General features: G+C 43.1%; 6 protein-coding genes and 2 pseudogenes across 22 annotated transcripts; 4 read left to right on the top strand and 4 right to left on the bottom strand.

Moving 5' to 3' along the window:
- Positions 1-14,296: 14,296 nt before the first annotated feature.
- Positions 14,297-103,573, bottom strand: IFT43 (intraflagellar transport 43). The gene is made up of 9 exons (XM_022576491.2): positions 102,753-103,573; positions 99,942-100,034; positions 69,978-70,042; positions 38,398-38,430; positions 37,700-37,746; positions 15,606-15,678; positions 15,280-15,355; positions 14,700-14,762; positions 14,297-14,568 (listed from the first exon to the last, which is right to left on the bottom strand). Exons 1-9 carry the CDS (start codon positions 102,804-102,806, stop codon positions 14,446-14,448), a joined length of 627 nt encoding a protein of 208 aa, XP_022432199.1. The 5' UTR covers positions 102,807-103,573; the 3' UTR covers positions 14,297-14,445.
- A 3,334-nt stretch (positions 103,574-106,907) lies between these two features.
- Positions 106,908-128,096, top strand: TGFB3 (transforming growth factor beta 3). Its single transcript, XM_022576510.2, has 7 exons — positions 106,908-108,386; positions 115,787-115,950; positions 116,243-116,372; positions 121,482-121,589; positions 123,344-123,512; positions 125,708-125,861; positions 126,790-128,096. Exons 1-7 carry the CDS (start codon positions 107,900-107,902, stop codon positions 126,946-126,948), a joined length of 1,371 nt encoding a protein of 456 aa, XP_022432218.1. The 5' UTR covers positions 106,908-107,899; the 3' UTR covers positions 126,949-128,096.
- A 3,277-nt stretch (positions 128,097-131,373) lies between these two features.
- Positions 131,374-436,882, bottom strand: TTLL5 (tubulin tyrosine ligase like 5). Of its 15 annotated transcripts, none has more exons than XM_022576495.3 (34): positions 436,694-436,882; positions 434,931-435,099; positions 428,412-428,518; positions 416,477-416,559; positions 414,663-414,769; positions 402,963-403,093; positions 395,619-395,701; positions 388,762-388,831; positions 388,240-388,324; positions 378,855-378,956; positions 376,948-377,039; positions 376,071-376,178; positions 364,404-364,485; positions 362,737-362,798; positions 361,474-361,568; positions 358,679-358,720; positions 350,692-350,805; positions 350,325-350,416; positions 338,296-338,358; positions 333,086-333,124; positions 325,703-325,860; positions 324,472-324,778; positions 319,843-319,963; positions 317,036-317,182; positions 315,822-315,925; positions 314,171-314,298; positions 311,580-311,663; positions 310,609-311,007; positions 303,667-303,854; positions 278,437-278,591; positions 229,141-229,336; positions 211,339-211,556; positions 188,643-188,725; positions 131,374-131,487 (listed from the first exon to the last, which is right to left on the bottom strand). In XM_022576495.3, exons 2-34 carry the CDS (start codon positions 435,002-435,004, stop codon positions 131,465-131,467), a joined length of 3,942 nt encoding a protein of 1,313 aa, XP_022432203.1. In that variant the 5' UTR covers positions 435,005-435,099; positions 436,694-436,882; the 3' UTR covers positions 131,374-131,464. The 15 variants fall into 15 exon arrangements, with proteins under 15 accessions (XP_022432203.1, XP_022432201.1, XP_022432202.1 ...); XM_022576493.3 differs by lacking the exon at positions 436,694-436,882 and adding an exon at positions 436,406-436,539; XM_022576494.3 differs by lacking the exon at positions 436,694-436,882 and adding an exon at positions 436,091-436,388.
- LOC149750329 (small ribosomal subunit protein uS5 pseudogene) lies at positions 254,932-262,583 on the top strand (annotated as a pseudogene).
- On the top strand, positions 436,624-445,843 carry ERG28 (ergosterol biosynthesis 28 homolog). 3 transcript variants are annotated; one of them, XM_022576514.3, is made up of 5 exons: positions 436,624-437,017; positions 439,365-439,527; positions 441,824-441,914; positions 442,404-442,560; positions 443,266-444,404. In XM_022576514.3, the coding sequence occupies exons 2-5, from the start codon at positions 439,395-439,397 to the stop codon at positions 443,281-443,283; spliced, it is 399 nt and encodes a 132-aa protein (XP_022432222.1). In that variant the 5' UTR covers positions 436,624-437,017; positions 439,365-439,394; the 3' UTR covers positions 443,284-444,404. The 3 variants fall into 3 exon arrangements, with proteins under 3 accessions (XP_022432222.1, XP_022432221.1, XP_022432220.1); XM_022576512.3 differs by lacking the exons at positions 442,404-442,560; positions 443,266-444,404 and adding exons at positions 444,414-444,532; positions 444,644-444,829 and having other exon boundaries at positions 436,764-437,017; XM_022576513.3 differs by lacking the exons at positions 442,404-442,560; positions 443,266-444,404 and adding an exon at positions 444,644-445,843 and having other exon boundaries at positions 436,761-437,017.
- Positions 445,844-448,730: 2,887 nt separating this feature from the next.
- Positions 448,731-510,026, bottom strand: FLVCR2 (FLVCR choline and putative heme transporter 2). The gene is made up of 10 exons (XM_022576507.3): positions 508,935-510,026; positions 479,346-479,487; positions 476,710-476,850; positions 466,916-466,983; positions 465,614-465,717; positions 454,991-455,101; positions 454,079-454,184; positions 453,817-453,928; positions 453,177-453,232; positions 448,731-448,974 (listed from the first exon to the last, which is right to left on the bottom strand). The coding sequence occupies exons 1-10, from the start codon at positions 509,601-509,603 to the stop codon at positions 448,906-448,908; spliced, it is 1,578 nt and encodes a 525-aa protein (XP_022432215.1). The 5' UTR covers positions 509,604-510,026; the 3' UTR covers positions 448,731-448,905.
- On the top strand, positions 455,906-457,413 carry LOC115802908 (ras-related protein Rab-15 pseudogene; annotated as a pseudogene).
- A 19,510-nt stretch (positions 510,027-529,536) lies between the features above and the next one.
- On the bottom strand, positions 529,537-557,113 carry BATF (basic leucine zipper ATF-like transcription factor). The gene is made up of 3 exons (XM_022576515.3): positions 556,855-557,113; positions 554,454-554,558; positions 529,537-536,470 (listed from the first exon to the last, which is right to left on the bottom strand). The coding sequence occupies exons 1-3, from the start codon at positions 556,915-556,917 to the stop codon at positions 536,261-536,263; spliced, it is 378 nt and encodes a 125-aa protein (XP_022432223.1). The 5' UTR covers positions 556,918-557,113; the 3' UTR covers positions 529,537-536,260.
- Positions 557,114-576,716: the final 19,603 nt, after the last annotated feature.

The raw sequence follows: 576,716 nt of genomic DNA, 5'->3' as shown, positions 1-576,716 counted from the left end.
AGTATTGATCTCCATTGCCCCGGAGCTACCTGACTGAATTAAACAGAATAAATAGAAGGAGGAGGACTGAAAGGGCTCAGAAGCAACTGCAGAGAGGCAAAAATCTAATGGCTCCACAGTCATTTTCTGCAATTAAAAAACAAAACCATTTAGAGAGTCTGTTAACACCTTGAAGTCAGAAAACTCTCGCTTCAAAAAAAACCCAAAAAGGCTCCAAACAGCTGCCAGGCAAAACATTTTAATTGCTCTATATTCTTCCATCTTTGGCGGGCACTTGGGTGTCTATGCGTTTCCCTGTGACACCCAGGCACGTGCACGGCTCTGTCCCCTGGCGCCCCGCCCCCCCTGCCACATCAGTCCCCCAGTTCCCTGGTTGTTTGCACTGTGCAACCCCCAGCCCCAGACGCACACTCAGGCTTCAGGAGCTGGCTCTCTCCCTCACTAGCAAGTGACTGTGCCTCTCTCCACCCGTTTCCTCATCTGTAAAAGAGGGACAGTAATACACATTTTATGGGGTAGTTGCAAGGATACTAAAGTCATACATTAAAGGACTTTGTGCAACGCCTGGAAAGGGTAGATGCACCATCAGTGGTGCCTTAAAAAACTAAAGGTCCATCCGCAGACATTGTCCGGTTGTCCTGAACGTGGTGACTTCGTATAAATACTGGCCATGGTACCCTCCCCTGTGTCTTACTGGCAACTTCTCTGAGGTATTAACCCATTGTGTTTTCCTAGTTGGGCCTTTTCCCTCATAAGACTCTAATTGTGACTCAGGCCCTATGACTTCTCATTTAGTCTCAGTGGCGTCAGAAGTGGATGTTCCAGTCACCTAAGAGACCTGTAGAGTGACCGGCAGGCCGCCAAGGTGATGGTCGTTCTGTCTGGCTATGGAGCTACTATGGGAATCTGGCCAGGGCCGGCTTTGTGGCATGTGGTCGTGTAGTTGCACAGAGCCCTGCACTTTAGAAAGGCCCCACGCTTGGGCTAATGCGCGGTTCTCCCCATCTTGAGATTCTTAATCATTTTTGAACAGTGGGCCTTGCATTTTCATTTTTCACTACGCCCTGCAAGCTCGGTAGCTTGTCTTGACCTCAGCGTATCCCTACTCCGCCCCCATGCGTTTCCTTTGTACTTATTTCTGTCAAGCGCCACTGTGCTGTCAGTTACTCAAAACCACGGAGGTGTCTTCCCTTTCTCTCCTTCACTGCTCCTACTGTCACTGAGACCCGCTTGCCTCTCTAGAGCAGGTACTGAATCCATATCCATCCCTTCCCTTTCAGTCCGAGCTTCCCTTGGCTCTGGCCCTCACCAACATCGGGGAATTGAAATAATTCCCCCCTGCTCAAGTCTCTTCCTCTTCAATCCATTCCAATTGAGGCACACTTGGGCCTGGCCACTGTGCGTCACTAAGCTGAGGTCAGCCTGCGGATGTGGGGCTACTCCAGGCGTGGTCCTCACACCAGCAGCATCAGCACCAGCTGGGAACTTACTAGGATTCCACATTCGTGGCTGCCTCCGAATCAGAATTCCTGATGGGGCGCAGGGATCTGCGTTTCAACAGGCCCTCCCCGTGATTCTGAGGCTCAGGTTTGAGAAGCATTGCTTTTCGATGGGTACTGGTCATCAACCAGCCCTACCTCCCCAGCCCTCCAGACCCGATGTGGCCCTGCCTGGGACTCATGTCCCTGCCCTCAGGCCCCTCTGGGGAGGTGGAATGTCCAGGCCACAGAGCCCATCACTCCTCTGCCTATCAGGAGAACCGCTCACGCCCGTCTCCACGTGGGCAGTAGTGGGCTGGCCAATGTGGCTTAATTAAATGGGGGAAAAGATCAGGTTAATGCCAGATAAGCAGGCAGGATTAAAACAGACAGAAAGAATGGACAAGGGGGGAGCTGTCAGCACCCCGGCCTGTCTAGAATGATTATTAATAATGATAAGCAGGAGAACAAGAATAATAAAGGAATAATGAACTGGTTCTGAAAGTGACAGGAGATGGAATCTGATAGAGGGCCGAGCCCTGGGGGCCTGCTGCCCTGGGGGTGGGGTGCAGGCTGTGTTTGTGCTGGAGGCTCAGGGCTGAGGAAAGGGCTGTCTTCCTTCAAGGAGGCCAAAGACCCAAGAGGCCGATCTGACCCAGGGCCCAGTTAAACCTACAATCACTCTCCTCCCTCTAGATGACTACAGGTGTTAAAGCCTTAAGGTGCACCAAAATCACCTGGGGCACCACAATTAAAATGCAGATTCTCAGGTCCCACCCCAGAGATTCTGATTCCCCAGGTCTAGGGTGGTGGCCAGGCCTCCGCATTTTGTAAGCCTTCCCTGGAGGGTCCACACACATGGTCTGTGAACTATGCTTTTAGAAACACTGATTTCTACACCAGGTACAGTACTCAACCTGGAGCAGGGGGCACATTTCATGTTTGGATCATTTCCGAAAACACATCTGGCAGCAGCTGCCAAAGGACGGAGAGCAGAGGGCTGAGGAGGGGTGAACCGACGCCGTCCACATAAGCTCTGCAAAGCAGGGCAAAGGTGGGCCTACATACAGGGAGGAAGCTGCACCAGAACTGGCCTTGCTTGTTAAGCTCTGGTACCTGGTGTTGGCACTGACAGACACAAGTATTGCCATCTCCTTTGCCCAGGGGTCACAAACTCAAAATGTCCATGGAAGCCAGAGGAAAGAAGCAGGGCCTGGGGGCGCTGGGGGCCCCAAGCCCTCTCCTGTCCCCTCCAGGTAGTGTGGTGAGGGAAAGCGGGCTTGGCACTGCCGGATCTTTCCAAGAAGCAGAGGTCTGTTCGTTTTTCCCGTGATACTCCTGATTTTTAAATATTGACCGTTAATGTAAAAATGTCGAGAAAACTGTTTTAGCCAGTATACTGTGAGTGCAGACTTCAGCCTGTGAGCCGGCAGTTTGCAAGGTTCTCGAATAGGGTTGGGGGTTTGGGAAGGTGCTTGTTTAAAATGCACATCTCAGGTGTCTCCTGCCTGGACTCTAATCCAGCGGGTCGGGGCTCAGGAACCTGCGTGTTTGGTAAGCTCTGTAGGGCCCTCAGATGCAGGTGGTCCGTGTCAGGTGGCCACCTCTGAGAAACCCTGGCTTTCAAGTGTTGTCGTTGTGCCTCTAGACTCTAGGATAATACCTTAAACAGCCCACTGAAGGGAGGGCACAGGGCAAACCTGATGTCCTTGTCACCCTATGCCCAGTGCTCCTGTCATGCTGGGTGGATGGCAGAGCTTCAAGGGTCTGGCATCGCTGTGGCACATCTACTGCCCCTCACTGAGGGGACCCCGGTGTGGGTTCAGAACCTCGCTGTGGCCCCAGTCCAGAGGAGGAACCAACAGAACACTGAATATACACAAAACAGGAATGAACACTGCCCACCTCATCTAGTGCTTCATGAGGATGAAACGAGAAAGGCCTGGGTTTAAGCCTTACTTTCTCTTTCCTCTAAAATGCGCACGACTGCAGTACTCACCTCGTGGAGTTGAGAAGACTGAGTAAGATAATGTACAGAAAGCATTGCATACGTTGCCTGAAGCCTGGTAAGGGCTTCATAAATGACAGCGACTACTATTACTATTACTGGAGATAAACAAGAACTAGGACACATGCTAACAGGGACACAGCAGGGACTTAGCTCTTAGTCTTAACCAGGGACAAAGCTATCTCAGGGAATAGCGCCTGACACCGTGCCTGGCCACAGAGGATTCACCAGTGTGTCAGACACGTGATCAAGAGGCCGGCAGCGGATTCCCACTCTGATTTTTCCCTCTGGGACTGAACAGAACACGCCCAGCCCCACCTTCCCCCTCCACACAGACTGGCCTAACTTTTCAGGCCAGGCCTCCCCTGTCTCCACCACGGGCACCCGGGTCTTCTCCCTGTGGCCTCACACCCGCTCTCCTCAGTCCCCTTTGCCCTGGACTAGCCACCCCAGGGGACTGGTGCTCCCTCTGCCATTTTTTACCCAATGGGTGGTTGGAACGAGTAGAAGAGCTGTCTGTCTTCCCAGGGGCTTGACGGGAGGCTGGCAGAAGGAATTGAGAGGTGAGCCAGCGCTGGGGGGGCAGCAGGGTCCTTCAGAGCAGTCAGGGTGGAAGGAAGTGGGCTCAGTCTGCATGACCATTGCATGGAAGGGCTGATGAGGGGATGGAACTGTGGCGCAGCGAAACCTACGGAATAATGTCCACCATTGAAAAGAATGAGGAAGAGCGGTACCAAGAGGAAGGTTCCACAGGAGGTGTTGTGAAGTGGAAGAAGCAAAACGTGGGCCATGCCTGCAGAATGGTCACTACTACATAAATAAAACCAAGCTCTGGGTCTCTATTTGTACGTCCATGTGTATGCAGGTGCACAGAAACCTCTGGAAGGACATCATGGTCACCTCTGGGGAGGGTGGTGAAATGAGACGGGGCAGGGCAGGGTAATAGGGATATTCACTATATTTAGATATATAGTTTTTAGTTTAGTGATTACGTATATATGTATATGCATAATTTGGTGAATATGTTAGTAAAGATCATAGTTTTTAAATGGGATTTGTAAGCTTTTAAAGAGAGAAACTTTTTTTTTTAAAGATCTGGCATCAGATGTTCCTACGTCTCTGCTCATCCCCCAGGTCAAAAGATTTCTTGCAATGCAAAACATGGCACAGCCTGCTCTCTCTAGGGTCACATCTATTTTAAAAGGTCTTGGGTCTTCAAGGTTCCTTGTGTCCTTCCTTGCTCTGTGTTCAACGGACCTGCGTTCCCATTAGAAAGTCAAAAATGATTCCCAAATGCCTGTATTTTACTTCAAATTGGACTACAAATTGCCTACCTAGTCAAACTTGCTGTATTTCCCTTTCATAGAAAATCATGGAAAATTAAACTGCAGATAAAATTTTAAAGCTAGCTCCGGAGTCTGAGCAGACCCCTAGTCTGAGGGGCAGGGGCGGAGGTGGCACTGCAGGGCCTCTCTGCTTCCCGACCCAGTTCTCAGGGACGGCCAAGCTGCCGGGCACCATGGCACAGGGGATGTTGCAAAAATTGGTACGATGCTGTGGGACAAACAGAAACTCGGCCAGCTCGGCTACCTGAGGTGATGAGGGAGTGATGGGGAGAATCTTTTTAAAGTCGTGCTTATTGAGGTACAATTTACATACAATAAAAAACACCCTTTTTTAAGTGGATAGTTTGATGAGTTTTATAAACAGACATGTAAACATCTCCACAATCAAATTATGGAACATTTCCATTACCCTAAAAGGTTCCCTCCTACCCCTATGTAGCATCCCCGCCCCGCTCTGCCCTGCCCTGCCTTACCCAGGTTTCGGTTTTATTCTTGTTTTTTCTGTTCTCTAGTTAAAGAGCTAAACTGACTTCTTCTCTTTGCTTAGCTTCCCCTACCAAGTGCTATCTCCTCCAGCTACACCCTGGGAGGTGGCTTCCTTGTTCAGTCTTGGTTGCAGTGTCTTTGTCCTTAAAACTGCACGAGCACCTTGGAGGGCGTTGTGCCTTAGCTACAGTGTAGTGCTGCCCACTGGGCTTCAGTCAGAATGAGCCTGGCCCTTCACAAAGCCCGAGGCAGCCTCCCCTCTGCCGGCGGACAGCATGCCGCCCCGACCGCTGTGTGGCATGGGGGGCTCGGCTACCAGGTCCCTGCTCCTGGAGAGATCTCGGCACAGTCGCCTAAACACCATCTCTTCCCCCACCTTCAGCAGTGACGCCTCCAGACCATGATGGGTAACATGTGGCCCTCTGGAGGGCACACCCTGTCTCCTGGTAGGCCTGGTAACCGTGACCCGCCCTGTTCTCTGCCCATAAAGCCACCAACAGAGGCTCTTCGTGCCCGACCCCAGCAAAGAAAGGGAGCTGTCTTCTTCTCCTGCTGAGAGGACACCAGATTCTTTTGCCAAATGTCCACTGTGGGATTTCAGTTTCTCCTTCTCAGGCCTCCTCAGCTGGACTGGGTTCTAAGTCGGCACTTCCATGAGTGAGAGAGGGATCGAGCTCTGGTCAACCCCCGGCCAACCCTCTCCAAACCCAGCCCACACCCCAGCCATGCCACTGGGGTTTGGGAGGCATATGGATTTGGGGGAGAAGCCACTACCCACACCCCTAACCAGCTGTCTCCTCTCAGCCCTGCCTGGGAATCTTTCCTCACCAAGTCTAGCTGGACCACCCCAGGCCCACTGTTTGGGTCCTGTGAGAAGCAGACACCAGGACAGAAAGATAAAGGGGAGAGGAAGCAGGAGGTAACAGGGAGAGGCTTCAGGTGGTGACGAAGGTCTGACAGCTGTGAAGAGAGAGGGGAGGAAGGAGGGTTGGATAGCAAGGGTCTCAGACCGCTGTGCAGCTCTGAGAAAGCCCTGGTCAGACCCAGGGGAGCTCTGGCGCAAAGACTGTCGCAGAGGAGTCCTGTGCTGGCCAGGATCGGTGAGCCCTGCACCGCCGCCACGTTCAGCAACTGGCTGGCTGCTGCCTGGGAAGCTCATGGCCTCGGCCTGCAGGCTGACCCTGAAGGCACATCGCTCCTTGTGCAAGTTCTCCTGAAGGGCGAGCTGAGTGGCGCAGCCAGGGCTGTCCCTCCTCCTGAGCTCGGCATGGGGACCCTGCTGGCCGGCGGATAGGGTGTGCTCTCCTGTCCCTGAAGCCTGAAAGCCAGACACATTCCCTGCAGCCTCAGCTGCTCCCTTCTCCGTCACACCTCAGTCGCATGGCTGACGCACTGGTGGCAGCCACAGAAAGAAGGCAAACCTGCTAACTTTGACTGCTGAGCTGGACCCTCATCCCGAGCGAATGCCGTCAGCTCCAGGGCAGAGTTTAAACAATTCAGTGGAGGGCAAATGGCTGAGGGTCCAGTTATTGGCCCTGGAAATATCCCAGGACTCTGCTCAAACTCTTGTCAGACCCATGATGGAAACAGGGTTAAGCTTCCTGATCAGAGGGGGATGACTCCAGGGTAGGGAAACTGGATCTTCTCCAGGGCTCGTGTGGTTTTAGCTTATCCATCAGGCGGGGGGTCCTGGTTACTGACAAAAGACATTGGCCAGCCTGCAAGTCAGGACTCGAGTTCCAGTATCCATGACCTTGGGTGAGTGCCCCTGGCGAACAGGACCCTTACAGGCAAAATGAGGAGGTGGGGCAGGTGTCTCAAAGTCAGTGCCTGCAGTGTCCAGGCAGAAATGTATGTGAGGGTGAGGGTGAGAGTGGGGTGGCGCGTGCTGACCTGCCCTTACCCAGGGGAGCTCTGGCCTCTCCGCGCATGTCAGTCACTGCCCTAGTGACTGTGGCCCCAAGGTGGACAGATCTCCCAATTTCCTAAGAGAGGCTGGAAATCTGGGTTTAATGTGAAACCTTTCCATTTTAAATGTTGGTAATTAACCAAATAATTAAACAGTCGTGTGTTGGGATGCAACTAGAGATTATCATACTAAGTGAAGTAAGTCAGAAAGAGAAAAGACAAATACCATATGATGTCACTTATATGTGGAATCTAAACTATGGCACAAATGAACCTATCTACAAAACAGAAACAGACTCATAGACACAGAACAGACTTGTGGTTGCCAAGGATGGGGGGGGTGGCGGGAAGGAGAGGGATGGACTGGGACTTTGGGGTTGGTACATGTAGACTATTACATTTAGAATGGATCAACAGCAAGGTCCTACTTTATTGCACAGGGAACTATATTCAATACCCTGTGATAAACCATAATGGAAAAGAATATTAAAAAAGAATGTATATGGGGCTTCCCTGGTGGCGCAGTGGTTGGGGGTCCGTCTGCCGATGAGGGGGACGCGGGTTCGTGCCCCGGTCCGGGAAGATCCCACGTGCCGCGGAGCGGCTGGGCCCATGAGCCATGGCCGCTGAGCCTGCGCGTCCGGAGCCTGTGCTCCGCAACGGGAGAGGCCGCAGCAGTGAGAGGCCCGCGTACCGCAAAAAAAAAAAAAAAAAAAAAAAAAAAGAATGTATATATGTATAAAACTGAGTCACTTTGCTGTACAGTAGAGATTGGCACAACACTGTAAATCAACTATACTTCAATTAAAAAAAACAAACTTATGTGTTGGCCAAATCAATCATGTCCTGTGGGTCGAAGTCAGTCCGTGGGCCTCCAGCCCACGACCTTGGGTTAGATGCCCACATAGGAGCTGTCAGCGCCTAATGCCCGTGGCTTGCCATCAGGGGGAATGTTGCCTGTCCACCCAGCGCGATCAGAACTAATCACCATCGAGTGCTTGCTTCGCGCCGGACACTTGACGTACAGTATGTGGTTTAATCACCGTAGTTCTACAACAAAGACAGGAATTGTTTTCTACTCACTCCATACGTAAGAAAACGGACGCACGGGGAGGCACGCAGCTGTGACCTGGAAGCACAGGGGCCTGAACGTGGCATTGTCTGCATTCTTAGCCTCCGTGCCCTCTTACCTTGCCCCCTCTGGGTTGACCTCTGATTCCTGAGGGACACTTTAGCACCGAGCAGCCCAAATAGTATCCGGGCGGTTTCTGAGACTGGCACTTAGGAGGGCGTCCCAACCCTGTGCGTTCTTTCCATCCAGGGCTGTGGCTCCCCTGCCCCTGCCCCTCTCAGTGCCGTCCTGTGCATCACCTCCAGTCTGCTGGCAGGACGCGCGTCTGGCGGGTCGAATCCACTGCAGCCCGAGACCTGGAAGAGACAGCCTTTTGCAGGACTCTTTCTGGTCTTCGTCCAGCCCCTTCACAGCAGGTGTTCTCTCGTGGGGAGCACTCCCCCCCCCCCACAGCACTGTTTACTGCAGCTGTGGCAGGTGCTGCTAGGAGAGCTGGACAGCCATCATTCTGTGGGAGCCAAAAGCCTCCGTGGCCCGGGAATTCTGGGCTAATGCTCGGTGCTGGCACGGTCCCCTCTCTCGCTGACCCCTCCGGTCCAGGTCACCACGACAGATGCTGGGAACATATGCCGGGAATTAATTCACTCCGCCTTGGCCACAAGAGGGGCAGCCTCTTTCTCTCGCTGCTCCCGACACCCTTACTTTCTGATTTCTACTTCACCAAAGGAAAAATTGGGCTTTTCTCCCTCCCTTGCTCCTAACCCCCTTCCACTGGGCTTTCTCATCATTATTCTGAGCCTGCCGCCCAAGGTATTTGATTCCGAGAGACCCCCCTCACCCCACATCTCAAACAGGATCAGAGGCCAAGGAGCCCAGTCACCCTTTCCAGCTTTCTGTCTCCAGATGGATTCTGTCCCAACTTTGCTGCAAGTGATAAGTGGTTTTTGTTTGTTTTTTCCTTTTCTTAAGGGAAATTTGTGTCTCTCTTTTAGGAGCCAGAATCTTCCCACCCTTCCAGTCTTTCCTTACGTCTAACTCCAATCACTCCTACTGCGATTGCATTTCTGAACAGCAACAAGCAGCTGAACTTTGGGAGTCTGCGGCTGTTATTTCTCACCTTCATTCTTTCGTCTAAGGAGGAATTGGCAAACTTTTTCTGTAAAGGGCCAGAGAGTAAATAATTCAGGCTTTGCAGGCCACATGGTCTCTGTCACAACTCAGTTCTGCTACTGCAGCCCCAAAGCAGCCATAGACAGTATGTAAATTAAGGAGCATGGCCGTGTTCCAGTAAAAGTTAACAAGAACAGGTGGCGGGCTGGATTTGGTCCACAGGCTGTAGTACGCTGACCCCTGCTTTAAGCAAACCAACCCACCTCTGTATTTCTTAGTGGAAAAACCAAGCTCCCTTTCTCTCTCTTCACCTGCACTTTGCAGTGGATCATTTGGGTTCCTCCACTCATTCGGAAAGCCTCTGTTTTTCAAAACCAATGCTTTGAGAACACAGAGGAATCTTGTCTATTTCTCTACTAGCTTGTAAGCTCCTTGGGGTCAGGACCATGTCTTATTTGACTTTGAACTCCTGGAATATGCAAAGGCCTTGACAGAAACTCAAAGAACACCCAGCCTTACCCTGAAGAAGCTTACAGGCTGGTGGGGAGAGCAGACCGATGAGCTCTGTGCTCTCAACAGAGATAAGCTCAATGACAGAAAGAAGTCAGGGAGGGAGGAATCAGGAGGCTGTGCCTCCTATAAACTTAGCAGTGACCTTTGAAACACGTACGGAAAGGAGACAAGAAAAAGAATCTTAATTTTTACTGAATTAATCCTGATACTCTAAAGCACTGAAAAACAAACAAACAAACAAACAAACAAAACCAATGCCCTGGAAAACAGTTTCGGCAGTTTCTTAAAAGTTAAACATAAATACACCATCCGATCCAGCAATTTCCCTCTTAGGAATCTACCTTAGAGAAATGAAGACATCTGTCCACACAAAGACATGGCCATGAAGGTTCACAGGGGCTTTATTCTTAAGCCCAAACTAGAAACAACCCAAATGTCCATCAACTGAGGAATAAACAAAATGTGGTACATGTCCATACAACAGAGTAACATTCAGCATTCCAAAGGATGAACCGCTGGCACATGCTACGACACGCATGGACCTTGAAAATACACTAAGTGCACGCAGCCAGACTCAAAAGACCACATGTTATATGAGTCCATTTATATGAAATTTCCAGAAACAACCAATCAAGAGTCAGCAGGCAGGTCAGTGGTTGCCTGGGGCTGGGAGTGGGAGTAGGGATTAGCTGTAAACAGACACAAGGGAGCCCTATAGGACGATGAAAATGTTCCGGAAACAGAATTATGGTTATGGTTGCACAGCTCCATAAATTTACTAAAATCACTGAATTGTATACTTTCAGGGGGTAAATTTTAAGGCATGCAAATTAAACCTCAATAAAGTTGTTATAAAAACAAAACAAAAAACCCTGGTACCAAACCATTCTCTATCCATGGCTGAAAGATGAGGCAGGAGGGAAGCGGAGGTGGGAGCTCCTTGAGAGACGCAGATGTTTGTCGTTGCAATAAAATATCCAATGTGACGTTCCCGAGGTTCACTTTTCCACCCCATCAGTTCCAAAATCGAATGGCAGTCAGATTTTACCAGGCATTACAATCCTACGATTATCCCCATTTTATAGATGAGAAAAAACAGGATCAGAAGGGGAAAGCAGGGGCTTCCCTGGTGGCGCAGTGGTTAAGAATCCGCCTGCCAATGCAGGGGACATGGGTTCGAGCCCTGGTCCGGGAAGATCCCACATGCCGCGGAGCAACTAAGCCCATGCGCCACAACTACTGAGCCTGTGCTCTAGAGCCCGCGTACCTCAACTACTTAAGTCCGCACACCTAGAGCCCGTGCTCCACAACAGGAGAAGCCACTGCAATGAGAAGCTCGCGCACCGCAACGAAGAGTAGCCCCCACTCACCACAACTAGAGAAAGCCCCTGCGCAGCAACAAAGACCCAATTCAGCCATAAATAAACAAACAAATAAATTCATATATTAAAAAAAAAGAAAAGAAGGGGAAAGCAGCTTGCTCAAGGACCCACAGCGACTAAGTGAAGAGATGAGACTGGACCCCAGGCCCGCCTGATTCCAGAATCTGTGTTGTTTGACACTGCTCCTTACTCCACCCACTCATGCCCTTCCCCACTGACTCTTTGGCCTCTGGGAGAAAAGCATAGCACTGCTTGGGCAAGCAGAGCAAGGATGCTAAGCTTTCTTATCTTGCTGTGGCAAATCCTACCTTTCATTCCAGCACCAATGCTCCCAGGAGCCGCCCTCACCACTAAGCAAGAAAGGCCTTGATCTCTGTGAGCAGTACTCTGTGGTCCAGCAACACTGGGCCAGCACTGGAGTCCATTTCCGTCTGGAGCATGTAGCTCCAGAAGCCTGTCTGGGGGTGTCCTGGGGTTTAGCAAAGACGAGCCAACCACCAGGGATAGAGATGGCCTCAGGTTCAGCCACAGGCCGGTCTGCCCACATGAATTTCTTGCTTGAGCTTCTCATCAGAACTACAAGTTTCCAGGGAGCGTGGCACTCAGGGGCCTCACGGTACTGCCTTCTGCCCCACACATGGCACGCCCCTGCCTGCGGGAGCTGGCAGCAGCCGCCTGGCCTCAGTTCTGTGGCAGAAGAGCTCACGGTTCCCCTCTCCCTCGATGAGGCATCAACCCTTCTTCCCAGGCCGAGGCATGGAGGGGCCGTGCAGGCCTCTGAGGAAAGTTTTCCAAAGGCGGCCTGACGAGCCCACGGAGCCTGAGGGTGCGCGTGTCACTGGGGAGAGCGGACCCTACATGCACAGAGGCCTCTTTTGTGGTGGGCCCAGGGCTGGGCCCAGCAAGACACAGCGTCTCCTCTCCCCTGGTCCCCTCCCGCCAGTCAACCGCCTTCTGCCGCTACTCAAAGAAGCCAGGCCTATGCCCCCCTCTTGGCTTTTGCAAATACTCTTCTCTCTCCTTGGAATGCTCTTCCCCAGGGAACAGTCCCGCTCCTTCCTTCACCTTCTTCAGGTCTTTGCTCAAATGTCACCTCAGTGAGACCTTCCCTAACCGCCCGCCTAACACTGCACCCCGAGCCCAGCACTCCCTTCCCCGTCCTGCTGGATTTTTCTCCATAGCACCGATTACCATCTGACGCCCTCTCTATCTTACTTATTGCTCCATCTCCCCCACCAGAACGGAAGCGCTTTGAGAGAAGGGAGTTTTGCTTGGAGTGTCTGTAACAGCACCTGGTGCGTCCTACGTGGTAGTCAGAATCTCATGAAGGAACCGACTTTCCCACCAGGGCCCGGCCTATGAACAGCAGCTCTGCAGCTACCACCCCATGCCAAAGACACCACGGGAGATTTTGCCAGAGACCAGCTGGGGCTTCTCAGACACGAGCCAGTCTGGGAGAAACTGGTAAACACCCAGTCAATCCGCCACATGCAGGAGGCCCACTCCACACCTCCTCCCCGCTGCCCCCCCCCCCCCCCGCCGGTGTCTGTAGTAAACCACGTTGAGGTACCTGTCGAAGCTCAACCATTCTATCATCCCTCTTGGGTCATCTTCTTGGGAGGCCCTCTGAAGTCTCGGGTGGGCGACAACGCTGGTTGGAACATAAAGGTGTCTGAGAAGTAAAGGGAGGAAGGAAGTCAACCCCCAGGCCCTGCTCGAGTTGGCTGAAGACCCTCAAGGTTATCAGGGTCCTGAGGCAGTTGAACTTGCCGGTGATTAAGGTACTCGAAATACAGCAATTCCTCCTTTGGGTTTCAGAGTCTTGCAGGCTCAAGAAAAACCAGCCTGGACGGAAACTTCTCAGTGACCATGGGAATTATTCCAAAGAGGGGCTGTCTGGGCTAAAAGTGTGACTCTGGAAAAGGAGGAAACGAGACCCCAAAGCCACTAAATCCCTGAGTTTATAATTAACAGACAAGTATTCTCTTTGCCTGCCCCGGAGCCGGTGGCTCACCGGGGAAGGGCACTGTAGTCAGAAAAAAATAACCCCCAGTGTGTTTCTGAAGTGTTGAGCCTCTTTGTTTTTCTGAATTTTAATGAAGGGCTTTCCAGGCAGGGTGAGAGCAGCATTCAGCACTCAGCACTCCCCACGGCCGGGAGCGGGGCTTGGTTAGTTGCCGCCAGACTGCGCGGGCCTGACCCAGAGTGGCATCTAGGAGAGGTGGGCGGGGAGACGTCCTGTCCTCAGATGAGATGTCTTGGGGAGTTAAGAGAAAAACAAAAACAAAAGATGTCTCTGTTTAGAAAAAGGACTGGGCTCTGCTCCAGGTCTTGGCACATTTTGGAAACTGGCAGTGATGATGCTTGGGGGGAGCAACGGAGACAAACAGCTACACCTCTGAAAGGTCAGCGGAGGCCCAGGCTCCCTGAGAGAGTGTTTCTGTGGACGTCTCAGGGCTGCTGAGCTGGCCCCTGCTAATAAGAACCAGAAACAAGGCCCTGGGAACCTGTGGCAGAAAGGAAACCTGTGCTTTGGAAGCCCCAGGCATGGGTTGCAGGAAGAGCGGGGAAAGGGGCGTGCCGTTAGAAGAGCCACCAAACCCTGGCGTGGGCAATGGGTCATCTGATCACGCCCACTGAGAGCTCGAAGGAGACAGTGCAACTTCACCAACATAACTGACCGTCCAAAGTGAGAAAGGCATGTGGCCAGGCCCTCCCCAGGACCCCAGCAGGCAGCCGCATGCCACCTCCCGTATCGCTGCGTCCAGGTGCTCACAGGTAGATGCTCCGGGGAGCTGCTGTGGCTTCTGTGAACCAAACGGCTTCCAGGAGCACCACCGCTTCTCCCCCTGAATCTAGCTTTCCCTCCCAAGCTTCAGCGATGGGGAGAGATGCCCTCCTTCACTCTTGACGAATCTTTCCAAGGGAGTGCTGGAAAGAAACGGAAGAGAGGGCTACAGAAAAAAGCAATTTCTTACAGTCGAACGATCCAATGCGGTCTACTGAAAATAGAAATTTTTATTACAAAATAGTCCACATAAAACTCCTGAGCTGCTTGCAAGCTTCTTTAGTTTTAGGTTTATGGCCTGTGTCTCGAATCCAAAGCAGAGGTGACCGCGTGCAGGGAGAGCGACCCCCGGGCTCAGGTGTGCGAGGGCTGCTGTCCCACGGGGTCCTCCTTGTCCGTCTGCAGCGCGTCCCACTCGCTGAGGAGCTCTGAGGACACCTCAGTGTACAGACGGTCCCAGTCCCAGCTGACGTCATCCTGCCGAGACAGGCATCGCGGGGTGAGCTGGGGGACGCCGTCCCCTCGGTCACAGCCAGCCTCCTGCCGAGGCCAGCTTCGGAGCCAGCTGTTTCCGGGAACGAGGGGCAGGCACTGCCGCCGCTACGTACCTCTCGAACCTCATGCTCCGGCGCCAGGACTTTGGTGAGGAGCTTCAGGTCGATCTCTCCATCCTGTGAATGGGCAGAGAAAAAAAAAGAAAAAAAAGGCAGGCTGTGCACCTCGGAGGCCTTCGGACAACGACCTCTGGCAAAGAGAGGGGGGCCAGGTTGAGTGTGGTGGAACTTCCCAAATCCAGAATGCCTTGCGAAATTGCAAATGCCTTGTGAAAGAGCAAAACTGTGGGTGGACCCCAATGCCACTGAGAACTGAGGGAACACCATGATGTCCTACAGGTTGGGCACTCCTTGGGGGAAGGTCAATACCAGGATGGCAGGCATGACAGCAGCATATCTACTGATGCCACGGGGGCAGCCAGGGAAGCAGGAGGGAGACTGGCCCTGGGAACACTGGAATATGTTGGGTCCAGGGATGCTGTAATACCCGAGGATGATGTCTCTGGCAAAGGGACTGTTGCCCGGCAGCCACAGAGACCCACGGAGGAGAGGCTGTAAGGCTTTGGAGAAACTGAGAACTCCCTATGGATGCTGCCTGGAGCCTGCTCCTCTACACAGAAGCTGCCTCACTCACCAAGGTCTGAAAGGCTGCGTACTTCATGAGGTCATTATCCAGGTCACGGTAGGTCATCACCCGGTTGACCTGGATGCTGCAGGAAAGACGGAATGTGAGGAGGAACCACAGGCAGAACCAGTGCCAGGAGTGCTGCCGGGCCACCAACCCAGAGCCTCGTAGGCAGCTGGGAAGGACCAAAATGGGGAGAAAACGTCTAATAAAATGGGAACCCTGGGATGCAGCCCATCCAGAGACATCTGGATCTCCCCTGGGGGGCAGCACCACTGGAGATGGTGTGTGGCATGGTCCCTGCCTCCTGCCAACTTCATATTAATTTAACATACCTGGGAGGGGCCGCCACCTGCAAAACAAAGTCTTCCTCCTGTACTTCTTCCAGGTCCGGAATAACAGGAATATCTGCAATGAGAGGAGAAGCCAAAAATGTCAGCAGCACGAATGGGCGATCTTGCCTGCTTCTCCACTGGCTACTTATCACCTTCAACGTGCCGGCCACAGTTAGCGCTACAGGCTTTGGGTAGAATGGACACAATGGTCTCTGGCCTCTAGGACCCCAGTCTAGGGCTGTGGAACTGAAGTAGAGGTGCACATGGGAATCAAAGGTAGAACTTCAACAATTCCCAAATCTCAGGCTTTACCCCAGAACCTGCTGGGTTAGAATCTCCTAGTGGGGTGGGGCTCAGGTGTCTGTATTTTTCCCTAAGATTTCCTGGGTGATCCTGACATTTGCTCCAGGTTAGAAGCCACTGGCGTGGCTCTCTAAGGAGAAATGTAAAGAAATGAGAAGAAAGTCCCAGACAGCACTTGGGGAAGTGTTTTTATTAGAGGAGAGAAAAGAAAAGAGGAGCTGAATGAACCTGGCGTGGTCAGAGACAGAGGAAGTGGGAAAGCGTAGTGTCACGAGGTGGATGTCACCATGAGTGCACCTCCTCATGACCAAGGTTCACACCTGCATCAGCTCGTCCTAGTCTTTGCAAGGCCTGAGCCTGTATCTGAAGGTCACTTTACGCCTAATGATGTGACCTGGCTTCCCAGCAGTGTGTCCAGGATCAGAGTCTCCATTTACCGGGTCTAATATAATAAACAACACTGACTCTAAAGACGACACTTCCCTTGCTGTCTCTTGGAGATTCTCCTCCTCTGAACTCTCCACATGAGACAGACATACAAACATAGGAAGAGACATGAGGCCATTCCCTTTGTCAATCTAACAAAGTCATGCAAGTGGAGAAACAGAGACACAGCACATCACTTAATTGTGGAAACTTGCTTATTATAGCAGAAAAATCGTCCATCTTCTCCTGGGGATAACCTAACACCTTAAAGAAGTACTACCTTCTCTCAGTGAGTATCACTGACTGGTAGAGGGGCTTTCTTTGTTTTAACCAGTCTGCATAGAGAAAAAAAGAGATGGGGCAGAAAAAAAGGCCAAGCAGGGAGAGACAGTCCTGGAATTCCCAAACCAACTGCAAATATTAAAAGGAGGAAAAATTCCAGAGAGGAGAGAGCAGTGAAGACACCCTTCGTTTTTTTTTGTTTTGTTTTGTTTTTTTGTTTTGTTTGCAGTACGCGGGCCTCTCACTGCTGTGGCCTCTCCAGTTGCGGAGCACAGGCTCCGGACGCGTAGGCTCAGCGGCCACGGCTCACGGGCCCAGCCGCTCCGCGGCATGTGGGATCTTCCCGGACCGAGGCACAAACCCGTGTCCCCTGCATCGGCAGGCGGACTCTCAGCCACTGCGCCACCAGGGAAGCCCCCACCCTTCGTTTTTGCTTCCATGGACTAAATTTAAAAAAAAAAAAAAATTTTTTTTTTTTTTAAGAGACGCAGAATCATTCCAAGAACAGCTGGGAAGACCCTTGCCACTTTCAGGCTATTCATTATTTAGACTTTGCGATGGTTCCAGTCAAGCTAAGCCCGGGTATATAAATGTCAGTTCCCAGCCTGGCATCTTTATCATTGCTTCCAATGGAGGGGTTACAGATGCCGTACCTGGAAAGAGAGACAGAAAGCATGCAAGGGAGAGACGGAGACAGAGAAAATAAGACAGAGAGAAAGAGACAGGCAGGGAAAGAGAGTGATTAAAGGGATGAAAATAAAAAGAAAATGCTGATAGGGAAATACAGAAGACACATACACCAGCCCCGAAATAATGAATGACATTCAGCAAGTCCTCTATCTAGAAAGACGCAGTTCAGAGCTTAGATTCTAGCTCTCTACCCTGCTAGAGAATTAGAGATGGAATTCTCTAATGTTCTATTTCTTATGCTAACAGAAATTCAGCTTGCTCGTCCCTGTTCACTCCGAGTGAAGAATACAGTCCATGTGAGGGCTGCTGATGGCACCGTCCCTGAGTCCAGGCCGAGAGGGCTCCTAGGCTGGCAGGACTGCACGGGCCCTGCAGTGGGGCAGGGCGGAAGCTGGCCGTGCCATGCGCCATCAGCAGTGTGACAGGTCCGGCGTGAGGCAGTTAGCTGCTCCTGGCTCTCCTCGGTGTGAGGCCCAGCCTGAGATGAATATTCAGAAGTTGGTAAGAAAATGCTCCCTGCTGTGCTCAGGGCTCAGGACGGGGTCTTCCCCAAGTCCCCTCTTGCTCTGCAATGTCAGCATTTGGGTCCTGTCAACTCTGCCCAGCTTCTCCCAGCTCTGAGGAGCTGCACTTCTGCCCACTATCCACTCTGAGTCCCCGTGGCTTCCCTGTTTGTCCCCAACCCCCTCCTCCAAATGCGCACGAAGGAGCGTGGGGCTGGCCCATCTGTGACAGAGCGGAGGTCAGCTCAGGCCTTGGCAAAGGGGCCGCTCAGAGCGGCACTGGCGGGGCTGGCCACACAGTGGGACTTCTCTCTAATTGGAAGCCTGGTGTCCAACAGAAACCGGTGAACTGCCTGAGCGGGACCAAGCCAGCGATGACAGCCAGGCCAAGGCAGGCTGGAGCGTTTCGGTGCAGTGACAGCTTGAGCCATCGCCGCAGAGCCTGGCCATCCAACTGCCGGCCCCAGTGGAACAGGTGGCCGTGGAGCAGGTTTTGGGCAAACTTCAAAGAACTTCCTAATTTTACAGTTTCTGATTTACAATCACAGACAAGTGCTTGCTTATGGATATATATAACATGTTCCCAGGAGTTTCTGTCCTCTTTCTCTCTTCCCTTCCGCCCACCCCTCTCTCTCATACACACACATGCAGGATGACCCAACCTAGAAAAAGAAAACGGGCTTGAGAAATCAATCCGCTTCTTCACAAAATTACCTGCATGGAATGATCCGGCCCTGCCTGCAATCAGTGACGGCTACTTGACCTGCAAGCCTGAACCAGTGACCTAGTGTCTGATTCAGGGTGTCAAGCTTAACATTCAAAAGCAACAATTTTAATAGAGACAGCAAGAGGAACAAAGAAGTATGCTCTAGGACTATTGAAAAGCAGCCACTATTTAAAAAAATTCAATAATTATGTTAACTTTAGTTTCATTTTCTTCGATGCTGCTGATAATAAGAACATTAACAGAAACAATGGGTTACTTAAGCATATGGGTAAGACTCCTGTCCAGTGGCTAAGAGTGCAGGCACTGGAAGCATTTGAAGCCTGGCTCCCCCGTGTACTAGCTGTGAGGCTTCATCCTCTCTGTGCCTCAGTTTCTTCAGCTGTAAAACGGGGAACATAACTACACCCACCTCACAGGGTTGCTGTATTACATGCGATCATCTAAAATATCAAGCACTATGCTTAGTAAGTAATAAATATTCTATATTATTCTTATTCGTTTAACAGATAAAACACTGAGCATGGAGAGAAACTATGTGGCTCTACCCTCATTTTCTCATTTAATCCTGCCCAGTTGTCACCATCTTCCAGATGAGAATACTGAGGCTCTCAGCAAGATGAAGTAGCTTGCGTGAAGTGAGTCATTAAGAATGGACAGAGCAGGCTTCCAGCTCCAGTTCAACTGCACCCCTCCCCAAAAGGCTGTCCCCACCCCTGCCCAGAGGCTTTCTTTGCAAAGGTCCAGTGACTTCAAAGACGCCTCTACTAGTGGAGAGGTGAGACAACCGCCTATAGTTGGGACACCTTTCGTTTTGCCTGCGACCGAGTGTCCTCTGTTCTCGGGTGTTTCTGTCTCCCAATAACCATAACTAAGGGAAGTCTCTCCCTCACCATATGGCCGACTGGCTACTTCCCTACAACAAGGCCAAATGGTGCAGAGAGAAAAATGGACCGACACTGGAGACCCGGTGGCTCCATCCCCCGCCGTCCGTGTCGCACTAAACCAGCTGCGTGGAGAAGGAGGGGAACGGACGCCTCGAACGGCCCCAGGAAAAGGGCCGGCGAGGCAAAAGGGCTGGCGAGGCAAAAGGGCTGAGACGTCAGTGCCGCAGCAGCGGGTGCCCTCATCCTTCGTTTCAGCTCCCCCAGACAGCGCCCCCTGCTGACCAGTTACCCGCTGCTCTCTCCCAGCTCAGACTCCTTAACAAAACGGGCCTTCCCTGCTCTCTGCATTTGCTCCCAGCCTCTCATGTCAGCCATCTCACTTGCCTTTCACCTGCTTGTATCCCACGTGTTGCCCAATTAGCCACACTGTGGGGGAAACTGCATTTGTTCACTTGTTCATTCGTTTATCCATTCATCCTTGAAGGGATGAATGGAGCAGCCCCTCTGTGAAAGGCACTGTGCTAGGAGGTGCCAGTAACAACAGCAGATAAACCCGACATGGGCCCTGCCTTCCTGCAGCACCAGTGTAGTGGGAGATAGCAATAAACACAAATAAATGTGCTGCCTGTAAATGAAAACACACGCTGTGAAGGGAGCTAACTGGACTCCGAGACCAAAATAACAGGGAGACCTAATGTTTTATTTTTAATGGCAAAAGTAATATAATATGTGGTAATAAATTCAAATGCTGTAGACAAGTTTAAGATGAAAAATGTCCTTTCCTTATATGAATCCCAGCCATCTCCCTAGAGGTGATCACTATTAACCATTTCTCATATATGTTTACTGAAAAGAATTTCTGCATACACAGCACATATGTCCTTTTAAAATGTTTGCAAATGGCATCATGTTACGTATCCATTGTTTTACAACTTTTTTTTTTTTTTTTGCGGTACACGGGTCTCTCACTGTTGTGGCCTCTCCCGTTGCGGAGCACAGGCCCCGGACGTGCAGGCTCAGTGGCCATGGCTCACGGGCCCAGCCGCTCCGCAGCATGTGGGATCCTCCCGAACCGGGTCACGAACCTGTGTCCCCTGCATCGGCAGGCGGACTCTCAACCAGTGTGCCACCAGGGAAGCCCCAACTTTTCTTTTTTTTTAAATTATTTTTTGGCTGTGCCATGCGGCATGCAGGATTTTAGTTCCCCGACCAGGGATTGAACCCACGCCCCCTGCAGCGGAAGCATGGAGTCTTAACCACTGGACCTCCAGGGAAGTCCTGCGACTTACTTTTATCTGTCCTTTTCAATGTACACGTGCATCTTATTCTTTTAAATGACCATCTAGTTTTCTATCGAATGGATGCTGCATAATGCCCTTAATTCAGTCCAGAGAGGATCTAATTCAGGATTTTGAGGGGGTGGAGTGTCGAGTTAGGGAAGGTCTCTGAACTAGGACAGGGCCACTGAAGGATAAACAGGACTAAGCCAGGCAGGGGACAACGTGCACAAAGGCGCTAGGAGGTGAGGAGGAACTCGCTAAAAGGGTGGCGTGGCTGGCGTGCAGGGCCCAGGAGAGAGCAGCTCGGGGCGAAGCAGGAGAGAGGGCGTCAGGTGCCAGGTGACGAAGGACCTGCATCAACCGGCCAGGAGACGCCTGGGTGCCTGCTATAGGCAAGACCTCTTTGGAGGCATATTAGGGGCAAACCAAGATGGACCCAGCATGGAAAAGTTGCAAAGGGAGGGTCTATACATTAAAAAAATGATGATAAATGAGCAGAATAAGGAAAATGCACATCCCTTACTTTGTGAATCATCTTGGAACCCAACACGCAGAATTCAGAGCTTCCTACTCTACCTTTCCACAATGCTTTATATTCAAGGACACAGGATGGACCTGATTACTTTGCTGTAGGTAGAGCAAATGAAATTTGCCCTCGGCCTGCCTCCTAGATGCTGAACTAGTGGAGGGTGAAGACCACGTCCCAGTCACTTCTGCATTCCCAAAGATGGGCAAACTAAAGGACAACTGAACGGAGCTGGATCAATAAATGCCCCTCAAATCTGCAAGTCACACACATGGATGGGCCATGTCCATCTTCTCTATATCATTCTAGTTATAGTATAAGTGTTACTGAGTCCCAAAGTTGCCTAGGCAGGATTCATTTCGCAAGAACAACCAAGAGCAATCCTTAGATACATCCTGGATTTGATGACATCACAACAGAGGCTTTGCCTCACTTGAGAGCTGCAAGGCCTCCTGGGAAGGACCTGTGCATATACAAGAAACAATGGAGGAGTGGGGACAAAGTTACAGAGGAAGAGTCATCCAAATTGGGTCCATATGGACTGCTGGGCTTCCATCCTGAGGCTGGGTCACACTGCTCTTCACCCTGGGCTTCCTCTTGATCTCTAGCGTGCCCCACTCCATCATGCCACCTTCTGGGAGCCCCCAGTAAAGGCTTGTTAATGAACAGCAGCAGCAGTAAGAGCTAATTCCAAAGACAGAGGTTGCCAAATGGAAAACTCATCAAGATACCAGCATACTAGCCTGCCAACAGATCTACCAACAAACCAACTACCAGATGAAACCACAGAAATAAATGAGGGGTGCTTAAATAAGTAATAGAAATAAATAATAGAAACATGTGGGAACACCAGTAGGATCAATTACAACTGGTTTCAAAGATGCGAGAAGCTGCCACTTGCCCTGAAATACACACGTTGCCCGTAATACCATCACACCCGCACACTAAAATGCTAAGTACCCGGGGAAGTCCCAGAGGGATCCCCTTCTGCCCCTGTGGCTCAACAGCAAGAAGCCTGCCTGCCTCCTGCAAAGACCCTGGCCCCAGATCTCTGCAACGTATTTCATGATAGCCTGCCTTCACATCTAGCTGTTGTTGGCTCGTTTTGGTACAAGAGCAGAAAGTGATTCCTTAGATCAGGCTCCGCTTGTAATGAGTACGCCCTGAGCATTACTCAGGCTCTTCCCCGGCGCGTACATCTTCCTGCAGAGGAAGGAGAGAACGAAGGAGGCACCCTGATCCGGCCCTCGGTCCCACCCAGGCAAAGATGGCTCAGGCAGGGAGCCCCTCCTCTCTGTGTCCCTTTTAGGTTCTACTCTTTGCTGATTTTCTTGGTTGGGGATTTCTGAATGGAATTTTCTGGTCGTGGCCAGAAGGGTTTCTAGAGAGCTACATAAAGTCTCTTCTAACTCCAGCACTTTCTGACCTTGACCCCTTAGTAAACGATACCAGGGGCTGGCCTACCTTGTCAGGTTCCTCCGGGTGCTGAATGATGACATCTGCCCCTCTCGCTTCACCCACTAACTGCGCCCCCCACGGCAGAGGCCCCATGCGGTCCCACACCATCTCTTCCCAGAGCTGTTCCCCCGCCCAGTGCCCTGGCCACAACAGAGCACTCGTGGGCTGCTGAGGGCTCACGTCCATCCTGCATAATTCACAGCCACATTCAATAACCCACCTGAAAGGGGCCTGGACACGCTGTGGAGGGACACCCCAAGAAGAGCAGTCCAGACAACCCCCAATGTTGCGCTCAAAGTCAACAGACTCTCAGCAGAGCTCGTGAGCGAAAGGAAAGAATGTCCACGTTTCCAGGAGATTGCAACTTTACACCTGAGATCATTATAATTTTTCTCTGCAGCTGCAAAACTTTGTTTTACTGAATGCTGTTACCTTCTGCATCACGTATGGGGAATTTTAAACAGGCAAATGGAAGAAGGTCTGATTGAAGATGAAGTTAAATGAAAGAAATTGGTCTCATTTAGCACATGACAGGATTCATCTGTGTTCCCAAGTCCACTGAGGTGGCATCATGGGCGTTTCATATTCATGAGCTGCTGCGACACTGTGTCCCCTCATTTACAAAGAGCCGTGTTCAGCAAATTCTGTCCCTGTGGACACTCCATGCATTTCATGGTCTTGTCAGAGAGACATCAAACACTCCAGTAACCAAATACCAGAAAATGGCTTTAATTAGTGGATCTCAATCGTATAAATCATTTTTTTTTCTAAGTGAAAAAATGGAGAATTTTTTTAAAGGGAGAAGAAAAGGGGAAAGAGGTAGGCAACAGGCTTCCAACACCCGAAGGAACAAGCGAAAGGGACGGTCTCAGAGGAGCTCCTGGGCCCCTGCACTCCCCGGACGCACTGGGGTTCTGGGGCAAAAATGCGTCTGCAGGTCCCTGGCGGGTCTGCTTTATGAGGACCGATCCCCGGTGATTTCACCTGATCCGGCCGGGTCACTGGGAGGGGAGGAGAGAGGCAGCCATGGGAGAAGAGTCTGAAAACTGTGACGCTGCTGGCCAGAAGGTCCACTGCAGGGACTGAGAAACAGGACTGATCACGAGCAAAAGGTGCCCAAGCAGGTCCCTGAGGAAGCGAATGACAGGGGCAGGAAGATGTCCGTCCTGAGGCGCTGGTTTGGGTGGGGGGCGGTTTATCTATGTCCCATACGTTGAGATGTCTCCATGCTCCTGCCGAACCCACCCCCTCCTCCTGCTGCTGGGGAAAGAGATCCCCGACCTCAGGAAGAACATCGAAAGAGCCGGTTGTTCCTCCCAGCCGCCCACGCCGTGGCCACTCTCCTGGCTGACGATGGGCTGGACGGGAGGGCTTGGACTGAGTCCATTTCTGAGACAAGCCGGGCCTCAGGGGGTGTGGTGCCGGCTGGGTGGTGGGCAGACAGGAGGCTGTGCTGAGTGGTGACTTAGCTCGCGGTCTACTGTGGGTGTGCAGGCCCGGCCTCAGCGTATTACCCACAGAGGGGTGGTGGCACTCTCTGGAAGGAGCATGAATGCAATACCCTAGAATGCGATTTGCCCCATCACCCCACGCAGTCCACCAGGGGCTGTGGAAGAGTCAGTATTGACCGCGCAAAGGGTCGTCAGCCAGGACTGACCCTTTGGAGCAATTCAAAGGCAGTGCTCATGGGAGGCAAGCACGGCCCAACAAGCGTTCTCCATAGGGAAGGGTCCTGTTCAGCCCAGGAGCCTGACACTGGGAGGACCCTGGTGTCACGCACTGGAGTGGTCTCTAGGGAACAATCGCACAGTGGTTACCAACAGTTGAAGGAAAAGAAGAACAATGAACAGGGACGCTCCCTGCCACCCCAAGAGCTCTCTGGGAGCTTCGTGGCAGTTCCAGCTTTGATCCGTAGAGATGTGTTAAGGACGAGCGGGGGTAAGCGACTTCAAAGGTGACGAGGAATGAAGTGGCTGGAAGGAATGGAAAGTGAGGAACTCTCCACTCTCTTCAATAAGGCCCAAGATCAGTGATATGGTATTAATGTGACACAGAGCACCTTCTCAGAGCCACCAGATATGCCTGGTTTCTGTGTTAGAAACCAGGCATATCTGATTCTATTTCATCCTCCCCGTGTTACGCTGAAAAAAACAAGACAAACTACCCTGCTTTTATTCTAAATCCTTAGGTTTTGTATTTTTTCCTTATATATATTTATTACAAAAATGCTCCTTTGATCAGTGCCAGCCGTGACTCCGCCACATACAGAATGCTTCTGAGCGGTTCCCTCCTCGCAAGGCCACTGCCGGTGACAGCCAGCTGGTTTTGATCACAGCCATTCCCAATCTGATTTTCATAAGATAGGTGAGGAGTCTTACTGCTGCTCTCTCTCTCATCAGATGAGAAACAGAGGGGGAGGGGGGGACGGGTCCTGAGGGAACGGGGCAACAATCCAGGGCTGCCGGGTTCTTTCTCTGTCCCTCCGCTGCAGCAATTTTCAAAGGCATTTGCCTCGGGCACTTTTAAATGATGGTGTCTCAATTCTGTAATCATCTTTCAAGAGCTTCCTCTTAAAGGGTCTTTTAGGTAAACCCAGTCCGTCAACCACACTTATGCACTCAGGAATCACATTCCCAGTATGTGTCCCCTCGCGTGTGTGTATATATATAGGCGAGTACACACATGCACACACCAAACATCTGGGCATTTTTAGAAAGCTGGGAGGACCTGAAGCTGGAAAGGAAGACCTACCAGTTGGCCATATCAAGTTCGTCTCTCGCTAGGGTAAGAGGGTCCCCTATCACCGCTCCCCTGGATTTCTGCTGTACCTAGGCTTTGTTATCTCGGGTTCTTCTTTAGAAACTAATCCCCATGTGTTGGAAGGAAAGGCTTCAATTGAGGTCTAAGTGATGTGCTGAGTCCAACCTCACACGAATAATCATGCCTGTCCCTTCCTGTCTCACCTAAGCACTATCTGACCGTCAGACTTCAAGATGAGTGAGGCCTCATGGCCATTTGCTTGGAGAGCACAGTCCCCAGGCCACAGCTTGCTGTGGTTTGGGTTACAAAGACTATTTGGAGCAACTCTACAAATCCACCTGTCTTTTTTTGTGTGTGGCAGAGAACGCTATGCCTCTTCTCTATACAGTCCCCACCACTTGAAAGAGATATCCTAAAGCACTGAGCCTCTCCTTCTAGTCACATAAAAATCTGAGTCTAAGATGTCCCTGGGCAATGGTTCCCATCAATATGGCCTCATCTCTCTGCCCTCATCCACCACTCCTTTCACAGCTGTGCGGAGAAGTACCCGTGCCTCTCCCCAAAGCTGGACCACGGCTCACCGTCACATCTAGGACCATCTCACGAAACTAAACGGGATTGGCTTTGTCCTACCCTGATCCTGTCTTCCATATTCAACAGGGACAGAATCCAAGGAGTTACAGGATAAATACCCAGATCTCTACAACTGTTTCAGGGAGACTCAACTCTCTTCTACTTTTGTCAGTGCTTAATGTGGGATGATTTACTATTAACCACATTCCTCCAAACCGACTACAGCACGATGGAATGCTGACAGAGCTTTCTCTGTGTTCCTGGAGGAAGGTTAATACAACCTGCTTCCTTTACGATGCGCGTGCATGCGTGGTGCAGGATGTCTGTGTCATGCTCCTCACTCTTCCTCTTCAGAGGGGGACATCCCAGTAAGCTGCTCACGTGAACAAAGAAAATGGAGTCCCAGAGAGGTCGCTGTCAACCACGTTTCGGGCAGAGCTGTTTGTGACGGAAAGCTTGAAAGGCTGGTGTGACCCAGAGATTGTAGGGGCCCACTAGGGGCCTAGAGCACTCTGTTCCAGCTCTGCCAGCAGAGCAGGAGGTCTGGTCAATGCTCTGGGCTGTGCTTTGCAGCTGGACCAGGGCGAGGTACGGAACAACTGAGGTGACAAAGCAGAACAACCAAAATGTGCTCCAAGCTTAACTCCATTTGCAGAAGCTCCCCTGACTCTCTGTCTCTTCAAGAGGCAAGAAGAGCACAGCCAAACCAGTCTCTACTATGTGTGCTGAGCTAAGTCATTCCATCCCATCAGCTCTTAGATACCTACTCCATGATGGTATATGCTTATCCCACGGAAGGGGCATGGGACCCTGAATTACCTCCTGCAAAAAACAACAGCAAGTCAAAACAACTTTTCTTGCTTCATTAAAGAAACTTCTGGCAAGTCCCCTGTAACTCCTCTGGCATCTCAGTCACTCTGGGGCCAAACCCACACTGGGGAGTAAAGAAGTTGCCCTTGGGGCCCCAAGAGTCTACATCTACTAGAGTTCATTTTTCTTTTGCTGCCAGGAATGTGGCCTTAACTATCTATCAAGGAAGAACTGAACCCAGATTCCTGGTCCACAGAGCTGTACTAGAGGGTCCACCTGATTAGGAGTAGGAAACCTGGGTCCCAGATCTGTCCCTGATTTGCTGACCATGTGCAGTTACTTGTCAACTCTTGTCCCAAGTTTCCTCATCACCAAAATGAGGTGCCTTCTATCTCTACGACATCCTTATTTCTAGGCTCTCCATTCCCATATACCTAGTGATAAAAAAAAGCCCCAAAACACCTGACTGTCATATTTGCCTATGGAAGTCTTTCCAAATGTCCTAGCCACAGACATGGCCTACAGGTAAAGCGCACCAAGTCTTTTGTTTAGAGAATCACTTTACACAAAGTTTATTTTCTATACTAAAATGAACCTGCACAGAGTCCACCTGTGGCCCATGATGATCTCAGCTCACTATTGGCACCATGATCCAACACCCCTGGCTGGGGCTCTTTGATGCTCCATGCAGTCTTTTGAGTGTCCCAAGTCTCTGTGATGTCAGTTTGTTCCCTCAGCTGTGTCTCAAAGCATTGCGCTGGTGGGAGAGCTCCAGCCATAGCCCACCACGGCCCTGGGAGTGCCCTGCGGGGTCTCTGTTCTTCCAGACCTCCCATACTCCCCGCTACTCACCCTGCCACCTGCACAAGCCCAGTGACACTCCTTCCTCTCCCCTTAAAATAGGCTCTCCTCTCCAAAGGACCCAGAAGAGAATTCATTATCTAAAAGCAATCCCAATGGATTTGATAGAAAAGAAAGCATAACATGAAGGAGGGGAGTGGTCCAACCTGAAGATTCTGCTTCGTGTTACAGAGCCCTAAAGACCTGGTCTCTCTGGCTTTTCTCTGCTCAGCCTGGATGTTGCTGCCAAGACTTCACAGGGAAAGGATCAGCAGAGCTGAGGACAGGGGCCAGTGGGTTAATCTGAGAATCAGGAAAGGATAACAAATCTGCAACAGGGCAGTGGGAATATGAGTGGAGGCAAGCTTCCTGGATAAGCAGGCTTGAGAAACGAACCTAACACTTTGAGAGCAAAGACGAAAGTGGTGAGGACAGGTAATCATGAGTCACAAAGGCCATGTCCCAACTCCAGCTCCATCACTTACTAGCAGTGATGTCCTGGAGCAGCTCATGCTGGCTAAAAATCTTAGGAATTTCGCGTGCAGGTTGTTAAACATAAGCATTATTAAAGATTAAATTATACATCCTTATAATTAAATAAATTATATTAAAAACAAAGGTAATACTCAAAACTCACCACTTCCTAAATTTTACTACATTTTACTTTGCCTATGCTCTTGAAATTATTTACATCCAATGTACCTGTATGATGGAAACATACTGGTGTGCTACTGTCCATCTCTTCCCAGTTCTGTGGTCACTGATGTCATGCTGGGAGCTTGAAAACAGCCCTCGTGGGAGCATTTACACCACAGAAATCGCCAAACTCTACCAATGAGGACTTTTTCTCCCCCAGAGAGCTGGTTGTTAAATATTTCCCAGCACATCATTGCTTACTAGCCATGTCACCTCTGTGAGCTACTAAACATCACAAAACTTCAATTTCTTCTTCTGTAAAAGGGTGATGATCACAGTGTCTCTTCATAGAAATGTTGCGAGGATTAACTGAAATATTGCAGGTAAAGCAGCACAGGGCCTGGCTCTTGGTAAACACTTACAAACATTAATTATCAATACCATTTCCTATAAGAAGGACTTCTTTTTCAAATTTCATACCCAGTATCCTATAAACAGAATGAAGCTTAACAAGGCACAGAGAGGGAGGCAAAGGAACTAGGTTTGGGTACTACCTAATAAGTCCAGTGTGCTGCAGTAAGCTTAAGGAAGGGAATGCCAACATAACGGAACATTCGTACTAAGCAAGAGAAAAGAATTGAGATATCAGGGTTCCAATTTATCTGCACTTAAAGAATTCTTTTCACTTTCTCTTTCTCCACGTTAAAACTGCTTGGGCCAATAGTGACTGCTGCTTGCAGGAGAACGGATGAAGGATAGGGTGGAAGGATTAAGCAGGCAATGAGAAAGAGCCCAAAAGAGAGTTAGAAAGCCCGGAGACAGAGATGAACGGGGAGAGGGGCGACAGAGCGATATCCCACTACATATAGCATTTTTCTAATTCCACTGACAGTCCAGCATCTCACATCTCATCCAGCCTCATTGCTTGGCTGTGTTCAGCCACTTTTACCTATTTTCCCTGTTGACATGGATAGAAAATTGAGCAATTACCCTTAAATTTGGAGCTCTCAGATCATCCAGATTGCTACACTTGCAGAATTAAGTCTCCAATTGCCCCTGGCTAGAAGTGGCTCAACTCAGCCTGTCCTTTAGGAATTTCACACTTTTGGGTTGGCCATAGGATTTATCACTCCTAAGGTTTTAAGGTATTCGATTCTGTCACACCTGGACCCCAGGATGCAAAGGGCACAGCCCTCTCCAGTGGGGAGGCGGCATGCCCCAGAGGCACTGGGAGACGCCAGGAAGAGGGAGTTATAATTCCACCCGCAGTCCTGGGTTACACCAAGATGCGATGGTTATAGGCAAGAAAGAGCTAATCCTTTTTTTTTTAAGCTCCTGTTTTCAGAGACTTTCCACTTTTTTAAAGCCATTATTTGGGGGGCTCACAAGTTCTATCTTAACTTGACTTTACCTCAGAGATAAACTTTTTGAAAGTTGAGTCCACATCTAATTGTGTTTTAAGAGATGATCTCAATCTGAATACTGTTTACCTTTTTTAAAGACAAAGAATTTCTTTTCTCCCATTTGTCTGCCTCTCAGTGCCCCTTTTGAAGTTTCACTTTCCATCCAGAGTTCACTTTCTGAGAGCTGGATTTTAGAGCCGGAAGAGACCAAACAGGCCTGGAAACACTTCTGGCGTCAGAGAGATGACAGGACTTTGTGCCTCCTGTCTCCTCTACCAGGGTCCTCCCAACCCGCAGCCTCCACACTCCTTTCGCTGGCAAGCAATTATTTATTTATTTTTGGCCATGCCGCGTGGCACGCGGGGTCTTAGTTCCCCGACCAGGGATCAAACCTGTTGCCCCTGCATTGGGAGCACGGAGTCTTAACCCCTGGACCGCCAGGGAAGTCCCTGCTGGCAACTTCTACTCTTCCTTCAAGTCGAAGTTTGAAAGTCACTTCTTCAGGGTGGCCCTCCCTCAGTCCCCAACCCCAAACAGGTCTCCACGTTATTCTCCCTCATGGCACTCCAGACTCTTCCCTCAGTGGACTCAATTGCAATTTGTCCTCACTTATTTAGTGTGTGACTATTTGATTAGTCCCCATATCCCCGACTAGACTGTAAGCTGTATGAGGGCAAGGACTAAGAATGGTTTGTACACCATCATGTTCCCAGTGCCCAGCTCCAAGCATCACACATAGCAGGTATTCAACAAATGGTGGTTAAAGGAATGAGTGAATGAATGACTTGCCCAATGTCGCCTGTAGAGACTGGGTTCACTCCTATTCCAGATCCAATGTTCTTTCTCTAACATACAACCTTCCATGACAGAAGAAGTCTGAAGGCCTACGGCAAACTAGAAACTTGATTCCAAAATAGGAATGGATAATTAAGCCACTAAAGGAAAGATCCGTTTTGCCATCCTACAATTTTGGGACCCTGAGGTCATTCGGGGGCTCTGGCTGTCCATTATTCTTAGCTGTTCTCCAGAACCACGAATCCCAGCTTCCCCGAAGCACGGTGTCAGCTCTAGCTGTGAGCAAGTCTACCTAGAATCAGCAAATTAGATGATTGGCAATCTTTAACCTTCATGAAAGGCAGTTTATGTGGGGATGTTGACTATCTGTAGTTGAGAATGGACCAGAATCAGGGCTTAACTCTGCAGAAGCAGCTTCCCTCCTGGTTATGGTGAATGAACCCCTTATTCATCCTCAACGTGGAGTTGCTCCTCATGCCAGGCAACTTATCTTGGAAGGCTGTGCACCTGTTTCTCTGCCTAACCTAATCCTATCCAGCCTTTAGGACCCAGGCAAGTTCTTCCTTCTTCCTGAAGGGCCCTCAGCCTACAGGGATCACTTCCTCTTCTGACCTCACAGCCCTTAATAACATACATCACCAATACAGCAACAACTACTTGCTACCTTTGTCACTCAGTACACTGCTGTCTAAGCTATTTAACCCTTGTAATGCTTTCCATCTTTCATGTTTTGTCTCCCCAACAAAGTCCTGTGTCCCCCTAGAGGAGAGCTCTCCAAGGTCTTAGGAAGGATTTGCAAATCCCTTCCCAAAGGCCTAATCCAACTTGCAGATGCATTTTGTCCTGTTCATAAAGTGATATTTTAAAATTCTGTCATTTTTTGAAATCTGAATTTGAAAACTTTCAGGTCATGCCAGCTCCCCTCCAAGCTCACCACAGGCCCCACCATTCTTTATAGTTGAACACTTCTGCTGTTTCAAGTGTTTATATTACCTGCCTGGCCCCTAAAAACATTTGAGCTCAGCATGCCTTGGTCTTGCAAACAGTCCCGCTGCCAATACATTCCGGTTAACCAACAGATCCCCCAAACCACCCCTACACGGCACTTACTCTTCACTTCTCGTTCAAAAAACACACCCGATCTCAACAGCTCCTTCCTTCTTCTGTTTTTCTGTTCTCTTCCCTCGGAAGCCTGAGGGGTCAATGGATGGGAGGAAGTGCTTCTCTTCTCTCCCTCGGCTTCTTCCCCAGGGAAGAAGAAGCACCATGTATCAAGAGTGATCCAGGGAGGCTGAATGCTGAGAAATATATCTCGAGAGACATGGCTTCTCAAAGTCTTCTATAAAAGAAGAGGAGGAAAGATGGGCTTCCCTGGTGGCGCAGTGGTTGAGAGTCTGCCTGCCGATGCAGGCGACGCGGGTTCGTGCCCCGATCTGGGAAGATCCCACATGCCGTGGAGCGGCTGGGCCCGTGAGCCATGGCCGCTGAGCCTGCGCGTCTGGAGCCTGTGCTCCGCAACGGGAGAGGCCACAACAGTGAGAGGCCCACGTACCGCAAATAAAACAAAACAAAACCAAAACAAAAACAGAAGAGGAGGAAAGAAGAGTGGGCATTTCTCACTAGGTCAGAGAATCCTGGAGGGCAGGGGCTGTCTCACTCATCACCATCGGCATGGGAGCAGCACGAGCCGCAGGAGGCACTGCATGAAGACCCCCTGGCTCTCCTCAGTGGAACTCACCTCCAAGGCGCTGGGAGGAGGCCCTGGACCGTGGCTTCTCATCTCTGTTCCTGGAGATTCATCTTCTCCTTTGAGATGACTCGTCAATTGCCCACCCCCACCAAGTACCAGAAGACGAGCAGTCTCTTCCCAGGTGAGCATACTCCTCACTGATGACCTCAAGGAACCTGGATGTGATTTATTAAGGGAACCAGCAGGTTCCCTCACAGGTGCCCAGAGATCTGTTTAATGTCACTGCTGAATGAGCGTCCATGGATGGTTCAGGGCAATCATTTCGTGGAGTCTCCCCACCCACTGGTTATTCTAAGTTCAAAGGAGCAGCCTTAACTAGCCAACCAAGTAATTCCCTGAGCAAAGATAATTCTAGAAACTAGTTATATGTAACATATGATTCCTATTGCATAATGGATTCTAAACATTCACATACAGTGAAATGGACTAAGTCGAGTGTGAAGTGGAACATATGAACTGATTTTCCACTACAGGACTCAGGCATAACTGCATGGAAAACAGATTTATGCCAGGGAAGAGGCATACCTCCTAGAAGGTAACATCAAGTGCACTCTGACAAGAAAGGGTTTTATGCGTCAAACCTCTGGAGCCAAAATAAAGGCCAATTCACAAATTTCACATTCCAAGTTTGTGAAGGGGAAAAGAATAGTAGGGGTATTCTCTGAAAACAGTATCTTTCTTCTCCCCTTCCTTAATGAAATTGTATTAAGCATCCCGCCAGTAATGCCAGCACTCTACCTTACACACCTGGGAACTGACACTGACACAACCAACCTGTGCAAGGAGATGCCCGCACAGCGGAGGGTCGTACCATTTGTTACAGCTCAGAGGCCGAGAGCAAGGACTCTGGAGCCAAGACCTGCATTCAAAGCCTGGTGCTGAGCTATGCTGCGTTAGCAACAGAGTGGTGGGCACAGCTGCCTTCCAAATCCTGATGCTGTCATTTACTAGCTGTGTGACTTTTGGCAAGGTTACCTTTCTTTGCCTTAGTCTGCTCATCTTTAAAATGGGGATAACGAACAACTGAAATGTCCTTTAACAGGTGACTAGATAACCAAAATGTGCTATGTCCATATATTAGCAAGAAAAATGAACAGGGTAATGATACATGCAACCAGCTGGATGCATCTCAAAATCATTCCAGTGAGCGGAAAAAGCCAAACACAGAAGCATACATACATATGATTCAATGTATATAAAATTCTAGAAACTACAAACCACTCTATCTTGACAAAAAAACAGATCATAGCCGCCTGGAGGGGCAGAGGAAGGGTGGACTGGCAAGTAGCATGAGAAACTTCTGGGGGTGATGGAAATGTTTTGTATATTGATGGTGGTGGAGATTTAACTCGGTATATACATGTATAAAAATTCACACTGTGTACTTTGAATGGGTGCAGTCTACTGTATGCAAACTAGAACTCAATAAAACTGATTTAAAGGAACTTTCCCATAGATTTGTTTTGTGAATTAAATGAGAAAAAAGAAGTACTACACAATGCGGTATATGTTTGGTAATACTGGTGATGGCAGTGATGCTGGTGGACACCACAGTATGACAGCAGAGTGTTTGTTCCCTTGAGAGTCAGAAGATCAGAGCTTCCCTTTGAGTCCTGAGATTCTGTATAATAATCTGTAAAGCTCAATCTCTTAACACGTCAAATGGCAGGTTTGGACAGGGTGGCCTATAGAGTTGCTTAAAACTGCATCAATTTGGGACTTCCCTGGTGGCGCAGTGGTTAAGAATCCTCCTGACAATGCAAGGGACACGGGTTTGATCCCTGGTCTGGGAAGATCCCACATGCCGCAGAGCAACTAAGCCCGTGCGCCACAACTACGGAGCCTGCGCTCTAGAGCCCGCAAGGCACAACTACCGAGCACGTGTGCTGCAACTACTGAAGTCCGCGCACCTAGAGCCTGTGCTCCGCAACAAGAGAAGCCACCGCAATGAGAAGCCCGCGCGCCACAACGAAGAGCAGCCGCTGCTCGCCACAACTAGAGAAAGCCCATGCGTAGCAATGAAGACCCAACACAGCCAAAAATAAACAAATAAATAAATAAATTTACAAAAAAAAACCCTGTAACAATTTGATTCTAACGTGATGATGTCACAATGGCGGCCAGCGCAACCTTCTAATAATGCATTTGTGATGTGTGTAAACTTCAGTATTCAGAGGGTTTTGCTGTAATATTTAACAGGTACTCCTTGAAATGGAGCATGTTCACACACTGAAAATAAATGGAGAAGGTGGGATTTCAGAGGTCCTTTGAGGGGAGCTGGAAAGAGGTCCAAGGTGGGGTGGGGAGAGGTGTGGAGAAGAGTCCCAGTTGAATAAACCTTCTGTAGACCATGAATTGAACGAGCACCTCAGATTCATCAGCATCACAATTTCCAAGCACACTGCGCCCTAACCACCAGACAGCTCTGTTCACGTCTGCCAGGGACCTGCCTCCTTGAGTCCAGGGAACATCCTCCTGGGTGGTTGCCCTGCTGCCCTATGCAACCAATGGCTGAAGCAACAGAGCGTTTGTGAGGACAGGCCAACCCAAAGGGTGGCAGTAGCCACCAATCACTGAGCATCACAGCTGCCAGTGTAGCACTGGCAGAGGACATCCTAGGAACACGTCTGGGAAAGCAGACTCTGGTAAAAGAAGTGCAGGATACCTTGTTGAACAGGGCCGTTGGGAATTATTAGTGGGTGGAGAAGTTTGGCAGCTGAGAGGAATTTAGCGAGCAGAGCTAAGGAGGAATATCTGGCAAAAAGAAATGAGCTTGTCAATAAGAGATAATGGAAAAGCGAAGTGCTGAAGAACGATGGGAGCAGCGGGCCCAGGAGCTCTTACTAACTCCTAGAGTGCAGGCTGAATTCCTGACCTCCAGAGACTCCCTTTCTACCTTCAAACCCCTTTGGAAGGAGATGAGGCAGAAGTACTCTTGCACACAACTCCCCCTCTAGTCTTCAATTCCGGCTTTGGAGGCACTACAGCAGGGTTGTCAAACTTCAATGTGTGAAATATTTATCCAGGGAGCTTACTTAAATTAATGCAGATCCCTGGGCCCCAACTCCAGCTTCTGTTTTGTGGGTGGCCTGGGAATCTGTATTTTAACCGCCATCCCAGAATATTTCACGATTGTCCTATATGACCCTCGCCCTAATCCTGTGAGGTAGCTAAGGCACAGAGAATCATCCATGTCCTACAGATTTAATTCTCTCCTCCACTTTGTAGTTGCAAGCAAAGGTTATTTAATAGAAGGCTTTGGGACTCCACTTCTAGCCATGAGAGAATAACTGTTACCAGACTTGCCTTCCGGCTATAAACAATTAGAAAACTGGAAAAAATACAAGATACAACTGTTTTCACACAGTGGACAAGAGGTAGCACAGAACTGTGATCCCCAAGGGAAGGGAAACAAATGAAGTGGGCCCTGCAGTCACCCTGGCTTCTGCCTGAGATGCTTCCTGGACACTGGCACAGGGGTGGGGAACCCCAAGTGGAGCATGGGGAGGGAGGTCTGGCTGAGCTGAGGAGACAGAGGTCAAAGTTTAGGGGGCTAAGGCGGCTGGAATTTGAGAAGCCACCTAGGTGTTCATCAGTAGATGAATGGATAAGAAAGATATGGTATATATATATATATATATATATATATATATATATATATATATATATATACACAGTGGAATATTACTCAGCCATTAAAAAAGGAAATCTTGCCGTTTGTGAAAACATGGATGGACCCAGAGGGTATTATGCTAAGTGAAATAAGTCAGACAGAGGAAGACAAATACCATATGATCTCACTTATGTGCAGAATCTAAACACCAAAACAAACACAAAACAAAAACTGACTCGCAGATACAGAGAATAAACAGGTGATTGCCAGAGCAGGGGTGGGTGAGGTGAAATAGGGAAAGAGGATTAAGAGGTACAAACTTCCAGTTATAAAATAAATAAGCCACAGGGAAGTAATATACAGACAGCATAAGGAATATGGTCAATAAAACTGTAATAACTTGTATGGGGACAGATAGATTTATCATGAAGATCATTTCATTAATGTATGCAAATGTCAAATCAGTACATAGTACACCTGATCCAGCATAATATTGTACATCAACTATATTTCAATTTAAAAAAAAGAAAAGAAACAATGGCTACAATTATCTGTATCTGATGAAAACCATAAATGCACAGACTCAAGAAGTTCAAGTAGGATAAACACAAAGTAAACCACAACAAGGCACATCGTAACCAAATTGCTGAAAATAACAAATAAGGAGAAATAAGTCTTAAAAGCAGGAGAAAAAGATATACTGCATACAGGGGAACAAACATAAGGAGGACCACTGAGCTCTCCTCAGACACAGTGCAAGCTAGAGGACAATGAACTAAGTATCTAAAATGCTCAAAGGAAAAACAGAGTTGCCAGCCCAGACTTCTGTATCTGGTGAAAAGTAAAGACATTTTCAGACAAACAAGGCTGAGACGATTTGTTGCCAGAGGACCTGCTCTACAAAAAAGATGTTAAATGAAGCGCTTCAGGCACAAGGAAAATGATACAAGACGGAAACTGAATTCTGCACAAAGGAATAGTTTGGAAATGGTAAATATGTGGGTTAAAAAAGAGGCTTTGATCATTTAGGTCTTGAAGATAACCTCCACTCTAGTAGGTTTCTTGTAAAAGTACACACAGACTTTACCTTTTCTCTTGAGTTTCTGAACACAGGTTTCAGCTGTGACATGGCTGCTGGACATGTAAGTGCTGTTTCTCCCTCATTTACAATGTCAGCCTTTAACTGGCTACTGTGTGTCGTGCATGAGAGATGCAAAGATAAATAAGACACAGTGTCCACTATCAAGGAGCTTAGAGCCTGGTTGGAAGAACAATCAAGCCAATAAAGAATTAAAGTGCGATAATCACTTAGCTCTGTGACCATGGGCAACTTAACTTCTCTGTACTTTAGTCTCCTTAACTATAAAATGGGGATAATAATAGTACTGCCTCATAGGGTTGTTGTGAAATGAAACGCTTTAACATCTATAAAGTGGTGGGACAGTGCCTGAGATATAATAAACACCTGATAAGTATCAGCTATTATTGCCATGGTGATGTGTTACAATGGAAGTTTGCCCAGGAGGTTGCCGGCGCAGAGAAAGAACATCAGACTCAGAGAAAGGCTGGGATGGAAGGGAAGACATTTCAGAGGAGGTGATGCTTCCAGCTGAGTTTTGAAGGACAAAGAGGATTAGTGGATAAAGAAGAAGGTGGGGTATTCTAGGCAGGGGCAGTAGCACTTAGCAAGGCGCAGAGATGCAAAACAAAAGGCTAGCACGAGGCCACAGGGGATGTTTCCAGTAAGCCTGCAGCAAATGGCGCCTTAATTGTAGCTCAGGAAATGCTCTGGGACGTCTCTGGAAGCCCTTCTGACTTCCCCAAGGACATCTTACCTCCTCCATCATCTGATCCATCCAGGCTCTGCTGTCTGAGGCGGTGACTGCCCCCAAAAAGAAGGAAAGGAAAGCAGAAAGTGAAAACCCTATATGGTTATTGCTTCCATTCTTTCTCCTAGATGAAAATGCTTCTGGACCCACTCCCCTCCACCAACTTGGTCAGACTTGATTTGGCAGCTGGTCTGCCATGTACGGCCACACGAACCATGGGGTGCTACATCCCACAGGCAGCGTCACACCGACCGTGACAGGATGCTCCACCCACCCCGCAGCTATGAGATCCATGGCCCTACCTTCACATTCCATCTTTACCCAGAAACCTTCCTTCTTTCTTTTTGATATAAGTCTTAGGAGAAGGGGCTAGGTTTAGAAGGCTGGAGTTGCTTCTGCCCATCTGCATCAGTAAAGCAGAACCCATGGGTCAGTACGCTTGATACCTGAACATACAATTCTAAAAACCACGCAGTGGGAGATACGACACGGGCATCAATGCCAGAGTCCAGCCCTTCAGCTGAGGAAGCCGCATTAACCGAACCCTTGACTAGTGTTCCTAACTCCAGCCCCAGCCCATGGCCAACTTCCTGCTGTCTGTCTTTGAATGCTGTGTTCAATAAAGGCTGAACAGATGAGGACCACCCAGACTGCACTGTTGACTATGGTCACCACAGGATGTTGTAAGAATACTGGAAACATACTCTTCTATTTCTTCAGAAGCCCTCCTTCCTGACCTGAAAAAAAGAGAGACAAGGTTTAATGAGAACCCTCTAGTCTCCTGCGCTGACATGGCCTGCTGGAGGGGGTTTCAAAAGTGGGAGCAAATTAGCAGAACCCAAGTGCTTTATTTGTCTGGATTCCTCTTTAAAGACCAAGGCCCACAACCAGTGTAAGAAAATTACAGTAATGACTTCCTATGGCCTTATTTCAGCATGACTCCAAATTAAGTTGTTGAGCTTAAGTGCAAGTTGAGTGAGAAGCTCAAAACGCAAAAGGGTATAGATGACACGGTGCCTTCCTTTCAACAGTTAACTGACCAATTTACAGAGCACTTCCTTAGGACTGAGGCCTTGGGTCTTATCTGAAGCTGCTGTGCTAACATGTGTATCTTCCCATGAGCAAAAGGGGACGAACTAGCTGCTCAGTTCAGGCCTGACTTTCTGTCTCCTCCACGTGAAGGACTGGAAGGCCCTGTGAGTGATGGTGGGCAAGTAAGACATTCCACGAGCAGGAAGTCTGTTTGCACAGTCGCTATGTGAGGTCCTGGTTCCCCAAGCTGAACGTGTGTAAGAACCATCTGGGAAGCTTGTCAGACGTGGAGATTGCTGGACCCAGCAACGAGAGATTTCTGGACCAGTTGGTCTTGGCGGGGGAGCCCAGGGATATGCATCTTAAACAAATTCCCAGTAATTCTAATCCAAGAGGGTCACTACTGATACTCTGAGAAACACTGATCTTAAGTCTTCTAAATGAGATCGGCTAAACGCTGAAGATTTTTAAAGTTGGGTGTGGGTTACACGGAGATAACTTTCCCGTATGTGTGAAAATTTCTGTGATAACAGAGTATTTGTTTTCTATGAATTCTTTTAAGTCAGAAATCAATCACCATGATGATTGAGGGCAAAGGGTGGTGGCAGCGTCATAATGGCCAGCAGGCCGAGAAGGCCTCCCAGTAAGAGCTGCATGGGGGCCAACCAGCACCTTCCGCAAAAGGCAAATAATCCCCAAAGAGTAGAATCATAAACCTAAGTCTAAATAGACTACTTCCCATGGAAGTTAGACTAAAACTGCGCTGTTAAGAAAGAAAAAGAGTGAAAGAAGGGAAGGAGGGAGGGAGGGAAGGAAGGAAGGAGGGAGGAAAGGAGGGAAGGAAGGTGGGAAGGAGGGAAGGAAGGTGGGAAGGCTAGAAGGAGGGAAGGAAGGTGGGAAGGAGGGAAGGAAGGAAGGAGGGAGGGAAGGAGGGAGGGAAGGCGGGAAGGAGGGAAGGAAGGAAGGAGGGAAAGGAAGGAAGGAGGGAAGGAAGGAAGGAAGGAGGGTAGAAAGGATTAATTTTGGCTGAAGTCAGGGAGGGGGAAGTGAGTAGGTAGGTAAAGTTGGAAGAACAGTATGGAACAACTCTGAGGGGACCTCCTAGGCTGCAGTTTTCGACTCTTAAAGGGCCAATTGAAGAGACGGAACAACTAGGGGTAGGGGGGCGAGTGGGACCTTCAGGGCAGCAGGTGGGGCACAAAGGTAAACTGCATCGGGTACCCAGGGCATCCCCACCGTGGTGATGGCAGATGACCCAGGTTTATGACCTGTTCTAAGTCAAAGTCAAAGGAATCCTGAATGCAGCACCCGCCCTGGCCCCTGCCGCCAGCACGGCTGCCTTCTGCCTGTGTGGAGGGGAGGCTCTGCTCCCGGCTTGAGTTCCCAGGGACCACTGCCTCTAACTGTCCTGGTGAGGCTGAACTCCGAACCCACTGTCCGAAGGAGCCAGTCCTACGTCACTAGCGGCAGAAGAGCTTGGATGGAAACGGGGGTCACAGAAGAATAACGGGATTCAAGAGGCTGGGCAGCCTAGGCCGGCGCCTTCCTGTTGTGCAGAAGGGGCAGCTCCCTCTCTGACCACCCTCGGCAGGTAGGACAGAATCCTTCCTTCCTAAGCCACGTGCCGGGGCAAAAGGAGCGGTGATTCTGTCTGAAGGAAACAATAATGACAACACTACTCTTCCGGAGGAAGGCTGATTAACTGCCATTTATCCACTCATCACCCGGACAGGGGCTGAGGTCCATCTTCAGTATAATTGCCGCTGAGCCCACAGCCTGCTCCCTGTCACCCTGGGGGGGCCCAGAGTCATCCCGCAGCAGGGAAGGAGCAAGAACAAGAGACAGCCCTCAAGGATGGAGGGCACGGATACCCCACGGGGCGTTCTGTCTGTCTGCCTGTCCGTCTGTCTCTCAATCTCTCTGCTAGAAAGAGCAGGTTCTGGGAGAGCCTTCTGCTTGGGAGATGGAAAGCCTAGTGGGAACTTGGGCGGGGCCCTAGAGAAACATCAGGAAACACTGCCTTCGAAACAGCTGGCCACTTCTGGGCTGTCCCTAGCTTGCAGGTAAGTTCGGGCGGCACCACACCGCTGCTTATTTTGGTTTGGTTTAATTTTTTTTCTGTTTTAACATTAATTTGTTGTCCAGATTGGGAGATTTTGTACAAAAAAGTCCGGATTTCTGAATTCTTCAAATACAAACCCTAGCCACACTGGGCCTGCATTCCCACAAGGAAAAACTCAGGGAAGCTGGGCTGTGCCCCACCCACTCCAAGCCTGAGCTCCCACCCTCCCTGGCACCTGGGGGTCCCTACTAGCTCTTTACCGCTGAACCTGCACTGCTGCTTTTCTTACAGAAGTTAAGAGGCTAGTGAAGTATTTCCTGTAGCTCTGCCGCTACCAAAAGTGAGAAAGCAAAAGGAAGTGGGAAGCATGCTTTAGGAGAAGAGGCAGAGAGTACATTTCTTTATAGAACTGTGAATATGCAAATAACTTGTCTATGTATCTCAGTGATATAATTTAACGTGCTATTTTGAAATAATCCCCCACTCCACACATTTATACTTTACCTGTCTAGTCCCCAAACGCACCTCAGACCATGCAGTGACATGGAACCTAGCATAAGGATTTTCAAACCACAGGTCATGAACAATTAGTGAGCCATGAAATCAATTTAGAGGATCACCACCAGCCTTTATTTTTTGTCTTTTTTTTTTTTCCAATAGCAAAGAACAGTGAAGAGAGTGTACTGCAAATAGTAAGGATAAATGTTACATAAAATTTTTTTCAGTTTTATATACAGAAATACCCAGTCACGATGCAGAGCGCATTTTTAAATTGCTGGTGACAGGTTAAAAAATAATGAAAACCTGGTGGTCTATCATTGCCCAGCAGGGTAGGTAACCCAAGAAGGATGTGGGCTAAAGCCCCACCTCCCACAGACTGTGTAGGTCGGTGGAGGCTGAGGGAGAGGACTGCAGGTTCTGGGTCATCACACACTTCCAGGGAAACGGTGTGAGCTGGCCCAGACCTATGGCAGGAGGACTGCCAGCTCTACCCTGGGCTTCTGGTCTCTTACTGCCCCCCGTGGCCCACGTGACTGTTTCCCCAGAAGTGGCCGTTAGAGGGTTTGGGAACCTGACAATTATAATACTGGCGAGACCAATGTACAGAGATAGAGCACTTTTGGGGAGCCTGCAGAGACTTTCATGTCTATCAACATTAGCTCTGGAAAAGAGGCAAAGCAGGCTTCAGGAGCACCGTTTTATATATACCGATAGATTGGGACAGTGGGCACCAACCCACCAAAGCTCTGTGTGCTTTGTCCACATCACAGAGCTGGTTAGTGACGATGCTGAAACGAGAATCCTTATCTCCCAAACCCACTGCCCCAAGCCCTTTCAAAAGCAGATACCCGCTGATTTTTAGATGTCCTCCGGGCACCCCGACATCTGGTTGGATTTACTGTGCTCACAGGTTTTCCATACTTACAGGAGGCAACAGATAGCTAATTGAAAGCTGGAGAGAATCCTTTACACCAGGAGTTCTTAACCAGTGGTGCACAAGAGAATCACACCTGGGAAGCTTCTGCAGCACCCGTGTGCTAGGCTGCATCACAGGCCCCCTGAGGTAGTAATTTCTAGAAATGAAGCCCAGTCACGTATGTGAGAACCACTGCCCAAAACCTCATCTCAGAGAGTAGACTGAGCTCTGTCGCTAAGCAGCAGAATGTAAGCCTTGCTGCCTTGTCCTTCCGAGTTGCCTACTTTCTTCTTACAGAAGCATTCACGAACTCTGACTTGACCTACAGGCTGAGGGGAGGAAGGAAACGGCCTCACAGACTGAAGGCTCCATTCCCGAGTGACTCTGAGTTGGCCCTCCTGAACCTCAGGATTCTGTGTTGCTCGTAAAAGCTCAGCAGGTGCCGTCCACCGGGGGAGGCCCAGAAGCAATTCAGATCTGATTAGAGATGCTTGTTCAATATTCAAAATGTAAAACATAGAGGTTGCTGAACCAGCACTTTGAAAAGTTAATTAAATGCCAGGTTTCTTTTCAAGAGCTACTCCATCACTTGCTGATTACTTTGGACATTCTGAAGAACAAAGCTTTAACTTCGGACACTGAGAGTAAGCATCCTCCCTCACCTCCCACCTTGTGGACACGGGGTGTTAGGAGTAAGGGCATCCTGGCCTCCTGCTTCGCAGCAAGGGATGCGCCGGACCTGGTCAGTGACTTGGCAAGAGGGGAAGCACGGCCCTCTCTGTGTGGTGCTTTCCAAGTCGCTATGATCTCTCAGCCTCACGTGAAGCCGTCTGTTCTTTAAACAGGTGGAGACTTCAAGGGTAAGGGCATTGTCTCATCCTCACCTTCCTTTAAAGCCCAGTCCTTCAGTTCTGCACTCAACCAGTCCCCTCCTGGTGTTCGCCCCGCTTCTCTACAATCCACACTAGGTGGCTCGGCCTGGGCCCCACACATCCACCCTCGATTCTCAGGGGAGAGTCCATTCCCAGGCCCCCGCCCCCATGGCTTGTCACAGGAGGACTGATGACTGATGGTAACAGTTAACACTTACTGAGTTTGCTGGGTGCCAAGCATTGTTATTACATTATCTTATTTATATGTTACTATTATATAACACTACTATATATAGTATTATATGTTACCTTATTTAATTACCACATTATCTTATTTAAACGTGCTCCCTTCTACAGATGAGGTGACTGGGGCTCAGAGAAGTAAAGTAACTTGCCCAAGGTCACCCACCTAGAAAGGGGTCGGGGCCAGTATACAAGGCCCACTTCTTAAACCCTACATGATACAGGCACGCAGGCAGTTCTACACCGGGGGAAAGGCTCATTTTACAGACTCTGCTTCAAATTCAATTAACAATTTCCATGATGAGATGACATACTTTCAACTTACAGCAGCACTGTAGCTTTGTCAGCCTGACCATGTGGTAGTTAACGTTGGTTAATTTACAACACGACAGCTCGCGTCATGGGAGAAAGGAGAACCCACCTAGCCAGGTCACCCTTTCCTCCAGGCACTCGCTTTTTCTAACTTCTTTTGCTCAGATGCACTTCCTTTCCTTTGACATTTAGAGACCACGGTGACGTGCGCTGGGCATGATTTGGTCAGTGGAGGACAAGCTTGATGGCGCTGGCACATCCCGCGCCTGCAGCCACGCAGAACCACTGCCCAATCCCGGATCCTCGGTTTTACTCTGGGGCTCAGTGGCAGAGAAAGACCGTAATGTAAGGACCCTCCCCGCCTGCAGAGCCAGTCTCCTCTGCCCGCCCTGCTGCATCAGACAGAAGGCCTCAGCTGCTGCCTACACGGGTCACGTGCTGAAGGGTGAAAGGCGGCCCTAATGTAGACATCATCTTGGTTAAAATGTTGCTCTCGAGTTTAATGGAATACTGCAGAGATCTAAATGGAGATAAAGTACCATGGCTCAAAGAACAGCCAGGATGCTATCTTTATGCAGCATGACAATGTTCAGTGGTTAATTAGATACCGTTAACCTATTTTAGCAGGGGACATAACTGGGATAAATGGGGGGAAGTGTCCTTGAAGTCTCTTAATATCCACAGCACATATTGGGCCCTAGACTCACCTGCCTGCTGCAAGACAGCACAGGCTTAAAATAGAGCAAAGTGCTGGGCATCCAGAGCCCTGATGTCCTAGTGGAAGGCCCCCTGCTGGACCATCCTGCCTGGGCCACGGCCTCTAACCAGAGAGTGATGTGAAGGGTTTGGACAAATGGTTACTAGCGCAACTTGTTGCCCATGAGGGAAGAGCTAAAGCCACAGTAAGGAGCTTACAGGGCTCCCATGACAGAAAGAAGAAACTCTGCAGCCAGGGGCCAAATTCATAAACACTTAGCAAGGGGAAGTGCAGAAATGAGAGAGCAGCTAAAGTGAAGCCAAAGCTACCTTATATTTTCAAAATATATCACTCCTGTGGAAGAAAAACAGTCAAAATACCATTTTCTTGAGACGTCTTCTACCCTCATAATTCTTACATGTCCAATAAAAATCTCACAAGTGCATCCAAACCTCATTGAGGTCAGTTTTACAGAGGCCTGGGAGAGGGGAGGTCATTTGTCCCAGATCATATAACACATCACTAGCACCGCATCTAGCACCAAGGCTCTACTTTATAAATTGTGTGACCCACCAAATGAGCCTTCACAGCGGAAACCCAAATCTGAGCAGAGGAGAAATCTGCCATTGTAATCATGGCTACAAGGTTCATTCAGCACCAGGCAGTGGACTGCTTAACTGGGGACCCCCTGCTCTACGATGTTCCCCACCTATAATACTGATTAAAAACCAGATATTTTTCATAAACTGACGTTTTCTTTGGCCAATAGATTTCTCCTCATTGAAATCTCTCCTGAGAGCTGAAGTCCCCACTCTTTTCCCCCTCAGTTCCTAATTCTTGCCATTCATGTTTAGCGTCCAGATGTATTTGCAGGTATTGTACCTTCTCCCTTCTTTTAAAGACAAACAAGAACTCCCCAGCACCCCAATTTTGGCACTTTGGGGTTTTAGGTCATATTAGAGCACATTTAGCTCCTGCTGGCATTATCAACAAACAAGGTGTCTAGTAGAAAGATGAAAACCAACTTCCAAATCCTATCTGTAGACTCCCAAGCCCTATCAAATTGAAGCGATAGTGATTTACATGGCAATTCCTGGGTGAAGTTTGCCCCCTGCTGGTCAGATTCAAAATAACATCTCTGTTCCAATTCAAACTCTAAAGAAGCATTTATCAGGAGGAAAAAGGGTCGAAATGTATAGAAACAGTTTTAGTAGCTAAAAATAATTATGGGAACATATAATAATGTATGTATATTTCTGCTATGAATAAACTAAAAAGTGGTAAAGTTTAGATCTCTAGATGTTAGGTATCTCAAATGAACATTATTTTATTCAGAAACCTTATTGGGTAACTAATTACCTATTAGGCACAAACGGGAGGTGTTGGGATTTGGGACCTTTTGCTCAGGATTTTACAATCTGGCTGGAGAAAGGAACACTGTAGAGATAACAGTAATGCCTCAAGAAGACTCACATACTGCAGTGACTGAGAGACTACTGCCACCATCCCCCCTGTGCATCTTCCAGGTGAGGAAACAGAGACGAAGAGGTGCTGAAGCGACCTCACTACAGCCCCAAAGCTAGCTGGACACAGAGCTGGAACTAGAAACCAACAATCCCTCATCTATTGCTGGTTCTATTATGCCCTACTCTTAACAAGACAAGAGAGGTTATAGCAAAATATCATGGTAGCACTAAAGAGAGAACCGACCCGGACTTCCCTGGTGGCGCAGTGGTTGAGGATCTGCCTGCCAATGCAGGGGACATGGGTTCGAGTCCTGGTCTGGGAAGATCCCACATGCCGCAGAGCAATTAGGCCCGTGAGTCACAACTACTGAGCCTGCGCGTCTGGAGCCTGGGCTCCGCAACAAGAGAGGCCGCGACAGTGAGAGGCCCGTGCACCGCGACGAAGAGTGGCCCCCGCTCGCCGCAACTAGAGAAAGCCCTCGCACAGAAATGAAGACCCAACACAGCCAAAAATAAATAAATAAATAAATTAATTAATTAATTTTTAAAAATTACAAAAAAAAAAAAAAGAGAGAGAGAACGGACCCTTCCGGTTGGGGGAATCTGGGGAGACTTCCTAGAAGACGCGCCAACTGAAAGACTGAGCAGGCTTGCAACTGGCAGAAAAGTTACAGGAAGGATGTCCAGCTGGAGAAAACAACCTGAATAAAGATGGGAGGCAAGAAAGGGCCAGGTGTGCTGTGTGTGGCTGAAATACAGATGAGGTGGTGGCTGAAAATGAGAAGGGAATTGGAGCTGGCTGGGTGCGCAGCCAGACTGGAACAAGATGCTCTTACACATTGGTATCAACTCCAAAAACACAGACGCTGACATTGGTCTGGGACCAGGAGGGAACTATGGGGCTAGAAATTTTCACTGGGTTCCTTTTTTTCCCTTCAAGTTACTACGGCATTTAGAGAGGACGCAATGAACGATAGGTAACTCACCGCATATCCTGTGATATAAAAGCCAGCACGGAGGGTTAAGTGGAAGAAGTTCTGTTATCCCTCGTGCTGGTGAAGGATGGGGAGGAAAAGCCTCTGGGAAGAAGTGCTATCAGACAGTGTTTCCCAAACGTCTGCGATTTGCAAACTCTACCTTCATGAATTTTGCTGTAGCTGTGTACTTTCTGCATCTACTTTATATTTTCTTTAAGTTGATTATATTTCTTTAAGGTGATTCCTTACTTTTACTGTAATAAATTTATTTAAAAGAAAACTTTATATTCTCAGTGGAAATTTAGCATCACCAGCCATATAGAAGGTAATTATAAAAAACAATAGAATTTAAATAAAACACAAAATTTATTTTATTATAGCCACATATTGCTATTTGCCAGAAGTCTGAGCATATTCTCTCTTTGTTAAAAAGGTAGATTAGCAAGGTTACAAAGGTGTTAAGGAAAGACTAGGTGCAAACTGGGACTTTCCCATTGACATGATCCGAGGGGCTGAAAGCTGATGGGAGAGACAGTAACTTTGTGACTCACGGCCGGTCTCTGGGAAATGCGGCCATAAGGATGGAGAGTGAAATGACGTAGGATGTGGTGACCAAAACAAGCGAAATCATGGCTCCAAAAGTCAGGGGGCAAATTTTTATCAGCGTTTCTGAAAACCTTATTTCAGTCCATTTAAAAAAAACTGAAGTATAGTGGATTTACACTGGATGGGTTGGGTCTTTTACTTCTCCTGGAGAGAATTTTCTTCACTGTAATAAAGGAAACTGTAAAGATTTCTCTCCAGTCACTAACCCATTGTTTTCTCTGCCTTTTACAGCCTGTGGTCCATTGTTTTCTCTGCCTTTTACAGCCTGTGGTCCCCCAAAAGCCCACGATTACACTGAGACTGACCCAAGTAATAAGCTGCTCAAAGGGAAGGTGATGCCTGCCGTTAGAGGGGCCCCCCTCCAGCTGCCGGAGAGCGAGGCCCCCAGGGCCGGGCAGGGCATCATGTGGGGCAGCCTCCTGGGGACTCCCCGGTATGGATGAACCAAGGACACCCTGGCACTGCTAAACATGGTCTCTTGTGCAATGACCACTGTGAAACCAGGAGAAACCTGCACAGCCCCCGGTAACCAGCCGTGGGGATGGTAGATGGGACAAAAAGTAAAATCACCGGCAGCCCCACGAGACCAGAAAAAACCTAGATTTTATGAGTGGGGCTCTATCTCCTGTGCATATTTATACCCACGTCCGCCCGGGCTGCGGCCTCTACAATTAAAACTGCTTTCAGTTACTTCTCAGTAAAGGGCTAAAAAGAAAAGGGAAGAGGAAGGTATGATGTTCACAGATGCATTTTATTTTTGAGAGACTGAATCCATCAAAGGAAGAACAAGGAGATCGTTTATGTCGGGAGAATTTTCACCGATGGCTGGCTGGCGTCCCTACTCACTCCCTGCTGGCTCTTAGCCGCTCACTCTGCGAAGCCGCGTGTCCCCCTCAGCAGACTGGCCGCTCGGGGGACACAACTTTCCCTGAAAGTTTTTTTGTTCACTGAGATTGCTTCATATGATCAACATCTCATTTCTGCGAGAGTCCCAGAGGATTGCAGTAAAGAGAGTTTTATTCTCACAGACTCGCTGTTGCACAAATAGTGCAGTGCACGGCCTTTTCATGAACTTCAGATAAATGCGTGCAGCTCTCAAGGTTTCAGGATGGCATGGCAGCAGAAAGAGAGGCACATTCTATTACACTAATTAGCTGTATGACCTTGGGTGGGGGGGGCAAGGTGACATCTGAGGGCTTTTCTACTCTTACGATTCTATACCTGAGCCACTCAACGGCCCACCCCTCATCTTCTCCACCTCTAAACCGAAGGGGCCACGCTCCATGGCCTCTCAGGTCCCTCCCCAGCTCTGGGAATGACACTGACCCTGCCTCTCCCGATCCTGGCCCCCATCCTCATCTGTTCCTATTAATACCATTTCCTATTCTGATACTTCCCAAGCCACCCCTTTTCCCACAGCTGGTTTATCCAGCCCTAACATTTCAATCCCTGTAATGTGCTGGTTTGGAGATCCAGCATGGCGGGGGAGACACACCAAAGAGGAAAGGGGAGGAAGGAAGGAGGAGGGAAAGGAAGGGGGCAAAAACCCTTTTCCCTATTCAGTCATTTCTAGAGACAACAAAGTTAACGCAAACTCTCTTCCTACTAAAGAATTTAAGACATTTTCCTCCTTGGTCCTCCCTTCTCTTTTCTTAGGTGCTGTCAAAACGGACCACCACTCTCCCAGCTTCATGGAGAACCTCTACCTCCCCTTCACTCTCCTTCCTAGACAGTTCACCCACTCATAACCTCCCCAGCTGCTTCCTTCCTCCTTACTATGACTCCTTTCTACTTCCTTTCCCTCTAAGCAGCTGCAAAGAGGGTATCTGTTCAGACCTGCTGAGCCTGCAAACCTCCCAAGAGGGCACCTGAGAACTCAGCCCTCTCTTCTCCAGGTCCAGGAGGACTTAAGGTCTGGGCTCAGCTGGCTCTGCCTACGGGCTCTGGAGTCAAAGGGCTCAGATCAGAGGGTCACTGTTTACTGGCTCTGTGCCCTGGGGCAAGTCACTTAAACTCCGCAAAGCTGGCGATGATACATTTTGCTTCACAGGTTGTTGTTAGAATCAAATAAGTTATTTCACACAAGCACAGCACTTGGCACACAGGACGTGTGAACAGTCACTGCTGCTGCCATCATTATTATTATTCTCTCTCCAGTCTCTACCCCCTGTGCCGCTAATCCTTGCTCAAGATGCTGTCTTTCTTCTCCTCAGTCCTGTAACTGAACCCCTGCCCAGAGGTGGGTGCTGGCCAGGTGTGCCCAGCCAGTGCTTCCTACTTTTTGCCTCTAGACCCCTGACGTTCCCCTGCTTCCCACATTCTTGCTGCCTCTGGCTGAACCTGTCTGGACCCCTCAGCCAACATGCCCGGCAGCCTACCCTGGAGACGTACCCTCCCAACCTGGCCGCCCATCTACACACCCCTTCCCCAAATAAGAACTATTTGGGCCGACTCACAGAGCCTCTGCGGCAGCTGTCCACAGTCTTCCACGACAACATTAACTTAGCCTCCAGGCTTACCTCCCAGCTCTCTCATTGTGCACCCCTCTTGTGCTATCCATCTCCTGCTTTTCCTTTATCTGCCTCCTGGTTCCCTTCGTTCACTTCAGCCACTTTTGTTTATCCCTGTCTAAAAAGCAACTTTTTCTGGCTTTCAAGTCCTTTCCAAAGGATTCCTCACATCTGAGAAGCTTCCAGATTTAGGTGAGACTGTTTTTTATGTTCCTTAGCACACCTGACCCTCTACATCACACGACGGTCTCAGCAGGACAGTCTCGTCCAGTGATTTCTGCAGCTCAGCCTGATGGGGTCAACCACAGAAAAAGCAACGTGGTACCTACCCAGAGGTCATGTCCCCTTCCTCTCGATTCAAACCCTGATTTTGCTTGGGACGGCAATGAGCCCAGCTAAAAATATTCCATTCCCTAGCCTCTTTCTTACTGAGGGGTGAGCATGCACCATATTTCTGATCAGTGAGAAAGATGCAGCAGTCCCTGGAAAGCATATCCTGGCCCCTCGCCTCCAAAAGACAAATTCTTGCTAAGAAAGAGCCCTTCACCTTCACCTCCATGTCATCCTCCATTCTTCCTGCCTGGAAAACAGAAGTGAGGCCTGGAGGTACAGCAGCCATCATACAACCACGAGACATGAGCGTCATGACAAAGGCCCACATGCTAAGTAAGGATGGTGGGCAGGAAGATGGAAAGAGTTCTGTCCCTGCTGTCAAGGTGGAGCTGCCACACTAGCCCTGGACCACAGAGCGCTAGACCTTCTTTTTTCTGAGACAACCCTCTTTCCATTTAGGTCTCTGTTAATGGGGTTCTCTGCTGCTTGCAGGTGAATACTGCCTCACTAATACAGCACAACTAGTGGCAAATGAGAAGTCATTCTAGTCAAGAAGGAACACATATCCTATGGAAAAACCAACCTCATGTAATCATAATTAGGTAACCTTAATATACAGTCTCATAAGAGAAAGCAATGATTTGAAATGGATACAAGAGGAGAACAATTCCCAGGCAACAACGGATGAGTGACATCACCAAAATCTGCCAGAAGAAAAGGTGTCAAACTCAGGGGAAAAGCTGAGCAGGCCCCTCTACAACTCCATCCAGCCTAGAAAGACAAGAGCTCACTCACTATACAGAGTGGAGCTGAGACAACACTTAAGAGGAGGCCTCTACACTGAGAGAAATGGATGTCGTTTTGTATCTGCAAATACCCCAAGATCGTGCCACATCAAAAAGGCGTGCAGAAGAGGTGTGATCATGTGTCCCTTGCACCACTGGTCACACACCTGTCAACATGTCAGTGGGTCCTCGTTCCCAACTGTAAAGCACACGCTTGGAATTCAAGGCCCTGCATGCAGGCCCTTCTCTACCTTGTCCATCTACTTCCTTTACTTCTCCAGGCGAACCCCAGGACTCAGTCCCCTGCTCTGCGCACTCCAAACACACCAGGGCACATCCATGCCTCCTCCACTGGCCCCTGTGCCTGGGAGGTCTGCCTCGCCTCAGGGTTTGTCAACTGTTTCATTTCAAGGCCATGATTCATGGACCAAAATGAATAATTTCAAGTGGCCATCTAGAAAGCCCAGTTCAGAAGGGCAAACACTCTTTCTGAGTTGTGCGGGGCCTTTGAGACCACTCAGTTCTAACGCTGAAGAGACAGAGCCCAAGGCTGCTGAGCTGGTGGCCCCAGGTGACACTGGACCTCCCCTCCTCTCTCTCCCAGTCAGCGCTCAGTGGAAAGAAATCCTGGGTACACAGGGCTTGAACATCTGGGATTTACCAGAATCGTGACATCCTACGGCTGAAAGGGAATTTTGAGATCATCTAGTTCAAACCCCTCGGGAACCTCAACCCAAAGAGTTCACATGACCTGTACCAAGGTCATAGGGCGGGTGGGTGGCAGGGGGACTAGCACACAGGCAGATATCCCAACTCCTAACACGTGCATGGGGAAGGGGGGGCCCTAAAGAAGGAGGGTGAGTGGAGACGGGTTCAGGAATGGCCTCCAGGGCAGACGCCCGCCCGCATTCCACGTACACTTGGAGCTCCCGGATCTGGGCTGAGAGCCTCCCGGACAACTCTGCCCTCGGCCTTGGAAGGAATCATGGCCTAAACCCGTAACGAGAACTGGTCCCCGAGCTGGCTGCCTGGGAATGGGTCCAGTTCTTGGAGGGCACGGCAGGCTTAGAAGCAACAGTCATTTCCAATGCCTAATTGAACTTAATGATGAGCCTAATTAGGCCTTTTAACGGCGGGACTGCCATGGCTTTGGCTCGCGTCCCGACAGGCAGGCTGCGTCCTTTACGCTCACCTTCCCCTCTGGCCAGGAGGCTGGCTGCCCGGAGCCAGCTCTGCAGGCAGCTGGCTGGGGAGGCTGAGAGGCCGAGGCCAGGCATTAACCCCCTGCTGCGCTGCCCACAAGGGAACGAGACGGCCCTCGGGAACACCCGCCGAGGCTCCACCCAGTGCAAAGGCCCTCTGCCAGGGCTCCAGGGCACAAAACAGAAGGTGGCGAGGCACAAAGTACAGGAACATGACCCCGCGGTCAGACTCACCTGGGTTCAAATCCTGCTGGCTACTTACTAGCTGTGTAAGCATGAGCAGGTGAGTTAGCCTTTCTGAACTTGCTTCCTCATCTTCTAGTGGGAATAATACCACCACCTGCCTCATGGGGGTGTTCTGAGGATAAAGTAAGACAACTGTGCTTAGCACAGCACGCAGCACAAAAGCCACATTGAATGGTGTGTGTGTGTGTGTGTGTGTGTGTGTGTGTGTGTGTGTGTGTGTGTGTGTGTTTTCCCATCCATACAACAAGAGGGCTGGGCAAGACATGTGGGCTGTCCATACGTGGTTCTGCAGTGTGGCCCCAGAAGATGGAATCTGGATCAGAGGATGGAGCTGCAAATTTCCTAAAGATGAACTGTTTAAGAAACATCGCAGAGCGGGGAGGTTGTGTGTATGTATATATGTATATATGGGTACACACATATAAATACACACACATATAATCCTCCCTCCATATCCATGGGTTCTGTATCTGTAGATTCAACCAACCACAGATTGAAAATATTTGAAAAAAAAATTCTCAAAAAGCTAACCTTTAATTTGCTACACTCCGGCAACTCTTTATATAGCATTTACAATGTATTTACAACTATTCACATTTAAGTTGTATTAAGTATCATAAGTAATCCAGAGATGATTTAAAGTATACGGGAGGATGTGTGTAGGTTATATGCAAATACCACACCATTTTGAGCATTGACGATTTTTGTATCCAGGGGTGTCCTGGAACCAATCCCCCTTGGATACTGAGGGACAACTACATATATATATTTCTGTAAGTATATCTATCGTGTAAAAATATGTTATATATCTACTGTTGGTAAAAGATACCAATGAGGGACGTCCCTGGTGGCGCAGTGGTTAAGAATCCGCCTGCCAATGCAGGGGACACGGGTTCGAGCCCTGGTCTGGGAAGATCCCACATGCCGCGGAGCAACTAAGTCCGTGCGCCACAACTACTGAGCCTGCACTCTACAACCAGCGAGCCACAACTACTGAGCCCACCTGCCACAACCACTGAAGCCTGTGCACCTAGAGCCCATGCTCCGCAACAAGAGAAGCCACCACAATGAGAAGCCTGTGCACCACAACGAAGAGTAGCCCCCGCTCACTGCAACTAGAGAAAGCCCATGTGCAGCAACAAAGACCCAAAGCAGCCAAAAATAATAAGTAAATAAATTTATAAAAAAAAAATACTAATGAACTGTTATGAGTAGTTACTTCTAGAGAGATGACTAGGATTGGAGGAGATGGTAGTTTCAGACAAATCTAGCCTCATATCTTGTTTGAATTTTTATATCATTAAAGTGTCTTTGGTTTGCTTGTACAACTAAAACAGACTTTATAAAAAATATAAATGTTTCCATTGAATTCCCCAGCAATAGAGGGGGTTCAGGCAGACCCCAGACCAGCACTTGTAGAGACACCAGAATTTGACAGGAGATTAGACAGAAACTTCTAGTTTCAAGACCTCTGCACTAAGTGATAATCCAGAGAGACAAAGGAATATTCCATAGGACGCTGTGCTTTTTGGCTGGTGACATTTAAAGGATACTTCTGTGGGCCTGTCAGTTCCTTCCTGACCCTCCTCCTTTACAATCCTACCCCTGGTTCCCAGAAAGAGCCAGCTCCAGGCATAGGAAAATTTGCACCTCTGCCAAACTAGAAACTATAAAGGGCTAAAAGTCAAAGCCTTCACAGGACACACTAAGAACCCATTCTAGAACCACTCCTGGTTTTCAATCACAAAAATAAAACTCAAGCTAGTCAAGGAAAGCTGAAGGCCTGCAGGGGAGCTGGGAGCAGGCTCTGGATGAGGTGGGGATCGGAGCCCGTACTTTGCAGTCTTTGGCAGCCCTTGTGACAGGTCTCCCCTCAGGCAACTTGGGAGCAGTACTGCTGACTTCGGTCCTAGAAACACAGCTCCTGTGTGCTGTGTAGTCTTGGGCCTCAGCTGTCCTCTCCCTGGTGCACAAGCATAGGCAACAAGTTCATCTCAAGTCACTGCATGTGCCCCTCCCCATCTCCCTGGGCTTCCGGTGCTCACCTCTGCTCCAGGGAGGGACTGACCAGGGCCACTTGTCTGGAAGACTGCTCCACTTTTCAGAGTGGGAAGGGAAGTATCCAAATGCTACCCCAAATGGGGCTTACGGGAAAAGACTGCTATCGCCTTCAATTGGGAGGCACTTGACAGAATTCCAAGATTCCAATTATTTCATATTTAGTCATTTGCATAAGTAAATTGGTTCTGTGACACTAGACTAGCCATCCAGGGCCCTAAACTGCAATGAATATAATGTAGAACATCACTTTTATCAATCCAAATGTAAATGCATGAAAATGCCCCTTCCCCAATCCTCAGTGGAAAAAAGGTTGATGCATGCTTCCTATCTCTTCCCTAGCCTATGGAATCCATATGTACCATATCTGAAGCCTTTATGATACTTTCCAAAGAGTCATGTTATGGTTATCACATGAATAAATACTGTAAGTCTCCTTTTACAGCCTGGGAAAATATCAATATCATACCTTTCATCCGCTCATAATTACTTTCATTGAGATAGGAAATTCTGGAGTACAATGCAGCCCTTAAAAATGAGGCCATTCTTTCCATATGACCCAGCAATCCCACTACTGGGCATATACCCAGAGAGAACCATAATTCAAAAAGACACATGCACCCCAATGTTCACTGCAGCACTATTTACAATGGCCAGGTCATGGAAGCAACTTAAATGCCCATCGACAGATGAATGGATAAAGAAGATGTGGTACATATATACAATGGGATATTACTCAGCCATAAAAAGGAACGGAATTGGGTCATTTGTAGAGACGTGGATGGACCTAGAGACTGTCATACAGAATGAAGTAAGTCACAAAGAGAAAAACAAATATCATATATTAATGCATATATGTGGAATCTAGAAAAATGGTACAGATGAACCAGTTTGCAAGGCAGAAATAGAGACACAGATGTAGAGAACAAACGTATGGACACCAAGGGGGAAAGCGGTGGTGGTGGGATGAATTGGGAGATTGGGATTGACATATATACATTAATATGTATAAAATAGATAACTAATAAGAATCTGCTGTATAAAAAATAAATAAAATAAAATTCAAAAATAAATAAATAAATGAGGCAGTTCTACTCTGTATTGAGATTCTGAAAGATCACCAAGAAATACTGTAATATGATAAAAGAAAAATGCAGAATAGATATGCTACCATTTACGCTGGGGGGGGGGGTAGTAAAAGAATACATTAACTTATATTTTCTGTAAAGGCATAGAGTATCTTTGGGAGGAACTCAAAAAAACTGGTGAACAGTGGCTGCCTCCAAGAATCTGGGTGCCTGGGAGGAAGAAGAAAGGGAGAGAGAAACTTCCATTTTATATCCCAGCCTTTTTTGTGTTTTGAATTCTACACTATGATTTTTAAAAATTTGTTTAAAATAAATAAAAGTAAAAATTCACTAAGAGTTTTAATGTCTCAAAAGATGACATGAAGTCATACAATGTCTAAAATGTAAGGATTTGTATTGCCTCTGCATCCTACTCTTTCTCACAATCCTCTTCAGGAAATGATTCACCTTTCTCAACTTAGTTACGTTTGAGCTTTAAGGTCAAATAGACCTTACTCCATAAAAAGGCAGAATACCGTCATTCCAAAAAGGGGTTCTGTCTGCCAAAGATAGACCTGGGGGCACGTGCTAGTCAAGGGGCAGTGCTCTGTCCACATGTCCGCAGAATCAACAAATGCTCACCTTCACCTCTGCCCGTGCAGGGTGACTTGCAGTAAATACCTTACGGCTGAGGACACTTTGGGGCTGAGTAGGAAAGGACAGCTCAGCTGAGTCCTGCCATCATCTGACCCTTATTCTCATTCCTCCCTACCTAATAGCTACCAACAAAAGTGTCTGAAGACAGGAAGGGTGTAAGGATCGAATGAGCTTGACAAATCACACGCTTTCCCTGTTCCGTGGGGTCAATTATTTTTCACTAGTTATTTCAATTGTACACAGTTTTGGTATTATTTATTTTGTCCTCAGATCCTACTGAATGTAAATGACTTACAGTGATAAACAACACAATTAAATTCCAATTTTCTAAAAAAGAAAACCCAAACAAACAAACCAAAAACAACCCTGTGAATTCTCTAAGTTCACTAAAGTAAAAACTTCTCTAGCTCTTTCTCTACCATCTTTCCATCTAGGCTCTGAACATAACTTGAGAGCAAAGCAAGAAATTCCTCTTTGGGGAGCCAACACAGAACAAACAAATGTAAGATGTACATTAAAAAGATATGCTGTTAGATGACATGATACTATACATAGAAAATCCTAAAGATGCCACCAGAAAACTACTAGAGCTAATCAATGAATTTGGTAAAGTAGCAGGATACAAAATTAATGCACAGAAATCTCTTGCATTCCTATACACTAACAACGAAAAATCAGAAAGAGAAATTAAGGAAACATTCCCATTTACCGCTGCAACAAAAAGAATAAAATGCCTAGGAATAAACCCACCTAAGGAGACAAAAGACCTGTATGCAGAAAACTATAAGACACTGATGAAAGAAATTAAAGATGATACAAACAGATCAAGAGATACACCATGTTCTTGGATTGGAAGAATCAACACTGTGAAAATGACTATACTACCCAAAGCAGTCTACAGATTCAATGCAATCCCTATCAAATTACCAATGGCATTTTTCACAGAATTAGAACAAGAAATTTCACAATTTTTATGGAAACACAAAAGACCCCAAATAGCCAAAGCAATCTTGAGAAAGAAAAATGGAGCTGGAGGAATCAGGCTCCCTGACTTCAGACTATACTACAAAGCTAGAGTAATCAAGGCAGTATGGTACTGGCACAAAAAGAGAAATATAGATCAATGGGACAGGATAGAAAGCCCAGAGATAAACCCACACACGTATGGTCACCTTATCTTTGACAGAGGAGGCAAGAATATACAGTGGAGAAAAGACAGCCTCTTCAATAAATGGTGCTGGGAAAACTGGACAGCTACATGTAAAAGAATGAAATCAGAACAATTCCTAACACCATACACAAAAGTAAACTCAAAATGGATTAAAGACCTAAATGTAGGGCCAGACACTATAAAACTCTTGGAGGAAAACATAGGCAGAACACTATGACATAAATCACAGCAAGATCCTTCTTGACCCACCTCTTAGAGTAATGGAAATAAAAACAAAAATAAACAAATGGGACCTAATGAAACTTAGCCTTTGCACAGCAAAGGAAACCATAAACAAGACCAAAAGACAACCCTCAGAATGGGAGAAGATATTTGCAAATGAAGCAACTGACAAAGGATTAATCTCCAAAATATACAAGCAGCTCATGCAGTTCAATATCAAAAAACAAACAACCCAATCCAAAAATGGGCAGAAGACCTAAATAGATATTTCTCCAAAGAAGACATACAGGTTGCCAACAAACACATGAAAAGATGTTCAACGTCGCTAATCATTAGAGAAATGCAAATCAAAACTACAATGAGGTATCACCTCACAACGGTCAGAATGGCCACCACCAAAAAATCTAGAAATGATAAATGCTGGAGAGGGTGTGGAGAAAAGGGAACCCTCCTGCACTGTTGGTGGGGATGTAAATTGATACAACCACTATAGAGAACAGTATGGAGGTTCCCTAAAAAACTAAAAATAGAACTACCATATGACCCAGCAATCCCACTACTGGGCATATACCCTGAAAAAACCATAATTCAAAAAGATATATGTACCACAATGTTCATTGCAGCACTATTTACAATAGCCAGGACATGGAAGCAACCTAAATGTCCATCAACAGATGAATGGATAAAGAAGATGTGGTACATATATATACAATGGCATATTACTCAGCCAAAAAAAACCCGAAACTGAGTTATTTGTAGTGAGGTGGATGGACCTAGAGTCTGTCATACAGAGTGAAGTAAGTCAGAAAGAGAAAAACAAATGCCACATGCTGATGCACAAATATAGAATCTAAAAAAATGGTAGTGATGAACCTAGTGGCAGGGCAAAAATAAAGACGCAGACGTAGAGAACAGACTTGAGGACACGGGCGGGGGAAGGGGAAGCTGGGACGAAGTGAGAGAGTGGCACTGACATATGTACACCACCAAATGTAAAACAGCTAGCTAGTGGGAAGCAGCCGCATAGCACAGGAGATCAGCTCGGTCCTTTGTGACCACCTAGAGGGGTGGGATAGGGAGGGTGGGAGGGAGGCTCAAGAAGGAGGGGGTATGGGAATGTATGTATACATGTAGCTGTTTCATTTTGTTGTACAGCAGAGACTAACACAACATTGTAAAGCAATTATACGCCAATAAAAAAGATATGTTGTTGCTTGGCCCTGAAGCCACCTTTTCTGAATCTGTTTTGTCTCGGAAGCCACGTGGAGGAAAAGCACATATGCAGGAGGGAGCAATGATGATAAAGTTGAGACAGAGATTCAAGCAGGGGGCTCTCATGGGCATCTCCAAAAGCCACAGAAACAGGGACATGGTGCCCAAGCCCTGGGCACATTTGTTGGAAATGGATGCACAATAAACTACCTAAGACCTTCCCTGCTCAACCATCTCACATGCAACCGCCTCATCTGATTTCATCCAATACTGGACACTCATCTCTGATGCCTGACCAACCTCGCTGAGAACTAAATAACTGCTCACCCATGATGCCCAGGACCCCTGCCATGTCATACCAATTCTGGGATCTTTGTGGCTCAGGGCAGCATGTGGAAAATAAATTCTCAATACTTCAACAAAATCATACATACTGATGAAATTCTGAAGGTCAAGGACTCAGGGACACCCGGTCCCTTTTTAATTACTGGAGCTCTGTAAGAAATGTCCAAAAGTCACTCAATCATCAAATATGTACTGAACACCTATATGTGTCAAGTACTACAGACCGAGAAGCAAACGGTATAGACAAAAATCTCTTGCAAAGTAACTATTTGCTGTTAAGTAATGGAAATGCAAAGGTAGCTACAGCTCTCAAACAGTTCAGTAAAAAGTAAAAACAAAAAAACAGAGAATGAGCCACATGCAGTGAAACATTGTCAGAAGGATGTTTTGTTGTATTATTCTCAAACTTTTCCATAGGTTTGAAAATTTTCAAAATAAAAAGACTGGAGCGGGCAGAAGGCAGGATTATAGGTATAATAAGTTGTATTTCAGGCAACTAAATAGTTGATGAGAGAAAGTTCCTTATGAAAGAATTTCTGTTAATAAGTGAGAATTAGAAAATCACCACTTGGGCTTCCCTGGTGGCACAGTGGTTGAGAATCCGCCTGCGGATGCAGGGGACACGGGTTCGAGCCCTGGTCCGGGAAGATGCCACATGCCTCAGAGCAACTAAGCCCGTGCGCCACAACTACTGAGGCTGTGCTTTAGAGCCCGCGTGCCACAACTACTGAAGTCAGCGCACCGAGAGCCCCTGCTGCACACCAAGAGAATCCACCGCAATGAGAAGCACGCGCACCGCAACGAAGAGTAGCCCCCACTTGCGGCAACTAGAGAAAGCCTTTGCGCAGCAACGAAGACCCTGCACGGCCCCAAAATAAATAAATTAGTTCTCAAAAAAAATCTTTTTTTTAAAAAAAAGAAAATCACCACTTGACACCCTTTAATGAAATCATGGCTCTAGGCAACATTCATCAATGGATGCTTCAACCAGCAGGCAGGAGTGTGGTAGGGAACTAACATGGTGGCCACACCCCTGACCCCAAGGATCAATCACAGCCTCACTTAACGTGGAACCCCGGACACCTGTGCCTATGGATGCGCTACAGTGGGATGTACACAGCACCGCCTCCAAAGTACTCCTGCCAAGATTGCGAGCCTGCGTCTAACCCCCAGCTGATCGAGATGTAACCCCCAGCTTCACAGGGAACATGAGCACCAAAGGAACAAGTTAGAAACCTTAACTAGGAAGCAATAGGCCAAATCCAGAATGTGGGACACTCTACAGGACAAGTTTCTCAAAAAAACCAATGACATGGGAGAAAAAAGAGGTGGGTGTGGGGTAGGGAAGGCTGCAGAATGAAAGAGACGAAAGATGACAATACAGGTGCAGACCTTGATTTGCTCTTTTTATAATCAACTATAAAAACACATCTTTGAGACAATGGAAGTACTTGAATATGATCTGGCCATCAGATGACATTAAGGAATCATTATTAATTTTGATAGGCATGATAATGGAATGATGGTTAATAAACAAAAACAGTCCCTATCAGTTAACAAAAATTATCTTCAGCAGGAAAGGAAGGAGGGAGGAGGGCAATGACATTTTAATACGTTGCCAAGCTCCTCTATTCATCCTTGGCCTCATAAAGGATAAAGGATTTTACACACCCATAGGTACACCTTCTTAAGATGAAATAACTATATACCCTTATATATATCTAACCCAGCACTTCCCCATCTTTTTCAAGACTTGGGGCACTTAAAAATAACAGCTGTATGGAAAACTGGGGTGCACGGATGAGACTGCTGGTGGCTACTGGTGACAGCCTGGAGGCCTTGGCAGCTCTAAGCCTGGCCCAAAAGGTCCAAGGACAGAGCACCCACATCCTGGTACACCTGCACTCACAGTGCAGCACACAGCACATCAGTGGGCAAGCTCTGGTTAACCTTCCCTCTGTGACATCTTTCTAAGAAACTGACTTCTAAGGAGATGGACAGCCTATAACAGAGCTGCTTTAAAGAGGACAAAACATGTGTCTGCAACTGTGCTTACAGATCTAGGAGCCTGGCAGCTCTGAATTTTTGCCTTTTACACTTTTGTAGCCTAATAAGAATTAACTACTCGTGGCTAATAAGAAGGTAAAGAGACTCTGGTATGACAATGACACAGAGGGAGAGGGCAGAAGCCCTTTAGTATTCTTGGAACATCTATGCCATTAAAAAAAAAAAAAAAAAAAAAAAGCAAGAGGGAAAGAGAGAAGGAGGAGGGAAGGGGGCAACCTCAGGACCAGCACACGGCTGTTCTACCGCCATCTTGATGTCCTTGACACGTGCAGATGGTGTGGAAGTGGCTGGCACCAGAACAGCCCATGAGAAGGAATGAGCGGCCTATGGAGATTTATGTGAGGAGAGTGAGATGGACAAGGTAAAATTGTCAGGAGGAGTTGTTAGAAAGTAAAATATATTGTGACAATTCCACTCCTGCCGTTCATCAATAAACTGACAGATCATTTAGTGTCAATTAGGAGTGATAGATGGACAAGTCCCCATGATCCTGGGCCAAAATTAATGGCTGGGAGAGAGAGGGTGATTGAAAATGACGGCTGACATTGAGAGCAAAGTCCTGAAAGTCCCCGAGGGGCCATTACCTACCTCATTCCCTTGCAGATCAATGCAGGGACAAACCCCAAAACAGACACTTTGAGACAAAACTTAATCAGACTACCTTTCCTTCCTCCCTTTCCCAAGTCTGGTTGACTCTCATTCAGCTCTATTCCCCACCGACTACAAGTGCCCCACCTCAGACAACTTTGGAGCCAAGGCCAGCCTGGCTCCAAGATGGAATCTTTGGCATAGCTATGACTGTGGTGCCAAGAGAGGGGACAGGATCCCAGGTCCCAGGCCATTCCTGAATACAGCCGTTTCCTGTGGCTCGGGGTGAGTATTTGGGTTCCAGCAGTCAACGGCTCTAGCCAGTGAGGTGGGTGACACATGTCCTGCTCTCCATCTTGGGCAGTGTTATGCAAACAAAACAAAGGCATCCCAGAAACTCACATCCCTGGTTGAGGGCTCCTCAGGCAGATCTGTAAACAGCCCGCCTACTTCCCACTGGTGACAATGTAGACCTCGGTGAGCCTCACTTTCCTCCTCCCTCCCTTGTAGAGGGGTACCTACCTTAGAAACTAAAACCTACCCAATAGGGTTGGTGTATTGCACATATAAGGTGCAGCTATGGACTGAATGTGTGTGGCTCCCCAAATTCATATGCTGAAACCTTAACCTCCAATGCGATGGTGTTTGAAGGTGGGGACTTTGGGAACAAATTATGGTTAGATGAGGTCATGCGGGTGGAACCCCCATGATGGGATTAGTGCCCTCATAAAATAAGGAAGAGACAGAAGATCTCTCTGTGTGTGCACACACCAAGGAAGGCCACGTGAACCCAGCCTCTAGATTTCTAGCCTCCAGAACTGCGAGAAATAAATGCTTGTTGTTTAAACCGTCCTTTCTATGATATTGTTATAGCAGCCTGAACTGGCTGAGACAGGTATCTAGTACAGTACCACTGTTATCATCCCAAAAGAATTTAAGGTGAGAACAATATTTTTAGTGTGAATTCTCTGCTCTAACCAGACTGACAGTGCGGTTACTGCTCCCCACCCCCCAACACTTATGCCTACACCAATCCTTGAACCAAAATGCTCTCCTCACAGTGCTCTTTGCCCATCAGAATCCCTCCAGCTTGACCCCCATCTCCTCCGCAAGGGGCTCGCTGACCACTGCGATTACTCTCCTCTGACGTCACAATACCAGGGTTGGCCACTCCGTTAGTTTCTCACTTATGATGCGATCCTGACTTTTGTGAATGAAAATGCCTCATCTCCCTAATTGGAATCAAAGCTCTTGCAGGGCAGGAAGCACAGAGCTCCCCTGGGGCACCTGCAAATAGCAGGAGCTCACGTTCTCCAGCCTTCACGGGGCAGACCCTCAATCCAGCCCAACAATCACCTCTCTGACCGCTAGTTGGCCCCCTTTCCTCTTCGTTTCAAATGTGTTCTACTTGCCTCCAGATGCCAGCTCTCCTTTGCTCCAATAAGCTCAACACTGTTTGCCTTCCCACTTTGAAAAAAGAAGAAGACGAAAAAAAACGCAGGCCAATTCAAAATGGCCTCTTCCCCCAATTCCCTACTCCCCTCAGCCTTTTTTGATAACTTACCAGCCTTTCCAAGCTCCCTCCTGTCCTGGAGGCAGAATGTCCCTGCCTCTTCCTGTCCAAGGTTAATTAGTCTCTCTCGGAAGGTCTTATCCTATGTCTCCAGGATCTTACTCCTTCACAACCCCCCTATTTCATCTGTAATCACTCTTTCCCCAGGTTTATCACACACACGAATCTCAACACAGACTCCCCCTTCCAAATACCGCCCCACCTCTTTCCTTTCCCTCTCAGAGTAGGAGCCTGTACCACTGTCCCCATTTCCTCACTTCCACCTTCCTCTTCAACCCACTGTAATCGGCTTTTGTCCCAACACAAATCACTGTGATCACTTCCTCAAAGGCCCCTAGTAACCTCCAAACAGCCAAATCCAAGGTTCTGTCCTTGTCTTCTATTTGTACATATGGCTCAAACTGTAACTGCTTTTTGACCTTTCTTCTGGACTCCCACACCATGGAGACGATCTGCATGGACCACCACCGCCCCCACGTCAGGTCTCTCCTCCTGCCTTCTCCATCTGACGGCACCACTACCCAACCAGTCACCGAAGCCAGGCACCTTGCAGTGGACCGTCAACTCCACCCTCTGCCCTGCATCCAACTAATGGCACTTCTATTAAGTCTACCCCCAAGATGTCTCCAAATCTCTCCTGTCCATGCTCACACACATTGCCCCAGTTCAGGCTCTTATCACCCTTCACACAGAGCATCATCTCCCCAACAGGTCTCCCAGCCGTCCAGAGCTCCATGTGCCACACCGACACAGTAAGTGACCAACCAAACTACTGATCTCATCATTCATGTGTTCAATAAATAGTCACTGAGTGCTCATCATGGACTGGCACTGTTTGAGGCACTGGGGGTATGTGAACAAGGGTGTGTCTCCTCTCACGGAGCTTACAGGAGAGTAGAGAGAAAAAGACAATACGTGCACGTGTGTGTGTGTATGGGTATATGTAAGGTGGTGAAACCTACAGCAGGAGATGGGGAACACGGACTGATGAGGGGTGCTATTCTGTATAAAGTGAGGTCAGGTGGAGCCTGGGAAGCCATGGTAAAGACTGGGGGGTTTACTTTGGGGTGGGGGTGGGGGATGCCCCTGGAGGGTTCTGAGCAGACAAACGTGAAATGACCTCACCTATGTTATAAAGAGGTCACTCTGGCTCTTGCAGATAAGACTAAGGGAGGCAAAGGTGAAGGGGGAGGCCAGTCAGGAGAGCCTGGCCTGAGTCAGCACCAGGAACGACACTGGCTGTAGCACTGGCCGCGCAGACGACAGGTGTGTTTCAACTGTGACTGAACAGGTTTGCTGACAGACTGAACCTGAGTGGACATGGAGGAGTCCAGGACGACCCCAAAGTTCTGCGTCTGAGTGACAGGGAAGGTGGAGCCCATTTATGGAGACCTGAGGGGCCTTGGGGAGGTGCAGATTGGGAGACGGGGTGGAAATGAAGAGGACCGATTTGGACGTGTTAGGATTGAGTTGCACATTCAGGTGGAAAGGTCATGTGGACAGCTAGATGCTCAGGGGAAGGACTGGGCTGGAGATACAAACTCTGGGGTTATCAGTATACAGGTGACAGGAAAACGCCCGAGAAGGGATGGAGAGCATGCCGAGAGCGAGCGTCGACAGAGGAGAGGTGGCTGGAGGACGAGCCCTGGGCATGCCGACAGACACTGAGGGGTCAGGACCAGGCGGCAGACCGAGGAGCCAAGCAAGGGGATCCCTTGAAAAGTAACACCAGAAATGGAAGAGCACTCCCTCCCAGGGAAAATGGATCTGATCTGGAAAAATCTTTAATATATTCATCGAGGAATTAACACTTGAGATTCTCTTTCTTTTTCTCTAAGAAGCAGATATAGGATTTGACTCATTTCCATATTTCAAAATAAATTCCAGATAATATAAACACTAGAATCCCCTAATAACTTAGAAAAGTAGGGCTCCTCAATTAGCCTCTCACTAGCATACTTCAAAGTCACCTTCTTCTTCTTAGTTAACACGAAAAAGCAGTGTTATGTTCACCAAAGGAACAGTGTGGCGCTTAAATGGCATATGGCATATATGGCATATAAATAGACAGGAAGACCACCAGAACAGAGTAACGAGTCCAAAAGCAGACCCAAGTACATACAAAGATACAGACTATGGCAAAGGTGGCTTCTAAATTCACTGGAGAAAGATGGGTTTTCAAATAAATGGTGCTGGGACAATAGTCATTTAGAAAAAAGATAAAACTAGATCTGCACCTCATACTGTACACTGGAATTAATTCCACATGGATCAGAGATCTAAATTTTAAAATGTACCTTTATGTACCAATGTTTCCTTAGGTCTTTCTCCCAAGGCAATAGAATTAAAAACGAAAATAAACAAATGGGACCTAATCAAACTTACAAGCTTTTGCACAGCAGAGGAAACCATAAACAAAACGAAAAGACAACCTATAGAATGGGAGAAAATATTTGCAAACGACGCAACCAACAGGGCTTAATCTCCAAAATATACAAACAGCTCATACAACTTGACAACAAAAAAAACAAACAACCCAATCGAAAAATGGGCAGAAGACCTAAAGAGACATTTCTCCAAAGAAGAAATACAGATGGCCAATAGGTACATGAAAAGATGCTCAACATCGCTAATTATTAGAGAAATGCAAATCAGAACTACCATGAGGTATCACCTCACACTGGTCAGAATGACCATCATTAAAAAGTCTACAAATCACAAATGCTGGAGAGGGTGTGGAGAAAAGGGGACCCTCCTACACTGCTGGTGCGAATGTAAGTTGGTGCAGCTACTGTGTAAAACAGTGTGGAGGTTCCTCAGAAAACTAAAAATAGAACTACCATATGATCCAGCAATCCCACTCCTGGGTATATATCCAGACAAAACTCTAAATCAAAAAGATACAGGCACCCCTATGTTCCTAGCAGCACTATGCACAATAGCCATGACATGGAAACAATCTAAATGTCCATCAACAGATGAATGGATAAAGATAATGGATAAATGCCATTTGCAGCAACATGGATGTAACTAGAGATTATCATACTAAGCAAAGCCAGAAAGAGAAGGACAAACACCATATGATATCACTTATATGTGGAATCTAAAATATGACACAAATGAAGCTATCTAGGAAACAGAAGCAGAATCAGAGCCATAGAGAACAGACTGGTGGTTGCCAAGGGGGAGGGGGTTGGGGAGGGGAGGACTGTGAGTGTGGGATTAGCAGATGCCAGCTGGTATATATAGGATGGATAAACAACAAGGTCCTACTGCATAGCACAGGGAACTGTGTTCAATATCCTGTGATAAACCATAATGGAAAAGAATTTGAAAAAGATGCATGTATGTATAACTGAGTCACTTTGCTGTACAGAAGTAATTAACACAACATTGTAAATCAACTCTACTTCAAAAACAACTATAAAAATAAATAAATAAAATGCAGACTTAGCGTGTGGTTGTGTTCCAATAAAACATGATATATAAAAACAGGTGGTTGTGCACTTACAGTCACCTGATCAATGACAAAGGAGGCAAGAGTATACAATGGAGAAAAGACAATCTCTTCAACAAGTGGTGCTGGGAGAGCTGGACAGCTACATGTAAAAGAATGAAATTACAACATTCTCTAATACCATACACAAAAATAAACTCAAAATGAATTAAAGACCTAAATGTGAGACCAGATACTATAAAACAACTTGAGGAAAACAAAGGCAGAACACTCTTTGACATAAACTGCAGCAATATTTTTTTTGGATCCTCTCCTAAAGTAAAGGAAATAAAAGCAAAAATAAATAAATGGGACCTAATTAAATTTAAAAGCTTTTTCACAGCAAAGGAAACCATCGACAAAATGAAAAGACAACCTTCTGAATGGGAGAAAATATTTGCAAATGATATGACCAATAAGGGGTTAATATCCAACATATATAAACAGCTCACACAACTCAACATCAAAAAAACCCAAACAACTTGATTAAAAAATGGGTGGAAGAACTGAATAGACATTTTTCCAAAGAGGAAATGCAGAGAGCCACCAGGCACATGAAAAGACGCTCAGCATCGCTAACCATCAGGGAAATGCAAATCAAAACCACAAGGAGATATCACCTTACACCTGTCTGAATGGCTATCATCAAAAAGAATACAAATAACAACTGTTAGCAAGGATGTGGAGAAAGGGACCCCTTATACAGTGTTGGTGGGAATATAAATTGGTGCAGCCACTGTGGAAAACAGTATGGAGGTTTCTCAGGAAACTAAAAATAGAACTACCATACGACCCAGGAATGACACTCCCGGGTATATATCCAAAACAAACAAAACAAAACAAAAACACTAATTTGAAAAGATACAAGTACCCCAATTTTTTTAGCAGCATTATTTACAATTGCTAAGATATGGAAGCAACCTAAATGTCCATCAACAGGTGAATGGATTAAGAAGTGGTGTATAGAGATACAAGGGAATAGTACTCAGCCATTAAAAAAATGAACAAAACTTTGCTGTTTGTAGCAACATAGATAGACTTGGAGGGCATTAGGCTAAGTGAAATAAGTCAGACAGAGAAAGACAAATACTGTATGATATCACTTCTATGTGGAATCTAAAAAATACAAGAAACTAGTAAATATAACAAAAAAGAAGCAGACTCACAGAGAACAAACTAGTGGTTACCAGTGGGGAATGAGGGTGGGGAGGGGCAATATAGGGTGGGGGAGTGCGAGGTAAAACTGCTGGGTGTAAGACAGGCTCAAGGATGTATTGTACAACAAGAAGGGGAATATAGCCAATATTCTGTAATAACTATAAATGGAAAGTAACCTTTAAAAATTGTATAAAAGCAGGTGGCTGGCCTGTGGGCCACAGTTTGCTGAATCTTAACATATAGAAACAAATAGGGATACATTTTAAATTTATATATACCTGCTTATTTTTTGCAAAAAGAAGTACAGGAAGGATAAAACAGAAACTAATAAAGAAGTTACCCATGGGAGATGGATGGGAATGAGGTAGAAAGAATAAGGATGGGAGTGAGATATCTCTGAGTATATCTTTCTATACCATTCTGATACAATAAAAAGTACACAATATCACCTGTTCTTGCCAAAAACATTTAACTTGAATCTGATCATGAGGAATCAATCAAAGAAATCTAGAATGTGAGACGCTCTACAAGACAACTGGCCTGGATTCCTCAAAAAAGTCAATACACTGGGTGGAGGTGTAGTAGGGCGAAGGGGAGCTGGAATTATTTTAGAGACTAAAAGAGCCTAAAAAGAGACAGAACTACCAACATAATGTGTGAATTCTGATTGGATCCTGGAACTACAGAAGAGATTTTGGGGACAATTGGGGAAATTTAAATATAGACTATATTTTAAATATTATTAAATCTTTATGAAATTTCTTAGATGTGATCATTATATGTGATTATTTAGAGAATGTCCTTAATCTTCAGAGGTGCATGTTGGAATATTAAGAGGTAAAATATCATGATGACTGCAGCTTATTTTCAGATGATTCAGGGGAGAAAAAAAGGGTGTGTGCACGTGTGTGTGTGTGTGTGTGTGTGTGTGTGTTTAGAGGTGGGGAGTGGAAGGGAGGAGGAAGGGGGGAAAACTGGAAAAAAATATTTTCGATAGTGCTATTTTGAAGGTAACAACTGCTGAAGGAAATTCTGAACGAAAGTAATGTCTCTTCTTTGAGAAAAGGAAATTCCTTCCCTGAGTTTATCGTTGGCCATCCCACTGGTGTAGTCAACGTGTATACATACATACATGTATATTGGTTTACCTTTCGTCTGAGACTTACTACAAGGGATTAAAGACCAAAATGATTTGTAATCCAGCAGTAACTAACAGGCAAGTCCATTCTGTTTAGAAAGTAACTTTAAGAGCTTCCCTGGTGGCACAGTGGTTGAGAGTCCGCCTGCTGATGCAGGGGACACGGGTTCGTGCCCCGGTCTGGGAAGATCCCACATGCCGCGGAGCGGCTGGGCCCGTGAACCATGGCCGCTGAGCCTGCACGTCCGGAGCCCGCGCTCCGCAACGGGAGAGGCCACAACAGTGAGAGGCCCGCGTACCGAAAAAAAAAAAAAAAAAAGTAACTTTAAGAAAAACACAGAATGTTAGAATACGGAGGAACTTTGAAAACATGCCAAGTGAAAGAAGCCAGTCATAAAGGACCACGTAACATATGATTCCATTTACATGAAATGTCCAGAATAGGCAAATCAGAGAGACAGAAAACAGGTTGGTGGTTGCCTAGGGCTGGGGAGGTTGCAGGGGGACACAGGCAGTGACTACTAATAGGTATGGCGTTTCTTTAGGGGGTAATAAAAATGTTCTAAAAGTGATTGTGGTGATGACACTACAGCTCTGAAAATACTAAGAACAGCTGAATTGTACCTTTCAAAGGGGTGAATTGTAAGGTATATGAATTACATCTCAGTAAAGCGCTTATAAAAAATAAAAGAACAACACAGGAGCACAGTGTCCCCTGCCCGCCCCCCGCCCCCGCCCCCCGCCCCCCACCCCGTGACCTGCCAGCACTCACTTGGAAGCCTTCATGGAGTCATCTGCCCAGCCTCCTTGCCGGCGTGGTGGCTTGGGAGGGGGAGCCTGCAAGGGAAGAGAAGTCAACAAAACAGTCACTCAAGACCAGCGTTCAAGCAAACAGGCGCTGAGGTTAAGGAACCTAAACCAACCTTCTGAAACCTTCAAATGCAAATACTATGAAGCCTGGGTGCTTTCATATCCTTCTGGAGGACAATCTGGCAACGTCTACTGAAAGTCTTAGAAATGCTCACACTTTTTGAGCCAGCAATTCTAACCCCAGGAATTTATCCCAAGGAAATAATCAGAGAGAAACATAATGTCACTTTTGAATATAATGAATAACTGGACGTCAATAAGGAATTTAAGTAAATCACGGAATACACATGTGAAAATACTATGCAATAATAAAAAACTGTATTAAAAAAGAATTAATGATATGAGAAAGTTCAACATGTGTTAACTTTTTAAAACATGTTCAAAATAGTAGGTATATGCTTCTAATTTTGTGAAAAGATCACTAATACAGAACATTAGTGTAACCAGCCAGAACATCTGTAACCAGCCACCTGCTTTTATACAATTTTTAAAGGGATCCAATGAAAGGATTATGGCAATTTCTTTTTCCTTCTTTATGCTGTTGTGCATTTTCCAATTATTTTTTACCGTCAATTTATATCACTTTTATAAAAAGAAAAGTAATAAAATAAAAATATAAGAGAGAGGCTTGCTTCAAAGACACAAACTCAAGTGGTGGGTCAAAAAGCTACTCAAGTTATTTGGGCAGGAAGCATTCACCTGCAATAGATACATCCACAAACCCAAGTGCAGGAATTCTTGTAACTATTTTTGATTTTGTGGGCCGCACAGTCTCTGCTGCAGCTACTCAACTCTGAAGCTGCAGGGCAATCAAACCACAGACAAGAAGTAAACACCTGGGTGTAATGTGTTCCAATAAAACTTCACAGAAACAAGCAGTGGGCCAAATTTGGTGGGAAGTATTCTGCAGACTCCTGGGCTAAAATCACTGTAATGTCCTTTCAATCTGTTGCTTAAAACCTAGCTTGCAGTTTTTTAAGAAAACATTCCCTCAATATGGTAAAATACCTTTTAACTTTTGATATTTTTATTTTACACCAAGATGTGTTTCCTTTCCTGCTTCTCTGGTAGCACCCCAGCCTGCCAAGGACATGTTCCATCTAGAGACGGAGCCTTTCTGCGGGATGAGGCAGAACCTATTGGAAAGGCCTGATGGAGGAGAAGGCAAGTCCTGGAAAGCCTGCATCCAACTTAGCTCCTGGGAAACCTAAGTAGCACTTTAGAGAAAACAAACTTGAGTAATGAGGTTCTGGACTCTCAGAAACAACAAAAATGTAGAAGTAGAAAACGCACTATTGCTTGTCTCTCTCAGGGGGGAACCCAACAAAGATGAACGAAGAGATCCCCACCATTAATTCCCAGTCCATGCATCCTTTTTTAGTATCCCTGCCACACACAATCACCGGTCCCCAGGCTGGATGGAGAAGCCTTCCATCCCAGGACCCCTCTTCCCTTAGACACAGGTGACTGAACCAGGGCTGCACCAGTCAGAGCCAGTCACAACCAATCACGTTCTCTGTCCCAGGAATCTGGAACTGAAGCTCAGAGGTTAGGCTGCTCAGACAGCACTGAGTGTTGGAACTATAAGGACCAGCTGGAATCAGAATAAGCCCAAACTACCACAAGCCAAAGTTGTGTATAAGCAGAGATCAAGAACGTTGTCTTGTTCAGCTCTTACCATGTGGAAGGCATTGCAAATGTTAAAGAGATTGGAACTGAACCATATCAGGCCCCTACAGGAGGTTTTAAACCAATCTGGCCCACAGCTTTCTTCCCTATGCTTTTGCAGATAACATCCCACTTTCCTTTACCCAAGGGTAGGACCATCTTGTGACAATGTGCATTCCTGAATTTGGAGGTCACAAACTAGGAACTGCATATTTGGTTTGGCCATACAGTGGTTTTTGTCTGTTTTTAAATTTAAACTACCATTTTAAAAATTGTAAGATTTCCACACAAAACAGGACTCTCCGGCTTCTCTCGGAAAACTGGAAACTCTAGCAATGCTGGGGCTGAGAAGCAGCCGCCCTATGGTGACTGGACACGTGCATTCTAGCTCGCCACGGCCCCCACACGCTCTGTCTCTCTCCTTCCTGCTGAAGTCAAGTGCCAGTTGACATCTATTATGATGGCGGTTGTGCTGTTGTTTCTCTTCCAGTACAGAATTCTCTCTCGCTTCCTAGGCCTACTGGAAGTGGGAAAATGAAAGCTATGTCAGGTGTTTTGACAAAAATGGGAACAAGCATATTTCTTGGGTGGAAGTGAGATCTTTTCTTACCACGTCAGTGTGCCCACTGCAGGTATGCCTGTGTCTAACCCCCAGTCCCACTTCACTCACCCAGGTGCCCTGCCTAGCCCCTGTGGCATCTGGGTGTGTGGCCCTGGAACTAGCTTCTCAGAGCTGGGATCCCCTGTTGTCTCCTCTTTGCTCTGGGTGTTGGACAGAATAAACCCATGTGAAATCCGTGGTGCCATGGTGTCAGGAGGCCCAGGCCTATATGGCACTTTTCCACTGATAGTCTACAAGAAGAAGGGAAGGGGTCTGGTGGCCTTGGCAAGGTTCCTCAACCTGTGTGTCCTGACCCCACCTCTGCTTTCTGCCATGGGGTGTAGGTGACAAGGGGGACAGGAAGGGACTTCCCTGGTGGCGCGGTGGTTAAGAATCCGCCTGCCAATGCGGGGGACATGGGTTCAATCCTTGGTCCAGGAAGATCCCACATGACGCAGAGCAACTAAGCCCGTGCGCCACAACTACTGAGCCTGCGCTCTAGAGCCCATGAGCCACAACTCCTGAAGCCCGCGCGCCTAGAGCCCGTGCTCCGCAACAAGAGAAACCACCGCAATGAGAAGCCAGCGCACCACATCGAAGAGTAGCTCCTGCTTGCCGCAACTAGAGAAAGCCTGCACACAGCAACAAAGACCCAACGCAGCAAAAAAAAAAAAAGGTGGTGGTGGACAAGAGGAGCAGGGACTGAACTGGGGAGGGATTGTGAAAGATTAGGCATCTGGAAAAGGAGCATAAGTGACATAAATTTAGGTCAAAACTCACTCCTTTGAGTAACCACTGAGCTGCTGAGGGATTAAATTAGTGACTATATGGTAAATGCTTAGAGCAGTGCCTGGCACATAATAAGTACTATATCTTTACTGTTAGCAGCAGCAGCATCACTAATGTCAATATTTGAAAGGTTAGGCCACGTGTAATAACATATACTGTACCATTTGGAAAAGAGGGGGAATAAGGACTCCTCTGAGCCTGGCCTGAGCTGTCATTTTGACTACTGATGCATCATATGGTTAATAAAGTTCCCTAAGATTCCAAACCCCCAAATGATCTGCTTTCTCTTCTTTAACCACAAACCCCAGAAAGTCACAGCTATTGGAAGGATGAGTGAGAATCCCTTCTGCCTAGATGTAACACAAAGACACTTCTTTTCTCATCTTCTTTCCACTCCTAAACAGTGCCAGCTGCTAAATTAGGACAGCAGCTTCGAAACAGAAAGACCACCACACAAGAGTCACTCCTCCGCAGCCGAAGAATTTAACAACTAGTCCCCAAATCAAAGGGGCTTTTGCACTAATAACTGAAGACTTCCGGAGTTGACATAATGTTGTAAAAACAGTATTGGCTGCTTTTCCTTGAGATCACCTGGGAGAGGAAGAGTTACAAAGTACTTCTCTGCACCAAATGGGGCAGGGTTATAGTGGCCTTCCCTGCTCCCCACTGGGAGTCCTGGCCAACCTCAGAGAGAGCACTGAGGTGGCCGGGAGATGGGGGGCGGGCAGAACTCAGCTCTCTGCAAGGTAGGGTTTGGGTGTTTACCGGGAGATGTCTCTCCTGATGGGGAATCCTTATGGTCATGATTTAGTACTCTGAGTCCTAGGATAAGAAATTCTTCGTTTTGTTTTTTTTAATAAATACTCCCTACTATGAGTCTTGTTACGGCCACACACAAATACCCTGTCTCCGGGCTTCCCTGGTGGCGCAGTGGTTGAGAGTCCGCCTGCCGATGCAGGGGACACGGGTTCATGCCCTGGTCTGGTAAGATCCCACATGCCGCGGAGCGGCTGGGCCCGTGAGCCATGGCTGCTGAGCCTGCACGTCTGGAGCCTGTGCTCCGCAACGGAAGAGGCTACAGCGGTGAGAGGCCCGCGTACCGCAAAAAAAACAAAACAAAAAACACAAATACCCTGTCTCCATGAGACAGACGTAATTAACCACTATTACCAAGTGACAAAGGCTTCTCCCCAGAATTCAACTTTGTTCCTATGTGGGGAGCTGAGCACTGTCCTATACGCATCAGGTGAGTTAGAAAAAGCAGAAGACGTCATCCCTGTCCTCAAATGATACCCCGGGTCCAATGAGGCTGGAAAGAGGCAGAATTCAAGGTGTATCAGGTCTGTATGAAATCTATGTGATGGACATTGGGCTTAATCTGAAAACGCCAAGGCCACACTGGAGTGGGGAGGTAGGTATCAGGGATGGAGGAACTGACAGTCCTTCCAGCGAGAGGCTGCATCAGGGTCCAAAGGTGAAGCTGAGGAGGAACCCCTCAGCCCTGGGGCAGTTCCACTAAACTCTGCAGTTTTCTCGTCACCTTTGGTGGTTTTTATTGGGCCACACTCTCCTGGGGCATCATTCAGACAGCGCTCTGACAAGCGTGCATACGTTTGCAAGGCCTGACTGAAGGCTACACAGAATCGTACCAGTGTGGGAAGTGCTGAGGACGACGAGGCTGACGGAAGCTTTATGGAATAAGTGGGGCTGGCCCTGGATTGGAAAGATAAGCAGAAATGTAAAGGAAAAGCATTCCAGAAGCAACCAGATGCAAGGTGCAGTGACACCAGGATAGCACATAACACTCAGGCTGTAGCAAATGCTGTTCACTGATCACTGGTCAGGGTCCGAGGTCCTCAGCACCTATCCCTGTACAACGCAGGCTGGAAGCGAAAGCTGATGCAACTTGATCACAATGGAGTAGTTTAAAATTAGGTGCAAATGATCTTTGAAACGTAAGCGGGTGACTGGTTTTTCACAATACAATTTCAAAGGTCTGGTGGGTTCTTTTGCATGGACAGTCCAGCCCCTGAATATCTGGCTGCTCTCCCTAAGAGCTATGACGACGTCATCGAGACACCTGTTAGCACAGTTTCAGAAAGAGCGCTGCGGCCCTCTCCCCACGACGACGTGAAACACAGGACACACTCTAGACCAAGACCCTGCTGTTGCTCCTTTTAGAATAGCTGCCAGAATTGCTGTGTTCCCCCTGCCTGTGGTGACAGATCAGATGCTGGGCGGCTCTGGGAGCCTGAATGCCCTCCCCAGCTCACTGTCAGAGCCCAGTCCTCACAGAAAGTGCTGAGAAGTTGTCACCCTTCATTACGGACCCCACCATTTGTGCCAGGGGTCCTTCCCTCTCCTGCCCACCAGGTCTGGGTAGGACAATAGGAGACATGAATGTGTGATTTATTATTTCTCAAATCTTGTGCGTCTGGGTTCTCTGTGTAATGACCCGGGCATTTAGAGAAAAAGGAATTTACTCTTGCTCCATCCTTGAAACTAGAAACTTAGTCTAAGACAGCTGTGGCTTTTTTTTTCCACCGAGCCCACCAACTCCACAATCCTCCTTGACCAAGCACCTGGGAAGACATTACCCATCTGTATGAGGTATGACTCTAGAAGAAATCTGTTTCCTATCCCTGTGTTAGGAAGGAGGGAAAAACAAACAAACAAACAAACAAACAAACCCGGATGGGTGAGAGAGAGTAGAGCTCAAATGATCTTAAAAGCCAGGAAGAAGAGAGGACCTAGACCTAGAATTCAAAAGTCCTGGCTTATCCTTTAAATAAGGCATGGCCCCAAGACATCTGCTGGGAAAACGATTTCCAATTTTGGCAGATTTACCGCCAGGTAACATTACCCAAACTTGTTTTTAAAAAAGAAAGAGTCTTAAAATGTGCAACCCCAGGAGGGACAGAAATAGGAGCGGGTGACGGTAGCCCTTAAGCAGTGCATCCCTCGTGTTCTCTCTTAAAAGCTGGAGTCACGTCTCCGAGTGTGGGAAAGCAGCACAGCCTGCCGGGGCTGCCGCCTGATGGACGGAGGGGGCAGGACCCCGCATAGCTCCTGGAGAGAAGCAAAAATGTGCTCTCTCCAAAAATAAACAGGGGCAGAAATGACTGCGAGTAAAGGGGTGGAAGCACGTGACTGGTGGTTGCGGTCCTGAAATACCAGCTTTCTACAAAAAGGAGACGATGAGAGGCAGAGAGCAGGAAATTCAGGAAACGGCCACTTTATATGGTCTCATCCGAATGGGCCAGGATTCAACTAACTGGAATTACCAAGTCACAGGGAGCCTTTAGGGCTAGACTTGTTTCTGATCTTTATATGGTTCCCCCAGATTCTTAAGATGCCGAAATAGAAAAGATACTGCAGTGCCAAAAAAGGAGCCTTTCGAGTTTAGAAACTTCTCACACACTCTTAGAAGTCCTGGAGAAACCCCACAATGTGAATCAGTCCAAAATCCAAACGGCAGCCTGTTTCAAAAAGCCAGGCCAAACACACGCATGAATTCCCAAAAGAAAAGGCATTCAGTTAAGCAAGATCCACTGCACACCTCCCACCTCCCACCTCCCATGTCCAACCCTTGATTTCTGGCTAAAAACAAACTTCCTTTCCTTTCTCCAGCAACCTGACGGAAGATCCAGGAAAGCTGCTCTTATGTGCTTGAGGAGAGAGAAGACTAACATTTATTAATATGTGTGCACACTGCAGGGGCTGCATTTATTCCTCAAATCTGTCCACCAGGCACAGTTCCATCTCTGCCAATTTCTTCCTCCAGCCTCAACCTGGGTCTGACAACTAATTCATCACAGACCTGAGTTTTCCCCTCACGGGTTTAAGGTCATGGCAGGTAATGGAGCATGCAAGCTTATAACTGAACCCTTATGAGTAAATGTAGCTCTTTCAAGCTGAAATGGACATAGCAAACTGTGAACTCTATTTTAAGTATAAGACAGAAACCTGATCACCAATAGATGCTAAAGCCATTAGGTGAAAGACTGATTGACAGGGAACTGGACATTCTCTTGATGCCAAAGAATCACCCCACACATTACGTGCCAGGTGCGAGGGAGAAAATATTCCTTGACAACAGAGATATCTGTCAGCACCCTAACTCGGTGATCACACTTAGCACGTCAACAATGGGGACGTGATGTGCTACCACCTGAGGCATACAGTGCCACCCAGGAAAAGATACTGCCCCAAGCATTCAGCTGGAATGTAAGCAAGCCTTCCAATCTGACTTCCTGCTTACTGCAGATCAGGTGAAAGAGGAGGAAGTTCAGTGACACTAGGAAGAAAGAATCAGAAAAAGCCAGCACAAGGGAAACTCTGAGAATAACTGGCCCAAACTCTTCAAAAAGTTAATACCATTAAAAAGGGGGCTGGGGTGGAGACTATTCCAAATTTTTTAAAAGAGACTTAAGAGAGAGAAACATAGTAGAGTGGTTCTTGATTGGATCCTGGTTTGAAAACAGTCAGCTATAAAAGATATTCTGGAGACAACTGGGGGAAATGAATATGGCCTGGGTAATAGATGGTATTAGGGAATTGCTAATACTGTTAGGTGTGGAGTCGTGGATTTCTAGGAAAATGTCCCTATTTCTCAGAGATATATGCTGAAGAATTTAAGTGACATTTCATGATGTTTGCTTTGAAATAACTCAGCAAAAAGTTATATATAAAACATGTAAATACATATTTTAAAATATTTTAAAAATTATCATTCAAGCAAATACAGCAAAATGTTGAAAACAATTGAACCTAGGTGGTGGGTGTATGTTGTTCATTGTACTATTGTTTCTACTTTCCTGGATGTTTCAAATTTCAATGAAAAGCTAAAGCTAAAAAAAAAAACTAGATGCATGAAGTTTAGATTAACAAAAGAGAAAAAAGACAGGGGTGGGGAAGAGGAGAGCACCAGTACGAGGGTTGTTTGTAGGTGTATCTGCTCAATGAAGACCTGTGCTGAAGAGGAACAGAGACCTTCTCCACTCTGTGGCTGGGAACTCCGAACACCAGTACCCTGAGGGCCAGAAAACAACTCTACACCCAAAAGGTAAGGTCAGATCCCTGCCAGGACTAGACATGACGGGAGAATGAGTTTCTAAATAAAAGTGCCTCCCCGCACCTCTCACCCCACCCCCAATTTGCTGTGGATTGTGTTTTAATTGTGCATATATGCATATGTGAAATTTGGGTAAGGAAAAAATTGCGGTAGAAAGAACACTAGACCAGACTGCTTCTAGTCTGGGCTCTAGTCCTGACTCTGCCACTAACTAGTTTCATGATCCTGGATTTTAACTCATAGTAGAAGTGATTCCTCCCAATTCTACAATTCTGTGATTCTTTGAGTCTATGAATTGTATTTTTCAATTCAGGGAGAGGGTATCCAGGCGAAAAGATGTAAACGATGACATGAAATGTTTATATTCAATCTGAACTTGTATGAAGCGGGTGGGGACAAAAAACAGAGAAGAAAAGGTTACAGGGAGAAACGAGAATACGTAAACACACAGATTTGATCAGTGGTGAATAAGCCAACCTAGCCAATGAGAAAGAATACATTAACTAATTGATAGCTCATAATTATAATAAGAGCCAGCATCTACTGAGGGTTTACTCTATGCCAAAGCTTCAGAAGGATTACTTTGCAGAATCCCCGAGACCCTGTGAACTGTCCACTACTGTGTAACAAGTTTACCCACGAGGAAGTTGAAGCTGAGAGATTAATTTAAAATCATCCTAGCAGTAAGAAATGAAGCAAGGATTCAAATCCAATTTGGTTTCTGACACCAAAGCTTGGCACTGAACCAGATGATACAAGATTTCCCAGACGTTAGGTTCATGCCAGCTAGAACAGGAGTGAAAGGACACAGCGGCTACAGAAAAGAATCTGTCTGGACTGGAACAAAGTGCCCAAGAACAAGAGAGACTAGATCAATGACAAGGTTAAGACCTGGGAAGACCAAACCAAAAGGACCACCTCCTTCATGTATCTTCTGGGCACAAAGTACAGTTGACCCTTGAACTACACAGGTTTGAACTATGCGGGTCCACTGATATGCAGATTTTATTCAGGAAATACAGTACAACACGATCCGTGGTTGGTGGAATCCATGAGGAACCATGGATATGGAGGGTGGACTGTGGGACCTGACATCCACCAATTTTGATATCCATGGCGGGGAGTCAGAGGAGGTGTCCTGGAACCAAATCTATATGTGCTGATAATATAAATATGTTCAGTAAGACAGGAGGAACAGCAAGAGGCTTGGTCTAACCCTTACCTCTTTAGTGAGGCAAGATGAGGGAAGGGTTAAGGGTAAAGTCAGGATTAAAAAGTGATGCCAAAAATAAACCTTAACAGCTTGAGCACTATGCCAAACTGTGTTAGGCTGAATTTAATATAAATCTCTGTACTTAGAAAGTAGCTGTCTCTTTACTGCATGTCACAGATAACTCTCCACATACCAACAGCGCAGTAGCTTTGAAGAATGAGTGACTGGGGGGCAGGGGGAGGGAGTTTGCCAGAAAGAAGTAAAGAGGGAAAGCTATGGTTTTCAAGTTATAGTTTAAGGGGGAGGGGAGGGAGGAGAGGGACAGGAGGGAAAGGAGGGATGGTCCTGGGCTCAGATTCTAGAATCCTCACTTTCTAAGCTAGGTAGCCTTGGGCTAGTCACACCTTCACTAAGCCTCTTTTCCTCCGGCACAAAATGAGAGTGATCACGAGTCTCTTACAGACCCACTGTAAACACGGGAGACAATCTTGGGCACAGAGCAGACACTTAATAAGTGCTGGTGACAGTGGCTACTATATTATTTATAAGAAATGATAAAAGTAATGAAATGCAGCCTTTGGAGGAAAAAAATCCTTAATGCCCCGGGTTGAGACAACGGGAAGATTAGCAGGGCCTTTTATTTGGGACTGCCTTGCACAAGTTTCATTCCAGGGGTCCAGCTCTTACCTAGACCAGCTTCCCTGAACAGAGGGAAATTCTTTCAAGTTGCCTGAACCAAGAGGAGGAAGTCACAGTCCCTCTGCTCACTGAGAAATAAATGTGATGTTCAGGCAACCACAGTATCTGGCGATTACTCTCGTGGTGTCACACTTCCCCCAATATTCCCACATACCCTATCATAAGAAGACCCAAATCCCATATCTCAATACAGTCATCAGACTGCCCACTTCAAATGACTCATGGGATAGGGCTGCCAGCCATTTGTTAAAGAGGCTGATCCAAAGAGAACAGATTTCAGCCCCCAAAATCATTCTTAAAATTCATCCTGGATGTTCTTACTTTGGGTGGCATCCTCTTAATCTCAATTACATCCCTCTGGGTCATCCGAAATCAGCTTTCTTGGGTCTATACCTTCCACACACTTATAAAGAAACACCCTGTTCCCCCACACTTTCTTCGGTTCAGCCAAAATAAACATTCCTTTCAACTTTCATCATAAATCAAAACCTATAGTTTTTGTCATTCTCGTAACTCCTTTCAGTTTGTTAAAACCCATGTGCATGTGTGTAACCGGAAGGACGCACAGTGTGGAGGATGAGTTCCCAGCACTCCAGGAAGCGAGCCCTCCCGGCACCTGTGACTTCGGATAAGCAGAGCCTAGACTTGCTACCTCAACCCAATCCAGACTGGAATAACCTGGAACAAAAGGAGAGCAGAGGAGAAAGCTGTAACCTCGCTGCTTTAGGAAACCTGATCTCTCACAACCCCTCAAGGGCACTAATGGAAAAGAAGTGGAGGGAGCGTGGAAGACTATTAACCCGTGCGTCATTTGAAGTGGGCAGTTTGAGGACTGTGTATTGAAATATGGGATTTGGGTCTCTTTATGATAGGGTACGTGGGAACATTTGGGAATATTCCCCATCCTGTGGGATGCAGAGAGGAATGCCCGTCCAAATCCCTACTCTGTTCACCGCTGTGAGACCACGGACAACACAGGCCTCGCACTGCAGTTCTCTACCCTGCGGTGGCCCTGGAGGCGAGGGAAGGTGCTCTGGGCGAGACCAAGTCATGGCTGGCAAATTAGCACACACCTCACTACCTCCCCTCACAAGATTTCAAGGGAGCCCAGCAACCCTAAAAAATTGTTTTAACCTTCTAGAACTGTGTTTCCTAGACTTCTAGATTTCATGGACAGCCAATATTTCGAAAAACAGACTTTGTTTGTGGGGGTGGGGGTGGGATGTGGTTGGCAGTATTGAGTTCACAGCTTTTAATTTTGTTAAGAATCTTTAAAAAAAAACAACACTATTTCCTCTCACCACAATTTCATTAAAGAAGGGATCTGTTCAAGCTCCCCAAATTAGGAAGGACACAAACCAGAATAAAGAATGGTCCTTGACGGTGAATAAATTTAGTTTATGAAAAACGTGCTACATTGTTCTTGGTTCTCTCATTTTGGAAAAAAACATCCTCCTAGACCAGTGTTAAGACGTGCTATGCTCTCTCTCTTCTTCAGCTTTTCAGTCCAAGCCCAAGGTTGATTTCTCAGGCTCTCTTCCCACCCTTTCTCAAACAAGAAAGGCGTAAGGCCATCCGCTCGACTGCTCCCAGGTGACAATGGCCTGGTGCAAAAGGCATGGCCTGGGTACACGTAACCCGTAAATCTTCCTACTCAGCTGACGTACAGCACTGTATAAGTTGAAGGGGTATAGCATAATGATCTGACGTACACACATCATGAAGTTATTATTACAGTACGTTTAATGAATATCTATCATCTCATGTAGATGCAGAATTAAAGAGATAGAAAAAAGATTTTCTCTTGTGATGAGACCTCTTAGGATTTACTTTCTTAACAACCTTCATATATATCATACAGCAGGGTTCACTGTATTTATCATGTTGTACATTAAACCCCTAGAACTTATTTATCTTATAACTGGAAGTTTATATCTTCTGACTGCCTTTGTCCAACTCCCCCTCCCCCCACTCCCACGCCCACTCCCACCTCTGGTAATCACAAACCTCATCTCTTTTTCCATGAGTCTGCTTGTTTTTGAAGTATAATTGACCTATGTTAGTTCCTGTTACACAACACAGTGATTCGATATTTCTATACTTTTCCAAATGATGACCACGATGAGTCTTGTCACCATACAAAGATATTACATAGTTACTGACTATATCCCCCCACACTGTACATTTCACCCCTGTGACTCATTTATTCTGCAGCTGGAAGTTGGTACCTTTTAATCTCCCTCACCTATTTATTTCCTCCCCCGCCCCCTCCCCTCAGGCAAACACCTGTTTGTTCTCTGTATCTATAACTTCAGAGTTCTTTCTCGACTACCTTTACAGAGTGTTCAGCACAGCACCTGCAAGGATTAGCTCTTACATCATGGGGACTGAATCCCACATCTCTGGGCCTCTTTCATACCCATGTTTCTGATCATTACTCCCAAATCACCTGGGATGTTAGAACACTTCCTGTCTCAATAGCTAAGGCACCTGAATGCCCGTCAGTTATTCCAAGAGAAAGTGTTTGTTGTTTCTGCACCAACCACTCTCATTTGTTTCTTGCCAACAGTACCACTTGAAAAAAACCACAGTGTACTCTGAAACAATCCAAAAGCAACTGACAGCTTCTGGATCCAGTAATGGGGGAGCAGTTTGTATTCAACTCACCTTCACACAGATACCAAGTATAAACTCTGGACAAAATACAGAAAACAACTATCTGAAGGCACTAGTGGGCAAACAAAAGCAGTAGGGAAACTGGAGGAGATCTGATCCTTCAAAGACAAGAACTGCACTGGGTAAAAATCCATGTTTAAATGGATTTTCCCTTTGAGTACACTCTCCAGCCTGGGCAGCAACTGAGCAGCTAGAATTCAAGCAGGAAGCTGCAGTTTTATTGGTTTGAGGACAAATTTGGGGCTGCCAGAGCCACTAAAGATAGACAGGGAGAAATCCTGGGAAGGAGTGAGCCCCAAATCTGCATATAAACTCCCCTAAAATCCTTTGGTCATGGAGGAGACTCCAAGAAACTCAGTGAAAAGCAATTGCTGAAGGGCTAAAAATAAAAAAGAGTGGAGGTAAAATTTCAGCTGCTGCCCACTGCAGGCAAGACACAGATTGGAATATGAGTTCCAAGTTAAAGGTACTTGATACACACCTTGGATTTTCCATGAAATCCCAGAAAAACCACACCTTAGGAGTAAAGACCATGTCCTGGGTCTATGGGATTTGCTCTGGGACTAAAGGCAAAACCAAAACAGACCTGACCTAGCAAAACCTAAAACCAAGTCTTCACAAATTCAAGGTGATCTGAAAATAATTCAACTGCCTGCTAAAACAAAAATCAACACTTTTCAAAGAAAGGTAACATAATCCAGAGTTTCTACAATGTATTATCCAAAATGTCCGGCATATCAACAAAAATTACTAGACATGTGAAGAAACATGAAAACATGACCTATAGTCAAAAGTAAAAACAATAAAAACTGACCCCAACATGACCCAGATATTGGAATTAACAGACAAGGGTTTTAAAGCAGCTATTATAAATATATGTTCAAGGATTTCAAAGATGGCCATAATGAATGAACAAATGGGGAATCTAATAGAGAAATAGAAGCTATGTAAAAAAAAGAAATGGAACTTTAGAATTTAAATGTTCAGTATCTGAAATGAAAAGTTCAGTTTGAAGACAGCAGAGGAAATAATCAGTGAACTTGAAGACAGATCAACAGAAAATATCCAATCTGAAGAACAAAAAGATAAAGGAAAGGGGAAAATTAACAATGCTTCAGGGACAAAAAAAAAAACACACAGGACAAACCGATGGGACAATATCAAGCAGTTTAACATACAGGCAATTGGAGTCCCAGGAACAAGGAGAGACAAAACAGAGCAGAAAACATATTAGAAGTAATAATGGCCTAAAATTCTCCAATTTCGTGAGACATATTGACTTACTGACCTAAGAACCTCGGCAAATCCCAAGCAGAACAAATACAAAGCAAATCAGCTAGGCACATCACAGTCAAACTGCTGAAATCCAAAGATAAAAAGGAAGCTTTAAAGCAATCAGAGGAAGGAGAAAAGACTTACATAACGGAGAACAATCGTCAGAAACAATGAAGGCCAGAAGACAAAGAAATGACAATCTTTAAAGTGCTGAAAGAAAAAAATGTTCAGTTCAGAATTCTATATAGATAGAAAAGATCCTTCAAAAATGAGGGTGAGGGCTTCCCTGATGGCGCAGTGGTTGGGAGTCCGCCTGCCAATGCAGGGGACATGGGTTCGTGCCCCAGTCCGGGGGGATCCCACGTGCCGCGGAGTGGCTGGGCCCGTGGGCTGTGGCTGCTGCGCCCGCGCATCCGGAGCCTGTGCTCCACAACGGGAGAGGCCACAGCAGTGAGAGGCCCACGTACCGCAAAAAAAAAAAAAAAAAAAATGAGGGTGAGATAAAAATATTTTTAGATAGAGCAAATAGAGAAGTTGTTCTTGGCAAATCTGTACTGCAAGAAATGCTAAGGGAAGTTCTTTGGGATAAGGAGAAATGACACTAGATGGAAATTTGGATCTACAGAAGGAGATAAAGAACAATTATAATGGTAAGCATATGGGTGATAAAAGACTATCTTTGCCAAAGCAATCGTGAGAGAAAAAAACGGAGCTGGAGGAATCAGACTCCCTGACTTCAGACTATACTACAAAGCTACAGTAATCAAGACAATATGCTACTGGTACAAATACAGAAATGTAGATCAATGGAACAGGATAGAAAGCCCAGAGGTAAACCCAAGCACCTATGGTCAACTAAGCTATGGCAAAGGAGGCAACAATATACAATGGAGAAAAGACAGTCTCTTCAATAAGTGGTGCTGGGAAAACTGGACAGCTACATGTAGACGAATGAAATTAGAACATTCCCTAACACCATACACAAAAATAAACTCAAAATGGATTAAAGACCTAAATGTAAGACGGGACACTATCAAACTCTTAGAGGAAAACACAGGAAGAACACTCTTTGACATAAATCACAGCAAGATCTTTTTGGACCCACCTCCTAAAGTAATGGAAATAAAAACAAAAATAAACAAATAGGACCTAATGAAACTTAAAAGCTTTTGCTCAGCAATGGAAACTATAAACGAGACAAAAAGACAACCCACAGAATGGGAGAAAATATTTGCAAATGAGTCAACGGACAAAGGATTAATCTCCAAAATATATAAACAGCTGATGCAGCTCAATATTTAAAAAAAACCAACCCAATTAAAAAAGGGGTGGAAGACCTAAATAGGCATTTCTCCAAAGAAGACACAGGGATGGCCAAGAGGCACATGAAAAGCTACTCAACATCACTAATTATCAGAGAAATGCAAATCAAAACTACAATGAGGTGTCACCTCACACTGGTTAGAATGGGCATCATCAGAAAATCTACAAACAGCAAATGCTGGAGAGGGTGCGGAGAAAAGGAAACCCTCTTGCACTGTTGGTGGGAATGTAAATTGATACAGCCACTATGGAGAACGGTATGGAGGTTCCTTAAAATCTAAAAATAGAATTACCATATGACCCAGCAATCCCACTACTGGGCACACACCGAGAGAAAACCATAATTCAAAAAGACACATGCACCCCAATGTTCACTGAAGCACTATTTACAATAGCCAGGTCATGGAAGCAACCTAAATGTCCATTGACAGACTAATGGATAAAGAAGATATGGTACATATATACAATGGAATATTACTCAGCCATAAAAAGGAACGAAACTGGGTCATTTGTAGAGACGTGGATGGACATAAAGTCTGTCATACAGAGTGAAGTAAGTCAGAAAGAGAAAGGGCAAATATCGTATATTAACGCATATATGTGGATGGAATCTAGAAAAATGGTACGGATGAACCGGTCTGCAAGGCAGAAATAGACACAGATGTAGAGAACAAATGTATGGACACCAAGGGGGGAAAGCGGTGGTGGTGGGATGAATTGGGAGACTGGGGTTGACATATATACACTAATATGTATAAAATAGATAACTAATAAGAACCTGAGGTATAAAAAATAAATAAATAGCATTCCAAAAAAAAGGCTATCTTTTTTCTTAATTTCTCCAAGTGACAACTGTTTAAAGTGAAATGACAATTGTATTGTGGGTTTTATAAAGTATGTAGTTTTAAAGTACATGACATTACTAGCACAAACGATAAAAGGGGACAAATGGATTTATACTGTCACAAGGGTCTCACATTTTATGTGAAGTGATATAATACTAACACTAGCTAGCCAGTGGTAAGTTAAGGATGCATATTCTAATCCCTAGAGCAACCACTAAAAAAATAGTATAAAAAGCTATACCTAAAAAGCCAACAGAGGGATTAAAATGGAATATAAAAGCAATCGGCCAAACACGGTGACATAATTCTCTATCATGCTGGGTAAAGGCATGTGACCAGAAAAGTTTCAATCTATCACCAATCACATTCAACATTAGTCTGAACCCTTTTCCTGTAACGTATCATTATTAAGAGAATATTTTACTATCATTCCGCTCCTTCTCAGTAATTACTGACATGCCACATAATGAGAAGAAATCTAGCCTAGCTAATGATGTCAATGAGGCTTTCTGCCCACAATCCTATGGTTCCCAAGCAGATTAGACATTCTCTATTCACAGCCCACTCTTTCCATCTCCTTGCCTCTCTTAAATCCTGGCTTTCCCCCATGGACTTCGTTTCTCCTGCAGCTCTTTCAAGTAGAGCCTGCTCATTCTTTATTTTTATTTATTTATTTTTTTAAACATCTTTATTGGGGTATAATTTCTTTACAATGGTGTGTTAGTTTCTGCTTTATAACAAAGTGAATTAGTTATACATATACATATGTTCCCATATGTCTTCCCTCTTGCGTCTCCCTCCCTCCCACTCTCCCTATCCCACCCCTCCACCTGCTCATTCTTTAAAACCCCACGAACAAGGGTCCCAAGGTAACCCTCCTGTCTCGCTCCCCAAAGTTCCTCTAGACCATTACTCTTTCAAATTATTATGGAACATTTTTCTGAAACTCATATTGTTCAGCTACATTGCATCTCTTACCTTCTTCATCCCTGTCACAAATAATTGCCTGAGCACACATTGAGCAAAAACGTGGGCATTCCTGCTCCAACACTAGTGCCATCATTCTAAGTCAAGGCAAGGTTCACATGAACAGTTCACCTAATGCTTAGCCTCATAGTTCCCTGATCCTTTAAATGCCAATGACCTTGCTACTTTTTCGAACTCATACGCTGGAGCTGCTCCAATCTGAAATACCTAGTCCCTTCCTCCCCTCCTGATCTAAGAACTTCCTTCTTGGTTTCTCTTCCTTCCCTATCAACCCAGCTCACTTCCATGGTCCTGATGGCATCCATGTCCTACATTTCCCCTAGAGCTCCGCCGAACCTGGATCAAGCCAATCCTATGCCTTCACTGCGTCAATACCTAGCCTGCTGAGGGGTGTTGGAGAAAACTGCACAACCATGCAAATTAAGGCTTCACAAGCTCATGTTTTGCCTTCTCTCAGCTGGGTCCTACCTGGGCTCCCTGCTTCCAGTCTCACCTTCCTCCAGTCTATACTCCACCCCTGCCTGCACGGGACCCTAGGAGTTACAGAGAGTTCTAGACAGGAGTTACAGAGTTCTAGATAGGGAGGAGAAACTAGCTCTCCATCAGGAGGCGTGTCCATGCAAGCATTTCTAACAAGAACTCCAAGAAAGAAACCTGAATGTCCAAGGCCTAGTAACTTGGCTGTGATTTCTTTTCTCATTACAACTATTTACTTTCATATCCATTTTGAATTTTTTTTCTTAAAGAAGGTCTCTAAATTGTATAAATTTCAGGACCCACGAAACCTGGATCCATCCCTGACCAATTACTGTCAACGTGCTCTTTCTAAAATGCAAATCTCTCTCTCTTCTCTGCTTAAAATCCTCATACATTTGCACCTGGAAATAATGAAGGGTCTATGTGCCACACAAAGGAATCAGAAGTTCTTCCCGTATGTTCCTCTTAGAGACCCCAGATTATATGATATATGCTGGTAACTCCCACATCTGTTAACACTCGTTTCCAACTTTCTCTCTTAAGCTCCAGACCAAATTTGCCACTGTTTACTCAACAGATCTCTTTGAAAATCCTGAAGGCAACTCACATTCAACATGCCCAAAATTGAAACAATCATCTCTTCTTGGTCCCCGCACTGCTGCGACTCTTTAAGTTCTCAGTCTCAGAATATCATTATCCATTCAGCCTTTTCGGCTACAAATGGAGTCAACTCCAGACATTCCTTCTCTCCTACTTCCAACAGTCCATCTGTTACTACCTCTTACCCATCTTCCCTGAAAAATGTCTCTGGGCACTGCCCTCTCCTCTTCACCTCTCTGCCAGGCTTTATTTATCGTTTCCCAAAGTAAGGTACGCACGCCACTGGTGTAAGCAAGGTGACTGGAGGTGGTACATGGATGTGCCTCTTAAAAATAGCCATATGTGTACTTTAATGTGTACTGGGAAAAACATAACTATCAAAAACTGTAGTTTCTTTTCAAAAATAAACGCATTTAAGTATAAAAAGGGAGGTGATTTAAAGAAAATCATTAACACTAATGCGAGTGGTATGTGGATACCCGAAACTGTAAAAACGGTCTGGGAATGCCTGAAGTTTGGGAACACTGCCTGGTTCATGGCTCATCATCTCAGGAGGAGATGCTCCAACCGCCTCCCACTGGTCTCCCTGCCAACAAGTTCTCGCCCTCTAGACTATCCTCCACAGAGCTGCCAGATTCACTTTCCTAGAAAACAAAGTCAATAACATTTTCCCTGCTTTAAAATCTTTGTGGAATCCCTACGACATATAAAATAAATCCAAACTCCTCCACTTGGAATGCAAGGCCTTCATTCCTAAGACACTAAGTTGTTCATTGTGCCCTGGAAACACCAGCCCCCTTAACGACGCATGCCTTAGAACAGGCTTTTCCGCTGCCCTTCCCTCTTACTGGCAAATCCCTCCTCATTCACTGCAACCCACCTCAAGGGTCACCTCCTTCGGGATGCCATCCCTAAGTCCCAGGCACGGTTGGTTGCTCCTTCTGTGCTCCCACTCTCTGATGCCACTTAAATATTATAATTTTTTGGTCTAAGTGTGTGGGTCGATATAACTAGAATACCAAGTTATCTTATTCATTTTTGCATTGGAAAGTGTATATTATATTAAATATAGGATAAATAAGTGAATAAATAAATGAAGGAATAAAATTCTACTTTTAAATACATCAATAAAAATATATAGGAATGGATGGGCAAAAAGGAGTATGGGGGATGGAGTCCTCTGTTATCGCTGGTGAAGAATAAAAAACAGGAAGAGATACGGGAAAAAGAGAAAGAGGAGGGAAAAAAGGAGAAACAGAGGAAGGCTCAAGAACAGAGGAAAAGGAAGAAAGAGACCTGGGAAGGCGACAGGGAGGCCCTTTACATTTGGTGGTGAGTACACGAGCATCGTAACCTATCCACTGAATTCCTTCAGCAAATATTTACTGACAGCCTGCCTGCTGTGTGGTCCTGTGCCAGGTGCACATGGCCCCTTCTCTGACTGCTCCCCTGTGAATACAGAGACCCCTAGTTGCTCAATCAGACAGACCCTGCTCCAGAGGGAAGGTCTCGCCTTCCTGGACCCTCCTGACCCCTGAGTCCCTGACACTGTCCCTTACCTGCGCTCTGGACAGCACAGGGGCCTGGTGATGCCCTCTCCCCTCCGGCCACTCCTCCTCCTTCCTTGGCCGTGTGTCCCTTAAACATGGGGGTTCCTCGGATTCTGGCTGAGAGCCTCTCCTCTTCTCTCTCTACAAACTCTCCCTTCCAGAGCTGGGCTCTCATTTACCACCTCGATACGAATGGCTCCCAAACCCTTAGCTCCAGCTCAGAGCCCAGTCCAAAGCATGAGTCCCACACATCAAAGCCTCCCGGACATCTCCAGATGGTGGTCCCACAGGCCCCTCAAGCTAATCTGCCCCTGAGCTGAACACAGCATGCTCCACACCTGGTTCTCATTCACTGAGGACCTACAAAGTGCCAGGCTCAGGGGAGCAAACAGGAGCTTCTGGAGTGTGCAATTAGTGAGGGAGATGGACCCAAATAATTACACAGACATACAGTTACAAACCGCGGTTGGGGTGACAGGAAAAAAAGTAAAAAAGAAAAAGAAAACACTACCACCAACAAAAAAACACTACCAGAGTACAATGTGGGGAGCTAAGTTAAATGAGAAGGTAATATTCTCATTAAATAGAAGAAGGGATATTCAAGCTGAACCCAAAGAAGAAGTTGGAGTCAGCCCAGCAAAGAGCATGGGTAAGTATTCCAGGGAATATTCTATTCTGTTCTATTCTATTCTATTCTATCCTGTGGAATTACAGTACTCTAAGGAACCAGAATAGGGAACTGTACAAGCAAAGTAACGACTCCCTGTGACTGCCACAAGGTAGCCGCTGTGAATGAGGCTGGAGACATACATAGGAAGGCCCAAATCACAAAGGGGCAAAGTAAGCATTTGGGATTTTTTGTTTTAAGGGCAATGGGTGTCCTTTAAAGGGTTTTGAGTGTGAAATGAATGATGCGTATTTTATAAAACCACTAGAGCTGACTGCAGGAGGGCAATAATACAAAAGGAGAGACCAGTTATGAGGCAACTGACTCAGTCCAGGAGAGTTTATAGTGGTTTAAGCCATTTCTCTAATTCTCAATTTATTTTTTTCCTAACAAAATACTATTTACAGCCAAAGATTCTGAGAAGTCTTTGCTCTGGGAACCTTGCCTGAATATAAGTCAATTTTCATTGCAACAAAAGTATCATTACCATGAAAATTTTCACATGCCAAAAAAAAAAATTTCTAAATATAAGCCAGTAGTCTACTTACCCCCAAAGAAGTCAAACCAAATTCCAATACTATGATTCCATATCTGACCCATACCAAATGGGTCAGGTATGACCTACGGCTGTTAATGATGTGTATGCAAATTAGGAACACTGAGAAGACTACAACAGGTATTCCCATCTTTCTTGAGGCAACGCAGTAGTAATAGATCACAGGCACTAACTGGGCTTGTATCATTGATCCATTTACACATACTTATATTAAGCATCTAGCATACACTTGTAATTACTAGAATCTGGGTGACAATCTCTTATTTTGTGAAATCAAAAGACATTTTCTAAATCCTATCAGATCATGACTAATTCAAAATTACTTCCATGATTTCTCTCCTAGAGTTACCAGGATCTAATACACACACACACACACACACAATCTATCCTTAGAGGAACCGAGGAATTTTTAGGACATAAATTAAGTGTGAACACTGCAAACTACTGATCTACTAAGCCCCTCCTTAAGAAGGATGAGCCGGAAGAGTTCCAAGCCATCAATACTATACTCAAGCACTTCTCAGAGGTTTCCTGACCAGAAAACATAAATGCATAGAGAGAGAAGTGTAATGGTTGCACTGAAGATGCATCAATGAAAGACAATGCTAGAAAAATATTGAAAGGTCACAGTCTAAACTTCATAATATTACCAATTATTTCAGTGTCATATAAGAAATGTTGGTCTCACATGGTTCATTTGTCAAAAAAGGCAAGGGGGCTGGTTTTTGAATATTTGAAAAACATCACACTGCTTGCAAAAGTCACTGAGGACCACTATTCCATCGCCTGTATGGTCAACTGTTCCACTAACAAATCCCACGTGCCATGCTCTCTCCTTGGCCTCCAAAACTTGGCATATGCTCATCCCTCTACTTGGAATATTCTCCCCTCCTTGGCCCATCCTGGCCCCTTCCCTTGGCTAACTTCTAGTCATCCTTCAAGTCTCAACTCAAACATGATTTTTTCCTAGAAAACCTTTCCAGATTTCCCCAAAAGTAAAAGGGCTCGATGAAGGCATTCGCATACCTTTCTGTGTTCACCCCCACCTGGCACTTAATTCTCTGCAGCCCCCAGATCGAGGTTCAGAGAGGACAGGGAGCATGTCTGGTTTGTCACTGTACTGCCAGTGCCAAGCACAATGCCTGGCACACAGAAAGCTCTCAATCAAGTTTCATAAGCAAATGAATGAAGAAATGAATGGATGTTACCTTCTACTCCAAGGTCACTGAGGTCACCAAGGTCACTCCTTGCCCTCCTCATTTTTCTACCCATATGCCCCAGAACAACAAAATGATGTTAAGTCAGCAATTAAGGATCACTCTTTGGAAAGACTGCCCATCTCTAGACAGAGGGTTAGGTTTTGAAAAGAAGATGAAAAGGTATTAGCAAACAACTGGTCAAGGAGACATACAAAACGGGTCTTAAGCGGCACAAAGAATTCTCACCAAAAGGATTTCTCATCCAAATGTTTCTTTGCCCTAAGAGCCAGTTAGTTCGATGAAATAAGAATATCTCTGTATCTTGAACAGAACTGCAATTGAAGATAAACTGAAAATACCTTCTAATTCTCATGTGACACAGATAATGACAATAATAGTTAGCATTCGGCGGGCACTGTCCTAAGAGCTTTGTACATTCTCTTATTTAATCCTCCAGCCACACTAGGAGATAGCTACTACTATTATTCGATTCAGCAGATGAGCAACAGGCTCAGAGTGGTTAAGTAACTTGCCTAGAATATACACCGAGGAATTGGCAGAGCTGGGATGAAAGACAAAATGATCGTTTCTACTTCTTAGGTTGTGTAGATAATAACAGAGGCTAACTTAAGGGAGCACTGAGCTAAATAAACTCTTACATGTAGTTCTGACTTAACCCTCCCCACAGGTGAGGGAGAGAATTTTAAGTGATCTTCAAGCACCACATTTCTGGTAGGAAGCCAGCTTTTCACGTAATACATAGTAGAAGGAGGCACGAGGCATCGTACTGGAGTGCTGAGAGACCGAGTAAGCGCTGGAGGAGAATCTTGAGATGCTATTTCCAATCGCATGATCTATCCCGGGGATGACGTTCCCGCCCACATAGTGGCCAGCCCCAGGGATGGGTCGGGAATGCACATCTGCCCACCCCGAGGGAGAGTTCAAAAGTGAAGCATACAGGGCATGACCTAAAGATGAAGTGTGGAAAACGCATTCCTCGTCAACGGGTTCCACGTCGGATTCCCCGCATCCCTCTCCTACGACGTTATCAGAAGCATCATTCAATCCAGCCCATTGGAGAGGGACTACGAAAAAGGCTGAAAAATGTGACTAATCTAGGAAAGTTATTTTTGTGAGAAAGAAGAAAAATGTCACCAAAAAGGGTCAGCAGATAACCCTAGCTGGGCTGAAAATAACTGCCCGTTGGCAGACCAGTCAGGAACAGGCGGAGGGCAAGAGACGTAATGCAACGTGCCAGGGAAGCTCCAGCTGAGTAGAGCTGCTGGGGGATGAGGAAACTGGCCTAATTTGGGAACATGAGCCCAGCAGCATTTCTCAGATTCCTGCAAGAGAATCTGGCTGAGTGTCAGTTCTGCGTCCTAGGAGGAGCACCAAAGAGATGGGGGGCGGAGGAGGAAGAGAAAGAGAACAGCTGTGTCTCAAACACTTTTCCAGACAAGTGGACGAATAAGGATAATCAAGTGAGAACTTACTCCCTCACCAAAAGGATTCCAAGAGGAAAACCCAAAAGTCTCTCAGCTCCCGCCAAAAGCCTTTCTCTACTGGGAGGTCTGTGCATCTAACTACCCAGCAGGTAGGAAAAGTTAGGTGGTGTTTAAGAGTCTGTCTGGAGTTTCAGGGAGTACAGCCAGACGTCAGCTGAATGACTGTGGACAAGTCACTCGACTCCCTGAAGTCTCAGTGTCGTCATAGCTAAAATGAGACGATAAGTACAGTAACTACTTTAAGAGTTACCACGGGGCTTAAAGAGGCTAGTGTGTGTAATTGACAGAGAGGTAGGAACTGTCCCAATGTCAGCTATAATTATTACAAGGACAATCTGCAAAATGGAAGTTAAGCTACAAACTGCTTTAGACCCAAGTGAGAAATGCTCATCCAAAAGACAGGCCAGGGAATTCCCTGGTGGTCCAGTGGTCAGGACTCTGCTCTCTCACTGCCGAGGACCTGGGTTCAATCCCTGGTCAGGGAACTAAAATCCCACAAGCCACGTGCGGCAGCCCCAAAAATAAAAACAAAAAACAGGCCAGTCCTGAGAGGTTTTGCCCCGAGATTCCTTTTTCCCAACTTCAGCGTAGGGTAGTGTAATTTGATGGTAGAAAGCGTCCAGGTCTTTTCTTGAGGTTGTGTAGGAGAAGCATCATTTGAATGACAGAAGGTGAAAGCTCAGGCATAGAAGTCCAGTTTAATTCTCAGAGCTGCTCTGCCCAGAAAAAGTTATTCACTGCAGATGTGAAGATGCTCATCATGGCACCAAAGTCTCCGTAATTGTAATGCCAACCTGAACTGCTAACTGAACTATGCATCTAGGGATCCAAGCCTGATTTGTAACAGGTGGTAAAAAAAAAAAAAAACACAAAAAAGCAGAGGGGTGCAGTCATAAACTTTCTTAGTAGTTACCATTTCTTGAAAGGTGCCTGTGTGCTGGCACCTTTATGTGCATTACCTAATTTGACCTTCACAACAGCCTGAAAGAAGCAGGCATGACGCTAATCAACTCTGAGCTAGTGAAACTACAGGAAGAGTCCATCTTTCTGGTTAATCAGTATGATTAGGCAGGTAAATTCTTTGAAATTATTTGAAAATTTACAGATTGACCAAGCAATAAAGAGACCTCTCCTCTTCTTCCAGAGAGGGAGGAAGAGTCTAATTACCTGGGCTGAGCCACAGGTATCCTCCAGGCAGAAAGCCCCGAGGGGTTACTGAGAAAACAGGAAGAAGGACAAGATCGAGGCAAGATTTGACACAGGCAACTGCATCAGATGTCTTGGAACTTGAGGGCACACAAATTTTCACTGAACTCTACACAACCCCAAATTAGAAAACGGGAGAGGAATGTGGATTTTTTATTTTTATTTTTTTTGCTACTAAAAATAATTCTTTCCTTTTATACCCAAGCCTATAAGAAAAAAAACAACAAAAAACAAACTCTGTATAAATTCTTTTTTTTTTTTTTTAAATTGATATGTCAGTCGCAAACTGCCTACTCAACAGTCATTCCTCTTCTCCTTAACCCCAAAACCCCAATGTGATGGGTGTGGCAACGTGCCCAGCTGAGAAAGCCCTTGAAATTTAGGTGGCTTTAAGACCCAGTTCTGACCGATGACATGTAACTAGAAGTCTACTTGGTGAGGTCTCTGGCTATCATTTTCCTGATAAGAAGGGACATACTTTGTTGGCATGAACCCTGAAGTCTTCCACTCTTCCCCATCTCCTCACCTAAAATACAGATTGGATCCCTGGGGAACAACCAGCCATCATGTCAGCAACCATGAGAACAAGTTAACAAGTTCCAGATGGCAGAGCAGGTGTCTAGACGGGGTGAGGGTAACGCAGGACCTTCTCCAGTGACCGCAGCCACCCTGCCCTCCACTGGACTTCTTGCTGTGAGAAAAATCACTCCTGCCTGCTCCAAACCCTGGGGCTGAGTTTCTGATGCATAGAGCCAAATTCGATAAGGATACCTGAAAATCAATCCATCCTAAAAGAGCAGGAGTTTTAACTTGAATGGAAACAGGAGCCAGGTAGATCAGATGTGAGTAAATCTGACCAGGTGTATTCAAGTAAGAAATGGTGAGCTGGACAGGGCAGGCCAAGCGTGCGCAAGCACCATTCTCAGCTGCAGCCAACTGCTGTCATGTGGGGATGCCAGCCCAGCATTCCCGCTGTGCCAGAACTTCCGGTTTCAAAGAGGAGCCCCAAATCTGGACTTCCACGTAAATTTTCCTAATTTAGAAATGATAACAACCAAGCTTTAAAAAATGTTTAATTTTGTACAGATCAAAGAAGACACGGTTGTAGGCGAAATTCAGCCTGAAGGCCACCAGTTTTTAACCGTAGAGAGGGTTAAGGCACAATAACAGAACACCCGAGCTCTGGAGAGACAATAATGGTGAGCAATTATATACTGAGCACTTATGGGTCAGACTGGGTTAAGGGCTTTCTTTATACCTGTTACCTTGTTTTTTCTTTCTGGCCACCCTATCAAGTACGTGATACTAACCCTGTTTTATCAATGAGGAAACTGAGGCTTGAAGAGGTTAAGTAACTTGCTGAGCCATAGAGCTAACATGTGGCAGGGCCAGGATTTCAGCCCAGGGCTGTCTAACCGCAAGGCCTGTGCTCTTATCCACCCTTCAGGAGGAATGCCCGCTGCATCTGGAAGCACAAAACCTGCTTCAGATCACTACTAGTCAGCCTGTGGAGAAATGAGTAGCAACCCTTGGAGAGATTTCCAAATCGCTTCTAGAAGAGACTCAGGCTCACATCCTCCTTCTGTGCGGCCCTTTAATAACAAGAGCAAAGCTCCATCCAAATACTCTCTTATTCACTACTTACTGAATGAATGAACATTTGTACAGTGCCTTTCAGTTTACTAAGGTGCTTTTAAATACGTATCTCACTTAATCCTCACATCAACTTGGTAGAATTGTTACCACTGTTTGACAGATAATGAAATGGAGGATTAGAGAGATTAGTGGAGTTGTTCAAGACCCAGGCAATTAGCAGAGCCCACGCTCAAGCCCTGGTTTTCAGATGCCAAGCCCGCCTTCCCGCTATTCCAGCACACCTGGAAGCTGCTCCGCTTCCTCCACGGAGCTCCCCATCCCGCCAGCTTGCTTTAAAATCATCATTTGTTTTAACTAATTCCTATACAACTCTAAAGTAACTCCAGTATGTCTGACAGCCCCCAGGTACCATATTTACGTTTTCATGAATAGCTTCATCCTAGAATATAGTCAGTGAAAGGACAAAAATAAATATATCAAGTAATACATTCAGAACTGGAATGTAAATGGGCGCACACACACAAGTCTTAGAATCTAATCTTAGAAAGAAACAGCCAAAAAGGCCCACACAGCACAAGGTGCATCTGGCCCCAGGGGAGGCTGCCCACGCTGCTTTAAACCTCAATTCAGGGAGAGAAGGAATCCTGGAATTCTGACTGGCATTTTGCTGTCAGAGGCACCAGCTGGGTGAAGAACAGAATGACTTTTCTTTTTTCTTTCAAAAAATAAATTTATTTGTTTTTGGCTGCGTTGGGTCTTCACTGCTGCACGCGGGCTTTCTCTAGTTGCAAGAGCGGGGGCTACTCTTCGCTGCGGTACGTGGGCTTCTCATGGTGGTGGCTTCTCTTGTTGCGGAGCACGGGCTCTAGGCACGTGGGCTCAGTAGTTGTGGCTCGCGGGCTCTAGAGCGCAGGCTCAGTAGTTGTGGCGCACGGGCTTAGTTGCTCCGTGGCATGTGGGATCTTCCCGGAGGGCTCGAACCTGTGTCCCCTGCACTGGCAGGTGGATTCTTAACCACTGTGCCACCAGGGTAGTCCCCAGAATGACTTTTCGTCATCTCCCAGAAAAAATACTAAGGACCAGATGGGGCCAAAAAAAAAAAGGTACATGCCTCTGCAGAAATAAGTAGGTATTCTAGAAAGGCTGAAAGCCTGACAGGTTCATCACAGTCTGCGACTTTGGAGTTAGGTGCTCACAGTACTGACTCTCCCTTGAGCCGAGGGGAAGGGGACAGGTAGGTGAACCAGGCCTACGACCCCAGCTTGGTAGCTGATTTGGTGTGGGTGCCACAGAGGCTTCAAGGCCATCAGGACATCCCGGGCCATCTCAGACTCACTCACCTCACCACCAAGGTGGCTATAACCTCCTTCACAATTGGGTAGGCTTGTAATTAGCCTTTGTGACTGCCAGTGATCACGAGAATATAAGTTCCATCACGGCAGCGGATTTGGCTCTTGTTCACTGAAATATGCCAACCCCCTAAAATGGTGCCTGACACACAGTAAGCTTCAGTAAATACCTGTTAAATAAATGAATTAATGATCTGGTGTTGGGACGGATCCTCCAAAGGCCAAGAGTAGACTTCCACTGATCCAGTCATTGGCTTGCCCATCCATTGCAGTTCAAGCTCCTTGAGATCCAGGGTTGGGTCTAGTATATCGTCTTTCACTATCTCACTCCATTATACCCCCTTAACTGTGTCTCCAGTGTGCCACAGTCTGCCACCCCTGACCCTGTGACGCTCTTATTCAGCTTCTAAGAGCCCCTCATCACACACTATGTACTTCACCCCCTCACCCTTTGCAGTGTCAATGGCACGCCTGCTCTGTGCCAGGCACTGCGATAAACAAAGGCGGACAAAGGTGAAACACAACCGTCGCCTTCCAAAAGCTCACACCTTCTGAGGGAGTCAGGCACATCAATAATTAGAATACAATGTAGTAAGCTCTACAATGGAGGTGCTATGGTCAAAGTCATAAACTGACAACCCTCAGGCCTAATCTAGCCCATATGGTAATTTAAATTTTATAATTAGTCGCTAACCTCTAAAAACGTGTTGCTTTCACATAAAATTTTAGACTGCCATCTTCTGGAAAAATCAGAAGAGCTGGCAGTACTGGACCTATATTCCCCACAGCATCAGCTGGCTGTGGCTAGACAGTGGTTACCCTTTGGAGGGTACATGTGGCCTCTGGTTTTTCCACAATCCCCCCACAGTCTCTCCCTACCGTCTTCAGGCAATGAGGCCAAGGTTGTCGCCAGCTTTTCTGTGTTGGCATGGCTGTTATCTGAGAGGAGGAATGATTCTCTGTACCCATATTTCTACAATCAGTGAGAAAATGAAAGATAAACTAAAGGTCCATGTGGAACACTTAAAGACATGGTAGATATCTTATTTCTGATGAAAGTGAAGGATATTCCTACCTATGTGATATGTAAGTCAAATGTGTCTGTATCTTGTCCCCAGCATGCTGTACTCGGGCACCTGCATGGCCCATAAGGCCTCCCAGCAGAGATGCCCTCATCTGTTATAAACCTACTGTAGGCCAATGAGCTGGGCAACTGAGAAGCCAGGTTGCCTGTTGCCCAGAAACTCACTGTCTAGTGGGCCAGGCACATAGAAAGAAAATTAGTGCATAATGTGAGATGTTCTATAACAGGTACTATGGGAACTGAGAAGTAGCAGCCCTAAGTCGGCCTGGAGAAGTTAGGAAGAGCTGGCAGCGAGGATTACCCTGAAGCCAGCTCTTGAAAAGGGCAGAGTTTTTTCAAATGGGCAGAGGAGGGTGAAAAGAAGTTCTGAGTAAACCGCTGAAAATAGTGCCCTGGCATTAAAAGCAATGCTCATCAAGATTACCCACCCTCTGCAAAGAGGTTGGATAAATTCCCACGATTCCAGGCCACTTGGAAAAGTTTCCAGGAAAGTAAGGCCAGTACGGATCCCCTTCCTGCCTGAAAACTGTAGAAAGCGCAGGTCACCACCAAGAGCAAATGTCCAGTTGTGTAATCCAACTTTACGTCACCAGCATGCCTCCCTGGCGTTTATCTGGCAGGAATAAAAACCCGGATTTTGGCTGGATTTTGAAACCTCCCAGTCCCCTGCTTCAGTTAACGTACAAAACTTCTTCACTGGGAATATAAAGCAATGCACAGAAACTACTCTGGCATCAAAAGAAAAAAGTTCCTCTTTCACTTCTTGCTAATAGGACAAATGCCGAGGAAGGGAATTCCCAAATCAAGATAGGAGGAAGGCTGACATTAAAGAGAAGGAGGAGAAAAAAATATGAAATACCAAATCCTTGCTCACTGAGTAACTGCTAAGTCTTAGAGTGCATTTCTTCAGAATTTTTTAACACTCACCTCTGCAGTCAGAGTCGAAGAGGAATTCTTGCCAGTGAGATGATTCTCGGCTTGAGCTGACTCCTGTTGAGCTCGGCGCCCCATCTTGGCTCCCTGTAAGGAGAGATGAGGGGCATTGCTGACCCAAACGTCTTTGAGCCACTATGAGGAAGACAATCCTGCCAAGGTAAGCAAGGACTGGATTTATGATGACATGGTGGAGGATGGGATTTGAGCAACTTGAGTATATACTTAGAAAAGGCTCCAAACCCTTAAAACAAAGTGCCCATGGTCAGTTCTATACAGTAGAGCAGGAAATTCATGTACTGATCACAGTGTTTTCTTTTAATGGCCATAGACCTTTTCTACCCAAAGAAATGCAGCTAGAAATTCCTCTAGAGGGGGCAGGGACCTCACGCCATAGCCCAGGAAGAGTGTGGTCAAGGCTCCCATGTTCCTATGCGGGATTTTATGAAGGCCTAATTTCAAAGCTGTAGCTTGGCACGAAAATAGTTATCCAAAAGGCATTTGGGGGGGAAAGAAATTCCATGGTAACTGAAACCAGCGAAATACAGATAGCATTTGCTTTGACGTGTACACTACTTGGATTTGCACTTACAGTCATTAAAGGAAAGATCTTACAAGAATCTTGAGACATTAGCTTTGGACATCAGACCACTTCAAATTCTGAGTCATCAAATGAACCATCTGCACGTGTTTCCCAAAGCCCTGCTGGGGTGGAGGCTCTGTGTCTCAAACACCTCCCAGCACGTACACAAAACATTCTTTAGGCAGACTGGTGGGTGGTGAAATGTTTACATTTTTCTCAAAAAACAAAAAAAACCCCAGCATTAATGTAAGCACTTTTAGATCTCATTTGACGTAGCTTCATTTGATTTCACAGTAACAGTGACTGGGATTCAGGCCATTTTACAAATAAGGAAACTGAGACCCAGGAAAGCAATTAAGTGGCAGATAAATCTAAGAGCTAAATCTTCTTCTGCCTTCAAATCCTGAGTTCCTTCCACTATTTCCTGCTGGAATTTCTTTAAGATGTTCTAAGACCTGACTGCACCAGTAAACCGAGAGCGGTTACATGATACCTACATAAAAACCCTTATGTAGTATTTACATGTCAAATTCTAATCAATCATTTAGGTTTCAGGGATGACAGAAACAGTCTTTCTGACAATAAGCAGCTCGTTTTCTTCCCAAGACAGACAACTGCACTCCTTTACCTATGGCTGCCCTTTTCCATTTATCATAACGTTGGGTTTCTGAATACGGCATACTACATGCAGTGACTTGTGCTCAAACAAAAATTCAAGGATCTTGTCTTTAAATGCTGTTTGTAGACGGTTTCTCCAATAATTGTCAAGTATTTTACGGTTTTAAACTTTTTGAAGACCCTGTATAAATCCACAGGAATGACTGGCAGAAAACCTACTTTACTACCTGGTTTTATATGTTTTAAATCTATAGTCTGTTTATTGTTCATCTTCTGCCACTGAAATGTAAGCCCCATGAGGGCAGGGACTTAGTTTTTTTCACTGGTATATCCTGAGCACCTAGGACAATCAATGCCTAACAGACAGAAGGGGCTCAATAAATATTTGCTGAAAGAATGAATGAATAACTACATTCACATCCCCTGGTACTAAAAAAGCTCACATATCAGAAAGGCTTGGTGACATAATATTCTCCTTGGTCAGTCAAGCAACCTGCTTCTTCGTAGAACAATTTGCTCCCAATGCTCATATCTCCTCTCCAATTACTTAGAGGATCTCCGATATTACTAGGGCACTTCAAAACATGTGGAGATTCCACAGCAGAAACTAAAGACCTGCCCTGTGGGCCAATCTTTTAGTGACTGTCATCTTTGATAATTTTAAAGGTAAAAAGGCTTGAGGAGGCTGTGTTGGAGTTAAAACACACACACACACACACACACACACACACACACTGAACTTGGGTCTTGAATCTAGCTCAGCTTATTTATATATAAGCTTGGGTAAATCACAGCCTCAGAAGCAACAGTCGCTAACCTCTTCTAATAACTTAGCACATGCCAGCCACTGTGTTAAATGCTCTCCACGCACGCCTCATTTCATCTTCACTGCAACTCCTTGAAGTAGACATTAACATCTCCATTCTAGACATAAGGAAATCGAGGTTCCTGGAGGTTGACTTTTTTTAACCCATGCAACAGCTTTATACGCCCTCTGACCTCTAGGTCCCCCGAGCACCTAGCCACTCCCCTGCGTTATAAATCTTTATTTCCTTAACTATAAAACTGAGGTAACGCCCACCTCCCCATGGGGATTAGTGGCAAGAAAGGACCTCCCTGTCTAACGCCTTCCTTCCTTCCATGCATAAAACAGTACGGTTTTTACATCAACTTCTGCCATGAGATGTCCCAAGGGAAAAGCACTAGGATGAGTGCAAGCGTGACTCTGGCCAGGGCCCCTCCAGTCACCCTCAGATCTGTCCATTCTAGGGGAGTTGGCACTTGGGAGCTCCAGAAAGCGGAGAGAAGCTGGGAAATTTCCCACCGGTCCCAGAGGCCGGCGGGGGCAGGATCTGTTTTCCACTCTTTGAGGATTTTAAAGAAAGCAAACCCTAGGCCAGCAGCCTAGGAGCTCACCGCTGCCTCAGGGGCGGGGCGAGGGAGGCCGCCTCCTCCCCGGCCTCACCCCCGCAAGGCTCAGAGCCGGCCCGCTCAGGCCGCCAGGGACAGGCCGGGCCGTGGGGGCTCAGGGAAGCCGGGGCCGGCGGGGTCGCTCCTCCCCACCCACTAATTCCTGGCCCCAAGCCCCCCGAGTCGGTCCTCACGGAGGTGGCCGAGCCGCGACGCCGCTCCTCGCCTAGGTCCAGCACGTCCTCCATCTCTGCGGCCGCCTGACGTCACTTCCTGGAAACCCAGAGGCCCAGTCGCGTCCCTGACGACGGCTCCGCCCTTCCATCCCAATACTTAAAGGGTCCGCCGCATCGTTCCTGGAGTCTATGTGCCAACCTCCAATTTAAACCAAACCTATCCTAAACCTGCCTTTTTTGACATCTGGAAAAAATCTCCAGATATTAAATCCTGATAAGGGTGCTCCTGTGGGACAGTGAACAATTTTAGTCTTTAGAAACTGCCTACATCTGTAGCTCTGTTCAAATACATAAGTTGTCAAGTGCAAAGCACTGCTAGTAATAGTAGTAATTTTTCTGATGCCTTCCATTTGTAAAGGTCTTTGCAATGTACAGAGGACCTTCACAGTTATTAGCTCATGGGAAGGGCATAACAACCTTGTGTGGGAAGCAAGATAAGTTGTATTGTCTCCAATGGACAGATGAAAAAACAGGCACACAGGGGGTCAGGTGCCAATAAATGGTTTATAATGAAAAGTGCAATATACATAATCTCTGCCTTCAAGAATACAGAGCCGCTGAAGCAAGACATCAAAAACCTGTGTATTAATAACTTTCAAAAGTACAAATAATTCCTCCAAGACCCCATGAAGTGAGCAGGAGCAGTATCTCTATTCAACAACTGAAGACACTCAGGTGCAGAGCAATGCCTTGAGGAAAATCACCTGAGTGTTAAGCAGCAGAGCCGGGTGCTTTCTAACACCAGATCTTACTGAAGAATTTTTCTCTGGCGCATGTTACTGGGTGCCAGCCAGTCTCCTGGGCCAGCAGAGGAAGGCGGCCCCCAAATTCCCAGCCTAATGGGACAAGCGAGTTGAGTCTTCATTGACTCTCCATGTAAGATCCCCACGTCAATGCCACTGACCAGTCCCTAGTACTGAGGACCCCCAGCCGGGACCCCAGAAAATGGGCTCATGACCCTGAAAGTGAACAATGTCCCCAACATCATGCCTGGGGTAAGGCTTAGATGGCTACCTCTTAAAAGCGAGGACTTGGAAGTGGGATTAATGACTCTAAAACAGGAATGCAGGATTTCTTAAATGCCTAGTAAATTATTCAGTTCAACCATTTATCCATACATGTTTACTGGGTAGGGCTACGCGCTAGCATGCCTGTGACAACAACAGTACTGCCTGGATGTCAGAAGAGTTGAAGCCTCATCCTAGCTCTGCTGCTAACTACCTGTGTAGCCAGGCAGAGCCCTCTCTGGACCTCCGCTTCCTCCCTTGTAGTGGCTCTTAGAGATTACCCCTAAAATCTTTCACTCACGATCTCTGATTCTCAGTGAGAAAAATACCCTGTTAGATTTTAACCTGAAGAAACATTCACTATCAAAAACCCAAGATGGATGAAATATAGGCTCCAGTGAAGCCCTTGTTCTCTTCTTCCTTGGCACCAGATGAGGAAGAAGGGATTAATCTTTGGATTATTCCATTTCTTGTGATCTCTGTTGAACAATAATCAATATCGAGGCTGCAAAGAATAAAGAGCTTCATTGGGGGGGGGTCTTAAGAATTGCAATTCAGGAGACACAGATTCTGGTAAAGTCAAAAGAGTGTTCCAGGGAAGAGAAAGGGTCAGGGGCTTACAAAGGCAAAAGCCACAAGGCTGTACTCTGACACGAGAAAGGAAATATTTGTCATTAAGGAATCATGAGTTATTTTAGAGTAAGGGTCTGATCAGTAGATAGGCTGTCACGAGTTATTATAAGGTAGGGGTCTGATAACCATCTTGAGTTTCTGGCAGATCTTCTGAATGCCTTCATTAGGACAGTAAGTGGTCAAAAGGTCAGATTTTATCCAGGCTGAGACTCACATAATTCACACTTCCTCAAAGGCCCCTGGTTCCATTTTAGAGAGCTCTTAGCAATACCAACTCCATTTCTATTTTCCTTCCACTGCTCATAGCCACACCACCACCACTTTAGAGCTAATTTCCAAGCCTCCGCTCCCACTTCTTCCCCAAAATCCTGAAAGCAAAGGGTGCACATTCTGGGCAGAAAGAAGCCCTGGAGTAGGGCTTTCCAAACCTTGCTGGGCACCTGAATCGCCAGGTCTTACTGAAGTATTTTTCTCTGGTGCATGTTACTGGCACCCAGGAACATGAAGTTTGTTAAAAATACATGTGTCAGTGCCCCGTCCCTGTAGACTCTGATTTGGTACAGGTGGGGTGCAGAAGGACATCACTTTAATAATTTTCCCTCTCATTTTACAAGTATTTACTTGAAGGTCTCAGTAGGGCCTTCTCTGATTTTAAATTGCAACTCCCCCCAGCCTAGGCACTCTGTCTCCTCTTTCCCTGCTTCATTTTCCACCATGGCACTTACCTTTGATCATACTACATTATTTACATATTTAGCTCATTTATTGCATTTCCCACGGCCCTACTTCCACTTCTAGATGTGAAGTCCATAAGAGAATGGTTTTGTTTGCTTCGTTCACTGTTGCATCTACAGAGCCTAGAACAGTGCCTGGCATATAGTAGACGTCAAAAATATTTCTCAAATGATAGCTGAATTCCAGAGTCAGTAGAGCACAGTAGTTAAATGCATAGACTCTGGCAATAGATGTCCTGGGTCCAAATCTCAGTGTTGACACCCACTGACTCTATGACCTAAAAGTAATTCAAAAGCAAGTTACCTTAAGCTTTCTACACTTAGGATTCCTCATGTTTTATGCAAATAAAAATAATGTCTTCCAAACCAGAGAGCCCTTTTTAAATATCACCTCCACCACTCACAAGCAGTGTAGCCTCTTAAATGGGTCTATGCCTCACTGTCCTCAACTTAAACTGATCAACCAGGGCCCTGGAAATGCAGAAAATCTCCCTTCAGTTAGTGGCCTATGAGCCAGGGGCAGGAACCAGACCTCGCAGGAAGGGTCTGGAAGGCTAGGGCGAGGTGGGATGGGGTGGCAGGGAGCAGCGCTGAGTCCCAGGAAAGTGATCAATTCAGAGGCAATCCTGGGGACGGGCTCGGGCATGGTGGCTTGCCCTCCCTAAGCTTTTGATGGGAAAAGACCTAGAAGCTTAGTTTGAGAAAAGGAACGAAAGAGAAGAGAAAACCTCCCCTCACCCATCTGGGAAATGGGCTCGGGCCAACTGCTGACTCTGCGCTGGTTGGCGCAGCTCCCCGCGGAACCCTCGGCGGGGAGGAAGGCCGAGAACATCTGGAGGACATTTCTGTGAGAGGGGCTGCAGAGTGGGACTCCGGGAAGGGAGAAGTGCACTTGTACGCACGTCGGGCCGAGAGGGAGGCTGTTCCCCAGGGCACTCGGTCTTGTTTTCCTCGTCCTCTGTCGCGGCCCCTTCTCCCCAGGCCCCCAGCCTCACCCCCCAACCCCCACCCCCGGCCCTCCCGGCCTTCCCGGCTCCGACCCGCGGAACCTCCTTCACTGGCGGCCTCGCCTCGCCAGAGGGCACCCTTGATCTGCCGGAAAACGCCACCATTTTTCAATGCCCCTGGAGCATCTCCAAGCTTCCGCGAGCCACCCGACTCCAATCTTGTCAATGAAGAATCGGGGCCAGGATCGCCGCGGGGCCGAACCCAGTTCCAACCCTGCTCCCAGGCCGGGCGTCAGCCGCACCGAGGGTGGGCACGGCCGCCCCTGCCCAGGCCCCGCGCGCTCGCCGGCCCCTGCCCAGTGTCCCGCCAGGCCCGGGGGGCGGCCTGGGCGGGGGGCCTGGGAGGGAGCAGAGACGCGCCGAGGAGAGGACGGACTGACAGCTGGCGAGAGGGCGAAGGAGTTGGGGTAGAAGGAGGGAGGGGATTCATCGGAGTAACTTTCCAGAAAAACAGTCAACGTGTAGCAGGAGTGACTCCAAGAGGGTAAAAAAAGTTCAGTTACCACGTCGATCGAGAGGACTCGCGAAGTATTTTTCAAATGGGCTCGGCTTTTCCTGTGCCTGTTTAAAACATTAAAATCGTGCCGCAAAAGAGGCTGCGTGCGCTGGTCCCTCCCCCCACCCCTCCCCCCACCTCACCCCCACCTCCCCTCGCCCCCTTCCACCACACCCCCCCCCCGCCCCGGGCCAGAAACGTCATGGGAGGGAGGTATAAAATTTCAGCGGAGAGAAATAGAGAAAGCAGTGTGTGTGCATGTGAGTGTGTGAGAGAGAGGGAGAGGAGCTAGAGGGAGAGGGAGAGGGAGAGAGAGGGAAGCTGGAGGGAGAGAAAGGGAGGGAACCAGAAAGCCAAGTCCAAGGGAATGAGCAAGAGAGGCGAGAGATAGGGGAAGAAGCATGAGAAAGGAGGAATAACAGCTTTCCGGAGGAGGCATGCAGTGAACTGGCTTCTATTTTCTTTTTCTTTTCTTTTGTATCTTTTAAAGAGAAGCAGGGAACAGAAGCAATGGCCGAGGCAGAAGACAAGCCGAGGTGCTGGTGACCTGGGCGACCAAGTGGATTATTGGGGCTGCTCTCCAGGGGCTGTCCCCCCTGCCTTCCAATTGCACATAAGCCCACATCCCAGCCAATGAAGATGAGAGACAGCGTGAACAGAGTCATTTAGAAAGCCCCCGGGGAAGTGTAAACAAAAGAGAAAGCATGAATGGTGTGCCCGAGAGACAAGTGTGTCCTGTGCTACCCCCATCTTTAGCTGGGCCAGCAGCGGCCTAGCCCTGCCTCTCCCCACCTACTCACTGGTGATCTTTTTTTTTTTTTTTTTTTTAAATTTTTTTTTCTTTTCTTTTCCATCCTCTTTTCTTATTCTCCTTCAGGGCAAGGCAAGGATTTTGATTTTGGGACCCAGCCATGGTCCTTCTGCTCCTTCTTTAAAATACCCACTTTCTCCCCATCGCCAAGCGGCCGTTTGGCAATATCAGATATCTGCTCTATTTATTTTTACCTAAGGAAAAACTCCAGCTCCCTTCCCACTCCCAGCTGCCTTGCCACCCCTCCCAGCCCTCTGCTTGCCCTCCACCTGGCCTGCTGGGAGTCAGAGCCCAGCAGAACCTGTTTAGACAAATGGAGAAGAAACCCAGAGCTTCAAGGCACACAGTCGGCTTCTTCGTGCTCAGGGTTGCCAGCGCTTCCTGGAAGTCCTGAAGCTCTCGCAGTGCAGTGAGTTCATGCACCTTCTTGCCAAGCCTCAGTCTTCGGGATCTAGGGAGGCCGCCTGGTTTTCCTCCCTCCTTCTGCACGTCTGCTGGGGTCTCCTCCTCACCAGGCCTCGCAGCCCCCGGGCCTCTCTCCCCTGCTCACGCATGAAGATGCACTTGCAAAGGGCTCTGGTGGTCCTGGCCCTGCTGAACTTTGCCACGGTCAGTCTCTCCATGTCCACTTGCACCACCTTGGACTTCGACCACATCAAGAGGAAGCGGGTGGAAGCCATTAGGGGACAGATCTTGAGCAAACTCAGGCTCACCAGTCCCCCCGATCCATCGGTGTTGGCCAACATCCCCACCCAGGTCCTGGACCTTTACAACAGCACCCGAGAGCTGCTGGAAGAGGTGCACGGGGAGAGGGGAGACGACTGCACTCAGGAAAACACTGAGTCGGAGTACTATGCCAAAGAAATCTATAAATTCGACATGATCCACGGGCTGGAGGAGCACAGTAAGTCCAAATTCCCTCTGGGGTGTCTGCTCTGGAGGGTCTGACCTGGAGTGGGGAGCTCCACAGAGGGGGGCCTAGCGGTAGCCACACAGCAGGGTGCCCCGGGTTCACCCGCACCCGGCTGGGGAGGTGCGATGCGCAGCTGGGGCTGGGTAGGTGGGTGGGGAGGGAGACAGAGGCATTCTGGTAAGAGACGAGTGCTGCTGGGAGGCCGGGGAGCCCCGGAGTTGAGCAGCTTGCTGAACTCACATCGTTGACCGACCTGAATTTGGAGTGACATTGCGCTGTCCCGTTAGCACGCGTGCTGTGGCACGTGTGGTCAGATAGGTGCATGTGGGTGCCATAAAGGGGCAGGGCTGGCTCTCTCATAAGAGAGGCCGTGCGGTTCCACGAGCTGGAGACCTCGGTCTTCTCCCTGCTTTTCACACCTCATTGTGACACGTCTCATGTTCTGTTTTTCCAGTTCTGGGGAAGAAGAGTATACCTGCCCCAAATTATTGTCTGTCCAGCTTTTTGAGGCCCAGGCAAGGGACAGCTTCTCGCTGCCTAGGCCCTTCAGTCCACACCATGCCTGTGACCCATGTGAGCTGTGTGCGTGAGGGAAGGGGATGTGCCTATGTTCACGTGGCTGTGTGCTTTAAAGCGATGTGTAGTCTGGCTTCGTACGGTACACAGATTCATGGGTGCAAAATGGGCGTCTTCCGGGCCCGTGGACACGGGGAAAGCGGGGATGTGGCTCTGGATGTGTAGATGACGGCCGGCAGCCCTTTTGTGTCTGCGTGTCAGGGGAAGAGTGGGTGGGAGGTGTGGCTGTGGATACAGAGGGGACGTGTGTCTGGGAGTGTGTCTTCCCAGGAAGCTCCTGTCTGTGCCGAGAAGCTGGGAGGCTTCTGGGCGAGACGTCTGTGTGTGTTTGTACACGTGTGGAAGTCATGTGTGTTTACTGAACGGGGATTTAAAAAACCTCAATACAACAGAGAGAGATTTGGCAGATGCTGAGAAACTGACAGCCCAGGAAGGAGGAATGTGAGCCACTCACAGGCCAGGGACTCTGGGAATCGCTCTGTTTGCTTTTCCTACCAGCAGGTGTCCTCGACGCCCAGGCTACCTCAGCCTTGGCTCACCTGAGAGGTGGGCAGTGCCCAGAGTGGGGGTGGGAGAATGGGATGGAACAGGCAAGGTGAGGGTGGTCAGCGGGGGTACTGCAGGGGCTGAAAGGAACCTGGCTAGAGAGAAGGAGGAGTGGGCAGCGGATGGATGGACCGGCTCTGGCAGAAGGTGCCAGAGGCCTCACCGGGAGCTGGCCCGTGCCAGGCCCAGGAGCCTGCGGTTGCTGGCGAGGGGCTCCCACTCCGGCTTCCTGTGGCTGCCTTAGGAGGTGGCTCCCGTGTGGGGTGGTGGCCGGAGAGTGAAGCACAGCTAGTGTTCCCTGGCCAGGGTTCTCTAGGTGAGGCTGACTCAGGGTCCTCAGGGGCCTATGGTTCCCAGAGGCACCAGCAGCTGAATGGCTGAACCCCCAACCCCCTGGGCACCCACAAAGGCAGGACATAGTGGCCAAACATCGGAGAAGGGTGGAAAGCTGACGCCTGCGGGAGAGGTGTGAGGAGAGTCCAGGGCAAGAGGAACAGACTCCGGGCCTTAAGGATCCGGGCCAGGAGGAGGAGTCCCGGGAAGAGGGATCTACGTCACCGGGGCCCACGCCGCCTGGAATCCCAAGCTGAGAACAAATGAGCCAGAGAGATGTAAGGGCACCCAGGTGTCAGTGGACATGTGTGCAGAGACTCAGAGTACAATTAGTGGACAGCCCTGGGGACAGCCAGGACAGGGCTGCACAGATGCTGGGCAGCCCTGGGCTGCAGCACCAGGACCTTCCTTGAAACTGCAGTAGGTGAGGGTGGCCCTGGGGCCACAGAGCCATGATCAGGCCAGGAAGAAACCTGGCACAGTGGGCAGGATGTGACTTGAGATATCATGAAGGGTCCGGGGCCCTGTGGGACACGGGTGATGCCAGTGAGCCTTGCAGGTGCAAACAGGAAGCAGGCCCAGGCTCTGCAGCTGTTGGAGGTGACACAGAGGCTGTGCAGACGCAGTCCTGGCCTGCCCTCCGGCTGGTCAGGTGTTGAGCCAGCCCCAGAGAGACAGATGCACGAGGCACACTAATTATAAAGAGGCAGTGGGCAGATGCAAACGTCTAACAGATGCTGAAAGGGAGCAGAGAGCCACCCTCCAAGGTCAGGGCGAGGGAAGCCTAGTGTCTAGAACTCCTGAGGGTGGGCCGGGGTCTGTGGGTGGGGCACTGGTAGGATCTGAGTGCCAGAGCTCCTGCTGCCGAGGTGATGAGATCACATTCCCTTCCACATTTCATCACTCCCAGCCCCTTCCGGTACCCGGTGGACAGGCTCTCAGAGGGAAGTGACAGCAGGAGCTGGGGCAAGGAGACAAGGGTGCCTGGAGTGCGAAGTGCAAGAAGGACTAACTTCCAGTGGTGTAGGAGAAAGGGCATCAAGGTGAGAGCAAAGAGGATAAGACCGTTCTCTGGCTCTGCCCTGTCAGATGGGTACCCTGATTTCCCTACTTTCCAGATAAGGAGACTGCAACATGCATCAATTAAGTGATTTGCCCCAAAAGAACCAGGGCTGTAACCTAGACATTCTCCCTAGAGAATGCATGCTGTTAAACAATAATGCAAAACATAAAATATGCATTGTAAGTCCCACCTTTAACCTTTGGGCTCCAAGAGAACTTTGGTTTATGATATGAATGAATCACACGTTGGACCAAGCAGGTGGGCATAGGAGCTATTATTGTATGTTAGTAACCCTGGTGGCAGATTGCTTAGGGATCACTGGGTGTGCTCTTTCTTAGCTCTGCCTATTTTTATGGCCTGCAGATTCATACTGCCACAAACGTTCTCCCAAATTCAACAAAAGTGTTTTCATTACCTGCTTAAGACTCCCAAGCAGGTTAAGCAACTATACCATGTGGAATTGAGCTAGTCACACCTCTGACCCTCAGTTTCCTCACCTGTAAAGTTAGAGATAATCTCTAAGCTCCCTTCCAGCTGAGACAATTCTTTGTATACATCTGGGATGATTCAACAGATCTCTGCTGGGGAGTGAAGGCAAGACTCATGTATATCTTATTCCTATATAATTCTCCAGGATTTTGCTATGGGAAGTGGGTAGAGGCTTTTGCTATGGGAAGTGGTGGGGAAGCACACAGCTTTTTCAGTGCTTTTGTCATCCTTGTTATCAAGATATCACCAGTGTAGGTGCTGTCTTAACTTCTGGCTTGTAATTATCTGTGTCTGGCAGGAGACTCTTGTTTTCATCCGAGGTCTGACGCTAAGACAACCAGCGAACCCAGAGTTCACGAGCAAAGAGAAAACGATATTTTAGCGTTTCTTTTCTGGATGCTACTTTTAGATCTTGTTCATTCTGAAAATTAAAAGGGGTTTCTTATTGAAAGAACTCATTTGATCTAAGTGCCAATGCTCTCTGCACGCTAGGTCAGTGTTTCTCCAAGTGTGGACTAGAGACTAGGTCAATGTGAAAAATGTGAATTCCCAGGCCCTAGCCTACCCTTACAGAATCAGAATCTCTGGGGGTGTCGTCTTGAAGTATCTGTATTTTTAACAAGCTCCGTATTGGTTTTTAAGTTCACTGACGCTTAAGACTCAGTGAGCGAGGGCAAAACCTTTCCTTAGAAGGCCTGCAAACACAAGAGCCCACAGAGCCCAGGCCGCTGATGCAAATGATCTAAAGGAAAGGCTGCAGCACAGGGACCATGACAAACTGCACAGGACACTTGGCTTCGGGGTCATGGAGAGAATAAGGTATATGGGGAGACTGGTGGCGGGGGGACTTGGAACTGCCCATGTCCCATTAAAGGAGGGCACCCACCACTCAGCTCCTGCCAATTTTTGCATTGGAGAATGTGGGTCCAGCATGACTAGATCTTAACTGCTTCCCAGAAGAGCAGAAAATCTTTCTGTGAAATTTCCCAACTTTTAACCTGGGCTTAAAATGTTTGTGGGCTTCTAATTCAAAATCTTACAAAACAATGCATTGGCCAAACAATATTTTAACGGGTTAACATTTAAAGGTTAACCTATTTAAAGGTTGAATCCTTAAAGCTGTGGTTTATCAGAACATCTGGATGCCATGGTACCCTTTGCAGAGCACTATAAACTGTGGTTCTCAATCCTGGCTACACATTAGAATCATCTGGAGATCTTAAAAAAAAAAAAAAAAAGCTCTGGACCCACCCGTACTCCAGTGAGGTAGTCAGAATCTCTGGGGATTAGGTCCAGGCATCATCTGTTTTTAAAGCTCTCCAGGTGATTCTAAGGAACAGCTAGGGTAGAGGAGCACTGCCACACTGATATATGTAGTCCCATCATTGGAACCAGAAGTAATTTTACTAGCAGAAATGATGAGCACAAGCAGAAGTACATCTAGGAGCCCAGGTGTCTGAAAGCATTAAAAAATGCCCGGTCTAAACATGGTCAGCTGTTTCCAGATTTTTCCATGAATACCCTGCATGAATATTCTTTGCTTAGTTTTCTCTCCCTATAGTAAAAAGGAGAAAATGGCACCCATTAATATATATACTTTGTGTGAAATAGAAAAAGTTGGTCATAATTTAACTTGTAAAGGTGGACCTCCTAGGCCAGCTCTCAATAATACTAGTGTTCTGCAGAAGCATGGCTTAATCACAAAACTGGGAAGTGGTTTTTGTCTGAGGCATAAGTTGGCACTCTAGCCCCATTTCATGGAATCCTGCTACAGTTTGTTGGTGAAATCACCCCTCCACTAAATGATCTCTGAGGTCCCCTCCAACTTCCAGAGTCTTTGCTTCAGTAAATGAGGTCAGAAGACCTGGGTTCAAATCCCACCTCTGCCACCTACTATGTGAGTGATCTCGGAAGAGTGATTTAACTTTCCTGATACTTACTTTTCTCATTTGTAAAATGATAAATTTTACTTATTCTCATTCTCCTCAAGGATTGTTAGAGGGTCAGATGAGTTAATAGAAGTTCTATGAAATGTAAGAGAGTGTTATTACATTTTGTTTACTTATTTATACTCTGGCTCATTCCACAAATTATTTAAAGCGTGGATTTAATTGTCAGGAAGATTATGTTTACATTTTACTTTCTCTCCTATACAGTTCTTTTAAAATCACTAATGATTGTGTCTGAGCTTTGCTTGCTAGTGTCAGTTTGCTTGTGTCAACTAATTCATGTGTGACCCTGGCCAAGACCCCTCTGGGCATGAATTTATCTGAACTGGGTTGCACTAGATGACCCCTAATGTCCCTTCTGAGTCTGTTAGAAATCTGTAGATCCCAGGGATAAAATATGACCTTTCCCATCCCCTTGAAATCTCCTTGAAATTCCCACCAAGAGGAGTCTAGCTTGGGGAACAGATATCTGATTGATGGGCTGGAAGAAACAAGGAGGAAGGGTGACGAGGCTGTCCTGAAGACCCTCTTGGCTCGTCATCCCCCGTCCCCTGGCTCCCCAGTGTCTTGCCCCCCAGTCTGACTCTCCTCGCTGGCACGGGCCATTTTCTGTTCCCCTTTTCTTTTTTATAGCAACGCACACACCGTGCTGACATATCTTTTATTCCCTCTTTCAACAGTTACTGGAGGTACTAGTCTAACTGAAGCCATATTGATGACAGCTCCTCTGAGACCCAAGTATGTCAGTACTTGAGAAGGTTTCCCTTCCAAGGAGCTCACCCATGTCCAGAGGGTTACAGACTTGCAAACTCAAAAATTAAACGGCCATCATGATCCCTCTTTCTGGTTTCATCCGAAATGGTTTAAGGAATAGTTGGCAGTATTCATTCTTTCAAAGCCAGTTATTAATCAGGGCTTCATTAGCTAGCATTCACACATTTGTTCTCCCAACATCTGTTCCATTAATTTTCTAAGAACCAGTGTCAGACCCACCAGATGGCAATTTCCAGAAACACTCACTCATCCTTTCCTACAGCTCAGTAGCGCATGTGCCTGTGTCCAGGCCTCTGATCTCCCGCCCTGTCCATGACTTCCTAAACCCCCCCTGGGGTGATTATGGGCTTGTTCCAGCCGTGTTCATTATGTGTGGAATCTGGGTCTCTGGGCTTGAGTTTCAAGTTCTGGCTATTGTTACCACTTGTGTAGAAAGTTTTTCTCTGGGTGTTAATGCTGCTCAGACCTTGAGGTTGTAAAGAAATGACAGGATCTTCCTGTCTCCTTTATCTGGCTCTGAGGGGGTGGGAAAGAGCACGTGCAGCCTTCTGTCTTGTGGATGGAGGTTCAGAGGACAGCAGGGTGACAGAGGCTGGCATAGCGTGTGCTGTCAGGGAAAGTAACCCTTAGAGAGACAGGAGCCAATGGTGATAGACCGGCTTAGTCTGAAGAAACATCTGGGGGGTCTGCCAGGCTCCAGACGTGTGGGCTCCTTGTCACACCAGTGCTGTCTCATTAGATCCAGAGTGTCACTTTCTGTGACTGCCTACTGTTAATAATATAAAATCCAGCCCCTCGGTCTGACGTTTCAGCCTCCCCACAGGTGGACCCCAATCTACTGTCTTGACCTTGTCTCACGGGCTCCAGCCTGGCTGCTTCAGGTCCCTCTTACTCACGTGCGTTTGCTCCCCTCCCTGCCTGTGCTTCCAGCAGTCCTTTCCTGTAAAATTCTTTCCTCTGCATCCTTAGACCCTTTCCTCCTGCAGGACCCAGATCAAATAATCACCCAGATTAAATAATCACCACTTCCACGAAGTGCTCTCAACCCTCTCCCTCCTCTGACCTGTTTGCAGCGACTCCTAGGCTTCTCCAAAGGCCCTTAGCACTTTCCCTCTGGTCCTGTTGTTTGGTCCATGTACTAACAGCCTCCCCTGGATATTAATCTCCTTGAAGGCAGGGGCCCTGTCTCTTCCTTTTCGCTTCCCAGTGTTAGCCTGTGCTTGGCACACAGTATTTGTTCACTGCATGTCTGATGAATGAATGAATGCCTGAATGAACAAACGCATGAATGAGTCAACTAGCTAACAATGATTAAACTGCTAGAGGAAATTGCTGATATCACTGGAGAATCTGTATTTTCTAAAAGAGTAGGAAAGCAGGTTGGAGAGCCTGCCAGAGTGGGGATGGCGAGGTGAGGGGTTGGAGGGGCCAGTTGTTAGTGCCATGTCCTGGGACACCATGTCCTGCTTCACCATGAGGCCTGTGTGTGGTTCCAGGGCCACCCCGGATCTTCCTTGGGTTGCCACCTTTAGGTCCGAGGCCTCAAGCTTCTAGAGAGGTCACAGGTGGAACCCTGGCCCCTTGGTGAGTGTCCGCTGGCGGCACACTGTCCCTGTGGGTCTCGCTCATGCTGTGCCTCCCCCCACTGCTCTGCCTCCTAGATGACCTGGCCGTCTGTCCCAAAGGAATCACGTCCAAGATTTTCCGCTTCAACGTGTCCTCAGTGGAGAAAAATGAAACCAACCTGTTCCGAGCGGAATTCCGGGTCTTGCGGATGCCCAACCCCAGCTCCAAGCGCAGCGAGCAGAGGATTGAGCTCTTCCAGGTGAGCCCCCTCCCAGGACAGACACCACTCAGGCGGGAAAGCTGGTTCCTTGGCCAGATCGGGCCTCCACGCTGCTCAGAGTTCAGCAGACCTGGGTGTGAATCCTAGCTCCTCTGAGCCTTAGTTTCTGTATCTGTGTCTGTCGTTAAGAGGATTAAGACTTAACCGAGGAACTCAAAGGAACATTTAAGAAGTCTTAGTTTGCTGTTGCTGCCCCTCTCCGTCCTCCTACATCATGACACGTGGGTGCCCTGTCCTGGCCTCGGGACTTATTCCTTCCTCTGCCCTGTAGATCCTCCAGCCGGATGAGCACATAGCCAAGCAGCGCTATCTTGATGGCAAGAATCTGCCCACGCGGGGCACTGCTGAGTGGCTGTCTTTCGACGTTACAGACACTGTGCGTGAATGGCTCTTACGAAGAGGTAGGTGGACTCAGGATGAGCATTTTAGAAGGAACCTCAGGTCTCTTGGTCCTTCATGACACAGAGGGAAGAGGCCAGAACTAGGGGAGACACAGATCTGGGTTCAAAGCCTAGCTTTGCCAATGACCTGTTGTGTGTCCTTTATTCGTTCACTCAACTGATATTGACTAAATGCTCACTCTGAGCCAGGCCCTGGGGATTCAGCAGTGAACCAGGCAGGTGAGGTCCCAGATCTCTTGGGGCTTTCGGTGGGAGAGACACGTAGTAAACAAGTAAACATATTGATGAATAAGACTTTTATATATATTATAGTGATAAGTACCAGGAAAAACAGAAAGAGGGCAAAGTGATAATGACTGGTGGAGTCCAACATCAGATGTTCAAGGAGTCTCTATGAAGAAGGAATTTGTGCACTGAGATATGAGGGACAAGAAAGACCCAGTCTGTGAAGGTCAGGGTAAAGGATGTGCTAAGCAAAACCAGCGAGAAGCAGCAGGAGCCTGACTGGTGTGGCTGCAGCAGAGTGAGCTGGGGGGGTCAGAGAGGAGCCGGAGCCATATGATGTAGGACCTGTAAGGCCACGGTCAGGTGTCAGGACTTATTCCAAGTGTGATGATGAGATGTCCTGGGCGGGTTATAGCAGGGCTGGGGATGTGGGGGTGAGGTGATTTGGTTTACATCTTTCAAAGACCCTCTGGTTGTCATGAGGTCAAGGGAAGAAGTTAGGGGCCGTTGTAGCAGCTCATGTGACAGCAACATGGGCTTCGTCCGGGGCGGTAGCCGTGTGTATGGAGATGATATGGATTTGTTCTGTATTTTGGAGGTGGAGCCAATAGGACTGACTGGTGATTAGATACGGGGTGAGAGGACACAAGAGGAGTCTAGATGACTGAAGATTTTGGGCTGAACACCCATGTGGTAACGCATTGAAATAGGGAGGCTGGGAGAAGAGCAGGTTTGGGGGCAGGTTCCATTCTGGCCGATTAAGTTTGAAAGGCCTGGCAGTCATCCAGGTAGAGCTGTCCAATAGGCATATCCAACTTCACATGTCCCAAATCTCTCACCCACTCGCTCTGCTTCCTCACCTGGAAAACAGGTAATGGTGTCTTCCCTTCATGCCTCACAGAGCTATTTTAAGGATCCACTGTAGTTAAGGGAACTTCCAAGTTTTCGGCCTGTTATGGGAGAGTAAGCTTTTATTAGGTCAGACGAGGAAATGGAGGCCCAGAGAAGTTAAGTGGCTTGACCAGAGTCATCCAGCCTGGATTAGAACTTGAGTCTCCTGATGGACAGTCATGGTGCCTCATGGCATCACGCTCTGCTATTTCTTCCCTCCTTTGCTTGGTGGTACTGCCTGGTCCGGTGCTCAGCGGGTTGAGGGTATCTAAGGCGGTCCTGTCTGTTCCTCGTATCCCCCTTGTGAAGAATTTTCTATTCTCATCAGTTGCTGGGGAGCCACAGTCCATCCATCCACATACTGATACCCAGAGTCCCTTGGGCAGGTGGGTCCTTCCTTGTCCTCAGTGTTTTAGGAAATTAGGGGTTGAAGCTCTAAGGCAGAGATCACAAACTGGTTGGCCTACCAATATTGTTTTAATTTAACTAGTGGTCGGCAGTTTTTGTTTTAAAGTCAGGAGATTTCACATAAAACCTAGACTTCTGGCTTTTCTTGACAAATGGGAAGATTTCCTGGTAACAATCCAGCAGAGGTGAGTAGGCCCACCTCTTGAGGCAGGGCATGCATTCTTCATGTCACCACAGGCCCTGCCATTCCCCAGTGTTTCCCAAGAGTGCGGCTGGCAGTCCAACTCAGCGTGACACACTGGCTCGCTTTGCTCACTTACATAACCTGCCGGGCTCTGTAGGCATCTGAGCGTGCAGGTCCCCATCTGAGGGGCAATAACCTGGTGGCTGAGTTGGCAGATAGGGGGCTGGAGGTCCTGCCTCAGCTCCAAGGGTACTGGGATTTCCCTCCTATCTCCCTGACTGAGCATGAAGGCAAAAACCTGGGAGAACCCATGTGCACCAGCTGACAGCAGCACTGTGGGAATTCTGACTCAACTCCGCCTAGAGCCCGACATGGCTACAGAGAGGAGAGGCTGGGGAAATGAATCTCTCAGCTTCCCTGTCTGATTTTGATCAGCTCCACCTGGATTTCTTTGAAGCCCTGGGCACTTGAAGGAGTTATTATTTTCACAGCTGCAGAACTCAATGAGAAGTTTGCACTGAGAATGATTTCCATCCTCCTTGAGACATCAAAAAGATAATTTCGTAATAAAACCTATGGGTTCCCCACCCACCGTCCCCACCGCTGCCAATTCTGAGGTTAGCTCTTCACTGGAACCTTCAGTTCCCGCTCTGGCCGACGCTGCCCACCCCTCGCACGGGGGAGTCATACACAGACCTTTACTTCTGCAGAGCTCCTGAGTCTCTTGAGGGTTCTTGGCCCCAAACAAGGCAGTAAATGGACTCCAAATGGAGCAGTTGGCGGTGTGGACTGTGAGGAAACTGAGTCACATATACGGTCTTGTATTAGTTCAGCAAACATCTAAGAGCCTACTGTGCACCGGTTCCCAGGCTGCTTTCTGGGCCCAGAGCCGGCTGGAGCCCTCTCCAGGGCTGTGGGCCCAGGTCTTCACACCCCTGTGCTATTGTTCCACACAATCTGTGGCTCCCCTGTGTGCAGAGCCTGGCCTCCCCAAGCAGGCCGGGCAGGGAACACGCCCAGCGCCATGGCTCAGGACAGGGGGCACACTGGGAATACACAGGCGTTTTGTATCTCAGTGACTGTGTGGGCATCTACCTTGATGGTCCCGGCTGGGCTCTCTTTGGTCCCTCTTTGTCTCTAACAATTAGGAGCGTGGCTCTGATATCAGGCTGCCCGTGTTTGAATCTTGGTTCTACCACTTACTGGTTGGATACCTCGGTCAAGCCATTTAATTTCCCTAAGTCTCAGTGTCCTCATCTGTATAATGCGGGGAGGGGGTAATAATAGCTCCTGCTTTGTAGGATTAGTATGGAGATTACGTAAATGACTTAATGCACACATAGTCTTAGAGCGGTGCGTGACATGTAGCAACACTCAACAAATGTTGGTGGTTATCGTCATCATTCTCTGAGCCCTCTACCTAGACAGAGCCTGCTGGCCAAGCCAGGCACCATCACACACACACTACCTGCACCCTAACCCTAACTCTCCCCAACACATCTGTCTGCGTCTTGACTTTCTAACTCACAGACTCATAGGACTTGTCCACTCTAGGTCTCTCCCGGACTACTTAAACCTTTCTGGGTAATAGGAAGTGTACTATGTTTTATGTAGCCTGTTTCAGCTACTCTAGCTCCTTCTTTCAGCCACCTTAAACCAGAAAGAGGACACTCCTTATACATCCCTCTCTATTCACTTCTTGTTCTCCCTCTGGGGCTCAGCTTCCTTGTTATATTGGCCCCTCCCCAGCCCACCAAAGCTAACCTGGGACAGAAATCTTCAAGCTCAGCAGGTGTCAGTGTGTCCCAGAGGCTGCCCTGACTGGGGGAGAACAAACAAAGCTGGGATCTAGAGTTTATGGGAGAAGGGATTGGGCTGGTTTTTAACTAGTAGAACTGGGACATCCAGGTCTGCCTTTTGCTGACTGGAATCTCTGGGCTTGGGCCATTCTGCGCATGAGAAGGGTGCTGAGGAGGCCTGGACTCTGGGGTTTTCCCTGCTGACATCAGATTTCTGGAAGACCCCAGGTTGGCCCCAAGGCTGGATGCTCACACAGAACTAGGGTGACCTCCAAGAGCAGGGCATCAATCAGATCCCTGAGGCGCTGACCCTGACTTCAGAGGTCATACCCCCACGACCTCTCCCATACCTGACCATAGCTGGCTGCTGCCCCGGATCAAGAGAGCTTCCCCGATTGAGTCTTACCCACCAGGACGGACATGATACCAGACTACCTGGTTTCCCTGCACAAAACTACTGGATTCAGTTCAAATTTTTCATTCCTTATTCCTCCTTTTTTTCCTTCCACTTTATGCAACCCCTTTAACTAGTTTCCTTGCTTTCCCAATTTTAGTTACCAAAATACCCGATCCCACAGCCAATAGGAGAAAGGGCCAGAGCTGGCCTTTTTGCCCCCACAACATCAGCCACCAAACCCTTGTGCCTCCAGGCTTCCTCACACTTGTTTTCTCCGAGCTCATGCCATCTGGGCCCTCGGCCATGGCCCTCTGCCTTCTCTTCCTGCCTGTTCTCTAATTTCACAACCGTCTTCCTGAGCCAGTGGCTGTCCTCAGTGAGCCATCCACAGCCCCGCTGGATACATTTACAACTCCCCCGTTAAGGTGAACAAGGATTGCCAAAGAAGAAACTCTAAGTAATCTTGACCTCATCATGTCCTTGTTCCTGAAGGAAAATATAGCCAAGCATAACTGAGATTTGCATCTTATCTCCTCTGGAATCTACCTCTCTCTGTCTGTCTACAGTTGTAGCCCTGGTAGAAATGGTGGCCTCTTCCACCTTACCGATTCTGCTGCTTGCTTGCTGGAGACCTTGCTCTAGCCTTGCTTTCTGAATTTTAATCCTAGAGCTCAGCCTGTGCCCCTTCCTCCCATCTTGTGGCCTTTTGAATCACAGCCTCTCTACCCCACAGTTCTTTAGTTTTCCCCTTTCCCTGGTCTCTTCCAGGCACTCTGCCTCTCTCCTCCGTCCTTTCACAGCTAGAATATCTCCTCTCTCAACCGACATGTATGGGGTGTGACTGGTTTTCTCCTTTCCTGTACCCTCATCCTTTTGCCCCCTAGTAGGCTGGTGACATTTTTTTTTTTCCTAAACCATTCTTTGAAAATAGATGACTATGAAAATTCTCCTTCATGGTGCCCACTAGTTTATGCCTCCATTTGGTTGTTTGTAACATGACAGAAATTTGTGGAATGTGGCAGCATGAGCGTGAAAGTCTGCTATCGCCTTGGAAGCACTTTCTGTCACCTGTGAGCCTCAGTCTAACTCAGTTCCTATGACTGCCTGTGGCGGCAGAAGCCCTGGCTCTTCTGTGTGTGACTGGTGGGTACCCTTCTTCATCACACAAACTGCTTTTCTCACCATTGCTGTGTCTTATTTTGCAGAATCCAACTTAGGTCTGGAAATCAGCATTCATTGTCCATGTCACACCTTTCAGCCCAATGGGGATATCCTGGAAAACATTCAAGAGGTGATGGAAATCAAGTTCAAAGGTAACAAAATGGATGTGTATATGGTAGAATGGGTGGGGGAGTTCATGAAGCAAGACAGAACAGGAAACCCCTACCAGACCCCAAGGAAAGGAACCAAGTGAGCTCCCGCACGGAGATGGCCAACTGTTTTGCACTTGAGGGATTCTGCTTTGTCCCAAAAGCAGGAACTCTCTATTCTATAGAGAAATACATTAGCATCTGGAAGACAGTGTTATGCTAGTAAGAGCCGTGAAATCATGTAGGCAAGCTGGTCCACTTCTCTGAGCTCAGTCAGCAAACTGGGGATGACAGTACCTCTTTCACCAGGTTGTCATGAAATCAAATGCGATAACGAATGTAAAATAGAGTGCATGGATGCTCAGCAAATGATAGTTGTCTTTGCTTTCCCTAAAAGAAATGAACTTTGGTGGCTGTGAATACGAGCACTCTGACTATTGGGCTTTGCAGATGTCGCAGAGCCCACGCGATCTGACATCCGGGTTTGAACGACTGCTTTGGGCCTCAGGGTATTTGCATTGAGGGCAAAATAGTTGAGAGTCATTTCTGGTTTTCCAGTCTGTTTCCAAGGCACTCAGCCTAGACAGTCTCTGGATTCCAGGGAAGTACTATTTTCCTTTCTAAGCTCTGTTGTGGGTGACTGAGGCACACCTGAGGCCAGGAGGTTTGTCAAGGTCAAACCAACCAATTCAAAGCCTGAGGTCAGAGGCGTGTCTGGAAAAAGGTACAGGCCTCTCTTGACTCCCAGCCCTGAGCAGTCCTTTGACCCTTCATGGGCCTTATTTCAGAGCCTAATTTTTTTAAAAGCACATCATTTGACATCCTAATCACAGAAACTCAGAGCTCAAAAGACCTTGGAGTCCCTACCTGCAGCCCGGGTTGGGTTGAAATCCTCCCACTTCACTAATCGTTATCTTGTTCATAAAGATTTTCAGAAAAAGAAGTTTGAGGTCCAGCTTCCCATTTATCTTCCAGTCCCAGTGCCCCTGCGTGAGGTCCAAGTCCCTCCTGTCACCATGCAAATTCATCTCCTCACGTTCCTATCCCTGGTAGAGATGGACCACAGCCAGCAGCTGGCCGTCGCAAAGTAGATCTTCTTTTACTTGAGACTCTAATTCAGTTTTCAGTCTTTGCAGATGAAATGGCAAGTTTCCTTTCCAGTTTGTCTGCTAAGCTGTTCACCATACACTTCATGATCTTATCTGAGTTTTATAGAGAAAACACTTTTGAAACTATAAGTGCAATGCGAATATTAACAATTATTCATTCTTGTTCTTCTGGCTCCCATTCAAACTGTCTTAAATTGTGACACCTGAAATCATAGGTAGGACTTCTGTGCTATTTTTGACCAATTCAGATTATAAGAGGAAACTCATATCCCAAGCTCTAAGTCTCAGAATCTAAACTGACAGCTCAAAAAAATGTGTTAGAGCTGCCTAGTGACAAGGATGCTTCATGAATCCCTGTGGATTCCCCAGGAAGCATCTCGGGAAGGGCTCTCTGCCCTCTGAAGGACGTATGCACAGGAGTCACGAGGGGGTCTGACCGGGGGCATCTTGTGCGTCCCTAGATACCGGTTCCTCCACCCAGTCTTCCCCTTCCTGCAGCTGGACGTTAGCATGAAGCTGCATCTCACCCACCCCTTCCTTGTAGACCCCACTGTCCCTCCTCCTGAACAGTGGGGGGATGGGATGAGAAAGCAGCAGCCACCCTGCCTTCCCTAGACAGGAGACCATCATCTTCCTTCCCTTCCACAGGTGTGGACAGTGAGGATGATCCAGGCAGAGGAGATCTGGGGCGACTGAAGAAGAAAAAGGAACACAGCCCTCATTTAATCCTCATGATGATTCCCCCAGACCGGCTGGACAACCCAGGCCAGGGAGGTCAGAGGAAGAAGCGGGCCCTGGACACCAATTACTGCTTCCGGTAAGCCTGGGCTCACGCAGGACCCACAGACTCCTGAGACAACATTGATTGCACGCCTTCTATGTGTCAGGCCCAAGGCCTAAGCCACCCCCAACTGAGGGTCCCTGATGCTCTTCACAAACATCTCCCAGGAATGGAGATTTAGAACCTCTTATAAATCTTTTTCTGGGAGCCCCACTGTTTTCCCACAGCCCAGCCCTGTAAGGGCCTGGACAAAGTAAAGGAGGAGGAGAGAGTTGCTAAAACGGTTTGGATTAGAGGCTTGGCCTCTCCATGGTTTTCATGCTTTAGAATACTTGTAGGGTATGTTTGTGTGGCAGGGAGATTAATGCAGAGATTTCCATTAAAGAAGCGCTCAGTTCCCTGTGAAGGGTCCAAGGATGCTACTGGATGAGGGAAAACAGGACAGTCTCCATTTGCAGTGGGGAATGTGAGCTAGGGAAATTATGAACTAATTTGGAAATAGTTGGGTAGCCATTGTAAAGAGATTAAAAAATAGCATCTTATTTAGGAATACTTTAGTTTCTCATTTATAAGGGAGGGGGATTAAGAAAGCACACACAGCAATTACTGAAAGGTAGAAAAAGACCACATCCATGAGAAGGTCTGAAAGATAAAGTGCTTTAAGGAATTTGGAACAAGGACCTCATCTATGGATGCAGGAAAGGCTTCTGAAGGGTGTGGAATTTGAGCCGAGTCTTCAAGGCTGAGTGAGGCTTGAGCATGTAGGGATATGGGAGGAGGAAGCACTTTGGGTAGAGGAAGGCGCACGAATGGGTCAGCTTGGCTGGAGAGGAGGATGCCCGAATGGAGCTGGGGAGGATGAAGTGGGAAATCTTTAGATCTAAAGCCATGTCTTCTGAGGAACAATGGAATGAACCGGGGATGTTGAGCTTGCGGAACAGAAGGTATAGGAAAGGCAGCGTGGTTGCCTCCGACTGAAGGCTGGCATGTAGATTTGTTCTGTGTGGCTCTCAGTCAGTTAGGAATGGATGTTCTTGGCTGCAAGTGACAGGGGCTTAAACCACAGGGGATTTCCTCTTCATAAGAAGCGTGTAGCAGCAGGCCCAAGGTTGGTCTGGATGCTTACTTATGCCACTGAGGACACAGGCTTTCTCTCTCTCCAGTCTGCCACGCTCAGTATGTTGGCTTTTCATCCCCTTGTTTATGGTCACATAGCAAGACTGCTAGAGCTCCAGGTATCCTGTCCATGCTCAAGACAAGAGGAGGGAAGGAGGTAACCAGCAGCCTTCCTCTTCCATCTGTGACTTATAAAGAATCAAATACCTGTGCCAGAATTTGCCCTCGCCCACTGCATACTTCTGCTTATGTCTGATCGGTCGTTGCTGGGTTACATGACCATCCCTACCTGCAAGGGAGGCCAGGAAAACAAGTATCTGGTGTTCCAGACTGTAATGGGCGGTGGCAAGAGAGAAGGCAGGGTAAGAATGGCTCTTGAGTAGAAAAGTGAGAATGTCTGCCACGGTTTACCCTCGGAACCCACAAGAAGCCAGATTTTGGCCAATAGTTGCCTTTGGAAGTAGCAAGTTCTAGGTCTCAGCAGGTACTGAAGGACAGGCCAGATGCCCACTTGGCAAGGGGTATTGCCAAACGGATTTCTGCAGGCAACGGAATTGAAGTGGCCTGATAATCACATTTGGGGTAATCTAGGAATCATGAATCTAATAGAAGGATATGTCTTGTTTGGATTCAGTAGCCTCTAGACTTAGACCAAGCAGTCATTTACTATAGTACATAAGTGCATAAGCTTAGAGTTTATTTCTGGTTGGGTGCACATTAGGCAGGTAACAATAAAACCAACCTCAACAAAGTCGGGTTTGCTAGTAACATTCAGTGCTTGGTTTTATGTGGAACACTTCAAGTCTTTGTTTTGATTCACGCTGTAAAAGGGGCATGGCCACTTCTGCCTTTTTTCTCTTCTTCATACGTTATCTATGTATGTGTATGTGCACGCCTACTATGTCCTTGGGATTCTGGTCTTCAACAGAGGAAAACGCTTTTATAGTTAGCACAGCTCAGTGCACTCGAACCTGGGAGTCCACTGATTAGAGCCACCTCTTATGATGACCAGGAAGGACTCCAAGTGCAAATATGAGGGCTATTTGTGAAGTTTTTTATGTTGGTGATTTCCTTTTAGGTTGATTTTTAAATAATTTCCGTTGTCGTTGTTGTAGCAATCTGGAGGAGAACTGCTGTGTGCGCCCTCTCTACATTGACTTCCGACAGGATCTGGGCTGGAAATGGGTCCATGAACCTAAGGGCTACTACGCCAACTTCTGCTCAGGCCCGTGCCCATACCTCCGCAGCGCAGACACTACCCACAGCTCAGTATGGAACAGGGTCATGCCGCGTGGGGGGTGGGGCTAAGCCAAGTACGCGGATGCGCGAAGGGCTGCGTGTTGAACGAGCCGATGACGACCTGGGGTGTAAAATCCCTTTGGTGACGGTTCCGATCTTGGCACCCTGGTCCAACTCTAGTGGGCCACATCCTACCCTTTAAAATTCCTTCCCTAGTTTCACCCAGACTTTTGAGTTGCTTTGTCTATTTGCTTTTGTAATATGGAAATTAATTACTGTCACATGCCACCCCCTATGTCAGAGATGCACATGGCTGGCAAGGAATATTGGGGCCGAAAGGCCTCTACTGTTGGATAAAGAACTCTAATAATTCTGGCCTCTTGAATGTAGAAAAGTTATTTTAAAAGACAATGTAAAGCACACAGAAGAAGACTATATGAAACAAAGGGAAAGAGAGGGAAGTCCACGACCGAACCTAGCTTGTCTTTCCCTCAAGAGGAATCCAAGATAGGGCAGTAACTTGTGAAGCGTATTTCCTCATAGCTCCTTGTTTCTGCATCCTGTCTGGGGCTCTGTACTCTGGCACTGAGTAAATGGCTCAAGGCAGTGTTTAGTGAGAATGGTTCTCAACAAAGTGACCAGTTACGGCTAGGAGGAACCAATACAGGGGGGTTTCTTCACAGCCAAGAGAATTTCATGATCAATTCCAAGTCCCCCAGTTATGGGGGTTATGCTTAAACCGATAACGCTCAGACAAACGCCACGTGCTGCATCCCGTGTGGATGAACAGTAACCTGCCACTCACCCGAACTGGGTTCCGCCAGTTCCTCTGAAGTAGCATCAGTGGCCCATTTACCACGCGCTCAGTCTCTGGAGCAGCCCCTAGACCTTGTAGAGTCCCTGGGCCCCTGGCCTGAGGTTCGGCTTTCCAACCTCTCAATGATGCCTCCCTCCCCAGGTGCTGGGACTGTACAACACCCTGAACCCTGAAGCCTCGGCCTCCCCTTGCTGCGTACCCCAGGACTTGGAGCCCCTGACCATCCTGTACTATGTCGGGAGGACCGCCAAGGTGGAGCAGCTCTCTAACATGGTGGTGAAGTCCTGCAAGTGCAGCTGAGGCCCGCCTGCTACAGAGAGAGAGGAGGGATTGCCACTGCCTGCCTGCCTGCTCCTCGGGAAACACAAAAGCGATGGACCTCACCTTGAGGCCTGGCCCACAACCTTCAGCTCCAGGCAGATGGCTGAGATGGGGGTTCCCTTTTGGAACATTTCTCTTTCTTGCTGGTTCTGAGAATCACTGTAGTAAAGAAAGTGTGGATTTGATTAGGGGAAGGTTGAACTCTACAGAACACATGGATTTTCTGTGTCATAGACAGAGGTGGTGGGGACAGAGGAAGAGGGATGGCAAGTCGACACGTCGCAGGGCCATGGGATTTGGGATACCCTAGGGAGGAGGAAGGGCAGAGAATGGCCGGGGGGCCAGACTGGAAGACACTTGGAGCTGAGGTCAGATTGCTCATCCATCACTGCCCCACGTCTGCTCGAGGGGACCTGGATTACGTCATACAAGGCAAGTGTTTTTCTTCAGGCAGGTTCCCAAGACAAAGTCCCAGAATTGTATCTCACTACTTACCTGGGATTATGGACAAATCTGTTAGTTTTGCAAATTGTCCCCTGGACGTCAATCAGCATCAAGGGTCATTACGGGGTTGGGGGGGGAGGGCGGAATCCAGGTAATGCAGTTCCTGGGCCCTGTGGATATGCTGAACTCAGAAGCAGAGGGTGGGAATTAACCCTCTCTGGTCTGCCCCCTGGGTTCCTCCTCTCGCCTTCTTCCTAGATCGTATTTCTCCTTGGACATTTGGCTAGACACCTTCCAGGTCAGGGTGCACATATCTGGATTTTGGGTCTCTGCAGCCTTTGGGCATTATGGGTTTCCCCTCCTGACCCCCCGAGACCTTGTGCTCATCTGGTGTTCCTGGAAGCAGGTGCTACAACGTGTGAGGCGTGCGGGGAAGTTGCACAAGTGCCACACAATGACTTGGCCCCAGACGCATAGACTGAGGTATAAAGACAAATACAAATATTACTCTCAAAATCTTTGTATAAATAAATATTTTTGGGGAATCTTGGATCATTTCATTTTCTGGAAGATTGTTTCTAAACAATAAAAGCCTTATTCTAAGGTGTAAGTCTGACTCAATGTGTCCTTAATTACCCTCTTCTTAATTCCATGTTCACATCTAATGATCAGAGGTAACTGGAATCGGGGGCTGAAAATCTCAAACATGGAAACATTGCTGACCGTGAATTCCCCTGACAGTGACACGCTGCACTGCCTTCTGCCATCTGAGAGGGCTGCACTACTGTTTGTGTTCCCTTTCGTCTTGGATACATTATCCTCAGACACACAGAGGCAGTGGCTCAGATGTGCAGAAAGCATATGAATTTGACCTCCATTTATTTGTGGGCAAAGTCACTTGGGGTGATTTCACATATGGAAATGTGCTGGTTTGTACATTCACTATAAATTCAGTTGAGAATTAGAGAAACTGTCTGTGGCAAATGGCCTAAGAATATGAGGCTAATTCTGTTACCAGGTTGAGCCTAAAAGAGCTCACCAGGGACTCCTTTTCAGAGGATGGGCCTCTTGTCAGGGATTTGGGAACGGGGGAGGGCAAGAAAAGCGCAATCCCATAGTTCTCTTATGAGGTCATGGATGCCAGAGCAATGCAGCATTCTATTGTGGCTTCATGTCCACCTGAAGCAACCATCTGCAATAAGTGAGGAACCATCTAGCAGCTCCTGAAAAACACGTTCCTCTAGAAATTACTTTACCACTGGTCAAAAAGAAGTCTATCTGAAGCTAACATTTTGAAGGTGGAAGGATGTGTACAATATGCTCGTGTCTGGAGTCGTCCCAAATTAAACTCCTGAATTTGGTCACTGAGACTCTTTTCCTGCTTCACCTATGCTCAGGCAGTTCTAAGTGCTCCTCTCTCAGACTTCATCCTAGCGGCACCCATTTACTTCCACTCTATTTCAGGAACTATGTCCCTGCTGTAAAATCATATCTGGTGGCACTGTGCTCTATCTTACCCAAGGGAGCCAGTGGGTATGAAGAGGGGATGCAGCATGCCTAGCTCTTCAGCCATGGCCATAGCCAGCCCAAATTTCAGTCTATTCATTGATGGCAGTCCTTCTCAAATTTCAATGGGCAGAAGAATCACTCAGGTGCTTATTTAAAATGTACAATTTCAGGCTGCAGCTTTAGAGGTGACTTTAGAACTGGGGTAGGTCCAGCCTACCTAAAAACTGTATTTTGAGAAGCAGTGCCTTATACCTGACATCGTTGGTCCTTGAGGCTTAAATGAGGAAGAGGGAAATAATCTTACAGGGCCTAGAATAAACATTTTTTTTTCTTTTTGGCCGCACTGCGGCATGTGGGATCTTAGTTCCCCGACCAAGTATCAAACCCGAGCCCCCAGCAGTGGAAGCGCAGCGTCTGAACCACTGCACTGCCAGGTAAGTCCCAAACCCTCCTTTTTATCCAACCCCATCAGACATCATTAGAACGTTGGCCTGAGGGTTCATCCTAATGAACCAAGGCAATGAGCAGTGTTTCCTGAAGTATCCCAAAGGAAACAGACCCACTGTGATCCCAAATCTTCTTTTTATGTTAGACTCTATTCTTATCTTAGCTGATACAAATATGGGCAGGGGTCTTCAGCCTTTTCTAGAAACTCAGAGTCAGCATTATTAGTATTCCCAGCCTCCCCATTCGACATGTCACTTACAGGCACTATAGAAACTTAAACCATTTGTCTGTCCATCTGTAAAAATACGTGCCTGTTTTGGGGAAGGGTAAGGAGGGACACTACTGTTGGAGGGAGGATCATATGATTTGCCTGGTTTGTTACCAAGAGAAGTCCAATACCAATAATAATGACACTAAAGTACTTGGGTAAATGAAGGAAGAGATCTGGAGTCTGGTCTTACACCTGATCAGCACATGGTGAATGCAGTAAGAAATTCAGCCTGAGGATTCAATTCTGATGGTTACCTAGGGCAATTCCAAACACTCTAGTTGGTCTAAAAGTTCTTTTACTGGACATATACCCTCTTATGCTTTTTTACAAGAACCGTATGGTGAGTCTCCCCAAACACCTTTTTTCCCAATTCTACACATCAGCAGGGGACTATGAAGGAATTCTAATTTGTCTACTAACCAATTCATAACCAAATTAGCAAAACAGTTAAGATGGTCCTCAAACTACTAACCAGAAGTCACAGGAACACCTGGAATGCTCTCTTTTCTCCCGCAACTGACAGACTTCATCCCTCACAAGCAAACAGAATGCTTCAATGGGCTCAAACCTGTTTTCATTCACCAGGAAGGCAATAGAGCCCTTCTTCTCTTTGCCTTTTTGGGGGTCCTTTTTCTTTTAGGATTTCAATGCTGAATCTATAGGACTTTGTTGTGGAAACCCCAGATGCTGGATTCTCCCCCAATAACTCCTTGTGGCAGCTAAGTCAACCTTCAATGGGCTCTGCAGTCACCTTTCAACCTTTTCTCCAGTGGAGGCCAGAGAGAGGACCTAGGACAGATGAGGAAGCAGGAAAGCAGAGGTAAAGCAGAGGGAAAGCAGAAAGCAACCAGGGAGCTGAGCTGCATCGTTCTGATGAGCTGTTTAGGTAAACACTGTGCAACTGGATACAGATTCACGTGCCACTGGAGGACCCGTCTGCTGGGGTCTGATAATGGAGACATTTGCACGCCCCAGCCTCCCAGGTGCTGGAGCTGCCCCTGGGGAAGAGCCTGGACCCACCATCTGTTGAAACCAAATATAAGAATAAAACATCTCTTTATAGCTCACATTTCTTACCTGAAGTTTAAAAAATTGCCCAGCAATGAAATAAAATGAGAAGTTGGGCCTATTTCAGTCTCGTCTGTGAATACTGATTGTTTGGAACTTAGTAAATGGAAAAAAAAGAAAATAAAAATAGACTTACTTTATTCATTTTAGAAATCAGTAATTCCAAAGGGTGCCTTTACCATGGCTCATGTGGTCAGCAGCACACGGACTTTTTTTCACTCTCCGGGAAACTTGTGATATAAACTCCCCCTTTCCCCCAAACCCTCTTGCAAGGGAAGAACAACTTTGGTACATAATGTTGTTGGGATTTTAGGCTTTTGGGAGGTAAAGCTTAATACTGCAATCTGGAAAAGAAGAGGAAGCAAAATGCAAATAGCCAAAGAGCCTCTTTTATATCATCTCTGTGTGGTAGCAGAAGAGGGACAGAGAAGACCTAAGCAGGTGGGAGAAGGGGTGAAAGGGGTAAAAGATACACGTGTGCTCTGATGGGGTATATATCGCTTCCGCTGAATGTCCCCACTGCCAAGTTCCACTGAAACCGAGCTGACATGTTTTCCTGTCGTCTCAGGAAAAGTCTGGATTGGCTGATAGGTAACAATCTACTGCCACTTCTGCTGGTAGGCACTGGGGACTGAAACAGCAAAAAAAAAAAAAAAATACTCTGGACCCCTTGCAGCACTGGCGGATGCTTCACTGGAGTCACGCACCCAGGAGTAGTGGAGTAGTGGATAGGCTCCTCCTCCGCGTGTCTGTGCTTCATCTTTTAGTGTGAGCGGGATCTGAAAAAGAGGAAGTCAACCAACCACTGAGTATCTGAAATGAGCACGTGGGGTTTTACTAATTTACAGGAATGTTTGGATTAGTTAGCATTACTGAAGAATAAAGTAGCTGTGGCCCAAATACATGAAGATCACTTTGAAGTAAAAAGCTATTAATTTTAACTACTTTTGTTGGAAACGGTTCTAAAACACTCCCATCCTGCTGCTGCTTCTTTGTTGTGTCGTTTTCTTAGTTTCTCCCGACCCCCCATAAGAACATTTTATCCCTTCTGCTTCTTAAATAAAAGATGCTAAGTAAGTTAGCCTCTTCTAGAAACTCAGAGTCAGCATTATTAGCATTCAATATTGAACCACATGGAAGAATTGCTCTATGTACGCTCTAGAGTTTGTCTAAATCTTCCCTCCGTGCTGGGTTATCAGATAACGCTCTGCCTTGTACCCCCTGCCTCCACCCCCAAAATACACATCTACATTTCTCCATCCAGTTTAAGAAAAGGAACATTACTATTACCCTAAATCCCCTGTGAGACCCTCCCAATTCTTTCTCATTTCCACTATCTTGAATTTTGGGTTTATCTTCCCCTTGTTTGCTTTTAAAAAACAGGTCTATTTACTACGTATACTTATATCCCTACACATTTTATTTTAGTTTTATGTGGTTTTGAATTTTATAGTGCTATTTTATTATGTGACTCTTCTTGTATGTGATCTCAGTACACAACTGGAAGAATTTCTTTAGATAGATACTTAGGAGTGGAATTGTTGGGTCATAAATACTTGCATCTTCAACCCTCTAAAAATAATGCCAGCTTATTTTCCAAAGCAATTGTACCAATTCATACCCCCTCTGCCGGTGGATGAGCTTCCCCCCCAACCTCAACCTCCTCTACATGTGGAGAAGCGGTATTGCCTGAATTTAAAATTTTTGCGAATCAAGTGAGGATATGGTGGTACCCTACTGTGGTTTTAGTTAGCAGCAGACTGATTAGGAATGAGGCTGAGCATCTTCTCAAGTATCTAGTATCACACACACATGTTTTGTCTTCTGCAAAATGCCTTTTGCTTATTTTCCTATCGAGTTGTTGCTTCTTGATGTTTTTAAACAGCTCGGTTGAGATATAATTCCACACCATTCAATTTACCCATTCAATGTGTAAAATTCAGTGACTTTTAGTATATTCAGAGTGCATCCATCACCACTATCAAGTCTAGAACATATTCATCGAAAGGAAATGGAAACCCACATCTCAGCCATCACCCCCATACATCTCATCCCCCCAGACCTAGGCAACCATTAATCTACTTTCTGTCTCTATAGATTTGCCTATTCTGGACATTGCATATTAAGTGGAATCATATAATATGTGGTCCTTTGTGTCTGGCTTCTTTCACTTACCATAATGTTTTCAAGGGTCATCCACATTGTAGCATGCATCAGTATGCTATCCCTTTTAATGGCTGAATAATACTCTATTGTGTATATATACTATATTTATTTATTCACTCATAAGTTGATGGGTATTTGGGCTGTTTCTACACCTTGGATATTATTAATAATGCTGCTGAAAACATTCAAGTGGAAGTTTTTGTTTGGACATATGTCTTCATTTCTGTTGGGTTATATACATATTGCTGGGTTATAATGGTAACTCTATGTTTAATGGTTTGGGGACCTGCCAAACTGTTTCCCAAAGCAGTTGCACCATTTTGCATTTCCACAAGCAGAGTATGAAGCTTCCAATTTCTCCACATCCTCAACACTTGTTATTGTCTTTTTTTGAATACTGCCATCCTGGTGGGTATGAAGTGGTATTCTGCTATGCTTTTGATTTGCATTTCCCTAGTAGCTAATGCCATTGAGAATGTTTTCATATGCTAATTGGCACTGTATATCTTCTGTGCAGAAATGCCTTGTTCAGATCCATTGCCCATTTAAAAAATTGAGTTGTCTTTTTAATCATTGAGTTTTAAGACTTCTCTACATATTCTAGATACAAGTCCCTTATTACATACATAATTTGCAAATATTTTCTCCCATTCTGTGGGTTGTCATTTCGACGGTGTCCTCTGAAGCAAAAAATTTAAAAATTTTGATGATGTCCAGTTTGTCTATTTTTTCTTTTGTTGCTTATGCTTTTGATGTCATATCTAAGAAACTATTTATTGATTTTTAAAGTTCTTTGCTTAATACCTGGATACTAATTTTTTGAGGGTGTGTGGCAAACACCGTCACCAAGTTTGTGACTTGTTTCTTCAATCTCTTTAGGGTATCTTTTTTTTTTAAAGAGGTTGTTTCATGATTTATTAATTTATAAGGAAAGTCCTGTTCAGAGATAAAAATTAGATTGCATTTAGATATACACTTAACAAGTGACCTTTTCAGAAAATGATTTTGTTTTAAATGTTAAAACTTGCAGAAAATCCAGGGCAGTCACCATAAAAATGGATGGTTTCTTTAAAAAACTTTTTAAAATAAAAAATTTCAAACATACACACAAACTAGAATAGTATGACACCTTCCTGTTCTCATCCTCTAGCTTCGATAATTATCAACGTCCTACCATTTTTGTTCCATCTCTCTCCCCATGTTTTTTCTCCTGGAATACTTCAAAGAAAACCCAAGATAACGCATCATTTCACTCATAAATACTTTAGCATGTATTTCTAATAGAGAAGAACTTAAGGATAAAAGGAACACAAAACAAAAACCCCACAACATCTTTATGGTGTCTTAGAACAGAAGTTCCTAATTTGAACAAAGTCAAATTGATCAGTTTTCACCTTTCTAGTCTGCACTTTCTGGGTCTAATTTAAGAAATCTTTCCCTTACATTATGGTCATAATGTATTGTCCTATAACGTCTTACAAAAATACTGACACTTTTGCCTTTTGTATTTAAGCTTTTAATTCAAACTAAAATTGTGTAGGGTATGAAGAACAGATCTACTTTCATTTTTTTCCCACACAAGGAAGTCTCCCTTGATAATAATCTTGATAATAATTTTTGGTATCTAGTAAGACAAGTCACACATGGCTCCCTATCTCTCATTTCCATTATTTAAGAGTATAAGGGTTAGGCTTGACCCTTTTCTCTTTCATGTAAATTTCAGAATCAACTTAAGTTAAAAAAAAAAAAAAAAAAAAGAACAATTAATATCCTGGCCAATCTATAGATAAATTTTGGGATGAACTGACATCTTACCAAACTGACTTTTAATCTATGAACATGTTTCTCTCTCCATTAATTTTTTTTAAGTGACTCTCCATAGGGTTTTATAATTTTTTAAAATTGGAATATAATTGCTTTACAATGTTGTGTTAGTTTCTGCTGTACAATGAAGTGAATCAGCTATATGTATACATGTATCCCCTCCCTCTTAGACCTCCCTCCCACCCCCACCCCCCCATCCCACCCATCTAGGTCGTCACAGAGCACCGAGCTGAGCTTCCTGTGCTCTATAGCATGTTCCCACTAGCTATCTATTTTACGCATGGTAGTGTATATATGTCAATCCTAATCTCCCAATTCGTCCCCCACTCTCCTCACCTGCCCCATGTCCACATGCCCGTTCCCTACATCTACGTCTCTATTCCTGCCCTGCAAATAGATTTATCTGTACCATTTTTCTAGATTCCACATGTATGTGTTAATATACGATATTTCTTTTCCTCTTTCTGGCTTACTTCACTCTGTATGACAGACTCTAGGTCCATCCATGTCTCTACAAATGACCCAATTTCGTTCCTTTTTATGGCTAATATTCCATTTTATATATGTACCACAGCTTCCTTAGCCATTCATCTGTCGTTGGACATTTAGGTTGTTTCCATGTCCTGGCTATTGTAAACAGTGCTGCAATGAACATTGGGGTCCATGTGTCCTTTTGAATTATGGTTTTCTCAGGGTATATGCCCGGTAGTGGGATTGCTGGGTCATATGGTAGTTCTACTTTTAGTTTTTTAAGGAACCTCCATACTGTTCTCCATAGTGGCTGTATCAATTTACGTTCCCACCAACAGTGCAAGAGGGTTCCCTTTTCCTCACACCCTCTCCAGCATTTATTGTTTGTAGATTTTTTGATGACTACTATTCTGACTGGTGTGAGGTGATAACCTCATTGTAGTTTTGATTTGCATTTCTCCAATAATTAGTCATGTTGAGCATCTTTTCATGTGCCTCTTGGCCATCTGTATGTCTTCTTTGGTGAAATGTCTATTTAGGTCTTCTGCCCATTTTTTAATTGGGTTGTTTGTTTTTCTGATATTGAGCTGCATTAGCTGTTTGTATATTTTGGAGATTACTCCTTTGTCAGTGGCTTCGTTTGTAAATATTTTCTCCCATTCTGAGGGCTGTCTTGTTTATGGTTTCCTTTGCTGTGCAAAAGCTTTTAAGTTTCATTAGGTCCCATTTGTTTATTTTTGTTTTTATTTTCATTACTCTAGGAGGTGGGTCAACAAAGATCTTGCTGTGGTTTACGTCAGAGTGTTTTTCCTATGTTTTCCTTTAAGAGTTTTATACTGTCCGGTCTTACATTTGGGTCTTTAATCCATTTTGAGTTTATTATGTTTGTGTATGGTGTTAGGGAGTGTTCTAATTTCATTCTTTTACATGTAGCTACCCAGTTTTCCCAGCAGCACTTATTGAAGAGGCTGTCTTTTCTCCATTGTATATTCTTGCCTGATTTGTCATAAATTAGGTGACCATAGGTACGTGGGTTTATCTCTGGGCTTTCTATCCTGTTCCATTGATGTATATTTCTGTTTTTGTGCCAGTACCATACTGTCTTGATTATTGTACCTTTGTAGTATAGTTTGAAGTTGGGGAGCCTGATTCCTCCTGCTCTGTTTTTCTTTCTCAAGATTGCTTTGGCTATTCAGGGTCTTTTGTGTTTCCACACAAATTGTAAACTTTTTTGTTCTAATTCTGTGAAGAATGCCATTGGTAGTTTGATAGGGATTGCACTGAATCTGTAGATTGCTTTGGGTAGTATAGTCATTTTCACAATATTGATTCTTCCAATCCAAGAACATGGTATATTTCTCCATCTGTTTATGTCATCTTTGATCTCTTTCATCAGTGTTTTATAGTTTTCTGAGTACCAGTCTTTTGCCTCCTTAGGGAGGTTTATTCCTAGGTATTTTATTCTTTTTGTTGCAATGGTAAGTGGGGTTATTTCCTTAATTTCTCTTTCTGATATTTTGTTGTTAGTGTATAGGAATGCAAAAGATTTCTGTGCATCAATTTTTAAAAAATTTATTTATTTTATTTTTGGCTGTGTTGGGTCTTTGTTGCTGCATGCAGGCTTTCTCTAGTTGTAGCGAGTGGGGGCTATTCTTCATTGCGGTGCATGGGCTTCTCATTGTGGTGGCTTCTTCTGTTGTGCAGCACAGGCTCTAGGTGCATGGGCTTCAGTAGTTGTGGCACACGGGCTCAGTAGTTGTGGCTCGTAGGCTCTAGAGTGCAGGCTTAGTAGTTGTGGTACATGGGCTTAGTTGCTCCGCAGCATGTGGGATCTTCCCAGACCAGGGCTCGAACCCGTGTCCCCTGCATTGGCAGGTGGATTCTTAACCACTGTGCCACCAAGGACTCCCTGTGCATCAATTTTGCATCCTGCAACCTTACCAAATTCATTGCTTAGTTCTAGTAGTTTTCTGGTGGCATCTTTAGGATTTTCTATGTATAGTATCATGCCATCTGCAAGCAGTGACAGTTTGACTTCTTCTTTTCCAATTTGTATTCCTTTTATTTCTTTTTCTTCTCTGACTGCCGTGGCTAGGGCTTCCAAAACTATGTTGAAGAAGAGTGATGAGAGTGGACATCCTTGTCCTTTTCCTGATCTTAGTGTAAATGCTTTCAGTTTCTCACCATTGAGAATGATATTTGCTGTGGTTCTGTCATATATGGCCTTTATTATAGTGAGGTAGGTTCCCTCTATGCCCATTTTCTAGAGAGTTTTTATCATAAATGGGTGTTGAATTTTGTCAAAAGCTTTTTCTGCATCTATTGAGATGATCATATGGTTTTATTCCTTAATTTGTTAATATGGTGTATCACATTGACTGATTTGCATATACTGAACCAACATCTTACCAAACTGACTTTTAATCTATGTACACGTTTCTCTCTCCATTAATTTTTTTTTAAAGTGACTCTCCATAGGGTTTTGTAATTTTTTAAATACTAGGTCTTACATATCTTTTGTTAGATTTTTCCCTAGGTACCTTATATGTTTTGATGATTATAACTTTGATACAAAGGGTATCTTTTGTATAATCACACACTCTACCTGTTTGTTGCTGATGTACAGAAATGTAATTGATTTTGGAAAACTCCTATAGAGCTAATAATTTTTTTTTAACATCTTTATTGGAGTATAATTGCTTTACAATGGTGTGTTAATTTCTGCTTTATAACAAAGTGAATCAGCTACAGAGCTAACAATTTACTTGAACATTCGTTTTGGGTTTCCAATCAGACAAATACGTTATGTAAGAATAATGGCAGATTTGCTTCTTCCTTTATGATTCTTAGGTCATTTATTTTCCTTGTTCTACTTTACTGACTAGGACTTTCAGTACAACACTCGATAGAAGTGATGGGTTCCCTCGTCTTGCTCTGCATCTTAAAGGGAATATTTTCAAGGTTTCCCAACTAATAGCATGATAGTTACTGTTGCTTTTTTGTAGAGATACTCTATCATTAGGTTCCCTTCTTCTTACTTAGGTAGGAATTTTTTTAAAGTCATGAGGGTATTGAATTTATCAAATGCTCATTCTGTATCCATTGAGAGGAGCATATGACTTTTTTCCCCTTTAATCTGTTACTGCAGAAAATTACATTAGTCGATTTTTAAATATTACACAATCTTGAATCTCTGGGATGGACCTAACTTGATCATGAGGTCTTTTTTAACATTGCTGGACTCAGTTTGCTAATGTTCTATTCAGGCTTTTTCACATTTATACCCACAATTAAGATCTTATAATTTTAGAACTTTTGGGGGGTGGGGGACTGTCTTTGTTAGGGTTTGATATTAAGATGATAATAAGAGTTAGGAAGTGTTCCCTCTTTTCCGCTACTCTGGAACAGTTTGTGGAAGATTGGTATATCTGATCCTTGGATGGCCAGTAAAACCATAAAAGCCTAGTGTTGAATTTGCGGTAAGACCTGTTCTTGATTCAATTTCCTAATAATTAAAAGAATATTTGGGCTTTATATTTCTTCTTGAGTAAATTTTTATAAGCTAAATACTAAAATTGTATCCATCTCACCAAAGTTTAAAAAATGTATCAAAGTAAGGTTATCCATAGTATCTTCCTACCATCTGTTTAATCTCTGAAGGATGTATAATAATGTCCCTATTTGTTCCTCACAACTGTGAGTTCATTTTCTATTTTATTAATTTCCTCTTTTGTCTTTATTATCTTTGAATTTATGTTGTTGTTCTTTTTTTTAACTTCTTAAGTCAGATACTTAGCACCTTAACTTTCAGCCTCTCCTCTTTCCCTAGTACTGTATAAATTTTCCTCTAATATTACTTTTTAATATCCCTCAGGTTTTGATAAATAGTATTTTCTAATTATGATTTTTCTGATGAGTTAACTCTTTCTTAATCTCTAAACACATGAGGATTTTCCAGTTACCTTTTTGTTATGGCATTGTGATCAGGGAATATGGTCTTTGAAATGTGATTTAAGGCCTATTACATAGTTTCCACAAATACTCCACAGACACTTGCAAAGAATGTGTATTACGCACTTACTTAGTGTGATGTTCTATACATATCTATTATATCAAGCCTGTTAACTGTGTGGTTCAAATTTCCTAAAATGTTTTCAAGATTTTAAGACTGCTTTATCTACCAATTACTGAGTTACATTAAAACATTCCATTATGAAGATGGATCTGTCTATCTCTCTTTGCGGTTCTCTTCATTTCTGCCCAATATATTTTTCATAAGTATGCATTGTATTTAATTTTAAAAGTCAGTAAATATACTAGTTAAAATAAGTCAACAAGAAAAAGTTAAATACTTTCCTGGTGAATCTTTAGAACTTTTAGCCATAATGTAGTGATCCTCTTTATTTCTTTTTTTTTTTTTTGCGGCACGCGGGCCTCTCACTGCTGTGGCCTCTCCCGTTTGGAGCACAGGCTCCGGATGCGCAGGCTCAGCGGCCATGGCTCACGGGCCCAGCCACTGCACGGCATGTGGGATCTTCCCGGACCGGGGCACGAACCCATGTCCCCTGCATCGGCAGGCGGACTCTCAACCACTGCGCCACCAGGGAAGCCCCCTCTTTATTTCTTGACATGCTTTTTGCCTTAAAATCGATTTGTTTAGTTTTTGATGATGGCCATTCTGACTGGTGTGAGGTGGTGCCTCATCGTAGTTTTGATTTGCATTTCTCTGATGATTAGTGATGTTGAGCATCCTTCCATGTGTTTGTTGGCAATCTGTGTATCTTCTTTGGAGAAATGTCTATTTAGGTCTTCTGCCCATTTTTGGATTGGGTTGTTTGGTTTTTTTGATGGTTCTGAAAAACCTAGGGGCAGGACAGGAATAAAGATGCAGATGTAGAGAATGGACTTGAGGACACAGGGAGGGGGAAGGGTAAGTTGGGACGAAGTGGGAGAGTGGCATGGACATATATACACTACCAAATGTAAAACAGATAGCTCGTGGGAAGCAGCCGCATAGCACAGGGAGATCAGCTCGGTGCTCTGTGACCACCTAGAGGGGTGGGATGGAGATGCAAGAGGGAGGAGATATGTGGATATATGTATGTGTATAGCTGATTCACTTTGTTATAAAGCAGAAACTAACACACCATTGTAAAGCAATTATACTCCAATAAAGATGTTCAAAAAATATTACTCATATTAAAAAAAATCTATTTGTCTGATGACTATAGCTACATGCCCCTGGTATATCGTTTTCCAGCCTTTTCCTTTCATCCTTTTTATATACTTATATTTGAGATGTGTCTCTTTTAACCAGCTTTGGTTCGTGGGGTCCTTCATAGTCTGGCCCCTCGTCATCTCTTGAGGCCCATCTGTGCCCACTCTCTCCTTCGCTCCCCACACTGCAGCCCCGCTGGTGTGCTTGTCTTTCCCAAATACAGCAGCCATGATCTCCTTCAAGGCATGTGCTCATGCTGTTCCCTCTGCCTGGAATTCCCTTCCCTTCATGACCACCAGCTCATTCCCTCGCCTCCTTCAGGGCTTCACTCAAATGACACTCTTCTTGACTACTCTGTTTAGAATAGTGCCTCTCCTATTCTCTATCTCCTTTCATGGCTTTTCTTTTTCTCTAAGAACACTCACCACTACCTAATGTACTATTTGTGTTACATTTGGTTTGTTGTCTATCTCTCCCATTAGGGATTTTTGGTTGTTTTGTTCACTGATCTGTGCTGTGTGCCTAGTGCTGACAGTAATGTGTAGCACATAGTAGATGCTCAGTAAATATCTGTCCAATGAATCAGTCTTTGACTTTCACTGGAACATTTAGTCCACTCATATTTTTGTAATTACTATTATTTTTATTTATTTCTACAATCTTAAGTGTGTTTTCTATTTGTTCTACCTTTTCTGTGTTTTCTTTTCATCCTTATGGATTTATTATTTTTCTCATTTCATTTCCTCTTGACTATTTTGGAAGTTTCACATTTCTAATCTTTTAGTAGTTACTCTATTCATTTTTGCATTTGTATAAACTATGTAAAGCTGAAGTTAATCAATACCTTCACCTTTTTATTGTACAATGTCAGGTTAGACTACTTTAACTCTGATCATACCCTCTCTCTTGATTTGTATGATATTGATGTTGGATATTTTCATTCCCTCTCTCTCTTTTAACCACACAAGAACGTAATTATCACTTCACTGGTTATTATGTTTACATTTGCCCATATTTTTACACATTCTTTGCTCATAATTCCTCCTTGCATCTCAGACCTTTTTCTGGTATCATCTTTTTCTATTTGAAATACGTTCTTTAGATTCTTTCCTTTTGTGGAGGTTTGGTAGGGACAAATTCTTTGGGGCTTTATGCATTGAAAAGTGTCTTTATTTCATCTTTATCCTTGAAAGGTATTTTTGCTTTAAGTACATTTCTGGTTTGGTAATTGTTTCTTGTCATCAATGGCAAGATTAAACTGTGTTTTGGGTTCCACTCTTGCTGTTGAGCAGTATGCTCTCAACCAAATTGGCATTCCTTTGGTAAGGCTTCTTTTCTCTCTAGCTGCTTTTAACATCTTTTCTTTGTCTTTGGTATTCTAAAGTTTTAGTATGGTGTGTCTAGGTGTGGATTTCTTGTGATTCACTGCAATTTGTGTATCTTTCATTAGCAATTTGTGTATCTTTCATTAGCTTTGGAAAATTTCTAGCTGTGAGCTCTTCAAAAATTGTCCCTGCCCCATTTTTCTTCCAGAACTCCAGTTAGATGTCTATTAGGGCGTCTCACTTGGGTTTTCCACCACTTTTTCTTTCTGTGCTACATTCCAGGTAATTGCTTTAAATACATCTTCAGCTCATTAAATCTCCCATCAGCTGGATCTAGTCTGCAGCTAAGCCCATTCGTTGAATTTTAAACTTTAACTACTATATTTTTTCAATTCTGAAAGTGCTACTTAGTTCTTTTTCAAATCTGCTTGGTCATAAGTTTAACCTCTTGGTTTTACTCATACTTTTATTCCCCCCTTTAATTTCTCTAAACATATGAGAATTTTTTGTTTTAAATTGCATGTCTGGTAATTTCAATATCTTAGTCTTTGCAGGTCTGATATTGTTATCTGTTATTTTTGCTGATTTTTGCTTATGGCGCTGTGTTTTCTTTTTTGTTTTGTAATTTTAAACTGTGATACCACAGTTCTCAGAATGTTACCTGTGGGAATTATTTGAGATTTGAGTTGAAGGAGGATTTCTCCAGAAAAAATATGTATTTAATGCTACTGGATGCCTGGGGCCACCACTAGCTTAGGACCACCTTAAACAAAATTCTCAGTTTGAAGTTTTTTGGAGCACCTAGGGAATATGATTCATGCCCAAGCTTACATGAGAGCCAGTGTGTGGTTATAAATGATAAGGGGGAGTCCTCTACTCCATCTCACTCACCACCAAGGTTCAAGACAGGCAATTTCTTTCAGTGCCTAAGTGGGTGGAGCACAGGTGGGAGGGGAGGTTTATTTCTGGTTAACCTTCACATGGAGAATACAGCCCTTTGGGGTCCCATCTTTATGTGAAAGGTCTCCAGTTAGACTCTCACCTTGAGATTTGCCAGTTGTCCCTTACATCTGCCATAATTCTAGTCTGGAGCTGCTTTAATCCCTGCTCCTGCCTGGTGACCCAGTGCTGGGGTAATTAGGGCAGGAAGGATATATAGAATAATAATGTTATTGCATTTCCCCCCTCACTGCCTCTGTGGCCATGATCAGAAGCCAGCTCTTTTTTGTAGGACTTTAAAAAAACAGCCATTGAAGTTATCCCATCTTCTTTTTTGCTTTGATGTCCTAGTGTGGAACTTCTTTCTTGTTTTTTTGTCAAATGTCTATACATCATACTGCCTATTTACACACTCACTTGGCATTTATCAAATAAACAGTTACATCTTATTAGGTTAGTTCTAAAGTCAATAAGCAACATAAACATAAAATCAGAATTACTTTTGACAATCTTAAAGCACCTGTGAAATACATTATACTGGTTTGGCAACTATCAGAGTCCAACAAACCCAATTTTTCTCCCAGCCTAGCACCAGACTAAAGTAACTGCCTTGTGTTACACAGTGAATAAAAATATTTTTAAACATGTATTGACATTCTGCCAAGGTAAAATACACCGTGAGAGGCACCTAGGAGTGGAGAAGGCACAGCAGATTCACACTCCATGCTCACTTTAAGGTGTACGTTCCCCGAGCAGAATGGTGGACAGACTTTTCCTAAATTACCTAAAACATTGTTTCTTAAACTTTTGGGGGTAGCGGGGGGGAGGGGACTTTGTCTTGCACGTGTCCCTCATTTCCCCTGCTACCCTCTTTTCAGGGCAGAGACCGTGTCTTACAAATCTTTACAAGGCCCAAGCTCATAGCATTTTGCCATGTAAATATTTACAGGGGGACTGGTTGGTAAATATTCCATTGACTGCTGTGGAAATGAGCAGAAGCACAGCAGCGTTCCTGATGGGAAGTAAAAGACTTCCAACTAACAATACAAACTATGCTTCTGCAAATAGCAAAAGACCCGTGTGATAAGCAGCAATCCACACCCAGACCAGTGCTCTACCACCCATCAGCTGTCTGAAGGAAAGGGAGGCAAATTTCCCATGACATCATCTGATCATGGCTTTTCTAGTTTAGAAAAGACAGAAATTCATCATGACTTCCATTCTAATAAAGAAGGCCCAGATCTCAAACAACATGAACATAAAACTGGAGTTATTTTTCTCCTTCCAAGGTCTGAAATGATTAGGAGAAATAAAATTAAATTCATTTTTAAAATTACCTAAATGCAAAGAATTTTTAAATTGTGCCTTAGATTTGTCCCTAAGGCCTTTCCAATGGATCTGAGTGGCTCTGGTAGTACACTCTGGCAGCATTCTGGTTTGGTAAGAAAGACAGTGAATGAATCACTTTATTTATATCCTGAGTGACATTAGGAGAAAGGGACAGCTGGGGAGTGAGGGCCAACCTGCTGGCCCTTCACCTTCCTGGGCACAGCTCTAGTATGCAGGAATGAACAACACAGGCACAAGAACATCAGATCCATTTCATGAAACCCTGCCTGGGTGACACAAAGGCACTGCGCACAGCTGCAAGGGGTTTGTGTAGAGCAAAGGCAGCCCCTGAGTGACGCTGAAATGCAGTCACGTGGGAGAGGGAGCTGCTGACCACAGCAGCACCGTCAAGCGCTCATGCCCTCCCAGAAATGCTTCTGAATTCTCATGAAGAATACAAGCACCTGGTGTAACTCTTTGACGCCAAAACCAACATGGGCTCAAGTGTCCATCCATGGGGGAGATTTACTTCCTACTAGCAAATGAATATTGAATAGTTTTAATAAAATGCCGTTTTAAGGAATTCTACTATAAAGAACTAAAGTCATGTAGACAGTAAGCCTAATTCTTCTAAGAAAATTAAACGCAACTGATTTCTGAAAGTATATTTAATTCTTACAAACCTGTAAAAAACCGTATTACCCTTATTCTGGTTCACTTTCTTATTACAGCAAACCCTAAGATGAGCATGATAAAGTTACAGCACGGAATAGAAAGATATACATCTATTTGGATGACTTTCAGACATCACTCAGTGAAAAGTGTTTCTTTTTTTTAACTACATTCAGATAACGTATCTTAAGGGCAGACCATTTAACACATTTACATAGAGCTTTTTTTGGCATAAGAGTATTTAATAACTTCCCTTTTTTGAAAATTTAAGAATTGCAAGGCTGATCTAAATCAAAGTCCTTGGGATCTAATTCTGTGATCTATCTACATCTATTTAGTTTTGAAGCATAATCCACTTAAGCATATCTGAGATATATATTTATATATTTGTTTACATATTTTTATATGTTTATATATAATGTCTCTATATAAAATGTTTATATGTAATATACCTGTAAATAATCTGGATTTATAAGATAAATCACTAAATCATTAAAAGGGAAATGATTTATTTCACCAAAAGTTTCTTTACTTTCTTAAAAAGAACTAATTTCTTATGCAAATCAAAACTACAATGAGGTACCATCTAATGTTGCTCAGAATGGCTATCATTTAAAAAACCTACAAATAATAAATGCTGGAGAGGGTATGGAGAAAAGGGAACTCTCTTGCACTGTTGGCAGGAATGTAAATTGGTGCAGCCACTATGGAGAACAGTATGGAGGTTCCTCAAAAAACTAAAAACAGAATTGCCATATGATCCAACAATCCCACTCCTGTGCGTATACTCAGACAAAACTATAATTCGAAAAGATACAGGCACCCCTATGTTCATAGCAGCACTATTTATAAAGAAGATGTGATATATCTATATAATGGAATACTACTCAGCCATAAAAAGAATGAAATAATGCCATCTGCAACAACATGGATGGACCTAGAGATTATCATACTAAGCGAAGTAAATCAGAAAGAGAAAGACAAATACCATGATATCACTTATATGTGGAATCTAAAATATGGCACAAATGAACACATCTACGAAACAGAAATAGACTCGCAGACATCAGAGAACAGACTTGTGGTTGCCAAGGAGGAGGGGGGAGTTGTGGGGGAAAGGATTGGGATTTGGGGATTAGTAGATGCCAACTAGTATATATAAGATGGACAAACAACAAGGTTCTACTGCAGAGCACAGGGAACTATATTCAATATCCTGTGATAAACCATAACAGAAAAGAATATGAAAAGGAATATATATAACTGAATCACTTTGTTGTACAGCAGAAATTAACAGAACATTGTACATCACTATACTTCAGTAAAATTAATAAAAAATACAGTAACAATATAAAGTTTAAAAAAGATTTAATTTCTTTATAGAGAGTTCTAGAAATGAAGAGGGAGAGAGTAACACAATACTATGAACTTTAACCTGATTTCTTCTATTCACCAGCCTTCTAATCTTTGGAATTTAATAATGATTACTGTTTTCTGACTATAGGATAAATTCATGCTCACTGTAGGAAAACTTTGGTGAGGTTTAAGAACAAATTTTTATATAGCTTTGAGTTCAAAAGAACTGATGTACAGAGGGACCTTTCCTATTCTAGAACAATTATTTTGAGCCTGATAAAAATTCAGTCTCATTCCTCCTATAGTAGATGCATCATTAATTCAAAAAGGGCGCTGGATACCAGTTCTTTGCCTAAGGGTCAGGAGAACAGTAGACGTTCAACTACCTGAGGAAAGTAAATGAAGGGACCCTAAACCGCTGACTTTCAAACTTTCTGTTTTTTTTTTTTTTACTGCAATGCATAGATGTAAAAAATACATCTCATATGAACACTCAAATAAATAGCTTTATGACTTAAAGTCTCACAGAACAATTCTTACTTTTATGATAGATGGACCTGGTATTTTCCTTTCTATTCCATTCTGTTCCACTGTGGGGGGAGGGAGGAAGAATTGATGGTTATGACCAGTGGTATGCTAGTAATTGTTTAACAACTGGCCCTCTGTGGTAAAATAAGCAAACAAAAGCCCTGACTTTGTCTTGTTGGCTGATTTCCACTACAGCCGAGTTCAAGTAAGCAATGTGAAGTTATTGAAGGCAGGGTTGAGAAGAGGCATGCACCGCGGTCTCTCGTGAGCCTGGTTGTGACCCACTAAATTGATTTGATGACCCACTCGTAGGTCATGACCCACAGTTTAAAAACCACTGCTCTAGAGTCTAGACAATCAAATTCCTTAGCAGTTCACAGGAAGCTGAGAGAGACCAGTAGATACTGTTCCCAGGAGGCACTGAATGAGAGCACATGTGCTGGGATGACAAGCTGCCTGGGCACCAGAGGGGAACAACCAGCCCCTCGCGCCTCCTCAGACTCGGGCATCTCTGAACTAGTGCCTTCAGCTTCCCAAAGACTGATCATCTGGGGAAAGTGAGAGATGCCAGGAGAAACCTTAGGAAAATCACAGTCTCTCTGAGCTTCCTTTTCTTTCTCGTATAGGAATAATAACTTGCGTACTCCACTGGATTGTTGGAAGATAATTCACATGAAAACATTCTGAAAATCGTAAAGGAATCTACAGGGCAGTATTCGTATGAAAATGACTACATTTAACAAAATCTTACTCACAGGCAACTAAATATCATCTATCTTAGCATCTGAGTTCATCAATCATTCCCACCCTTTTGATCTCTCCTATGTGGTCCTCTGAGATTCTGAAACACCCAGGTGTCTCCTCTCAACGCTGGTTCCTTGGACTCCTCCACTGCCTCCTTTTCTCTTTTGCACTTTGTTGCTCTTTCTTACATCCTTTCCTTCAGAGAATTTATCCACTGACAGTTTTAACAGGTAGCTATACAAGGACGATTGCTGAACTCTACATCCAGCTCTGACTTCTCCCTGGCTTTTGAGAAGACTTTTCTGAATTTAACGTTCAGCCATCATCTCAAATTTGACTTCTAAAATACTATCCAGGAAGCACAGAGACTCCCAAACAGGATCAACCCAAAGGAGATCACACCAAGACACACTGTAATTAAAATGGCAAAAATTAAAGATAGAGAATGTTAAAAGCTGCAAGGGAAAAGCAACAAGTTACATACAAAGGAACTCCCATAACACTGTCAGCTGACTTTGCAGCAGAAACTTTGCAGAGGCCAGAAGGGATGGCGTGATGTACCTACAGCCAAGAGCACTCTACCGGACAAGGCTTTCGTTTAGATACGATAGAGAGATCCAAAGTTTTACAAGCAAGCCCCACCAGAGAGTTCAGCGCCACCAAGCCAGCTTTATAAGAAATGTCAAAGGGACTTCTCTAAGGGAAAAAGAAAAGGCCACTACTAGAAACATGAAAATTATGAACGGAAAAATCTCATTGGTAAAGACAAATATACAGTAAAGGTAGTAAAGCAGCCATGTATAAAGCTAGTAGGAAGGATAAAAGACAAATGTATATAGTAAAATCATCTATAGCCACAAGAAGTTGTTAAGGGATACACAAAACAAAAGGATGTATGATATGATGTAAAAAACAGTAAATGTGAGGGGAGGGGCAGTAAAAATGCAGAGTTGTTAAAACGTGTTTGAACTTAAGAGACCAGCAAATTAATCATTCATATATACATATATGGCTATGTACAGTGTGGGGAATAAAGTAAATAACCATGTAATACCTTTGTATGGTGACATAACTAGACTTATCATGGTGGTCATTTTGAAATGTAAAGAAATACCAAATCACATAGAAAAAGAGGTCAGATTTGTGGTTACCAGAGGCAGGGAGGGGGAATTAGATGAAGGTGGTCAAAAGGTACACACTTCCAGTTACAAGATACATAAGTACTAAGGATGTAATGTACAACTTGATAATACAATGAACACTGCTGTGTGCTACATATGAAAGACGTTAGGAGAGTAAATCCTAAGAGTTCTCATCACAAAGAATTTTTAAAAAATATTTCTTTAATTTTGTATCTATATGAGATGATAAATATTCCCTACACATATTGCGATAACCGTTTCCTGATGTAAGTAATTCAGCAATTCTACATCTTGGTATATACCCAAAAGAACTGAAAGCAGGGTCTTGAGCGATATTTGTACATCCATGTTCACAGGAGCATTATTCACATAGCCGAAAGGTGAAAGTAACCCAAGTATCCATCGATGGATGACTGGATAAACAAAATGTGGTATACACATAACAATGGAATATTATTCAGCCTTTACAAAGGAAGGAACTCTGACACATGCTACAACACAAAAGATCCTTGAGGACATTATGCTGAGTTAAACAAGCCAGTCACAAAATGACATATACTGTATGATTCCACTTACATGCAGTCTCTAGAGTAGACAAATTCATAGAGACAGAAAGCAGAATGGTGGTTGCCAGGGAGTGGGGGAGGGGAAACAGAGTTAGCGTTCAATGGGTACAGAGTTTCAATTGTGCAAGGTAAAAAAAAGTTCTAAAACGGATGGTGGCGATGGTTGTACAATGATGTGAATGTCCTTAATCCACTGAACTGTACGCTTAAAAATGGTTAAAATGCTAAATTTTGTGTTATGTGTATTTTGTCACAATTAAAAAGGAGATATTGAATAATAATATATATTGATCTATCTCTTATTCTGTTTCAGGTACTATATGAAGTATTGATATTTACTGCACACATTGTCTTATGTAACCCTATATCTGTATAGATGCTAGGAAGGGTGGAAAGCAGGGGGAAATCTATTGTTTTTGTCTGCCTAGCATCCCTTCCCATCTGCTTATGGTTTTAGTTCCTTTCACTTCCTCTGGGAAAACTATAACCCTACCTCCTCTATTCCAATCAGGTGATTACGGCCAGACTACAGATGTTCCTCCTATACCCTTTCCATCCCAAAAGCTGGCAGATGACCCAGAACTGGCCAAAGTCCCATCCCCTTACCCGCAGCAATTGCTTTAAGAGGTGGTCATGTCATCCAAGCCAAGCCAATCACAGCCCTTCCTTAGGATGTATATATACTAACATAGAAGAGTCCTTTTTACCCTGTGGTCATTAAACTGCAAAGAATAAGGCTGGAGCTGCTGCTCAAATTACCCTCCATCTCACCTTGCTACATGGAAGAAACCATTTAAAGAAGAAAGGGGGAGGTTAATGAAGCTGTGAAGAGACATGAAGAGAGATGAAAAAAGATGGAGAGAAAGAAGAGGCAGAGAGGGACGGAGAGAAAGAAAGATCTGACCACACTTAAAAAACTGTTCCTATTTGTATTTTTAAAAAGTAATCTGGGGGACTTCCCTGGTGGCACAGTGGTTAAGACTCTAGGCTCCCAATGCAGTGGGCCCGGGTTCCATCCCTGGCCAGGGAACTATATCCCACAGGCATGCCACAACTAAGAGTTCGCATGCCACAGCTAAGGAGCCGGCAAGCCGCAACTAAGGGGCCCGCCTGCTGCAACTAAGACCTGGCGCAACCAAAAAAAAGAAGTAATCTCTGCACAAATTAAAAAAAAAGAAAATCAAACAATACAGACGGGTGTAGAGTTAAAAGTGTCTCTTCTACCCTAGACCCTTTGCTATGTTACTGCTGTGTGTATCTGTATCCGTCTCAGAATAGTCTTTGCACATACAAGCAAACATACGATAAACATATATTCCTTCTCCCCTTTCTACACGGATGGGAGCATAATCTACAGTGGAATTAAAAAAAAAATCTTCCACTTGACAATATATTTCAAAAATTGTTCCATACCAACATAAACATTTACTTCAGGGGAACTCTTTCGGTAATCCATAAAAATATTATTCAAATTCCAAGACACCTTTTTAGCGTGGGTCATCTTGTGAGATCCTCCCGTGTCTCACCCTCTAATTCCACACCTTTTTGTAAGGAAAACTGAAATGGACCCTAGAACCTGTCTGTCATCTTGTTATCGTGCAACCAGGAGATAACAGGAAACAGCTTCTTCCTCTCTTAAAACAAAGGGCCACCCAAGGGGGAGTTCCAGCAAAGCAGGAGCCAAGTTATTGGAGCTTAATATTTGGAGATGTTATTACAAGTGATAGCTCTTAGAGTGCTCTGAAAGGGAGAGTTTAACCTCACGTTAGCATCATTTTAGAGACCAAAAAGAGGGCTGTAGGTGAAAAGAAGTTTGACCTTAGGTGGGAATAACGACAGCTTTGCCACATAGACTCTGATGGTTAGACAAACATGAGACAATCAAGCTGACAACGCTACCAAATTTAGAGGCTAAAGCTATTGGAAGCTCAGTGTACTTTCTGAGGAATCAGATGTCAATTCACTATCACCACAAAGCAGATGTCCTCTGGATCCTTTGAAATAAAGCTTGAGTTTAACTCTATCATCTATCCTTCTCTTGTAAAGATCTTCCTATTAGTTCTCGAAAGGCTCCTGAATATGTCTGTTACTTTACATTTATCTTCTAAACGAATCCATACGGCCCACTAATCATTTTTATTACTTTTCACTGGATTTTCTAAAGTGTATCATCTCTCTGGGTATTATGGTTCATTGCACGCCCATTTCTAAGCTACCCTCTTGTATCCCTCTTTTTGTCTATTAACAATAAAAGAATGATGAGTAGTTTCTCGACATTTTATGACTTATGCTCCATCAGCCAGATGGAGATTTTGTTCCATTTTACTTTCTGCAGTTTGATTTATGAAAGCTGTAAATTTCTCAACACTCTCCATACATAATTATATTACACTTTGACTATGCTTTTTTTTAAGCTTATGGTAACTCCCCTCCTCTTTTCCCTCTTGGTATGCACCGCTGGTTGAGAATCACTGTATTAGACATAGACTTAAGGCTCCATTGTGCCAGTTCTCTTCAATCTAGTCCATAAAATGCTGTTTTTCACTCCCAGAAAAACTTGTCCTAAGTGTCAAAAATTTCTATCTGCCAGATCAGAACCTTAGCTTCACAGGATAGTAGTATGGCCTACAGATTATATCAGTCAGAGTGCTCATGTATTTGATGAAGTTGAACCTGCTTTACCATTAGTATGGCCTACAGATTATATCAGTCAGAGTGCTCATGTATTTGATGAAGTTGAACCTACTTTACCATGTAAAAACTGCCAATGCGCCCATCTCTTAATTTTTTATTTTTACTTTATTGAAAAAAAAAACTAGTGTGGTAGGCAGCCTTTAAGATGGTCTGTGATTCCTGCCTCCTGATACTCATGCCCTTATGTAATCTCCCCACCCTGAGTATAGACCAGACTTACTGACTCTTTTCTTACAAAGAGAATACAGCAAAAGTTATGGGATGTCACTTCCAAGGTTAAATTGTACAAAGACTGTGGCTTCTGCCTTGGGTGCTCTCTCATTCTCTCACGTATTGCTTGTTCAGGGGAGGCCAGCTGCCACGTTGTGAGTCAGCTGTATTAGTTTGCCCAGGCTGCATAAGAAAATACCACAGAATGGTTGGCTTAAACAACAGAAATTTATTTTCTCACAGTTCAGGAGGCTGGAAGTCCAAGATCAAAGTGTAGGCAGGTTTGGTTTCTTCTGAGGCCCCTCCCCTTGGCTTGCAGATGCCCATCTTCTTCTTGTGTCCTCACAGGGTCTTTCCTCTGAGTGAATCCCTGACGCCTCTCTGCGTGTCCAAATTTCCTCTTCTTCTAAGGACACCAGTCAGACTGGATTAGGGCTCACCCTAACAGCCTCCTTTTAACGTAATCACCCCTTTAAAGGTCCTATCTCCAAATATAGTCACATTCTGAAGTACTGGGGGGTTAAAATTTCACATATGAACATGTGGTAGGGGGCATATCTCAGTTGATACAGAGGCCATTTGGAGAGGACTGAGTGGAAAGAGGCCTGCCAATAACCATATGAGTGAGCTTGGAAGCAGATCCCCCAGTTGGGCCTTCAGATGAGATCACAGCTCCCAGCTGACAGCCTGATACAACCTCATGAGAGACCTTAAGCCAGAGGTCCCCAGCTAAGCTAGAATGCCTGACTCATAGAAATTGTGAGATAATAAATGTTTGTTGTTTGAAGCCATAATTTTTGAGTAAAATTTGTTATGCAGCAATAGATAACGAATATAACCAATAACCTCATGTACCAACAAAGAAAAACCTGTCTTAGCTGGAATGCTTGGGCAAAGGATATTGAGGCTACTTGAACTTCTTTGTTAATTGGGGTTAAGGCCCGATTTTTCTTTGCTTCATACCTTGCTGCAAATGAATCAGTGTACTTTTCTGCCCCAAATTATGTCTTTGATGACTGAAGATTGAAACTGTTCTAGGTGTTGCTTGATAGAAAAACCACCACCACCACCACCACCAACAACAACATTTTCACATGCAATATCTCATCTAGTTTTCACAGCAACTCCGTGAAGAAGACACAGCAGCTACAGTATTTTAATTCAGGTGCCAAGCAAAGCACCTGACACATAGTAGGCATTAAAAAAATACTTCTAAATGAATGTGTTTTCATTTTACAGATGACTATACTGAGCCTGCAGAAGTCAACTAACTTGTTCAAGACTGCACAGTTCCTAAGTGGCAAGTATGGTAATAGAATCCAAGTCCAGGATTTTTTCCTATTGTACCATGTCACCTGATATGTTTGCTATTTGCATCTTTCTTCCTTGAAGTTATGGGTAAAAACAATTTTTAAAAAATAATAAAAATTACAGTTAACTGATACTTTACTTTACATTTTTTCCCCCTTTAGGGGCTGTGATAGGTGAATGAAAAGTAATTATAAGCAAATAGCTACATTCTGAAAATGATCAATTCATAAGGTATGGGCACATACACCCTAGTAGTTTGCTACTGAGTCAATTCTGGAAGATTTGTATTTACATCTCCTTATCTTTTTAAAGTCAGCAAGTAGTGGATTTAACATCTTAAGCTTATTAAAGATAGGTACTCTATTATATGCCTCTTCTTTTCCCCACATGGGTTTCTGGGTGAATCAAAGAACACAGCCCTTGAACACCAGGAAGAAGCTGATTACAAAAATGGCATGAAGTTTCATGAAGTTTCTTCTCTTCCTCTCAGAAGTCCAAGGAAGAGAAAGCAGCATAGACATAGTTATTAAAATAGCCCAACTTTACAGGATGTGAACACTGCACAGTTAATCTAACATTGTCCAGAGACTTATTTAGTGAATGTTAAATCTTATAACAGCAATAGAAACTGATCTTTTATCCCACATTCACTTACTGAATACCTATTAAATGCCCAGCACTATGAAAAGCACTGGTGATATAGAGGGGAATGACATAATTCCTAATCCTTCTGGGAGTTTATAACCTGGTGGTAGAGGTCAACAAGTGAAATATAATAATGTATTTTAGAAAATTCTGTTACAGAGGAAGGCAAAGGGTATTACAGGAGTTAATGGTAAGAGGGGGAAGTGGGTACTGTGGTTGGTGAAGGACTTTGGAAGAGACGACAAGATCTGGAAATGGAAGCATGGCCGGAGTTAGCCAAGGGGAGGTGGGACTTCTACAAAGAGGAAACATCTTGTGCAACGGCACGGAAGTGTGAGGTAGTGTAGCAAGTAGTTTAGAATGACTGGAATTTAAAGGTACGTGTTGGGGGAGTAGTGGAAAATGTGGGTAGAGAAGGGAGTAGGCCATGAAGGGCTCTGGTTACCCACTGAAGAATTTGCACTTTAAAGAAAGCTTTTGAAAACTTTTTAGTGGGGAAGTATCATAATTATAACTGTTTCTAAAAGACCACTACTAGCAGTGTGGAGGATAAAATCAGAATGAGGCCGAGGGCAAAAAGATCTGTATGGAAAACACTATAGTAATTCAAACAAAAAGTGGTATGTGTCTGAATTAAGTCAGAGGAAATGAGTGAGATTAGACATAAGATCTGAGAAGTGTTTAAAGGGAAAAATATAATAATTGATAACCAATGGGATATGTGGGGTGAGGGGAGTAGCTAGAATGATTCTTAGGTTTCTGGCTTTACTTTATTGAAGGTGAACAGGGAGGGACCATAAGGGGAGTGTGTCTGAGAGGATGACGAGCACAGTTTTGGACGTGCTGGGTTTGACGTGACTGTGAGAGATTCAGGAGAGATGTCTAGAGGTGGCTCCAGGGAGAAGTTTGGGCAGAGAAGGGCTGCTACGTACCTGTTTTATGTATATGTTATTTCCAGAATTGTGCAGTGCACAACCAATCTGTGAAGCCATACACGACAGCCCTGGCTGGAGGTACAGGTTTGGAACTGTCAAATATGGAGGTCAGTTGAAACTACTGGAAAGAACTAGGGCCCCCACCCAGGTGGGGGATGGTAACTTCAGGCTGAGCACAAGATTCCTGGAGCACCGCCCTCCTACCTCACTACCAACCAATCAGAAGAAAGTCACACACCCTGCAGTTCTCACCCCAAATTTTGCCTATAAAAACTTTTCCCCAAAAACTGTTAGGGGTTTTGAGCATGAGCCACCCATTCTCCTTGCTTGGCCCTGCAATAAACCTTTCTCAAAGGCAGGATTCTAGAGAAGGAAAATTCACAAGTAAGCAGAGGATGAAGAGCTTTAAAAGAGTGACTAAGAAGGATTTTTCAGAGAGGTGAGAAAGAGGAAAGGTAACTTTACCAAAAACTCAATATTATTAAAGGTTAACACTTTAAAGATGTGGATTTTTCTCCAAACTGAGTGATTAAGTAAACCATCCTTATTCACTCCTTACAAGGTTTATTATTAGCCATACTTTTTAATGATGTTAGTATTGTCCAGCTATGGTTGATCTTAGTCAGAACTTAATTTCAGCCTCAGGTGAATAATTTTATACCAGGTGAAGTCACTACTTTTTCATGTTACTAAAACTACTGCCTTTGCTGGATCCTATTTTCTCATTTTTTCCCCCCATATGACCCTTGATCCAGTTGTTCCTTGAATTGTGTGTTTTATTTACATTGCTGCCTTAATACACCTAATCTACCAAACATCATAGCTTAGCCCAGCCTACCTTAAACATGCTCAGAACACTTACACTAGCCTGCAGTTGGGCAAAATCAACGAATACAAAGCCTGTTTTATAATAAAGTGTTGAATATCTCATGTAATTTGTTGACTACTTTACTGACAGTGAAAAACAGACTGGTTGTCTGGGTAGAGAATGGTTGGAAGTGTATTGCTTGTTGACCCCTATGGTCATGTGGCTGACTGGGGGCTGTGTTCTCTGCCCAGCATCATGAGCGAGGATTGTAATGCAAATCACTAGGCCAGGAAAGGAGCACGATTCAAAATTCAGAGTATGGTTTCTACTGAATGCATATTGCTTTCACACCATCATAAAGGCAAAAAACTATAAGCTGAACCATTGTAAGCTGGGGACCATCTGCATATACTAACATTTGTCAAAATATGAATTTGTCTTTTGCTTCACTCTGAAATTCTGTTTTTCCTTGTATATATGTTTATTCTCTGAATTAAGGTTGGGGATCTCGTGTTTCACTTAGTTTGTTATTCCTTATGTGCACCTAATAGTGTGTGGAACATAATTATTCATAGAAAATTCCTACCATACACTCAAAGGCCACATGAGAATGCTAAACATCTCAAAGATGGAAACAGAAAACAGAAGTTCCAGAAAACTTTTAAAAAACTCTAGTTACAAGCCTGTGTTTGTTTGAATAATTGCTTTGGTTGGCCCTTAAGTTCAGGTTTTAAAACTAGAAGTCACCTTGCCACATATGAAGTTATTTTTCATTTTCCCATGAATAAGATTTGAAAGTTGAAAAGTTACTTTAAACTGAGGTTGATAAACATAACATGTAACAGATTACAGATTTGTATCATTTTCAAGTTGAACTTCATTTCTCAAAGTGCCAAAGATGTTAATTTCACAGATGAGGGCTTTGAGCCTGAAGAGGTTTGGTGACTTGCCCGAGATCACACAAATAGTAGCCAATGGGAGATGAGAGCCAGTTCCTTTGATTTTTAAATTGGGTCCTCTTTCCATTATACCACACTGCTGGGTTTAGGTTTTACCCTAAACCCTTCATGGAGAGCAGAGAACAAAATTGATATCACTGACACACAGAAATTCTGACTTCCAAGGCTCCTCCTAGAGCAATGACAGGATGATTTCTCGGGGAGTCTGTCAGCTGCTCTGTGGCCATGAAATAAACTGTGGGGGCAGGGAGCATGCCCCGGGAGGAGGAGCTCCCTGGGATGCTTCAGGATGCTTGAAAGAAAAGTGGATTTATGCCGAGGATAATTCCTGGAACAGATGTGAAACCAAATACTTCATATCACAATCCTGCCCCCACCCTTTCTGAAAGGGAAATGAAATAGCAGGATTAACCTGCTCTTCATCAGATCATGCTTTGTTTCTTTCAAAAAAGTCCCATGACCAGGGCAGATTCCATTTCCTGCTACTCCCCTCCTATAGCAATGAGGGGAGAGTCCAGTAGGGGAGAAGCTTTTCTTATGCTCTGCAGGCACCAGGAGCATGAGCGTGGTGGTTAGAGAGGCAGGCAGGACAGTTACAGCAGGCTAAGGGCCAACATGAGCTTTTACCCCCCAAACCCAGCTGGATTTCTCCATCCACATGCCACCAGGAAGCATTCTTTTGTAAATGTAATGAGCTTTTTAGGATACTGATAAATTCATCAATTTGGGGGGAGAGAGAAATTAGAATTAGTTTAAGTCTAGGGCTCTGTGAAAAAAGTACACATAGACTGAAAAGTGGCTCACTTTTTTTTTTTTCCTTTTGGCCATAAAACTCAAGGTTTGTGAAAGAGATAGACAAATTTTAAAATAAACTATAACGCCTTGACCAGGGAATGATACAGCAAAGCAGAAATACAGCGTATAACACACACAAACACACACACACACACACACACACACACACACACACGTATAAAATCATCACTAAGCTAGTTGTCCCATGCTTTAAAGCGATTTGATAACTCAAGTGCCAGAGCATAAACCCTTCTGTAAGAACCAAAAGAGACTGGCGGCTTCTCACTGTTTGCCCTTAGCCCTGAAATGCTGCTCCCTCTAGTGACCCTGGCAGCGAGGCCGGGATCTCAGGGGAGTCAGCAGCAGCTACCTTGAAAGTGTTATTAGCCCACAGGAGATCTCTGGTGCCCCATGGTAATGAACATCAAGAGCATCCCCACAAGCCAGGGACTGGGTCACTTGAGGTGTCTCTAAGAATCACCTTTCAAAGCCAAAACCACTTGTTCAGTCATATCACAAGTGGGCAACAGGACAGTGTGAAGGGAGGGGTGCCTGCGGACGGCAGAATTAAAGGGATTAACAATGGGAGAGAAGCAATTGGTGGCACAGCTAGCTCCATTCTCAGCTGCTCTGTCTTGGATTTGGAGCATGAGGTGAAGCTTAAGGCTCTGAAACTATAGTCAAGGTCCTCCTTGCTCTGTGCTGACTAAGGCATCAGAAATACCCGACACCTTTCCAAACGGGGGAAAATGCAAGTGAGGCCAGGCACAGAGACAGCTGCTGTCCCCCAGGCGTACCACCTTACTTGGAAGCCTAAAGAAGTAGAGGCAAAGCTGAGGCGAGGCATCTTTCTACCTAGCACCTGACAGCACACCTAGCACAAAAAAGGCAGTCAATTATTTGTTGAATTAATGAATAGGAATAAGTAACTATTTACTGTATTTATAAGTATTTATTAAAGAATTTGGCTACCTAAGAAGTAAATACAATTTGACTGCTTACACACTGAAGGCTTTTTGTTCTGTTTTTTTTTTTTCTAACTTTTCAGATATCAACTATCAACTTTTTAAGGTTTGAGATATATTTCACACACTAATAAAATTCACCCATTTAAAGTGTATATGTCAGTGGTCTTTAGTGTAACCATCACCACAATCTACTTCTAGAACATTTTCTTTACTCCAAAAAGAAACCCTATGACTACTGGCAGTCACTCCTCCTTCCTCCTCCCCCCAGCTCTAGTCCGGGGGACCCACTGATCTCCTTCCTGTCTCTATGGACTTGTCTATTCTGGACATTGCACATAAACAGAATCTACAATATATAGTCCTTTACTCACTTAGCATGACATTTTCAAGGTTCATCCATGTTGTCAGCATGTACCAGTACTTCCTTCATTTTTATGGCTGAATAATATTCTATTGTATGTACACATCACATTCTGCTTACCATTCTTTTTTTCTTTTTAAATATATTTATTTATTTATTTTTGGCTGTGTTGGGTCTTTGTTGCTGTGCGCTGGCTTTCTCTAGTTGCGGCGAGCAGAGGCTACTCTTCGTTGAGGTGTGCGGGCTTCTCATTGCGGTGGCTTCTCTTGTTGAGGAGCACAAGCACTAGGCACACGGGCTCAGTAGTTGTGGCCTGCGGGCTCTCGAGCGCAGGCTCAGTAGTTGTGGCGCATGGGCTTAGCTGCTCCGCAGCATGTGGGATCTTCCCAGACCAGGGCTCAAACCCGTGTCCCTGCATTGGCAGGCGGATTCTTAACCACTGTGCCACCAGGGAAGCCCCTGCTTATCCATTCATGATCTGATAGACATTTAGGTTGTTTCTACATTTTGGCTACTGAGTAATGCTGCTATGAACATTCACGTACAGCTTTTCTATAGACATGTTCTTGTTTCTCCTGGATTTATACTTAGGAGAACTGCTGGGTCATTTGGTAACTTTGTTTACCTGTTTGAGAAATTGCCAAATTTCTCAAAATTCTCTGCATCCTCACCAACACTTGTTATTACCTGTCTTTTGATTGGGTGTGAAGTGGTATCTTTTCACGGTTTTGATTTGCATTTCTCTAATGACTAATGATGCATCTTTTCATGCGCTTATTGGCCATTTGTAAGTCTTCTTTGGAGAAATATCTATTCAAATTCATTGTTCATTTAAAAAACTGGGTTATCTGTCTTTCTATTGTTGAGCTGTAAGAGATCCATACATATTCTGAATATAGGACCCCTGCCAGATACATGATTTGCAAATATTTTCTGCCATTCTGTGGGCTCTTTTCACTTTCTTGATGGTGACTTTTGAAGCACATATTTTTTTTTTCCACTTTGTATAGGCCTTCATTCAATTCTTTTTTTAAAAACTGAAGTATAGTTGATTTATAATATTATATTTGTTTCAGGTGTATAGCACAGTGATTCAGTATTTTTATATATTATACTCTATTAAAAGTTATTACAAAATAATGGCTATAATTCCCTGTGCTGAACAATATATATATTTATAAATAAATATATATATATACAAATATATTTATATATGTGAATAAATACACACACCACAACTTCTTTATCCTTTCATCTGTTGATGAAACCTTTGGTTGTTTCCATATCTTGACTATTGTAAATAGTGCTGCTATGAATGCTGGGCTGCCTGTATCTTTTCACATTAGTGTTTTTGTTTTTTATGGATATATACCCAGGAGTGGAATTGCTGGATCATACAGTATTTCTATTTTTAGATTTCTGAGGAGCCTCCATTCTGTTTTCCACAGTGGGTGCACCAATTTACATTCCCAAGAACAGTATACAAGGGTTCCCTTTTCTCCACATCCTTGCCAACATTCGTTACTTTTTTTTTTTTTTTTTTTTTTTGTGGTACGCAGGCCTCTCACTGTTGTGGCCTCTCCCGTTGCGGAGCACAGGCTCTGGATGCGCAGGCTCAGCAGCATGGCTCACGGGCCCAGCCGCTCCGCGGCATGTGGGATCTTCCTGGACCGGGGCACGAACTCGTGTCCCCTGCATCGGCAGGTGGACTCTCAACCACTGCGCCACCAGGGAAGCCCCGTTACTTTTTGATGATAGCCATTTTGACAGGTGTGAGGTGACATCTCTTTGTTATTTTGATTTGTATTTCTCTAATAATTAGCGGTGTTTAGCATCTTTTCATGTGCCTGTTGACCATCTATATGTATTCTTTGGAAAAATATCTATTTAGGTCTTCTGCCCATTTTTCCACTGGGTTTTTTTTTTTTTTTTTCATGTTGAGTTGTATGAACTGATTATATATTTTGGATATTAACCCCTTGTTGGTCATAAGATTTGCAAATATTTTCTCCTATTCAGTAGGTTGTCTTTCTGTTTGGTCAATGATTTCTTTTGCTGTGCAAAAAGTTTTTACGTTTAATTAGGTCCCACTTGTTTATTTTTGCATTTATTTCTTTAACCTTAGGGACAGATCCGAAAAATATTACTATGATTTACGTCAAAGAGTACTCTGCCTATGTTCTCTTCTAGGAGTTTTACGGTTTCTAGTCTTACATTTAGGTCTTTAATTTTGAGTTTATTTTTGTATATGGTGTGAGGAAATGTAATCTCATTGTTTTACATGTAGCTGTCCAGTGTTCCCAGCGCCACTTATTGAACAGACTGTGTTTTCTCCACTGTATATTCTTGCCTCCATTGTTGTAGATTAATTGACCATGGTGTGTGGGTTTATTTCTGGGCTCTCTATGCTGTTCCATCGATCTGTGTGTCTGTTTTTGTGCCAGTACCATGTTGTTTTGATTATTGTAGCTTTATAGTATAGTCTGAAGTCCGGGAGCATGATACCTCCAACTTTGTTCTTTTTTCTCAAGATTGCTTCAGCAATTCAGGGTCTTTTATGGTTCAATATAAATTTTAGGATTATTTAATTCATTAGTTCTGTGAAAAATGTCATGGGTATTTTGATAGTGATTGCATTAAATCTGTAGGTTGCTTTGGGTAGTATGGCCATTTTAACAATATTAATTCTTCCAAGCCAAGAGCACTGGATATCTTTCCATCTCTTTGTATCATCTTCAATTTCCTTCAACAGTGTTTTATAGTGTTCAGAGTATAGGTCTTTCACATCCTTGGTTAAGTTTATTCCGATTCTTTTTGATGCAATTTTATTTTATTTTATTTATTTTTTTAAATTGCTCTGAACATGAACAATTTCCTCATTTACTTATTTATTTATGGCTACGTTGGGTCTTCGTTGCTGCCTGTGGGCTTTCTCTAGTTGTGGTGGGTGGGGGCTACTCTTTGTTGTGGTGTGCAGCCTTCTCATTGCGGTGGTTTCTCTTGTTGCAGAGCATGGGCTCTAGGTGTGTGGGCTTCAGTAGTTGTGGCACATGTGCTCAGTAGTTGTGGCTCACAGGTTCTAGAGCACAGGCTCAGTGGTTGTGGTGCACGGGCTTAGTTGCTCTGTGGCACGTGGGATCTTCCCGGACCAGGGATTGAACCTGTGTCCCGTGCAAATGGCAGGAGGATTCTTAACCACTGTGCCACAAGTGAAGGCCCATTCCCTTCTAAATTTGGATGCCTTTTATTTTTCTTGTCTGACTGCTGTGGCCAGGACTTTTTTTTTTTTCCTATTAGTCATCCATTTTATACACATTAGGGTACACAAGTCAATCACAATCGCCTGATTCATCACACCACCACCCCAACTCCCCGCCACTTTCCCCGCTTGGTGTCCATATGTTTGTTCTCTACATCTGTGTCTCTATTTCTGCTCTGCAAACTGGTTCACCTATACCATTTTCTAGGTTCCACATATATGTGTTAATATACGATATTTGTTTCTCTCTTTCTGACTTACTTCACTCTGTATGATAGTCTCTAGATGCATCCACGTCTCTACAAATGACCCAAATTTGTTCCTTTTTATGGCTGAGTAATATTCCATTGTATATATGTACCACATCTTCTTTATCCATTCATCTGTCGATGGGCATTTAGGTTGCTTCCATGACCTGGCTATTGTAAATAGTGCTTCAATGAACATTGGGGTGCAAGTGTCTTTCTGAATTATGGTTTTCTCTGGGTATATGCCCAGTAGTGGGATTGCTCGGTCATATGGTAATTCTATTTTTAGTTTTTTAAGGAACCTCCATACTGTTCTCCATAGTGGCTGTATCAATTTACATTCCCACCAACAGTGCAAGAGGGTTCCCTTTTCTCCACACCCTCTCCAGCATTTGTTGTTTGTAGATTTTCTGATGATGCCCATTCTAACTGGTGTGAGGTGATACCTCATTGTAGTTTTGATTTGCATTTCTCTAATAATTAGTGATGTTGAGCATCTTTTCATCTGCCCCTTGGCCATCTGTATGTCTTCTTTGGTGAAATGTCTATTTAGGTCTTCTGCCCATTTTTGGATTGGGTTGTTTGTTTTTATAATATTGAGCTGCACAAGCTGTTTATATATTTTGGAGATTAATCCTTTGTCCGATGATTCATTTGCAAACAGTCTCTCCCATTCTGAGGGTTGTCTTTTCGTCTTGCTTATGGTTTCCTTTGCTGTGAAAAAGCTTTTAAGTTTCATTAGGTCCCATTTGTTTATTTTTGTTTTTATTTCCATTACTCTAGGAGGTGGATCAAAAAAGATCTTGCTGTGATTTATGTCAAAGAGTGTTCTTCCTGTGTTTTCCTCTAGGAGGTGTATAGTGCCCGGTCTTACATCTAGGTCTCTAATCCATTTTGAGTTTATTTTTGTGTATGGTGTTAGGGAGTGTTCTAATTTCATTCTTTTACATGTAGCTGTCCAGTTTTCCCAGCACCACTTATTGAAGAGACTGTCTTTTCTCCATTGTATATCCTTGCCTCCTTTGTCATAGATTAGTTGACCATAAGTGCATGGGTTTATCTCTGGGATTTGTATCCTGTTCCATTGATCTATATTTCTGTTTTTGTGCCAGTAGCATATTGTCTTGATTACTGTAGCTCTGTCATATAGTCTGAAGTCAGGGAGTCTGATTCCTCCAGCTCCGTTTTTTCCCCTCAAGACTGCTTTGGCTATTCGGGGTCTTTTGTGTCTCCATACAAATTTTAAGATTTTTTGTTCTAGTTCTGTAAAAAATGCCATTGGTAATTTGAAAGGGATTGCATTGAATCTGTAGATTGCTTTGGGTAGTAGAGTCATTTTCACAATATTGATTCTTCCAATCCAAGAACATGGTATATCTTGGCATCTGTTATCATCTTTAATTTCTTTCACCAGGGTTTTATAGTTTTCTGCATACAGGTCTTTTGTCTCCCTAGGTAGATTTATTCCTAGGTATTTTATTCTCTTTCTTGCAATGGTAAATGCGAGTGTTTCCTTAACTTCTCTTTCAGTGTGTATAGGAATGCAAGAGATTTCTGGGCATTAATTTTGTATCATGCAACTTTACCAAATTCATTGGTTAGCTCTAGTAGTTTTCTGGTGGCATCTTTAGGATTCTCTATGTATAGCATCATGTCATCTGCAAACAGTGACAGATTTACTTCTTCTTTTCCAATTTGTATTCCTTTTATTTCTTTTTCTTCCCTGATTGCTGTGGCTAGGACTTCCAAAACTATGTTGAATAATAGTGGTGAGAGTGGACATCCTTGTCTTGTTCCTGATCTTAGAGGAAATGCTTTCAGTTTTTCACCATTGAGAATGATGTTTGCTGTGGGTTTGTCGTATATGGCCCTTATTATGTTGAGGTAGGTTCCTTCTATGCCCACTTTCTGGAGAGTTTTGATCATAAATGGGTGTTGAATTTTGTCAAAAGCTTTTCTGCATCTACTGAGATGATCATATGGTTTTTATTCTTCAGTTTGTTAATATGGTGTATCACATTGATTGATTTGCGTTTATTGAAGAATCCTTGCATCCCTGGGATAAATCTCACTTGATCATGGTGTATGAGCCTTTTAATGTGTTGTTGGATTCTGTTTGCAAGTATGTTGTTGAGGATTTTTGCATCTATACTCATCAGTGATATTGGTCTGCAATTTTCTTTTTTTGTAGTATCTCTGTCTGGTTTTGGTATCAGGGTGATGGTGGCCTCATAGAATGAGTTGGGGAGTTTTCCTTCGTCTGCAATTTTCTGGAAGAGTTTGAGAAGGACAGGTGTTAGCCCTTCTCTAAATGTTTGATAGAATTCACCTGTGAAGCCATCTGGTCCTGGACTTCTGTTTGTTGGAAGATTTTTAATCACAGTTTCAATTTCATTACTTGTGATTGGTCTGTTCATATTTTCTAGTTCTTCCTGGTTCAGTCTTGGAACGTTATACCTTTCTAAGAATTTGTCCATTTCTTCCAGGTTGTCCATTTTATTGGCATAGAGTTGCTTGTAGTAGCCTCTTAGAATGCTTTGTATTTCTGCGGTGTCTGTTGTAACTTCTCCTTTTTCATTTGTAATTTTATTGATTTGAGTCCTCTCCCTGTTTTTCTTGATGAGTCTGGCTAATGGTTTATCAGTTTTGTTCATTTTCTCAAAGAACCAGCTTTTACTTTTATTGATCTTTGCTATTGTTTCTATTTCATTTATTTCTGCTCTGATCTTTATGATTTCTTTCTTTCTGCTAACTTTGGGTTTTGTTTGTTCTTCTTTCTCTAGTTCCTTTAGGTGTAACGTTAGATTGTTTATTTGAGATTTTTCTTGTTTCTTGAGGTAGGCTTGTATAGCTATAAACGTCCCTCTTAGAACTGCTTTTGCTGCATCCCATAGGTTTTGGATCGCCGTGTTTTCATTGTCATTTGTCTCTAGGTATTTTTTGATTTCCTCTTTGATTTCTTCAGTGATCTCTTGGCTATTTAGTAACGTACTGGTTAGCCTCCATGTGTTTGTGTTTTTTACGTTTTTTCCCCTGTAATTGATTTCTAATCTCATAGCGTTGTGGTCAGAAAAGATGCTTGATATGATTTCAATTTTCTTAAATTTACTGAGGCTTGATTTGTGACCCAAGGTGTGATCTATCCTGAAGAATGTTCCGTGTGCACTTGAGAAGAAAGTGTAATCTGCTGTTTCTGGATGGAATGTCCTATAAATATCAATCTATCTGGTCTATTGTGTCATTTAAAGCTTGTGTTTCCTTACTAATTTTCTGTTTGGATGATCTGGCCATTGGTGTCAGTGAGGTGTTAAAGTCCCCCACTATTACTGTGTTACTGTCGATTTCCTCTTTTAGAGCTGTTAGCAGTTGCCTTATGTATTGAGGTTCTCCTATGTTGGGTGCATATATATTTATAATTGTTAGATCTTCTTGGATTGATCCCTTGATCACTATGTAGTGTCCTTCCTTGTCTCTTGGAACATTCTTTATTTTCAAGTCTATTTTATCTGATATGAGTATTGCTACTCCAGCTTTCTTTTGATTTCCATTTGCATGCAATATCTTTTTCCATCCCCTCACTTTCAGTCTGTATGTGTCTCTCGGTCTGAAGTGGGTCTCTTGTAGACAGCATATATATGGGTCTTGTTTTTGTATCCATTCAGCGAGCCTGTGTCTTTGGTTGGAGCATTTAATCCATCCACGTTTAAGGTAATTATTGATATGTATGTTCTTATTATCATTTTCTTAAATGTTTTGGGTTTGCTTTTGTAGGTCCTTTTCTTCTCTTGTGTTTCCCACTTAGAGTAGTTCCTTTAGCATTTGCTGTAGAGCTGGTTTGGTGGTGGTGAATTCTCTTAGGTTTTGCTTGTCTGTAAAGCTTTTGATTCCTCCGTCGAATCTGAATGAGATCCTTGCTGCGTAGAGTAATCTTGGTTGTTGGTTGTGAAAGCTTCTTCCCTTTCATCCCTTTAAGTATATCATGCCACTCCCTTCTGGCTTGTAGAGTTTCTGCTGAGAAATCAGCTGTTAACCTGATGGGAGTTCCCTTGTATGTTATTTGTCATTTTTCCCTTGCTGCTTTCAATAATTTTTCTGTGTCTTTAATTTTTACCAATTTGATTACTATGTGTCTCGGCGTGTTTCTCCTTGGGTTTATCCTGTATGGGACTCTCTGCGCTTCCTGGACTTGGGTGTCTATTTCCTTTCCCATGTTAGGGAAGTTTTCTACTATAATCTCTTTAAATATTTTCTCGGGTCCTTTCTCTCTCTCTTCTCCTTCTGGAACCCCTATAATGAGTATGTGGTTGTGTTTAATGTTGTCCCAGAGGTCTCTTAGGCTGTCTTCATTTCTTTTCATTCTTTTTTCTTTATTCTGTTCCGCAGCAGTGAATTCCACCATTCTGTCTTCCAGATCACTTATCCGTTCTTCTGCCTCAGTTATTCTGCTATTGATTCCTTCTAGTGTATTTTTCATTTCAGTTATGGTATTGTTCATCTCTGTTTGTTTGTTCTTTAATTCTTCTAGATCTTTGTTAAACATTTCTTGCATCTTCTTCATCTTTGCCTCCATTCTTTTTCCGAGGTCCTGGATCATCTTCACTATCATTATTCTGAATTATTTTTCTGGAAGATTGCCTATCTCCCCTTCATTTAGTTGTTTTTCTGGGGTTTTGTCTGCTTCCTTCATCTGGTACATAGCCCTCTGCCTTTTCATCTTGTCTATCTTTCTGTGAATGTGGTTTTTGTTCCACAGACTGCAGGAGTGTAGTTCTTTTCACTTCTGCTCTCTGCCCTCTCACCAGGACTTTTGATACCATGTTGAACAGGATTGGAAAGAGTTGTATCACATTGACTGATTTGCAAATGTTGAACCATCCTTATGTCCCTGAAACAAACCAACTTGATCATGTTGTATGATCATTTTTATATATTGTTGGATTTGATTTGTTAATATTTTGCTGAGGATTTTTGCATCTATATTCATCAAAGATATTGACCTATAATTTTCTTTTTTGGTAATGTCTTTGCCTAGCTTTGGTATCAGGGTAATGGTGGCCTAGTAGGATGAATCTGGGAGTGTTCCATCCTTTTCAATTTTTTGGAATAGTTTGAGAAGAATGGGTATTAGCTCTTTATGTATTTTGTAGCATTCTCCTGCGAAGCTGTCCAGTTCTGGACTTCTGTTTGCTGGGAGTTTTTTTTTTTCTTTTTTTTTTTTGCAGTACGCGGGCCTCTCACGGTTGTGGCCTCTCCCGTTGCAGAGCACAGGCTCTGGACGCGCAGGCTCAGCGGCCATGGCTCACGGGCCCAGCCACTCTGCGGCATGTGGGATCTTCCCGGACCGGGGCACGAACCCGTGTCCTCTGCATCGGCAGGTGGACTCTCAACCACTGCACCACCAGGGAAGCCCTGGGAGTTTTTTTTTTTTAATTACAAATTCAATATCAGTACTAGTAACTGGTCTGTTCAAATTGTCTATTTCTTCTTGATTCAGTCTTGACAGGTTCCTTTTTTTCTAGGAACTTGTCCATTTCTTCTAGGTTGTCCAAATTGTTGGCATATAACTGTTCATAGAATTATCTTATGATTTTCTGTATCTCTGTGGTATCAGTTATTTCTCCTTTTTCATTTCTTAATTTGAGTATTTGGATACTCTTTTCTTCTTTGTGAACCTGGGTAAAGGTTTATCAATTTTGTTAGCCTTAAAAAAAAACAACAGTTCTTGGTTTCACTGATCTTTTCTATTTGTTTTTTTTGTCTCTATTTTACTTATTTCCTCTCTGATCTTTATTATTTCCTTCCTTCTGCTGACTTTGGGCCTTGTTTGTTCTTCTTTTGCTAATTCCTTTAGGTGGTAGGTTAGGTTGTTTACTTGAGATTTTTCTTGTTTCTTGAGGAAGGCCTGTATCACTATAAACATCCCCTTAGAACTGCTTTTGCTGCATCCATAAATTCTGGAGTGCAGTGTTTCCATTTTCATTTGTCTTGAGGTATTTTCTGATTTCCTCTTTGATTTCTTCATTGACCCATTGGTTTTATAGTAGCATGTTGTTTAGTCTCTACATATTTGTTCTTTTCCCTTTTTTTTTCTGCAACTGATTTCTTGTTTCATACCACTGTGGTCAGAAAAAATGCTTAAGATAATGTCTATCCTCTTAAATTTGCTGAGACTTGCTTTGTGGCCTAGCATGTGATCTATCCTGGAGCATGTTCCACGTGCACTTGAAAAGAATGTGTATTCTGCTGTTTTTGATATAATGTCCAATAGATATTTATTAAGTCCAACCGGTCTGTTGTGTCGTTTAAGACCACTATTGCCTTATTGATTTTCTGTCTGGATAATCTGTCCATTGATAATAAGTGGGATGATTAAAGTCCCCTAACACTTTATTTTTGTCAATTTCTCCCTTTATGTCTATTAGTATTTGCTTTACATATTTAGGTGCTCCAGTATTGGGTGCATATATGTTAATGAGTGTAATATCCTCTTGAAGCACATAAGCTTTTCTTTAAATGAAACAGGGGCCATTAACAACCTCTCTCAGTTTATAAAGCAGCTATACTGTGAGCAAAATTTTAGGAAGACAACATACATGAATAGAATTTAGCACTGTAATAAAATTAAACTTATAGCAACTTAATATGCATAATTTGAGTATACCCAGTCATTCTTTTGCAGAATAACCAGGAGCAAATAGTAAATGATTCATGCAAATGGTGTGGTATATCATAAATTTATATTATACTTACAGGAAATTTATCATTTTAATAAACATATTTATAGAATTCTTTTTTTTTTCTCTATGCCTCATTTCTTCCATCTTCCATGAAGATGGGGACTCTTATGTGTTCCTGAAACCTTCAGGTACAGTCACCCCTTCCAACTCCATGGGGTAAGAGCTAGGTCTGGGGCAACTAGGGTCAAGTAATGGCATTTCTATTTGCAGCAGTCAAGAAGCTGGTGGAGAGGGGCTGTAGAAAGAGGATGATTTCTATCCAGCAGAGGAGGAGGCTCTGGAAAGAAAACGTGTTATGACAGAAACTGGTAGATGTTTCTCAACACCATTCTTCCTTCTTCTTCAATAAGAGAACCTCAATTGCTTGGGGAAGCCACGTGTCCAGTTAAGAGACTACCTCTCAAGACTCCTTTGTTGCTAGGGAGAAACAAGCATGGGACCCAGAGCTGGTCAATGACATATTAGTTGGAACTGCTAGGAAAGAAAGCCATTTTTTTCAAATGGACAGATTTAATAGGCATCTGTCTTTTGCCCACTTCCCACCCTTTTCTTCCCTGGAACATGGAAACAATGCCAGTAGGAATAGGAACCACCTTATGACAAAAAAGAAAAAAAAAAAAAAAAAAAAAAAAAAAGAGAAAAGGAAAAAGCCAATGCTTTAGAGTTAGTCAAGCCAAAGACAGGAGTCTGGTTCCTCCATTATGTCTCTGAGGAGCTGCAGTACCCCTGGATTTCCTGTCTCTGAACTTCTTGACATGTAAGAAAGCCACTTATGTAAGCCACTGATTTTCTGAGTTTCTGTTACCTGCAGGGAATGCTCTCCTAACTAATCCAGGGGTGATTCCCAAGCCACCCCTCCTTCCTCCCCAACCCTCCCACCTCCCACCTTCAGCTCCACCCTCTGCTGTGGAGGTCCCAGGCTCCTTGCCAATCAGTAATGCTGCCCCTTCAGAGGTGCTTCTGGGGCATGGGAAAGATTATCGCCACCTCTTGCTCCCTCTACCCCATCCTTGGGAGCGGAGGCAGAAGGTCCACGTTGATCCTTATCCTCCCCCTTCACAGGTCTGGCTCCATCCAAATGAGGGAAAGTTAAATGGCTGGATTAAAGGCGGGCCAGCCTCACCCACAGATGTCCCCACACTGCCAGGAATCCCCTGCTGAGCAACTGGAGATAACCACCAGGCACTTCAGGGAGGTCTAGGCCACAGGGCCTGGTCACCAGCCACTTAGCTGCATTAGGAAAGGAAGTTGGGAAAATGAAATCAGCTAGAGGGGCCTAGAGTTTTGATATGATGAGGCAGTTCAGCAGGTTCTAGAATAAAGCTGCCTTGGTTTGAATTTCAGCTCCACTGCTGACTGTGTGACTTGGACACGTTACTTTTCTCAGCCTTAGTCTCCTCATATGCAGGACAGAGATAACAAAGCCACATACTTTTATAGGGCTGAAGAAGATATAATGTGATAAACACACAATGCTTAGCATAGTCCCTGGCATATAACAAGTGCAGAATAAAATGATGACTGTTTTTTAACTGCTGTTGTGATTACAGTGGTTAAGAGCAAGGGATTGGAAGTCAAATCTAGGTTTAAAACCCAGCTTCACCACCTGTCAGTTATGTGAACTTGGGCTGTTTCCTAGTCTCTACACCGTAATTTTCTCTGTTAAGTGAGGACAAAATTGCTAACTTACTCGGTCATAAACACCTATGGCAGGCCTGCTCTACAGGTTCTCTGCTCAACCCTGGGCATGTGAAGGTGAATAACACAAACAGTCTCTGTCCCCATGGAACTCAGAGTCCAGTGAGAGAGACACACACTAATGGAAAATCACAAGGAACTGTAACAAATGCTGCAAAGGAGAGCTACACGGGTCTCTGTAGAAGGGGGACATGCCCTAACCAGAGAGGCCAGAGAAAGGAAATGCACTTGAGAGTAGGGGAACAACATTCCAGGTAGAGCAGCCATCTGCAAAGGCTCTGTGGACTGAGGAACTGTAGGGAGTTCAGAGAAGGCCAGGATGGTTAGTGTGGAGAAAGCATGGAGGAAGGGTGGTGTGGGGTAAGAATGGAAGGTAGGCAGGCCATGTAAGACCTTTTATCCAGTTTTATCTTGACCCTAAAAACAATGGTAAGCTTTTCTGAAGGGCTTCAGGTGGTGTGTGTATGTATTTGTCAGAAACAGTTTGCATTTTGAAATGCTCATTCCACAGTGATGTGAGAATGGAACGGAGGTAGAAGAGAGATGGTAAGGGTTGATGCACTAAGAAACTAGTAGAGTAGATCCAAGTGAGAGTGTTTGGTAACTTGAGCTTGAATCCTTGCAAGTAGGGAAATATAACCCACGTTTCAAACTAGGAAGGTAAGTCAATGATTATGAGTTTTTGGGTCACTCTGTGAATCCTCTCCAAAAAGACACAGATGCAGCACACCTGATGTTCTGTATACAATTTCAGGGGATTCATAGATCAATGAAGCTACAACCATGGGCCACAGCTCTTAGGTCATACTCCCCAAATTAGATAAGAAGGCTTCATAAACTCTTTGAATGTATCATGACCCCTTTGTTTTACCAGTACTTCTTTACTGAAGGATATACTCTGTCAGCTCTCCTTTCCCTGTTCTCTTATCTCCCTACCCCTACATCATATGTCCCAAGAGCATTACAAGAGATGAGTCACTTTTCCTAGTCCTGGGAATAGGACTGATGACTCTTATTTTGTCAAACAAGAAAATGGTCTTTGTTCCTTTCATCCATTAGATCCCTGAGTAAGTAATGGCCTTAGGACTACCTTATACCTGGAAGCTGTGATGCTGATGGTATAAGTAGTCCTAGATTCAGGCCAGGCTTTAAGAGAACTATGGATTGCCCAAGAACAGCAAAGATCAGATCTCTAGATTGAAGAATAACATTCATTTAATCCAATATATCGCCAATGTCAATTTAGAACACCAACAATGTTTTATAAGAATCCTGTAACTCAGGATTATTTAGAGTAGAGTCCTAGATTGGTACCAGTTTTGAGAACTCTTTGTTATTAGACTACATGAGACAAGTTTAGAGATTGAAAGTAGGCAGTTAAAACCTTTATAGCAAATTGTCACAGCAATTTTATGTCTGTTGAATCTAATAATAATAAATTTGAGCTTGTCTGTAAGATGTCTTCTTATTTAATTGATCCAGTAACTTATTTTTTGTGTATTTTATAAAAGTATCAGTCCATGAAGGACTGGAAAGGAAAATAACTAGTTCTTAACCACCAATGGTTTGAAAAGCATTGCTGTAGTCAGTTGAAAGTTCCCTAATTATTTCTTTAATGACGTGAATGATAACATGGAAATTTTACTCATGAATACAGAGGACTGGAAATGAGCCTGAATGGACTAGGAGGCACTGAAACCTGAGTTTTACTTCTAAATTTTTGTTGTAGTAATGCACATTCCCTTCTCTCCTCCCTTCAGAAATGAAAGACATTCCCCATCTCCACTGCTGCCCTCAGCTCTCTCTGGAAACTGCCCCATTACCCAAGGGCATGTCCTTCTTCCCAGGCAGCCCATATCCAAGGACAGATAAACACAGATTAAGTATAAAAGCTGTATCCCAGCCCCCTCACCACAACTCACAAAGCTGAAAGGCCATTTCAGTTTTATAGTGTCCTGTGGGGCCAAATTCGGTGTCCTTTGTCACTGCATCACAGGGCAACTTCTCCCATTGTCCAATCCCGTTTCCTTCCATTCCCTTTCCTTCTAAAGGTGCTGATCCCAAGAGGACTCCTTAATAAACTTCCTGCAAGCTAATCTACATCTTAGAGTTTGTTTTCTAGGGCACCTAACTTTTTAAATAATATTTAACAACAATATGACCTCAAGGATCATAATGGGAACTAATGAAGCCATGGGCATTGAATGGTGACACCACAGTAGAACTACCATTTATTGAGTACCTATCATGTGCCAAACACTGTACTAGGTGCATTACATACAGAATCTACAGTTTTTTAGTGTGTGGTAAAATACACGTAACATAAAATGAGATTGAATCAATAATCAAAAACCTCTCGACAAACAAAAGTCCAGGACCAGGTGGCTACACTGGTGAATTTTACTGAACACTTAAAGAAGAATTAATACCAATCCTTCTCAAACTCTTCCAAAAAATAGAAGAGGAAGGAACACTTCCAAACTCATTTTATGAGGCCAGCATTACCCTGATACCAAAAACAGACAAGGATGCCATAGAAAACAAAAATTGCAGGCCCGATGAACAGAGGTGCAAAAATCCTCCTCAACAAAATATTAGCAAACTGAATCCAACAATATATAAAAAGGATCATACACCATGGTCAAGTGGAATTTACTGCAGGAGTGCAAGGATGGTTTCACATCCACAGATCAACATGATACACCACATTAAAAAAATGAAGGATAAAAATTATATCACTGCAATTGATGCAGAAAAAACATTTGGCAAAACTAGCATCCATTTATGATACAAACTCTCAACAAAGTGGGTATAGAGGGAACATACCTCAACATAATAAAGGCTATATATGACAAGTCCACAGTTAACATGCTCAACCGTGAAAAGTTGATAGCTTTTCCTCTAAGATCAGGAACAAGACAAGGATGCCCACTTTTATTTGACATAGTACTGGTCTAGCCAGAGCAGTCAGACAAGAAAAAGAAACAAAAGACATCCAAATCAAAAAGCAAGAATAAAACCATCACAATTTGCAGATGGCATATTGTATACAGAGAACCCTAAAGACTCCACCAAAAACTATTAGAACTAATAAATGAATCCAGTAAAGTTTAAGGATACAAAATCAACATACAAAAATCGTTGAATTTCTATACACTAACAATGAACTATCAGAAAGAGAAGTTAAGAAAACAATCCCATTTACAACTGCATCAAAAAGAATGAAATACCTAGGAATAAATTTAACCAAAAAGGTGAAAGACCTGTACAATGAAAACTATAACATTTTGATGAAAGAAATTGAAGAAGACATAAATAAATGGAGAGATATTCTGTGCTCAGAATATCTGATTAGAAGAATTCTGGATTAGAAGAATTCATATTGTTAAAATGTCCATACTACCCAAAGCAACCTACAGATTCAATGCAACCCCTATCACAATTCCAATGGCATTTTTCACAGAAATAGAACAAACAATCCTAAAATTTGTATGGAGCTGCAGAAGACCCTGAAGAGCCAGAGCAATCCTGAGAAAGAACTAAGCTGGAGGCATCATGCTATCTGATTTGAAACTATACTACACAGCTACAGTAATCAAAACAGTATGGTTCTGGCATAAAAACAGACACATAGATCAATGGAACAGAACAGAAAGCCCAGAAATGAACCTATGCATATATGACCAATTAATTTAGGACAAAGGAGCCAAGAATATACAATGGGGGAAGGATAATCTCTTCAATAAATGGTGTTAAGAAAACTGGACAGCCACATGCAAAAGAATGATGCTGGACCAACTATCTTATACCATACACAAGAATTAATTCAAAATGGACTACAGACTTGAACATTAGACTTGAAACTGTAAAACTCCTAGAAGAAAACATAGGAAGTAATAAGCTCCTTGACATCAGTCTTGGTGATGATTTTTTGGATTGGACACCAAAAGCAAAGGCAACAAAAGGAAAAATAAACGAGACTACATCAAACTAAAAAGCTTCTGCACAGCAAAGGAAACTATCAACAAAATGAAGGCAACCTATGGAATGCGAGAAAATATTTACAAATCATATATCTGATAAGGGATTAATATCCAAAACATAAAAAACCTCATGCTACTCAATAACAATAAAACCAAACAATCCAATTTAAAAACGGGCAGAGACTCTGAATAGACACTTTTCCAAAGGAGACATACAAATGGACAACAGGTATATGAAAAGGTGCTCAACATCACTAATCACCTGGGAAATGAAAATCAAAACCACAATGAGATATCACCTAATACCTGTGAGAAAGGCTAATACCAAAATGACAAGAATAACAAGTGTTGGCGAGGGTGTGGAGAAAAGGGAACTCTTGTACACTGCTGATGGGAATGTAAATTGGCATAGCTACTGTGGAAAACAGTATGGAGGTTCCTCAAAAAAATCAAAAATAGAGCTACCACATAATCCAGCAATTCCACTTCTGGGTATTTATCTGAAGAAAACGGAAACAGTAACTGGACAAGATATATTCAACCCATGTTCACTGCAACATTGTTTACAATAGCTAAGATATGAAAACAACCAAAATGTCTATTGGTGGGTGAAATGGATAAAGAAAATGTGGTAGGTATACACAACAAAATATTACTCAGCCATAAAAAAGAACGAAATCTTGCCATTTGTGACAACATGGATGGACCTTGAAGGCATTAAGCTAAGTGAAATAAATCAGACAGAGAAAAACAAATACTTGTATGATCTCACTTATACGTGAAATCTGAAAAAAAAACAACAACAACAAAAACAAAAAACCAAGTTCACAGATACAGAGAACAGATTGGTGGTTGTCAGAAGTGAGGGGAGGGGGAAAATTTATCATCTTAAACGTTTATTTTTAAGGGAACAGTTTGGTGGCATTAAGTACAGTCACATGTTTGTGCAATCATCACCACCATCTACCTCCAGAACCCTTTTCATCTTAAAAAACTGAAACTCTGGACTTCCCTGGTGGTGCAGTGGTTAAGAATCCACCTGCCAATGCAGGGGACATGGGTTCGAGCCCTGGTCCGGGAAGTTCCCATATGTCACAGAGCAACTAAGCTCGTGCGCCACAACTACTGAGCCTGCGCTCTAGAGCCCGTGCACCACAACTACTGAAGCCTGCGCGCCTAGAGCCCGTGCTCTGCAACAAGAGAAGCCACCACAATGAGAAGCATGCACACCGCAACGAAGAGCAGCCCCCGCTCACTGCAACTAGAGAAAGCCCGCGTGCAGCAGCAAAGACCCAGTGCAGCCTAAATAAATAAATAATATTAAAAAACCCTGAAACTCGGTACCCATTAAAAAATAACTTCCATTCTATCCTCCCTCCAGCTGCTGGCAACCATCATTCTGCTTTCTGTCTCTATGTATTTGACTACTCTAGGTCCCACACATAAGTGGAAATGATACAGTATTTGTCATTTTGCGACTGGCTTATTTAACTCAGCATAATGTCCTCAAGGTTCATCCATGTTGCAGCATGTGTAAGAAATTCTTTCTTTCTTAAGGTTGAATAATATTCCATTGTATGTGTATAACCACATTTTGTTTATCCATTCATCTATTGATGGATACTTGGGTTGTTTCTACCTTTCAGCTATTGTGAATGCTGCTGCTATGAGTATGGGCGTACAAATATCTGTTCAAGACCTTGCTTTCAGTTCTTTTGAGTACATACACATAAGTAAAATTGCTGAATTGCATGGTAATTCTGTTTAAAAATTTTTTTAGGAACCACCATAATAGGCTGTACCATTTTACCCTCTCACCAATGGTACACACAAGAGTTCCATTTCTCCATATCCTTGCCAAAACTAGTTATTTTCTGCTTTTTTCTTTAAATCTTTTTTTTTTTTAATATAAATTCATTTTATTTATTTATTTGGCTGTGTTGGGTCTTCGTTTCTGTGTGAGGGCTTTCTCTGGCTTTCTCTGGTTGAGTGAGCAGGGGCCACTCTTCATCGCGGTGCGCGGGCCTCTCACTGTCGCGGCCTCTCCTGTTGTGGAGCACAGGCTCCAGATGCGCAGGCTCAGTAGTTGTGGCTCATGGGCCCAGTTGCTCCGCAGCATATGGGATCTTCCCAGATCAGGGCTCGAACCCGTGTCCCCTGCATTGGCAGGCAGATTCTCAACCACTGCGCCACCCGGGAAGCCCTCTGCTTTTTTTTTTAAATAGTAGCCACCCTAATGAGCATAAGGTGTTATCTCATTATGATTTTGATTTGTACTTCTTTTATGGTTAGTGATGTTGAGCATCTTTCCACGTGCTTATTGACCATTTGTATATCTTTGGAGAAATGTCTATTCCAGTCCTTTGCCCATTTTTAAATCAGGTTGATTGGTTTTTGTTGTTGAGGCAATCTATAATCTTTACATCAGTCCTGCAAGATTGATGTTTTTATGCTTATTGTACAGATGAGAAAACTGACACTCAAAGAGGTTATGTGATTAGCCCATGGTTGCCAACTAGGAAGTGGTGGAGCCCAGACAGGTCACGCTAACTTCAGAGTTATGCTCTTCCTAGTTTACACTGGAATTCTTACAAAAGTTAGGTATTGTAACCGACGATGACAGTGATACTACCATATGGCACTGAACTTGAAGGAAGAGGAAGGAAGGAAGGTGAAAGGTAATAAGGGTTGAGAGAACTTTAGTTTTGTTTTCGAGAACATAGTACAAACAAATAAAAAGTGTAACATATGACTCCAGAACCATAATGATAAATTTTAAACTATAATCAATACTAGGCAGAGCTCTAATATTAGGGTACAGTGTTCAGTTTCAGGTACTGTACAATTTAAGAGGAGCCTGAAGAATTCATGGAGAGCTCGGGAGAGAATAAAAAAGACAGTTCAGTTTTGAAAAGCAAAACCTAATCTGTGTGATAAAGTTAAAGTGCCCCAATTAGTTGGTATAGAGAAAAAAAAAAGCTGAAGGATAATGTTTTTCAAAAACTAAACCTCATTTTAACTTTGTTCCCTTATAATGAGATCCTTGGATGTGGTCTAAAATAGAACATCTTTATCCTGAATTCTTCACTGTAACAGAATATAGCAAGGTTATGAATGTGTATGAGGTTGTTATCTGAAGGGTAATGACCAGTCATTCTTTATTTTATAGGAAGTAGTTTTAAAATATTGCCAGAAGTAGGTTAGAAATACTAGGTAATTTATAAGGTAGGTGTGATTCTAATTTTGAAGATTATTTAATAATAGAATGCATTATTTGTGAAATTTTCATTGAAAGATTTCATCTTCTGAGGTTAAGCATTTTACTTGAAGCCAGAAGAATAGAGGGAATAAACTATTTTCCAGAAAAATTTTATGTGTGTTATGTATTCTTTTCTTAAGGGCGGGTATTACAAAGTAATGAAGTATTTTAGATGTTGCTAGGAATTTAAGAAATTTACAGAACGTAATCCTGCCTTCAAGGAGTTTCTGGTCACACTGAAGAGACAGTTCACCCTAGAAGTTAAGTAGTGATAAAAGATGACAAAATACAGCGAACTGTTGAACGTTGTGATATAAAATGTAAGTGGTCTAGGGATTTAAAAAATGGCAAGATACATGGAATTATGTGAGTAAGGATTATTGGAGGGGACAAAACTTAACTGGATCCTTAAAGGATAAGAAGCATTTGCATATGTGGATAGGTATTCCAGATATGGCCAAAGAGAATACACAAAGACAGAAATATGAAAATCCACTCATTCATCTATTCGATCTGAATTTCTTAAGTCCCTGCTATGGGCTGGGCACTATGCTAAGCCTTGGGGTTTCAGAGTCAAATCACAGCTGACCCTTGCCTTCCAGGGAATTACAGTCTAATGGAGGAAACAGTCAAGTAATCCCTAAGGATACTAGAGTGCTGTAAGTGTCACAGTAGAGGTAATCAGAATTTCATTGGAGCACAGTCAGAAAGTGTCTCTATCAGACTGGGCATGCGAATGGGCAAGAGGAGGCAATGGTGTGCAGGCACAGGAAACTCTACATACAAATAAAGGCACAGAGAAGAAATATGCCGTACGATTGGGGTGAGACTATCGCTTAGCTTCCACAGTTTTCACAAGATGTTACCTGTGTCACCTGCTTTCCAAAGCATATAGATGCATCTTCAACCAGTAAAGTAGAAGACTAGGTGTCTGGGCTTTTGCCTGAGAGCACACCGAGCTCTTACTAAGCAATCAATTGAGAGAAGTCATATTTTCGGGTTGTCTAAGGCACATGCAATCCATCCAGTCCTCTAAATAACCAATAATCTTACCCTTGGATTATGCTGGGCCACAAAGAAACTAAGGATACGTTAGTTTTGTCCTTCACAAAACCGTCTTCATTGATTTGCACTGAAATATTTTGCCTTCATGTTGGTCATGCCAAGAAAGACGGCCTACTTCTGTTATGTTAGGTTGCTGAGAGCACTATTACTTCATCCAGTGTCCTCTACCTAAAGTATGAAAATACTTCTTTTGGAGTAAGAGCTAGTAAAAAGCTTAATTTTCCCCCAGAGTATTTCTCCCTCCTTTATAATGAGAACTATATACTTTTATTTATCACACTTCCCTTTTTGTCCTGGTTGTTAGGAAATTCAGAACCAAATTTAACCTCAATTATAGTAATTTTCTTTGGTCTCATATTTGGAGATTTTGAAATATCTTTTTTCGGCCTTGATTTTCCCTTTATATTTTATTATTCTATTGCACATGGTTTTATATTTTAAGACTCTGCTAGAGATGAAAAGTCTATGCTGTACCTGCCTAGCTACAGTCTCACCTGAAGAAAACTGCCAGAAATGCATACGTTGGCAGCTTCTCATCACATAATCGTGCTAACAGTAGAAGCAGCCTGGCATCTGGAAGGCAGCAGCCGCCTACGTTTTGTTCTGCACACCAGTGACACTTTGCTGGTTGCTGGATGAATGAATGGAACATATTTTGATTCTGTCTTTTAAAGCTGAATGCAGAAAGTGGGGAGAGAAAGAATCTCACAGAGAGAGGTCGAGCCATGAGTATGGCAGAGCTGTTAACCTGGGAACAACGGAAGCCAGTTGCCGAGGAACTGGTCATAGGATGGACGAACAGACTCGCTGTTTAGCCACTATAGCCGCTAACTGTCCCAGGTAATGTTGCAGGTTTTCATGAGGTCTGGTTCTTGAGACCGTTTCTTCCCTGTGCTTATGTAACTTTCGGTAACAGAGGTAAACTGAGGGTATCTCTCGTCTCAACAATCAAAAGGCTATTGTAGACAACCCAAATCCTCTGCATAAAAAGAGGAGGGTAAGAATATGTACCATGCATGATGGTGACTTACACTGGAGAACAGCAGAAGGGAGGAGTAAATATAAAGCAGAAGGCCTGAGAGAAGTCACATTTCTAAACACTGCACATTACAATGGCTGGTGAGTAACCATAAACAAATCATTATCTAATAAAATTTGCAGCTCAGCCATGAAGAAATTAAAAAATAGCTCGTCAAATTCCAAAATATCTTCATTTTGGACTTGTCACATGTCTTAATTTCCCTGGGAAGCAAATTAGAAGTGAATGGCGGCGGGGGGGGGGGGAACCTCAAAGTCATTTTTCAGTCCAGCTGATATAAAAAAAAGAGTGATTCGTCTACCCAATAACAAAAAACAACCAACAAACAAGTAACACTAAAACAGCAACTTCTAACCAGCTGACTTTTCTCTTCACGCCCTCTTACAACCAGGTTGGCTTTCCCAGGTATATCCCCATTTTATACCAGGGATACGTGCTATGTTTTATTGATGTAGCTAAAGGGACATTCCACACATTCAAGCTGCTCCTCTCTGGTATCACATAACTAGTTATCCTGGGTTTAAATTTCAAGAGAAGAGGGCTCCTTGATACTTACAGAAGCCCTAAATGGACATACTTGCATGTCCAAAAGGCAAGAACAAAGAACTACAGGAGACTGTTGTTTTACTAGTGATGCTCTTCATTCTGGGGGCTTAAGAGAATCTGAGTCTTTTGCCTTATAATCATAACTTGAAAGGATACAGAATAAATACCAATGCCAATCATGCCGACAGGGCAATATACTGCAAGTCACCTTTCTCCACGCCCTGCATTACCTACCTACACTCTTTGCGACCCAGTTCAAATTCTACAGATCAGGCAAGCAGAGCTGTAAATATTTCCATGGGCAAAACTTGTTTTTTTCCAAAGACAGGCATGGCTTAGCATGCTGTTTTCTTTCTTTAGAACTTTTAGGGGCAGTTATGTCCTACGGATAAAAGGATGGTAAAGCAAAGGTATGTCCCTATAACAAGCATCTCATTGCAGCTAGAAGCACGATGTGTGGGTTCATGGGATGAATAACCACAGGGTATAGATTGATAACTTGTAGTGATAAGTATAAAGACTCCCAAAGTAAGGCAACGTTATACTGGTTACTTGCCCAATTCAGAACTACAAGAACAAACAGGATCTTTTCCCACTCAAAGTGAATGGATATTATACAGGACAGCACAAATCTGCTACAAGATGCAGTGGTAGGTACAACTCGAACAATGCACAGTGCCAGGCATTTTTTCCAGGAGGCATGTGTGCTTCTGTAACGTAAATGTAAGCTGAGAAAGGAGCCAATGCACTTCCCTTGTCTCTTAGTAACAAAGTAGTAATTGTTAACAATTGAAGAATCATCACTCCTCTTTTGGGGCTTTGCCAGCTCAGCAAGAGACAATATCAGTTTTCAGATGTTATCTCAGTAGTCCATTTCTTAATCTGTTTCAGAAATAGAGTTCCCTGGTTTTCTTTAAGGCAAATGAACTCCCTTTGGGTGGGTTCTTAGAAGTACCCACCTTTTTCCCCCACAAACTGAAATCCAGGCTGTTTCCTCCCCCATTTCCAGCCAGGTTGTTCAGCTATGTTTGAGTTTTGTTGCTGAATGTAGAAAGAGTTACTAAATGAAATGAAAGAGGCCTCAGGACAGGAAAGCATGAAATTTCAATGGCTGGCAGCCAGGCGATCTTGCCATGTAGAGGGATCCACATCCTTCTTGTGTGGCTGCAGCCAGACTGAGACTAGCAAAACACATACTGTTAAAACATCCCTTGTGCAATACAGCCTACAATGAAGTAAGTACTGTGACCAGTTGCTTAGAACTGGGTGATACAAACCTAATTGATTCAGATTTTTTCCTGGTTCCTTGTACTACAAATCAAAGTTATTCTTCCTGCTGATGTCTGTTCTAAGAATGTACATGTCGGGTATGGTATGCAACGGTCCATACGGCCAAGGAGGATGTAAGAACAAGGCCTGGCAGGAGGAAGTTGATTTTACTTGCAGGTCCCAGAGAGGGGGTCACTGCACACCACGCAGGGTCACAGGGGCAAACACCAGCGTGTTCAGGAGACAGAAGACAGGAGTGAGGGGAAAGTCTAGGCCAGAGCCTTATTTGGGGTTTCCTTGGGAAAGGCTAGGCAGGGCAGGGTAAACAGCTTAAGACTGGCTAGTTTAAATAGTTCGGCCGGGCTTTGGGCTATAGGGGTGGTCTCTAGTTGCCTGGCTCCTGGCCCTGGAGTGATTTAGGGCAAGGGAAATTTTGACTTGCCATGTGAGAGTTAGATAAGGAGGTGGTCGGGGATATAAATGTAGGATTGGCTGGTTTGTGTGTGAAAGGCATGCTCGTGGGCAAGTTGTTATTATCTTTAGGAATTAGCTCGCCTGGCAGGGGCAGTCTGTAAGGTCCCCAAATGCCAAAGCATCAAGAATACAGAAAATATAGTTAAGATAATTGACTCTGTGATGAATGGATGTCAAATTGACAATAAAGAATCCAAGAAGGCACAGAATAATGCATATATTTAAATATGACACTTGCCTGGGGCAGCATATTGGGGGTCTTAAATAGTCTTGAGTCCCCAATATCCTTCAGCACCTCTCATTCTTTGATAAGAACAACTGATGCTTTGTCAGTCTTATATATAACATGCTAGGCAAACACATGTCAAATCCTTGAATTTAACCCGACTGCCTCTCTAAACCCATATATGAAGAGGTTCTAGGACTGTCACAGCTGGTGGTGACATTCATTCATGACTGTGGATGGGATGAAGGGGTCTCTGCCCAAGCAGTGATTCTGTCTACACTGCATTTAAACAAAAATAAAGCATGCATCTGGGTGATGGGCTGTGGACTCTGGGGTTCTGCCTCTTCACTTTGTAAATTACCTAACTCCCCTGATCAAGAAGAGGCAGCCCACGGCCATCTGCCATCTGCCAGGCCTGCCCCTGGAGTCTCCCAGCAGTATGCTGCACCCACTGTCTCTGGGTTCACACACATTTGGCATGTGGTCTCACCACCTCAATACAGCATCCCCCATCTTTACGTCCAGCTCAGGCTCAGTGGGGCTGTGTTTGCAACACAGATTTAAGTGTTGAGAGATGGGCTCTTTCCCAAGGCTTTTTTGCTGATGATCCTATTTTGCCATGTAATGTTCTGGGTGGATTGTAAGGGATACTAGTGAAATAGGTTCAAGGAAAGTGATATTACAACTGAGGCAAGTCCAAGTCTCTCAGTCCTGGAAACGGATGGACATTAGTACTTCTTGGCAGGCTGCTGGTTTGGTTTGGAGCTTGATGTCATATTCATTCTTCTGGCTGCCAGTCTCCTGAAGGAAGTATTGACCTTCTTGCTTTAGCTTTCTATAATACATGTTATTAGTGATGAACACATCACCGGATAGCTGCTTAGTATCAGGATTAAAGGACCATTGGTTAAGTATTACCAATGCAACTCTGGTTGTTTTCAGTTTCTCTGGTACATTTTGGTAGGTAGATGACCAAGCCATGGATTTGGTGTTCCCTTCTCTCTTCTCATTCCTTTTTGGAAAGAGTTTAGATGGGCTGGGGAAAGATATTTGAAGCTTTCTGATCCAATGTAAATGAATCCTGTGGTGGGTAAATAATTTTCCTCCCTCCTTTGCTCTCCTGGGGTAGTTTGATGAATAATGCTTCTCAAATAAGTTTATAAATATTCCCCTAGAGGTAAGAAGAGTATTAAGCTCATAGCAGGTGTGCCATTAATGCTTTAGTGTGTAGGGTAGAGCAAAGAGGAAAGAAATCATCAAAACTTTGCAGTTTCATTGAATTTTCTGGAAAGTTTTGAAGGCGATAGCTGGGAACAAAATACTGGGGGTAGCACTGATGAAGTGTGGGTACAGCCTCACATGATCAAAGTCAGGCCATTTCTTTAATGTAGGAGCTTTTTTTTGGATAAGTGGTAGGATGGGGTTTATAGTTTGTTTTGTTGCCAATTATAGTATATGCTTATATTAAGTAACTCAGAAAGAAGCGTAATCAATCTCACAAAAAAATTAAAAAAAAATATGTTCCCTGCCTGTCTCCCATTGGCTGAAAATCCAGTTCACAAACTATCCAACGGTAGTCTAAAAGCCTTCTTTAATAATAAATATCTTTAATAAAAAATATTCATTCTCTTTAGATGCTATTGTAATTTGATCTTCAAATGTCATGCTTTTCAGTATAGTCTGTTACATTTTACCTGTGAATAACTCAATTTTGGCTTTAGTTTCTTTCTCTGATTGGCCTGAATGTCCCCATACTTTTCATCAAATGCCTCCATAATAGTAAGGAAATTTCTTACTGCCACAGTGCCACCTACTGGTAGGTCAACATAGAAGCAAGCTAGCAGTAGTTTGACCCACAGATTTGGAGAGTCCTTCTGAGCTTTGGTTTTATAAAATGCCAATTTCCTTGTCATTTTGAGAAAATATCACTTCTCTTGACAGCTATTAAGTCTCTTGCTGTGGCGTAAAGTCAGCAAGTTATAATTTAAAAAATGCTCTTATTTCTTACTGTTACCTTAAATTGGCCCTGACTTCACCGACTTTGATTTTCTCTGTCCTATAACTGTAGCAAGGGCTCCAGATTGTGTGGGCAAGGGTTTGGATCTGGCAAAAATAACTTGGGGAGCGTCCAAAGATCCTGAAAAATGTAAAAAAAAATCCCCACTTAACACTTTATTTAATCTTGGCTGAAAGGACAAGAGGTCAAATCTAAAATTAGACTTTAGGGGATCATCATTCTCCCCGATGCTGGCGCGCCATTTCCAGCCAAACATCAAATCCATCCTCTCTCTCTTGCTTTCTAACAGCATTAAAAGTGGGTAGTAGACCCAAATTCTTGTCCCTTTGACTCTGGGGAGAGAAGAACGTTTTGGGAGCAATAAAGGGTATAAGACACTAGGGCAAGCATCTCAAGAGTTTATTTTTATTATTAATTTATTATCCTCCAAATCCACCCGGGATCTCCAACAACTATACAACGCATGTGAAACGGACAAGAATCTGATAGTGAAAATAGGTCACTCTGCTGAGAGCTGCCAGGCGAATAATTTCATTTGAAAGTCAAAGTGATTTCTAGATCCTTAGGGTTTGGGCTCCACTGGGTTTACTTTATATTAAAATAAGTTCCTTTCTCTTGTTGTCTCACTTAGAGACAACGAAGTGGGCAGGCAGAGGCACACTGATGTGCTGCTGCCTTGTCCCCACGCAAACAGCATAAAGCTACCCTGAATTTTACCAGGGTCCGAAATGATAAATGCTTAACGCGGGACACTGCTTCTCACTCCTTGTAAATGTAATCCAGCATTAGTGTTCAAAAGGTGGTATGGTCCCTTCCTCCAACTATAGATCTACAAGAGCTTAAAAAAAAAAAAAAAGTTGGGCGGAGTGCATATAGAGGCTGGGCTCCAGGACAGGAAAAGCTTAGGCATAAGCTAAGCGGCTGGGATGAGGGCAGCTGGTATGGCTTCGGGCCCTACAACAATGGTAGTTTACACCATCAAATCAGCATGAGAGAAATGCCAGTTATCTAATCTGTTGCTCTCTGCTATTTTAGTTCACCATCACCACTTCAGACCTCAAGAAGAACACCATGGTTATAAAGAAGGAAGGCCAATGGCTTTGGCTTTGAGCCAAAGGCCCTCACTCCAGCTTCCTTCTCAAATTTCCAAATTTGCTGACTCTACACCTTCCCCTTCTATAGCAAACACAGAATATATAGCCTGAGGTAGGGAAGTCAAGGAAAGTTAACACTCATGGAGCATTCCAGGCACTCTGCTAAGAGCTTTCCCATTCACTACCTCATTTAATGTTCATAGTAACAAGAATGCCACTAGACCACCATCAGCGGGAAAGGACTGACTTGCCTTTCAACAGCGCCCTGGGGTGAACCACTATCTATCTCATTCAGACTATCTGACGAACAAGGTCGCACAGCTTGAAGGCCTGGTTGGGCTAGACTTAAAGAAGGGTCAAGGGGTCAGGAAGCAGACTTTTGCTATATTCACGGACTCAATAACTGAGTCAACCAGACCAGACAGGGGCTAAATACCTTTCATAGTCAGTTTAGTGATTCCTATACACGCAAAACTTCCCAGCTCTCAGAGAGATGTGTAAATGTTTTGACTTATTAGGGGTTGTTCTTCCTTCTTGTGGGTTTAAAGAAAAATGTTTTTAATAGCAACCTAACCTTCTCCCTCTTAAAGGACATGCTTCTAAACCCCTAGAATAACACCTTTAAATCTATGTGTAATAAAGAAAAACATAATTTGTAGGTGAAACACTGAAGTGCCAGGTAGTTATTTACTAGCTCTATAAATGACTCTAACAGGGTTAGTTATTATTATGTTGCTAAGGTAAAACATTTATTGGGAAGTATGGAAAATGCCTGAACCTTGCTACGTCACGTTCATCAGCATTTCTTTAAATATCAGGAACACCAGGAAAGTCATAGAAGAGGAACAAATTCAAAGGACTTTAGAGGCCCAGAGTCATTTGGAGACAACAGCAGTAAACAGCAGGCTACCTAAACAAGGTGAGAAGAATAATGCACTTACCTTAAGGTAGAAGCAGGGAGAAAAGATAGATATTAGAAGCCAGGGAGAAGTACAACTCCTCCTTGCTCTGTGGTTTTATACTGATACCAAATTCAGTACAACTGTTACAAAAACTTCTAAGTACCGTCAACAGTCGGTAAACACTAATTCATGATCAAGATGCTGAAAGTATGACCCACCTGTCCCTCAAATTTCCAACTTGCTCACCCAGAGTGCATGCAAAGAGTTCAATTCCATACTTAATGTATCAATTAGACACACAAATGAAATACGCAGGTTTCCTGGATCTCCTAAGCTTTGTAAGCCTCTCCAGCCCCAGCAAATTTGAAGAGCTACAGAGGCTCTAAAAGCTGTCTCTCATGGAAACCCTGCCAACTAGTCCATGGTTCTCTTAGCCACTCACTTCTCAGGCCATAAGAGTTCCAAGGTGGAAATTTCACTTCCTTAAAAATAACTACCATCTTCTAGTAATTCTTTTTTTGGGGAAAGGGGGGTTTATATTCCCATCAAATATTTCTGGAATTCAGGTTCAAAGAGTTTAAGTGGAAAACAAAATCTTTATACTCTTTTCATATTATTACCTGACTTGGGTGCAGTTATAGAGCCTTTCTCTGTATGCTGCTTCCTTTAAACCTCACAGTAAGCCTATGAGGTATATGGAATTATCCCCATAATATACAGTCAAACTAACCAGGCTCCTTAGCAATCTTGTAATCAAGATTGTGTCACACACACACACACACACACACACACACACACACACACACACACACACCCTTGCACCCTGCCCTTAAGCTCCTGGATAGCTCCCTACTGCTCTCAAGAACAAGTTCCCTCCCCGGCTCATAGGCTGGCCCTGCTACCTCTACAGCCTATTCTCTTGCCACTCCCAGCTCAGATCCCAGTCCTCAGTATGAGGGCTCCCCGAACACAGCACCTTTTCACCACCCGCCCCCTTCCCTCAACTGGCCTTTGCCCACATTGTTCTCTCTTCCTGGAACTCCTTCCACCCCACACCTCCCCTCTCCTGGCTGACCTGTCTACAGTCAAACCCCAGCTTAGATGCTTCTTCCTCTAGGAAGTCCTCCCCAATCCCTAAAGAGTCGGGGTCAGGTTGGCCCTTGGGTTCAAATACTGCTCCACCATTCACTAGCTGTGAGATTTGAGATAACGTTTCATAATCTGTCTGTGCCTTTATTTCTTCAGCCGTAAAACGAGGACTACAGCTCCTATGTTATATGCATGTTTTGTGAACAAATGTTAAGCATTCAGAAGTGTGCCTGACACACAGCGATGCTCAGCCAAGGCTGTCTATTGTTATCCTCTGCATCCCCAGTGCCAGATATCCCTCCCCACCCCACACAGCAGGCTCCCGCTGACCTCCCTCTCTCCGAGGCTCTAGGTTCCCTGCCAGCAGGGACTGTCTAGTTCACCCTTTACGCACCCCAGTGCCCAGCATGTTACTTTCTCCACAGGAGGTGCTCAAAAACAAAACACTTGTTGAGTTGAATCCAAGTAGATTTGCTTTCAATCTTCTGATTACCTATTAGTGTATTTTTATGAATTATTCCTCACAGAAAACTATCCCTGGACCAATGATGCCTGACTCCTATGTTGAGAGGCTTGAGGTCCTCAGCAACTACCCGGCAACAGACTATGACGTTAGCATGACAGGACGCAGATTAGATCACAGCTCCAGCTCTGCACGCATGGACCGTCTCCCACAGGCCCCTTGACTTTCTGAGCTTCTGTTTCCTCACGCGGAGGTGACAAAGCTATACCTCACACGGTTGTGGTGAGGATTTAGTGTGAGATACTACATGTGGAAATACCATAGAAACACTGAAACACCAGTCAAATACAGGCTTTTTACTGAATGCTGCAAATCTGATAACATTCTACCAGACGGGGAAATTTTGCCTACCCCAAACTAGTTCTGGAAAACCATTTCATCCTAAAAGGTCGCTGTCATTTGGAAGAAGAGAGTAACAAAATGCCCACTTGCCAGTGCTCCAGAGGCCTGGATGCTTCGTTCTCTGAGCTGGAGCTCTCTTCAGAGGCAGGAGAGAACTTGCTGGCCCAGACCCTGCCCGCTGTCCCACCTGGAACTGACCTGTGGAGCTGGTGATGGGCACAAAGGCTGCAGAGTTAAGGCTGCTCTGGAGTCCGTCCAGCTGCCCTTCTGTGGAGGACGCTCTGAAACACAAGCAGCTTGGTTAGACCTGCAGACAGAAAGGTGAGGTCAACTACAGCCCTGCAATGGCTCTGCCTCTTGCTTTTGGTGTTGCCACTCATTCCCTTTCTTCTTTCAAGTCAAATGTCGTCTTATCAGAAAGAACTTCTAAGACCAACCTATCCCCTACTTTTGAAATGTTACATATTTTAAAATTTATTGTCCATCTCTCCCCATTGGAACACAGCTTCAAGAAAGCACGGGCTTTGATCACTACTGTGTCCCCAGTGCCTAAGCATTCAACAGATACTTACTGAATGAATAAATTAAGTTCCTGGTATTGACTTGGATAAATCATAAGTAAAGACATTAAAAAAAAAAAGTTTCAGGTAGAGCAGTGATTCTCAACTGGGGGAGGGAGGGGGGGCAGATTTTGCTTCCTCCACCCACCCTCTCACAGGGGACACTTGGTGATGTTGAGATATCTGTGGTTGTCACAACTGCGGGGCCTATGGCATCCAGTGGGTAGAGGCCAGGAATGGTGCTAAGCCTTTCCTACGGTGCACTAGAAAGTGCCCCAAAACAAAGAATATTCTGGTCCAAGATGTCAACTGTGCCGAGGTTGAGAAGCCATATACAGAGGCACCTCCCCTCGTGCCACCGTTGACAAGAGATAGGACAGAGTATATTAGATTCTTTGGGCACAGTTTCCCCAGCCACTTGTCTTAGAAGTACTATGACTGGCCTGATGCCCTACAGACCATGCCAGGTCTCCCTGTTATAGGCTCTTACAGCTTTGTCATTCTTTCATTGCATTTACCAAAATTATAGAACCGTGTAACTGGTTGCTTAACAGCTGTCATCCTTGCTAGAATGTGCATTCCATGAAGACAGAGACTGCTTCAGTCTCATTCAGTGTTGTATCCATAGCTCCTAATACTGCATTTTGCACATACTAGGTACTTAATAAATATTTTTTGAAGTAATCTCACCCACTGCCCCATTAATACACTTATTTGTTGGGCCCATCTCCCTTGACTTTAGCTGACATGTAACAATTTTACCTGGGAGATTCAAGTTCTCATACTCAGTTCTTTATTTGTTGAGCAGCATCCAACCCAACCTGTAGTACCTTCGCCCAACGCTACTTTTCCATTTACTCACTCAAGCAAAAAATACTTATTAAGCATTCCTGCGCTTGGTGCTAGTGAGGAGGTAGGCATTTGGCAAATCCATAAGATACAAACTGTGTGATAAATGCTACGGAGAAAAAGCACAAGGTGTTATGAGAGAATGAAACAGGGAACTTGATTTAGATGGTGAAGAGAAAGGGATTTCCCTGGTGGCCTAGTGGTTAGGATTCAGGCTTTTACTGCCGTGGCCCAGGATCAACCCCTCCCTGGTCAGGGAACAGAGATCCCCCAAGTCACGCTGCGTGGCCAAAGGAAAAAACCGCTTCAAAAAATAAATAAATAGGGCTTCCCTGGTGGCGCAGTGGTTAAGAATCCATCTGCCAACGCAAGGGCGGGTTTGAGCCCTGGTCCAGGAAGATCCCACGTGCCGCAGAGCAACTAAGCCTGTGCGGCACAACTACTGAGCCTGCACTCTAGAGCTCCCATGCCACAACTACTGAGCCCGTGTGCCACAACTACTGAAGCCCGCGTGCCTAGAGCCCATGCTCCGCAACAAGAGAAGCCACTGCAATGAGAAGCCCGCACACCGCAACGAAGAGTAGCCCCCGCTCGCCACAACTAGAGAAAGCCTGCGCACAGCCAAAAATAAATAAATAAATGAATGAAAAATTTAAAATAAATAAATAAATGAAATTTTAACTAACTAAATAAAAACCATCAGTTGTGTACATGGTGAGGAGAGTGGTCAAGGATGGCCTTTCTGAGGAAATCGTGCTTCAGGCACGTCCTGAAGTCAGGAGAAGCAGGCATTTAGCCAAGAGCAGGGAACAGGAAAGAGCCTTTCATGGAGAAGAAATGTCCATATAATGATTCTGAGGCAGAAAGGGGCTTAGAATGTCCTGGGAGACTTTAAAGACCATCAAAGTGTGCGCGTGGGTGGTGGTTAGTCAGGCAGTGTTTGCCACACATCCCTGACGGGAATCACCTGGGCTCGCTTGTCAATCACACAGCTTTCCAGGCCCTTCACTCGGAGATTCTGATTCAGTGGTCTGGGATAGGCCTTGAGAACTCAGGCTTTTTTTTAAGCTCCCCAGGTGCCCAGGTGATTCATATCACCAGAGAAGTCAGGGAAACACTGACTGGTGAGTAGAGGAAGGTGGGATGGGAAACGCTGGGAGAGGCTTTGGTGCCCAGGTGGTCCCTACACCCCTGATGGAGATGTGCCACTTGAGAACACACCCCAGCAGCGATGCAAGGATCACACTGTCTTACAGCCCTTCCCCTCTAGCGAGCCTCGATCTGGGCGCTGCCCACTCCTTTCCACCTTCGCTTTGAGGACAGGGGAACCACAGAGGCAAAAAGAAGAGAAAGGAGCAGAGGGCTTTTTCCCTTTTCCCAAGCCTCAGCCTTGGAGAGCTACATCTGGAATGCTTATGCAATTTATTTAAGCCCCTTATGGACCCAAAAAAACCATCCAAATCATCTGTAGGCCGATATTTGTGCTTCCAGGTCCAAGTGAAAAAGACAAAGTTCTGGAGGGCCTAGGAGGGGCCCTTTCCTTTATAAAAGTTAAAAAACCCAAAGGCCCATTCACGTGTGTTAGAAGCAGCTAAGTCAAGAAAACTTACGGGGCTGATCTCAGTGTCCTGGAGGAAGCCCTAGTGTTAGCAGTAAAAAGGGAAGCAGGCAGGTGACATTTTGGAGGCACTAGAATACGGGCAGGGAACAGAAAGCTTCCGGAGGCATGAGAAGAGTCCCTGGGGGTTTAGAGCTAGTGACTTCTTTCTCCTCTCCTCTCTGGAATTCCTCTCCCACCCTTCACCTTTATAGGCTTCCTCCTCTTCCTCACCCAAGATCTCCTGCCCCTGTGTCCCTTTGTACCCAGTTCTGCTCACTCTTCCATCCTCCTCCCTCCAGCAACTCCCACCACAGGCCTCAGAAGCCATTGCTGATTCCGACTTTGAACATTTGGAACGGTCCTACTGTTTCTCGCACGAGTTCCCCTTCTCCCCAGTGGAGGAGAAATGTGTCCACAGACGTCCAAGGGGAAACTCAGAGTAAATTTTTCCATAGAGACACTGGTACACAAAATGGTTTGGGTTTATGTTATTACAACTTTAGGCACATCATGGGTAAATATGCTTTTGCTGTGATAACATCATTTCCTTGGGAAAATATGTTCCAACTTCTGGACAAACCACTCTGAAATGAGAACTTTTAAAACATCGCTTGTCTAGAGCCTGTATGTTAATTTGCACTTGCTGATCTGCTTCTGCAATGATTCTTTGCTGCTTTCCTGAAAGTACTTGTGTTTTAGGAAGTATTTACATAGAAAGGTATGTATATGTCCCCTTGGTTGTTTCTTTTCTTTTAAAAAAATAAATTTATTTATTTATTTATTTTTGGCTGTGTTGGGTCTGTTGCTGTGTGCTGGCTTTCTCTAGTTGTGGCGAGTGGCGGCCACTCTTCCTTGTGGTGTTTGGGCTTCTCATTGCGGTGGCTTCTCTTGTTGCGGAGCACGGGCTCTAGGCACGCGGGCTTCAGTAGTTGTGGCACGTGGGCTCAGTAGTTGTGGTGCACGGCCTTAGTTGCTCCGCTGCATGTGGGATCTTCCAGGACCAGGGATTGATCCCGTGTCCCCTGCATTGGCAGGCAGATTCTTAACCACTGTGCCACCAGGGAAGTCCCCCCCTTGGTTGTTTCTAAGTCTGTTACTGGGCTTTGACATTAAGGTAACAGGACCTACGTAATAGGGTTGTTGAGGATTAAATAAGATGGTGGATGTAAAGCACATCCTAGTACAGTGTTGGGTTTTACATTAAGGGCTAAATAAACATTAACTATTACTAGTATTGTTATTGTTACTTAGGAATATTGACAATCTTTGCATTCACTATAAGCCTATCTACATAAAAAATATTAAGTTGGATGACTCATTGATTCTAATTCAGTATGGATGATTGGTGCTAAACTGTAGAAGAATGACCACAGATATTCAGAACTTGCAACTTAACAGTGATTTGCTATTGAAGTCAAAAGGTAATTATTGGCAACCTACCAGTCAGAAATCAAAATCAGTCAAAATTACTCTTAAACTCCCTTTGGAAGAGAGGTCTCATTTGAGGTTGACAACCTGTCTCTTAATAAAGCTAATACACATCTTTTTTCCCTGCCAGCATCAGAATTAATCACTGTTTCTTCAACTGTGCACCAAATGAAGTAGCTGGCTTGTCATATAGAATATGCGTCTTTCAGCATGAGAATTACACATAGTACAGTGGGATGCTCTTCCTATAAGAGAAGCATGCATCTCCTGTCTTGTCCTGAGGGGAATATCAAGTAGAATCAGCCACTATCGAAACTGTACTTTCTCTTTCTCTCTGAATAGCTGAATGTGCAAAGTTAAATGTGTGTTGGATGCAGCTACATTACCTGTGGTGTTCTGATCACAGTACAAATGGAATACAAAGAGGTGGCTAAAGATGAATTCAGAAAAATGAGTTATAAAAGTATGCAGGGACTTCCCTGGTGATCCAGTGGGTAAGACTCCCTGCTCCCAATGCATGGGGCCTGGGTTCGATCCCTGGTCAGGGAACTAGATCCCGCACGCATGCCACAACTAAGAGTCCCCATGTCACAACTAAGAGCCTGCAAGCCACAACTAGGACCTGGAGCAGCCAAAATAAATTAAAAAAAAAAAAAGTTCAAGAGTTTTGCGGTGAGAAATACTGAAAAGATGGGACGAGAAAGGTGCCGTTAACGTTATATCACACAAAAGTTAGAGTTCAAACCAAGAAGAGTGCTAGGTATGACTATCTGATCCTGTAGTTTTCCTTCATTGTTATTCTCGGAAATGGTGCAAGTTCTAGGAGACGGAAAGGAGATATAGTCAAAGGTTGAGTGTTAGAGGCTGACTACAATCTCAGCTGTGGTAACGGGCTTAGTTCAGACCCTTCTCTGCAGGTGAACCGTCTCTAATCATCAAAAGCTGCTGAAGGACAGGATTCCTGATTGACGGAGCCACTTAAAAACTGAAATAAGATATGTGGCCATATATAGTGGCAATGAAGAATTAGAAGACCTCCATTAACAGTGACATCTCCATGAAGGCAGGAACTTTCCTTGGGACGTGTTCATAGCTAGTACCTAAAGAGTTTCCTTAAAAATTAAATATGTACTTCCTAACCCAGAATTCAATTCACTTGCTCCATTTCTCTCTACTCCTCTTGCCTCTTCCATGTTCCTGCAGCCCAAGAAAGATCCTGATGTGGGCATTGAGGGGAAACAGCTCTTCTGGGCCTTTCGAAGATGTTGTTCAATGGTACGTTACAAACAAATCATATCTCTGTAAGTGGAAATATTGTCTTTAATAAATACTGCATTTATTATTTTGAAAGACTTCTTGTAGTGCAAGTCTCTACTTAGGGAATACAAGCTGATCAAATGGCTGGCTAGCAGTTCCACTGGCATCAAGACCACACCATACAGCAGGCCTATATAACATGCCATCACCAAGGAGGGTTATAATGAGTAAAACCCCCATTATCCATTTTGCTGGTAAGGGTGATGTGTCTTTTCATGGGTCTGTATTTCCTTTATTTGTGGTTTCCTCCCCACACCCCATCCCAGGCCATTATTTTAATCAGTGGAAGCTTTCCTGAAAGTGATATTCTTTCTTTAAGATCTGTTTTGTTCATTACTTCGCAAGGTTGACTGTGGTTTGGTGCTATATTTCAAGGCTTTCCACATCTCTAACACAGAGGTACTAGTTTTCTATTTCACTGGTTTAGTGAAAGTCTATCTTGGATTCATGTCACCACATCAGGGACGACCCTTCTGTAGAAGGAAGGACATACAAAAGGAAAATGCTCAAGATTCTACAGAAAGAGTAGAGCAAGAAATGCTGATCTTGTCAGGGTGTGGCAAGTGGCCACGGTGGCATCTGTGAAGGTCCTGAAAAGAAAAACCCTCAAACTTGATCATTTTTATAAAATACCGGTGACAATCAACCACTTTTCAATTCTCAAAGGACAGAGGAAATCCTAAGATGCAAGTTAGGTTAAAGAACTGAATTCCAAAAAAAAGACTCTGACTTTTCTTAGTGAACATTTACTCACAGATTAAATGTCTTATAATTTTCCTTACAACATACCTACGTGCACACAAGTGTTTGTGTAATCCTGTCCAGGGGTTACATATGCATTTCACAAACAGAAGCTAACATGTTACTCCTTAGCAAATAACAAACAACAAATAACAAGCAAAGAACATTGTTAATGTGGGTCTGGTTCCAAAACCAATTCAAGAAACACTTAGTGGGCTTCCCTGGTAGCGCAGTGGTTGAGAGTCCACCTGCCAATGCAGGGGACACGGGTTCGTGCCCCGGTCCGGGAAGATCCCACATGCCGCGGAGCGGCTAGGCCCGTGAGCCATGGCCGCTAAGCCTGCGCGAGAGGCCTGCGTACAGCAAAAAAAAAAAAAAAAGAAAAAAAGAAACACTTAGTGAAGTCAACTTGTGTGTAGTAGTGGTGCACAGGACTCATTTTATAAACATACTACACATTATCTAATCCATCATATTTCTTGGTACATTCCTTTTCATCCCTAATATTATTTATGTGGGACATTCTCTTTTTCTTATTTATTAGTCATTGCAGAGGTAAGCCTCGCTATTGTTTGCTGTCAATTTCATTCATTCCTGCACCAAGTATTTAATGAACACCTAACGTGCCAGACACTGACTGAGGCACTGTTCTCTCATGTTCTCCCATGTGCCAGGCTCTTCTAAGTGATTTCTATATTTTTATTATTTTATTTTTATTAATTTACTCTGTTGTTTCTTTTATAGCGTTTCAAGTTAAATGATTAACTCACTGATTTTCAATCCTTCCTGTCTTTGTAATAAATGTATCTAAGATTACAAATTTACTTTCGAGTAGTTTTGGCTATCCCACAAATTTGATATGTCATACTTTCATAGCCATTCAGTTCTAAATGTTTTATGATTTTCCTTATGACTACCTCTTTAACAACTGAGTATTATTACCCTATTTTAAAAAAATTTCAAACACATAGGCCTTAAAAAAAACTATCTTATTATTTCTAAATTAAGTATATTTATTATAGCTATAGAGTGTGATATTAATGTTTTGAAATGGGTGGAGCCTTCATTTGTGACACAGTATGTGCTGAAGTTTTATAAATATTCCACGTATACTTTAAAAGAATGTATATTATCCCTTTTGGGCCCAGGAGTCTGTGCATGGCTATTAATGTTTTCCTGTGAGTTGTGACTCATAAGGGGGTTGTAAAATCAATTTAGGAGACACAATCAGCATTTTAAAAAGGATAGGAGCCCGTATCCGTAGCCCTCCCTCCCTCCCTCCCTCCGGCCTGAGTGAGCCAGAGGCCCCTAATCAGCGGCTCCTTTAACCCCATCCTGTCTGAGCGAAGAACAGACGCCCTCAGGCGACCTACACGCAGAGGTGGGGCCAAATCCAAAGCTGAACCCCGGGAGCTGTGAGAACAAAGGACAGAAAGGGAAATCTCTCCCAGCAGCCTCAGGAGCAGCGGATTAAAGCTCCACAATCAACTTGATGTACCCTGCATCTGTGGAAAACCTAAACAGACAACGAATCATCCCAAAATTGAGGAGGTGGACTTTGAGAGCAAGATTTATGATTTTTTCCCCTTTTCCTTTTTTTGTGAGTGTGTATGTGTAAGCTTCTGTGTGAGATTTTGTCTGTATAGCTTTGCTTTCACCATTTGTCCTAGGGTTCTGTCCGTCCGTTTTTTTTACTTAAAAATTTTTTTCTTAATAATTATTTAACATTTTAATAACTTTATTTTATTTTACGTTGCTTTATTTTATCCTCTTTCTTTCTTTATTTCTATTTTGTCTCCCTTTTATTCTGAGGTATGTGGATGCAAGGTTCTCAGTGCTCCAGCCAGGAGTCAGTGCTGTGCCTCTGAGGTGGGAGAGCCAACTTCAGGACACTGGTCCACAAGAGACCACCCAGCTCCACGTAATATCAAACGGTGAAATCTCCCAGAGATCTCCATCTCAATGCCAAGACCCAGCTTCACTCAATGACCAGCAAGCTACAGTGCTGGACACCCTATGCCAAACAACTAGCAAGACAGGAACACAGCCCCATCCACTACCACAGAGGCTGCCTAAAGTCATAATAAGGCCACAGACACCCCAAAACACACCACCAGACGAGGACCTGCCCACCAGAAAGACAAGATCCAGCCTCATCCACCAGAACACAGGAACTAGTCAACTCCACCAGGAAGCCTACACAACCCACTGAACCAACCGTAGCCACTGGGGACAGACACCAAAAACAATGGGAACTACGAACCTGCAGCCTGCGAAAGGGAGACCCCAAACACAGTAAGATAAGCAAAATGAGAAGACAGAAAAACACACAGCAGATGAAGGAGCAAGGTAAAAACCCACCAGACCTAATAAATGAAGAGGAAATAGGCAGTCTACCTGAAAAAGAATTCAGAATAATGATAGTAAAGATGATCCAAAATCTTGGAAATAGAATGGAGAAAATACAAGAAACGTTTAACAAGGACCTAGAAGAAGTAAAGAGCAAACAATGATGAACAACACAATAAATGAAATTAAAAGTTCTCTAGAAGGGATCAATAGCAGAATAACTGAGGCAGAAGAACAGATAAGTGACCTGGAAGATAAAATAGTGGAAATAACTACTGCAGAGCAGAATAAAGAAAAAAGAATGAATGGATAAAGAAGATGTGGCACATATATACAATGGAATATTACTCAGCCATAAAAAGGAACGAAATTGAGTTATTTGCATTGAGGTGGATGGACCTAGATTCTGTCATACAGAGTGAAGTAGGTCAGAAAGAGTAAAACAAATACCATATGCTAACACATATATATGGAATCTAAGAAAAAAAAAAAGGTCATGAAGAACCTAGGGGTAAGACGGGAATAAAGACACAGACCTACTAGAGAATGGACTTGAGGATATGGGGAGGGGGAAGGGTAAGCTGTGACAAAGTGAGAGAGTGGCATGGACATATATACACTACCAAATGTAAAAGAGCTAGTGGGAAGCAGCCGCATAGCACAGGGAGATCAGCTAGGTGGTTTGTGACCACCTAGAGGGGTGGGATAGGGATGGTGGGAGGGAGGGAGATGCAAGAGGGAAGAAAGAGATATGGGAACATATGTATATGTATAGTTGATTCACTTTGTTATAAAGCAGAAACTAACACACCATTGTAAAGCAATTATACTCCAATAAAGATGTTAAAAAAAAAAAAGTCATTTCTAAAACACAAGTCTTTGGATTAGAGCAGACATCACAGTCTTTCTTTAAACCCAGTACCGTTTCTTTCGCGAGGCTGTTCGCAAGATCTAGCTTCTCAAGTCTTAGAAATAACACCTTGAGACTGAAATATCAAACTCTCCAATAAAGAAGGAGCCAGCACTTAATACTATCTCACTTGAGATCCAGTCAGGAAGATTTGGGTAAGCCTGAATGAACATGAACAATTACTACGGCTCTTCTCCCTTGGGTGTTATGACCATGGGTCAGTTGGTGTGAACTGTTCTGGCGTCCATGGCTTCACCTGTTCTATGAAGTTTATAGTTCCAAAGTGTCATATCCTAGGGAGAGTTTAAAATCCCAGTGAGAGAAATAGGATCATCACCAACTTTACGGACTAGGTACACTCTCTCAAGTGTTTTCATGTGTAATTATGCTGCAGTGCATAATGTCTGTGAAAACAAAATAATAATTAATAAATTAAAAGGATAGGAAGTAGTATTTCGTGAAACTTTTATTTCATATACATAGAGATATTTTTACTGGGTTGCATATAAAATGTATTTTTAAATTATTAGTGGCGGTCAAAAAAGATTAAAAGCCACTTACTAAAGCAAACTGTTAATTCTCCATTTCAAATATTCAAAATCTTCAGAAATTTTTGTTTGAGTTACCTGTCAGTTAATGATAGAAGTATATTTAAATAAATTACTCACCATGATAATTTGTGAATTTCTCTTAAATAATTTGTTAGCTTTTGATTTATATATTTTGAAGTTATGTTAAATGCATACAAGTGCTTTTCTTTATCCCTATCAATGACGTTTGCTTAATTTTATCTATGGATATACTAGTTTTCCTTCTAATTAGTATTGCATGGTTTACCTTTTTCCAATCTTCGACTTTTCTGCAAGATTTTACTTTAGGTATGTCTCTTTTAAGCAGCTTATAAATGAGCATTTTAAAAAATGGAATTTGGTAATCTATCTTTTAATAGAAGAGTATAATCTGTTAACATTTATTGTGATTACACATGTGTTTTACTTTATCTTAGTTTAAATTTTCCATCTTTTTCCTTTGCTTTTTTTTCCCTTCATTTCCTGCCTCCCACTGGATTCATAGAGTTTCTACATTCCCTTCTCTCCCCCTTGTTGGTTTGAAAGCAATAGACTGTATATTAATTATTTAGCTATTATTTTCTAAGAAAGTATAAAGCCATTCAGTATTCTGTCCTGTCCTTAAACTTGACACAGATCTGTTATACATTTACTATCCACTGACTACTCTTGTCCCTGAATCCTCTTGTTGTCTTAAATGTGTTTTATCTTCTTAAAGAAGACCAACAATTATTTTTATAGTCACTAACATTTATAGACATTTTATAAAATTTTTGCACTTCACTGTTTCATGTTATTCTGTGTTCACTTTTATCTTTGCTATTTCTTTCAGTGAAGGCCATGGGTGGTATACTCTTAGACCTTGACTATCTCAAATTATTTATTTACTTATTTATTTTGTGGTACGCGGGCCTCTCACTGCTGTGGCCTCTCCCGTTGCAGAGCACAGGCTCCGGACACGCAGGTTCAGCGGCCATGGCTCACGGGCCCAGCTGCTCCGCGGCATGTGGGATCCATGTGATTTTTTTTTTTTTAGCTGAGGACTCGTATCTTTCTCCAGTTCCAGAAAATTCTCAGCTATTTTTTATTTTTTTTTACATCTTTATTGGAGTATAATCGCTTTACAATGGTGTGTTAGTTTCTGCTTTATAACAAAGTGAATCAGCTATACATATACATATGTTCCCATATCTCTTCCCTCTTGCATCTCCCTCCCTCCCACCCTCCCTATCCCACCCCTCTAGGTGGTCACAGAGCACCAAGCTGATCTCCCTGTGCTATGTGGCTGCTTCCCACTAGCTATCTATTTTACGTTTGGTAGTGTATATATGTCCATGCCATTCTCTTGCTTTGTCACAGCTTACCCTTCCCCCTCCCCATATTCTCAAGTCCATTCTCTAGTAGGTCTGTGTCTTTATTCCTGTCTTACCCCTAGGTTCTTCATGACATTTTTTCTTTCTTAAATTCCATATATATGTGTTAGCATACGGTATTTGTCTCTCTCTTTCTGACTTACTTCACTCTGTATGACAGACTCTAGGTCTATCCACCTCATTACAAATAGCTCAATTTCGTTTCTTTTTATGGCTGAGTAATATTCCATTGTATATATGTGCCACATCTTCTTTATCCATTCATCCGATGATGGACCCTTAGGTTGTTTCCATCTCTGGGCTATTGTAAATAGAGCTGCAATAAACATTGTGGTACATGACTGTTTTTGAATTATTGTTTTCTCAGGGTATATGCCCAGTAGTGGGATTGCTGGGTCATATGGTAGTTCTATTTGTAGTTTTTTAAGGAACCTCCATACTGTTCTCCATAGTGGCTGTACCAATTCACATTCCCACAAGCAGTGCAAGAGTGTTCCCTTTTCTCCACACCCTCTCCAGCATTTACTGTTTCTAGATTTTTTGATGATGGCCATTCTGACCGGTGTGAGATGATACCTCATTGTAGTTTTGATTTGCATTTTTCTAATGATTAATGATGTTATCTTTTAAAGTATTGCTTGTTCATCTATCCTTCAGCTCTCTCTTCTGATATTCCTATCAGAGTTACATGTCATGTTCCACAAGATACTGTTAGATACATGATCTAATATGTCTGACCATTCAAAAATATTAATTTCATCTGCAAGGAATTCATGGCCCAGTTGCTGATTCTGCTGGCAATCCTTCTTAATATTAGATTTATTCATGCGTTTTAGAATTTTGGTTTGCAGGCTCATTTTGAATAGAAATCACTTCCCCCCTTTGTCTCCCTACTTGCTCACCCCTCCCTGTCTGAAGATTTTACAGTTGCCTCTACCCAGTCCCCCTGACCCCAGTCCAGAACCAGACTTTACAGTGGTATTCTGGTGCCCCTGCCTCAGAGATAAATAGAAATCCAGGTGAGTTCTGAGACATGAACAGTTGCAAGGGTATTTCATTATCTTTCTAACTCTGTAGGCCCATAGCCTTATATAAAGATGGAGCCTCAGCCAGTGGGTCCATGTCAGCTTTGTCAGTCTCCCTGTAGAAGAGCCCAGTGCATTCTTTAGCTCAGGATTTTTCAACCTTGGTACTACTGACATTTTGGACTGGGTAATTCTTCACTGTGGGGAACTGTCCTGTGCTTTGCAGGACGTTTAGTAGCATCCCTAGACTCTATTCATTAGATGCCAGTAGGAACACCCCTCCCCCCGCTCAATTATGACAACCAATGACTCCAGACATTGTCAAATGTCCTCTGGGGGGCAACATCATCTCCAGTTGAAAAAAATCACTGTTTTATTTTCTAGTAATGAGTCTCTCCTCTCGGGTAGGGTACTCTCAGGCCCCAATATGCCACAGGAGCTGAGCTCCAGGCCGCCCCTGCCTGCTTCCACAGCAGGGCTCAGAAAACTTGTTGCTTCAGCCTCATTCACTGATTGCTATTCATTTCTGTACACTTTGGGGCCAAGGAGATGCTTCCCTTGTTTCTTTTTTCTTCTTTAAGCTTTTTATCTATCACTGCTATTTGAAGCAGAGGCGGAATACTAAGTGAGAACTTACGGAGCCAACTTGACTGGAAGTCAGTAAGTCCAAATCTAATCTTTTGTTTTGTTTGAAACTAAGCCTTTGCCTTCAGTAGTCATTAGAGTTATTAGTGTTCAGGAAATCAGAATGTGTGTGAATTTCCATAGCCTTGCTAGCTAGAGCCAAATCATACTTATGAATATCAGTTTACTAACAACAAAAGTGAGATTTCTTTTAACAGGGAACAATATCGGCAGCAGGAATTACAAACTACACCAACCGGCATGCAATGGACACTTAATATATGTCAGGGAAACCCACGATCTCCTTTAATCCTAAGAACAGCTCCACGACGTAGGTAATATTTTGCAGATAACAAAACAGAAGCTTAGAGGTATCCCTAAATAACAGTCAATTAAGTAAAGGAGCCAGGATTCAAGTCTAATTCGAAATCTTGGGATATTAGCAGTTGTACTCTACTGCCTCCCATACACTACTCTACATGGTCTAAATAACTAACGAAGAGATAATTGTTATTTAGTGATCCTTGATGCATTCACCTTGATGCAAAATACTATGGTGCCACCATCTCTATCTTCACCACCACCTCCTTCACTACCATTTCCTGAGAACTTATCATGAATATAAGCCATATCAGGGGCTGAACTTCTCTCTTGTCTCTCAAAAACAACCTTCATGAAAAGAGGGCTCATGTCTGTCTCGTCCACTGGTGTCATCACCAATATTTAGAGCGATGCACAGCAGTGCACATTCAATATATATATGATAAAAGGATGAAGACAAGATATCTGTCCCTAATAGACTTAACGAAAAGCAGAACACATATGAAAAGGAAAAATAAGACAAGGAGGCAGATGGAAGAGTCAGCTGAGGAGCTGAGAATGGGGCATCTGGTCAAGCTGTGTCAAGATGATAAATTAGAACCTGATCTTGAATAAAAGGCAGGACTTAGATTCAAGATAGTTAAGGGCATTCTGTGCAGGGGGCACATGACATGAGCAGGTAGGAACAATGAATGGAGCCATGTGTGAAGCAGACTGGAGACAGGACGGAGGACAAACTGCAGAGGGCTTCAATGTCCAGAGTGAGGACTCTCAACTTTACTTTGCAGGCAGCTGGAAGCCTCCAAATATTTCAGGAAAAAGGTTCAAAGAACTACTTTAAAGACGATATTTTAAAATTGCTTCCTAGGCCTACGTGTGTACCCTATTTCTTTAAGAACCCATTTGGATAGTTTAAAAACTTCTACCTTGTTCTACTTGGTTTTTTTTTTTATTCAAGAACCAATTTTGATAGTTCATATTTTTCAAAATATTATCTTTCATCCAGTTTAAAAAATTTAGTAGCATACGATTGTGTGCAGTGTCCTCATAATTTTTCAATCTCCCCTATATCTACTTTTAAAAACTTCTATCTTTAATTCTCTTATTTTTCTGGCAGAACTGTGTTTATTTTTCTCCTTCCCTGTCCCCCTACCCAGAACTAAACAAGGTTTTGGATTTAACTAATTTTGCTGCTTGCTTTTCAGTTTATATTGCTTTCTTCTTGATTTCCTTTGATCTGTTTTTCTTAGCTTTGTTTTATTGACCCTTTTTTAACTTCTAGAGATGGAAGCTTAGTTCAGGTATGACAAATATGTGGCGTGCATATTCACTACGCTCAACATCAGACATTACTAATCTATCACAGCACTCTGTTTTGCTGAGCTCACAGAAGTCCTCATAATTCTTTTTAACCTGACACTCTTTTGTAATCAGCTGAAACCACTATATTGGTTGAAGCTAATTTGCCATTTGTATCTTGGTTAATTTCTCTACAATCTTTCCATATTTAACACTGAAAATAATTATGAATTTACCTTTGAGTGCATCTTTGCCTAAATTTCAAATATAAGTTTTGATACATATAATTCTTTTTCTTGTTTTTAAAAATTATTTCAGCTTTATTGACTTGACATATAAAATTACAAGATATTCAAAGTACATCGTGGTGATTTGACATACATATGCATTGTGGAAGGATTCCCCTATCTAGTTATTTACCTCACATACTTACCTTTTTCTTTCTTCTCCTTCTCCTTGGTGAGAACATTTAAGTTCTACTCTCTTAGCAAATTTCTTTTTTTTTTTTTTTTTTTTTGCAGTATGCGGGTGTCTCACTGTTGTGGCCTCTCCCGTTGCGGAGCACAGGCTCCGGATGCACAGGCTCAGCGGCCATGGCTCACGGGCTCAGCCGCTCCACGGCATGTGGGATCTTCCCGGACTGGGGCACGAACCTGTGTCCCCTGCATTGGCAGGCAGACTCTCAACCACTGCACCACCAGGGAAGCCCTCCACTTGTTTATTTTTGCTTTTGTTGTCAAATCCAAAAACTCATCGCCAAGACCAAGTCAAGGAGATTACTGCCTATGTTTTCTTTTAGGAGTTTTATGGTTTCCATTCTTACATTCAAGTCTTTAATTCATTTTGAGTTAATTTTTGTGTATGTTTTAAGATAGTAGTCCAGTTTCATTCTTTTGCATGTGGCTATTCAATTTTTCCAACACCATTTATTAAAGAGACTGTCCTTTCCCCTTTGTATATTCTTGGCTCCTTTGTCGTAAATTAATTGACCATACATGTCTGGATTTATTTCTGGGATCTCTATTCTGTTCCATTGATCTATGTGTCTGTTTTTATGCCAATGCTGTTTTGATCACTGTAGCTTTGTAATATCGTTTCAAATCAGGGAGCATGATGCCTCCAGCTTTGCTTTCCTTTCTCAAGATTGCTTGGGCTATTTGGGTCTTCTGTGGTTCCATACAAATTTTAGGATTTTGGTTCTATTTCTGTGAGAAATGCCATTGGAATTGTGATAGGGATTGCACTGAATCTGTAGATTGCTTTGGGAAGTCTGGACATTTTAACAATATTAATTCTTCCAATCCATAAGCATGGAATATCTTGCCATTTATTTTTGTCTTCAATTTCTTTCATCAGTGCCTTATAGCGTTCAGTGAACAGATCTTCTCACCTCCTTGGTTATATTTATTCCTAGGTATTTTATTCTTTCTGCTGTAATTGTAAAAGGCACTCTTTTCTTAATTTCTCTTTCTTATAGTTTATTGTTAGTGTAGAGAAATTCAACAGATTTCTGTATATTAATTTTGTATCCTGAAATTTCACTGAATTCATGTATGAGTTCTAACAGTCTTTTGGTGGGGTCTTTAGGGTTGTATGCAATCTATATGCAATATCATGTTGTCTGCAAATAGTGGCATTCTGCAAATAGACAGTTTTACTTCTTACTTTCCACACTGATGCCTTTTATTTCTTTTTCTTGCCTAACTGCTGAATAAAGGTGGCTAGAGTGGGCTTTCTTGTCTTGTTCTGATATGTACAATTCTTATTTTCAAGGTAGTTTCCAAAATAATTTTGATCCAAGTTACTTAAAAGAATGTTTTAACATTCTAAAATTACTTGGACATTTGTCTATGTTTTTAATATCTCATTTTATTGTAAAGTGGTCAGAGAATGAAGACTGTATAATTTCCATTTTTTTAGGATTTACAGTGAGATAGTTTTGTTTTGAAAATACTCCCTGGGAGCTCTGCAGGGCATAAAATTGCATGTCTGTTAATTTAATCTTATTAATTATATTGTTCAAAACCCTTTATGTCCTTATGTTAGGTCTATTCTGCCTATAATAATGACTATTCTATTCTCATTTTGGAATTCACTATTTTAGGTTGAACCTATCTTTTCTCTCATCATTTTTACCTTTGTATACCTTTTCCTCAGAATTTTGGCAGAATTTTAAAAATCTGTCCTGAATTTCATTAATTCAATTTTCTGCAGTGCCCAATCTCGATTCACTGTGTTCAACCCAATTTTTCACTCAGGTGTTCTCATTTCCATTTAATCGTTCCTGGCCCCAGACTGCTTTGCTCTTAGATAGATTTTTCTAGCTCTACACACCAATGCACATTAGGGATTTTCTAAAATGTTGTTTTCTTTCTTGATTAAACTTATTTGGGAGGTTGGCAGCTCCTCTGAATCTTCTCCACGGAGCTTTCTTTTAAGCTATACTATCTACTCCCAGGCCCCAAGATCTTAAAATATTTGCTCATCCTCGGAGAAGAAAGTCTAAGTTTGCTAATAAGGACACAGGATTACAGAGAAACTGATAGGAATTCTATCAAAGGCTATTTTAAGTTTCTGTCCAAACCTTTAAAAAAGGGATTTTCATAATCAGATAACAAAGAAGGGAAGTGAGAGATGGGAAATACCCAACATTTATATTACCATTTTAACATCCCAGCAAGCAGGAATGAGAAGTAACATTTTAATTTAAATTACATAAGTATGAATCACCAAAGGAAGATCCATCATTCTATGACTCTCACGTATTTCTCTCTCCACTGGACCATACATATCCCAATGGCAACTTTTGGTTAGAAGTGATTACTAGTACCTAGTTCTCTGACTGATGTCATCGTCGTCATGCCCAAACCAATTCCTAAGATCTCCTAATGCCACCACTGAGTTCCAAATGCCGAGGGCTGGTAGAGGAAAGGGAGTCTAAGTGGTGACTCCTCAACTGGCCCTTAGCTCTTTCTAGCCCCAGGCCTACCCCTTAGAGTGAGAGGGCATTGTCTGGTATATTCCAGGGCTCCCAGTATTTTCCTACACTGCACTCCCATAGACAGGCAGTATATAAAGCCCTCGATGTTGTTGTTCTATGCAATCCTTCTTGTGCTACATCTAACAGACATTTCCCCAACACCGCAGTATGAGGGTGACACTGATTCTTCCTCCTCTTGAGTATTTCATTGGCCACTTAAGTGGTAAAACTGGCGTGGAAAGGAACGGGAGTGAGTTCCTAAGTGCTGACCCTGCATTTTCCCAAAGGCAGTATTTTAGGATGATTAATCTGCCACTTGCTGTGCAGAACGGATGTGAATGGACTGGTGGGGGGGTGGGGGAGGGGTCTGAAATCAGTGGTCTACTGAGAAGAGTATGGGGTTAGCACAGTGGGTGATACGAATTCTGGCTTTGGTTCTGCCACTGACCATCTGTATACCTTGCTACACCCAAAGCCCGACATTGTGCCTTCATCCAGGACTTTATCTTCCAGCACTGAAAGTCTATGATTATATATTTGGGAAATGCATAATTTAGAAATCTTATATTTAAGGATGGATATGCTACAGATTCCATTATATTTCTTGAAACTACACATAATAAAAGGCTGAAAGGCTGAGAGAAGAAGGTTAACCTATAATATGACATCTTCAGTGCTCACATCAAGACCCTACTTTTGGACCATTGTAACTCCTGATCAATTTGCCTCCTGTTAATGACTCATATGTTAAAAAGATATAGCATATTTTTTTCCTGATCCTTATTTTTATATTTTTCTGACATTAACCTCTGAGCACCTCCATCATATTGCTGACATCACCAAATGTTCCAGTCACATTAATTGGTATTTGGTTTAACATGCTCCCGGGCTCTCGATTGCTTTCCTCCTTCCTACTCCCTAGCAGCCTTTATCAAACACCACTGTCCTGGGTGCTGACACTGAACGGCAGTTGACTTCAATTTCTACTGAGGTCACCCTGAGGCAGGATATCCTAAAACCCGGCAAGGAAAGGTAACTCCAGCTATTTAAAGAAAAGTCCTTTAGTTAACACATTACTGACTGGGGGATTTTTGCAGAAACTAATGCCTGTGGCCGTAATACGTCTCCGGTCAAAAATGTGTTAAGTCTGGTGTTTCTCATACAGTTTTCTTTCTTCAGAGAAGTCCCAAGGTAAACAGCTTTGACCCTGCCCTTCCAAATTCAGCTCTAGTCTATGAGTTTTGCCCACCTCCCTGGCAAACTTTAATCATCTCAGGTTTCTTTCTCTATATTTCCTGGAGAGTGTGATTCTGGCTCTGAAAAAAAAAGAGGTCTTTTACAAGGAAGGAACAGTTCATATGCATGCAGTTGTTCACAGGCTGTCATCCTTCCTAGTTCAGCTGACTGCTTGGAAGAAATACCACAAATAGTTTTGAAAGGAGGATCTGAAGTTGGTACTAAATTATGAAGTGTTACAAACATTAAAGAGGAAAATCAAAAAAGGGTATTGGCACCATGGAAAAGGTAAAAAAAAATTCCAAACCACTCTCTTCACAGAATTGACAAGTGAGATTTAGCTAAAGGAAATATAAATATATGAATTTGAGAACTGTAACAAAGAACTGTTGGGCCAAGAAAGGATGAGGAAAATGGCTGTAAAGCATCAATATTAAAAAACAAACGTGTTCATTAAAAATCTTTCAACAGAATAGACTGAAAACAGGTCATTTTGGTTAATTATTCAGTGGCGACAGTGGGTTTTGTTTTACAGATGGGAAGCTGAAACCTTTAGAGGAAAAGTGACCTGACTACTATCATAAAGAAACAGGACCCCACTGTTCTGATTCTCAATTCCCTTTGCACCAAAATCCAAACGACATTCCATCTTTTATGTTCCATTGTTCTCTAGACTCAACCCTCTAGGATGTGGAAACTTTGATGCTCTTGGAAATTGCTTCTATATTTGTCCAGTGCCAACTGCTGTGCTAGGAGGAGCCTGAAGTTCAACCAAAAACACAGGGCTTGGCACAGTCAAAAGCTCATTACGACTTCTCATTAGCTGTGTCTCTTGGGACAACTATGGCATTCCTGAGTGTGACTCTGTATCTCCCTCCAGTCATAACTGAGGGTTCCTGATTAATCTGAACTGAGCCCGAATAAAGGCTGCAATAAGCTCCAAGCAAATGAAGCAACACATCTTGTAGGAAGAAAGTAAAAAATTACATGAAAATTTCTTGAAGTGCCAACTTAGTATTAACCATAATACCTAACATTTATTTAGCATTTATTATGTACCAGGCACTGTATTTGTGCTTGACATTCATTAATTCATTTATTTCTCTTAAAAACCCCATGAGGCAGGTACTATTATTATCCCTATTTTAAATAGGAAACTGAGTCCCACAGATGTTAAGTAACTTACTACGCTTGCTAGGAACAAGAATTACTTCAGAACAATAAGAGTAGTGTATCGACTGATACTCAGGATCCTGATTTCGGGAGCCATGAAAGGTTTCTCTAGATTAAAAATAACTTCATCAATCCAAATACAGTATGGGGTTTAGTTCATAGTAATGTACCGATGACAGTTTCTTAGTATGGCACAGTCTTCAAATGTACCATAGCAGTATAGGATGTTAACCGTGGGGAAAACTGGGTTTACTTATCTTTATGTGTACTATCTGTAAATACAGATTTTCTGTAAATCTAAAATAATTCTTAAATAAAAAGATTATTTTTAAAAACTTTACCTAGATACTTCCTAGGGGGAACTTTTCATTGAGTCAGTTCAGAGAAAAACAATGCTATTCTTTTTCCTAAGAGTCGGATGCATATTGAAAACAGCAGGGGCCTCACGGCACTAGTTTACATATAAGGGAAAGGATGTTCAGGTCTCCATTAGTGCTAACTTGTTTAGCTTCAGAGACTTGTGCTAGAGTTTTAAAGGCAAATTGGAAACTATTTCCTGGAACAACGCCTCACTGCATGCCTTTTGATACTTGGATTATATTTCTTAAATTCTGAAGAAATCTTGCTTTCCCCCCCTCTTCTGTGCTTTTTTGGTGCTGAGCTGCTTCCGGTTTTCCCACACTCCTGCCCGTCAGAGAGAAGAAACCACAAAAATGCAGCAAAGCAAAGTTTGTCCATAGAGCTGCAATTCCATCTCAGAAGCCTGAAGTGCTCTCCTGCCAGCAGTGAGTTCAGGGCAGTGAGTGGGGTCCTCGAATGTCCAGCCCTGCTGCCTGCTGACGGAGCCCCCCTCTCCACCAGCAGACTAGCCACAGGGGCACCACGGGCCATCTCAGCAATAATCGGAAAAGCCACAAACGAGGAGCACACTGGCAAATTCAACATTCATATCCAACTCACTGATATTCCCACCTAACTGTGGGCTTCTCAAACCTGGGAAAGAAAGTGTGGTTTTGGAATGCTTATAATGGTTACTAAGGCTTACTGAGTTCTTAGGTGTGCTAGGTCTTGTGCTATGTACTTTACAGATATTAAGTCTGCTAATATTTATCAACTGTCCTATGAAGCAAATACACTTTGTTATCCCCACTTCACAAATAAGGAAACTGAAGTCAAGAGTTTAAGTAATTTGTAACTTGTGGAAGATCTCACGTTAGTAAAGTGTGTGTGTGTGTGTGTGTGTGTGTGTGTGTAGGGGGGGTGGGTGGGATGAGACACAGGCAGGCTGGCTCCAGAGGCTGCACTCTTAAGGATTCAAGGCTATTCTTTCTAGGGTGAGGGACCATACATCCTTCTGATCGTGCTATTGGCTCTCAACCACGAACTGCAGCCTTCCCACTGCCCTCTCCTTACTGCTCCAGATAGTTCTATAAAGTCATTACGATGCCTATTATTCTTAGAACAGTGCTTGGCACTTGGTAGGCACTGAATAAACGTTTGTTGGATAAATGAATAATGGCAGCAATACAATTAAAACAACCACGAGGGATTGTTTTCCATCCAAATCCAGAATTTGATTCATTATCCAAGGGGGGAAAAACACTAACTGCTTTTTCTATGCCCTAGGATTCCTTCTTACAACTAAAATTGATTTTGTGAAGGACAAATGAATGGGGAGCCTCAATGAGAACGAGAGAAATACACAAACCTCCTCTAGGCGTTTATCCATCAGGGAATGCCTGCCTCTTCCAGACATCTTTGATAAGTTCCCCAATTTTAAATGGAGAGGGGCTGTTAGAACCAGCACTCCTTTTACCAGTCCATTTCTGGTTTACTAGGGAAGGTGGCTGGAGGTACAGTGAAGGACGTGACCTAAAAAACGTGATTCAGGTACGGAAATGTCTTTTTTGAGGTAAAACAGGTAGATGACAAAAGGTATTAGAAACATTGCTGCTACACAGAGCCTGATGACTAAGGTCAATGAAGTTAATCCCTCTAATGAAATCCCAATCCTATGTCTTCCCTTTCAAATGCCTAAAAATGAACAAACAAGGGTGGGGGTGAGGGAAGAGTATTGCATTTTATCTGAAATATATATGAAAAGATCTAACTCTGTAGAATGACCAAAAGAGAAACACATCCAGGAGGAAGTTTTCATTTCCTCCCTCCAAGCCCACAGTTCAGCACTGTTACCCAGTGCACTGTCTGACTGAGGTTCCTGCTAGAGGCCCGAAGAGTTAGTTAGCAATGACCCTGAACCCTGCCAGTGGCAGCACTCATCACAACCACTGGGGAACATAAAAGAGCAGTGCCTGCCCCCCCCACGGGGCACAGCCTGGACATTGGCTGTGCTACAATAGCTCCCCAGGTGATTCTAATTTGTAGCCGGGGCTGAGAACCAGTTAGCCTTTATTCCCCATCAGGTGTTCTTTTCAACATTTCAGCACAAACTGTCTTGAGCCTCCAGAAATAGAGAGCACTGTTTGCATAGAATTGATACAACTCAGAAGAAACTGAACAGAAGATTACTGAAAACTTACTTGGAAGCCCTCTGGGATGCTGCCTTTCTGAGGACTTGTTTGTGATTGGACGGGGGTTTGGGGACCAAGGAAGAGGAAGAGCTTGGAGCTGGCACCACTTTTTGTGGCAGAGTGGTTGGCTTCTGGCCACTAGCTGTGGCGCTTGAAATTCTGCAAGCTGCACCGTTATTTATTGTCCATAAATTGGAGTTAGGTAGTGTCTGGCTGCCAAAGATCGCCTACGAGAAAAAGAAAAAAATGAAAGATGGAGATGCCCTTCACGAATTAGTCTGCTGTAAGTCAGTAACTGGTTTGCAATCCTGAGGTGGGACAAAAGGAAATGGGAAACCATTAAAATTAAGTAATTTTTAAGGAAAAACTTCTCCTCCAGTAAAGCCAATGCAGGTTTAGGTTCAGGGAAGGAAAGTCTCTTTTAGCAGAGAGTTGAGATTATCTTGCTGAAAGTACACTGGAGTAGGACTCAGGGCGGCTGGGTACTATGTATTGTCCATATGCGTGAATTAGAGAAGCATTTGGTCTCTCTCAGTCTTAGTATCCCTTCATTGTTAAAGTCAACAAGTATTTAATGAATGCCTCTTGCTGGGTATCGAGTACTAGAAATACAGCACAGAACAAAAGTGACTTGAAGCCTGACTCAATTCCAGCCCACTCCCAGAACTCTGAACTCCTCTAGAAGGTTCGTACCTTGGAGGAAAGGGAAGGAGCCAGTGTGGCGTAGTAACACCTTGATGACCTAAAGATTAACATAAAACTACACTTGAAAACACTTTCAAAGTAAAATTACTACATGAATAGTAGTTACTATATACAAATACCAGAGCAAAACAAGGGTATTTTCGCTCAGAGGGTAAGCCTACAACTATTGAATAATGACCTAAAAACCATCTAGATGTCACAAACACCAACATGTACCTGCAGTAAGGATGTATTTAATTGTACACTTCCTCAGGGAGAGGCTTAAAAAAACTCTTACAGCTTAATTCACCCCATTAGAAATAGTTTTTTTGTGTCCCAAATTTTGTTACTGATTCTTCAATTGTGTTAACACTGCTTTCAATATGCATTGCTTCATAAAAGCTTTAAATGTAAAATAATATTAGGAGGAAAATAATATAATTGACAAAATACGTAGGACTTTTTATTAAAAGGATTTCTGGCAACTGATATCTATTTGTAGGCACAACATTTTAAGAGGCATGGAAGAAATGTCATTTCCTCATGGCAAGGCCTAAAGGAATAAGTTCAGATGCTCTTACATTCACCTTTTAGGTGAACTTCACCAGGTAAACTTATTTTTTAAGATATAAGAGACAAACTGGGTAGCTTTAGTAAATAAATGTTAACCAACCCTTCTATACTCATGCCTTGGAATGTCCCATTTCAGGAAAATGTGTCCAAGGGTTCCGGGCTGGGCAGATATGAGTGGGGGATCAGGGAGGGGGTCTTGTGTGGAGGGAATGTGTTTGGCTGAGAGGCTTGACAAAGAGCAAAGTGATTTCAGAGGTGGAGGATTGGGGCTTTTTCACACAGACCAACTGGACTGAGATGTTCCCCGTCTCTGGAAACCACCCGAAAGGGAACTGAAGAGCTGTTCGCTTGCTTCTATCTCTGACCACAGAAGGGGAGCTGAGGAAGACCTGAGCCCAGGGGCAAAGCCAGGAGCCCGGGGCTGCAGAGTGTGTACACGGGGGTGTACGTGGGAGTGGGGGAGGCGAGGGGTTGCGTGATCTGCAGAAACCAAGGGGTGCAGCAGAGGCCAGCTTGTGGGCACTGGCTCAAAAACAAACCCACTCCTTTCAAGCACTGTTTCCATATCTGAGGGCCTCAAAATCTGTGGGAGAGATTCACTTGGGAGGAAGGAGGGAGGCAGGAGAGGGCTAACCTAGGCTTCTGTTTTCACCACTGCCTCCCAATAAGTGAGCTTAGACTGAAGAGTGCTTGAAAGATGCCTCATTCAGGGTGGGGAGAAGACCAGAACTCAGAATGGGGGCTGAAGAGTCCTATGTCGACCATCCATAAACACATTCACTGGATGAGTAGTAGAGGAGGAAAACCACTGTTAGTGAAATGCTCTTGGAAATAAAAACATTCTTTACTGAGTTAGATTTTTCACGCTGTGACAGAACTGCCATCAGTAAGAACATCTATTCAATACATGTTGCCCTGGTGACAACCGTATTTCAAATTCATTGAGTTTTTCTTTTGTTAAAAAATCTTCCTGGGACATCTAAATACAAATAAAAAGATGAATAAAAAGAGCAAGATCAGAACAGTGAGTATAGTAAGCTTCTACTTGAGTAAAAAAGAAAAAAGGATACATACAAACATACATTTATATGCCAATACACACACACAAACATATATACAATGTTGGTATCTGCACAGAACAATTCTGAAAGGCTCTTAAAAATAACTGGCATCCTCCATGGAAAAGAACTGTTAGCTAGGGGTCAGGGGGAGAGGGAAACTAATTTTTTACTATATATCATTTGTACCTTTTTGAATTTTGTACCATCTATATGTAGCTATTTATTACAAAAATCAATTATTGAAAAGTCAAAAGGAGGTCAAGTTCTAACAAGATTTGAGCAGGTAACAGATTAACTTTCTGAGTACAAATCAAAGTATCCAAATGAAAACCAAGTTTCAAGCAGCTGGTTCTAGGACTTGCCATTAGACTGGGTTGAAGAAGGAAGTGACTGTTCAACACTTACTATGGCTACAAAACCAGATTAGGTCATCAGCGAAAAGTAGACACTCAGGTAAGTGGAAAGGAGCATGGCTCTGCAGTCAAATGTGCTTGGGCTCAAATGCAGGCTCTGTCACTTATAAACTGGGTGGCCTTTTCAAGTTACTTAACCTCTCTGAGCTTTAGCTTCCTCATAAAACAATTATAATCGCTTGGCTGGATTGTTGGGGATTAAATGAAGATCACAGAAGTAAATGTAGCCCAGGCACTCAGTAAAGGTTTCTTGAAATAAATCAAAGTGCCAGGAACACAGTAGAAACTGAAATGCTCCCTTCCTTCCCAAACTACTGCCTTTTACTGAGGAACCAAAGGATGGGCTGATATGTAAGTCTGCTTATCTGTAATGACTTGTGAATGGTAGTTGGTTCTACGTTTTTCAACATAGTTTTCTAGTCTTATAATGATGCTCACTACCTGCAAAAACAAACTCTTAAAGTGAAAACATATGTGTAGGTTCCCCAGATCATATTTACTCAATTCTCTTTGGCAGAAATGATCTTTCCCTCTTCTAAATGCTTATAAAAATGTATTTGTATGTGTCTTATCACATTTAGCACATTCTGCCTTGTATTACAGGCACTTATATATGTACTTTTTTCTGCTTCTGGACAATTCATACTGGAAATGCCTGGATTTATATCTGATTAATTTTTGTTTCACGAACTGCCTAGTAGAATGCCTTGTGCATAAAAGGTGCTTAATAAGCATTTACAACATGAATGGAAAAAAAAAACAACTCACATTATACCAACTATTGATTTTTTTTAAGCATCAGTTAAATTCCTATACAAGAAAATAGGCAAGTTTGTGTTTACATAGAGATGTAATCTTGTAATAGGACCATTCTCTGGAGTTTGAATAGTGCCTAGTGTGGTATGTGTTCAACTTATACTCAGCCACAAAATGTAAGTAAGCCCTTCTATAGATCCCAAACAAAAATAAATTCACCTTCCTAGATGCAAATTTTGTGGCAGGACCTTAGACACCAATGTTCCGTAAGTAATAAGATCAGTCTTTATCTCAAAACACAAAATAAAATAAATCAGAAGAATTTATTGCTTAGGAGACTCACTTGCTTGGGTACTAATACTTCTTCCTTTCTTCCCAATAAAACTGCCCTGATTTTGTTTGGGTAATAATGTGTGCCCAGCTAAAAAATTACATTTCCCAATCTCTCCTGTACCTTGAGATAACCATGTGACCTAGTTCTGAGTTGTAAACAGAAGTTTCCAGGTACAGGTTCTGGGACAGCTCTTTAAAGGGGGCAGACTGGGTTGGTTGGTGCACAACTTTTGCCCTTTACTGCTCTTCTTCTCCCCACCCAGAACATGGATATCTACGTAGAGGTGGACAGGCATAGGTAACTTCCATAGGGTGGAAGTTACTTGTTAACGGACCGCAGAGGGGAAAGACAGGAGGAGCACGGGTTCCTGATAGCACCACGGAATTTAGGAGCACCTAGCTCTAGATTTCTGACTATACTGGGGAAAGAAAATAAACCTCTAACTTGTTTAAGCCATGGGTGTGTGTGGGGGGGGTGCCCTATTACATGCAGCCAAGTGGAACCCTAACTGAGCTGAGATATAATTCTCAATCTACCAAAGAGTCAAGCTTGTTTCAGCCTCAATGTAACATGTGCTGCATCTCAAAAAAGCAGATACTTTTTCCAAATACAGTAAAAAGCTTCCAGGTTCTCATTTGTTGTTTGGTGATCATATGCTCATATACTGAATGGGTAATGAAATTATTACAATTCTATGCCATCCAAAACTCCCAAAAGTCAGTAATGTGGACAAGTCCCCAGGTGTTTCACCAAAGCCAAGACTAAGTGGAATGAGATTAAAGTAATCAAATCTGATTAAGAAGCAAACCAGGAAAGTACTCAGGTAATGTTAAAGGCAGACATATATATAGATGTTTTTAGACTACTGGCAGAAATCAGCCTCCCCAGGTACACCCCGTAGCCTGTATTGGCCCTAATCCTACCACTCTACCAATGACAGATTGTATGAACTGTTTTGTCCTGATATTCATTCAAAAATAAGCAGAAGAATTATATAAAGTTCTCTCCATATAATTTCTAAAAAATGTGAGGTTTGGATATACAGTATTAGCACTCTGCACTTGTGGGTTAACCCAGGGATGGGGGCCGCACCGTCATCAGTCAATGTCCTGGGAATGTGAGAACTGTATAAGCACCAGCTGTATAAGACCTGGTCAACAAGTACAAGCCCTTTGCTTCTTTATTGGGTGTGGGAAACAGCAATGCCTCAGCAAGGAGGCTCAGAGAAAACCACAGTTTGAGCGTTGGCTTGGCCACAGACAAAAGACTGGAAAGGCCCTCCTTCTCCCACAACAGAAGGGTACTCGTGGGTGGGAAGGAGGAATTTCTGATAGAACACAGACTGAAACTTGGAAGGTCACAGGGAAGCAAGATCTGAGCTCTCTTACTAGAAAGATAACACTGTTCAGAGATTAAATTCTGGGAGTGTGTGTGTGTGTGTGTGTGTGTGTGTGTGTGTGTGTGTTTTCATTCCTTCCAGAGAAACACCCCTTTTAGCCTTTACTCAGGCTTCTTGGTGATGGAGTAGAGCTGGATGCCTCCCTGCAGTGAAATATCAATAACTCTCTAATTCATTTTTTTGAAAATTAAGGGGGATGAAGCAGGTAAATGTTAATCTCTATTGAGCGGGGTTAATGTCTCTTTGTACCCCTTTTACTCTGATATCAGAAGAGCAAACATTTGGGGCATTATTCTCCCCATATGAGATTTTTATTGTAACTTGGATAAAGTTCCCATTACATAGCATACAAAGCCACTTCTAGTTCTGGCAGCTCAAGTACTGGGATGGTATATCTTCCTGAGCAGGTAAGATGCTAAGCACTCATCCTACTACAACCAGGCCGAGAGCTGTTCAATGCAAAGAACACATTTCGTCTTTTGTGCAACCATATGATGCTGTAAAAAGCTCGGGGCCAGGGTGAGGGTGAGGGTAGCTGTTTCTATTTTGGCAAAAGCAAGCTTCCAAAAGGCCTTTGTCCCACCCTGCATGCAGTTCTTGGCTGTCTTCCATTCACAATGTTTGTCAGCTGGAACAAGATTGAAAGCCGAGCAAGAGAAAGAATACAACTTCCGGTACTGCAACAAGGCACTGGGCAATGCTAGGACCTCGACAGGGATGGGGCAGAAACCCTGAAGATGCTCCCGTTCATACACAGAGAGACTGATGACACAAGCACCTGAGACAGGACTCTGAGATGCCAAAGGGATTGGAAGTCCTCTGGCATTCCCTTCCACTTCTAAAACAAATGAAGAAGCTACTTTTCCTATAGCAACTAGGAAAGAAGGCTCTTACTAGTGCAAATCACCTATTCTAAAGGATGTGAATACAGGTGCTTACGTGGACAGAACAATTTAGAAGAAACTATTATTCACCAACCAACTGAAAACACTGTGCTTCAGGCAGCCCCTAAATCAACTGTACCTTCTAACATCTGAGAAACAATGCAGGCCATTAAAAACAGATACTCAAATATACTTACATGCCTCAGACTCCTGCATGTACGCAAACCAAAGATACCAGCAGTGTCTCTGAGTTGGGTTTTCAATAGCATTGAGACACTTGAACAGATCTTGGGCTAGGTGTGTGTTACAACCAAAGAAGTCCAACTATGAGGCAGCTGGCTAAGGCCAGGGCTGCAGCCCATGATCAGAAAACCCAGTGAAACTAGGCCTAAGACATCACATGGATGACATTTCCTCACTACAGGCCCACCCCCCATTCTCACAACAGAACTGACTAATAGTCATACATCGGTAGAGGCTCATAGTCTGATGGCAAATTTAGACTCCTATGACTGTAGACTCTGCTTTGCTTTCTATTTCTTTCTCCCACAATGCCCAGCAATATTTGGCAGACCAAAGGTTTTTTGTTTTTTTGAAACACGTTCATTAGAAAAAGGAAAAGTTTTAAAAGTCATTTCGGGGCTTCCCTAGTGGCACAGTGGTTGAGAGTCCACCTGCTGATGCAGGGGACATGGGTTCGCACCCCGGTCCGGGAACATCCCACATGCTACGGAGCGGCTGGGCCCATGAGCCATGACCGCTGAGCCTGCGCGTCCGGATCCTGTGCTCCGCAATGGGAGAGGCCACGACAGTGAGGGACCCGCGTACCGCAAAAAAAAAAAAAAAAAAAAAAAAAGTCATTTCGAATTCTACTCTCAGAGATAACCACCTCTGGTAACATTTAGACTTTTTTCTGTGTATAGTCACGTATTTTCTTTGTATATACATGCATTTCCATGGGCTTACAAAAATGGTATATGATATCTGATGTTTTGGAGACTTTTTTTTCATTCAAATATCTATCTTGAGCATTTTTTCATATATATAAGGGTAGATCTAGATGATTGTTTTTAATGGCTGTGTATTTTCTATCATGGTTTATCATAATTTACTTAACCAATCACCAATAGTAGAATGCTATAAACTGACACAGTAGATCTATATTTGTAAAGGAAATAAGTTCCTAAAACATTTTTAAGTGGGAAAAAGTAGGCCCCCTAAAATCTTATACTTCCATTGTGAAACCACACACATACTAAGGCTGTCACCAGTTTATTTTGCTATTTAAGAATACTGTTGTGATAAACATCATGTTAGTTTTTATATCTTTTGACATATACCAGATCATTTCCTTAAAGTAATTTCCTTGAAGTAGAAGGGCTAGATCAGAAGGCTGCTTCTTCTTTGTCTTTTTTATACATATTCGCAAATTGCCCTCTGTAAAGGCTCTACCAAATACATTTCTGTCAGTATGTTTGGGAGAATAATTCCCTTACCTTTCCTTGATTATTATAAGGAAATACTACGTGTCCCATGGAAAGCTGGCTCATAATTTGATGCTAATGCTGTTTCTCTCTTTTTTTTCTTAACGTTTATAAGACATTTATGCCTTTGGACAAACATATTCTTTTAATCGTTTTACCATGGTACTATTAATCATTCTTTCTCCTCACATCTCTCTCTAGCAATTGTGAAATTAATTTGCTATAATTTTCAGCTGTCCAAACAAGTAAATATTAGTTTAAAAAGGTGTAGCTAATTAATATTTTACGGGCCTTGAACTTCTCTTAAACCACCTTCTTGAATATCATTTAAACCAATTTCTGCTTCTGGCACAGGGGGTTTAACTAAAACTCCAAATTGAAATTATAATGCAATAGCTAAGATGTGGAAGCAATCTAAATGCCCATCAACTGATGAATGGATAAAGAAAATGTATATACATGTGATAGAGCATCATTCAGCCTTAAAAAAGAAAGAAATCCTGCATAAGTTACAATGGATGAAACTTCAGGACATTATGCTAAGTGAAATGAACCAGCCACTAAAAAACAAATACAACATGATTCCACTGATATGAGGTATCTAAAGCAATCAAACTCATAGAAACACAAAGCAGAATGGTGGATGCCACGGGCTGAGGGGAGGGGGAAACGGAGCTGTTCAATGCATACAGAGACTCAGTCATGCAAGATGTCAAAGTTTTAGTAATCTGTCGTACAACAATGTGCATATAGTTAACGATACTGTACAATTCACAAAAATTGTTAAGAGGGTAAATTTATGTTATGTGTTTTTTACCACAATGGAAAAAAAGTAATACATAATAATAAGAGAAATGAATTTTTATTGAGCTTTTATCATGGTTAGCATTGCTCTAAGTGCTTTACATGTTATAGCATGTTCCCAATCATTTGAGGTGGGTCCCATCATCACTTCCATACACAGAAGAAGCAACCAGAGCACAAAAAGGTTCCGTAATCTGTCCATGATGGCAAAGCTACCAAGTAGTAAGTGAGATCCAAGTCGTCGTCGGAGTCTGATTTCACAGCCCTACTGTACTACATTGCCTTCCTCATTTACGCTATGCTGACTCCCTTTTTAAAGCAAATCCACTGAAATCAAATCTCCCTTCCAAAGCAAATCTAAAGCAAACCTAGCAATGTGTCCAATTTTCACCAGACACATTTAAAAGACAGAGATTTCCCTCACTTTACTCCAGGAAGAAAAGGTTGAAAAAAATTTGTGTGTAAGCAAATCTTTGTTACTTCTTTTGAAAGTTAAAATATGTAAGTGTATGCGTATGTGAGTCTGTGCGTGTATAATATATAAATAAAGGTAACTTCAAAAGATCAGCAATGACCCCAGATTGGGAGCTCAATTGGTTAAAAAAAAACAACAACTCATAGCCTCATTTTCAATTGTCTCTTTTATCTTTTACTTACTAGTAGTTTTAGTAACGCCCTTGTTCTCCTAATAATGTTTGTGTCTTACATCGTCTGATAAGTAAAATGAAATAATTAGACAAGGCAATCTCTGAGTTCTTTACAACTTTAAATTCAGAGTTTATAAATATCTAACTTGTCTTTGTCTTCAAATGTTTAGTTTGTTTTATTTGGCTCAGAATATCACATATTGACCTGTTGTTCATCTTACACAGACTTTGCTGTCATATATACCTGTTAAGTTTTTTCCTGTGGCTGCATCCATTGCAGATGGGTGGGGTTCTTTACATTTAAAGATGAGGTCTTTCATCATCTCACGCAAAGTTACTGCTGTGAGTCCCTCATATGCCCACAGACAAACAGAAAAAAGCCACAGGTCACAGAGTGAGGGGAGGGAATGAAACTGGCCACCAGGCAGCTGTAGCAAAACCACATTTTAAGGATATACAACAAACAAGGTCGATCCCAAGCAGCTGGTAGGTGAAGAGCTGCCTCTTAACAAACCTACAACCAAGTGGAGTTCTGAATTTTGATTCATTGTGTTGACCTTTTCGTTTATACTTGTGTGTATGGGTGTATAGCAGCAGCAACAATAAAATTGGAATGTCTTATCTGACTGATGATACATGTATAAAACAAGAAGAAAATGAAGAGTCACTTACTCAAGGGGGAGGGAGGTAGAGTGGAATAGGGCTTTGGAAGCCTCTGACCTGGCTTAGCTATTACAACTGCAATAAGCCAGCTGGGCAACCTTGTGTAAGTTACTTAAACTTTCTGAGCAACAGTTTCCTCATCAGTGGAATGGATATAATACTATATCTAGCATACAAGAGGCACTCACTGTACACCCATTTCACTGCCTTCACCTTCCTCCCTCCAAGATTCCAGAGAGACCCTACTCTAGCAACAGCTTAGAAAACACCCTGGTGGTAACCAGGGGACTTCTATTACTAGTAGTAAGGAATCAGCATAATGAACTGATGTTTATATTGAAATAATGCATTAAGAATCAGATTTCTGGGGACTTCCCTGGTGGTCCAGTGGTTAAGAATCTGCCTTCCAATGCAGGGTTCGATCCCTGGTTGGGGAACTAAGATCCCACATGCTGCGGTGCAACTAGGCCCGCATGCTGCAACTACTGAGACCACGCGCTCTAGGGCCTGCGCACCACAACTAGAGAGAAGCCCGCACTCTGCAACTAAGACCCGATGCAGCCAAAAATAAATTAAAAAAAAAAATCAGATTTCTATGGTATTGAAAAAGCAAGCATAATATTAATCATGCAAAAGTGTCAATCGGTGTTATTCACATTGGTAGACACCTGTGGTGTTTCCTGACAGTATTCTCAAAAACACCATCATAGAAACAAAATTAAACAGTATGACCAATGACAACAACAGGGTTGAAAGGATGAAGTGATTATTGAAGAGATAATTCCTATGTTATCAATAACAACCCACACACATGCCCTGAATCTCCAAACTTCTAGAACATATTTCAGGATTCTGCAAGACTCAGTGGTTCCTGACACTGCTCCTAAATAATAAAAGCACAAGGGAGCATAGAGTATGGGCATTTCTAAGAGTTTTAAGTCCTGGAAGACCTTATTAAGACATCTCTTTAAGAATTTGAGGTAACTGGGATAAAAGTTTAGTAAACCTTTTCTTTTGCAACAGTGTATCTGGCTAGTAGGAGACTAGTTAAGATACCTGAGATTAACTTTTCAAATACAGTTTTATAGGTGTCAATATGTACTTGTCGATGTACTTGTCGAACGCATGAATTGCAATTTAAAATGTATATAGGGCTTCCCTGGTGGCGCAGTGGTTAAGAATCCACCTGCCAATGCAGAGGACAAGGGTTCAAGCCCTGGTCCGGGAAGTTCCCACATGCTGTGGATCAACAAAGCCCGTGAGCCACAATTACTGAGCCTGTGCTCTAGAGCCTGCAAGCCACAGCTACTGAAGCCCGCGTGCCCAGAGCCCACGCTCCGCAACAACAAAAGCCACCGCAATGAGAAACTTGCGAACCGCAACGAAGAGTAGCCCCCGCTCACCACAACTAGAGAAAGCACGCACGCAGCAAGGAAGACCCAACGCAGCCAAAACTAAATAAATAAAATAAATACATAAATTAAAAAAATAATAATAATAAATAAAAATAAAATGTATGTAACAATACATATAACTATTAGTTACTGAACGCCTGAATATTGTCAGAGAGGTAGTATAGCGCATGATAGCCAAGAGCTAGGATGCCGGAGGCTGACACCCCTGGATTCAAAAACACCAGCTCTTCCATTTATTAGTTTTGTGAGCCTGGGAAAGTCACATAAGTGATGCTCTGTTTTTATATCTGGAAAATGGGGCTAATAAGAGGGCAGCTGTGAAGATTCACTGTGATAACACAAATACCACTCCAGGTTCAGTGCTTGGCACATGGTAACACCCTGAGGAATATAATCCTCATGAAAACCCACAGATATACATTATCATCACCATATTAGAGATAAAGAAACCGAGGTTCAAGGAAGTTCAGATAACCTGCCGCAGGTTATGGGCTCAGGTTTAAACAGGATTATCTGACTGCAAAGCCTGCCCACAGTGCCTATTTCTGAACAGCTGAATGTAGTTTTACATGCATTATTTCACGTATCTTCAATGTCTTTCATTAGGTAGGAAGAAAAGAGTTTGGCTTGGCAAAATCTGCTAAATCAAATGGTTCTAAGAAAATGATAATCATAAACAAGCTATAAACTAAGTGTTATATGAATTTCTGATACAGGTCAGAAGGAAATATAAAATTGAACAAAAGACGCCAAAACCAAATGAAAACAAAAAAACAGAGCAGCAGTATGTTAGGACGTTCAAGTCAACCTGCTCCAGGAGCTACGCCTGAGGTCGTGCCCACCCCCGCCCCCACCCCCATCCCAGCCAACCTTCTTCCCAGGTACTCTCCTTGGAAAGATGTAAAAAGACTCCCCCTGCAGAGCCACTCTGCTTGCCTGCTCTCCCTGTGCCGCACTGAGGGGCTAGCGTGTTATTGCTGGCTGCCTGGAAAAGCCCGGCGCCTGCTGAATTTCTCTTTCTTTCCCCTCCTCTACAACACAAACACACAGCAGCTGAAGGCCTGGAGAAACAGTATTCACTGCTGCAGGTGGGGCAGAATTTTTCTAGACACATGCAATGAACTTTTAGGAGCAGAATAACAAGACTTGGCTGGGTTTATACGGGAATCCTTTCCACACCTGCGAGACTACACACACACACACACACACACACACACACACACACACACACACACACGCCGTTAGCAAAAAGCTCATTACACTTGGCCCTCAAGATGTTGCTATTGTGCGGAAAGGCCCCTTCAGGTGAACACTGAGCTGCGCCCCCTGCCCTGCTTGTCTGGGGACATTAGTCTCTGTTGCCCCTCACCGAATCTGGCTTAGTCTGGTGAAATTGGCCATCTTGGGATGGGGGAAGTAAAGCACAGAGAGAGTGGAAGGATTAGAGGAACTGAGGATGCACGGTTTTTTCCTACCTTGAGTTACCTTACGATGTTGAAAATTAAGTCTACTAAAAATTGAAGGGCTTTGGAAACCAGTGAAAAATTAAGATGTACTTAAAATCCCCTCTCTCCCCCTTTGTTGTTAAAAGAAATTTCAGCAGTTCTTTCTTGGCCATCAAAATATCCTTAATTTTTTCTGCTTTTGGGGCTTTTTTCAGTCTGGAGTAGGTAGAGAAGAGAGTGGGAGGGCAGGAGATGGGGGTTGAGAGCAGAGGTTTAACAAAGGATCACTTTAACAGAAACTACTCAGTAATCGCTCTGCCCTGGGCCAAGAATAACATCAGCTCAGCGTTGGCAATTAGAATCAGGTCAGTCAGGCCTCAGAGCCGGTGTAGCCCTCCTCACAGACCCCAGCAGGGAGAGCTACTCATGCTGATGTCACCAGCAGTCACTGCTGCCCAAGAAAGTCCCCCCATTCAGCTGACAGAAAATTTTTTTATCCTTCTCCTTCAGGGGCAGGAAGCCAGTCTGAGAAGGAAGTGGGAAGCAATCAGGGAAACCGGAGAGAAGACACATTCAGATGTATCAGCACACAGAGTCACTGTACCATCCCTAGAATACCAAGATCCTGCAATTTCCTCAACTATCCTGGAACTCATTTTAAATGAATTAGTATATGTAAGGCACCTGGAATAGTGCTTGGACCACAGTAAGTGCTTATTAAGAGTTGGCTATTCTTACTAAAACAAAGAGGGAGGAATCTGTCCCATTACTTATCTCTCATCCATCATAAAACTTGAATCCTGGGAGCAGTGGTTGCTGAGCAGAATGTACCCCGATAAGAAGAATGAACAGGAAGTTTTCAAGTTTGGAAAACTTATTTATAAGGAAACTGTAGTAGATGAAGTGAAAAAGATGGAAACAAAGTTCCTATAAAAAAAAAAGATTGCCTGAAATTTTATAAGGGCAACACTAAATTTTAACAAATCCAGCCTCCCTTTCAAAAGACAGAAGACAAATAAAAGGGAGACATTTCTAATCTCTTTCTCTCTAGCTTAATGGTTCTCCAAGTGTGGGCCCCAGAAGAAACGGCTTAGCATCATCTGGGAACTTGGAAAAAATTGAGGCCCATCCTAAACCTACTGAATCAGAAATGGAGTCAGGGAAGCAATTGGTGTTTTAAGAGACCCTCCAAGGGGTTCTGTTACTCAAAGCCAAGGATCTGCAAACTACGGCTTGCAGGCCAAATCCAGCCTGCCATCTTTTCTGTAAATAAAGTTTTATTGGAAAACAGCCACACTCATTCATTTACATGTTGTCTATGGTTGTTTTCATTCTACCACGGTAAAACTGAGTAGTTACCGCAGACCCTACGTACAGCCTGCAAGGCCTAAAATATTTACTATATGACGATTTACAGAAAAAGCTTGCTGACCCTTGCTCTGATTTAGAATGATTTTTTTTTTAAATTGCTAGTTTTACCCATCAGTGTGTAAAAGCTCATAGTTTCAATTTTGTCTTATTTTGTTTATCATGCTCTCTATCAAATGGACTGGATCACACCTATTTCCTTGTACCTCTGGCCCTGGAAGCCTCCGCCAATGGCTCCAGGTGACTTTCCTCTCCCAGGTCCATGCTACAGGACCAGTCTTTTGTAGGGGTGATTCGCTACATGAAAATTCCTAGATTTATGAGTGAAATGCTAGACAGAAATGAGGATCAAAGCTTACACTGCATGAATGGTTAGAGATGTCCATTTCAAAACTCATATCCTGAATCAGAGTTTTCCTCCTTGAAATTAATACCTACAAAAAGCTATCTAAAAAATTAATTAATTAAAAAAAAAGGCTGGCTATCTAAGTGCAGAAAGGATGGAGAACTTCCTCTGCATGTAATGCAAGAAAGGCTGCATGATTATTTTTCCAACAATATTTTTAGGAGATCACTATGAAAGGCACTGTCTGTCCATGTATGATATGATATGATATAATATAATACAATACAATACAATACAATACAAGGCCCCTTTTAATGTCCTGGTCCATAAACACATCTCTCTTGTGAATGGATACTAGGTAAATCAGATTTCAATTCTACTCACTGCTCTCAAACAGGCAATTAACCAAATTGTTAGTTATATCAATGGCTACCTACACTTTAGAAAATTGAATCCAAAGCATAAGAAGTTCATCAGAGAAACCATCTCTATCTAAAGGGGTTAACCCAAGGACAGACATATAGGACATCCTGAGAAGGCAAACCATGTTTCAAGCAATCATTTGGTTGTAATTATAAGGGTCAGGTCTAGCACAGTCACAAGGTGAGCTAAAAACACAGGCTTAAAAATCTAATTAGGGCTTTGCTCCTTCTGTGGAGTGTTTCTTAATGTCCTCTGAAATAAAGCGCTCTAAGGTACTATTCTTCATGTTAGAATACTTACTATCTTATTTGCTATTTTATTAGTTATAAACTCTTCAAGCTAATAGAATTTAGTTTCTTTCACTCTCCCCCACAGTCCCAAACTTCACGATTACTCATTTTGACCTAAGTCAACTGTGGATTAGAAGAATGGGGGAAAAAATAAAATGATGTTATAAACATATATAAAATTATGATAAAAGATTTTCTGTTCCCTCTCCAGAAGACACGAGATAACTCCCTTCTTGGGAGTGCTGACTCCTCCCTAAAACAGGCATTCTGACAGATTCTAAAAAACATATTTTCCATATACTTCATAGTTCAGTGAAACTCAATCAGTATAATCCTCAGTGAAAAAAAAAATCCACACAAGAATAGCAGTACTCTGAATTTTCAAAGGAATGTGACTTGCTGGAAGCTAATCAAAAGAATGAGAAGGACTTATAAATGAAGCAGTTTCTAAAAGTGAAAATCAGCAAAACTGTCTCTCTTTCCTCAAAACCTCAGTGCTCTGCAAATCACCTCCTTTTTTTTTTCTTTAATCATCCACCATTTCAAGGTATGGAAGCATTAAAAGGGACCAACTGTCTAGATGCATTAGAGCCATAGATTATACTCAAACAAGGGAAATAAGGCTATGTATATTTCCACTATCCAGCATCTGATTAAGTTGGCATTCTTAAGTAATCTGAATGGCAGGGGGTTCAGAAGTTTAAAAAGTTTTAAGAAATTTACACAGATTGAAAAAAAGACTAAGATACACTGCGGAAGAAAAATTTAAATGGAGTTGTTATTGCTAAGAGGGCTCTCTAAAATGGAGCCAGGAGGCCATTGAGGAAGTGTGACTTTTGCACATCTCAGCAGGGATGGAATTTGAACTTTGACCACTTCTTGTCTTAACATAGGAATCCAGAACATCTGCCCAATGTTCCAGAAACTCAAGATACTTAGTGGACCCTTACACTCTAAAATAACTTGTGATAGCCTATTTATTTATTGGACCCTTACCCTAAAATAACTCATAACTGCCTATCCTTTAAGGATAAATATTTCCTTTCGTGCATCAGGATCAATCATAATTCTTGAACAACCTTGTGGCTTTTGCCTTTGTAAGCTCCTGACTTTTTTCTCTTCCTTGGAATAATCTTTTGGTATTACCCAAATCTGTCTCCTGAATTGGAATCCTTAAGACCCCAAATAAAGCTCTTGGGAATTCCCTGGCGGTCCAGTGGTTGAGACTCCATGCTTTCACTGCCGATCCCTGGTCAGGGAACTAAGATCCCCACAAGCTCTGCAGCACGGCCAAAAAAAAAAAAATTCTTTTTTTTTTGTTTGCAAACTGGCCTAAATGCCTCCGTTATCCCAAAGACTATTTAAATAAGGAAATTTCTACATGGCAGAGGGCAGTGTGATGATGCTATATTCCATGCTTGACAGATAAGAAGTCTGGATTTTTCTCCAGTAAAAATGACCTAAAAAGCTACTTCACAAATGCCTGGGGACTTCTCTGGTGGTGCAGTGATTAAGACTCCGTGCTCCCAATATAGGCGGCCCGGGTTCAGTCCCTGGAACAAGATCCCACATGCTGCAACGAAGATCCAGCATGCCACAACTAAGACCTGGTGCAGCCAAATAAATAAATAAATAAATATTAAAAGAAACAAACAAACCCTTAAACAAATGCCTGCACTTAACGATTTCTCAATTCCAATGAATTAATATAATATACAGATTATACTATCACAGATAAGATGATCAAGTGGTGAATGACACTGAAAAAAATAAAAATTTCTCTGGACCTGGACGGCATTTGAAAAAACAAAGAGAGAGAGCATGATGATAACTGTTTTATATAGAAGAAAAAAAAAACTTGGGAACATTACCTTAGCCTTTGAGTGAATATTAATTTTGCACACACTAATGCACACTACATTTTTATAAGAGCAAATGACAAGAGATCAAGCTGATATAAGCTATTTCTTCACACAACCAAATATCAGGGAAGCTCACAGAATCAGTATGGATTCAGCCCAGCAGAACATGTAGAACATGGTAACTGATTCGAATGATAATCCTGACTCATCAGGAAAAATTTAAGTCTTCACGGCCTGACTTTTTTGTGAAGTCATCCTTTCTCTGTAATTGGGGCCATACTGATTCGCTAGTGCAATATACTTATATAATTCCCTTACACATATACTCAGGAGTTTGTCATTTTATAGACAGTGAGTAGGGAATTCATATTTCAGTAGAGTGTAAGTTCCACTACAACAAGAATTTTTGTGTCTATTGTTACATTTTTGTGTACATTGTCCTATGTACAAACTGTTAAACCAGAAGACCAACGACCTAGATTAAGACCATTTCCTATAAGAACTTGAAAGTTATTTATTCCTTGAAAATCTTGATAGGCCATAAAGGATTAATGTGTGCTTAAATAGACCAAGTCAATGAAGGCAAGGAAGTGGTACATTTAGAAAAAAATCTTTAAAATGCTAGCTTTTAGGTATCTGGGAATTAGACCCTTGGGAAATTACTGAACTAAGATCAGGCAACAGAAAGGGTAAATACTACAAAAGAGATTTTTGTGGAAGAACATTCATTCAAATGAAAGAAAGAATGTCAAAATTGGTTCGAGATCACTTTCCCACAAAGCCAATGTATGGATTCAGAACATTTCTTCCCCGTGGGTAGATTCCCCATGAACCATTCAAGCCATGGTGGCATTGGTAAACTTTTGAGAAACTATCCCCACATTTCTCATGAAAAAAAAAAAAGAATTTACCCAACAGAAGGAAGATATTAGCACATGGAAAAGTCTTATCTTGAATTACCTGGTGCCGGGCTCGACTCTGGTCCAGAAGCTGCCGGGACTGAAGTTTTTGCTGTTCAAGTTGTTGCAGGGCAAAATGGAGTTGGTAGCTGCCTACTGTGGAGTGGCACCTGTGCTGCGGGACCACCCCTGTGGCCTTGCTATACGCGCTGTTCTTTACCTCTCCCTCCCAGGCAAAGCCACCTGTTTGGAGGCTCCTGAAGAGAAAAGAAAGCAGATCTCTTAGAATGGTTGTGTGAACAATGAAGGTAAGGAGAGAAATATTTCAGTTACTTTTCCTTTATTGAACTGAAAGCAGTTTGGAGTTACAAATCTGTTTGTGGGATAAATCATCTGACTCGCCTATGAAATCGCAGCTCCATGAAGACAAAGGCGGGCTGCTCTGCTCTCTATTCTATTCCTAGCGCTTTGCCATAAGGCTTGGCACGTGCTCAGCACACAAAAATATCTGTTGAATGTTAAATAATTCAAATAGCAATTTCACTCCCCTGTGATTGTCAAAAGGACCTCCAAGAGGAGCCCAGAGAGCTTCAAATGAAGGATGGTAGGTTATTTCAAGGTAAGAACAGAGGAACAATCATCTTATCTAAACATCAACTTCAAAATTATAGGGGTGAATTGTGCAAGAGTCTTGGTTTTTCTTAGCCACCCATTAGTGAAGTACCTAAATTTTTAAAATAAGTGTTTGTATTTGAGCTTATGTCCCCATATCATGGGATAACATAACTGGTGTGAGAAGATACATTTTTTCTTATTCTGAATTCATCTCATCAGGGTCCCCAGCCAGGTTGGCATTTAGCCTACACACATTGAAGACATTATGCTAAGTGAAATAAGCCAGCCAGACAAGGGCAAATATTGTATGATTTGTCCTAGAATAGTCAAATTCATGGAGACAGAAAGTAGAATGGTGGTTGTCCGGGGCTGGGGAGACAGGGGAATGGGGAGTTATTGTTTAATGGGTGTTGAGTTTTACCTTGGGATGATGACAAAAGTTTTGGAGACGGATGGCGGTGACGGTTGCACAACACTGTAAACGTATGAAATGCCACTGAATTGTACACTTAAAAATGGTAAATTTTATATTATGTATTATTTTACCACAGTTTTTTTGAAAAGGTCCCCATTTATTTTTAGAACAGTCTTATTTGGAAATCCTTCCATCTCCTTAACATTTTGGCTATTCATCTCTGAACCTTCTTTAACTACCTAGTATTTTTGTTTTTTTCCTTTTAGAGTTACAGTGACCAGAAAATTGTACATAGAAGAAACACAAAGAGTGTCATAGTGAACAACCTTATCCCAAAACCTTGGTGAATGGTGCTTAGAGAAATAAAACAGTGCCTAATTCAAGAGACATATTCATAGTGATTTAAATCATCGTGTTATTCTTCCCTTTGTAAATATCCTTTGGTGTTAATGGTCATTTTGGTGGCAGAGATGCAACAACACATGGGGTGAGTTTACACAGAACCTTCCTGAGTCCTGACCTACGGCTGCCTGGTTATTAACAGCCTAGGTCCTTGTGACCTCAACAGAGCCCTGTGGGAGGGAGCAAAGTGGGATGTCTTCTGAGGCCAGAAGCCCATGCTCCTCTCTTGCCTGGGGGGACGTCTCTCTCATAGCTTGGTCATTTTGGGTCTCTGCTTTGGTTTCTCTACCTCTCTCAAAGAGATTTCCAGACACAGAGTTAAGGGAAAGTCTGTGTAATATATTCTGAAGTCCATGGATGAAAGGTTTTCTACTCACATAATCTCACCTCTGATATGTCATATCCCTTGCTCACCTCCTCCCACAGTTTGGCTCCCACAGTTCAGTTGCACAATTACACACATTCAGCTAATCTTCCTGGAGAACAGTACCAAAAAGCTCAGAGCTTGCTTATTAACCTTTTTTTAGTATGACATTTGATCTTCCGTGATCCCACTTGAATTGTCTCAGTGTGCGTGTTATTAGACATGATTTTTCCCAAGGGGCTTCTAGAGATGTGAGGAAATGTGGAGACCAAGGATCACATGTAAATAAATACCCGACTATGTGAATAAAATGTTAATATTATTCACAAGGTGAAGTGCTGAGTGGGAGTCAAATAGGACTTCTGGGGTTAAGAAGGGAGGGGCCAGAGGAAACCATGATCTCTGTTCTCATTAGTGAGGGAAGAGAAAAGCTTACTGAAGATACAGCAAATAGCAAAGGGAACCGAGTGAGCTCTGAGTGGAAGGCGAGGCAATGGAGCAAGGTATTCAGGTGTAAATGAAAAGCAGGCTCAAGGCAGGAGTGAGCTGATCCAATGAACACATGAACACACGGAAGAGACAGATAATACAGCAGGAACTGCCTGGATGAATAACCCTGAGATTTCCATACCAATTAAGGCAGGAATTTGAATCTAGAATGAAACTATTATTTATGATAACCGGGCCCAAGGTTAGAAAATTCATCAACTGTGATTCTGCTTCCATTCCTGGCTCGCTGGTTACAGAAGTTTGTAGCCACAAGAGGCAATCCAGACTTAGGGATTCGATATTTAAGGATTTATATAACTATGTAGCTTATATCAGAATTCACCTCACAGGCTAGCTAGGTTGGTTTTATTTTCTAGAAACTGCTTTAGTAACCAATATTCCTAGCAGGCATTTACTTTAATGCCTTCTTGCTGTAATCAGAAATCAGAGTCTGTAACTAGGCCCCCTTATTTGGAGGTGACCAGGGACAGAGCCTCAGCAGAGGTCTGTGGATGTGTAAGGGGCAGGACAGTGGGCAAGAGAAGATCAAACGAGGGACTTTGGATAGAGGAGGTTTATTTGTCCAACTGCACACACACTGAACAGACTGCAACAACATAAGCTTTTGTAGTGAAAGCTGTTTTTAATCTCATCAGTAACATAAGTGCAGTCTCCAAGTCACAGAAAGAAGTTGCTTAAGCAAGTGGAGGCTATTAGCAAAGAGGAAGGAATGTTTACAGTGCAACACTGGATGGGTGCAGGAGTGCTCAGCTGTCTAAGGCAGTGTGGTCAGTGCCATGAGAAACTTGCTTGCTTTGAATTCCAGTGGGTGTTACTCAGGCCACGGTATCTCACAGTTAAAGCACAAGCTTTGGGGGTTTACAGTATGCAAGTGTTGTAATGACTGACACGGAGGACACCAGGTGCACTGTTACTTGGGTTTTGCCTGAGATTACATATTGACATAGTCCTTTCTATGGCAGCTATGAGTTTCCATTTCCATCCAAAATTCCGTTCCATTTTCTTGAACCTCAGTTCATTCTAGTTTACTAGTAATACATTTTCTACTCCCACCAAACTTTTGAGATTCAAGTATTCTCTATAAAAGTTAGTTGTTATGTTATTCTTTGCTCAACACTAACATATAATATTGTATACGTTCCCTGTAAATAACTTCTTACACTTTTTTATTATTTCTAGAGTAGGACAGACAGACTCAAAAGAGTTAGCTGTGGGAATGCTCTGGATGTCTAACAACTGATTCACATTCAAAGATTCAAAGTGAACTATGCTGTGTCTTGTCCTGACTACATATGCAGCTCACTGCCAACAATACGGCAAATTTTTCTAAACCGCACATCCTCTTATTAGAACGTTGTCTTACTTTCTGTATTACACCGTGGCACTGCAGGGCTAAATGTTTCTCACCATCACTGCCCTTCCTGCAGCATGCCCTACCCCTCCAACTTCTAGCCAAAACACACTAAAGGGCTGTGTCTTTCTCTCTGGTTTAATATCTGTTCCATCAAATGGATGTTGGTTGTAAGGAACTCGAAGGAAATTTGTAAAATGCACGGGTCTTTAGCAAAGCAAAATCTCCTGAGCAGGCTGTTGCCCTCTTCATAAAGATATGCTTTCAGTGTCAAGATTTCCCAAGAATGGGGAATTCCCTGGTGGTCCAGTGGTTAGGACTCCGTGCTTCCACTGCAGGGGGCACGGGTTTGATCCCTGGTGGGAGAACTAAGATCCTGCAAGCTGCGTGGCACAGCCAAAAAAAAAAAAAAAAAGAAAGATTTCCCAAGAATGATGTGATGTCTCAAGATGGTACGGTAGGGATGAGATGCAGGAATGTGACAGCTGTACAAAGAGTATGATTCCGCGTCCACTTCCCCAGCTTCCTCCACCCAGTCTGAGCAAAACCTGAGCGACCACGTACGAGGACGTCTTTGCCCTCTTCAGGGTGTTGGCAAGTGTGTGGGTGTGCTTTCAATTGTCCTAATAATGGGGGTGGGGGATTACTGACATTTAATAGGTAGAGGTCAAGTGTGCCAAATGTCAAAAAATATAAGGAAAAGCCAGCCCTGTGCTAGGAAAATATGTGCTTCTCAAAATGCCAATGGTGCTTCTAATGAGAAACACTGTAAGGCCATGAAGGAGGTGCTTTCTGGGGACAATCTTACTATTTCTTGGTAAGAAAGAGTATCTACCCACTTCCATGGCACTTATTCCACTACACGTTATGGAATGTACAGATATTCAAGGATGGCAGAGGCTACATTTTCTTTGCCTATAAATTTTCAATCTCAAACAAAGTAGTTGGGACACACAGTAAGTGCTGGAAAGGTGCTGTAAATGCCCAAAATCCTACAAATGAGAGAAGAACTCCCACGAGCTGTACAAAGCAGTGCTGGCCAGAATAAGGAAGCTATGTGATCAGAGAGTCATTATAAAATGTGGTGGGGAACCCCCTTAGCTTTGGGGGATATTTCCAAGGACAAAATCAGAGTGATTCTTCATGGAGTGTTGTGTGTCCCATTCCTAATCCTTCCCAGGGCAGCTGGGGTGGGATCACATCTACAAAGACCAAATGGATGAGGAGAGACTAGACAGACGCTACTGCAGCCTTTATTACATCCAACTTCTCTATCTTTATTATTCTTAAACTTTCCTCTTCTGTAAAATGGGGATATGATAATAGTACCTATTTCATAGGGTTATTGTGGGGATTAAAGAGCTAACACAAGTGAAAGTACAGGCACATAGGAAGAGCTCCAAAAATATACTACCACCACCACCATTACTACTATTATTACTATTCATTCCCCTCCCAAACGATTCCATTTCACTGCTGCCCTACAGTTCTTTAAGTTAGTATATAGAAAACATAAATTTGGCCATTTTCCGCCAGAGGATTCTGTGTTGCAAAGTTAACACAATCTAGTCATGAGTACAGTATTTGTTGTGAGGTCAAAAGTGCTCCAAGTTACTAAAAAGAAAAGCCCTGATGTATAGTGTATACAAATGGTTATTATAATTGTATTGCAATGCTCTATGCGGAGGACTAAAACAGGTTATCTGGAAAGGGATGGATTTTCCTCCTCTTCAATCCACAAGTGAAGGGGGCACCTATATAATCTACCCTTGTAAGCAGTCAGTTTTCTGCTCAATCCTCCTTCCTGATCCTCCATTAGAGCCGATCATCTCAGAGATTGAAGGTGTGACCTACAAGCAGCCATCAGTCTACCTTCTTCTACTCTTCACTGGCCATCTCAGAGAAAGGACTTTCTGTTTACACTGCCTGTTTCTGTCCTAACATTCTGCCCAGTCTTTCAGCGTGGTTTCCACCCATATAAATATAGTGGCTTCCTTTTTTCTGTTCTACACGGTGCTCAAGGGAGAGTGAGAGTGAACTGGACAGGCCTCTGGAACTCCTAAAACTCATGATCCCAAAGGGGAGTCCTACCCCCCACTTTCAGAAATAAGGAAATAGAACCCTCTCTATTTTATTATAGCTCCGGCATTCACCATCTTGTAGTTAAATCAAAGGCAAAAACCAGAAAACATTCAAAAGTTTCTGTTGGACTTATGCTTCTGAGCAAGTAGAAAGTTTCAAGAGACTGTCACTTTTACCTTAAAAAAATAATAAGCTGGGCTTCCCTGGTGGCGCGGTGGTTGAGAGTCCGCCTGCCGATGCAGGGGACGCGGGTTCGTGCCCCGGTCCGGGAGGATCCCACATGCCGCGGAGCGGCTGGGCCCGTGAGCCATGGCTGCTGAGCCTGCGCGTCCGGAGCCTGTGCTCCGCAACGGGAGAGGCCACAACAGTGAGAGGCCCGCGTACCGCAAAGAAAAAAAATAAAGAAAAAAAAATAATAAGCTGAATAAGCTGCTAAATCATACTTATTTCAAACCTAACAAAATGCCGAGGACATACAGTAAACCTAAATGAATATAATCCCAGGAAGTGACAAGCTCTTCACTTTTAGCCAGGATGGCCCCTGGGAGGAGGAGGAATGTGTCATAGACGGGGGTTAAGGCACTACCAGCTAAACTTCTGACGAGCTTTTAACACCTGCATGTGGGCTGGTATGATATTTTAGAAGCCCCAGCATAGAACGAATCTGTAGCCACCCATCAACTCTTTCATCAATTGCATGGGGACACTGAAGGCTGGGGGATGGGGAGGGACTGATTAAAGTCCCTTTCAGAGAAACTGTGGATATTGTTCTTTGACCTCCACCAAAACTCAACAGGTAGTATAGTCTAAAAGTTAGTATTGTAGAATCTGAAACCAAATCAACGAGCTTTTCATACTCTGTTGGTCTATCTTGCATTTTGAATAGATCTTGTATCCATACAAGATTTGTGTAACATCAAGCATTAGTCTTTAGGAATACTGGTTCACTGAGTGATGCAGACCTTCCAAATGTTGACATATTTCATTATACAATATTAAAAAAACATATTTGTTAGTATCACTCCAATCTCACCAGAAGGAAGGTGTCAAATTCATAGGGGTGAATGTAAGTTTTTCAAAATTCTTTGCACCAAAGGATCTTTAGAATCTTACTGGTGGTCCCATCCTGGCCCCAAGACATCTGCAGCCAGAGGTGAATTTAATCTAATTAAAGCTACAACAAAGTCCAGACCCAGTTTAATTATCAGATTGGCTCAACCCCTTCTCCCTTTGCCCCTTTCCCACACATTAGCAGCCTGAGAAAAGGATGAGCATGGCTTTTTTCTTTTTGGCGGGGGGGGGAGGCGAGGGTGTGTGTGTGTGAACATTATTTACTTAAGTCTGTGGTTTTACCTAAAATGTCCAGCATACGATTAGTAATTATAAAAGACATGCAGAAGCAAGAAAATATGACCCATGTAAGAAAATGGTCAATAGAAGGACACTGAGAGGTGTTACAGATGTTGGACTTAGCGGACATGAACTTCAAAATAACAATGATAAATATGTAAAAGAGTCTAATGTAAAAGGTGGGAAACACATATAAACAGATGGAGGATTTCAAGAGAGAGATGAAATCTTTCAAAAAACAACCAAACAAGGATCCTAGAAATGAAAAAATATAAAATCAGAAATGAGGAGTGCATTCAAAATGATTAACAGCAGACTGGACACAGTAGAGGAGAGTATCTAACAGGTATAAAATTGGAATCCCAGCAGTTGAGAAGAGAGAATGGGGCAGAAGAAATATTTAAAGAGATTAGGGCTGGGAATTTCCAAAGTTGATTGTAGACATTAACCTAAAGACCTGAGCAGCTCTGCAAATCCCAAGCAGAATACGTACAAAGAAATCCACACGCAGGCAGATCACAGCCAAACTGCTGAAACTAAAAATAAAGAAAAAAAAATCTTAAAAGCAGCCAGGGTGGCGGGGTGCTCAGTGGTAGTGGTAATATTACATACAAAGGAACAACAATGCCAATGATTAGCTGACTTATCATTAAAAAATGATGGCCAGAAAACACTGGTGAGCTATCTTTAAAGTGCTGAAAGGAAAACAAAAAGAACTGCCAACCTAGACTTAAACATTTATACAATACTGTCAACCAACTCAATCTATTTGATAATTATGGAAAGCTATACCCAACAACTTCAGAATACATATTCTTTTCAAGTGCATGTGGAACATACACCAAGACAGTTTAAATGCTGGGTCATAAAACCAATCTCGATAAAAACTGAAAGATCAAAATCACACAGAGTACACTCTAACCAGAATGGTATTAAATTAAAAATCAATTAATTTTATATCTTTAAAACAATAAGATATCTAGAGAATTCCCAAATATTTGGAAATTAAACAACACACTTTAAATAACCTATGGATCAAAGAAGAAATCACAAGAGAAATTAGAAAATGTATCAAACTGAATGGTAATGAAATCACAACCAAACAAAATTTGAGATGCAGTGAAAAGAGTCCTTAGAGATAAATGTATAGTATTAAATGTCTATATTAGAAAAGAAGAAATGTGTAAAATCAATGTTCTAAGCTTCCACTTTAAGAAACTAGAAAAATAAAAGCAAGTTAAACAAAGTAGAAGAATAAAAAATAAAATAATAAGAGCAGAAACCAATAAAGTAATTAAACAAGGAAGCCATCAGACTGAGGTCGCTCTAATGTCTTGGCAGTCTGTGTAAGCAAACCAAAACCCACGCCGGAGTCATTGCACTTACATCTGAAAAGTGAAATTTAAGAACAACCAATTACAAACAGCCAACTAGGCTTTCCCAAGTAAGGCAACCACTTAAGCTATAGCCAAATAATTTGCTTACTTTGCTTAAGAGTCTGCTCTATTAAAAAAAAAAAAAAAAGCCTTTCCCTTAGTCTCTGCCAGTGGAGTGCTCTTACCCATTTTCAATTTGGCACTGCCCAATTAAAATCAATGTGTGCTCAAATGAACTCTTTGAAAATTTAATGTACTTCAGTTTACATTTTAACACAATGAAATAGAAAGTGGGCAAACAGGAAACATCAATAAAATCAAAAGTTGGCTATAAGAAAAGAATTTAAAACTTGATAAATTCCAAGCAAGCTGATCACAAGGAAAAAATTACATGAATTATTAATATCAGGAATGAAGAAGGGGGAACATCATACAGAGAATATAGATATTAAAAGTATAAGGAGATATCATGAACAACTCTATGTCAAATATTTAACAACTTAGATGAACTGAAAAAATCCTTGAAAATACAACTTTTTGAAAATGACACGATGAGAGAAAATCTAAATATGTAAATTTAACTTGTAATCAAAAACCTTCTTAACAAAGAAAACTTTAAGCCCAGATGGCTTCAATGAATTCTATCAAACATTTAAAGAAGAAATAATTTCAATCTTTCACAAAGTCTTTCAGAGAAGAGAAGGGAAAACTTCTCAACTCATTTTATGTTAACACATCTCTGATAAAAAAAAAAAACTTGACAAAACCATTACAAGAAAATTACAGACCAATACGCCTAGTGAACATACACACAAAAAGTTTTAATAAAATATTAGCAAATATAATCAATCTATCTGTCTCATGTATGGGATATATATCATGACCAAGTGGTATTTACGGTGATTTAAGGTTAAAAAAAAAATCAATAATGTAATTCACCACATTAAGAGAATAAAGAAGAAAAATCATATGAGAATATTATTAGATACCAAAATGCACTGGACAAAATTTATTCATCTCCATTCATGACAGAAACTCTCAGTAAACGAGGAACAGAAAGAAAGTTACTGAACCTAATAAAGGATATCTATGAAAAATCTATACCTAACATGATACTTATTGGTGAAACACTGAATTCTTTTCCTCTAAGATCAGGAATAAAGGACAGATGTATGCTCTCACCACTTCTATACAAAGTTAGTAATATAAGACCTAGCCAGTGTCATAAGAAAAAAAAAGCAAAGTTGCAGGAATCAAAGTCCATAAACAGAATAAAATTATTTTTTTATATGCCAGTAATACACAACTGAAATTTCAATGTAATAAATTAATTGAAAGTGAAATTTTAAAAAGCAATGCAATTTACAATATCATAAAAATATACCAAATATCTAAGAATAAATATACTGGAAAATGGGTAAGGTCTCTACATTGAATTTATAGAACATTAATGATAAATATTAAACAAAACCTAAATAAGTACAGAGGTATACCATATCTTGACTGATTGGAAGATTCAATATTGTTAATATGTTTATTCTGAATTACAGATATTGGTTTCCTCAGTTCCAAAATTTCCATCTGGAAATTCGTCTTGAAATTTCCTACCTTTTATTCATTAAAGCCTATTTCCCTTTACACCCTTGTTCATAGTTATAATGGCCACTTTAAAATCCTTGTCTGCTAATTCTATCATCTGAGCCTCCTTAGGATTGGTCTCCATTGATTATCTTTTATTCTAAAAATGGGTCCTATTTTCCCACTTTTTTCATATGTTGAATAATTTCATATTGTATCCTGGATATTGTGAAATGTTGTAGATACTGGACTATATTACGTTGCTCCAAAGAGTGAGTACGTATGTGTGTGTGTATAGGCAGTTAACCTGGTTGAACTCAAACTGCAGTTCCTTCTTCCCCTCAGTGGGCTGTGGCTCAGATCTATGTTCAGTTCTTCTAGCTTCAGCTGTATAGTTTGGAGTATAACTTGCATATACATTGTCCAGAGGTCAGCCCAAGATTTGGGTGAAATTTATACATAGAAGTTAGGTTCCCCTTTTCTGGCTGCCTCATTTCCAAGGTTGTCCTCTTACTCCCTAGCAAGTGTGCTTGTCCTGAACTCCATCCTCCAGGTTGTCAAGACAGACTTTGGATTTTTATGTTGGATTTTTATGTAAGTTCTAACTGCGCAATGTGGTGTGAACTACGGGGATCGATGGTGGTGATGCCTGCACGACTATGAATGTATTTAATACCACTGAACTGTATACTTAAAAAATGATTAAGATGGTAAATTTCATATTGTGTGTATTTTACCACAATAAAGAAAAAAGAATAAGGAAAATTAATCTATGATGAGAGAAGTCAAAAGAATGATTATAGGGGGAAGAGGTAGAATTGACTGGGAAGACACACAAGGAAATTTTGGAGTGTGATGGGAATGTTCTATAACATATGTTGAGTGGTGGTAAGGTGGATATATAAACCTGTCAGAACATCAATTTGAACATTTAAGGTATGTGCATTTTATCTTACGTAAATTTTACCTCAACTTAAAAAGATCATTTCACAATATATACAATTATTGAATCTTTATGTTGTACACCTGAAACTAATGTTATATGTCAATTATACTTCATGAAAAAAATAATGTGGAAGGTAAGCTTCATATAATTTTTTTAGTATATATTAATTATATGATCATGGGATCATGAATTTGGGTGGTGGGGGGGGGACCTGAAGGATAAGAGAGAACGGTGAGTTCATGAACCTCAGTTCTCTATTTCTTATAAGATAAGCATACAAAGAGAGAGTGTGCTTAGAGTTTGCACTTATGAGTACTGAATTGGAAGTCTACATTTTTAAAGTGACAATAAACATTAGAGAAACTACAGACAGTCCTGGGGTTCAAGAAATGGAGGTAGTACTTTTTTAAAAAAAGACAAATATGCAAATAAAAAGTTATGCATTTTCCCTTATCTTTCATTAAAAACCTAATTATCAGTATTTCCTGTTTGTGTGTATGTTATATCTCTTTTTTCAACTTACTTGATTTTAGTTATAAAATTATTTGTTCTCTTCATGAATTTTGCAATACTGGAATCGTATGTAAAAATACATGCTTATGTAGTTATTTCATTTCAGCGAAATTCAACCTGCATTTATTGGACCCTGTTCCTAGATGCGCAGGGACTACCAAGAAGAAAAACACAAGCTCCCGCTCTCAAATTGCTCATAATCTGGAGGAAGTGTACTCGTTTAGGTGAATCCCCAGGGAAGATTAGTAGGTAGAGCAAAGTCAGGAATGGCAGGACTCTGGAATAGGTGACACTTTCAAGAGAGAGTCAAAGCCTCGGAGGAACAGCATTGGACAGAGACTCAAGGGGAGCCAGCAGACATGATACTAACAGTGAGGAAAAGTACATTAGCCCCTGAAGGATCAAATAAGCTGGCCAGAGGCCTGAAGAAGTGAGAGATATGTAAGCAGAGTGACAGTAATGATGGTAAATGAGCACTCTGGTTGAAAGGCAGAAAGAATTATTGGCTCTGGGAACCTGAGCCTGAAGATTTATTATGAAATTAAAAGTTATATGTAGTTATGGGTTTCCCTGGTGGCACAGTGGTTAAGAATCCACATGCCAATGCAGGGGACACACGTTCAATCCCTGGTCCAGGAAGATCCCACATGCTGCAGAGCAACTAAGCCCATGCGCCACAACAACTGAGCCTGCACTCTAGAGCCCACAAGCCACAATTACTGAGCCCGCGTGCCATAATTACTGAAGCCTGCGCGCCTAGAGCCCGTGCTCCGCAACAAGAGAGGCCACCGCAGTGAGAATCCCACGTACCACAACAAAGTGAAGTCCCCACCCACCCCGCAACGACAGAAAGCCTGATGCAGCAACGAAGACCCAACACAGCAAAAAATAAATTTATTTAAAAAATAAATAAATAAAAGTTATATGTAGTTAGAAGAGAGTCAAAAGGTCAGTGATAATTAAGTTTAGCATTAAAATTGCATACTGTAGTCTCCAAGAAAAAAAAGTATGCTTATGAAAGGCTTCCATTGAATGAGAACTACTTTCACTAGTGAAAGAATAAAAGTCGAACTGCATGTGCCAATAGATATAAATTTAATAAATTTAATAAATAATACTGAAAATGTCTACTAGTAAGTCTTAAGGCTTGCTGTTAGTAACTGCTGACTGGGAACAGTGACAGCTGGCCAAATGAAATGTGTGCCTAAAATTATTTAAGTGGAATGAATTAGACAGACCAAGAGGTTTTATGCTCATGGTGACAGGTGCCTTGCTTAGAGAAATTTTGTGCTGGGAAATTATTTTAAAACAATCTCTAAAAATGCAAGTGCTGCAAAACAAAAATGCAAGTGTTAAAGGCAAAAATTTATTTTTTTTACCTTTGAGTTTGTTCCTTGAGATAAGACTATACTTTTATCTTTTCTGTTTTGAATCTATGGAGTTATACTGAGATGGTTCCTTTGCAGGAAGAGTTGAAGTACAACAGAGGTAGCATCAGAGGTACAGAAAAGTTCAGAAATTATCTGGAAAAACTATGTGAACTTTTGACAACCTGTATGCTAGGTCAAAAGCACAGAACTATATGAAATTATAAATGCGGTCTGATCTTCCTGCTTGAGAACAGGATGAAAAGCTTAAAAACCTTTAAATATTTTGTTTATTTGAGCGGATGACAGGCTCTTGGGAAAGGATTAAAGAAATAATCCAAGAAAGAAGGCAAGAAGAAATAAAAGGTTTTAGATGCTGGAAAGGAATCAAAACCAGTGCAAGAGCTGGGTAAGTGAGAGAATTCTGGAGGGAGAGCAGAGACCCTGTGCCCCTGGATCTGCACTGCAGGTTCTGAACTGGACAACTCTCAGAACAGGAGCAGCACAGCTTAATGATGAAGAGCTGGGCTCTTGAACAAGACTTCCAGGTTCAAATCCTAACTCTACCACTTAAAGCAATATACTTAACCTCTCTGTGCCTTGGTTTCCTCAGCTGTGAAATGGGAATAAAACTCGATCCCACATCTCACAGGGCTGGTTCAAGAATTAAATGTAATAATCTATCTAAAGCATAGCACAATGTCTGGCGCACATAATAAATGCTCAATAAATGTGAGCTGCTATTATTAACATTGTTCCTGTGGAAAGTGAATCCAAACCTTTGTGAAAACAAACAATAAGGATGCTAAGGAACAGGTGTGAGCAACTCTATCACTTCTCAGAAAGAAGAGAAGCAAAGAAGTATTTATATTCCCCTTACCAAGTACTATGTCCACGTGGGGTAACCTGGGTGATAAACGGGGGAGCCAATCTAGTGGATCTGAAAAAAGGACTCAGGAGTCACTCAGTGTGTGTGAGCCAGGGAGCCAGGTCTCCCCAGCTAGAGACAGCCGCTGCATGGCAGTCCTCACCTGAGGTCACATCCTCATGATGGAGACCTGCTGCTCCAAACCAAGCCAGCCAGAGAATGCTCTAACCATAGGCAGGGTGCTGCCCCTGTGGGGAAGTGGGTGTTTACTAATAATGCTGATTACCAGGGAGGGGCAGCTGTTCAGGCACTGATGAATGATGGAGATTATCACCAGCCTGCTTCCCCACCCCCACTCCTGCTAGTAAAAGCCTGAATTATCAGCACTGGCTACACTGCCTTTCGCCTCTTCAAAATGAAACAAAAGCAATTTTTTTTTTAGGAGCAAAATGTCATAACCTGAAAAACACAAAAAGATAGAAAGGTAAAAGACAAAAGTCATCCATCTGCACTCCAACAACCAAAGATGGCTACTATGAACATTTTGTCAACATTCTGAGGTATATACTTCCTCTGTGTGTATTTCCCTCACACAAGCAGAGTGATCCTGCACCATCTGCTTTATAACCTGCTTTTACAATCTGGCAAATATGTTGTAAAAAATCTCCCACATGATAGTGCTGGTTTTGACAGTCTTATTCAACTGTTAACTTCTATTACGCTTAAAGTCAATTTAAACCCTTAAGCCTTCTTCACTTGAATTTCTGAAACCATGTGAAGAGCTCTTATATTTTTTTCTTATTAAATTCCATGAATTAGACTCATCATTCTACCCTGTTTAAATCGTTGTGAATTCTGATTTTCATCCAAGGCATTCAGTATCCCACCCTACTTCATGTCATCTGAAAATAGGTTTAGTATGCCTTCTAGATATGTAGGTGCCTAGTATATAGTAGGCACCTAAATAAGTATGAATGGATAAATTAATTCATTGATTAAAAAATGGTGACCTACTGAGCAAATCACAGAGCCTCAATGACTTAATTCTCAATCTTACACTGATTCATTGGGTACAGTTGTCTAGTTATCAAAGATTCTTAATGACAGTGTTATCTTGTTCACATTTCTCTTTCGTGCTCACAAGATATCATCATGACTTGTCGAAACGCAGTTATGGTAATTGTTTTTTTGTCCCCCTGATCTTCTCTTACTAAGGTGATTCTACCATGAAGGGAAATGAGGTTAGTCTAGCATGACTTATTTTTTTCGTGAATCAATGCTGGGCTTAAGTGATTCCCTTTTCCTTCTCTAAGGGCTGCCAAATCATTGGTTTGCTAATCTGTTAGATTTTGGCTTGAAACTGACATCTCAGTTATCAGTTAATATATTCAGCATCTAATTTATCTCTATCTCTTCTTTTCTGTTCCCAGTGTATGAGCTCCTTTGTTGCACATGAAATCATACACTGAATCACAATCATAGGACTAGAACCGTAAATCATGAATTAGTAATCATAAGAACTGCTTCTCTTTGGACACAGTAATTCAATTATTAAGTAGAGAAAATAAGATTGATTCAATAGCCTGACCCTTGTGAGCTTCATTTTCCTTGAGGAATAAAGGGAGGGTTTGGATAGGACAAAGATGTGCCCTGAAAACTAAGAATCTAGATAAGGGTTCTTAGTATCAGTATAATATCAATTGGCACGCCCAAAATAAATCTATCACCTATTGTTTACTACACATGCCGAAAGGGGAAGCAGGACAATACATTAAAATAAAGTGGCTCAAAATCAATCAGAAGAAAAAAACAAGCAAGACTCAAAAGAGACTAAGAACATGAGCAGGGTCCAAGTAAGATACATACTTTGAAATACAGAATTATAAGCAATTGAGAGGGGAGATTTCTGATCATTCATTCAATAAGCAGATATACAGAAAAGGAAAAGGAAGCGGTAGTGATGACTGAAAAATGTCTAGGGGGATTATTCTGGCTAACTTTAACTTTGGTTTTATTAATACTGTGTGACCAGGACATACATCTGGAAAGAACACACTGAAGTATCCAGTCAAAAAGCTAAGAGCTGATATGCCTGCCCTTTAAAAGTACAGTGAGATTCCAGCCAGCTGGACTTGACAATGGATTCAGAATGTGAACCAGACTTCTGCTGTCTCCATACTCGTACCACTCCATGATTGATGGAATGATCCCCAGGAGGAGGAAATTAGGACAAAGTTGGATTTCTCAGTACATCTGGCAGAGAATCTGGGGGCAAGCTTTACGGAACACAAGGCTGGATATAAAACCAAACCTTTCAAAAGGTTAAGTTCACAGCATTGTTCTAGAAGACAATTTAGGATTCTGGGAGTCAGCCAGGTTTGTAGATGGAGGCTCCTTGGTCCTGTATCTATTAACAGTCTGGGTCTGCAAAGACAGATGGATCCTTAGCCTTATTAACAAGAAATGTCTTTGATCCAGCTCTTTACTTTGGCATAACCAGCATACCACATGAAGCCTGAAAAATGGAGCTGTGAACTTAAAAAGAAGTGAGCAAAGGGTGACCTTTAAGAAAGCCAAAAGAGAACTCCCTGACACCAGTTCATTCAACAATGAAGACTGAATCCAGCTCAGCAGGATTTTTATAAAATAAAGGGAAAAGTCTGATGCCTTTGTGACAACAACACAGGTACACACAAGCACAGCTGGGCCTTGTAAAACTGGACCACCATCACCTAGCTTTCACAGCCTGCAGAGACAAGCCAGGAAAAGTTTTCAAAGTGAAAGTTAATGTGCAGATTGTCTAGGGCAGCTGACATGCCAGTTTCCAAGAATTTCTACAGTGAATTGTAGCTGGGTTCAAACCTAGTACACACAAACAGCTTGCAAAGTGTCACAAATTTAGAATTCCTGCCTCATCACATCAGTTAGGCTCCTTTAGTTTCTTCTATTTTCTCCGGGAAGCAAAACAGCTGGCGATATGGAAGTCAAGTCTATAGCTTTTCTGGTTTCACTAACCTGTCTCTGCCCCCATTCTCAATTGGCCAAGGGAAATGGGAGACAATGCCAGAATTCCACCTTTCTTCCTTTCTTCTTCTTCTTTTTTATTTTGTAACCTTCTCTACCTGTCCTTTTTCTTTTCTTTATAAATAATGATGTTTTTATAAAATAGGGAAGATACTGGGGAAATCACAAGAAAGGAGATTTTTTTTTTTAAAGCTATAGGGCTAAAGAGGGGAAAATAAAATGTGTATAATAGTCAAGCCTTTTTCTTACCACTCCGTGTGTGCGTACGTGTGTGTGTGTGTGTGTGTGTGCACTGTATCTAAGAGCCCATTCTCAAGCTACCTTCAACTACAATCTATGGAAACAACCCTTCATTGTACTAGGAACTGGTCTCTTATTCATCAAGTCCACAACAAGGCTACACTGGCACCTGCTTCTGTTGTGTCAAGACAAGTCTACTGAAATTTGCTGCCCTCAAGATTTACTAGAGGGTGCTCTTTGGTGGGGTTAATGGCGGACTCCCGGAGGGCTCACGGAAAGGAGTACTTCCCAGAACTTCTGCTGTCAGTGTCCTTGTCCCTGTGGTGAGCCACAGCCACCTCCTGTCTCTGCAGGAGACCCTCCAACACTAGAAGGGTACTCCATGTTTCATTGGCTTGGGAAAACTTTCTCACTTCATGAATAGAACAGAAGCCTCATAAAAATCTTTCAAAGTTCTTCTGGCTGGCATGACACAGGCCATCACAAAGAGTTTCTCATAGAACTTCCATCCTTATTAAAGGGCCATCAGAATAATCTTTTGGAGAGGGCAGAGAGTAGAAACAAGAACTACAATTCTGCAGCCTGTGGAACGAAAACCACATTCACAGATAGATAGACAAAATGCAAAGGCAGAGGACTGTGTACCAGATGAAGGAACAAGATAAAACCCCAGAAAAACAACTACATGAAGGGGAGATAGGCAACGTTCCAGAAAAAGAATTCAGAATAATGATAGTGAAGATGATCCAGAACCTCGGAAAAACAATGGAGGCAAAAATCGAGAAGATGAAAGAAATGTTTAACAAAGACCTAGAAGAATTAAAGAACAAACAAACAGAGATGAACAATACAAAAACTGAAATGAAAAATACACTAGAACGAATCAATAGCAGAATAACTGAGGCAGAAGAACAGATAAGTGACCTGGAAGACAGAATGGTGGAATTCACTGCCCCGGAACAGAATAAAGAAAAAAGAATGAAAAGAAATGAAGACAGCCTAAGAGAACACTGGGATAACATTAAACGCAACAACATTAGCATTATAGGGGTCCCAGAGGAGGAAGGGAGAGAGAAAGGACCTGAGAAAATACTTGAAGAGATTATAGTCGAAAACTTCCCTAACATGGGAAAGGAAATAGCCACCCAAGTCCAGGAAGCGCAGAGAGTCCCAGGCAGGATAAACCCAAGGAGCAACACGCAGGACAAACGGTAAGCAAATTGTTTTCTCAAAGACACAGAAAAATTATTAAAAGCAACAAGGGAAAAACAACAAATAACATACAAGGGAACTCCCATCAGGTTAACAGCTGATTTCTCAGCAGAAACTCTACAAGCCAGAAGGGAGTGGCACGATATATTTAAAGTGATGAAACAGAAGAACCTACAACCAAGAATACTCTACCCGGCAAGGATCATCTCATTCAGATTCGACGGAGAAATCAAAAGCTTTACAGACAAGCAAAAGCTAAGAGAATTCAGCACCACCAAACCAGCTCTACTACAAATGCTAAAGGAACTTCTCTAAGTGGGAAACACAAGGGAGGAAAAGGACCTACAAAAGCAAACCCAAAACAATTAAGAAAAAGGTAACAGGAACAAACATATCGATAATTACGTTAAATGTGAATGGATTAAATGCTCCAACCAAAAGACACAGATTCACTGAATGGATACAAAACAAGACCCATACACACGCTGTCTACAAGAGACCCACTTCAGACCTAGGGACACATACAGACTGAAAGTGAGGGGATGGAAAAAGATATTCCAGGCAAATAGAAATCAAAAGAAAACTGGAGTAGCAATACTCGTATCAGATAAAATAGACTTGAAAATAAAGAATGTTACAAGAGACAAGGAAGGACACTACATAATGATCAAGGGATCAATCCAAAAAGAAGATATAACAATTATAAATATAAATGCACCCAACATAGGAGCACCTCAATATATAAGGCAAATGCTAACAGCTAGTAACACAGTAACTAGTAACAGCTAGTAACACAAAAACATTGGGGGACTTTAACACCTCACCGACACCAATGGGCAGATTCATCCAGACAGAAAATTAATAAGGAAACACAAGTTTTTTTTTTTTTTTTGCGGTACGCAGGCCTCTCACTGTTGTAGCCTCTCCCGTTGTGGAGTAAGGCTCCGGACGCGCAGGCTCAGCGGCCATGGCTCACGGGCCCAGCCGCTCCGCGGCATGTGGGGTATCCTGGACCAGGGCACGAACCTGTGTCCCCTGCATTGGCAGGCGGACTCTCAACCACTGCGCCACCAGGGAAGCCCGGAAACACAAGCTTTAAATGACACAATAGACAAGTTAGATTTAATTGATATTTATAGGACATTCCATCCCAAAACAGCAGATTACACTTTCTTCTCCAGTGCACATGAACATTATCCAGGAGAGATCACATCTTGGGTCACAAATCAAGCCTTGGTAAATTTAAGAAAACTGAAATCATATCAAGCAACTTTTCTGACCACAACGCTATGAGAATAGAAATCAATTACAGGGAAAAACATGTAAAAAACACAAACAAAGGGAGGCTAAACAATATATTGCTAAATAACCAAGAGATCACTGAGGAAATCAAAAAACACCTAGAGACAAATGACAATGAAAACATGACCATCCAAAACCTATGGGATGCAGCAAAAGCAGTTCTAAGAGGGAAGTTTATAGCAATACAATTCTACCTCAGGAAACAAGAAAAATATCAAATAAACAATCTAACTTTACACCTAAAGGAATTAGAGAAAGAAGAACAAACAAAACCCAAAGGCAGTAGAAGGAAAGAAATCATAAAGATCAGAGCAGAAATAAATGAAAGAGAAGCAAAGACCAATAAAACTAAAAGTTAGTTCTCTGAGACAATAAGCAAGATGGATAAACCTTTAGCTAGACTCATCAAGAAAAAGAGGGAAATTATACTCCAATAACGATGTTAAAAAGAAAAAAGAAAAAAGGGAGAGGACTCAAATCAATAAAATTAGAAACGAAAAGAAGTTACAACGGACACTGCAGAAATACAAAGCATCCTAAAGGACTATTACAAGCAACTCTATGCCAATAAAATGGACAACCTGGAAAAAATGGACAAATTCTTAGAAAGGTATAACCTTCCAAGGCTGAATCAGGAAGAAATAAAAAATATTAACAGAACAATCACAAGTAATGAAATTGAAACTGTTATTAAAAATCTTCCAACAAACAAAAAGTCCAGGACCAGATGGTTTCACATGTGAATTCTATCAAACATTTAGAGAAGAGCTAACACCCATCCTTCTCAAACTCTTCCAAAAAACTGCAGAGGAAGGAACATTCTCAAACTCATTCTACGAGGTCACCATCACCCTGGTACCAAAACCAGACAAAGATGCTACAAAAAAAGAAAACTGCAGACCAATATTACTGATGAATATAGATGCAAAAATCCTCAACATAATACCATCAAACAGAATCCAACAACACATTAAAAGGATCATACACCATGATCAAGAGGGATTTATCCCAGGGATGCAAGGATTCTTCAATATATGCAAATCAATCACTGGGATACACCATATTAACAAATTGAAGAATAAAAACCATATGATCACCTCAATAGATGCAAAAAAAGCTTTTGACAAAATTCAACACCCATTTATGATCAAAACTCTGCAGAAAGTGGGCACAGAGGGAACCTACCTCAACATAATAAAGGCCATATACAACAAACCCACAGCAAACATCATTTTCAATGGTGAAAAACTGAAAGCATTTCCTCTAAGATCAGGAACAAGACAAGGATGCCCACTCTTGCCACTCTTTTTCGACATAGTTTTGGAAGTCCTAGCCATGGCAATCAGAGAAGAAAAAGAAATAAAAGGAATATAAATCGGAAAAGAAGAAGTAAAAGTGTCTGTCACTGTTTGCAGATGACATGATACTACACGTAGAGAATCCTAAAGATGCAGCCAGAAAACTACTAGAGCTAATCAATAAATTTGGTAAAGTTGCACGATACAAAATTAATGCACAGAAATCTCTTGCATTCCTATACACTAACAACAAAAAGATCAGAAAGAGAAATTATGGAAATGATCCCATTCACCATTGCAACAAAAAGAATAAAATACCTAGGAATAAACCTACCTAAGGAGGTAAAAGACCTGTACTCAGAGAACTGTAAGACACTGATGAAAGAAATCAAAGATGACACAAACAGATGGAAAGATATACCATGTTCTTGGATTGGAAAAATCAATATTGTGAAAATGACTCTACTACCCAAAGCAATCTACAGATTCAGTGCAATCCCTATCAAATTACCAATGGCACTTTTTACAGAACTAGAACAAAAAAATCTAAAATTTTGTACACAGACACAAAAGACCCCGGATAGCCAAAGCAATCTTGAGGGAAAAAAACAGAGATAGAGGAATCAGACTCCCTGACTTCAGACTATACTACAAAGCTACAGTAATCAAGACAATATGCTACTGGCACAAAAACAGAAATATAGATCAGTGGAACAGGATAGAAAGCCCAGATATAAACCCACGCACCTATGGTCAACTAATCTATGACAAAGGAGGCAAGGATATACAATGGAGTAAAGACAGTCTCTTCAATAAGTGGTGCTGGGAAAACTGGACAGCTACATGTAAAAGTATGAAATTAGGACACTCCCTAACACCAGACACAAAAATAAACTCAAAATGGATTAAAGACCAAATGTAAAACTGGACACTATGGAACTCTTAGAGGAAAACTAGGAAGAACACTCTTTGACATAAATCACAGCAAGATCCTTTTTGACCCACCTCCTAGAGTAATGGAAATAAAAAGAAATATACACAAATGGGACCTAATGAAACTTAAAAGCTTTTGCACAGCAAAGGAAACCATAAATAAGAAACGACAACCCTCAGAATGGGAGAAAATATTTGCAAACAGATCAATGGACAAAGGATTAATCGCCAAAAAGTATAAACAGCTCATGCAGCTCAATATTAAAAAAATAGGGGCTTCCCTGCTGGCGCAGTGGTTGAGAGTCCGCCTGCCGATGCAGGGGACACAGGTTCGTGCCTCAGTCCGGGAAGATCCCACATGCCGCGGAGCGGCTGGGCCCGTGAGCCATGGCTGCTGAGCCTGTGCGTCCGGAGCCTGTGCTCTGCAACGGGAGAGGCCACAACAGTGAGAGGCCCGCGTATCGCAAAAAAAAAAATAAATAAATAAACAACCCAGTCAAAAAATAGGCAGAAGACCTTAACAGACATTTCTCCAAAGAAGACATACAGATGGCCATGAGGCACATGAAAAGCTGCTCAACATCACTAATTATTAGACAAATGGAACTCAAAACTACAATAAGGTATCACCTCACACTGGTTAGAATGGGCATCATCAGAAAATCTACCAACGAGAAATGCTGGAGAAGGTGTGAAGAAAAGGGAACCCTCCTGCACTGTTGGTGGGAATGTAAACTGATACAGCCACTATGGAGAACAGTATGGAGGTTTCTTAAGAAACTAAAAATAGAATTACCATATGACCCAGCAATCCACTACTGGGCATATACCCAGAGAAAACCATAATTCAAAAAGACACATGCACCCCAATGTTCATTGCAGGACTATTTGCAATAGCCAGGTCACGGAAGCAACCTAACTGCCCACTGACAGACAAATGGATAAAGAAGATGTGGTACATATATACAATGGAATATTACTCAGCCATAAAAAGGAATGAAATTGGGTCATCTGTAGAGACATGGATGGATCTAGAGACTGTCACACAAAGTGAAGTAAGTCAGAAAGAGAAAGACAAATACCGTATATTAACGCATGTATGTGGAATCTAGAAAAATGGTACAGATGAAATGGTTTGCAGGGCAGAAAGTGAGACACAGATGTAGCGAACAAACGTATGGACACCAAGGGGCAAAAGTGGTAGGGGGTGGTGGTGGTGGTGTGATGCATTGGGCGATTGGGATTGACATGTATACACCGATGTGTACAAAAGTGATGACTAATAAGAACCTGCTATATAAAAAAATAAATAAAATTAAATTAAAAAAAACAAAACAAAACGTATGGACACCAAGGGGGGAGAGTGGTGGGGGGGTGGTGGCAGATGGCAAAAAAAAAACTTTTGAAGTCTTATAATTTCCATTTTGGATTTCACCCATTTCATTAGAAGTTACCTGCTCTACCTGTAATAATAATAAAAAAATTTACTAGAGGGGTTCAGTTCTAGGTCACGGCTGCCACCAAATGCAGGCACCCACCTCTGATAAGATCAGACCATTGAAACTCATTATCCTGGTCCTCAGCTGCTTGCACTGAATATTAATTCCTTTCCAGCCCTAGCAGAGGCAGCCCAGCATAGGACTGTGGTTCTCAAAGTGTGGTACCTGGACCAACAGCACAGCATCACCTGGGAACTTGTTAAAAGTGAAAATAACTGAACCTCACCCCACACCTACTGAAATCAGAAGCTCTGAGGTTGGGCCCAGCAATCTTTATTTTAACAAGCCATTCAAGGGATTCTGATGCATCTCACTGAACCACCGGCAGAGTGGTTAAGAGCATGGATTCTGCTACCACTTGTTTGAGTTTGAATCCTGACTGCCATTCACCAATGCGTCATTTTGGGAAAGTCACTTCATTGCTCTGTGCTTAGTCTCTTCATCTGTAAAATGGGGATGATAACAGTACTTATCTCACAGAGGATCTGGGAGCACTAAATCAGTTAACACACGTGAAGCTTTGAGAACAGTTGCTGGCACAAGGTAAAAGTTAGCTATTAAATGAGTTAAGGTACATAAAGCATTTAGGGCCTGGCACATCATAAGCACTGAATGTTACTATTAGCATGTTACTATTTTTTCTCTTTTTTTTTTTAGCATTTTAAAAATATTTTATTTATTTAATTAATTTATTTTTGGCTGTGTTGGGTCTCCATTGCTGTGTGCGGGCTTTCTCTAGTTGAGGCGAGCGGGGGCTACTCTTCATTGTGGTGCACAGGCTTCTCATTGCGGTGGCTTCTCTTGTTGCGGAGCACGGGCTCTAGGCGCACGGGCTTGAGCAGTTGTGGCACACGGCTTAGTAGCTGTGGCACACGGGCTTAGCTGCTCCGCAGCATGTGGGATCTTCCCGGACCGGAGTTCGAACCCGTGTCCCCTGCATTGGCAGGCGGATTCTTAACAACTGCGCCACCAGGGGAGCCCCCTATTGTTTCTTATGTATCATCTTATTTTTGAGATTCAGTGGGATGTAACCTGGATTTCTCACAAATCAACAGGCAGGCCATATTCCTACATGGTAAACTGTGTCCTCTTGGTATGGAGAAGCTAATCACTTGTAGTATGAATATAATAAAAATAGGAATACAGAATTTGTATTTCAGGGATGAATCAAACAAAACTCTTTACCTCTAGGGCTCAAATTCCAGACATTACACTTGCTGATGAAGTGTAATATATGATTACACTGATGAAGAAATGTATGATTCATTTCTGTGTCTGTCTATGGCCAGATTCCCCACACACTGAGTCCATAAATAGCCTGGAGGCTAAAAGGGACATCTTTCATTATTACTTCTTCTGCTTTACATCCTTTTCATGATACTCTGGTTCCTTCCCTTGTACATTTGATTGTAGCCAAAAGTCCAAGAAGCAATGGTTCTCTTCTAAAATACCAAAGCTGTTGAACATACATTAAACCACAGCTAAAATGACAAATCACATTTATAAGACGTGTTGACCAGCACCTGTATGATCAGGCCATTGTAAGAAACCAAGAGGACCAAAAAAATCTACAACTTCTATCCCCGAGAGTCACGATATTTCCCTTGTATGGAATTACCCACCTTCAAAACAGCCATTCTAATCCGCCTGACCTGCTGGTTCTAATCTGTGACAGAAATTAAGTTATATCCAGAAGAGGCAGCATACAAAGCAAGAAGAAATTTAATCCAAATTGTAAATGTAAGCCATATATTTAGAGTTAGCTGCTTCAGTCTTATTGATGTTTTCTGCCCACACACGAAGCATGACATTAGTGTCTCATAAAAGTAACATAATGTACATGTTCATAGATGATGGGACATTTTTCTTCACTTTTGTTCACAGAAATACTGGTTCTTACATTCCAACAGTGAGAGTTTATCTTCAGAAATATTTCCACCTCTCCTTTGCACGTTATCATCACTAAATAATGGGTCTAGACTAGCCTGGGATGCCACTGTGAAAAGACTGGTACTGATTTTCCTCTTCCCACAAGTAGGGAAGTTCAAGCCATGAAAAGAGCATGAACTTTCACATCAGAAAAAGCTGAACTCAAATGTTAACATTTCTAAGGCTATTTCATTATCTGAACTTGAGGGTAACAATACCCATGTTACAGCCATGTTTTCAGGAGTAAACAGGGTAAATCATACAAAGCACAGGATCTGGCATGAGCTGGGCACTCAGTGAATGTTAGTCCCTTTCTCCTTCCCTTCCTTTTGTTCCTCTCTTTAACAAATGGCAGAATAGAATCGTATCATTTCAAAATAAGGGAGAAATATTTCTGACTTAATAGCAAATTGTGGGGCACTTTAAGCAATATAAAAATCAATTTAAAAATTAATGCATGCTGACTATGAAAATATATAGTAAATTGTGATTATACTATCCTGCTTTTATCATTTAATGTTCATGTCAGCATATTTGGATATACTTTATTTATGCACTTTTAAAACGTGTATTTTTTTTAATGAAGAAAAGAACTCCTGCCACTCTCCATACTCTGCATGCCACTGTGCTGGGAACAGGACACTGGCTTTAGAAGACAAGAGAGGGGAGCAACTTCCTATGGGGGAAATCAAGGAAGACGTCAAAGTAGAAGCGGTCGCAAAAGATGACCAGCACTTTGACAACTGGAAGGACACTGCAGGTAGAAGGAAGAGCATATGAAAGAGCGGGAAGCATCAGGAAACCCAATGGGGGTAGTCTGCAATTACAGCTGTAAGACCGATCTCTCGTATGTTCAGAAACACCAATGTTACTGATCAAAACCGCCATCTAAGTAAGGCCCAGCACAGCAGCTTTAACTGGAATCACTCACGTGCTCATGATGAACTATAACGAAAAGTGTAAAGTTAAGGTTTGGGGAAGGCAAGGGGCATGAGTAAGTGTGTCTTAGTATGGCCAAGCACAGAGATAGCTAAGTCTCACTACCATCACCAACATTAGCTTGAAGGCTTTCCAAATGCCTAATTTCAAGATAAGCCCTTTATATGCCCTACCTTGGTTAGTCCTCAGAGAAATCCATTGAGAAAGGTATTATTACCATTCCATTTTAGAGATGAGAAAACTGAGGCTTAGGTTAAATGACTTAGGTTTAACTTCACTCACAGTAAGTGAAAGAGCCACTTTTGAACCTAAATCTGTACGATTCCAAAGGTACAAGGAAGAAAACTAGAACCTAAAACACTCCTTGCTAAAGAGTCTCTAACAAATTATTATTGCTATAGACCTTTGTTTTGGGAATACCAAAATCATCCAAGACCCACACTAAAATGCTCAACTGACTTGACCAAGCTGGAAAAGTCAATACAATGGAGGAAGGATAACCTGTTTAAAGCCATTTGTTTGTTAACAAATGGTGCTGGAGCAATTGTACATCCACAGGCAAAAGAAATGAACCTCTACCTAAGCCTCAGACTTCATATAAAAATTAATTCAAAATGGATCATTCAAAACGTTTACTTAAATGTAAAACGTAAAACTATAAAATCGTCCCAAGGATGATTCTGGAAAACATTTGAAAAAAAGATGTTTCAGTTTTAGCTGTAGGTAATATGAGGGTACCAACAGACAGAGAAGAGAAGAGGAGGTGGCAGGTGGGGTGCTAAATATTCTCCGTGCCTTAGCTCCCTGAAACCTTTAACACGCCAAGGAGGCGGAGACTAACAGTTGTCTCCTGTTACAGCTGAGACAACTGCTGCTAAAGAGTTCCGGAGCCGCCCAGCTACCTGCAGAGCCAAGCACCTGCCTGCCCTGCGGTGCCGCCTGCCCTACTGCTACCAGTGCCTCCCCTCTGAAATGGTGAATATCTGACCTAAAAAATAAGGTTTATTTCTCAGGCACAATGGACTTTTAAAGGCACCTGAACAAAATTTGAATCAAGATGGCAGTAAAAGCTAGCTGGAGCAGGACCTTCATTCATTCCTTCACCCCTTTTCATTCGCCCTCCATAGATAAATGGCTAGGCCAAGGGGCAAGTGCCTGTCCTTGACCACCTGGAGGTCATATGGTCAGGGAGTGCCCTTCGGCTGCAAACAGTCTTTACATCTCAATTCCACAGCGGCAGGTGTGGACTTCCAAGAAAATAAAGGCCGGGACCTCCACAGGAGCACCTGTACTTGCACACGGGCACCCGGGGGGGGGGGGGGACTTCGGTCTCCATGGAGGCCTTTTCATGTTGTGGGATCATTACTGATGGAGGGAGGCTGCCTGCCTATCCCATGGGGGCTTTCTCATCAGCTCTGGGCAGCAAGGGGAGAAGATATCATCATCCAAACCTGGCAAGCTACTGTCAAGCAGGCTGCTGCTTGTCCAGTAGAAAAGCCTAACACACAGAAAGAGAAATGTAGCGTACTGTGAGGAGTTCCAGCAAGCGAGTGCTCCCTTACTGTTCTACTACTTGCTTCCACCTTCCTTCTTTTTGCCCTGATGGCAAGCGGGACACAGACATCGTCCACGTGCCAGGACTTCAAAGCTGACACCGCCTCGGAAAAGCTGAGTTGGGGCTGTTCAGGTATGGAAGGGTTAAGGCGTGTCCTGTACTGTTGGTGCTCCATTATTATCACTTTGAAAAGCCATGGCGTTACAGGAAGAGTGTGAGAATGCTGCAGCTTTCCCGGCCAACATTTGGTTCCCATTACCGTGAATAATCTCTCTCCGCCCTCTTTCCCCAACCCCCGCCCTTCTTCTACTTTTTCCACATTTTATATTAAAAGTACATCAAACACTTTTCTTCCTTTTTAATATTTTCCTTAAGCTTCCTTCACTCAATTTGCCTGGTTCTGTGACTTTTCTGGTTATTCATTACTGAGGGAGGGGAAAGGGTAAGCCTCTTGGATGAAATCAATCAAAAACAAAAGCAGGGGAGAAAAGCAGTTCAGCAGTGCAGTATAGGGGAAAGAAGCTAACACGTAGGGATTCTTCCTGATCTTAATTGATAGTAAGAAAAGAAAGAGCCCACTGAGAATACTTTTACCTTCCTGCTTCTTGGCCCCATCTCAGTTATATTCTTGCCTGAAAACAGAGCATCTCTAAAATAATATATCTGAAGATAGGCCTATGCCTAATTTCATCATCAGTAAAAAAGGAGAGAATTTGCAGGAAAGGAATAAGTGATAGTCTAGTAGAATAGATGCTGGCAAGTGTGTGAAGAAAGAGCACGCTCCAGATTGGAGGGGGTAGTGGTACAGCCCTTTCACAGCCCTTTTGAGGCCAATTTGACAGTATCTATACAAATTCAAAGTGTATATATCATTTGATCCAACGAATTCCACTTCTTGGAATGTATCCCATAGAAATACTTGCACATGTGTACAAAGATATATGTACAAGGCATTCACTGCAGATGCCTAAATTGGATACAACTTAGTGCTCTTTAATAGGAGAATGGCAAAATAAATTATGGTACGTTCATCCTCTGGAAAACTACATAGTGGTTAAGAATATTCAGATAAGCTTACATAGGGACTTCCCTGGTGGTCCAGTGGTTAAGACGCTGTGCTTCCACTGCAGGGGGCATAGGTTTGATCCCTGGACAGGGAACTAAGATCCCCCTGCATGGCCCGGCCAAAGAAAAAAAGAAAAGCTTATATAAACAAGCCAGAGAAACATGGCGACATTAGGGAGGAAAAAAAGTCACGGAAAAATATACAGATCAACCTTTTAACTGTGGCTACCTCTGAGGAGGGGGCTTAATCTCCTCTTAATCTGTATATGTTTCTGTTAGATTATTTTATGACGTGGCTACATGTGTGTATTACTTGTACACTTAGCTTTTATAAAGTATGAACGTAAATATTTCAGTCAGTAGAAAATAGGAACATATATAATATACACATGTATGTGTGTATATATATATATTAATATATATACATATACATATCCTCCCCTCCCATATAGCCCTGTGTAAACTGTCTTAACCTGCAAGAAATTTGAAACTTGGAAAATTTCTTAACTTTACAACATGTACCAAGTCAGACAAAATGACAGAGAAATGGATCAACAGGAAAGAAGAAATGATGACTCTGAGAGGCCCAAAAGTTTCCAAGGGCCCAGTCATGATAATGAAAACAGTAAACACTGATCAAATTGTACTATGTGTTCACTGCAGGGATGGGAGGAAGGGGAGAGTGTGTGTGTGTGTGTGTGTGTGTGTGTGTGTGCGTGCGTGTGTGCGTGTGTGTGTGTGTGTGTGGCTGGGGGTGGGGGCAGGAGGAGGCAGCACAAGAATTCTCAACTTCCACCTTCTGATAGGAATTTAATAAATAAATAATATATAAAATAAAAAGCCCCCAAATGGCAGATAAACATATGATTTAGAAATATGAAGGCAAGTAACAGAAGAAACAGATGAAAAAAAAAAGCTGAAAGCAGTTATCTCTGGAATGTGGAAATTAAGGTTTGGTAGCAGTGGGAGAAGAAGGGGCAGGGGATTCCCATTTTCATTATAAACTTTATAGAATTACTTAACTTTTAAAACTATATACCTGGGGCTTCCCTGGTGGCGCAGTGGTTGAGAGTCCGCCTGCCGATGCAGGGGACACGGGTTCGTGCCCGGGTCCAGGAAGATCCCACATGCCGCGGAGCGGCTGGGCCCGTGAGCCATGGCCGCTGAGCCTGCGCGTCCGGAGCCTGTGCTCCGCAACGGGAGAGGCCCGCGTACCGCAAAATAAAAACAAAAACAAAAACTATATACCTGAATGATTGTAGGAACCAGCTTCCAGGATGGCCCTCAATGATCCCCACCTCCTGGTATTCATATCCTGGGTAATCCCCTCCCACACTGAATGGAGCTGGCCTGTGTAAACAATAGGATATCGCAAAAATGATAGTGTGTTTGAAAGACCTAAACGTAAGAGTTAAAACTATAAAACTCTTCAATGAAAACAAATGGCAAAAAAGCTTCACAACATTGGATTTGGCAATGATTTCTTGGATATATGCCAAAGCCACAGGCAACAAAAGAAAAAATTAAAAAATTCTTCTTCATCAAAATTAAAAACTTTTGTGCATCAAAGGATACTATCAACAGAGTAAAAATGCAACCTACAGAATGGGAGAAGATATTTTCAAATCATACATCTGATAATCCAAATATATTCAAAATACATACAGAACTCCTAAAACTCCACAACAAAAAGCCAAACTTGATTTAAAAATAGGCAAAGGACCCGAATAGGCACTTTCTAAAAAAGATACACAAACGGCCAAGAAGCATATGCAAAGATGCTCACCATCACTAATCATGAGGGAAACACAAATGAAAATCCACAATGAGATACCACCTCACACCCATCAGGATGGCTACTATAAAAAAAAAAAAAAAAGTGTCGGCGAAGATGTGGAGAAACTGAAACCCCTGTGCACTGCTGGTGGAAACGTTAAATGGTACAGCTACTCTGGAAACCAGTATGGAGATTCCTCAAAAGATTAAAAATAGAATTGCCTTTCTGCTCCAAGAAAACACCAAATGGTGGATGATGCTGGTGTTCCAGGAGACCAGAAGGTGACCGCAGCAGCTCCACAGAGGTATGGGGGGCAGCTTCCGGTGCCAGCGCTGCAGCTACGCTCAGGCTGGAGCCAAGGCCACAGAGCTCATTGAGGGGAGGCTGAGGACAAGAAGTGGCTCCCGGTCCCCGAGCCAGGCTGCTTGGTCATGGACATGGATACCAAGTCCCTGGAGGAAATACATCTCTTCTCCTCGTCCGTCACGTAGTCTGATATCACGGACTTTTTCCTGAGGCTGACCCTAAAGGGTGAGCTTGAAGACTACACCTGTGCAAAAGCAGACCCACATTGGCCAGCAGACCAGGTTCAAGGCATCTGTTGCCACTAGGGACTACAAGGGCCATGTCAATTTTGGTAAGCGATCCAAGGAGGCAGCCACGGCCGTCCACGGGGCCATTACCCTGGCCAAACTCTTCCCTGTTGCCAGGCAGTGAGGCTACTGAGGAAGCAAGATCAGCAAGCCCCACACTGTCCTTTGCAAGGTGACCAGCCACTGTGGCTCTGTGCCGGTGTATCTCATCCCCACCCCAAAGGCACTGGCATGCTCTGGGCTCTTGTGCCCAAGAAGCTGGTGGCCAGTATCAAGGACTAGTACACCTTGTCTGCAGGCTGCACTGCCAGCCTGTGCAACTTTACCACAGCCACCTTTGATGCCATCTCCAAGACTTACAGCTACTCACCTTGACCTCTAGAAAGGGACCATGTTCACCAAGTCTCCCCATCAGGAATTCACTGACCATTTAGTAAAGAGCCATACCAGAGTCTCTGCAAAGAAGACCCAAGCTCCAGCTATGGTCACCACGTAGAGTACTTACACAGGAAAGATAAAGTGAATTAATTAAGCTTGGAAAAAAACAGAATTATCGTATGATTCAGCAATTCCACTCTGGGTATATATCCAGAAGAACTGAAAGTAGGGCCATGAACAACTATTTGTACACCCGTTAATAGCAGCATTACTCACAAGAGCCAAAAGGCAGAAGCCAGCCAAGTGTCCATCGACAGATGAATGAATAAACAAAATGTGGTATAGACATACAATGGAACATTATTCAGCCTTAAAAGAAAGGACATTCTGACACATGTTACAACATGGATGAACCTTGAAGACATTGTGCTAAACGAAATAAGCCAGGCAGAAAAGGACACACATTGTATAATTCCACTCATAGGAGGTACCTAGAGCGGTCAAATTTATAGAGACAGGAAGTGGAAGGATGGTTGCCAGGGGCTGACAGAGAGAGAATGGGGAGTTATTTTTTAATTGTTACAGAGTTTCGGTTTTGCAAGATGAAAAGAGTTCTTGGAAGTGGATAGTGGTGATGCACAGTAATGTAATGCACTTAATGCTACTGAACTGTACACTTAAAATGGTAAGTTTCATGTTATGTATACTTTTTCACAATTAAAAAATTAAAAAAAAAAGACTGTGTATGACTTCTGAGCTAGGTCATAAAAGACACGTGCCTTTTGTCTTTCTCTTAAGTCACTCATTCTGGGGGAAGCCAGCTGCCATGTCATGAGGACACACAGGCAGCCCTGAGGAGAAGTCCATCTGTTGAAGAACTGAGGCCTCCTGCCAATAGCCAGCATGAACTCATCATCCACGTGAGGGTGAGCACCATGGAAGTGGATCCTTTGGCCTCCGGCAAGCCTTCAGATGACTGCAGCCCTTCTGGCAGACATCTTAACCATCACCTCATGAAAGAGCCTGAGGCAGAACCACACAGTTAAGCTGCTCCTCAATTCCGGACCCACAGAAACTGAGATAATAAATGTTTATTGTTTGGCTGCTAAAGTTTGAGATAATTTATTAGGCAGCAATAGATGACTTATGCAACTATTTAGATAAATTTGAAAAGGAAAAGAGAAATTAGCTTTAACGCATTATCCTATCAGAGTGGCCTGCTATTCTACCAAAGCACGCACCAGGGTACGTTATTATGATGGCGTGCTGCTAGGTTACAATGCATCTCTTCACTAAAGCCTTAAGAGAGAGATTCTCAACTATGCTGTACTGAGAAAACTTCACAAGAATGTAAAGTGTGATGAGCAGTGTATAAAGTATACTGAACTACGTATTTTAATACAGTGTTCTGGCTGTCTGGCAGATGAGCGCTGAGCTGGCAGCAGGGTGTACAGCACAGTATACCTGCAATATGTAAGAGGAGAAATTAACCTCGAGCTGGTGCCAAGTACAGATACTATGTGTTTGTTAGACTACGGAGAAACTTTTCCTCATGAGTATATTAGAGTCTAATCAGGGCAGCAAATAAATAATAGCACTCACACAGCCACAGAGTCCTGACGGATGACCAGGTGAGGAGTAAAATTTCAGCAGCTTAATGGACACTGTGAGACATTACTCTACTTTAAAACTGATTCCACCACGTGGAATTCACCTGGTTGAGTACTGTTTTGAGTCTTTTAACTCCTTAAAGTGTGTTGAGGAAAATCCTAGTATGTGGAAGTGTGTTTCAAGTGTAGAACAGGTGACAACTGCTCCCACAGCTAGAGGCAGCCAAAGCTCAAATCCTAAAGATGGCAAGCACGTTGAGTTGTGGCTGGTTAAAGAAGAAAGTCTTAACCTAATCCACCTAAATTTTTGTGGTACCCAAGACAGGTATTAGTAAAAGAGCTGCCTAGGTGGAAGTCTGCTCTGTGATTATGAATCTAGATATTGAAATTCATTTGGCATACATTAAATTAGTGGATACTATGTGTCAGATGCCACATTAAGAGATAGGAATATAAAGATGTATAAGTTCGGACTTCTAAGGAGGTGGTAAGGGAAAGACATGAAAATCTGTAATACAATGGAAATGACAGAGCTACAGGCAAGTAGGCAGACTCCATGTGGGATGGCAGTAGAAGGTGCACAGAGTAAGGGTCGGAACTGGGCTTGATCCAGAATGACACAAAGAATTTGCCAGATATGAATGCGGAAGGGAAAGACAATGGAAGTAGTACATATGAAAACCCAGAAATGTTAAAAAAAAAAAAAAACACCCCAAACTCAAAAAACTGCTGAATTCTTTGGTTGACATTAATTAAAAGGGCAGATAATGGGATAAAACCCCCTTAACATGGCATATCAGGCACTTGAACTTTTCCATCTCATCCTCAACCCTCCCCTACGTGCACGCCATGCTCCCACAATGGTGCACTCAGGCATGCTCTTCCATACCTCCCTGTCTTCACACAAGGTTCTGTGATGCTCACTTAGTTAAAAAACAATAATCCATCCTCTGCAAAGTCTACTCCAGTCTTCCTCCGATAGAGCTTATTTCTCGAGGTCTCAAGATGCCTTCACTGGCATGTTTTTGGTACTGTGACTATTCTTCACAACGACTATTTCTTACTCACTGGACCAACAATTTAAGGCTGGTCATCATTCTGGTCTTTGTCCACTCAAAGCCTGGCAATGTCACAGTCATGCAGTGTTTGCTGAATGAACAAATGCATGAAGAAATGAACACTCCTCTCTCTGGAGTAGTCCTATGTTCCACCTGAAGAAGGGAAACTAGAACAAATAACCCTTTGAGAAGTTAGAGGAATCAAATGGAAAATTCATCAGGCTGAGAATTAGAAGTAGGTTCTCAACCTTGCTTTACCACCAGGTAGGCATGAGAATTTGCACAATCCACTTACTTCTCTAGGTCTCAATTTTTCATACCTGTAAAACAGGGTATGGATAGATGATGTGGACAGGTTTACAGTAATTCTCATTTACAGAGGCAGGCCCTGTAAAAATGCTTTCCTATGTCATTTAATTTTCATTTGCTCCTTAGGACATCCCTAGGAATTAGGCTTTTTTTTTTTTTTCTTTTTTGCGGTACGCGGGTCTCTCCTGTTGCGGAGCACAGGCTCCGGACGCGCAGGCTCAGCGGCCATGGCTCGCGGGCCCAGCCGCTCCGCGGCATGTGGGATCTTCCCGGACCCGGGCACGAACCCGTGTCCCCTGCATCGGCAGGCGGACTCTCAACCACTGCGCCACCAGGGAAGCCCCGAATTAGGCATTTTATCCTCATTTAGGCATAAGTACAGTAGGTTCAAAGAACTTGCCCTAAGCAACATAGCTAGTAAGTGGCTAAAAAGGGGAGGGATCCAAATTGGTCTGCCTGTATAGAATACCTGCTCTCAAACACTAGGTCACAACATTTAAATGTGAGAGTGTAGATATTTTAAAGTAAAAGAATTTGGACCTCCTGAAGCCATATGATAGAACAACAAAAAAAAATGGCAGTGCTGTTTTAATCTACTTTTCTCTGAGAAGGAGATGCCTTAAGGTGACAGGGACAGGGTGAGAGGTACATGCAGATGCACCAAACAGAGTCTTAAAAGGGGGAACATCCTTTCTGGATGAAAGGTCTGAGCCTAGAGAAAGAAAGAAAATGCAGGATGAGATAAATGGAAAGGGAGGATTAAAGGGATATAGCCTGGCAGAAAAGCAAGGGAAGGGAGAGGAAAACAGGAAGGGGTGCTGAGCCAAGCTGAGGATGAAGATGGGGGGCTGGACAGGGGGAGGATGATGACGGGGCCCAGTGCTGTTGATGGGCAGAGCGATGGGAAACGGATGGCCACACTGAGGAGAGAAGGATCCACCAGCAAGGCAATTCCAGCCAAAACTGGGAAATGGGATGGGATGAGTTTGGTTCTTTAAGAACTGAGGGGGTTAAAAAAGAGAGCTCAGCCTGAACCTGAGAGGAGAAAAAGGGGGAGACTAGTAATAAAAACAATGACCCCACAGGTCTGAAAAGAAGAACCTGCAGACTGAAAGAGAGGTGATGACAGAGAGTGCCTGGAATGGACCATTTAATGCTTTAAACCTGTGCCAAGCTGAGTAATGGGGGATTGAGCTTGTGATTTACCTCAACTCTGGGAGAGATTAGTCTCTGTATCATCAGCAGCGTAAACAAACATTACTATTTTATAGTGATAATAAGTATTATTAATGCTGAAAAGACCTAGTCGTGTGTAGTACTTTGTAGTTTACAAAGCATGTTCATGTAGATGATCTCATTGAACTCCCATGACAATCCGAGCACCCTTGCTTCCCACCTGGCAAAATTAGGCTTAAGTTCAGTCAAATGATTTACCTCCAGTCAGGAAGTTCCAGGTGGACCGGGGATTGGCACCTAGGTCTTCCTGTTCCCGCTCCAGGGTTCTTTGGGTAGGAATAAAACATAGCCTGTGCCTTTAACAGACTTACAGTTCAGGAGATCAAGAACAAAGGCATAGAAGATGGTTACTCAGGGGAGTATATACTATACTCAAAAAAGAGTGGAGTTCAGAGGAAGGAGCAAATTTGGGGGCCGCTGGAAAAGGTCTGAGCTAACTGCAGACTGGATAGGAGAAAGGGACTATCTAAGCAAAGAAGCAAGGAAGCAGAGAACGCTCGGAGTGTGGGCTTTAGAGGGGTGCTTTACCTGCCCAGTCCTTCCCCCCACCAGCTTAGCAGCTGCAAGTGCAATCATTTAACAAATACTTATGGTTGACACTGCCCTAAATGCTGAGGATCCAGTGGTGCACAAGATCTACATTCAAGAAATCTACTCCAAGTCTGAAAGTATCAGGGTTGCTTGTTGGGGGATGTCAACTGTTCTTTTGGAAAAGGGTGATGTTCTATTCTCAGAATGATGCTCTAATTCATCAGAGAAATGTAGGAGCTCCAGTTTTTCAAAACTTACTATTTTCTCAAATAGAAGAGGACTCTGTTTGCCTCTCCTTTGGCAGGTGATCAGAAAAGATCAGAGCTGAGAAGGGAAAAGGGAGCATTAAAAGTGGCTATTTCACAGCAGAGTCAAAGAAAAAAAGAAAAAGCGGGTTGTGTTTAGCACCTTACTCCACAATTTTATATTTACCCTCCCAACAACCAAGCTCCATTGTGTATACTATGCACATATAGTAAAGAAAAAATGTGATATGGGAACACAGTGAGAGAGTCTGTGAAGTGCTGAAACAGCATACCTGGCAGCTGCTAAAACAAAACTTCAAAGATTTGGCTTCTTTGAAAAGCCATCAGGCAGGACCCCACCCACTCCCCCTGCTAGCCCACAGCTTCCCTGGGAGCTGGTACATGTAACCACTTCCGCATGTTTGGCTCTGTTCCCCAGGTCTATAGCAGCTCTATAAGCCAAGTCAGAACTGCCAGCCAAGCAGGTGGGGGGCTGGCGGCTAGGTAAGTGTAGGGAAGCAAGACCTCTCCCCAGTATCTAGTCATGAGCATATCTCAGAAAATAAAATGGTAACGCTAGGATCTGCTTTAAAAGTCCCTTCCTCTCAGCCAGCCCAGCTCTGATTGGTTAGACACTAGTAATTCAGAAGCTCTGAGCTTTTGAGATTCCCAAGGCATTAAAATATGCCCCTCCCAGTACCACGAATTAGTTTAAGAACAGCATCTGTGGTAAATCTCTGGATCTAAACAAAAGAGGCTTGACAGCTACAAAAGAGCCTAAGAGGATAATCAAGAATATGCCTTACTTTGTACTTCTTTTTTTTTTTTTTTTTTTCCACTGACCAAGTTTGGGTCTCTACACATCTTTGAATCTTCTGGGACAACCATTTTGTCCTGTACTGTCCAAAATGGGAGCCACGAGCCACATTTGGCTTTTGAGTATTCGAAATGTGGCTAGTATGACTGAGGAACAGAACTTTTCATTTTATTTAATTTTAATTGATTTAAAAATTTAAAATCCACACGTGGCTTGTGGCTACCATGTTGGACGGCACTGATCTCGCCACTTATTCACCAAACATTTACTGAGCACTTTGTACAAGAAAGTGTAAGGACATAATGATGTGTAAGACTCAGTCTCTGACCCTCAAAAGCTTACAATCTAATACAGGAGGTGAGACAAGTATACAAACAACAATAATACAAAGAGGAGTGGTATGTGTCATAGCAGAGGTAAACAGATATTAGAACTTGGAGCAGGGAGATGGTGGCCTGACATTATGCACTCCCCATACTAGCCACCCAGGTAGGGGATGCCAGTACAGTCGTCCCTTGGTATGTGCAAGGGATTGGTTCCAGGGCCCCCGTGGATACCAAAATCCAAGGATGCTCAAGTCCCTTATATAAAATGGCACAGTATCTGCATATAACCTACACACATCCTCCCATATACTTTAAATCATCTCTAGATTACTTCTAATACCTAATATAATGTAAATGCTATGTAAACAGTTGTTGGACTATAGCAAATTCAAGTTTTGCTTTTTGGAACTTTCTGAAATTTTTTTTTCTAAATATTTTGATCCGTGGATGCAGACCTGTGGATACCGAGGGCCGACTATAAGTCTATCAGATAAAGGACAGTGAGGAGAGAGGAACTACTGTAGAGAACACCGAAAATCTGAAATATCACACATATTCAGTACACACCATGACTTATTGGTCAACCAATGTTAAAAGGCTGGAGTAAAGAGATAGTCATCCTATACTGACTGGGCTGTTTAAGCACCTTCTAGGAGTGGCTCTCAAGGCTCCTGAGGGTTAGGTGGGGTGGGGAGAAGGAGGGTAAAAAGAAGGGTCTCTGCCTTTTCCTCTTCTTCCACACCCTGCCTCTCCCAACAGCACGCCCCCCCGCCCCCCAAAATGCAAAGGGTCTTTTGCTTGTAGGGCACTTTCAATCTTGGATAACTAGAAAGAACTGAATAGGGTTCAAAGGAGAAGAATAGGGACCTGATGACTTGGGAAGGCAGCTGTGTGAGCTCCACCTAGAGGGGTGGGATAGGGAGGGTGGGAGGGAGACGCAAGAGGGAGGAGATATGGGGATATATGTATACGTATAGCTGATTCACTGTGTTATACAGCAGAAACTAACACACCGTTGTAAAGCAATTATACTCCAATCAAGATGTTAAAAAATAAAAATAATAAAAATAAAAAAGGAAAAAAAGAACTTCAGTGGAGAAGAAACAGGGCTTTTTTTCTCTAGTTTTCAGATCACTAGGATAGGAAGAGCCACAAAAATTCATTCTCTAGGAATTAAAACTGTGCATTTAGCCAGAGCCTCCTCTGAATTACATCTTTTAGGAACATGAGCCCAGGGGATGAAGAACAGAAGGAAGAGAAAGCCTAATGACATCTGCTTGGGATGTCATCAGGGAAGGTTGCAGAAAGGCTGAGCTGAGCTGAGCCCTGTAGGAGAAAAGGGTTTGAACATGTAAACATACAGGTGAGGAGCAGGGGGTCTGTTCATTCCCTCATTCTTTTACTTAATATTTGTTCTTTATGTTTAAGTGTCTGCTGTTTACCAAGGCACTGGGATACAACAGTGAATAAGACAACTTACACTTTCGTGAAGTAATTATAGTAAATTAATAGGATAAGTGCTACAGAATGGTATGAGGATGTAGTGATGGGAAAATGTACTATTTTTGATCCATAGAGTTTGGCTGGAACTAAATGTGTGAAGAATACAACTGGAAAGGTAGATTGGGGCCAAATACAGATATTCACCTTGAAAATCAGGCCAAGTTATTTTTTGTTTTTGTGGTACATTAGAAGGTCTTTTTATTTCTTCCTTAAAAATTTTGTTTTAATTATCAAAATTAACAAAATATCAACAAAGAAAATCTTTAGAATAAATAAGACAAATGAGAAAGACTTAGCCATGAAAGGTAGAATTGTACCATATTCCCAAGATGTATTCTCCAATTTATCAGCAATAAAGTTGGTATTTTGCTATCTTTGATATTTTTCTATAATTTCTCATTTAGTTGTGGAGGCAAGACCTGGAGACAAGTAGAAAGTATGATTAATGATGCTTCATAAGCCCCCAACATCAATTTCTAGACCTTTTAGTTGTATGAACTGAAAAATCGCCTTTACAGTTAGGATCCAGCATGATTTCAGCTTCTATCACTTCAAACTCAAAAGTGTTTTGGGACTTCCCTGGTGGCACAGTGGCTAAGAATCCGCCTGCCAATGCAGGGGACACGGGTTCAAGCCCTGGTCGGGGAAGACCCCACATGCCGTGGAGCAACTAAGCTCGTGTGCCACAGCTACTGAAGCCCGCGCGCCTCAACTACTGAAGCCCGCGCGCCTAGAGCCCGTGCTCTGCAACAAGAGAAGCCACTGCAACGAGAAGCCCGTGCATTGCAACGAAGAGGAGCCCCCGCTCGCCACAGCTAGAGAAAAGCCCGCACACAGCAACGAAGACCCAACGCAGCCAAAAATAAAATATAAATAAATAAATTTACAAAAAAAAAACCCCAAAACTCAAAGTGTTTTGACTAATACATTTTATCAGCTGGACTGGTTCCCATTCACTCTCCCTTGAAAATGCCTTAAACACCTTGTACATTATCTCTCTTTTTCTTCCTCTCCTTTTCTGCAGGAGTCTGCAGCCTGTATACAATCTAGGATGTATTTAAACTCTACCTTAAACCCTTCCTCTGCAGAGCCTTAGATTTCCACCCTTCTTTAGTACCTTTTCTGAACTGCGAGCTCCACTGAGTCCATATGCCCCCCCTTTAATCACTCGCTCTGTATTTCACATGCCGAAAATAAGCAAACTTCCAGGGCAGTATTCTCTAGACCGCCCTGCTGAGTGCCAGCTCTAACTTACAGGACTGTGGAGCACATTTCTTGATCCTCTCATAGATCCTCGCAAAGCACGGAGCACAAAGTAAATGTGCAGTTACCTCTTGATTGATTAATTTTAGCCTCTCTGCCTACCCAAGCCCCAGCTGCCCTTCCAGAGTCAGCTCACACACCTTTCTTTTCCGTGAAGGTTTTGCCACTTTCTCCAGTCAGAGTGATCAATTTCTCCTCTGAACTTGTACCACTTAACAGCATAATCCTCTTCGTCAACAATTAAGTACATATTGCCTTACAATACTTGCATTAGTAACTTAAGTGACTATCAACTTTCCTCCAGACAGAGTGAGACCCTGTCTATTACCTCCTTCAGAGTGAGCCCCATGCCTTGCATTTAGGAGATATTCAGTAACATGCTAACTTTTTTAGGATAACATTGTTTTAACAACTACCAGATGAAGCCATTTTCCAGCTGGAACATTACTTATTACCAGTTTCACCTTTCTTCTTTTTCAAGTATTTCAATATACTAAATATTTGGTGAAGAAGGTAAAAAAACTCTTCTCTTAGGGTCTTGTATTTCAAATGTCAGTGTTGGGTTCAAGCAGCTAGCAAGATATTTGAGAATACAAATAATATAGACAGATTTTTTCATCTGCTCAGTTTTGCTTGGTGCAACCCAGTTTCACAAGAACATAATTTGATTTCCTGTAGCCTTTAGGTACAACCTATTTATTACCCACCCCCCTTATGGTTTCCTTACCTGTGGTGCCAGAGAGCCTAATTTTCTCATCTAAAGCCTTCTAGATTATAGTCACTTTACTGAGATGCACCCATATTTCATTTTCATTACAGAAAGAGAGTAAAATTTCTTTTAAAAAACCAGGCAAAACGTGGCATTGATTATTGACTTTGAAGCCAAATTAATACAAGTCTTAGCCTGATAATTCATGAAAGCCAAAAAACACCCCCTTATTGCCTCTGAAGCATAAGAATGGTCCAATTAGGACAAGAGTTCTACTGTTACTTGTTACTAACACGTGGGCCTGCCACATGATGTGACATTTTGAATTCCTAAGCTCTCATATATTGCCTCTCTCACTCTAGCCCTACTCGCATTTCCCAAAGAACACTTGGCTCCATATTAAAATGTTACCTTTTAAGTTTAGCTTCTCTTATTTTTCCTTAGGAGCATTTTAATAGCTTATAATCAAAATTTTAATATATAGATCCTTACTTCACTATAAAAACAAATAATGTAAACCTGAGCATTGTGATTAGGTATAACTGCTTTTGTCACTTGTCACCGTGATACGATATGACAGTGCACGTAAGTGATGGCCAGTTCTATCTGAACTCAGTGGTGTAGCAATACCGTATCCTAACCAAGTCTAATTTTTTATGTTTTTCTCTTTTCTGAAAAGGGAACTAAGAGTTATCAGGAAACTACACCAAAACCAGAACTTCACACCAAAATTTTGCTCCTCAAAAGGGCTGCAGGGACGAGAGAACCTGTACTCCTTTTCAGACCGTATGAGTCTATTGTTTTCTTTTATTAAAATATAGATACAGGAAGATTTTTTTCCTTTTAGCCTCTTAAATCCTAGGACTTAAAAAAAACAAAGCATTGATATTTTAGCTGTACTCGGTCAGTAATATATGCTGAGAGTCTTTCAGCAGAAAGATGGGCAGGAGGGTAGGATGAGGTCTTTAGCTAAAGGTTCAGTGAAGCCAGCTGGTTGTCCTAAATTTGTTGAGTCAACATTAAGTAAGCTTTAAAAATGGATCATCAGTGTTTCTCTACAAGAGTCAGAAAGAAAGATATAGTGTTTCTTCACCACTGTGGTTCTTTCCAAACTCTTTTACGGCTGGTAAACAGCTATGTTGGAAAGATAGAAGATGACAGAAAAACCATGTGAGAATTAAACTGAATTATGAATTAAGTAACTGTGATAAAATTCCCTAATTCTAGAAGAGGAGTCTCACTCAGCTTGTACATGGATTTTTGTCATTCAGTCCTCTTAAAACCAAAATAATCATCAATTGTGGATGGATATCAAATTACAAAGTGAACAGCTAAATAAGACAGAGTCTTGCCTCTAACAATGACTCTGTGTGTATGTGTCCGAGTGTGCATGTGTGTGTGTTAATCCTGAGGAAATGTATATAAGGTAGTTTATCTTTAATGCTTTGAGAGGGAGGGGAGAAGGCAAACAAAACTGGAAAAATGCTACACTGGCAAACCACAAAGCAAGCTGCATTTTATTCTGGCTTGCAGATAAGAAAAGACCCCCATCTTCCACTCCTGATACTAGGCCCAAACATTCCCTAACTTACTTTGCCTAGGCCTTGGTATGATGTCCAGCCAGCGATCTCTGACACATTTCCAAAGTTTACCAACATTCCTTCAACAGGCAGAAGTCCAGTGATTCTGGCCTTGGTACAAACACCTACAGCACTCAGCTCTCTTGGTGAAGGAGGAACTGTAGAATCTGTCACAGAGCTTGAACTGACACAGAGCATAACCCTTGAGAGGTTATGTGTCTGGCTGAGTGAGAAAAGAAGCAGAGGAATTTCAGATAGAAGTTCAGGCCTTTATCACCCGTGTGCCAGAGAAGAGTTTTTCTCAAGGGGAAGGAGTGGTTAAGAGCTAAGACTCAGGAGGAAGAAGGTCAGGTAAACTTTGTTTTATGGGAAGGAAGGAGGATGAGAGAAATAGCACTTCTACAGAACTCTGAACAAGAAAGAGTTTCTTTTTGTTTTTAGGCCCCCCAAAAGTGGTTTCTTTTTGTGATTGTGCTCTTTGGCTAGAGAGTGTTGTTTATATAACAGGATAAAGTACAAAATTATAAGCTCCAAACTCCTCCAGAGGAAAGCTCTCCCAAAGCTCGACCCCCAGGATGGATGGAAAATATGAGTGTTTACTGGCTGGAACATTGAGCCGCAATGGAAATTTCAACATTCAGAAGAAGATAGCAGAGAGGAAGGGCCTGTTAAGTAGAAAGAAGTCACCCTTCAACAAAGGGGTCAAAGAAAAGGAAGAGTCTCCTGTGGGCCCCACTCTGATGGCCCTTCCTCAGCTGGAAAGGCTACATCTCTGCGATCCAGCTCCAGGAGTGCACTGCATATGGCTGATGGCCAGTTTCCTCTAAACCAGATACTAAAACACGGAGTGTAGCAATCCCACATCCCAAGCAAGTCCAATTTTAAGTTTCTCCTTTTTTTTTTTTTTTTTTTTCCTGGAAAGGGAACTAAGTGGTATCAAGAACCTACACCAAAACCAGGCACTATACTGGCTACTTTCACATGCACAACTCTACTAAATCTTATAACAACTTAATGAGGTAGGTATTATTATCTGCACTTTTAAGCAGATGGGGAAATTGTGGCTCAGAGAAGCTAGGCAACTCGCACAAGGTCATACACTCAGTAAGGCAAACCCTGAAGTCCCTTCTCTTTCCACTATCCCCTGTCATCTTCTTAACAGGGGTTGATGGCCTCCTTTCCTATAAAGTAAACATACTGGGCTTCCCTGGTGGCGCAGTGGTTGAGGGTCCGCCTGCCGATGCAGGGGACACGGGTTCGTGCCCCGGTCCGTGAAGATCCCACATGCCGCGCAACGGCTGGGCCCGTGAGCCATGGCCGCTGAGCCTGCGTGTCCGGAGCCTGTGCTCCACAACAGGAGAGGCCACAACAGTGAGAGGCCCGCGTACCGCAAAAAAATAAATAAATAAATAAAGTAAACATACTTTTAAAGAAATAGAAACATTAAAGGACTAGTTTCAGAATAATTCCCCTAAACAGAGGAAGAAAATGGAAACAAAGCCTTAGCATTTTGGTCGCTGAATAATTTTTGCAGAACTATGGGGCTCTCTTTTAAAACCTCACACACTCCTCCTCCTATTCTCTTTTTATTGTGGTTAAAAAAAAAAGTATAACTTTAAAGTTACCATCTTAACCATTTTTATGACTGCAGGTCCGTAGTGTTAAGTACAGTCCCACTGTTGTGCAACAGATCTCTAGAACTTTTTCATCTTGCAAGTTAGAAACTCTATAGCCGTTAAACACTAACTCCCCCTCCTCTACTCCCCCAGCCCTTGGCAACCACCTTTCTGCTTTCTGTTTCTACAATTTAGACGACTTTAGATACTTCACAGGAGTGGAATCATACAGTATTGGTCCTTTTGTGACTGGCTCATTTCACTTAGCATTATGTCCTCAAGGTTCAGCCATGTTGTAGCCGGTGACAGGGTTAAATCCTTACACCCTCTTCTTGATTCTCTTTCTTCTAATTGCCTGGGTCACACAGTTTAAATCTTTTTGTTATATGCTGCCCAACACTGTTTCCTAACTGTTCCATGTGTATGTGGCTCCTTCTCGTTGTTAGACAGTAACCTCTTAGTGATCCAACACCAGGTCTTCAGTCTTTTAGACCCTACCCAGCGCTCAGCACTACGCCGACAGCATAGAAGATACATCCTGGACAGTAAACTCTGGGAGACTGGGGACGATTCTGTCTTATTTGTCGCTACTCCCAGCAGCTAACACAATGCCTGACACATAGAAAATGAACAGAACATGTTTTATTAAAGAAAATAAACTCAATATTTCTGAGAACTGAAAATGAAAAGATGGGAAGTCAGAGTCCTGAATCTCCAGCAACATTCGTGAGAAATAATCTAGGACTTCCCCGGTGGCGCAGTGGTTAAGAATCCGCCTGCCAATGCAGGGGACACAGGTTCGAGCCCTGGTCCGGGAAGATCCCACATGCCGTGGAGCGACTAAGCCCGTGCGTCACAACTACTGAGCCTGCGCTCTAGAGCCCGCGAGCCACAACTACTGAAGCCTGCGCGCCTAGAGCCCGTGCTCTGCAACAAGAGAAGCCACTGCAATGCGAAGCCCATGCACCGCAATGAAGAGTAGCCCCCGCTCGCCGCAACTAGAGAAAGCCTGCGCTCGGCAACGAAGACCCAATGCAGCCAAAAATAAATAAATAAAAAAATAAGTATTTTTTTAGAAAAAGAAATAATCTAAAACAAGGGAGAAAAGTATTAGTTAAACTGGTATCAGAATCTGTGAAAATCTGCTTCAAAAAATTATGTAAAGAAAGGTACCAGACTATAATTTATAACTAAAGAGTAAGAGGGCAGAGGAACAAGGTGACATGAAATATCACCCAATTTTCCAAGATTTGGGGCTTCATTGTATCCCATTCCCCAGTACAGAATTTAAAGTTCTGACATACAGCTGTTTTCCAGAGTAGAGGCTACCAGGCCACACAGCCTAGGCCCACGATGTCTTGCCCTGTCACAAAAAGAAGGAACAAACTCATGACTGTGCCTTCAACCTCCCTCACCTTTAACATCGAGGAACAGATAAATCCCCAGGTTGCATGTGTGAAAAAACCAGAGATGGATGAAAATAATTCAATGACAAATGCTGGAAAAACATACAAAGGGGCAGAAGCCAGACATTCGTGGGATTCCCTGACAGCTCGATCCACGAGGAAGGGCTGGACTGGAAAAAAACAGAGCCTCAGGTTCCTGCCAAGCCGTCTGAGGCCCTGTCCTTCCCAAATCATTCCAAGCAGCAGCCAGAACTTTACAGTAACCCTTCCAGGTCTCCCAAAGAAAGATGCTCTCCTCACCTAGAAAATGCTCCTCCCTGACATGGCCCAGTTCTGTGCAAGGCTGGCGGTAATGAGGAGATGCCTCTGCACATCAATCTCAGCTCCTAACAATACCCTGGGTACCCAGAAAAATAGATAATTAAAAGGCAGCTTGAAAAACCCGACCCATTTCATTGGCTAAAGAAAAGCTTAGTACCCAGGTATCAGCATCTAGAAATCAAATACAATCCCTTTAAGAAAAAAGAGGTCGCGGACATTCGGTACCTGCATCCTGGAGGCCAGATTGTATAATTCTCAATTGGCCTTGCTCGAAGGCACACCTCAGGCTTCTAAACATGTGACTGTATTTGGCCCTGACTACATTCTCTTCTGGAGAATGGCCTGCAATTAATCTCACTTATTACCTCTGAAAAGTAACAACAGAGGAATGGCTGGCCAAGTCCAACTCCGAGTGTCTAGGGAACTGCAAGCTCCACGGCCAGGCCTCAGACTGTCTGGGCAAGGCGTGGGCTCTCTGCCTTCCTCTCCCACAACAAAGCTCCAACAGGGACTCCAGACAGACCAAAGGAACCGAGGGATTTGAGGAGCTGGGCTGAGCTCACACTGACCCAATGGGAGACGACAGCCCTGGGCTACATTTGGGGTGGTTTCAAAACAGCGGGGGAAGAACAAGGTTGTCTGGTGAAAACTTGTGTGATCCATAAAATTGAGAACAATAGCAACGCCACAGGGAAATGAAAAATAACACTATTTGCTGAGTTCTTGTGAGTCACCAGTTTTCATTCCTGTGGCTACCAAGTCACTGAATCCTCCAAGATGCAGATGAAAAGTACAGCCAGCATTGGATTCTCTTTACATCTTTTTACTGTTTACAGGGCAGCCCCTGGTTGAGTGAATTATGAGAGTTTATCAGCACTGGAATCCACTGATGCTTTTATAGATGTACAAGTAAGAGGACATGTTATTTACTTAGCACCCACTTCCAGGGAGATCAAAGTGCTTTAAGAACAACCTAAAAGCTCCCAAAACAGGCCAGTTTACACGTAAGTATGCTTATCCAATAAAAAGATTAAATGAATAGTTTAGGGTCACTTAGTGTAAAAGTCAGTAATAAAACTCACATCTCTAAGCTACTAATCCCTTATTCATTAAACTTAGTCACCCTTACTACTAAGGAAGGAACAACAAGAGACTAAATAAATATCCACAAAACAGTGACTTACCAGGTAAATAAAGAAACTGGGGCATGGGACAGAGCGAATGCCTGAGGGAGGGCTGGCTGGGGCCCATGTCATAGTCAGTTCTGAAAGGACCTCTGAGAATTCATTTAAGGCTCTTTAGGGTGGGTATCTCTGGGAATTCCACATGGAACTGGAACTCCCAAGCTGAGCTTGCAGGCTGTCATGGCAACCAGAGGTTGCACAGCGTTGGGGGTTGGGGGGAAGGGAGATTTTCCAGGGCTACCCTGGACTAGAATGGGGCCAGAGAACTGACCCTCGAGCTTGAAGAGTAGGTGAAGAGACGGCTGTTATGGGTACAACTAACCCCCAAAGGGAAAGACCAGGGGGCTTTGCAGGGGCTACTTCCTGGTGCCAGTGGTTCTGAAGTCGATCGTATCATGTGGCATTCTACCACAGCCCATGAGCACAGTCTGGCTGGGAGAAGGTCACTCACAGCACTGCACCCTAGGTCCTGCCTCTGGCCTTGATGGACCCCTTCATCTTTCTGCGTCTCGGCATTAAAAGGTGTCACCAAGAGAAGGCTCAAAACCCAGCCATAATTTTTATTCCAAACACAAGTATGAAAAATGCTAAAACTCAGGACTTCCCTGGCAGTCCAGTGGTTAAGAATCCGAGCTTCCACTGCAGGGGGCACGGGTTTGATCCCTGGTTGGTTGGGGATCTCATCATCCCGCATGCCCTGTGGTGCAGCCAAAAAAAAAAAAAAGCTAAAACTATTTTTCCAAAATGTATAGTCTTGACATTTTGCTTACCGTATGGAAAACGGTTGCAGCCTTGTCATATAGACAATATATCCAAGATTGCACAGAAAGTGTTTTCCATAGAAACAAGCCTCTGATTGTAAAATGAAAATGGAATATTTGGAAATATTTTATATGGAAAATAAAGCTCTGTGGTATAAACAGAATTTCTTTTTTACGACTTATGTTTTAGGAATGCGGTTACTCTGGAATCATAAATCACCAAAGGACAGACTTCTCCTATGAAGAGAATAGTGTGGGAGGATGTCCTGTCTTCAAAAGTCCTGCCTCTTGGTCTTCAACTCTTCATAATTCTAAATTGAGATGATTCTTTTCACCCTTGACCACAATGATCACTGGTATGAAAGACACCGTACCAGAGCATGATGTAATGCGCTTATGTTTATCTTGCTTCCTGGGCAGAGTCTCTGCTTCCCAAATTAGTTCCTTAAGTAATCATTCTAACACCAACAGATACTTGAACAACAATTAGGTATTTCCTCCATGCCCAAGCCTTCGGTCACCCCTCCAACCTCAGGGCAGGGCAGCATCCAAAGAGGTGGCTGGTTGGCAGAGGCTGATGTGCTGGCCTGGGGTAGGGAGCTGGTGGGACACCTGTGGCACAGTGTCTTCATTTGGAGGGAACAATACCTCAGCTGGTTGGAATACTTCATTGTAACAGTCACATTCCATTCTAGCTCATCTGACTCAGGGACAGATGCAATTAAACCCATATTTAATAGCCACTAAAGCAAGATGTACTGGGAATCTGTTTCTTCTTACGTTTTTTATACAGGGGAACTTGAAATACAGATCGAGACTAGAATCCAATACAGTGGTTTCTTTTTTAAATCAGAAGTTGCTGACGTTATGGCCAGAATCTATTTGGATCTATCCTCTGCCACTTTGCTCAACTACATAAAGGGAATTTCCTTCCCACTTTCCAAATGAACATTGTCCAGGGAGGCTGTTTGAGTTTAATTAGATAACCTACATAAAAACATATAAAATATGTGCTTCAAAAGAAAAGAGTCCAAAGTTACTGAAACACAATGTAATACAAGGTATAAAAAAAGAATTAGGAGACAAGGAGAAAATGTCAAAAGTCAATACACAAAAATGTTGACTGTGAGCAAGGATTAAGCATAGTATAAATTCTTGCTCTTTCACCCAGAAGTGAACTTGCTGAACTGTATCAGAAATTTCCTTTTCATTTGATTTGCCCACAAACTGTCTTACAAGTGAAATGAGGCCCTATATTCAGGCACCAGAGGATTAGGACATGAGGGGAAAGGCACTTGTCTTGCTGGTGCCTGTGCAGGGAACTCAAAGTGAGAATGACTTGCTTAGCATCCAGGCTGCCCCTGTGTGGCCCAAATGCCGGCACCATCGCCCTTTACATACCTGCTTCCAGGAGGGGCGGAGTGGCTCTCAGGAGCTTGGGGGTCTGACTGTATTGACCATGTTGGGCCACTAGGACTGATGACAGGCCAAAGTGTGTGGGGAGTCGAAGCACTGCCTCCGTTTATGACGCCACTTGCCAAATTCAGGTGTGTTACCTAGAAATGAAGTGAGGGAAATAACCTGATTTTACAGAGTTTTAGAAAAGTATCATTAAAATCATAATGGGGAAAATCATGTAGAGTCCAGGAGATGCTGACCCACCTGAGCTTAAACAGTGGTTGCCACAAAGGCACTCATTAAAGGCTGGCTTCTGTGCACATCCAAGAGCACAGGTGAGGGTGGCTAGTGTCAATATAAATTAACGAGTATTTATTCTGCCCCTACTATGTGCAAAGCACCATACATGCGAGGTGCTGTGAAATACAAAGATTAATAACAAAAACAGCAAGTACTTACTGAGTATTTACTCTGTGTCACACAAGGTTCTAAGAATTAGGCAAACTACTTAGCCTTTCTGGCCCTTGTGTCATATGAAAGTTCTAAATGCTCGATAAATAATAATTATTATTAATAAATAATAATTTATAACATTTATTATTATTTATTTATTTATAATAAATAATTACTATATAAAGAACTCACTGATTTAGAAAAAAGATGCACAGGCAATAGAAAAATGGGCACCGACTTCAATAAACAATTTACAAAAATAGAATATAATTAGCCAATTAAACAATTAAAACTAGTCATTTCCACTGTCAATCAAAGAAATGTAAATTATAACACTTTCGTATGTTACACTGACATAAATAATAACCAAAAATATAGTACCTAACCATGGCAAGGGTGATATTAGATATGTACTTACACTATTTATGAGACTATTAATTGGTACAATCTTTCTACAAATAAATTTGGCAATATATTATTAAAAGTATCAAAATATTTGTACACTTTGATGTTACACTCTAACTTATAGGAACTACGCTAAAAAAACAACTGCAGATCATTAATGAGGTGAGTATTATAATAGCAGTTACCATTTAGCAGCACTTACAATGTGCCAAGCTCTGTATAAACGAGTATATTACCTGCATCTCAATCAAACTGTCATAATGCTATCGGCAAGTACTATTATAATCCCCACTTTACAAAGAAGGAAACTGAGGCCTAGGAATAAATGGCAGAACCAGGATCTGAACCACAGTCTTTGAAACTCCAAATCGCACGTTCTTACTCATTACACTATGCTGGGAATAGAAACTGAAAACAAGCATTGATTTTAATACTGAAAAAGGAAAGATCTAAATGGCTGAGAGTATTTAAATAAATTATGTTAAATAAATATGTTAAATAAATTTTGCTCTAAACATATAAGGGAATATTATGTATCCATTAGAATGTTTTTGGAGAATACTTAGTGATATAGTAACATGCTGATATTTCAAGTTAAAAAACAAAATCACAATATGAAACTGTACAGAGGGCAGAAGCAATTTCCTTAAATGAACATATACGCAGACACACACTCTAAAGAGCATGTATTACTTTTATAATCCAAAAGAAAAAAATGTAAGTTATTATGAAAAATACAGATGCGAGGTGATAACCTTAAAACCTGGCTGGAAAGAGTGGAACCAGAAAAGAAAGGATGGTTCAAGAAGCATTTCAAATGAGATGTACAGGGGATGCTGAAAAGAGGGGGTGTACTCAAAGCTGAATGCAGGGTGCTGAGTAGGAGACACTAAGGAATAGTGAAGTGAGGAGATATGAATTCCAAGAAAAGTGTCCTCCTATGAAGTGTCCCAGGAAGCTAACAATTTTGACATTTACAAATGGAAGAATTCTGGATTTTTAAAAAATCTGATAATTCTGAAAGAAAATAAGTCATTTTTAGTAACAGTATAGTGCTTCATTCCTAGTTACAGAATTCAGTGACAACAGCCCAGGACTGTGTCTTCACACCAAAGGACCCAAATATTTTTCTTGTGACGAAAGCCACTTTCTCTAAGTCAGGAGTGATCTCTGGTGTCTATGGAGGCTGGGGGCCGGAACACTCAGACTGCACACTCCAGTGGGGCCCCAGATTCAGAGGAAGCCTCAGGAGCCAACCTTGGCTTGTCAATTCTGACCCCCTTCTGCCACCACCAGGGGAGGAGAAAGACCACGCTGATGAAAGGGTGGGGAAGACAGTGTGGCAGATTAGGGCAGTGTTCTCTGGCCCCCAGGGCCTCTGAAGAGCCTTGCCCTTCTTCCTGCACCCTACCTAGTGGCAGCAAAGGCCAGGTTCTCGGACGATCACACAGATTCCCTGTAGGACTGAACTCACCCCCGTCCCATGCTGAGCCCTTCTCCTTCTTGCCCTGACCCCTGGCACTAAATATTAGGCTTTTCAAATTAGACATGAGCTTGGAGCTTATAAAGATACTACAAAGTGGAAAGGTCTTTATGAAAACTAACAGATTCTCCAATTACTGCCTCAGTCAGTTGCGACAAAAACCTCATAAAAGAGGTTTATTAATAATTTATAGTGGAACAGCAGGAAAATAAACAAAAGGTACATACTTTACCATGTCTAGTATAAACAGTATAGCTGGAGATTAGTGAATGGGAAGGAGAAGAGATATCAGATTTGGTACATCTTCTCTCTTTTGTCCAGGCTGCCCTTAACTGAAACATCATCATTTTCACCATAATCACGAACACTTACTGAATGCTCACCATGTGCCATGGGCTTAGATGTCTTTGCATTATCTTGATGTGTATTATCTCACTTAACCCTGAGCAAGCCTTTGAAGGAGGTTCTATTGTTACCCCCATTTAACAGAAGAGGCAACTAAAGTCTAGAGAGGGTAAACAATTAGACAAAAGTAACACACCTAGTAGGTGGCAGGGCCAAGATTAGAACAGAGAATGTTCTCCTCCAAATGCATGTGGAATACTTTTTCCAAATAATATGGCTTAACATCTGAGTCCTTACAGTGGAAGTGTCAGGCACTTATAAGTGAGGTTTTATCAATATATCTCCCTCCTTATCCATTACTCATGGAAGTACATACTGTGATACTCCCTTGTGGGATTTTAGTTCCCCAACCAGGGATCAACCCTGGGCCGTCAGCAGTGAGAGGATGGAGTCCTAACCACTGGACTGCCAGGGAATTCCCCCAGTACTCCCTTTCCAGATATGGAGAAACAAAGGGTCAGAGAAGTTACGGTAAGCAATTTGTTCACGGTCACATAACAGCTGCAGAGCTGGTACTCTTGTTTTAAAATCCATTTTCTAGTTTTGAAACTAGTAGGGAAACTGTCCTAGTTACCCTTGATTATTAGAGATTTTTGAAAATATAATCAGATACAGACCTCAAATTTGGAAAACAGTGACTATACAGGGATTGATTATACCTAACTATTCCAGCATTTTCTACCTTTCCTTAAACTTTATTTCCCACTTGTTACCCTTCACCAGAGGATATTTAAAAAGTAGAGCAACAAAAAAACCAAAACAAAACCATCCTTAGGGGCTTCCGTGGTGGCGCAGTGGTTAAGAATCCATCTGCCAATGCAGGGGACACGGGTTCGAGCCCTGGTCTGGGAAGATACCACATGCTGCGGAGCAACTGAGCCCGTGTGCCACAACTACTGAGCCTGCGTTCTAGAGCCCACGAGCCACAACTACTGAAGCCTGTGTGCCTAGAGCCTGTGCTCCACAACAAGAGAAGCCACTGCAATGAGAAGAGTGCACACTGCAGCAAAGAGTAGCCCCCGCTCGCCGCAACTAGAGAAAGCCCGCACACAGCAACGAAGACTCAACACAGCCAAATATAAATAAACAAAATAAATAAATTTATTAAAAAAAACAACATCCTCAATCAGTTTCGTTTCTTAGCAGATATAGTAAAAGATGGCATGAACATAAAACTAATTTTGGACTCTTGGTGAGTTTGTTTTTTCATGTAACATCCATTATGCATTTCATGGATAAACCAAAAATTGGTAGTCATTATGATTTCCTTCTACATAAAAGCAAAGCATCCTTAATTTATTTTGAGAAAAACAGCAAAAATGACCACTGCTTAAATATGAGACTATGTAAGGAATAAGAAAAGTTTTTTTTTTTTTTGCGGTATGCGGGCCTCTCACTGTTGTGGCCTCTCCAGTTGTGGAGCACAGCCTCTGGACGTGCAGGCTCAGCGGCCATGGCTCACGGGCCCAGCCGCTCCGCGGCATGTGGGATTTTCCCGGACTGGGGCACGAACCCATGTCCCCTGCATCAGCAGGCGGACTCTCAACCACTGCACCACCAGGGAAGCACAGGAATAAGAAAACTTTTAAAGCTTTTCTTCTTTCCTTCCAAAGCATTCCTGCTTTAAAAAAAAAAAAAAGTAACTGGTAGATAGCCTTATCCACCAGAGGGCAGACAACAGAAGCAAGAAGAACTACAATAATGCAGCCTGTGGAATAAAAACCACATTCATAGAAAGATAGACAAAATGCAAAAGCAGAGGACTATGTACCAGATGAAGGAACAAGATACAACCTCAACAAAACAACTAAATGAAGTGAAGACAGGCAAGCTTCCAGAAAAAGAATTTAGAATAATGATAGTGAAGATGATCCAGGACCTCGGAAAAAGAATGGAGGCAAAAATCGAGAAGATGCAAGAAATGTTTCACAAGGGCTTGAAGAATTAAAGAACAAACAAACAGAGATGAACAATACAATAACTGAAATGAAAAATACACAAGAAGAAATCAATAGCAGAATAACTGAGGCAGAGGAATGGATAAGTGACCTGGAAGACAGAATGGTGGAATTCACTGCCGTGGAACAGAATTAAAAGAGAAAGAATGAAAAGAGATGAAGACAGCCTAAGGACCTCTGGGACAACATTAAATGCGTCAACATTCGCATTATAGGGGTCCCAGAAGGAGAAGAGAGAGAGAAAGGACCCGAGATAATATCTGAGAAGATTACAGTCGAAAACTTCCCTAAGGCTTCCCTGGTGGCACAGTGGTTAAGAATCTGCCTGCCAATGAAGAGGACTCGGGTTCGGCCCTGGTCCCGGAAGATCCCACATGCTGTGGAGCAACTGAGCCCATGCAACACAACTACTGAGCCTGTGCTCTAGAGCCCACAAGCCACAACTACTGAGCCCAAGTGCCACAACTACCGAAGCCCACGTGCCTAGAGCCTGTACTCCACAACAAGAGAAGCCCTGCAATAAGAAGCCTGTGCACCACAACGAAGAGTAGCCCCCATTCGCCACAACTAGAGAAAGCCTGCACTCAGCAGTGAAGACCCAAAGCAGCCCCAAAATAAATAGGTAAATAAAAAAAATTTTTTTAAAAAAGAAAACTTTCCTAACATGGGAAAGGAAATAGCCACCCAAGTCCAGGAAGCAAGCACAGAGAGTCCCAGGCAGGATAAACCCAAGGAGAAATACGGGAGACACACAGTAATCAAACTGACAAAAGTTAAACACAGAAAAATTATTAAAAGCAACATGGGAAAAATGACAAATAACATACAAAGGAACTCCCATAAGGTTAACAGCTGATTTCTCAGCGGAAACTCTACAAATAGAAGGGAGTGGCATGATATATTTAAAGTGGCGAAAGAGAAGAACCTACAACCAAGATTACTCTACCCAGCAAGGATCTCATTCAGATTCGATGGAGAAATCAAAAGCTTTACAGACAAGCAAAAGCTAAGAGATTTCAGCACCACCAAACCAGCTCTACAACAAATGCTAAAGGAACTTCTCTAAAGTGGGAAACAAAAGAGAAGAAAAGGACCTACAAAAACAAACCCAAAACAATTAAGAAAATGGTAATAGGAACACACATATTGATAATTACCTTAAATGTGAATGGATTAAATGCTCCAGCCAAAAGACACAGATTCACTGAATGGATACAAAAACAAGACCAATATATATGCTGTCTACAAGAGACCCACTTCAGACCTAGGGACACATACATACTGCAAATGAGAGGATGGAAAAAGATATTGATATTCCATGCAAATGGAAATCAAAAGAAAGCTGGAGAAGCAATACTCATATCAGATAAAATAGACTTGAAAATAAAGAATGTTACAAGAGACAAGGACAGACACTACGCAATGATCAAGGGATCAATCCAAGAAGAAGATGTAACAATTATAAATATACATGCACCCAACATAGGAGCACCTCAATACAGAAGGCAAATGCTAACAGCTATAAAAGAGGAAATCAACAGTAACACAATAATAGTGGGGGACATTAACACCTCACTTACACCAATGGACAGATCATCCAGACAGAAAATGAATAAGGAAACACAAGCTTTAAATGACACAACAGACCAGATAGATTTAACTGATATTTACGGGACATTCCATCCAAAAACAGCAGATTACACTTTCTCCTCAAGTGCACACGAACATTCTCCAGGAGGGATCACATCTTGGGTCACAAATCAAGCCTCATTAAATTTAAGAAAATTGAAATCATATCAAGCATCTTGTCCAACCACAACACTATGAGATTAGAAACAAATTCCAGGGAAAGAAACATAAAAAACACAAACAAAGGGAGGCTAAACAATACATTGCTAAATAACCAAGAGATCACTGAAGAAATCAAAAAGGAAATCAAAAAATACCTAGAGACAAATGACAACAAAAACACGACCATCCAAAACCTATGGGATGCAGCAAAAGCAGTTCTAAGAGGGAAGTTTATAGCAATACAATTCTACCTTAAGGAACAAGAAAAATCTCAATCTAACGTTACACCTAAAGGAACTAAAAAAAGAAGAACAAACAAAACCCAAAGGTAGTAGAAGGAAAGAAATCATAAAGATCAGAGCAGAAGTAAATGAAATAGAAACAAAGAAAACAGTAGCAAAGACCAATAAAACTAAAAGCTGGTTCTTTGAGATGATAAACAAGATGGATAAACCTTTAGCCAGACTCAGCAAGGAAAAGAGGGAAATTATACTCCAATAAAGATGTTAAAAAAAAAAAAGAAAAGAAAAAGAGAGCGAGGACTCAAATCAATAAAATTAGAAATGAAAAAGGAGAAGTTACAACAGACACCGCAGAAACACAAAGCATCATAAGAGACTACTACAAGCAACTCTGTGCTAATAAAATGGACAACCTGGAAGAAATGGACAAATTCTTAGAAAGGTATAACCTTCCAAAACTGAACCAGGAAGAAAGAGAAAATATGAACAGGCCAATCACAAGTAATGAAATTGAAACTGTGATTAAAAATCTTCCAACAAACAAAAGTCCAGAACCAGATGGCTTCACAGGTGAATTCAATCAAACATTTAGAGAAGAGATAACACCCATCCTTCTCAAACTCTTCCAAAGAACGGCAGAGGAAGCTCACTCCCAAACTCATTCTTCGAGGCTACCATTACCCAGATACCAAAACCAGACAAAGGCACTACAAAAAAAGAAAATTGCAGACTAATATCACTGATGAATATAGATGCAAAAATCCTCAACAAAATACCAGCAAACAGAATCCAACAACACATTGAAAGGATCATACACCAGATCAAGAGGGATTTATCCCAGGGATGCAAGGATTCTTCAATATAAGCAAATCAATCAGTGTGATACACCATATTAACAAACTGAAGAATAAAAACCATATGATCATCTCAATAGATGCAGAAAAAGCTTTTGACAAAATTCAACACCCATTTATGATAAAAACTCTCCAGAAAGTGAGCAAAGAGGGAACCTACCTCAACATAATAAAGGCCATATACTACAAACCCACAGCAGACATCATTCTCAACGGTGAAAAACTGAAAGCATTTCCTCTAAGATCAGCAACAAGACAAGGATGGCCACTCTCGCCACTCTTATTCGACATAGTTTTGGAAGCCCTAGTCATGGGAATCAGAGAAGAAAAAGAAATAAAAGGAATACAAATTGGAAAAGAAGAAGTGAAACTGTCACTGTTTGCAGATGACTTGATACTATACATAGAGAAACCTAAGATGTCACCAGAAAACTACTAGAGCTAATTAATGAATTTGGTAAAGTTGTACGATACAAAATTAATGCACAGAAATCTCTTGCATTCCTATACACGAACAACAAAAAGATCAGAAAGAGAAATTATGGAAATGATCCCATTCACCATTGCAACAAAAAGAATAAAATACCTAGGCATAAACCTACCTAATGAAGTAAAAGACCTGTACTCATAAAACTATAAGACACTGATGAAAGAAATCAAAGATGACACAAACAAATGGAGAGATCTACCATGTTCTTGGATTGGAAGAAGCAATATTGTGAAAATGACTCTACTACCCAAAGCAATCTACAGATTCAGTGCAATCCCTATCAAATTACCAATGGCATTTTTTTTACGGAACTAGAACAAAAAATCTTAAATTTTGTACAGAGACAGAAAAGACCCTGAAGAGCCAAAGCAATCTTGAGGGAAAAAAACAGAGATGGAGGAATCAGACTCCCTGACTTCAGACTATATGACAAAGCTACAGTAATCAAGACAATATGCTACTGGCACAAGAACAGAAATATAGATCAATGGAACAAGATAGAAAGCCCAGAGATAAACCCACGCACCTATGGTCAACTAAGCTATGACAAAGGAGGCAAGGATATACAATGGAGAAAAGACAGTCTCTTCAATAAGTGGTGCTGGGAAAACTGGACAGCTACATGTAAAAGTATGAAATTAGGACACTCCCTAACACCAGACACAAAAATAAACTCAACATGGATTAAAGATCTAAATGTAAGACCGGACACTATGAAACTCTTAGGGGAAAACACAGGAAGAGCACTCTTTGACATAAATCACAGCAAGATCTTTTTTGACCCACCTCCTAGAGTAATGAAAATAAAAACAAAAATAAAGAAATGGGACCTAATGAAACTTAAAAGCTTTTGCACAGCAAAGGAAACTATAAACAAGATGAAAAGACAACCCTCAGAAAGGGAGAAAATATTCCTATCACCAGGCTGCCTCTGCTTCTCTGTCCACCTACATTTCTCCAGATAACGTAATAAAACATAATAAAACCAGCTTTGAACAGATGAAGAGAAAATGGAAAATTGCATTTATTTATACCTGATTTGCAACAATGGTTAACATTTCACTGCTGGAGAATTTTTTTAAAAAGACAGGCTCACAGCACATAAAGACACAGCGCCAGTGCCAAAACAGAGGCTCATCGTTTTAGTTAGGAGTATTAGGCTATTAAGGTAGAGGGTGTCGCCACTGGGCCAGTTGGCTTCTCTGGGCTAATAATCAGAGACTATGCTACTAAATCTCAATATTAAAAAAACAAACACCCCAATCAAAAATGGGCAGAAGACCTTAATAGACATTTCTCCAAGGAAGACATACAGATGGCCAAGAGGCACATGAAAAGCTGCTCAATGTAACTAATTATTAGAGAAATGCAAATCAAAACTACAATGAGGTATCACCTCACACCAGTTAGAATGGACATCATCAGAAAATCTACAAACAAGAAATGCTGGAGAGGGTGTAGACAAAAGGGAATCCTCCTGCACCGTTGGTGGGAATGTAAATTGATACAGCCACTATGGAGAACAGTATGGAGGTTTCTTAAAAAACTAAAAATAGAATTACCGTATGACCCAGCAATCCCACGACTGGGCATATACCCAGAGAAAACCGTACTTCAGAAAGACACATGCATCTCAATGTTCATTGCAGCACTATTTACAAAAGCCAGGTCATGGAAGCAACCTAAATGTCCATCAGCAGACGAATGGATAAAGAAGATGTGGTACATATACACAATGGAATATTACCCAGCCATAAAAAGGAACAAAATTGGGTCATTTGTAGATACGTGGATGGACCTAGAGACTGTCATACAGAGTGAAGTAAGTCAGAAAGAGAAAAACAAATATCGAATATTAACGCAGATATGTGGAATCTAGAAAAATGGTACAGATGAACCAGTTTGCAAGGCAGAAATAGAGACACACATGTAGAGAAGAATCGTATGGACACGAAGGGGGATAGCGGGTGTGGGGGGATAAATTAAGTCTCTCTGGAAATACAGGGATCATATGTATTATCGGCCACAGCACTAAGTACCCCTCACATGACATACGCCTGGGAAATGGCAGCTTACTGTCACCTTTATCATCCTCTTGGATAATGCATCTCAGTGGATTATGAAAAGTAGTTCTTTTAAGTAATACATTATACATTTGAATAATAAAGTTTTGCTAGACTTTATGTTACCAAGTTCAGCTGCCAGATGCCAGGCATGTTTACACAGATCTTCTACCTTTCATAGTGCACTTTTTGAGCAGCAGATAACTAATCCAGAGATTCACATATGCACTCACTTGCTGAAATCAACAGTACTCTTATGTACAGAATTTTCTAACTGGGATGCCACAATAGGAACATTTATTATATAAAAACCATAGTGCCTCCCATAGAGTAGGAGCAAAATAAAATGTTTTAACTTAAAAAAAAAAAAAAAGTAACCGGGACTTCCCTGGTGGCACAGTGGTTAAGAATTAGCCTGCCAATGCAGGGGACGTGGGTTCTATCCCTGGTCCAGGAAGCTCCCACATGCTGTGGAGCAACTAAACCTGTGAACCACAACCACTGAGCCTGCCCTCTAGGGCCCGCGTGCCGCAACTACTTAAGCCAGTGCACCTAGAGCCCATGTCTTGCAAGGAGAGAAAAGCCCGAACGCAGCAACAAAGACCCAGCGCGGCCAAAAATAAAAATTAAATTAAAAAGAAAAGTAACCGATCTCTATTAAATAATAAAAACCAGACCCTCTAAAATATTCTACTCTTACTTCTGTGGTTTTGTCTAGAAGACACTCAGTGCCTAGCCCAGAACTACCTCCATTCCACCCAGCTCTGTCTTCCTAGGACATACATTGCTAATGAATAATCAAACAATTCGGGGCTCACTTAGATATGGCCTCAGAGTCTTTTTTACACAGTCCTCCAGGCAGCTGTCACTAAACAATCAGAACTGACAGGGGAGACAAGTACTTTCAATCCTTGTTCTAGAGCAGCACTACCCAATAGAAATGGATGGAATCCATCATCCATTAACAATTGTGATGGAAATGTTCTATAATCTGCACTGTCCAATACAGTAGCCACTAGCCACAGGTGACTATTATGCACTTGCAATGTGACTGTGACTGAGGAACTGGGTTTTAGACTTTATTTAACTTAAATTTAAAAAGCCACATGAAGGTAGTGGCCACCTTAAAAGACAGCACAGCTCTAGAGCCTCAACCAGATCTGACTGAATCTTATGGGTACAGATTTATGCCTGGCTAAAGTTCAGTCTAAGCAAATTATCTCTAGATTAAATGAATTAAGAATGCCTCTGGTCCTTCCTTTCAGCTTCTCAGTTTTTTCTAGAATAGGCAGAAGAAGTCACTGAACTAAAATGGACCAGAGCATCAATTCTGGCCCTAGCAGCACCTTGTCTTTACTAGGAAAGACCAAAGGGCAGGGCTAATCTCCCAGCATTGGACAGATCTTAAGACACTCTACAAGCCAGTTAGAGTTCACACCTGGAGGTTTCTTCCTTAACAGGACAGAAGGATGATGACTATTCCTGTCACCAGGCTGCCTCTGCTTCTCTTCCCACCTACATTTCTCCAGATAACATAATAAAACCAGCTTTGAACAGATGAAGAGAAAATGGAAAATGGCATTTATTTATACCTGATTTGCAACAATGTTAACATTTCACCGCTGGAGAATTTTTTTAAAAAGACAGGCTCACAGCACATAAAGACACAGCGCCAGTGCCAAAACAGAGGCTCATCGTTTTAGTTAGGAGTGTTAGGCTATTAAGGTAGAGGGTGTCGCCACTGGGCCAGTTGGCTTCTCTGGGCTAATAATCAGAGACTATGCTACTAAATCTAGGCTGGGCAACTCATGAATTTACGCCTTGGTCACAAAGGGGTCTGGAAGATGGGATACTTAAATAAAACTCATTTTAATTATTGAGTTGAAGAACATGCCTTACTGATAATGGATATCAACATCTTTATGTTGCCTATAAGAATTTTATAAGTCTATGTTTGGACCTCTAAAATGTTCTGCCATAATTAATTTTTTAGCAAATATGAAATCTCTCAGGTTCCACTACAATAACAGTAATAATAACAACAAAGCCATATTAGCACTAATGATGGCTAAATTTAATGAACACTTTGTTTTTGCTAGGCATTGTTCTAAGCAATTAACTCAATCTTCAAGACAGGTACAATTACTGCCCTCATTTATAGATGGGGAAACTGAGTTTAAGAGGTAAAAACCTTGCTCAAGAACAAATAATTGCGTCAGCCCCTAGTTTCAATTCCTGGCCTGCCTGATACAAAACCTCCCAATCTTGTAGTTTTAACCACTGTGTTACTCCCACTGCCTCATACCTTTGAACCTGAACTTACTATTCTGTCTGTGGACCAGCAGCACCTGCACTTACCTGGGAGCTTGTTAAAAATGCAGACTCAAGCCAGCCTCAGCCCCAGCGAACAGAAATCTGCATTTGACAAGAGCCACAGGTAATTCATATGCATCTTAAAGTATGAGAAGCACTTGCTACAGGGGATGGTAGGAAAGGAAAGGAAAGAACAGGAAAGAAAAACCTTTCAATGCTTCTCCTCCATAAAGCTCAGGGGATCTTCCAAAAACTAGCAGAAATGCCCGAACAGAGTGAGGAACAAGATATTAAAACAACCAACGGGAAGGAGTAGAGATAATAATTCTATCAAGAACTTTGAGGTTTTACTATTTCTCATTGCTGTTTGGATGTTCAAACATTAATATGAATAATTGTTAAATATGCCAAGGATGCAAAAGTGGATAAAACAGTTTAGAACAAGCTTCTAAAATTTCAAGTCTACTCATTATGCTGCCATGAGAAATAGTGGTCATTAAAAATAAATCAAGACATTCTCTTTCTGACTTACTTCACTCTCTGTATGACAGACTCTAGGTCCATCCACCTCACTACAAATAACTCAATTTTGTTTCCTTTTATGGCTGAGTAATATTCCATTGTATATATGTGCCACATCTTTATCCATTCATTTGTCAGTGGGCATTTAGGTTGCTTCCATGTCCTGGCTACTGTAAATAGAGCTGCAATGAACATTGTGGTACATGTCTCTTTTTGAATTATGGTTTTCTCAGGGTATGTGCCCAGTAGTGGAATTGCTGGGTCACATGGTAGTTCTATTTTTAGTTTTTTAAGGAACCTCCATACTGTTTTCCATAGTGGTCGTATCAATTTACATTCCCACCAACAGTGCAGGAGGGTTCCCTTTTCACCACACCCTCTCCAGCATTTACTGTTTCTAGATTTTTTGATAATGGCCATTGCTAACACGTATATATGGAATAAAAAAAAAATGGTACTGATGAACCTAGTTGCAAGGCAGGAATAAAGAGACAGACATAAAAAATGGACTTGAGGACACGGGGTGGGAGGGCGAAGCTGGGGCGAAGGGAGAGTAGCACGGACATACATACACTACCTAATGTAAAATAGTTGGCTGGTGGGAAGCAGCCGCATAGCACAGGGAGATCCGCTCGGTGCTTTGTGACCACCTAGAGGGGTGGGATAGGGAGGGTGGGAGGGAGGCTCAACAGGGAGGGGATATGGGGACATGTGTGTGCATATGGCTGATTCGCTTTGTTGTGCAACAGAAACTAACAGTATTGTGAAGTATAGTCCAATAAAGATCTATTAAAAAAAATAATAAACCAAGACATTTAAGCCTCCTAACAACCAGCTTGTTAAATATTCTTCCACCCCTGCCTTTCTCTAGTTGTCTAGCTAAATGAATGAGGGTCTGTGGGGAAATCTAGCCACCAGCTTGTATCACGGCCTAAGCCTTAGGGGCTGCTGGGAGATGTTTCACCCCTTGCTCTCCTCCTCCTCTTTCTCTTCTGCTCCCTCTCTCCTGGAGCGGCTTCTCCAGAGGTGCCACTTCCACTCCCTTCCTCATGTCCACTGCCACGGTGACCTCAGTGCATTTTTTTCTTTTAGTACCAAAACTCTGTTTAGTTTAGAGCCAACCTTCCGAATAAGGCAGGTGAGCAAATATCTGAATGTGTGGGGTAGGGACACATTGCACGCATTCCATCTAGACAGGTGTTTAAATTACAGCAGGAATAAATACAGGTGATGGATTGAAAGAGGGGGTAGAAGAAACACAGAGGGGGAGGCCAATTTCCGGTGGCTGGCCCGCCCAAGTGTTACTGCTTTTTACTGCTGTTTGCTAAAAGTAGCGCCGCTGCCAGTGCTATAATTAAAATATGATAGTATTGCCCTGATGGCTTCCCAGAATATACCCACCACCCACCCAGATACATAACCTTTTGGTGTCCAAAGAGGATCCAGGGTCAGGCCTAACTAAATCACTATTGCTCTACTGGCGCACGCTCTAGAAATGCTACGGTCCTGAATGCTCGAATGAAGTCCAGAACTCAAAGATAATTCAATAAATATTTACTGTATTGCTGATCATGGGCAAAGCCTTGGGTAAAGTCCTAAGAGAATGGGTACTAAAATGTGGCCTTTGCCCCTAAGCCATGAAGGAATTGGTAATCTAGTGAGACAGACACCTAGACAAATAGCAATATTAAAGGCCTCCAGAATATGATAATTGCCATAATAAAAGTGTTAAGGAGGGCTTCCCTGGTGGCGCAGTGGTTGAGAGTCCGCCTGCCGATGCAGGGGACACAGGTTTGTGCCCTGGTCCGGGAAGATCCCACATGCCGCGGAGCGGCTGGGCCCGTGAGCCATGGCCGCTGAGCCTGCGCGTCCGGAGCCTGTGCTCCGCAGCGGGAGAGGCCACAGCAGTGAGAGGCCTGCATACCGCAAAAAAGAAAGAAAGAAAAAAAAAAGAACATAACGGTAGAGTTGAAAAGCTTCATGCCATGTTTTGCACTGTATTATAATTACAGGTTTACTCGCCTACCTTGCCCCACAAATTACATGCTCCTTTAGGACAGGGACTGTATCTTATTCCATTGTACCCCTAGAGTTTACCCAGTAGGCACAAAAGCATTTATATAAATGAAGTGGGTCTCATCTAGTCCCAAAGACACACACACACACACACACACACACACACACACACACACACACCCCTCAATCTCCAGCTAGTAGCTAGTTTCACCAGTGAGTAGAGAAGTGATTCATGTCACTGGAAGGTTAGCAAGGAAATTAAAGGTTCCAAATTACCTCTTTTTACAAATACCACAAGGGAAGGACTGCTTTGGAATAAGGGGAAATGAAATAATCAGTGACTAGACTGAGGGATAAGTGTTGTTCTTGCTATATCGCCCTGCATAATTTTAGAGATGATTTCTGCCTGGTCTTGAAGTTTGGGGCAAAGTTCTCAAATGAGTGAAATAATAGCTTAGACGTACAGATTTTGTTCCTTGTCTACACAATGAATATACTATATCTGTTTCTTCTTGGCACTGAAACTGCAAAGGGCTAACACCCTTTTTGAGATTCACTTAAGGAACCTCAGGTTCACTAAGGCAGTTTGCAAATTTCATGTATCTTATTTATCAAAATGGAGATGGAAATTCAACATTAAAGACTTGGTAACCGCTTAACACGTGAGCAAATCAGTGGCATAGCATTCCCAGTGCAGCTAACAATCTTGGCATAGCTCACCCTCCTCATTATAGCATGGTCCATAAAATCTTAAATAAATCTTGTCTGATGAGGTCTAGAGATGGGGTTTCACAAGATTATTTCATTAATCCAACAAATATTTATCAGACACTCTGTGGCATTCTTTTGAGAATTGAGAACAATTTTTTTAAATTACAAAAATCCTTGCCTTCATGGAGATTATGGCCTAGAAGGGGGTATCACTGAAATATACAAAGAAGGTGTTAAGCAAACATAATCACAAATTTGGGGTGATCATTTTTGGCGAAATTACTGATATTAACAACCATATGCTACCTAAAAGTTTTCAGAAGTTCTTAACTTGGAGACCATGGGCCCATAGGGCATCAAGAGGGAGTCAAGTTGGAGCGGGAGGGAGTGTCTATGAACCCTCTGAAATTAATGCACATCTCTAAGTGTGGGTGCATATTTTTTTCAGGAGAAAAATTATAGCCTCCATTCAATTCTCGAAGGGATCTCTGACTCCAAAAAAGGTTAAAAATAACTTCATATCACTGATGTGGAGATAAATTTTTCTAAATCTGTATTCATACTGTACTCAGAACTACACCAATATCATCGTGAGAACAACGTTCTCTGTGTCATTCATACACGAAGGCTCATCAGAATATGATGGGATCAACTGAGCCTGTCGTGGAACTTTCATTCCCCTGACCACAGGGCCCTGAATGATTTGGAATAGGGTAATGCAGTGGCTAGTCCTGCCTGACTTGTTTTTACCATGTGTTGCTGGAACAAAAGGCAATCCTTGAATAAAAAACACCAGTGGACCAAGACCTGTTTCACTCAAGAAAAAAGAAAATGAAAACCCAAAATGCCAGATCTGTACTTATTACACGATTTTCATCACTGGATAAATATTAGAGAATATATTCAATCAAGAACATGAAAAGAATCATCCTTAAACAGCTACTTTTTAACCATTCTTCCAAGGGCACTTCCTGAGCAGGTATTAAATCAACAGTCACAACAACCAACATGTTTTAAGGCAGCTTCAACTCCTTTATAAATTCTTGGATACTGATAAAATGAACCTCAAGAAATTTACACTCCAATCACCGGGAGATAAGAGTTATAACATTAATCACATTTTTAAAGGGGTTAGGAAAAGCAAGGAATGTCTGTAGTTCTGCTACACTAGCAGTAAGTTCTCTTGTTGTACCTTCCCGCTCTCTTGAACGTTGTCATTTACATAATATACATACACATATAGACACTTGGTGTTCCAAAATCTACAAAGAGTGCCAGATCAAGAATTGCCAAAGATATTCTTGGAAAACCTTACAAGATGGCCACATCCCTTTCGAGCGCTTCCAATTTATACATTCAGTTTTTGAGTCGATAGGGGCTGCCACCACCACGATAAATAGATCCATTCCCACTGCAACCCTGGGGATTAAGAAGGCTGCACAGTGTTGAAGTTGACTTCACTACAAAATAATCTGCTGGCTTGGCTACGACTCTACAGCAGTGTTAAGCTCCATCACTGTAGTCTGATGAGAGGTGAGAGTCCTGTTTCAAACAGGAAGAAACAGAAAAACACTGATGGAAAGAGTGTGAAGTCAAAGAGACTTGGGTTTGAGTCCTGGTGCGGTTACTTGCCATTTATGTGACCTTAGCAGAGTCACTTATCCTTTCAGCTATTTTCTTCACCTGTAAAAAAAATTAAGTATCTACTTCATAAGGTTAAAGAGATAATGCATATAAAGTATTTAGCACAGTGCCCAGTACAAAGCAGACATTCAACTAATGTCCACTGCTTTATTATGAAGGGCAGGTGCAGCATTGTCAGCAAAAAAAATGGAAGAGGAATAGTTTTTAAAAAGAACATAAAAACCAACATAACACAGAAGAGAAATTCTTTTCAATTCAGCAAGCATGTGATAAGTGCCTACCAAGGGCAAGGTTGCTGTGCTGGGTGATGGGTTAGAAAGAACAGCCATCACATAGTTTATAACTCAACAGGAAAGAAGAGACATAAAATAACAATAACAGATTTATTATAGAGAGTGACTAATGAAGGGCCAAAGGGACATAGACAATGGAAAGATGACTTCTGGCTAGGGCAGCAGGGGGTTCTTCTTTCACTTATTTATTTTAAAAAATGTGTGTTGAATACACACTATATACCACGCTGGAAAAAACTGGTGAAAAAATGGACATGGTCACCTCCCCATCATTTTTTCTTTTTTTAGCGGTATGTGGGCCTCTCACTGCTGGGGCCTCTCCCATTGTGGAGCACAGGCTCCGGACGCACAGGCTCAGTGGCCATGGCTCACGGGCCCAGCCGCTCCACGGCATGTGGGATCTTCCCAGACTGGGGCACGAACCCGTGTCCCCTGCATCGGCAGGCGGACTCTCAACCACTGCGCCACCAGGGAAGCCCCTCACCTCCCCATCTTTAATCAAGTACCTTACAGTCCCGTAGAATCAGCACATTTACTGAGTACTACCTGTGAGTCAGGTTCTGAGGCAGCAAAGGACACTGCCTCCAAAGAGCTCACTGTCCATTAAAGGAGACAGCTATCTGGACAGACACAGTGAAGTGGCACCTTTGTTGAGCCTGGACAAATGCAAACAGTTAGATATGGTGACTGGGGAACATTTCCCATGAGAAGATAGCTCAGACTAAGCATGGAGACTAAGAGAAATTCTGGGTGAGCTGCACAAAAACATATGTGATGGGAAGGAGAGAGGCTGGAGAAATAGCCTGGAGCCAGATTCCACACAACGGCTTTGAATAATATTCAATAGCTGGGGCTTCACCTTGAAGATAACAGGAAGCCCCTTCGAGATTCCTGAGCAGAGGAGTATGATTATCAGGCTTGCAATTTAGAAAGATTCCTTTAGAGCAAAGACTAGGGTGAACAGAGGAGAATGGCCTGGAGACTACTTAGGAGGTAACTGTAGGTGTCCAGTCAAGAGATAATTAAGTCCTTAAGCAGGACAGTAGATGTGAAAGTGAAACAGAGAAGATATATATCAGAGACATTATAGAGTCAGAATCAATAAGAACGGGCAACTGCCTGGACGTAGAGAGAATGAAGAAGCAAAGAGAGATGATGAGAAATCAAAGGCTCCATACCTAACTCCCTAAGAGAACTGCAGTGTCACTAATACAAATGGGAAAAGGGAAGAAGAACAAATAGGTTTTAGATATGTTGAATATTTTTTGAATATTTTCAAAGCATGTTTAAAATATGTTGAATATTTTGGATCCTTGTAATACAGTCAGATGGAAATGTCTAGCAGGCAGTTGGAAATTTGGACATGACACTCAGCAAACAGGTTCAAACTAAAGATGCATGTTTGGGAGAAATCTGCAGAACAGCACTAGATGAAGCTATGGGAAGAGAAAGTTTACCCAAGGGGAGACTATAGAGAGGAAAGAAGTTCGGTTGAGCTCTGGAATTCAGAGGCATGTTGGAAGATACCTATGAAGAACAGCGAGAAGCAGATGCCCAGGCATCAACCCCCTTCTTTAATCAGAGAGACTCTGCTGTTGTCAGTTTCTATATTTCAGGTCTTTATACCAGTGGCTTTTTAAAAATGTTGAAACTGGTATCTAGTTTTTCAGGGGGTAGGTAGAGGATGAGTTCTCAGAGGACTTACTGAAGGCTGGAGAAGCTAAGGGAAGTTTTCACGTAGGAGGCAGTCAATAATAGTGTCATGTGCTAAAAAAGAGAGTAAGGATTAAAAATAGGTGACTGAAGTTGGCAATTCCAAGGTCATCAGTGACTTTGAGAGAGAGTTGGTCGATACAGTAAGAGAAAAGAAAGGTTATTTTAGAATAAGAGACCATCAGTAGGCCAAGGACCTAAGGAAAACTGGGGATTTAAAGCCTCAAAAGACATAGAAGAGCTAGAGAATTAGATAGGATCAAATGGAGCTAGAACCTAGAGCAGGGAGGCACAGAGATGCAGGAGAATTCATCTTGATGCTAAAGTTACCCCACTTGACAGAGAAGAAAATCAAGGCACAGGGAAGTTAAATAACTTGTCCAAGGTCTCGATGACTCAAGAGCTTCTGCTTTTTCTATTTACCCTTTTCTGTTTCTAGACATGGGAAAAAGTAATGTATATAATACAAAGAAGTACAATTTTTCTACCCAGAAAAATACAGAACCTAAGAAGCTAGACTTGGGGAAAAATCTACGAAATCAGAACACAAATGTACAGTAGTTCAAATGTGTCCAGATACACTGAGGAGGCAGGAAGACAGTTTCCAGTGCCAAATGCCCAAGCTTGTGATAAACTGGGGGCCACTGGCTCCAATCCTAGAGAACTGTAACCATTTCAGAAAACTTAGCTTCCTCTCTGCCAGTTTCAACTTCAAATTGATATTTCTGAAACTGAGATTGACTCAGGTCCACTGTGGACCCTGATGAAATGAGCATGATCACAATGGTAACCGCTGAAGCAGAAGAAATGATACAAGAATTCCTTTGTATAGGAATGAGTGCGAGTGAATGAGTAAGCAGTGTAAGCAAACATTCTCTACCTCAACATATGCCCTCCTCTAGGACTAGGCAGAAAAGTATCAGGGTAAGGAGCAAAAGTGGAAAGAAATTGAACGGTTTTCTCTCCTACTCGCCCTCTAAATGAAAAATGTGAGAAGCAAAAAGCATCTCCTCCCTCCTATGTATCTGTCAGCACATTTCCAGGAGGCCTGGCCACATCCCGGGCACCGGCTGGCCTGGGAACAGAGCCTGACACAGCACATGCGCAAGCATCGGAGCCCTCGCCTGGGTGGTCTGCTGTTATTCCTTTGATTAAACTCCCAGGCTGGAAGAGCTGGCGCTGCTCCTAATGATAGCTGGGTCCTGCAATCTCACACTGGCCCGCACAGACAGGCCAGGGCTCCCTCTCCTCTCCCTCTCCTCACCGCAGAGCTGGGTTACCTCGCCACATTCTCCTGTTCGCTGACAGCAGTGACCACAAAGGGCTACTTCTGTGCGTGCAGAGGGCTACAGTTGTAAAGCACACCTCTCCCGGCACTGGATGAGGCAGACATAGTGAGACCTCACACTCAAGCTCTACGCCAGCCCACCTCAGCTACCATAGCACTCTCCCCCACAAGAGAACGACGCTTCTAGAAAACCCTGCTTTCAGGGATGTATGATTTCCAAAGGATTCCAGTCCCCAGAGATAACCAGCTTCTCACGTGCCAAGGGAAAGAACTAAATTTGACCTGCTCTCTGCTCAGATTTGTTAGGTATTTGTTGAATAATCATATGTTAAGAACACGTGTCTCTGTATTTCCAGCATATGCAAACACTTCCAAAGTGGCCACGGTGGCCACTTCGTGTGGCAGGGAAATTTCAATATTCTCATATGTTCTAGTCTATAAGTAAAGTTAAATCATAGCAGAAAGAGTAAAAGTAATTGCAAGATAAATGAGGTTCTGTTTTTAGCCATACAAATTCATAAGAATCTAGCCTCTAATGGAAATTCAGGGAACTTCAAGCTTTATTATCAAATTTTGGGGTTGTCAGAGTACTTTGCTTCTTTTCTTCTGGTTAATTCACTGTTCCTCAGCATCTTCAACAGTGAGCAGGGAGGAAAAGGGTATGGCATTGCTTCATCCTGCAATCCATCCTCCTCCCAGCTACCTAAGTGATGCAGCTAAAAGGCAAGGCCCATTTGTCTCTGTGGCTCCAGGTCATCTATGAGATAAAGAGCAGAGTTCCTTCACAGGGCATTCAAAGCTCTCCTTGAATCAGCCCTTGTCTTCTCCTCCAGCTTCCATCCCAGCTGCTCCCTATCCTCCAACACCACTAACCACCAGCTTTCTGTTTCCCCAGATACACACATGCTAGCTTATTTTGGAGCCTGCCCTACCCTTCTTCTGCCACCCACCAGCCCACCCTTAAGATTCAGTGTAGGTGTAATCTCTTTCAAGAAGGCTGCTTTGGCCTTCCCACTCCCACCCACAGGCTGGGTTAGATACCCTTTGGTGGTTTTGTTATTCCCTAGAAACATCTCTGCAGATGCCATGCTAGTACTATCATATGTTTATGTGGCTGTCACCCTTACCAGATTGTGAGTTATTTCACGCTGAGGTCTATGTCTTTTTTTTTTTTTAATTAATTTATTTATTTATGGCTGTGTTGGGTCTTCGTTTCTGTGTGATGGCTTTTTCTAGTCGTGGCAAGCGGGGGCCACTCTTCACCGCGGTACGCGGGCCTCTCACTGTCGCGGCCTCTCTTGTTGCGGAGCACAGGCTCCAGACGCGCAGGCTCAGTAATTGTGGCTCACGGGCCCAGTTGCTCCGCGGCATGTGGGATCTTCCCAGACCAGGGCTCGAACCCGTGTCCCCTGCACTGGCAGGCAGACTCTCAACCACTGTGCCATCAGGGAAGCCCCAGAGGTCTATGTCTTATATCATCCCCGTGGCTTAGTACCAAGGCCTGGAACACTCTCAAGAGCGTAACAAAATGTTTTTGAATGAACAAATTCAAAGAATATATTTGAATAAAAAGTTCTACGGAGAATGCCACTAAAAGCTTTCATGAGCAAGTAGTTGAAATCATAGACAAAATAAAGTGATTTTTCAGAAATTCCCTCAAATTTCATTTTTTTTGGCCACGCTGTGCAGCATGCGGGATCTTAGTTCCCCGCGACCAGGGATCAAACCCACGCCCCCTGTGGTGGAAGCACAGAGTCCCAACTGCTGGGTCACCAGGGAAGTCCCAAATTTCAGGGTTTTTATACTCATCTTCCAAAATAGCACAAATAACTTAAAATCAGCATACCTTACTTAGTGGAAGGTCTCTTAACGCCTTGCCCAGAAAAGCAATGTAAAGATATATCAGGGTTTATGGCATATAATGAAAGCAATACTCAGAGGAAAATCCATAGCTTTAAATATAATAAAAAATAAGACATGAGTGAAAATAAATGAGGTACCCAACTCAAGAAATTGGAAGGAAATAACAAAATAAAGCTAGGGAAAACAGAAGGAAGGAAGTTAGCAAAGATAAAACAAGAAGAGAACCAATTAACAAACAATAAAACAACAGAATGAATAAATATATCCTATCAAGAAAAGGGAAGGGGGAAAGAAAATCTTCATTAACCCTATTGGATATGTGAAAAAAAAGAAAACGCAAAATAGGAATTGAAAATAAGGAAATAATCACAGGTAAGAGGAAATAAAAAACATTTCAAGTGACTACTGGACACAGAGTTATTTCTGGTGGAGCTGACTTGAAGGTTTCACACTCCAAGTCCAGAGAGGAGAGCAGAGCTTTCAGCACGTTCTGTCTGGATGCCTGCCTCTCACCAGGACTACAGACACCTTATCACTTGCCTCAGTGAGTAAGGAACCAAGGCACTTTCTTTCAAACACAGCTATGAGTAAAAGGAAATGGCCAGTAAACAGATGTCCCAGGGCCCTTATTAAGCCATTATAACGTGTTATTATTTACCAGAAAAAGAACAATAGAAGAATTTCCCAAAATCCAAATTAAGGAACTACTTTCTCCAAGGGGAAATAACACAAATAACACATACTTGAGCTTTTCAATAACAACATTCATTTTGGTAACACAATATTTTATCCAAAAACTGATTTCAAATCAAATTAGAAACCATTTATTATTAAAAGCCTTTTACGGTTGAAATAGCAATCTTTTCCAAGTATCAATATATGGCATTCAGACTTTACAGAAAGGTTCCTGCATACTATCCTCATGACCCTGTTGTATTTTCCTCATCAACAAATAGAGACCCTGAGGTTAACGGAAGTTGAGTGAATTGCCCAAGATCACACAGCTAGTAAGTGGCAGAAGAAAGCAGGTCTTTATATGGCTAATCCAGCCCTTTTCCCACTACTGCACCCTGCTTATTACATACTACAGTCCCTCCCTCAGTATTGCACCAAGGATTAACCACCCTATTTATTACCAAGGCTCTAAAAGTTAAGACTGACATCTAATGGTGAGTTCAGATCTCTATGAAGAGAAGTCTGATGGAATTTTAATTCACTGGCACTGAAATTCTTCTTAGATGAGACAGACTGAAGGGGAACGACTTTCCAATAAGGATACAATCACCTTGGATTCCCAAAGGATCAGGATCCTTTCATTTAGGCAAGCTTTGCTGTCTCCCAAATGATAGGAGGTGAAAATATGTAAACACTAATATGGGCTATGTTTTTTACTATAATTGCAAAGAAAATTTCTTAATGTCTTGGTGCTTCTAGCTGCTCGTTAAAAATTGGAACATATACTCTAGTCAGTGACCCACTGAAAAAAGTGTAGCAGATCACTGGCCCTCTACCTTCCTGATAGCCACTTCACATTTCACAATTCCTTCCCATTCTACCATGGCCATGATATTCCATTTCCTTTTCCCATCATTCTGTCACTAAAATCTAACTATTAACTCCCTTCAAGTCTCAACACTGCCGTATAAGATTCTTCACTTCCTAGTTCACATTAGGCTTCCTTATCTACTCCCTTCAAACTATCAGGGATTTGAAAAAGAACATTAATTACAACCTCACACTCTGGGATGAGGCACTTTGAAGTAAAGCTAAGGCTTACTTTGAATTGTGGTCCAGAATTTTACACAGAAAAGTAGGGCACCACCAGGGAGCAGTATGTTGCCTACTTTTAACATGCACTTGAAGTAATCTACAGCTTCACTTTTTCCTAGACTCAATTATCACTAGAGAGTTGCCACCAGTTAAGGGACATGACACCACAAAGATATAGCAAAATATAACTGTGGAGTTAAATCAGAATAATTCCTTTGGAGGACTTTGAGGCCGCTTGCATTAAGGAAAGGGAAAAAAACATGGCTTCTATTTCCAGTTAAATACCATGGGGATAATCATCAAGAAGGGCAAAAAGAATCCCAAAGTTCTTAAAAGCTTTCATCTAACTTCACTGTGTTGTAAGCTTGTCAGTATATATACAACAAAGTCAAAATCGTGGTATCCATCAAGCTTGCCGGATGACCTTGACTACATCACTCATTTCAGCCCCAGTTTCCCCCATCTGTAAAATGTGAGGATGATATGTGTTGGATGAGGGTGTATTGAAATTCATTAATCAGTGCCCAGAAAAGATCCTGACATCATGAGATGAAAGGCAGTAAAGTTAAAAAAAAAAAAAAAAAAGTAAAAGGTAATGTTATGGCATTCTGGTAAAAAGATTTATAAGGCTAGAACTCACTGGAAAATTTTACCAGAGAAATAAGTTATTTTTAAAGATCCTTTAAAAGTGCATTTACAGCTGAACATTCAAGTCTATTTATCCATGAAGTAAGTACATCATAGCTAGCAGCACACTTAAGTTTGCAATACCTGTGACAGAAACCCTTTCTTTAAAGCTGAAGGAATGCTTTTATTCTTTAGCTTGAAACCAACTAATATTCATTCAACAGGCAACAGCATATGGGCATTAGGAAAGACAGGGAAGGACAGAGTACCCTGTAGTTAACCCTATCCAGCGATCCAAAGAACTCTCTGACACCCCAAACTATCCATACCTGCTGGGTGAGGAGACTGACGTGAGTGGATGGAGAATACTGCCTTGCTGCCTGCTTCTCAGCTAGCCGCTGAAGTTCAGCCGTAACCGTACTTGGGTTGTACCGTCTGCTGTATGAGGAACCATCTTCTCCCTCCTTCTGTGTTTTGGCTACTCCTGAATGCTGCTTGTTTGGATGGCATGAACCTGCTAAAAGAGAAAAGTTTTCATCCACTTAGGAAAAAAGCCCTGAAAAACTTAGGATGATGACAGCAAAATCTCAGCCGACAGACCCCTAGGATCTCTGACAACATAAGGAGCAGTAAACTATCCTCAGATGCTCACAAAAGTAAAACTAAACCCTTACCATACTCTAGAAGCTCTTCCTACCACCAGATTGTTACATGCATTTATTACTGTGTTTTTGCATACTATGAATCCTTCACAAAAGAAGAATTTTCATCACATGTAGTGGGGAATAATTGATCCTAGAATCAATGAATAAAAAATGTGTAGCCTTGAAACTCATTATAGTTCTTGTTTTCCTTGTTATGTGACTGTACTTGTCAGTAGTTTACGGCACACGCTGTCAAATCACCCACAGTCCTCCTTACAGAGCTCAAAAAGGAAAGAAGGACAAAAGCAAAACAGTATATTTGGAAAAACAGCAATAATCCTATATTATAAAATTTCAATTGATTTTTCTTTCAGACTTCAATTTTCCTCTTTCAACTATAATATCACAGAATTCTATTATTTCCGAGCACTGAAATTCTGGCACAATGAAATTACTTAATATAAAATCAAGGTTAACATTTTTTCTATGATAAAAGTCACACAATCCATTGAAAAAATATTAAAAACCCAGAAAAGTGGAAACACTTTAATGTGTTTCCTTTCTGTCTTATTAATGCTTATATAACCACAATCATTCTGTATGTACAATTTGGTGACACTACTTTTAAAAAAATCTATATTTTTTCATGTTTATTATGTTATTTGACACATACCAAATACTATTTACAATTGATGTAGAAGTTATAAAACATATTATAATGAACTGACTACCCAACTCAAGAGTCACATTATCAACCCATGTGTTCCTCCTCATCCTTAACCTTCCCTTATCATTCATCCCCTTCCATTTTTTAAAATATAGTTTTATTCTTTGTTTCTGTGTGCGTTTGTGTATGCATACTTAAACAAAATACAGTTAATTTTGTTTGTTTTTGAGCTCTATAAAAATGGTATCTACTGTAGTAGTTTCCTGGGACTTGCTTTTGTTACTCAATACGATACTTCTGAGATTTATCCTTTCTAAGTACAGCTGAAATTGATAACTTTACCTGCTGCTTGGTATTCCATTTTGGAAATACATTACAACTTATTTTTCTATTCCCTCATTAATGGCTATTTTGGCTATTTCAAGCTGATCGCTATTATAAACAGTGCAGTTGTGAACACTCTTGCATACATGTCCTGGTGCACATGTGGAAGAACTTCTCTTGTGTATACGGCTAGGAGTTGAGTCACAGAGTGTGTGAATTTTCAAATGCATGTGATAACAACAATTTTCAAATTTATGTGAATTTTCAAATTTATGTGAATTTTCAAATTTATGTGATAAAAACAATTTTCAAATTTATGCGAATTTTCAAATGTATGTGATAACAACAATTTTCAAATTTATGTGAATTTTCAAATGTATGTGATACATTGCCACTAAATATAAGTGCTCCTGCTGACCCACATCCCCTCCAACACTTAGTACTGTCAAGTATCTTAATTCTTCCCTCTTTTAAGAGGGTGTAAAATCTCACTGCATTCTTCATTTATATTCATCTGATTCATAATGATGTTGAGCACATGTTACCTCTTTTCTGATACCACTATTGGGTTGTCTTTTTCTTACTGAAGGAATCTTGCTTATGTTTTTACTTTTGTTTCCTACAATAAGGTGTTAAAGATGGTCTCCCTTATTCTATTCTAGAAGTTTAAAGTTTTGCACCTGAAATTGATTATATGGATAGTATGAGGCAGAGATCTAATTTCACTTTTCTTCCTGTATGGATAACCAATTATCCCAGCACCATTTATTGAGAAATGCATCCTTTTCCACGATCTGCAATGCCATCTGTCATATATCAAACTTCCATCTATATCTGTATGATTGCTTCCAACTTTCTATTCTGCTCCGCTGGTCACTTTGTACCTTTTCAGATACTGTATTTTCTTAATGATCATATCTTTATATTCTTAATAAGATACTCCTCCACCCTTTTCTCTTCTTCAGTGAGTTCTCACCATCCTTGGTCTTTTGCCTATCCATTATCATTTTAGAATTGGCTTGTCAAGTACAACAACAAAACTTGAGATTTTGGTTGGAACCTGTATTGAATCCAGAGATCAATTTGATGAGAACTGAAACATTTATGATATTAAGTCTTCCTATCCATGTACATCCTATTTACTAATTTATTTAGGTTTTCTCTGTCTCTAAACAAAGTCTTATAAAATTTCCTTATAAAAGTCTTTCCTAAATTTATCCCTAGATAGCTTATCATTTTTATGCATGTTGTTCTCTTGGTGATGTGGTTGTACAACAATGTGAATGCACTTAATGCCACAAGTGTATCTGTAGCTTATTTTCAGTTTTCTATGTAGATAATGTATTATCTGCAAATAAATAAATTTTATTTCCTCCCTTTTGATCCTTATGCTTTTAATTTCTTTTTCTTGTTTTATTATACTGGCTCTTGACCTCCAGTAAAACACTGGATAGAAGAAATGTCAGTGGGCATCCTCTTCTTGCTCTTAACCTTAGAAGGAATGCTTTCGACATTTCCCCATTTACACTGATATCTCTTGTGAGATTTTGGCAGACACCCATTTTCAATAAAGAGTGTTTCCTTTTCTTCCTAGTATGCTGAGAGTTATTATCATGAACGAGTACAGAATTTTACCAAATTCTTTTTCTGCATCTACTAAGAGTATAAATACAGTTTTTCTCCTTCAATCTGCTGATGTGACAAACGACATTTATAGATTTTCTGTTAACCCCCTTCTGTATTCCTTGGATAAACTTGTTCATGGGATCTAATCTCTCTCATATATTGCTAGATGTGGCTGGCTCATATTTTGATTAGAATTTTTGCATTGGTGTTCATAAATGAAGCTGATCTATAACCTCCCTCTCTAATACTGTCCTTAATTGGTTTTGTTATCAAGATTTAACTAGCCACACAGAGTTATTACTGTTGTCTCTTTTTCCATGCTCTAGAAGAGTTTAAGATTGGAATTATCTTTCCCTTGAAAGACTGTCAAAACTTATCTATAAAACCATCTGGGCCTCAAGTTTTCTTCGTGAGATTTTTTAACTACTGTATAACTTATTTTAATAGTTATAGGACCATTCAGGCTTTCTTCATCTTTTATTTTTTTAATAAATTTTTTCTTTTCTTAAAAAAAATTTTTATTTATTATTTATATGGCTGAGCCAGGTCTTAGTCGGGGCAGGCGGGATCTTCGTTGCCGTGTGCAGGATCTTTTTAGTTGCAGCATGCGGGATCTTAGTTGCAGCATGCATGCAGGATCTAGTTCCCTGACCAGGGATCGAACCCGGACCCCCTGCATTGGGAACGCAGAGTCTTAACCACTGGACCACGAGGGAAGTCCCTCTTCATCTTCTTGAACCAATTTTACTTACTTTTGTAGGCATTATCCACTTTGCATAGGTTTTCAATTTTATTGGAATAAAGTGGTTAACAGTATTCTAATATTTTTGTCACCTATGCTACATTTGTATTTTCTGCCTGCTTTTCATTCCTTACATTATTTATCCATATCTTCTCTCTTTTCCTGATCGGTCTCACCAGAGGTTTGTCCACCTTCTTAGGCTCTTCAAAGAACTTTTGGTTCTGATATTTTCTCTACTGTACCTTATTTTTGAATTCTGTAATTTTTACTCTTGTCTTTGATTTTTATCTTTACTCTTATCTCTCTTTCTCCTTTATTTAGATTTGTAATATTGCTGTTTTTATACCATCTGAAGTAGATATTTAGCACATTAATTTTTAGCCTTTCTTCTTTTCAAATATAAGTATTTAAGGCAGTAAATTTCCCTCCAAATACTGTTTTTCATTGCTCTCCACACATCTGAACATGAAGTTTTTTCACTGTCTTTCAATTCTAATAGTTTTACATTTATTTCCATTATGATCTCTTCTCTGAACTCTTTTAAATTTTTAAATATATAAGGATTTGTTATGTATCGTTGCTGTCGACATTCAATTTAATTGCAGTACGGACAGAGAATGTGGCTGTATGATACCAACTCTGAAATCTGTTGTCTTATGATGTAGGACATGACTGTTTATTATAAACGTATCATGTGTGCTTGAGAAGGTGTTTTCTCTAATTATTGGGTACAGAGTATTATGAATGAGCAATAGATAAAGTTATCATCTTGTTCAAATTGTCTTTATCTTTGCTGATTTACAAAATCTGTGTATCTACTAGTATTGGACAGAAATATGTGGAAATCTCCCACTAAGACAGTGGATTTGTAGATTCCTCATTAGTTGTATCAATTTTTGTTTTATTTATTTGGAGGTTATTTTGTTAGCTGCACTTAGAACTGTTTTATCTTTCTGCTGAACTAAACTTTCTGTTTTATGTAATTACTCTCTGTATCTGTTAGGAAAATTTTCTCTCTTAAAGCCTAATGTAAGCTAATATATACTAAATTAAGTAAGCATATATTAGCACCACCTTTATTCTGGTTGGTATTTACATGGTATTTCTTTCTTCATCCTTTTACTTTCAACCATTCTACGTCCTTATCTTTACATGTGTCTTTCGCTGGTAAACAACATACAGTTAGATTTTTAAAAAATTCAATCTGACACTCTTCTAACAAGTTCAGCCCATTTATATTTATTTGATTCTTGATATATTAGGACTTGGTTTACCATCTTTCAAGTTTCCATTTCTTGCATTTTCTAAGCTTCGCACTTGTGTGCTTCTATGTTTGTGGGTGCTTCCCCCGACCCAGTCCATTTTTCTTCTTCCCACATGTTTAAATTTCCATATTTTAATTTTTTCAGTGGTGACCTTTGAAACTTGATACTGTATATTTATCTTGAAAAAGTCTAAATTCAAAATAACATCTTGGGCTTCCCTGGTGGCGCAGTGGTTGGGAGTCCGCCTGCCGATGCAGGGGACACGGGTTCATGCCCCGGTCCGGGAGGATCCCACATGCCGCGGAGCAGCTGTGCCCGTGAGCCATGGCCGCTGCGCCTGCGCGTCCGGAGCCCGTGCTCCGCAGGGGGAGAGACCACAACAGTGAGATGCCCGCGTACCGAAAAAAAAATAATAATAAAAAAATAACATCTTAATCTCATCCCCAAACTATTCAATCACCACAGAAAAATTTGACTCCAATCACTTATAGGATATTATTGTTGTCAAGTATATTGTTGTCAACTATATATTGTTATCTATATATTGTTGTCTACTACTGTTTAAGCCATTCAGAATATGTTCTTTGACCACAGTGGAAATAAGCTAAAAAGCAATCACAAAAAATAGAGAATGCCAACTATGTGAAGATTAAACAATATACTTATAAACAATCCATGGGTCAAGAAAGAAATCACAACGGAAATTAGGAAATATTTTTGAACTGACTAGCTTCTTCTGGTCCTTATCCTCCTCTGCGATAGGTAAGAAAAAAAGGAAGGTTTAAAAAAGAAGTGTTGATGACAGCAACAAGGTACTGGAGACACTGACCTTACTGAATTTCTCTCACATGGAAGAAAAAATTTAAGCCAGAACATAATTATTATTGATTTTAGAAGATTAAATCATAAGAATAATCACTCAGAATTAGCACTAATACATATATACGTACATATTCATATGATGACTTATTAAAGTAGACCCTTTCATATCTCTGATTCAAGCTCCATATTACAATATCCATTTCATTTGAAATCAGACAATGATTAAGACATACAGATCGGCTATTTATAAAACATAGCTTAACTGTAACTCACCTTAACGTGGATATTACTCAGGTGTTTAAAAATCTGACCAATGTTAAAATACTTGCTAATCTACAAATTCAACACAGTCCCTATCAAAATCCCATCTGCCTATTTTTGCAAAAATTGACAAGCTGATCCTAAAGTTCATAAGAAAATGCAAGGGATCCAGAATAGCCTAAACAATATGAAAAAGAAGAACAAAGATGGAAGAATCACCCTTGGTGATTTCAAAACTTACTACAATGCTATAGTAATGAAGACAATGTGGTACTCGCATAAGGGCAGATATACAGATCAGTGGAATAGAATTGAGACTCTAGAAGTAAACCCTTACATTTAAGATTAAATGATTTTTGACAAGAGTGCAAGACAATTCAACAGGAAAATAACAGTCTTTCAACAAAAGGTGCTGGGACAACTGAATAACTACATACAAAAAAAGAGATGTTAAGACCTTTATGCCACACCATATACAAAAATTATATCAAAATGGATAAAAGACCTAAACTATAAAATTCTTAGGAAAAACATACTCAACAGAATGAGAGAAAATACTTCTAAATCATGCATCTGGCAAGGGACCTGTACCCAGGATATATAAAGAACACTTACAACTCAACAGTAAAAAGACAAATATCACAATTATCTCTTGACTATGCTGTAAGCTCCCAGTAAATAGAAGCCTTGTCTTACTCATTTCTTTATCCCCAGCACCTAAAAGAAGTTGTTTCATTTTCTTATCAGTGAATGAGTGTCACTGGACCAAATGCAAGACTCTTCCTTAGTCACATCAGAACTATGCACCCTGTGTCCCTTTACCTTTCAAAAGAAAAGCCAAAGGGAAGAGATGGCATTCTTTTTTAACTGGGGCTGGGGAGAAGCTGACATTGTGGAGTGCCTTTCATTCTCTCACTCACCTGCCTTTGCTGAAGAGGGACGAGACAGTTTCTGGCTATAGATGTGCGCAGCACCTTGGAAAGAGGAAAAGGGGCCAATGGTGTAACTGCCTGATCGACAGCGCGGCAGGCCAGCGGGGCTCAGTACGTTCTGTGTCCCAGGATGGATGGACGGAGAAGCACTGCCAGGGACCGTGCTCAGTAAAATTGCTGGCTGGTGAGCCATGCTGCGGATAGCTGGAGGAATCTGAGATAAAGAATGGTGGCCTGGCCCTGGTGAGAGGTCAGAGGTGGTAATAACAGATGACAAATGGGTGTTGGGAATTTTCTGCAGAAGAGTAGCAGTAGGACCAGAGAAAGAAGTAGAGGAAGAACTGGTATAGACTAATTTAGCCTCTTTTTCTGCTGAAGTGGTAAATCCTATTAAAACAAAAACAAACAAACAAAAACAGATCATTTTAGGAAAAATTAATGTAAATTCTGTATGTAAACATGAAGCAAACATTTTTAAACATCAAAATAATCTTAGCATGAAACAGACATAATGAAAAATACAAACTTTAATGAGATTCATCATGAACCTAATGAATACTGCCCACTGAGACAATGAGGCAATGGAAACAGTTTATTTTTAGTCCCTTCTGAAAGCTGGTGTTGGGACTACCTCCATCAACCAGAGCAGGTGCTTTACAAACGTTAGGGCCTCAGGACAAAGTTTCTGGTAATGACAGCTAACTCCTCTCCCTCTGATTTTCACCCTTCTAGAAAAAAAAGTGCTCAGAATTTTAAACATTAAGAAAGTGAGAAATTCCTTGGAAGGATAACAGGCTATCAGTAGACAAAAGGAAATTCTAAGGGAAAAGGAAAAACAAAGAAAAGGAGCCTTTTGCAGTAATGTCACACGCCCGAAAATCATTTAATATCTGATGACATTTTTTCATTTAAAGATTTATCAGAGAGCAGCAAATCTATGTAGGTTTGAAGTCACTCACGAGATAATTTATCAGAGTGAATTTCTGTTGCTTGTTGCTGCTTGGGCTGCTTTATTTTCACTTCTTCCATCGTTTCAGGGTGATCTGAAATAAGAAATAAATACTGAGCTTAGGCTCTGTTACTAATCAAATGCTAGAGCATTGCTCTACACATCATTTTGTTTCCAAAATATAACACAACTAGTAATCAATGCTAGGAACCATTGCATTTCTCAACACACTTTTCCAAGGATGGCCATGCCCACAGCCCTGTTGAGTGGGACACCAACCAAATGATTCCCAACTAGCCCCAACCTTAGCTCCAGCTGACTGAATCAGGAAAAGATACCAAAACCCAGGGCAGCCATCCATGGACTGCCAACAAGCTACAACATGCCTGGGAAAGAAAATGAGTAAGGGCAGTAAGATGCCTCTGTCAAGAATTCAGACTTGGGGAGCTAAGAGACCAAACTGGTCGGTGGTACACAGTGGAGCGAAGAAGTCGTAATATATATGGACCAGGCAACTGCCAAGAGATAGAAAGAACAGCCCCAGTCTTTGCTGGCATGATACCTGTTTACTACAACAGCTCTGTAACTTAATCTCCTCGGTTTTACTTGCATAAGCTGAGTGAGTTTGCTTATTAGATAGATTGATCAGTATATTCAATAACAACATCACTCTAATAAAATAAATTTCCACCGTAATAAATTAGGGTTTTTTTCTACTACAGAATTTTGAAACAGAACAGCCAGAGCTAATCATATACTTAGAGAAATATTCCAAAAATCTTTCTCAAGGGCCAGGTTCATACAAAAACTTAAGACAGGCCATTTTACAGATCATCTTTCAGAATGAAAGAATAAGGACATATGAATTCTCTTCTGTCCGTCACCACCAGCACAGGTAATACTGTCACACATTTGTTTGCTCATGTTTTTAACAAGTCCAGATACTACCAAATGTCATACTGTTGTTCCCTTGATTGAGGCCTTCCTACTGCCCCTCTAGTTATTCTTGATTGGTATTGCTAGGTATAGACATTATTATGTAAAGGTAGCCCTTAACACATGAACCCCAGAATTTCCGAGGACGCATCTGCACAAACAGGTGCTGCTAGTACGTGCTGTTAGGGCTTCTCCATTACTACCAGGGGAGAAGATACTACCTGAATGCCAGGCTAGGACTTCACCTGCCTAGCACACTTTTCCCTACCCCAACCTCATTACAAAAACTCCTCAGCCTCCCTTTCCCAACACTGTTAGAGGGTCTTTTCAGAGATCCTACCAACCTTCTTCCTGTATTTACTCACCCAAGTTCATCCAGCAGACAATAAATATTATAAAGTCAAGAACTGTGACAGTCCTGGTCCCTGTATCTCTAGGAACTATCACCATGTCTGACACATGATAGGTGTTCATTAAAAATATGTAGAAGGAATGAATGAACGGATAAACAAACTAGCTTTAGAACTTAGATAAGTTAGGAAAGCTCAAAGAAGAGGGCTGGGCTCAGAAGTATTTCTACTAATACAATACTTTAAGTGTACAGTGAGCTAAATAGGCTTTTGTAGACTAACCTCTGAAGCTAATCAGTTATTAAAACAGTAACACCGTTTCCTTGGGAAAACTCACTCTACATTTTAAAGGACCGATATCCCCAGCTCTTTCCACATTAGACTATGATAGCCTTAAGAGTAGCAAAGAAATCTACATCTTTGGATCTAGGGGTTAGCATACTACAAAATTAGCATATTATCTATGTCTTATGCTTCCATCTAGATTTTAAATGAATCTTACACTCGAAGCACAAGCTTTGTTTATAACTGAGTATTGCTGCTATTTTTTGATCATATGACACGAACTAGATAGTTTGGTCCACATCAATTCCAAATCCCCAATCACGGAGTTCCCCAGCAGGGAGAAATTTTTGAAATGCGTGGGAACATTGGGTTATCACAATGACTGAAGGAAGATGGTGACATTTAGGGCTTGGGACTATGGATATTAGACATCCCACCAGGTATGGAATAGTCCCACACAACAAAGAATTCTCCTACCCCAAATGCAAATGGTGATGAGCTGAAGGAACCAAAAAATTTAACAGGAGTGAGAAATAATCATTAGGAGAGGCAGAAGAACAGAGACTAAGAGCACAAGCTTTGAGTCAGGTAGACTAAAGTTCAGATTCCTGTTCCACTGTATGATGCAGGGCACCCCTGGGCAAGTTACTCTGTCTCTTTCAGCTCTGTTCCCTCATCTGTAGAGAAGTTTTATAATAGCACCTACTCCATATGGTTTTTGGAAGTAAAAAAATAAGATCATGTCCAGTAGACAGTAATATGAGCGCTCACTAAATGTTAGGCATTATTAGCTTGTCATGAAAACAGCTCTCTGATGTTAATTTTCATGAAAAAAAAAATTAGACCACGTCCCTCTTGCGCTTTTAGGACAAAAATATAAGGCCTCCTCATCCCCCACCCACACACTGCAAAATTTTACCACCTCGGAGTCTATTAGTGCTTAGGCAACATATTATTTTTGGTTCCCCTTCGCACATCTCATTTTTTCACTTGTTCTTCGTATTTTTCATTAATTAACCAATATACTTACCACCCTTTGCCCCGCTATCAGAAAAACTGTTGCTGTTTTTAGAACTTTTTGAGTGAGTCCCCAGGAAGACACTTGCAGACTTGTTTTTTTGGGTATAAAAAGTCAACACCTCCTCCAGTTCAGCCTCACTGAAATGGGGAGAGAAAGTATGGTTAGAACGGGAAGGTGTTCTGGAAAATCTTTCTACCAGATTTTATTATGAAAATGGAGTAAGCTGAAGAAGGGGAAAACGAAAAGCACAAGCTGGGAACTCCCTATTAATAGATGGTAAAAAAATATATAAGTGAAGCAGTCTGAAAAATTTAAAGCATGACAAGGTTTTATTCATTCCACAGTGAATATTCTACATCTGCACTGTCCAATATAGTAGCCACTAGTCGTATGTGACTGCTTAGATTTAAATGAATTAAAATTAAAGATTCATTTCCTTGGTTACACTAGCCACATTTCAAGTACTCAGTAGCTACAACACAGAAAGTTCTATTGGACAGCCATGTTCTAAATCAGGGGTCAACCAACTACAGACAGTGGGCCAACCCTGACCAGCAGGCTGTTTTTGTATGGCTCCCAGCTAAGAACGGTTTTCATATTTTTAAAGAAGAGTATGCTATAGAGACCACATGTAGCTCACAAAGTCTGAAACATTTATGATCCGGTCCTTGGCAGTTTGTCCACCCCACTTCCAGATAATTGGAGTATATTCACTAAAGAAGCCACTTTGTCATAAATACGGAAACTCACCAGTGTAACCAAGGAAGATTTCCCTAACCACCTATACAGTGGAAGCTGAACCAGATGGTCTCTAGGTCACTTCAAATATTGAAATGATATGCACTTTTTACGAACATCCACAAAATGGAAAGTGTAAGGAAACAGATGAGGGCCCATAGAATTCTTCCAGTAAACATACTATGCATGGATTTTGTAAAATCTGTAGCAGCTCCTCAACGGCCTTTTGCATTTTTTTCCTGGAGCCTGGCTATGTTCCAGATAAGTGGCCTTCAAATAAGCAAAATATTCCTGCAATATTACAAAGAACCTATATCCTATCTTCAGAATACACTGTAATGACAACCTTGGAAACTGCTCCTATGGATCTCAGAGTAAACCCCAAGGTCTCCAAAGTAGCAAAGAATGGCCTGGCTAATTGGATCAAGATAGAGAGCTGAATGCTGAGATTTTTCAACCCCTAAAAGCTAACCTTAAGCATGAAGGGCTTGTTTTCTTTTATATACATTAGGCGCAACCCTTACAGTGCTGAGAAACTGCCAATTCCTCAAGCCACTCAACGTAGGCAAAATGTAGTCATCTCCACTGCATCAGTAGGTCAGGGCTAAATTCAGATCCAGTAAACACTAGACACCTCTAACTTCAGCTTTCCGAAGTGCTCCCTCAGCCCTTAGAGTGGTGTGTACTTTGAAGCTGTCTAGAAATACAGCCCAGATGCCCAGCAGCAGTGTTTTGATAACTAAAACCATGACAACAGCCAATAATTGGCTGAGATATGGAGAGATCAAGCCTATGAAACCCTTCTTCTCCTTCTAAGAGTGATTTTACTCACATCCATGTGTTAGAAACAAGGGGCTACTGGGAATCAATGGGGCAGTGTGGAAGACAGAATAAGATACTTTTTATTAAGAATGTCTTCTACCTTGCTTGTCTGATGAACTCCTGAAAGTTTTCCGTATTCACCCCATCTTCCTCTTCTTCCTCAAGTTTCTTCTTCGACTTCTTTCCAGCCATTTGTTCTGTTTCCTATCCAGTCCCCAACCCCACAGAAAAACAAGATAAAACTGACTCCTGATAAATGCATACTTCATCATCTGGTTTCATTACCCTTGGGTTAATTTGTCTTTATAGTAAAGACATTTAATTCCTCCATGTACTTTTGCCACCTATAAATCTGATATATTATTTTCTGTCATTATTTCATGAAACATTTTAGAGTTTCCAAGTAAGAGTTGCATAATAAATATAAATTTTGATCATGTTTTTACTTTTTACTCAGGTAGCCCAGTGAAAAAACAGCTTGGTAGTGTCTGTGGTCACACTTGAAGCTTTAATAGAATGACAGCAGAGACACTGTATTTTGTTACAGTTAGGGAAGAGGAAAGATAGGTCTTGGAAGATACTCCTATAGCAGCATCCAAATTGAGTAAATTCTTCTCTTATGTAAGTTGTCCCAAAATTCTCAACAGAGCTGGAGTAGCTACGTAGCTATGGATTTGGTGTGTTGATACTGTACCGACCATCCCACACATTTCACAAAGGCTATTTAAATTTCCAGACCTCAGCTTTCCTTTCTGAAAAATGACCATGCTCCCCGCTCCCCCCACCCCAAAATGACATTTCTAAAGCATTCTAAGACCCTTGGATAAAAGGTGCTTTGCAGACTATTCTCACTAAATAGTCTATTTTCTGGGCTTGGTTGTAAAATGAAGTCACTATCTAAAATGCTCTAGAGAACAAAGTGTAACTCTCTCAGGAAGGAAGGCTGTGTCACTGTATTAAATCCACAGTACAAATTTTCTCTCAAATAGTCAATTCACCAACTGTCTCCAGGCACAATAATGACAACGCAAATTCACATAGCCCAGGATTCATCTCAGGTGCAACAGCACTCAAAAGGAATGTGCCTTTGGATGAGAGTGAACTACGGCCCCTGGGCCTTCACAAGTAGTCAAAAGTAGCTTTTCAGACCAGCTGGTTAGGGAGTGATGTCCTGCTCCCCATAATGTCCCACAAAGCACGTGATAATGCTAAAAGGGAAGAAGAACCTCTCCGCTCAGCTGGACAGAGGCTTCTAGCCTGTTTCTGACAGTGCGTGGCGATCCAAAGCACAAGACTAACGGATGAACCACCTACCTTGTTGTACACAATGATAAAGTCACCCAGGTGGTGGGCCAGGATTCTTCTGCGCTCCAGAAGTGCCAGTCTCCGACTGGGTAATACCATCCTCAGTGAGTGCTGGAGGTTACTTGATGCTCGCTTGAGGAAACGAACCACTAGCTCCTATAAATTAAAGAGTCATTGGGGGAAAAAAAGAAGGGATTGTGCTTAAGCAACAGAAGACAAGCTACAAGGGGATTACACAATAGAGAGATAAGAAGAGGTATACTATACACTTCAACAAATAAGACCCAGAGCAAACATACTAGGTGTAACAAGGATACAGTAAGACAAGAACAAAACGAAACAAACATATCCTCTTCCTTTAACAAGCTGGCAGTGGGAAAATCAAAATCAAGTATGTGTGCAAATAACTATGTAATAAAGTAGCAGCTGTAAAAGTACAATTCACATATACATAGTACTATAATAATTCAAAGTGCAGCTATCACTTCCAATAGGGTGGTCAGAGAAAGATACTTAGGGAAAGTAATAGGTAGAGGAAACTAAAACCATGGATCAAGTCATCAAAGGTGAGAAGGGAGAGAAAGAATACAGAAATACTGACACTCAGAGAGTGGAAAGAGGAGAAAGAATCAGAAAAAAACAAACAACAACCACAACAAACCATGACAGAAACATCAGAAATGTAGAAAGAAACACGGGAGAAAAGTGTCATGCAAGCCAAGGGAGGAAGGCTCCCATGTCACAGCTTCCAAGAGGCTGGAGCAGGAAAGGACCACAACCACTTTCAGCAGAGTAAAGGGGACAGAAAGTAGAGATTAAGAAACGAATGGATACTGAAGAATACAGGTGAAGAGCAGAAACTACTGATTTAAAAAGTTTAGTGACTAATGGAAAGAAAGAACTGTTACCAGGCTTGCAAGGTGATAGCTTTTTGTTTATTTTTTCTTCCCCAAGAATAAGGATGCTTTTAGAGTTGGGGGTTGGCAAAGAGGGCATAGTGAAAGGTCATTAAGGGGTAGCAGGGATACATCTCACTTGAGATGGGGCAAAGGATTTTGAAATCTGAACAGATACCAATCAGATCATTCATAACATCACAAATGCTTCAGAGAGAGATTTTTGCAAGGCCAAGGGCCTTAAAGATAGTAGTTCCCCGCACCCAACCCCCAAACACAGTAAAATTGCCTGAAGATGATGGATTTGGGGAACTTCTGTCAATGTGCCTTCCGTGAATTACGTGATAAAGAAGCTCTAAACCTAACTTGGATCAGAGAAGGCAATTCTACACCTACCTTCCTCATAAACAAGACCACTGCCACAATCATCAGGTAATGCCTTAGGGTTTGTTGTTTAGATAGATTTTCAAACAGGAATGCACACAACTGATACTAAGTTCTGCAGTGATGATCCTAAATATTCTTATAAAAAGCTCCATAGAAATCCTGTGTGAATTCCAAGTCAGCAGTTGCAATAGTTACTCTTCTGAGCTATTTCTTTCTTCTTGAATTTGATTTTGGTTCACTGTCCTTTGGTGACAATTTACTCCAACATAAAGAAACAGTCTCATAACCAGAGGGTTGGATTTCATAGGTCTACCCTGCTGTCTTTACTATAGGCTGGTTTAAGCTGTTATATTAAAACATTATTTTTTCACAGTGGAGCAGACAAACTGACTCTCAAAAAGGCAGTTTCAATTTTCCACTTGGAAAGAGCAGAGCTAACATTTTCCACTGATGGTTGAAAAATTACAACACACAAGGTTTAATCTCTGGGTTGTATTGGCTACTTTAAATTCACAAGTTGTTTTCTGGGATATCCATCATGCTTTTATAATAGGCCCAGCATATTGTATGCCTCTTATATGTGGAGAACTGAAAATTACAGTAGGATCACCACTGAGCTGGACAAAGGATGCAGCTTTCTCAGACTTAATGGTCCTTCTCTTTTCAGTGACAGATCCCTGTGGTTAAAAAGCCTAAGGAAGGGCTGTGGCTTCTTCTATATGCGTTGACCTTACCAAAGAGCTTGAAGCTCCCTGTCATTCTGATCCAAAAAGGAAAACATTGCTAGTATATTAAATTTTAGGCAGGTTCGAATGACCAATATACAGTAAAAATTATTACACAAGTTTGTTTCCAGTAATCTAAGAATTTTATAAAGTGACAACTAGTAAAGAAAAAAACGTTAAAATGGAGGATGGTACATTCTCAGAGGGCCCGTGATAAAGTGTTGATTTTCAAAGAGCTAACTTGACCCCCCAGGACAGAAAATAAATGCCTTATGACCCATGGAAATAGTGCCAGAGCAAATAATGTACAATTGCAACATTTGAGTTTAAGTTCCGGTTTCAGCACATATGAGCTACAGGACAACAGGCAAGTTACCCCCTTCCTCTAGGTCTTTGCTTCCTCCTCTGCAAATGGAGATGACAGTGCCTACATCAAAGAATTAATAAAATGTGAAGCTGCTTGAGAAAGGACTCTGCAAATTGTTATTCCTTTCTAGGGCTTTGCACGGGCCTGACATCTAATGAGCAATCAATTTCCATTTTCTGAATGAAGTAAATCAATGCCCTCAACACATACTGTGATGAACATGGCTCCAGATCCAAGATTCACTTCACAGAAAAGTAAGAGAAATCTGCAAGCTATACGTGGAATAATTCTTTTACCACAAGTATACTGTTCTTTATCTTAGTATAGGAAAAAAAAGAAAAGAAGGAAGGAGGAAGGAAGGAAGGAAGGGAGGGAGGGAGGGAGGGAGGGAGGGAGGGAGAGTAAGAGAAAGTAAAAAGGTTCCAACAAGAAGAGCCTCACCATCTGTTCATCTTCTTTGGCAGCCCAACTGGCACTGAACGTTTGACCTCCACTGTCTTTCATCAGTCGGATTTGAACATGCTGGAGATAGGCAGAGAATGCTATTCGGGCCTGCACTTTGCTACAGAAATCCAAAACAACATACCGTTATGAGACAGAATGGTGCACCTACCATATGTGTGCTTGCCTCTCTCAAAGTGGCCTTTGAGGATCCTTCTATTAGGATGGCTAAGAAAAATGAAGCCCATCATACAGTCACTGAGTAAAGATTCCTTCCACCCAGTACATGAGATTTCTTTTTTTCTATTTAAAGAATCAGAGATGGAGAACCCTACTTATTTTCTCATTATTACCATGGCGTGGGGGGCGGGGGGGAAATCAAGCAAGAATAGAGAATCATGTTTCCTACTCTTATACCTTATCTTTTGGAACTTTTAAACAACTTTCTCGGGGAAATGGACAGGAAAAGTACCGAATTTTCACAAGAACCTTTGTATTGATACAGAAAGGTTTTTCTGCCTTGGAGGCCCTTAAAAACATGCTTATCAGTTAGTACAAAAGTATGGCTTTTGCTATAGCAACTAATTTCTGGTGTGCAAAAGCCTCCAAAGCAGGAAACAGATAAATCCTACAAAGGAACTTTGAGACCAAATATAAGGTCAGGCTTTTCTCAACTACAAGACGGGAGTGGCTGGAGCCCAGAACAAATGAGTGAGGTCCAACGGAGTTTGGCATAGATGCACTGACCGGCTAGGATGAGCCCAGATGTTCAGGGGGAAAAAGAAGTCCACACATATAGTAAAAAGCACCTCAGCAACATCACTGAAGAAGCCAGCTGATTTCTAGGTTGGAAACAAGGAAATCTGATCAAGCTATCATTTAGAAGACAGGAGTACCAGAGAAACACTGATGACTTTCACTTCAGCTGCTAACTGCAGAAGATCTGTTTTCTTTCAGGAGAGACTGTAGTTACTTCAGCTGCTTGGCCTTCTGACATGCTAGCCAAAATTACATCAGCGAAGATTAGGGCCCAACACAAACTTTGTTTACAATCCTCACACATGCAATCACTGAATGCTTTCTACTCACTGTTCCCCCAAGGTTAGGACGAAGGACTTGTCCAGAGTAAACTGGAAATCCTAGGAGGGTCTACATCTATCTTCTATGTGTGTGCTGGAAGGGAGAGGAGTCAGGTTGGGGAGTAGATTTGCTTTTCAAGCTCTTCAGAGTATGAAATATAAGGCTACATCTTTGTTATTAATAGGAATAGTTTATGGGAGCACAATATGATTTTGAAATTTATATTTTCAAATGTTTTTCATCAAGAAGAACACTTAAAATCCTTGTTCTGGAGACCATATACACTTTCCCCTCAACCGTTCCCATAAGCTAATTATTTTCAAGTCAAAATAAATGAAAAAAGACTCTCCATTTTGGTCAACAAATTCACTTGCAATAAAGTGAGCTAAAAATGGTATGTTTCAGACACCTCCAAATGTAGCAAAATACCCAATTTTATTGACAATTTCCCTAATATTAAAATATGAAGGTCTTTTGGATAAGGGAATTACTGCTTGGAAGTTGAGATTTCAATCAACCTTTTGTTGCAAATCACTGTTGTAAATCAAACGAACAAGAACTGAGTTTTCCATCTCTAAAAACCTTACTAGAGATCTGTGGGATGTTAATCCTGAGGTTGTCCCTAAGGTATTGGACACATTGGTCAGCTAGTAATCTGTAACTGACAAACCAAAATAATAGAATAATTTACACCAAAGAAATCTATTTAAAAAAAATAAAATCCTATGGAGATCCTCAGCATACAAAAATATACAACTAGTGGGCTGGGGCCTGGAGCCTCGAATCCTTGCCATGGAACACCCCCAGATCCCTCAGTAGCCACTGAGATGCTCCACAGAATTATGGGCAGCTCCAGGGAACACAGTTTGAAAACCACTGATTTATTACATTAACACACCCTGCAATTACAAGAGTTTACTCTTTAAAAGTAAGATCCGTAAGATTTATGAATAACTCATTTATTTCTACAACATCTAAGCAGAATTTTATTGCTGGAAAGGACATGAGAATATAGTCCAGTGGTTTTCAAATGTTCTATTTCAATTCAGTGGACTCCTCCTTCCTCTCTAGAGAGCACAGTTTGAAAAACCTGTCTATGTCTAACCCCATACCCTGGCCTAACAGAAAAGAAAACTGAGGCCTAGAGAAGCTCTCGGACTTGCCTGTGGTCACAATGCCAGTTGGCAAGCACTGAAAAGCCAGAGTCAAGTCTTCTGACAGAGCCCTCTCTGCTCTCCACTAATGCAACTACTCATTCTCCACGCACCATTCCAAACCTTAACTCTGCCCTCCAATCCCCTAAACGCCAATATCACCCTCCATCCTTGCAGTATAAGAACTCACCTCCAGCTTAGAAACTAAAGGCCGCCATGCTTATATAACTACACTTCCTGCCTCTTTAACCTCTAACTACTGCATTCATTACAGGAAGAGACACCCCTCCATTGGCCTCTTCCTACCTTCCTTTAGGACAATATATCCATTTCTGTATCTCTAATTCTTTTACTATCAAAGCCTCCCCCTAATCTCTAAATAAGCTCCAGAATCCCAGAATCTTTTTTCTCTTAGCTTGCTCCCTCTTTCTGATGAGTTCTCACCTGTCTTTCATTCATTGTCAAACTCTCTGAAAAAGTTAGTTCACACTTGCTTTCCTATTTGCTCAACTCACAATTTCTCTTCTACCCACGAAGTCCACCCCCAGGTCATAAATGCAGGAGACTCTTTTCAGGTCTCATCCTAACTTGGGCTGCCAGAGGCACTCTATAGCTTGAAACTCTCATCTTGTAGCTTTTCTATACTGTCTCCTCCCCGTTTTATAGCTACCACTCTAACTGCTACTCCTTGGTCTCTTTACTATTAAACACTGGTTTTCCCCAGGCCTCAGTTCTCTTCCTTTTCTCCTGTCTATGCCTGCTGAACTAAACTGAAATGCACAAGCTCATCTACTCTGAAGTTGTACAGTCCTGTTCAACTCTGACTTTCAAAGCTGTATTTTCACCTATCTACTGATCATCTTCATGCCAGAGCACTTCCACCTCACCGTGTCCCAATTAAAACACATTATTTCTATCATGAAACCAACTCCTGTGCTCCTTATATTGACTGATGGCAGCACCAAGTTACCAAACTTGGAAAATTCAGTCTCTTTGGAATTCTTACATCTACAGGGACCAAGCCCTACCAATTTTAACTTGCAAATTTCATTAACTCCATCCCATTCTCTTCATTCCTATAGCCACTGCTCTGATCAGGACCTTCATCTTCCTGGCTCTGGACTACTTTAACAGTCCCTAACTCAGCTCTCAACCCTTAGTTCTCCTCTTATCAATCACTTTCCCACAATGCAACCAGAATTTACTTTCTTTTTTTTTTTCTTTCATCTTTATTGGAGTATAATTGCTTTACAATGGTGTGCTAGTTTCTGCTTTATAACAAAGTGAATCAGTTATACATATGTTCCCATATCTGACCATATCACACATCTGCTTAAAAATTATCCATCTAGGAAATAAAGTCCAGGCTCCTCTATGGCACTTTATGATCAAATGACATCCAATTTTTTAGTCTCACTGCTTATTGCACCCTTTTCTCCATGTAACGTCACACCAGTAATCTGTATTTCTCAAACTTGCCAAGCTCATTCCAATTTCAGGTTCTTTATACTTGCCGTTCTGCCTGGAATATTCTGCTCCCTGATATTCACATGACTTACTCCTTCTCATCATTTAGGACTCACCTTAAAGCTTACCTCTCCATGCCCAAAGCACCAGAAGCTACAGAAACTTTCTGTCCAATTACACTCTAATACTACACCCTATTTTATTGTCTACACAGCACTTCTTACTGCCTGAAATTACCTTGTTTCTTTGTTTACTGTCAGTCTTCCCCACTAGACTGTGGGCTCCACGACTGTTTTGGTCTCCACCGTAACACTATACAGCCCAGCACAATTCCTGGTACAGATCAAATGCTCAATAAATATTTGTCGAGGAACTGAATGAATGACTGTACTTCCACCCCTCTGTGCCTTTATTCCCTCTACTAACACTCCCATACTTAGCTGTCACCTCCCAAATCCGGAAAGCCTACCTATCGGGGAAGGCCTGGTTCAAATATTGCCTCTTCCCTAATGTCTCTCTAGCCCTCCCAAGCAAGACCAATCACTCCTTTTCCTGTGCCCTAAGAGCCCTTTGTCCATACTGGGGTCATAGCCCCCGCTCTTTAAGTGTCCCCAACTCTAAGCCATGAACTGCTTGAGCTCCCTGTCTCAGTTGCCTTGTCCTCTTAAGTCACTAATGCTGAAACCCAACAAGTATTTGTTGAGCCAATGAGACCTGGGTTTGTATCACAGTTCTAGACCTTGGACAAGCAACTTCTCTAAGGCTCAGTTTCCTTGACAGTAATAATATCAAATCACAGTCATTAATTCACAGGATTCCTGTGCATAAGAAATGAAAAATGGCTATAAGGCCACAAGCACAATACCCTGGTACACAGTACAAATTAGCTGTTTTCAGTTTTGCTATTATAATTAGGAAAGGTACATACCTAAGATTGCCATTATCTTGCAGAATCTGCATCAGGTTAAATTTAGGCTCTGGTTCCTGAGTCTCGGTCTTGCAGCAATGTTCACCTTTGTCATTCCATTCAGGAACTTTCACGGCATTTTCTTTGGGTGAATTTTCTACCATAACGGTCAGTGAGGGTGTGTGTTTGGCTCGATTTTCTCCGAGGGACCCTGCAGACTCCTCCTGGGAAGCTTCCTGTTCTTCATCTTCACTGTCTAAGGCAACTTCTTCCTCCTCTTCGCTCTCTGTCTCAGTTTTAACATTCATTTCAGCTGGTTGGGTAATCACTAAATGCGAAGAATCACTAATGTTGCTGAAAAAAGGATTAAATTTTCCTCTCTCCCAATACCTTCCTTTTATCTTTTCAGTAAAAACCCATTTCTAAATCAGACCACAAATAATGCACAAAATTAACAACATACACACGTCCCTCTTATATATTCTAAAAACCTATTAATGATCTTCATTAGAGTTGATGTTTCTCATCGATATACCAATGCTTCTGTCATAACTTAAGGCAAAAACCCTTTTAGTAGAGTAACCTCTACAGCGTGTTAGAGGTTTTCAGAAGGGCATCTTTCACGGGGGTACAATAAGCAGGGGAATATCTTTCTATCATATGTTTATCCATTATCCTTCTCCTTCACTGCCTTGGAAGGTCTATGAGGACAAGGACCATAGCTTTTTTATTCACCAATGAAACCCCAGTGACTAATGTGCTTGATACAGGCACTCAACGAACGAGAGAAGGAGGGAGAAAAAGGAAGTCAATTCGTCCGTGACAAACAAATCTGTAACAAGGGAGATTCTAGGAGAGAAAGAAATTCCCCTTTTTCTGTTCATGTTTAAAATACTTACACAATTCAGCAATGTCAAAGGACGAACTGGACTTCATACCTAATCATGAAAAACCCAAACAATGACGCTCAGGGTTCCATTAAACTTAAGCTAAGTATCAGGTAGTTAAATGATGCTGTCAAAGGCCAAAACGTGTGCACTTCGGATATTCTTCAGTACAAATGTCACAGAATGGAAGGTTTAAAAACTTATTATCCTTTTGAAACAAGTTTCCGAGGAAAAAGACTATATCAAAAAAAGTAAGCGTATGTGGTCAGAAAGTCCTGATTCATTAAGTGTTAATTAAGAAGCTGATTAAATCGGTCTGACAGGACACAGATCATAGAGCTTGGTGGAAGCTCACCAGCCGGTACCTGGGTATTTTGGCCGCATTGCCCTCAATCTGCCACTCCGTCGTCGACGTTTTCGCACCTCCAGAGACAGGAGCTTCCTCTCATAAAGAGCAGCGTGCAACTTGGCCCTTAAATTCATATTCTCTACCTTCAATTCTGGTGCTCCATCAACCGCAACTCTATGGGAAAAAACATGGTACCTAGAGCCTTCAGAAAGTTCTCTCCTTTATTCCAAGGCTAAGTTTGACAGAACTCTGTAATGATGTCAGGCCAGGCATGGTTACTCTAGTGAATTCTAAAATGTTTGACAGATAAATGGGAATACTGGAATCTACATTAGAATTTCACTAATGGGCTATCTGAGTTTGTTAAATGTTCTGAACAAAAATATATCTGAAGACAATGTTTAAGTATTTTTAAGTATTCAGTAATACTGGCTGACTATTCAGTACAGAGATCATAAAGTGCTACCCAACTATGCCTTAAGAATGACTAGAGATACTGGTAACACTTTAATTCTCACTAAGCTGGCGATGGCTAGAGGTGCACTTATTTTATTTATTCATTATAACTTACTCAGAATTACACAAATATTCCTTTGACATATATAATATTTAATAAATACAGATTTAGCACAGGTTGAGACGAGGAGAGGGATGGCTGATAATCTGTGAATATGGCAGCACAGAGCTGAAGGAGACTCACAGGGAAAGCATCTTCGTGAAAAGTCACCAAGACCTTGGGACGCACCAAGTCTCAAGCGCTCCAACAGGAGGAACGTCTCTTGGAGCGTACTTAGTTACAGGAGGAGCTGGGGAGAGGTGGCAGGGACTCTCCAGGTATTGAGTACAGGTCAGGAGTTAGGGTCAGAGGCACAGACAAGGGAAGGCAGCAGATGCAGGACAACACCAAATTCCATCAGATCATGGATGGGAAATGGGATGAGGAGAGGGAATGGCTACAGGTACATTAGGCATTAGATAAAATAAATCATACATTAGGTTAAGTGACAGGAATCAGACCCAACCCACACAAGGACCGGGCAAAGTACAGCACAGGCAGAGATAACCAGGTCACAAAAGAGAGACAGGGTTCTTGGTCACTAAGTCAGAAAAGACATATCCATGTTAGTGTCGGAAAGCAGGCAGCCAACTCTGTATACCCAGAACTCAAGATCTAACTGGTTGGCTCTGAACTCTCTCTCTTGTGAACTCTTCACAACTCAAAGCGTATTCCCTTTGAGGTGGAAATTCATCCTCATTCCTCTGGGAGTTTTCAGTCCCTGAGTATGATGGAAAGGCTGTGTCTTTTGGTCTAGTTAGGACTTTTAGAGTTTTCTGGGTGGATGGACTGGATAGTAAGTATTTTGAAGGCCTCCCCTCTAAAGCGGGGAATTGAACCAAGAACTGGGAGGGTCCTGATACGGGGTGCAGGAAAGGGAAGCAAATTAATAAACTTTAAAAATAGTTCAACCCCAGTGTATCATAGTCTCAACCACTGAACATTACCCCCTCACACACACACACACACAGTTATGAAAATAGATTTTTGGCCAATTAAATAATAAAGAAAATAAAACAAATCTGATATTTTAAAATAACAACTATAAGCTTCTAAGAAACCCTGAACAGACATATAAATCACAACTATTACAAGGAATGGAGGCAGGGAATGCTGGGGAAAGAAACAGAATTATAGTTCTATAGAGGCAAGGCCCACGCTTGTCTTGTTTCTCACTGGATCAGTGATGCTTACGAGAGTGCTCAGCACGCACCTGACATACCATAAATACTTCTGAATTAATAAACAACTGAATTCCCCGTAAGTTGTAATACCTTTTATCTATGTCTACTTTATTTCATTTTTCTACACTTTTACTATGAAATATTTAAACAAATAGAAAGATTTAAAGAATTATACAGTGAACATCCATACACCCACTGGCCAGCTTCTAAAATGAATATCTTACTATATTTGTTTCATCACATATATATCCAGCCTTCTCTTCTTCTATCCATCAATCAGTCCACTTCATTTTTAAAGCATTTCAAAGTTGCACAAAGACATCAGTGCACTTCACTCCTCAACACTTTAACACTCAAATCATTAGGATCTAGAGTTCAATATTTTATAGGGCTTTGAAAGTTTTTTCTCTTTTCTTTTTTTGGGGGGGGGCGGGGGGAGCTAAAAATGACACACAGTGAAACATCCAAATAGTAAATGTCCATATGTCCATCTGATGAGACCTAGAGCTATATAACCCAAACTCTAACATTACTATCCCCTCAGAAAGTTCTCATGCCCCTTCCCAGTAAATCCCTCCCTCATACTCCCGAAGGAAACCGTTCTGAATTTTTGCATCACGTTAGGTTTGCCTGTCCTAGAACTTCAGAAAGATGGAATAGTATAGTATGAACCCTTTTGTGCTGTCTTTCATGCAGCATTTTTTGAGATTGATCCATGTTGTGAGTATCAGTGTGGATCCTTTTTCTGGCTGAGCATTAGTGCAGGGTATGAATAATCCACGGTTCACCTATTCCCCTATTGTTGGACACCGAAGCTGCTTCTCGTTTTGGAATATTATGAATGAAGCTGCTATGACCATTTTTGTACAAGTCACTTTGTGGTTATGCTTTTCATTTCTTCTGAGTAAAGATCTCAGAGTGGAATTTTCTAGGCTAACAAACTGCCAGACTCTAAAGTGCCTGTACCGGGCTTCCCTGGTGGCGCAGTGGTTGGGAGTACGCCTGCCGATGCAGGGGACGTGGGTTCGGGCCCCGGTCCGGGAGGATCCCACATGCCGCGGAGCGGCTGGGCCCGTGAGCCATGGCCGCTGGGCCTGCGCGTCCGGAGCCTGTGCTCCGCAACGGGAGAAGCCATAGCAGTGAGAGGCCCACGTACCGCAAAAAAAAAAAAAAAAAAAAAGTATTAAAGTCCCTGTACCAGTTTACGCTGCCAGTGACAATTTATCAGAGTTCCATGAGCTCCACATCCTCACTATTTGATGTTGTCAGCCATTTTTTTCCAGTTTTATTGAGGTATAATTGACAAATAAAATTATATTTAAAGTATACAATGTAATGATTTGATACAATTTTAGCCATTCTGCTGGATGTTTAGTGGTATCTCATGATTTTAATTTGCAATTCTCTTATAACAAAGGTTGTAAAGCACATTTTCGTTAGTATATTGGTTATTCATATATCTTCCTTTTAAAATGTCCAAGCATTTTACCCATTTGTAACTGGGCTGATTGTCTTATAATTATTTAGTTGTAGGAGTTTGTTATATTTTCTATATAGAAGTCCTTTGACAGATATGTTTGATGAATATCTTCACTCAGTCTATGGCTTGTCTAGTAATTTTCTTAATAGTGTCTTTATAACAAAAATATTTAATTTTGAGGAAATCAAACAGCATTTTTTCATTTTTGCTGATTATTTACTGTGTCATGTCTAAAAACTTTTGCCAAGCCCAAAGTCACAAAGATATTTTCCTTACAAAGTTTTAGACTAATAGCTTTTACGTTTATGTCTATGAATCACCTCTAATTTTTGTGGGAGACAGAGGTTAAAGTTCACTTTTTAAAATACAATATTCAGTTCCAGCCCCATTTATTAAAAAGTTTCCTTTCCCCATTGGATTACTTTAGGCCTTTTGTTTAAAGTCATGCAGGCCTATTTCTGGGCTCTTTATTCTGTTCCATTGATCAATTTGCAACAGTTTTGATTACTATAGCATTATAATATTTCTTCTTCTAGGTACTCTAGGTCTTCTTCAAGATTACTTTGGATATTCTAAGCTCTTTGCATTTTCATATACATTGAAAAAAAGGTCAATTTCTACAAAAAAATCTACTAGAATATTCTTTAGATCAATTTGGGGAGAATGAATACTTACAATATTAAGTCTTCTAATCCATGAACATGACATATCTCTGCACTTACTTAGATCTTCTTTAATCTCTTAATTTATTTATTAAATTGTGTTGGGTCTTCATTGCTGTGTGCAGGCTTTCTCTAGTTGCAGCGAGTGGGGGCTACTCTTTGCTGCGGTGCACAGGCTTCTCATTGCGGTGGCTTCTCTTGTTGCAGAGCACGGGCTCTAGGTGCACGGGCTTCAGTAGTTGTGGCGTGTGGGCTCCAGAGCGCGGGCTCAGTAGCTGTGGCACACGGGCTTAGCTGCTCCGTGGCATGTGGGATCTTCCCGGACCAGGGCTCGAACCTGTGTCCCCTGCATTGGCAGGCGGATTCTTAACCACTCTGCCACCAGGGAAGTCCTCTTTAATCTCTTTAAGTAATATTTAGGAGCTTTTAATATATAGGTATTGAGCATATTTTGTTAAATTTACCCCTAAGAATTTCATATTTTCAAAAGCTATTATAAATGGAATTTTAAATTTCATTTTCCATTTACTGCTAGTATACTAAAAAAAACAACAGATTTTAGTATATTGACCTTGTATCCCAAGACCTTGCTAAGTGCACTTGAATGTTCTTGTAGTTATTCTGTGTATGCCTTATAACTTTCTACTAACCTGATCATGTCATCTAAGAGTAAAGATATTTAACCTCTTCCTTTCTAATCTGTATGCCTTTTACTTCTTTTTCTTCCCCTTGCTTTATTGTACTGCCTAGGACCTCTAGTATAAAGGGAATACAAGTGGTGAAAGCAGACATCTTGCCTTATCACTAATCATAGGGTAACCCTCATTATGTCAGTATGACGTTAGAAGTAGGTTTTTCATAGAAGGCCTTTATCAGGCTGAAGAATTTCTCTTCTATGCCTGATGTGTAAGAGTTTTTCTCATAAACATGTGGTGAATTTCATCAATTTAACACACATGGGTTTTTCTTTTTTTTTTTTCAGCAATAAAATGATGATCTGGTTTTTTTCCCCTTTAATTAATATGGTGAATTATATTGACTAATTTTCAAATGTTAAATCAACCTTGCATTACTGGGGAAAATCTCACTTTAGTCATCTGTATTATCCTTTTCATATACTGATGGATTCTATTTGCTAATATTCTTTTAAGAAATTCTGTATCTATGTTCATGTAGATATTAGCCTATAATTTTTTTAAATGTCTTTGTCAGGTTTTCATGTCATACTTTTCTGGCATCATAAAATGAATTGGGAAGTATCCTTGCCTATGTTTTTGAAAGAGTTTGCGTAAGACTGGTGCATATTCTTCCTCAAATGCTGATACAATTCACCAGTGAAACTACCTGGAGTTTGCTTTGTAGGAAAGTTTTTGATTACAAATTCAATATTCTGATTAAGTATTGCAGCTCTATTTACAATAGCCAGGACATGGAAGCAACCTAAGTGTCCATCATCGGATGAATGGATAAAGAAGATGTGGCACATATATACAATGGAATATTACTCAGCCATAAAAAGAAACGAAATTGAGATATTTGTAGTGAGGTGGATGGACCTAGAGTCTGTCATACAGAGTGAAGTAAGTCAGGAAGAGAAAAACAAATACCGTATGCTAACACATATATATGGAATCTAAGGAAAAAAAAAAAGGTCGTGAAGAACCTAGGGGTAAGACGGGAATAAAGACACAGACCTACTAGAGAATGGACTTGAGGATATGGGGAGGGGGAAGGGTAAGCTGTGACAAAGTGAGAGAGTGGCATGGACATATATACACTACCAAACATAAAATAGCTAGCTAGTGGGAAGCAGCCGCATAGCACAGAGAGATCAGCTAGGTGGTTTGTGACCACCTAGAGGGGTGAGATAGGGAGGGCGGGAGGGAGGGAGACACAAGAGGGAAGAGATATGGGAACATATGTATATGTATAACTGATTCACTTTGTTATAAAGCAGAAACTAACACACCACTGTAAAGCAATTATACTCCAATAAAGGTGTTTAATAAATAAATAAAAATAAAGCTATAAGTCACACCCATCACACACACCACGAAACAGTACTTTAGCTGCACCCCACACATTTTAATGTTATATTTTTATTATTGTTCAGTTCAAAATGTTTTGAATTTTCCTTATGATTTCTTCCTTGACCCATGTATTATTTAGAAACGTGTTGTTTAATTCCCAAATATTTGTTATTGATTTCTAATATCATTGTAGTCAAAGGACACACTCTGTATGATTTTAATCCTTTCAAACGTATTAAGACTTGTTTCATGCTCCAGCATAAGGTTTGTCATATGCCACCTTTTATTTGCTTATACCTCTATACCACCAGAAAACCCATAATGATGGCAATATAAATTGTCCTAAAGAAAGGACAAAACCCCACTGATCTTTAAATATTCTGGTTGTTTAAGTATTTTTTTCTAATTTCCAAATTGATAGTAGTATACTCTAGGAAGTATATTCCTTGACTAGTAACTGGAGAAAATCTATAAACTAAGCATGACTTTCATTTGGAAACAAGGTACAAAACTTGATTTCTCTCAGTTTTCCCTACATTAAATGGCAATCATATTTTCCTTCTTTAAATAAGGATTAGATTTATGCTTCAAAAGATTTGGAAGAGAAAACCAAGTTTATCTTTTTTTTTTTTTTTGCGGTACGCGGGCCTCTCACTGTTGTGGCCTCTCCCGTCGCGGAGCACAGGCTACGGACGTGCAGGCTCAGCGGCCATGGCTCACGGGCCTAGCCGCTCCGCGGCACGTGGGATCTTTGCGGACCGTGGGATCTTTCTGGACCGGGGCACGAACTCGTGTCCCCTGCATCGGCAGGCGGACTCTCAATCACTGCGCCACCAGGGAAGCCCCCCTTATCTTAATTTTTAAATGTAAAACAAAAAGCTAGCTAGAGGAGGTTTCTTTCTTATTGTCATTTTGCTTTGTAAAGAGAAATAGCACAAAGGGGATTTACATAATCTCTCAAACCAGAAGATGTGTAATTAGGGTTGAGTTTTTGTTCTAGTTGCAGTCTTCAGTTGGGCAAGGCCATCCCAGCGGTTCTTCTAAGACCTTTCTCTCCTCTGCCAAAATTAAGAGCCACAGGTATTTTTCACACTTTTAGTTCCAAGGCAAAGTGGAAGCAACTCTGGTCAGTCCCATAAGGTGCAAAGCTGTATGCCCCAGGTATGTCAAGGCCAAAACATAACCTTTTCTTTGAATTTAGCATGAGACAGGTCTGGAAATCTCATTAATACTTTGGGCTCTCTCACACAGCCAAACAAGAATACTATTATTATCACTGAAATGACATATTGTAGTTATAAAATTATAAATCCCAAACTTAGTTTGTAAAATGTTGCCACGGAATAGTGCTTCAATAGAAAACATTTTTATGTTACTATTTAAGCTGAGTCAAACTGAAATGGTTATATAAAGTATCATGCTTAGCCTGTGTATGGTCACATATTATGCACATAGAAAGAACTTCTCAACTTTCAAAAATCAGTTACCGTGTTCTTCCTGTCAATAAGCTTCTTCTTGGGTTTCCCCTACAGAATTAGAAAGGACAAGTGGGTTAGAGCACTACACAGATATTCATTCTCTCCTGAGTTCACACACACACACACTCCTGAGATTTGTACTACAGAAATTCAACATAGAATTATGCCAGGGAAGGCATCTTGGGTTAGAAGCAGACAGATGAACTGAGAACATGCTCAGAAAAGAACAGAGTACCATAACCTTTAGGGAGGATCAATAAAAAACAAAAGGAAGAGGACAAATGAATTCTAGAGGAAATTTCTAACAATTACTTGCATTTGTGTATCTCGCCACAAATCTAATCACACTTATTCTTCACAACAACTGTTGAGCCCCATTTATAAAAAGGAGCAGGATAAGACCATTTTGTGACATGCCCAATGTCAGAGCTTTAAAGGGTTTAACGCTGAGCCTGTAACTTTGCTCTCAGACTCCAGTGTTCTTTCTACTTGCACTGAACTGTATTCGGGAAAGAAGCCAATCTCAATTCTCATGGGGTTCAAAAAAGATGCTCATGAGAAATAGATTTTCCATAATTAAAAAAATCTCTTTAAAAAAGAGATGTTCTTCATTGTCTCTAAACTAGAGTTGGGGTCTAACCACAGGAAGTAAGTACCATTCAGGTTTAAACTGGCTTTTGTTTTTCATTCAAATTCCTTTCACTTGACCCTCTCTTTTTTTTAAAAACATTTCCCCAGTTTTATTTGTACTCATTTGTGAGTGTGTATATTTAGTTCTGTACAATTTTATCACTGTGTAGGTTCATGAATCCACAGACAAGATACTGAACAATCCTATCACCATAAGGACCCCCTATGTTGCCCTTTTATAACTTAACCTCTGGCTTCCTTTAATCTGTTCTCCATTCTAAAATTTTATCCTTTCAAAATTGTTATATAAATGGAATCATACAACATGTAACCTATGATATTGGTTTATTAAAAAGGAGATGGATGCAATCAATACCAAGATCTTCTATCTATAGAAAAATCAAGTGAAAAATCTGTCTCCACCGAAACGTTTTATCTTTTCCTTCCCATGTCTTCTATCTGTGCCAGTGTCCTAATACTGTCAACTTATTATCAGAAATTATTTTAACTTTTATTATTTTAACTTTTTTATCAGATAATGGTTTGCACCAGTAATTCGCAATCATGGCTTCACATTATAATCACCTGAGCAGCTTTTAGTAAGTACAAGACTTCAGTCTGGGAAGGGCTAGGGCACAAATATGGTGTTGCTAACATGCAGCCAGGGTTAAAATTACTGTCATGCTGTGAGACAGTAGGTATGACACTGTTTGCCAGGGCAGGGTGGGTAAGTGGGGGATGAGTCGGGGAGGGCAGAGAAGGCAGACAAAATGAACCAGTTATGAAATGAAATGATTAGAGAATTAGCTTGAAAGTAGTTCTGGCAGTAACGCAACAGGATTTGCAAGAGAGAACACATCCCTTCAGGTTGAAGAGAACAGATTTAATGGAGGATGTTAGGGCTTGCAAGCAACACAATTTCATTTTTTTAAGGCATGTTTTTGTGTGTGTGCCTACCACGTGGTAGGTTCTTGATAGTGACAGAGATGAACATAACAAAGTACCTACTCTTAAAAGCCAACTTGAAAGTAGACAGAGTAGTTAGTAAACAGACAATTATAATACAATATGTACAATATGGGAATCTAAATCAGGTGGAGGGATAAGAAGGGCGGGGAGAACTTCCTTCTAGTCTAGGTAAGAAGATGAAGGCCATGGCTAGAATAAGAATTCAGGATAAACTGAAGGTCACTCCAAGGGAATGTATGGGAATTCCAAGGGAATGTGAGGATAAAGAGGCATGAAAGAGCAGTACATATGGTCTGATTGGCCATGGGTTGGTATTGAAAAGTGGAGATTAGGCTAAAAAGATAGGCAAGAGTAAATCAGGAGGGCCTTTCTTTGCTAAACAGGGAAATTCATGTTTCTTGAATCAAAGTTTTTAGAATGCTTTATAAGCAGGAGTTGTTACTGCAGCCTTAAGAGAGAAGTCAGGGAGGGCACCAATTTGGATGGGAAAAAAGATTAATCCTCTATCTGAAATTTAGCATCATATACATGTAGGGGACCATCCACAGTAGTATAAGTGCGATTTTTTTTTAACATCTTTATTGGCGTATAATTGCTTTACAATGGTGTGTTAGTTTCTGCTTTATAACAAAGTGAATCAGTTATACATATACATATGTCCCCTTATCTCTTCCCTCTTGCGTCTCCCTCCCTCCCACCCTCCCTATCCCACCCCTCTAGGTGGTCACAAAGCACTGAGCTGATCTCCCTGTGCTATGCGGCTGCTTCCCACTAGCTATCTATTTTACGTTTGGTAGTGTATATATGTCCATGCCACTCTCTCACTTTGTCCCAGCTTACCCTTCCCCCTCCCCAGGTCCTCAAGTCCATTCTCTACGTCTGTGTCTTTATATAAGTGGGGTTTTGCTACCAAAAGAAATAACACGTTTCTTCATATTACTTTAGAGTTGTTCCAGGGTCACAAAATATTGCCAACACTTATCACACTTTTTAAATTATGGTAGTTATTAGACCCACTGCTATTAACACATCATTGAATGTGTTAATAAAGCAGCACATATGTCATTACATCTCAAATTTTTTTAATTGCTATGCTCCCCCCTAAAAGAATGCTTCCTAATTTTGGTGGTGGTTCCCAGATTGCCTGTTCCACCTTCCTTCTACCTCATGGGAAGCTCAACTGCAGAAAGATCTAGCCTCAAGCATAGAGTCCACGTCAGTTCAGAAACAGACTGACACAAGCTTTGAGGAAACTCACGCAAACCACCAATCCTAAGCAAACAGTCCATTACTTATAAATATGACTCTGGACAATCAAAAGTCACCAGACATTTCAGGAAATATAATAGCATAAACTAGAAAGAATGAGGTGAACAAATAGAAGTAATCCAGAAGAATTAAACATAGTGCAAAAAATAGAAAGGAACTTTAAATAAAGTAATTATGATAGTCAGAGAGATGTAAAAAGATATTTGGAATACTGTGATTTATAGTGAGAAACATATATTTGGTCTTCATCCCTGTTTCTGGCACAGAGCTCCTAAAACCCTTGAAATGTTTAAGTGATGAGTGGTAGAGGAGTTTTTTGTCACGCTAATGAGGTGACTTTTAGAAAGCCCTTGGATCAGCTAAGGATGAGGGCTGGTCACCAGAGGAACCAACCCTGTGATGAGAGGGTTGAAACTTTCAGTCCCATCCCCCTGAGCTCCTGGGAGGGGAGAGGGGCTAGAGATAGAGTTCAATTACCAATGGTTGATGATTTAATCAATCGTGCTTATGTAAGGGGGCCTCCATAAAAACCCAGGAGTATGGGGTTCAGAGAGCTTCCGGGTTGGTGATGTGGGGAGAATGGTGTACCTGGAGAGGGCATGAAGCTCCGTACCCTTTCCCTATACCTTGCCCTGTGCGTATTTTCCATCCGGTTGTTCATGAGTTAGATCCTTTTATAATAAACTGGTGATCTAATGAGTTAAATGTTTTTCTGAGTTCTGTGAGCCGCTCTAGCAAATTAATAGCACCCAAGGAAGGGGTCGTGGGAAGCTCTGATAGACAGCCAGTAGGTAGAAGTAAAGGTAACAACCTGGGCCTGTGACGAGCATCTGAAGTTATGGGGGTGGAATCTTGTAGGACTGAACCCTTAAACTGTGGAATCTGATGCTAATCTCCAGGTAGACAGTATCAGAATTGAACTGAATTCTCGGACAACAGAAGGGTGCAACTGCTTGGTGCTGTAGGGGAAACACCCTACCTCCTCCACATTGGAATTGGTACCAGAACAAATTTAATATCATATCCAGAAACTATGAAAACTAGTCAGAAAGCAAAAACAGTTCTTGGATGTTAAAATCATACTTGCCAAAATAAAAAAAAGTAGATCAAACAACCCTCTTCTGTGCTGGTACTGAGTAACAAAATAGGTAAGGCTGAAGATCAATTTAGAATTTTAGAAGACAAAATTCAAGAAATCTCCAAGAATTTACAGCTAAGAGACAATGAGATCAAAAGTATGAGAAAAAGGTAAAGAAATACAGAGGACAGAGCAAAAGATCCAAATTTCATCTAACAGAAGTTCCACAAGGAGAGGAAAGACAGGATAAGGGGAATATTTCCCACAGTTAATAGACTTAAATCTCCAGACTGAAAGGATTCATCCACCGCAAAAGCAAAATAATGAAAAGTAACATGCCAGAACACACCTCGGTATAATGTCTGAAAAGTAAAGATAAAGAAGCCTTGTAAAATTTTCCAGGGAGGAGGTAGGGGGTGGGGCACTGGGACCAGGTTATATATAAAGAATTGAGCTTCTATGTCTTCCAAGTAAATCTCAAGATCTCTTTCGTTAGAAGCTACACAGTGTAATTACTCAATGGTAATAACCACAAATTTACAGAGAGAAACTGGAAATCCCATATAGATCCTGATAGTGGATAATGAAATTACAAGAAATGGCTGGAATCTGGGTATCTATTTTTAAGAATCCCACAAAAAAAGCACACATACCTTGAAAATAATGCAGATTTCTTTAAATAACTAAGGTTCCTTGTTAGTCAATTACTGAACTGTACTGTAATGCAGTTATGTCTCAGGGGCAACAGAAGTATGTGGGACTAAGCAGTCCCTGGCTGCTGTGCTAGTTGAATTCCAATGTCTGCTTTCCATCATTTCTCCCCTATTTTCCCTTGTATTGAGGTTATCAGTTGTCATTTCTTACAACTCTCACTGAATTTATTTTGCGAATTACCACCCCTCCACCTTTTCTAATCTGATCCTTCTAATCTCGTCTAGTCTAGAAAAACAGATAATCATGTCTGTTAAAATTGCGTCTGAAAGTAAAAAGGCACTGAGTAAAGTCCTTCCTTTAAGAAGGACAAGTTTTAGGGTATGTGTTAAGATTGCTTAAAGATCTTTACGGTTTAATTTTGTAGCATCTGGAAATATTACAAAGTGCTGAGAGTTAACGAATTCTGAAAAAATGAGGTTTTATATTGTGTTTTCCATAAGGCTCTTTCTATCAGATATTACTGAAGACTTTTATAAGGCCTCTTTTCTTCTTTTGCATGTACTTTCTCTTAATTTTGTGACCTAGTCCTACTAAATTTATAAGAGTAGCAAATCTCCACCTGTCCTGGAAGAGACGTGTCGCCAGCATATAGTTCATGGAGGTCTTGTGTTCAAGGTAGGACCTGAAAGACAAAGAGAAGAACTGGTTATTTCTTAAAGCTTAGTTGAAGGGGAAAATACAGAAATAAAAACATGAATCAAGCACAAAAGTGACAGGTTATTTATATACTGTTTCTAAAAATATATAGTCTCTAAAGTGACAAGGGAGGAGATAGTTGCTCAAATCATATTATAAAATACTAGAATAGCAGAAAATACAATAAAATGAAAAGAATAAAGAGGACTTAAATTAGAAAATAAAAAGAAAGAAAAGTCAGGAATTCTTGGACTAATAAAAGCTGATATACTAAATTCAGCGAATAAAACTGAAAGACAAAAATAAAACCACCACCAAAAATCACTTAGAGCTAGAAAAGAGGTCAAATGAAGCTGGGAACGGGAGGTGCATAAAGGGCATGAAAATGTTGACAGATTGTTTCAATCATCTTATTTCTCAAAAGCTTTCAATGGCTCCTTGATGCCAACTGCAGGAGGCATATACTTTCTCTTACAAGATTTCAAAAGTTGGGTCATCTATACCATCAATTCATTCACCCTTTCTCCACACAGAGACTCAACATGGGTCCTAAAGTACAGTCAGACAAGTCTCCTTAAAACCCTCTCACACCACACCTCCCACTGGTCCTTTTGCCTCTGTCTGGACACCTTCTCCTCACACCCTCTCTACTTATCCATAATCCACCCTTCAAGAAGCAGCTCAAGTCCACTGTGCTGCATGAAGCCTTCCCTGATATGACTGCTCCAAGTCTACAGAGGTGCCCTCGTCCTGGCCTTCTACCTCTGCCTTCACTGTATGCCTAAGGGACTTGTCAAACGCTGCCTCATAGAGTAAAATTTCTCTTCTCGGAAAGCAGCATGATGCAGCGGGGAAAAGCAGGATCTGGAGTTAAAATACCTGAATCAAGTCCCACTGTGTGATCATGGATAAGTCACATTACTTTACTGAGGCTTATTTTCCTTATCATTACAATGGGAATAACAATGATGTGTATAAAGTACATCATAATCACAAAGAGCTATACAAATATGAGCTATTTTTATTACATGTATAAGTAATTTCTCCATCATCAGTACTGTTAACTCTCAAAGGACCGGGACCCCATCTAATATTTGTTACTCCAAAGCACCAAGCATAGTGCTAGTTACTTGTTGATATTCAATAAATATATATTAATTAAAAAGACATATTTGTTAGCAGATAAATACATCTTTCCCACACTACATGAAAATAACTCAGTTAGTTTAAAAGTCTTGGTGTTCTCTTCCACTTTTCTCAAAGGTCCCGGGAGAGGTGGAGTGATTTACCAGGTTGGTAATTTAGGAAAAATTCAACAAGCTTCTCCCTTCTTTCTCTGGGGAGATAATCTCTCCTCAGGAAGCACATATCCTCTGGTGCTCCTACAGGGTCAGGTATTCCTGATGCACAGCTCAGACCAACCTTGCCCTAAAAATGGGTATGTAAATCTGTCCAATTCTGAGGGTCAACAGAAAGTGCATTAACTTGCAGATAGATATAATCAAGTCTCCCAACCTAGACTTTATCAATGTGGAGTATGGAAAGTGATATTTTGGCCTGAATCTATCTTAGTCTTTGTCATCTCAACTGGTTCAAAACCAAACCAGGAAAGGAAGGTATCATTACTGGACTCCCTAAGAAACCCCAACATTATCTGTGATTGGTTCCTTAGAAAAAGGTACTCAAATTAGGGTCCTGCCTCTTGAAAACTTAAGAGGATTCCACTTTCATTAATTAAAAGATATGTTGTCTAGTAATTGCAAATATTCAACCTCTTCAAAAACGTATCAAAAGATAAAAGTCTAATTTTGAAAAGCCAAGCAATATCTTTTTGTTGAATTCCTGGGTCTTTATAAGGTGTAACTAAACTACATGGATAGAATATTTTGCAAGATAAAAAGATTTCTCTATGAACAGCTGGGTTTTCAAAACAAAACAGACAAGAACTAGTTCTTTCTTTTATTCCTCTAAGTTTTGGCTCTACTTAGAACCACTAATGTCCCAACCAGAAGCCAGTCACCAGAGGAAGAAAAATGTGTTCCCCATAATGAAGTACAATCTTACTAGTAATCAGAGAAATGCAAATCAAGACCAAAATAAGATATCATATTACACTCAGTATTTTGACAAAAATTAAGAAGTTGACAGTACCACATGTTAGAGAAGATATTGACCAACGGGATCTCCTAGGCACTGCTAACAGGAGTATAAATTTATATAGTCACTTTGGAAAACAATTTAGCACTACCTTTTTCTTTTTAGCATTATATTTTAAAGTTGAACATTCACATATCTTAGGGCCCTAGATATATTCCATCCCTAGATATATACCTAGGAGACACATATAAGCATATTTAGAGCACAGCGGTCTTTAACAGCAGAAGACCAGAAAGAAGTCAAATACCATCAACAAGAGAATGGGAAATTTAACAGCAGTATAAACACACAGAAGAATAAAATAAACTGAAAAAGAATGAATTCTAGCTACATGTAACAAAATGAACCTTAGTAATATAATACTGAATGAAAAAGGAAGAATACATACTGTTTTTGAGAAAAAGTTCAAAAGGAATACAAACTTATCAACAGAATTCTGTTTCTACATATGATATGATAACTGCTATAGGACCTGCCCTTTCACCATAAACAGCTAGAAAAGTGCACAAAATATATGAAACAACTGTTTCCAGACATGAAACAACTGGCAGTGCAGGACTGTGATAACTGAAAGGGGGAAATAAATAAAGGAAGCCCTCTGATTGCTCCACCTTCCCACCTAGATGCAATTCCAGGCAGTGCAGAAAGAGAAGGAATTCAAGTAGAACTCAAGAGTCTCTGTGTTGAGAAGACAGAGATCAAAGTTCTAGGAAGTGCTAAAATTTTCAAAGCTATGTCCTGGAGAGGAAGAAGCTATGCATAAGAAGAAATCAAAAAAGTCATCACAAGGGACCCTTTGAGTCTTTGGGTAAATACAGATCTACTCAGGCATACGGTGAAAGTCCACAAGGCTGTGCAAGGAGCAACTGTCAGGATAAAGAACATTAAGGAGAAAGTGTAAGCTGAGTACTTTCCAGAGTTCACACAGGGCTGCCAATTGACTGAGTTCCCACCAGCCAGAATGGAGAGATCTCATTGAATATGGGGGTCATTTAATAGACACCCCAAAAGAGTCTTCAGTAGTGGAACTAACCTATACCTAAACAAAAAGCTATTCTAAACAAACCATACAAATGCTTTTAAATGAGGCTGAAAAAGATTAAGCTGATCTACAAGTAACCTAAGTGTATGGCCACAAAAAAAACTTTCGATGGGCTTTAAAGAAGCAATAAAATCCAAACACAACAATACAACATTTACAATGTCCAATTAAAACATCTAATTTAAAAAAATCACTGTACATGTGAAGAAACAGGAAAAATATAACTCATTAACAAGAGGAAAACCAGTCAATAGAAACAGACTTAGAAACTATAGAGATAATAGAACCAGATTTTAAAACAGCTACTATAAACATAATATATGCACAAGAATCTAAAGGAAATCATGAAAATAATTGTAAAAAAAGAGAAAAAGAGGATATAAAGAGAAATAGATGGGAGTTATAAAGATGAAGAGTAAAATATCTGACATGAACATTTAATTGGATAGAATTAATAGAAGATTTAACACTGCAGACAAAAAGATGACTAAACTGACAGACACAGAGAAACAGAAAACCATCCAAAACGAAGAAAGAAAAAGAGTATAAAAAAATGAACAGGGCCAGACTTATAGTACAACATCAACCAATTTAGCATGTAACCAGAGTACCAAAAGGAGAGGAGGGAAATGGGAAAAAAATTTGAAGAAATAATGGCCAAAAGTTTTCCAAATTTGATGAAAACTGTAAGCCCACAGACCAAGAAGCTCAACAAATCCCAAGCAGAAGAAACAAGAAGAAGGTGATACCAAGGCATACATCATAATCACACTATTGAAAATCAGTCATAAAGAAATAATCTTAAAAGCAGGCTGATACATAAAAAGAAACGAAATTGAGTTATTTGTAGTGAGGTGGATGGACCTAGAGTCTGTCATACAGAGTGAAGTAAGTTAGAAAGAGAAAAACAAATACTGTATACTAACTGTATATACTGTATAATACTGTATATATGGAATCTAAAAAAAAAAAAAGTGGTTCTGAAGAACCTAGGGGCAGGACAGGAATAAAGATGCACGTAGAGAATTGACTTGAGGACACGGGGAGAAGGAAGGATAAGCTGGGAAGAAGTGAGAGAGTGGCATGGACATATATACACTACCAAATGTAAAACAGATAGCTAGTGGGAAGCAGCTGCATAGCACAGGGAGATCAGATCAGTGTTTTGTGACCACCTAGAGGGGTGGGATAGGGAGGGTGGGAGGGAGACACTAGAGGGAGGAGATGTGGGGATATATGTATAGCTGATTCACTTTGTTATACAGCAGAAACTAACATAACAATGTAAAGCAACTGTACTCCAATAAAGATGTTAAAAAAATTTTAAAAAGCAGGCAGAGAAAAAGAGACACATTATGCACAGAAGAACAAAGGTAAGAATTACTGCACACTTTTCATGAGAAAAATGCAAGTCAAAATATAACAAAACACTTTTAAAGTGTCGGGAGAAAAGTGCCAACCCAGAACTCTACAACCACTGAAAAAAATCTTTCAAAAATTGGAAGTATCGATATAAGAAAGACTTTTTCAGACAAGCAACAGTTGAGAGAATTGCTTGTACTACAATAAATCCTAAAAGAAGTTTTCCAGATGGAAGAAAATGAGGCCAGATATAAAACTGATCAACATAAAAGAAGGAAGGACAGAGGAAATAGTAGTAAATGTGTAATTATGAGACTTTTCCTCATACTTAAATTTCCTTAAGCTGTTCAACGCAAAAATAACCAATGTACTATGGGATTTATAACATATAGAAATAAAATGCAGGACAATAATAGCCCAAAGGACAGGAGGGGGAAATCAAATTATACTGGTTGTAAAATTTCTAAATTATACCTGAAATAGTGTAACATTACTTTAAGGTGCACTGTGGTAAGTAAAAGATGCATATTGTCACCCTAGAGCAACCACACTTTAAAAAAAGCAAACCAAAGAGGCAAGAGAAATGAGTTAATCGAAAGCCGGCAGGGGAAAATAAAAAGGGAACAAAGGACACATTAGACAAATGGAAAACAAATAGTAATTTGGCATATCTAAACTCAACCATATCACCATGCTGTACATTAAATCCCCATAATTTATTCATCTTAAAACTGAAAGTTTGTACCCTGTGACCCATAGCTCCCATTTCCCCTGCCCCAGGCCATGGCAACCACCATTCTACTCTTTGTTTCTATGAGTTCTACTTTCTTTCTTTCTTTATTTTTTTTGCGGTATGCGGGCCTCCCACTCTTGTGGCTTCTCCCGTTGCGGAGCACAGGCTCCGGACACGCAGGCTCAGCGGCCGTGGCTCACGGGCCCAGCCGCTCCGTGGCATGTGGGATCTTCCCGGACTGGGGCAGGAACCCGCGTCCCCTGCATCAGCAGGCGGACTCTCAACCACTGCGCCACCAGGGAAGCCCTACTTTCTTTTTTAGAAAAAGATTCCACATATGAGTGAAATCATACAATATTTGTTTTTCTCTGTCTGGTTTATTGCACTTAGCATTATCCCTGAAGGTTCATCCATGTTGCCACAGATGGCAGGACCTCCTTCTTTGACAAAAATCTACTTTAACTATAAAGACACAAGATAGATTAAAAGTAAAACAATGAAAAAAGATACAGCATGCAAACACTAGCCATAAGAAAGCTGGAGTGGATAGGGGTGAGGGGAGAAGGAACTGGATGAAGTCAGTCAAAAGATACAAGCTTCCAGTTATAAATAAGTACCAGGGATGTAATGTACAACATAAAACAGAAGTAACATTTCTATGTGTTATATATGAAAGTTAAGAGTTCTTTAGTTTTTCTTTTAGCTTTTTTCTATTTATTTAACTTTGTATCTCTATGAACTGATGGATGTTCACTAAACTTATTGTGATAATCATTTCATGATGTAAGTCAAATCATTATACTATACACCTTAAACTTAAAAAAAAAAAACCAAAGGAAGCTAGAGTGGGTATATTATAGCAGATAAATAGACTTCTGGACAAAGAACATTATCCAGGATAAACAGGGACATTTCATAGCAATAAAGAAGTCAATTTATGAAGAAGACATAACAAATCTAGTGCAGATGTACCTAATAACAGAGTTCCAAAATCCATAAAAAGCAAAACTGACAGAACCAAAAGGAGAAACTGACAAGGTCACAACTACAATGGGAGATTTCAACACCAGACTCTTGATAATTATAAAATTACTAAAAATAGAGAATATCTGAACAAAACTGTCGAATCCCTTGACCTAATGGACATTTATGGAACACACCAGCCAACAATAGCAGGATATATATATTTCAATGTACATGTTACATTGTACCAGGATAAATCCAATTCTGAACCATAAAACAAGTCTCAGTAAATTTTAAAATATTCAACTTACACGAAGTATGTTCTCAGTACAACAGAAGCAAATTGGAAATCACTGAAAGAAAAACCTCTAGAAAAACTCCCGAATATTTGAAAACTAAATGACACACTTATAAATAACCCACAGGCCAAAGATAGAATAAAAACGAAAATACAACAATCAATTTTCCTTAGTAGGAAATTTATAGCTCTTAAAACACATATAGAAAAGAAGAAAGGTCTCAAATCAATGACATCAGCTTCTACCTAAAGAAACTAGGGGAAAAATATAGAGCAAATGAAGCCCACAGTAAGCTAAAAAAAGGAAATAATAAATATTAGAGGGGAAGTCAATGTACCAGAAATAGAAAAGAAAACAATGAAACTAAAAACTGGGTGTCTTAGAAGATCAATAAAATTGATAAACCTCTAGCCAGACTGAATAGGATAAAAAGAGAGAAGAATCAAATTACCAATATCAGAAATGAGAAAAGTAACATCACTGATTCTATAGATATTAAAAGGATAAGTGAATATTATGAACAATTTTATGCTTATAAATACAACATATATGAAATGGACAGATGCCTTAAAAGACACCAACTACCAAAGCTCATTTCAAGTAGAAATAGATAACCTGAACAGTCCTATGTCTGTTAAAAAAATTGAAACTGAACTCCTGGTCCAGATGGCTCCACTAGTGAATTTTATCAAACATTCAAGAAATAAATAATACCAATTCTCCATAAATTCTTCCAGAAAACTGAAGATGTGAGAGCACTTTCCAACTCATTCTGTGAGGCCAGAAACCAAAGACTGAAATATCTTATATATCTTATCCTCATACTAAAACCACAGACGTTATAAGAAAACTACAGATCAGTATCTCTTATGAACATAGATATAAAAATCCAAATACAATTTCAGCAAATCAAATTCAACAATATATAAAAAAGATACCATATCATGACCAAGTAGAGTTTATTTCAGGAATGAAATGTTGGGTTTAACGTTCAAAAATCAATGTAATTCACTATATTAACAAACCAAAAAAGAAAAACTATATGGTTATGTCGAGTGATGCAGAAAAGCAATTGAGAAAATCCAACATCCATTTCTGATCAAAACTCTTAGCAAAAGAGAAATAAAAGGGAACTCCCTCAATCTGATAAAGGGCATCTATGAAAAACCTAAAACTAACTTCATACTTAATGACAAAAGACTAATTGCTTACCCTAGGCAGGAGCCAGACTGGGATGTCTGCTCTCACTGGTCCTATTCAACACTGTGCTGGAGGTTCTTGCCAGTGTAATCACACAAGAGTAAAGAAATAAAACACATCCAGATTGGAGATGAAGAAGGAAAACTGTCTTTATTCACAGACATTTTCAACTAGGTAGAAGATCCAATGGAATCTCCAAAAACTTTCAATAACTGATAAGTGAGTTTAGCAAGATTATAGGAACATGATCAATATGGAAAAATCATTTGTATACTTCTATGTACTAGCAGCAAACAATCAGAAACTGAAATTAACAAAACAAAATCATTTACAGGGACTTCCCTGGTGGCACAGTGGTTAAGACTCCATGCTCCCAATGCAGGGGGCCTGGGTTCAATCCCTGGCTGCAGAACTAGATCCCACATGCGTGCCACAACTAAGACCTGGTGCAACCAAATAAATAAATAAATATTTTTAAAAAATCATTTACAATAGCATCAAAACATATTAAATACTTAGGAAGAAATCTGACAAAAAAATGTAAAAGACCTGTACATTGAACACTACAAAACACTGCTGAGAGAAATTAAAGATGACCTGAATAAATGGACAGATATACCTTGTTCATGAGTTGGAAGACTCAATATTGTTAAGATGTCAATTCTCTTCAAACTGATCTAGAGAGTCAATACAATCCCAATGAAAATCCCAAGCAGGCTTTTTTGTAGAAACTGACAAACTAATTCTAAAATCCAAATGGAAAGGCAAATGACCTAGAATAGCCAAAACAACCTGGAAAAAGAACAAAGTTAGAACAAGATTTTTTATAAAGCTACAGTAATCAAGACAGTGTGGCACTGTATTGGCACAAAAACAAAAAGATCAATGGGAAAGAATAAAAAATAAAGAAATAGACCCACACAGTTTTCCACAAAAGTGAAAGACAACTCAATGGAGAGAGGGTAGTCTTTTCAAAAAATGACGCTAAAACTACTGGATATCCATCTGGAAAAAAAAAAGAACTGTGATCCATATCTTATACCATACACAAAAATTAATTCAAAATGGATCAGACTTAAATGTAAAACTTAAAACTACAATATTTCTATTAAAAAAATAGGAGAAAACTTGGGATAGGCAAAGATTTCTTAGATACTAAAGCACAGTAATTAAAAGAAAAAAAGGACAAATTGGACTTAATCAAAATTAAAAATGTCTCCTCTTCAAAAGACACTGTTTAAAGGATGAAAAGACAAGTAACATACTGGGGGACAAAATCTTTGCAAAGCCCACATCTGATAAAAGAATTATATCCAGAAAATATAAAGAACTCTCACAACCTAATTATAAGAAAACAAATAATCTCATTTAAAAAATGGGCAAAATATTTGATCACCGAACAGCAAACAAGCACATGAAGACATGCTCAACATCATTAATCATTAGGAAAATGCAAATTAAACCATAATGAGATATCACTACACATCTCCTAGAGGAGCTAAAATTAAACTGACCATACCAACTGTTCGTGAGGATATGGAGGAACTGGAACTCTCATACATTTATGATAGGAATGTAAAATGGTAAACCATATGGCAGTTTCTTAAAAAGTTACACATATACAATGATATGATCCAGTCATTCCACAAGTAAGTATTTTCCCAAGAGAAATGAAAGCACATGTTCCAACAAAAATTTCTATATAGATGTTCATAGAGTCTTTCTTTACAATAACAAAAAACTGGGAACAACCTAAATATTAATCGACAGATGAAAGGATAGACAAATTCTGATATATGCCTATAACAGACTACTACTTGACAATAAAAAGAAATTAAACCATTGATACATACTGTAACATGTATGAATCAAAAAATAATCTTGCCAGGTAAAAAAGAAAAGCAAATAAGAGAACAACCAACAGAATTCTATTTATGAAATTCTAGGAAATGCAAATTCCTCTTTATTGACAGAAAGCAGATCAGTAGCTGCCTGGGGACAGGAATAGGCAGGGAAGGGAAAAGGAGGGGCAGGAGAGAGGAATTACAGAGGAGAACAAAGAAACTTTTGGTAGTGATGCATATGTTCATTGTGTTGATTGTGGTGGTAGTTTCATAGATATATACATATGTGAAAATTTATCAAATTGTACAATTTGAATGCATGCAACTTACTGTATGTCAATTATCACTCAATAAAGCTGTTAAAAATAACATTTACAATATCATCCAAAAGCATGAAATACTAAGTGATAAGTTTAACGTGTTCAAGATCTTTACACTGGAAACTACTATAAAATATTGCTAAGAGAAATCAAAGAAGACCTAAATAAATGGAGAGATATATCATGCTCATGGATTGGAAAATTCAACGTTACTGAAATATCCACTCACCCAAAATTAATCTATATGTTCAATGCAATGCCCATCCAAAGTCAGCAGACTTTTGTGTAGAAATTGACAAAGAAATTTTAAAATTTCTTTGGAAATACAAAGGACACAAAATAGTCAAAATACTTCTGAAAAAGAACAAAGTTGGAAGACTTACAACACTACCTAATTTCAAGACTTAGTATAACGCTACAGATATTAAGACAAACATGTAGATCAGTGAAACTGAATAAAGTCTAGAAATGTACATACATATATATTTCAGTTAACTTTCAACAAAGATGCCAAGTTAAATTCAATAACATAATTTCAAAAAGTGGTGCTGGAGCAAATGGACATCCATATGGAAGGAAATGGAAGTCAACCCTTACCTCACACCACACATAAAAATTAAATCAATACATATCATAGACCTAAATATAAAAGCCAAAATTACAAAACTTCTAGAAGAAAACAAAAGAGAAAAAGCTTTGTGAAGTTGGCATTGGTAAAGACTTCTTTTCTAAGTTTTCTTAGAAAACACGAAATGCATAAACCTTAAAAAAAAATTGGCCAATTGGACTTCATTGAAATTTAAAACTTCTGTTCTTTGAAAACCACTGTTATAAAAAAGAAAAAGCTAGCCACAGGCTTTGAGAAAGTATTTATAATGTAAATATCTGGGAAAGGACTTGTATCAAGAGCCTTTTATAACACAATAATAAAAAGATAAAAATCTTAAAATTTAAAATGGAAAAAAGAAGATACACAAATGGCCCATAGCACATGAATGCTCAATATCATTATTAATCAGAGAACAGTAAATTAAAACTACAGAGAAACACTACACACACACTAGAATGCCTAAAATTAAAAAGCCTGACAATACCAAGTGTTGGCAAGGATGGAAAGCAAATGGAACTCTCATTCATCATTGGCAAAATGTAAAATGGTTCTATCTCTTATCCCTTTTCATACGACCCACCTATTCCACCCCTAGGTATTTATCCAAGAAAAATAAAATCATATATCCACACAGAGACTTGTACATAAATGTTCATAATAGCAGCTTTCTTCAGAACAGCCCAAAACTGGACACAATCCAAATATTCCACACAGGTGAATGGATAAACAAATTGTGCTATATTTATACAATGAAATAGCACGTAACAATAGTCAGGAATGAACTACTACTGTTTCACACAACAACATGGATAATTCTCAAAAACATTATGCCAAACAAAAGAATCCAGACATCAAGAAATATATAATGTATGATTCTATTTATATAAAATTCTAGAAAAACTATAGTGATATAAAGCAGGTCAGTAGATGTTTGAGGCTCACAGTAATGGGGGGACTCACAGGGAAGGGGCATGAGAGGACATCTGGAGGTAATGGAATGTTCTATATCTTAATTGTGGTGATTAAACTGACATCTGTGTTTGTCAAAATTCATCATCAAACTTAAAATGGATGCTGCTGCATGTAAACCTGATCTCAAAGATGATTAAAAATAAGTAATTTATTGTTTAAGCACACATATAGATGATACACCAATTTTTTTTTTTTTCAAATCAAGGTAATGATAACCACAAAATTTAGGACAGTGTCTAACCCTGGGTTAGGGGGCAGTTAGGAAGGAGGAAGGGAACTAGAAAAAAGGGAGGAAAAATGCAGGGTTGGGTAATATTCATACTGTCATAAATAAATAAACAAAAAAATGTAAGAAAGGCACCATGTGGAGAGCAGTGATGATACTGTGTCACAATTAATCCAATTCTCTTGACCTGAAGTACAGATTTAAAAAAAAGGTAGTCACCTCACCCATATATTTCCCATGTCTCTGATGTAGGGAATATGCGAATAAATCCACCTCTCCGATCATTCTCTTCCTTCACCCTCCGTAAAACTTTGATCTACATGGCGGAAGAGAAAATAAAATAAAATGAGTACCTATTTTAAAAACTGTAACCCATGTGGTAATAGGACAGAGGAAGAGAGTTATGAACCGAGAATACAAAAGAAGCATGAAGGAAGAAATTAATTCCATTTAAGATGCTATTTTTTTGAGAAGCTATTTCTCCCACGTTCAGTATAAGATATGAGTTGGTCATGAATATTACGAATCACTCACTAATTTTCACTGAAGCCTATGTTAACCCGTAAAGGCCTGAAATAGAGTTATCTTTACCTCCTCCATTGACAGACCAAGCACAGAACCACCTAACTTCCCCGGCACCTTCTCCCGTGCTGAGCCCACAAGGTTTTTCATTTCTGCGTCACTGGCAGAGAGTGGACGGCAACGCTAAGGAGAAGAAAAAAGAAAAACAAAAATATCTTTTCATCACCTTTCTTCATTTCCCTCTAGTCAGTCCCTCAACACTATCATGTTTCATCATATGTATAAGCTCAAATCCAAAGCCCATTTTCTGTAATTGATCTCTTAGCCTGAAACCCTGGGAAATAGATGAAAGCCAGTAAACTCAAAGAAAAGAAGAGAAAATAGAATAGTAGGAAAACACTATGGGTTGAGAGAGATACAAATTAAAAAAAGAAAGAAAGATGTCCACGTGGCCTTGTAAGCTAGTACTTATTCCTAATCTTGGTTTTAGAGTACATTTAATAGTTTGAAATATATGGGAAAAAAATCTGAAAATAACCTCAACATAAGATTAAATATGTATTTATTTCAGTAAGTAACTATATTCTTTTCAGCACTGGGGAAGTAAAGTTAGGAAAAGTAAGACATAAAACAGAGAAACATACAATGAAGACCCGACGCAGCCAAAAAATAAAAATAAATAAATAAATAAAATTAAAAAAAAAAAAAAAGACCGAGAAACAGGAGCAATCTATTATGTCACAGATGAAAAAGTTGGACAGTGGGATGTTTTAGAACTTGAGGAGGGAAATATTTGGATGAAAGTTATCAGTGACACAGAAGAGAGCTGTGAGCAAAAGGCTACAACTTGAGAAACACTATAGTTGCTAGACTACAAGAGACTGGGTCTAGGATGACTGCCTTGGGTACTCCAAGGAGGCAGCCAAGTGGGTCATGTTCCTTATGGATCCCCAAAGATGATCTGGCTACTTCAGCTTCTGAATGATGATCAGGAAGGCTGTTGGAGAACAAAACTTTTAAGAGATTTTGATGTTATGAGAGCAGAGAAATACAAAGGTAACAAAGGAAATCAGATAGTATGAAGCATGAAAACACACTATTATTGAAAAAGATGACTGATAAAATAAGACAAATAAATCTGCCAACTACAAAGAATAAGGAATAATCCAAGAAATGGGGGTATAATTTGTCTCTCTAGAGTCCTGGAAGTAACTCTGACCAGACAGAAGAAGTCCTACCGTCAGGAACCATTGTTTATTTTTCTTTTTGTATACACAGTCTATGGAAAGGCTTTTTGACAACTAACTTTTGACATTTTCAGCAATACTCATTGTTATGGACTAAATGTTTGTGTTGCCCCAAAATTCCTACGTTGAAGCCCTAACCCCCACAGTGTGACAGTATGTGGAGATGGGGCTTTTGGGAAGTAATTAGAGTCAGATGAGGACATGAGGGTGAGGCCCTGGTCTGATGGGATTAATAGCCTTTAAAGAAGAGCCACCAGGCTTCCCTGGTGGTGCAGTGGTTAAGAATCCGCCTGCCAAGGCAGAGGACGCAGGTTCGAGCCCTAGTCTGGGAAGATCCCTCATGCTGCGGAGCAACTAAGCCCATGCGCCACAATTACTGAGCCTGTGCCCTAGAACCCGCGAGCCACAACTACTGAGCCCACATGCTGCAACTACTGAAGCCCACTGGCCTAGAGCCCATGCTCCACAACAAGAGAAGCCACTGCACTGAGAAGACTGTGCACTGCAACAGAGTAGCCCCCGCTCGCCACAACTAGAGAAAGCCTGCGTGCAGCAACGAAGACCAAACGCAGCCAAAAATAAATTAATTAATTTAAAAAAAAAAAAAAAAGAAGAGCCACCAGAGAGCTTGTCCTCTCTCTCTTTCTCTCTGCCTGAGCAAGCACAAGGAGGTCATGTGAGCACACAGCAAGATGGTGACCATCTACAAGCCAAAAGCAGAGGCCTCAGAACAAAACCTACCTTGCCAGCACCTTGATCTTGGATTTCCCAGCCTCCAGAGCTGTGAGAAATAAGTTTCTGTGGTTTAAGCCACCCAGTCTATGGTATTTTGTTATGGCTGCCCACGCAGACTAATGCACACCTGTACATAAACAACCATGAATGGCTTTACCTTTGGACACAAGGGAGATCAATATATACTAATCTTCAAAGCTAGCATGGAGTTATAAAACACAGATTTTCTGATAGGCAACTCCATGGAAGGAAAACGACGAAATGAGCAGATACAAGCACCAAGTGAAGGTAGGAACTTTTATCTCTTTAGCTTTTCCTGTGGTATCTTCAGCATCTAGAACAGTACTTGGGATGGAGTAGGAGATCAATAAATGTTTTTTGAACAAATAAGTAAATGAATAATGTGCTGACACATAGATCAACCATGGTTAGAATTAAACTTTGCAGAGGATTTTGGGAAAAAATTTAACTCCCTTCTGATCTCTGGAAATACATTATACAGCACATGTTGGAAATCAAGAAGAATGTTTAAGATTTAAGAAGGGAATCAATATAAGTAATAGAATCATTTAAAAAAAAATTTTTAAGTGTGACTTCTTATTTAGCATATAACTTGGAAAAGCCAAAATATTAAATGGATGTTTTGAGGACTTCTGCCATCTTCACACACTACTTATTGTTTGCTAAAAAGACTTATCTACCTCACATGTGACAGCATGGCTTTGATCAGAAAGCCACTGGCAGTAAATCCTCCAAAGTCAAGCTGCCTTATCACTTCACACTATTTAAGAATATCTTGAAGTCCTCTGAAATTGTGAAAGAAGACAATATGAAGTAAGCATTCATTTTAATGATGTAATAAAAATAAAGATTAATCATCTTAGAATAGAAAGAATGTTATTTTAAGATGCTGATTAACTGTATTACCAGGTTAATAAGAAAAAATATTTTAAGAAATAGTTATTACCTATAGGAATAGTTTTAAGGAATGGTCATATTTATAAGAACATGGATCAAGTCACTACTGAATAACATCTAATGAGCACATCCAATTTTTAAAAAATTATTTTCCTTTTTTTTGTCCTTTTGTTTTTGTTGGCTCAGTCTCTTATCTGTTTTTTCATCGTTAGAGGTTTTTTTTCTGTTTACTTATTTATTGTTTACTTTTCGTTCTTATCTTTTTAACTTTTTTTTTTTTTTTTTTTTTTTTTGCTTTTCTAGGACCTAATTTTCATCTTTGTGGAACTGCTTCATGGTATTCCTGGTTTCCAGAGATTGAGACTATTATAATGATGTTGCAATCTTCCTCTATTCATCTAAACCTGCTCCCACAATGAATTAGCTCTCCAAAACTCTCCCAGTCATTTTTAAAGAGTTGTCTCCTACATACATTCACAACCACTCTTTTGTTACTCACAGTCCACGGTCCTAACTCTAGCCACTGTGTGCCTACATGAGGGCTATTTGGGTGGGGTGGGTAGGAGTTTAAGCAGGTGCTCCTGGGTGGGGCTTTTGGGAGGTTAGAAAAGGAAGGGGTAATGGTGCTTGTTAGATGAATGCTTCAGCTGTTAACTCCCATAAACTGACTGTTTTATTCTTTTATTGCCACAAATACCACCAGAGCGCAAAGAAAAGGTCAATGCTACTCCAAAAGAGAAAAAAAAATGTGGCTAGAAACTCCTTTAATCTCTTCACCTATTTACTTCAATGTCAACTATTAAGAAGGCTGAGAGGGAGAAAAATAGGAAAAGTTGTAGCTCTCGAAGTCTAGGTATCTCAAATGCCTCTCTAAAATCCACCCAGGTTTCCTGTGTCTTTGGGGAAGCCAGTGGAAAATAATCAGACTAGAAAGTAAAAAATATTTTGCCAATCTCAGCTTTTCAATAAATTTGAGACGAGAGAATTTTTTAAATCTACATAATATCTGCTGTACTGGTTTATACAGGAATGTATTTATACAGGAACAACAAAGCATTACTATCCTAGACCACTGGTTGAAACCTACCAATATTTATTAATGAAATGAACTCTTAACAAATGAATTATAGACACAGGTGAGAGAAAAAGCAGAGGGAAAAGGGGAGAAGAAAGGATAATAATGAAAAAAAAAGAAAAAAACCAGAAATGCTTATGAGTGCCAAGGAGATACTTGGAAATTAAAAGCAAAGCAAAAGAAAAAAAGGAATCAGAATGATTTGAAAGGCCATCAGGACTGTCAAAAACAAGAGCAAAGCAGTTCAAATACAAGCCATTCTGTGGTTTTGACTTTGGGCACGTCAGCTCAGCTATGTTCTCTGGGTAGTGGATAGAATACATCCACATATTCCAATGGATTGACTAAATACACTAAGGAAATAAAGCTCCTCTAAACTTAAAGGGAACCATTGCCCCTGGCTAGATGACACAAGATTTAAACTGCTGGGTTCTCAGATAGACTTTAAACTGTCTCAGTAAGAATTCTACCATGCAACATGCATCAAAGTTGTTAAATTGTAATTAGTACAACGTAGGACTCAGAAATATACCCACAGAAGAAACCAATACGCATCTAACCTTCATTGCTAGGGAAGAACTGGCTGAGAATGTGAAATTATTGAGACAGGGAATCACCTGCCCCCACTCACAGCAGTAAGAAACAGGTGTTAAATCAGAAAAATGGTTCTCACCTTAAAGAAAGCTGGCAAGTACCAGTAAGGAGAACTGGACAAGAGGTAGAATATGAAAAAAAAAGGTGAGGTATCCTCAAAGATATCAAAATTGAGGGGCAAAAAAAAATCTGCCTGACAGAGAACACATACAAAGAATAAAAAGCCTCCCAATGCAACTTTACAAAGTTTAGAATTCTGTGTTAAAAATACATGGACTAGAAATAGCTCAATTTATATGTGATGCATCTTGCCACTCAGAAAATAAAAAGTCAAGTTTAAAAAGCAAAATGAATCAGTTCTATCAAACAAAAGAAAATGAACAAAAAAACCCACATATGAATAAATCTGGGTGGAAACAGACCAAAAATGGCTAATAGAGAAGGCTTACATATAATGATAACCGGAAGTATACTACTTTGAAATTAGGGGAAAAAAAAAAGAAAGCAAGTAAGTAGGTTTGTGTTACAGTAAAAAGAGATATGCAGCATCTGAAAATCTGTAATAAATGTAAGTCAGCAGGTCTGGGAGACATGCATCTTGCTATTAACAGAACTGGCTTTAAAAACAAAAAAAATTACCAAAACCACTTACAATTATGTTTGAAAAATCATGAACAACTGAGGAGGTACGAGAGGATTAGAAAAAAAAAAAAAAAATGAAGCACCAATCTTCAAAAATTTAAGAAGTATGCTCCTGGCGATTACCGCCTGGTGAGTCTAACTTGAATCCCTAGTAAAATAATGGAACAAATATTAAAAGAAAAAAATCCATAAACATTTAGAGTTTAATGGGCTCATAAAGAATAGTAGTACAGAGACTGCTTATTTATTTTAAAATGTGCTTTATAATTTTGATATTTAGGACAAAATAACAAAAAGGGGGAATAGAGCAAATATATTTAATGTCTTTGGATTTTAGAGAAGCATTTGTGAAAACTTCATATAGTTTTTATTTTAAATTATATTTCCAAACAGGACTTAGCATCATGATATAATAAATAAAATATACCAACAAAAGCTGAACACAGTTAAAAGATGCAACTGTAGGATAAGATAAGAAGCAGTGAATCAAGTTGGGAAGTGATCGGGTACTGATTAAGCATTCTTTAGAATCTGTATTGATGTCTGGGAGGATGAATAATTAATTAATCATTTATTTAATTGGGTTGATTTGCATTTGTTGATGACAGTAAATGTGAAAAGACATGACTATAGATAAATGAATATCAAAATAACACCAGATACTGACAATGCAAAAAGGGAAATCAAAACAGTACTCAAGGGCTTCCCTGGTGGCGCCATGGTTGAGAGTCCGCCTGCCGCTGCAGGGGACACGGGTTCGTGCCCCGGTCAGGGAAGATCTCACATGCCGCGGAGCGGCTGGGCCCGTGAGCCATGGCCGCTGAGCCTGTGCGTCCGGAGCCTGTGCTCCGCAACAGGAGAGGCCACAACAGTGAGGTGCCCGCATACCCCCCAAAAAAACAAAACAAAACAAAAAACAAAAAACAGTACTCAAAAGTATGAAGGAGACTAAATCTTCTGAGGGTAAACTATGTGTCCAAAAGTATCCCAAATATTTTACCTACTTTTGATCATTCCTTTCTCAGCATAACTCCATGTACGTATTACTATCCTCATTTGACAGATGTGGGAAGTGAGCCTGAGACGTAAGGGAACATGCCCAAGGTCTAACAGTTACTGGCAGAGTTCAAATTTGAACCCAGGTCTATCTGACTTCAAAGTCCTCATTCTTTCCACAAAACCATATCACCTGCTTGAACACTGAAATGTAATTTCTGGTGCGTGAAAAATGTTGAACCATAGGTATTCAAGGGAAGGGAGAAATGTAGAAAGAGATAATGGATTAAAAAGGAATCATCAGACAACAAGCAAAAAACTGTGACTTCACAATCTGACACCACCAGAAAAAGAACAGTTTACACGGTCTAAATGGCCCGAGCAGAAAGTTTCTTCTCTTTTCTCACTTAGCTGTGATGAGACTACTGTGGATTTGAGAGTGCTTCATTAACAGAAAGATAGGGACAAGGTAGAACATTGCAAAGGACAGTAAGAGTCGAAGAATTCAATATGTTTAAGGTTTGCTGAATAAAGCCAGAAAGCCTTTGCGTCACGTGAGCAGCGTCGAAATAAATAACCACTAAAGAGAGGCCTTGCTCGTCCACAGGTTATTTGCAACTTATGGCAATTCAAGCAATGGAGCTAGGTGGAATAGAATTAAAATGAGTAATGGGACATTAAGATTAGATTTCCATGTCAAAGACACTTCTTTGGAGTCAAATTCAGAAGGCTATGAAACAGTACTTTAATCTTCTCCTTAAATAGGTTAGGTCAAGAGATATTTAGAGTGTAAGCTCTTTGAAGTCAACAGCCTTCGTTTTTGTTTGCCACAGAGAGCAGCTTGCACACTTAGGTACCTGCTAAATACAAAACACTATTACAGAGTTTTGAATTCTACCAACCAAACAACAAAACTTGTGTTACAAAACCATACTAATCAGTTACCAAATACTAGACAACACAGCCAGTGAGTCTTTTTTTCATTTCTTTGATTCATATAAACCATGTACATCACTTTATCAAAAACAGTAGCTAAGAAAGTTATAATTCAAGCTTCCAAGCTTACCAGAAACTGTATCTACAAATGCCAAAATAAATATACTGGAGCTTTTTACTAAAGAACTAATAATTGCAAGTGATACACTTATAAATGAGAACATCTACATCACTCATATCAAAGCATCAAATCCTATCACTTCAGAAGATGTTAAAAAAAATCTGCACAGAAGAAAGCGACAGTTTATTTCACATACTGCTAACAAGAACAGAAAGAGGACAAATGATGATCATTAAGAGACTGAGATAACATATTTTGTCTTTATTTTAAACGTAGCATCTGAGACACCAAATATGGCAGAGTTTCTAAGATTCATAAAACTGCAAATTACTACATATAAGAAAAGTCATCTGTTAAAAAACTCAAATACAGCCCAATACCCAATGTGAAAACATTTCCAATATAAAGCTACTGACAAGGGTATGTTTCATAAGATGTCTGAACAAATGAAAGGTTACTTGTGCACTATGATATTTCTTTCCTGGAATATTTTGGTCAGAACAATAGATATGCCCCTAAACTCTGTTCATCATTTAAATTCAACTGCCTCTATCACAGCATAATCACCATCAGAAAAAGAGGATTCATAAATTCCTGCAACCTCTACTCTTACATACTACATCCAAAAAGATCTCTGTGCATTCACTTTCACTTATTCTATTTTACATTATTAAACTGTTCAAAAAGCAGGTGCATGAAATATGTACTGTGAAACAGTGAAGCTAAATGGCTTTTCATTTGGGGAATGGAGATAAAAATTTGAATGAAATCTCCAAACGATCCAGAACTTACCTGTTTGGTGCTTGATGACTGAAACTGTGCAGATACTGGACGCTATAAAAGACAGAAAAATGGAATAAAGCCTTATCTTTTCCTAACATGCCTGTATTTTCCAACTCCTACATCTATGGTGACAAAAATAATCTTCAAGCAGACAGCAAAAGCCAAAGCCCTATATTTTGCTCTCAAAAGATGAGAGCATTTATTATCGTTCACACTGCATTCTCCTGCAGTATAACCATTCCAGTTTCACCTTCTCACCACTGAGAACTCAATCCTACTGTCACGTACTGAAGATCCTGAAGTTAACTATTCTACCTGATAAAATGGTCTCACACAGTACATGTAATCTATAGCTTCTTTAGCCTTTAAGTAAGTGTCCTGTGGACTGCTCATGGATGAAGTCATGCCATTACCCACCAGTATGCAGAACAAACAGTGAATAGAGTCTCCACTACGTGCAAAGAGTCACCAGTAAAAGCTGACAGGCAAGCTAAGAAAAGGGATCAATTCATCCAAGATTGACATACATCTACTCCTAGAGTGGAACTTGCAGAAACTGGTAATGATGCACAGAAACATTCGTAATCCTTTATACACAGTCCTGTGGCTCTTGCCACAGATACTGCAGAAAACAATTTGCAAAGGAACGCGATTGCCTAAATTCAGTTTTCCTAGTACGCCTAGGTTAACCCTCTACCAGCTTGGTGCTTTGTGACTACTTAGAGGGGTGGGATAGGGAGGGTGGGAGAGAGACGCAAGAGGGAGGAGATATGGGGATACATGTATATGTATAGCTGATTCACTGTTATAAAGCAGAAACTAATGCACCTTTGTAAAGCAATTTAAAAAAAAATTAAAGAAAACCCTTTGATCTGTGATGTACTGATCAAGTACAACCCTGTCGCCTGGTTTCACTTCTAATCTAAGATAATATCCCTTAAAATATAGTTCACCCTGTTCCACACCACAGCACTAATGCTAATAGGGAATAATTCTAAGGCAAGAGGTCACAGGCAACCAATAGACTGAATCCAGCTCAAGGACATGCTATGTTTCATCTGCAAAGTATTAGTTTTTAAATTGAACTCTTGTTGCCAGTATTTTAAAATAAGATTTCTGATTTCTCTTGACAGTAGGAAGATCTAACAACACTTGGCCCACACTCACGCATGGCAATGATCAGCCAGAGCACGTAAGTAAAAGAGCTGCCCTTTTGCTAGGAAGCATGCACTGCCCAGTTTACTGCAGTCACAGCACTCTTAGCTGTATCATACCTGGCCCTAGTTACCCTTTTACATTGTCTCTCTGAAGCCCCTAGAGGCATTTGAGTTTGTAAACCCTGTTCTAATGAAAAGTTATGTGAATAAATAATGGTACATAAGCTTAGCAAACAGAAGTAGCAGTAATCTACATGGGACCAGCAAGCAAAAGGAAGAGAAGTGGGAGGAAAAAAGGGAGAGGTGGAGGGCTAAAGTGGAGGTAGGGGGAACATAGGAGGGGCGAAGTAAGGGAAAGGGGAGGGACAGGGAGAAGCAGCAGCTGTTTCTGCCCTCAAAGGGCTTACAATCTAGCAGAGGAGTACTGGACAATTTAAAGGCAACAAGTCAATGAATGCAAAACAATGCAATAAAGAACCAGTAAATAATGCTGCAATGAAAAGAAAAGGTCATGACAGAGTGGAATGGATTTAATAAGAAACGATCTCCAAACTTCTGAGCAGGTGAGGTAATCAATCCAGATGGGAAGACAGGAGGAAAGTGGACCTTTTGGATAGGAAGAAACGTAAGAGGCAAAGAAACACAAGTGGAAACTAGCCAGGTCTAGATGGGCGGGGACTGATCCGATGATGGAATAGGTAGGCAGAATGATGAGCTGATTGGTTTAACTGGAAAATGCAGAGTACACAGACTGGAGCCACACTGGGTCAGATGATGTTTCAGACACCCATGCACAGCTTTCTGCAGGCATTTATCTCATTTAACTTCAATCTACACCTCATGATCATTGAGGGTCCCTGTGAAGAGACTCACATATAGAGAAGATATTATTTCAATTGAGCATCTTCTCTGCGAAGCTAGTCTGAAGATCAAAAAGAATGCAGCAGGGCTTCCCTGGTGGCGCAGTGGTTAAGAATCCGCCTGCCAAGGCAGGGGACACAGGTTCGAGCCCTGGCCCGGGAAGATCCCACATGCCGCAGAGCAACTAAGCCCGTGAGCCACAGCTACTGAGCCTGCACTCTAGAGCCCACGAGCCATAACTACTGAAGTCCGCGAGCCACAACTACTGAAGCCTACGTGCCTAGAGCCCATGCTATGCAACAAGAGAAGCCACCACAATGAGAAGCCTGCACACCACCACGAAGAGTAGCCCCCACTCACTGCAACTAGAGAAAACCCACACGCAGCAACAAAGACCCAAGCAGCGAAAAATAAATAAATTAATTAAAAAAAAATACAGCAGAGTAATGATGAGGAATTTGTAGATTCCCTCTCTGTGCCTCGTTTATGAGCATATGAGAAAACAGAAAGTGATTTTTAAAAAGAGAGAAAAAGAACAAAGGAAAAGACAATGAAAAAAGAAGCCAAAAGAAAAGAAAGAAAAAAGCAGAGAGTAAGTTGGTTTGAAAGCATTAAAAGCATAAGCTATTAGCTGTGGCTGAATATAACTGCCTCCTGTCTAGAATGGTCCCCCAATTCTCCGGCTGTAAGTGACTTTATAATCATAGCGCTTCTGCTCACTCCTTGACAACAGCTGCCACTTTGCAATAAGCTTCCTTGGGGCTTCCTGTTGCTGAATTTGCTTACCTGAGGTTTCTGGAAAGGGTTTCGCCTGGAAGACTCAAAGGTGGGATAAATTGGCCGGGTTGATGCCCGCTGGGCAGGATCTTGACATACAAACCCTGAATGGGGAATGGGAAATATTAAAGCCTGCCATTTTCTAAGACATTAGCAGATTTAGCTGCATCTTTCCTTTAGATGGACAAACTCGGTTTCACTGTCATAAATGTTACAGAGATCCATCCTTGGGAGGTTTAGGCATGACTCTCCCATACACATACTCCACTTGAACTTCGAACCACCACAACTGCAGCAAACAAGTAAGGAATATATGCAGATAAACCAGCCTTCCTTGGGGAGCTGGGGAGCTGAAATGTGATACTGATGGAAGAAGAGGTGTAGACTTCTGATGAACTTCAGAGTAAAAGTGCAAACCACCATTTAAAAACACACAGTGGTTAATAAAGACAAGTTATTTCAAAGTGGCTTCCTGGATGGTGACTGGAAGATAATGTTGTTTTTACCAGGAGAATCCAGAAGCAAGTGAGGGGTATTGTCCTGTTATAGGATCCACTTCTGGAACTGCTAAAGGTGGTAGATTGGCAACTTCCAAAATGGGCTTTGTAGATTACCCATTGCTTAAGAAATTAAGCTTCGGCCAATTTCACTTATTTCCTAAAAGGAAGCAAATTCTCATCTAAGGAGAACATGGTAGCAAAGTTTTACAGCATTTGCTGGTACGCCAAGTGTTAGTTCATTTCAAGTGTATTTTATCATGTCTTTTTAGAGTACTTAAAACAACAACTCCAAACCCAAAACATACCCACCTGGCTGCCCATCTCCATCTCAAAGTTCTGGCTTATCTACCCAGAAAGGGATTTCTTCCTTGGCTGCTTCAGTCATAACCACTACAGAAGAGCGCTGACACCAGTAGAGACTGCCTAGCAGAAACACAGCCAGTCTCCTTCGTAACAAAGCCTCTTCAGTGGGTTTCACTATCTCAGCTCAGAGAAAAATATATTTTCTCCAGATCTTTGCTTAATTCTCTTCCTCAGCTCCTAATTCCTGTGCCCCAGGAATTAGGTCTCAGCCCTAGTTGTGGTTCAGCCTCAGGGCAGGATGGAGCCAGGGGGAATAGAAACGTATAAACACTTCCCTGAAAATATAATTTTTTAGTACAAAACATTTAGCATGGCTGAGAAACTGCCAGTTGGCAACACCTACAGAACCTGACAAAATGGACGCACTGCTTAACTTTTATATGAGTTTTCAGAAAACACTACTACTCACCTACAACAGTGAACATATCTGAAATCATACTGGCTTTAATCTTTAGGTCCAGAGGTGCATCACTAACAGAACAAAGAAAGAAAAGAGCAATCAATAATTTTATAGGTTAACAGAATAGCTGCCCCTAACAGGCCTTAATACAGCAAAGCTACCAAATGTCATTGAGGAGATACACATAAAGCACATCAAATCCATGGGGGAAAAAAAACATCTGGGCAAAAATTCTAGAAATAAAAGCCTGGCATCAAACTCATCCTCTGCAAGGCAGGCCCAGATCTAAGGCGCTTATCCCCTGACATGCAATCTTTTTATTCCAGAAGGTATTGTGCAATTCAAACTTTGCACAGGTCATAACACGGCTTCACTATCACTGTGGATTTGAGAGGTTCAGATTTTTAATATGCTCTTTTATGAGTGTGCCCATCGTTCAATTTTTTTTTTTTTTTACTGCTGTGATAGTCAAATCACATTCACATGCAAGAGAAGAAACTTGGGCTATCTCTGTACTTTTTTTAAGGCTTCATTTTCCATTCTAAATCCATCTTCTTAAGCTTGCAGGCTTGCAAATGAAGGCCAAAAAAAAAAAAATACAAGTTATACCAAAATATCACCAAATGATGCAGCAGGAGCCCACATGGAAACAGAAGCAACATGGTCCGAAAGCAGGGGGCATCCCTGTGGCAGTGATGCCATGCTGGCTTTGGAGTTGAGGTGCTCCTCCAGAAACCAGATTCCTCTGGCTGCTGACCCAATGCCTTATCCTGGGGCTCTCTAACATTGTATAATGTACATTGCTGGGAAACCTGCGAAACGTTGACTTAACCAAAGTGTAGCACAACATCTGAAGCATCTGTATTATCCAGCTCTACACCTTACTACTGGGGTTAAGCCAAACTCCCACCCTACAAAGTAGTCAGTCTGTCTTTATTTGATTACTTGGCATTTTCCCAAAATTTCTCATTGTTAAAAATGCAGCAGCTGGGTGGTCTCTGTCATAAATCTCTTGGGTTTTCTAGCTGTTTAGAGAAGCACAGAGCTAACAGAAACTCTGGCTGTAGCCACAGATAGAAGCAGAATCTTCTCTGGTATTGAAAAATAACTTTCTTTCCTTCTTCTAAACAATAGATAGGTTAAAAAAATTTTTTTAAAGATTGTTTGAAGTCTTTAGGCTTTAATCTTGGATGGATAACACCAGGACGTGGACAGGATAAAAGGACCAGATATTATCTACACTACCCTAGGCCCAGCTCTATACCTTTATGGTATATGTGGATTAGAGTATGTATAAACTTTTGGTGGTGAAGGAAATTCAATATCTCATGTATTTCTTTACCCTTAGCAGAACACCTACAAAGCTTAAAAAAAGAGAGCGCGAGAGGAAGCACACTGGGGATAAAAATGAAAGAAGCATCCCTTAGAAGCCCAATAAGACAGTAAACAGAGATTGCAAATTGACTAGTAAGATAGGGGTCCATGGTTGCAATATGGACTCTGACAATATACCACACATCCCCCAAATTTAGAAATTCTAGTCATCTCAATCTAATATCCACGGGGAAAAAAATCTCCTAGCGCCAAGAGAAATGACCAAAAAAAAAAAAAAAAAGTGTTTTAGAGCTGCTTATTGAAGGTTTGTCCTTTTCTGGTTGATGGAATAGACTACTTACCAGGCCAAAGAGGGAGAGAGATTCACTTCCAACAACCATGGCTTCAGAGTAGAATCTATGAGCACGTCAAAGCCATAGAGTTCTAGAAGTACAACATAACACAATACACAAGATCATTTTCCATGTCACAACCAAACAAAGATCTGGAAGGTTCAATCCAACCAACTCCCATCAAAGGCCTAGAAATTTGCTAAGTATCAAGAGGCAATAGAAGTAGAGAACTTTCAAGTCCAAGAGAAATCAAGTTCTAGGGATAATAAGAAAATAATGCTATAAAACTCCAGTTTCTATCATCCACTCTATTGACATTCCTGAGCTCTACACAGAAAGTGACCTGACTCTAAAAGTTAACCAGCATGATTCTGCTGCTGTCTAGAAGGGTAAAAAAAAAAAATGTTAGGAAAAGGAATGCAACAAGTGCATCCAATATCAATGCTGCTTTGGGCTTGTTCTAGATTGTTCTCCCCCACTACTTCCCCCACCACACTCTGAAAACAGGAAAATCTACAGAAGACACCTCTCTAGGATCTTCCCATCACACTTTCTTAAACCAAGACCCTACTTTTGCAGCCTAGGTCAAGAAGACATCCAAGCATAAAACATATTTATTCTTTCCCCTCTATGCTTTCAATTCCTCTTTGAAGATAGAAAATAAAATACACTGGCCCAACACAGAAAGACAGAAGAGAAAGGAGAGGGCCAGTGGCAGCCAAGCAAGACTGTGACAAGCCATAAAGGAGGGAGCCAGAGATCAAATTTCCATGGCTTCTGGATTCTTTACTGGTTCTTGTCCCCTAAGTCCCCAACTGTTACAAAGACCAAAGCCAGAACCATTAGCAGGCTCTTCTCCCAGAATGCAGGGATGAGAGGCTAACTTTGGAACCTCAGCTGGCAAACTTTACTCTCATTATTATTATTATTATATATTTTTTGGCTGCATTGGGTCTTTGTTGCTGTGCGCGGGCTTTCTCTAGTTGCAGTGAGCAGGGTCTACTCTTCCTTGCGGTGCATGGGCTTCTCACTGCAGTGGCTTCTCTTGCTGCGCAGCACGGGCTCTAGGCACGCGGGTTTCAGTAATTGCAGTAGGTGGGCTCTGTAGTTGCAGCACGCGGGTCCTAGAGCACGTGGGCTTCAGTAGGTGCAGCGCATGGGCTCATTAGCTGCAGCGTGCGGGCTCTAGAGAGTGTGGGCTTCAGTAGTTGTGGAGCGCGGGCTCAGTAGTTGTAGCTAGCAGGCTCTAAAGCGCAGGCTCGGTAGTTGTGGCGCACGGGCTTAGTTGCTCCATGGCATGTGGGATCTTCCCGGACCAGGGATCAAACCCATGTCCCCTGCATTGGCAGGTGGATTCTTAACCACTGAGCCACCAGTGAAGTCCCTCATTGTTATTATTAATGAGGCCCTCTTGGGGACTTCCCTGACGGTCCAGTGGTTAGGAATCCGCCTTCCAAAGCAGAGGACACAGGGTCAATCCCTGGTTGGGGAACTAAGATCCCACATGCTGCAGGGCAACTAAGCCCGCGTGCTGCAACTGCTGAGCCTGCATGCTCTGGAGCCCACGTGCCACAACTAGAGAGAAGCCCGCGTACCGCAACGAAAGATCCTGCAGGCCGCAATAAAGATCCCACAACAGCCAAATAAATAAATATTAAAGAAGAAAAAAAAAATGAGGCCCTCTCCACAGCCCTCCTTAGTATACGTACATCAAATACATCAGACTTTCAGAAGCCCCACTCATTCCCAAACATCCCACTCTGTGTCCCTCAGATAAACTGTTTACACACACCTTCTTCCCAAGAGAAAAGACTAGCTTCCTTACAGTTCGACCAGACGTCATAAGCCACACAGCTCACAGCCATGGAACACAACCAGGTATTTTCCAGAAATGCACTTTGAAACACATTTCTTTACTTCAAGAAGGATTTTCCCATTTCTCAATCCTCTCAAAAACATAGAACAAATGTAGGCTTCTAAAAAGCTGGTGCCAAAGATTCTCTTCTAGAACATGAAGTCTGGTGTAATGGGAATCTAGAGACCTGGATCCTCCTTACCGCACCAACTTTTATTCACTGTGGAGCGTGGGGGAATCATCTCTCTCTCTGATACTTTATTAGCTCCCTCTGGCTTCCCCTATTCTCTTTATTAATCACCATTTGTCAATCTCCATATGCTCAGCTAACTTATATCCAGAATTCCTATTTAGGCAATATAGATTCAGGTAGACATTCATATTCAAATTCTCTCTCAGGTAAAGTTTGCATGAAGGAGTCGGTTTCCATAGTACTTATTTAGGATTCCATTTAATTTGCAAAAATAATCACAAACTATGAGAGTCTGAGATAGGATTCACCTTCATGTAACCACACAAAAATCATATACTATCTATACTTTAAAGGTGTAAAGAAAAGAAAGCTCCTTTACCTATCTTATTTTTGGTAGCACATTCATGGCTTTTATAGCTGGTACATTCTCGTAACCTGATCTTCAGTCATCCCATGGTATATTCCCCCCTTTCTATGATACAGCACCAGTAAAGGCATTTAAAAGGAAAAACCTAATTACAAAAACTACAAATCCATGTTAGAATTACACAAGCAGAGAAAGTATAATGAGTCTGATTCAAGAAAAATAACATTCTCTTCAGTTTTTAAAAGCTAAAGCACAGGATTCAATTATTTCATAAAGTGGTAATATTAATAATAATAATAGCGTAAGGAATGGGGTGAGAATAATGACTGGTGCACATATTGATCAGATTTGCAGAATCAGCCACAAATGAACACAAATTGAAATCAGAAAAACGATCAATAAGACCCATTATTTAAGCACCTCACAATAAGCAACCAACACATTTACTTTACTGTCTCCCCAGTTAAGAGGCAGATTCCAAGAATCTAAGCTGAAAGGCTGAGAACCAATAATGTGGCAAGTAAGGGGAAAGGAAAACACAAAAACAAAAAAACAACCCAAAGAGAGAAAACACCCTTTACAGTGCAACTTAATCTTCACTCAGGTGAATAAATCCCACCAGGGCTAAACGATCTCAAAATCAGCTTTGAATCTAACTAACATCTGTACATGTGCCAGGCTTGGATCTACCATCACTTGAGGGTGGGATATGTGATGGCACTGCAACACAGCGCAAAGCCCAGCTCACCTGAGAGGCGGGAACTGGGGGAGAGGACTGGGGTGAAAAAGAGAGCATTTGTATCAGGTTTATCTCTTACAACAATCAACTCAGCTTAATCAAAAGCATTTGGGTCCTTGGCAGGCTACTAGAGTCCTTACAATGACCCTTTTAACTTACGATTGGTCTTTTCTGAGGACATTAAAGATTTTAAACGGTAAAAAGTATCAATAGGTTGTACTGAGAATATTAAATTTCCTCACCTTTTAATGTTGTGTGTTTTAGCAGCAGCGTCTACAATTTCAAAAATTCAGTATCCAGGATGAGATACACCAGTGTTCCTGTTGTTAAAAGGTGTAGGCAAGCTAGGCTTTTCCAGTTCTGAGAGCTACTTTCTTTGTTCCTCTGCATTGTCTTCATCGTGACAGAAAAGCAAGTGTTTTTAAAGGACTGTTGCTACCACCTTATTCAACAATGTTTCCTCAAGAAAATTTTCCTTGGTGAGATATATTTCCTTCAGCCCCCAGCCAAATCAAAACAAACTTGAAAATGTGACTAGTGAATGGTTAAGAAGCCTGACTCCACCTCATATTTTACATTAGCGCCCTTACCCCCCTATTTCTTTCAAGCAGCGTTTTGGTTTTTTTTTTTAATTTATTTTATTTTTGGCTGCGTTGGGTCTTCGTTGCTGCGCACGAGCTTTCTCTAGTTGCGTTGAGCAGGGGCTACTCTTCGCTGTGGTGTGCGGGCTTCTCATTGTGGTGGCCTCTCCCGTTGTGGAGCATGGGCTCTAGGTGCACAGACTTCAGTAGTTGTGGCTCGCGGGCTCTAGAGCACAGGCTCAGTTGCTGTGGCGCACAGACTTAGTTGCTCCGCGGCACGTGGGATCCTCCCGGACCAGGGCTCGAACCTATGTCCCCTGCACTGGTAGGCGGATTCTTAACCACTGCGCCACCAGGGAAGCCCTCAAGCAGCCTCTTGAAAAAGCAATCTAACTTTCTTAACGCCTACTGACTCCCTGGCCCATAACAATTTGCTTCTGCTGCCACTCTTTAATAATTGACTATTCTCACTGTGATCCCCAAAGACCACCTTGCTGCTTTAAGTCCAAGTATCTGAAACTGCTGACAATCCTTACTTATTGGAACTTCCCTCTCCCTTGGTTCCAGGACACTGCTCTCTTCTGACTGTCCTCCTCCTTTCTCTCCTTCTTTCATTCCTTCTCTTCTGCCCAGCTAGTCACTGGTAGGCTTGCTCAGGGTAGCATCCTCGGGTCTCTTTCCTTCTCAGTTCTACTTCTCTTCTCGGGTGATCTCGTGTATTCTCATGGCTGCAATTAACATTATGAGGATGACATTCAAATCTGTATCTTTAGTCAAGTGTCTCCTGGACACCAAATCCATAATTCCAAATGCCTTGCAGACATCTTCACTAGGATATCCCACAGGTACTTAACACTCAACAAAACACAGCTCGTTATCTTCTCCCAAAACCTGTCTGGCTTCCCATTATTCTTCATCTTCGAAAACCCCAAGCGCTCGTCTCCAAAGCTAGAAACACTCTCTTTACCACCTCCCCAATCCATCACGTTACCAGATCTCTTTCTCTCTTTTTTTCTCTTTAATCCAGACTTTCTTCTATATTCCCTTTTGAGGTAAAATTTATATATTTAATGAAATGGACAGACCTTAAGTGTACTATTTGGTGAGTCTTGATACATCCATGTAACCCACACTCATATCAACACACACAGAACATTTCCATCACCCCAGAAAGATCCCTCGTGCCCCTTCCTGGCAAATACCCTCCTCCCTGCCGCCACACCCCCAGACAACTATTATTCTTATTTCTTATCCCGTAGATCATTTTTGCCTATGCTAGAGTTTCATATAAATGGAAGCATACACTCTTTTGAGTCTGGCTTCTCTCATTTAGCATGTTTTTGAGGTTCATCCATCTACCATTATTTTTTGTTTAAAGATAGGTTTACTGAGGTATAATTTACATAAAGTTTACCCTTCTAAATTATAAAGTTTGATGAGTTTTGACAAATGTATAGTTATTTAACTGCCACCACAGTCAATATGCAGAACAATTCTATCACAAGTATTCCCTTTGTCACTCTGCAGTCAGTCCTCACCCCCCATCCACCAGCAATCACTGATCTGACTTTTGCCCTTTCCAGAAAGTCAAATCAATGGAATCACACAGTATGTAGCCTTCTGACAGTGGCTTCTTTCACTTAGCATTGTGCGTTTGAGATTTATCTATGTCGTCACACATATCAGTAGTGTAATTCATTCCTTTTACTGCTCACTAGTATTCCATTTTATGGACGACAATTTGCTTATCTGTTCAACAGCTGATAGACATTTGGGCTGCTTCCAATGTTAGGCGATTATGAATAATACTGCTATAAACATTCGTGTAAAGGTATTTGTGTGAACGTATGGTTTCATTTTTCTTGGGTCAATACCTATGAGTGGGAGTGCTGGGTCACATGACTAAGTGTATATTATCACTGGGTACCTCCTACCACCAAATCATTTCCCTAGCACTAGTCTCTCCCCACTGTAGTCCATTCTCCATGTGGCCATCAGAATTATCTTTCTTTCTTTTTTTTTTTTTTTGGGGGGGGTATGTGGGCCTCTCACTGCTGTGGCCTCTCCCGTTGCGGAGCACAGGCTCCGGACGCGCAGGCTCAGCAGCCATGGCTCACGGGCCCAGCCGCTCCGCGGCATGTGGGATCTTCCCGGACCGGGGCATGAACCCGTGTCCCCTGCATCGGCAGGTAGACTCTCAACCACTGCGCCACCAGAGAAGCCCAGAATTACCTTTCTAAGACACATACCTGTCAGATAGAGAGACAGGCAGTGAATTGGCCCAGCAACAGACGCTGATGTCAGGTTGGTTCCTGGAGGATTTTAAATTAGTCACTTCTAATAATGTTGTACAGTATTCCCTGTGTTATAATTCTGTCACACCAAGCTTTGGGTCAAGTCATGATAAAAGTTAAAGGAAAAATAATAATCCTGTTGTTCCACTGCTCAAACAACTCTGATGGCTGTTTATTGTCTGCAGGATAAATTTAACCGTGCCAGTCCTTTACAATCGGTCCCCAAACTACTTCCATAACCTTATCACTCGTCACCTCATCCAACTCAGGCTACATCTAGTCACACTGAACTTTCCATTTCAGAACATGCCACATTCTGTCATGACACTGTATTTTGCATGTCATATTCCCTCTGTTAGGAATGGCTTTCCCTGGCTCCTCTAGGCATAGCTGGTAACTCCTGGTGTATTCCAAGAGCATCTGAGTCACTGTGCTACTTGTGTTGTCCTGTGTCATTTCATGTCTGGTTCTCCCCACTACCTGAGGACAGAGGCCATGTCTCGTGCACTGCTCTATAGCGAACAGTCTGCACTATACAAAGCACATAGGAAGCAATCAAGAAAATACTGATAGAAAAAAAAAAAAGAGAGAAGAAAAAAATTTTTTTAATTAAAAAAATTTTTAATGTAAAACACTACAATTTTTGAGAAAGACAAAATAATTTGCAGCTACTTCCCAAAAATGACCTTAACTGCAAGACTCATAATAAACTTAATACTCATAATAAAGCCACCAATCATCAAGAAAATAAGAGAAATTCTCATTAAGATTTTTATATATTAAGACATATTAAGGAAAAACTTAATAAAAGATGGTCTAGAAAGGGAGGAAAAAAAGATTTGATAGGGAAATAACAATGCATCCAAGTCCTAAGAGATTACTAAACATGTCACACCACTAGTTTTGGAATCAACCCACTAACCCGCCCCAGAAATAAAGTCCCAGCTGAAGCTGTAATCCCTGAAATTGGAAAGTGCTGACATTAGCCAGATCTTGCTGTCAGTCAAATGCTATTGTATAAAGGAAATTCTTTTCACCTTGGCTGTGGATTGGAGTTGAAAACCTAAGGAGGAAGTCTTTATCTGGGGTCCAGAAGGAAAATTTGGGAAAAAAAACAGACCAAAATCCCACAGGAAAATGAACTAAATAAAAGAAAAAGCCCAGAGCCAATTTGTTAACTAGTCCAATAAATCAATATGGCATCTGGCTACCATATGCAAAGGTAGATTTGAGAGGAATATCTAGAACTAGGTACTGCTGATTAGAGCAGAAAGAGTACCCTTTTTTAGGCCTGATCTGCTAAAAAGGATGACATCATTTTTCCTGAGATCTAGTTACAGGAGAGCAGAAGGAGAATCCAGGATATGGAGCACGCCAAAAATGGCTGGACACATCAGAACTTGTCTTTACGTGGGTGGAAAATGAGCCAGAGAGACCTGGCTCTCACACTTGGCTTTGCCATTTATTAACAGCATGACCTGGGACAAATGATTTAACCTCTCTGAATCTTTTTTCCTCGTCTATAAAACATGAGTACTAAACACCAACAAAACTCTTAAGAGGACTAAAGGAAATAACCAATGAAGTGTGCCTGACAAACAGTAGGTACTTTCTTCTAAGTCCCTTCTACAGTAAACTTCCCATCTAAACAGGAGCATGAGATAAGCCAGAAAAGAAAATTATCTCAAAAAGTGAACTGTTCGATGACTTTCATTATTCTTCTTGTTGGTCAAGTAGTTTCCATTATAAAATGTATGCTGCCTACTTCCATTCCTCCAACAAATATTTACGGACACTCCCACTTTAAGGATGTCAGCTTACCCTGTGAAATGGTCTTAAACAATACCAATAAAAGGCCAAACCAGCAACCATCCAACATAACACGGTATACTGAGCACGGTTTGTCCTGAACAAAGATGTCACTGGTCTTATCTAAACAAGGCCAGTCTGATCAAGTCTACAAGTGGCAGGACAGCTGGTTCATATGCTCTCAGGCTAGAGAGGACCATGGTCATAGCCTGTCACTTCAGCCATCCTCACACACATAGATGAAACCACTGTCAGCAGCAGCATCTTTAAAGGATAGCTAACATCCTGTTTGGGGCTGTTTTTCTCCAACTGTTCAAAAAAAAAAAAAAAAAAAAAAAGCTGCTCTCATAGCCAGTAATCTCACAGCGCCAATTTCCTAAGCAACCCTATTTATAGGGTTGCTGTTTAAGCATATATTTCACATGGTACCACATTTTCAGAATTCTAAAGGCAGTAAAAATTAGACTGTCAAAAGTCTGTTTTACTGGGAGAGGCATCAAAAGTTCTACTGATCAAGAGTCTTATGACCAAGATGACTTGATTGCCAAGACCCATCTTCTGACCCCCTTTCTCCAAGCTGAGTCTCTTTCATCTGAGTTCTCCCACTCACTAGCTCTAGAACCTGAGGCAAGGGTCTTAATTTCTCAGGGCCTCAATTTCTTTATATGGATTAATTATTCTCTGAGGTCCTTTCCGGATGTACAAATCTATTAAAAAGCATCAAATGGCTAAGTTTCTGGTAGTTTGTGAGGGTTCCTAAGCCTACATTTAAATGCTATTAATACAATGCAGGTATCTCTATATATCATCCCATGTAAAATTTGGTTTGAGAGGAACAAACTCATAATCTACACCCTGAACACAGCAGGCACTGAGAAAAGTTAACTACATAAATAAACAAAGGAATGGGAATATTGACCGTACCTGGAAACAAAAGCTGGACACTACAGGTGGGAGGGTGGGAAAGAAATCATAGGCCAGAAACACTTAGATACAAATGGAATGCTTCTGGCAAAGATCCATATAATGTGGAAAGGCAGAAACAACAACCAAAAGAATATAGTGAACCCCATCACCAGACTATTAGCTTCCTCTAAAACACCAATGCTCTGTTCAAGCCAAATTCTTCTGGGAAGCTCTCAATTCCTGTTTACTCTAAAACAAATGAAAAACAAAAGAAAAAACCCAGATTATTCCTTGTAACTTAAACCCCAGGGGAGGTTGGGAACCAGTGGGAGGCAAAGAGATTCACACAAATAGACACACGTATACAAAATCATTTCTGATGGGGGGAAGTTAATGAAGCACACAAAATCCCAGGGCTGACAGGAAGTGGAATTAGAACCACAAAAGCCAAGAAGATAGTCAACAGTTTAAAAAACTCCAGATGCACTCAGTTTATTAAAACTGAACACAAGCAGGGAGGGGGCTGGAGACCCATGGCTGATGAAATAGTCTTAGGCGGCATTTCACTGAGTCAGAGAAAGTCACTGCTTCTCTCACATCAGAACTTCTAATGCCATTAAGGTCAAGAAATTCTTAAGCTTCCAAAAGGCAATCTGGTAATGAAATAAAATAGAAAAGGAAACATTCAGAAGAGCTTGTGATGATTTCCAGAACAGAGATTTTTACATTAAGAGCTACTAGAAATTTACTCTCACAGAAGAGCCAAGTAGATGTAGAAAAGAAATGTTTAATTTTTTTTTAATCTAATAAGGTTTTTGCAGTTGGAGTCATATTTCCCACACCCCCACCTCAAAAAGTCTGCAATAATTCTAAGAGCCCCTGGCCCTTACCACACCAGATCCATTGGGAAGCCTACTGTCAGGCCACCAAAAGGCAATTAAATCAAGACCAATCATTCATTCAACAAACATTTCCCGGACATCCTTCAATAGCAAAAAACGCTGCTACGCACAGAAGGCGCAAAAACAAGGGAGACGCTGTTGCTGTCTTCAAGGAGCTTCCAGTCCAGTGGGGGAGACAGACACGTAAACAGGAACTAAAGGACATGCAGGCGTCGCTGGAGGCTGAACAGAGTGCTGGGGTCGAGGTGGCTAACTCTGATGGGAAGACTTAGGGAAAACGTCACCGAAGAAGTGATACTTGACTTTATCTTGAAAAGATGTCAGTTATCTTTTAGGTAAAGTAACATGGGAAAGATATTTCAGGCACAGGATAAAGCAGGTGCAAAGGCAAAGGGTTAGGAAAAGAGATGATAAAAGGTTTGGTTCGGCAGAAACAGGGTGAGAGTGGAAGGGGAGACACCAATGACTACTAAGAATTCAAGACGATAAGCTCAGTGACTACCGGTAGGAAGAGAACATAATGGAACAAGTACAGAACAGCAGGAGAGAGGAGACGCAACAGGGCACTTTGTTAGGCAAGCGTTCCTGGAGGAGACGTCAAGCTGAGTCTCAGAATATAAAGAGGAGTGTGTAGGGCAGACAGGGGCAGAGTCTAGCTGGACTGCAGGACCTACAGAGAGGCACAAAGGCATGGAGTCCTCAGTGGCACCACTGGATTCTAAGGTGTAGGAGGGGAAATGGAATTCTAGAAAAGTCAGCTGGGGTCAGATCCTTGGAAGCTCTGAAGTCCTATCAAGTATCTATTTACAAGTTAAGCCTAGGGAGCCATTTAAGGGTTTTAGAAGACATGAACATATTTGCATTTTAAGAAGATATACACATATCATAACCTCTTCTTTGCCTGTATAATTTTAGGTCCTGGTTTATCTACCATCTTCTATTCAGAGTCTCAGCACTTCCCTTTGTTTAGTGCCCCTCAAGTACAAGCTGTTATGATAATCGATTAAAGAGATCAAGAATTATAATGTCTAATTATAAAAATAATAAAAAAAAAACTTTTTATGGAGTACAAATAGTGCTTTGCGTACATCATCTCATTTGCCCTTCAAGGTACACTTAGAAGGCAGGAACCATCATTACTGCCATTTTATAGTTGAGGAAACAGGATTAGAGTAACTTGCTGAAAATCGAAAACTAATAAGGGGTACAAATGGGTCTCAAACTAAGTCTGTCAGGCTCTACAGCCCATGTTCTTTACTTCTCTGTTACGCTGTCTCCTACTGTATTCCTTTAATTATCCCCCCATCAATGACCCTACTGTGTTTTACTAACACAGCCTGCCACCTGCTGAAAGCCTGTGTGACTGCACAGACATGCATACCAGCAATCACTAAGGACTCACATCCACACAGACAGCAAACGGGGGCAGGCACCCTCGGTGCTACAGTCACAACTAGCCGGTCAGTGAGCAACAGGCTTCCTGGTCCAGTAGTTGTGATCTGCTTCTTACTCCTTCTCTGTGCAAATAGGGAATTAGGGGTGGGAGAGAAGAGAAGGGGAGGAGGAAGAGGAAGGGAAGAAAGAAGGGGTGGGGGTGGGGAACCCACCAGAAAGAAGACTAAAACAAAAAGGAGGAGCCATTGGAAAATGGGAGAAAGCACATACTGGTACCAGCCAGAGCTTCTTGGAACAGTTCCCAGTCTGGCTGCCAAAGAGCTCTGGAATATATTTGTTAGAGCTGGATTCCTGTACAGTCCGTTGCAGACTTTTTCTGATTGTGCTCTGACAACGAGACCCACACTTTAGTTACAATCCCTGCTTCCCACACCGAAAGCTAGTTAGTCCTCAGGGGACCTCCAACTAAGTTCACCACCGGCCTCTTCATACGCTACGTGAGTTTAGAAAGAAATAAAAGTCCACCACATACCTTTTACTCTTGTAGAATCACTAAGCCTCTCTACCCCAGTATCCCATCCCAATTTCCCAAGCCCCTTTTCACAAAATATGTTAAGCTTCTTGAGTCTCCTTACCAAAACAACTGCTGCGATGAGGAACAAAAGTTTTACAGGCTGTGGCAATAGCTAGTTCAGCAGAGATTATAGTCTTAATGATCAGGTCTTCTACATGGGCCATCAATGCTACAAAAGAAAAAAAAACACTATAATGCATGAATTAGGACTGGATTCCAGAACACAATATAATTATAACAGCACACGTGCTCATTCAAAGAAGTCTCCATGTGGCAGTCTTGCAAATGGGTGCTCCAGGAGAAGGCATGTCTGTGAACAGAGGGACACAGGCAAGAATGGAGGTGCTGGGGGATGTGCTCAAGTGGTCTCCTATGACAAGAGATAGACACAGACTGGAAAAGGAGCCTTCCCCGCTTCTCACTCTCCTCCTCTCACCCTTCCCTTTGTGGACTGAGATAGGCCTTTCGGCACACTGCTTCCCATTCTGCTCAAGGCTCAGCGACAGTGTCCATTTTGATTCCAAGCCTTTGTACTCAAACTTGACACTGTCCATTCTCCAATTCATCAACAGGAATGAAAGAGATTGCCTTAGGAAAATGTGAACTCAGGGCCAATATGGAGATAGACAATTTGTTACGTAAAAAGCTGACCGTATTTTAGTGAGCAGGTCAACATTCAAGAAGGATAAATTCCCTAAAAACTAAAGGAAAAAGTTGTCTTCCAAACTAGAAACAAGAGAAGGGATTTGGGGAGCCATGGTAAGTAAGCCTGTTGTTCTCCATCTTGTAAAGGGCAGGAAAAGTTAACACCAAGAACAATGATCCCATCAGACATCTCAGCAACACTATTAGAATTCGAGAGAATGACTCCTGGTTAGAGATAACAGTACAGTTATACGAAGAAGAGAAGTCAAAAAGGAAAAAGCCCTGGTACTCACCAGTTGTATCTTTGCCTTCCTGTTTCAGATACCTAAGCATAGCACTCATGCTCCATTTGTTCCCATAATCCTCCACTTCCGGATCATCACAACTAAAACAAATTCATCGATCAATGTCACATATGCAACTAGGCCTGGCTCTAGAAACAAGATTTTTTACAAATAGCCTTCTTTCCTTATCAGTCTTTAGAAAAATATTCCCTTTGCTGACTTCCACTCACCCACTTTTTCTTGGTCCTTTTTGTCATATACGCCTATGTACCAGTTTCTTCCATTGAAATGAAAATGCATATAACTTGCCTTAATGAGGTGGGTAGGGGAAAGGAAGGCAAATTCCTCCTTAACCAAACAATTATGCATCATGAACCAGTAGAAGAAATTTGTGAAAGAATGTAAACAAATTTAAGAATGGTTACAAAATATTAACACATTGAAATGCTTGGGGATACTAACCTTGTCTTTGAGGTAAATGTCACATGAGCCCACAAACCGGCCTCTAATGCCATTTTCAGACCAGAACTGAGTCTAGATGGGCTAGTAAGCTAATCTAGCGCAGCATTTTAATGAGTTAACCCTGGACAGAACTGTGCTGGCATCTGAAGCAAGCTCCCTTCTATCTAGTGATAGACACGGCTTTTTTGGATACCTTTTGAGGTATCACCCAAGGGAGAATGCACTAGAGCAACAACAGAAGTAATGAAGTACACCACCGCTACAGCAACAAAGTGGCAAACAGGGCACATTCCCAGATTGTTGGAAGGGTCTTACAATCTGAAACCTGTATTTTACAGCTGCCCCCTTATTCCCTATCACCACCCCGCAACCCACCAGCTGCATCTTTGCTCATCTTCCAAAGTGCAAGATATTGCATCTTCAACCAATTCCTAACACCGGTCACAGGACACTCAATGCAATCTATAGAGCTTCGGCAACTATGCCATCACTTCCAGATTCCTTTCTTTTTTTCCTTGGACCTTCTAGGCACCTATTTTTAGTCTGAGTAGAAAGTAACTGTTTGGGTTTCTTTTTTATTTTTCCAGTTTCTGGCAAAATTATCAGGATGAAAGAAAACACAGCAGAAAGAATATTTCCACACAGCTGGGCTGGTACTCCGTTCCACTGAATCTTTTTCTGAGATGGCCTCATTTCTTTTTTTATTTAATTTATTCCTAACGTTTTTTCCCCCGATCATAAAAGTGTTTCTTTTAGAAAAACTTAGGAAATAACATAAAAGTACAGAGAAGAAGACAGACATCCCCCACCCAAAATCCCATCCATTATAGTTAAGGACTGTTAACATTTTAAGATATATCCTTCTAGTTTTCTTCTCTCTCCCACACCCCCTCGGGGGGGAAAGAACAGCTTTAGTTATCTTACATATTCAAAAAAGAAATTAAATTGCATGTACTGTGTGGCAACTTGCTTTTTCCACCTGACAATGTACAGTGATGCACATTCTTGTTTCTAATCTTGTGTATTAAGTCCTTTATTTCTTAAGGTTAAGCTCCTAGAAATAGAATTACTGGGTCAAAGGGCACAAAGCATTTTTGAAGCTTTTGATACATTTTGCCAAGTGCTGAAATGACCTAATTTCTTGACTTCGAAAAAGTTCCATATGCCTATAAAATTCCTACCTCTAAGTCAAGTGAGGGAACTTGACAATGAGGCAGACGAAACTTGGGAAGGAAGGCATATTTTGGTGGAGAAAGGGGACATTGTAGGTGGGCAAGCAATAGAGAAGCTGTAGCAGGTAAGCCTCAGAACTACATGAAATGACTCCAATAGCTCTAAGTTACATGGATATGAGCATAAAGTTTTCCTCCAGTGCAACAAGTTAACTTTGCACTTCTCCAATGTCTGCCTCGGAGACCGACTTCCCTGGCTCCTGGCTCAGGCGCAGCCAGTACCTGACATAGTCTCCACTCTTCTTATTCACACTGTAATTGGTCAGGTGCATGAACTGGTTCCGAATATTCTTGGTTCCTTGGTCATATCGTACGGTGGCAAACCTGATAGAAAAGACACAGGTTAAATGTCAGGAACAGGGCTTCGATAAAATACAGGATCAATGAGATATTAATACAGGGAGGTGGCATCCTCCTCAAATACTGAGTGCTTATTAAGTGCCAACCCCCACGCTAAGTGTTTCATGTACAATATCACATTTAATTCAATCATTAAAGCAATTCTCTGAAGGAGGTACCATTATGTCTAATTTTTAAAACAGATATGAACATTAAAATATGATCTGGAAGGTTAAGTAACATGCCCCAAATCACACTGACTCCAAAACCCATGTTCTTAACCATGAGATGCTGCTTTTTTGATACAGAACCTTAGACGGATAGGAAAGATGAAAAATGAAAACAAAGTTATTCACAGTCAAGGAAACTGTGTATAGGATGCTGTGGATGATGGGACATTAGCCTGTCAAGAAACACCTGAGTGTCTACACAGTGCCTGGTACTAAAGCATTCTATGGAAAATATTATGCAAAAAGCAAAAAAGGACAGCATAATAATATAAAGACTTAGAACTCACATCCATAGGAAAAAACAGAACTGATCTATAAAATTAAGAGAACAATAATGGCAGCATTAACAGCATACAAAGCCTAAGTCTGCAGAATGGCATAAATACGAGCGTAGAGTGGATTAATTCCTGAATTTGGACTGACGGCAAAAAGAGGGATTAAACACGGAGCCCACTGAAAACAGAGCAGCAATTTGATATCCTGGACTGTTGTCAAAAGAAGACCAAAGTATAAAATATATGTGCCTCTGAAGGAAGTAGCCGAGGAAAGAGAAAACTTTCCAGTGATGCTCAGCATCAACAAAAGTACACTCGAGTCGAACGGTTATGGTAAATATCACCCCCTGTTTACATACCACTCTAACCGTATCACCCTTCACTAAAGTGGTTTTCCCCAGAGGCACAACCAAGTGTGTGAAAAAAAATCCTGGAAGGCCACAAATTTATTTTCACATGATTTACAAATTATTTACATGTGCTTACTCAGACTATGAAGTCAACGTGAATTTTTACCACATTGAAGGGCAGCATTTAAAATTTTTCTTCTCCTCTATTTCTTCTCACTCACCCACTATCTCTGCTCCCTAATTCCCTGTACTAGAAATCTACAAGAGCCAAAGAAAGAAGAGTGGAAAAAGGAAAAATAAAAAAAACAAACCAAAAAAGAACCCCCAAAACTAAAATAAACAAACATGAGGCCAGGAAGAAGGGTGTGGACAAAGAGAAAATGTTGACCAGGCATGTATGGCTAAGGGGCAAGAGTCTGATGAGCATTACGTCTCTGCATGAGAAGGACCTCAGATTTTCCAGAAACTTCCGGCAGTTATCACTTAACTTCACCCATGTCACTCCGTGGTGGGTAAACCTTACCTATACATCCCAATCTTCCTTCGTCAGAGATCCTCCAATCAAGCGGGAAATAGTCATTCTCTGAATTCTTGTGAAATGCGAAGGGGGCCCAGGCAGGCCTCACAGAGGCTGCCTGCCTCAACCAGACATTACCTCACAGTGACATACCACCTGCCATCTCTCCCCCAAAATAATGATTTAGAGGGAGGGAAAAGGTTCTGCTTCAGAGAAAGAGGTTTTTCTTCTCTTTTAAATACAAGTACCTGATCTAATTTGGTCAACATGAAAAGACTGGCAAAGGCCTGGCAGTTAACTGTAAACTGGTACCCAACACATCTGTCATTCTTATCCTCCTTTTTTCAATAGGACTGCATCTCTAAAAAAAATAAATTTTCTTCTTCCTAGTCTTCCTTTTAGCTGGGACATTTATATTCTGAAACTCAGGAAGGACAAGATCATTAATGTTACAGTTCTTGTAAGTACAAGAAGAAGTAAGAATTAGAGAAAACAGAAACAAAAAACTAAGCTCAGTGGAAAAGTTACCCAAAAGGGCAAAAGTGCTACACTCTTTATTTCAGTCAGCTGAACAAGGAATGCAGAAGACCATGTAGAGGAAAGGCAGGTGTATATGCTCATCTTTCCTCCTAACCCAGGAAGAGCTTATGGTTCTCACTAAAATCTGGATTAAACAAACCACACTCAGCTCTGATCACCATTTTCCAACATTTTCTTCTTATTTTCTAGATCAGAGGTCCCATTAGTCTTAGATCTGGCCTACTAATCAAGTTCTGATTAACCGACAAAGGTTGTTTTTTGTTTTTAAACTTGAATAACTTGGCCAGCATTTAAAATTCAGACCTTCCTTCCTGAAGCCCAGAGGCAGCCAGGGCCCATGTGAGGAAGATGGTGGACAGGACGGGAAGGCAGCCCAGAGGCAGTACAAGGAGGTTATCTAAGCAGGGTGGTGCCCCACAAGGGTCAAAGTCCACACAAGGAGGGCATCTGAATGGGGTAGTGACAGGGAGGTTGGGAGACTGGCTACATACAAGGGAACTGAGTAAATAAATATGTTGAAGATAATAGAAGTCAGATTTCTCACTGTTGGAAAAAAGATAAAAAATATGGAAAGGGAAAAAGCTAGAATGAATACTGTAGTTTTGAGCTAGAATTGGAGGTATTTGTATGAACTCCTGATTTTCAATATAGAGATACAGAAATAAATATAGATGTAAATGTGTATGTATGTGTACATGTACGTATATCTATACACGTATTTCCTAGGTATGTCCATTGCAAGGACCTGATAGCAGAGACACCCCAGAGCAATGAGCATATCTAGCACCTGGATCTGTATGTCTAAATACTATCCTCCATTAAAAGCAACCACTGCTCCTTGGAGAAAATAGTTGATTCCAGGCTGGGACAGAGAAAGAAGATGAGCCTGAAATATCTTGTGCTCAAAGAATGAGGGGACATGTCAGAAGGACACAAAAGTCAGCTTAAACGGGCTCCCATTGGCCAAATCTGGGACAATTTGAGCATCAAAATAAATCACGATAGTAAAGGATTACAACCCATTAAATAACACAGGAATCCTTAAGTCCACATTGGTGTATATAAACAAATGAATAAATGAACAGGATGGAGAGAAAACTCTTCCTGGGAGTAAAATGCCAAATAATAAAAGTAAAAGGAATGATGGAATTAGAAAATCATTATTCCACAACCATCATAGTAATAACTCATTCAGGCAAGAAACATCAATGAATATTAAAATTGTTGGGTGAAAGTGAGATGAAGAATGAGATTTTACATGGTCTCAAAGTATCTCTTCATAAGATATTTATTAATTACAGAGGGGAAAACAAAGTAAATTTACAGTGGAGAAATCTGCCAGACATTGTCTTAAGTGCTCAAACACCACTAAATAGTTATCATGTACCATTGGATCTAATGCAATGAGAACATGGCATCACTTCTGTGACATTCTGGCCAAAAATACATAACCTCAGTCTAATTATGAAAAAATATCAGACAAACACAAATTGAGGGCCATTCTACAAAATGACCGGCCTAAATCTTAAAAAATGCTAAAGTCATGAAAGTCAAGAAAAGACAGAGTAAATGTTCCAGATCAAAGGAGACTGAAGAGACTTGACAACTAAATAAATATAACATGTGATCCTGGATTTGGAGCTTTCTGTTATAAAGAACATTATCAGGACAGATGGCCAAATTTGACTGTGGTCTCTAGAGGAAAGTTAAAAGGCAGTTCTTCATACTATTTTTACAGCTTTCCCATAACTTTGAAATGGTTTCAAAATTAAAAGTTTACAAACAAAAGTTTCTCAATAAAAATCTAGATTTTTCAGTCTCCCTTAAAAAACCAGAAGATCTGGCAATACCACCTGTCTTGGTCCATTCAGGCTGCCATAACAAAATACTATAAACTGCATAAAGTGTGTAGCTTACAAATAACAGAAATTTATTTCTGTTGGCTGGAAGTCCAAGGTCAAGATGCAAGCAGACAGACAGCACCTTCCTGCTGTGTCCTCACAGGGTGGAAGGGGTGAAGAATCCCTGCAGGGCCTCTTATATTAAAGGGCACTAATCATATTCATGAGGGCTCCACCCTCATGACCTAATCACCTCCCAAAGTCCCCATCTCCTAATACCGTCACCTTGGGGGTTAGGATTTCCACATATGAACTTGGGAGGTAGCATTCAGACCACAGCACTACCACATATCAATGATTTGCTGCCAATGAATAGTAAATACCCTTCAGGTGGGACATGTGATCTCTGGTTCTCCAGTCTCCACTGGGCCAAACTTTTCAGTGAATGTCCTTGTAAGCATTTAAGTTTGTGACTTGTGATTTAGATCTTCACATATCAAATTTCACCCTATTTAGGTCTGAAAGCTTCAACACAATTTATTAGAAACACCTAAAAGAGGTAATTCTCTACTAGGTAGCCCACGACCAAGTTTGCAAACACTGCTCCTAACACATACTGAAATTTACATGATGAATTAAGTCTTGAACCTCCCTCTTAATGAAATCAAGATTTAGGAAAAGTTCTCATGACAGAATTTCATAGCCTTGACCTTTAAACAAAAAAAAAAAAAAAAAAAAAGAAAAAAGAAAAAAGGAGCGGGGCGGGGTTCCTACTTTCTTTGTAAATCTGAAACCCTGAGCTCTATTTCACCACCTATGATGAACAGAGAACTATATGCCCTTTTCTCTCTTTTTTTGCCACATTAAAATATATATAGATTACCTTTATTCTGACAAATTCTTAAATCAAAAACTACATTTCCTTTTTGCTTTCTAATGTTTCTCAGTGAGAATCAATACAATGATGATAATTGTCTCAAACTCTTGAATGTGTATGTGAAGGAAGGGTTTCAATGTTAGACATATAGTAGGTACCTGATAAGCACTATCCGAAACTACAGCTGAGTTGCTTGTTCAGGAACTTTACCAACATGGAACTCAAACAAGAAGGAAAGCAGAGTTAGTGGGGTCTTTGGAACTCTCTTCCCCCGTTCAAAAACCACTTTGTTCTTCTACGAATACGACACCATAGTCAGAGTTATAGAGAGTCTAGATGTAGGACAGTTAAACCGAACCCCCCAACCCTGCTTTGATAGCTACATGTTCTAACAAACATTCACTACAAATGTACAAAGTAAGGGAGGCCAACTCTCAGGAGACCCTGGCACATGTGTTATCTTTCAGCAGGTGTAACCATTCAGCACCAGAAAGGCCTGGAGGATGAAGAGACAGCACCTCAGGCAGCCTTGCCAGGAGCCACTGGGTTTCATCCCGGCCTGACCCAGAAAAATCTTATGGAAGAGAACAAGAGGCCCAAGAGCTCTCTGATCTGCTGTCAACCAGCTGCGGCCGGGAGACTGCCAAAGTGCTGCAGTGACTAGGCAGCGCCCTGCGGAGCCGTCTGGGAGGGGATTACCATCCTGATCCCCTGGTCTTCAGAGCCAGAAATGACTCAAACTTCACAAACAGCAAGGGCCTGCCAGGGAGGGTGACAATGAGCACTGGAGAGGGTTTTCTTCCCCTTGTTGGTGTCTCTTCCCCCTCTTGCTGCTATGGCAGATTCTGGACAGTGTGCGGCCTGTGAGGTAATCTGAATTCCTTGGCAACCGGCAAGTACCTGAATTCTTTCAAAACCACAGGAATCCAGCAGAGAAAAGGTAAATATCCCTGCGGAGCCAGTGTTAATTAGCAAGGAAGGCTACTGAAGAAGTAACTGGGGGTGGGGAGGAAGGCAGAGGCATTACAAATGCTTTGGGATATCTTCTGAATTTCCACTGAATAATATGGCTGAGTAGAAGAGAGGCGGTCCCTGACCCGGGCCTTCTCAGTGTCCCATCTTCCCAACCCACCGTGCGGATGGAGCTCTCCCAGTTCTCTGGACGGGCACTTTCATTTCCCTGCAGCTGACAGTGTTACCTATCTTTGGGTCTCTGATACGATAGCACATTTGATTTTCAACTCAATTTTGTTTTAATTTTTTTCAACTTTTTATTTTTCCTGTTTCAGTGAAAATTTGGCTATTAGCTTTGTCTCAAAAAAGGGCCTCCTGAAATCACTTAGACCACATACTGGATCCACCTAAAACTGTAAAATCCAGAACAAAGTCTTTTTGGATTCCACCTCTGTCAGGAAAAAAACCCTACACCATTTTGGTAGAGAAAAGCACCCCTCTCTGGAAACTTGAGCGCCCCCTGCTGGTGTAAAACAGTAACATACACGTGAAACTCAAAAAGTAGGAAGGGGCAAAACACTGGACTCAAACACCACTAAGACAATTTTTTAAAACGCCTCAATATTGTGCCCACGTATAAGAAAATAATGAGAGTCTTTCTACTTCCTATGTTAATAAAGCAAGGACAACTGAAATGATTAATCTAGAAAGAAACTATTTAGGGTCATTTTCTTTAGTAAATTTAAGAAGGTAAAGAATTTACACAAAATTCTTACTTCACAGAACCGTCTTATGAAATCAACTTAATCTTTCTGTCATTAAACATGAATTCTGAGGCCCCAAACAGAAGTGATATGGGATAAGACCCTTCTTTTCTGAAGAAGGAAACCAATTACACTGCCACCAGTTCTGTCTCTTTAGGAAAGATTATGGTTTTCCTTTCTGAGCCTCAAAGTAAAATGGTCTAGTGATCTCATCCCAAACTGATTACCTTCAGTAATGTCTATTTAAAACAAACGTGACCCAAGATTACTAGAGGCTGCAGATCTGGAGATGCTGCAGACTATTGTTGAAAGTAATGACACAGTCGAATGGCTTCTGAGGATTAAGAAGCAGGAGATGAGTGCCAAGATACACAGTGGTTAAGACACAGGGACTTAGGCACATGGAAGTTATTGTGCAGAGCAATGCACCCCTTGCAGGACTGGCTAATAGCCTGTCATAATGTACTACTGTAAAGCTTTTATATTCGCCTATACTTTTAGGTAAAATAGCCAAAACCCTGAAAATTCTTTTTCTTTTGGTTCAGTTTAATCCAAATTTTTACACATTTGTTTTCCAAATTATTCTAAGAAAGAGCATCCATTTTTAAAATATATAAATATATATACTCAGTTCCTGCTGGAGGCAAGAGAAGAGTTACTCAATTCAGTGGGTTCTGACTTCCAACACACAGCCAATAGCCAAAGCACTAGCACATCTGCAGCAAGTTCTATAATAAATATTAGTATTGTTCTCATTTTGCATCTGAGCCATTGAGGCTTTAAAACAATGCCGAATTTTACCAATAGCAAGGGCTATTAATACTGTGGGCGAAATACCTTTGGAATAATTTGCAGAACATATTGCTATGATATCCTTGAGACACACAGTAAGCATAAACTTGAGGTCTTTTCCCTATTCAAGAAGTCCAGTTCAGGGCTTCCCTGGTGGTGCAGTGGTTGAGAGTCCGCCTGCCGATGCAGGGAACACGGGTTCGTGCCCCGGTCCGGGAGGATCCCACATGCCGCGGAGCAGCTGGGCCCGTGAGCCATGGCCACTGGGCCTGCGCGTCTGGAGCCTGTGCTCCGCGGCAGGAGAGGCCACAGCGGTGAGGGGCCCGCGTACCGCAAAAAAAAAAAAAAAAGTCCAGTTCATGGCAGGACATAATCGGTTCCCGAGGAGGGTACAGGAGACAAACTGGGTGAGGATGAGTGGAGGGAGAAGGGTGAAGAAGCTCATGATACTAAGGAGGGAAAGCTCAGACATCTCATATTACAAAATGGAAAATCCTCAGCATCTTATACATCTGAGCAGAAGTAAGAGGCCTTATTTCACCTTCTTTTTGCTCTAGATAATATGGAGACTCAGCTTTTATCCCTATACTTCAAAATATGAGAGCACATGTGTCTAAAAACACTACAGAAAACTTCTTTCCGATGAAAATCTGATTAGATTAGTAGTTTGCGCCCAGATACCTGGTTCAGCCCTTTAACTAAAAACTGAGAAATATTTTAGTTTTCTCCCTTCTCAATTTTCAAGGAACCAGAGGCCAGAACTAGGGAGCTTCCGTGGCCTTCAGTGTTCCCAGGGCTCAAGCTCAAATCTTAGTTAAGAATGTGACCATGCTTATAGATGCTGTCACTGCCACCTAGAGGTGAAGGGAAGACATAGCTCAACCAGGTAGAATCTGGTTAACTGTTCTCACCCTCTGACTCTAGTCACACGATGCACCAAAAATTTTAGTCGAAAAAATAATTAAAATAATTGAAATCCGATTCTAAAAGAACAGTTGTCAGAGTACAATGATATGTCTCAAAGCACCTACACCTAAATATGTAGCCTTCTTTTATCCACGGTATTTCCCATCTTTGATGTACATTTCCTAAAATACAGAAACATATATAGGCCATGCTTTTTACAGATGCAAACCACCTCCTAAACTGCTATGCTCTATAAGAAAACTATGCATAAAAAGAACTTCAGAGTTCTTTGGTAAAATATATATATACGTTTTGTGGGGGAAATACATATATATATATATATAAGCTTTGTGAGAGAAAAGAACACAAGCACACCAAAGTTATATGCTTATTTTAAACAATTTAAAGGGTCTAAAAAAAACACTGTCACCTGTAAAATCCTATGGATGTGGGAAATGAAAATTCAATTATAAGTTGAACTTTATTTTGTAAGTCACACTACCTTAAAACTTAAGAAGTACCTCAAGAAAAACAGAAATATATATATATTTATATATATAATATATATATTATATACATATTATATATATATATATTTTATATATATAATCACTGTAAAATATATTACAGCCTTGTAAGTGAAAAAAAAAAAAAAAGCAGCTAATGCCCACCCTAAATACAAGAGGGCATGAAACAGCTCAAGCCTTCAGCTCTGGAGTCAGATCCAGGGGTTCAAATTCCCACTCCACTATCCACCTGCTGGAGACCTCAGGGGAGTGACTTCAAGTTCCCTTACGCAAAGCCTCAGTTTCCGCAACTGCAAAAATGCATCGCCTTTAAGGTTGTTGTGAGCATTAAAATAAATGCTTGGTATATAACAGGTATACACATGTGAGTTTTTTTTTTTTTTTCCTTTTTAGACCATTTGTGAACAACAGTGGCCCTAGGATCTTCATACCAATTGCCATTGCATGAAAATACAATGTGACCCTGGATCCCTGCTGGGAAAGGTGTGTGTTTACATACAAATGCTTGTTCATATGCGTGGATATGCAAGAGAGACTGTGAAGTGATAAGACTGATTTCTGTAATCTGAAGCCCATCTGGGGACACTCTTATTTTCCTGAGTTGAATACAACAGAAAAAAACAACCTGATCTTAATACACTCTTTAATGGGTCAACTCGAATAAACACCCTCCCCCTCCGCTCAAGGTCTCTTACCTAGCCAGTCCTTCTTCATAGAGATAGATGACAAGAGGATCATAGGAAGTCACAAGCACATAGAGGCGCACGTCAAACTTGAAATCTGGAAAAAAAATTGGGGTACACAGGTAAAGCTAAGCTCATTTGTCTTCTGTTACAGAAGGAATAGTACAATGTAACAAAGAAATATGAAAGACAGTCCTCCTCTCCCCATGAAACATACACTGCCCACACACCTTCCCTTTTGAGGACAAATAATTATACCATACATTGTAAATATATATATACATGCATTGTACAGTTTTCATATATATTTGTTTCTGTTGTAACATATAAAGCACTTTCTTTTTTATTATGTCAAAATCAACTTCAAAATAATACCGTGAGGTAGGTAAGGAACCAGCTTCATCTCTGGAGCCACAGTTGCCAAGAATTTCACACTAGCTTAATAAAGACTTAATAGAGAAGACTATAAAAACATTAAAAAAAAAATTTAGTACGATCTAGCCCAATCCAGTCAAAGACCTAATCACAACTCACCATCTATGAGCAGGGGGTTGTTAATGTAACGGGAGACCAAGATGTTCTCTTCCAGGGAAATCTGGTTTGGCTGTTGAGTAAAGAGAAAAATGAAAGGTAGAAATGCAAAGGAATCCTGACTTACAATAAAGAAGCAAAGTTCTTAACCATTTAGAAATGATACTATGGAAAACTAAAACTCTAAGAAAAGGTTTCCTCTAAGTTACCCATATATTAATTGGCCATATAACACACCACTTCCATAAACACTGTGAGAATCCAATTATAATGGGGGAAAACAAAATTTACACAGCACCTCTCATAATAGAGCCTAAACAGCTTTAAAGATTTATATACATGATATTAAATATTTACATGCCAAGAAAATAAAAGCTACTTAAAAAATAAATTAAAACTTGCTTCCTCCCAAATGTAAAGCATGTTGGATATTTTAGAATACTACCATTATTCTTACAGGAAGGCTTTCATCAAGTTGTTCAGAGAACTTACAGATCTTTCCACAATGGATCCCGGCATTTTCCCTGTGAAATGGGATGGATATTTCACTGACTCACTCAATAGTGCTTGCTATGCCACTGCAGGTAAAGAATGAACTAGATCTTTTAAATACTTTTTTCAACGAAGAAGAGCTGTCTATACAATAAATAATGGTGAGTATGATGGGTATTGTATAAGGCACTGGGGATACAGTGATGAATAAAACAAATGCAATCCCTGCCCTCACAGAGCCCAATCCCTACTCCCAAAGAGTTTGATGTTTGAGTAGAGGGACAGCAAATATATAGAATTTAAAAGAACACAAAGCAGCACGACTCCAAGTGCAAGATGTGAGGCTGCAGAGTGGAAAGAGATCTGGAAGAACAATTCCAAGTGAGACTAAAACAGAAAAATCAGTTGTCAGTCACCACAATCCATACAGGACAAAGGAACTCCAAAAGGGAAGTGGCTATAATGATAACTGTGATGATAATAGCTATAGTAGCAACAACAGAAACACTATTAACATTTGCAGGAAAAGAATTTTAATAAATGTACTGAAGATTTGCTATGTGCCAACACTGTTCTAATCCTTCACAAGTATTATTTCATTTAATCTTCATCCAACCCATGGTAGGTATAACACCATCCAAATATTACAGATGAGGGAAGAGTCAGAGAGGGTTAGGAACCTGCTCAAAGTCCCACAGCTAGTAAGTGATAGAGCACCATTTGAACCCAGGCAGTCTGCCTCAGAAGCTTAATTCTTAAGCACTATTTGCACCTTTTCCCACAAGTTCTGACCTAAAATAACTGTCCAAACCCAAAAGTTTGCCTTTATAATAATGCATTTGCCATCCTAAGTACTACAGTTATAAAATAAGGATAATTGTGTGACCCATAACATCATACACAACCACAAGAAGCAACTCCGGGGTCAAGATAATGAGATTCCTCTCTCATTTCCCACTGCTGCCATCTCAAACTCAGAACACAACTTCACAAGCCATCTCTATGCATCATACGGACACTACAACATCACTACTGATTCATACTCTGGACTTGGTGACCCACACCATTTCCTGATCAGTTTCTCACACGTACTATCTCTATTTTGAGTCAGCTTAGTAAGTAAGAACTGATGCAATCACAGTACAAAGAAGCAAGCTGCAGGCTTCCAAACCTAAAATTAAACAATTGCAGCTCTTTTTCTACTAAGTAACACCTACAGGCTACAACAGATATGTAACCACCCAACTCTACTTGGAACCAGAGACTACAGTGGTAATGGTCTTCACTCTATGACACATCTAACATCCATGCCCATTTCCTCTCTTCTCTTCCTCATCATATACATTTGTCCTTTGAATTATGCATAACATAATCTCTTACATTATTTCGGTAACTTTAGTATTTGTTCAATGGTCTATACCTCTCATTTCTATCTGCACTAGTAATTAAATTGTAAGCTCACGGAAGAAAAGAATTGTTTGAGTACAGTTTTTTTGTATAGTGTAATATACTGATAAGCAACTAACGAAATTTTTGACATCTTCAAGCCTGTCTCCTTTTCATCCATCCCCAATTAACTCATTTTAAATGATGTTAATTCTAAGCTCAAATTGCCCTCCCAAGTATGCTAAAGCAAGAATCTGAATTGTTGGGAAAGTTGGAAACCCATCCATTTTTCTAATTCAACTTTAAGATTAAAGCTCATGGTATCTGTTAAGTTATTGTAAGGTAGACTGGTACAGTGGTTAAGAGGGCACGCTCTGGAATCAGCAAGATGAGTTAAAATCTTCACTTACTATGGAAGGAATAGTAACTACCTCTTAGGGTTCTCATAAAGTCTAAGTGAGATTATATTTGGAAGGTACAGTGGTAGGCACATAGTAGATGCTCAAGAAATATCAGTTAGTATTATTATTGCAAACTCAATAGTATCTATGTGGTTCCATTTACTGAGTTCCACAACTCAACAGCATTCCTCACGACGTGCCACACACCATTCTGCTCAGAGCAGTGCACTGATTTATAATGAAGATACATAAGAATTAGGAGATGATCCCTATTCCTGAAAAGCCTTTAAGGAGTGGCAGCACCTGGCACACAACAGGGACTCCCTAAATATTTGTTGAACAATGAGAAAAAATGGAGAGCACCTAAGAAAACATAAACAAATAGAAACAAGAGAGCTGTACGGAATTATATTCACAAATATAGGAGTGAAAAGAGTGACCAAAATACTCTCCTGATACTTCAAAATCTCAGAGAAAACACTAGTATTTTATTTACCATGAATAATGTGTGAGACAAGGATGACTAAATTTGACTTCCATAAATCAAATTCATACCTTAATCAGAAAACACCAGATCTTTTCCCTCCTCGATTTGAATATACTAAATTGGGAAAATATGGCATTTAGTCACGGTTACTGCAGGAGCTGGAGCAAACACAACTCTGTTCCTTTATGCTGTATTTTCAGAGCTAAAAAGCACATCATTAAGAGACCACGTTCGCCAATCAGCCAAGATGCTTCCATCTGTAGGAGCTCACACTCCTCTCTCTTCAGTATTACATAAAAGTAATCCTTCTTCTATCCTTTATCCTATTCTCATAATGGTAAAAGTTGCTATTTGCAGATATTTTCCAAAAGGTTATGACTATTAGGGGGAATTTTTAATAAGAGGCCCTCTCATTCCTCACTCCAGTGGGAAGACAGGGAGAGATGTTTTTATTTGGCCCTCACACCTAACTCTGCCCTCCCTCCCCCATCCCTCACCCACTCACACTAGCTCTGCTTGCAGACCCTCCACTGGAGCACTCCCTCTCCCTCCCCCTTGAATCTAAAAGGAAAGCAGGCAGCAGCCTTGGAAAGAGTTACTTCATCCAGTTGGCTAATGGGTCACATATTCCATGGGAAAGGATCCAGGTATGGAAAAGAGGAGATGGTTAGGCCTTGTGTGTAAGGAGGGAGAGAAGAGTATTAACTGCATGGTTTGTAGGTCTGGGTAAAAGGTGATAAAATTCCAGATTTGGAGAAAAATGGGAATATTTTGCCATTATGTCCACATGTTGCCAGCTCCCCTGGTGCTTGCTGGCATCTTCCCAGGCTTCTGTCTGGCACTTCCACCAAAGACCTCAAAGAATCAGACTCATTCCAAAGCTTCACTGAGCGGGAGGTGGCAGGCAAAGGGTCCTGCCAAGTACTTTGATCTCTGCAGGGGGTCTCTAGGGAGTCAGCCCAGGGAGATGTGGGAGGGAGGAGAGCCTGCCAAATGCATTCTCTAAAGACTTGTCACCCCCTTTATGAGAGGCGCGCGGCATCCAGGGAAGAGTCAGGGCATGGGGTTCTCAGCCCCACCAAAGAAAGTTTAACTTTTCTATTCTTTATGATGTTGGTTTTAAAATAACAAATCACCAGGGCAAAAGAGCATTCCAAGAGAAAAAAGTCCCAGATGAGCTGGGAATAGATCCTATTCTTTTTGACTCATGTCTAAGAAAATATAAAGCAAACTTGTACCACAGTTGACTTTCAATAGCAATTCCATTTGGCAGCTAAAACCCAAACCCAAACTAGTGCCGTCTATGAGATTCAAACAACACTGAAGCTCCTGGCACGAAGCTGAAGGAAAAGCTGTTGGACAGGAGCCTTCACACCAAGGTCAGAAGAGAGACAAGAAAAGAGAGATCCAAGGCTTATGAGCAGTGCCTTCTGTCACAAGAGACCCAGGGCAAAAGGCCCTCCAGAGTGACCCTGGGTCAGGTAGCAGAACTTGTAGCCTGGGCTTGGGGCTGTATAGCTACTGCCTCAGAACCAGAGCCTATATTTCTTCAGCATGAAAGGGCTGGCCATCAGTGTTTACTGTAGAGTTTTTAGTCCAGACTGAATTTAAGGATTTTCCCATATGAAAGACCCCTTAGAAAGTTAGTTTCTGCACATATAGGAAATAGCTCAGACCATGTGAAAAGAAAGAGAGCTGGGGAATTTGGGATGGTGTACCGACCACACACATGGCATATCCGCCTCCCCCTCTTCCCTTCCAGGGTCCCACCGTAAGGACAGAGTAGACATTTTTATTTATTTATTTATTTTTTAATGCGATACGCGGGCCTCTCACTGCCGTGGCCTCTCCCGCTGCGGAGCACAGGCTCCGGACACGCAGGCCCAGCGACCATGGCCCACGGGCCCAGCCGCTCTGCGGCATGTGGGATCCTCCCGGACCGGGGCACGAACCTGCGTCCCCTGCATCGGCAGGCGGACTCCCAACCACTGCGTCACCAGGGAAGCCCCAGAGTAGACATTTTTAAACGTCTGAAATGATAACAAGGCTAGAAAACAGTTAAAGGAGCCAACAAAAGACCAAAGGTTTAAGGAAATCCTGAAAGACAGAAAGAAGATAGGAACAGGTTGAGGAAACAGAGCAGAAGAAGCCCCAGCCCCAAATATCAGAGGTGAGAGTGATCTTCCCAAGGAGACTTCTGAGAAGTTCCATGCTGGCAGTGAACTAACACGAAGAGCAAGAGGGAGCCAACGGACAAGAATCAGATAATTAATTAAATAACAAACAGCATTTAAAACAGTGCGGCCAACAGGCCTTCTTCTCCAGCAACCAAAGCTTTGCCCTCAGGATGAAACCTAACAACTGTCTCGGGAGGACACCTTCTGTGGGTGGGCACAGGGATCCCACAGAGGAGTGGAACTTGAGGCCACTGCATCCTTACAGCAGACACAAAGTTGAAGAGAGAGGAAAGGTAGCACCGCCCCACAAGGAAATCACCAAACTCTTCCTTTATATCCACAATCAGGCAGGCCCTGTTTTGGCAAGGGGGAAGGAAGAAGCACGCTTCCTCACCCATATCCACCTAAGGTGCGGCCTGACATTCAACACACTTTGCCCTCACACAAAGCACAGTCAGCCTCCTGCCCAGTGAGATGTTATTAGGGAATCAGTCCTACACTGAAACCCAGGCCAGCTGTCAAAATTTCAATCAGTCTAGTCTTGTTCATCAGTGTGACTCAACATCTAAGGTCACTGAAATTGAGAAAACCCAACAGCAGGAAAAAAAAAAACACGATCCCATGAAAATTGGTGAAACAAAAGAGAACTTTAAAAAACTTGCAATTCGTATCCTCAGAAAGACCCGCCAGCAAACTGCATCTATTAAGCAACAACAGGCTGTTATCACAAAAGAAAAAAAAAAAAAGGCAAATGAGAAAATAAGAGTGTTTGTACCTTACGATAGCCAATATAGAAATACAGTAGATGGAATGAATGATAAAAGGGACAGAGCTCACACCGGTGATCCAGAAGATAAAGATGGGAAAAGACAGAGAATTTAAAATGAGAGGAAAGTTGACATGAAGAAAACACCCAGAATGCCTCAAAAAGGAGTACCAGAAGCAGAAGCATAGACAAAAAATGAATGATTTTTCCTGAACTAAAGAAAAACACTAGCTTCCAGATTGAAAGGGCTGACCAAAGGTCCAGGAGGAAGAATGAACAAAGACCCAGACTGAAATATTGGTTAAATTTCAGAATTCCCATATGTAAAGTTTCTATTTGAGTTAAAATTTTTTACTCAACTTATAGATAAAGCAGAGAAACTGAATCATAGTCACTGAAGAGAATGTAAATATCATAAACCTTTAAAATATAAAAATAATAAAAAGTAATCAAAGCTAGAGATGTAATGTGGAAGGAAGGGTAGGGGGTGATATGAGTGCAGTGAATATCAAACTGAGAATTAGAAACAAAATGTAAAGTTGAGAAAAGAAGAAACATAAATCAACTGTATTAGGTTACTACTGTTGTTAGTCTAGCCAGTGAGAGTGGGGTTGGGATTTTATTTCATTTACTTTGTATATGTATTCAACTGAAAAACAACTTTTAATGAGGATTTTGCAAAGAATCAAGATATTAATGACTTTTGAAAAAAGAAGAGGATGAGGAGGAGGAAGAAGAAGAGGGGGGACGGAGGGGGCCAGGAGCAGCAAGGATGCCATGCCAGATTAAGGTTAATTTGCTTGAGGACCTTGAGGGCAGGAACCCACAGTTCTCCTCACAATAGGAACTAAATGTATGTGCTACCAATTAATGCTTAGTGCCAAGGAATTAGCAAGGCAGAATGCTGAAAGCAGAAAAAGTACCTCTTTTCTGCTGACACCAAAGGCTGCCCTCCCCCCAAATTCAATCAAGTGACTTATTAGCCATAGAGTAACTGTTGGCATGGGAGGAGGTTACTGCCAGTAAGGTGAACAATAGACTCATACCCATCCTCAAATCACACTTCTGAATGCAGACTTAGTAGCTAAGACAAAGGGTGAAGCAGGGAAGAACAAACACAGAGCGAAGTATGCCACCCGCTGCATACTTACATTGTTGATCAGGTAGACACCCCGCCCCCTGGAAGAGGCCACTGGTTTTACTATCCAAGGTCCCCGGTCCTTTGAATATGAATCTGCTCAAAATATTGGGAGACAAAATAGGGGAGAAAGAAACAAAGAGAAAGAAGGGACATGAGTTTATTATCTTAAATTTTAACACTAGTTATCTACTCAGGTACCCAAAGAATTTTCCAAATTTATAAGTGGAGGACAGCAACTAAAATAACCTGTATTTTTGGACTAGCCTTAAAAATGAAAACAGAGAAAGAGAGAGAAAGGAAAGAGAGGAAGAGATGGCAATATTACATAATATATTTCTTCCACCATTTCCCCTCTTGAATGAGAGGATGAAGACAAAATAAGGCAAATATCTGGACGTTAGTCTATTACTGTCACAAACAACCTTCACGAATCTTTGATATCCTCGCCTCCTTTAACTAAAGGACCTCCAGAGGCTCACACTGCAGACGGTGACAACGTGAGTCAAAGGCCAGATCCCCTAATATGGTTACTTTCCTCAAGCAGTTTCTCTGAGCTTATAAGAAAAAATCGCCTTAAATAAAACAATGTGAGTGGAAAGGTAGGACAATAATTGACGAGTGGTTAAAAGGTGCCCTTTACTTTTGTTCCTTTCCCAGGTTCAGGTTTACGCTTTAAATACCTTTGGATCATAGGAAAAGAAAACACACAACCAATATGAGGAGTCCCAGAGGCCTGCAGATGGCTCCGGCCTCCACTTAGGGAAGGTCAGTGGACACGAGAGAGAAGCAGAGACAAAGGACTCTCCCTCTGATAGGAGCCAAACTGTCTTTTCAAGGCCTCCCAACAGGAACTTGACTTGTGTCGGTGCCACAAACCATTTCACCAGGAGAGAAAGAAGACCTCCTTGTCTTCTCTCCGCCACCCTCCCCTGCTTTTTCCCTTGATGTGACCTCACAGAATTAGAAAAAATGCCATGTGCCACACAGAATGCAAAACTCCATGAGCAACTCCACTTCTGGGAATGTATTCTCTAGTCCTGCTCACACATACTGAAACATTCTTTGTACAAGATTATTCAGTGCTGCATTTTAATAGCAAAAGACGTCCATCAACTAATTAAATACACTATATTGCATCTATATGAGGGGCCGGCAAACTATTTTTTGGTAAAAAGCCAGATAATAAATAGCTTAGGCTTTGCAGGCCATGCAACTATTCAACTCTGTCATTGTAGCTCAAAAGCTACCAGAAACAATACGTAAACAAAGGAGCATGACTGGGCCCCAAAAAACCTTTATTTATGGACACTGAATTTCCTATGATTTCCACATGCCACGAAATTTTATTCTTCTTTTGATTTTTTTTCAAGCATTTAAAAATGTAAAAATCATTTTTAGCTCATGGGATACATATAAAAAGGCATAGGACCAGATGTGACACAAGGGCTGTAGTTTGCAGACACCTGCTCTACATAATGAAATATTAAGCAGACACACAAAATGAGAATGTTATTAAGGAACAGAGAGGGAATGAGCTCAAAGAGACTGTTGAGTGTTAAGAAGTAAAGTGCAGGGCACTGGGTATTGTATGCTCCCATCTGTTCACATACACACTCAAGCCATGTGCCAGTAAGTGCAGAGAATACCTCTAGAAGGATATGTAAAAATACTAATAACACTGATCACCTCTGGGGAGAACTGGATGACTGAGGAAAAGAGGAGAAAAAAGGCTTTTCACTGATTATTGTTTTGTATTTTTTTGGGGGTACCGTGACTATATTACCTACATAATTTACATAATTTTAAATTCCTGCAATAGATGGCATATTTATATAAGACAAATTAAATCTCTATAAACTGAAGTCACTGAATAGATGCATATATATATACATTTTATATATTTTTTCCATTTTGCCATTTTCCCCAAATTCTGAGGATACAATAGTTTGAGAACAAAAGGAACAATTAATAGTAAAATAAAACAAAAAAATTACAAAAAATTTTAAACTTCATTCATTCATTCAATACTTCTAAGTACCCAACCTGTGTTACGCAGTTTGCTAGTATGGGGCATGCAGGAGTGAAAAGACAGCAGAAAGGCAGGCCCTAAGCAAGTAATTAGACACACCGAGCTCACAAAGAGGAAGTGAGGGAGCTACATACAGCAGTGCCGAAGAAAATGACCAGACCTGTCTGAAGACAGTACCCCCTGTGGTGACAAGTGGACGCAGAAAATGCTCGTTTTCAGAACAGGGAAAATCTAGCTAAATGCAACTTCTGCCATCTAACGCGTTTAATAAATCTTACTTTGTGGACTAGGCTTATCAGAAGTTTCTGCTGCTTCTGGTGCTTCACATTTATCATGTTCTTGAAATTCTAAATATCAAAAAAAGTGTCTTCATGCTAGGCCTTTCTCCTTGATTTGCTGTCTTTCAGAACAAGGATTGATTTCTTTCACAGGTTCCAAAAATGTGGGTCAGAAGCAAAGCAAGGCAAAGAGCTTGGCAGCCTGTCAGGATAAAGATATACTAGACAGGGCCTGCAACTCTTTCTGGTGCCTTCCAGGTCCTATGGTGGCAGCATGCTCAATCTAATGGAAAGAGCACTGAACCAGGCGTAGGAAGATCTGAGTTCTAATTCTGACTTTTCTAATTCCGGGCAATTTGCTTAAATTATCCGGTCTCATCTTTAAAATGAGAGGTTTAGTCATTTGAATTATGAGATCTCTCATAATCCTACTATTATGAGTCTATAAATTTACTGATTGCTTTGAAATCCAGTCATCTGAAATTAACTGGCTGACATTAAAGTTTTGCTCATTCCTTAGAATTATTTCTGTCTCTCTTGCAACTAAAGATGACCAGAGGATGCAATTCTGGGCAGTGAGAAGTAAACAGAAATCTGCCAGGGCGTGGGGGGAAAGTTCTGCTTTTCTGATATTGGCGCCACCCTGCCTTCCTTCTCCCTGCTTAGAAAGCTGTCCACAGCTGGGGAGTGGCTGCAGTTGGCAAGATTCTTAGTTAGGTTCTTCGGGGTCACAGACCTCCGACTGTACTATATACTGTTACACTAGCAACAGTGGCACCAGGAATCTAGCAAGATCTGGTCTGTATATTCCAAGCCCCACATTTTAATTACTGGGAACAGTTTGGCAGTATCCAGGCTTTCACATCTCTTGAGGCAGTGTTTGGTCTCTGGGCTAGGTCTCTACAGAGATGGATTTCAGGTTTTTTCTTATTAGAACAAAGAGCTATACAAATTCATGAGATCTGCCTTGGCTGGTCTCTCTAGAGTCTTCAGGCAATCCTCATATCTGTTCCTTATCAGTTCCCTTTCAAAGGCTCTTTCGCAGGCTAGTCACATGCCTTTCTGCTCCTCTCAAACACCCAAACCCATCCCTAGGCCCCTCATTCCTGGTATGTGCCCTCATCACCCTCTCACCAAGAAGGCTGGGAATCTGTAACATAAACCCACTCACCTGCTTTCCTCTCCATCTAAAATGTTACCTGGATGACCATTTAGCCTTCTTCTTTCTCTCCTTTTAGGGGAGAGACACGCCCTCCTTTCTGAAGCTCACCCTTCTACTTGGGCTCTTGACTAAACCCTCTCCTGCCTCCTCTGGGACCTCATTCCCTTGCTCATATCTTCAAGCTCTCTCTCCCCTCTGATTTCTCTGTAGTTCTTCTCTTCCTTTTTCCCTTCCTTGGTAGTAACATCCACCTCCATATCTGCAACTTCCAGAGCCTATAACTGGCCAGAACTCAAAACTGCCTTTACAACTGCCTGCAAAACATCACCACATGCAGGCCTGCAGGCACCTCAGATCCACACCAGGTCCAAAATGTGACACTCCTCTTGCCCTTCAACACTTTTCCTCTACATCAGTGGTCCCCAACCTTTTTGGCACCAGGGACTGGCTTCGTGGTTCCACAGCCGAGGGGTTGGGGAGTGGGGGGCAGGGGTGGTGGTTCAGGTGGTAATGCGAGCGGTGGGGACGATGGGGAGCAGCAGGTAAAGCTTCACTTGCTCGCCCGCTGCTCACCTCCTGCTGTGCGGCCCGGTTCCTAACAGGAACCCCCGGGGTTGGGGACCCCTGCTCTACATTCCTCGTTACACTCCCTGGTTAAAGACTTAATGCTCCTCCCAGCTTCTCAGACTCACACCTTTGACCTCTGCCTCACTACTCACAGCCACTTAGTAAACTGTGTCTATTCTGCATTCGTTCCACTGCCTCCGTTCTGTTCCAGCTACCTAGCTCAGTCTAACTACACTTCTTACCTGGATTATGACTTCCAAAGCGACCACTGTGTTTCTTCCCCCTGCTCCTTCCAATTCATTTCATGCAGTTATTTTCCTAAAGGCCAACCTGTTCATGTCACTTGCCTTCTCAAAAATGTCCTATTGCCTGTGCTCAAGCAAGCACTGGAAGGTCAGGAACACAAGTGTCATGGAGAAAAGGGAATTTCTGAGTTATAATATGCTAGGTAGACAGCAGAGGAAATGAAGAGAACTTAAAACAGACTTTAGGAGGAAGAGGAATGTCTCTTTGAAAGAGGAAGTAGTAGGAAGAGGCAAGTTTCTCCCCTAATATGTAAACTTAGCAACACAACTGATCTACTAATGCTGGATTTCTCCCCAGTGGATTTAAGTGTAGAGGTCGCGGACTCTGGACTACTGGCAAAGAATGACTGGCATCCTGGCAGGACTGAAACCAAGAAGCTTCCTCTTTACCATCACATCTTCCCTGGTCCCTCTTCTACCACACAACAAGTCCCCGCTGTGGTCTTTGGGAGGCAACAGCAATGAGGGATTTTTTTTGAGACTGAAGAACATCATTTGCCTGTAATAACTGCCTTGGGGCTCAATGTGGTGGCTTTGGGTTGCAGCTATATTCATTCTATTTGTGCTACTGACCTTTTGAATTCATTTTTGTTAGAATGTAGAAACTGTAAGAGTTTGAATAATATGCTGAAGAAACAGGGCTTCCCTGGTGGCGCAGTTGTTAAGAATCCACCTGCCAATGCAGGGGACAGGGGTTCGATCCCTGGTCTGGGAAGATCCCACATGCTGCGGAGCAACTAAGCCCATGCGCCACAACTACTGAGCCCATGTGCCACAACTACTGAGCCCATGTGCCTAGAGCCCCTGCTCCGCAACAAGAGAAGCCCGTGCACCGCAACGAAGAGTAGCCCGATTGCTGCAACTAGAGAAAGCCTGCACGCAGCAACAAAGACCCAAAGCAGCCAAAAATAAATAAAATAAAATAAATAAATTTATTTTTTAAAAAATATGCTGAAGAAACAGTTCTACTGAAACACAGGTCAGGCTTGAATGCATGGAGGAACTCTAACTCTATCCAATCTTCTGAATGAGCATCCAGCCCTCAAACTGCCTCCAAAGGGTGGGGAAGAACCACAGAATAAGAGATAGCAGAGAGGAGAAAGGGAATTTTCAACTTAATATCCCTTTAGTGTTTACTAGGAAATTATTCTGGACTCTGACTTCTCAATAGGAATTCAACAGCAGGGAGTTCATATCAGGAATGCTTTTACGTTGCTAACATGTTAGTTGAAGTATTTTTATGCTATCATGTTGGCTTATTACACAATTTTTTACTTTTATTATATAACAATACATCTCTACATAACTTGAAATAGGAAATATTATTGCACATTTATTAAGTACCCATCAGGCACCACTCCAAGTGCTTTCCATGTGTTAACCTATTTAAATTTCCCAACAACACTACAATGTCAGTACTAGTAACAATCCCATTTTACAGAGGAGGAAGCTAAGGCACAGGAGGTTTCAATAACATGGCTAATAATCCCATAACAAAAATTCCTAACTATAAATGTTCAGCTTTGAGTGCACTGTAGCTTTGAAGTTAACTTAATTCATCTAGTGAATACTCTACTCTGACCCATTTCAGAGCCTTCTGTGGGCAAACACTGAACTGCCAACCACTGGTCCCAGCGGGGTAAACAAGTGCTCTCAGAAGAATGGCCTCCCCAAGGTGGGAGCAAGAGACCCTGTGACCATTCCTGATGCAAGTCCCAGAGGATGAACACCACACTGTGTGACCAGACCAGACCACTAGGTCCAACAGGTTAAAAGAATCAAATGTCAGGAAGTCTAGAGAAAAATTTCTCTTCCTCTCTCCATGCTTCCTCTACCTATAAGACAGGAAAAGTCTTTTTCTTGGACTTACTGAGAAGAAAACTGTCTTGCTGTCCTCTCTGTGTGTCATAACTGATCCTCCTCACAGAAGTGACTTCTCCCATGGGTGGTCCTGGGAAATGGTCATTGTGTGCATATGCCCACTGTCTTGGCCACAAAGCACAGTGGTGAGGAGCCTGGCTTCTGAAGCCAAACTGCAGGGTCTGGATCCTAATCCCACCATTTGCAGCCACATAACTTACAGAAAGTTACTTAGCCTCTCTGTACATTAGTCTCCTCACCTATAAAGCTGGGAACAATAACAGTACCTACCTCAGAATAGAGGCTCCATTTAGAAGAGGGCCTAACAGAAGGGAAATGTTCATTAAGTGTTAGCTATTATTATTTTTCCTATTTAGACTCTCACAAAAGACCTGCCTCACACCTTCTCTGTATTCGTGCCTCTTCTGTGCTCTAAGTCTACTGAGGCAGGCATTGCCCGCCATGGGGGAAGAGTCCAAAATAGCCCATCTCCTCTGCTTGGACCTGGGGAGGTAAGTTCACTTCAAGACAAAAGAAGCAATGAGACTTGGATGCAGGCCATGCATTCCCAGCTAGCTTTACCACCAATACAGCAGACGTTCACATGCCTATTTCGCTCCCATGAATATTTTTCAATTAGTCTGTACTCCAAGAAGAGAGAATGTGACTAACTGGTACCTCTAAACCCTAACACCAAAAGATGCATGATATGTGTACCCCAAAGAACATAAGTCACACAAGTCCAAAATTCGAGGGGACAGGGATATTCCTTAAATGACAAGAGGAAGAGAGACACCAAAAAGGATGCATATGTAGTTCATATGCAGAAGTATATCCATCCTTACATGGGCACTAACTCTTGTCAATGAAAAAGAGACTTTTTGTAATAAACAGGAGCACATTTATACAATACCAATGTGTCCTTACATAAATGTCCTTACTAAGAATAAATACACACATATACGCTCAGAACAGTTTTAAAGTTATCTCTGCAATTGTTTTACTAAAGAAACAATTTTTTAAGGATCTGAAAAGCCCTGATTGGTTCCTGACTTGAGGCAGCCCTTGGAGTAAATCTGCCCCAAGTTCAGCTGCTGGGGATGGGGGATAGGGGACGGGGGTGAGAATGGAGCATCAGGAGTCAAGCACTTACTACAGAATTCCGCATACTCAGCTGGCAGCAGGAAGGTCTGAGGGAGGATGTGAAAAGCCTTGAATCCGTGCGTATGCTGCATTCGAATGATGTTTTTGTACAGTCGGTCCTTCCGGGTTAGTTCATACGACCTAAATTTCATAAAAGCATTTCCATTTCAGTACGCTATGACTCAGAGGTTATCCTGTGTCATCACACACTAAAGAGTTCACAGTTCACGAGCAGTTACTGAGGATAGTATTATATCCCAAATCTATCACTTTGTCAAGGAAACGATCACCTTAAAACTAGGGCAATAAATGCTACCTATCAGGGAGGGTAATCTGGCAAACTACAAAAAGGCACTTCAGTTGGCCTCGACTGGATTCAAGAGTCTATGGTTTGTTGCACTATTTAAAAACCATCTAAGAATCTTTGCTGTAACCATTAAAACTGCATTCTAGCTGTTCCTCAGTTCAAAATTTTCACGTTGATTTCTTAAAATCGAAAGTTGCTTTGCCAAATGTAGGTATCACCAATACTTCTTTCTTACCCACTGTCCTCTTCAGATCTAGAGCAGAGATCCTCAAATTTTAGTGTACATAAGAATCACCTATAGAGTTTCTTTAAAAACGAATGTTCCAGGGTCACATCTCTCAAAATTCTGCGATGAAGTCTAGGGCTCTGCATTTTAAGCGTGGACCCCAGGTGATTTTGGTACAGATGGTCCGGAGGCCACAATGTAACAGTGATTTAGTCTAGATCAGTAATTTCCAAACTTGACTGAGATACAGATCACCTCATTGCTTTTAAATATATAACTTTCTAGGTATATATTTACCTAGAAAGATTAAGCGCCTAGAAGGTGCTTTTAAAATATACACCTTCCCTGGAGATGGTGATGCCTTGAATCTGCAGTAAGACCTATGAATGTAAAGTACCCCTAGTGACGCTTATCATTAAGGAATTAGAAACAATGAACCAGGCTGAGGGGACCTTCAGGATGGTGGAGGAGTAAGACGTGGAGATCACCTTCCTCCCCACAAATACATCAAAAATACATCTACATGTGGAACAACTCCTACAGAACACCTAATGAACGCTGGCAGAAGACCTCAGACTTCCCAAAAGCCGCGTGGCTGACAGGGTCTTGGTGCTCCAGCCGGGTGTCAGGCCTGAGCCTCTGAGGTGGGAGAGCCGAGTTCAGAACGTTGGTCCACCAGAGACCTCCCGGCCCCACATAATATGAATCAACAAGAGCTCTCCCAGAGATGTCCATCTCAACACTAAGACCCAGCTCCACTCAACGACCAGCAAGCTACAGTGCTGGACACGCCACGCCAAACAACTAGCAAGACAGGAACACAACCCACCCATTAGCGGAGAGGCTGCCTAAAATCATAATAAGTTCACAGACACCCCAAAACACACCACCGGATGCAGTCCTGCCCACCAGAAAGACAAGATCGAGCCTCATCCACCAGAACACAGGCACTAGTCCCCTCCACCAGGAAGCCTACACATCCCACGGAACCAGCGTTACCCACTGGGGGCAGACAATGGGAACTACAAACCTGCAGCCTGCGTAAAGGAGACCACAAACACAGTAAGTTTAGCTAAACGAGAAGACAGAGAAATACACAGCAGATGAAGGAGCAAGGTAAAAACCCACCAGACCAAATAAATGAAGAGGAAATAGGCAGTCTACCTGAAAAAGAATTCAGAGTAATGATAGTAAAGATGATCCAAAATCTTGGAAACAGAATGGAGAAAATACAAGAAACATTTAACAAGGACCTAGAAGAACTAAAGAGCAAACAGTGACGAACAACACAATAAATAAAATTAAAAATTCTCTGGAAGGGGCTTCCCTGGTGGCGCAGTGGTTAAGAATCCGCCTGCCAACGCAGGGGACACGGCATCGAGCCCTGGTCCAGGAAGATCCCACATGCCGTGGAGCAACTAAGTCCATGCACCACAACTACTGAGCCTGCACTCTAGAGCCTGCGAGCCACAACTACTGAGCCTGCATGCCACAACTACTGAAGCCCGCACAACTAGAGCCTGTGCTCCACAACAAGAGAAGCCACCGCAATAAGAAGCCCACATACCGCAATGAAGAGTAGCCCCTGCTCACCGCAACTAAAGAAAGCCCACATGCAGCAACAAAGACCCAATGCAGCCAAAAAAAAAAAATGCTCTGGAAGGAATCAATAGAATAACTGAGGCAGAAGAACGAATAAGTGACCTGGAAGAATAAAATAGTGGGAATAACTACCGTGGAGCAGAAAAAAGAAAAAAGAATGAAAAGAACTGAGGACAGTCTCATAGACCTCTGGGAAAATATTAAAGAAGAAGAAAAGAAAAAGAAAGGGACTGAGAAAATATTTGAAGAGATTATAGTTGAAAACGTCCCTAACATGGGAAAGGAAATAGTCAATCAAGTCCAGGAAGTGCAGAGAGTCCCATATAGGATAAATCCAAGGAGAAACACACGAAGACACATATTAATCAAACTATCAAAAATCAAACAGAAAAGAAATAATATTAAAAGCAGCAAGGGAAAAGCAACAAATAACATACAAGGGAATCCCCATTATGTTAACAGCTGATCTTTCAGCAGAAGCTCTGCAAGCCAGAACGGTGTGGCAGGACATATATAAAGTGATGAAAGGGAAAAACCTACAACCAAGATTATTCTACCCTGCAAGTATCTCATTCAGATTCAACGGAGAAACTAAAACCTTTATAGACAAGCAAAAGCTAAGAAAATTCGGCACCACCAAACCAGCTGTACAACAAATGCTAAAGGAACTTCTCTAGGCAGGAAACACAAGAGAAGGAAAAGACCTACAAAACAAACCCAAAACAATTAAAAAAATGGTAATAGGAACATACATATCGACAATTTCCTTAAATGTAAATGGATTAAATGCTCCAATCAAAAGACACAGGCTCGCTGAACGGATACAAAAACACGACCTGGGGCTTCCCTGGTGGCGCAGTGGTTGAGAGTCCGCCTGCCGATGCAGGGGACACGGGTTCGTGTCCTGGTCTGGGAAGATCCCACATGCCGTGGAGCGGCCAGGCCCATGAGCCATGGCCGCTGAGCCTGCGCATCCAGAGCCTGTGCTCCGCAGTGGGAGAGGCCACAGTGAGAGGCCCGCGTACCACAAAAAAAAAAAAAACACGACCTGTATATATGCTGTCTACAAGAGACCCACTTCAGACCTAGGGACACATACAGACTGAAAGTCAGGGGATGGAAAAAGATTTCTATGCAAATGGAAATCAAAAGAAAGCTGGAGTAGCAATTCTCATATCAGACAAAATAGACTTTAAAATAAAGACTATTACAAGAGACAAAGGACACTACATAATGATCAAGGAATCAATCCAAGAAGAAGATATAACAATTGTAAATATTTATGCACCCAACATACCTTAATACATAAGGTAAACGATAACTGCCATAAAAGGGGAAATAGACAGTAACACAATAATAGTAGCGCACTTAAACACCCCACTTTCACCAATGGACAGATCATCCAAAATGAAAAAAAAATAAGGAAACACAAGCTTTAAATGATACACTAAACAAGATGGACTTAATTGATATCTATAGGACATCCCAACCCAAAACAACGTAATACACCATCTTCTCAAGTGCTCATGGAACATTCTCCAGGATAGATCATATCTTGGGTAACAAATCAAGCCTTGGAAAATTTAAGAAAATCAAAATTGTATCAAGTACCTTTTCCAACCACAACACTATGAGACTAGATAGCAATTACAGGGAAAAATCTGTAAAAACTACAAACACATGGAGGCTAAACAATACCTACTAAATAACCAAGAGATCACTGAACAAATCAAAGAGGAAATCAAAAAATACCTAGAAACAAATGACAATGAAAACATGACGACCCAAAACCTATGAGATGCAGCAAATAGCAGTTCTAAGAGTGAAGTTTATAGCAATACAATCCTACCTCAAGGACCAAAAAAAATCTCAAATAAACAACTAACCTTACACCTAAAGCAATTAGAGAAAGAAGAACAAAAAAACACCCAAAGTTAGCAGAAGGAAAGAAATCATAAAGATCAGATCAGAAATAAATAAATAAGAAATGAAGGAAACAATAGCAAAGATCAATAAAACTAAAAGCTGGTTCTTTGAGAAGATAAACAAAATTGATGAACCATTACCCAGACTCATCAAGAAAAACAGGGAGAAGACTCAGATCAATAGAATTAGAAATGAAAAAGGAGAAGTAACAACTGACACTGTAGAAATACAAAGGATCATGAGAGATTACTATAAGCAACTCTATGCCAATAAAATGAACAACCTGGAAGAAATGCACAAATTCTTAGAAAAGCACAACCTTCCGAGACTGAACCAGGAAGAATGAGAAAATATAAACAAGTCAATCACAAGCACTGAAATTGAAACTGTGATTAAAAATCTTCCAACAAACAAAAGCTCAGGACCAGATGGCTTCACAGGCGAATTCTATCAAACATTTAGAGAAGAGCTAACACCTATCCTTCTCAAACCCTTCCAAAATATAGCAGACGGAGGAACACTCCCAAACTCATTCTACGAAGTCACCATCACTCTGATACCAAAACCAGACAAAGATGTCACAAAAAAAGAAAACTACAGGCCAATATCACTGATGAACATTGATGCAAAAATCCTCAACAAAATACTAGCAAACAATCCAACTGCACATTAAAAGGATTATACACCACGATCAAGTGGGGTTTATCCCGGGAATGCAAGGATTCTTCAATATAGGCAAATCAGTCAATGTGATAAACCATATTAACAAACTGAAGGAGAAAAACTATATGATCATCTCAACAGATGCAGAAAAAGCTTTCGACAAAATTCAACACCCTTTTATGATAAAAACCCTCCAGAAAGTAGGCATAGATGGAACTTACGTCAACATAATAAAGGCCATATATGACAAACCCACAGCCAACATTGTTATCAGTGGAGAAAAACTGAAACCATTTCCACTAAGATCAGGAACAGGACAAGGTTGCCCACTCTCACCACTATTAATCAACATAGTTTATGAAGTTTAAGCCACAGCAATCAGAGAAGAAAAAGAAATTAAAGGAATCCAAATGGGAAAAGAAGAAGTAAAACTGTCACTGTTTGCAGATGACATGATACTATACATACAGAATCCTAAAGATGCTACCAGAAAAGCTACTAGAGCTAATCAATGAATTTGGTAAAGTAGCAGGATACAAAATTAATGCACAGAAATATCTTGCATTCCTATACACTAATGATGAAAAATCTAAAAGAGAAATTAAAGAAAAACTCCCATTTACCATTGCAACAAGAATAAAAAATACCTAGGAATAAAAACCTAGTAAGGAGACAAAAGAACTGTATGCAGAAAACTATAAGACACTGATGAAATAAATTAAAGATGATACAAACAGATGGAGAGATATACTATCTTTTTGGATTGGAAGAATCAATATTGTGAAAATGACTATACTACCCAAAGCAATCTATAGATTCAATGCAATCCCTATCAAATTACCAATGGCATTTTTTACAGAACTAGAACAAAAATCTTAAAATTTGTCTGGAGACACAAAAGGCCCTGAATAGTCAAAGCACTCTTGAGGGAAAAATGCAGAGCTGGAGGAGTCAGACTCCCTGACTTCAGACTATACTACAAAGCTACAGTAATCAAGACAATATGGTACTGGCACAAAAACAGAAACAGATCAATGGAACAAGATAGAAAGCCCAGAGATAAACCCATGCACCTATGGTCAACTAATCTATGACAAAGGAGGCAAGGATATACAATGGAGAAAAGACAGTCTCTTCAATAGGTGGTGCTGGGAAAACAATGAAATTAGAACACACCCTAACCCTGTACACAAAAATAAACTCAAAATGGATTAGAGAGGGCTTCCCTGGTGGCGCAGTGGTTGAGAGTCCGCCTGCCAATGCAGGGGACACGGGTTGGTGCCCCGGTCTGGGAGGATCCCACATGCCGTGGAGCAGCTTAGGCCCGTGAGCCATGGCCGCTGAGCCTGCGCGTCCGGAGCCTGTGCTCCGCAACGGGAGAGGCCACAACAGTGAGAGGCCCTTGTACCACAAAAAAAAAAAAAAAAAAAAAAAAAGGATTAGAGACGTAAATGTAAGACTGGACACTATAAAACTCTTAGAGGAAAACATAGGCAGAACACTCTATGACATAAATCACAGCAAGATCCTTTTTGACCCACCTCCTAGAGAAATGGAAATAAAAACAAAAATAAACAAATGGGACCTAATGAAACTTAAAAGCTTTTGAACAGCAAAGGAAACCATAAAGACCAAAAGACAACCCTCAGAATGGGAGAAAATATTTGCAAATGAAGCAACTGACAAAGGATTAATCTCCAAAATTTACAAGCAGCTCATGCAGCTCAATATCTAAAAAACAAACAACCCAATCCAAAAATGGACAGAAGACCTAAACAGACATTTCTCCAAAGAAGATATACAGATTGCCAACAAACACATGAAAGAATGCTCAACATCATTAATCATTAGAGAAATGCAAATCAAAACTACAATGAGATATCATCTCACACTGGTCAGAATGGCCATTATCAAAAAATCTACAAACAATAAATGCTGGAAAGGGTGTGGAGAAAAGGGAACCCTCTTGCACTGCTGGAGGGAATGTAAATTGATACAGCCACTATGGAGAACAGTATGGAGGTTCCTTAAAAAACTAAAAATAGAACTACCATACAACCCAGCAATCCCACTATTGGGCATATACCCTGAGAAAACCCTAATTCAAAAAGAGTCATGTACCACTATGTTCATTGCAGCTCTATTTACAATAGCCAGGACATGGAAGCAACCTAAGTGTCCATCGACAGATGAATGGATAAAGAAAATGTGGCACATACATACAATGGAATATTACTCAGCCATATAAAGAAACGAAATTGAGTTACATGTAGTGAGGTGGATGGACCTAGAGTCTGTCATACAGAGTGAAGTAAGTCAGAAAGAGAAAAACAAATACCGTATGCTAACACATATATATGGAATCTAAGAAAAAAAAAAAGGTCATGAAGAACCTAGGGGCAAGATGGGAATAAAGACACAGACCTACTAGAGAATGCACTTGAGAATATGGGGAGGGGGAAGGGTAAGCTGTGACAAAGTGAGAGAGTGGCATGGACATATATACACTACCAAATGTAAAACAGATAGCTAGTGGGAAGCAGCTGCATAGCACAGGGAGATCAGCTCAGTGCTTTGTGACAACCTAGATGGGTGGGAGGGAGGAAGATGCAAGAGGGAAGAGATATGGCGATATATGTATATGTATAGCCAATTCACTTTGTTATAAAGCAGAAACTAACACACCATTGTAAAGCAATTATACTCCAATAAAGATGTTAAAAAAAAAGATATCTAAAAAAAAATAAACACAAGAAAACTCTTAGAGGAAAACATAGGAAGAATACTCTTTGACATAAATCACAGCAAGATAATTTTTTGATCCACCTCCTAGAGTAATGGAAATAAAAACAAAAATAAACAAATGGGACCTAATGAAACTTAAAAGCTTTTGCACAGTAAAGGAAACCATAAACAAAACGAAAAGACAACCCTCAGAATCGGAGAAAATATTTGCAAATGAATCAATGGACAAAGGATTAATCTCTAAAATATATAAACAGGTCATGCAGCTCAATATTAAAAAAAACAGGGCTTCCCTGGTGGCGCAGTGGTTGAGAGTCTGCCTGCCGATGCAGGGGTCACGGGTTCGTGCCCTGGTCCGAGAGGATCCCACATGCCGTGGAGCGGCTCTGCCTGTGAGCCATGGCCGCTGAGCCTGCGCATCCAGAGCCTGTGCTCCGCAACGGGAGAGGCCACAGCAGTGAGAGGCCCGTGTACCGCAAAAAAAAGGAAAAAAACAAAAAACAAAAAAAACAAACAACCCAATCAAAAAATGGGCAGAAGACCTAAATAGACATGTCTCCAAAGAAGACATACAGATGGCCAAGAGGCACATGAAAAGCTGCTCGACATCGCTAATTATTAGAGAAATGCAAGTCAAAACTACAATGAGGTATCACCTCATACCAGTTAGAATGGGCATCATCAGAAAATCTACAAACAACAAATGCTGGAGAGGGCGTGGAGAAAAGGGAACCCTCTTGCACTGTTAGTGGGAATGTAAATTGATACAGCCACTATGGAGAACAGTATGGAGGTTCCTTAAAAAATTAAAGTAGAATTACCATATGACCCAGCAATCCCACTACTGGGCATACACCCAGAGACAACAATAATTCAAAAGGACACATGCACCCCAATGTTCACTGCAGCACTATTTACAATAGCCAGGAAATGGAAGCAACCTAAATGCCCATCAACAGACGAATGGATAAAGAAGATGTGGCACATATATACAATGGAATATTACTCAGCCATAAAAAGGAATGAAATTGGGTCATTTGTAGAGGCGTGGATGGATCTAATGAGACTGTCATACAGAGTGAAGTAAGTCAGAAAGAGAAAAACAAATATCGTATACTAACGCATACACGTGGAACCTAGAAAAATGGTACAGATGAACTGGTTTGCAAGACGGAAACTGAGACACAGTGTAGAGAACAAACGTATGGACACCAAGGGGGGAAAGCGGCGGGGGCAGGGGTGGGGGTGTGATGAATTGGGAGATTAGTATTGACATGTATACACTGATGTGTATAAAATGGATGACTAATAAGAACCTGCTGTAGAAAAAGATAAATAAAATTCAAAAGTTCAAAATAAAAGAAAAAAAAAGAAAAGATTGTAAAAATTTTTTTAAATAAATAAATAAATAAAATAAACTCTTGAATGCAACGGTATGTCAAAATCAAAAAAAAAAAAAGCAAACACTGAACCAGAGGATAAGAAAAACAACAAATTCTTCTACAGTTACCCAGTATTAGTGGTCTCCAAACATTTTTGTTTGGTGCTCCCAATACAAATTTTGGGAAACTATACATCCTTTTTGTTGGTGGCATCTAAGGTTTTTCATCATAAATTTAAAATGTTCCAAAGGATCCAATGAATGGCAAATATAATTTTAAAATAAAACTATAACAGTATCCTTTTAAGTATATTCAAGGGAACCTAAATAACATCAGGATTCACCAGCCACTGTACATTTTAAAAGTACTATAAAAGGAAAGGCTCTTTTTGTCAGTAAATTTTTCACTTTTTACAATACTATACTTTTAACTGAAAGTAACATATGAACAGGAAAGTACACAAATCACAACTGCAGAGCATGATGAATTTTGGTCACCTGTGTGAACACCACTGAGCATAGAACATTCCCAGCACCCCAGAAGCCTCCCCTACTCCCGCCCAGACATCCCCCAATTCACTTTTGTTTTTACTTCTTCCATTCCATTTCCCCCAAAGAACAGCTTAGCCTAACAGAACATATTTAATGCTTGTAAGTCTTGTACATTATATTATACCTTCTCTACAACGAAAATATGTATACAAATTACATTTAATATTTTTAAGTTTCCTGTGATCATAAGGCTGTACTTGTTATACATATATTGACCTATCATTGTAAGAACATAGTACACAATTCATCAAAACACCATAAATATTATAAATTTTTATTAAAATGTACATTATACTAACATCAATTTCTCCACTTTGATAACTATACTATGGTTATAACTGATTTAACATTAGGAAAACTGGGTAAAGGGCACATAGAAACTCTATATTATTTTTGCAACTTTTCTAAAAGTCTAAAATTATTTTTTAAAAATATTACATAAAAAGAGTACACAATAATATTGGAAACATTTCAAGTGTTTGCATTCCTCTTGCATGTGAGTTAGAAGTCTCTGGATTGAAGAAGACGTCTAACTTCTGGTGCTCTGTATTTTCTTAGAAAATACAGAGCACCAGAAGCCACAAAGTATACCGCATTTAGGTAATGGATTATTAATATTCCCAAACATACATGTACAACACATTCAAAGAGAAGTGAAGAAAATACAGGTTAGAATTTATTAATACTGACTGAGTCCAAATTGAGGTGGAATTCCTATACACCTACAGTAATAGTTCAGAATCTATTGAAATAAATAATATACTACTAACAGGAATTAGGAATGCAGTCTCTACTGTGAGCTATTTTAAGACTGTTTAAATACCTATTTAAAATAGTTGCATCTGATTCACTTCAAGCACCCAGTCACACATTTAGAAAACCAAATCCACATCTTCCAGGCAGTAAGGAAGAAAATAAAGTTTAAATTATTTTCTGCCCATGAAGCTCAGACATAAAATAAAACTGGAACTTGTTATAAAGATTCAAAATATACATTTATCTAAGATTATGAAGAAACTATTTGACATTAGAGACAGCATAGGCTGGATATTTATACACATTGACTGAGTATAAGACAGTAGAACTGAATAATCAAGAAAGAGCCTTCATTTCTAAAAAATGAGGAGACAAGTATATGAAGTGACCGAAAACAAAACTTGTTAGCATGAATGAGTACCTGGGGCATAAGTCCTGGAAATAAAATATAACTCAACCACTGAGCAAATAACAAAATTCCTATTAGATTTGCATCTCTTCATTAGACAGATGAGATTAGCTGCCCTCTTCTCCAATAGGTCACGTATCTCTCCATAGTTGAAAATTACTCACTGCTAGAATAAGGCAGGGTTTCAGCATCAATTCTATTCCTATTTTCTCTTTCATAGATGTAAACACTAAGAAACCTTGTTCACAAATATAATAGCTAACACTTATATAGTGTTTACTATGTGGCAGGCATGTGATGTTCTAAGCACTTATTAAATCCTCACGATAGTCCTACAAAGTGGTGTCATTAGTACCTTCTCTTTACCAATGAGGAAGCTGACACTCAGAAAGCTCACTTGCCCAAGATCAGTCAGCAGAACTGCGATCTGGGCCCAGGTTAGCTGGCTGCAGAGACCGTGCTTCTAGCCACTAGGCAATATTGCCTCTCTAGGCTGATGTTAACCAATGAGACTGGCTGAAGTTTAATATAGCAATATCATTCAATTCTTTGAACTCTTTTCTAATTATATGTCAAAAGTCACAAGATGACCTATCTTTAAATTTTATATTTAATGATCTATCAGCTGACTATTTGATTATGTCCTTCTTCAATTTTGTTGAAGCAAAGAAATGGAAATCATTACCATGCAAAAAGATTCGTTATGCTATTACCTGAATTAAACACCAATATTTTTGTTCCTTTCTTTGGAACCCTTGAAATTTTTACACCCCAGGACAATGCACCATATTAAGATTCTAGGTGGGTCATTCTTTTATAAAGGGAAAAGACAGTAACTATGAAAAGGAAGGTGAGAAGGGAGAACCTATCCACATGAGGGGCTCACAAGCAGCTCAATTTTAGGAAAGAGAATCTATGGGATTTGCAATCCAGAAGTAGAGTATTTTAAAACCATCCATCCTACAGAGTCCTTGCAAAGTCTTCAGGTATGTCCAGGGATGTGAACACTTCAGTCTGATTTGCAGACTGCTGCCCTATATCACAGACTTCTTTTGTTTTTAAAGGATGTTAATTTTCTCTGCTGGCTACATGCCTCAATGTCAGGTACCTTTAAATGGAGCAAAGTAGCTACAAGAGCATTACCTGGGAAAGTGATTAACCTTTTGTGCTTCAGAGAGGGTGCGAAGTAAAAAGGGCTTCAGGTGGGATCCTGTCCACATTAGGTTATAGTCAGTGCTGCTTGGGTGAACCTAAGGGCAGATAAAAAGACAAGATAAGAAACACCAAAGGGACTTCACTGGTGGCACAGTGGTTAAGAATCCGCCTGCCAATGCAGGGGACACGGGTTCGAGCCCTGGTCCGGGAAGATCCCACATGCCGCAGTGCAACTAAGCCCATGCGCCACAACTACTGAGACTGCGCTCTAGAGTTCATGAGCCACAACTACTGAGCCTGCGTGCCACAACTACTGAAGCCCGTGCACCTAGAGCCCGTGCTCCACAACAAGAGAAGCCACCGCAATGAGAAGACCGCGCACCGCAACGAAGAGTAGCCACCACTCGCCGCAACTAGACAAAGCCCGCACGCAGCAATGAAGACCCAACGCAGCCAAAAATAAATAAATAAATTTATTTTAAAAAAAAAGAAAGAACCAGAGACAGCCCCTGGAAGAACGATGGAATCTAAAAGTCATAGAGATTTTTCATCCACAGAGCACTCACAGGGGCGGGTCAGTTAGGATGTGAGCTTAGTAAGACAAAAGCTGAGTGTACAGAACAGAGGGATAAGCAAGTTTAAAGAATGAGAGAGCTGGACAAGTCTCACATGCAAAAAGTAGAATTAATCCTTTTATAAAAGTCCATGATATCTGCATATCAAAGTGAGAGATGAGGACCCAACCCCAAAACTCCCTTCTCAGACTGTCCTTATATCCTTGCAGATGCTGGGTATAAAGTGATGATCAGATCTAAAACCTTATAGTAGCAAACCAACTTAGAATTCATTCATTCATTCATTAGAATTCATTTGTCCATTAATTCAACAATTATGTACTCTCTGCCTCTGATGTGACAGGTACCATGTTAAGCCCTGGAAATAAAACAGCAACAAAGACAGTATATAAACTGGTATCAGAACTTCCTCAAAATGTCTACTTCATACGTCAACCTAGGATAAGAAGCGAGCAACCAGACTTTTATCAACTGTCTCAAAATATCCACAGTGGAAGTCCCTCCAGCATTTTTGCCTTTGCCTTTTGATGTCAAATCCCCATTTTCCCAATTTTCTTTGGGAATAACATACTCCTTGGTTTTAAAGGACCTGGCAATCACCTGCCCCTCCCTTCCCCCAAGGAGTGGACCCTTGACCCAAGCTAGGCTAATCATTCTATCTCCAGAATATGCTTCTTGAGCAGAGAAAGGCACAAGGACAATGAATGCAGTCGATTCATTCCACAGCAGTAAAGGTGGTCTTGAAGACTTCTGTTGCCAGATCCCTGGAGCTACTGCATTCTCTCTTCTTCCAAAGGTCTGCTTTTTCAGCTTTTCCTCTGGTTCTGCTAGCCATTCTATGTACATCTTTACTATAAATCCCTTTTGGTTTATGTTGGGCAGAGTCTGTTTCTGTTGCTTGCAATCAAAGAGGTTTAATTGGGTATTAGACAATTCCTTATGGGAAACTCTGCCTCTAGCCCATGCCTAAAAATACAGCAAGGAAAAAAAAATTTTTTTTCCCTAAAAAAAAGCCCCACAAAATCTTGTGGAAATGTTTTCCATGTATTTCAAGGAAAAACTGGTAAAGTGACTCAGAAAGTCAGAAAGTCAATGCAAGTTCTGCATCATCACTAAGGAGTGGTTCCGTGTACTTTCTAGAGCTGGCCCTGTTAGCCGACAGTCAGTTAGGTGGCTAGGATTTTCAGCTTTTGAGCAGATAAGGTAAGGTAGTAAAAATGAGCTTACTTCATGAAATCCATGGGCTGTCAGGATGCTGCGAACCAGGCGACTGTCTGTTCGTACGATCTTGTAAGACAAGTGATAACGTTCTAAAGAAAAACATAGAATCAAGTTCAGTAACCAGAAAGTTAACTATAGAGAAAGAAATAAACTGTAAGATGGTGGCTGGACTAATTATACTCAATAACACAATACTGTTATCCTTAGGCTACTATAAGTAGGTTGAGGATTATTTTGGACTAAGGGTCCTAAAGCTGAGATTCACTGACTGTCACTAAACATGGATGGGGGTGGGGCGGCGGGAATGACATTCCTGTTTTCACCAAATTCTAGTTCCAATTTAACATTACCTTCAATTAGGAATGTAGGCAACAAAGGAGAATAGTATTAGCAATGCCTGAGACCCTGCCACCAACAGATATCAGGTATTCTAACATTCTTTTACAGTTGTTACAGTTATCTCAAAAAATCACTTATTCTCAAAAAAAAAAAAATCACTTATTCTCTGGTGGCCTAGTGGTTAGGACTCCGGGCTTTCACTGCGTGGTGCAGGTTCAATTCTTGGTCGGGAACTGAGATAATGAAAGCCGCACAGCACGGCCAAAAAAAAATCACTTACTCCCACAGTATTTAAAAATTATGGCAGTGAACAGACCTACCACTAGATCATGTTATTTAATGCACTAATAAAAGGCATACATATCACAAATTTGGTTTTTAAAAATATTTTGAGAACTATATTTTAATACAATTTATTTTCTTTGTAGTCTTACGTATTTTTAAAATACACTTAGAAAACATTATTCTGAGAAGAGACCCATAAGTTTCCCCATACTGCCAACGCCACCCACTGCACCAAAAAGGCTAAGAACGCCGTTCTAAATAGCTCTCATGTGCAACAATGTTGGTTACCAGCATATCTTAGGCCAGAGGTTATAAACTGATGACACGAGGGCCAAAACCAATCTGCAGACATGGTTTGTTCGTTCCTCCTTGTGCTTTAAAAATAAAATTGAATTAATTGCTAACCTTTTGAAATTGGAGGAATTCATATAAAAATCTAGATTTCTGAGGGCTTCCCTGGTGGCGCAGTGGTTGGGAGTCCGCCTGCCAATGCAGGGCACACGGACGGGTTCGTGCCCCGGTCCGGGAAGATCCCACGTGCCGCGGAGCGGCTGGGCCCGTGAGCCATGGCCGCTGAGCCTGCACGTCCGGAGCCTGTGCTCTGCAACGGGAGAGGCCGCAGCAGTGAGAGGCCCTCGTACCGCAGAAAAAAAAAAAAAAAATCTAGATTTCTGGACTTCTCTTGAAAACCCTGGCAACCCTGGGCTCTCTCTCTGGCAAGGCAAGAGTCAACCAGAGAAGTGCAAGTGCTCCCTGCAGGACAGGCCTGCGCTGTCCAGTTCAGCACCATCCCCACCTGACCTGCTTCACTCATTCTTATCTCCTGCCAGGCCTCTGAGAGCATTCTGTGCTTGTGACCCCTGTCTAAGAGGAATGTCTGTAATCATGTGAGGTTTCTATATAGCCCCAAAGACTAAAGTTTTCTCTGGCGCATTACATGCAATCTCTTTCTATGCATCACTGTAAACTGTTAGCTAAGAATTCTACAGAACGATTTTTTTAAAGGACTGCATACCGAACCATTTCTGAGTGAGTATAATACAGAAACTTATGGACAGGCTCCGGAACAAAATTCAGCCTCTACAAAGATAAGCATTTCTTTTTATAACTCTATGTGAAAATATTCATAAATCCCTGCTGCTACTTGCCCAGCCCTGGCAGGAACACCATGCCAAGCAGACACAGGAGGATTGGAATGATAAGGCCAGACACTCCATACTTCTCATTCTTGTGGCAAACTTTAAAGCCCAGTTACAAGGTTTTCCCAATGGTCAATCACTATTATGTTGTCTTTGCAATATTTTTTGTGTTCTAAGGTTTCCTAAAGCTTACCTCTATAAGGACAGTCAACAGAAAGAGAAACCAGCTGAACTCTGCTTCATTCTAGCAATAAGCAATATTCAACCATGGATAAATGAGCCAATTAGTTTTGTAAACGCTCAATTCATATTATGAAGAAATGGATTTTTTTTTACTTTTATGTTTATTATTTATAAAAATTTTAATTTATTCTTATGCTCAACTGTATATTCATTAAGACTGTAAGATAGCTCAGTCCAGGACACATTCAATCTTTGGAGATATATGAACATAATAAATCTAATAAGATATAAAAAAAGGAGTTTGTGTTCTGATTCCAAGTTGGGGAAGGAAAGTACAAGATAGGTGTGGAATAGCTTGCTATGCCAAAAAAGAGGACAGTCACAAGGATTGCGAACATGTCACAAGGATCTTTTTTTTTTTTTCACTGCTGCAGCCTCTCCCTTTGCGGAGCACAGGCTCCGGACGCGCAGGCTCAGCGGCCATGGCTCACGGGCCCAGCCGCTCCGCGGCACGCGGGATCTTCCCGGACTGGGGCACGAACCCGCGTCCCCTGCATCGGCAGGCGGACTCTCAACCACTGCGCCACCAGGTAAGACCGTTTTGTTTTTTTTTTGGCACAAGGATCTTGAAGGGGCTCCCCAAGGCCAAATTTGAGGCAATCTGAATATAAAAATGAATACTGACAGAAAAAGATTTTAACTCACTTATAAGAAAGAAAACAACCCATGAATCCACACTGCTAAGAAAGTGAGAAGGTATACTACTGGTTTTCTAGGTCAGAAGTACGATACAAGTGTCATCAAGGCATCGGCAGGACTGCGTTCCTTTCTATAGGCTCTGGGTAGGGTCCACTTCCTTTCCTTTTCCATCTTCTAGAGGCTGCCCCTATTCTTCTTCTATCTTCAAAGCCAGCAATGACAGGTCTAGTCCTTCTCACACTGCAACAGTCTGACTCTTCTTCTGTCTCCTTCTATTTTAAAGGACTCCTGTAATTACGTTGGGGCCACTTGAAGAATCTCCTTATCTTAAGGGTTAGCTGATTAGCAACCTTAATTCCATCTATGACCCCAATTCCGCTTTGCTAAGTCAGGTAACATTTTCACAGGTTCTGGGGATTAGGAGGTAGACATCTTTGGGAGACTATTACTTTCGCATAGAAGGGAAAGCTCTTCTTTACAGAAAAGCCAGCTAATAAATGTAGAAGGAAAAACTGAAATAGAAAATCACCATTTTACAAAAACTGCAACAGTAAGTGATTCAGACAAGAATCAATGAATTCCAACAGTCAGAGACTACTGGAGAACAGGATATTCATACATCTCAAAATATCACCCCAGAGAATGCTTTTAACAAAGGAGAAGGGTACCTGTACAATGAAGCAATCTGGTAAACACTATCTTAACCAAGTGATCAAACTTGTCATCACCAGTAATGCAATACAATGACATCACATGATTTCTAATGTGATACACTGAGGACATGACTTCATTAAATGATATTCCTACAAATTTTTTTCAACTTTTTTATTCTTTTTAACCTTTTTCAACCTTTTTAATCTAAACATGTGGAATCAATCTGACAAGCCCAAACTTAAGGACATCTGCAAAGCAACTAGTCTGGAATCTTTAAAAATGCCAATGTTATGAAAGACCAAAAAAAAAAAAATCCAGTAAATGGTTGTAGATATAAAGGAGCCTAAAGAAATATGACAACTAAATGCAATCTCTGATTGGATTCTGGATTTGAAAGGAAAAAAAAAAGATAAAGGACAAAATTGGAACAATTGAGGAAATCTGGGCAGGGACTGTATATTAGATAAGAGTGTTTTAGCAATGACAGATTTCCTGAGTGTCGTCAGTGTACTGTGGTTATAGAGAGGATGCCCTTGTTCTTAGGATAAACATGTTGAATAAGGTATTTAGGTCTGAAGTATGTGAACTAATTTTCAAATGGTTCAGAGAGAGAAAGAAGGTAAAGCAAACATGGCAAAATGTTAATAACGGGTGAAAGCAAGGAAATAGTATACATGAATTCATTGCACTATACTTATAACTTGCCAGACGGTTTTTTTATTTCTTTAAATAAAATGTTCAGAAAACCAGGTCTTTTTCATTGTGATAACTGATCACTGACAGCTCCATTTTTGTACATAAAAAGCCAAAGCCTCATCAACTGCTGGGGACCAGGACTGCGCCCGATTCTCTGACTGTTCTGCAGTGCTTGCCCCAGGCCACAGAGAAGATGATCGGTCAGGTGTGTGGAAAAATAGAGGATGATTATGTGGGGACTGGGGGAGAAGGGGAATAATAAAAGAAAGAGTATGTCTCTGGAGTTGAACTGCCGGGGTTCAAACCCTGGCTCTACTACTTCCTGCCTGCTGTCTTAAATAAGTTACTTAATTTCACTATGCTCAATTTCCTCACCTATAAAATGGGGTTGATAACAAAGGTACTTATCTCACAGGGTAGTTAAAAGCACTAAATCAGTTAATACATGTAGAGCTTTTAGAATAGGAAAGCTTGCTGATATGGGGATTCCCTGGCTGTCCGGTGGTTAGGACTCGGCGCTTTCACTGCTGTGGCCTGTGTTCAATCCCTGGTTGGGAAACTAAGATCCTGCAAGCTGCACGGTGCAGACCCCCGAAAAAAGAAAGCTTGCTGATACATAGAAAAATAATTTCATACAGTAAAACAGTAAATACATAGTAAAATAGCTACTAATACATATATAAATACATAGTATAATACACAGTAAATTATACATTTTATATAGCAAGTTAAAAAATAAAAATGCTATTAATACTCTTTCTCCTACTTCTCCTAATATAGAAGTAAAATGCAGTCATCACTGTGCTCAATGGCAGACCTGATTCTCATGGTATGTAAGCAGTGACCACCTACTTCTTTTTTTTTTTTAAATAAATTTATTGATTTATTTATTTTTGGCTGTGATGGGTCTTCCTTGCTGCGTGCAGGCTTTCTCTAGTTGAGGCAAGTAGGGGCTACTCTTCGTTGCGGTGCGCGGGCTTCTCATTGAGGTGGCTTCTCTTGTTGAGGAGCACGGGCTCTAGGCGCATGGGCTTCAGTAGCTGTGGCATGCAGGCTCAGTAGCTGTGGCTTGCAGGCTCAGTAATTGTGGGTTGGGGGCTCTAGAGTGCAGGCTCAGTAGCTGTGGCGCACGGGCTTAGTTGCTCCGCGGCACGTGGGATCTTCCCGGAACAGGGCTCGAACCCATGTCCCCTGCATTGGCAGCGGATTCTTAACCACTGCGCCACCAGGGAAGTCCCTGGCCACTTACTTCTAATCCAAACCAACTAACTATAACCCAACTCAGATACATTGAACATGTTCTAAAAGGGGAGTGTAAGAGAGGCAGGGTGGAATGATGGAAAGCAACTGTGACTGCTTTAGGGATTTTAACCCGCATTCATGCTCTGTGTCCAATGGCCCTACAACCAATAATGCTGATTACCAGCGCATATTAGACCAGAGATTATAAAATGGTAACCCAGGAGCCAAATCCAGCCTATAGACAGTTTGTCCATCAGTAGAAAGTTGAATTATTTGCTAACCTTTTAAAATTGGAAGAAGTCACATAAAAATCTAGATTTCTAGGCTTCTCCTGAAATAGCTGGTAAGCCTGGGCTCCCTCTCCCTAGCGAGAGTCAAATGGAGAACTGCAACTACAAATTGAACCTGTTCAACTGTTCATGACAGAACCACCTTCGCCATGTTTTCTTCCATAAAAAAACAAGAGGCAGGGCACGGTCCTGCTAGCAAACTGCAAAACACCCAACATCTAAGCCTCTGAACACACACGCATCTCATCAATTCCACTATGAGACTGTAGAATTTCCTCTTCAACAACTCACATGCATCGCAGGGGACAATCTGAAGAACTAGGACCCCTGGCAAGTTCCAGGACTGACTGTAGCAGAGTAAAGACAATCAAGGAACCAATAATCTAACTGTCAGCACAGAAGCACCCTAAGGGGTTTGGTCCAAACTAGCATGGGAAACTAGAATGAAGATAAAACTAACATTCCTTTGACTTTAGAATACAAGAATAACCCCTTCGATGGCAACACAGTGTATCCTTGCCTTACTGTCAGAAAACTGGGTCCTTACATGCACAGTCGAATACGGTTGTCACTAGCCACATGTAACTTGAGCACTTGAAATGTGACTAGTGTGACAAAGGAACTGAATTTCTCATTTTATTTAACTTTAATAAATTCTATTTTCAATTTTAAAACTGATACTCAATTCAGTTATTGGAAAACTTGTTTGGAACAACTTGAACATAGGAATTGACTACAATTTCAACTATAACATTTATGAAATCTAAATACAGAACAAATGCTTCCAATGAAAATTTTGCACCATATGGAGATGTACTAAAAGTGTACAATACACACTGGATGTAAAATATCTTCACGATTTTTTTATACTGAGTAAAAGTGGAAATGATAATTTGGATTAAATAAAATATATTATTAAAATTAATTTCACCTATTTCTGCTTATTTTTTTTGATAAGGCTACTGAAAAATTACATATACAGCTTACATCATATTTCTGTTGGACAGTGCTAGTCTATACAAATCCAAATTTATGAAACTGACACATTCAGAGGCAAAATACAAAATACTTCATTCTAGGAAAAGATTAAATTGAAAATATCTGTTGCCCTTAAAATGCAATCCCAGGACTTCCCTGGTGGCGCACTGGTTAAGTCTCTGTGCTCCCAGTGCAGGGGGCCCGGGTTCAATCCCTGGTCAGGAAACCAGATCCCACATGCTGCAACTAAGAGTTCGCATGCCACAACTAAGGAGCCCACGTGCCACAACTAAGGAGCCTGCCTACTGCAACTAAGATCCAGCACAACCAAATAAATAAATAAATACTTTAAAATAAATACATAAAATAAAATGCAATCCCATTTATATGTTCAAAGTATACACAATTTTGAAAAAAAACATGGATATGGTGAGGAAAAAAACATACTCCTGGAATATTTCACAAATAAAGCATATGAAATCTTACTGTATCCAAAATATTAACAGTGAATTCAATGAAACATTTAATAGATAACAGAAAAAACAAGGTTGGAATCTAACACTCTAAGATCAACAGAAGATAACTAATGCCCCAGATACACTTCTCAAGGGGATTTAACTCAGTATTATGATCTGAGCAGATCTATGTCAGCTATTTAAGAGAGAGAGAGAAAAAAAAAAATAGACCAAGAGTGTTTAACAATTCAGAAATCTGAGGTAGCAACTAACAAAACTCATTCAAATTGTTCTTTTCATAAAGGAAGGTGAAGAAAATTATTAAACCTCAAGGAATTGGGAATATACAGAAAATTAAAAAAAAACAGAGTTTGAGAAAAAAGTTTAGTGGCTTCTTCCTTAAACACAGGAAGATGTACAGGAAAATAATCCAAAGACTTAGAGGTTCTAGAAAATAGTGATTGCTTGAATAATGGCATGATTACATTGATGGATGCTAATTTCCAATAAATGTTGGGTATTCTACAAAGGAAGGGTCTATTGCCACAGAATACATGGATTCTTTTATGAATCCAAAGAAACCAAAAGAAGTATGTGGAGGGGGGAGGATTATTTACTTCTGTTGTTTTTATGCACCTTTGATGTTCTGACTCTAATCATATTTAGTGGGAGACTCTCAGCAAATGTTAGTAAATCTTCAGAGACTCCAGCTTCAGAGAACATGAATGAACCATGTCCCTTTAAGTGGTAACCTAGCAACTTGCTGAGGGGATTAGAACACCGAGACCCTTGGGGAAGGAGGAGAATTCAAATCCCAGAAGCAGGTGCTCACCATCCTTTGAACTCTGGCTTATTATGGGGCAAGGACAGGCCTTAAAGTCATCTCAAGGTAGAGCAGATCCTGTTCAACAAATAGAGTAAGCAGCACAAGTTTTGAATGCCTACTGTGTGCTGAACATTAGTGATCTCATTCTTACAATGCCCGCAAGGTAGCTATTATCTCCATTTTATAATAATGAAATAGATTAAGAGAGTTTAAGTGATTGCACAAGACTCACAGCTAGTAAATGCCAAAGCTGGGATCTGAAATATTGACTGAGAACCCATGTATAGACCCTTTCCACCATATCGCACAAAAGTTTGGATCCACAGTATGTAACCTTTGAAGACAGCTACAGGCTAACACCAGGATTCAGAGCACTGCTTAAAGTCAAAGAGGAGTGGACATAAATGAAATTAAGAATAGAAAAACAATAGAGAAAGTAAGCAAAATAAAAAGTTTGCTCTTTAAAATGATTCTCAAAATTGACAAACTTTTAGTTAGGCTAACTAAAAACAAAGAGAAAAAATTCAAATTACTAAAATCAGAAATGAAGGTGGGGACATTACTACTGTATTACAGAAATAAAAAGGATTATAAGAGAATGCTATGAACAACTGTATGCCAACAAAATTAGATAAACTAAATACAATGGAAAATAACCTAGAGAGACACACAAACTGCCAAAACAGACTCAACAAGAAACAGAAAATAGAATAGATAAGCAGAGGTTGAACTAGTAATAAAAGCCTTCCAATAAAGAAAAGCTAAGGACTAGATGCTTCACTGGTGAATTCTATCGAACATTTAAAGAATTAACACGAATCCTTCTCAAACTCTTCCAAAGAGGAGGAAGGAACTCATTCTATGAGGGCAGCATTACCCTGATACCAACGCCAGACAAAGACATCAAAAGAAAAGAAAATTACAGAACGACATCCCTTATGAATACAGATGCAAACATCCTAAACAAAATACTAGCAAACCAAATCCAGCAGCACATTAAAAGGACTATATACCATGCTCAAGTGAGATTTATCTCAAGAATGCAAGGGTGGTTCAATATACAAAAGTCAATCAATGTAATATACCACATTAATAAAATGAAGGAAAAAAAACATAGAATCATCTCGATTGATGTAGAAAAAGCATTTGACAAAATGCAACACCGCTGTATGATAAAAACACTCAACAAAGGAATAGAAGAGAACTTCCTCAACATGATAAAGGGCATTTATGAAAACCCATAGCTAACATCATACCGAATGGTGAAAGACAGAAAGCTTTCCCCCAAAGATCAGGAAGAAGACAAAGATGCCCATTTTCACTTCTATTCAACACTGTACTGGAAGTTCTAGCCAGAGCAATTAGGAAAAAGCAGAAGAAAAAGAAAGAGAGGGAGGTAGGGAGGTATTCAGGTTAGAGAGGAAGAAGTAAAATCTCTATTTACTGATGACATGATCTTGTATAGAGATAATCCTAAAGAACACACACACACACACACACACATACACACACACACACACACACACTCTCTCACTAGTAGAGCTAATAAATGAGTTCAGCAAGGTTTCAGGATACAGGATCAGTATACAAAAAATCAATAGTAAGGCTTCCCTGGTGGCACAGTGGTTGAGCATCTGCCTGCCAGTGCAGGGGACATGGGTTTGAGCCCTGGTCTGGGACGATCCCGCATGCCACAGAGCAGCTAAGCCCGTGAGCCACAACTACTGATCCTGTGCTCTAGAGCCCATGAGCCACAACTACTGAGCCCACGTGCCACAACTACTGAAGCCAGTGCGCCTAGAGCCCGTGCTCCACAAGAGAAGCCACCACAATGAGAAGCCTGCGAACCACAACAAAGAGTAGCCCCCACTCGCCGCAACCAGAGAAAAGCCCTCACACAGCAACAAAGACCCAACGCAGCCAGAAACAATAGATAAATAAAATAAAATAATAAATTTATTTTTAAAAAATCAATAGTATGTCTACACACTGACAATGAACAATCCAAAAATGAAATTGAGAAAGCAATTCCATTTATAATAGCATCAAAAAGAATAAAATATTGAAGAATAAAGTTAACCAAGGAGCTACAAGACTTGCACACAGCAAACTATAAAACATTGCTACAGAAATTAAAGAAGACCTAAATAAATGGAAAGACATCCCATGTTCACGGACTGGAAGACTTAACACTAAGACGGCAATACTTCCAAAAGCAATTTACAGATTCTATGTACTCCCTACCAAAATCACAACAGCCATTTTTGCAGAAATGAAAAAGCTGATCCCAAAATTCATACGGAATTGCAAAGGACCCTGAATAGCAAAAAAATTTTGAAAATGAAGAACAAAGTTAGAGGACTCACACTTCCCAATTTCAAAACTTAGTACAAAGATACTGTAATAAAAATAATATGGCACTGGTATAAGGATAAACAAACAGAATTATTAAGAGTCCAAAAATAAACCCATACATCTAATGGTCTACTGATTTTCAACAATAGTGCCAAGATTATTCAGTAAGGAAAGAATAGTCTCTTCAACTAATCATGCTGGGGCAACTGGATATCCACATGTAAAAGAATGGAGGTGGACCCTTATCTCACACTATATAAAAAAATTAACTCAAAATGGAACAAAGACCATCTAGCTCTAAATTTAAGAGCTTAAACTATAAAGCTCTTAGAAGAAAGCATAGGGATCATGACTTTGGGTTAGGCAATGGTTTCTTAGATATGACACCAAAAGCATAAGCAACAAGAGAAAAAGTAGATAAATGGAACATCATCAAAATGAAAAACTTTTCCCCATGAAAGAACACTATCAAGAGCATGAAAAGACAAACCACAGAGGAAAAAATATTTGGAAATCATTTTTCTGATAAGGGTCTAGTATCCAGAATATATAAAGAACCCTTATAACTCAACAACAAAAAGATAAGCAACCCGATTAAAAAATAGGCAAAAACCTTGACATTTCTCCAAAGGAGATAATATAAATGGCCAAAAGGAACATGAAAAGCTGCTCAATGTCATTAATCATTAGGGAAATGCAAATCATAACCACAATAAGATACCACTTCACACCCATTAGTATAGCTATATTCTAAAAAACAGAAAACAACGAACGTTACTGAGGATATGGAGAAATTTCAACTCTCATATATTGTTGGTGGGAACATAACATTGTGCAGTCACTGTGGAAAATCCTTCGGCAGTTCCTTAATAAGTTAAACATAGAATTACCATACAACTTAGCAATTCCATTCCTAGGTATATACCCAAAAGAACTAAGAACAGGTGTTCAAACAAAAACTTGTGCATGAATGTTCATAGCAGCACTGTTTACAAGAGCCAAAAGCTGGAAACACTTATCCATCAACCGATGAATGGATAAACAAAATGTAGTATACCCATACAATGGGATGTTATTCAGCCGCAAAAAGGAATGAAGTATTGACATATGCTAAAACATGGATGAACCTTGAAAACATTACGCTAAGTGTAAGAAGCGAGACACAAAAGGCTATGTATTGTATGAGTCCATTTATATGAAATATCCAGATTAGGTAAAGCCATAGAGACAGAAAGCTTAGTGGTTGCCAGGAGCTGGGATAAGGGGGTTGGGGAGTGACTGCTTAATGGGTACAGGGTTTACTTTTAGATGAAAATGTTCTGAAACTAGATAGTGGTGATGGTTGCACAATACTGTGAATGTACTAAATGCCACTGAGTTGTATACTTTAAAATGGTAAAAACAGTAAATTTTGTTATGTGTATTTTACCATAATTATAAAAAACAGTATCATTAAACTTATTGTGATAATCATTTCATGATATATGTAAGTTAAATCACTATGCTGTACACCTTAAACTTGTACAGTGGTGTATGTCAATGATCTCTCTATAAAACTGGAAGAAAAAAACAAAAAAATAAACACATGTACACGTAATTAAAAAAAAAAGAGGAAAAATAATTTAATATGCAGAAAACAATTTAAGAAATCACAAATAATCCGTTCAAGTATAAAAAAATCAACAGAATATTCTCATGACCAAGGCCCTTTCCCTAACTAAATATGGTTATCACTTTCTGTAAGATGAGGCTATCAGGGCCATGCCCAGCCCTTCCCTCAGTGGGGAAGGTCATACCTACCTCCAATTACTCGAACATTGTTGTCCTTTGTCAGAATAGCCTCAGCATGGAATACCAAAACTGGAATTCTCCTGCAGCCTCCAGTCCACATGATACATGGATGATCTCTACAACCGTAATAAAAGACTTTATTAATTTACAGCTCAAAATCTGAATTAACAACTGAAGCAGATCACTGTGGTTTGCTGCTTAGCACCTTTCCCCTTCTTCTGGAACAAGCATCCCAAATGTCCTATGGGAAACCATTCATCTCCCATTCTTAGTCAGATGGTCTGTTTAAGATTAACTCCGTTCCTGCTGTAGGGATGGGTCTTGACTGGCTTTAGCCAATCAGGGTTTTCCATCCCCCAGTTATAGTTGCTGGTTCAGGGATGAGGACATAAACCAGCTGGAGCCAGTGTGTCAGGAGATATGTCATGTGACCCTCTAAGAAAGCGATGCTCTCTCTTCTGTAGCAGTTGCAGGAGAAATGGCCTCCTCCCCTTGATGGTGTAAGAGAATGAGGTCGGGCTTCCCTGGTGGCGCAGTGATTGAGAGTCCGCCTGCCGATGCAGGGGACACGGGTTCGTGCCCCGGTCCGGGAAGATCCCACATGCCGCGGAGCGGCTGGGCCCGTGAGCCATGGCTGCTGAGCCTGCGCGTCTGGAGCCTGTGCTCCACAATGGGAGAGGCCACAACAGTGAGAGGCCCGCGTACCACAAAAAAAAAAAAAAAAAAAGAGAATGAGGTCTGGAAGTTCAAGTGTCATTTTGTGACCTTGGAAGGAGAGCCTGGAGCTGTTGGTAAAGGAGAAAGTCTGCGGAAGCCTGACTGAAAGAACAAGAGAAATGAGATCCTGAGCGGTAAACGTGCAGTTGCAGAATCAAGTCTTTCCTAAATATGAGTTCATAAATTCCCTTTATTATTGAGGACAATTTATGTCTTAGTCCCTGGCACAAATAAGAATCCTAACTAACATAGTCACAATAATTGACAGACCACTTTTACACCCTATAGTCCCTTTTTAAGCCAATTTGATGATCCATCCTAAGAGTCTGAGCTAGGAACCCTAAATTAATACAAGTACCCCCATTAAAACCACATATTTTAAAGGAAGCCTATACCAAATGGAACAATGTTTTCCTCCAGAAAAGGACCTCTGACTTTATTCTCTTCCTATCTTCCAGAAATCTCTGTTTAATCAATCTCAGACAGATGTGTATTTATTCACAGATGAGAAAAATCTCCAACTGCCTTAGTGCATGAAGGTAGGAAAGAAATGACCTGAGTCCCTACTATGTGTCAGGAATTACACTAAAAGCTTTCACATCTTATCTCACTTAATCCTCTTGCCTGCACTATGAACTGAAGAAAAAGTGTTCAGAGAGGTTGAGCAGTTTGCTTAAGGTCATACAGCTGGTTAAGCAAAGGAACAGGTATTAGAACCCAAGTGTCTGTGCTCTTTCCACCCTTCCATCTCCCTCATCACACATTTCAGTGATTTTTTGTATAAACACCTTAAACTCAACCCTTTGGGAGCTGAAATTAATCAATTCCTTTTATGGAATAAGATCCATTTAGCCAAGATTCAGGCTGCTCTCAAAAACTCACATGACCACACTCCTTAACAAAGGCCATACCACAAACCTCAGGGCCAAGCTAGACCCTCCCAATACAGGTTTAAACAGATCCATGCGTTGAATGCACAGGCTGCCAGGCTACCAGTCTTAGAGGTGAGGCAGCCTTTAGGCTTGGGATGAGCTGCCAAGAGCTTTACTGAGGAAAGCAGAGAACACCATGCCTAGTTCATTTCCTGGTTTCTAGAAATGGAACGTGGATGCTTATTTTTCTTGCAATTTGACTCGGGTGACAGTGCCCATTTGTGAGAAATTGGTGTTTATAGGGTGCAAGAAGGATTTTATGTGTGTGGTTTGCTTGCTTTTTAATCTTAAACGCCTGTAAAATGTGGGTATAGGGCCAGATGATTCCTATGCTCTCTTCCAACTTGAATTTTTTTCACTACATTTCTAAGTCAGAGGACAGAGGAAAAATTAGGCAGCCTAAATTGTCAAGTCTTAGACAGAAACTCTGGAAACTATCGAAAGTTCCTTGTCAATCCATCTCTAGCTGCAAACTGGCACCACTGTGCCTTAGCACTTACAAACAATGGATTACGGATAAAAGGTAAAAATGCCTGACAAGAGTCAGGAACACAATAAACATACACAGCTGAGAAGAGCCAAGCCCGTAACCGTACTATCTATAGAAAGCTAAATCCCTGACACAGAATCTTTTCACTTACAACCTCTGAAAAGAGAAAAGAGGTAGTAGACAAATCATTAGTTCAGTAAGGTCGACCCAAACACACTTAAGGCAGACGTTGCATTGTCATTAAAAGCATGCTCCCACCAGGTGGTGCTAAAGGAAAAAGATTCAAAATGATTAGGAAGCTGAAAATTGGGACTTTAAATTTTCATTTACACCAGAAACTGGTACATTTTAAGAAATTATGCTTTTACAGACATAAAAGAACAAAAAACTTGGATGACTAATAACCAAAGTAGACCAGTTTTATGGTTTACTTTACTGAAAGCCTAAGAACGTTTTGGTTTTTAAGAAGCAATTTCATGTGGAATAGATATTATTCACTCCTGGGATCCAGCCTACATAACTCAAAGCCTCGGTGCCTCATTCATACCAATGTCCCTGCTGGAAATGCCTTCCCCACTTCTCTCTGTTCATTTAATCCCACTCTCTAAAGCCCAGCTCACCTCACCACCTCCTTGGAGCCTTCCTTAGCTCCTCCGGCCCATAGTGATGTATTCTTTCACTGAACTGTAGCACTCACTACATAATCATTTGTTGATGATCTTTGTAACTGATCTAAAGCCAGCTTTTACAATAAGAATTAAATATTTTTTTTAGTGACTAAAGAAACCTTACATCAAATTAACGTTTCCACATCTCTATATAAATTTATATTTGGGAACCCCAAACAAAATACAGAAAAAGAGGCCCTTTACATTTACTATTTGAAATAATGCCATGCAAAACAAGGATGCCTGGACAGTTTCTAGCGCTAATGTCCAGGACTGCACGGCATCAATACTTTAATACAGCCTAGGGTTCTGAGCAGATCTAGCAGATATCCATGGATATATATCTTTGGATCAAGTCAACATCCTTAGATGATTTAAGACCCTGTAACTTCCAAAACTTTAAAAATGTAAGCACGTTGTTCCAGGTGTGAACAAGATTGACTTAAGATTCCTAATGTATAAAAGAAGTATCTGATAGACATGAGCTGATGGAACATTAACAATCAAAACTCAACAGTAGGGCTTCCCTGGTGGCGCAGTGGTTGAGAGTCTGCCTGCTGATGCAGGGGACACAGGTTCGTGCCCCGGTCTGGGAAGATCCCACATGCTGCGGAGCGGCTGGGCCCGTGAGCCATGGCCGCTGAGCCTGTGCATCCGGAGCCTGTGCTCCGCAACGGGAGAGGCCACAACAGTGAGAGGCCCGCATACCGCAAAAAAACAAAAAAAAAACAAAAAAAAACTCAACAGTAGGAGTTTAAAAGGAAGAGGAGCCATAAGGTCTGTGAATTTGGATGGGGAGGGCGGGGGGAAGGTGGAATGACACCTGTATTTTCACTAACTTCTACTAGAAATTTAATGTTTCTCAATTACGAATATAGGCACCAAACACAATAATAATAGTATTACCTGTGTTTTTGACTCTATCTGAAATTACAGATTTTATTATACCAAATTACAGTTGTTGCAGACATCTCAAAATATCACTGACATTTATCACTGATTGTAAGTTATGGTAGTTATTAAAATTGCCACTAGATCACCTGTGATTACAGTCTTCTCATCTGGTGTGATGAGGATGGAAAACAATTTGGCAACTCTCCACTCTCAAGCAATCATTCAGCTACCAAATGGTGACATTTCACAGTGGTGATCCAGACATCTATGTTTCTTGGTATTCCCCACTTTCAATTGTTAATCAAAGACCACCCAAGTATGATGGTCTTATGCAAACTAAGCAAAAACAGTCTTCATGTTGCTGTCTTTAGAAAATAAAATCTAACTTTCTCATGTTTTAAATGAATGATCTTGTTATTTAATGTATTAATAAAAACGTACATATTACTATACCACAAGTTTGGTTTTTTAAAAAATCCTGATAACTGCACCTCAATGCAATTGGCATTCTTTGTAATGAAATGTATCTTAAGCACTTAAAAGACCTAAGGTGATCTAAAGCATGAAGCCTCCATTTATTTACTGAATAAGTTAGTCACTCAGTCAGCAAGCATTTATTGAGTGCTTACTAAAATATTAGGTTGAACCACCTACAATTCTCAATATTTGGCTGTTTTTGACCTACCAAAATAGCAATTTCATACAGTTCAACCTAATACTTGTTGGGCCCAACCTATAAGACCACTAATAAAAGAGACAGTCATGAAGTAAAAGATCTTGAATCAGAAAGACTGATGTTTGAAGCAGAAGTTAAAATTTTTGTGAAGTGGGTAAGAGGCAGCACACAGAAAACAAAAAGTCACAAGAAGGCAAAGTGACAAGAGAGAATTATCCATTTAATTATCCTGAATGAGAATGACCCAAATATAACATCAAATCTGTATTATTTTCTATGATCTAACAGTGATGAGAAGCCTTTCCCCAAAGCTTTACTAATGCTTCAATAATTTTTTTTCAAATTACATTAAATAATGTAATCTTCTACTTTATAATAAGAAATACACTTTAAATTCAATATAAAATCCAATAAAAATAATGCCTTAACATTTGTATGGCACTTTATCATTTAAAAGTAATTTCATACACATTATTCTATTTGATCCTAACTATACCCCCAAAAACAGCCTGCGAGGGGCTTCCCTGGTGGCACAGTGGTTAAGAATCTGCCTGCCAATGCAGGGGACATGGGCTCGATCCCTGTTCCAGGAAGATCCCACATGCCGCGGAGCAACTAAGCCCGTGCGCCACAACTACTGAGGTTGTGCTCTAGAGCCCGCGAGCCACAACTACTGAGCCTGCGTGCTACAAATACTGAAGCCTGTGCGCCTAGAGCCCATGCTCCACAACAAGAGAAGCCACTACAGTAAGAAGCCGCGCATTGCAATGAAGGGTAGCCCCCAGCTCGCCGCAACTAGAGAAAGCCCACGTGCAGCAATGAAGACCCAACACAGCCAAAAATAAATAAATTAAATAAATAAATTGTAAAAAGAAAGAAAAAAAACGGCCTGGGAGATATCATCCCCACTTTTCAGGTTACATAGCACATGAATCCTAGTGGACTTATACAGAGAATCTTAAAAATTAATGTTACCTTTAAGCCAGATTCTCTCTTTATTCTCTGTGCAAGTAATAATTAATGTTAAAGGAGGCAAAACATCTAAGTGCTTCAAAATCCAGGAAAGCTAGGTCTGAATCTCAATTTATCAATCCAGGAAAGCTAGGTCTGAATCTCAATGTATCACTCTCTGTGCATCCCTGAGGAAGTTCTTTGATATTTGTGGGGCTAAACTTAATAAAGTGGGAATAATAACATCTTTAGATTAAATGAGATACAGCAGTTAAAGCTCTTACCATCACCTATAGCAGCTACACTTATCACTATCATTCATTTATATTACTATGAGAATCCAGCAATGAAGAAACTTGACTCTTATCTAAAAGAACTCAGGAAAGCCATGTGTCTCAACAGACTCAGCACAGGCTACAGAATTCTAATGTCCTGCTCCACACTTACTCAAATAACTTCTTTTTTTTTTTTTTAATTAATTAATTAATTTATTTTTGCCTGTGTTGGGTATTCGTTGCTGCGTGCAGGCTTCCGCGGCGAGCGGGGGCTACTCTTTGTTGCGGTGCGTGGGCTTCTTATGCGGTGGCTTCTCTTGTTGTGGAGCACGGGCTCTAGGCGCGTGGGCTTCAGTAGTTGCAGCACGTGGGCTCAGTAGTTGTGGCTCGCGGGCTCCAGAGCGCAGGCTCAGTAGTTGTGGCGCATGGGCTTAGCCACTCCGCAGCATGTGGGATCTTCCTGGACCAGGGCTCGAACCCATGTCCCCTGCCTTGGCAGGTGGATTCTTAATCACTACACCACTAGGGAAGCCCTCAAATAACTTCTTATTATCATCATTCTATCATCCTAAAGGCTTCTGAGAAAATACCCAATGTCACAGAATTGAGAGACCTACTTTTCTTCAATATCTAAAAATTTCAAAATCTCCTATGTTAGGAGCTCTTATCAAGAGTTGACTAAGAGCTACTACCTGCAACGTCTAGAGCCGATGTTCACTCATGAACCCAGAAACAGAGCCTCATCTCATTTCAGATAGCTGATGGTCACCCAATAATAAGATCTTGAATTAGATCATGTATGAAAACTAAAACCAGAGTCAGACAACACCAAAGGAAGGATATTGGGTAAAAGAGGATTTGAGTAAAAGAGAACTATTTTCCATCCTGAACGCAAAGGGTCAAAAGCAGTCTTGCTATTACTTACTCTTGGCTTACCGCCTCCTCATCCTCTGAGGATGCTGCTGTTTCCTCCAGGTCCCGGGCCATCACGACTGGCATTTCCTTTAGAGTTTGTCATGCAGTCAGCAGACGGGGGCCTCAGAGACCTTTCCTTGCAGATTCACTGGATCATACAATTTGGGTGGCACAGATTCCTGCAAGAAAGCCAAATGACCTGAAACACAATGCAGTTGTCTTTTTGTTCATTACTGCCGATGATCTTCCAAGTAATGAAAATGAATTATTTACCTAAATAGTGTCAAACCTCTAGAGACTTACCTTCTCTCACAGTGCTTCACAAATGCCACAAAAATCAAGATTTTTTTTTCAAACATACTGTCTGTCCTCTGTATTTGAAGAGCTGCTGTGAAGTTTCAGTTTCTCATTTTTCTTTTACATACTAAATCTAACGTGCAGCAAAAGGATACACTTACTTAAGAAAGTCTGAGGTAGGTGGCTGATTGCCTAAAACATAGATTCCTTGCTAGAAAATCCTGACGTGAGTTAAAAATAAAAACGCAAGTATTAAGATCCTTGCAAACATTTCTTTAGATTCTATGCCAAGCACAGGTAAAATACTCTCATGTTTCCGCTAAAACAAATTCAACCACTAAACGAAAAAATGAATATATTCTGCTGAATCAAGGTCATAAATAGCTGGGAAAAAAAAACAACTGTCCTTCCACACTCTCAAAAATTATTCGCCCTTACTAAAAATCACAAACTATGATCCAAATATCAAATAGACATTAAAATTAGCATATTTCTAACTTAAAATATTTTTAATAGAGAAAAGGTACATGTTCATTGCGTGTCTTTTTGGATGGAATAGAAATTACAGGTAAAGAAAATGAAAATGTTTTAATGACCATAATCCCATTACTCAAAGATAACCATTTAATGTCAATCTTTCCAAACCTAATTTTCCATGCATTAATATATGTGATAAGAACGTAAACAGGGCAAAAAATGCCAATTCCGATAACGATCCTTACACATATTCAGCGAAATGGGCAATCTCTAACAATCTCAAAGGCGTTCTTCCGAGTATCCCCAACGGGACCTCTCAGTATTTCCCAAAATGTTGCAAGTCCCTTAAATTAATACAAAACAAACAAAACCTCCAAGCGAGGAAGGGATGCCAACCTGTCCTAGGCTGCCAGCAGAGCAGGGAGAGACAGGGCGATCGGAAGAAGATTAAGGGCACTCGCCCAAGGAGCGTCCTCGCCCTAAAGGGATCGGGCCCTCAGTCCCACCCCCGGCTCACTCCAATCCAGGTAGGTCCTCAGATGCTCCCTACAGTAAGGACGCGGGAGACTCCGCCGCAGAGATTCAGCCCAGCGCGCCCGGAAGCCAGCAGCTGCTCCCGGACTCTGAGAGAGAAGTGCAGCGGATGGCGCCCGTCCAGACTTGGGAGCGCACCTCCCTCGGGTAGAGGAGTGCGCTGGCGCAGGCGTTTACCTGGTTCATCTGCCCATGGCTCGGGGCAGGCAGGCGGGGACAGCGCTCTGCGCCTACCTCCCTCCTCCTTCCCCAGCCCGGCTCAAGGCGGCCGCCGACCGCTGCTTCCCCCGTTACTACAACAACCAACAAGCAACCGCCCGCTCGGAGCCACTGCGCAGGCGCCCGCCACCCGGCGCGGAAAACGCTCGGCTTCGGGCGCGGACAATTGTCGTCACCGCCGCGCAGCGCAGGCGCAGGGCCCTGCTTTCCGCAGAAGTCTTGACTTCTTTTTTCCGCTCTTTTTACCTCCGCCGCAAAAAGATTGGCTCCGAACCTGGAGTTCTTCCGCCACGCTCAACACGAGGGGTCACTGCAAGAGCGGCGTACCGGGGGTGTGGCTTGGGCAGCGGCAACCGCTGATTGGCAGTGAAGGGGTTCACGCCCCATCTCCTGCTCGAGCAGAACCAGAACAGCCAATCAGAGCGAGGACTGATGGAAACGACCCAATCCTGGAGACGGGCTGAGAGTGGGGGCGGGGACAAGTGGTTCAGGTGGATTCAGGGCTGGAACTGTGCTGGGGAAGCTTCTTGCTCTTGCTGCTGCTGCTGTTCTTGGGAGTCCAATCGCTAGGTAAGGTGAATGTGGGGGAGAAGAGGTAGGTGTCTGTGTGGCATCTGATTGAGAGGATCCGGACAGTCTGGAAAAATGGATGTGGGATAGAAGGAAGATAGCAGGGAGGCCACCTTGTGGGGGAAAAGAGGTTCCAGAGACCAAGAGAAGAGGGAGCTGGGAAGATGAAGAAGGCTTGATAGGTTCGGAACTAGTGAATGGATGAACGAATGAGCGGCCACTCTGAGCCTAGCACGGTGCGAGGAACCTTTACTTTCTCATGTAATTCTTATAATAACCCTTGAGATAGGTATTTTTAATCTCCATTTTGCAGGTAAGGAAACCTAGGCTGTAAAGTGTAAGTTACTTGCCCACGGTCACACAGCTACTAAATGGTAGGGCCAAGAAAGGAACCTCTCACTGCCAACTCTACTAAACACCACACCTTTGCTGGCCTGGGCCAGGGCAAAATTTGAGAATGGGTGTTGGATGCTCTAGGGGGCCCTCCGAAGCTTTAGGGAAATTGTGCTGAGGGATTGGCAGAGCAGTTCGGAAGAGTGCTCAGGCTCTGTTCATCAGCTATCTGCTGGGGTTTCTGAGAGCTTCTGTGAAACAGGCATAAGTTCTGTCAAAGAGGGAGGCCATCCATGCGGCTTTTCTGACCCTGAGAGAGCCTGAGTCTCCTGCTGAAGGAGGGTGAGAAAACAAGGAGGATGGCAGGGGAGGGGAGTGTGCACATCTTGGCCCATGCTGTAACTGCTTGTGATTCCAGTAGAACCCCATTCTCTCTGGACTTGGACAGAGTCCACTTTTGTGACCCATTTTCACTGAGCGATTCACCCATTGACCCTTCCTTCTCTAGGACTCTTTGTTTTTTGGTGCTTCACACTGTCTTGAGCCATTGCTGACTTTAATATCTGTTTCAGCTGGGTAGTGTAGGAACATAACGAAACATCTACTGCCGAAGTGACAAAGGAAGCCTGATAATTTATCGCCACTTCAGGCCCAAGAAATTAACCTGACAACAGATAAACCATGGGCCAAGAAAACATAACGAAGATGGCCAAGAAGCAATTCCATGATAAGATTTTTTTTATCTACATGGTTTTTACTTAAACCAAGCTGAGTGCTCAGCAAGGGTTGATCTAAGGTTTTGTTTTTTAAACAAAAAGTACATGACCTGATGGTATTTTCTATACAAGTTGAAGACAGAAGTGGCTGTGGTATGCTTGTCTTCCTCAAAAATGGAAACTTCATCAAAATATTCTCAAACAGTGAGACAGTCTTGCAACATATAGACCAACAGACCATGCTTCGTATCTCAGCTCTGCCATCTATTACTGTGTAACCTCAAGCAAGTCACTTAACCTCTCTGTGCCAACCCTTATCTGTAAAATGGAAATATTAAGTGTCTATCCACATTAAGGATTAAATGAGATAATATATGATAGGTTCTTGGCACAGTGCGTGGCATATACAGGTGCTCAATAACTGTTAGCTATTGTACTAGCTAACCCAACACCAACATTGCTGTTTCCTTCTCCATATAATTTTCTTACTAGTTCTCAAGTCACCACAATTTATTTATTTTTAGATTGTTCTCCTAGTTCATGGAGGATGGTGTACCTGAGAACCACAGTAGAGAAAACTTAAGGATGTAAATATTGCCCTCACACCATAGATTCCACTCAAATGTACAAGGCTTTTCTGTGCTTGGAAGGATCTGTCACCAGTAGCCAGGCAGGTATCTGTTAGTAGATTTATAGTCACCTTTGAGCCACTTGCATTACAAAGGAATGACATGAAACGCCAGGCTAGAAGTAAAGATCCCAGGGGACTGATTCCAGCCAAGAGAAGAGAGTTCTGATTTAGGCTAATATTTTTGGAGAAATTCCTTAGACAAAAATAAGCACTGTGCTACTTATTGCAAAGTATACTGTTGACTCACCACTATTAGTATGACTAAATATTGAGACCAATTTCTGTAAGTCTTACACCGAAGTCCATTTTACTTCTTTATAGTGATATTTGTACACCTCCCTTTCTCCTGTTCCCTTTCTTCTCTCCATTTTTTCCACTGGTTTTGTCATTTTTACCCGCTGCATTATTTAGCGTTTTTCACTCTGGGTAAAGGTCAGCACACTTTGATTTAAGGTAGATATTCAAAGGCAGTGTGCCAACCCTGTGAAGGGTAACTGGGAGTGGATGAGCCTCAGGTATTTGGAGAGGAGTTTATGAAATGATTGATCAAGTAAGCTTAGTACAGCCCTCATGGGTGGGACACAGGTTAACTACAGAGGAGAGCGAGCTTATGGTTGAAGTACACTAGCCATCTGTTGTCTCGTGCCCTTTGCCTTTGTTTCCAAAGCAAAAAACCCTCTCAGATTTGAGGGGAGCCATGAGCCGGTTCCTGAATGTGTTACGAAGCTGGCTGGTTATGGTGTCCATCATCGCCATGGGGAACACGCTACAGAGCTTCCGAGACCACACCTTTCTCTATGAAAAGCTCTACACTGGCAAGCCAGACCTCGGTAAGAAAGCAAAGACCTGCATCCTTTGTGGGAGTGGCTTAAATTGTGGTTCCCACGTCTGGCTATAGATTAGAATAACCTAGAAAAACTAAAATCAAACAAAGCACAGGTGGCCATTTCCCTCTCCAGACCTACTTACTGAACCTTTCACCCCCTGGGTGGGGCCCAGGAGTCTTTTTTAAAAACTTCCCAGGTGTATCTGATGCTGCCTAATCTAGCCTTAGGCAGCCAATAGAGTAAGAGACGTGGTGGATAGCACTTGGTCCTTTTTTCCCCCAAGCTTCTCTGAATACCTTTTCATTCATTTTACACTACCCTAGGCAGCTAGTCTGTACAAAAAGCATTACAAGGGCAAGTGAGGAAACAGTTCCTTGGTGATTCTGTGGTGCCCGACCAGAAAACCATAAAGAAGCTTTTCATATTAGCTCAGCCCCCTTTCAGGAATCAGATCGTGGCGCACATGGTTTATACCCTACGTTGCAGATGGAGAATTACTAATCCAAGGTCTTCTCAAACCGTGACATAGACCTGAGAAGATATCCCAAATCCCTCCAAGTTGGTCTCCCAAATTGAACTTCCGCGGGCGCATGGTGGCCTCTCCCAGTGTCCTGAGCCTCTCTGCTGAGAGTGTCTGCACACTTAAGCTTGCACTTTGTTGCACTGATGTGTGGGGAGGCTTGAGCTGCAGCACCATTTCACAGTAGCTGACAATTCTGTGTCACATTTATAGCTAACCCAGATTCAGGCTCTGACCTAACTCATTTTTCTCTAATATCTGAGTATAAAATGAAACTAAGTAGGCTAAGGCTCACTTTGAACAAGGCTCAAATACAATGGGTGTAAAGAACCTGGAAAAGTGGGCAGGATAGTTCCACTTTTCACGCACCAGTGCAGTTCTCAGATGCTCCAGGAACCCTGTATAGATTCACAGGGTTTAAAGGTTGTCTGGTCTAGCCCTTTGAATTTAAAGTTGACACAGAGAAGCCCAGGGGTAGAAAATGCCTCCTCCCTCATGACCTGGGGGCAGTCCTGGTACTTTTCTGATCATAGCAGGACCCCGGAGCATCCCGTAGAATTTCACCTGATGCCTAATTTAGTTAGGATTGGTGAGATATTCCACTTCTATATCTCACTCACTAGAGAAATTTCCTGCCTTTTAATCAGAAGAGCTATCAAAATGCTTTATAAAGAATGTTGCCCTCCAGGGCTAACCGTTAGATATTTGTTTGGTATATGGAATTTTTTCTCACCTTACTACCATCTAAAGGTCTTCAAGGTTGTGAATTTGGTATTGCCGTCTGGTTTCCCAAAGGCTGAAAAATCCTTAAAGCAAAATCCTGAAAGACCTTTCAGTTGCCAACGTTGTCCTTTAAAATTTCTCTTGCTCAGTGGACCAGCAAAGAAAGTATCTTTGCTTTCACCGTTCTGGTATTCCCCCTCCCCACTACTGGATGCCTTAGATCAATGCCAGTACATTAATATCACCAAGGCCAGGGAGGTTTTAGAAAATACCAGGTGGGCCCTGGGCCCACCTCCAGAGTGTATGATTTAACTGTTCTGGTACCCAGGTCTTGGTAGTTTTATAAAATGTCTTCAGTTGGTTCTAATAAATGTCCAGGGTCAAGAAGCACTGTTATGATGGACTGTGATCCATACTCAGGACAATACAGCAGTGCCAGAATGAAGCTAGCAAAAGCAGAGTGGCCCCAGCAAACGCCAAAGGAACAGTGCTTTGTTCCCTTCCCACATGCACAGGAAACCAGCCTGGTTAGGGCTTCGTTCACATAAGATTCAGCAGACCCAGGGACTTGGGTCTCTTAAAGACCAAGTGTGGGCATCTAGATGGAGCCCAGTATTTCTGAGTTATCTCCTGTATCAGCCTTGAAAGTCTGCTGACCTCCTAGGCATCTTGTATTGACAGAACCACTCTCCACCACGTTCCCCCAAACCTGTCCGGATCCAGGCTCACTGGGCTTCGCCAACACCAGAGCGGCTTCCAGGGCAGAGCCGTAAACTACTGCAACCAGGAGTTACTGCCTAAGTGGGCTGTCTGTTGGGCTCCTACTCTTGGAACTCGCCCACCCAACTGTAGGCGTTTGAAGAGGAGCTGAGCCAGTTCTCATTCTGGAATTCTTTCCATTCCTTCTAGTTCCCATGTGCAGCACCAGAGCCTCCTGTGTGCCCAGCCAAGGGGAGTTCAGGCCTAAGCTCCCTGCCCCCTTCAGTGAAGTAGGAAGAGTTTGGAGGGAACCCTGACCCTCCCTTCTCAACACTCTTGCTTTTTTCTGCTGCACAGTGAATGGCCTCCAAGCTCGGACCTTTGGAATCTGGACGCTACTCTCATCAGTGATTCGCTGCCTCTGCGCCATCGACATTCACAACAAGATGTACGTAAGAAAGGGAAGAGCGTTAGCTGCCTTCTGTTGGAAATCAGGTGCTAAGCATACACACTGTGGTCCTCTCTTGGAGACCCGTTAATTTTGATACATTAGCCTTGGATGTGGATAATAAAAGGTTAATAGGTTCCATTCCTTCCAGGCCTAAAAAACATAATAGGTCTGAAGGTCTTTAAAGTTTGAAAATTCTTTGAAACTGACATAGCAAACTGGTTATGTCATGATCCAGTAGCCTGCGTCATACCCCTCTACTCCTTTACTAAAGAGTCAGCCTTTCTTCTACTAAAGAGGTAGTGTGCTCTTTTTAGAGAGGCCATGACATACCTTATTCTTACATTCCTCCTTGAGAAGCAGGAATGAACAGAAATCACGATCCATGATAAAAATGAGCCCACAAGTTAAATGGTTGTATGCTTTATACAGAGTCAGGAGGTGGGGGTGACAGAGAACCCAGGACTCCTCTGTATTCTGCCTCTTCAGGGGACTCACATGGACTAATGTGGAACAGTTGCAAGCAATCACAGCCTCTGGTCTAGATAATGTTGTAACCCGTGCCGGCCACTGGAGGGGGCTCGAGCTTTCTTCCCAACAGCAGTCATCACCACAGTCAAGGTGGAAAGTTTGCTCAGGTCCCCAGGTGAGGCCACCAAAACACCAGCTTCATACTAAAATATTTTTGTCTTACCGAGACTCTCAGCATCTGGGCAAGAGAGGAGATAATGATATTTATTGAGCCCCTCTTATTATGCCAGATGCTTCCATCCACATGGCCTTGATTAAGTCTCCTCTTAGTAGCCCTGGGAAGCAGTGATTTTCATTGCTGGTTCTGTAGATCTACATATAAGAGACCCAACTAATTTAAATTGAGGAAGACTGACTCAAGTGGGATTTGAAGCAGGGCTATTAGCACTGCGATCTCTCCAGCTTTATTTTTTCATATTTTTGAACCTGAAACTGGTTTACTTGGTCTGGACTGACACGTATTTTTGGAAGCAGTGCAGTTTAGTGGAAACAGCCTGGGGCCCGAGAATGAAAACAAGAAAATAGGCTCTGGTTTCAGTTCTATTGGTAACTAGCTTTGTAGCAGCAAGTTCATTATAGACCTTCTCTGCATCTCGGTCACTTCATGTATAAAATGAGACTGGTATATCTGTTCTGCCTCTCAGGGTGACTGGGGGGAAGTAAGGGCTGAATAATCATTTTAAAGGCCTTTACCATGATGAAGAATTGCTGTCAAGTGTAAGGGGTATGTCTTTTGCTCGCTGTGCTTTGGGGATGAGGAGAGACAGCTGAGACTTACCTTTACCTCTTTACCCTTTCATGTCCCCTTCACTCAACACAGGACAGCTGCAAATGCTGACTTCTGTTTCCAGCGTTTTTTGAAAGCCTGGGACTTTGGTCCAAGGCCTTCTGATATGCACTCTGATTCTATTCCCTCCCTAACTGGAAACTCAAAATCAACTCCCAGCTGCTCTCACTTTCTGAGACAGTCTGTTCTCAGAAATTCTGCCTATTTAATGTGTATATCTCTAAATAAACCTGCTTTCACTTAAAAAAAAAAGACAACTCCCATACGTACGTATTTACTAAGTGTATAAAAACATGCACAGGAATGATAAAAATCAAACTTAAGATATTCCTTCTGGGGAAAAGGAGGCAGAAGAATGGGATCAGGGTGGGAAAAGGATACACAGGAGGCTTTAACTGAAATCCGAATATTTTATTTCTTAGAAAAAAAGTATCTGAAGCAAAAATGTCAAAATAGTCAGATTTTTTTTGTATATTTGAAGTATTTCTTAATTTTTAAAATTTCATAGTTAAAAAAAAGGTACCAGCAATCTAAGTGGTCGGTCATCCTGTAACCTCTCTCTTCTCCACCTCCTTGTCAAAGCCGAGGAACAAGTTCTCTTCCCATGAGGTTGTCACCGTGTCCTCCATCTGACCATCTTGCAGGTTAAGATGCAAAATATCCACCCCACGTTGCGAGAGCATCTAAAGGCCCCAGAAAGGTCCTTGCTACCCTTTCCCCACACATGCCCTTCATTCTATGGCATCCATCATATAAGCACTGACCAGCCCCTGGCCAAACATCTGCCAGGCGGGCTTGGACTAGAGTCAAGCCAATTTGAGTAAGTAGAATACGTAAGCATGATTGGTCCAGAATTGTCTACAGTGCCTAGGATTGCCATACTGCAGACTCTGCTTTGCTATTGCTGGCTTCACCACCTTGCTAAGTAAGACTTGCGGAGGCCCTCTGGTTGCCTGGACCATTCCCCTCTCAGTTTAGCAGTTGAAATCTTCAATTTTGCCCTAGATGTGAATAAATTGATGTGATCAAGCAGCCAGGTCTTTCCCAGGACCAAGTCTCCTTTTTCTTTAGCCATAGTCATTTCCTGGGTTTTGATTTGTGTGTTTCAAGTCTGATCACTGCTTTTCCTCTGCACTGAACAAGCTGTACCTTCAGTCCCATCTCTGTCTGCTCCGCTGTAGGCTCTACCACATCACGCTCTGGACCTTCCTCCTCGCCCTGGGGCACTTCCTCTCCGAGTTGTTTGTATATGGGACCGCAGCTCCCACCATTGGCGTCCTGGCACCCCTCATGGTGGCAAGTAAGCATCCAGTGACCCTAGAACTCCTGCAGGAGCTGTCCCAGCCCTCATACAAGCAGTATAAGAAAGTGCCGTGCTTATGTCAGCCACTAATCTTGTCTCTGTATTAAGGTTTCTCAATCCTGGGAATGCTAGTGGGGCTCCGGTACCTAGAAGCAGAACCAGGATCCAGACAGAAGAAGAGAAACTGAGACCAACATCACCACGTCCGAGACTTCATCTTCCACCTTTGCCAGCCTCTTCCTTCACCCTCTTTGCTCTTCAATTTCTTTTCTGCTCCATCTTCCACTTCTAGTCCTTTCCTTTTTTTTTCTTTAATTTAAAACGTTTTAAGATATTTAAATATGCCCACGGCAAGTCGGTGCCATTTAAATGTACGTACCATTTAAAGAATCATTTGAAAATGAATACTCTGTACCTCCATCCAAATCAAGGAATCGCCGGCACATCCGAAGCCCACCGTGTGCCCTTCCCCCACCCGCAGCCTCTTCCAGGACCCCTTTTCCAGCCTTCTGCTTTCTTCCTTTTATTTACACCCGACGATTTGACTTGTATGGTGGGAACACGTGAACTGTGAAACTTAACGCTGCTGCCGCACCTACAGCAGCTGCCACCAAGGGCTGCTTCGAGGGGGTGTCAACCCAAGCTGGGCTCCTCTCTGCTGCTGGGCCCAGGACTCTGAACCATCCAAGGGACAGGCAGCTCTTCTAAGAAGAAGGGCTCCCCTGCAAGTGAGCATGGCTCCTTACCCTTGTGCCTACAGATGGATCAGGGTTGGAAGAGTCTGGGCTGTTTTTAGACCTTCCGGTCAGCTGTATTTGTGTAATGAGATTTGTAATAAATAGAAAAACCTTCTGCTCTGATCAGTCCTCGTACTTTGGCCTCCCCTAAGCCCAGAGCACTCCTGCCCCTCGTCTGAGGCCTAGCAGAGGAGAATCACAGCTTTCTGCTGATCAAATATACCATGAGTAGGACAACTCAAGACTCAGGCAAACCTGGCTGCCTTTTGTCCCTTGCTCATTTCTTGTGAAGTCAAATCTTCCTCCTCTCCACCCCCACCTTAAAGATTCTGAGTTCACAGCTGAACAGCCAGGACCCTCTCTTGTTTTCTTCCCAAGGAAGAAACAGATTCTTGAGAAAGCAGAACCAGGCAGCATAGAAGAAACAGCCATATGACCATGAAAAGAAGAACACTGGGGCCCAAGGACAAGGCACTGGAGCAGACTGCTGCCATCTAAACACAACCAAGTGTTTACTGAACACTTACTGCATGCCGGACACCTGGGAAAGACAGATGAACGACCCAGGCAATGTCCCTGTAGTCAAGGAGACAGACTAGCAACAAGCCCATACCTGAAAGAACAACTCCAGACAGTGATAAGAACTCTAGAAAACAAGGTACTGTGATCAGGAAGGGGAGGGAGGTGCACAACTTAGATCATCGGGAAAAGCCTCCCTGAGGAGCTGGGATCTGAGTTGAGACTTGAATCGCAGGGATCATATGTCTTAAGATGTGAGGTGGGCATTTAGGGCAGACTACAGAATGGTGAGGTTAGGGAGTGGAAGATAGGAGATGGAAGGGAGGCAGGGGGCTTGTGAGCGCCTGACAGGAAGCTTGAAGTTGATACTTCAGTTGGGAATTCTCAGTCAGTTAAGGCTCTTTAGGTGAAAATCTTCCCTAACCTAGCTGAACTAATAAAGGTAACATTGGCTCACAAAACTGAAAGGATTACAGGCTTCAGGGATGGCTTGATCAGGACTGAGCTCTATTTCTCCGGGATTCTTTTGGCTCTACCCTCCTACATTGGCTTCATCCACAGGCTGGCTTCCTTTATGATGATTATGGTGCCAAAAGTGGTTGTTACGATTCCAGGCCTCACGTCCCCACCTGGAAAAACAGCTCAGTGTACGAACCATCTTTCCTTTACCAGCTATTGTAGGAGGCAGTAAGAAAAGAAATGATCTTACAGAACGTTAACATGGATGGAGGTCCACAGGGGGCCCACCTAAGAAAGGAATGAATGAAAGCATAAGAGTATGTGGATCCTCTAGGCATGCACCACAGAAACATGATTCCAGATAAATAGAGACAAGATCCCGAAAGATCTAAAAACATGATACAGAGTATTGGCAGACACTATGGGCATAAGATTTCTCTAACAGCCCAGGCTTGGCTCCCTTCCCAGGTGGTTTAAAGTGGAATCATAGTGTTGTCTCTCCACCTAAGAACTGCTAGCAGATACGGAGCCAGAATGCCACAGACACAGTGCAACTCTGCAGAAGTGTCCAGGAAGCTGGCCGTTGCGGCCCACTCACGCAACACACATAAGGTCAATGCAATCGCAAAGGGAAGAGTGGCAGGAAGGGGGACGATTCAGAAGAACTGCAAATGACAAAACTGGATTCCGGCCAGCGAGACCTGGTGAGTGACTGCTCTGATTATAGAACAAACATTCCAGCCACGCCTTGAGGCAGAGCCAGAAACCACAGTGGGCTCTCTGGGCAGCAGGCACACTCAGGTGAACTGTCTTCCTTTGGATGCCGTAGGGAAAGCAGTCCCCGTCACATGTCAGACGTTGAGTTGCAGTCCCCCACAAAGGCCAGCTGTCACCCCTGCAGCCTCATCTTTTAAAAGTCACCCACTAGGATGGCAGTATCTGTGTCAGCAGAAGACCACCTTCCAGGGTACGGAGGCCACAGGAGCACCTCCTCTACCCCGAGCCCCCACCCCTCCAGACCGCTCCCGCCACCAAAGCCATCTCTGCCCCAGTACATGACAAGGCAGACCACATGGAGAATCTTTTATTGCCTTAAAACATCTGACATTAACAAGTAGAAAATACTAATTATGTTTTTTAAATAAATCAGTGGTTTCAGTAAACATTTTGTTGATACATTTTAAGGGGCTGAAGAGTAAACACTTTCTCCTTATCAAAAAGTAAGGCACCATCACTCTCCACCTCCCCTCCACCCCACCTCAGTCCTCCCACCAGAAGTGTGAACTTCTGTTATGATGTACAGAATATCTGTACACACACACACACACACACACACACACACACACCTGGCTCCCCTCGGGCAGTGGCTCAAGCACCCCAGCACCGCTGCCACACAGGCTGCTCCAATATGCTGAGGCCGGGGCAGCATAGGGGTCATGATCACAGAACTCAATCAATGCACAGGAGAAATGACCAAGACGTCTTATTTTTGGAAATACTACCCAAGCCCACGAGTAGAGCCAGACAGCAGGCAAAGCAGGAGAGGTCAGCTAGGGCTGGTTGAAGGGGAATCTTTAAATTCAGAACATCTGAGAAAAAATTATTGCTATTAAAGAAGGGGGTGAGGGGAGAGGTGGGGATGCAAATACTGTCCCCATCAGAGATGGAATGCACTTATCTAACCCAGCAGACCTGAGTCCCGTTCAGTGGCCACCTTCTGCCCTGTCATCTGTCAGAAGCGTTTTGGAGTTCGCAGGGGGGAAGGTATCCAGGTTGGTTTTCACTAAAAGGTACAGACAGTTGGCTGGGCTTGCCCTCCCTCTGGAGAACACGTGGGCAGCGTCCAGATGACAGCAGCAGAGGTGACAGTGACACACACACAAGGCGCTAGGCCAGGACATCTTTTGTAGAAAAGAACCTTTCCATTCCCAAATCGTTTAGGGACCAGAGTCCCCAAATTCGTAAGCACCCTCACATCCCGAGAAGGTCAGCTCTCTGAAACCGGCTTCTCCTTCACAGCCACAGCAAAGTTTCTGCCAAGTTTACTGATGTTTGGTTTGATCAGCTCTTGGGAAAGAGGGTTTGGAGACAGACGCCAACGTGAGCCGAGAGAACCTGGTCCCAGAGTCCTGAGGGGTTTGTCCTGATGGTGTTTTCTCTCCCACAGAACGTTAGCGGTCAGTCTGGTGGCCCAGGAATGACCCTCGTCCAGAGCAGCTGCTGCTCCTTAGAATTGGGCTCCTAAGGGTCTGAAGACACTAGGAAAAGTTAACCTCCGGAATAAGCTTTCTTTCCGTGATAATTTGCAGGCTCTCTCCCGAGGGATGGGGTGGAGGGAAGGCAAGGCAGCCGGCCAGGACTGACTCCAGGATTCCCTCTGCCCCCGCCCACCAGCTCCCAGACCTACGTGGGGGAGGGGTGGGGAAGGGGCGGGGAGCCGATCGGCACGTGGTGAAAAGTGCAGTCTCCCCCAGGCAGGCGACACCAGCTCTGCGGTGGGTTCCAGGCGGAGGCACTGACGTCCAAGCCACAGCTATGCCCCCTGGTTCCCTCCAAAAGCTGCTCCGGTGAAGCCCGCGGTGCTGGGAGGGAGAGCTGTGCTGGCTGAAGAGGTGGGCGTGGTCCGTGTTCCCTGAGTCTCAGCACCTTTCTCTCTCAGAGGTGCTCCTCCAATACACCAGTGGGGGCTTTGCTGGTTTTGCTCTCGTCCTCCTCCGGGGGTTTCTACAAGGCAAACAAGTGGGCAGCCCTTGAGGTGAAGAGGCAGGGACTCCATCCCGACCGGAGCATCTGCCTGCCAGGGAGTCTGTAATCCGCGGGGAAAACCAGAGTCCCAGGCACTCAGCACCCCTGACAGCGAACAAAGGGAACAGGAACAGAAGCTCCGGCCCGGCCACAAGCGTGCTCCTCAGACACACACACCATCACGACAGAATCAAAGGAAGCACAAGAAGGCAGCTTTCTGTGACACCGCAGCCACCACGGGCCACCTCACTGCGAGCGCCACTGAGTTCTGCTCACCCTTCTCCCCCTTCTGACAGCCTCAGCCCACCTGGACGGACCCCCAGGCGGCTGTGCAAAGGGCCAGGTCTGCACCTCCCTCAGGACTGCTGACCAGCCCCGGTCGGGGGCAGCCCCAGGATGAGGAATACTGTTGCCATGTGGGTGGAGCAGCTGCAGCAAAGAACTGTTATAAAGGCAGGATGCTTAATGGCATATGTCAGCTGAGAATAACGTATATATAATTTCCGCATAGGAAAAGAGACTTTGGGTCAGTTTGTCTTCAGTTTTCTTGGGGGCGGATGGCACAGGATTAGAAGACCTTCTGGGTCACACTCGTTAACTGGGTGGGATTTATATATGGAGATTATTCTGTGAGGCCCCTAGGCGCCAGCGGCCAACTTGGGCATTTGTCTGCCATTTTAGGAACACTTTGCTTCTTCCATCAGGGGCTCATCCAGTTCCCAACAAGGCCTCGTGCACAGGCCCCGCCCCACACAGCCCCCACCATCGAGGCTGGAGGAGCACGTCCAGGACACGTCAGCTGGAGAAATGGCGCTCCCTCTCCAAGGACACTCTCAGGGCAACCTGTGGCAGAGATAACAGCAGTAGATCCAGCTTCCTGTTCTCCATCCTGCTAACGTTTTGGCACCAGCTCGGCCTCAGCCCTGAGAAGCCCTCACTCAGGCAGCCAGCAGCCGACTTCAGCCACTCAGGCTGTCTCCTCTCTCTGACACACTCATGCACACACTCCCGCCTCTTCCAGAGCCATCACCTTGAAATCACAATCAAACAGGGCTTAGCGCCTCTGTGGCCAAGGACTACTAACTGGTAGAAGAATGGAAACCCAAATGCAGACTGTTGCCATGAAGGTCAGTCATGACCCCCCCAGCCAGAAGTTCTGGCTCCTTCTACCAAAATGACACACTTCACTGATTAGAAAGAGCAGCTCTGAAAGAGAAAACCAAATACCATATGCTAACACATATATGTGGAACCTAAAAAAAAAAAAAAAAACCCTAGGGGCAGGACAGGAATAAAGACACAGACGTAGAGAATGGACTTGAGAACACGGGGAGGGGAAGGGTAAGCTGGGACAAAGAGAGTGGCATGGACATATATACACTACCAAATGTAAAACAGATAGCTAGTGGGAAGCAGCCGCATAGCACAGGGAGATCAGCTCGGTGCTTTGTGACCACCTAGAGGGGTGGGATAGGGAGGGTGGGAGGGAGACGCAAGAGGGAGGAGATATGGGAACATATGTATATGTATAACTGATTCACTTTGTTATAAAGCAGAAACTAGCACACCATTGTAAAGCAATTACACTCCAATAAAGATGTAAAAACAAAAAAAAGAAAGAGCGGCTCTGGCCAGATGCGCCGCCTGCCCTGCATTCACCTGGAGCTGAGAGTGAATCCCTGTGACAGTTCGCAGGTCCCACTTACACCCACCACCTCGGGGCGTCAAATGACAGCCGTTGCAGGGATGCCCTCTGACAGCCCTGGCTTCCCTGGGCATTAGCCCAGCATGACTCTGGACACCCCCCCATCCCACCAGGCTCCCCCAGATGCAAGGGAGGTGCGGAGACACACAGTGAGTATCCAGGACACCGAAAGCTGAGCACCAGCACCGGACTGGCCTCCTGGTCCTACTCGGTGCTATTTCCCACAGGCCATTCGGATGAGCCAACACCTCCATCCTGGATTAACAAACCTGGTCCTAGTGGACAAGGATCTGGCTGCAAAATAGTGAAATATGGGAACAACCTAAATAGCAAACGAGAGGAAATGGAAATGTATATACGTAGATGTGGGGTTTGGGGGGTGCAATGGTGTAGAAAGTTTGCCAGGCTCTAGTAAGGAAACAATCAGAGTAGAAAACCCAATGTGCACAAGCATATTCATAGAAAATACACTGGGAAATGACGAAATGTTACTAGGGTATCTCTTGGCACTAGGACTATAGGTGACCTTTACTTTCTTCTGTTTGCCTTTATCTGCCCAGGGAAATACAGATTATAAAGTAAACATAGCAAAATCACATATCACTTGACACAAGGCGTCACATTCCAGATTGAAACCTTTTCACGAGAAACCTATCCTGTTATCACGGGCACCTTTTCCCAGGCTCAGGATATATTCGCCAAAGTGTCCCGAATCACGTTTCCTCATCCACGGCACAGGGGCAAACCCATCTCCACAGTGGTGACGCCACAGTTCTCACAGGCTCCTGAGAATAACACTCCTGTCTCAGGCTTTCCCCGTGTCCCCACTGAATGTCCAGTCCCAGCCGCCTCCCTCCACCTGCTCCCTGCTGCTACCTGCCAACCCCAGAGTGTGAGATCAGAGGACAAACAGTAAGGAACTAAAGATTAGCAACCATCTGCCAACACGTATTCTTAAAGCGCTAAACGTACCTCTTTCAGGTGACATTTTTGCCTTAGAAAATTGGCAACGGTTTTTAAAAATGATAAATACTCAGTGTTGGCTTCATACACTGCGAGAGCAGTGAGCATTGGTAGCACTGACAGTACCTTTCTAGAGGACAGTCTGGCAATACACATCAAAGCTTAAAAATGGGCATGACCACTGATCCATTTCTTGGGGAAATACTGTGCTTAAGAACGTGTCCAAAGATTCAGCTCCAGGACATTAATCACAGTATCATTTATAACAACAATCAGAAACAACCTTAGTGTTCCCGGACAGGAAAACTGTTAAACAAATCATGTTTATCCATGTGCGGTCATTAGAACACGGTGCAGTCATTAAAAGTATGTTGTAAGAGACTAATGACCTGATAAAGCACTCGCAACAGGTAAAAGGCACATAGAACAAGATTCCACTTTTGCTTAAAAAATGCATACATAGGGCTTCCCTGGTGGTGCAGTGGTTGAGAGTCCGCCTGCCGATGCAGGGGACACGGGTTCGTGCCCCGGTCCGGGAAGATCCCACATGCCGCGGAGCGGCTGGGCCCGTGAGCCTGCGTGTCCAGAGCCTGTGCTCCGCAACGGGAGAGGCCACAACAGTGAGAGGCCCGCGTATCACAAAAACAAACATACATATGTATAGATCATATGTGGACACAGACATGCATAAGAAAATGTAGAAAAACAGCATCTCATCTCTAGCTGACGCTATTACAGGATGACTTTTAAATTTTGTACACCTTTATTTTTTTTACAGAATATGTATTACCTCTGTAATAAGTTTTGGGTGTTTTGTTCTGTTTTTGAAGAAAACCCTACTACGCTCTTAGAGCTGAAATTCCTTTCATCCTGGCTCAGACTTGACACTTAACACTTTGGTTAAAATACTTCCCAGCCAATTAGAGCTATGGGAAACACTTTTCTGTTCTAGATCAAACTCCTGGTCCTCTCTCCTTCCATGACCATCAACTCCTGCTTCCTAACTTGTCCTTTTAGAGCCCTGATGGCAACCCATTGGCCCCGGTCCCGCTATCCCCATGGCACTGCCTGGGGGGCTGTCACATGCCCAGAGGGCCACTGTCTCGAGGCCACCACCACCATGACCGAATGGGGGCCCCAGGTGGTTACCTTTCCTCTCCAGTCACCAACCCCAGGCTGAAAGGAGAGGACCCAAGGCCTGAGGACGTGTCTCAGGATCCGGTGGGGGGCGGGGTGGGGGGGCTGCTGCTCAGCAGACTGTGACACAGTGAGGAGCTCCGGGGACCAGAGCAGGGAGGCCAGGAGAAGGGAAGGAAGCAGGAGAAGAGCCCAGGCAGGGCAGCAGAAAAGCAGGGCTGAGGCAGCTCCCAAGGAAACTCTTTGTCTCCACGTGCGTGATGCTGAGTTGCTCTCACAGCCACCCGTCACTCTGGGAGCACCCCCCACCCCTGCTGCTGCAGCCTCAGCAAAGCCGGGACCCGGATCTCAGCCCAGCAGCTCCCCACATACTCACATTCTCAGGAGTTTCTTTGTTTGCTTTCTGCCTCCGGAGATCTGCCCGAATGAATGCTGAGGTCCAGGATTGCAGAAGGAAGGGCAAAAGAGGCAGTTACCAAGCAGATCAATGGTCACGTTCATCCACGAGAGGGAGCCCTCACTCTCCTAAGGGCCACAGGTATCCCACCTCCTTCAGATATTCCAGGGATCTGAGGTTCAGTCAGCCTTGATAAGCCTGGGGACCACTGCTGTCCCTGACAGGCAGGAGCCAGTGATGACACTGCCCTTCACTTATAGATCCCTGATATTTGCAGGGAGTTTGCACACATTGCTCCAGTCCTCACAACAATCCCCATTCTACAGATTAGGAAAGTGGGGCTCCCAGAAGTGGGTCCACTTGCCCAAGGTCAAAGAGCTATGGAGGTCGGTGTCACAGTCTAGGATTCAAACAAGGGTCTTTCGGGGCCAAAACCCAACCTCGCTCCAACAAAATATGCTAATGCCTCCCCCAAAGACTTCCTAACAAGCCCTCTCGTCTGCCCCGCCGCACAGGAGTACCCAACTGTCTGATCAATCGAGGCACTGGGTGCCAAGCTGCCAACAGCCTAAACCCGCGAGCAGTCAGAGCATCATGTTGTCCTGAGGCCCTGACTCACCAGTGAGGACTGCTCCAAGGGTGAGGAACGCACACAGGAAGATGTTCCCAGGCCTGGTTCCATAGTTGTCGATAATCTGGCCCTGGGAGATGGTGAAGATGATCCCGAATACCTGCAAAGGCACAGAGAAGACTGGAAACAAGGGGCCAGCCAACCAGCCCACGGGGGAGCTGAGCTGCCATAATGTAGTGTCTGCACCGGACAAGCCCAGCAGGGAACAAAGAGCCACGGCTCTGGGGCCACCACGAAATGAGAGGCCTACCTGGGCAGACACGTTGAGGAGGCCAGATGACATGCCTTCTGATTCTGGGTATGTCAGCTCCACAGCAAACTCAAATCCCAGCGGGAGGTAGCCAGTCATAAAGAAGCTGAAGCCCAGATCACAGAAACAAGGTGATGGAGAACTTCCGGAACGAGGAGAAAAGGGAGCCTACCTCCTGCCCTACAGCTCCTTTTCCTAGTCTCTTTCTCCCCATCAAGACAAGCCTTGAAAATCAGGCCATCCCCTACGCAGCCATTACACACACACACACACACACACACACACACACACACACACACGTACTGCCCACAGGAAAATAAGTGGGAGGTGAAGCTGAGTAGAGACCCCTGTGGAAGAGGTACCCTTTCCTACACTTTCTCATACATCAAGTCCAGAAAATTCCAGCTCTGATCTCTTACACCTGCACCACACTTCCGCTGCTTTCACATCCGCTCTCTCTCTCATTCTTTCCAACAACTCCACAAGGCAGGCCACTCATCTTAAATTACAGATGAAGGAACTGAGTCTCAGAGCGATTAAGGGAGGTGCCTGTGGTCTAATAGATAGTCAACAGCGAAACTGAGATCAGGACCCACACTTTCTGATTCCCAGCCCTGTGTACTTTCTCTGAGCCCATGTTGTCCCAAGCAGGGCTAATAAAGACTCCATATATTTCCTAGCCTCCCAGAGATCTGTGAAGGACACAGTCCATCCCAACAGCATGGATGGGCCTGGAAGTCCCAGGTGGGCTTTCAAAGTGTTACAAGTGAACATGACCTCTGGCCCCCATTTCCACATTTCAGGAGGTCAGTGAGAAGGCAGCAGAGGGATACCTATTGCTTCCTAGGATGTTGGCAGCTCAGGAACCATGGGTGGAGCTTTCCAGTTAAGCAGGTTAGAGGTGAAACTTACCCCATTGCACCAGCCGTGATGAACACTACCCACAGGTGTCCCAGGTTCAAGGTCAATGTGTAAACCACCATGCCCACCAGAGTCATGATATAGACCACCAAAGTTGTCTCCCTACAAGCAGAGGCAACGAAGTTGAGTCATATACTGCGGACTTTAACAGGATCTTTCCCTCCCTCTCTCCCTCCCTTCCATTCCTTCCTTCCTTCCCTCCCTCCTTCCTTCCTCCCTCTCTCTCTCCCTCCGTCCCACCTTCTATCTATTGGGCACGTGCTGCGTGCCAAGCCCACTTCTGTGAGCTATTTGCTCTCATAGAATTTTCTGTCCATGAGGTTGATGGACATCGGACCAATGATCACACTGTGGTCAGAGCTACAAAGGGTAAGACCAGGACAGTATGAAGTCATCTTGCGGCACGTGTGTTCTCCTGCAAAACCCTCTCAACAAGATCGCGCTGCGCCTGGACTTGTCACGTCCTACCCACAAGCAACAAGGCATAACCCTTGCCTCTCCTCCTCCCCCACTGAAAAAACAAATGGGACACACAACAACTGTGGTCAGGCGGCAGTGGCATGCAGACAACCCCAGAAGCCCGTTCTGCTTGTCTGCTTTGCCCCCAGACCCCAGGACAATGCTGGGCAGAGCCCTGGCTGTGAGAGTCTCTGTCATCGTTGAATTCTTCCTGTTGCCACCTGCACACGTCCAGCACCGTTTTTCCTGCTAAATCTGAACTACTCTGCTCCTGACCGTGGCAACTAAGAAAGAACATTCTCCAGCCCTGAACTAAGTCCTTGACTCCAAAGCCGAGGTGAGAAAGCTCTGCCCACGCCCAGTTGCATTTCCCCTTGTTGGTCCCTCAGAAGGACCCTCAGCAACGTGCTGGTTTCTGTTTCTGGCTCACCCTACTTGTGCCCCTCCCCACACCTCTCCCCCCATGTTGCCCACTCAGGACTCTGCTGCGGCCCTGACTCCTGCACTGGGACCTGCATCCCTCTCTGTCCTACTGACTGAGGGCAGGGACTCTGCACATCCTTCTGCGCTCTGGCCACGAACGTGGGAACTCAGACTATGAAAGCTCAAAGCCTTCACTCATCTCTGCTGAAGCCAGAAACACAGAGGGGTTGCCAGCAGGTGTGTACTGTGGTTATGTGAAACTAACACTGCATTTACTGGATGCCAGGGAGTCTGCTAAGTGCTTTACACGCGTTTATTATTTCATTCAACCCTTACAAAAGCCATGCAATAAAAGTATGACTAATTTAAGAAAACTGCAAGCATCTTTTCTAATCACAAAACTTTGAGATCAGAAATCAACTACAAAAACTGCCAAAAACACAAACACGCGGAGGCTAAACAATTATCTACTAAACAACCATCAGGTCACCGAAGAAATCAAAGAAGAAATTTTAAAAACACCTGGAGACAAATTAACAAAAAACACAACAATATAAAATATATGGGACACGCTTCCTGGCACCGAGCGAGCGGCGGCGAGGCGGCGTGAGCCGACCCCGCTTCCTTCTCGCCGCCGGCGCCGTTCTCGGGCGAGCGAGCGCGCGCCGCGATGGCCCCGGCCGAGCGGGGTTGAGCCCGCCGCCCGCCTGCCCACAGGCCGCAGCCCCTCCGGCCCAGCCATGGCGAAGCAGTACGATGTGCTGTTCCAGCTGCTAATGATCGGGGACTCTGGGGTAGGCAAGACCTGCCTGCTGCGCGGCTTCACCGACAAAGAGTTCCACTCCTCGCACATCTCCACCATCGGTGTCGACTTTAAGGTGATGACCATAGAGGTAGATGGCATCAAAGTGCGGATACAGATTTGGGACACAGCAGGGCAGGAGAGATAGCAGACCATCACAAAGCAGTACTATCGACGGGCCCAGGGAATATTTTTAGTCTGCGACATTAGCAGTCAGCGCTCTTACCAGCACATCATGAAGTGGGTCAGTGATGTGGATGAGAATGCACCAGAAGGTGTCCAGAAGACCCTTAGAGGGAATAAGGCTGACGAAGAGCAGAAACGGCAGGTGGGAAGCGAGCAAGGGCAGCGGCTGGCCGAAGAGTACGGCATGGACTTCTATGAAGCAAGGGCCTGCACCAGCCTCCACATTAAAGAGTCCTTCACGCGCCTGACGGAGCCTGGTGCTGCAGGCCCACAGGAGGGAGCTGGAAGGTCTGCGGACAGCCACCAACGATGAGTTGGCCTTGGCGGAGCTGGAGGAGGACAAGGGCAAACCCGAGGGCCCGGAGAACTCTTCGAAAACCTGCTGGTGCTGAGCATCTTGCGTGGAGCGCCCCCACCCCGCACAGTCCCCTCTCCCCGCAGGAGGGCTGCGGGCACACAGGGAGCCTCGGCTTTGCCCTGCGTCTCTTCTCCTTCGGGTGACCCTGTGGAATCTCGGCTGCTGCTCCTCCTCCTGCCTGGCTCCGGGGAGCAGCTCCTCTGTCCTGTCCGAGCTGCCTCGCCCCCCTCCGCCCTCCCCCCGGAATGGCCCCCTCCAGCCTGTTTCCCCAGCCACAGGCCTGCCTCGAGCCCCTGATGTACTACGAGCACCGCCTCACTACCCCGAGGTCCCAGGCGATGGCCCAGTCCGGAGTCAAGGAGGCCACTGGAGGTTCCTTCTCTCAGTGCATCTGGTTTCCTCTCCGCTTCTCCTCGTTTCTTCCCACCTCTCTTTCTGTCCCTTCCCCTCTGCTGTGTTCCTATCAAAGCCCCCCCCCGCCCCCCACGTGTCCCATGTGGCTGCTGGTACAGCACCTTTCAATTCCTCCCTCTTTGCCGGGCTGAGGGAATGGACTCAGGCCCAGGGGCATGTTCGCTGCTCTGCTCCGGGAGAAGCCCCACCCCACTTTGTGGGAAATTCTTCCAGTCCTCTCCTCCCCACCGCCCTTTCTTGTGCCATGGGCCTGCCTCCCCCGTGACCGGGGAAAGAGGAGAGGAAGGAAAGCCCAAACTGGTGGTCCCCACGCATGGGGCTGTCCTACCCCACCCCTGCCCCGTCCCCAGCTTCCGCTGCACTTGGCTGCCTGCCCTCCCGCCTCTTGGGGGAACTGAGCTTCAGAGAAGAAAAAAATGATGAGGGGTGGCAGGGATAAGGAGTAACCTCCATTCTCTACCTGCCCTGCAGCGCATACACTATTTCTCCCTGCCCCCGGGCTCCCGAATTTAAAGATGTGGACCAAGGCCTGAGGGCACTGCAGGGGCAAGGAGAGCCCTGGGGCCAACCACACACTCCAGGAAGGGGAGTGTTTGGAAATGAAGGGCCAGCTCCTATATACCAGGTTGAGCGCCCGGACAGCAGTTTGCAAACCAGAGGGGAATTCAGCAGCAGCAGGGATTCCTGGGCCCCATCTTCCATTTCTTTTTCTTTTTCTTTTTTTTTTAACATCTTTATTGGAGTATAATTGCTTTACAATGGTGTGTTAGTTTCTGCTTTATAACAAAGTGAATCAGCTATACGTATACATATATCCCCATTATCTCTTCCCTCTTGCGTCTCCCTCCCTCCCACCCGTCTAGGTTGTCACAAAGCACTGAGCTGATCTCCCTGTGCTATGTGGCTGCTTCCCACTAGCTATCTACCTTACATTTGGTAGTGTATATATGTCCATGCCACTCTCTCACTTTGTCCCAGCTTACCCTTCCCCTTCCCCGTGTCCTCAAGTCCATTCTCTAGTAGGTCTGCATCTTTATTCCCATCCTGCTCCTAGGTTCTTCATGACCATCTCTTTTTTTTTTTTTAGATTCCATATATATGTGTTAGCATACAGTATGTTTTTTTCTTTCTGACTTACTTCACTCTGTATGACAGACTCTAGGTCCATCCACCTCACTACAAACAACTCAATTTCGTTTCTTTTTATAGCTGAGTAATATTCCATTGTATATATGTGCCACATCTTCTTTATCCATTCATCTGTCAATGGACACTCAGGTTGCTTCCATGACCTGGCTATTGTAAATAGAGCTGCAATGAACGTTGTGGTACACGACTCTTTTTGAATTATGGTTTTTTCAGGGTATATGCCCAGTAGTGGGATTGCTGGGTCGGATGGTAGTTCTAGTACAGCTAATCAATGAATTTGGTAAAGTAGCGGGATACAAATTAATGCACATAAGTCTCTTGCATTCCTATACACTAATGATGAAAAATCTGAAAGAGAAATTAAGGAAACACTCCCACTTACCACCAAAAAGAATAAAATACCTAGGAATAAACCTACCTAAGGAGACGAAAGACCTGTATGCAGAAAACTATAAGACACTGATGAAAGAAATTAAAGATGATACAAACAGACGGAGAGATATACCATGTTCTTGGATTGGAAGAATCCACATTGTGAAAATGACTATACTACCCAAAGCCATCTACAGATTCAACGCAATCCCTACCAAACTACCACTGGCATTTTTCACAGAACTAGAACAAAAAATTTCACAATTTGTATGGAAACACAAAAGACCCCGAATACCCAAAGCAATCTTCCATTTCTTATGTAAGATGGGCATCTCCCCACCACCCCGGCAGGTGAGAGGTGACAGAACCATGCTGGTGGTCTTTCACCAAGCCCAGCCTTCAGGTCTCAAGGCTTTCCCGAGATCCAAAGTTTGTGGGAGAAGGGCAGGGGGCTCACGGGCAGAAAGCAGGCGAGCCCTGGGTAGGAACGCTTGGTGCTGTTCCCTTCAGCCTTCAAGACCAAGTGCTCATCTTGTTCCTCAGCTCCTGACTCAGAGGCCTGAGGGTTTGCCAACTGCACTGTGGCTACAGGTGGAGGGAAGCGGACTCCCTCCTCCAGGGCCCTTTGTTTCAGGAAGAAGTTTCTTTAACCCCATATGGTCCAAGAGTCGTTTGCAGGAGGCCCTTTAAGGAAGGAGCAAGTCAGTTACCAGCCCTAGTAGGGTTCCTCCCCACCTTCCCAAGATGGGAGAAGCCTAGGGAGGAGGATCAGTCTTAAGCTGCGTTGCATGGCTGGCGCTGGAGCGAAAACAAAACTGGGCATCGAACATTCACTAATTAAAGAGTAAAATCCAGGACACACACATGTGAAGAATTAAGAGCCTCACTTCCTTACTCCTCTGAAAAAAAGCGTGGGGGATGAAATCACCAAACCTTTTCTTCTGACTCTTATCAAATCAGGAGAGAGCAGGAGAGGGTAGCTCAGGATGAAGGAATGGGGGATGAGTTATCATAGTTGAAGGAAAAGGAAGGCAGGAATAGTTATAAATAGTCAGCTAATGAGAAATGTAAAGAGCTGACTCTTTAGGATGAAGTCACGACCAGAGCTGAGGATGCTTCCTTGAGGACTAACTCCACAGGTGTTAAAACATGCAGCATCACTCTGGGGTGGGGAGGTCAGCAGTGCCAACCCTCAGTGTGCCCTCAGCCAGGGACTCGAGGGAGCAGAAGTTATACTGGCCATTGGCTCCAACCTGTGGTCAGTGTCACTGCTTTCCCTGAAGATCTGGCCGAGCACCATTGCCTTTCTCTCCTAGCACCCTCGGGGAAGAGGGACTATATTTTTACTGTACCCTAGGGGTTCTGGAAGGGAACACTTGGGGTTAGGATTCTATGGCCTGAGAAGCCCCATCCATAAGGGCCACAGCTGGGGAGAAGTATGGGGCAGAAGAGGGGTTGGGATTTTAGGGTGCAGCTATGCTCATGAGGTACCAGAGTCAGCCTCTCACCCCTAAACTTCTCCAGTCCCGGAGGTAGCCTGGGACCTGGCCTTAGACTGTTGAGCAGGTGCACCTGCCTGTTGACTCCTCACCACCTTTGCACCTGTTGACTTGAGACTCAGCACAGCCCCAGGCACTCCACCTGCTCCTGAGCCCCACCATCTCCCTGTGAACTTTGTGTGCTGTGTCTTGGGTCCAGGATATGAATTGTGAGCAGGGTTCATCTATTTTAAACACAGATGTTTACAAAATAAAGAATATTTCAAGTCAAAATAATTAATTAATTAATTAATTAAATATATGGGACACAGGAAAAGCAGTTCTAAGAAGCAAGTTTATAGTGACACAAGCCTGTCTCAGGAAACAAACAAACAAAAATCTCAAATAAACAACGTACTCCAAGGCAATCAGCAGATTCAGTGCAATTCCTATCAAAACACTAATGAAAGTTTTCACAGAATTAGAACAAATAATTCTAAAATTTGTATGGAAATAGAAAAGACCCCAAATAGCCAAAACAATCTTGAGGAAGTAGAACAAAACTAGAGGTATCAGTTCGCCCAGATTTCAAACTATACTATAAAGCTATAGTAATCAAAACAGTATGGTACTGGCACAAAACAGACACAGAGATCAATGGAACTGAATAGCGATTCAAAAATGAACCCACATTTATGTGAGCAATTAACGTACAACAAAGGAGCCAAGAACATACAATGGGGAAAAGACAGACTCTTCAATAAATGGTGTTGGAAAAACTGGATGGCTATACACAAAAGAATCAAACTCAACTACTCTCTCACACCATGCAGAAAAATAAAGTCAAAATGGATTAGGCTTAAATTTAATTTAAGACCTGAAACCACAAAAATTCTAGAAGAAAATATAGGCAGTATACTGTTTGACATCAGTCTTAGTAATTTTTTTTGATATATCTCCTCAGGCAAGGGAAACAGAAGCAAAAAACAAACAAATGGGACTACATCAAACTAAAAAGCTTTTGCACAGCAAAGGAAACTATCAACAAAATTAAAAGGCCAGCTACTGAATGAGAGAAGACATATCTGATAAGGGGTTAATATCCAAGATATACAAAGAACTAATACAACTCAACATCAAAAAACAAACAACCCAATTAAAAAGGGGGCAGAGGATTTGAATAGACATTTTCCCAAAGAAGACATACAGATGGCCAACAAGTACATGAAAAAGGGAACCCTCGTGAACTGCTGGTAGGAATATAAATTGGTGCAGCCACTACGGAAAACAGTACGACGATTCCTCAGAAAAATTTTAAAATAGAACACCCAGATGATCCAGCAGTTTCACTCCTGAGCATTTATCCCAAGAAAATGAAAACACTAATTCAAAAAGATATATGTACTACCCCTATATTCACTGTAGCATTATGTACAATAGCCAAGATATGGAAGCAACCTAAGTGCCCATCAACAGGCAAATGGATAAAGAAGATGTGGTACATATACATATATTTCAGCCATAAAAAAGAATGAAATCTTGCCATTTGCAACGACATGTATGGACCTAGATGATATTACGCTAAGTGAAATAATTTAGACAGAGAAAGACAAATACTATATAATATCATTTATATGTGGAATCTAAAAATCAAAACAAATGAACAAACAAAACAGAAACAGAGTTACAGAGAACAAACAGATGGTTGCCAGAGGGGAGGGAATGGGGGAGAGGAAAGAAACAGGTGAGAGAGATTAAGAGGTACAAACTTTCAGTTAGAAAATAAATGAGTCAAAGGAATGAAATGTATGGTGTGGGGAATACAGTCAATAACTATGTAACCTCTTTGTATGGTGACAGATCCAAGTTAGATTTATCTTGGGGATCATTTTGAAATGTACAGAAACATCAAATCTCTATGTTGTGTATAGGAACTAACACAGTGTAGTAGGTCAATAATACTTCAAACACAAACAAGCATGCAAACTCATAGAAAAAGAGACCAGATTTGTGGTTACCAGAGGTGGGGATAGGGTAGGGGGAGGGAGAATCGGACGAAAGCAGTCAAAATGTACAAACTTCCAGTTATAAGATAAGTAAGTACTAGGGATGTAATGTACAATACGATAAATATAATGAACACTGCTGTATGTTATACACACAAGTTGTTGAGATTAAATCCTAAGGGTCCTCATTATGAAAATTTTTTCTATTTCTTTAATTTTGTATCTATATATGATGATGGATGTTCGCTAAACTTATCGCGACAATCATTTCATGATGTATGTAAATCAAATCATTATGCTGTATACCTCAAACTTATACAATGCTGTATGTCAATTATATCTCAACAAAACTGGTAAGAAAAAAAGAGATGTATGACTCTCCCTAATATGACAAATGAGGAAACTGAGCTCAGACCAGTCAAGTTACTTGTCCAAAGTCACCGGCCCAGGAAGTGCACAGCTAAGATTCGAATCCAGGGGTGGGATTTGAAACCTGTGCTCCCTCTACTCCCACACACAGGAATACTAACACAGGATGGGGCTGCATCTGTGGGAAAGACCAACAGCCTCTGAAGGATGCTCTTCCCTCCTGGGTCCTCAGAGCAGCTGCTGAGGGCAGAGGAGCTTCATCCCTCCTCCCCCTGCTCCCCACATCCAGTCCCTCCCCCTCTGCAGAACCCAGCTCCATGGACACCCATCTCCCTCAATGACCCCGCAAGTTCATCTTTCCCATATTTGTTTACATATAGCTTCTTCTTAAACCACTAGCCTGTCTACAAAACTGTAGTCTCAGCCAGAGATAAAGGGACCTGACCATCCAGTTTCCAGCCTCCAAACAAACCAGGAAAAATCTGGGAGGCTCAGGGAAAAGGGAACTGGCACCAAAATGACCAGATGACAGAGCTCTCTCACCCTTTCTCTGCCTACGTAGTAGAGCAGGGAGAAGACTGCCCCATGCTGACTGCAGGATGCAGACATCATGTGACACTAGGAACTGGTGGCAGCAGGATTCTGCAGTGTCCTCCCCAGCCCTTTCACTGTATTTTCACCATATTTTCTAGTTCACCTGAATCATCTGGCTGCCCACATCCCCGCCCAGGCAACATTCCGATCTCTCCCTTCTCCTGCCACACAGCAAGCCCAGAAAAGGGGACGCTGCTGTATCCTGGTTCGGGAGTGGCCAGTCCTCACTACCCAAAGCAAACAACTGACATATGGCAAAGACAAGGCAGCAGCCCAGCTTCACCAGCAGTAATTAAGCCCAACTGGGCTCCTCGTCGTGTCCAGGCAGGCAGCCACATCCCCAGGGTTGGCCTTTGACAAAGGCAGACAGAGAGAGCCCTGGTCTGACCAGAGCCTCACAGAAACAGATCTGTGTGGCAGAGAACAGGTCTGCCACTGTCTGTTGCCTCCAGACACTGGGAACTTTGGAGGCTTTGACAAAGCAGCCCAGAATGTTGATCTGCCCCAGAGGAGGACAACCCTGGCCTGGCAGCTGCCCTACTGGCCAGCATTAATTGAGTGCCCAGTGCATGCGGAGCACAGGAAAGACACAAGTTGGGCCTCTGTTTCCAGAGCATTTTCCCCAAGGCTGGCTACTGAATTGAGGCATCCGGGTTGATTTTTTTTTTTTTAACATCTTTATTGGAGTATAATGGCTTTACAATGGTGTGCTAGTTTCTGCTTTATAACAGAGTGAATCAGTTATACATATACATATGTTCCCATATCTCTTCGCTCTTGCATCTCCCTCCCTCCCACCCTCCCCATCCCACCCCTCTAGGTGGTCACAAACCACCGAGCTGATCTCCCTGTGCTATGCGGCTGCTTCCCACTAGCTATCTATTTTACGTTTGGTAGTGTATATATGTCCATGCCACTCTCTCACTTTGTCACAGCTTACCCTTCCCCCTCCCCATATCCTCAAGTCCATTCTCTAGTAGGTCTGTGTCTTTATTCCCGTCTTACCCCTAGGTTCTTCATGACCTTTTTTTTTTTTCCTTAGATTCCATATATATGTGTTAGCATACGGTATTTGTTTTTCTCTTCCTGACTTACTACACTCTGTATGACTGACTCTAGGTCCATCCACCTCACTACAAATATCTAAATTTCGTTTCTTTTTATGGCTGAGTAATATTCCATTGTATATATGTGCCACATCTTCTTTATCCATTCATCCGATGATGGACACTTAGGTTGCTTCCATGTCCTGGCTATTGTAAATAGAACTGCAGTGAACATTGTGGTACGTGACTCTTTTTGAATTATAAGGTTTTCTCAGGGTATATGCCCAGTAGTGGGATTGCTGGGTCGTATGGTAGTTCTATTTTTAGTTTTTTTTATAAACGCAGATTCCCCTACTGAATTGGCATCCATGAGGGTGGGGCCCAGGAATCTGTATTTTTAGTAAGCGTCCTGGATTAGCCTGACATCCACTAAAATCTTCGTGGCTCTTAGGAATGCACTGGGCAATCAGGACTAAAGCATGTCGTAATACTTACCAATGAAGTGGAAGCAATTGCAAGATAACACACTGTAAATTGTTGGAAGCACAGAGCACCTTGGTTAACCCCATGCGGTCCACGAGGGAGCTATGGGAACAGGGCAGAGGAACCACCTCCTCGTCCGCACTCCGTGGAGTTTCCACAAACTGTCCAACTGTTGATGCTTTTCCACATTTATTTTCTCCTTCCTCTGCTTCTTCCACAAGCTACTTGGGGGATGGAACTCTGACAGGCCTCATGTCCCCTATCTCTAATCTTCCTATGATCCCCACAGGGCAGGCATTGCTTCCCTCATTTTATAAATGGGGAAACTGAGGCTCAGAGAAGATATATTTGAACTCCCCGCTTGACCACTCAGACCCCCAGCTGCCACACCCACATCTTTGGAGCCGTGTTGCTAATGAATATGTCATTTCAAGACAGGGGTCCCCGATTCAGTCCAAGAGGAAGAGTCACTTACTTGTAGGTTTTGGTCCTATCCAGCCAGACACCTGAGATCATAGCCCCAAGCATTCCTGCAATGACGATGGTCAGGCCGATTCTTCCAGCATTCACTTCTTCGCCCTGGGGAAACCACAGCCCCAGTGATTGCTCAGTGATGGGACAAGATATCTGACAGGGCGCAGTCAGCAGAAGGCAAAGGGGCAAAGGCAAGTAACTCCGGCTTCATTAGAGCCAATTCTCAGAAAGTATCAGGACAAGATGGCCTGTAAGAAGCTGCCAGTGGAGAGAGAATCCTAGAATAATTGCTCCTCCCAACATAATATAACCCTGGATGTGTGTGCATGATACTGGATGCTGGGGTGAACCAAATTCTGTCCTTAGAAACCACTTTTAGATGGATTTTTAAAAATGTAATCCTTATAGCAAACCTTTACCATTATTCCCATTTCACAGATGGGAAAACTGAATTATGTATATCCAAACATTCCATACTTAGGTTTTTTCAGTTATCACTGTTGAAGAGATAGGAAGATAATAATTATATATTTTTGAGCGTTTATTCAAAGCCAGACACCATGCTGATGATTTTATATCATCATCTCATTTAATTCTCCTAATTCCCCACCAGAAGGTTAATCAATATTCTCCATTTTACAGATGAAGACACTGAGGCACAGTGAAAATAACCTACTAGCCCAAGGTCATGAGGCCTTTATTAAGAGCAGAGGCAGGATTTGAACTCACACCTGTCAACCTCCAACACTGGACCGCTCAGCCACGGTGGCTCACCCCTCCCACAAGCGTGAGAGCCTTAACCTTTCAAAAGAGGGCTGGACCCGGGATCCCGACTCCAGGTTACTCAGTGTTCCATTCCCAGTATCCAGCCCTCGCTGGTTCTGGAAACATTTAAAACATGCTTTCTGCTGGGTAAATAAGACGTTAAAATTAAACCTTGCCCACATTTCACAACTTAATTTATTTCATATGTGATTCTACTGTATATATGTTTACCTACTGTGTTGCCAGGCACCATGCTATGCGCTTTACATATATAAACCTTATTATTTACTTCCTAACCCTAAAATCAATCTTTCAGTAAGTAATTAGGCTTCCTTTACAGAAAAGAGAATGAGAGCTCAAAGACACTAACCAGCTTATTACACAGCTGAGGACCACCGGAGCTGGGGCTGAGACCCAGGGCCACCTCCCTCCAAATCTCAGGAGCACACACCATACCACGCTGCCACCCCAGCTCCTGCCCAGACAGACTAGAAACCTCCTTCTCTCAGGGCCCAGCAAGCTTAGGGAACACCCTTACCGGGTAGTGCAAGATCACCATGCGATTCAGCAGAGTGGACAAGGCATAAAAAGCACCAGCATTCAGACCTGAAGGAGGGAGGGAGAAACACAGCATTAGGGTCATTCTCCTGTTGGGGCCGTTGCTGGCTTCTCCCCACAGTGGTGAGGGAGGTCAGAAATCCTCATCCTTGTTGCCACTGGAGGTAGTGTTTCAAAGAAGAAATACTCCAAAACAACCAAAACTAACCATTTGAACCTCTTCTTAGCCACACACCACTGCCCTCTCATCCCTTTATCCCTGTCCTGGAAACACAGGCTCCAGAAAGTATTACTCCCAGGTCAGAGCCATCTACATTCCTCTTAAGCGCTGGCCTGACCTAAGGGGCCAGCAGAAGTACTGGACCCCTTCCACCTCCTCCTGATGACCTGTCCCCCCTCACCAGAATGCTCCAGACCTCTGACCCCTGACAACACTCCCTCTGCAGGTAGATTCTCACCTCTTTCCACATCCCTCCAACTTTTTTCTCAGATTCAACATCACACAAAATCTTATATTCAAAACCATAAAGGACCCTAAAGAGCATTTAGTTGACTCTCCTAATTTATCGATTCGTCCAAGAAACAGATGGAGTACCTAGCATATACTGTAAGAATCTGTGTCCTTAGAAGATGAGGTTATTTGTCAAAAGCCGTACAGTGACTTAGTAACTAAGATGAGACTGAAACTGATCCAGAGGAGAAGGGCCTTCTGCCTTCCCTTCATAATGATGGTGGTAATGGTGGTGATGATGGTGGTGATGGTGCTGGTGGTAGTGGTGCTGGTGGTGGTGATGGTGCTGGTGGTAGTGGTGATGGTGGTGATGATGGTAGTGATGGTGGTAGTGGTGATGGTGGTGGTGATGGCAGTAGCATACACTTATGTACTAGGCACCTTACAATCTAAACACCTTACGATCCTCATAACAATCCTAGAAAGTACCTAATATTCTCATTCCCATTTTGTAGGTAAGAAAAATGCACACAGATTTTAAAAACAAATACAGAGGTCACTCTGGAAGGCCCACCAGGAGTCTTTTTAATTTTAACTAATTTTGAGGCTCACACAACTACCACTGGCACACCTGGCATTAGGTCCACTTAGCAGCATGTAAGAGAGGACACAGTTCATAGACAGGGCAGCCGCAGGAGCTCCTCTTCACTGGAGCCAGTCCACAGAACCCCAGTCCATAGAGCCATTCAGAAGCTATTCTCTTTTGCCCCCGAAGTGACAGCTCAGTGCAGAGAAAGGTGGGTATGGCACCCACCCTGGCTTAACCCCTCCCAGGAGCCACTATTGCTGACTCATCCACAGGCATAGCTACCAGGATCTCCATAAAGGACAGGCCAGTGGAAAGGGTCACTGTGCTCAGAGAAGCACAAAGAATGGCTTCCCAACAGGGGTAAGAAGATCACCCAGTCCACCTGCAGTCATTTATATCACAATAGGTCATTCTTATCAGAAGAAATGTTGCCTAAATGCAGTTGACTTACTCCCTTTGTCAGGTTCCCAGGGGAATGAGATACAAAGTTAAGTGAAGATCAAATTCTCCTGCAAAATGGGGAAGGGAGTTTGGTTTGCCCTTCCCACCATCACACGGGTAGTAAGAGGCAGGGTTCGATTCAAACCCAGACTATGGACTCCAGGTCCTCCATCTTAAACCGTTGATTTCATATCCTTACAGATCTGATCCTCAGTGATTTCCCCAGCTCAGGTTACTGGCAATTTCGTGCCCCAGCCTCTCCCAGCAGGTCACCTCAGGGATGCAACAAGGTTGAGCTCAATGCCACCTGCTGAGGGGCACAGGGCCAACAGTCAGTCGGCAAACCCAGAAGTGTGACCAGATGTGACTGCAACTGCCACACTCATGGTCAGGAGGACTCTGAGACTCTCGGCAACTTCTCACCCAACAAGCATACCGGCCGCACCTTCATACCACACACCCAGCCACTTGGAAATTCCATTCCTGGGTCAAGAGAGCCCACAAGGAGACACATTCCTGAATTGCGGGCGGGTGTGGGGAAGAAGCGTGCAGGGAGGAGGATGAACTCAGCCCCCTTCCTGCCCCTCAGCCTAACAGGGCCAGGGGCCAGGGCATACACGAGGTGAAGCTCAGCTTGTGTCCACCTGGAATGAACAAGGAGGGCAGAACCCTCAGGAAACTGCGAAATTATCCAGGAGGACTGGGAGAAAAAACACCCCACGTCAAACACCAGCACCTTCCTGACCCTGAAAAATGTGGAGAGAAACAGTCCTGATCAGGCTAACCCAGGCTATCGAGGCTGAGCAGCTCTGTGAGGCTTAAAGGTTTAGAGAAATCACTTCCAGATCAGCCTCCCTGGCAGCTTGTTAGAAATGCAAATCCTGACCCCACCCAGACCTCCTGCTGTAGACACTGGGAGTGGGGCTCCTCAGGCAATGTGTTTGAACAAGCCCTCCAGGTAATTCTGATAAGGCTCAAAGTTTGAGACCTACTGGCTCTGCTAGACTAGTTTGGTTTACCAATCACCATCTCCTGCTCCCAGCCAGACAGGAGATGGAATCAGGGCTAAGGTAGGGAGGATGTGGAGGGGGCAGGGGTTTGTCCTGGAAGGCTACCATTCTTTCCAATTCTTTCTACAATCCAACCTTAAAGGAATTAGAAATTCTGACTCTCTCTCTTGAATCTAGATGTCCCTCCCATATTGCCAAAGGTTGCCAGACACAGTTAAACGGCACAAATCCACTCCGCTGCCCAAACCAAAGGGTCCAGTGTCCACACTGAAGGGCAGGAATGACATGTGTGCTCTGCCCTGTGCATAAGTACCTCTTACAGGAATGCAGGTGACTGTGTTATTATATTCAAGTGTGATTATCCCCAACAAGGTAAGCCTGCCAGGTGAGGAAATGTGATGGCCCCTGAAAGGCCTGGTCACCCCTGGTATCAGCCACCTGGGAGAAGTGCAGGTCACTGAGGGGGTGAGCTTTAGGAAGGCAGAAGGGACTGACTTGTCATCACTCTGAGTTTCTCTCCTGTGTCAAGACTAAGTTTTTTCAAAGGGTGGTGGCATTTAGAAACCACTGGCATTAGAAAGCCTCAGAGTCTAAAAATGCAGATTCCTGGGCTGCACCCTGGACCAACTAAATCTGATTCCTCTGGATTGGGGCTAGGAATCCGCATTTTAACAACAACACAACAAAAGCCCTTGGCACTTCTTAAACTTGGGGATAAATGGCCTTGGGCATAGGAAGATCACAGACCAGGCCCAGGCCCTCAGAGGCTGGGGTTAACATGGAGGCAGCTGGGATGGGAAGGGGCTTCAAGAGAATCCCCCATAGCACACCTACTTTAGAGGTTCTCAACCCTGCTGCAAACCAGAATCTCCAGGAATGCTTGTGAAAAGCAGATTCCCAGGCCCGGACCAGACTATCTGAATTTGACTTTCCAGAAGAGAGGCAGGAATCGAGGCACACACCGCCCAGCACCCCAGGGGACTCTATCATCAGGCCAGCGTGGGAAACACTGATCCCAGATCCCATCTCTGGGTTCTGGTTACTCTGTGTTCATTTCCCTTTTGTCCTTCCTGAACTTGTAGGAAACCCTCTTTTTAAAGGGCCAGCCTGACCTCGGCAAAAGCTCCAGGGAATCCCGGAAGGACCTTACACCCACCCTGAAGCCAGCATCTTGAAGGGGCACAAAGCCCCTGCCGAGGCCCAGGTCGGGTGGTGTAAAGCCCTTGAGAGCCCCAAGGAAAGGTGTCCTCAGGACACATGTTGAGGCTCTGAATTCAGACGCCCAACACTGCACAGATTCTTCAGAAGCATAGCTGGAGGCAAGGCTGGGGGATGACAGGGAAGAGCAATCCCTTGGAGGACACTGTCCAGAAGAGGAGCCTTTCACCAGTCTGTTTACCAGGGCAGTCGTGAGCCATCAATGCAAAGACGTTAGGGAAGCCATGTGCAAGCAAGGCCTGGAGATCCGAGGGGGAGCCAAAGAAAGGTCCTTACTTCACCCCACCCCACGCCCACGGCTGACGCTCACCACAAGACCTGCCCAGCCCCAGGCTCTGGTGGACCCACGGGGAATCTGCTTCCAGCCCTGTGTCCTCCTGCGGTGCCATGTTAGAACAGGGAGGGTATTTTGCTAGAGGAGGTGGTAGTTTCTCATTCCTGTGATATTTCAGCAACATCAAGCACAAACCCAGCCTCTGCACCTCCTCCTCTCTAAACTGGGCTGCTAGATTTAGTAAAAAAACAAAAACAGCACACCCAATTAAATTTGAATTTCAGCATAAGAATGCTTCAAATAGTTGTGGGACATGTTTATACTAAAAAAGAATTTGTTGTGGATCTGAAATTCCAACTTAGCCGGATGGCCCTTAATTTATGTCTGAAACCTACCTCTAAGAGTGTGGCCAGAAGCCCGTGGGGAAAAGGCAGCGGCACTGGAATTCCGCCAAAGCCTTTACTGTATCACCGCACCTTAGCTCGGGGCAGCTGGCTCAGCAGCTTGGAGAAGCACTTGGAAAGTCACTACCAGTACAGTACTGGACATCCCACCGGCTGCACGAGAGCTACCAGTACAATACTGGACATCCCACCGGCTGCACGAGAGCTACCAGTACAATACTGGACATCCCACCGGCTGCACGAGAGCTACCAGTACAATACTGGACATCCCACCGGCTGCACGAGAGCTACTCCCTACGTGTCGAAATCTACTTCATTCAAAAAACAAAAAGACTGTAGGAAATGGGCAAGTTTCCCAACACAACAGCATTATGGCTGCACGCAGTGTTTTGATCCACAATTACTTTAAAAGCTTTCATTTCCATCCAGGGAACTCCAGTGGGAAGCAAATGTTATTACTCTTTTCTGAGGGGTGGTTCTTAGAGAGACACACTATGAGCACAGGATGGGGGAAGGTGGTACACTCACTAATTAGCAGAGCTGACACTAAAACTCAGACCTTATATTCCTTACGCGCCAACTCTGCACTCACTGGTCCCCCAGCCAAGGCTCTTACTCCAAAACGTGTCCACCCAAATCCGGAAAATACATCCGTGCAACGCTGTCAACTGCTTGATTCCCAACTACATGCTCTTAGGTGTTTATAATTCAGAGACAATAGGAACATCGTATGTACTATATAATGTACATATGCACTACATGGTTATATGTGGGTATATATAAACTGTGAACCATTTCCCTCTTCAAAGCTCAACCTGAAACTGCATGGAAGGTGGGAGGCATTCTGGGAGGTCTCAAAGGATTTAGGTGAATTTATAGAGGGTTTTTTCTGTTGTGTGTGCATTTTTAATCTGGAGCAAAGACAGTGGGAGAAGAAAGCAGGGATTCTCAGGTGGACTGAGTGCCTTTACATGACCTGTAACCCTCAGAGAGACGCACTACGGATGAAACCTCACCATCCCCAAGTCCCAAAGATGGCCGGTCAGTGTAGGTAGGTCCTGCTTCTAAACCCCAGAACTACAGACCGTCATCTCAGAAGAAAGGCCAATGGTCTGAGGACTGAATGTGAGGAAGGACATACACCACGATCACCCCTGCTAGATAGACCCAGAGGCTACTCAGTTGAGTGAGGTTGAAAACAGACCCCCTGGTTCTGTCTCCAAGAGGCTCCTTTCTGCACAGGAAGGCAAAATGGTGCGGTGGTTAGGAAGATAGGCTTTGATCTCAGACAGACAGAAGTTTATATCTAAGTTCTATTGCTTGCTAGCTGTCTAATTACGGACGGAGCTCAATCAGAGCCTCAGTTTTTCTAGGTATAAAATGGAGCAGTCGAACACCTAATTCATGGGTTTCTTTTGAAGATTAAATGAGATAATGCATGCACTTCACATGGTGCCTGACACACAGTAAAGGCTCAATAACACGTTTTCCCAAATCTGTGATTCAGCCTAAGAATCATTTCCTCGTAGGCAAAGATCCCTGTCACCAAGTCCAGCTCTCTACCACAAAAATAAGGCTTGTGGTTCTCTGACTATAATGAAATGTGTACAAACAACAACCAGATTAGTTTAACTCCTCACTGGGATCACCTCAGGCCTTTGAGAAAAATGTTAATAAATTCTATCTACACACAACATAGTCAAATGCTTCCAGAGGCACAGAAGCACCGTCTCAATTTGAGGGCAATTTACTTCCACCTGTTTCTCTCTCCTCTGCTTCTGGGACTCCTGTTAGGCATGCGTTGGTGTGCTTGATGGTTGCCCACAGGTCTACGAGGATCTGCTCATTTTTCTTCTTTCGTTTTTCTTTCTGTTCCCCAGACAGGATAACTGCATTTGACCTATCTTCAAGTTAACTGATTCTTTTTTCTGCCAGCTCAAATCTAGTATTGAGCCTTCTAGTGAGTTTTTCATTTCAGTTATTGTATTTTCAACTCTAGAATTTCTATTTGGTTCTTTTTGATTTGTCTTTCTTGATATTCTCTATTTGGTGAGACATCATTCTCTACTTTTCTTTCATTCTATACACACTGGTTTCCTTTAGTTCTTGAATATATTTATAATAGCTGAGCTACTATCTTTTTCTGTTACATCCAACCTCTGGGCTTCCTCAGGAACAGTTTTCTAACTGTGTATGGGCCGTGCTTTCCTGTTTCTTTGCATGTCTCATTTTTTTTTGTTGTTGAAACTGGACATTTTAAATATAATGTCAACTCTAGAAGTGAGATTCTCCTCCTTCCCCAGGATTTGTTACTGTGGCTGCTGTTTGTTCACTGACTTTCCTGGACTCATTTTGTAAAGTCTGTGCTCTTTGTCATGTGCAGCCACTGAGGTTTCTGCTCCACTAGCTTAGTTTTGAACTAAGGATTAGACAGAGATTTCCTTAAATACTTTAAGCCCACGAGTCTCCCACCTTTGCTGAGGACCTCTGTGTGTGCGTTGGGACTCGCCTGTGATGCTCCAGCAGGGTGGTGACAACTCTGCCTTAGCCTCCACCTTCTACTTACACAGAGCCTCAAGTTCAGCCAGAGGTGAGACTTTAGGGCTTTCTCAGGTCTTTCCTGGGCATGTGCACAACTCTGTATGTGCATGTGGATTTCTAGATTCCTAAGAATATGTCAGAGCTTTCCAAAGCCCCCTGGACATCTCATTCTCCAGATTTTCCTTTCAAGATCTTTGGTCAGCCTCTTGCTTACCCCAACCGGTATTGCTACCTCAGGCAGCTGTGATGTTAAACAGTGATCGCTTTCAACAAATGCCCTGGAAATAGCGCTTTCCCACTGAGAAAGCTCTGAGTCAGGTCAAATATAGGCAAATCCTCTGAATGGGGCCTTTGCAGGGAACTGCCACAGGAGTCAAATAGTGACCTAGGGATGGGACTTCTGGGGGAGCTCCAAAATTGATTGGCCCCCTCCAGTGGCTGTGAGGCTGCTAGTTCTCACAGCTACCGTGTCTGGGAGGCTGCTGGTTTCCAAGGCTACCACAGAGCCTGGAAGAGGGGATCGGAATAGGACAAGTTAAAACACAAAGCTTGTGACTTTACTGTTATTCAGATATTTGTCTTGAATAGATGCTCACTGGATTGTTTCAAGCCTTTGGCTAAGAACCCTGAAACAACTGATTTTGATAACGTCTGCCAGTGGTGTCCTTGTTTTCATGGAGGAACAGATGACGCAAGGTCCTCACTCCACCATGCCAGAAGTGCTAACCCATTTATTCCCTGTGTTATCACTTAACCAAATAGATTAAGGAAGAGTGTCCAGAACCACAGGATTAACAGCACTCTGCCAGACTGAAGGCCATATAAGCAACCAGCCGCACAAGATGGAAGGAAAAGGAGTTGCTTTGCCCCTAAAGCATGGCCCGGAGCTGAGCCACAGCGACCAGGAGCAACACTGTTCCTGGTACATTTTGTTCTTGTTTCTTGCTATCATGGGTCAGTGACCTGACCCTGCCATAAACAGCGTCCAGAACTGAAGACCGCAGCCTCTGGAATAAGGCCATTGCCCGGTTATTGCCAGCATCACCACTCTCGTTCACAGAAGATATTTATTAAGCACTCATCTGCCCTAGAATTCCAAGGTAAGCTTCAAATGCCCTGTTGTCAGATGCCATAAGGTTTATGGTGGTCAAAGGTTGATGCACTCAAGATGTTTAACTCTAGGGGAAAGTGAAAGTTCTTAGAGGCATGGAATCCTGAGTCTGGAAGGGAACCCAAAGATCATCAGGTTTCACTCTCCATCTATAGCCTGATATTCCCCACGATATCCCCACTAAGTGGTTGGTTCCATCTACACTTGAATGCCTCTCAGTGATGGGCAACTCAGAATATCTTTAGCTGGCCATCCTAAGTATTGGAAACTTTCTCTTTGTTTTGTGAATGAATGCAGAGACATACTCAGAACTGAGAAGCTGTTCTGAGAGAGGGAGGAATGGAGACCAGAGGCCTTGGAGACTAACGTGGGTACCTGGGGCTATTCCAGATGAGAGGTCACCTAATCTGTGCCTATGCCTGAAAACCAGGTGTGCCTCTCTACTGTGGATGATACCACCTCCTATCTAATGCCTCCGCAGATAAACACTTTAATTCAGGTGAAGGGCATTGATAAGCCTAAAGTGAAGCCCTGGTACAATTCAAGGAAGGAGCATAGGCAATCACGGATCAGGAGTGTAGGCTTTGGAGTCTGACAAATCTGTACTTGAATCCTGGCTCTGCCCTTTGAAAACTGTGTGTTCTTGAGCTATTACCTAATCTCTCTGAGTTTGTTTCCTCATCTGTTAAATGGGGAAAATAATACTATTTACCTCTCACCGGTGTGGTGAGAGGTAAATAAAATAATATATAAAAAGTCTTGGCACGTAGTAAATGCTAGTATTGTTGTAAGACACAGTTTGCGAGCCTAGAGAAAACCTGAGGTTATAGCCAACTGGGGTTTCACTGAGAATAAGTCACGTCAACCAATCTCATTTCTTTTCTTCTTCTGGCTACTGAGCATGATATACACTCTTGATTTTAATCAAACAAACTGGAGGGTTAAATGGTCAGGGGTAAGCTGGATAGCAGCAGAGCTGGGTGGATCTGTAAAGACACCTTTAATGGAATGCCCTGGGGTTCTGTCCTTGCCCCTGTCTAGGACAACATTCTCATTAAACGTTAGAATGAAGATGCAGCAAACACCTTGCTGGAAAGGCAAGCCAATACACCAGCATAAATATTGAAATTTATCTTACCAAAGCCAAGAAAGTGAAATGAAAGAGGGATGTTGTCTTGCATTCAGGTAAAGAAGGAGCAATGTTCCAAGATGAAGGATTGGCTGGGGAGTGATCATGTCACAAGACTCATATAAATATCCATCCACCCGTTCACTCAATCACTCATTTAATAACCGTTGGAGTATCTACTCCAGGTTGGCCACTGCTGAGGAATTATAAAGATAAAAAGACATAAATTCCTACTCTCAGGGAGTTCCCAGTTTAGTGGGAAAACAGACCTGGAAATGATCTTTTTTTTTTTTTTTAATGCTAAGTGTTAAGATGTACCAGGAACAGCACAATAAAAGAGGAGAGGTCGCCTAATACTGCTTTACAGCAGTCTGAGACTCGGAGGATCGGCAGGCATTTTGCCAGACAACTTGATATGGGAAGGAATGGTTGTCTAGGTAACCCAACATCGAAGGCCCTGAGACAGAGCTGTCTCTTCTGGTTGACCCTAAACGACGATTTTACATATACATTTGGGATTTGGAAACAGTAAGATGCACAGACACATCAGGCCTCTTGTCTCACACTCCCAGTTCCATTACACTCCTGGACACATCTGTATCTTACCATAGGTGATGATAAGCAGCACAAAGTTGAGGTTTTTGAAGAGTCGGACGATGGAACTTAAGTATGAAGCATCAGGGGACGCCAAGGCATAGCTTAGGGATTGGGCCCTGCTGGGGGGATGTTTAGGCTTCTCCTTGAATACTGAAAGGAAAGAAACAGAGAGATCACTGCAAATCCCTATGGTCCCACCCTGCAGAGCTGATACATGGACGAGAGCTGACTCCCTCATCTGAGAAGGAACTAAGACTCCAAAAGGAAATATTAATTCTTCAATTAAATCCTTTATAGTCTCCTCTCTTGAAGCTGCATCTCACTGTCTGTGGCTCCGTGACTGTGCCTTGGATTATTTTTTCTTAATGGCCTTTGGACGGCTGCAATCACTGGGCTTCCCAGGCAGCATTCAAGGATCAAGGAGCCGAGTAACAACCAGGGAATAACATACAGCAGAGCACTGAAGAAATTCAGTAGTAACACGGAGATAGGAAGGAAGTGAGAGCTGAGGCTCTGGGATTAGTGAGCCCAGTTAAGGACTCAGCACCAGAGCTCCCCCCAGGGGGGAAGGGACTGTGATGCCCATGCTGAGCACAGAGCCTGGCACATGCTGCCAATAAACATTCCCCGAATAAGAGAAAGGATCTTCCTCTATTGGAAAGACCCGGAGTCCGTCCCTAGTTTCTCGAAGTCTGAATCAGACATCTGCCCCATGAGAAACCAGAGGATTAACACATGCTCCTGTAGGTGAGACCACTCTGATAGGAAGGACTGGGGAGGGACAGTGGGAAAACCATTTGCTTTATGTTCTATTTTCAGTACAACTGGTACAATCCATTTGACTGCATTGATGGCGGTTCAGTTCTCTGGGGGCCAAATCAGTTTAACCAGCTGTTTGGCTAAATTGGTCCCCCAATTGGGTCCAAGTAAAGAAGCACCTTGGTGTGTCCCCAGCCCCCATGAGAACACCTCTGAAAGGTCAGGAAACTGTCTCCAGCTAGAGGAAGCTCTGGAAATGAGGTTTAGTCTCTTGAAGATCAAAGGTCTCCCCCCTCCATCCAGATAACCCTCCAGCCCTGACTTCACAGCCCTGCTCCTTCCTTCTCCGGAAACAGTCCTGGGTAACTTCCCACCACTGGGTACTTCTCAACCATTGTCTTGCCTGTTCACCTCCCCTTCTATCAGGGGAAAGAAATCAAGGCAAGAGTTTTTTTTTAATCTCGGCAACAGCAGCTGTTTGCTCAAGGATTTGGCAACCACAAACCACAGTTTGGATAAGATTTTTCAGTTCTTTATTCATTGAGCAACCATCTGTGCTTACTAGTAAAATGCAAAGTGTAGAAATGGCCTACCTCCAGGATCTCTGCAAAGAACCAGGCCCTCATCTGCTACAAACACAAGAATTTGGAGCTGAGCACATTACAATCTGAAACTTCAAGTCTGGCCGAGATGGTTCTTTCCTGTTCTCAACCACAACTTCAAGGCTTCTCACCTTCCCAGGAACACCAAGTTCTCCATCCAAGAGATCCTGTGAGCTTTGAAAAGCCATCGGGCAGCCCTTCCTCAGCTTGGACCCCGGGGAGGAAATGACACAGTGAGAATAGCTGGATGACATACATGATTATAAAACTGTTTGACTCTGGAGTTGAGGCCAGCAGGAAGGAATGACACCTTTAACGTGTGAGGTGGAACTTTCAGATATTAGGAAAGACAGCTGGTTAACTTTTAAAGACAAATGACTCACTGAAAATGAAAACCTCTACTGAATTTACCACAGCCCATGTGATAGCACTCAGAAGAGAAAAAAGGATATAAATGAACCAAATACCTCAATGATTAAATATACATACATAGAATATTAATAATATTAATAATTATTCTCTGGGGCTGGTGGCTGGGATTAACAGGTACAAGGCTAAGTTAATGGTCATTCTTTTCTTTATGCTTTTTTGTATTTTCTAGATTTTTTCCATAATGAGCGTACCTTATACACATTTTAAAAAAGCATTTTAAAATGTGGGCCCCAGGCATTCCCAGGTGAATGTATGAGAGCATTAGTGTTTGTGGGTCAGTCCTATTTTTTTTTCTTGTGTTCCAGAAATTTAGGGTATGGAGTTAGACAAGCTTAGGCTGGAATCCAGCCTCTGCCACTCACTGTCTAATCTTGAATAATTCCCTTATCTCCTCGTAAGTCACTGTTTCCTCTTGGTTAAGTGAGACTGATGCTGGTACCTCCCCTATAGGGCTGGTACCTCCCCTATAGGGCCATTGAGGAGTCAGTGAGATCAGGCGCACTCAGCACAGGGCCTGTGACATCGTAAGTGCTCACCAGGGCTTCATCAAGGGGATCAGCAGGCTGCCCATTCATTCTAATGAGGTCATACTGGGGAACTGGTTAATTACAACTAACCTTTACTGAACAGCTAACAAAGTACACAGGACCAGCTAGCACTGAATCGGCAGCAACTACTCAGGCTAAAACATTTGAAGACCATTGGAAGCCCGGCTTCCAGTTTCTATAGATATGTTTTATAGATTACATGGGACCTAGAATGCTGCTCTAGGGCCACAATCACAAGGTCCTCACCCAAGTCAGCAGGCCCTCCCTGCCCCCCCAACCCCCATGAGCCTATTAATGACCTTACCGATGATGACAAGGATGAAAAGCAGAGTGGCCACACCTGCTATTATGTAGAACATGATGCTGATGTGGTAGGCAAGCTTGTCCTGGTCTTTGATGTTGGGTACCAAGACAGGAGGGACCAAGAACCCAATGGCAATTCCAAGCTATAGAAGACAGAGACAATCAATCGTTGTATCAATGGCCCAGAGGTGACAGCACACATTTAAGAGCCTCCTAATTAGAAACATAATCCCCAACTTCCAGTCCTTCTTAAACCTCAAACAGGGATTGTTTCCCCCCTCAAGACATCAGAGATCTTTCTTTTGATTGACAGCTCAACTCACACACCCTTGACCACTCTCATTACCACAGACTGTGAAAACGATTATAGTTGGCGTTCTCAATGCTGACAGGCTTTTCTCTGGGTACAAACTAATGAAGAATGGTTCCTATACTCCCATCCCTACGGTAGAGTAAAACAATGCTGGTTTTGCTTTTCGTGCCATTTAAATTCTTGATTTCACTGTATCTGTTCACCTGGAGCTGAGAGACCAGCTGAGGGAAAAATTCTACACCCTACAACCTCAAGAACTTGCATTCAGTGAGAGATAGAAGCCTAATGTCGTTACCACATTTACAAACACAGAGGCTTAAGTTCATTGTGTAAGTTAACTTTGTAATTTATAAAGCATCTGTGGTATGAAGTCACACAACTGCATAGATTTATACACACAGGACATGCGCACATGCAAAGTGGCTATAAATACACATACAAACACAACCCAACAAACTGTAACATCTTATATCTGCGTTGCAGTTCAGACTCCAGTGACCTGAGATAACATGCCTTGGGTGTTTCTGAGGGCAGAAATGCCTTGATTCAGGAGTGACTAGCTGGGACAGAACTCCCCAAACCCTTCTGCCACGCAAAGTACCAAGGTGGAAATTTGAAAATAGTGTGAGAACACACGAAATACCCAGGTCCAAATTGTAAGAGTGAGAGAAGCTGAGTAAGTCTTTTGTGTTAAGGTCCCATGTTTCCTTTATTGAACTGGAAAGCAACTGCAGGTAGAGAAGCAATTTGCTTTCAGGCCAACACCATTCATCCGCTGCCAATGTGCTGATCATCGTTACTGGTTTTCCAGCCTGTCAACTATAGTCACTCAGGGTGGTCACTAGTGATTCTCAGCTCTGAAATACTCTCAAAAGTCTTCATCAATAGGCTCAGTGCAGGGTTGTGCCAATGTACACTGTATACAATCAACAAATCAAACTGATCTTTAAAGCATCTACTATTTGAGGAGATTGGTTCAAGATGGCCGAGAAGGACGTGCTCTCACTCCCTCTTGCGAGAGCACCGGAATCACAACTAACTGCTGAACAATCATCGACAGGAAGACACTGGAACTCACCAAAAAAGATACCCCACATCCAAAGACAAAGGGGAAGCCACAATGAGACGGTAGGAGGGGCGCAATCACAGTAAAATCAAATCCCATAACCGCTGGGTGGGTGACTCACAAACTGGAGAACACCTATACCACAGAAGTCCACCCACTGGAGCGAAGGTTCTGAGCCCCACGTCAGGCTTCCCAACGTGGTGGTCCGGCAACGGGAGGAGGATTTCTGGAATCAGACTTTAAAGGCTAGTGGGATTTGATTGCAGGACTTGGACAGGACTGGCGGAAACAGAGACTCCACTCCTGGAAGGTACACACTAAGTCGTGTGCACATAAGGACCCAGGGGAAAGGAGCAGTGACCCCACAGGAGACTGAACCAGACCTATCTGCTAGTGTTGGAGGGTCTCCTGCAGAGGCGGGGGCCAGCTGTGGCTCACCACAGGGACAAGGACACTGGCAACAGAAGTTCTGGGAAGTACCCCTTGGCATGAGCCATCCCGGAGTCTCTCATTCACCCCACCAAAGAGCCTGGAGGCTCCAGGGCTGGGTCGCCTCAGGCCAAACAACCAACAGGGAGGGAACTCAGCCCCGCTCATCAGTAGACAAGCAGATTAAACTATTACTGAGCCCTGCCCACCAGAGCAACACCCAGCTCTAAGCACCACCAGTCCCTCCCATCAGGAAGCACGCACAAGCCTCTTAGACAGCGTAATCCACCAGAGGGCAGACAGCAGAAGCAAGAAAAACTACAATCCTGCAGCCTGTAGAACAAAAACCACATTCACAGAAAGATACACAAAATAAAAAGGCAGAGGACTATGTACCAGATGAAGGAACAAGATAAAACCCCAGAAAAACAACTAAATGAAGTGGAGATAGGCAACCTTCCAGAAAAAAGAATTCAAAATAATGATAGTGAAGATGATCCAGGACCTCAGAAAAAGAATGGAGGCAAAGATCAAGAAGATGCAAGAAATGTTTCACAAACACCTAGAGGAATTAAAGAACAAACAAACAGAGATGATAATACTATAAGTGAAATGAAGAATACACTAGAAGGAATCCATAGCAGAATAATTGAGGCAGAAGAACAGATAAGTGACCTGGAAGACAGAATGGTGGAATTCACTGCCACAGAACAGAATTTTAAAAAAAGAGTGAAAAGAAATGAAGACAGCCTAAGAGACCTCTGGGACAACATTAAACACACCAACATTCGCATTAGAGAGGTACCAGAAAGAGAAGAGAGAGAGAAAGGAACCGAGAAAATATCTGAAGAGATTATAGTCGAAAACTTCCCTAACGTGGGAAAGGAAATAGTCACCCAAGTCCAGGAAGCGCAGAGAGTCCCAGGCCAGATAAACTCAAGGAGAAACATGCCGAAACACATAGTAATCAAATTGACAAAAATTAAAGACAAAGAAAAATTATTAAAAGCAACAAGGGAAAAATGACAAATAACATACAAGGGAACTCCCATAAGGTTAACAGCGGATTTCTCACCAGAAACTCTACAAGCCAGAAGGGAGTGGCACCATATATTTAAAGCAATGAAATGGAAGACCTACAAACAAGATTACTCTACCGGCAAGGATCTCATTCAGATTCCACGGAGAAATCAAAAGCTTTACAGACAAGCAAAAGCTAAGAGAATACAGCACCACCAAACCAGCTCTACAACAAATGCTAAAGGAACTTCTCTAACTAGAAAACACACGAGAAGAAAGCGACCTACAAAAACAAACCAAAAACTATTAAGAAAAAGGTAACAGGAACAAACATATCGATAATTACGTTAAATGTGAATGGATTAAATGCTCCAGCCAAAAGACACAGATTCACTGAATGGATACAAAACAAGACCCATATACATGCTGTCTACAAGAGACCCACTTCCAACCTAGGGACACATACAGACTGAAAGTGAGGGGATGCAAAAAGATATTCCATGCAAATGGAAATCAAAAGAAAGCTGGAGTAGCAATACTCATATCAGATAAAATAGACTTTAAGTTAAAGAATGTTACAAGAGACAAGGAAGGACACTACACAATGATCAAGGGATCAATCCAAGAAGAAGATATAACAATTATAAATATATATGCACCCAACATAGGAGCACCTCAATACATAAGGCAACGGCTAACAGCTATAAAAGAGGAAATCGACAGTAACACAATAATAGTGGGGGACTTTAACACCTCACTTACACCAATGGACAGGTAATCCAGACAGAAAATTAATAAGGAAACACAAGCTTTAAATGACACAATAGACCAGATAGATTTAACTGATATTTATAGGGCATTCCATCCCAAAACAGCAGATTACACTTTCTTCTCAAGTGCACACGGAACATTCTCCAGGATAGATCACATCTTGGGTCAAAAATCAAGCCTCGGTATATTTAAGAAAATTGAAATCATATCAAACATCTTTTCTGAACAAAACGCTATGAGATTAGAAAACAATTGCAGGGAAAAAAGCGTAAAAAACACAAACACATGGAGGCTAAATAATATGTTACTAAATAACCAAGAGATCACTGAAGAAATCAAAGAGGGAATCAAAAATACCTAGAGACAAATTACAATGAAAACACGACGATTCAAAACCTATGGGATGCAGCAAACAGCAGTTCTAAGAGGGAAGCTTATAGCTATACAAGCCTATCTCAAGAAATGAGAAAAAATCTAACCTACACCTAAAGGAACTAGAGAAAGAAGAACAAACAAAACCCAAAGTTAGTAGAAGGAAAGAAATCATGAAGATCAGAGCAGAAATAAATGGAATAGAGACAAAGAAAACAATAGCAAAGATCAATAAAACTAAAAGCTGGTTCTTTGAGAAGATAAACAAAATTGATAAACCTTCAGCCAAACTCATCAAGAAAATGAGAGAGAGGACTCAAATCAATAAAATTAGAAATGAAAAAGGAGAAGTTACAACAGACACCGCAGAAATACAAAGCATCCTAAGAGACTACTACAAGCAACTCTATGGCAATAAAATGGACAACCTGGAAGAAATGAACAAATTCCTAGAAATGCACAACCTTCTGAGACTGAACCAGGAAGAAATATAAAATATGAGCAGACCAGTCACAAGCACTGAAATTGAAACTGTGAATAAAAATCTTCCAACAAAAAAAGCCCAGGACCAGATGGCTTCAGAGGCGAATTCTATCAAACATTTAGAGAAGAGCTAACACCTATCCGTCTCAAACTTTTCCAAAATATAGCAGAGGGAGGAACACTCCCAAACTCATTCGATGAGGCCACCATCACCCTGACACCAAAACCAGACAAAGATGTCACAAAGAAAACTACAGGCCAACATCACTAATGAACATAGATGCAAAAATCCTCAACAAAATACTAGCAACAGAATCCAACTGCACATTAAAAGGATCATTCACCATGATCAACTGGGGTTTATCCCAGGAATGCAAGGTTTCTTCAATATATGCAAATCAATCAATGTGATAAACCATATTAACAAATGGAAGGAGAAAAACCATGTAATTATCGCAATAGATGCAAGAAAGCTTTTGACAAAATTCAACACCCATTTATGATAAAAACCCTCCAGAAAGTAGGCACAGAGGGAACTTACCTCAACATAATAAAGGCCATATATGACAAACCCACAGCCAAAATCGTTCTCAATGGTGAAAAACTGAAACCATTTCCTCTAAGATCAGGAACAAGACAAGGTTGTCCACTCTCACCACTATTATTCAACATAGTTTTGGAAGTTTTAGCCATAGCAATCAGAGAAGAAAAAGAAATTAAAGGAATCCAAGTTGGAAAAGAAGTAAAGCTGTCACTGTTTGCAGATGACATGATATTATACATAGAGAATCCTAAAGATGCCACCAGAAAACTAGAGCTAATTAATGAATTTGGTAAAGTAGCAGGATACAAAATTAATGCACAGAAATCTCTTGTATTCCTATACACTAATGATGAAAAATCTGGAAGAGAAATTAAGGAAACACTCCCATTTACCACTGCAACAAAAAGAATAAAATACTTAGGATTAAACCTTCCTAAGGAGACAAAAGACCTGTATGCAGAAAACTATAAGACACTGATGAAAGAAATTAAATATGGTACAAACAGATGGAGAGATATACCATGTTCTTGGATTGGAAGAATCAGTATTGTGAAAATGACTCTACTACCCAAAGCAATCTACAGATTCAATGCAATCCCTATCAAATTACCAATGGCATTTTTTACAGAACTAGAACAAAAAATCTTAAAATTTATATGAAGACACAAAAGACCCCAAATAGACAAAGCAATCTTGAGGGGAAAAAAAAAAGGATCTGGAGGAATCAGACTCCCTGACTTCAGACTATACTACAAAGCTACAATAATCAAGACAATATGCTACTGGCACAAAAACAGAAATATAGATCCATGGAACAGGATAGAAAGCCCAGAGATAAACCCACACACCTATGGTCAACTAATCTATGACAAAGGAGGCAAGGATATACAATGGAGAAAAGACAGTCTCTTCAATAAGTGGTGCTGCAAAAACTGGACAGCTACATGTAAAAAAGTGATATTAGAACACTCCCTAACACCATACACAAAAATAAACTCAAAATGGATTAAAGAACTAAATGTAAGACCAGACACTATAGAACTCTTAGGAGGGGCTTCCCTGGTGGCATAGTGGTTGAGAGTCTGCCTGCCGATGCAGGGGACACGGGTTCGTGCCCCAGTCTAGGAAGATCCCACATGCCACGGAGCGGCTAGGCCCGTGAGCCATGGCCGCTGAGCCTGCACATCCGGAGCCTGTGCTCCGCAACGGGAGAGGCCACAACAGTGACAGGCCCACGTATTGCAAAAGAAAAAAAAAAAAAAAAAAACCTTTTAGGGGAAAACACAGGAAGAACACTCTTTGACATGAATCACAGCAAGATCTTTTTTTTTTTTTTAAATTGTTTTCCTTGTTTCTATTTCATTTATTTCTGCTCTGATCTTTATGATTTCTTTCCTTCTACTAACTTTGGGTTTTGTTTTTCTCCTTTCTCTAGTTCCTTTAGATAAAAGGTTAGGTTGAGATTTTTCTTGTTTTTTTTTTTTTAAATTATTTATTTTTGGTTGCATTGGGTCTGCTGCTGTGCACAGGCTTTCTCTAGTTGCAGCAAGCGAGGGCTACTCTTCCTTGCAGTGCACGGGCTTCTCATTGCAGTGGCTTCTCTTGTTGTGGAGCACGGGCTCTAGGTGAGCAGGCTTCAGTAGTTGTGGCACACAAGCTCAGTAGTTGTGGCTCACGGACTCTAGAGCACAAGCTCAGTAGTTGTGGCGCACGGGCTTATTTGCTCCACGGCATGTGGGATCTTTTTGGCCCAAGGCTTCAACCTGTGTCCCCTGCATTGGCAGGCAGGTTCTTAACCACTGCATGACCAGGGAAGCTTTTTTCTTGTTTCTTGAGGTAGGCTTGTATTGCTATAAACTTCACTCTTAGAACTGCTTTTGCTGCATCCCATAGGTTTTGAATCATCGTGTTTTCATTGTAACTTGTCTCTAGGTATTTTTGATTTCCTCCTTGATTTCTTCAGTGATCTCTTAGTTATTTAGTAACATATTATTTAGCCTCCATGTGTTTGTGTTTCTTATGCTTTTTTCCCTGCAATTGTTTTCTAATCTCATAGCATTTTGTTCAGAAAAGATGCTTGATATGATTTCAATTTTCTTAAATTTACCGAGGCTTGATTTGTGACCCAAGATGTGATCTATCCTGGAGAATGTTCCGTGTGCACTTGAGAAGAAAGTGTAATCTGCTGTTTTGGGATGGAATGCCCTATAAATATCAGTTAAATCTATCTGGTCTATTGTGTCATTTAAAGCTTGTGTTTCCTTATTAATTTTCTGTCTGGATTATCTGGCCATTGGTGTAAGTGAGGTGTTAAAGTCCCCCACTGTTATTGTGTTACTGTCGATTTCCTCTTTTATAGCTGTTAGCATTTGCCTTATGTATTGAGGTGCTCCTATGTTGGGTGCATATATATTTATAATTGTTATATCTTCTCCTTGGATTGATCCTGTGTAGTGTCCCTCCTTGTCTCTTGTAACATTCTTTAACTTAAAGTCTATTTTAACTGATATGAGTATTGCTACTCCAGCTTTCTTTTGATTTCCATTTGCATGGGATATTTTTTTCCATCCCCTCACTTTCTGTGTATGTGTCCCTAGGTCGGAAGTGGGTCTCTTGTAGACAGCATATTTATGGATCTTGTTTTTGTATCCATTCAGTGAATCTGTGCCTTTTGGTTGCAGCATTTAATCCATTCACATTTAACGTAATTATCGATATGTTTGTTCCTGTTACCTTTTTCTTAATTGTTTTGGGTTTGTTTTTGTAGGTCCTTTTCTTCTCTTGTGTTTCCCAGTTAGAGAAGTTCCTTTAGCATTTGTTGTAGAGCTGGTTTGGTGGTGCTGAATTCTCTTAGCTTTTGCTTGTCTATAAAGCTTTTGATTTCTCCATCAAATCTGAATGAGATCCTTGCTGGGTAGAGTACTCTTGGTTGTAAGTTCTTCCCTCTCATCACTTCAAATATATCGACGCCATCCCACAGTGACTTTTCTCCAGGAGGAAATCGGCTTTGGCAGTACTTTCATGCCCAGTGTGGAAACCAAAACATAGGGATTGGACTGTAAGCTGCTGCCTCTTCTGTTTTTTTCAGGGCATATTTTTTCCTACTTCTTGAGAGCTGTGTTCAGTGATCGTGCACAGCTCTATACCCAGCTCCTAGTTCCTGAGTCTGTCCCTTAGCAGGAACTCAGTGATGTTGGCTGGCTGGACAGGCAGACAGATGGACGTTGGTGGAAGGTCTTGTCTACGCAAAGCTGGCAGAAATACACGGGTCTGCCCACTAAGGACCACATTCTTTCTACAAACCACATTGTACTCTCAGTGGTAAGGGCAGAAAATGGGTACACGGGGGACTGGGAAGAGGGCAGAATGGCCGACTGGTTTTTGCGCATCTACTAGGCACTGGGTATCTAACAGAGTTTATCTTTTTCATTCAGCCCATGAACTTTTGCAACAAAGACAAAAATGAGAAAAACTGGGGGTGGGCACCCAGCCAGCCTATGGGCACACAGGCGGGTAGCAGAAGAGCTGGGCTCCTAAACAAGTTCTGTCTGACTCCAGGCCCCAGCTCACCTCCTGCCTACCAGGAAATGCTACTGGTGTGACACTAGTCAACACGGAAGCCTGTATTTTCACTCCTTTGAGTTCTGTCTCGCATTTGATAGAACACCACCAGGGTAAAAACCAGAGACCCGCAGCCCAAGTCAGGACAAGAATAATTTAAAGAGTTGATGGAATGCTGCTCCCAAGGGTGGGATCCGTACCTTTCTCACACTCACGAAAAACCAAAGACCCAGACTGTGAATGTAAAGGATTGAAAATCACCATTAACTGGTTTTGACTTGCCTTATGCCCCAGCATTTGTTCTGTAGTTTTATCCTCCTCAACAAAATACAGTCAGGGGCAAAATACACAATACACAGACAGTCTCCGCTCTTCAGAGCCTATGAGCCTCATCACAATGGTTCACTTCACCCCAAAAGAAGATGTTTTACCAAAATGGGGTGAATAAAGGATGGAGAGGCAGACTGGGATACTCAATTTTTGTTTTCGATTTGATTTTTGCCCTTTCTGCAAACTCAAGTGTGATATCTAAACACTGTTGCAATAGCAGCGGTCACGAGCACTTCCAGAGCAAATGTCACAGTTAAAAACATGCCTGTGCAGCCTGAGGGCTTCGGGTGACAGGAAGAAGCCGTACTCTGTGTCATGCATCACTTGTCACTCCAGCTCATGCACTTGGCAGAGCCAAAATAAACCCAGAAACCACTAGGCTGCATCTGGGGTAAGATGCCCACACTTGACCCACAACACAACACAACACGTGTTATGTTGGCTCTGAGATCCACAGAACTACTGTCCCCATCACCATCCATGTGGGGCACCCCTGCAAAGCCCCAAGTCACAACTGAATCCAGGCACAAAGCTGCCCTCCCAGTGCTGCCTGGTCATGAACATGCCCAGACCATCAAAGGAAGACCCTGGGGCTTTCACAAACGGCAGGGAGCTCTGTGTCAACACCATGGTGAGCGCTAAGTCCACTGGAACAAGGACAGACCACTGGTCCCCATCTGAACCCTCTTCCAGGGTCCCAGGCACCTCATCCTCCTGACCCAGGTACTGGCCAGCAGGATCCTGCTCATCTTGGTAGGAGGCAACCACATCAGCAAGCAGGTTCTCACCCGCCCAACCTCATTCCTCCTCAGTCCATTCCTGCCGCAGGCATGCCTGCTGATCAGAGAAAGATGCGCCCACTCTCAGCCCCACGGCTGGGTCCCCATTGCCTCATTCCTTCCCCCTGGGCACAGTCACCCGATCAGGGTGGCATGTCTCTTGCATTTCAGGACTCCCAACAGCTGGCTTTCTGGCGTCAAGGGTCAAAAATGTCCCCTTACTGGGCCAGCAGCTTTCCCTGCAGCAAAGCTCCTGGGCTTGAAGGCTTGCTTCAAACTTGGTCTCCTTATGACCTAATCGGAGGGTCACCATGCTCCTCAAGGAGCTCACACCCATGTGGTTCATTTTAACAGTGAACATTGTTCATTTTGAAGTGAACCCGTCCTCCTTCCTCCTTTCCACCCCAACATCCCTCAGACATGTGATCACTCTACACAGTGGTTGAGGCCTAGGGCTCCAAGTTCAGAAAGGCGTGTGTTCACATACCAGCTCTGCCAGTTAGGAGCTGTCTGGCATGGGCAAGTTAATTCCCCTCTTTGTGCCTATTTCCTAATTCACAAAGGAAGGTACTGCCTGCTTCACACCCTCTAGCTCAGCGGGGTGCTCTGACGCCTAGTGAGCCCATTTGAAAGGACTCCTCTGCAGAATGCTTTACACCAGGAGGGCTCACTCCTCTTCTGCAAGCCTGCCTCTCCCAGCCCGCACGCTCTCCCCCAGCAATGGCGACAGGCAGGGGAGGAGAGGCCACCGGGACAAACAAGACGTGCTTGGTTGACCGATGGCAGCCCCACAGACACCTGCCCTGGCTCTCCTCATCCTTCTCTGCTCATTCTCTCTGCCCTTTCTCAACTCTCAGCCCCCTGGCCTCTGCCCTCTCACAACCACGCTGTCCCGACCCTCCCCCGCCGTCCTTGGACGTCCACATTGCATCAGCTCCCCGCCCCCTTTCAGATGATGTGACCTCTCCCCCACCAGCCTGCATAGCGTGTTCAGGGGCACCTTCCTCGGCGCTGCTCTGACCACGCGGTCCTGCTCAAGGACCCTCAAGGAGCCAGCCCTCTCCCAGGGAGGACCACATCCACACCCCTCAGCCTGCTGTTCTTAGCTTTCTTCACATCCCGTCCCACCTCCATATGCTTCCCTGGATGTCCCCGGACTGGATGATTCACAAGTCCAAGCTTTCATCGACTGGTCTCGACCTTTATCCCAGCAGATTCATTGCTTGCAAAGGCCTCCCTCCTTGAGTCTTTTAGAGCCCATCTCACCCTCAGTTCCTTCACTGAGTTTTCCTTGGTCATGCTAGTGAGGCCTGATCTCCTTGCCCTAAATAACTCCTCTAATCCTTTGGTTTTCAACCTTATTTGTGACACTAGTCTGGTGCCTGGTAAACACAACAGGAGTTTACTCGATAAATGGGTACCGAATGAATGGGCTGCAGTTAAGTGGCATGTCAGGAAAACGTCACTACCCTTCCAGATTAGCCATGAGCCCAGACCTGGGGAAAGATGTCGTTGGAAATTTAAATCTAGACAAGACTCTCAGAGAAAGTATGCTATTTAAAAAAACATCATTGGGGGGTGTTTTAAAATCAGCACCACATGAAAGATAAATTTGGGTTCAATCTAGATTTCCACACACCATGTTTGCTCAAAGCTGATCAACCCCTATGAGCAACGTTAAGCACACAGCAGGACGCCACGCTCGCAAGGGTGTTTTTATGTGATGGGTGACCACATACAGGTGTGTATCTATACACGTCCATATACACTAGCAAGGATCTTAATGATCTAAAGATTGATGAGACGCTAAGTGTCACAGGGTACAACAGTTGAGGAAAACTTAGCTACATAAACAAACGTATGAAAACGTTACTATATAAAGGGTCACTTAAGTCCATGCAGAATTTATGGGCACTAAAATGTGCTACAATTATAGTATGTCTAAATTCCATCCCATACAAAACGCGCCCACCCTCTCCTGGGGCTGCGTGTCTGGACACTGGTACCTCAGGCGTGGCCGTCGGGGCCACCAGCAGGGAGGCCACCGCTACAACCTGTCTCCCAGGACCACGTCCACGTGGGAATTATACACAGCGCTCGGAAGTGACTTCAACACTCACGGCCCATCCCTACACCCTGCTGTGCGCATTTAAACACCACGAAGTGGCGCTGCTAGGCAAGTGTGCACACTCGCTACATAGTTCTGCTCCTATTGGCCAGTGCCAGGTAAACTTAGACGTGTGTTTACACCTCAGTGAAAACACTACACCTCAGTGATTGAAGAATAACTAATTTGGGTAAAATGATGCACAAACAAAGGTTCCAGGATCCCCAACGTGGGTCTCCGTTAGAGTGAAGGTACATGGCAGGAAAGCCAACTCTGGATGTGGAGGAGGCTCAGAGGGCGGTCCTGGGACTGAGGCTTGGATGCCCCAGAAAGAAGCAAGGAGAGCGAGGTGGCTGCTGGGCACGGAAACACTGAACTTGAACAACAGTTTAATCATGAGGACAAGCTCCCAGCCACCCAGGACCACCAGGCAGCGTCTAGGAACCCACCACAGTCAGCAATCACGTGCACACAAAGCCTGCTCACATGATTGTATTTTTGAAATTCCCAAATCCAACCCCTTGGCTTCTTCTAAAAAGGCCAACTGAGGATTAAGGAGGCAGCAGACCTTCAGGAACAAAAACAATCCCACTGACCTGGGGGCAAATCGCCCATGAAAGAGCTTTATGGATTTAAAAGGCTAGGCTTAGGTCCCTAAGAACTTGGGAAGCAGGGTCACAGCTGGTCGACTCTAGACTTTCTTAGAGTCCCTCCCCAATCACAGGGTTTGTCTTCAAATCTGTGATTGTGCTGGTGGCTTATATAACCTCAGCACTCTTGGATTTCCTCAGTCCTTTGGGGAAAAGAGGTTAGGGAAAGGCAAGAAGGGCACTAGTGAAATCAGGACAGCCTATAATCACTGCTTCCCAGGGAAGGTAAGAATAGTGACCACGGCTGACCCATTGTGCTCGCCACGCCACAGTTACTGGCCTAGGCACTATTAAGCGCTATACATATACACACACTCTTTTAATCCCTATTTTTAAATGGAGAAAACTAGCCTTTAGGTACCCTGCCCAGGGTCACAGGACAGCAAGTGTTCTATGTTGGGCTTCAAGTTCAGGCCATGGGTACTAGAGTTTGAACCATTAACCATTTGGCTGAATGTTCAGGTCTTGGCTGTTATCCAAACTGGAAGGAAGGAAACTAACACATAATGAGCACCTACTGTGTGCTAGGCAGTTGCTAAATGATTTTTCACGTTATTTCATTTAATCCCTTCCAACAACTCCCTAAAGTTGTCAGGATTATCTCTGGTTTGGTTTTTACAGATGAGAAAACCGTAACTTGCCCAAGTTCACCCAGCTTCTAATGGCAGAACTGAGATTCAAGCCCATGGCAATCTGACTCCAAACCCCTTGATGAAACAGGTGAATTTCACGGAAGTAAATGCCTCAGAGACCTGACAATATCTCCAGTCTTACACACTCGATTCTATCATTCAAGTGTCCCCCATTTGTCTAGCTATTGGAGGAAGTGACCATGAGAGGTGTGTCCGGCTATAGTCTGTTTTGTTGACCACTTAGTTACACCCTATGGGGTTCCTTGTTCTTATGCAATGCTGACTTTTGGTTGTTTTCCATGTAGGGTGTTTGTTGTCTCCCCAGCTAGATTTTAGCACCGTGAGGACAGAGACATTGACTGACATTTCCTTGTGTGACCCCCTCGCCCCGCGCCCAGTACAATGCTAAGAACAGAGATGGGGGTCAGGAAGTATCTTCTGAATAAAGAGAAGCCTTTTAGAACTGTGCAGCTCAAAAGTAACTCAAGAATTTCCAGTTTCTTCTACAGCAAAGAAGTTGGGCACAGTAGCAATTTGCTGCTTTCAGTCATCAACTCAAGAGGCTCCTGGTGCACACACGCCTCCTTTTAAGGGTAGGTGTTCCTCCTGAAATTGTCCTTGTGACATCTGCAAAGGCTCAGTCCTGGTCTAGGTGAGACCATATGCCAAGGCTCCTCTGCTCCCCTTTCCCCGAGCGCCCACCTCACTGCCGGCTTCTCCACCCAAAGGTCCCTCTCACGACAGAGCTGACAGTCAATGACCATAGGCTCCTAGAACTTCCCCAGTGACTCAGCCGGGGAAGAGGAAAGATGAGGGGCGTCTTTCCAATCACCAGGCCAGCAAAGAGGCAGATGCAGACCATACTTTCTCCAACTTTTGGAGAAAGTGAAAAGCTCCAGGCAGATGCTTTGGCACTTCCACCAACTCCCAACCAGATGCCAGCTCGCAGCAGCCAACAGATGAACCCAAACGTCTTGTGTGGTGTTGCTGCGCTCAACCTTACCACTCCCTGCCTGGTGACAGATGGTGAAACCAGAAGAACTGTTTCCTTTGTCTGATATGTCGCGAGCTGTCATTCCTAAAAGTAATTCATGTGACAAAACATGTTTCTAATCCTCCCAAGTTTTCTTCTGAGTCTGGTTGGGCTTTCTTGGTGACAGCTCTCCCCTTCCAACTTTCAGAGGTGAAACTGAGACCAGGGGGTTTACTCACAGGCAGGCCCTGGAAGAGTGTTTTCTTAAAGTCCTGCCACAGGCCAGACCCACTTCAGGGTCATCCAGAAACAGGCTGGGCTCTAAGTAGATTTTTCCAAAGAGCCAACTTCATAAGGCAACTACCCCTGCCTCATTATCCCAGAGAGATCTGCAAAGAAAAAGAAATCTAAACCTTGCACCAGGAAAACTATTAATCACCCGGACCTACCACCACCCCAAGAAAGCAACGCCATCAGCTCTCGCCCTGGGATTTAGGGAGTTAATCAGGACCTACATACATGAGGTCATCTCCCCTCCTACTTGGCCTGACATTTCCACCACTAGTCACTCCATAAGTAATGCCTTACAGTCTAATCCCTCTTCTCTTACGTGTGAACTCAGGAACTTTTCTATTCACTACTGTATCCTCAGAGCTCAGAACGTGGGTTGGCACAGAGTAGATATTCAATAAATATTTGTTCAAACAATAAATAAAGGCTGTGGTGCACTGTCTCAAAGAAACCACAGCTCCCAAGAATTGACATAAAGGTCAGAGTGCTTGGCCCTATAAATGGAGAGTATAGCCCTTAATCTGAGGTTGTACCTCATGAGATAGACAGCCAAGGGGATGAGAGCCTTCGTTCACTGACTCTCATTTGTCCCATTACCTGCTGTCAACTGGGGAGACACCTGGAGGCTGGCCAGAGTGGATGCAATCCAGGACAAGCAGAATTCAAAGAGAAACAAAGACTGGATGGCCAGGGGCCTGTGTGGTTTACTCGCAAGCGACAGAGATCTGGCCCACAGTGGGGGCACCCTCGTAAAGGACTTGGATTTTTGTGGAGTAGCATGAGAATACAGGGCCAGCGTTCTTGGGCAAATAATGGGATCCCCTCTTCCCTAAGGAGAGACAGAAGAATTCCAGAGAGAGAAAAGTCAATTATCACAGTCACAAGGGCTGTCTGAGCCCCACCAGTCCCCACTTGTTACCATGGGTTGGTGCCACTTGCTAAATGTAAGGGGCCTGGGAGAAAATGTGGTAACATCAGGGCACCAGGCCCTTAGGAGAAGACTTCTTACTCCCGGGACCCATCTCCTGATGGTAGGGGCTAAGTCAGTTCTGTGCTCTGCCACCACTGCCACTTCCTACACTGAAGAGAGGAGCCATCCAAGGCACACAGAGATTAAAAAGCTGCTTTGTGCCTATCTCTGGCAAAAGGCCCTTCTTGGCATCAAAAGGAATTAGAATGGTCCACAGGACCTTAGGAGCTGCACCATGGCTCAAGTCAAAAGGACCAAATCAGCAGGGATGCTCCAGAAACCAGGAGCTCTGGGAGAGGTTCCTACAGCCAGAACGACCAGAACTTTTTCTGAAATGAAGAGCTGACTCTAAAACCAAGAATGCTGAGCCCTGTAAACCGAGGGTACGGCCCCCGAATCCAAGGTGGCTCTTTACCAGATGGACAGGACCTGATTTATGCACAGGAAGCCCTTTCACTCTCTGAGTGTCACGAGGCAAGTCCAGAGTCCTTTTTTCTTTTTTAAGGACACGTAAAAGCCCACATTTGCACAAAATTTCAGTTTTCAAGGCACCTGCACATCCAGCATATAAACTGAGCCTCAAAACCATCCGGTGAGGTGACGAGCCGGACGCCCACAGCACAGGAGAGGCACAGAGCCTGGGAGGGGGCCGTCCTTTTCTCCATCTTGTAACTGAGTTGGCTCAACTTGCTGAAGTTACAGAGTAGATCAGCAGGGAGGTAACGTCGGGACTTCTGATGGTCCCATTCGCAGCCCTGCTCTCTTCCCACAGAGCTTTGCTGAGCCACGACAAGCCACCAAGCAGCCACGTAGCCCAGGAAGACGTGGTCTAAGACTCAAGATGAACCAGGGTCTGATGGGCTCCTTTGCAATGGGGTTTGTTATGTAACTGAGAAATGCATCTGGGTCATCATAAAACGGCTAACAGTTACTCTGTACCTCTTACCAGAGTTCTTTCTGGACAGTGAGTCAGAGGCAGTGCAATGGGTGGAGAGAACATCAATGTCTCTGGGAGTCTCTCAACAAACTCACACTGGTGAGCTGGGCCCTGCAGACACAACTTCCTACCCCCCACAGTAGCCTTGAGAGAACCAAACATTCCCAAGGAGGACTCTCCTTGCTCCACAAATAAAGCAAACCATTGTCAAGATGCCTGTCCCAAGGCCAGAGGCCGAGAATGTCTCTTGGTGGCCCGGTCTTCCCAGGCCTCACCCCCTCAAGTCAGCCAGCCCGAAAGAGGGAGGAGCTCTACCACCTGCAGCTCTTCCTGAGGACCTGCTTCCAAGGCCGTAGGGTTGAGGAAGCAGGTGGAGGGGATTTTCTCAGGAGGCCCACTTACACATAAAAGGTGAAAAAGATTAGTAAGAGGGTTGGGTCAAGCTGCACTCTTCCCCCACCCACCACCCCCACCCTCCCGAGGCCACAGCTGACACGTTATTCGACGGCAATCACAGAACATGCTCTGGAATGTTCCGTCAGCGACGAGAAGACCATTCCCCAAAGCGCCAAACCAGAACACCAGTCGTCCGTCTTTCCATTCACATGTTCTCAGTCCCCACCACGTGCCAGGCATGTGGCCTCTTCCGGCCTGTGTTCTACGAACAAGGTCTTTAGGGGGGTGACCTATTTCTAGAAGGGTGGTGATGTCAGCCCCAACCTAATTCATCAGCAGAGACTGGACAGGAAAGTCTGCTTAACTTCCTGACCTATGGTGTCAGTGAGGAGGATCTGTCAGCAAATATTCCCAGGACAGCAGCTGGGATGAAAGAAAGGCCCAGAATCCAGAGATTCTGGAGTCTGGCGGGGAGGGAGAAGACGGATGTGCATTCAGGGAATGTCTGCGGAGACTCATCTGGTTCAGGAACTTTCGCAACCCCTTTGACTTTAGTGTCCATCCTGTGAGGCTGGCTTCCTTATTACAGAATAGGTAAGCTGATGCCCAAAGAGAGCAGGTGTCTAGCCAGAGGCCCCAAATACGGGGCTCAGCAGAGCCGGGTCAGGGTCTCATGGCTCCCACACCAGGAGTTCTCCAACTTCAGGGCGCATCACAATCCCTGGCAGATAATCAAAACCACAGATTCCTGAGCTCCACCCTGGAGAGGCTAATTCCTTGAATCTGCCCCAGTGCCCAGGCATCTGCATTTCTAACAAACACCCCAGGTGGTGCTGGTGGTTCATGGAGCACACTTAGAGACAACTGACCTCCACTGCCCCAAGGACAGAAATCAAGAGCTAATTCTCAGCTGCTGGCTTCCCTTGACATCCCAGGCAGGGACAGATGGTGGGACCAGTGTGTGCTCCTGCCTAGCTCCTCGGTAGAGAAGCAACCGGCCTCTGAGTTCATCGAGTGGCTCCACAAACATGTCCAGCCCCAAACAGGAAGCTCGGGACAAAGGTCTGAGGAGGCGAGGATTGCTCAAAGGGCAGCCACCACCCCAAACAAACAGCCCATTGCGACGGACCCTGCTTTAACGCCATGACTCATGGAGGCTCACTTCCTATATTTCTGAGTCGATGGGCACAGCAAATGGCCCTGAGCGCAGACAGCAGCTTCCAGAGCCAGCATGGGAGTCCCAGCCATGCCAACACCGCAACATGGAGCAGAAATCAGGAACTTCCAGGCGAGAGGAAAAGGAAAAAAAAAAACAAAAAGGAAGAAAAATAACCTCCAACCTTGCTCCAGCTTCCGCGCCCCCTCCCTTCTGGAGCCGGCAGGGTTGTCTAGTCAAAAGGGATCTCCTGGAACTGTAAAGGGCTCGTGTTCACCTCCTCTCTAGAGAAAGAATCGGATGGGAGCCAAAGCAAACACCGCTCCACTCGTGGTTGCCAGGCACACTGTCTAATCCCGAGAAATTGGTAAGCAAGTGAGGGCCGGCCCTACCTCCCATCCCCCTCCCGCAAACACACATGGTGCTGGTGCTCTCTGCCCTTCCGCTGGGGCAAGACCTCATCTTGAACTGTGTGGGGCTCAGAGGCCAAGCTACAGTTTTTGCAAAGTCTACTAAAGGAGAGATGCCTGGAATAAGGTGGGGAGGCAGAAGAGCCAGGATGGGCTTCCAGAACCTGCAGGAGACCTCCGACCTCTGAATGACTCAGCAAAGACAAAGGCCTCCGTCCTGAAGAACAGAGAGAGAGGAGATGCTCCCTTGGGTTAAGTTTGGGATGGTGCTAGATAGAAGTCAGGAGACAGAGAAGAAAGGAGAGGAAACACCCGCTTTCACCTTAGCCCTATAGTTCTTCGTCATCCCCGATGGGGATCTAACCAATTCGCATGGGGCTGTTTGATGTTGGGGGTTGGGGGAGGTGAAGGCAAGGGAAGGACATCCTGTTAACAGCGTTGTTGGATAAAGATCAAGAATCAGGCAGTGGAAAACAGCTGTGTCCACCTGATAAGCCTGGGCACCCCACTTCCTTCAGTAGAGTCTTAGGTTTGTAAGACTAAGGTCTGATGTGCAGGGATGGGAACTGGCCCAGTACCTATGTCATCCCTAAGACCCCAAAATCTTCACCACAGACAACCGGTCTCATCAACCACATACTGGGAAGATAACACCGTCTCCTGGCACCAGCACAGCTCTTAGTTTGAGTAGCTCTCAAGAGGAACAAGTCCCCATCAAGATACTGCCTGGAAACTTCCAGAAAGGCCCACCTTCCCCTATTCACCCAACTCCTGGTCGCTTCGCTTGTTGAGAATCGGCTCATAACCATCGCCTCCTCAGGGAAGCAGTCCCGCTGGCTCCCCGCTACTCACTCTGGGGTGTGTCCTCCCTCCCACACGCTGTGACCCCTGAACGTCCTGTGCACAGGTACCCTTAAGCCTGCCACACGGTGGTACTGGGAGCAGTTAAGTGTTGGCCTCTCCTTCTAGATCAGTGGCCAACTACCTTTGTTGATGATATAGTAGTGATAGCATCTGTTCTTCATTTAGCAGACAAACTCTGCTGGCTAAGTGCCCCCCACTTACTGTCTCATTTACTCCTCTCCTCCACTATTGCAGGAGCCAATATTATCTCCATCTTACAAAAGAAGAAGCCGAAAGTTAGAAAAGTTAAGGGTCTTGTCCAAGGGTACACAGCAGAGCTAAAGATGTGTTCTCAACCACCCTGGGTCCAGCAGAGTTCAAGGCACCCCGTAAGTAATGAGTAGCTTTTTCCACTGAAGGAGTAAGATTGAGTCACGTCAGGAAGACAATCCAGGCATGAGAGTCCCTTCCTGCAACCACCTGAGCTCTCAGCTAACTGAGTGGTCACCTTAATTCCTTTCAGGAAAGGAATACCTGTTCATTAATTTGTCCATCCATTTTTAAGCGCCTGTTATGCCCAGAGCCTTGACATATGGGAGAGATGTATTAGTCAAGGTTCCAGTCCTTTGACAAGTTTCCCATTTAGTAGGAAAAGGAGGTGGAGGAAGAGGGGGAGACACAAACCCTAGAAAAAAAAAGGCCAGTATCCACAGAAACTCAGGAAGCACACAGAAGGGCAAGGACTGCTTTCCTCCAGCGCAGAGACTGAGATGACGACGGCAGGGGTGAGCAGTTACCCAGGTACCCAGCCAGAGGGAACACCTCCCAAGCAGTGTATCTTTTTGTTTTTGGTGCCAGTAGTAAAATATACATACAGCATGACATTTACTATTTTAATCATTTTTAGCTGTACACTTCAGTGGCATTAAGTACATTCGCATCATCGTGCAACCATCACCTCCATGCATCTCCAGAACTTTTCTCATCTTCCCAAACTGAAACTCTGTACCCATTAAACACTAACTCCTCATTCCCTCCTCCCCCAGCCCCCCAACCACCATTATACATTTTGTCTCTATGAATTTGATTACTCGAGATTATCTGTGGTATAATAAAAATATATTTGGTCTTCATTTCTGGTTCCTGGCACAGAGCTCTAAACCCTGGGCATTTCCTGAGTGATAGGACTGTCCTTTGTTATACATAAGGATCCTGTTTCCAAGGACTGTCCTTTGTTATTCATAAGGATCCTGTTTCCGTCACACCTGAGCTTAGGCTATGAGGTGACTTAGAGTGGGACCCCTCTAGAGCCTCAGGATGGAGGTGGTTTCCAGAAGACCAAGTGATAAAGTTTGGGAACTTTCAGCCCCACCCTCCCCCCACGCCTGAGAAGCAAAAGGGAACTGGAAATTGAGCTCTAGAAAAACTCTTGAACAAGGAAATTCGGTGAGCTTACAGGCTGGTGAACCCATCACATCAAAGTGCTGGGAGGGTGGCCCACAGAGGCTCTGGCATCTCCTCCATTTGGCTGTTCCTGACTTGTAGACTTTATAATAAACCAAGAAAAACAGTGCTTACTTGAGTTCCCTGAGCCATTCGAGCAAATTACAGAACCTGAGTAGGGCTCGTGGGAACCCCCAACTTACAGCTAGTCAGTCAGAAGTCTGGGTGGCCCCCAGGACTTGCAGATGGAGACAGTCTTACGGGACTGAGCTCTTAACTTGTGGGGTCTGCACTAAGTCATTAGTGTCAGAGTTGAACTGAATTGAATTGTAGGACAGCCAGCTGGTGTTAGAAAAGTGAAGAATTGATTGGTGTCAGAAAAAAAGACAGCTCAAAGACAGGTAGAATCACAGAGTATCTGTTTTTTGTGACTACCTTATGTCACTCAGCATAACGTCTTCAAGGTCCAGCCATGTGTAGCACGTGTCAGAATTTCCTTTCAAGAATGAATAATATTCTATCATATGTATACTTCATATTTTAACAATCATCCATAGATGAACACTTGGGATCCTTCCACCTTTCAGCTATTGTGAAGAATGATGCTATAAACATGGGTGTACAAATATCTGTTCAAGTTCCTGCTTTCAATTCTCTTGGGTAACTACCCAGAAGTAGAAATGCTAAATATATGGTAATTCTATTTTTAATTTTTTGAGGAAATGCCATACTGTCTTCCATGTGACTGCACCATTTTACATTCCCATCGGCAATGCACCAGGGTTCCAATTTCTCCACGTTCTTGCCGACGCTTCTTACTTTTTTCTTTTTCTTTTTTCTTACTGATAACTGTCTTAAGAGGTATGAAGTGGTACCTCATTGTAGTTTTGATTTGCATTTCCCTAATGTTGAGCTTCTTTTCATGTGCCTATTGACCGTCTGTCTATGTATCTTTTTTGGGGGGAGAAATGTCTATTCAAGTCCTTGGCTCATGTTTCAATTGGGTTGTGTTTCTGTTGTTCAGCTGCAGGAATTCATTATATAGTCTGGCTATTAACCCCATATCAGATATATGATTTGCAAATATTTTCTCCCATTCCATGGACGGCCTTTTCACTCTATCGATAGTGTCCTCTGATGCACAAAAGCTTTTAATTTAGATGTAGTCCAATTATTTGCTGTTGTTGCTGACGCTTTTAGTGTCACATCCAAGAAATCACTGCCATCACTGCCAAATCTATTATCATGAAGCTTTTTCCTTATGTTTTCTTCCAAGAGTTTTGTAGTTTTTCCCAATACCATCTGTTGAAGAGACTGGTGATAATTATGTGTCCATGTAGGTTGATCAATTGTAACCAACGCACCACTCTGGTGGGGGTGTTGAAAATGGGGGAGACTACACCAGAAGGGGGTGTAGGGAGTATGTAAGAAATCTCTTTACCTTCCTCTTAATTTTGCTGTGAACCTAAAACTGCTCTAAAAAGTAAAGTGTATTTTTTCAAAAAGGCTGTCCTTTTCCTCTTGGAATGGTCTTGACACCCTCGTTAAAAACCGTTTGACCATATATATGTGAGGGTTTATTTCTGGACTCTCTATTCCTTTGGTCTCTCTGTTTGTCTTTATGCTGATACCACACTATCATGATTACTGTAGCTTTGTTATTAGTTTTGATATCAGGAAGTGTCAGACCTCCAACTTTGCGATTCTTTTCCAAAATCGTTTTGGCTATTCAGCATCCCTTAAACTTCCACATGAATTTTAGGATGCATTTTTCTTCATCTGTGAAAAACATCCTCAGGATTTTGATAGTGATTGCACTGAATTTATAGACTGCTTTGCGTAGTATTGACATCTTAGCAATATTAGGTCTTCCAATCCGAACACAGATGTTTTACCATTTATCTGTGACTTCTTTAATTTCTTTCAGTAACATTTTATAGTTTTCAGCATACAAGTCTTTCACCTCCTTGATTAAACTGATTCCTAAGTATTTTTTTGGATGCTACTGTAAATGGAATTGTTTCCTTAATTTCCTTTGTGGATTTTTCATTGTTAGTGTATAAAAACACAGTTGGTTTAGCAATTATACTCCAATAAAGATGTAAAAAAACAAAAAAAAAAACACAGTTGGTTTAAAACGTTGCAAATTTGGTCTGCTTTGTGTTCTCAGGTTTGCAGAAAGGAACTGGGTACCGGGAGGCACAGCAGTTGGGTGGGGTCAGGGCAAGGGTGAGCAAAATAGCCATGAAACTTTCTACCATTCTGAACGTGGTTTTTTCTTGGTTGGGCGTTTACTTGGTTGCTGTAGATCTTTGACTGATTTCCAAAACTCCCATAGGGAAGATATTTTAGCAAGTTTCTAGTTTATTTAATGTTTCTGTGGGGGAACAAGGGTCTGGAGCTTCCTGGTCCACCATCCACTGATGTCACTCTCCGAGGCTTTAGGCTTAACCTCCAAGCAGCGTATCTTCAAGGAGAGAATCAAGAAGCCAGACTGGTCAGAGCAGAGACAAGGCTGGGAGGGAACAAGAGACAGACTGGATGTGAAGGACGAGGGAGGAGGGGTCCTGGATGCTAAACTGAACACTCAGACTCGATTCCACGGAATTGTCAGGCCCTGAAGAATGCCTGCCAAGGCAACACGGCCAAGACAGGAGTCAGGCCAGGCCAGCCAGAGCCTCTTCTCATGTAGCGCACTGAGTTGAAGGTCAAAGAAACAGAAGGATTAGGAGCGTCTGCTATGGTTCCACCTCACAGGCCTTCAGGGCTGCCCTTAAGGTTCTATTTTCTTAAGGTTCTAATTTCAGAACCTTAAGTGAATCAGAATTACGAGCCCCACCCCAAGCCCATCCTCTCCCCTCAGTCTGGAGAGTGAGTGGCTGAGCTCCCAGCTGCGTCTACCTGGGAACTGGACCCATCACACAGCAGCACAAAACACACCAGCCCTGACAAGAACCTGGCTCCAAGCAGGAGGGCGCCTTCCCACAGCACGCTGCTCCTCTCTCCTAGAGATTGCAAGTCTAATAGTGAGGCTCACCTGGGAAGCCAGGTAAAAACACAGGAGCCTGGGCCCCTCCCCTGGAGAGGCTGATTAGGAAGTCCAGGTGAAGGCCCAGGCATCTGTATTTGGTCCTGGCCCCAGAGGTGAGGCAAATGGTCACCATCTGGGGGAGCACTGGTCTAGCTTCCTTCCCAGAGTCCCAGACTCTAAGCTCATCCACCTGCCGGCTGGCATCTTTGGTGAGGGCTTTGCGATGAAGGAGAAACCGGAACTGGAATTCGGTTCCACTTTACCTTCCCCAGAAGTTTCAAACTAGAAGTTTTATCTGACCCACAATTTTAAAACATGGAAAATAATAATAATAAAATAAAATTTTGGGGCTTCCCTGGTGGCGCAGTGATTGAGAGTCCACCTGCCGATGCAGGGGACACAGGTTCGTGCCCCGGTCCGGGAGGATCCCACATGCTGCGGAGCGACAGGGCCCGTGAGCCATGGCCGCTGGGCCTGCGCGTCCGGAGCCTGTGCTCCGCAGCGGGAGAGGCCACAGCAGTGAGAGGCCCGCGTACCGCAAAAAAATAAAAATAAAAATAAATTTGAGTTTTATCAGCATTTTAAAAAACAGATTTCATCAGCCAGACACGAAGACAAATATTGCATGACTTTGGTTATATGCAGTGCCTAGAATAGGCAAATTAACAGACACAGAAAGTAGCATAGAGGTTACAGAGGAGGACTTACTGTGTAATGGGTACAGAGTTGTTGGGGGTGATAAACGTATTCTGGGCATAGACACTGCCAATTCTTACACAACACTGTGAAACTATTTAATGCCATTGAATTGTACACTTATGAACGGTTAAAATTATAAATATGTCTATTTTACCGCAGTTAAAAAAACAGATTTCACATAAAAATCTGGATTTCTGGTTTCTCTTTAAAGAAAAAACAAATGAGACGATCTGACAGCACTGGTCATGCTGTGTATGGGAACAGCTGGCAGAGGCTCAAGCAGCTGTCACCTTCAGCTGGGACACGTGCTCTTACGATGCTGTGACCCCTCCACACTCCAATGTCACTTTTCCTTTGTCACACTTTCTACGACCTGGATGCTCCTATGAGCATTTGAGGGTTGGTCCTGGCTCTACCCCTTCTCATTTCAGTCTCCACTAGCCTTGCTCTGCTCTCCCAGCCCCTGCCTGGTCCTCTCTTCCAGTCAGAAGGGGAGACCAGCAAGTGGTCAGCCACATGGGCAGGTGCTTCATGTGCCTTGACAATGACAACAAATGAAAGCACAGAAGAGCTTGCCTTCACCTCCCCAGATGTCACTCAGAGCTTGAAAGTTTCTCTGACATTGCAACAGCCAGATTGATAAGCCTGGACTTTAACACACCCAAGTGCCCAGGAGTCTGGAACAAGATGAGGCTGACCATTCACCTCATGACCTGGACTCTTGAGTCAGCCTCTGGACCACCCAGCCTCGCTGGGTGACAGATGATCGGCCAGTCCAGTAAACACAACCTCAAGACTGGACTCACTTTCCTAGAGTCCATCTTTGTCTGCTAGAACCTGCTTTCCAAATGCTTGAAATACGATGGGGTTCAGGACACAATACCCCCAAATTTGGTACCTTGGCATAGTGAATATTTTAAGCTGAAGCAGTTTGAGAGAATTGAAAAGCAGGAAGGTCACTCTGACCCCCTCCCCCGAAACAAGCCTTAAAACCCTCCCGCGGGGCTTCCCTGGTGGCGCAGTGGTTGAGAGTCCGCCTGCTGATGCAGGGAACACGGGTTCGTGCTCCGGTCTGGGAAGATCCCACATGCCGCGGAGCGGCTGGGCCCGTGAGCCATGGCCGCTGAGCCTGCGCGTCCGGAGCCTGTGCTCTGCAACGGGAGAGGCCACAACGGTGAGAGTCCCGCGTACCGCCAAAAAATAAATAAATAAATAAAACCCTCCTGTGGGAGGTGCCCTCCTGGTCACAGAGGAAGGGAGCATCCTTGTCTCATCCTTGTCTCTTCAAGACCCTTGTCTCTGGAGATAAAGAGGCACTGCCTCCAAGAATCCTGACAAACAGGCCTTGCTCAGTGGCCCCCCCCCCCCCGGTTCTACAGACCTCAGACTCCTTAACCTATCACATTTCTCCACCACTGTCTGCTCTCCAGCAAATCTGTCATAGAAGTGCACAAGTCTAACTCTTCCTTCATTTCCTTACAAAGACTCCCGTGTCACCTAAGACTTATATGAAATAATTATGGATGATTTTCTCTTATTAATCTGACTTCGTCAATTTAATTTTTAGCTGGGGACTCTAAGACAGTCAAGGAAAACCTCTTCCTCCCCTACAATTAGCATCATTGTTCCAGACATGGTGGGAAATGTTGCTAGTCTGTAAGTGTAAAATACATGCCAACTTCCAAAGACTCGCCATAGGAAAAGAATGTGAACCAGCTTGTTAGTAATTTTATTATATTGATTACCTGTTGAAATACTATTCTGGATATATTGAGTTAAACCGAATATAGTCCTAAAACTAATTTCACTTGTTTGTTTTACTTTGGTAAAAAATTTACATTTTACCTTTTTTTTTTTTTCATTTTACCTGCTTTTCATGCGGCTACTAGAAAATTTAGTCATATATGTGGTTTGCATTTGTGGCTTTCATTATATTTCTATCAGACAGATAGACCGTGGCTACTGCAGAACTGATTCTGTAAGGTTACCGTATTTTTTTTTTGGCCGTGCTGTGCAGCTTGAGGGATCTTAGTTCCCCAGCCAGGGACTGAACCCAGGCCACGGCAGTGAAAGCTCAGAGTCCTAACCACTGGACCACCAGGGAATTCCCAGGTGACTGTATTTTCTTTTCCTCGAAAAGCAAACTGATTCTCTCTAGGCTTTTTGCTGGGTGGCGCTGTGCTATGACCTGCCCAAGGGTCCCGGAGGAACTCCCTTCTGGTCTCAGGGCTGGAGGCTCTTCATCGGGGCTGGGGCTGCCTTGAAGATCTCTTCCCACTCCCACATCTCCCTCGCCCTGTGCCACCAAGCCGTCCCCAGGCTCGCACACGAGGCTCTCTTCCCAGCCTTGCTCAATAACCATGCGTCCACGTCACTCAAAACCCCAGAAGGTTTTCCCTGGAAACAATGGAACCAGTGTTGTTAACACTGCCGGGCTGCTACCACCTGTGTGATGGTCACAGGGAAGTGCCCCAGCTGCAGTCCAAGACTCCCTGCCCTCCCTCACGCCAGCTCAGGATCCACTGGTTTCTTCTCCCCAGAGCCTGGAGCCCCACCTTCCTGAGGCTGAGAGAGGGAGAACCAGCCCCTCAGCGACCAGCACGTGGGGAGGCACTGCGAATGCCTGGAACTTCAAAACAGAAGGCAGGTGCTAGCTCTCAAATTCTAGAGAAACTGCTGGACACTTGATCACCACCGACAACCCACAACCCTAGAGACACAGGGCCAAAACTTGAAACTCAGAATCCTGCCTTTTTTTGTTGTTGTTTAATATACGCTTTGTCCACCTGAAGACTCAATAATGGCCCACTGACAGGGGCTCTGGGGGTGGAGCTAGCTTCAAACCTCCTTTCTACCACTCAGCACCAGTAGGACCCTGGATAAGGTTGCTCCGTTTATCTGGTCTCAAGTTCCTCGCCTATAACAACAGGGACAACCCCACCCACCTCAAAGGTTAAAAAAATTAAATAATGCATGAAAAAGTGCCTTGCACATAATAGGTGTTTGATAGATATTAGCTTCCTTCCCCTTCAATCTTCCCATAGCAATGCCACGAAGAAGATACTTAAAAACCTCATGGAGAACTGAAAACAAATCCTCTATACTCTCATCTGGTTGCTTCTTGTATGTGTGCTTTTTTAAATCTGAATGTTGGTGCCTGATACAATTTAAGAGGGTGGTAGGAGAACTGTGCGGAGCAGGGATTCTCTTTGCAGCCCTAGCACAGCGTCTGGCAAGGCAGGTGCTTGTTGAGAGAAGGAACGAGTGTTGGATTTAGGCCAGCAGGGACTGGCGCCTCGTGGAGCCTATCAGCAAAGCACTAGAAGAGAGGGGTCAGAATTACCATGAAACAGGGGTTTGGCTGATCAGTGTGATGTCTGCGGCCACAAAGAGTTATTCTCTGGAAAGATGCTTCCAATCTGTTTAGACAGCTTTGTGGAGGCTTTTTTTTAAACTTCAAAGCTCAAAGTGTTCTGTTAATATCTCTTCTCCATTCGGCCATGCTTTCCTCAGAGAGAAAGGTTAAAACATATGCCAAGAACCAAACACAGTCACCTCTACGTGAGGAAGCATAAACAATTCAGCTTTTCATATTTCTTTTTTTTTTTTTTTAGCTTAGCAAAGTGGGTTAAGCCTAAAAGAACACACTAAATTGATGGCTCTGTGATACAAATATATGCTGTCAGGGTGTTTTTAAATGTAAAATTCTTAGCATTTTCTGACCTAAGTGGGGAGTAGGCATGGGCAATGAGTAACTATTCTTACTCAATTTTAAAGATATATTTGGTTTTAAGTTCCTTTACAGCTGTGTGCAGAGGGGTCTGAAAACCAATTCGTTTTTGCTCCATGGTGAACAAAAAAAAGTGTTGGGTTCTCTGATCTCACCAGGCCACCTGAGGGCCCAGTTAGCTCTTCTGCCCTCCCCAAACAATGGGTTTGGGATTGCAGTGACCCTGTCTGAATCCCGTTGGGGCTGCGAATAGGGAGATTTAACCCTCTGGAAGCTTGAGAAGTCCTGCACATCGCTCCCCAGCTTTACCCTCCTATAAAGAAAACATCCAATAATGTCAAACCTGCCAGCAAAGCTGCAATGAGATGTTCAAATTCACAGTCACATCACCTTCAGGAGGGGGTTGGTAAATGTCACCCTTAATACCTATTTTTTAATTGCCTTGAACAAAAAGATCCAACCTGTTTCATCCCCACACTTCAAATCCATTCAATCTTCTGAACATTCAAACCCACAGCTTAAAGAAAACTGGGTAAAGGATTTTATGTTGCTTGTTTGTGCTGAAGAAGCCCTGTCTGTTGCTCTCATTGATTGCTTACACTATTACCCAAGTGGCAGGCCTTACTGGCCCGAAAAAATTTAGCTCAAGTTACCTTTTTGGTGGCAAAGATGAACAGGATGGAAATTTACCTTTAGGGAAGTTTGGAAATTTCTGACCCAAATAAGAACTTCCTAGATGAAAGCTTAAATATTCTAAATGTAATGAACAGGTAAGAGAAAACAAGCCTACAAGAACTAAGGGTTACTGGTCATTTGTTAAATGCATAGCCACAAATGCATGTGCTTGGGAAGAAGCGAGACGCCAGGCAGTGGTCCAGATAAAGAAGGGCCCCGAAAGTAGTTGCTTCAACCTTTCAGAGACAGCAATCAGACTCACGACATGCCCACCTTTCTGGGTCATATCCACACTGAGATGCAAAGAATTTGAAATTCTCCTTCCCAAAAGAAGGAAAGACAAAGGAGTAAGATATGAGCTTTCCAGGTCTTTCCAAGGTTTCTAGGCCTTGAAAATTCAGGGCAAGAATTCGACTCCATCCTGCTGCCCTTGGCTCTAAACCCCAGGGAAGGAGGTTGGCACAAAGCATTGTTCCCACTGTCCTGGCTTCAGCTGTGTATAAAGAAGGTGAGAGCAGCGCCAATGCCACCAGGGCCCCGCTCTGCCTTTCCATGTGGTGCAGGAGATACTGTGCTCTAGGAAAAGCTGGCTGGACAGGAAAAAAGCACCTGCCAACTTCTGATGACACACAATAGTCTGACGCCCAGGGGCTGCTCCCCGGGAAAGAACAGCTTTCCTGTCCAAGCTGGTGAAGTAAGTTCAGGAATGAGATCATAAAAACAGCATGTGTTCCAGAAGCATCCTTTCTGCTGGTGGAGGAGAAACTGTGAGTGACAGCAAAGGTCCCTCCTTTTGTTTCCCCACTTCTCTTACACAGTCACCCAGTCACAATCACTCACTCACACTGTCACACCCAGCCACAGTCACCCAGAGTCACAAACACACTGAAGTCAGAAACCTACAGTCTCCACACAGGGAGGCGTGCAGTACCGTCAACACACACAGTCCCACAGGGAACACTCCCCACTCTCTACCCACCTGATTGCCAAACACAGCTACGGAGCAGGCTGTTGACACCTCATTAGCCCCGAACCAGACAGAAGCAATGCGGGAGGGCATGCCCAGGATGAAGACCTGGGCCACGGAGCAGATGACCTGGCCCAGCACAGTGACTGGGAAGAGATGTGGCTTCAGGCTGCCCAGCTTCACCCAGGCCCCCAGGCAGTTGAGAGCAGAGCCAGTGAGGGCGATGGTGCGCAGGCCGAACTTCTCCAGGAGCCAGGCCACCGGCAGGAGCAGAGGAATGTAGGTCAGCATGTAGCACATGGACAGCCAGTCGATGGCAAAGGCACTGACCCCATAGAAGTTCATGAAGATGTTATTGATGGAGCCGTACTGGATCCACTGGAAGGCGTTGCACATGGAGTAGCAGCTAAACACCAGGACCACAGCCCATCGGCGCTTGCTCACCTTGATCACGCTAAGGTCCTCAGGGCCCGAGCTACTGGGGTGGGCCAAGCCACTGGGTAGAGCCAAGCTACTGGGGTGGACCGAACTACTGGGGTGCGCAGAGACACTGGGGTGGATGGAGACGCTTGGATGGGCTGAGACGCTGGGATGGGCCAAGAGGCTGGGGTTCTCCCCGAGGGCGGAAGTCTGCGAAGGGGTGCCATCGCGCTCTTGCTGGTTAGGCTCTTCATTCACCATGACCACAGCCTCTCCTGGAGCCCTAGACAGGTGCTGAGGACTCTAGTGGCGTCGTCTGGTCACCTAAAGCTGACGTAGCACTTACCCGGCCCGCCCGGAAGGAATAAATGGAGTCCCCAGCCTGCGTAAAAGCCGCGAGTGGGGCTCTTTTGCTCACCCCCAAGCTTCTGCTCTCACTTTTCCTTGGCGTCCTCTGTCCCTGATTGCTGTCCCCCAGCTGCAGACGCCTCAGCCTGGTCCTGGCTCTCGGTGCCTTGTGTCCTCCCGAAGCGCCTGTCTACGTTCACTCTTCCGTCCTGGAAACAGTTCTCTCCGGGCGCAACCACTCCTTGGGACTCCGGTTGCTCCCGGGCGGACTAGCGGCCTCGCCCCCTCCGGCGCACGTGACCGCCCCGCCCCCGCCCCGCGCGGCTTCCCAACCCACGACCCACCCGCCCGCCCCCGCCCCCTGCCCCTCCCGCCTTCGCCAGCCGCTGGCCCGGCAATACAGTGGTTTCGCCACCGCCTGCGGGTGCATTCCTCCCCCACGCCCCGGGCACCATGGAAACCGCCGGGTTAACCCGCACCCGGGCACTGCCCCTCAAATTCATTTGTCCCCTCCCGGGGGACTCCGCAAGAAAAGACCCTCTGTCCTTCCGAGGTGATCCTCTAAATAGAGTCTCCTCCTTGCCGGTCCGCATGCCCTGAGCGCCCACACGGATGCCAGGCGCCCCCAAACTGCTCTGTGGTATCCAAGAGGGATTCTCGACTTTTTGCACTTGACTGGGCTCCCCAACCCTTGCTGGACTTTCGGTATAAAAAGACATTTGTAGATTTCCCGGGCTGGCTGGGGCCGGGAGTAAAGGCGAGCTGCGGAAAACTCGCTTCGCTCCTTGATTTCCCTGCGAACCTGGTTGGGGAACTCAGATCTGAACCTGTTCGTCAGGACTCTTCTTTCCTGATGGCTCCCCGGGCGACCTCCAGGCGAGGAACTGAGGGTGGAGGGAAGAGGCGAGTTCGGAGACGCTGAAGACCCTGTTTTGTGGTGAAATGCCCAGCACGGCGCTGGCTCTGGGCTTAGGCTGTAAATGGTCTCCGCACCCACGTAGCCCTAGGCTGCCACCTGCTGGTCCACAGCCCATTCCAGAAGGTAAGCCCCCAAGTCAGGGCCTCTAGAAGGTCAGGCCTGCACTGATTGATCAGCCCTGGGGAGGGATAAGAGCCCATATCTTCCCTGGGTTCAAACACTGGCTAAGCTGCTCTTGGCGTGTTATGTAAATTGAGATACACCACCCGTCTGGGCCTCAGTTTCTTGGAAAATCTGATGATGAAATAATAGTACACACCTCACAATGTTGTTTTGAGGCTTGCACGAGTTAAGACTTGAAAGCACTTGGAAAATTCCTGGCAGATAGGAAGCATTTCAGGAGTGTCAGATATCCTAACACTTGAAAATCGAACATTTATATTGTGTTTACTTTATTACCTCATTTAAGCATCACAAGAATTCTGTGGTGTAAGAGTTACTGCTGTCTGCATTTTATAGATCAGAAAACTGACCCTCATAGAAGTGCAGTTACTTCTTAAAGTCTCCGCTGACCTAAGGAGCCATAATTCTCAGTCTCATAATCATTTAAGCTACAGCCTAGCTACTCAGGCGCAGTCTGGGGACAGCAGTGTGGGCATCCCCTGGGAGCTTGTCACAAAGGCAGAAGCCCAGGCTCACCCTGGACCTACTGAATTAGATGCTGCATTTTAAAAGACCTCTAGGTGATTTGTTTGAACATTAAAGAGCCACTGGGTGCGTGTGCTTTCTTGTTTTCTTTTTAAGTCTTCACACCAAAAATGAAGAATTTAAAGCTCTGGGGCTGTGATTCTCAACTTGGGTTTCACATTAAAATCACATGGGGAACTCTTCACATTCCCAGTGCCTCTGCCACATGCCAGATCAGGATATCTGAGGGTGGACCCCAGCATCTGCATGTTTAAAGCTGCCCAGGTGATCTTAATTTGCAGCCAAGAGTGAGCACCCCTGTGGTGTTAGAATCACTGGTTCCCAGGAGAGGGAACATTGCTTGGAGGCACCCATTTTTTGGTAGAAATTATGGAGCCTTGGATTATAATGAAATGTTTGAAGAGGGAACTCATACCCATCTAAAAATTTCTACATTAATTTCACATCTCCTATTCTCTAATTCCAACAGTGTTTCCCTTTTTCTCCAGGGAACACAGAACCTCCATTCTCTTGGAAAGCCTTCTGAGACCTCTCACTGTTTCTTTCCCTCGGTTATCATGGTCCTAAAACTCTGCACATACATTCTTAACTTCATTTTACAGATCTGGAAACTGAGGTCCAGAGTCAGAGTGCATTATCAGAGTCCCACAGCTAATTAGCGTCAGAACAAGCAACAGTGAGACAGGTTTCCTGCGTTCCCTTCCACACATCTCTCCCATGTGCTCCTCGGGGGCAATGCTTCAGTTTGGTGACAATTCCCAAGGGGTCTAACCTGAGATTCAAGTGATATTTGGGGTTGCCTTTGGGGTGGAGCGAGTTTGATCTCTTGTGAGCTCTGGATTCAGTCTACTCAGGATTTGAAGCTCTGTTCTGCCATTATGAGCTTTGGGATCTTGGACAAGTTACTTTAGCTCTCTGGCTTTCAGTTTCTGAATCTGTAAATTGAGGATTAAAAACTACTTGCCTCATAGGGTTGTTGTGAGAATTAATTAATATAACGTGTGCCAATTGTTTCGGTAATGATATTCTGGCAGCTACGTACCTGGGTGGTGCTGTCTCTTGGCTGATTCCCACCAGGGGCAGGACCGGTATACAAATGTCAGGTAGATTTTACATTGAGAGAAATATTCTGTATTCATCCATTGAAGAAACATTTATTGAGCAGCTTACTATATGTTACATCTATTTTTCAGTATGTCTATCTATCGGTATTGATGGGCACACCTGCAGGGAGAAGGAGAAGCACATTTTAGGGATTGCTTCCTAAAAAGAGGCCCTCATTCCTGGTTCTATTTCAACCTACTCCCCAGGGAGCTGGCCTTGAACTCAAGCATTCTTGGCTCTCTACAGAAAGGTAGCAAAGTCTGCTCCCTAGAGGCCAACTACTCCTGGATTGAAGTCAAACTGTGGCACCGTTTTTGACAGCTTACCAGCACCTCCACAGGAGCTGTAGATGTGGGAACATGGAGCATGGGGAGGGCATGGGAAGGCTAAATGGCTAATGAATCAGGTTGAGACCCTGGATGAGGCCCCGTTAAAAAATACTGACACTTGGAATTTGTAAAAATGTTTCCCTGGGCTTCCCTGGTGGCGCAGTGGTTGAGAGTCTGCCTGCCGATGCAGGGGACACGGGTTCGTGCCCCGGTCCGGGAAGATCCCACATGCCGCGGAGCAGCTAGGCCCGTGAGCCATGGCCGCTGAGCCTGCGCGTCCAGAGCCTGTGCTCTGCAATGGGAGAGGCCACAGCAGTGAGAGGCCCACGTACCGCAAAAAAAAAAAAAAAAAAAAAAAAAGGCTGCCCTTACACATCTTGTATGTGTAATTTACATGTGTAATACTGCACACTCACCCACACCCTGTCTGCCTCACCTCCCGCATTTCCTGTATATTCCAGCTCTAAGCTCTTGTGCACGTCTCTGTACAGCCTGGAACCCTGAGTGAGGGAAGCTCCACGACACGTGCCTGTCTCAATACCTATCCACAGAGTTAAGCTGAATTCCACATCACCACGAATTTCAGAAAACTGGGACAAAGAAGAGATCCAATGAGTTTTCAGAGATATAAGAACAGGTTTCATAAAACATTTTCAAGAAAACAGGTACAGAATGTCATCATCAAGCCAGGAACCTGGAAGTCAGTTGAACAATGCCTTCTGAGGGAGAATCATTTCCTGCCTAGAATCCTACACCCAAACTACCAAAAAAAATTATTGGAAAAAAATCAAACATTTTCACACATGAACAGTTTTTTTAAAAGGTAGTGGTGGACTTCCCTGGTGGTGCAGTGCTTAAGAATCCGCCTGCCAATGCAGGGGACATGGGTTTGGGCCCTGGTCCGGGGAGATCCCACATGCTGCGGAGCAACCAAGCCCATGCTCCACAACTACTGAGCCTGCGTTCTAGGGCCTATGAGCCAAAACTACGGAGCCCGTGCGCCACAACTACTGAAGCCCATGTGCCTAGAGCCCATGCTCCGCAAAAAGAGGAGCCACCGCAATGAGAAGCCCGCGTGCAGCAACGAAGACCCAATGCAGCCAAAAATAAATAAATTTATTTTTTTAAAAAAAGGTAGTGGCATATCCTCTCTCAGGAAGCTGCTAAAGGATGTGCTCTACCAAAACAAGGGAGGAAACCTAGAGAGAGTAAGATGTAAGATCCAGGAAACTGGGACGTGAGGGCAGGTGATGGGAATCACCAAGATCGCGGTAAAGGAGCATCCCAGGTGGACAGCCAGGCACAGAAGCAGCCTGTTCAGATTGAAGCTGGTCAAAGACTACAGGAGAGATTTATCAAAAAGATGACGCTGAATGGATTGTGTTTGAAAATATTGAGAGGGGTTTACAGAGTTGGGAGAGAATTAGGGTTGGACTAGTGATAAGTACCACAAATATAACTTAAATAAATAGGGAGGGGGAGGCAGTTTTAAACTCTAGTGAAATATAAAAAGCTATGGAGGAAAGGGGAACAAAGTCATGGTTACTTTAAGTGACTCAGTTGTGAACAGCATGAACACAACCATAATAATGTAAAGACTGAAAATTGATATAATCAAATATGACATAACTATACTGGGAGGATGGAGGAATGGGAAGTGGGCACATGTACGTGGTGGAGATGAGGGTGGGGTGAGCAGAGCTGAATCTCATCTGCCATACTGGAAAGTCAGTGGATAATGCCTAACGTGGACACAATCAGACAGCATCAATACACCCATGTTACTCAGAGCTATGGAGGTAAATACCAAAACATCATCTACTAATGGCTGCAAGTAGTTGCCTCAGAGAACCAGGAAAGCAGGGTAAGGAATGATCTTTTTGTTACATGACTATTTGATTTTTTAAACTATATATAACTTTCATTAAAAAAAAAAAAAACTCGAAAATTTAAAGATGGAATCAAATTGAATGGAGATTGAGCTGCTTCACTGAGGCCCACAGGTGACGTCCAGGGGTGAGGTCAATTCCATCCTGGACTTTATAATGTTGGTGCTGAAATGAACACCCAAGACTCCAACTCTGGAGCCTCAGGGATGCCTTTTCAGTCGAGCTGTGTCCTCCAACGTTGTGCTGGGGTGTCACCTTAGAAAAGTGGGTATGTGGTCAGAGGCCCTGTTACCCACACCCAAGTCTTGACCCTTCTCTGACCTTCTGTCTGCTTCTAGTGACTTTCAGGCTTGCAAACTCTGTGGGGGTCTAATTCCTTCTATTTATGACTCAACTTCTGCCCCAGCACCCAAAGGCCATGCCCAGGTCTGCTTCTCCCCTGGAATCCTTTGTGTCCATGAATAGCTCTGCCAGCTCCTAGTCAAGCCAAACCCAAACCTTGAGAACCACCCATCACTCTGTCCACTGGGTGCTGACCTCCTCACCATTTTAGTTCAGATCCTCATGGCATCTCACCTTGATTCTGCGACGCCCTCCTCATTGTTCTTTTTTTTTTGCAGTACGCGGGCCTCTCACAGCTGTGGCCTCTCCCGTTGTGGAGCACAGGTTCCGGACGCGCAGGCTCAGCGGCCATGGCTCACGGGCCCAGCCGCTCCGCAGCATGCGGGATCCCCCCGGACCGGGGCACGAACCCGCGTCCCCCGCATCGGCAGATGGACTCTCAACCACTGCGCCACCAGGGAAGCCCCCTCCTCATTGTTCTTACTCCTCCTGTTCCCCATGACGCAGCTTCACAGGGCTCTCCACTTCTGTCTGGGCCTCTCCCCTGCCTTGTGTCCTCCAGGGGCCGCCCCTAGCTTGCAGAAGGTTCTCACTCCTCGACTTAGCACACAGGTCTTTGTGATGTCGCTCCGGCCACCTCTCCCACCACCGCCCACTCCCACCTTCCTCTCTAGGAGGGTGGACCCACCTGCAGCTCCCTGCCAGCATTGTGAACACATCAGACCTAGCATGTGCCATGCTTCACTTCAGGACAAGCATCACCTCCTCCAGGAAGCCTTCCCCAGTGTCCTAAGTGTGATTCAGAGGCTTCCCTCACACCCTGCCTGTCCACCTTTATGGTACCCTCTGTCTCAGTGTAGCATGAATGTTGATTTTCTTCAGTAAGTCATCCATTTACTGTGAGTCCCTCGAGGTTATGAATCATTTCCATTCATATTCAATCCCCAACCTCTAGCTGGCTGTCTGACCCCCAGAGGGGACATGAAGACGTGATTGAAGTGACTTTTGAGATGCAATTCCTGATGAGTCCCCTCTCCAGAGGCCTCAGCATGAACGAAAGTAGGTCCAGCTGTCCTGAATGCTCACGTCTCCTCTGTTTATTTTTTTGCCCTTTTCTTTCCTGAGGCGCCTCCCCCATGGGAGTTGCCCCCCCCATCTCATGGAGCCCGTGGTCAGGATGATTGGGGGCACTCATGTGCCGAGGGGGATTCTGGATTTCTTCCTCTCTAGGGTCCTCTCAGTTCAGAGAGTCTCCATCTTGAAGGGGATGTAGGGCAAGGCCTGCTGAGGCCTAAGGCGGGAGGGAGACCCCTTCTGCTTAGAAGAGAGGACAGGATGAGAGTCTCCTTCCTGGACGTGGAGATGCCAGGCTCTGCCCTGGGCGCACGGTTTGAGTTCCTTGGAAATACATGGCTGCATCTAAAGAGGCCGCAAATGGTATCAGCCCTGAAGGCCATGTACCTGGGTCCCATTTTATTTCCTTGTGTATGTTCTTGGGTGTCCACTAAGTTGTTCTTCATACCTTTTTATATGTTTTGAGTACTTCTTAATAATTAGAAAACCAAAAAAGTTGCTCACAAACGCGAGGAAGCCCTAACTAAAAAACATGAGTCAAAGAAGAAGGAAATATTGAAATGACTTTTTTTTGCATAATCTATAGAAAGCCCAGAGGTGCGAAGCTTTCTTTGCATAATGATATAGAGGACCCGCATTAGCAGCGAGATTTGTTGATTGCCTGGGCAACAGTTAAAAGCACACAGGGTGACAAAGCAGAGGGGTGCTGACCAGGCAGGGTTATGTGGTGTTGGAACCGCAGTGTATAGAAGAGACAGAATCATCTGGTCTGGCCTCTCGCTGTATAGTGATATTCTCAGGCTTGGGGAGCGGTCTTCACAATCATTCCTTCATTCTCACAGTCATCTCCCACACGCCCAGTGCAGTGCTGGGTGTCAGGGAAACCAACACAACAAAGACCACGGTTCTTGCGCTCAGGAAACCCGCAGATTAGAGGTGAGACAGATGTGTGAGCACATCATTGCAGGATGGTGCCATGAACATGTGGTAGAGATCCACGCTGGTTCACGGTTGACAAAGCACGGAGCCAGAGGGGGCTCCTCAGAGAGATGTTCCAACAGAATCTTGAGGGGCAGGTAAGACTCGACCAGGGCCTGTGGCAGAGTTAGGGTCCAGTGGTGAGCAAAACAGATATGTTCCCTCCCTCCCTGCACATGCTTGCAGTCTAGTTGGAAGGACAGCCATCAATCAAACAGTCACGCCTATAAGTAAAATTGGGATAAGTGCCATGAGGGTTATTTGTAAGAATTTATAAAGAACAGATGAGCTAGATCTTAAAGCAGATCTTAAGAAAGAGTGAGAACGTAGTAAGTGAAAGACAGGGAAAGGCATTCCAGACAGAGGGAACTGTACATGCAAAGGCCCTGAGGCAGGAGGGAGCAGAGCCCTTCAAGGAGTTAAACACAGTTCACATGTGTGGAGCAGAGTGAGGGTGAGGACAAGGTTGGGAAGAGAGGCAGGAGCTACTGGGGCGGGAACCATCAAGGGCTTTTCACTTTATCCTGAGAGCAAAGGGGAGCCACTGAGAGGTTTCGAGCGGATGAGGGACATCGTCAGACTGGGAGGGGTTGCTCTGGTGACTTCCTGGAGAGCCCAGTTGGGGTCGGGGGGGGGGTGAGTGAGGGGACAGAGAGACCTCTCAGGAGGCTGCTGTGGTCACCCAGGTAAGAATGGAGTTTGTGAACTGAACACGGGTAATGACGAGAGGATGAGGAGCTGTGGGCATTGAGAGCGAGGGCTGGATGGGATTGGATGGGGAAGGAGAGGCAGAGGGAGGACTCAGGATGATGCCCTTGGAGGGAGAGGAACAGCCTCCTCCTGGAAATCTTGCAGAGAGACAAGTTGTAAAGGAAAAGTGCCCTGTATTATCACCCCCTGCCCACCGCCACCCTGCCCTGAGTTGTTTCTCTCTCCTGCTTCCCTATTGTGCCTTCCTCCCCTTCCTGCAGCTGCTGCAGCCACTGCAAGGTCCAGAGGCCACAGAAGTTGCTCTAAATTCAGAGCGTGATTCCCATGAAAATCCAATAATCAAATCGTATGGAAAGTAAATCCTTTCATCTTTCACTCTTTGGCTTCACACCCCCTTGAGACTTCAGGGCGGGACACTTGGCTCAGGTTCACCTTAATTCTGTGAATAAATAGATTAATGAGAAAGAAACAAGCAAGTCCAAAATGAAACCCAAGGATTTATGGATTCCCTTAAGTTCTCCCAAGTCAATAGCTGGGCGAGGTTCCTGCGGTTGATGCCGTCAGCTGCCCTGAGCTCTGAGCAGTCTTGAAAGTGCTTCCTGGTGTCTCAAATGGGGAGACCAAGAATGCTGACTGCACCCCACTTTTTTCAATCACCCTTTCCTTTTATCGTTGCATTGACTGCAAAGGACAGATGCCCAACTTGAACCAGCTTAGGTGCAAAGAGAGTGTGTTTCGAGGGCGCTGGGGGAGCTCACAGACTTCAAGGGGGAGCTCACAGACCAGTCAAGTGGCAGAAGGGGCAGAGCACGGCTGACGCTCTGGGAACGCCCCAACCAAGGGCTGGACGGCGCTCAGGACTCTTTCCTTCTCTGAGTCTCCCTGTGTCTCAGTCCCCCTGAGCTGCTGTAAGCAAAATACCTTCTACATGACAGAAATTTATTTCTCACAGTTCTACAGGCTGGGACGTCCCAGGTTCTAGGTGCCGGCAGATTCCATGTCTCGTGAGGCCCCCTTCCTTCTCCTAGGAGGCTTCTCTTACCATGTTCCTGCCTGGAGAAGGGGTGAGGGAGCTCTCTGGGGACTTTTATTTATAAGGGCACTGATCCCATTTGTGGGGGCACACCCTCATGATCCAGTCACCTCAGAAGGCCACACCACCTAACACCATCACATTTGGGGGGTTAGGTTTCAGTATATAAATTTTGGGGACACAAACAGTTCATAGCATCCTGCATGTCAGCTTTCTTTGTCTCTCTTCCTGAAGACTAGTTTTCTCCAGCTGGAGTTCCACCTCTTGACATCTTCAGCTGCCTGAGAAAGGCTGTCCTGATTTTCTGTCCTAAACACGAACTCCCAGATGCCCATCCCAAGACCCATCAACCATAACTATGGGGGCAAGGGAGCCAGCTCCACGGGGGCCACAATGGAGTCGAGGAGGACAGTTCCCATAAAGAGAGGGGATAAAACCAGGAGATAAAACCAGCAGTGCCTTCCATGGCCGCTAACTCATATGAATTGAGAATCAGGGGCCTTTAGAGGTGAGGTACCTAGTTCCCCTCTTCTTGGTGCTTGGAAGCATCTCCTAATAAACACCATCACACTCTCCAGAGTAACGACTCAAGATCACAGCCACATCTGGGGCTGCCTGTGTCAATTTCTCATGCACAGTAAGTTGTGGATGCTGCAGATGATTCCAGAATCCAAACACAGCTTCGTGTCTTTGCTGTTGGAATTTCACTTCCCTGTGACAACATATCTTTCTGGTCCTCCCCCACTTCTTTCTCATTCCTTAACATGCTTTAGTCCCCGATGCTCCCAAGACCTCCTGTATCTGCCCAGCAGGAGAGCACAAATGGGTTTCTGGCCCACAAGCTCCCTGACAGACCTCCTTAAGAGTAGGGGTCCCCATACCAGGGGTTTGTGAGCCCATTTCAGATGTGAGCAACACAAGGGCTGCCGCCCAGCCAAGGCCAACACACTCACTGTCCAGTCCCAGGAGGACAGCCAGGCCCATCCGGGAAGGGGGACACCCAGCGCCGTCTCTCCCCATCACTGCCCTTCCTCCAAGCCTGTTTCTGGCTCACTCACCCCAGTGTGATCCCTCAACCTCCGCTTTCTCCTCTGCGTCCCCCAGCCTTCCTCCCTTAACTCTTCAGGGCCACCTTCGTTGTGCCCCACTTCCAGCAGACCCTTCCTCAGCCTGCTTTTGTCTCACCCCCCTCCCCCGCCAGCTCCCCCTGCAGCCCCCTCCTCTCCTCCACGCCCTCCTCAGGCCCCCCGTGGCCTCCGCCCTGTTTCACCCCCAGTGCAGCTCCCCGATCCCCCACAACAGCACCCCAAAATCCGTCCCCACCTCAGGGTCCCTCAGCTTCCCCTCCACAGCCTCCCAAGCCCAGCTCTCAGTCCCATGCTGCACCCTCCTCCTGCCCTCCTCCCAGGGTCCTGTGGCCTCTCCCCTGACCCTTCCTCCTCCCCTCTGCTCAGCCCCGGGGACCTGCCTCCCCCTCCCAGCCCCTCCCCGCCTGCACCGCAGGCAGCTCCTCCTTCTTCAGGCTGCTCTCACGTTTCTTGTTGTTCTCCCTTATCTGCTAGCTCCCTTTTCAAATCCACGTATTCAAGTAATGAAAGTAAGGTGATTTAAAAAATGAAGTCACACAGTCTCTTCAGGAAGTGGTGTTGGGAAAGCTGGACAGCCACATGTAAATCAGTGAAATTAGAACACACCCTCTCACCATACACAAAAATAAACTCAAAATGGCTTAAAGACTTAAACATAAGACACCGACACCATAAATCTCCTAAAAGAGATCATAGGAAAAACATACTGACATAAATCGTACCAATGTTTTCTTAGGTCAGTCTCCCAATAAAAACAAAAATAAACAAATGGGATCTAATTAAACTTACAAGCTTTTGCACAGTAAAGGAAACCATAAACAAAATGAAAAGACAACCTACAGAATGGGAGAAAATATTTGCAAACGATCCGACCAGCAAGAGCTTAATTTCCCAAACATACCAACAGCTCATACAACTCAACAACAACAAAACAAACAACCCAATCAAAAAATGGGCAGAAGACCTAAATAGACATTTCTCCAAAGAAGAAATACAAATGGCCAATAGGCACATGAAAAGATGCTCAATATCACTAATTATTAGAGAAATGCAAATCAAAACTACGATGAGGTACCACTTCACACCAGAATGGCCATTGTTAAAAAGTCTGCAAATAACAAATGTTGGAGAGGATGTGGAGAAGAGGGAACCCTCTTACACTGTTGGTGGGAATGTAAATTGGTGCAGCCACTGTGGAAAACAGTATGGAGGTTCCTCAGAAAACTAAAAATAGAGTTACCGTATGATCCTGCAATCCCATCCTGGGCATATATCCAGACAAAACTCTAATTCAAAAAGATACATGCACCCCTATGTTCATAGCAACACTATTTACAATAACCAAGACATGGAAGCAACAGATGAATGGATAAAGAAGACATGGTACATATATATTATGTAATAGAATACTACTCAGCCACAAAAAAGAAAGAAAGAATGCCAGTTGCAGCAACATGGATGCACTAGATATTATCATACTAAGTGAAGTAAGTCAGGAGGACAAAGATAAATACCATATGATATCACTTATATGTGGAATCTAAAATATGATACAAATGAACCAATCTACAAAACAGAAGGAGACTCAGGGACATAGAACAGACTTGTGGTTGCCAAGGGGGAGGGGGTTGGGGGAGGGATGGAGTGGGAGGTTGGGGTCAGCAGATGTAAGCTATTATATATAGAATGGATAAACGACAAGGTCCTACTGTATAGCACAGAGAACTGTATTTAATATCCTATGATAAACCATAATGGAAAAGAATATTAAAAAAAGAATGTATATATATGTCTAACTGAATCACTTTGCTGTACAGCAGAAATTAACACAACATGGTAAATCAACTATACTTCAATTTAAAAAAAAATGAAGTCACAGTGAAGAGAGTTCATGGATGCTGCAGAAATGGTGGTGCTGGTATGTGGGTGACTACAGTGTGGGAAATACCGAGTTAGAGGAATGGGTATAAACTCAGATGGAAAACAGCCACCAGACTCATACAGTGACAATAGCTGTGTCACGTCATTTCACTGTTGGCACAGCCCCTCTTTCTGTGAATCAGGTAACCACAACATGAAACTACTCACAAACCCTGTTTCCATCCTCTGCAGCTTCCCTGGCACAGGAGCCCGGACTCAGTCTCCCCTTGGGTGTGGCTGGAGCAGAGAGACTGAAAGCGAGAGTGGAGGACAGATGGTCAGTTAGGTAAGTGGGGGCCACTTTGCATGGGGTTTTGTGGGCTCTGGGGAGGACTTGGGCTTTGGCTGAGGTAAGAAGCTAGGAGAGGGTTTTAAGTAGATGACTGAGGTGGTCAACTTGCACTGAAAAAGGATCACTCTGGCTGCCATATGGGGAGTAGACAGGGGAGCAAAGGTAGAAGCAGAGGAGCAGCTGGAGGACCCTGGCAAGGGAGGAAGGAGGGGGCAGAAGTGTCTGCTCTGGGGTAAGAGGCATCGACAGGTGGGCTGGGTGGGTCATGTCACCAACTGTCAAAAATAGGGGATCCCTCTGTGGAAATGTAACTCAGCACCGAAGAGATTGAGCCATGTCTCCAGTTATTTGGGTGTCTCAAGCTATATGTGCGCACACACACACACACACACACACACATATACACACAGAGCAGTAACAGCAGTGTCTCTCGCTGTGAAGCATAGAGATATGTTGATTACATAAAATCTCGAATCAGGACACTTACTGAAGTTGGAGTAAGAACCGGGACTAATATTTAGATGGCCAGAATTTGTCCTTGAGGCAAGCGGTTCAATCAACTCAATCAAATGAGTCTCAATTGAAATCAGGATCAATCCTGATAGAAATCATGACATGTTCAATTCGGTTTCAATGCCTTTAGCGCCCTCCTATACCACTGCCTCCAATCTCTAGCGTTCTCATGCCCTCTCTAACCTCCTGTAATTCAAAAAACAAAAGTGAAGGAAGTGAAGGAAGAGGCAAAAATCCTGTCTACAGTGTAAATGGCTGATAAGACAAAGTATTACTCTTTTTTTTTTTTTTAGAAGACGTTGGGGGAAGGAGTTTATTAATTAATTTATTTATTTTTGCTGTGTTGGGTCTTTGTTTCTGTGCGAGGGCTTTCTCTAGTTGTGGCAAGCAGGGGCCACTCTTCATCGCGGTGCGCGGGCCTCTCACTATCGCGGCCTCTCCTGTTGTGGAGCACAGGCTCCAGACGCGCAGGCTCAGCAGTTGTGGCTCATGGGCTCAGCCGCTCCGCGGCATGTGGGATTCTCCCAGACCAGGGCTCGAACCTTTGTCCCCTGCATTAGCAGGCAGACTCTCAACCACTGTGCCACCAGGGAAGCCCCAAAGTATTACTCTCACTGGGAGAATTTGTACTTTGGACGTAATAAATACCTTAAGCCACAGGAACAAAGTCTGGGGTTCTTCTGCCCTTGTAATTGGATTCTATGAACAGCCACCTGTCTCACAAAGGTTGTCCTAATCTTTCATTCACTGTACTTGGAAGGCACTTGACATGGCTGTTTTAGCACAAGAGCATTGTGTCAAAGGGACATTTTTATATACTATTTTAAAAACCATTAAGCTTCCAATCATTATAAAATTATCAAGCAAAATACTTAACATACGTCTTCCTTCCATCCCTGAACCTCATTCCATCCTCACCCCAACTCCTTCCTTCTCACCATTTATGACACATTGTATTAGAGTTGCCAGATCAAAATGGCCCTTGAGTCAAACATTCTGCTTCATGTCAAGTAAGTTTACTTCTCGCAAGTATGAGGCTGTCCTGGCTCACTAAATAGTGACAACAGATGAGAACTTTTGATTGCCAATTGAACACTCCCTGCCCTGGACCACACTGTCTACCAGCAGCTGAGTTTCTTGAATCTTAGGTGCTTGCTATGTCAACTGATGAATTGTTTTTATCTTGGCCGGTGGGTCTACAAATAGATTTCAAGAGTCTATCAACCCCTGAAACCGTATAATACAGATTTGGTGAGTACCTATATATTTGGTAAAGGGAAGGGGGAATGCCTAGTTTTCATCAGCTCTTCAAAGCAGTCCGATGGCCCCCAAATGTAAGACATTGAGGTAGGAGATAGATGGGCCCCTGGGCTGGACAGCTGGTGTTTGTCAAGTGGAGTAAAATTGAAGCTCTGTTCTCCCCCAGACACTCCAAGGACAAAGCTAGTGGCAGAAGCTGAGCTCTGTTGGAGTAAAGAGATAAGATGACCACTCCTGAGGTCAAGGAAAACGCCCCTGTCTGCACAGGCACAGGAAGGCTCCTTGGGGGTCAAAAAGGGAGGGGCGCCACCCCATAGTAAGTGTGGACATGCACCCACGGGCCTGTGCAGTGGGATCCATCCTAACAAAAAGTTGCACATGCACGTTGGGGAGGGTCCTAGGGCAGGTCAGGTGTGAGAAAAGCAGCAAGATGATTCGCCAAAGGTAAACAAAGGCCCGGAAGAACCGTCCTGTCCTATGTAAGTGATTTAAATCACCACTTTTCTTTTTTTTTGTTTTTTTTTGCGGTATGCGGGCCTCTCACTGTTGTGGCCTCTCCGGTTGCGGAGCACAGGCTCTGGATGCGCAGGCTCCGGATGCGCAGGCTCAGCGGCCATGGCTCAAGGGCCCAGCCGCTCCTCAGCATGTGGGATCTTCCCAGACCGGGGCATGAACCCGTGTCCCCTGCATCAGCAGGCAGACTCTCAACCACTGTGCCACCAGGGAAGCCCTAAATCACCTCTTTACTGCGCTACTCCTCATTAGAGAGGACGCCCATACCCTTTCTCTCCAGGTGTGTGTTTCTGCTTTGCTTCTGTATTAAATAAACTGCTTCTTTGTGTGCTCTCCCACATGTTATTCTGTGTCTCTAATAATAAACTTTGTACCTGTTTGTAGAGTTTTCGCTTCCTTGAAACATTCTTGCTTTCAGTGGGGGTAAGAGCCAGGGGAATTTTGCTTCTAGCCTCTAGTGCCTGGTGGTCTAGTGGCTAGGATTCCTGGTTTTCATCCAGGCTACCCACGTTCAATTCCTGGCCAGGGAACTGAGATCTCTCTTCAGGACCGCTCACTGCTGTCTCTCTGAGATCAAAATCACTGGTTTCGATGGGTAATCAGATATTTCAGGTAAAAAAAAAAGTCTACTTTGGAGTATTCCACCTAATATCTGCCCTCACTAGATACACAGCGTTAGGGGCTGACTCTTCTGTTACATTTATTTCATCACTACGGGCAACCAGTTTATATAGCCCAAATGTTAAGTGGATTTGCTGACACAAATGATGCACTTTGGAGGCAACCTTTGAGGACTAAACAGAGAAGTGACTGGATTAATTTTGGGCAGAGTGAAGTGCGTTTCGTGAAACCATTCCTGCCTTCTAGAAGGTGACCCTTTATTCTCTCTCCATTTCCAACAAGATTCCAAGAACCGGGTCTCAAAGGAAAACTTAGCTTCTGGCTTTCATGTTTCAGGTGACTTTGGGTTTGGGTGAAGACCCAGAAAGAGCCGTGGGAAGCGCAGGGAGTGGGAATTGCTTCTGCTTATCTGCCCAGCTATGATGTCCTGTTACGGTCGAGACCGAAATCGCTTGTCAGCCCCACATTTCAGGTTGAGGTAACTCCCTGCTACCTTAAAGGTCAGGAAAGCCGCTGTGCTGACACAGGCCTCCTCGCCCTGGCGGTGTGCCCCACAACTCTTGAGTCATCACGTCTGGATGACTAGGCTGACAAAAACAAGGTTTCGGGGGGTGAGTCGAATTGGTGGGAAGCTGGGTGGCAGGGCAGAGTGGTGGAGCAGGAAAAACACTGCACTTGGAGTCCCAGGATCTGGGTTCCAGTCCCTGCCCTGTGAACTTGGGCCTGCCACGTTGATCTCTTTGAGTGTCGGATGAAATTAGATAACACAAAACATGCTGCATGAACATGGGCCCAAGGAGTAGAAGGTGCTCAATGAGATGGATCGTGCAGGACTCACACTGAGGCAGAAGTCTTGCCCCTAGACCAGGATGTGATCAACCCGGATCTTCACAGTAAAGTGTCTTCAGATGTTTTCTATGGAGACCAGGTTGACCCCCAGACCTGTAGAGATTTGCATCCCTGGCCATTCATTTATTCAAAAGACGTTTCTACAGCGCTATGCTGAAGCCTGATGAGGTACCAGCTTGCATCTAGAGGTCAGTTCTCTGTATCCCAGAGACACAGAAACGGCTGGCTGCTAGAGATAGAATGCAAACTCTCCAGGTCTCTCTCAAGCTGGAAGGTGAGGATGGACCCAGGAAAGAGAAGGAAGGAGGGGGTTTGTCTCCACAGTTCTCTGCCTTTTCACTAGGTGGCAGCACCAACTCAAGGCTGCTGTCCCCATAATCCTGCCTGTAACCTGGGACTTGAGAAATTCCCTCACGTGCACTCAAGCTTGGTATATAGCTCCAGCTTTGGAGGAAACAGGGGCGAGTTTGAGTCCCATATCTGCACATAGCTGTGTAACCTTGGGCAAACCACTTAACCTCTTTTGAGTCTGTTTCTTTATCTGTAAAATGGGGATAATAATAGTTCCTAAACTAATAGTGAACAGACAATGAGGTAAATGTTTGATTAAGTGGTAGCCACTATCATCCCTGCCCCCAGTAAGAAAATTAAACAGCATAGTCCCCTTACTCTTTTATCACTCTTATTTTGTGCCTCTTTTCCTCTTTCAAGAGCACCCCTGATGCTTATTTCAAATAAGTACATAGATAAACATTTTGGGTTGAGGGAGTGGGAAGGCAGGGGGAAGGTCCAGTGTGATTTTCCTAGAACAGACTCAACTTTTCCCCTTCCTTCCCTCCTTCTACCCCTTTTCTTTCTCGTCATTTTCTTTCTTCTACCCTGGGATTTTTATTTTTTATTTACAAATGTATGCTAACCACCTGCTCTGGCAAATGCAAAGCCCTGGGCTAGGTAGGGACAGGTCAGAGGTGGGGTGTGCAAACGGAGTCAAGAGCAGAATTTTTTCTTTTTTTCTGGCCCTGACACGGGGCTTGTGGGATCCAAGTTCCCTGATCAGGGATCGAACCCGGGCTCCCTGCAGTGGAAGCACCCGGTCCTAACCATTGGACCACCAAGGAACTCCCAGGGGAGAGCAGAATTATACACACTGGAGAGAGTCCTCCCTCAGAGGTGTTCCCGGTCCTGTAGGCGCCGAGCTGATACCCAGGTGGTATGCGCCCAGTGCAGCAGAACCAGTTGTTAAAGCGTTAACATATTTACATTCTCACTGGTCAATAACCCCTGCCTTCGTGCTGCTCCCTACTGCAGTGCAGAGCACACGCCATTCGGCTCTAGCATCAACATCCAATCTGATTGGCCAGTGTCTGGCCTGAATTTTGAATATTGCCCCTGAGCAGGTTGGCTGGACTCCACACAGAATCAACTAAGGGGGATGGAGAGTGCAACCTGGAGGCTGAGTTGCAAAGTCCATCTCAGGGATGGTTTTCAAATTAGAGCCTTTGGTTCTTGCCAGAGGCATTGATGGGTCTTAATTCAGGTCAGGCACTCCAGGGATGGAGGGATGGTGCAGGGATGGCTGAACGCCCACGTCTCTTGGGGCACAGGGCATCCCAGAACCCTCTCAGGATACAGTCTACTCCTGTTGGCCCCTGAGAATTAGGATCCAGTGCCCCCTGCCTTCCTGGGAAACCCAGGTATGAGTCATCATTCCTGAGTTTGGGGTTTCTTAATAGAAAGTGACTCCGGCTGATTTAAGGAGGAAGTGAAATTGTTGGAAGGAGATGGTGTGGCTCACAGAATCCAAAGGAATGCTGAAGAAAAGGCTCAAAATAAGGCAGGGCTCAGGATAGTTCTCTACCATAGAATTCTCTAGCCAGGGTTCACAGTGGGAGTGGAAGGCTCCCTCCCTCTTTTGGGTCTTGCCTTTGCTCTGCTCAAGAGTCATTCCAAAGACAGAGTCTGATTGGACCAGCCTGGGGTCACATGATTGCACCTTGGACAGATGAGGCAAGGCACCTGACTGACAGCTCTACACATGGGAAAGAGGCAGTTCTTGAAAAGGAAATTAGGGTGCTTTACCAAAAGAAGGAGGCATGGATTCTGGGTGGTGAAAAATGACCCTTCTAAGCACCTGCATCTCAGTTCTAGGCCACAGCTCGAATGACACCCTGTCTTCAGCCGCCAGGTGTTAGACCCAGACAGAACTAGATCCCCATCCTAATAAACTTCCTGGAGGCCACCGGATCAACCCAGTCAGCCTGGATCCTCAGGATTTCAGGTTCCTACAGCTTTGTTCTTCCTACCCCTGGGGATAAACAATGGGACAGCATCTGAGGGGGCTATACATAACTTTAACCTGAAGTAGGCAAGCCTTAAGACTGTAAGATATGGACTTCCCTGGTGGCACAGTGGGTAAGAATCCTCCTGCCAATGCAGGGGACACGAGTTCAAGCCCTGGTCCGGGAAGATTCCACCATGCACACAACTACTGAGCCTGCACTCTAGAGCCTGCAAGCCACAACTACTGAGCCCATGTGCCTAGAGCCCATGCTCCGCAAGAAGAGAAGCCACCGCAGTGAGAAACCTGCGCATCACAACAAAGAGTAGCCTTCACTCACCGCAACTAGAGAAGCCCGTGCACAGCAGCAAAGACCCAACGCAGCCAGAAATTAATAAAAAATAAATAAATTCATTTAAAAAAAGACTGTAAGAAGTCCTTCCTTCTTCCCTTCCTTCATTTATCGAACGAACAAATATTGTGCCTCCTTTGCTGGGCACTAGGGATATAGAAGTAACCAAGACAGAGACAGTCTCTGCCTTTGCTCATGGGTTATGAATGGCCTATTTAGACAGCCATTTGACTGTCCACCATTAGTCACCACTGGTGGCTTTGTCCATGATATGGGTGGATGTCTTGTCTTTATCATTATCTCTCAGGAGAAACCAACGTATTTGCAGTCATATTTGAGGCTCCAGTTGAAGAGTTTGCTTAAGAATGTGTCTTCTTTCTTTCTGGGTCAGAGGACTGGTTTATAGAGAGGAAGTGTGTGTGTGTGTGTGTGTGTGTGCGTGCGCACACACACACGTGTATAGGGGGTGAGGGCATGGAGAGCCAGCTGGACAGAGAGGCAGGCGAACTTCCATTGTACATTATCATGGAAACAGGACTTTGAGGAATAGAACAGAGACTGATAAGGGTAGACAGACACAAACGTCCTTTTAGAGTCCTGTTTAGGACTCTGACTTGCTTTTACTTTGATCTTGATCCTTGCCTCTGACTGGTGACATCTAGAAACAAGACTAAAAGCTAGACGACAGTGTGACTCAAGAGACACAGCTCACCTATGTCTCCTGTGGCCCCATCTAGGGCTCCTGTCCCCAATTTCTACCATCTCTGCAGGAATGAGTCCCTTCCCTTGATTCCTGCTCTTAAAAGATCTGAATGTTGCTTACTCTCCATATGTTGTTGGTTGAATGGTAATTTTGTTGCTTGTATTCCACTGTCAGAATAAGAATTGTCTTGGATTATACATTCCTAAAAGGCAGGCACTGTGCTTCATCCATCCACCCATCCATCCATCCATCCATCCATCCATTCTCTCACTCATTCAGCCAACAAATATTTATTGAGTTGCTACTGTGTGGCAGGCTCTTTGCTACTGTGCATGGGGCTGAGAATACAAAGGTGAGCAAAACTCTTGCAAGGTTCTGCCCTCATAGAACCTCATGGTCTAGGAATGGAGACAAATGTTAGCCAAATAACCACACAGATATGTGTGAAATTTCAGTCTGTTAATGGCTATGAAGGAAGTGTGTGTGGTGCTATGAAACCATGTGATAGTTGGAATCGGATCTAGCCGAGGAATCAGGCAAAACTTCCCTAAACCAATATTTGAAGAAAAGGTAGGAGATAACTAGATGAAGGGGGAGTACAGGATGAAGAGCGGTCAGTTGACACTGAACAGCATGAGTAAGACTCTGAAGTTGGAGGGAGGACAGAGAACTGGGGATAGGGACAGAGGCCAGTACAGAGGAGATGAGGGTGGTGTGAGATGAGCTGGAGGATAGAGGAGGTAAGATGTCCAGGGTCCCATCAAGGATTTGGGTCTTCACCTTAATAGTCACCTGGAGTAACTATTACACCCCAAACATGCCCTGTGCCAGTGGGCAGTTGATAAGCATTTGATATGAATAATGCTGACTTCACTCAGAGAAGATGCACTAATAGGGATGGGGCGGGACTTGATACGGATGAGACTCTTAACCTAATTTCACTGCTCCAATGCACAGCTATGAAGAGCCAATCTCCACAGCTGATCTATGACTGCACCAGATCATCTGGACATGCTTCCAGATGGGGAAATCAGATATGTTGCTTTTCACTTTTCAGACTTGTATGTTTCTCTAGAGAAAACAGAAAGGGGAAATTTCAGAGATGCTGCTGGGCTTCCAAACTTTAGTATTTATACCTTATATTTCCCGGCTTTAAAAATCTAAATCTATCTATCTAATCTATATATATCCATATATAGATATGGATATCTAGAGAGAGAGAGAGAGAGAGAGTCGGTTTTGGTCAACATGGAAGTTTTATTCATCTCTCTTTTACCCCTTTCGTATTCAATGCACATTAAAAAGCAACAACATAGAAAACAGAGCAAATATTTACATACTGTGTACATTAACAGGTGATGTTTCCTAATCGACTGTAGTTTTTAGCATGTTTCTTTAAATCATTTCACTTTATTATGAAAGTAAATTTATTTGTAAAGGAAGATGTATATCATTATAAGAAATGGAAAACCTCTAACCTTATTGGAAAAAACATATATACTGACTAAAGTAAATAAGTTTTATCCGAGTATCATTTAAAATCATCTTGCATTCCCGGCAGGCCCTGTGGTGATCGAGTTGAACTTTGAAAAACAGGTAGAATTTCAAAAAACTAAGGTGGCACAGTAAAGTCATGCATCTCATGCCATTTCGATCAGATTCACCTCATGCTACTTATATGGGAAACAACAGGGAATCTTATTAAAAATGAAGACTCACTTAAAGACTGACTGAAGAGATGATAGAGGGATTCTAGGCAAAGGAAACAGCACATGAGCAAAGGCTTAGCGAAAGGAAAGTGCAAGATATGGTCAGGGACACGAATTTTTCAGCCTGGCCAGTATACAGGGTTTGCTTCCAAGAGAAGAGGGATGGACAAGGGTGCCAGGGCAGGTTAGTAGGCTAAGGTCTAGTGCTCTGGAAGCACAGTGCTAGCTGCAGGGTTTCTCTCTCTCTTTTTTTTTTTTTTTTTTTTGGCCACGCTGTGAGGCTTGTGGGATCTTAGTTCCCCGACCAGGGATTGAACCCGTGCTCTTGGCAGTGAAAGTGCCGAATCCAAAGCACTGGACCGCCGGGGAATTCCCTAGCTGCGGGGTTTCTCAACCTTGGCTCTACTGACACTTGGGACTGGATAAGTCTTTGTTGTGGCATCTGTCCTGTGCATTGTAGAATGTTTAGCAGTATCCCTGTCCTCTACCCACTAGATGCCAGTAACACTTGTCTCCCAAGTTGTAACAACCAAAAATGTCTCCAGACATTGCCCAATATCCCTCGAGGGACAAAATCACCCTGAGTTGAGCACCACTGACTTGGGGTAATGGTTTAAATTCCTTGTTTGGTTGTTTGCTTCTCTTGGCTCCTGCATTAGACAGACTAAGGTAAGCGGCATTTAATACTGCTATGCATAGTGGCTTAACCAAATAAACTCTTATCCACTTTCAATTAAAAGAAACCCAGAGACAGGCCTTCCAGAGTTTGTATCATCACATTTCTTCAGTATTACCAGGGATCTGGAATCTCTTTTCCTCCTTTGTATACATGCTTGTCTCATGGTCCTAAAATGGTTGCTCCACCTCCTACATTGCACCCACCTTCCAGAAAGGAGAAAGGCATGTGCCAATTGAGACGGCCCCACCTTTTTTTTTTCCTTAATATTTATTTAGGCTGTGCCAGGTCTTAGTTGCGACATGCAGGATCTTTGTTGCAGCTTGGGAACTCTTAGCTGCGGCATGCATGTGGGATCTAGTTCCCTGATCAGGGATCAAACCTGGGCCCCCTGCATTGGGAGCATGGAGTTTTAGCCACTGGACCACCAGGGAAGTCCCGAGATGGCCCCACCTTTTAAAGAGCTTTCCCATAAGCCCTACCCAACAATTTCTGCTTATATCTCATTGGCCTGCATCACATGGCCATCCCTAGTTGCAAGAGAGTCTGGGAAATGTAATCTTGTTAGCTGGGCACGCTGCCTTCCTAGACAAAATGAGGGTTCTGCAGTAAGGGAAAAGGGGAGAATGGCATTGAGAGGTCAGCTGTCTGGTCTCTGCCACTGCTCCTAACCTTGACCTCTCGCCAGGAATCTTCCACAAGGAGGCAGACAAACTTCCCAAGCAGCAATGAAATTTGCTTCTGTAAATTTCTCCTCTAAGAGGGGGCTCTTTATCTCTGCCTGCTGGTAGATTGTTTAAACCAGGATCAAGTTTTTATCCATCTTCCTGGAAGTAGATTAACTCAAATCACACATCAAGCAGTTGAGAAACAAGATTTTCAGGAGGGATACGTCTATATTCCTTTCCAGCCCCCAGCCCCCAGTCGCCTGGTACCCACACAAGGCCAGTGCGGTAGCCTGTCATCCACATGGCAAGAATTCCATTACATACACACTGGCTGCCAAGACTAAAATGCCCCATTAGGCATTGTTCCTTTGGGCCAGGCATTACTCTCCTTAGGTACCTCATAAAATGCCAATCCCCTCTGCCAGAGATAAAGATGATTCAATCTTTCTCACCTTAGTGTTGGTCTTGGTTCACCTGACTATCCTTTTCCCCCCTTGGAATTCCTGAGCAGCTTGGGGGCACTGAATCCTGTGAGGGAGAAGGAGGCCAGGGCAGTACATTGAGCCAGCCTGTCTGTCCTGAAGAGAAGTGCGGTCCCCAGCTGGCTCTGCTCCTTCACTGTGAAGCCACAGCTGCAGCTGGGACATTGGCTGGCGGTATGAATAAACACTGCTGGGAAGTCTGGGTCCAGCAGATGGCAACCCCATGACCTTTGAGTTGAATTTGCCTCCCTTTCTCTCCCCACCCATACTTCTCAACCTGAAGACAAAAATTCTGGCTTTCCTGTCATTTGTTTTGACACTAACTTGGGGAAGAACACTGCGAGTAGGAGATAAACAGTGAGACGGCAGGTGGGGAAACAAACATTCCCCAGGAACCCCCACGTCAAACTGATAGACAGCGATGTGCCCATATCTTGCTGCACAGAGCCTTCCCCTCACCTGGGCTTTCCACGGAGACATCGTTAACCTAGATCAGAGTGACAAACTGGCAGACCTCTGCAGGGCCACCCTCAGACCTGAGCAAAAGAGGCCCCTGCTCTGGACTCCCCACATTACAGGGACTCCCCTCCTCCTGCGACACCCTTCTCATCGGGCCAGTAGTCCTGAGGACCAAGGGGACATGCCTACCCAGAGCCCTCTGTTCTCTTTAGACCAAGCTCCATATACCCAGCAGATCGGAATCCCCTGTCCGTGCCCCTGAGCTGGCTTCCAGCAGCTGTAGTCCTCTTCCCTGGATAACTCTTTGCCAGAGTAGATCAGACACTGGAACTGACGGGATGGTGCTGTGGGGGAGGAGTGTGGATGGACCAGTTTTGTAAGCTGGTATGTCCACCAACATGCACGTGAGGCCGCTGAGAAGCCAGGGGAGAGACGAGAAGAGAATAGGCTGCAGTCTGGGGGCTGTTTCTCCCTGTGCTTCCTGTACTGCCCTCGGCAGCAGGGGATGGAACCGAGGGGCGGCTGTCTGCTTTAGGCAGGTAAGCACTCACTCCTCAGTTTGCCACACTCCCTGCCACTCCCAACTGTCCTGCTCCCGGCGAGTTTCATGTATTTATAGTCCCTGCCTGGGCCCTGGAGGCATTTGTGTGTCACTGGTCCACCAGCCTAAGGGAACTATCCCTGTCATGGGTAGGAGGCTGGGACAGAACCTGGATGCTGGGACGTCCGTGGTCAAGGCTCTGGAAGCTCAGACCTATCTGCAGCTGCCCCTCCAATTTCCCTGTGCGGCAATGAAGTCAGCTTTGGCGCTCACCCTAGACTTCTACAGCCTCTGTCAGACTGATCAGAAAGGAGAAGTGGAACTGCCCCAGGTCATTAGAAAGTAGAGAATGAAAGGGGAAGAGAAGTCCTTCCGAGAGATGGGAGCCACACATGTGAGCTCTGCATTTCTGGTTCTGGCTCTGAATGTCATCTGAAGATGCTCAGTACTGGTCATGTGTCTTCTGCGGGGGTTTCTGGGGGGAAATCACAGCACTAGAGCAGGGTGGGGGGAGAAACATCTCTGATTGGAAGGAGGCCCATGAGAGGCCTGGTGCAGGTAGAGCTAGCTGGAAAGTTCCGCTTCCTAAGACTAAGAAAGAAAAATGAATTCTATTCAACGCAGGCCGCATCTGAAGTGACCATATGCTTCTTTGCTTTGCCTGTCACAACAGGGGTGGGAAGGAGCTACCCTGAGCATCAGCTACCAGGAGCCAAGCCCTAAGGAAACTGATGAGAGAGAACCTCCTTGCTGTAGCCCCTCATCACACACCCAAGTCTACACCGAGTCCGTGCACTGGAAGGGGAGCCTTATTTACCAAGTTTTGTTGGGAGACAAAAGGTTAAAATGCAGGATTCTGCACTGGAAGCAATGCTGATCCTTGGGGAAGGTCTTCTGGCCTGTCTCCAACAGGGCTCTGAGCCCACTTCCCGTACTCTGGGCATCCACAGGCACTGGCTTCAGGGGTGGGCAGCCCAACGGTGGCAGTGTGCCTTCAGAGGCTCTTGGGCTGGACTCCTCCCATAGTTAGGCTGCAAGGAAGTCAGATGCCCACGTGCTAGGACACAGCTTTTCCAGGCCTCCGCAGAGTTTAGTAATCACACTAGCACAACATCGGCATAATCCCAGGGGTTAGGAGACACTTGGGCAGGGGAGGTCTAGAGCTGAAACCTTGCCTCAAGCCAACCAGAGCTGTTGGTGGGCAGGCTGAGGAGGTGCCGGCACAGCGGAGCTGGCCTGTTCCTCTCTCCCTCCTGTGCTCACCAAGACGGCCACCAGCAGGGGTCCGCGGGCAGTGGTAGTCCCACTGAAGGACCAAGGGGTGAGATGGGGAGGCTTCTGAAGGGGCTGCATCCGACACCTTCCATGGTGATCCCTGTCGCTTTGGGCCCCAGCTGGCTCGGCAGGGGCCATGTGTGTGGGAAGGCCCTGCCATGGCTCTTGGGGAGTGGTGTGGGTAAGGCCAGCGGGCACTTAGCCTGGGGATTTCTGAGGAGCAGGTGGACATCAGAGCAGGGGAAGCAGAGCGCACTGGTTTCAGCTCTGCCAGAACTCGTGGATTTGAAGCCCTGAAGATAGCCCTGTGTTATCTGAGCCACTGCTGCCCTCAGACTGCTCAGAATGGCAGCCTGTGGAGACGGCAAAGTTGTGTGTGCTTTATCACAGCTTCCCAGGGGAGGTGGTGTCCCCAGCAGGACATGTAGCGCCTGTGCCTCTGAACCACATGTTGCCCCACGAGAGCATGAGGAAAGCCTCGCCTTCACGTGAGGTGCTCCTTGTGCTGCTGGAGTTCCTTGCGTGGGCCCTGGCACGCAGCATCCTCCAGCGCTGGCCGTCTGGCCGGGGCTGAGTCAGTGCTGTCGTGGGAGGCGGGAGTACCAACTCGAATGACCATCCCACTCCACAGCATCTGGCGCTGGTCCTTCTCTTGTCTAAAGAATGACCCTAGAAACGTCTAGACAATCTAGAAAGCATGATGCAATGAGGAATGGAAAGTGAGAGGTCACAGTGAGGTGATTTGGGGAGGAAAATCAAGAAGATGCCTAGAAGGAGAATTGAAGATTCTTTGAGAAAAGCCAGCTTCCCAAGTAGATTAACAAGCCATGGAAAAGAAGCAATATTAGCTGAATCTCCGGAGCTTTAAGGGCTCCTGAGGCCAAGAACCAAAAACGATCCCAACCCCACAGAACTTAAGGTTTCAAGCCCTGGCCAGACTGGTTTCTTTTAAGACATTTATTTAGAAAAATAACCCTTCCCTACCCCTCCTCCCTCTGTGCCATGGGACTTGGGCGTCATGCTTGACGTAGCTCTGGATCCGGCCTCCCACCCACGTGAAGGTCCAGCCCACGCTGCCGGGCGGTTGGCCACAGTTCGGGAGGCCGTTCACACGTCCAGCAGCTGCGTCCTGTGCTCCATCCCGGTCCAGGCCTCCGCCTCCGGGTCTCCGGGTCGAGAGAGGGCGCTGAGGGACAAGGGCCGCTGGCCACAGTCTGCGTGCCCCTCCCGAGGCCTGGGAGCAGCCGGGGCTGGGGGCTCCGCTCTCTCCCGCCCTCGGGAAGCTCAGGGCTGGAAGCGCGGGGAGCTGACGTGAGGCTGGTGGAAGGCGTGGGCGCTGTACACCACCTCGGGGGGCGAGGGCGCGCCGGGGGCCAGCACCGAGCACAGGGGCTCGTGGCTGCTCAGCACCGACGTGAAGTACTTCACCTCCTCCGTGAGCTGTTTGATCTCCTTCCGCAGCGCTGCATTCTGTTTCTCCAGGTCTTCACTCTCCTGCGAGCGGAAAGGATGGGCGTTGCAGGTTAATGTCAGCGCTCTGCAAGATTGCGGGGGCGGGGCAGGGGGGCGTTGTGAAGCGGGAGTCTGCGTTAGATTTTCACTAGCACAACCATGGAGAAGGGCATCGGTGATTTTTTCTGCACATGCGAGTGTGCATGTGTGCATATATATTTGTATGTGTCCTGTGTGTGGATGGGTGCATCTATAGCACACGTATATTTGTGCATGTATATGCATAGCTTTTAGCTTGAACCATATGAAATTGCTACTTGTCTGTTTTGACCTATAAGAATGGCGGTTTCATATGGTCCCAACTAAGAGAGATGTGTGTGTGAAGGCATGCGTGAATTTGCATGTGTGCTCCTTTGTGTGCAGGTGTACATGCATAGATCTCTGTGAGTGTGTACGAGGGTTGAGAGCGGCAAGTATATGTCGAGGGAAACCGGCTGGGAGGCCAGAGCCCAGCAAAAATCAAAAAGAGTTTGTGAGACCGTCTTAAACTACTTTCAGTCTTTTCCTCTCTATGTTATACGGTGTCTTCTCCTAACGTTACCATTTGCATTTAGTCTTACAAATGGAGTCCATGGTTAATTGTCTACTTCACCCAGGTTCTAGAATGTTTAGGGTCTTTCTAAATAGTAAATAGTCAAACTCCAGCACAGCATTCGATTCCACGCCATTCTGCTCTTCCAGCAGCTTGTTCTGTAGTACTCTGGGTGTGTCCCAAGCACCTGTGCTTCCTTTTTTCCAGAAACACCTTTCCCGTGTTGCTTAAGGGAACCATCAGATAGCATGCTAATCAGAAAAACTCAGGGTAAAGAGTGCTAATTACTGATCACATCATTAATTAATCAACAATGACACCCTGGTAATTAGCATTTACTGGAAAACGATCCCACCTTCAGAAAACCCAGGGGAATTTCATGTCCAATATGATTTTAAGGTTCACATTCCTTGACTCAAATAGACCTTCTGGGCTAATCATTGGTACCCACAGAGGAAGGAAAAATAGCACTGGAGATGCAAATAAATTACATTTCAGTTCAAAAAGCGACCTAATATTTGGAATTCAGATCTTATTTTTCTAGTTCTGTTTCACTTAGGTTAGTATTTTCCAGACTTGCTGTATCATTAGAATTAATCTGAGGGCCTGATAAAAATATAGTTCCAGGCCCTTCCTCAAATCTAAAGGTTTGAACTCAGTGGGTTTGGGATTTTCTGTGAATTCTGGGAATCTGAAGTTTTAACAAGTGCCCCAGATTATTCTGATGATCAGGCAAGTTTGAAAACAATAGATATTAATGTTAAATATGGTAATAAATTTATTTTAATTATTCAAGCACTTATTAAGTGCCTGGCCTAGAGTATGAACTCAAGTGTTTGTTGATTGGCTGCCTGATGACATCAACGGCTGGACCAGAAGTTGACTCAGAATTACAGTGGGGAGTGAGCAGATGTGAGATAATTTGACATTTAAAATTTGCCTTAGATAATCCATTAGGAGCATGAGCTACAGGTTAATGAGAGCTAGTTACACTGCCAATTGCCCTAACCCATGCACCTGGGGGTTCTTTTTAAGTGGTAGAGGAGAATGTGGCCTTATCCATCAAGCCAGATTCCATCCGTTTGTACAGAACAAGTGTGAGCGTGCTCAGCCTCAGCCTGGCATTTCCTGTATGTGGCACTGAGCTAGAAAATGTGCCTAGGTCGGTACAGAGAAAACCCCCATCTCTAAAATGGGGTGGGGGAGTTGGGATACCAACAGCCATGATGATAGAGTCAGGGGCATGGGCTGCCGCTTCTGCGGGGTGTGACCGGCTCGTTCATCTTACCATTTGGTTGTTTCCGGGCACATCCCAGAGAGAGGGCATCCCCTCTTTACCAAAAGGTAAGATAAAGCAACACATGAGACCGGGGGGTGTTGGTAAGACGGGAACTGGGGGCCGGGAGTCCTGGCCCCTTCCTCTAGCCCTTTTCCTCACCCCCTCTGAGAGTTTCCACTGGTGACAACATTTACTGTAAGTTCTGTGCTCCAAAGAGCCTGGGCAAACCCCGAGGCAGAAGGGAGGGGTGGGGTAGGCGGGCCGCAGGGACCAATCGCTCCGACCTTCTCTCCGCCTAGAGGCCGGCCCAGCTTTCGGGAAGTGACAGCGGGCTCTTCCTCCCTCAGCGAGCCCTGCTGAGCTCTGGCTTTCTCCTCTCCCTCTCCCCGCCCTCCTGGGAGATCCCAGAGCGCTAGGAGAGCATTCATAACCGCCACCGCCTCTAAGTAGAAAATAACCAACTGTGACAAGAAACTTGTCTTTACCTTGGGAAGCAAGATTGCTTCCCGCCAGAGCCCCAGAGAAAGCAGTACTGCCAGCCCAGGGGACCTGCCGCCAGCCAGACACTTAGCAGAGGAAGAGTTTGACTTCACTCGCAGAAGGAAGTGGCTGATCTGGGGTTTTCATCCCTCCACATCCCCACCTGCCACTGCTTGGTCCACTCTGACCCTCCCTGGGGCCGTCATGCTGTGGAAGGGGCTCTCACACGGGGACAGATGGCAAAGGTGGCCATGGGAGCAGCTCTTGACCCAGAGGTACCATGATCACACCCCTCTAATTTCCCCCTAAATTCCCAGTGGGGGCTGGAAACCAAGAACTCAGGGGGAAAAGGAAAGTAATGTTTAGAAAGTAAATTTTGGCTTCTAACATGCATGTCTTCTCCTATGATGGGGGAGGGGTGAGCCAGCCCTTGGGCTTCCAAGTAACCTGCTTTTTACTTTTTGGAATTCATTTAGGCACTTCAGGCTCCTCACAGTAACCCTCTGAGGTGGCTATGCAAGGCCAGCAGCTATTATCCCTACTTTACAGATGAGGCCAACTGAGACCCTGGGACAAACCTATTGCGCATACCCCCCAAAATTATCACAGGCTGGTGGCAGCAGCTCCTAGGGCAAAGGGCTATAGATTCACCTCAAGAACCTACTTTCTCAGAGGGCCAGAAACTTTGAGTGATTGATCCAAAGCCCCATAACCATGTAGGTGCAGAGCAGGGCTGGGCTCAGGGCTTCCCCATCCTCAGCCCTATGCTCCTTTTAACACACCCATGGCTTCTCCTGAGAGACTTCGTGACTTAGGGTCTCTGAAGGTCACTAAGATCAGTAGCCTTCCAAGAGAAAGCTGGGTCTTGCTTTGGGTGATCCTTAAACACAGTACAAGAACCCTGAGTTGGTTACACTCTTCCAATCACAGAGCTGATCATCGCCTCCTGACCTGAGTTGGGAGGGAATCTCCTGTCCAGCTACTCTGTGAGAGGGTTAACCCGGGGCCAGACCTTCCCCAGATGCACAGTGAGGTCCGAAATACGTGACAATGGTGGGCTCCATCAGTTAACTGTGGACAGGGGTCCTGGTTCTGGTCCTGGCTGGGTGATCCTCGGTGACTCCCTTTCCCACTCTGAGCCCCAGTTGCCTCACTTTAAAACAGGAAGACTGGACCAACACAATGATCCTCAGCCTTGGTCACACGCCGGGATCAGTGGGATCCCTGGAAAGTTTTAACAGTATTGATGCCTGATTCTGATTTAATCCGTCTGGGTGCACCTGGGCATTGGGTTGTTAAGGGCTCCCCAGGGGATTCTAATGTGCAGTGAATGTTGAAAACCACAGGATTAGAAGATCTCCAAGCCCTCTGCAACTCAAATATTTCAGATTTTAAATTGACTACCTGTGTATATTAGCCAACTAGAGCCTCTAACTGTTGGGAAGGGGTAGGTGTGTTGGGAGCAGAGGTACATAGACTCAATTTATTTGAGAAAGATTAGTAGAAACCAAAATTTTAAAAGAATAATCCAGTTCGATTTAATAATAACTAACATTTATTGGGTGCTACCATGTGCCCAATTACATAATTACAATTATCATTATATTTAATCTTTGCAAGAATCCTATGTGGTAGATAATATTATTAGCCACATTTTACAGAAGAGGAAAACCTAAGGTACAGAGAAGTTGAGTAACTTGTTCAAGGTCACACAGCTTGTCAGTTGCAGCACCAGTGCTTGAACTGAGACAGTCTGGCTTCAGAGTCTGTGCCCACCATGCTCTCTTGCCTTTGAAGTCTGTTTAAATCTTATGATATCTGGTAATTATCTCCTGTGAGGCCTCAGCCTGGTTGACTTTCCAATTTCATCTTCCCTCTTTTCCCGCCTCGTGCAAATTGAGTTGCTAATGTTCACAATTCACACTCACCTGTGAGGTTACTTGATGCCACCCCTACCAGGAACCACAAGCAGCTTGGGGGTGGCTAAGGAGGAGGCTTCTGGGGGTGTGGGAACATTCTGGGAAATTCCCTAGTGGAGGGGCCAAGTAACGGGTCACTGTAGAGCGCTTGAATGATGGGGAATCCCCAGGTGGGTCCCTTACCCACAGGGAAGCCAGTTGGGACCAAGGCTGAGGACAGGCCCTGACCCAAGGCTCTGGCAGGGACTCTCCAGGCCTTCTGAGCAGGGCTTGGTCCTCCTTCCTGCCAGTTCTGGTTTGTGCCTTGACCTTCTCCTTGAATTTTCTAATCACACTTTCCAGAAGGGTGAAAATAGTCCCTGTGTGTTTCCTCCTCAACAGAACATGCAGTCATTTATTGGCAAGGTGACCTTTCAGCTCCCACCCACACTTCAATGCGAGAGTAGTGTGTCAAGCTCATGTCCCTCACACCCAGTTATTTGTTCAGTCTCCAGCAGTTTTGGACCCCTGTCCCCCATGCAGACATAGGGTGGAGCCCAGGTTTCCTGGAGGAGTCTGTGAACTGAGAGGTAGGGCACATCCCAAGCCATAGTGGGATCTATGCCTACCTTTCCCCTGAATCCTGGGGAAATTAACTCCAACTCCTGTTCCTCACCGGATGAGAAGAGAAGAGGAATCACTAAACCACAGGTCTTTGCACTGAATAATTCTGGAGAAATCTTCACGTTCATACCTTAAAGCTGAAGCTCCAGGGCCGTCAGCACCTCATCATGCACTGATGTTTAGCCACGTCAGCCATGCCCTTCAGGCCCCTGCCTGGGTTCCTGTCTCCTGTTCTTTGGCTTTCGGGGCTGTGATTTCATTGACCTCGTGTGTGAGAAACACTGTAGGTTGGCTCACTCAATATCTGTTCCAAACTCCTTCCCCCTGCTTTCCTCTAGAGGGGCTGGGAAAAGAGTTCCTCAATTACCCAGCTTCCCCTGCAGGTAGGTATGACCATGCGACAGAGTCTGACCAATAAGACATAAGCAGAAATGGGGGGGGTAGGGGGTAGGAAGGGAGGGGACGAGCTTCTCTCCTCAGGGAAAAAGGCAGAGCTTCACCAGACAAAGGCTACCCTCCCTGGACACGGATTGATGCCTGGAGGTTCAGCAGCCATTTTGCAGCCCTGAGGATGAAAACTCATCCACATACTGAGGACGGCTGTGCAGAGAGAAAGAAGGAGCTTGGTTCTTTGACGACATCCTTGCACTATCCCTGGACTGTCTACTTCTGAACTTCTTAGTATATGAGAAAAATATAAAATACAAATGGTGACTTGTTGATGCCTCTGTTTGATAGTTTTTCTATAACTCATAGCAGAATGCAATCCTGACTGGTACCTCAAGTTAGAAAGGTTATCACTAGCAAGTCAATTTTGAAAAACAAACAACTAATAATTGCCATCAACATCAAGGTTTGAATTGTTTGTTTTGTTTTAAGCTGCCGGGCCTCTGAGACAGACTGTCTGGTATATACCCACATAATTGCCCCACATTCACTCCACACATTCCACCACACGCACCTGACAGGCTTCAAATGTCACTGCTCCCTGATTCTCAACCCTGGCTGTACACTGCAGTTGCCTGAAGAGCTATAAAAAAATCTTAATTCCTGGAGCTTCCCTGGTGGCGCAGTGGTTGAGAGTCCGCCTGCCGATGCAGGGGACACGGGTTCGTGCCCCGGTCTGGGAAGATCCCACATGCCGCGGAGCAGCTGGGCCCGTGAGCCGTGGCCACTGAACCTGCGCGTCCGGAGCCTGTGCTCCGCAACGGGAGAGGCCACAACAGTGAAAGGCCCGCGTACCGCAAAAAAAAAAAAAAAAAAAAACTTAATTCCTCGACTTCACCCCTGACAGGTTCTAATTTAATTGTTCCAGACTGGGTCTCAGGCATCAAGATTAAAAAAACACTTCCCAGGTGAGCTTAATGAGCAACTAGCTTGACAATTATGTTCATAGTGGATTCCTCTTTAAAATAATATAACAATATAAATATATACAATGTTTGATTTTGTTAAATTTATTATATCATGTTATATATTTATATATTTTTATTTTATTAAATAATTTTATTGTATAACATAGTATGAATAATATAACTATAATATAAAGAACTTTAAAGAAGGAGGAGGACATTTCTAAGTCAAAAATTTTTTCTAAAAGTAAATGACTGGGTTTCCCTGGTGGCACAGTGGTTGAGAGTCCACCTGCCGATGCAGGGGACACGGGTTCGTGCCCCGGTGTGGGAAGATCCCACGTGCCACGGAGCGGCTGGGCCCATGAGCCGTGGCCGCTGAGTCTGCGCGTCCGGAGCCTGTGCTCCGCAACAGGAGAGGCCACGGCAGTGAGAGGCCCTAGTACCGCAAAAAAAAAAAAAAAAAAAAAAAAGTTAATGACTGTTCAAGGTAAAGAATCATATTTGGTGAAAATTTCAAGTAGCCCAGGATAGTTCATTCTTACAGAAAGGTGAGAGGTAAGGCACTTATTGGAATCTCATTAATGATAACTTTATCAAATTAGTTGTCCTTTAGATTGTTGAGCTCCATGAGGACGGGAGCTATCCTTGTCTTCACTGTTTTGTCCTCAGTGACTGGGACTATGCCTGGCACATAGTAGGTGTTCAGTAAAATCATGTTGCTTGATTGCCAACTTGGAGTCTATAATAACTTACTAAAATCTGAGACCTGCATTTGAAGGGTCTGCTGTTTGTGATGTCCATGAAATTCCCCAGGGAGTGCTTAACCAAGCATTTAAGTACTTTTATAGCTTCTACTTTTAACTCTAGGATAGTTACAAGAGAGTGTAAGATATTCATTTTCTTAAAAAAGGCCCAGTCAAACCCCTGCTTTTGTTCCCCAAACTGAAGCTATGGAGTGGGGACAGCAGAATCACACCACTGTGAGAACCCTGCCTACAGTTTCCCTGGCTTGAACTTGACCTGTCTGAACCATACCAAGCAAAGGAGACTTGACCAGTGGTGGTGAAAAGCCCAGCCAGTGAAACCATTAGTGTTCTTTTTTTTTCTGGCATGTGGGATCTTAGTTCCCCGACCGGGGATTGAACCTGTGTCCCCTGCTGTGGAAGCACGGAGCGCTAACCACTGGACAGCCAGGGAAGTCCCTTTGTGTTCTTAAAGTTCATATAAACAACTGGAAAGTAGGGCATATGTTTTCATATATGATAATACATCTAATATCTTTACCTGATTGATTTATAGGAAAATGCCAGCCTCTCTGCATTAAGCAAATAAAGTCTTCTCTCCAATGCAAAACAGACAAAAAACGCACTATTGCTTTGTTTTTACATTTGTTCTCTCATTAACTCTCAAACAGCCCAGTGAGGTGTAATTGCTTCCCATTTTGTAGATCAGAATTTAGCTTCAGATATATCTGCCCCCACTCTGTCCCCACTGAATCTGAATTCATTCTGTTGACCCTCCACCCACCCCCCACCCCCAGTCTGGTTCCTGCTCCCTGCAGCACAGTGGCCTTTGTTCCTGAGTTCCTCCTCACACTCTCACAGTCCCAGGCCCCACAAGGCATCTTTCTGACCCTGACAGGCCCCTCACAGTTTGACCTGAAGTCTCTGCAAGAGAACATCCTTTCCCCAGATCTTCCCAGGCTCCTTCTCTTGACTCGTATTTGATCTCAAATGTCAGGGCCTCAGAAAGACCTTCCTTGATCACTGTCCCCATCCCTGTCCCTAAGTCACTGTCAATATTGCACTATTTGGTTTTCTTCAAAGCCCTCTTCCCTTTGTGTGATTAGTGAAATAATAAATAACGATTGGTCAGTTGATTTTCCAGTCTGACTTCTGGTTGAACGTAAGGTCCCTGAAATCAGGGACTTAGTCTGTCTTGTCCCAGCTGAATTCTCAGTGCCTAGAAAAAATGCCCGTAGGAGGCATTTCACATATACTTGTACAGCAGAATGAATTATTTCTGCTGACGTGAGCTCTAGTACTAGGAATATGGCCTTTGCTTTTGTCATTTTCTGGACCTCCCCAAACTCTTAGCACTAAGGCATAGTCTTGTGCCAGCTGAGTACCTGGAAAATATGTCAGTTACAGAGTTATCTAGTGCAGGAAATTGCATTTTGGTACCAGGAATCTAGCCCCCTCTGCTTGGCTCTGAAATGTATTACTACTCTTGAATTTTCCTAAGAGCTTTAGGTCACCCTCCTTGGTTCCCCTAAATCTAGTGTGACCAGATGTTTACTGGGACAGTCCCAGTTCATAGCTACCATCCTAGTGTAATTTTTACTAGTGCCTCTTTTCACTCAAAAGTGTTCCTCTTTGGATGATAAATGATAAGATCTCCTACCAAAGCCTGCCCCCCAAATTCTAACTCAATGATACCCTCTCTGTTCTCATCCTCGATTTCTACCAGAATTCACTCAGTGCTCTATTTGATCTTTTTTTATGTTTTAAATAAAAAATATACAGTATAACTAAAGACATTTTTTAAAAAGTATACCCACCCATGATCACAGTCCTCTAAACGTGACTCTTTTCATTTGTATATGTTGCCATCTTGTCCTTTTTAACGAACATGGATACTTATTTTTATAAAATCTCAGAGTACATATACAATTTGTATTTTCCTTTTTGTCATAATTTTGTCATACTTAAAAAATCACCATAAGTGTTCTTTTAATGGTGACATCAACAAATAGATGATCCACAATTTACTTAACATGGCTTTCTAATGTTGGACATTTTGGTTGTTATTATAAATAATGCTGCAGTGAACATCTTCCAGTTCATTAAGTATTGCTGTAAAAGGGTTATGTAATATATACAATGTCATCGGCAGTGAATGTATATATTAATTTTACTACAACTTCGTTGGGATTTAGGTGTTGTAATTTTAAATAATTTATTTTGCCAACTAACTTTTTGAAGGTTTCTTAATTTCATTTTAATGTTACAAGTTATCAATTACCAAGAATAAGATTTCTGCATGTCTATTTGCTAGTACAGCATTCTCAACCAAGGACAATTTTGCCCCCCAAGGGAACATTTGGGAAGATTTAGAAATATTTTTGATTTTCGCAACTAGAGGGGTGAGGTCGTGCTACTGGCATCTAGTGGGTAGATTTTACATTTTACAGTGCAGGGGGCCAACCCCCTCCCACATACACAACAAAGAGTTGTCCAACTCAGAGTGTCAATATTGCTGAGGTTGAGAAATCCATAGTGTATATTGTTTGCACAATCAGAATAGAAAATTGGGTTATTTTCATTTTGGTAGGAAAAAATGTTACGTAAGCTTTCTGTTCACAGCCTTTGCCCACTTATCTATTGGAGTCTTGATGTTTTTCTTAAAAAGAATGTTCTTTCTATAGTATAAATATTAAATCAAGGGGACTTCCCTGGAGGTCCAGTGGTTAAGACTTCGACTTCCAGTGCGAGGGGGAGCAGGTTCAATCCCTGGTCGGGGAGCTAAGATCCCACATGCCTCACAGCCAAAAAACCAAACCAAAACACAAGCAATACTGTAACAAATTCAATAAAGGCTTTAAAAATGGTCCACATCAAAAAAAATTCTTTAAAAAAGAAAATATTAAATCTGAAATTATTTAATTTGACACAAATATTTCCCCCAATATGTCATTGTCCTTTTGATTTTGGATTACAACTCTAAGACCTTTTTAAAATAAAGGAACATTTAAACTTAGCCCCTCTCAGCCTGGGACTCTCTACCTTTTTCGTCTCTTGCTGTGTGCTTGGGTTTTGTTGCTGAAGAGTGCCTAGGCCGTTTACGTGTCCTAGTTAATGGCCTACTTCTTGGCTCACCCTTTGCAAAAGGACATGTGAGGGCAACACCATCTGCTGAGCAAAGTCCTGTTCAGCAAAGTGGCACAAAAACAAAAGCAAGAGGTGGGAAGGCAAGAGGTTTGGGTTCTTGGGTGTCCTTAAGGAAGACATCAGTGTCCTCACTGGTAACACAGCAGGGTGACCTAGAGTATCTCTGAGTTTCCTTTTCATTCTGTGATTCCATCAAGAATGGGGTATGACTATAGTTTTTGCTATTCCCTCCACAAGCTACCATGTGGACCCATGGCAGGATCCTCTACAGATACCCCACAATCTGAAGGGGATTCTGTCCTGTGGAATCAATCTATGGAACCCCTTAGGACTCAGAGGGCCAGACCTAGTCCTACAGAGGAGACTAAGGAAAACCCCAGAGCAGCTTGGGGTTTAGAGAGACTCCCTCATCCTTTCCAAGAGAAAGTGGTCTGGTAGCTGCTGATAACAGCTTCATGAAGACTTCAGCTGAATGGGTGTCGTCAATTTCTGACCTGGGACATGTAATCCCATTTAGACAGAAATTCCTTATAATGCCAAGACTGGTGAGAAGCTGACCTCCTTTCAAACATGCCTCCTGACCATAACCATACTGACTCATTGTCAGTAGGACAAGCAGTTAGGGCTGGTGAATTCCTTAGTGTGTTTTTCCTTCCCAAATGAGAATAGTCTAATTTTTTATTCTGATTTTTTAAATGGTATACATTCATCATAATAAAAAGAATTACAGAAAAGTACCAGGAATAAGGTGAGCTATTCAAAATTCAACCGCTCAGAAATAACCATTATTATCATTTTGGAGAATATTCTTCCAGACATCTCTTTATGCATGCAAACATGCCCTCCAAACCACAAATTTTACATCAGCGGAATTATACTCTGCATACTCTTTGTCACTTGCTTTTTCTCTCAGTGCTATGTAATTGACATCTTTCTGTGTTGATAAATACAGATCCACTTAGTCATTTTTATTGCCAGCATAAAATTCTAGCATATGAATGTGTCATAATATACTTAGTCTCCAGTAGTTGGGTATATGTCCAATTTTATAGTATTGATAAAGTGTTTACTGTTCACAAATAATGATGAATTGAGCATCTTTGTGCATCATTGTTTCTTCAAATTCCTGTAAGTGGAATTGCTGCACCAAAGAGCAAGATGTTAATAGTTATTGCTACACAGCTTTATTTAAAAATGGTCTCAATGGCTATATCAATCTATTGCTTAGAGACACCATTAATTTCTCGACTAGGCCTAATGATGGAGGAGGAAAAGTGTCAACTTTGGAGGATGTTGCTTAAAGAACAAGAGAAAAAAATTCAGGAAGAGATTCAAGGAGGATCAGTTAGGGAAGATGAATACATCTTCATGTGAGTCCAAAGGAAGAGGCTATGTTGCCTAGTGGTTAGGAAGATGGGCTCTTCAGTCAGACAGACCTAGTTACAAGATGTATGACCTCAGACAAGTTACTTAACCTAATACAATTAATATGTTTTTAATAAAAAGAAGTTCATAGCAATAGAGGCCCAAGAGAAATGGCTCTTTTCCACAGAAAGTTCACTGATTTTACACTGAGCTTCTTTAGGGTGGAACTAGCTAAAACATACTTTCTAGCTTTTTGTTTTGTTTTATTTTATTTTATTTTATTTTACCTGTGATTTCTCTATGCCAATAAATCTTATGGCATGGTCTCCCAGAGAGAAAAAAAAACTGACGGAATGAAAAAGGACCATGAACAGGCTTCTCTCCCAGGCCTTCCCAGAAAACCAAGAACAACAGTGTCTCTTTCTAAGAAGGCCCAGGAAGTTAATATCTTTGCTGAGCTTCGTTTCCTCCATTACTCAGTTTTCCTCCAATTGTAAATACCTTATTTCTCACAGCAACAGCTTAATTTCAGGCACAATTTACACTCATGATGTTTGTTACATATGGCATTAAAGATCTACCCGGGAACCTGTAAATCTTTTTCTTATTTTAAACTAATGTGAGACTCCTTCAGGAGCCAGCCCCAGGCAAGCACCTGTCCTACCCCCATCTAAGTACCTGAAGTTCCAGCCCCAGATTTGGCTCTGTTACTGTACTTTTCTTTCAGTTCCACCCTCAAGGCCAGGTCTGACTTGTCAACATCACAGCTCTCGGCTAATATTACTGTCTGCCCACCACCCCCTCTACTTTTAGCCTTTTCATGAAAAAAGCTTCTCAACTGATCTCAACTCTCCCGCTAACCTGGGATACAGACTCAAAATCCTTCCTGCTCCAAGGCACCAGAGATATCCTACAATTACCAGGATAACCACACAAATGTAACTGGTCTGTCATCTCTTACTAGCGCTGGAGACCTTAGGATTACTCATTACAAATCCCAGCTGACAGTTGGTTGTCCCAAAGGACTGAGATATTTATGTAGGATGTTCAAGGGATAAAATGTCACAATGGAAGACTATTCAATGTTTGAAATCAAATTAGAAAAGAAATCATCCTAATGCATATGTAATAATGATCAATATTGGGAATTTAAATATCTACATTATAAAAATAAAAGCACATGATAAAAACATCCAAACTATATAAAAAGGTAAAAAAAAAATGCAAAGTATCTCTCTCCTGCTTCAGACCTTTTGTCCTACTTTTCGGAAATATATATCGTTAGCAATTTTGGGGGGAAACCTATTTGAAGATTTTAAAGTTTATACACATATGCACATATGTTTTTCTTTTTATTAAAAATATGCATGGGAGAAAACTATATACCATACTCATACTTTTTCACTTAAGAGTATAGATAATCTTTTCAGATTAGCACATCTGTATATAACCCGTTATTTTAACACCTTCGTGGTATCCACTGAATGAACAAACGATAGTTTATTTGAGTCCCTTACTGATGAATATTTAGCTAGTTTCCAGTCTTTGCTATGACAAACAATGCAGCAATGGTTATCTTTACATGTACATAATTGTGCAATCTGTGGGTATGTTTCTAAACAGACACCTAGATGTAAAATTGCCGAGTTACAGTGTATGTGCGCTTGTAATTTCGATGGACATGGTCAAATTGCCCTCTAACGGAACTGTACCCACTTAGACTTCTAGTAGTGTGTGGTGGTACCTGCTTATCCATCACCTTGGCAACATGGTGTATTAGCAACATTTTTTGTCTTTGCCAATCTGGCAGGGGATCTAACTGTTGCTTTGTCATTTCCCTAACTAAGTAAGGTCTAGCACCTTTTCCATATTTATTTGCCATTTATTTCTCTCTTTCTGTAAATTGCCTATTCCTAATTATCGCTCATTTTTTCTTTTGGGTTGTTGAGCACTTTCTTATTCATAAGAGCTCTCATATATTAAGCAAATATGCCCTTTTTTGGTCATTTGTGTTGCAGGTATTTTTTCCCAGTCTTCACTTGCCTTTGATTTTGCATATTAGGTACTTTGAGCTGTATAGACACTTTCACTTTTCATGTATAAAGATAATGTATATCAATCTTTCCCTTTATGGCTTCAGGGTTTTGCATTTTATCCGGAAAAGACTTCATTCCAAGGTAAATATTTTAATGCTAATTTTTTCAAATTTCTTTAATCTTTTCCCACATTTAATCTATGTGTGTGTTGTATAAGAAATGAAAACTCTACCTTTTTTTTTTTTCTTCAAATGACTAGCCAGTTGTCCCTATTTATTTAGTCCCTACACTATTTATTGAATAATTCATCTTTCTCTCTCTGGTTTGAAATGCCATCCTAGACATTTTGCATCTGTACTTGTGTCTTAGGAACTGACATATGTATTGTGGTCTTAAATTTGAGCTTGCTTGGGGGTCTATTTCTGTGTTCTATTCTGTCCAATGTTTTGTCTTTTCCACGCTGCTTTGAAATCTATATTTGTAATTCACTTTAATATCTTATTCAGCTAATTGTCTCTAATTACCCTCCTTCTTTAGAATTTTCCTGGAAACTCTCACATGGTTATTTTTCTCCAGGTACTTAGAATAGCTAATTTCGTTTTCCTCCAATACCCAGAAGATCCTAGTTTATTAAGATCATATTAAATTAATTCAATTTCTAAATTAACTTAAGGAAAATTGCTATCTTTACATAAGGTATATCTTTCCATTTATTTGAGTGTTTTTTTAATCTCTTAGAATAATTTTGAAGTTTAAAAAATTAAACCCTGCATATTTTTTGTTAAATTTACTCCTTCCTTCCATTTGCTGTTCTTGGTATTATAAACAGAATCTTTCTTCCTATTAAATTTTGTAATCTAATTTGCCTAGGAAAAGTTATTACTTTTTGTGTTAACTTTGAAAGCTGACTGGATTCCTATTATTTTTCTTAGTTTTTCAGCTGATTATCTTGGATACACTTATTAGCTACTAATATCTTTTGAAAGTGAACGGGTCAAGATATGACCTTCTCCTTTTAATCAATGCCTTTACTATGCCTAATGGACTCTATAGTTGACTGTGGGAGAAAAGGAACTGAGTGTGATGAGTGCTGTTTGAGACACCAACCAAAGGAGAATTAAAACAGAATGTGGGAGAATTCCTGGTGGTCCAATGGTTAGGACTCCTCATTTCCACTGCAGGGGTCATGGGTTCGATCCCTGGTCCAGGAACTAAGATCCCGCACGCCATGAGGTATGGACAAAAAAAGACAAAAACAAAGCAAAAAAACCCCACGGAATGTGGACTTTGTTGATAATCACAAGTATGAAAAGAAGCACCTGATTCAGTTTATGTGAGGGATAGTCAAGGCCAGAGATGTTATAACATTGGCATGAGGTTAAACACAGTGCTGAAAGCAGCAACTTCCCTACTCTGCTATTTCAAAAGCAATCAATATACAGTGTTTTGGTGTAAACCACTTACAGGATAGATACTGAAAACGTTAAATAATAGGTATCCCACACTCTCACTAGAGAAACAGGATAATTCTTTTGGTATTTTAAGAGAGATAACAGTGACAAAGTTGAAACCGAGAAATCAATGTTTATCCCAGCATATATGAGGCTAGCACACTAATACAAACTTGGTACTGTACGCTCAGTAATTTCTAAACCCTGGTCTTTAACGTCTTGTAGATGAGTCCTATGGCTATGTCTGAAAGCCAGAGAATGGTTCCAGAGCCTCAGCATGTGGAGACAAGCACAGAAAGGAGTGAAGGGCAAACCAAGCACCCAACCTTAAGAATGCTGGTGGTAAAGTAGAAGGTTTTCTACCTGAATCACAAACATAATTAAGAGGATAATGGATGCAGAAGATGGGTGATTATTGTCTGAGAGGAAATGAACATTTCAGATCACAGCCAAACCCTCTGTTTGACGGTGGCAGATTTACCTGTTGCTGCCAAAAGCTTCCAACCAAAGTCAAGAAACATAAGTCGCATTGGTTGCAACCCTCAGGCTTGCTGTGTAAACTCTGAGGTGTCCTACTCACTGGGCAAAAAGTGAAGATGAGTGCCGGGGTGCTCAAAAGAAAGGAGTGGGGAGGAGTTTGTGTCCAGGTGTGGGAAAGATGCGAACATTCTAGAGACTGAGGCTGGGGGCTTGAGTGTGGATGCGGTGACTACATGACTGGGGGCTCCAGGGACCCCCAACCCCCAGAGATTATCCCAATAGAGCCATGACTAGTATAATCAGATGGGCTAAATCTTCTGGTTCTAACTCTTGTCTTGCAAAGAGAGACAGATTAGTTAGTGTTGAAAACCTTGCCACAGCAAAGAAACATACATGTCACCCTCACTGATACGTCCCCAAGGGGTTGAAGGAAGACCAGGGGGTTGAATTTCCAGGGAGACAGTGGCGCAGCTCGAGATAAGGAAGACTCCTCTGCTCCTGTTAGGAGGCAGGGAGTTCTCTATCATTAGAAGTGACCAATACACTGGGAACCATTTCCGGAGGGTGTTGTAGAGAGTCTCAAGCATCAAACGTGTGTCTGAACTTTCCAGCCTTTAAGAAATCTTTCAGCCCTGAGATCCTGTGATTTATATATAAGTATAAATTCATATACATAAAATCTTAGTTGTGATTATCTTGTTTCTTCTAATAATAACTATTATTAATATTACTCTTATTATCCTCAAAACTTTTGAATATTTATGATATGTCAGTGACTGACACTTGACCTTTTATACGCACTATCTCTATGAGGTAGGTAGTACTGTCCCACTTTCCTAATAAGAAAACTGAGTCTAAGGGAGGTTAAGAACATCTCTAAGGTCTAAGGTGGGTCATACGGATAACAAATGGCAGAGCTGGGATTCAAACCATGTCCTTATGACTGTGGCACTGCTGAGCTATACTTAGTTTCCAGGGTTTTTTTTTTTTAATATTACAAACTTATAAAGCTTATAGCATATTTCCAGTCTTGGGACATTGTCTACTTCTACAAAAAGGTAGGTTTTATCCTTACTAATTTCTATTTATTTGTTCATTTGCTTGCTCCAAAGAATATTGAATTAGAATCAGACTGTGATGGAGACAAGTGAGTGATCATAGATTTTCAAGCTTAAAATAATAAACTGGAGTGTTGTGAGCCCCTAAGCCATAATGAAATCATGGAGAACATATAAGAAGCAGGGCCACCACCAACTTAACATTTAGACTACTGATCACAGTTATCAAAGAGAAGAACAGACTTGGTGTTCATTCATTCTTTCTTTCAATTCAACAAATATTCATGAACATAAAACTACATTAGTATGAAATGGAAGACATGTTGAATACATTTCAAATGAAACACGAGCATCAAATCAGAGATCTTGGTGCAGCCTGCTCTCTGCTTCCTTACAAGGCTAAAAGCAGTATCTTTTTACCTAAAATTACATCTTACTTTTTCTTGACAGGAATAAAACAACTGTTCTTTAACTGGCCAATTACCAGGCTAATCTTTCAAATAACCATAAGCATATTCATTTTTGGTGTCAATTGCCCTTTTTACCATTGGAATGAATTACTGGGATGCCAGAGGTTTGGGAATGGCTCAGGAGGAGGGACGAGAAGGCAGAGTTGTCAGAGGAAGGGCTGAAGGGACGGAAGAGGACGGAGCCAGTGAAATAAGAGCTGGTCGAACAGGGAGCAAATTGAGGGGCAGAGCGAAGAGAAAAGAGGTGGTAAGGTGTGGGAGATGAAGAGGAAGCTTTGCTTTATGAAGCTCACAGCCAGAATTTAGAAACACTGACCAGGATCTTGGACTGCTGGGAGAAATGCAGTTCAGATCACCCAAGGCGCCTGCTCAAGCCAGGGATCAGGGCTTCCCTAGAAAGTGTGAGACTGGAGGCAACTCAACCAGGATGGTGACCATCCCAGATACGTGCACCTGAAACTGTATCTTTCACAGACCCCTTGGGATATCATCAAAATAGAAATTTCAAAATCAAACCTTAATAATGTTCAGAAAAGAGGTATGGGCTGCAGCACCCTGTGGACCTCCTTGTCCCAAATGCAAACCTCAGGGTGGCTGCCCAACTGGCCTCCCGGGGGATGGGACTATATGTGTTCCTAGCACTGTGGGACAATGGGCTCCTCTACACCTTCTACCTTCCTCCCAAAGGCAGTCCTGCCTTCTGCTCTCTGGGTTCATGAGGGATGGAGCTGTCTCAGGCTACCCCATCTCTGAGCATGTAGATCTGCCTTCCACCAGCCTCTGGGCTGCCCACACTCAGCTCCTCTACCCTTCGTGCCCTCTTGGCACTCATTTCTCTTTCAGCCTCCTGGCCCATCCCCTGTTTCGGAATCTTCTCAATGCACTCACAGGAGAGCCTCCCCTCCCCGCCTCACCTGCAACCCTCCACCGACTCCCCCACATACACATCCCCACACAGGCAGACTCAAAGCTATGGTCCAGGAGTCCACAGGCGGTGGGGAGCAACGCCTACCGCTCAAGAGGGTGAAGAAAGGTCTGAACACTCACCAGATGGAGGGTGTCAGCTTTCTGTGTCTGCCTCTGCCTGCTCTTCTGGGCAGCAATGCGATTTTTCTCCCTTCTCTGAACTTTTCTCACATCATCAGATGAGTCCTGGGAAGCAGAGATGATGAGAATTAGGGGAGTCTAACCCTCTCTTCTGAGTGGAGGCAGGCTCTCATGGTGTTTGATATCCTGCTGTCCACCCTTCCATTTCTTCATCTTTACTTGCCCGTCCACCCCGCTATTTACCAAAAGGCTGAACCCAAAAGGGAACTTTTCTCCACACTCTGTTACACTCTCTTAGGTCTCTATAACTTTGGCCAGAAGATACAGGAAGAGGGCAAAAGAGCTTGAGAACTCAATAGGGCTGTATTTGGAAAAAGATGGTTAAGGCGATGAAGTGTATTTTATCACCTCTCCTCTTCAGGTCTGCTCCACCCTCACCCTCTCACTCTTGGCCTAGAACCTTCTTGCTATTTTTTTTTTTCCCAAAACTCTGTTAAGTACCTACTATATGCTAGCTTCTGTGCAAGTGCCTTTTCTCAGAGGTGCTCTTGTTGAATTCCCCAATTCTGTGAAGTTGATACGATTATTTCCATCTTATACGTGGGGGAAACTGAGGCTCAAAGAGCTTGCCCAAGAGCTCACAGTAATCTGAGAGTTACATCTTCCAATGCTAAGCCTGATGCCTTTCCAAGCCACCCCCGCCCCTGCCACCACTACCTTCCTGGTTTGTACCCCTTGTGTCTTCTGCTGTGCCCATGGACTGAGGTCCCTATCCCAGATCTGCCTCTTCTTCCCCTGCATTCCCTTCATTATGCTCAGTGACCTTGATATCCCCCATGGCCCTGAGCACAATGCCTAGTACAAACTGGAGACCAAGAACAGTTTTAATGGTGGAGATTTCCTGGCCGTGGCGGATAGCGGATGGGTACTTAGGAGGATACAGGGAACTTTGGGTGTTCCCCACAGATGGGCATGTGCCCTACTTGGGCAGAGAGGTTAGCTCCGGCTTTCCCCCAGATGCTGCAGGGTAGGTGGGGGAATCTGAGTGAAACCCTTCTGTACCTTCGGCCCTGTCCCCTCTCACGACCCCACAGGCTAGAGGGACACAGTTCCTCGGGCAAGACTCTGCCCACCAAGCATATGTCTCACCAATGTGCCCGATACTTCCAGGCCATTGCAGTCAGAGGGCAATTGGCTAGATAGGAAGGAAGTGCCCTTTCTCTAAGGGGGATGGGGAACGAGGCTACCATGAAAGCCATGAGTAATTTCCTTCCTAAGAAGAGTACAAACTTCCAGGCAGTCTGAACCCCTCTGATACCATCTTGAGCAGAGGACTGGATTGTTCGTCCTCTAGAGGTCTCCACTAGGACTCCTTCCTACCTGCTGCTCTCCTGTTAGATGTTGATGACAGAAGCTTTAGTGTATGTTTACATACTGTTATTTGGGCTGCAGCATTTTGAAAGCCCTCTTGGATATCCAGGCTAATGAAAGAATGAAGTTTTTAAACCACAAAGTTGGATAAGGAATTGTCCTCCACTGATGTATTAGATGAGAAGGAAGAGGGCTTCCTATCCAGAGGGCTGTCGAGGGATGTAGTGAGGAGAAAGCCCCAGGAGCTGCAAAGGCAGCCAGGGTGCCCCCGTTTTTGTTTTCTTGTTTTTGGCAACCCTCAAGCTGAAAACTTTTGAGGTGGAAGTCACAACCTAGACTCCCAATGCTCCCAGAATCTCTACCTTCATCTCTCTGGTTTCCCCAGAGCTGAGCTGAGCTACTAAGGAATGTCTCCAAGTCCCCAGAACCATCTCCTGATTCATTTCCTTCCTCCCCCAGCCCTCTCTCTGCCACCCTTGCTAGCAACAGTAGCCATGCCCAGGAGGTAAGATAGATCCTCTGAGCTGGCACGGGGTCCTGCTCCTTTCAACTTGCTCTTCTGCCACCTTTTACTTTACCCCCATCCCTTTCCTCTCTTGTCCTGCGGGCTGTCTCCTGGGCAACCATCTAGCATTCAGGGTGTGCGTGCCCGTAGCCCGCGTTAAGACTCTTCCTCTCATTTTGCTGCCTTGGAGAGAGATAGACTCTTTCCTCTGAGAGACCAGAGTTCTTTGGTGCTAATTCTCCTCTTGGCTTCCTCGAAAGCTTCATGGGGTGGGACCCCAGGTGAGGTGGAGGCGATACGCACCATCGGGGGATGAGGAGGGCATAATTTGGCAGGATGGGTGGAAGGACGAGGGTCTCCGCCAAGATGCACAGCTTCACTGCAGATCCCGTGTCTTTAGTCTAACTCCTGCCACCAGCCATCTCCTGGCCTTTCAGCCCCCGGGGCAGGCCCAGGCAGCCCGGCCCTCTACCCGCCCTTGCCCGGAGAATCAGAAGGCAGGAGGAGGGGAAGGCAGGACCCTACCTGTTTGCTGGGGGGCGGAGAGCGGCTGAAGCTGGAGTCGCTGCTGTCGGAGCTGTGAGGCATGGCTGCAGTCTTCCGGGCTCTCCACGCAGCCCCTTGCGCCTCTGGGTTCTCCTGTCCCCAGCCGGCCCCCCTTCCTGACTGCTCCCGGGCCACCAGCCCACCCCCCCTCCGCAGGGCCCTCCTCTAGCCCGCCTTGCAGCCACCTCTGACCCCAGCGGCCTCCTCACTCCGGGGTGCAGAGGCTCTGCTCCCCACAGGGACATGTCGCTTGCTTTGGGGCTTGCGCCCTCTCTCTCTCTCTTGTGGTTTCTGGTAACTCGCGCTGGAAGTCACATGGGCGGAAACTTAAACAAGTTAGAAGTTAACTTGAGAGAAAATACATATCTGGGAAAAGACCCACAGAATTATGTGAAAGAAAGAAAAAAAAATACACAAAACCCCAGATACCTTTTGGCAGTCTGAAAGACAGAACAGCTCTCTTCAATTGATGGAGATTAAAGAGAAAAACAGCCAGGGAGGGAAAAACCCCAGCCAGAATTAGCAGGTCTGTCTTCTGTCAACATGGGCAGAAAGGAGAGGACAGCAAGGAAAGAGTTTCCATTGTCACCCGACTTGATTTTTAAACCAAAATAAAGCAGCGGGGCTGGGATTTCTTTCTGGTTTTCACCTGAAAACAGCTGCCGGTCCTGTCTTGCGGGAGGCCTTCCCCTTTCCCCTTGTAGCCCGGCCTGCCTTGGGGTGGGCTAGGGGCGAAGGGGCCCAAGGGCACGGTCCTTTCCTGACTATCAGACAGAAGAGACTGTGGTAGGTCTGAAAGCCACAGGGGCCGGTCTGGAATTGATGCTCTAAACGCTTACTCATCACCTATGCCTCTTGGCAGGTGCTGTCTTTAGAGAAAAGATGCCTCCTCTGTTGAAGGTCTTTCAGGGGGTCAGGATTGACCTGGAATCTTAATGATTCAAGAAGGTCACAAGGTCAGATCCCAGAATGGAGAAACAGTTAAACACACACACACACACACACACACACACACAGAGTGAAATGATCACTGTACTTGGAGTCAAAACAACCAGGAATTCTGCCTCTACCACTTAGTTTGTCTGTGGCCTTGGGTAGCTCACTTGAACTCTATACCCCTCATTATCTTTATCTGTAAATGGAGAATGATAGAACCTGCCCTGCCTACCCCTCAGGGCTGTCTCAAGAAGCAAATAAGAGTGTGGATTAGAAGGCTCCCAGCAGACTATAAAATATGCCATGGAGTCAGCCGTTACTTGTCTTGCCGTGAGCACGTTGGAATAGGTCTCAGTAAGCAGTCCCCCACACACCTGGGCATTCTGGCTTTGAAAAGCTGTCTTGCCTTATTCCCCGCATGGCTCAAAGCTAAATACTTGCCTTGCTTAGTCCTAATTGGCAGGACGTCTGGCCTCTGAAGGATGCTGTGTCCACTGGCTGAATTTCTGCCCTAAGACAATACTGTCCTAGAGGTAAGTTGAGCAAAGCAAAATTCCTTACCCCGTGGAAATTATATCCGAGTGACGGAAGCAGACAGTAAACAAAGAAGTGAATATCTAATACAGCAGATGGCGACAAGTGCTATGGAGGAAAATAAAGCAGGTAAGGGGTAGGGAATTCTGTGGGTCAGTGGGTTGCTACTTCTACAGGGTGGTTAGGAAGGCCTTCGTGAAAGGGGGATATATGAGCAGAGCCCGGAAGGAAAGGAGGGAGTGAATGGTATGGGTATCTAGGGGAAGGACATTCCAGCAAGAACCTGAGGTGGGAGTGTGTTTGGTTGTTAGAAGAGCAGCAGGGAGGCCAGTGTAGCTGGAGTGAGAAGCAGTGCGTGGTGGGAGGTGAAGTCAGAGAGGTACCAGGAGTTTACTTCGGATCTCGGAGGCCACTGTAAGGAGTTCGGCTTTTGTTCTGAAAGAAGTGGGGAGCTCCCTAGAGGACCTGCCCTCCCATTTCCACACTGTGATTCTCTACCTCAGTCACCGTCTGTTCCCTTCCCGGGCACTTATAATACTTGGTAACTACTTACTTTGTTTCCCCTGGCTTCCCTCTTTAGAATGTTAGCTCCATTTGTGAATTTCACTCAACAAATGTTTATTGAGCACCTACCTTGTAGGAGGTTCTAACTAAGGAGGATACAGTTAGTATTTTGACTGTTTCTCTGAATGAGATGATGATGAATCAGTTAGTTTTGCTGCCTGACAAACCACAAAAGAAGAAAAAAAAATCTCAGTGGCTTAAAACAACAGCCATTTAGTTAGCTTGTGAGTTGGCAGGTCATCTGGAAGATTCCTCTGGTAGCAGCTGTGCTAGGCTGATCTCCAGCAGGGCTGCATCATGTGTCCTCAGACAGCTGGTAAACTGGCTGATCACTGGCTGGTCTAGGATGGCCTTCCCCAGGAGAGTTCTGTTCCACGTGGTTTCTCCTCCCCCAACATGCTTACCGGGGCTCATTAACATAGCCCTTCAGGATTCCAAGAGGAATAGTGGAAGCATTCAAAGCCCCCTGAGGCTCAGATTTCCCACCACCGTCCTTCTGCCACATTCTACTGGACAAAGACAGTCACAAGGCCAGCCCAGGCACTCTGGGTTGAGAAAGAGCCTTCACCTCTTGATGGGACGAATTTAAAGAATTGTGGCCATGTCTGTGGTCTCCCACAGAAGAGAAGCCATTGGAGGTTTCAGAGCAGAAGAGTGATGAGCTCTAACTTAGGTTTTAACAGGATCTCTCTGGACACAGTTGAGATTTACTGTAGAGGAGCAAATGGAAGCAGGGAGGCCAGGTAGGATTACAGCACTGGATTATCTTAAGAGTCCAAGTTAAAAATATTGGTGGCAGTGACCAGTGAGGCAATGATGAAGGCGGTGAGAAGTGGGCCATATAATAACTGATGACCGTGACTCTCTTGTTTACAGTTATATACCCAGTGCCTGGTAGGTACCTAATAAATAGTTGTCAATGGAATCAATATCTGAATGAATTCCCAGAGAACTTTGCTCATAACTTATGGCTTTTATCTACCTTGTCCTATAACTTTTCTCACCCTTAGTGTACTAAAAGTTCTGTAAAGATAAAAATCTTCATGTTTGTGTTTCATTCGATTTAATTTAACATTTATTAATGCCTATTATGTAGCAGAAATTGTAAGTCTGATAAGACAGAGACCCTGCCCTCATAGGAAGAAGTCAAATAACCAAAAAGTCTATCAGAAGTGTTATATAATGTTCAGGTGAAGGTCTTAACTGAACTTTCTACCATTCAACAGTAAATACTTGTTGAATGAATGATTGCTTGATTCAGTGGTTCCAAATCAACACACTGCTTTAATATTTAACAGAGACTAATGAGAAGAGAAATGAAAAATTAGCTCTTACGTAGAAAGATGGTCTCTTCAATAGTATTGATTATAAATTATTTTTAAATATTTAAGATTAAAGAATAATAAGCTCTTGCATATCCACCATTAAGCTTAATTAAGTTATGAATAGAACAGAAGGCCCCTGTATATCCCTCCCTAATCCCATTCCCTCTCCACCCAGGTAACCGTTAGCCAGAATGTGGTTCTTATCATTCTTATGCATTTCTCTATACTTGAACCATATCTGTATGTATACCTAAGCAATACATAGTGCTGCTGTGCATGATTTTTAACTTTTTACATTGCCAATATTTTTACATTTAATTTCTATTTTTTATTACACAGTATCTGAATGGTCACAGCAAGGCTTGGAATACAGGCATTCTCACTGAGGTTATTCTGGAGAACACCACAAAGCCTCCAAGTAACTGTTGTAAAACAGCCAGCATCAGCTCAGTTAGCATCAGCCCAGAGCCTAAGGATAATGCTAAGGAAGCATTTGCTAGAAACTTAAATCCCTTATGCTAACAACACCTATCACGACAATTGTTGGCTCATGCATGGCCCTGGTACAAATTAGAAAACAGTGCCACCTCTTGGTAGGCAATCGCAGGCCAAGGGGCATGGACTGGTGAGCCCCTATTTGACTTCTAAGGTCAGGGCTCTTGAACAGTGAACAATTTGTACAACTGTACCCAGCACCCTTGCTGTGTATCCCTTACTATGTGTCAGGCACATAAAATGACTCATTTAATTCTCACAACCGTCAGAGGAGGTAAGTACAGCTGACCTTTGAACAACTCAGGGGTTACGGGTGCTGACCCCCACATTGTCAAAAATCCACATATAACTTTTGACTCCTCCAAACCTTTAACTACTAATAGCTTACTGTTGACTGGAAACCTTACCAATAACATAAACAGTTGACTAACGCCTATTTTGTATGTAATATGTATTATATACTGTATTCTTATAATAAAGTAAGCTAGAAGAAAGAAGATGTTATTAAGAAAATCAAAAGGAAGAGAAAATATGTTTATAGTACTATATTTCATTTATCGATACTGTAAGTTTACATCATCTGTTTATAAGATGAATTGTCTGTCAATACCTACGTCAATATTGTCTTATATGATACAAAAGACTGTAGATGTTATACATATTACTAACACTAGACATCAAAAATGAAAAGACAATGTGAGAGGACTTCCCTGGTGGCTCAGTGGTTAAGAATCCTCCTGCCAGTACAGGGAACAAGGGTTCGAGCCCTGGTCTGGGAAGATCCCACATGCCATGGAGCAGCTAAGCCCGTGCGCCACAACTACTGAGCCTGCGCTCTAGAGCCCACAAGCCACAACTACTGAGCCCACGTGCCACAACTACTGAAGCCTGCACGCCTAGAGCCCATGCTCTGCAACAAGAGAAGCCACCGCGATGAGAAGCCCGCACACCGCAACGAAGAGTAGCCCCTGCTCGCTGCCTGCGCGCAGCAACAAAGACCCCCAAAACAGCCAAAAATAAAAATTAATTAATTAAAAACAAAAATCCTCCTTCCAATGCAGGGGATGCGGGCTCGATCCCTGGTCGGGGAACTAAGATCCCATGTGCCATGGGGCAGCTAAGCCCATATGCCACAACTACTGAGCCTGCACGCTCTGGAGCCCACATGCCACAACTAGAGAGAAGCCCACAAGCCACAATGAAGAGCCCCCTCTCCACAACAAAAGATCCTGCATGCCACAACTAACACCGACGCAGCCAAATAAATAAATAAAAATATTTTTTAAAAAAGACAATGTGAAAAAGAAGAAATTCCTATTTATTCACAGGTATAATGATTCATTCATGGGTAACAAAGAAGCAGCAGTATGATTGCTTTATGGTAGCCTAGCCTATGTGCTAATGAACGAATTGGTATAAAAATTTTAAGGCATACAGTGCTACAGTCATATTTATAATAAGTATGGGAAACATTTTTACATTGTTTTACCTGTGATAGGCTGACAGACAGTTTCTCCAATTACATGAGAGAGAGGCACACTGTAAGGCAGTGTAATTCTTTGAAAGCAAATAACTTTTGAGTGGCGGGATCACAGAAGTGGGAGAGGGGGTGGTCCTGAGGGAGGGGAGGGGGTAAGTGGGGGGAAGGGAACTCTGGGAACTTAGGACAGCAGCCATTTGCCAGTATGTATTTCAGTGTCTAAATAACTAGTATCATAATACAAGTGCCTATTAGATCAGCCTTGTTTAAAATTATCAGGATACGTTGTAGGCAAATGGGCTTCTTAAGGTAATTGAAAATAGATATTTTTTAAGTGCCACAAACTTGCTATGTTCACACCAGCCTAGTTCTCCTGGTCCTTTGCTCTTCCCAGTGGCAGCACAAATATAGACTTCAGTCCAACTCCTACTGAATCAGCTCATTTCCAAGACCCGGGTTTTACGAAAGCAGAGATGCTCTGACCAAATTGTTAAGAAAATGGATTGAAACTGAGAAACCTAGCAAAGGAGAAACTTCCTGAGTGTCTGTGGCATGTCCCCCGGCGTGGGGGGGTTGGTGGGTGGCTGACTACAGAACTAGGTACTTTTCCTTCAGGACAGTGATTTCAGGAGTCAGGCTTCCCTCCCTGGAAGGAGATGGGAAATCTCCCAATGTCAAAAAGAAGGAAGGAAGTACTTGCTTGGGACAGCCCTCAGATATTTTGATTTGATTGGTTTGAGCTCAGGTATTTTTTAAAAGCTCCCCTGATGGTTCTAACATGAAGCCATTGCATGGAGGGGAAATCGTGGAGCACATGTCTCCAGGAGGGGGCACTTTGTGGCCTCAGAGTCCAGTTAAGCTTCCAGGCCCAGCTCTTTCATCTCTGTTCATTCTCTCTCACCCGCTCTGGGACACACAGACCCTCACACCCTGGGGTTAACAGGCTCCAAATCTACTTTCCTCACCTGCTTTGAGCTGATACAGGACCTGGGTGCGTGAACCCTAGGATTCAGTCCACCGAAGCAAGCCAGGAAAGGGGGGCTGGCCGCGGAGGGGGCTGAGGCTCAGGAAGGGTTAGGTGTGCTCCCCTCCCCTTGAAGATGCTCAGGTGCCCTCAGCGGGCACCTGGCACCACGGGCTGCATTTTCAGGCCCCTGTGCCTTTTCCTCTGAGAGGCAGTTTCACATTCCTAGAGCATTTTGCCTCACATTCCCTGACAGCTCACTGTCTAGTTAGTAAAGATGAAACCCAGGAAGAGGAAAGAAGAGTCCCCCGAGAGTGCAGGCAAATGTCCCCGGGGTCCCCAAGGGCCCCTCACTGGTGGCTGGAGGCTGGGGGGAGGTGGGAGGCCTTCCCATCAGCGGCTGCTCATCCTTCCAGGCTGCACCCGCCCAGGTCAGAATTTCTAGGTTATCACCCCTCGCATCTAGACCATTAATGCATTGACACCAAACCCACTCTTTTTTCTGAGCTCTATCTGAGCACCTTGCTGGATGTGCCACCTTTGAAATCTTAAGAACTGACTGCAACTCTTTAGTTATTTGAGCAAAAATAATAAAAATCCCCTAGCTGCCTTATTAAAAAAAAAATTTTTTTTTTTTTTGGTGGTAAAGCACAAAGCATAGTATGGTACATCTTCAATGCTTACAAGATGGCAAAAGGGGATTTTTCTCAAAGTTTCCCAAACAAGTAGGGAAAATATTTACCTGAGGGCAGAGCCCACCAGCAAAGGGGCCAGAGTGGGTGGCCAGGTGATGATAGGGAAATTCCCCCTGAGGGCATGGGCACGGCCTATAGTCCAACCATTTAATCTAGGCTTTAAACCCAGATAAAGCTCTGTAGGAAGCTTCTTAGGAGGGAGTGGCCGCCATGAATGTGCTGTTCCCAAAGGGTTAAATAGGGTTTCTCAGCTTCAGCATTTTGACATTTGGAGTGGATAAATCTTTGTTGTGGGGGGCTATGCTGTGCATTGTAGGCTGTTTATCGGCGTCTCTGATCTCTACCCACTAGATGCCAGTAAAACTCCCCAGTTATGAAAATCAAAAATATTTCCAGACTTTGCCTTGATTAGCAGATGCAAACTATTATATATAGAATGGATAAGCAACAAGATCCTACTGTACAGCACAGGGAAATATAGTCAATATCCTGTGATAAACCGTAATGAAAAAAATATGAAAAGGAATATATATATGTATAACTGAATCACTTAGCTGTACAGCAGAAATTAACAAAACATCATAAATTGTAAATCAACTATACTTCAATAAAATAAATTTTAAAAGAAGTTTCCAGACCTTGCTAGATGTCCTTTTGGTGGGGGGAGGGTGGGATCAAAATTGCCAGGTGAGAACCAATGGATTAAAGACCATGCACCCTAAAGCAGCGATGCTCCCTATCAACCTGGACCTGGTAAACTCCTCACAAACCCCCTCAAAGCTCAGGAAACCTCTGGACAGATATGCTTTGTTCCATGCAGCTTCTGAGTCCCCAGGTTTTGGACCTACTTCAGCCTGTGGGTGTAGCCATGCTGACCACGGAGCCATGGGCAGCTCCTAGGGTGAGCATCAGAGCTGCTTCTGGCTGGCTCCCCTCTTACCTGCCCCTTGCAGACCAGAGGGAAGGGAACAGGGGCTCTCAAAGGATGAGAGAGGCCATTCCATTTTTTAGTTGCCAACTGGATTAAAAAATGAAGGTATATCAAGACAAGGTAATAAAAATTATGGTGTATTTTTAAAGCAACATATTTGCACTAGAACCAGATAATTATGGTATTTATACAATTATTAGTTCATGGCTCGCTGGAGGCGGTACTGACTGGCAGTGGGAAGTAGCTTCAATGCTGGATGGATCCCTGAATGTTCTCTCAGGCCTGGCTGAGTCTTTCTGGCTGGATATATGACCTCATTTGGACATAAGGTGCTTTGGGAATATGAGGCCTACCAAATCACTTTTCAGCACCCCTCCCTCACCCACCCAATCCTGAAAGGGTGTGGAGAAAGCTCTATGGAAGAAGGTGAGAAAAGGGAAACAGCTTCTTAGCTTTGGGTTTGAATATGCAATCAAATGTTCTGTCTCTGCCACTTAGAAACCATGTGATCTCGGGCAGAGCACATAAAACTCTGTGCCTCAGTTTCCTCATCTATGTAATGGGAATTACAGTACCCACCGCATAACATTGAACGTATTTAAATTGCTTAGCACAGTGATTGGTGCCTAGTAAGCATTTGGTGCCTATAGCTATTACTGCTGTTGTATTTATTTTATATAGCCCAAATAGATCTGGGCTTATCCCAGTACAGTGTCTCATCCAAAAGAAGCATTAAGAAGAGGGAATCACGGGCTTCCCTGCTGGCGCAGTGGTTGAGAGTCCGCCTGCCGATGCAGGGGACATGCGTTCGTGCCCCGGTCCGCGAAGATCCCACATGCCGCGGAGTGGCTGGGCCCGTGAGCCATGGCCGCTGAGCCTGCGCATCTGGAGCCTGTGCTCCGCAACGGGAGAGGCCACAACAGTGAGAGGCCCACATATCGCAAAAAAAAAAAAAAAAAAGAAGCGGGAATCACATCACATACCAACTTTCTGAAGTCCTCTTTACACAGTTTCTCCCCAGAGTCACCCTCCTCAAAGCTATTGTACCAGGCTATCCTTTCTGTTCTGGGATCTTTGTTACTACTTCCCAAATCTCACAGTCCTGTCTGAGACTTTCACTCCTCTCTTGCTAACCAACTCTACTCTCTACCTCCCAACCAAGTGTTCTTTATTCCTAGGCTGGCCAGGCCAGATTAGTATCACTTACCTTACTGTCCCATTGCCTTCCTCTCCACCCACTCCTGGCTCCATAGGGCAAAGGTTCAGTAGCAACTGGCCCCTGAACAAAGATGTCTCCTCCAAGGGCAGTTTGTTATGTATTCGCCTGTTGTTGGACATTTGAGTTGTCTTCAAGTTTTGACTATTATGAGTAAAGTGGCTACGCATATTAAATGTAAAAGTCTTTTGGGGGATATATGCTTTCATTTTTCTTGGGTGACTACCTAGTTAGGAATACCTGCAACCTTGCTATAGTCATGTATTAGTTCTAGTATCTTTTATGTCGATTCCTTAGGATTTTCTTAGATGATTATGTTTTCTGTGAATAAAGACAGTTTTACTTTTTCCTTTCCAACCCATTTGCCTTTTTTTCTTGCTTTGTTGCATAGGCTTTGTGTATAGTTCAGTGTTGAATAAAAGTATTGAGAGTTGACATCCTTGTCTTATTTCTAATCTGAAGAGATAAGCATTCAGTCTTTACCACTAAGTAGAATGTAACCTATACAGTTTTATACTTTATAGATTTTCCTTCATCAGGTTGAGGAAATTCCCTTCTATTTCTAGTCTGTTGAGAGCCTTCATCTTGAATGTATGTTTGTTGAATTTTGTCAAATGCTTTTTCTTTATTGATATAATTCCATGATCTCTCCCCTTTATTCCATTTTATGATAATTACATTAATTGATTTTTGAATGTTAAACCAACCTTGCATTCCTGGGATTACTTTATTTGCTCATACTTCTTAGCAGATTTTAAAATTGAGATATAATTCACACACTATGAAATTTCCCCTTTTTTTTTTTTTTTTGCGGTACGCGGGCCTCTAACTGCTGTGGCCTCTCCCGTTGCGGAGCACAGGCTCCGGACGCGCAGGCTCAGCCGCCATGGCTCACGGACCCAGCCGCTCTGCGGCATGTGGGATCCTCCCGGACCAGGGCACGAACCCGTGTCCCCTGCATCGGCAGGCGGACTCTCAACCACTGCGACACCAGGGAAGCCGGAAATATCCCCTTTTAAAGTAAAAAATTCAGTGTATTCATAGAGTTGTGCAACTGTCATGACTATCTAATTTCAGAACATTTTCATCACCTCAGAAAGAAATTCTGTACCTGTTAGCAGTCACTCTCCATTCCCTCCTCCCCTCCCTTTCTGGCAATCACTAACATACTTTCTATCTTTGTGGGTTTGCCTATTTTGGACATTTCATGCAAATAGAGTCACACAGGCTTTGTGACTGGTTTCTCTCATTTAGCATAATCTTTTCATGGTTTATCCGTGTTGTAGCATGTATAGTATTTCATTCCTTTCTATGACCCAATAATAACCCATTGTGTAGATAAGCTACATTTTGTTTGTCCATTCATCATTTGATGGACATGTGGGTTGTTTCTACATTTTGGCTTTTATAAATAATGCAGCTAGAAACATCTGTGTACAAGTTTTGTGTGGAGATATATTTTCAAGTCGCTTGGAATGGGATTGCTGAAGTTAAAGCTGAACCTGGATCGATGACTTGCATTTTCTATTGAAATAATGTCTTTTACTTTCTTGATAGGGCCCTTTTAAGCAGAAAAGTTTTAATTTTAATGAAGTCCAAATTACGTAATTTTTTTTTCTTCTGGTTGCTTGTGTTTTTGGTGTCATATCTAAGAAACTATTGCCTAACCCAAGGTCACAAAGATTTACACCTACATTTTCTTCTAAGAGTTTTAATAGTTGTAGATCTTACATTTAAGTCTTTGATCCATTCTGAGTTAATTTTTGTAGGGTGTGAAGTATGGGTTCAAATTGATGTTTTTGCATGTAGATATCCAATTGTCCCAGCACTATTTGTCGAAAAGGCCATTCTTTCCCCATTGAATGGTCTTGGAAACTTTATCAGAAATCAATTATCTATAAATGTGTGGGTCTGTTGCTGGACTCTAAAATCTCCTTCATTGATTTATATGTCTATCCTTATGCCAGTAGTACCCTGTGTTGTAGTATGTTTTGTTTTGTTTTCTTGTAGTAGTTTTGAAATTGGGAAATGTGAGTCCTTCAATTTTATTCTTTTTAAGATTGTTTAAGCTATTCTGAAACCCTTATAATACCATATGAATTTTAGGATCAGCTTATCAGTTTCTGCAAAAAACGGTAGTTGGAAAATTATGTGGATTGCATCAAATCTGTAGGAACAATTTAGGAAGTATTGCCCTCTTAACAATATTAAGTCTTCCAACCCATAAACATGGATGTCTTCCCATTTATCCAGGTCTTCTTTAATTTCTTTCAATGATGTTTTGTAGTTTTGGTGTGTAAAGTTTGCGGGGCTTTTTGGTTAAATTTAGTCCTTTTTGATGCTAATATAAATAGAATTGTTTTCTTAATTTCATTTTTGGATCATTTGTTGCTGGTGTATAGTGATATAATTGATTTTTGTAAATTGATTTTGTATCCTGCAACCTTGCTGAACTTGTTTATCAGCTCTAACAAATTTGTATCTGTGTGTGAATTCCTTAGGATTTTCTATATACAAGATCATGTCATCTGTAGATACAGTTTTACTTTTTTTTCTTTCCAATAGTAGATCTTTTATTTCTTTTTCTAGCCTAATTTCACTGCTAGAAATTCCAGTATAATGTCGAATAGTAATGGTTAGAGTCGATATCCTTTTCAGTCTTTCACTATTGAGCATCATGTTAGTTATGGGTTTTTCATAGATGTCCTTTATCATGTTGGGAAAGTTCTCTTCTACTTCTAGTTTGTTGAGTTTGTCATGAAAAGCTGTTGGATTTTGTCAAATGCTTTTTCTGCATCTATTGAGATGATCATGTGGGTTTTGTTCTTTATTCTAAAATATGATTATATTGATTAATTTTTGTATGTTGCACCAATCTTGCATTCTTGGACTAAATTCCACTTGGTTGTGGTGTATAATCCTTTTCATATGTTGTTCTAATTTTTGGAAGATGTTGAGAAGGATTGATGTTAATTCTTTCTAAACATTTGGTTGTATAGTATTCACCAGTGAAACCTAGGTCCTAGACTTTTCTTTGTGGCAAGTTCTTGACTACTAATTCAGTCTCTTTATTTGTTTTCATTCTATTCAGATTTTAAAATTTCTTCTTGATTAAGTTGCAGTAGTTTTTATCTTTCTAGGAATGTACATTTTATCTAGGTTATCCAATTTGTGTGCATAAAATAGTTTTATTATTCTCTTATAATCATTTTTATTTCTGTAAGATCAATAGTAATGCCCCCTTTCATTTCTGATGTTATTAATTTGAGTCTTTTCTCTCTTTTTTCTTGGTGAGACTAGTTAAAGGTTTTTCATCTATGTTGATCTTTTCAAGGACCAACTTCTGGCTTTCTTGAATTTTTCTACTGTTTTTCTCTTCTCTATATAATTTACTTCTGCTCTATTTTTTTATTATTTCCTTCCTCCTGCTTCCTTCCGGTTAGTTTGTCCTTCTTTTTCTAGTTTCCTAAGGTAGAGGTTTAGGTTATTTATTTGAGATATCTCTTCTATTCTGATATAGACATATACAGCTAGAAAATTCCCTCTAAGTAATGATTTAGCTGCATCCCATAAGTTTTGGTGTGTTATGTTTTTGTTTTCATTCATCTCAAATTATCTTTTCATTTCCCTTGTGATTTCTTTTTTGATCCATTGGTTATTTAGGAGTGTGTTATTTAGTATCAACATGTATGTGAATTTTCCATTTTTTTTTCCTGTTACTTATTTCTAGTTTCATTCCATTGCATTTGAAAAATATACTTTGTATGATTTCAATTCTTATAACTTTATTGAGACTTGTTTTATGGACTAATAAATGGCCTATTCTGGAGAACATTCCATGGTGCAATTGAGAGAACATGTGTCTGCTTTTGAATGGAATTTTCTATCAATGTCTGGTTTAGTTGGTTTAGAATGTTGTTCAAGTTTTCTATTGCCTTGTCAATCTTATGTCCAGTTGTTCTATCTATTAATGAAAGTGGGGTGTTAGAATTTTCAACTATTATTGTTGAATTTTCTATTTCTCCCTTCAATTCTGTCAGTTTTTGCTTCATGTATTTTAAGGAGCATGTTGTTACATGCATCTATGTTTATAATCGGTATGTCTTCTTGAGGGATTGATCCTTTTATTATTGTAAAATGTCCTTCTTTGCCACCTTGCTAATACTTTTCTTAAGGTCTATTTTTTTTCTGATATTATCATAACTACTCCAGCTTTCTTCTGACTATTGTTTACATGGCATATGTTTGCCCATCCTTTTACATTCAATCTATTTATGTCTTTGAATCTAAAGTGCATTTCTTCACAGATGTAGAGAACAAATGTATGGACACCAAGGGGGGAAGTGGGGGTGGGGGTGGGATGATTTGGGAGATTGGGATTGACATATATACACTAATATGTATAAAATAGATAACTAATAAGAACCTGCTATATAGCACAGGGAACTCTACTTCACGTCACTGTACAGTAGAAACTAACACAACATTGTAAAACAACTGTACCCCAATTTTAAAAAAAATGAAAAAAAATATTGTGGCAAATAGCAAGAAAAAAAATAAAGTGCACTTCTTATTGACTGCATGTAGTTGGATCACATTTTTTAAAATCCATTCTGCCAATTGCTGCCTTTTGATTGGAGTGTTTAATCCATTTGCATTTAATGTAATTGTCAATAAAGTAGAGTTTATGTCTGCCATTTTGCTACTTGTTTTCTACATGTCTTATGTTCTTATGTCTTTTTTGTGCCTCTATTCCCCTATTACTTCCTGCTTTGGGGTTAAATAGATATTTTCTAATGTACCATTTTTTATTGTTGTTGTTTTGTTTTTGTTTTTTTAAAAGTCTATATTGAATTTGTTACAATATTTTTTAAAATTTTATTTATTTATTTATTTTTATTTTTGGCTGCTTTGTATCTTTTTTGTTGCGCACGGGCTTTCTCTAGTTGTGGTGAGTGGGGGCTACTCTTCATTGCAGTGCATGGGCTTCTCATTGCGGTGGCTTCTCTTGTTGTGGAGCATGGGCTCTAGGCACACGGGCTTCAGTAGTTGTGGTATGGGGACTCAGTAGTTGTGGCTCGCGGGCTCTAGAGCACCGGCTCAATAGTTGTGGCACACAGGTTTAGTTACTCCGTGGTGGCTCAGTAGTTGTGGCACACTGACTTAGTTGCTTCTGCAGCATGTGGGATCTTCCTGGACCAGGGCTCAAACCTGTGTCCGCTGCACTGGCAGGTGGATTCTTAACCACAGAGCCACCAGGGAAGTCCTTAATTTCCTTTTAATTTAATTTTTTAAAGATTTTTTTGATGTGGACCTTTTTTTTTTAAGTCTTTATTGAATTTGTTACAATATTGCTTCTGTTTCATGTTTTGGTTTTTTGGCTGTGAGGCATGTGGGATCTTATCTCCCCAACCAGGGATCAAACCCATACCCCCTGCACTGGAAGGGGAAGTCTTAACCACTAGACCGCCAAGGAAGCCCCCCCTTTTAATTTTAATTTTCTTTTTCTTTTAACCTATGTGGTTACCATTACCAGTGCTCTTTATTTTCATCATGTGGATTCAAGGCACTGTCTTGCATCCTTTCATTTCAGCCTAAAGGTCTCCCTTTAGTATTTCTTGTAGGATAGGTCTACCAGTGATAAATTGTCAGCTTTTGTTTATCTGTGAATATCTTAATTTTGCCATTATATTTTAACAGCTTTATTGAGATGTAATTTACATACTATACAATCCACCCATTTAAAGTGTACAATAAACTGCATTTACCATACTCAGAGGGTTGTGCATCCATCGCCATAATAAATTTTAGAATATTTCATTACTCCAAAAAAGAAACCCTGTACCCCTTAGCCATCACTTCCCAAATCTCTCATCTGTCTCTATCACCTCAAGCCCTAGGCAACCACTAATCTACTTTCTCTATAGGTTTCCCTATTTGCTGGTTTAATCGATCTTTTAAAAGAATAAACTTTTAACTTTATTGATTTTCTCTTTTCTTTGTACATTTTCTCTGTTTATTTGTCTATTGAGTGTAGTTGTAGTTTGTTCCTTCTGATGTTGATATTCCAATGAATTAATATAATTAATTTATTTATCCATTTGATTGTTGATGGAGTTTTGGATTGTTAGGCACATCTTTGATGTTATATTTCTAGCATTTCAACCCTATTCTTTAATTATTTATATTTCCCCCTTTATAACTGAATATCCATTGGACTGATTTATATCAACTGGGTAAAGTTTTGCTGCACTCAGTATGCTCAGTGATTTCCACTTTTTATCTCAGCTGCTATAAAGTTAGAAGATTTACATTTCTTGTGATTAGTACTTTCACTTTTCCAGTCTTTACTTTTTTTTTTTTTTTAAGGAAAGAGGCAATGTTTTAGTTAAAGAAACAGAACAGGGCTTCCCTGGTGGCGCAGTGGTTGGGAGTCCGCCTGCCGATGCAGGCGACACAAGTTCGTGCCCCGGTCCGGGAAGATCCCACATGGCGCGGAGCGGCTGGGCCCGTGAGCCATGGCCGCTGAGCCTGTGCGTCCGGAGCCTGTGCTCTGCAACGGGAGAGGCCACAACAGTGAGAGGCCGGCGTACCGCAAAAAAAAAAAAAAAAAAAAAAAAGAAACAGAACCGAACCTATATATATATATATATATAGACACACACACACACACACACACACATATATATATGAGAGAGAGAGAATTATTATAAGAAACCGACTCACACAATTATAGAGAGCAAATTCCAAAATCTACAGTTGGCAAGCTGGAGACCCAGGAGAGCCAATGGTGTGGTTCCAGTCCAAAGGCCAGCAGGCTCTAGACCCAGGAAAAACTGATATTTCAGTTTGAGTCTGAAGGCAGGAAAAAAAAAAAAACACTTAGGGGCTTCCCTGGTGGCGCAGTGGTTGAGAGTCCGCCTGCTGATGCAGGGGACACGGGTTCGTGCCCCAGTCCGGGAATATCCCACATGCCGCAGAGCGGCTGGGCCCGTGAGCCATGGCCGCTGAGCCTGTGCGTCCAGAGCTTGTGCTCCGCAACGGGAGAGGCCACAACACTGAGAGGCCCACATACCGCAAAAACAAACAAACAAAAGACAGCTTGAAAGCAGTCTAGCAGGAGAAACGCCTCATACCCATGTGTGGATGAAGCTTTTCGTTCTGTTCAGGCTTTCAGCTGATCTGGTGAGGCCCACCAGATTAGGGAGGTGTTACAACTTTCTTAAATTAACATTTGTTAAATGATGCACTGGGTACAGGATGGTGAGCCCTGGTTCCACAGAAGACCACAAGAGAAATCGAAATGGAGAAGTTTATTACTCACAGGTCCTGGAGGAAGCACAGGGCACACCTGGAGGGGAGGTCAAGGCAGGGCGAAAGCAGGAAGAGTGGCAGGACCTGGGGCACATGCCTGTATTAGTGCTTTGGGGTCCCCAGGCTAAAGCTGGGTTGGTCAATTTAAACCAAAAAGAGCAGGGTTTTGGGAAGCTCCATGGGGGTCTTATCTAAGGTGGAACACAAGGGGAAGGTGCTGGGTGGGCAGGGCAAGGGGAGTGGGGTGGGCTGTTAATCACAGGGCTGCTGAGTCATATCAGGAACTCACATTTACTTGTGACATGGTGGGCTGTTATCTAGGGTGTGCCTTTCCATGCAGGGCTAGTGTTAGTTCAAGGCCCCCACAGGCCACTTGGCCAAAAATGGATGTTGAGGCAGCAATGCTATGGAGAAACTTAGCTAAACTCTCAGCTGAGGGCAATCTGCTTTATTCAGTCTATGGGTTTAAATGTTAAACCCATGTAAATACACGCTCACAAAAACAGCCAGAATAATGTTTGACCAAATATCAGACTCTCCCCAACCCCACACACAGAATTAACCATCACCGGCAACATGCAATAAAATATTAAAGAAGTGCACAAAAAGACTCATCAAAGAGGCAAGGCTGCTGAGACTGAACTGTGGGATGAACTGTATGTGTATAATTGGGAGACTCTACGCCAGAATGGTAACAACTATTTTCTCTAGTAAACATGTACACTGTAATAATAATAAAAATGAATTTAAACTATTACATACATACAAGAGACTGGTATTTTAGAATATCTCCATACATTTCTTTTTTTTTTAATAAAAAAAGCAAAGGACACGAGCCCTCTTTTATTTTTTCATATTTATTTATTTGGTTGCACTGGGTCTTAAGTGGCAGCATGCAAACTCTTAGTTGCGGCATGCATGTGGGATCTAGTTCCCTGACCAGGGATCGAACCCGGGCCCCCTGCATTGGGAGCATGGAGTCCTACCCACTGCACCATCAGGGAAGTCCCAGAGTATCTCCATACATTTCTAAGACTGTGGCAGTTTGAGGGAGATGGTGGTATGGATGGATTGGTGGTTTGTATAGCTCGACAAAACCGATGAATTTATGCAAGACTGGTCACCCTCCTGTCCATCAGCCTCAGGGGTCCCTCTGTCAAGTTTCCCAATTCATGTCCCTAGGAACTCTTTCATCACTCTGGTGTTTCAGCAAACAGAATGTCTCTGTGTTTGGACAGACATACATACATGTTCCCATACTCCCTGTGTTCCCTGTGCAATTCCTCAATCATCTTATCTGCCCCGTGGTAGAGGTAATCATCCTGTCCTCGGGAATCTAGATGACCAGACTCGTGGCCGGGCCCATGTAGCCTCACTAAATGCTACACAGGAGTGGAAGGACTATTTTTCCTTGTGAGCTATTCTTTGAAACACAGAAGCATTCACGTAAATGAGAAATCTCTCATGAATATATTTGTAAATAGAATCCTGTGGTACTGAATTAGCTGTGGAATTCATTTAGGGGGCATTTTATCTGTATTACCACCCTGGACATAGATGGGATAGAGTGTATAACAGTCCCTCTGTGCTCACTGTCGCCCTCAAGGATATATCTAAGAGGATACAAAAGTATTATTTCTCTCTCATTCTACTGGTCAATGTAGCTTCCTTGAATTCATGTAGTCACGTGGTAGGATTACGGTTAGGGGCTGAGAAAATAGATGTACCAGTGGACTTTCCGAGTCTGTTATTATCTAAAGATTACTTTCAAAACGCCCTTATACCTTTGGTCTAAGATGGACTGAGCCCAGGTGCTTGACAGGAAAATCCCATTGAAATGACTTTCAAGTGACTTACATAATGTGAGCGGGAGATACCGTAAAAAAGACACTGTAAAAGGTGATGGACCGAGGAATATAGATTTAAGCAAATTGTTTCAAGTGATAAAGATTACCAATAGACTAAAAAGAAAAATATAAGTAAAAATTGGGAGGGGAAAAATGAGGTGACATATAATGGAATTAAATTCCTCAATATTCAATGGCCACATTATTTAAAGTGAGGGGGTCTTTAAATATGTTTAAAGTGGATAAGCTGAGAAACAGAAGTATAAACATATTTTTGAATTCTGAATGTAACCACTAGAAGCACAAAACCCAGATGTGATTTCAAATGTTTGCCTGTGGAGAGTGGGCCTAGGGGTAGGCCTGGAGATGCGGAGAACTTTCACATTTTCTTTACCCTTTTTGTAATTGTTTGAAATGTTTACCCTTTTTGTAATTGTTTGAAATGTTATGACCCCGTATATAAGCCATTTTTATGGTAGTTAAAAACAGTAGCGACAATGCAAATACTCCACCTTAGGAACCTCAAACTCTACCTCAGGAACCGCAAGGAAAAAGTTTTTCCTTTTCCCTCCTTCTTACAGGTGAACGGATCCTATGGCCTCTCCCACCTCATTCCTGCCAGGGAAGCATACAATGACCAGGCTTTACAAGATGCCCCAGGGTTTAAAATTTTTTTTCTTATTTTATTTTTAACTTTGTGTTTATGTCCTTAAGCTGAAAATAGAATGGTGGTGGTTGCCAGGGGCAGGGGGGTGGTGGGATGGGGAATTGTTGTTCAATGGATATAAAGTCGCAGTTTGAGATGAGTAAGTCCTGGAGACCTGTTATACCACCCAGAACCTATAGTGAAAAATACGCTGGGTCCTGGGCACTTCAAAGCTTGTTAAGAGGGCATCTCATGTTAATTGTTCTTAACATGCACACAGATACACAAAGCCGGGGGACACAAAGAGTCTTTTGAAGGTGACGGATATGTTTATTACCTTGATTGTGGAGATGGTATTATGGGTGTTTGCATATATCCAAAGTCATCCAAATGTTTACATTAAATATGTGAATTTTTTTGTGTGTATCAGTTATACCACAATAAAGCTATACATTTTTAAAAAGTTTTTACCTTTTTATTTGCTGGGTTTTCTTACTTAACTATTCGTTGCCCTACAGTTCTGAGTAAATATAATCAGGCCATCCTTTTATGAGTTCTCTTTTCATCTGACCTCGTTTAGTCCCAGCTTGATTAGCAGAACCTCAAACGATAGCAACTTGCAAAGCCATGAGGACAGAAGATGAGGTTCCAAAGCCCAGCCCTCCTACCGTGGGAAGGAGCCTGGGAGTCGGGCTCCTTTAGTTGTTTAGTTGTCACAGCTGTTCCTGAAGTCCTCAGAAAGAGCTCAGGGAGATGCCATTCTGCAAGCCCTCATTAGGCATCTCATCTGGAGGAGCTCAGCCCCTAGGACAAGATGAGGCCCCAGTGCCTCAAAAGTCTTTACTCTCAGAGACAAAGAAAGTGAATAGTAGACAGGAAGACAGCAGTCCAGGT

This window comes from Delphinapterus leucas, chromosome 2, assembly GCF_059928025.1.
Source record: "Delphinapterus leucas isolate spDelLeu-1000000601 "Yukka" chromosome 2, BTC_Dleu_Yukka2, whole genome shotgun sequence".
NCBI lineage: Eukaryota > Metazoa > Chordata > Mammalia > Artiodactyla > Monodontidae > Delphinapterus > Delphinapterus leucas.
Note: the sequence above shows the minus strand (reverse complement) of the source record. Positions and strands in the feature narration are given on the sequence as shown.

Excerpts from the sequence above, each read along its gene's own strand:
- IFT43 (XM_022576491.2), bottom strand. The coding sequence starts at position 102,806 with ATGGAGGACGTGCTGGACCTAGGCGAGGAGCGGCGTCGCGGCTCGGCC. Across the intron at positions 38,431-69,977 it reads GACTCCATGAAGGCTTCCAA|GTCAGGAAGGAGGGCTTCTG; the intron begins GTGAGTGCTGGC and ends TCTTTTTTTCAG. Across the intron at positions 15,356-15,605 it reads CAGGTGGCGGCCCCTCCCAG|CATCCAGGTCAACCGGGTGA; the intron begins GTATGTTAAATT and ends TCTTTCCTGCAG.
- ERG28 (XM_022576512.3), top strand. The coding sequence starts at position 439,395 with ATGAGCCGGTTCCTGAATGTGTTACGAAGCTGGCTGGTTATGGTGTCC. Across the intron at positions 439,528-441,823 it reads CACTGGCAAGCCAGACCTCG|TGAATGGCCTCCAAGCTCGG; the intron begins GTAAGAAAGCAA and ends TCTGCTGCACAG. Across the intron at positions 441,915-444,413 it reads ATCGACATTCACAACAAGAT|GCTCTACCACATCACGCTCT; the intron begins GTACGTAAGAAA and ends GCTCCGCTGTAG.
- BATF (XM_022576515.3), bottom strand. The coding sequence starts at position 556,917 with ATGCCTCACAGCTCCGACAGCAGCGACTCCAGCTTCAGCCGCTCTCCG. Across the intron at positions 554,559-556,854 it reads CTCCGCCCCCCAGCAAACAG|GACTCATCTGATGATGTGAG; the intron begins GTAGGGTCCTGC and ends TCTGCTTCCCAG. Across the intron at positions 536,471-554,453 it reads AAGCTGACACCCTCCATCTG|GAGAGTGAAGACCTGGAGAA; the intron begins GTGAGTGTTCAG and ends TTCCGCTCGCAG.
- TGFB3 (XM_022576510.2), top strand. The coding sequence starts at position 107,900 with ATGCACCTTCTTGCCAAGCCTCAGTCTTCGGGATCTAGGGAGGCCGCC. Across the intron at positions 115,951-116,242 it reads AGAGGATTGAGCTCTTCCAG|ATCCTCCAGCCGGATGAGCA; the intron begins GTGAGCCCCCTC and ends TCTGCCCTGTAG. Across the intron at positions 123,513-125,707 it reads GACACCAATTACTGCTTCCG|CAATCTGGAGGAGAACTGCT; the intron begins GTAAGCCTGGGC and ends TCGTTGTTGTAG.
- TTLL5 (XM_089907984.1), bottom strand. The coding sequence starts at position 435,004 with ATGCCAGTCGTGATGGCCCGGGACCTGGAGGAAACAGCAGCATCCTCA. Across the intron at positions 377,040-378,854 it reads AAGAGTGGAGACTATGTCAG|TTGTGATGATCCGGAAGTGG; the intron begins GTACTGGCTGCG and ends AATTTGTTTTAG. Across the intron at positions 211,557-229,140 it reads AGAGTCGAGCCCGGCACCAG|GCGATCTTTGGCAGCCAGAC; the intron begins GTAATTCAAGAT and ends TTTTTCTCGTAG.
- FLVCR2 (XM_022576507.3), bottom strand. The coding sequence starts at position 509,603 with ATGGTGAATGAAGAGCCTAACCAGCAAGAGCGCGATGGCACCCCTTCG. Across the intron at positions 454,185-454,990 it reads ATCACGGCTGGTGCAATGGG|CTTCTTTATGACTGGCTACC; the intron begins GTAAGTTTCACC and ends TCTGGGCTTCAG. Across the intron at positions 453,233-453,816 it reads CCTTGGAGCAGTCCTCACTG|CATTCATTCGGGCAGATCTC; the intron begins GTGAGTCAGGGC and ends CCTGGACCTCAG.